This window comes from Rhinolophus sinicus, chromosome 14 (genome assembly GCF_057876585.1).
Source record: "Rhinolophus sinicus isolate RSI-liver-muscle chromosome 14, RSI-T2T, whole genome shotgun sequence".
NCBI lineage: Eukaryota > Metazoa > Chordata > Mammalia > Chiroptera > Rhinolophidae > Rhinolophus > Rhinolophus sinicus.
Window position 1 is genome coordinate 138,264,242 of NC_142514.1, and position 513,345 is coordinate 138,777,586.

The following is a 513,345-nucleotide window of genomic DNA, read 5'->3' on the forward strand; positions in this document are numbered from 1 at the left end:
CTGACATGTGACACAACAATAGGGCAAAGGTAGTGACTATGGGCTCTACGGTCAAACAAGCTCCAGTTCAAGGTCTAGCTTTGCCACTCACTAGTTGCGAGATCACTCACTGTGTGATCTTGAGAAAGTTGCTTAACCTCTCTGAGCCTCAGGTGTGTTTTTTTTCTATCACATTTTAAACAATGGAAGTGTAATTGACAGAGTAAATTACACCAATCTTAAATGTCATCTCAATTAATTTTTCTATATGTAACGACTACCTGAATTAAGATACAGATTTTTATACCCTTGGAAAATTCCCCTGTTGAGTCTCAGTTTCTTCTGCAAAATTGGGGCAACAGCTTCACAGAGTGTTGTGAAGATACAATGAGATGAAGCTTGTGAAGCATGGTAACTGGTACACAGTGTGTGCTCTGTCTATGGTGGGCGGTTATTATTTCCCTCTCACATTCAGACATGTTGCAATTTTTGCCTCATTTGAGCTTCTCCACAGGCCTGTACTTTACCCCTGGGGGACCTGAGTCTTGATGCAGTAGCCCTGGCTTTGCTGTGTGACCTTAGGAAAGTCACCTCCCTTCTCTGGGCCAATGAAAGAGTCAAAATAGATGCTCCCTGGGTCTCTTCTGACCTTTTGGAGTCTCTGTTTAGGGTCTGTGATCTGAGGTTAGGGGCCCTTGACTGTGCCCACTCAGTCAGGGCGTGTGGGTCTGGGACTCTGTGTGGGTTTTGTGTGTTGAGGGTGGGGGAGTCAGCTGGTTTTGGGTTACCAGCTGGCTGGGCCAGTCCCCGGGGATGCACCCGCTGAGCTCTATCTCTGCATGAACTTACTCTCAGCCCCAAATTGCACACGAGGCACTTTTAGGAATCTATTTACCTCCCCTGTGGCCCCCGACCCATTTCACATTTGTCAGGGAGAAATTGGAGGAGCTGGAGTTGCCCTTCCTCACCTCAGCCACCACTGGGACATTCCCTGGATCAGACGAGAGTGGAGGTGACAACAGAGAGAAGAATAAATCCTGGAAAACAAAGCTGCACACTTCCTTCATTTGATACGGCATTCCATTCCCTTCTCGGTTCAGCTGAGGGGAGCTCAGCGGCTGGAGACAGGAAAGGAAAGCAGAAATCTCGATTTTGATAAAAAGAACCTGCTCCCCGGAGAGTGGGAAAGCTCAGCTCAGCCACACTATCCAGGCAAATTCATCTTCGATTTATTGCCCCACTGGCTGGCCCAGAGTCCAGTATTCTATCCGCCATCCGTTGGGCTGTCTCATACATCAGAACCACGCAGGGAGTGAAGCCAGGAAGGAGCGGGAAGGCCTGAGGCAGGAAGGTGGCTTTGCAGGGCATGAGGCCCCTGTCACTGGAGGGTTCAAGCAGAGATGAGAGGAAGTTATATGGGGACCCCAGCATGGCTCAAGGTCCGACAGATGAGGTTTTGAATTTTGGCCTCCTCTTCCACTAGCTGGTTGACTTTGGACAAGTGAGTTTCAGTGTCCCCAACTGTGACAAAGATGATCGCACCCATCTGCCAAGCTGGCCAGGGGACCAGAAGAGGTAGTATCTGTGAAATGCCCAGCAAGAGGTGTAAAAATAGGAGCATTGTGGTAGCGGGGTTTGTTGTTTTGCTCTCTGTATTCATTGTCTGTGGCTGCTGTAACCAATTACCACAAACTCCGTGACTTAAAACAACAACACAAATGTATTGTCTTTTAATTCTGTAGGCGAGACGTCCAAAATGGGTCTCACTGGGCGAAAAGCTGGGCTGCATTCCTTTCTGGCGGCTTTGGAGACAATCCATTCCCTGGCCTTTTCCAACTTCTAGAAGCTGCCCGCATTGCTTGGCTCATGACCCCTTCTCTCTTCAAAGCCAGCAATGGCTGATTGAGTCTTTCTCACATCCCATCACCTTGATACTGACTTTTCTTCTGCCTTCCTCTTCCACTTTCAAGGGTCCTTGGGATTACAATGGGCTCATCCAGATAACCCTAATTTCAGCTACAATCTTAATTTCCCTAATTTGCCATCTAATATATTCATAGGTTCTGAGGTTTAGGATGTGAACTTTGGGGGACCATTCTTCTGTCTACCTCTCCATCCATGTAACTGGTTCATCCATCAGGCCAGGGAGACTTTGCCGTTCCTGGTCATCAGGAACTGATCAGCGCTATGGACTGGTGCTCATGTGTGGTTTTCCTTCCTTTCCCCTTTCAGATGGAGTAGTTACTACAATTCCTGTATTCTCTCTCTGCCGGTGTGGAGTAATGGCATGTCGGGGGGGCTAGCTTTCAATTCAGGTCACAGACTGCAGGACCTTCAGAACACATCTAATGCTGAAGAAAAAGAATGGAAGTCACCCAAAGGTTCTGAACTCAGTAATTACATGAGTCTTTGATTTGCTTTCCATTTGGGGGAGAGGAAGGAATGGGAGGGTCCCCTCACCAGCTTGGCAGATGGTGTGATCATCTTTGTCACAGGAGGGTATTATTTTGGACTGTGTTTCCTCGAAAATAAGACCCAGACAGACCAATGGATCTTTTGGAGCAAAAATTAATACAAGACAGGGTATTATTATATTTTGCCCGGTCTTATGTTAAAATAAGACAGGGTCTTATATTAATTTTTGCTCCAAAAGATGCATTAAAGCTGATGGTCCAACTAGGTCTTATTTTCAGGGAAACACGGTCTGTGAGCAAGGGTATGTATGGATATTAGTCCATCAAAGAGGTGGACTGTGTAGGATACTTATTTTTTCTGCCATCAACAAACTTTCCCCTTTTATTCTTGTAACAACACTCTGATTTTGCTTTAGGATATTCATTCCTCTCACCCACTCTTCCCCACCCCCAGACTCCAGAGCTGACTGTGAGACACAGGATGACCAAGCAGAGTACCACATCTTTCTGACCACAGGGACTTGTTCAGGGATAGACACATGACATAAGAACCAATAAGGTTACATACTTGAATACTTGCTGGGACTATGGAGAAAGGGCTGTTCTTTTTTATTCTTTTTCTGGCTGGACCTGAACCTGGAAGATAACTTCACAGTTATTTTTCTACCACGTGGAGCCTAACATGGAAACGAGGAGATTCCAGAGATGGGGCAGACAGGTCCTGGGGATGGAATTTGAGCCCCTGAATAAAGCCATGCCTGAAATTCTCATGCCCTTTCACTTTTTAGTTACATGAGTCAATGCATGTTTTTTCTTTGCTTAAGCCAAGTTTTGTCACTTTTATATGACAATGGGACTGTGTTATAAATAATAGCCTCACAGTACATTACCATTTACAAAGAACTTTTATATCCACAACTTCATTTAATAATCGCATTAAACTCATGAAGTAAAGATGATTAGCCCTATTTTACAGATAAGAAAACTGAGCCTGAGAGAGTTAATTTGATTTGTTCATGGTTGCACATTAGTTACATACCAGGGCCAGATTTCCTAAGATGAAAACTTAGGCTTTTTCTCCCTTCTCATGTCACCTTCCTAGAAGGTGAGGAGTCAGAAAAATTTCTGGAATGAAGTGGTATTTGAGCTGGGCCTTGAAGAAAGGGTAGGAGTCCAATAGAAGAAAGTAGGAAGGAGAATTTAGGGGGAAGAAACAGGTGAGCAAAAGCCTAGAGGTAGAAATGGGTGGGTATGATGGACAGTGACAGGCGATCGAGGGCCCTCTGAGTACAGGCACACAGGTTGGGGAGGGTGCCACGGGTGGAAATTCAGGCCCCTGATGTCTGAGCAGACGGGCCTTGGAAGAGCAGCAAGTCTGTCCCAAATCCCACAGATGACACACTGTGGAGTCATGCCACTTTGCTCAGTTTCCAGAGGTCAATTCTCTGTTTCAGATCAGGGTAAGGGGGTCTTCTGTTGTCTTATCTTGACGTCAACAGCCTTGAGCTTGCATCTTGGCCCTCTGCTTCCAAGATGTGAGACATTAGGCAACTCAATTCACCTTTTGGAACCTCGGTGTCCCATCTGTAAGTTACAGAGTGCGATGAGGATTTGCACTGAAAGTGAAGCACGGCCCCTACCGCTGAGTAGGTGCCCTTTGAATGGTAGTTATTATTATTATCCTCAATATCATTGTTAACGTTGTTATTACACATCTGGACCTACCCCTCCTGCCATTCTTTCTCCCAATGCGAGCAGCAGACCAGCAGCCTGATTCCTCTCTCTGGTGCCTTTTGGGCCTGAATTTCTGCTTCCTTGCAGCTTTGAGCTTGAAGTCTGGTTCCTATTCTGCAGAAGTAAATATTCAGTCCTTTGACTCAGGGACATTGCAACTCTTACCACAACTGCAATTCATTACGTATCCTTCCATGTTTGTCTCTCCTGTTCTGTTTGTTCCTCAGGGGGTGGGCCTGTGTCTGTCTTGGTCAGCATCTTGCTTAGAGCCTAGTATATAAAAGAGGCTCCCTAAATATTTGCCGAAAGAAAGGTTGAATGGGTGACCTGTGGTTGAACTCTTGGAGTGAATAGGCAGCAGTAACCAGTACTATGGGCAAGGCCCCCAACCTCTAAGTTCCCTGGGAGGCCACCATTGACCATTCGTTAAAGGATGGAGGAGTGAGGTGACTTTCCTGGCAGTTCTCTGAAGTAGGTTGGATTTATTCCCATTTTAGAGTCAAAGAAACTGAGGTTTACAGAGGCTTGTTCAAGATCAGCCTTCCAGTAAGTGGGAGGCTGCACTTGACCGTAGATCTGACTGTGGCCTGTCTCTTAAAGCCCATCTCATGCTAATTTCAGTGCCCACAAATCTGCATGTTTATTTTCATCTGAATGTTTTATTTACTTCACTGATGATTTCTATTTGCAATAGAGCTTTTTGCTCTTCAAAATGATATTGGGCAAACCTAGGAAAAGGAGCAGTTGTTCTTAAAGTGTGTTCCAAAGCCAACTACGATGGAGGACAATATTGGGGTGCCAGTCCCTACTATTGTTCTCGAAGACCCTAATGAAAGTCATTATACGAGCCAACTGCTAACCTATAAGCAAACGTGTCAACTTATGAACAAATCAAGTAATTCCGCGATCCTTGTTGGATATTAGCCAAGCACTGGATATTAGCCAGCTGAGCGAGTTGCACAACACTTTCCCTGGAGGGGATTGTTGGATGGGAGGGATTTTCCAGCTCGTGACTTGGATGAACCCGGAGTTATTTCCCTATTGAGCAGCCCCAGCCTGAGAGGCACCAGCAGAGTGGCTGGGATAGAGTGTTGCTGGGACAGAGTGGGGACAGGGGCCAGCCTCGTCTGCCATGGTTAGCCTGGTGGTGTGGCCCTCAGAAGTCTCGGTAGGATTTAGGCCCACATGACAGCCCAGGAGAGCCCTCTGGAAAGCCAGTGGCTACAGTGGGTAAGGGGCTGGTTTCCAGGGAAACAAGGTACCCTCTGTCCAGCAGAGAGAGAGGGCCAGAGCCCAAAGAGAGGCCAGAGTAGCAAGAGAGGAGCCCCTGGCCCTCGGAGCTGAAGGGTTCCTGGTGGGGGAGGAGGATGCCGTGTGGGAAGAGGGCAGGCGGGGATTTGGCACAGGCCTCTGCTGCCTGGTCTCAATTTACTTGTGAGGAGCCTCCTAATAGCCGGGTGAGAGCCGTGCACGCTTTCCTGAGAGCCTGCTAAGTGTTTATGGAATGATTTGTGAGGAGAAGTTTCTTTGGAAGCAGCTTGGGGAAGGTATGTTATTAAGAGTTCTTTCTCCAAGTTTCCTTGGCCCGCTTCCCCCCAGGCCCCTGGGGTCTGGGCAGCCCATGGTCACAGCAGCTGTTTGCTATTTTGCAGGCCATGGGGCCTGGGAGTGTATTGGGGCTGGGGGAAGACAGGGAAGTGGGGCAATTTCCTCCTCCCCGAGGTGGCGTCATGCAGCAGAGGAGTGCTGGAGCCAGAGTCAGAAGCCTGCCTCTGAGGGAGGTGCCCTGGGCCCAGGAAAGTGGGATCTGTCGGATCTGTCACAGGGGCCGAGGAGGAGGGAGGTCACAGGGCTAGAGGCAGCAAGAGGTTGTGGATGATGGGGATGGAAGCATGGCCATTAGCCATCTAGTAATATGGAAGTCATTGGGGACTGATATGGACGAGCCGAAAGGATGGGGAGGGGCCGATGACCCAATGAAACGTTTGCTTTCTCCACCAGACTAGGGGCTGTGTGGCTCTCCTTGATATGCCCATCATCATGGGCATCAGAGCTGGCCCAGAGCAGGGGCTCAGTTTGGTGAGTGGTGGGCCCTCACCCAGCCAACCCTCCCACTCAGCCAGACGAGGGCCCACTGAGGGCACTCTGCCAGACCTAGAAGTTAAGTTCACTATGACTTGCTCTGGAAAACCCAGGACTAGCTACGAATTGTCTCATCAGCAGAAATGCGCCCAACCTGGTCTCCACACAACAGCTTCTTTACCTCAGGAGTTGGCAGCTGGCTACACAGATCCACTAGGAAGGACCAGTGACTGGCCCTTTCTGATTCTCTGAGACCCCTGCCAGGGCATGTGGGCCCACCAGGAGCTTTAATCCAATTTATCTGCATACAGCCCTGGGGGTTAGGCTTTTTCCCTTCCCTGCTTTTATCGCTGAGAAAAGCTGAAGCTCAGAGAGCATGGTCACTCCGCTGAGGTCGCACAGTGAGCACCTGTCCAGGTAGGGATCACACTCAGGTGTTCAAGACCAAAGCTGGTGCTCTTGCCGATAAACTACACCAGCCGAAGACACCTGTCATCTTGCTTGGCACATGGCATTGTCATCGTCTGTGATGTCTCTCTGTATGTCTGTCTCTCCACTTACCTGGGAGCTCCCTGAGGATAGGGGTCAGGTTGGCTTCATCCTGGGTCCTTAGGTCTCAGTTCTGGGCCTAATTATGGAAGAGATGATGGATGGATGGATGGATGGATGGATGGTTAAACTCTAGGTCTGAATTTGGAAGATAGAATTCCAGGTGGAAGGAAGTACATGAGCAAATAACAAAGCTCCTACCATGTTTCCCCGAAAACAAGACTGGGTCTTATATTAATTTTTGCTCCAAAAGATGCATTACGGCTTATGTTCAGGGCATGTCCTCCCGAAAAATCATGCTAGAGCTTATTTTCTGGTTAGGTCTTATTTTCGGGGAAACACAGTAGCGTGGCAGGGGTCTTAGAGAGTGGACTGCCTGGGGTGAAACAGTATGTGTTTGAGGCAGGAGGTCTCAACAAGTGCCAAGTACTACTAAACCAAGAGGTTGTACTGGAAATCTGTAGGAGTGATTTTTGCATGTAACCATAATTGGGGATCTCCACTGGCATTTCATGAGTGGGGACATATGAAAATCTCATGGAACATTTGGGTGGATGAAAAGCCTGTTTATAATCACCTGTGCCTCAAACCTAACTCTGTTTTATGTATAAGCACAACACTTTCTTTTTTTTTTTTTTTTTTTTGCATGATTCTAATACACTCCAAAATTTCCAGGAACACAACCACCTTGTAAATTGAGGGAAGATTATGCTTTGTTCAGAGCATTTTTAAGAGTGGTTCACCATTTTAGAAAAAGTACGTCACAGACAGCAGCAGTTCTCATGATGTTTGAGTGACCTGGCCCAGTCCGTTTGCACAGCAGTTGTAATCAGTGAGTCTCCACAGAGACCCTTCTATTATGTCTTCTTAGAGTAGCCGGCCCTGGGCACGAAAATAATAAAACATGTTTTTTTATTACAAATTACTTTCCATTTATTTCATTGTAGTTTTATTCAGTGGTGCGCTGAAGCCAAGTCAACTGAGAGCAGATTGTGTGTTTCTTTCCAATTCTGCATTCAGTGTCGTCATGTTGATAGTTTGAAATCAGCCCTGGTGGAAGTATTTACACCATGAAATTGTCAAAAGATATAAATCAAGTGTTATTTTTTATTTTCTTTGTTTCGGGGATTCGATTGTTAAACATTTACCAGCTCACTACTGGTTACACTGGCTTTTCTATTGTGCAGGAGACAGGCTGTATTACCTATGAAGCTCATTTCAGCACAATAAAGGGGACATGGGCCCCACAGGATGGAGAACCACAGATGGAGGGAAATGAGCCTACAGATGGTTGCAGGTAAGGTCCTCCTTCCTGCCCAGAGCAAGTGAGAAGCAGACTCCTGCGGGTTTCTGAAGAAGCCAGGGAGCTTTGAATCCTTGAGAGGAGGATTGTGAGGGGTAGTCAAACAACCAGAAAGTTCTGCTTCCCCTCCCCCTCCAGGGAGGCAGAAACCAGACCAGAGGCAGCCCCTGCTTCCTCCGTCTAAAGAACTTAGCAATTTTGCCTGACAGACACTGGGGCTGCTCTGCTGTGTTCAGCTATTTTGTTCCTTGCAGTTTTGACAGATAAAACTGGTCAGAAAAGGAGCGGCCAGGCGACCTTGACAGTGATCAACCAGTTTGACTTGCCTTCCATCAAGTTCCCCCAGGGTGTCAGCTCTAACTCTCCGCATCCTTTTGGACTCCAGCCCACTCACCAGAGGCTCAACATTTACATAATAGTAGCAGTGCCCAGCGTTTGAGCTCCTGCTGTATGCAAGCACTATGGTAAGAGTGTCTCATGCATCACCTCCGGGTATTCTCCCTACTCCACCTCCTGTGGGAGCTTATCTTATTCTCCCCATTTTGTCAATAAGAAGACAAGCTCAGAGAGAGGATCTGACTTGCCCAAGGTCACCCAGCCAGCAAGTGGTAGAGCGAGAACCACAAGCCCTGCTGTCTGACTTCCAGCTGGGCTCTTAACCCCACACTCGAACTTTCAAAGGGAAGATAGTATCTGTTCAACTCCTCCCTTTGATGAGGTCCAATGTGTAGGTCAGAGCTGGAAGGGACCAGAGAAATGACCTAATCCTATGATTCTTAACAGTTCATAAATCCACCCCACCCCCCAACATTCACCAGCTTCACTACTAAAGAACCTGTTCCTACCACAAGTGAAGCAGGGGCCCTCTTTTCTCTAAGAAGGGATGTTTCTGCTGGCCTGTTTATCATGTAGGTAGAGTCGGGCTGAATAATGGTGATTTCAATAGTGTCACTGAAAGCCAATGTTATTGCTATGGCTTTAAAACACAAACAGAGAAAGAATCTATTAGTCACCGAGGAGTGTAATAAGCCTGTTGAGTAATCAGCCTGCCGGCCATGGTACCTGCAGACCACAAGGATGATAAATGAAATACCACAGCCAAATTCTTGGACACTTGAGAGTGGGTGTGGGGCTTGTGTGCAGGAGTTCAGGAGCCTCATTCTGGAAACACTGCTTTCTACCAGGGGATTGAGGACCCCTGCTCAGTTTCAACTTCCCATTTCACAGATGGGGAAACCAAGGCATAGAAAGGAGAAACAGTTTATGCAAGGTCACCCATGGAGTTCAGGGCTAGGAGCCAGTTCTTACTGGCTGTCCACAATCTGGGAGGACAGCAAGTGCTTGGGCGCTGTGGTTGGGGTCACATCGGGTGTCCTCCAACCCTTTCTGCCCTGCTTTCCTCCTCCCTCTGACATTCCCTGGCTGACTTCAGATCCCCTTCTCCCTCCTCCCCAACCCCTTCTGCAGATAAGGCTGCCAAGGTTTCCAAAGGGACTTGGGGACAGGGTGTGGCTTCCAGAATGTCCAGACTTGGGGACGGGCTGGAAAGAGACCAGGATTCATGTCTCCTTTCCCCATCCCTAGCCCTGTCCACTTGCAGCTGTATGGGTGGATCCAGACACTCCAGAATTTGCCAAATGGACAGAAACACCAAAAGTTTCCCCAAAACCCCATCAGAAAGGGCCTCCTTGGAAGGAATAAAGACTGGGAAGGATGTAGCCAGAGCTTTGACTTTTGAGCACTGCAATACTAGCCACTGGTGTGAGCCAGTCATTTCCCTTGCCCAGGCCTCAGTTTTCTTCTTCTATAAAATGGACGTAGGGCTTCTCATCCATTCAGCCAAATTTTACTGCGTGCCCAACCATCAAAGGTAACATTTCAGTGCTTACCTAGGCACTGAGCTAATCACTCTCCATGCATTCTTGCATTTCAGTCTCACAACAACCTTCAAGCTAGGTTTTATATTTCCTATTTTAATGATAAGTTAACTAGGGCTCAGAGAGTTTGAGCAGACCCAGGATCCATATCCAGAGGCTGACAAGAGGAGCCTGTGCCACATTCTGAAGGTACTTGAAGCTAGGGTATGGTGACAGCCGGAGCAGGAATCTTAGGCCCAACCATGGAGAGATCAAGGGAATCCTCAGAAGGGATGATGCATGCTGGACACAGAACCAAGTCCTGGGGCCCGGCTATGCTGAGTCTGAAAGGAGGGCATCTGGCTGTCCCCTATCAGAGCAGTTTGGTTGGGGCAGAGCTCTCCACCATCATCAGACACTAGGACCTTTATAACATTGCTCTATGGCTGGGTCAAATTCAGTCATTTCGAGGAAGGCAGGGGGTCTGGGACAGATGAGCTGCTCCTGTAACCTGGGTGAGGTCCTGTCTGATAAGCTCAGCCCCCTCTTTTTGTAGTCAAATAGACCACTTCCCATGGAAGGCAGAGTGGCCAAAAGATTCTATGTGGCCACACTGCCTTGGGCCCCAACAGGTCTGGTGACCCAGGTGGGGGAGTCAGAGATTTGAGCTCTGGGAGGCCTAGCTGTGTGGAATCTAGAGAAATAGGAGGCATTTGGGAAAGACTGAGAGCCCTACCGGGTGGCCAGAAGCTGCCCAGAGGGGGTTCGGCCAGTACAGAGATAAGAAGCCAACGTGGGTCAAGGCAGAATGGACAGAGTCAGGTGAGAAGTGGGCTTTGGGTGGCAAGATGTCGCCATCATGAGCTGCAGGATTTAAATTCATAGAGGCAGCTGAGTGTCTGAGGCAAGGTCATCTCCAGCAGCGAGGGTCTGGGCCATGGCGATGTCATCTGGGAGGTGGGTGTCCTTTCCAGTGGGTACACGCTGAAGCTGATGTGAGTCCCGGCATCTGCTGTTTGTGGTTGAAACTGCTTATTTGGAGGGTTTGGGCCTCTGGATTATAAATCAAGGAATGAACCTGGACCAATAGTAATAAGACCAACGTCAGTAGAATAGTGTGCAGCTGTTCTTGACAGGTTTTTTGTTTTGGGTGGAAGTTTAGGTTCACCTGGGTCCCAAATCAGATGAGCAGCTGCCTGGCTTGTGGGTCCCAGGGGAATAGACACCCTCAGTTTGGCCACCAGCCCTTACGGGATATGGAAAGATTAAAAATGTATAAAGTCAGATTAAGGCCTGGGGCAACACAGAGACTCATGTAGGGGTTTCTTTGCTGGATCAGAATTTTAAAAGGAGTTGTTTGAGGAGACCGTTATGTCTCTCAGTTAAACGGGCTATCTGGGCTCTGTTAGGGACGTGGACGTTCTCTTCAATGGCTGCCTCTTCGGAGAGCTCAGCGTTGGGCTCTTTTTTGAGAAGAGAAATGAATTCTAAGAAGTGAAATGTGTGTCTTGGTTACTACCAGTAATGTCTGTAACCCTGAGGGGATAAGGAGTGTCCTGACAAGGCCTTTTGTATGTGGGGACATGTGTGATTTTGATTTATGTACGTGTGAGATTCCCAGAGTTCTTTCTCTTGAAGGGGATAATTTCTAGGTAATGGCACAGAGTTTATACTAAATGTGAAGATGGAACCATCTGTTGGCCAGAGCACCCAGTGCTAAGACCACTGACTGCCTGAAGTTTGGCCAAGTGTATTTTTTTCTTGAGTCCCGTCCTTTAGTAAGGATATTCGAAGTAAGGGATGGGAGGCGGCAGCACGCCCCTGAGCTCCGTCACCTATGCTGGCTAACAGTGCTATTCTCCCACTGCTGTTCACTCAGTTCATCCCAAAGGGCTTCCCAGGGGGCCAAAGAGTCTGGGAAAGGGGTGACCTCCTCCAGCACCATGACATCTGGCAAGGGACTGAGGCCAGGGAAAGCCACCACTTCTTGCAGGTGGAATATGCCAGGGAGCCCAGGTTTGGCTCCAGCCTGTCTTAAGGAGGCCTTGGGAGCTGTGCCAAGCTTTCAGGGTGGTTTCCTTGACCCGAAGCATGATGGGTGGCTGGCTGTGGAAGGTTATAGGCTCAGGGTCTGTGAGAACGTCTATTTCCAGGAGAACCCAGGAGGTAGTCAGGCTGGGTAGAGGAAGGAACCTGGCAACGTGCATGAGACCAGAAGGGACAGCCAAGTGTCCAGAAGGGTAGGAACCATGGTGGGGGAGGTGCAAGAGCAGCAAGGCAGGAGGGGCAAAGGGCTGGTCAGCTGAAACTGCTGCCTGCCTCGCCATTTGTTCCTGAAACTGGTTTCTGTACTGTCCCCTGGGAAGGCCAGGGCAGAGCAGCCTATGGGAAGGGCTCTGCAGACCTAGATGGCCATGTCACGGTCACAGACTTGCTTCAAGGCCTCTGACTCAGCTTACACCAGCAGTACGGTGACCTCTGTGCAAAGGCAGGACTCAGATTCCACCCCACATGGACGAGAAGAATGGGAATGTGTCCAGTGCCACATTACCAGAGAAAATATTACATATTAGATGATCAGACCCAACACATTTCAAATCCCAAGAACAGAGCAAAACAATTCTTTATTCCTTCTGAAGAAATCCAAAATTCTAATTCTAGAGAATTCTAAAATTCTTTGCCTCCTTCCCCTGCCCCGGGACATCTATCAATCCAGACAGAGCACCCCTCAGAATGTACATCAACACCTTCTCTCTGCCCTGCTGTCCTCTCTGTGTTATTTTTGTAATTAAAACATTTTTATCTTGAAATACTTAGATTCACAGGAAATTGATCTATAGGTTTAATTCAATTGTGATCAAAATCTCCCAAAGTTTGTTTTGTTTTGTTTTTATTTTTAGGTATAGACAAGAGTATTCTAAAATGTATAGGGAAAGGAAAAGAAACTTGAATAGGAACAACTGTGGAAAAGAATAATATAGTGGGAAGAATCACCTAGCTGATTTTAAGATTTGTATATAGCTGCAGTAATCAAGACTACGTATTATTGACAGAAGGGTGGACATATAGATCAATGGAACTGAATAGAGAGTCCACAAAGAGACCCTCACAAATATGGCCAGTTAACTCTTTAAAAAAACAAAACAAAAAACTCTTGGGGTGACCAGTTAGCTCAGTTGGTTAGAGTCCATGCTCTTAACAACAAGGTTGCAGGTTCGATCCTCAAATGGGCCAGTGAGCTGCGCCCTCCACAACTAGATTGAAACAACTACTTGACTTGAAGCTGATGGGTCCTGGAAAAACACACTTAAATAAATTAAAAAATAAAACAACTGTTTATTTTGAAACAATCATAGATTCACAGGAAATTGTAAAGGTAGTAAGAAAGGTCCTGTACCCTTCACCCAATTTCCACCAAAGGTCACATCCCAGGTCATTAGTGTATAATATCAAAACCAGGACCTTGATATTGATATAACACGTGCACGTAGTTGCATGTAGTTCCATGTCATTTTATCACATGAAACCACAAGCACAACTGAGATATAGAACTGTTCCATCACAGAGATCCTCCTCATGCTGCCCCTGTGGTCACACCCACCCTCCCTACACACTGGCCCTTGGTACTCGCTGCCTCACTTTTCTCCCTTCTCTCAATCCCCTCACAGTCTCCACCCTTCTGGACACCTGGCTGCCCCCCTGGTCCCACCTGTGTTGCCAGATTCCTTCCATCCAGCCTAACCAGCCCCAACCCCTAGCAACCACTAGTCTATTCTCCAGCTCTGTCATTTTATCACTTCAAGAATATTCTGTAAGTGGAATCAAACAGTATGTGACCTTTTGAGATTGGCTTTTTTCACTCACTGTAATGCCCTTGAGATCCATCCAGGTTGCTGCCTGCGTCTCCAGTTCCTCCTTTTGTCACTGAATGGTATCCCATGGTACTTTGTGTTTCACCGTCTTTCCTTCTCCCAGACTTCTTTTTTTCTTTTTTCCAATTTTTTTGGGGGGTGGGAATATTGGGGAACAGTGGCTTTTCCAGGGCCCATCAGCTCCAAGTCAAGTCGTTGTCCTTCAATCTAGCTGTGGAGGGCGCAGCTCAGCTCCAGGTCCAGTCACCGTTTTTAATCTTAGTTGCAGAGGACGCAGCCCACCATCCCACGTGGGAATTGAACCGGCAACCTTGTTGTTAACAGCTTGCACTCTAACCAACTGAGCCATTCGGCCACCCCATTCCTTCTCCCAGACTTCTTTTTCTGACCTCTGAGCTAGTTTTTTCCCTGTCACCTGAGCCATGAGTGGGGAGGGGAGGGGATTCCTGTCCTCGGGCCTGCAGGAACCTACTGGGGATGAGCGTAACTGTGTCTTCCTTGTTCAGCCTCAGACTGAAGCATGCACAAGCCACACACACCATCTCGTGGCTCTCTTGGTGGCTTCTTGTGGTTCATCTCCATGTTGTGGTGATACTGAACTTCTGCTCTTTCCTCCCCTTTACCCACAACTCTTCATTTGGGCCCATCCACCATCCTGGCCTGGCGTGGCTGAGGCCTCGGTGGCGAGGGTGTAAATGTTCCACTAAGGGCTCAGACTAGGAAGTCTGGTCCGCCCACATGAGACAGCCTCTACCTGGGCCCGCTGGGTATGAGGCAAGGAGGCACAGATAGGGATCCTGCAATCAAAGGAAAGGCCTGTGCACTGGGATCTGGGCAAGGGGCACTAAAGAGTAGCAGATTTCAGGGGGAGCCTCCCTGTTTTGCCAGGACCGCCTGTGCCAGAATCTACTGGTGGGGCTGGGCTGGGCGGTCTCCCTTGCTCTGTGATGATGTGCTGGGTGGATGTGAGCAATCCTGCTGTCTGGGCCTTGCCTCCTCATCTGTAAGGTAAGGTTTAGACCTCACGATCTCAGGCCCCTCAGCTATGACATTCTCAGGTTGCCTGGTGACCTCCCTCCACCAACAAAAACCATCTCTGCTTCTCCTGTCCTCAGAGCCGAGTTCAAGCTCTTCATCACAGCAGTCAAGGCCCTGCGTGGCGGACGCCTGGTGACTCTGCAATCCCAGCTCTTGCCACTTCCTGCTTTCTTTTAGGCTCCAGCCACATGGAACCAGACTCTGGGGTACACTTCCTTCACTGATCTGCTGCCCTCAACGGCCGGTGCAAATAGAGTCACCTCTTGGAAGCCCTCCCTGACTGTTTTCACATCCCCTGCTCCTGTGTTCATCCAAACAGCCCCCATTCTTGTTTGCTGTGTCTGCCCCTGCTCTTGGCTAGCCTCTCTCGACACGGCACGTGGGGGCCAGAGAAGAGTGACATAAGACCCCTCACTGAAGGAGACGGAGCACTGGCCACCTCCAATATGGGAGGATGACGCTGCCTCTTCCCTCTCCCCCCTCCCCTTCTTCTCCTCCTCCCCGGCTCCTCCGTGGGCTGCCCTGCCTCAGGCGGGTGAACTCACACTCTGATGTGGCTTGGCCAAGCCCAGGCTTTCCTTTGAACGCAATGAAAACCAAATAACGCATTGTTCCTCATTGTTAAAAAAGTCAGTAGGTTGGGAAAGCTGCCTCTTTAGAGCCCCGCCCACCTCTGTACCACCCCAGCTGGATTTTCCTATCCCTCAGAGCCCAAGCTCTCAGGGGAACATGGAATTCTAGAATCTTGGAATCACAAGATAATGGAACCTTAGACTAATGTGATGCTAGAATCCTATAATCGTTGAATCATAGAAAGCCACACTAATGATGTCTTACTATTATGTTTAAGCCAGAGATTCCTTTTACAATATGGAATCATTGCATATGGGATCCTAAAAGCCCCAACGTGTTGGTGCCAAGAATATCAGGTTGCACCCAAGAGTCCACCACGTGCGGTATCCGTACGCTATGAACTAAATGTTTGTGTCCATCTAAATTCATATATTGAAGCCCTAATCTCCAGCGTGATGGTATTAGGAGGTGGGGCCCCTGAGAGGTAATTAGGTCATAAGGTGGAGGCCTCATGAATGGGATCAGGGCCCTTATAAGAAGAGACATGAAAGATATGATCTTTCCCTCTGCCAGGTGAGGACATAGCAAGACGACGTCCATCTGCGAACCACCAAGAGCACCCTCCCTGCACATCATGTTGGCCAGCACCTTGATCTTGGACCTCCAGCCTCCAGAACTGGGAGGAATGAATGTCTGTCATGTAAGCCACCCATTTAAGTCTATGGTAGTTTGTTAGAGCAGCCCAAGCTGATGAAAACACCATGAAAACCCACGGGTCACCCCAGCCGGGGCACCTGCCCTGCACAGACCTGAACAAACGTCCTCAACCTCTGTGATCCTGGACCAGGCATTCAGCCTCTCTGACCTCCAGTTTCATCGCAGTATGGGCGTCATAATTTTAGTAGCTTGTGTCTTATCCGTGTTCTAAACTCTCTCCTAATGTGATGCTTTCAGGGTCTTGAACAGTGTCGGGCTCTGAAAAGTTCTGGTGACCCGACAGGATGCAGAGGCAGAGGGCAGGACGTCCAGGTGCCTGGGGACAAAGCTGAGCCAAGGCCATGAGCCACGCTGAGGACGTTGATCTTAGGCCAACCAGGGAACGGGACAGATAATGCTTCTGGTTAAGCCTCTCTGGGGCATCAACCCCTACCCCACAAGCCCTCCCTGACAATAAATCTGGGCTGTTCACATAATTGCCATGAAATTGAGTCTCGGTTTCCTCATCTGCAGAGTACAGAGAGTAACACTCTTGGTTCAGTGCCCAGCCCACCAGCTTCCCAGGTATGTCTTTACTCTTTGAGACTCTTTACTCGTCTGGGACTTAGTCCCCAGGCCTCCAGTTCCTGAGGGCAAGGCTGAAATATATCCACTTTTTAACCAAAGCACAGTGTGGGCCAGAGGTACCCATACATATTAAAGACAAAGAATATTAATCGACTATGCTTTGGAAGGGGCTGTAGAGGTCACATGGTCCATCTGCCAGCGTGCCTTCTCAAAGGTCACATATTCATGCTGTCATTTCAGGGGCCGCCCAGAGAGGTGTGTCTTCTTCTAAGTCACACAGAAAGGAATTAGTCAAGAGGTGGCTCTGACCGCAGCTATTTTGTGTCCCTAAGGCTTGTTTTTCTTTTCTTTTTTTTTTTTCTTTTTTTTTTTTTACTCCACCGGGTGGCGATAGGGCTTCACAGTTTCTGGCTTATTTACATATTGGGGGAGAGGGAGTTGAGGATGGGGCCTCCTTTCAAGACATCAAAGTCAACCAAACATCCCATGCCCTTGGTGGGAGGTCTGGAGGAGCCCGCCCTGGCAGCAAGTCGGCAACGTCAAGCCCCCTCCAGAGGGGCAGGCATTTGGGGGCAGTGAGAGGTTGGGGGTGGGCTTGGAATCAAATTGCCTTGAATGGAAACAAACTTCAACCCCAAACCAAACCCAAATAGGGATTCCAGGAGGAACTGGGTGTCCCAAGCAGCCCTAGGCGAAGCTGGGACAGGGAGGGGTCAAACAATGAGCTCAGGGCTCCAGGCTCCCCAAGGGGTGTGCAGTTCCCAGGCCTGTGCAGAACGGCCCTCCCTTGGAGACCCAGGCAGATGGAATTTCTATCCAGCGAGCCAGCAGCCAGCAGTGGGGAGAGCAGCTCCAGGCCTGTGTTTATGTCTGTCAGACAAACATCCATGGAGAGCTTGCTATCTCCCAGCAGCCACCAGAGAATGAGGTGGTGAGGAGACCAGGCCAGCTCCAATGCTTCCAGATTAGCAGCATGAGTGCAGTGGACACATTAAATTGATGGTAGCTGGCCTTCTTAGGGTCCTTAGCACCTCCTAGGGCACTGGCTTAGGCACGAGTTTTGCTTGGGGACCCTTGGCCAGCAGTCTGGCTCACATTTGAATGTGCTTTCTCTGAGGCTTCCAAATAGCAGCTGAAGATAAACCAGGTCCTGACATTCCCAAGGCGGCAAGAAGCACCTCAAGTTGAACTTCATCGAGGGGACAGAACATTTATTTAAAGTCTGTGGGATCCTAGTGTTGGAGGTGAAAACAATGGGGGGAGCTAGCACGTGTCGAGTGCCTATTGTTTGTTAGACCTTAGGTCAGCCCCTTAAAATTCTTCTTCTCGTTTAGTCTTGGCTACTGCCCTGAGAGGGAAGGCTGATCAGTGCCCCCATTTGTCAGACTAGGAAATGGAGGTTCAGAGAGGTGATCAGATTGCCACGGGGCACAGTGGTGAGCGCGGAGGGCAGGGGGCACACCCAGATGTGGGGGGTGAGGTGGGAGGTCACCGCTATGCCAGGCAACCAAGCCTGCTACGCTCTGCTCTTTTCCCTTCGCTGCCAGTGTGGAATGCCAGCCCTAAAGACGCCTCAGCTGTGGGCCTCAATACCCGTGTGGTGGAGTTTTGAAATATCTGTTGCTTTTTCTTTATCCTACTTTGTATTCCCTCTATACCTAAGTTGCTTTTTTTTTTTAATGTGTTGTATATATTCCTTTTATATCGTTGTGAACTTATTTTCTTACAATTTGATTAATATTTGATTTTTGCTTGTATACAGATACGTTCTAGGGGGAACTTAGCCCCCTGAGAAGCCTCTTGGGTGATGCTAAAGGTGGGGCTCTGGCAGCCTGTTTACCCACTGGGGTCCTGACTCTTGATTGGATCTGCATGGACACCTGAGCCAGGCTATTCTCTTGCTGAATTTAGGGTTCGGGGTTGGAGTTAGCCCTGGCCCTCAGTCAGTCTCCAGGTGCGGCCAGTCCTGAGGGACAGAAGAAGGGAGGGCTGCGGGGCATCTGTCCTCCCTCGTGAGTCCTGGAAGCCAGCTGCAGAGAAAGTCAGTGATAAGAAGTTCCCTGGCCCTGCCCCTCAACTTCTGGCTGCTTTTCTAGCCCTTCAGAGACCAAGGTTGGCCCTCACCCCTGCCAGCGGTTCCAGGAACACTGGTCCTTTAGGCGAATAACCCTTTTGGCCTAAGCTCCCCTGAGAGATGTAACAGAACAGCTAATTTATTGCAATTTAAAACTGGAAGAACTACTGGGCCTCATCTCTGAGTTCACGACAGTAGCACCCACCTTCAGCTTTGTCCATAGTTTCTGAGGGGTCTAATTAGTTGTCCTCCCCATAAATTAAACCCTCTTCCTTCTCTTGGTGCCCCTCTCTCTTCAGGATCACCACAAACACACACACACACACACACACACACACACACACACACACACACCTATTCCCACTATCCTAAGTCTATTACTTGCCCTTTCACCCAGATGCACCCTCTTCTATCCCTACCTGGTGCTCCCCACGCTTCCAGACTCCAATACCACCTCCCACGGCCAGCCCCATCTCCTATCAATCACTCTTGAAATTCTGTTTTACAGGATACGTGCTCTGTCGGGGTTGGAGGAGTAGACATTCCTTTTAATTCCATGGGCATCTTTATGTCCTTATCTCTGGTGCACAGCCCCCCTCCCTAGGCAGGCCTCTCATCCTTCCTCCCACAGATGTCACCACTTACTGTCCTATATCCCAGATGGGGCAGCCTCAGAGGACACTCTCTGTCCAGGGCAGGGAGCACCTGTGCAGTTAGGGTGGTGGGACAGCTGTAGGCTGGGAGGAAAGAGGGGTGGGGTCCAGTCCCCTCTCCGCTGTGTCACCTGGGGAGAAGTGTCTGTCCTCTTTGGGCCTCTTTCCTGGCACAGATAGAAGTCAGTTACAGATGACTCTGTTTTTTTTTTTTTTTATTAAATTTATTGGGGTGACAATTGTTAGTAAAATTACATAGATTTCAGGTGTACAGTTCTGTATTACATCATCTATAAATCCCATTGTGTGTTCATCACCCAGAGTCAGTTCTTCCATCACCATATATTTGATCCCCCTTACCCTCATCTCCCACCCCCCACCCCCCACCCCCCTTACCCTCTGGTAACCACTAAACTATTGTCTGTGTCTATGAGTTTCTGTTTCTCATTTGTTTGTCTTGTTCTTTTGTTGTTTTTGGTTTATATACCACATATCAGTGAAATCACATGGTTCTCTGCTTTTTCTGTTTGACTTATTTCGCTCAGCATTACACTCTCAAGATCCATCCATGTTGTCACAAATGTTCCTATATCATCTTTTCTTACCGCTGAATAGTATTCCATTATGTATATATACCACAAATTCTTTATCCAGACTCTGCTTTTAAGGCTGCAGAGAGGAGGCCAACAGCTTTCCAAAGACACCCCTCCATTCTTGTAAACCGAGGCAGCCAGGCTGACTGCCCAAAACTGCCCAGAGGGAACCCAGTAACCGTGCTGGTCCCCAGCAGCCCGGGTCTAGACGGCCCTGCTCTCTTTTCACTCCCTTGGTTTCTGTTTCTTGCCTGAGCTCTCCCAGCAGCCAGCGTTCACTCACTCTCTGGCTTTGCTACACCCAGAGGTACTGACATGAGATCTTCCCTCTCTGAGAGCTTTAAAGCCACTCCCCCTTTCCATCCCGGGGCCCCACCCTGGCTTGGGCCTCGCATCCCCACTATGAGCTGTGGCAGCATCTGTTCTTCTCCTCCCTTCCTGGTCAGAGCCCCCCCTTCCCCTGATTCCTGGCTTGCTGTGTCCCCCAGACATTGTGACTGCCCACACTGCGTCCATCCAACTGGAGGAACCTTCTCACTGAATGGTTCCTGGGATCCAGACCCTGTGGACTTCTCTGTGACTGAAGAACTGAGGACAGACGGGGTATTGGGGACTGTTGTGAGTTGACTTGTGCTCCCCCAAATATATTGAAGTCCTAACCCCAGGTACCTGCGAACATGTCTGTATTTTGATATAGGGTCTCTTTGCAGATGTAATTAGGTAAGATGAGATCATATTGAAGTAGGGTGGACCCTAATCCAGTGTGGCTGGTGTCTGTATAAGAAGAGAAGACATGCAGGGAAGACTGCCGTGTGACCACAAAGGTAGAGCTTGGAGTGATGCAGCTGCAAGCCAGGGGAGGCCATCAGTCACTGGCCAACAGCAAAAGCTAGAAAGAGGTAAGGAAGGCTTCTTTTCCAGAACCTTCAGAGAGAGAGGATGGCCCAACCAACGCCTCGATTTTGGACTTCCAGCCTCCAGCACTGTGAGAGAATAAATGCTGTTGTTTTAAGCCACCCACTCATGGTCCTTTGTTATGGCAGCCCTAGAAAGTTTATATGGGACCTCTCGGCTGATTCTACAGCCCGAGTGCTGTTTGCAAAGGGGGATTGTGTCTCTCCCCAGCTCGAGTCTTCTATGGCTCCCTGTTACCCTGGCATTCACAACTCTTTTTTTTTATTATTTTATTTTATTAAATTTATTGGGGTGACAATTGTTAGTAAAATTACATAGATTTCAGGTGTACAATTCTGTATTACATCATCTATAAATCCCATTGTGTGTTCATCACCCAGAGTCAGTTCTCCTTCCATCACCATATATTCGATCCCCCTTACCCTCATCTCCCACCCCCCACCCCCCGCCCCCCTTACCCTCTGGCAACCACTAAACTATTGTCTGCATTCACAACTCTTCATAGCTGGGCCACCAACTTCTCTGGCGTCCTCCTCTCCTACTGCTTGCTGCCTGCCTCCTCCTTTCCATCTTGACCGCACCACTGATAGCTGTGGTTCTCCCCTCTATGTCTTTGCTCATGCTGTGCCAGAAAACATATCTCTTCATCTGGTTCACTTCTATTCCTTCTTTAAAACCTTTCTCGAACACTCATCTCTTCCAGGAATAAAAACAAACGTGTATTGACTCTTACTTTGGGCCAGCCACTGTGCTAAGTGCTTGCTCTAAATTACTTCATTTGATTCTCATGGCAGCTCCAAGAGGTAGGTATCCTCATCCCCATTTTCCAGATGGGGGAAACCGAGGCCCAGCTAGGGCTCCATGAGCTTCCCATAGTTGTGAGGGCCGTTGGCGGGGTCAGGACCAGGCCTGCGTGGCAGCAGCAGTGCTGTGCGCTGCCCTGTGTTGGCGCCACCCCTGCCTGGGGAGCCCTCACCTCCCACAGGAACATCTGCTTCTCCAGACCTCCAGCTGCCTGCTGCATGTTTCAGGCTAACAAATTATGTCATAACAAGAGGTGAAATCAAATGTGGTCCAAATAGTTTTCTACAGCTATTTCATGCAAAATAATTCCAAGGCATCCGTCTTCCTCACCATGTGGGGTTGGAACACATGGAGCCGGGAAGGACAGGAGCCAGACCCCAACCTGGCTCTCACAAATAAATAAAGGACTCAAGGGACATCATGGCCAACAGCGTAAATCAGGGCTTTTATGGGGCAAGCAGCCTGTCTGGGCCTAGACCCCCTGCCTGGCCTCTGAAAGAGAACACCAATGGATACCCTTGTGATTGAGCCGGGACCACTCACCGATGTGCTCACCCAGGGTCTCCTGCCCAGCCCTTGGCCCCACCTGGCAGCCCTCCACCCCCAAGGTTCACCAAGGGCCCGCTGCCAGGATACACACCCACCTACTGATTTTCTCACTCATTCGTTCATTCAGTCGGTACTTGGTGTGTAGTAAGCATTCAGTAAAAATTTCTTGAATGAATAAATTTGCTTGTTCCTTTCCTCCTTCCACCTCTTTCCCTACCTCCTTCCCACTGTCTTTAGCACTGAGGTCACTCCAAGATGCAAAGCCCCAGCCAGGGAGCCCTATTAGCTGAGCCTGGTCCCCTGCCATGCCCTTGATACAGGGAAGGGTAGAGTTGAGGGGAGAGGGACCTGACCAATTCAGGGAGGGGTCTTCCCAGGTGAGCAGCAAAATAGAATATACTCCCCATGTCCCCCTGAAATACTCTGCTGCCTGAACCTCTGAGCAGAATCCCTTCTATTTGTGCCTCACTCTCCTCCTGCCGGTTCTAGAAAGAACCCCTTCTCCTAACGGCTCAAAGTTTTCTGACTAGTTCAGTGGTCCCATTACCTCAAGCCCACCACCGTCTCACCTGTCTGGATGCTGAATTTGGCAGTTAGTAGGTTCAATCAATGGAAGTTGTTACTGCCCCCCATTTTCTAGCATAGCAGTCCTTATAACTTTTTAAAAAATGTATCCATTCATTTAAAAGTTTGTTTTAAAATACACGAAACATAAAAGTTACCATTCAGTACATTCACAGTGTTGTGTAACCATCACCACTATCTAGTTTCAGAATATTTTCTTCACTCCAAAAAAAAAAAAAAAAAAGCCCCTGTACCCATTAAGCCGTCACTCCCTATTTCTCCCTTCCCCAGCTTTTGGGAACCAACCATTAATCTCCTCATAGCTTTGTAATGATGATTCTAATATAGGCAAGGTAGAATGCATGATTCCCAATTCACTGATAAGGAAACTAAGGACTAAATGCGCACACGCATACACACGAACCCTGTAGCCCAGGGCCCCCACTCCCCACAGAGAAGTACCTTCAGAGCTTTGCAACCTGGTGCCTTTGGAGGCTGAAGCAGATGCCCCATCAGAAAACTCTCAGCTTCTTTCCTTGGTAGGTGAGAACTGAGAGATGGTGCTATAAGTTCAAAGCTTAGTCTCGGTCACGCAGTAAATTTATTGATGGATGGGCTGAGAAGGCCGTGGGTGATGGTGGGAGTTAGGGCGGGGAAGGTAGCAGGGAGGGCCCCTGGGGCACCCACTGCCTCTCTGTTGGTTTTGCCTCCAGAGCAGAAGTTCACATAGTTCTCCAGGGCTGGCCCGTGGGGTCTGAATATACCCACCATACCCAGCCCCTCCATTCACACTTCTAGGCTTTTGCAGATACTATTTCTCTATCTGGACCTCCACTTCTCCCTCAAACCTCTCCAGGTCCCAGAAGAAGTGGGAGCCCCATTGTTCTTGGGGCATTAAAACCAGGCTGGGTGCCATCGTGGAGGGCTGAGCTAGAACAGGAGGACTTGGCAGAGGGGAGAGGGAATAGAACAGGGTCCCCAAGCCATGTGGCTTTGTGCCAGTGTGGGCCCCTTGCACAGCGTCAGTTTCCCCTTCTGGCAATGGAGTTGTACTCAGTGGTGTCCAGGGCACTTTCAGCACTGAGTTCCATGATATGGTGTGAGACCGGGGAGGACGGGGGGAGGGCCAAACTAGAAACTCCCTAATTGGAGTTTTTCATGTCCCTGTGTGCAAAGCTGGTCCCCAGGAACCAGAAAGATGTGGTTCCAGCTGTGCAAATAGAGTCCCCTGGGACAGGACAGAGGGCCGGAAACTCTATGGTCCCCCCAGGGGCAGCTTGGGAGCTTTGGCCCCTCCAGGCTGAGGCCCTATGTCAGGTCCAGTAAAGGCTTCTCTTGCTGTTCTTAGAGCTGCAGCAAACACTCCAGACTTAGAGCTGGCTGGGCTGGCCTCCTGAGCTGCCCAGTCTCAGGACCAGGATCCCTGTGGCTGCAGAAGACCGTGCTGTGCTGGCTGTGTGCTGTGGGCCCTGCAGGCCAGGACTGGCCCATCTGCTCCGAGAGTTAGACACCCAGACCTGCCCAGTGGGCCGTGTTGGCCCGAAAGTAGGATAATAGAATTGTTAGGAACAGACTCGGCTCCTCGTGCCAGTATTTGCTAACTGTGTCTTGAAGCAGTGACATAATGTCTTCGGGTTTCTGTTTCCACATCTATAAACTGGGAATAAAACTCCTGTGCCTCATGGAATCACTGAGAGGCTTAAATGAGATGATGTGTGTATCATGCTTAGCCACAGGCCTGGTGGGTCTGTGCTCTCAAAACAGTGGCCGTCACTCCAGCATCCAGACTGGGCCTCTGGAGTCTGCTGTGTGGAGAAGACAGACAGCCAGGAGTAAGCGGGGGCTGGAGAGATGTGCAGGAGAGGTAGGGGCTCGCCGGAAGTCATGGGCCCCCATTAGCCTTGAGGGATGTCTCACCTCCTGAACCCCTTTCTGTCCCAGTTCCAGGCCTGCCTGAGCTTCCCTACCTCACCCCTTCCTGTGGAGGCAGGAGGATATCTGGTCCCTGTCATAGCAGCCACCCGGCCAAGGGGCAGGGAGACAATCCCAGGCTCCAGGAGCAAATTTCAGATCCATCACCTGCCTACTGTGTAGTCTTAGCCTCAGTTTTGGAGCTTCAATCTCTCCCTCAGTCAAACAGGGCTAATGCCATCTGCCTAATTCAGATGGGAATGAAATCAGACGAGGTGAGGGAGGTGAAATGTGTGGGCACAGGTAAGGGATTTGGATCTGTGAGTTAGAGAAGGCTCGGAGGGCCAGCCTCAGATACTGCCTCTGTGTAGATGAGCCACAGAGGAGGGACAGTGAGATGTCACTGCCATAGTGACAGGATGAGGTCTGGGCCAAACACTCAGCTCAGCCCCCGCAGGCCTTCCCCACTCCTTGTTGCCTCCTGAGGGCAAGCACCAGTGTGGCTACCATCCCATTCCATGCCTTACCTTTCAGGTGGTGCACCTGGGAACTCCTGACAGTGCTCAGCAGAGCAACAGCTGAACTCAGGGTAGGTGCTGCCTGGACCAAGCCCCAGTGCCTGAATCCACTGGGGATTCCAGAATCAGCCAGGGCCTCCATCACAGCCCCATCATGTTAGGCTGTGTCCTCAGCAAGCTCAGCAAATGCTCATGTCCCCTCTGGAAGTCAGGCTGTGTTTTGAGACAGCAAAAGATAGACAAGCAAGGTCCCTTCTTAGCTCCTAAATTTGTTCTGGGGCCTCTTTTGCTCTCCCATAGCCCCAGGGCCCCAGCAAGCTTCTATGGTGTCTTTGTGAAAGTTAGAGAAAGGTGCTCTGTCTGGGCAGATGCAGCTCTGTGCCAGGATTTTACTGTCCCCCCACTCCCCCACGCACCCCCTCAGCCGAATCCCCTTGTACAGTGAACACCCTGCACACCCAGGCCTTCCCCAGGCCCCTGTGTACTGCCCTCTCAGCAGGGCCCCACTCTATCCTTAGCGCTCCTACAGAGGCTGGCAGGGGCACCCGCTCCCCAATCTCCTTTTCTTCCTCCAGTCTGGTTCCCTTTCATTTCCCTCAGGTTCTCCAAAGAAGTCTCAGCTTCCAGACCGTGCTGTCCAGTCTGCTGCCAGGCTCTGCTGCCACAGCTCTGCACCACGCCAGAGAAGAGGGTGTCTCCTCTCTTCCTTCCCCCAGCTTGGCCAGGTGGCCCCTCTGATCCCCCTGCTTTGAGCTGTGTCTAATAACCTAATGCCTAGTTGGGTGGAAGATCTGAACAATTGGCTTTAAGAGGAATGTGAAGCACAAAGTGAAATGACTTGGGGAGAGCTGCTGCTTATGGAAGACGTCCCCCTTCTGGAAATATCCACTTAGTCCATGGGTCGACTCTTACAGCCCTGAAGTGGTGGGTACAGGACCTAGAGCTGACCAATCAGCGAATCCCAGGCCTCTGGCTACAGATAGAGCCAATGAAGTCACTCAGGGACTTTGCTGGAATTTTCCTGTTGAAGTTGCTTGTAAGATGTAAGCTTGGAGCTTCCTGAGCATGAAGTGAGTCTTCTGAGAATCTCTGAATCCCAAACAAAGGAAAGCAGAGGTCAAGAGATGCAGGACATCCTTTGTGGCTCTGGCTCCAGTCATGCTCACAGTCATGAAAATCATTGACAATTTTAGTTTAAAAAACCCCAAAGGCCCCTCCTGTCGCAGGCTGCTCTGTGGGCCTGGGCAGGGGAAAGAACCACGCCCAAGTATATGACTCTTCTAGATGTCTCCAGCTTAACTCCTGGCTTATGGCTTCAGACTCCACCTCTGAAAGGGCACCAGAGCTCCCTGTCCTCTCACTGATGGGGCTCCACAGCCCTCACCTACCTCCTCAGCCGCTTCTTCTTTGAGGGCTCTGTATTCCTGATGGAGATCGCAGGGCTGTCTACACCCGCTGCCATGCAGACCTGGGCCTATAATTCCCCACTGGAAATCTTTTTGTTGCTCTCCAACACGCATAAAACCCTCACTGCCCAGCTTTGCCTTCACCTCCAGCCTCACCCCAAGGCCCTCCCCTCCTCACCTCTCCACACAGAATCCTTTCATTCCCAGAAGGCACCAGGTGGCTTCAAGCCTTCAGGGTACTTGCGGCACAGTGCTCCCTGCTCTAGAAATGAGTGACAAGCCTGTCCCATGGCACAGATCCCAGTAGCTGACACAGAATGTTCACAACCATTAGCTCATTTGAGCCTCACCAGTCCTGTGAGGGGGCCTGCAGGACCCCCTGGCTACTCTCCTGGCGTTGCCCAGGGATAATGAACTTGGAGTCCTGCAGGATACCCCAAGTCATCCCAGTGAAATGCTAGAGGGGCTTTGCTTTGCTCCAGCCGCCCACACCCAGCTCTGGGGGGCCCTTTCCTAGGAGTGGTTGGGCTGCAGTTGAAGTGTGGGGAGCGTGGGGGGGCCCTACACCAGGCATCCTCCCTTGGAGGTAAGGGCCTAAATCCTCCATCATATGGGCCTGGGACTCCCAGCTCCCACAGAAGGGATGAGTCAGGGCTTCGGGGGGCAAGGGAGGATAGTCTGAAAATCGTGAAGGAAGAATCTTCAGCATCTTTAGTCCGAGGGAGCTGCGGACCAGAGGGCTGTGGTGCCTGCGGACCAGAAGGCTGTGGCGCCTGCAGTAGAATGAGGGTGGGGAGGTAAAGAATGGTTGAGAGCTGGAGGGCTGGGGAGGGGCTCTCATTCCTGAACGGCTCCCCACCCCTCCCCCACCACATGCTCCCTCAGATTGGTTGTGAATGTGTGCCAGTCTGTATATCTGTGCTTGTCTGTGTGTGTGTCCGTATGTGTCCATGTGTGTCCAGGTGTAGCCATGTGTATCTGTGTATATAATCAATCATACCTGCCTTACAGGGTTGTTCCAAGTCTTAAACAAGTTAACACTCGTAAAAGTCTCAGTGCAGTGCCCCGCACTTCCTAGGTTCTCTATAACTATCAGCAGTTATCATGAAGGGGGGAGTGTAATGGTTAAGAGCTGACTCTGGGTCACTAAGTGTCAGCTGTGATCAGCGCCCTGTGTTGCTGTGGGTCTGGGTCCACCTGTGTTGGGTCCTCAGTGGTAACAGTTCTATATACCCTACTCAGCTTCCTGTTCCTCTCTCTTCAGCAGCAAGACTTTGCCCCTCAACGTACTTCACTTTCATCAGACAGGACCCTCTTTGCTTCACAGGGAATGTGCCCTAACTTCCTGTGGCCCAAATTCACCTACATTTGTTCCCATTCTTGCTCCCATCCTCCTCTTGGCCTCTCCCATGGAAGAGATTTCCTATATTCGATCCCTGGGCTCCCTGGCCTCCTCTCCCCTCCCGCAGGCCCCTTCTCCACCCAGCACTCCCTCCTTTGTACTCACCCTTGTCATTCCCATGGAAACACATTCAAGTTGCTCCCCCACCCCACCTTCTACTTGCTCCAGCCCCTTCCCCTCAGCAGGCCCCCTGCTGAGCCTCCAAGCTGAGCCTCAGGCCTCCTGTGTTTCAAGGACCCCAGGACTCAGGCCTCCCGGGACAAAGCCACCTGCTTCTCCTCCGCATTCCAACGTTTTTGCTTTCTGGAAGAAAGGACCCTTGGGAGAGAGCAGAAGCAGTGGGTGGTGGAGAAGGGGGCCCTGTGGGGTGGGCTGGCCTGAACAGAACTCTCCTGATGATGGGAAAGGGGTTCACACCAACACTTTTGTTTGTTGTTTTCTGTTTTGTTCTCTAAGACATTGTTCTCTCACTGCAGCTTGGATAGCACCTGGGGGGACAGGAGGGGCTCCTCCAACCCAGATGGGCCACTGGAGCACCAGGACTAGGAGGGGGTGCTGGAGTTGGGAGGTCAGGGTTCCAGACTGCTGTCGGGGCGACTTTGAGCTAAGCTTTCCTCCCTTTTAAGCCAAGGAGAGGATTTGGATAAGCTACACCCCAAAGGCCCTTCTAGCCCTAACATTCTAGAGCAAGGGGGTGTGTGAGAAACATACATTCCAGGCTTTTCTCTGCCATCTGCTGGTTGTGTGGCTTTGGGTAGCTCTCAGCCTCTGTTTCCTCCATTTCTCTATCTGAACAATGAGTAGAATGGCCTCTACGGGTCCTGTCCATTGTTTTGAATGTCTCCTGGGTTGGGAATCTTGGTCTCTTCTTTCCCTTAGGGTGGCCATCCAAGAGTTGGGGGAAAGAGTGAGAGGTGGGAAATAGGGAGGGGAGAGGGTCGAGAGGGGAGGACACTGGGCTGGGAGACTGGACACTGGATGTGGAGCCCTGGCCAGGTCCCTGCATAGACAGTGACCCCTCCCTGTGCAGCATACAGGGGCCCATTTATACCCATTGTCACAGAATTCCTGTGAGCTGGCTGGCCAGGGGACCCATATTATGGACAAGAGGTCCGAAGCCCCAGATTCACATGGCTGGTCAGTGGCTGAGGTGGAACTCTGAGGCGGGCGGCTTGTGGGAATTCCATGGCTTCATACCCTCTGTCTTTCATCACAGCAGCCCATCCTCCACAGGATGGTCATCAAGTCTCACCACTTCATGGTGCAGGAGGAGAAACTGAGGCTCAGAACAGTGTAGGGCTGTGATTCTCCCTCACTGACTTTAGCTGTATTGGACGTGATAGTCCACAAAGCCCAAACACCTCTGCTAGCAGCCTTGCTTGCTATCTAATATCCCACAATTATAGCCTCTATATCTGGGCAAAGCTTGTATCCTGAGGCCCGTGTGTTGAGTGGGGCGGAAGGACAAGAATTACAGGTATGTACTGTCCTCAGTCTCCCAAAACAGCCGAGAAAGAAGGAGTCCAGGGATCAGTGAGGGGCAGCGGGTCAGAAGGGGCAAGGCGCTTGCCCAGGTCCCACAGAGAGTTGGCTCAGTCAGGCAGCCAACCCCGCCAGCTTTCCCTCCTTCTGCCCCTGCCCCCAGACCCTCACTTAGCTGTATGGTCCTGGAAGGAGGCAGGCCTGGCGTGACAAGCCCAGTCTCTCTGGCTGGGACAGTGGGTGGGGGCTGGGACTGTCTGCCCCCAACCCAGGTCACCCTTCGTGAGGGTGCTACAGGCCTCGGCAGATTAATGGTGCGGAGGCCACTCATTTCCTCTGCCCGGAGACAGGCTGCCCCACACAGCCCCTCTTTGTTGGCCACCCTTATCTCAGGAAGTTCCACCTGCCCCATCCGGAGGAGGTAGCTGGGCCCCACGCCCCAGGCCTCACTTTTCTTTGCCTCTTGGAGGCTGCAGAGCTTGGCAGGCCTGAGATCACCCGGACTTTGATCCGTCCCCCGTCCACCCACCCACCCATGGGAAGTCTGGACTTTACCTGAGGGCCAGGGGATACTACGGAGGGAGGGCCTGGGGCTCAGTTGAGTTTCAGAAGCGGGGTCCCAGAGAGGTCAAGGATGAACGGAAAGGGGTGAGGTTTGAGACTTGGAGGGATGGAGGAAGTGGACGGAGGAAGCCCAGCAGCCCATGGGACTGACTGGCATAGGGCAGGGCAGGGTGCCATATGCCTCTGCTTTGACCCTCCCTTGGAGGAGTGCACACAGCCTCTGCCCATGCCTGCCCCACTGGAGGGCTGAGTGCCCTCCTCAAGGTGCTGACGACCACTCTAAGATGCAGCATGGGCACTGTATAACTCCTCCAGGAAGCCTCCGCTGACCCCCACGCCCCAGTTAGTCAGGATCCCCCTTCCCTGGCTCAGTACTCTCCAGCCCGTGCTTCACCCTATGCCCCTATCAGAGCTCTGAGCACCCTGCGTGGATACAGGTTTAGACAGGACATGCTTTCATGGTGGAGACCCCCATGTCTCCAGGACTTGCCCCACCACCTGTCCTCTCCAGCCTGGCCAGGAGTTGGACTCACTAGAACTTGATGCAGTCCAGCCACTCCCCAGCCCACAGACACCCTAGGTCCCCTCCCTACAGTCCTTTCTCTCTCATCAGCCCACATGTCCCGCCCGCCCCTCCACCACGCTTTTGGCCAAGTCCGTCCTCCAGGAATGTCTTTTCCACATCTCCCCCTGGCAAATCCCTGGCACTCATTAAAGACGGCTCTGGTGCCATCCCTCCTTGGAGGCCCTCTGAGCCCACCACTGATGCTGGGAACTTCAGCAAAGTCCTCTCTCCCTTTTTGACCAGAGAAGCTCCATTCATTCAATTGTTTGATTAAAAGGGTCCACCGCGACCCAAAAAAAAAAAAAAAAAAAAAAAAAAAAAAAAAAAAAAAAAAAATTAAAGCAACTAGATGTATCCATCTTAACCCTTAATAAAGATACCACTCAACTGATATTTCATAAGTCTAGAAAATAGCAGATTTTCATTTTAACAGAGGCTTTCAATACCTTAACCCAAAGAAGTGATTTAATGGAGGTAATTCAGGCAGTGTGAGAGAATGATAAAGTGATGATATTTGGGGATAAACGAGTCTACCCCTTTGGGGTACTATTTATATCCTGCCCTGAAGACAGCTTTCATATAGGGCTGGCTTTCCAAAAGTCCCCACTCATGCCACACAATCCACCCATTCCTGGAACTGAACACTTAGAGAATTGTGGAACTCTTAGGAGGAATCAGGGAGCCCTGGCATGGGTACCTCAGTGCCTTCGGGCGGTGCAGCCTCTAAGAGCCCAAGGATCTCACTTGGCTTAGAGCCCCAGAATCAACGGGTGTTACAGACAGAGGAGCACCCTGAGGGACAACCCTTAAAATATAAGTCAAGGTTGAGGGGTGGGTAGGGTGCAATGGGAGTGAGCCAGGCGGTCTGGGAAGCTCCCGGGAGGAGCCAGGACCTGGGCAGAGACTGCAGCAGGGAAAACTGGGGTGGGGCATATCAAACCCAGCAGCCCTCCACCGTTGACAGACAGCTTTCAAGATTTTATGATGTTTCACCTACAACCCAACAACGCCTGGAAGGTAGCCCCAAGGCAAGCAGGTGGTGGAGTGAGGACCCTCGTAGGCTCACTTGCTCCTGGGATGGCATCTGTCTGTCAAGAAGAGTGGAGGAGGGAGGAGGGCCAGTTCACTGAGACTGAAGAGAAGGCGCAAGCCTGTGCCCTGACTGCCGTGTGGTCAGGGTTACGGGAGAGCTGGAAAACACTTTCAGCTCCATTTCTTCTCCCCCTCCCCGCAACCTCCCTGGGGGACAGTTATTTTTTAGACTCATTTTATAGATGAGGAAACTGTGCCTCTGGGAGCTTGAGCAACTTATTCAAGGTCACCCAGTTGATGACAAACGGGCTAGGAAGTGAACCTTTGTCTTGAAATCCAGCTCAAAGTCAGCCAGGGTCAAAGCCCCATCTGAGGTCTTCGTAAACACAGGAACAGACAACCTTGTTGTTTGTGGGTTTGGGGGGACATGGGGTTAGGGGGAGCCCCATTGCCCAGGTGAAGATGCAAGGCAGAAGAAACCTGCCATTGGGAATGGACTTTTAAAGTGGCTTTTCATTTCCTGGTCTGGGTCCTGAAGTGAAGGATTGTTGTAGCTCTGTGTGCAGCCTGGCAAGTGTCCAGATTGGGGGTCTCCCTGAGACTCTGCCCTGAAGATACTCTTAGAGTGGGGGTTCGGGGGGGGTCAACCTGGGCCAGGGTGGTGGCTCCACGTGGGCCATGGGGAGGTAACCTCAGTTATTGGAGCGCAGTACCTCCCCTCCTTTCCTTCCCTTTTGTGCAGGAGGTGGGAAAAAAGGCAGGCACAGGGAGGGGTGGCTGGAGGCAACATGACCCCTTGGTGCCCAGGCAGTCAGGAGCTGACTTGATAGGGACAGTATAATCCCAGCCTGCTCCAGGCTCTAGCAGCCTGAAGGTCAAGCCCCAGGACTCTGTCTTCATCTTAGATTGAGGGCGGTGGTGGCTACTTAGTTACACATACCCAAAGGCATTATTGGAAACTCAGGTCAGTGAGGTGGCCATCCATGTAGGCCAGGGGAGAGAATGTAGTGGTCTGAGCTGGGCAGTGGTCGGAGGGTAGTGACATCTGTCATTATCTCCTAATGGCACCTACGTATCCTACAAAGGAGAAAAACCAAGATCATCCAGCAGCAAGTCAGGGGTGTAGCGGGGTCCTGAGACCAGGCAGAGCTCTGTCCTTGGCCCCTCAGCTGGGGCCTTTGTGTCTGAGACCTCCTGCCCAGGTTTGCCTGACTTCATGGGATGCCCTGTCACTTCCCCCATCCTGTGTGGGTTGGTAGCACAGCAGCAGCCTCTGTGGGGCTCCAGGCCCGACCCACCTCCAGCCCCTCCCTTCCAGGCTCCAAGAAGTCTGAAACCCTGGGGACTCCCAGTCTGGGCTGGCCAGCTGGAGTGGCCTGGGCCTGTCAGTCCTCTGTAGGTTGGGACACTGGGAAGGTTGAGCCCCCAACATCAAGCTTGCATATGCTGGAGCCGGGGTGGAGCCAGAAGGATCCTTAGTAGTCATTTGGGGCATCGGAGAGGAAAAGGTCCCAGAAAGGGCCCTGTCTTGCCCAAGGACACACAGTGGGCAATTCTGTAAAGGATGTAGTTCTCATATCGGTCCTCACTCCAACCTTCCCTGCAGGGCTGTGAGGGAGGCAGGGCTCATGATCCCCAGTTTATAAAAAGAGAACTGAACTTCGAGAGAGGCAGTGATTGGCCCAAAGACACACAGTGACACATGCTGTATGTGAACCCAGGTCTGCCTCATTTTTTTCCCCCCCGAAGTCCTTCCCCGTTCCCATTCTCTCTCTTACTCCAGTAATTGGTCACACACTCTGCTTTCAAGGGGCTCCCTGTCCAGAGTGGCCAAGGTACAAGTGCATGTGAAGGAGAGCAATACAAAAGAGGGAGGAGATGAAGTAGACTGTGGCCTGCAGGAAGTGGCCTTTCCAGAATGGTTTGAATGAGGGGAACTAGAGAAGGAGTCCTTAAGGTGTGTGTGAGGAGAAAAGGCTGGAGGAAGGAAGCAGTGAATGAACCAGAGTGACAGCACATGTGCCTCACAGAAGGGAGGGGAAAGCAGTTTTTGAAGGCTGTAATACGGTGGAAAGAGCTCTTGATCCCAGATCAGACAGACCCAGATACTAATAAAGTCCCAGAAGGAGATGCCGGGTCTCCTTACCCTGAATCTTCAGCCCCTAGCAGTGGGTCTGGCATTAGGAGTCAGTTGAATAAATGACCCCGATTTCCACAAATTACTAGATAACTGCCCTTGGGCAAATCACTCCAAGTTCGTGGCCTCAGCTTCCTTATCTGTGAAATGGGGAGAACGATAAAACACCCTTGGCTGTTGAATTAAGTGAGAAAATATCTGTAAAATGCCTTATATTGTGTTTGGCACATGGTAAGGTGCTTAATATCTTAAGATAGTTCTACCTTTCTTCATTCACTCCTTCTCATGTGCAACTTAAAAGTGCTTTAAAAACCACGAAGTTGTTGGCCCACTCTGCGAGCCCTTCTCAAGTGTTCAGACAGGAATGTACATAAAATGGAAGCCTTGCTGGGACAGGCTGAAGTAATGTCATTTTCAGAAGCGGCAAAACGTAGCAGAGCCAGGAGTTATTTGGGGGTTAGTGACTCAGGGACATATGAATGTCGGGAACTGCCCTTTTCTTTATAATTTGTTTCCACACAATTTCAGATATTTCCTGGGGAAAAAATATGAATATAAATATGATGTAAACATGTACATGGATCTGGGGGAAAAGCAAGGCAGACAGTTAGAGATGCCTGACACCTGAATTTCAATCCCAGCTTTGCCACTTACAGCTGTGTGACCTTAAGCAAGACATTGAAACTCTCCAATCTCTGTCCTCACCAATAAATCGGGGATAATATTTCTTACTTTGAGGAGTTCTTGTTATTGTTATAATAATAATCATTGTTATTATTACTATTATTATTGAGCAAGGACTGTTCTATACCCTGAGGTCAGAGAGAGGACCCCGGTTTGGCACGTGCCCCACAGATCTTCAGGGCTGGGACTGGAGCTGGCTAAAGAGAACAAAGGACTCCAGCGAGGCTGGGGTTGCCCCTGAGCTGAGAGGAAGAATGAAAGGTAATCTGAAGGTGTATATTTGGGGGTGATGTTCATTAATGGCAAAACAAAACAAAAGAGAAAACAAAATCGGAAGAGTTGGGCAGAGGGCTTGATTCCGGCACCAGGCCACCGCATCCACCCGCCTTGCAGTCAGTGCACAGGTGCTGTTACTTAAGTCTCCCGTTCTCCTGCCTCGGTCTTTCCCTTGGCGACGGTGCCACTGTGTCTTCATGGTTTTAAAGCGGCGGAAGGCCTCAGTCACGGCCCTTGCCCATAAGAACCACCGCCTGGCACTCGGCTGCAGAGCTAAGGCCGCGCTCGCCCCACCCTCGCCCACCCCGGGACACCCTCCCCTCGGCTCCCACCTTGCCCTCCCGCCCGCAACATGCACCCTTTGCTCTGCCCTGGACTGACACCTCCTATTTAGGGATTGATGGCACTGTGTCAAACATTCTGCCTGAATGGATTAGGCACATGCTGTATGCCAGGCCTAGGGCTGGGCGCTGGGGGCAAAGTGAAAACCACCCCAGGCCGGACGCCCCGGCAGGAGGCGGGAAGCGCACGTTAGAGCGCCCGGGTCAGGGAACGGGTCCCTCCCGGAGATCGAAGCTGGACTCGTACCTAGGAGAGGAGAGGGAGGGGGCAAAGAGCGTTTCCAGGCTGGACGAGGCGCACAATATTCCTGAGAGCAAATCGGGAGGACACTGGCTGCCCTAAATCTCTGCGTGATTCTGCAGACAGATTATGGGCCAGTGTGCAGGCAGGGATGCGCTCATTTCTATCCACAGAATTCGCTTCTCACCTGACCGCTGTGCGCAAGCGCACGCGCATGCTCAAATAGAACATTTACTCTTAAGATCCACAAAAGAATCTTGCGCAGCTGGCTCGTTGGTCTAGGGGTATGATTCTCGGTTTGGGTCCGAGAGGTCCCGGGTTCAAATCCCGGACGAGCCCCTCTTTTTCCAACTTTAATACTACACTGCATTCGTAGGTTGGTAATCTGGTTTCGGGAAATATGGAGTGAAACTTGATACAGTTTGAAAATACCGAAGCGTTCGATTGAAAACAAGTGCGTGAATTTGTCCCCAGACTACCATTTTTCTTAAGAACTCTTTCAGGTCGAGAAATGTTTAGAAATCGGACATCGGGAACAACAGGGAGAAAAAGTAGGGCTCGTCCGGGATTTGAACCCGGGACCTCTCGCACCCTAAGCGAGAATCATACCCCTAGACCAACGAGCCACTGTTCTTAGAGTTCTTGGGTTTTCTAAGTACAGTGGGCAGCACTCTAGGTCCTGCGCAGTTCATTTTCAGGTTTTGTCCCGTCGGTCGTCCGTGCCTTTTAACCAGCTTCCAGTTAACCATTAGGTATCTGCTGGGTCGCACCCAGGACGCCGAGACCCGCTCTTTTACAGGCGCGCTCTGGGTCCGGTCGCGAAGACAAAGTCTGCTTAGTCCGCCGAGCACTAGGGAAATGTGCAAGTCTGCAGACGCGAAACTGCGGGTTTGCACCGCACCCCGGAGCTGGCGTTGGAACTCCGCGGGGCTGCTTTCCAGGGCTGGGGGCGGCAGGGTAGGGCCGAGACCGTAGGGATCCTTGCTGAGTCCGCACGGAGCTCCCTACTCCCTGGGTCTCACTAACACCGTCAGCATCAGCACCGCCGTTATTGCGCAGCCTGGAGCTCCTCCGGGTTCCCGGACGTCTGACTTTATGGGAAGATAACACGACGTCGCGCGCTTTGGCCAGAAATTTCGGTCAGGGCTGGGTCAGATGTATGGATTCCTTCGTTTAGATCCCGAACTTGGGCCGAATTCGCCAACTCTGGTTCCGACGCACCCGGTGGGCCTCCTAGCATGTGGGGTGCCAGGCCCCTCTTCCCTCCCTTCGCCTCTGCGTTCGCGGGCCATTTGTCTCCCCAGTGCCCCTGGAAAATACAGCCAGTGTGTTTGGGCTGCCCACTTGGTGAATTGGGGGTAACAAGACCTGCCCTCTGTCACTGCGGAAGAGAGGGAGGGAGGAGGAGCTGGGATCTCCCCACGATCGCACACATGCCCTGGAGAGTGAAAGGTTAGTAGGTGTGCTAGCCCGCAGCTCGCAGGCTACCTTCCAGGGGTTCAGCCAGTTCCAGCCAATTTCAATTGCTTGTCTTTCCTCACACACACACCCTGCCTTCAAGATACAGAAATTGAGACAGCAAAGCCCGGGAGGGACTTTTTCCTAGTGGTCCTCAAACCCCTTACATCTGTGCCCTGTATCTTCAGTTGCTGAGGGAGCCTCACACTTCCTTATTCCCAGGTCTGAGGATGTGCAGACAGGAAGAAATACCCTCAAGTCGGTCTGCTGGAAACATTTATAAAGCTTCTTTCACTCCACAACACGTGTTTACTGGCGCCTGCTCTGCCCAGCCTTGGGCTGGGCCCTGGGGACACTGATGAGTCAGGCCTGCCTCCAGAACCCCCTGCCCAGTGGTGGCCACACTGGCTGTGCCCTCTGCCTAGCCCAGGGCTGTGGGCTGGTCTGCAGGACCTCAGTCTGGGCCGGATTGGCTGTGGTTGCTGCTAAACGAGGCTGTGGCCTGGACACACACCCAGGACCTCACCTCCTCTGCCCAGGCCCTCCGCACTCCCAGAAAGACCTTCTTCATGCACAGTTCACACTTGCTTCAAACCCTGCAGGGGCTCCCAACAGTTCTGGGAATAATGGTGGAGCTCTTTACCTGCCACTATGAGTCTTCTGAGGCCTGACTTTCCCCCTCTCATCTCTCAACAGGCCCTGCTCACTCCACCTTGAATACCCCAGGCCATGGTTCCATTCAAAGCTGCTCATTCTATCAAGAATGCACCCAGCTTCCTGTAAATTCCCAGCCTTGCCCTTTCTGCTCCAGCACCATCTCCTCAAGGCAGACCTGAACTGGGTCAGGGCCTCTTCTGATGCCCCAGCTCCTGGATTCCCTGTTACCCTGATTGCCTGACCCCTAGACACATCTGTTCCTCCACCAGCTGGGATGGGGGTGGGGCCCTTTGAGGAAGGGCAGTGGCCATGTCAGCACAGGGCCAGGCGCAGATAACCTGTGGAGAAGTGTTTGTTGAATGAGTGGCATTTTGTCTCTCTCCAGAAGCTGAAACTAAAGAAAAATATTACAATAGCTCAAAGCCTGATGTGAATCAGAGGTTCAAGGTTTGTTTACGCTCTCAATTGACAAAAAAAATGCTTCTGAGCCATGAAACTTCTGAGGGGAGTTCTCTGGCCCCTCTGCCAGAGCTGGGATCCTTGGAGATGACCTCACGAGACAGAGGGTGGCAGGGCAGGAGGGGCCCAGTAGGTGAGTCGACAACTTTCCAACCAAAAGGGCTTCTCAGAGGCCTCAGCATGAAGTGAGTAAGGCCCAAGAATGTCTTAGGAAGGCCAGAGCAGAGGCCAGATCATGACAGACAGCAGTAGGTGAACTGTGGGTGCATCTCCCCAGAGTTTGAAGAAAGGAAAGGGGCCAGGGTGTATGTGTGGAGGGGTGGGGGGTAAGGGGGTGTCTTTGTGTTTGCTGAGCCAGAAAGTAGGCTATTAGACCTGTCAGGCCTGAAGACCACTATTCCAGGCGAGTCTGGGATGCCGACTAGGCTCTCTGAGTAGATGGTGTGATATATTTAGGCCACACTAGCTGTTCTCATTCTACTCTGGGGAAGACCCAAGACTTCACAGATGCAGGGCTGTTATTGATACGATGCGCTTGACAGTGGCTGGAGAAGTGGCCAGGACCTGGCCAAGTAGGGAATCGTGGAGATTCTTGGTCCTTGGAGAAGAAGGGAAGGGGCAGGGAGAAAGGGAGGAGGGGAGAGGGCAGTCTCTTCACACACTCTCATTTATCCTGTCCCTTCAGCAGACAGCCTTTATGGGAGCCTGGGGGAGGCACGCAGAGTGATACGCTGATTCCTAAGGGGCTGTGTCCAGCTAGGGCGCTGGTACTCCTGAGAGGAGACAATGAGCTGATGAGCCATGAACCGGGAGAGAATGGAAAGGAGGGAAGGAGAGCCGGGAGCTGGAGGTGAGAGGGAGGAAGGGCAGGGAGAATGAAAACCCAGCCTGTTGGTGGTTTCTTCTTTTTTTAAGAGCCACAAGCTGAGATCAAAGGTGATATTTTTACAGCAACTGAAATAGAAAACCACCGGGCACACAGTGGGAGGTGAACGGCCGGAACACAGGCCCCTTTATGCAGCCTGTGGCCACAGCAAGCACACTGCCCTCTGTGGAGTGCCATGGGGTGTGGGGGACAGTGGGGCCTCAATATTCCCAACTGAGGTTCAAGAAAGATGTGACGGGGATGAACTACAGCCCTTGATGTTAGGAAAAGAGAGGGACAACAGTGAAGGATGGTGGTGAGCACCTGGTACCTGACACCGTCCATCAAGACCACGCTCCTCATTCACACTTCGGTTGTCAGAGCTGTGCCAGGCTTGGTTTCATCCTCACAGAGCCCTGCGAAGAAGGATTATCGTCTGTTTTATGAAGGAGGAAGCCTAGGTTCGAGGGAAAGATGTTTGGTCAAGTCCCACAGGGAGCTGGGAGCAAATTCAGAACTAGAAACCTCGGGCTCCTGGTCCAACATCCTTTCTGCTCTCTGTAATCTCTCACTACTCACACGCCGAATTATTTACGAGTATTACGTTTCTGCTATTACTGGTCCTAGCTGGCCCTGGCAGAACAGGTGGGCCCACTCAGGTCTACTGGAGCAGTGGTTGTCAAAGTGTGATCACTGGACAAGCCGCAGCCGCCTCCCCTGGGACTATGCTGGAAATGCAAATTCTCAGGCCCAGCCCAGAGACTCACTGAACCAGAAATGCTGGGAGTGGACCCAGCCCTCCATAGTTTAATGAACTCTCCAGGTGATTCTGATACACACTAAACCTGAGAATCACTATACTGCTTTACCTCAGTTTCCACATCTGTACTTCAGGGGGAATTATAACACTGTCTCACAAGGTTGTACCCAATATCAGCTAACAGGTGTGATGAGCACGCACCCTGTGCCACGCATCCTTCTAAGCCCTTTACCAATATAACTAATTTAACTTCACAACTCTATGAGACAGGAATTAACATTATCCTCACTTCACAGATGAGGAAATGAAGGCACAGAGAGGTAAAGTAACTTGCCCAGGGGTCACACAGCTAGCAAGTGGCAGAGTTCTAGAATCCAAGCTCTGAACAGCTAACCAACGGAAAGCCCCCAGCAGAGGGTCTGGCCCCCAGAATGTGTTTCGGGCATGGCTGAGGATGTGATGGTGGCAATTAGTATTACTTCACCTGAATCTGAGACAATAATTCCCATTTTGTAAATGTGAAATCTGCTGCCTTGTTAAGATCAAGGAGTGAGTTAGTTACAAAGGCAGCCTCAGTGTCTGAAACCCCAGGCAGCCTACAGGTCCGCTTTGAGACCACAATAAACCATCTTGGTCTTCTGAAAAGATCCCAGTTTTCTGTAGGATAGAATGTGGGCTCTGACAGAGGTGAGCTGGAACCCTGGTTTGGCCACTCAGGGGGCTGCGTGATCTTGGACAAATTGCCTCACCTCTCTGAACCTCCTTTTCCTTATGTGTAAAGTGGATAATGACAGTCTTCACCTTGTAGGATTCCTGTGAGGGTTGGAAAAGATGACATTTTTGCCCAGCTCTGAGCGTGCACAGAGCAGGCTGTCAACAAGCACCTTGCCTCCCTCTCTCCTCCTCCTCGTTGCTACCTCGGTGGAAAGACCAGCTCTGGACCCAGAAAAGGTTTGAAAGAAGAAATAAGTTTCCAAATGATCAAAATGCATTTCTCCTCCAGCTTTTCCTGCTTTTCCCCCATATCTCCTTGAAATAGCACCTCCAGCGGGGTTTCTGGGGTGAAACACTGGTACCTGCTGTATACAAGTTGGGAATTAAGTAACCTATAACGAGAAGAGGTGTTCTCTGCTCCACCACCACTGGCCAGGCTCTGCAATCAGCTCGAGCATCTGAGCATCCGCCTGCCTTGAGGCAGTTGGGCCTGGACATCTGAAGCTCGTTAGCTGCCTGCTCCCAGGGGGCTGAGCCTGCTTGGTGAGAATTATTCCAGACAGAGCCACAGAGGATGGAGCAAACAAAGACCAGGTGAGGTGTGGCCACAATGGAGGGGGGGGGGGGTGAGCATAGTCTCCTGGAGCAGCCTCTGGGGACCCCTGGAGAGCAGAAGAGGCTGGGAGAAAGCAACAGAGCCTGGGCCACCTCCAGCCCTGCCTGGGCTCCCTGACTATGCAAACTGGTGCTGGGGGGTGGGTAGGAATCTCTTTCCCTCTTTGGGCCTCAGTTTTCCCATGTGTGCATTGGAGGAGGGGCAACCAAGGCACACCCTGGGGGCCTTCCAGCCCTGACATTGTGGGGCCCCAGCCTGACCTAGAATTCTCTGAGGTTTAGCTCAGTGCTGGTGGCAGGTGAGTGATGAATGGTGGGTGGGGAGATAATTCAGGGATGGAGCGCCATGACCCCTCCCATGTGCCTGGACATCAGAGGGGAGCTGGGAGGGGAAGAGCAGAAGGTGATGCCACATTTCAGAATAGTCAGATATGTGTCCTCTCGGTGCCCATAGGTGGAAGAGACAGTGTCCCTCCCAGAGACATGGGCTCCAGGTGGGCGAATGGTGGGGAGCAAGGCACTCTTCCCCTTCTAGACCCATCACTCCACTCTGCTGTCCAGATAGGCCACAGCTAACTTTCACTTAGCAATTGTTATTGGCTCCTTATTTTATGGCAGACCCTGTTCTAAACACTGTAGACATATTACAATCATTTAACCTTTTCACTGGGTGGCAGGTCCTGGGTGATTGACCAGCCTGGAGTTTGGCCGTCATCTGGCCAGTTCTGACATTGACCTTTCTCAAGACACCCAGAGAGGTCAGACAGGCTGGCCCCAACCATGTCACTCAAGATCAAGGCCTCCTCCCAACACTATTATAACCGATACCAGGCAGTCTCCCTTTCCACTGACAGGAGGGCTCTTGTCCCCTCCCCACTCTCCTTCCCTCCCGGGAGCCGAGTCTCTGGGAAGCTGTTGTCTGTTGGGCCTGGAATCTGAGCAGAGGGGCGAGGAGGCTAGTGCAGAGGGTTGTGGGCAGACCTTTGTGAAGCGTATGAACCATCTCCACTCGGAGCAGAGAGGCCCTCTGGGGGGACTGGTAGGGGCTCGTCCCTCAGACGTCAGTTCTTACCTTCTGGGCAGCGCTGGCCGTGCACACGGCCAAGTGGGCTTCTCTGGACCTCAGCTTTTCTTGGCCTCACTTCTGGGTTGCTGGGTCTTTCTTTGGATGGTTAACACCTGTGATGACCAGGCCAGAGAGCTGTGCCCTGAGCCATGGAGCCTTTTGATTCATTCACTTCTCACAGGGCAACCTGATTACAGGTATTTCTAAGAACGGCCCCGAGAGAGGTGGGGACCTGCCCAAGTTCACACAGCCAGTCAGGACTGAGACAACCTGGATTCCCACACAAGCCTCAGCGAACTCGTTTATCACTTTCAAATATGTAAAATGAATGACATAACTTCAGAAAAATTAGAAAATAGAGATAAGCAAAAGCAAAAAGAAATATACCTTTGGTTTGTTTCTCAGAGAAACTTGCATTGCGCTTCCCCATCCCTTCTCTCCTGGGCCTCAGCCGTGCTCCCCTCAGCACCAGCTATAATCAATACCTCACCTTCTTTTGCCAACAGCTTTTCCCTGAGGGATAAGCCTTCGCAGCAGACCCTAGAAGACAGCTTTAGACCAGATTCTGGAAAGGCCTGGCGTCTCTTCCGGAACAGCAGAGCTCCGCACCAATGGAAGTGTTCAAGTGCAGAATATAGCAGGAATTCTTCTGGCCAGGAGTCTAGAGCCACATCCCGTCCTCCCTGGTCTGTGGGTCGACTGTACGACCTTGGGCCAGTCCCTGCCCTCTTGGTTTCTTCTTTAAAATCAAGACTTGGACTTGACCAAATCGTTTCCCCACAGCCTACCTCAACCTGTCGGCTTCTCTTGGGCAAGGACCATGCCTTCTCCTCTTAAATGGACCATAGAATTTAGTATCAGAGGGCAGGGTTCAAGGTCCCCAAGGCCATCATTCCTTAGCTGTGTGACCATGGTCAGGGCATCACACCACTCTGTGCTCTGCTACCTCATGGAAAGGCACAGATCAGAGTCCTCACCCTCTGTGTGTCTCAGGGATGCCACAGATCCCATGGGCAGTGGCCCTTTAAGGCCTCTGGATGACACAGAGTGGGGTGCTCTATTGGGCTATTTACCTGAGGGTGCCCCCTGCCTGCCCAGTGCCTGGCTCCATCCTGGCTCAGGTGTCTGGCCCAGGCTTGTAGATGGAGCCACTGCCTGCCCCAGGGCTCACACAGCTCTGGCAAGAGGAGCGTGTGGACCCTGGACCCAGCCCACCATATGAGGTGTCAGTAACACTGCCCAGAGGGCCTCGGGGCCCATGACATCATGAACGGCAATTTCCATGTTGGAGCTCACAGAGCTAAGGCCATTTTAAAAAATAGTACTGCCTTTTTTCTTTTCTTTCTTTTTCCATTTTGGCTAAGGCATGGAATGTGAAAGCTGCTAAATTACTGCAGGAAGGAGTAGAGGCTGGGTTCATAGGCTGACTCTGCTTTCTGGGGTCCTAAAAGCAATGGCAAACACAGGAAGTCTGCCCCCTGCTTCTTCATGCTCACTTTGACCCTATTCCAGGCTCCCCTAACAGAACCAGGGGGAGGGGCCACGATGGCCTGCCTCAGGTTCCCACATGACCTCTCTGAACCTCAGCTTGCCATCTGTTAGGGACTGGATGTTTGTGTCCCCCACCCCCACCCCAAATTCATAGATTGAAGCCCTACCCTCCATTGTGATGGTATTTGGGGGTGGAGCTTTGGGGATGTGCTTAGGTTTAGATGGGTCATGAGGGTGAGGCCCCTGCAATGGGATTAGTGTCTTTATAAGAAGAGGAAGAGAGGCCAGAGCTCTCGCCCTCTGTCTTTCTCTGTTTGTGAGTGTACAAAGAGGTCATGTGAGCACAGAGTGAGATGGCGGCTGTCTGCGAGCTGGGAAGAGGACTCACACCAAGAACTGATCTTGATCTGGGACTTCCCAGCCTCCAGAACTGTGAGAAATGAAGGTCTGTTGTTTAAGCCACCCAGTCTATGGTATTTTGTTATAGTATCCTACGTGGACTAAGGTACATCTATGAAACAGGCATAAAAACCCCTTCCCTGACTAATGATGATTAGAATAAAATGTAATAATAGCTAACCATTCATTTAGTCATGCATTCATTCAACCAGTATTTATGAAACACCTTCTATGTAACAAGCCGGCACTACTGAGGTCTGACAATTAAGTTTGCAAATTGTTGCAACGATGTTGCTAATTTTTTTGATGTCAGAGGGATTATTCATTATGAATTTGTACCAACTGGACAAACAGTTAACCAAGTTTACCATTTGGAAGTGCTGAAAAGGCTGCATGAAAAAGTTAGACAACCTGAACTTTTTGCCAACGATTCATGGCTCTTGCATCACGACAATGCACCAGCTCACACGGCACTGTCTGTGAGGGAGTTTTTAGCCAGTAAACAAATAACGGTATTGAAACACCTTCCCTATTCACCTGATCTGGCCCCCAATGACTTCTTTCTTCAACCGAAGATAAAGGAAATATTGAAAGGAAGACATGTTGATGACATTCAGGACATCAAGGGTAATACAATGAGAGCTCTAATGGCCATTTCAGAAAAAGAGTTCCAAAATTGCTTTGAAGGGTGGACTAGACACTGGCGTCGGTGCATAGCTTCCCAAGGGGAGTACTTCGAAGGTGACCATAATGATATTCAGCGATGAGGTATTTGGCACTTTTTCTAGGATGAATTCGTGAACTTAATTATCTGATCTTGTATTCTAGGAGCTGGCGTATAGCAGTGAGCAAAGCAGACAAAAATCCCTGCCCTCACTGAGCATTTTAGTAGGGGAAGACAGATAGTAACCAGATAAAGAAGTGAAGGATACATTGTGTCCCATGGATGATGATAAGTCCAACGAGGAAAAGTCCACCTGGAGGGAGGAAAGAGTGCCAGCAGGGAGGGGCCTGTTTGCACTTTTAAATAGGGTGGTCAGCATCCCTGAGAAGGTGGCCTTTGGGGTTACTGAAGGAGGTGATAGGAGGCCATGTGGTCACTTGGGGGAAGGGCATCCCCAGCTATGAAAGGACACTGATTATGGTAGGAAGCAGGGTACAAGTTGGAAATGTGTGTGTCTTCTGTGCCTTAAAACATTCCGGGCAAGGACAGGCTCTGAACAGTTAAGGGCAGATGGTACAGTCGCATCTTACCTGTTAGACTCAATGTTAACAGGCCTTTGCTAAATAACCCTTTTGTGTCAGGCACCAGAGAATGCCAGAGGGTGCCAGAGAGAGCTCAGATTTGCTCCTGACTGAGAAGACTGGGGGGCAAAGACCTGGGCTCTAGTCCTGGCTCTGCCACTGGCTGACAGTGTGATATTAGATAAGGCACTGCCCTTTCTGGGTCTCAGTTTCCCCGTCTTTAACATAAGATACCTGGTGTTTGCCAGGGGCTGAGAGTAGGGGAAAAGGAGACGTGACTTGTATTGGGTGTGGCATTAGTTTTTGGTGTGATAAAACTGTTCTGGAATTAGAAAGTAGTGATGGTTGGTTGCACAACTTCGTGAATATGCTAAAATTCACTGAATAGTGCACTTAAAAAAAAAAAACTAGAAAAAGAAAAAAGGTGGTTGGTTGGACACGATGATCTCTAAAAGAAGGAATACTGATATCGTTTTGTGACTACAAGACCCCAGGGCCTGGATTCAGCATTTACCTGTTATCTCATCATCTCTTGGGTTCCTTCCAGTTCAGGCTTCCTGTGATTCATACCCACAATAAGAATATGAATGGTGTTCATATTGCAATCACACATCAATAAGTCCAACTCGAGTCCCTCCTTCAGGCCCACAGCTGATATGCGACTGTTCTAGGAGCTGGGGTATAGCAGTGAGCAAAGCAGACTAGTGCAGAGACTGAGAAAGAAATCAGAGGGAAATGCAGTCTCTCCCTGCAGGAGCTCAGAGCCTACGGAAGAAATCAGAACTGCACACTGAACCAAGGAGGTTATTTTCTTTAGTACCAGCTCCTTCCTTTTCTTTTCTTGTACAGGAAAGAACCAAAAAATACAAGGCTGGCCCACAACCATGGAACCCTACAGGGGGCGCTGGGAGTTAATTCATTTATGCATTGGGGCTATTGGCTGGGTTTTCAGGATATGACAGTGGGCAAGTGAGACCCAGCCCTGCCCTTAGGAAGGGAGACAGACTTTAAAATGATCAAGCACATAATTAAGAATTTCTCTCATTGTGATGTCGATCTGTGCAGTGGAGGAAAAGCACACGATGTATTATTAAATGGCTTAACAAGAACACTGGCATGGCTTGAGCTGAGATCTGAGAGAGGGGAGGGGCGGGGAGGAACAAAGAAGGGGTGTGGAGGTGTTGGTGATGGCTGTACATGTCTGTAGAGGAAGGACAGTGTGGGTGAAGAGCAGAGATATGGAGGCAGCTGCAGCAGAAACAGGCCAGGCCCAACCATGCAGGGCCTTAGAAGCTGAGGGCCATAAGTATCTTCCTCCTGTTGTCCCTGCTCACTCTCGGACAATAAACTATACAGCTACCTTTCTTACAGGCCACCACGTTAAAGGGTTTGTCCTAAGAACAACCACTATTCCAGGACGGCCTGATCATCACTCCCTCCCTCCCAGCCTTCAAGCCTGCTGCTCTGCACGTCCGGGAGCAAGGGCCTGCCAGCCTGAGCGGCCTCCGTGGTTATTTGAGCTGGATGATGTGCGAAGAGCCCTGCTTGGCAGGCCCTGGCCATCCGGCCCCCCTCTCCTCCTCCCAGGCAGACCCTGCTCCCCCCATGCCAACTTCCCCCTCTTCAATATCTGGAGGTGAGAGCTTTTCCACCAGGTCTCAGGCCAAGCATGGTTCTTGGCTCCAGGTTCCGTAATCCGGTTTCCGGCGGTCCCCACCCTCGGCTACTCCCTGAGGACCGGCTCCAGTTCTCAGCCGCAGCCTCACGCTCTTTCCACTCTTTTTTTAAAAAATTTTTGTCTCTTTATTTGCCTCTCTGTGTGACTCTCTCCCTCTGCTGGGCTTCTCTATCTTGCCCTCTTCTCTTTATGCCTCTTTTCTCTAGGGTAACTTGGCATTATGAGAAAAGCTTGTGCTTTAGGACAGATGGAACGGGGATCAAATCCTAGCTCTGTCACCTGTTGTGTGTACGATCCTGGGCAAATGTACCCACCTGAGCCAACTGAGGGTTCTCTGAAATGATCCGATACTGCTAATTCTTGTTTTTCTGGGAGGTGTGAGCTGAGATGAAATTCATGAGGTGCTTCCTGGGAAACAGTAGGTGCTCAACACATGGTATAATAGTTTCATCTTCCCTTCCTTTTGCAACGTCTTCTCTCTGACCTTCTGCATGTTTTGCTCACTTAATTATTATACAAAGCGAGAAACAAAAACCCTCCCACCAGACCCCACTACCTTGCTCTCTCAGCACAGCCCACCACACCCAGACTTGAGTGGAGCCAACAGCGGCACCACGGTGTGTTTGTACAGCCTGCTCACTGCTAGCCCTGTGGCTGGGAGGCGTGGCTGGGAGGCGTGGCTGGGTGTCATGGCTGGGCCTGCCTGCCATGGGGCTCCCTAGGGGGACATGGGAGGTGTCTTCTGAGCTTCGCTGTGATGCAAGCACCAGAGTCTTTTGTGTTTTCCACCACCTGAAGGACAAGGGAGACAGCCTTTCAACATCACCCCCTGACCTACAGACTTCTTGTTATCCCCCCACATCACACCTGCAATTCCCAGCCTCTGAGCCATCAGTTATGCCTCTTACCCCACCTGAAACACCTTTCTGCTCCCTTTCTCTCATTTTGGGCCTTACACAAGCTCTGGGGCTTGGACATAACAGAGGAAGACAAGAATTTGTCCAGAGTAATATACTGTGCTATTTTTAAAAGCCAAAATAAAATAGCTTGCCTGATCTTACAGTTGATCTGGAATTGAAACGCAGGTCTGCAACTCCAAATTTCTCGTTTGTTCTCCTCCCTCTGCCACACTACCTGTTATACAATCGTGACTATGTGGACCCTACTGTGACTTACTTCGTGGATGTCACTTAAAAGGTAATTGTGTAGACAAACCCATACATTTATGGTCAACTGATTTTTGACAAGGGAGCCAAGACAATTCAATAGAGAAACAATAGTCTTTTCAATAAATGATGCGGGGACAACTGGCTATCCACATGCAAAAGAATGAAGTTGGATAGCTACCTCGTACAATATACAAAGATTAGGTCAAAATGGGTCAAAGACTTAAACGTAAGAGCTAAATCTAGAAAGGAAACTCTTAAAAGAACACATAGGTGTACATTTTTATAGCCTTGGATCACACAATGATTTCTTAGATTTGACACCAAAAAGCACAAGCAACCAAAGGAAAAAAATAGACAAATTAGACTTCATAAAAATTTAAAACTTTGTGCTTCAAAGGACATTATCAAGAAAGTGAAAAGATAACCCACATAATGGGAGACAAATATTTGCAAATAATGTATCTGGTAAGGATTTGTATCCTAGTATCCAGTGTATATAAAGAACTCCTGCAACTCAACAATAATAAAACAGATAAGCCATTTTTAACGGGCAAACGATTTAAACAAACATTTCTCCAAAGGAGATATACAAATGGCCAATAAACACATGAAAAGATTCTTAACATCATTAGTTACTAAGGAAATGCAAATCACAACCACAATGAGATACCACTTCACACCCGCTAGGATGGCCAAAAAAATGAAAGACAGAAAATAGCCAATGCTGGTGAGGTTGTAGAAAAATTGAAACCTTAATACATTACTGATAGAAATGTAAAATGGTGCAGCAACTGTGGAAAACAGTTTGACAATTCCCCAAAAGTCATATAGAGTTACCATATGATCCACTAATTCTATTCCTCGTTATATACGCAAGAAAATAGAAACCATATATTTCATACAAAACCTGTATATGAATATTTATAGCAGCATTATTCATAACAGCCCAAAAGTGGAAACAACCCAAATATCCAACAACTGATAAATGGATAAACACAATGGGGTATAGCCATACAATAGAATATTATCCAGTTATAACAAGAAATGAAGAAGTACTGATACCTGCTACAACATGGATGAACTTGAAAATGAACTTGAAATATCCAGAATAGAAAAATCCACAGAGACAAAAAGGAAATTAGCAGTTGCTAGGCCCTGAGGCAGTGGAAGGAATGGGAATGATAGGTACGGATTTTTTTTGGGGGGCGGGGGGTGATGGAAATGTTCTGAAAATAGAAAGTGGTGATGGTTGCACAAATTTGGGAATACACTAAAAATCACTGAACTGTACACTTAATGGCATGTAAATTATATCTCAATTTTTTTTTCGTAGTAAAAAAGTAGTGTAGATCTAGAGGGGGTCTTATAGAATATTGACCCAACATCCCCCACCCTACATTAAAGATGGGAAAATTAGAGCCCACAGAGGAGACAAATCTCATAGGAAATTTGAAACAAAGCAAGGATAGAATCTAGAGCTATATCTGCCCTTCTCTCCCCCGCCCGGATCGATAGTTCCTAGAGGACAAGAACATTTATTAATCTTGTCCCTCCTATAACAATAGCACAGGATTTGGCACATTGCAGAGTAATAGTCAGGATGGCTCCAGTTGAATAGGAGACTAAACAGAGACCCGATTCCAGTGATTCCCAAGGAACTCACTGGCCCCCATAACCGGGAGGGTCAAGTGTGTGCTCAGGCTCGCAAATGACCTCCCCCAGCTCCCTGCCTGTTTCTTTTCTTCCTTCCTCATTCTCTTGGTCTTCCTCATATGGCAGGCAATATGGCTGCCAGAAGCTCGCGGAGCACACCTTTAGAGTTTGCATTCCAAAGTGGAGCTAACGGCCTTCTCCCAGAATCCATGTGTGCAAGCTGAGAGAAACAGCTCTCTTTGGTTCTGTTGGGTCATAGTACGTGGCTAGGAAGGTGGAATTCTCTGAAAGTCTAGGCCTTCTGGCAGGGTACTCGGCTCTGTAATTGGCAGCCCCACCAGAACCTCAGAAAGTGGGGGCCATGGAAGGGGAGGGGTGCTTTTACCATCAGAAGTGGGAAGGAGACTGGGCAGGCAAAAACTCAGCCATCCACTCCTCTAAGGGCCACTGTGGGATGATCTAAGCTAGCCAGGGAAGAGATCTAGAGTGACCTGGGGTATAAGTCCCAGCTTTTCACTTTCTGGATGTGTACAGGTGGGCAAGGGCCCCGCCCCCAGCCTCTGTTTTCTGGACTGCAAAGTGAGAGCAGTAGCTCCCAGTCCATTGAAATTGTAAAGTACAGACAGAGAGCATAGACTGATAGCCCAGAGCCTGGCACAAGGTAGGGGCTGTGCTAAGCGCAGTTATTATCGTTGCTGTTGATGCTTTGGGTGGATTGACGTTCCAGTCAGGAGCTGGGGATTCTGAGTAAATGCTTCAGACAATGGGGCTTCCCAAGGCCCAGATCCCTGAGGAAGTGGCAGTGAGGGTCACCATTCCTCTCTGGGTGAGGATTGTCTGAGGTGTCATATCTGTGGGGTGTGACTCAGGGTCAGCCCAAAAATGTCCCAATCTGCTGGTGACCTTGTCCTAGTGACCTAACTTTTCTGAGTTCAACCCATGACTGCTTAGGGCTCCTCCTCATCTAAGGCTACTATGAACTCAACAAATATCACCTCATTTTATAAAAGGATCAAGTAGCACTCGCTGCAGATTTGAGCTCCGCTCTTTGCAAGGTCCTGTATAGGTACAGGACTCACAGATGACTTTGACCTGGCCCTGCTGGATGAATAGACATGGTCACCTAATGAGGGGAGCTCAATCACTGACTCACTGTGTGATCTTGGGCAAGTCACCACCCAGCTCTGGAGCTCCCTTTTGCCCCATGTGTGAGGGAAGGAGTTAACCACGAGGCTGACAGCCTGTGACCAGGCCCACAGCTCCATCTGGTCCCAACAAGGTGGCTGGGGAGCCCATCCCCCATACCTCAGCCTCAGAGTCTAGTAACATCATCTCCAACCCTGTTTCCTCGGCAACTGGGGTGCTGGCCGAATTTCCCCAGGGGCCCGGACCGTCTGGATTTCCTTACACATAACTGTACTTCATCCACATTTTCACAATTAAATTGTCAGTTTGGGTTAAGTGTTGTCTGCTGACGCCTGTCAACCTTTCTCTGGCTCCCCTCACTCTTCACCCGGAGCAGGTAAGTGAGACTGTCCTGGCCAGCCCGTCAGTGCTGTGGAAAGAGGCTAGGATGTGAGTGGGAGGCAGGAGGTCTGGGTTCCAGCCCAGTTCTGCCATATATCTGCTGTGTGGTCTTGGGTATGTCCCTTCTCCTCTCTGGGCCTATGTTTCCCCATGTTAAAAATAGGACTAACCATCTCTGCCTCCCTCCCAAAGCAGCTGCAAGTCTCAAAGGAGCCCATAAACTGTGGCAAAACTTGGAAAATTGTACAGCTCAGCTCAGGGGCCAGGATGGTTCATAAAATGAGCAGGCAGACCTGGAGAGGGACTTCTCTGAGTTCCCATCAGATAAACGGTTGAGGTTAGTGCCCCCTCTGGTCTATCTTGCATCCCTCTGACTGTAGATCTGGCCTCGGTCTTCTCCTCTGGCCTCCCTCACAGCCTGTTCCTAGACTGAAAAAGGCAAAAAAGGTGCTCTTCCCTACAGGACCTGGCCTGAAGAGAGAGTGGAGGTACTAGGCTGGAGGGGCAGGAGCCCTTCTTCCCCTGACGGCTGTGCCCACACTGAGCGGCCAGGCTCTCCCTCCCCACTCTGGGCCTAAGCCACTCACTCCCAGCCCAACGTTCCCCTCTCAGGTTCCCAGGAATTTTGTCTCCCCTCCGGTCGCAATCTCCCCCCAGATCTGCCCAGACTTGAATCCCACACCCAACCTCATCCTTCTCACTTCAGACCTCCTCCATGTCCCTCTTGGCAAAGCCCACACTCCTTAGCCCAGCATGCAGGGCCCTCTCTGGTTGGCACGGCCTGTCCTACCCCGTCATTTTCCCTCCTGTCACCCTCAATGCCAGCAGCACCGAGCCCCCCATGGACCCTTTCTGGAAACCAAACTTCTCCCTCTTGTCTTTGCTTAAGCTGTTCCTGCTGCTGGAAGTGGCTTCCTTCATCCCCAGCCACCTGACAACTCCTCTCCCACCTGCACATTATTTATAGAGACATGAATGCTAAATGCAAATGACCTCACCATCTGGAATTATTTATGTACCTGGAAGAAAAGGAACTAACCTTTATCAAGGGCTGATTACATGCAGAGCATTTTACATATATCATCTCCTTAAGCCCCATAGCAACCCTAGGTGGTAAATTTCACTACCCCTATTTTTCAGTTGAGAAGACTGAGGCTCAGAGACAGGAAGTGTCTTTTCCAAGGCTATACAGAGGTGGGGTTGGGGTTGAAACCCCAAACTGTGTGATCTCAGAACCCATACTTGTTTTAGGCCCTGATGGAAACACTTCCCTTAAGATTATGATTGTGGCCAGCGTTCCATATACGTACGTGGACTTGCTGCTAATGGAGGTTGTGCTGCTTTGCCAGGGACCATTGTGATGTACCCAAGGCTATCATATAGCAGAAGGGACCCAGGAAGAGAGTCATGGCCACTGGGGGAGTCATAGGTCTTTGCTCTAGATGGAAGAGGACAGAACCATCTCGTAATGGAAGAGGCTGTCCTGGAGGGAGTGCACTCCCTTCCCTGGGAGTATGTGAGCAGAGGCTGGGTTAGGACATTTGGCAACTTTGGAGCAACCACTGTTCTTTGGCCCTGATGGAGGCCCAGGGATGCAGCATGGGTGAGACAGCCAATTGCTGACCATATTGCTCCCAGAGCAGTGGCGACATTTACAGGCTCTCTGGTGGCCAGAACTTCAGGGCTATGACAGGGAGAATGGCCAGATTCTGAAATGACCTTAGACAAATGCATATTTTTAGCTTTTTCACTATTTAAGCCTAGCTGCTTCAAGTATCTCTTGCTATGCAACAAACCACGTCAAAACATAGTGTCTGACCAGTTCTGCTTATCTCACTGGGCTTGCTCACGTGGCTGCATTTGACTGGTGGGTCAGCCAGGCTGGGTTCTGCTTGGACAGATGGAACAGCTGAGCCTCTCTTGATTTGGCCTCAGAACCTCTCTCTGCACTGGCCTCTTATTGTTTAGTAGTCCAGCCTGGGCTTCTGACGTGCAGCTGGGCTGGGCTCCAAGCGGGTGAGAGCAGAGGCTGCAAGGACCCTAAGGCCTGGACTTCAGAACATGACAGCTTCACTTCTGTCACATGCATTGTCCAGATCAAGGGGTGGGGACATAGACTTTACCTCTGAATGGAGTCACATTTCAAATGGGTGTGTGTGTCCTGGGATGCAAGGAATTGGTGTCATTGAAAAGCTACCTTATTGGTCTTCCCAGAAAGAGTTCAGATCAGTGACAAATTTATCTTTTCTCTCAGCCTCAGTTTCTCTCTGTGTGCAAGGGGGACACTGGGTGTGGTTGGTCTCTGGCCCAGTGTGTGTACAGGGTGAGACCCAGGTGCAGAAACACTAACTGTATCGTATTAGAGAAGCGGAAGCCCAACCATAGAAGGAACTGCCAACCTAGACACAAGTGCCCCAGTGGCCCACTGTTTCCCATTCATCCCATTCTAGTAATAGGCACTACCACCCCCTAGCCATTCCCAGGGGCCCCTCCCCATGGCAATAACATCTGTCAATCAAAAGGAGGGCATGTGACTCAAGCAGGCCAATCAGCTGCCTTCCCTGGGACTGATACAAAGACCCAGGAAGACCCAAGTTTTCATTTGCCTGGAATTCTGAACTGCGGCTATTGGTGGCTACATACCAAGGGGAAGCAAGGAGGCCCACATCAGCTCAAAGAGAGGAGCAAGGAACAGAAAAGTACACTGGCCCCCAAGCCCTGGTGAATACAGTTCTTCCTTCAGGTTACCAGCCACCCCAGTTTTTCCTCCAACTGCATGAGCCAATAGGTTTCCCATATGTGTAAGCTACTTGGCCTTTGGTTTCTCTTTTGGAGTTGAAAGAGGCCTCAGAAACACAAACATTGTCTTCTGAGCAGCCACCACCACAACTAAACAATTGAGAGTTGAAAGCCGACTTTCAGAAGTGACGCCCTCAGTAGACATGATGGGTGGCGTTTTGTTATGTGCACCCAAGAAAGAAAGCTCTCGGCTGACCCTGGCCCTCTAGCCTGCTTCCTGAACCTTGTAAAACAATAGTTGCTCCTCCGAGGGAACTGCAGAGGATGAGAACATAACTCAGTGGGCAGCGGCTCATTAGCCCACGTCACTGGGTTTGCAGCCAGGCTCTAGCGCTCACTATGAGGTCTTGCAGAAGTCACCAGATAGGCCTGGGCTCCAGTGCCCATCTACAGAGCCAAGCCTGTCTTGCCCACAGGTACAGAAATGGCCAGGTACCCAGTAGGTGCTTGATCAACAATATTATTAGGTTAGTGCAAAAGTTATTGTGCTTGAAAAGGTTAAAAATAATGGCAAAAACCGCAATTACTTTTGCACCGAACTATACTTCTTTCCTTCAATGTTATCTCCCAGTAACCATGGGAGGGAGTGGGTTAGTGGTTTTTCCACTTTGCAGATGATGAAACCAAGGGTCACAGAGGCTGGGTGGCTTACCCAGGGTTATACATTGGGTAAGTGAAGGAGGAGAATCTGAGACCCAGACCCAGGTGCTCTGATGACATGCCTGCTGCTATTTGGTCCCTCTTCCCCCTTGCCTGGAAGCTCTGGCCTCACGAGGAACACCTAGGTCAGAGGATAACTGGGTTGGGCTACTCTGCCCAGACTCCCTGTGCACCTGTCTCCCCAGGAAGGCCTTTCTAAAAAGCACCCCGGTGCTGGAAACAGCACCCTTCAGTCTCATTGTGTCCTCTACACTCATGTTATCCTATGACACAGGTAAAGATCAAGGGGACCTAAAACCTGCCTTCTGGAGCCAAAAAAGCCCTTGGAGGTAATCTAGGTCAACCCTCTCCCTTACAGATGGGGTGACTGGGGCTCAAAGAAGGCAACACAATTACCTGCTATCACACAGCAAACTACTGATGGGGCCGAGGAGCATAACCAGGTCACCCAACCACCCACCCAGGGCTCCTGGAAACAGCTGACTCACCCTCACCCATCTCCACCAAGGCCTCGGCCCCAAAGCAGGGAAGCTGAGGTGGGTGGAGGGGTCAGTAGAGGTCAGCACAGCAAATGGAGCGGTGGCTTCCCCCACCCCCATATCCTTTCAACCTGGGTGACCCCCTGGGCAGGTAATGGAAAGGGGTGTGCCCCTGACCAACAGCAGTGAGGCAGGGGCTGAGAAACCTGCTGACAGGAAGCCCCCAGCACATCTGGACAATCAGATAACCAGAATCACTGAGGGTATCCTAGGAGAAGGAACATATACTAGTGTCCACAGCAACAGCAGCCAAGAACATGCCTACCCTGCCCGGGTCAGAGCCTCTTTCTTCTGAAGGGGAGTTTGCCACCCATGTGAACGGCACAGGTTTGACACACAACAGCCCCTGAGGAGACCCTGAGGAGAAGGAAGGAGGACAAACAGGGAAGGGGGATGTTCAGTTGGTTCTAGAGATTAAAAAGATTCTTCTCACAAGTGTCTCAGCAAATCCTAGAGTGTCTGAGGTGGTAAAGTACTCCCCCTTATACAAATGGGGAGACTGAGGTGCAAGGAGGGGCACACCCTTGCCCCAGGTGTCCCTTGACTCTCAATCCAAGGTTTTACCATCACTTCCTTGTGCCCACCTCCCTGCCCAGGGCAGGGTTTTTCTATCCCTACCTGATGCCTGGGTCTTCGTTCTGAAGACAGAGCTGAGTAGCTGAGAGTGACCAGGGAGGGTCAGAGATGGATTTCACTGAGTCCTGGGATCTTCTCCTGGCTTCCATCAACTCCTGAAGATGATGGAAAGTCACCATCCTTCTCCCATCTGTTTCATTCGGGGTCAGCAGCTATCATGCACTTGGAGCCAGAAAGATCTGGGTTTAAATATCAGCTCCAACACTTGCCAGCTCCTCCCTATTGAGCTTCTCCATCTATGAAATGCAGATATTAATCCCCATCTTGGAGAACATAGAGGATTTGATGGGACGGTATTATCCCCATTTACGGATGAGGAAACAAAGGCTTCAGGGAGTTTAAGCAACTTGCTCAAGATCACACAGCTAAAAAAAAAAAAAAAAAAAAAAGGGGCAAAATTGGTATTGGAACCCAAGTCTGTGTGACTCCAAATTGTTTTCTGTGTCTACTCTAGCTGGGAGCCAGAGTAGATTTCTGGCCGAAGGATTGCTTATGCAAATGTGTGGAGGCAACTGATTTAGCTCCTCAAGGGAGCAGAGAGCTACACCTAAAGGAGAGTGCATCCCAGTTGGACAAAGCCCACCTGGAATGCCTCTGGCTGTGGTGGTCAGAGTGCCTTGGGGTGGAAGAGCTAAGGACACACTTGACCCCTGGAGGCCTTTGCTCCCAGCCTCTTAGGAGAAGCAAGTTTGTCTCACCCATCCCTTCTTAGATGCCCCATCCAAAGCGCCGCTACCTTCACACAGCTTTTATAACCTCTGGCTTCCCACGGCTTTTATTGACCCTGGTGCCCTGGGAGAGTAGATGGGGGTGACCCAGCATCTGGTGACCCAGCATGTGTTCACAAGGACATTCCTGTGAGTGTGTGCAGGAGTAGATGTGCATTTGGTGTTGCACGCTTGGAAGCTGTGTGTGCATGGGAGCACATGAGTGCTTGTGCATGAACTAGTTGGGGGCAGTCATATGTTTGGCCACATCTTGAAGATGTCTATGGCTATTTTACTTGAATATGCTGCTTAGTGTGTGGTGGCATACAGTGTGCTCAAGTATCTCCTGAGTGTGTTTGTGACCATTTGTGGGGTGATACGTTCCAGACTTGTGTGCAAGGGGGACTGATTGTCTATGTGGGGAGAGTATTTGTATGGCTGAGAGCCTGCAGCGGGCTCTGTGAGTGCAGATGTGCATGTTGTATGTGGAGGTGCAACCTATGGGTGCCACTTCATGGGCAGCTGCTAAGAATGGGGAAAAGAGTGCTGGGTGGTTTTGGAGACCTGACACAAGCCCCTGTTCATTAAGTGTATATTTCGCCTTCTACCAATGAACTAGATTATCCTTGGGATTGAGGCTCCTGAGATGGGGAGGAGACAGAAGCCATGGAAACCTCAGCACCTGACCCAGCACTTAGAAAAGGGGAGGGAGGTGGAGCCTCAGCCAGGAAGTCTAAGGTGGGGGGTTAGGGGGATGGGCACTCACCCAACCAGTCTCAGGGAAGTTGCCCCAGAAACATAGCGCCAGCCCCAGGTTTACACGGCGCAGAAAGCAGCTCTGTCGTCCCCTTTAGCTTTTGAAACCTAGTCCTCCGCTGGTGGCCCCCTGGGGACGGAGGCAAGGTGCTCAGAAGACTCTTCTGGAGCTAGGACTCCTGCCTGATTGGTACCTACGGTTGACAGTGCGCTTCCCAGCGCACAGCCCTGCGCCTCCTTTCTTCGCAGAGAGCTCAGGGTGGTTGATCCCTTTCCAGTTACTGGAACTAGAGGTCGGAAAGCTGACCCCAAAAAGGACTGAGTGGGAAGCCAACACAGCTCTGACTCCCGACGCCTGTAGTAACCGAGTTGTAGGACGAACACCTAGTGATGCCCACCCGGGCTCGGTACGAGACCTAAGTGGGACTTTTCTCTGAGCTTTGGCTTCCTCCTCTGTCAAACCAGACAGGTTAAAGTCCCCTGCCCAGCTTGCTGCGAGGTTTAGAAACCAGCCCTACCTGGGCCCCACGAGGCGCAGGCACTCAGTAGGATCGCAGCAGGCATGCTTGGTAAACACCAGCTATAGTTAGTAAGTCCTCTCTTTCTAACCCAACATAGGGTGTGGAGTCCTGCGCTGCTGGCACCGCGGGTCCGTGGCATCCGCGGGGACCTCGTCCCCGCCCCCCGCGCGCGGCGGGAGCCACCCGGTGGGGTTTCAGCGCGCTGACGTGGGCGGATCAAAGCGGCTGCCGCGCCTTATAAAAGCAGTTTGGGCGGCCCGCGCTGGAGACCGTGCCCCGCCAGAAGGAGAGCTGGGGCGCGCCGGCAAGCACAGGCCCCGGGAGCCGAGACAAGCCCAGAGCAGTCTGACTCCGCACCACGGTCCCGGCGAGACCCGAGCCGGTCGCGGCTTGCTAGGATTCCGGGCGTCGTTCTCCCGCCGCTTTGCGAAGAGGGCGCCCTCGCCGCCTGCCCAGCTCCGAGAGCGCTCCGGTCCGCTGCGGGCCGCGCTCGCCGCTCCCCAGCGGGCGGGAGCACCAGGGCACTCAGGGCGCGCCCGGCCTCTGAGAGCCCCAGGAGGTGAGCAGTGACCGCGGGTTGCCGGCGCGTGCTCATCAGGGACCTGCTAGGGCGGGGGTCGTCCGAGTCCGAGGGGAACGGCGCGACTCCGTTAGGCACCTACTCCGGGGTAAGCAAACTATGCCTTCCTCCACACTTTTCTGCGGCACTCCGAGGAATCGCCTTACCCAGAGCAGCTGCAGGGGCTGGGGACGCGGGCTTTCCGCGGAGGAGTGATGGAGGTGGGCTGTGCGGTTTCTGCGGCCGACCTCGAGCCTTCCCGGCCCTGTTCCCCCCATCGGACCCCCTCCCTCCCTGTCGGCCTGTGGATGAGGTCATGCCCGAGCCATCCCGGGCGTGGGGGACTTGGATCCTGCGGCAAAGGGTGTGTGACGGGGCGGGAGAGGGTGGCAGAAGGCAGAGAACCACCGCAGTTCCTACCAAATTGGAGGGTGGGGGTGAACGCTTCGCTTTGAGACGAGCTCCCAGAAACGGCGAGGAGGAGGCAGGACAGAGAGTTTGTTTACAGACCTGAGCTCCAGGCTGGGGGTGGGGAGGAGGAGAGTCCTGTCCCAGCATCGAGGCACATCTGGAGCCACCCCGAACATCTGGCTGAGCTCAAGTACAAGCCCCACACCTCCCACCTCCCGGCGCTGAGGTGCCTCCATGACTCTCACAGTACTTAGGCGCTCAGGATCGGGCTCAGATTGGTAGTCGGAGGTACCCCGAGTACCCCCACCCCACCCTTGCCACTTCCAAAATAGCCCGTCTCGCGGGTAACCCGGCGCGTCGTCCGCAGCGGAGCAGACACATCGCAAGACTCAAGTCGCTCGGGTCAAAGCCGGGCTCCGGGCCTGGCCTCGTTCCGCGTCGCAGGTAACCTTGAAGCGGTCGCTCAGCGTCACCGGCTCGCGAGGTCCGCTCTGCGAACTGCGCAGCCGGAGGCTTCAGGCCCGGCGGGTGCCGGACCTTATGCGCGGCGTGAACACGCTGCCCCCGCGCTCGGTGCCAGCTCTCGGCCCAGCGCGGGCTCATCTGGGTGGGGGAGGCTCGGATGGTCCCTGCCGGCTTGTCCCAGAGGGACGGCCACCCTAGCAGCGGGGTTTCCAGCGATTTCCAAAGCCCAAGCCTTATAACCACCTGTTGGAGCGGGGCTGCGGCTAAGGAGCTAGAGGTGCCGACATGTGCACAGCCCAGGCGGTCCCTTCTCTCGCCCGCGGCAAGCGAGGTGCCTTGGACCTTATCCCCAGTGGGGTTAGGAAGGGACCGCTGATCTCTCTAGACACTGCGCTTAGACGCGGGCCGACTACGCGCCTTGTCCCAAGGGAGGCTCGCACCAGGTCTGAAGCAAGGGGGCAGTTCGCGGCTGCCCACGGCAAATGGGTGTTTTATAGGACGACCAGAACTGATAGGGCACTTACACGGCACCTCATCCCATCCCCAGACAGGGACACGGGCCCAGGAAGAGGAGGGGACATGCATAGAGTCCCACGGCATCGGAGCTAACAACCGATTCTACTACAAACCCCGGATTTAGCGCCCCCTGGCGGGCCGGGGGCTCCGGGAGACCAGTGCGCCCTGACCCGCAGCGCTCAGGCTGAGGGTGACCCAGCGGCCCGCGCGGCTGTCCTGGATTCTCTTACACTCTACACGAATAATCCCATCAGCACCCAGAGGACCAGGCCAGGCACTGCCTCCCCCAGCAATGTGCTGGGGCGGTGGAGGGAGAAGCCCGGGACCACCAGGGCAACTCGGAAAGAGCCGTAGTAGCCGGAGGCCTGGGTTCCCGTGCACTGTGTGACCCGGGCGTCCCCTCCTCTCTCTGGGCAACTTGGGCTGGACACGGATTCCCCGCTGTGAGTCTGTGCTCTCCTCCCTCCGCGTGCGGTCCTTTTCCCCTTCCCACCCAGAAATGTTGGGCGAGTGGTGAGGGGGACACACTTTGCGAGGGGTGGGGGGCGGAGAGAGACAGTGACTGGAGATTTGATCTTCCCTCCCCCATATCCAGTCCATATTTTTCTCGATCTCGGGAGTACAGCAAACTTTCAGGACCAGTAACACAAAGTGGATACAGGCGGGGTAGGAGGAGGGGTCTCAGTTACACTGAGAATCCCCCTGGGACCCCAGCTTTGACTCGCATGTTTGTAGCTGGTGCCTGTATTAGGAGCCTAGCGGGAGACTCTGCGAAAGAAAAAAATAAATGTAATTCAGGGTTTCTCCCTGCCTTGCTCTAGGTTATGCCGGAAGGCTCCAGAAAACAGTGGGGTTTCAAATTTGTGTGTGTGCTTAAGGCACACACTCCACAGGTATACCGAACAGTGGAAACTTCGGCAGAGGGGAGCTCAAACACCGGCAGACTGCTTGGAGGCTGGAAAGACCTCAGGAGATGCGTGGCGAAGTCCAGTCCCTCGTTTTTACAGAAGGGGAAACCGAGGCTGGTGGCGGTAGAGAGCTTGCCCCAGCTCGCACAGCCACATCAGAACGCCACCTTCCCGCTCAAGCTCCCACACTAAGGCGGGCGCCTCCTTTTTCCAACTCCCCAAATCCTTTAGAAAGGAATCCCTTTGTCTCTGCTCCTCCCTAAGGGAGAGGAGCTGGGCTGTGAATGTCTCCAGGCGAACGCCAGGTGTTAGTAAATTTGGGGAGAAGCTGGGAAGGAAGTTAATGAGGCGAGAGTGAAGAGAAAAAAAGAAGAAAAAGAAAAAAGCCGGAGAAAGCGGTACTGTGGCTTGCGGTTGGGACGGGTAGCGACTGCTCCGCAGCCCCAGGGCGCCGCCTGGCGGCCGAAGGCGGCATATCGCCGGCCTTGTGAACTTCCCTGCTCAGCCAAAGCCAGGCTGCCCCTCCTTGGCCTCAGGCCTGGGCACCAACTGACCCTACGAAGGGGGACAGCTGGGGGACTAGGAGACCCGGCATCCTGAACAGCCCTTACTGTACAAAAACCTTTCCCATCCTATTTCTCAACCTCCCCTTCGCAGACTGAGAAATATGCCCAGAGCAAGCCCCTACGTCCTTGTCGTCTCCTGGTCCATGATCTCACCGGACACCCAAATAGACAGGAAGTAGAACACGGGGCGTGGACCTGTGCTCAATGGCTGGAAACCCCATTTCACATCTCTGCACATTAGTCTTCTTTCTCATCCGTGAGATGGGGGCAGTGGTACTCCTCACAGGGTTGCTGTGAGGAGCAAATGAGATCTGTTAGGTGAACGTTCTTCATCTCAATTCGAATCACAGTTGTGTCCACAGCTTACAGAGGGGGTCAACTGAGTCCCAGTGTGTGTGGGGGGAATCACCAGGCCATAAGATAATAATTGCTATTGTGGAGATAAGAACCCAGATTCTGGGCTGAGACGCTGCTCCTTCTCTGGCCCGCGGGAGGCCTCCGCCACGACCCCCCTCCGCCCTCTCCTTTCCGTTCCTCCAGAGCTCCGTGTGTCTACCCCGGTTTCTTCCTCTACTTAGTGTCTTGCAGCCTCGGTCTCTGAGCGTCTCTTCCTCTCGCGGTCTCTCTGTCCGGTCTCTCCGATGTCTCTGGTCCTGTCGCCCCCTTCCCTTCCTGCCGGCAGCCAGGATCCCAGCCGGAGTGGCATAAAGGAGCGACCCGGCCCCGGGCAGTGCTAGGTGGACACGCCCTCCGCCGCGCTCCGGCGGCACCTAATTCGAGCCAGACGCCGACAGAGTCCCGGGCTGTGCCGGGCAGGAGGCGACGTCCGCGTCGTGCTTGGCCTCCCCGGGCCCGGACCCCCCCTTTGTAATTTGAATAAAACGTCCCCCCCGCCCCCGCCGCGGCCCCCGCCCTGCGCAACGCCCTAACCCGCTGCCTCCGCTCTTCCCGACTGCAGGCGGCCAGCGCGAGGACGAGCGGCGGTGGCCGTGAGCGAGGCGGCTCTTCGACGCGGCTCCTGCAGGGTGCGACCCCTGGGCGCGCCCGCCCTGCGATGATGAGGGTGCGGCCGCAGGTCTGCGAAGCATTGCTCTTCGCCCTGGCACTCCAGACCGGCGTGTGCTATGGTATCAAGTGGCTGTAAGTAGGGACCCCGCGTCCGCTCAGATGGGCCCCGAGATGGGGGCGGCGGGGAGCGTTAAGAGGCCTCCTGGATGGAACGAGTGCTCCCCAGACCTGGGAGCAGAGGTTGGCTTTGGGGTCATGGGCCAGTCACTCTTTTTAAAACTTTACCTCCTCTGTACAATATAGTCCTTATGTCCCAGAGGGTTTCGAAGCAGGAGCGAGACGGGCGTGGAGGGCGACGGAATTATCCTGTGCAGCCGAGGGCTGCGCAAGACCTCCCCAGGGGCAGACAGGAAAAGACAGCGTGGGCCAGGCACGCAGTCAAAAGGGTCTGCGCCCTGCACATGGGGCCTGCTCAATGTTACATCCTAGCTGGAGGTCCTCAAACAATCCTGACCCCTCCTCCACATGAGTGACCTTGGGGAAATGTCACACAAGCCCTGGGAGCCTCAGTGTCCTCTGTCAAAGGAGGGTAGGCATCTGCACCTCACTCAGATCAGAGGAGAAGCGGCTCTTGAAAGAACCTCGTAAACTGTCAGATGCTATGCACATGTGAAGGGTATTCCTTTAGATAGAAATGATTAATGGAGGGGTAGGTGGGAGAGAGAGGCGCTCTTCCATCCAACAGAAGGGAGTGCCTCCTCTGCAGGGCTGCCTGCCCTGCAGGCTGGGAGAGAGGAGTCAAACGTAGCCCCTTCCTGTAGGAGCTGCCCTCTGGACTGGAAAAAGATAAGCCCAGGCTGTAAATAACTCCAAGTGCCTTGGAGAGACCAGGGCGGTCTTATGAGGACTCAGGAGGGGGAGACCACCTGGTGGGGGCGCAACCACTTGAGACACTGGGGAGACTTTTCAGGGGCAGTGCCCCTAGGCTGGGCCTGAGGAGCCTCTGGGAGTGAGGCAGCTGGGGACCCTGTGAAGGAGGGCACTTTTGAGTGGAGGGTCTCTCTGAATGGTGGGAAAGTTCAGGACAGGACATAGTCTGCAGTTTGGGGTAGGGGGCAGGAAACTATGCAGATAAGACAGGCAGGGGACAGATTATGGAAGCTGGGGAGGGGCTGTGAGGAAAGTTGGTGGATTAGTTGAAAGACAGGACAATAGTGGCTGGGCCACCAGCAAACAGTCTCGAGGTCACCGGCCCTGCTCCTCTAGGACTGAGTTACCCATTAATTGGTGATTCAAGAGGGGAACCCCATCTTCCTGCATTTCTTATTTATAAGGAGAAGCCTGGGCTCAGCAGCCTCCCAGCCACTCCTGATTAGTTTTGTGAGAAATAAACCACCTTCCTCCTATTGCTGGTACCTGGCACTGTCCCAGCTGGTAGGAACCTCTGATCAGGGAGTCCAGCCCTCATTGCCCACCACCGCCAGCACGACCACTACCACTGCCGCCGCCGCCATCACCACCGCCATCACCACTGCCATTTTACAGAGAAGGAAATTGAGGTCTATAGAGGGAAAGGATTTGCTAAAGAGCAAAGAAGCATCAGGCCAAGAACTGGGCTTGCTCCTAGAGCATTGTGGGGGCACTGCTATTATTCCCGCGCTGCAGTGGGGATGCTGAGGCTCTAATTGTACGACATGCACAAGCCTCCAGTCTGACATGGGGCCGGATAGGGCCTGGAATACATGGCTAGCTAAGCCCAACATCCATTCTCTCCCCACTGCATAGTTAAGCTGCCACAAAAATGGGTACAACTCAGTGTCTGCCTTAAAGGGGCTCCTGGCCTCTTGGGGGAGGTGGACATGTATGAAAAACAAAGTGGACTTCAGCCTGTGTCTTTGGAGAGGGAATGTGGGGGTCAAGAGGAGAAGCAGTTAGTCCCACCTAGGCGAGGTGACTTTGGGCTGGGCTTTGAAGGATAGGTAGGATTTTGATGGCTAAGAATGGAATGCAAAGCAGGCACCCTAGGCAGGAGGGGAAACCTGGGCAAAAGCATAGAGACGGGATGGAGCAGGTGGGGAAACAGAAACCAGGAATTAGAGGAGCCTGCTCGTAAATCCCAGACACTGTTCCAGGAGCTTTAGTCACTTAATTTTGATAATACTCTTACGAAGTAGGTGATACTCTTATTGCTACAATTTTATAAATGAGGAAATGAAGGTACAGAGAGGTTAAGTTACTGACCCAAGGTCACACAGCTAGTTAATGGTGACTGTGGGATCAGAACCCAGACAGAAGGGCGCCACAGAGCCAAACCTATTGATAGTTGTTAAGCTCTTGCTGGAGTTGAAGATAGAGGGGAGGTAGGAGAAGGAGTGGAATTTAAGAATAACAATCATTGTGTCTGTGTGTGTGTGTACAGTTGACCCTTGAACAACATGGGTTTGAACTGCATGGGTCCACTTGTACATGGATTTTTCCCAATAAATACCTGTACTGTTTTCTATCCACGGTTAGGTGTCCGCGGATATGGAGGACCAGCTGTATGCATTGATCAATGCCATTTTGTATAGGGGACTTGAGCATGCATGGATTTTGTTATCGACAGGGGTCCTACAATTAATCCTCTACAGATACTGAGGGACAACTTAAGTTTTGGGGCAGTCAAAAGTTATACGCAGATTTTTGGCTACACAGGGTGGGGGCATTGGTACCGCTGACCCCTGAGTTGTTCAAGGTTCAAATGCATATGGCCTCGCTACATGTGTAGCACAGTTCTAACTAGTATATTGTTTCATTTAAATTTCCCAACTACCCCGTGAGGTGTGCTCTGCTATCACACCCATTAAACAGAAGAGGAACTAACAGGGTGTCAACAGCTAGTAGGCAGCAGAAGCAAGATTTGGAGTTACACTGTCTGGTTCTGTGGCCTATTGGTCTCTATTCCCTCCTGTCCTCTCTTCCACCCTCTCCCCCATACCCCCACCCCCAGATACAGGATAGTTGGGGACAGGGAAGCATACAGTGCGGGGCAGGGGGGTGGGGGGGAGGCTGGGGACTCATCCAGGAGGCTCAGCTGTCCTGGGATTGTCCCCGGGATTCCTGCTGCCTTGGCCTTTAGAAAGTGAGCTAAAGATGAAAGGGGCATTTGACATGGGAACTGAAACCAGATGTGGCTGAGTGACCTGGAATGCCCACCTGTTGGGGACCTGGGACTCAGTCTGAGTTTCCTGGTAGGATGGAGAGTAAGGAAAGGGGGACAGAGCCTGGCTGCCTATGGAAGCAGCTGACCAGAAATAACCTGGGGAACCCCGTCCCTACTTCACCTCCCACCGAAGTCAGGTGCTGGGAGACTCTCAGACCTGCCAGTTTCGGGGGACCCAGCTGGACTGTCCTCCTTCTTTGGCTGCCCTAGATCAGGGGATTCCAGCCTCCTGTAAACCTCTGGGACTGCCAATGACGGAAAAGGCCCAGAGTGTCTAGGAGGGCCCATAAAAGCCACCCCACCTTTCCTGGGCAGCCCCAAGCCTGCTGCTCGATCGGGGACCAGGCCTCGCGAGGAAGAGTCCCAGGAATCTCCATAAGTAACAGAGCTGCCGCAGAGTGGGTGGAAAGAGCAGACCAAAGCTGGGAAACCTGGGTCCCAGCCAGAGCTCTGCCAGTTCGCTAGCTACTAGCCAGGCCTCAGGCAAATCAGTCACTATAGCCTTGGAACCTAAGTTTCCTCATCTCTAAAATAGGAGTGAAAAAGCCCTAGCCCGGAGTCTGGGAGGCCTGGGTGCTAGCTTGGCTCTGCCTCTGATTGGCTGTGTGTGGGTCTGGGCAAGCCGGCCATTCTCTGGGCCTCAGTGTCCCCACTTACACAGTGGAGTGGGAAAACCGAGGCTCAGCAACAGGCAGTGACGTGCCCAAGGTGGCATGCTGGGCGAACAGCTAGCTGAGTTGGAGCTGAAACTCAGGTCTCTGTTCCCCAGCCATTCCCAGGAGAGCCCCCACCTCCCGAATGAAGAAACCCCGGCCACGCCAGCAGCACCCTTAGTGCAGGCCTTGCCTGTGAACTCTCTATTCCCTCCTGTCCTCTCTTCCACCCTCTCCCCCATACCCCCACCCCCAGATAAACCAAAATGTTTTCAATTAGGGGTCTGCTGCAGTGAGGCAAGCCGGGAGAGATGTCCAGACGGGTAACTCCCCCGCCTCCTGCCCTAATCCTTGATTACCTCCCCAAGGGGGACTTAGTTAGATACGGTCATTACCACTAATTACCAGATGACCGCATCGCCCTCCTTGGGAGCGGAATCTGCTGCCTCCCCCCCCTACCTCCTGCCCCCCTGATCTCCTGGCCTGCACACTCCCGTGGGCGGGCCTCCCCCTCCACGATGAGCAGGCCTCTCTATCCCAGCCATTCTCTCCAGTAGCTCCGTTAGCATTCACCTTGCACCCACCAGAGGCCTCAGACCACTTCCTATTTGTCCTCCACCCACCTGGGCAGCCTTAGCATCATCTGGAAGCTTCCTCACTATGGTGTCCCACATAGCACCTTCTCTCACTGCCAGCTGGGGAGGCGAGTGCTTTGTGACTTCAGAGATGGACAGGCTGAGACCCAGAATGGCCCAGCGTTCCCAGGTACCAGGAGCACAGAGCACAGTGCCCAGGGAGCTGCAGAACTGGGCACTCAGGAATGGCCTGAAGTGAGCTCCCCAGGAAAGGCTCAGCTCATGTTACCCTATTTCTTGGCTTGAGAAGGCGTGCAGGGAGAGGACCTGGGAGGGAGGCAGCCCACGCTCCTGCAGTGCCCACTGCGTGCTTGGTACTGCACCAGGGGTTTTCTGGTGTATCTCATGGAATTCTTCCTGTTGTGACACAGAAAACTGGCTCAGTGGGGAAGGGAGAAAGTTGGGTGAGGTGAAGGGCAGAGCAGGCTCAGGACAGACTGAGTGTCCTGAGTGTCCAGTTCTGCAGGGAGGGGACCCAGGAAGGGGAGGCCAGGTCTGCAGGAGAGGCGTGTCAGGAGGAGGCAGAGTACCCAGGCGCTGGCGTGCCTCAGTGTCCTCCTCTGTGCAAAGAGCGGATAATAAGCGATTCCAGGCCCACCCCTCTGGGCATTGCGAGAATGGGATGAGGCATGACATGAGAAGCTCTGCAAACTGCGAGTGTTGTGCCCACGTGGAGGCTGCACCTGTGGACAGTGTCTGCTGGAGGAGCGGTCACACTGAGGGGATGGCCTCTGCCTCTGGGTGGTCACACCTCACCCAGTACAGGCGTAGGAAGTCAAACCACAGGTTCCCTCAAGGTGTCGATGTGTAGGCGGGCCTCAGTGGCTCGGAAGGCCAGGTGGGAACAGACTGTTCACTTCAGTCAAGAAACCATGCCTGAGGTCTGCTCTGCATGCCAGGTACACCAGACATTCCCCTCTCATGGTTTGGGAGGTGTGGGTGTGCCAGGGGTCACAGTGAGGGGGGACTGCCCAGGACAATCACATCGATCTCAGAGAGCCTGGCTTGTGTGTGCTGCCATAACTGTGGACACCAGGCCATGCCCATTTACCCTGAGTCTGCTTCCTGGGCTTCTGGAAGATTTCTACATTTTGGGACTGTAGGATGGGTGGGGCCTGGCAGAGAGTGAGAGGCAGGAGGAAGCAAAGTAACCTATTAGTACTTAATGTAGAACATATTATCTCATTCAGTCCCTATAAGACTTCTGGGAGCCCCATTTTGTAATTGATGCTCAGAGAGGGGTAGCAATTTGCCCCAAATCGCACAGCACATGGAGGGCAGAGCTTGAGCTAGAACCCAGGTTTTCTACTCCCTGTGGTCCAAGATTCACTGGGCCACAGGGGGATCCCACTTATGGATGTTCCAAATGCTTTGCACTCATTATACATTATATTATGTAAATCTTGCCATTACCTTTTGAAATAGAAATTACCATTTTCTTATAATAGATGAGGACCACGAGGCCCAGAGAGGTTGGGTAATTTACCCAGGTCACACAGCTGGTGCCCAAAGCCTGTGCTTTTCCCTGGGTCAGCCCATGAGCTGGAACATCTGGGTCTTATAACTGTTGATAGGTTTATGCAGTTATTAGATGAGGGGCTCCTTGAGGAAAGAATCTATGTCATGTTCATTACCAAATGAGCCTGGGAAGAATTGGTGCTTAGTATTAGGTTGGTGCAAAAGTAATTGCAACCTTTTAAAAGGTTAAAAATAATTGCAAAAACCGCCATCACTTGTGCACCAACCTAATACACATGTCTTCCACAAGTAGATCAAATTAATTTATTCATTTAGGTACAAAAGCAGGGGAAAGGCGTTCTGGCATCAGAAAAAGCCTGGGCAAAGGCATGGTGGTGTGACAGTCCCTGAAAGGGAAGCAGGAGTCTGGACACACAGGGTACAAGGATGAGAGGTTGGAGAAGTCAGAGAGCTAGGTTTGGAGGGGCCTTGAATGTCAGGTGGTAGCCCTCGGCTTTGAGTAAGCGGGCGTAGGAGGCTGCCTGCTGGTAGGACAAGACCATGAAGGCAGTAATCATAGAGCTTCCATCAATGTGCCCCGACCACTGCGTGTCAGAGCCAGGCAGAGCCATGATGCACACTGTCTGAGGTAATCGTTCAGATAATGCTGGCAAGTTGCTGGGAGAGGACAGGTTAAGTGACTTGCTCAAGGTCACAGGGGAAGTGACAGAGCCAGCAGTCTACCCAGGCCTGTGCTGTTCTTTGACACAAGCCTAGGGATTCTGGGGTCACGGCCTCACCGGGTCTGAGCCCCAACCTTGGGCGAGGAGTGCTGTGGGCACTGGGGCTACAGATTGGCCTGTTCTTGACCCATGTCCCTCCAGGGGCTCTGCTGGGTGGCTGAAGGCCAGCTCGCCCTGGGGTAGGGGGCGAATCTATATGGAACCCTTTAAGGCTGTGGGGTCTCTCTAACCTGCGCTTAAAGGAGGTGCTGCTTGATGCAGTCTGCTGCTCAGAGAAGGCCTGGGGGAAATGGCTGATCCAGGATGGACCCCTGCTCCTCAAGTCTTGGAATCCCGGTGCTCAGCGCCAGGATCTGGGAACCTCTTAGGTCCTATAGCGTCAGCAGTGTTCATAGAGAACCCCTAGGCCAGCCTTTCTCAAAGCAGGGATGAGGTCAGCACTCCTCCAAGACCTTTGTGCTCAGCAGACTAGGAGTTAAAACAAAATCAAGCCTGTGGCTTTGCTGCCTCACTTCTCAGAGCCTTTAAAATGTAAATGTATGTCATGCTTCTCCAAGGCATTACTAGTATATCATGTTCCCCAAATGTGCTTGACCACGGATCCCTTTTTTCAGAGTGTTTCATTGGAACCCATTCTGGGAAATACATTTATAGGCACACACCCTGAGGTCCAGAGACAGACAGTGATTCATCTAAGGTCACACAACAAGTTAATGGCTATGTCTAATTTATCACAAAATGAACGGTTCTTTAATAATAATCCCTTGCATGTATGTGGGACTTTACAGCCTAATGAACGAGTCTAATAATTAAATGAAGCAATGACAAGAGTCTCCTAACTTATTAGTAAGGGGCTGCTATGGGGCTGTGGTTGTGCATATAGTAAGTGATCAACTGATAATAGGTATTGTTACTACTATGACTATCATAAGCTAGTACTTAGCACAATGTCTGGCACATAGTAAGTACTCAGTGTTGACTGAATGAAGAGTAATAATAATTCACAGCTGTGTGGGAACTAAATAAAGGCAATGGATGGGAGTGCCTTGCGAACTGAGAAATTGTTTATCGTTAGTAGAATTATAATCAAGCTTACATAGGATGGCGGACATGATCCCATGTTATGAATGAGGGCCTGAGACCCAGAAAGGGACAGTGACCTGCCCAAGGTCACAGGGGGGCAGGAGGGGAAGCCATTGTTCTGCTGGGAATGGCTCTTTGCCTTTTGGTTTCCTGGCTCCTTCCAGCAAAGGCTCCTGTGCCCATTGAGGAGTTGCTGGGGCCAGGAGGTTGGAGGTGATGGGGCCCCTCATGCGCCTGTCTTTCCTTTCTTCATTGTTGCCTTTTGGCGGCGTGCAGGGCGCTGTCCAAGACGCCAGCAGCCCTGGCGCTGAACCAGACGCAGCACTGCAAGCAGCTGGAGGGCCTGGTGTCAGCGCAGGTGCAGCTGTGCCGCAGCAACCTGGAGCTCATGCGCACCATCGTGCACGCCGCCCGCGAGGTCATGAAGGCCTGCCGCAGGGCCTTCGCGGACATGCGCTGGAACTGCTCCTCCATCGAGCTGGCCCCCAACTACCTGCTTGACCTGGAGAGAGGTAGGGAGCCAGTGGGGGCTGCCAGGGGCTGCGGAATGCATGCAGGTGCAGGTGGATGAATTCAGGCATAAATCCATGTGTGTTTAGATAGGTGGGTGAATTCATGGGTGGATGGATGGATGGATAGATGAATGATGGGTAGATGAATGAATAGGTGGATGATGGACGGATACACAGAAGGCTACAGGCGTGAATGGATGGATGGGTGGATGAATTAATCCTAGATCTGGGTATTTAGGCATGAATTGATGAATGAATAAACATGGAGAGAGTAAATATACCAGTGCAGGGGAGCCCGAATGACAGCACAAATGGACATGTACCATAATGCGTGAATGAAGAAATGAATAATGCCAGAGAGGCTCTTGGGAGGCGAGTATAGAACGTGGGTGGTAGAACCACCCTTGGGGCATGCTGATGTTCACAGGTAATTCTAAATCTGGCCGACTGAAGTGTTTGCGGGATGCCCAGAGTGACGTGGGTATTAAAGAATACCTGTGGAGGAGACTACCTGAAGGAGGTGGCTTCTGGGGTGGATTTGGGGGTCATGTGTACAACAGAGAGGCTTTTGATGGGCAGGAATGCCCTAATGGATCTAATCTCTTCCCTGCACGGTAACAACTAATGCTTGCGTAGCACTTGACAAAGCTTCCACCATTCCTGAATTATTTGAACTTTAGAGATAGCCTGAGAGGTAGGTATTATCACATACACCCCCCCCCCCCCATTCTGCAGTTAAGGAAACCGAGGCTTGAGAAGGGGAGGTGACTGACTAGTTAAGAGACGGAGCCAGGGTGAGGACCCAAGGCCAGGAAACGCTACAGCCGAGGGACATTGGGCTCCGCAGGAGTTTACTAGGACTGCTGTGACAAAGTACCGTACATGGGGCTGGGTGTTCAAACAGCAGAAATCTATTGTCTCACAGCTCTGGAGGCTGGACATCTGGGATCTAGGTGTCGGAAGGGCCGTGCTCTCTCTGAAGTCTGTAGGGGAGGGTCTTCCCGGCCTCTTCTTAGCTTCTGGTGGTGGCTGGTGGTTTTCGGTGTTCCTTGGCTTGTAGCTGTATCACTCGAATCTCTGCCTCTATCACACGACCTTCTCCCTTTATGTGTCTCTGAATCCCAAACTGTCTTCCTCTAAGGACACCAGTCGTTGGATTAGGGCGCACTTTGATCCAGTATGACCTCATCTCAATTACACCTGCAAAGACCTTATTTCTAAATAAAGTCATATTCACAGGTACCAGGGGTCAGGACTTGAGCAGGTCTTTTTGAGGACACATTTCAGTCCACAGCAGGCTCTTTGCACATTTATCTTGCCCATCAGGTCCTGAGTGCTTTGTGGAGCTCAGAGATTGGGCCTTCGTTTCTCTAAAGCAGCCCAAAATGCTGAGTGCAGGACAGGTGCGGGAAAGTACGGTATCATGAGTGGTGGGAGTGAGGGTGTGCCTGTGTGGGGCTCTGCAAGCGCGTGTGTGCGTGTGTGTGTGTGTGTGTGTGTACAAGTCAGCTAATATATTTGGGGGAGAATGTGGGGATGACAGATTAATGGCCCTAGGGCTGTCCTTCACCTGCTCCACCTGTTTGCAGCCCCTGTCCCAACCTGACCTCCCAGAAGCAGGGAGGGGCCCAGGAGGAGGCCCTCAGGCCTGGGTTGGGTACTGTCCCTGGGTCACTCCACCCTGGCTGACCTCACACTGCCCCACAGGGACCCGGGAGTCTGCCTTCGTGTATGCGCTGTCGGCAGCTGCCATCAGCCACGCCATCGCCCGGGCCTGCACCTCCGGCGACCTGCCCGGCTGCTCCTGCGGCCCTGTCCCAGGTGAGCCACCCGGGCCCGGGAACCGCTGGGGAGGATGTGCGGACAACCTCAGCTACGGGCTCCTCATGGGAGCCAAGTTTTCCGATGCTCCTATGAAGGTGAAAAAAACAGGATCCCAAGCCAATAAACTGATGCGTCTACACAACAGTGAAGTGGGGAGACAGGTAACCACCCACCCCAGATGGTTGTGCTTGTGCCAATCGGCCAGAAAAGGCCACCCAGTGTGCCCCAATGGAGAGGGTGGTGGGAGGGAGGGGGGGGGCGGGCCCTGATACACCCACACTGATATGTTCCTGGCCTCCTCAACTCTTCCCTCTCCAGCCAGTTGGGACTTGCCTGGCTCCTCCTCCTCCAGGAAGTCCACTGGGACTTGGGTTAGAGAATGTTGGCAGAGAAGAAAGAGCATTGAGCTAGGAGTCAGGAGCTCTGGTTCCTCTGGCACTTGGCTCTGTAGGCAAGTCACTTCCTCTCTGGCCTCAGTTGTTCCCATCTATAAAATGGAAGGTTTGGTGCTCTCGAGTCTCCATTGGCAATGTGCCTCAGGTTCTTCCCCTGCGGCTCTGGGCCAATGCTGGGTGTGGGAGGAAGCATGGAGAAGGCTGAGGGGCAACAGAGCCTCAACCTAAGGAGGCGTCTCCTGGGATCTGATGGGAGCTCCCTCCTGGCTCCAAAACCTACCCAACCTCCAAAACACATTTTCCCCCAACATCTGTTATCAATTTTTCCTTAATTCCTTACCTCATTCCACAAAAGTTTGAGTGAGTGAATGAATGGATCTTTTTATTTTTTTAAACTAAAAAAAACAACACACACCTTTATACCAATCTGTGTGCCAGATATTGTGTCTGGATGCTTGATGAGTTTTCTCTCCTGTGGTCCACAAACTGCCTGTAAGAGGTGCTGCTACCTCTTCTTACAGATGGGGGCGGAATGGGGTCCCGCAGGGGCAGGGTGTCGGCTGCAGGTGGCATCTTATGATTTCCGCTTTGCAGCCTTGTGAGGCCCATTTTACAGAGGCACATTGGACTTATCCCTGGGGCCCTGATGCCAAGCAGCTGGCCTCTCAGGGACCATCTGTAAAAAGCAGCATTCCCTCTCCCCCACATGGAGGGCCTGTGAGGGGTCAATGGCATCGAGGATACAATGTGTTCAGTGCTGGCACACGGCTGAGCTGAGAGACCGAACAGAGTTTACCTTTCTTTGATGACTCAGAAGTACCTTCCCGCCTTTGGGAGGTTGAATGAGCCTTGCAGTTGTGTTCACTTCATTCCTGGGCTCTCCACCAGCTTTGCTGTGCCAATTCCAGATTTTATACCCAAATAGACTCCCTCATTCCCCACTTCCTGGCACCAGTGATGGAGAAGAAGCCCTGGGACCTTAGCCAGCATTCTCACTAACTCACCAAGTGATTTGGGGCAAGTCCCTGCCTTCTCTGTGCTTCAGTTTTCCCATCTTTTTGATGCAGGGGGTAGGCCCAGGGACCCATAAGCCTTGCAGCATCTGTACAGGGCAGGCAGGAGGGCTGGCCTAGACACAGGGATCTGCGACATGTGCAAAGAAGTGGGGGTTAAAAGACAGAACTGAAAGGATCTAACTCATGCCCCTCAGGTACACATGGGGAAACTGAGGTCCAGAGAAGGTGGTGGAACAGAGTCACTTCCGAAGCCAGGGCTAGAGTCTCCTCAAGCCCTAAAGCCCAAGCCTCTCTGCTCCACCAAATTATTACTTAAACTGATTTTTCAAAACCAACATTGATTTGACTTTTATAGTTCCCAAAACCTTTTCAATGAACCCTTACAATGACTCTGCAAGGTGCCAATTATGTGTTCCCTCTACATATAGAAAGACAGGTGCTGAGTGGTGAAGTGGCTTGCGGAGGGTCACCTTGCAGGAACAGTGGCCTGGAAGGGACAGCCAGCCAGGCCAGGGAACACCCCCCCACCCCATGCACTCAGCTCCTGCCTCTTCCTCCCTCCCTCCCTCCCTCCTCACCCCTTTTTTTCTCCCTCCCTTCCTTCTCTTTTACTTTTCTCCCCCTTTTTTCCAGCAAGCTCTTAGTGAGCCCCAGTTTTGTGTGAGAGAAAAAGTGTGGACCAATTAAAAGCCATGGTTTTTGGAATTGCCCTCAGACCTGTGTTCAAATCCCAGCTCCAGGATTTCCTAGCTGTGCAACCTTGGGCCTGACACTTAGCCGGTCTGAACCTTCATTTCCTCCTTTTACAATGGGGAAAGAATGAGATTTCCCGTGAAGGGCTATGGTGATGATCAGGCCTTGTTACGTGTTACAGCACTTGGTATACAATAGGTATATAAATCGCATCTGTTATCCTGCAAACCTCTCTTCCTGCCCTTCCCAGCTGCCCTGAGGTTAGAGGGGGTGCTGAGGATTTACAATGCACTCCCCCAAACTTTAGAGCAAAAGTCTCTGTCACTTGAGGCCTGAGCGGGGGATGACTACCTGAGAGCACCTAGCACGTGGTGGGGGGAGGGGGTTTGGGGGAGAGGGGTGTAGAGTCCCGGGGCAGGCCAGGGAGGGGGCCCTGGCCACCCAGCCCGATGACCTCCCCTGTCCGCAGGCTTTGCGCGCCTCTCTGGAAATGAAGTGTAAGTGCCACGGGGTATCTGGCTCCTGCTCCATCCGTACCTGCTGGAAGGGGCTACAGGAGCTTCGGGATGTGGCAGCTGACCTCAAGACCCGCTACCTGTCAGCCACCAAAGTAGTGCACCGACCCATGGGCACCCGCAAACACCTGGTGCCCAAGGACCTGGACATCCGGCCTGTGAAGGACTCAGAGCTCGTTTATTTGCAGAGCTCACCTGACTTCTGCATGAAGAATGAGAAGGTGGGCTCCCACGGGACGCAAGACAGGTAAGGGCCTGCTGCTACCCCGGCTGGAAAGGGTCAGCTATGTTGCACATTCCCCATCCCAACTCAGGGCCAGGCACACTGTCGGGCCTCAGTTAGCATTTAGGGAATGGAGCCTCTGCCCAATCAAGGGAGGTGGCCCCAGGAATGCCGATTGGAGGTGCCAGGGTTCAAGAGCTTCTGGGAATGGTGGTTGTGCATCTCGCCAAGGCAGGGGCCCCTCAGGAATAGACGCTGGTGGGATGCCCCCATCCCACCTTCCCTCTAGTTGGGGAGACAGATGGGAAGAGACAGTGACTGTATTAGGAGACGGACTAGGAAAGAGGTTGCCCGTCATACAATAGGTCCTCAGTAAATGTTTATCAAATGAACATGAAAGACAAATGTCACATAATCTGCTCATCGGACAGATGAGGACCTGAGGCACTATGGGAGGTGGGGACGTCGGCCGGCCCACAGCGGCACAGGAAGTCTACACAGAGTGGAGACAGAACCAGGGATTTTTAGAGGGGCAGCAGGAAAGGGGGGTCTGTCTGCATTCTGTAGAGCGACAGTACTCCTGTGTCCCCCACCCTGTGTGCACCCGCCTCCTGGCCCCAGCTCTCTCCCCCTGGTCCCTGGTTTCAGAGCCGGGGTTGGGGTCCCTATGGCTGGCCCCATCATGGCTGCTGAAGCGGGCTCAGGACAGGAGAGAGGGAGGGAGCACGTGGTGACTGCAGACCTACTGTGTGTTGTTGGGGCTGGTGAGGATTCAGGGGAGCAGCACTTCCCCGAGATGGTTCTGGAGAAAGGCAGCCCTGAGAAGCTATAATAGAGAAGGTTCTGCAATCATGTACATTTGGGAAATTCTCTGGCGATTCACAAGGCACGAGAACGTGTTAAAGGCTCCGAGGAATCCCACAGTAAAGGAGCTGTCTAAGCCGTGTTTCCCAGAGGTGTTTGGCTGTGGAACTCTTTTATTAAGGAGCCCCTAATAGCATTCCACAAAATGAGTGTTCTGCGGGGTTAAAAGAATATTGAACCAGAGCGAGGTGTCTGAGAACGTGTTTGGCACATATTTGGTGCCCAGCCAGCATGTGCTTCCTCCGCAGCCCACGTTCCTGTCTCCAGGAGAGGGGGGCTGGTTTGGGGGGGGTCTCTCTTCACAGACTAGGGCAGCAGGCTCTGCGAGGAGGCCCAGGCTCCCATCTGGAGGCCAGATTGAGGGGGTCGGGCAGAGTGAAGATGGAACCGGGTCAAGGCCAGGGAGACAGTAAGGAGTGAGAGTCTAGGCTGAGGCAGCCATGGTGCGTGTGATGAGAATGGGGTGGGGAGAGGAAAATTCTAGAACCTAGGGGGGCTGGGGGAGCCCGCGAGGACCCCAGAGCAAAATGAGGGTCTCCCTGGATCCGTGTGTGTGTGTGTGTGTGTGTGTGTGTGTGTGTGAAGGACAGTTTGCACCAACTCTGCAGCTTCTTAGCTGTGGGAACTGGAGCAAATCCCTTCGCCTCTCTAAGGCTCAACCTTATCTTCTGTGCAATGGGGTCAATGCCACATGCCTCGGAGGGCTGGCAAGCGACCTCTAATTATGTCTACCCAGCAGCTCCTCTGTGCTAGGCAATGTCAGTCTCTTGGGAAGGGCAGCCTGCCCTCCCTTCTCTGCACCCCTCAGCCTGTCAGCTCTACCCCTAGGACTTGCCCCGACCTACCAATGAGGAGGCCTCATCCCACAGTGCCAGCGGCCTTCCTTGCTTTCCCAGAATGCCCCCCTCACCAGGTTTCCTGTCATGCTCAGCTCCCAGGCCTTCCTCTGGGGATGGGCCTCTGCAGACATCATACAGATGGTCATCTTTTTCTGCAGTAACAAACAGCCCTGATATCTCAACAGCTTATAACCACAGACACTCTTCACACCTCTTACATAAGACAGGCGCGGGGAAGGGGAAGAGACATCAAGTGCTCAGACTGTGACAAAGTGAAGCCTAGGGGAGAGGGGAGCCCAGAGGGGCCCTGACCCAGCCTGGACATCAAGGAAGGCTTCCTGGAGGAGGAGAAACATGAGCTTTACTAGATTAGGGAATTTGGAGCTGCAGGGGGTTGCATGTAAATGAGCTTTGTCCCCGTGACAATATCCCTGTCTAGCCTGAGGTCAGCTAGAGGAACGGCCAACCTACACAGATATTTCTTCACTAGACATAAGAGCTGGTGGCCACAGAAGGATATTTGGGTTTTATAGAGGCCATCAATGTCTGTCTTCTCAAGTGATTTATAAAGAAATACAGCCCCTGCCAGCCCCTGGGTTTTCTGCCCTCTAAGAGAGGGACAGCGCACATTGGACTTGGTTTCAAGACTCCTGAGCTGAAGACCTGCTTATCCACAGACTCCTGTGAGAACTGAATAGCCTCTGCCCTTCATGGAGCCTGTTTCTATCTGTACAGTGGGCATAATAACTCCACTGACCCAAGGACCCTGCATGCCTCCAATAAGATAAAATACTGGCGAGAAGCACCTGACACATAGGGGGCAAATGGGTGACAGACCCTCTTTGTCAATGAACAGTGTGCCAGACGCTCACATCCAGTGCCATTTTGCCTGTTTCAGAATTTATCCTGGGATTCTAAAAGTAAAAACAATCTTTCCATTTGTTCTAATACAATTCAAGATTAACTATGAAAATGAGATTATTAGACAAAGTAGGTTGGGGCTCCTTCAAGTATTTAGAAGTGGAAGAAAAGAAAAAAGATGCCTCCAAGAAATAAAACACCCCTGTCATTTTCATAAATGCTTAGAACTATAGGGGAAAGTGAGAAGTACCCTTGGGGAAGAGGATTATTTAAAATTCCCAAAGACCAAGACACCTTCCCAGGGGAACTGTGTCTACAGCCGTGGTGGGGGAGGCTGAGGGCTGACTGGGAGTGTGGGACTGGGGGGGTCACAGAAGTGCTCATTAATCTCCCCTCCCCCCCCCCAGGCAATGCAACAAGACATCCCATGGCAGTGACAGCTGCGACCTCATGTGCTGTGGACGTGGCTACAACCCCTACACAGACCGTGTGGTAGAGAGGTGCCACTGCAAGTACCACTGGTGTTGTTATGTCACCTGCCGCAGGTGTGAGCGCACGGTGGAGCGCTACGTCTGCAAGTGAGGCCTGCCTGCCCCTGTGGGAGCTCCTGGGGACCCTCAGAGGCCAGCCAAGGGGCCTGAAGACACTTCGTGGATTTTTGCTTGTGAATTCCAGATGCCAGGCATGGGAGGAGGCTTGTGCTTCCACTTGGAAGCCACCAGGAACAGAAGGAGGGCCGGGACATCAAAGGAAACTGACAAGATTAAAAATAACCTGGCAGCCCGAGGCCCTGGAGTGCCCACTTGCTGCCTTCCAGGCTGGTCTAAGAAGCCCGGGGCATGGGTTTGGCAAGACTGACATGGACTTGACCTTTCAAGCCAGAGACACCAGCCTCCCGGGAAGGAAGGGGGGGTCTGCCTGCCCTCATCAGAGTGTTCTGCAGGCCCAGTCTTCGAGACCCCCGGCCCTCCCCAGGGTCGAGCCTGCTGGGCCCACCACATGGAACCACTAGCTTGGGTTGTAAATGTTTTTTTGTTTTGTTTTTTTCTTCCTCTGGGATGTGGGAGCTACAGAAATATTTATAAAACATAGCTTTTCCTTTGGGGTGGCTTGCCTCAATTCCTCTTTATATATATTTTATATATATAAATATATATATATATAATGATCTATATTTTAAACAAGCTTTTTAAACAGCTGTATGAAATAAATGCTGAGAGAACCCCAGCCCGCCCCTGCAGTCTCTGGCCTCCTCAAGTGAGCTCAGAAGATGGTGGGGCTGGCGGGGGCTCTCGGGTTTCCAGGCAAGGCGGCTTCCGATTGATGTGCCTCCCCCCTCGCTCCCCCCACCTGGCTCTGGCCCTGGTCTCCCTGTAAGAGCTCTTGGTCAAGGGCGAGGACAGACGTCTTGAAACATAAACCCAGCTGGCAGATTCTTTGTTCTTTAGGGACACACACAGGCACACACAGCCTGGCCGTGTCGTCAGACCTGCTAAGCTAGCTGCAAGGGAAAACCCAACCTGGGGAGCTGGGGACGCAGACCCAGGTTCCCTCTAACCCTGTGGGTGATCTGTGTGACCGTGGGGAAGCCTCCCTAGGCCTCAGTTTCCCCACTTGTAAAACAGAGGTAGTAGAGATTAGCGTTGGTGGTTCGGAAAGCCCTCCAGCCTCACGCTGCAGAGCAGTGAAATCTCTCTGGTTTTCTGTAAGGATTTGTTCTCTTTATGGTTGTGGGGTGTGAGGACAAGGGGGATCAAGAAGGACTGCCCGGGTTTTGGCTGAGCACTTGGACGACTGCTGAGTTTGGGGTGGAGAGAGAACTGGGTTCAGACTTGGACACGTGGAGATGATGATGTTGATTTGGTCCCAAGTGGAAATACTGAGTAGATGGGCAGATGTTCAAGTCTGGAGAGAGGCCAGGCCGAGATGCACTTGGGCATTAGCACTCAGGGTGGAATAGAAAAGCAAAGAGGACCAAGGCCTGAGCCTGGGTACTTCTGCTCCACAGGTCAGGGAGATGAAGAGGCAAATAGGCACAGAGACTGAGAAGTGACAGCCGAGGAGATGAGAGACACCTGGGGGTCCTAGCTACGGCCAAGTGAAGACGGGGTCTCTGCACACAGCACTGTCCCTCTCTGAGTTTCAGCTTTATTTCCTGGCATGTGCACCCCTGAGGAACAAGTGGAGAGTATCCTGGGGCCTGCTGTATGGTAGGCTGCCCAAAATGGAAGTAATACTAGTCACCTGTGTTGATCTGGCTGTGGCTGACCCTATGAGACAAAGGATGTAAGAGTAAACTGAATTTCTGTGCATGTGGGAGGAGATACGAATGCTGAGGGGAGGACTCTCCCTTCCCTAGAGGCCGCTAAGACATGACAGGGAATGGCTGGGGCAGAGTGAAGCCTTGGCGCCTGGACAGGATTCGGTGAAGTGAAGCAGGCACCGGGCGGGATGGCATGGGTGTGCTCCCAGAGGCTGGACCAATCACTGGGTGGGAAGAAGTGTAGCCGTCCTCCACGGCCCTGGCTGAAAGCGTGCAGCGGGGGTGGCCGGAGTCACAGAATCACAGGCTGGAAAGAACTTCAAGATAAGTCTTCTGGTCTCCTCTCAATCTGTTTTGCAGATGAGGAAATTCCAAGATGGGAAGGGCCTTTCCTGTGTTCCCAGAGCTGATAAGGGGCTGAGGGCTGGTGGTGGGGTTGCAGATACCCCAGGGCAGGGCTCCTGCCAGCATCTCTGCAGAAAACTCAGCCCTCATTGAACAAGCCCCTGGAATGTGTGCTCTCTCAGGCCGAGGGCTGCCCCTGCTCCAGAGCTTTCACTGGCTCCCCATGTTGCCTGGCCTGGCATATAAGGCCTTTTCCTCAGGCCCCAGGTGACTCTTCCAGTCACATTTCCTACAACTCTCCAGGCATCTCCTCTGCTCAGGCTGCCTCTGGGCATCTCCTGTGTTCAACAGGCCTGGAATGTCCTTTTCCCTGTTGGAAACTCACTCAGTTTTCACAGCCACCTCCACAAAGCCTTCCCCAGTGTCCTCGGGCTCCCTACAACCCTTTGAACCTTTAAAGCAGCCATCGCACTCATGATCACAGTGGCCAGCTACTGACCACTCTTTCTTCAAGGCCCATGTAAACGGCCCCCTCCTCCAGAAAGACTTCCCTGACTACCCGTGGCCTAGACCAATGGCCTCCTCTGGGTTCCCATGGCCTCTATGCTCCTCTCTGACATTGCACTGAACCAAGGCATTGTAGAGGTGTGTGCTGTGTCTGCATCTGCCTCCCCTACCTGTCTGGGGCCTCCTCATGGACTGGGTGGGAAATCTTGCTGGCGACAAACATTCTGACACCACAGAGCAATACCTGGACCTTTAAATTCTTTGGTTTGGCTCTTGGCCTGGGGGACCTCTCCAGGGCTTTGATGCAATGGTTTGAGGATTCTTACTCCAAAAGACCAACCCCATGCAGGATCCATGGGTGGTACACTGAGAGCTGAGTACATGCCTTGGAAATGCTGGATTTGGGGTGTCCTTTGGATCTCAACCGAGACAAACAAGTGGGGAAACCAGACCAGGGAACCAGAATGACTCTTGGAAAGGGTGGTAATCATAATATAAGTGCTACCCATTATTGTGCACCTACTGTGTGCTATTTCAAACACATTGTCTCAAGTCATCTTCATGGCCGGCCCCATATGGGTATTGTTATCGCCATCTGACAGGTGAGAAAAGTGAGGCTCTGAAAAGGGAGGCCACTTAGCCCAGATCTCACGCTGAGTTCACAGGAGTACAGGGCCTGGGAGCCCAGGTGTGTCTGACACCAAATCCCTTCTCACATGTTCTCACTCCAGCTAAGCACAGCGTGAGCAGTGTGGAAGGCAGAAGCCTGTTTCCGGCTCGGGGCAGGAGGCCCAGCTGGGCCCCTGACTTGGTGGGTCTTATGTACCTGCCGCTGGACAGTGTCCCAGCCGCTGGCCAGTGTCCCAGCCTGCAATGAAGCCCCGCACCTCTCTGGCTGGTCAGAGGCAGGGCAGCCAGCGGGTGGTGGAGAGCTGGTCCCCGGACTGCTCCTCCCACCCAGGTCAGGGTTCTAATCGGGTCACTAGGCTGAGCCCTCCCACTCAGGTGAGGCAGGGGTGAGGCCTCCTCCAGTGTGGACCCCAGAACCTCTGCTCTCTAGTGTCTCAGATCTAACTGTGTTCAGAGATTTAGAATAATAACATCTTGGGAACTGGGACTTTTGGAGTAAGAATCCTCAAACCATTGCATCAACGCCCTGTAGAGGCCCCCAGGCCAAGCACCGAATCAAAGAATTTAAAAGGCCCAGGTATGGCTCTGTGGTGCCAGAATGCTTGTCACCAGCAGGATTTCCCACCCAGGCCATGCTTCATAAGGAGCAGCAATCCCAGGCTGCCTCTCTGAGGCCCAGGAAGCCCTGGAGAGAATGGAAACGTCCCCAAAGATGATAGTCCCAGCCACTTTGAGGAAGCTTCTGAACCGAGTGTGGGAGACTCCCCAGAGACATGGAAGAAACAGGGCCTGGGGAGCGAGACAAGAAGGCAGCAGAGAGGAAACAGGAACTCTTGAAGAGAGGGAGAGATTAGCTTGGTGGGAAAGGAGAGAATAAGCAGATAAGGCCCTCTGGGGAGGCCAGGTCAGGCCAGAGGAACAACCAAAGGGGGCCCAGGCCCAGCCCTGAGCAAGCTGATGGTCTGTTGTTCTTCGGGTCATGGAGACCAGCTGCCAGGTTACACAGACCAGGCCTCCAGCAGGATGCAGGCCCTAGTCTCAGACCCCAGACCTGAGAGAGGCTAGAAAGTGGGGAGGGGGAGCAGTGTGGGGCTGGGAAACACGAACCCCAGCATCTTTTCCACTCTCTTGCTGTGTGACTCCAGGCAGCCACTGGCCTTCTCTAGGTCTTGGTTACTTCTCACAACCATGCTGAGGGGTGGGGCCCAGTATCTCTGTTTTATTGATGAGGAAACGGAGGCCGAGAGAGAGAGAGAAGTAACTGGCCCAAGGTTACAGAGCTGTAAGTAAGCGGCAGAGTGGGGATTCCAGCCCCAGACTGCCTGGCTCCCAGTCCACAAATGGTCAACCCAGGGATGCAGGTGGGCTCCGGCTGAGTAGGTAGTTGACTCTGAGGTAGTGGAGTGGCCAGACGGTGTCACACAGCGGGGAGAAGGAATAATTCAAGATTGAGCAGTTCTTGACATCTGTCACAGGAACTGGAGACTGCAGTCCAGGGGTAGGTGTCAGGTGCCCTTATCCCCATGGCCATCAGGCTGTAGCTCATACAACACTTTCCGGCCCTTTCCTCTGAGCTGAGGAGCTCCCTATCCCGTGGTGCCTGGACTCCCAGGACCTACTTATATGTGGGGGATGAAGGGGTGAAACACACGTGTCCCCCTTCAGTGGGCCCACAACTCCTAGTTAGTGTAGCAGAGATGACTGGAGTCAGAAGACGGGCAGAGTCTTGGGGGTTTAGGGGGTTTGAGAAAGGAAAGCCCACTTCTCTTAGGGTGTTGGGGGTAGGGAGTGGAAAATCTGGAAGACTTCTTGGAGGAGGTGCCATTTGCACTGGGTCTGGAAAACTGAGTAGGATTCTAAGAGATGGAAAAGGAGGTGAAGGGGAGGGGTCTACATAAGCAAGCCATGGCAGTAAGTCTGCTTGGAGGATGCCAAGAAGTGGGATGTGGCTAGACTCGGGCCTGTGAGCACCAGGGCAGGGCAGGTCCAAGCCAAGCTGCCTTAGGCCCTGGGCTGGTACATTAGAGCCAGGGTGTCTAAGACCACCCCCACCAGAGTGCTAGCCACCAGCTGGTCTGTCCCCCGCCTGCCTGCCAGGTCCCCCGCCCACCGGCAGAGATGGCTGCTGCAGGCAGAGTGATTTAACAGCCGCACTTTTAACAGGTCCCTTTGCTCCTGTAGACCAAATCAATATCCGCTCGGCTCCCCAGGCCTGTGGCTGCTGAAGACATTCTCCTTATCGGCCTCTTGGTCCCTATTGCCTCACCTGCTGGGCTCTACTGGGGGGATGGGGTGGCTGAAGGGCTGGGGCAGGCAGGGAGGGGGAAGAGGTGGCAGATCACAAAACCACCCCAGACACCCCCATCTGGGCTGGCAAGAGGGCGAGCCCTGGCCTCGGGCCTGGCAGGGAAGGACTGAGCTTTCAAGAGCCCAAACCCAAACCCCAATAGTCCTGGACAAGGGCACAGCTGTAGTTAAAACCCAAGTGTTTATTTTATGTTGCCATCTTTGTATCCATAAAATTGTGCGGTCCTCTTGGGGGCTGTGCTGGGAGGTACTGGTGCCACGCCCTTGAAGGTGCTTTCTAACTCAAAATTTGGATTCAGCTTTTCCTAGATTCTGGACCTCCACCAGCAATGTTCCAGCATCCTGAAAGTCCAGACTCCAGGACTGGAGGACGCTAGAGTCTACAGTGTCTAGAATCCGAAGAACCCAAAACCATGTACGCCTTTGCTTTCCTCCACCTGTAGTGGGAGTGTTATTGTGGTTTTTCTAGCATTTGCATCCTCCTTCCCTACCCCCATTTCTCCTTCCCCGAGAGCTGTCCAGTCACATCTGACCCCAGGGAGGGAGGAACTGGCAGGCAGAAAGCCTGCTTGCTGCAGACCCTGGTTCTACTTAGTATTTCCCTGGACGTTTCTGAGTAAAAGGATGGGCAGCCTCTGATGCAAGGTCACCTCCTAGGGACGGGCCACTCATCCTGATGGTTTCCCTGAGGGTCTGTGATGGAGCTTATCCTCAGTGCTTTAAGTGACATCCACCAGTGCCCCCCCCCCCAACCCCCAGGTGTCAGTTCAAGGGGCTGTTCTCCTGGCAGTTGCTGCCCTCCCCTCCTGCTGCCCCTGAGGGCTCCTCTCCTTGCAAACAGAGACCTCATTGTCACCCCCCAGAGATGGGGACCTCAGTACTCAGGAATGGGGTAAGGATGACTGTCCTTGACACACCCTGTCAAAGTCAAAGCCCAGGCTGGATCTAAAATCCATTTCTGGAGCCAAGGAAAACAAATACCCACCACCTCCTGCACACACACAGTTTACCTCCCACCCCCACATACATCCACTCCCACACCAGACACACCCCACCACTCTCTCTCTCTCTCTCCAGCACAGACCTTAATGCACAGACCTAATAAACTGCAGGGAGGCCACATCGTGTAGCAGGTAGGGCCTGTTAAGATTCACACAGCCAAGGTTTTATCCCTGCTGTTGCCCCTTACAAGCTGAGTGATCCTGGATAAGTTTCGGTTTCTAAGACTTTATTTCCTCAGCTGTAAAATTGGGTTGGACACAGGCTTCCCCTGCTCTCTTAGGGCCAAGCATTGAGCACCGTCATGGGCCGGGTGATCCAGCCAGAGCTTAGTGGTCCTTACTATGCACTCTGTCTCCCCCACCCCCAAAGCTTCCCTGTGCTGTGTGCTGGGGACACAGGAAAGCCAACCCCGGCTCTGGGACAACACACCTGCCAGGGTGAGGGAGCAACATGGCGGGAGGACTCTGCCACAGGAGGGGCCGGAAGCATTACTGTGGCAGGAGCACAGCTTTGCTGAGGTCAGGCCTGACTGACGCTTGGGTCTGCCCTTGCTGGCTGTGTGATCTGGGATAAGCTTACTTAATCTTTCTGAGTCTGTTTGTTTAGTAGTAAAGTAGCAGGAATTACAACCCCCACCTCTTTGGATTGTTGTGAGGTTCAAACTAGATAACAGACATCAAGCTCTTGGCAGGTAGCAGGAGTTATTCGTTGGTAGCCATTGCTATTAAATCAGGATTCAGTCACTCAGTCAGTCAACAAGCCTCCATGGAGCACTGTACTGAGCCTCACTCGGCTGGGCCCTGAGATCAGAACCGAGCCCGACATGGCTCCTGCCCTCGAAGTCTCCAGACATGGGAGAAGCAAAATAGGCTGGGAGCCTGGAGTCAAGGGGTGGGGAAGGAGTCGGGGTGGCCCTCTGAAAGGGCTGGCCCAGAGACAGAGCAGAAGCCCAAGGCCCAAGGGGTGAGGGCAAACACCAGAGGGGCAGGTGGCCCTCCCCCCCAGGGCCCGAAGCTGGGATTTGGGTCCAGGCTGTAGGCGAGTGTAGCCCACCTGGCACAGGGGGAAATGTGTGCCTTTTGGAAGATGCTGCTCATCTGGTAACTGGTGGGCACCCAGAGAGGCAGTCAGACTCCCATTTTTTTCCAGGTTAACCCCAATTTACAGATGAGAAGACTGAGGTGAGAAGGTTGTTCCTACTGGCTCTGAGTCTCAGTGGCTCACCCAGCCTGTGCTGTCCCTCTCCTGTACTTGTGTTTTCTGTGCGCCAACTATCTGCTTTGCTGCCCCAGTGTATGTGTGTGTGGGGGCACCTCCAGGCTCTCTGAAGACCCTGACTCCTGGAGAGTTTGAGGCGGAAGTAGCAGAGCTCAGAGTCCCACATCCTCAGCCCACAGACCTGGCTTGGGAGGGGGCCTAGCTACTGGAGACAGAGTGTGGGCTCTCCCCTGGAAGAAGCTCCCAAAGGGGGCGCCACCAGAAGGCATGGTGATTTAGAATCAGATTCACAAGACTGTAGCCTGCGGTGGAATCTGGAAACCTAGACTGAGCGCCTGCAGGACTGAGCACCGGGCCCTGGGGCAGCCATGTGTCCTGACAGCGTTATCTTTCACACAGCCCTGGGAGTCAGTTACACTGCTATCACCAGAGAAACAACTTACTGGGAGATGACCCTAGCACTACGCCAAGTCTCAGCCCCATCATGTCCTTCTTGAGTAACTTGTGTCACCTCATGTGCCTCAGTTCCTTCACCAGTAAAATGGGGACATCATAGTCACCTTCTCTTGGGATGCTGAGGGGAGTAGATGAGGTCAAGGGCTCAGCGCAGCCCTTGGCAGAGACGAGGCCTTTTAACTCTTCACCGCGAAGGTCATGGTGCTGCGAATTGACCCCTGGGGTCTTCCGACTCAACTCCACCCTCGGAGCGGGTCCCATCAGGATGAGTCCATGGGCTCCCGACTCCCTGGGGAGTGTGAGGCCCAGCCTCTAGCTCAGCCCTTGCCACAATGCTGGGCACAGAGCAGGAGCTTACAAATGGCCAGTGTTTATTATTTGGGGGGAGGAAGGAGAAGAGGGTGGCGTTTGGAGATGCTTTCACGTGAGACTGACCATCCCGGAATGCCACCCTGGTAAATAGAGTCCCTCCAAGGCCTTGCATCCTTGGTAAAGGACTTCCATCTGTGTTGCCACTGGGTCTTTATACCTCCCTGCTCAGGAGGGATTGTCCCATTTTGCAGGTTCCCTTCTCCGCTGCTCACTGAGGGCTGCTCTGCGGCACGTACCTCATGATGGAGGTTCAGAGAGGCTGTGATCACTAGAGAGCCAGTAGGGGCCTTGAAAGTCAGCCTTTCCCACTCTCCTGCCTCCGCCCCCACTCTACAGATGGGGAAACTGAGGCCTAGGGGGCAGAACTGTACCAGGTACTACTGTATCAGTGGCAGATTCCCCAGCCGAGCTCTGGACTTTGAGAGACTGGTGGGCGCCAAGGCCTGGGCTGAGCAGGGCCTGCTGTGATCAGGCTCAGCCACCCTACCTGCCTTGTCCCCTCTACCCACAGCCCCAGAAGCCAGAGTGGCCACACTAGAGGGGATCCTGGGTCCCACAAGGCCGGGGAAAGAGGATCCCAAATATTTAGTCTGTGCAGAAGGGAGTGGCCTTTCCCTAGGCCCCGTGCCAGGAGCCACATCAGAGGGGGTGAGCCCAGCCCCTGCATGTCGTACGGCCCCGATTACAAATATTGCTTTCCACAAACCTGTTATGGTGCTTGAACTGCCACCATGCATTAATTCTTCTGGGCTAAGGCATCATGTCTTCCTGTTAAGTGTCCCTTCCCTGAAGTGGAGGAGGTGGTAGTAGTAGTAATAGTAATAGTAATAATAATAATTAATAATAATAATGACAACTCATGCCTGTACGGGGTCATACAGGGCTTTCATATCCCCTAGTACCTCACAACAGCTCTATAAGTCAGTACTATTTTTGCCATTTTAGATGGGAAAGCTGGGCTTGGAGGAGTGTAACTTGTCCAGGGTCACAGAGAGCAGTAGGTGGCAGGATGCAGAGTGCTGGCCCTGTGTCTGGGGAGCCATCTCTGCAGAGCTGGGGCTCAGATCAGCCCCACCGATGAGGGAGGCCTCCCTCCAGTTTGAGGTGGGGACCAGTTGTCTCCCAGGCTCCCCTCACCTTTTCCTCTAGAGCCAGGATCCTGGCCTTGGCCTCAAGCCTGGCTGTGGTATGAAGCCCGGATCTGCATTCCTGTGGGGCTTCTGGGAGCCTCAGACTTACCCTCACTTCATCATCCCCCAGTTCTGAGCCTCTCTGGGTTCCTACCTCCATGAATCGGAAGCCCCATCATTTCCCACCCCGTGGGTTAGACATGCAAACTCCGAGGCCCCACTCCAGCTCTACAGAATCAGATGCTGGGGGAGGGGTCCAGTGATAGTTGTATTGGCAAGGGCTTCAGATGGTTCTGGTGCTGGAGATTGAGAATCGCTGCTCCAGCACACACACCACCTTTTTGCTCTCCTGTTTCAGACCCTCTGTGGCTCCCTGTTGTCTCCAGGATACATCCTAGCTCCTCAGCCTGGCATGGAGGGCCTGTCATCTGGCCTCTGACCCCCTTTCCCAGCCTGCTTCTCTCCACACCTACATGCACACACACCCCCTCCACTCCTTCCCACCCCCTTCCTGAGCTCCACACCTCTCCCACTTTGTGCCGACTCCTTCACATCTCCAGGTCTGCGCCCATGCCATCCCCCCGCCTGTCCCTATGCAGCCTGGAAACTTCTTTGGTTCCCTGTGTCTCTGGGAAGTCTTCCCTGGCTTCTCCAGGAAGAGAGGACACCAGTTTGGAGGTCCCTAGGAGCTGCTGCTGCAGCCCTGGAGCAAAACAGCCTCCCCAGGAAGCCTTTCACTCAATGCCCTTCTCCTCACACCAGATTGCTGCCCATCACCTGCCCCTCCCGCCTTCAGCTCTGAGGTTACCCTTCCCCTCAAACTTTAAAGTCAGATAGTCCTGAGTTAGAATTCCAGCAGCTCCCCTTACTAGCTGGGTGACTTCTGCCAGTGACTTCTCATCTCTGAGCCCTGGTTTTCCCAAATGTTGCTTAAATGTACGTGATGACACAGGACCCATCACCAAGTGTGGAATGTGATGGATAAATGACAGCACCTGACTCTCCTGGGCTCTTCAGCCCCTTCCTCCCAACAGCTCAACTACAGAATTAATTACTCTTAGAACTTAGTCTCTCCGAAACTGCTGTGCTTTCTTTGATTAGACAATGCAAAGTATTTAACTCATCGTTATTTCCTTTATTGCTGTGGTTAACAGGAAGTTCAGAGCTAAACTTTGTCTTAATCACAGTCATTACATAGGTTACTATGTGGTTGATAAGTTCCTCCTCTAAGGGGTTTTAGTTAAGACCGCTATTGCTTCCTTTCTTTTAAACTATCCCTAATCTTTAAAAATATTATGTGGGGAATACACTATTGTTTTTCAATCCCGCCTGCCTTATGCAGTGGCTCTCCACTGTCCAGCCAACCTGCCCAGTCCCTCCTCTCACACACCCTCATCTCCTTTCCAGCCACCTGGCCTCCTCGCTTTCCTTTATTCACGTTCATGTTCACGTTTCATGTTCATGTCTGTCCCCAGGCATTTGATTGTGCCTCAGACCAGGGTGCCTTCCCCTGCCATCCGTCAAATGCCCAACCCTTATTTTAGGCCTAACTCGGTGCCACTTTCCCCAGGCCAATTCCCTGGGTTTGCCAACCCATACCTTCCCTTTCTCAAAGTCCTACTGCCCTCCCTCCCATCGCCTGCCCCTCTGCATTTATTGAGTATCTATTTAGGTCCACTCACCATTCTAAGGATTCTTCAGTCAATAAAACACAAAACCTCTCTCCTTGTGGAACTGACATTGAGGACTTCCCAGACACAGAAGCTGTTACAGGATCAAAGAAATTTCCAGGCTGCTTAGGGATGGGCAGAAAGGATGGCATGGATGCAGGCCTGGAGGCGTGAAAGGAGCCGGCACAAAATGTGAGAGGTGTGGAGAGCTCAGAAAGGGGGTGGGAAGGAGCAGAGGGTGTGTGTGCATGGGGGTGTGGAGAGAAGCAGGCTGGGAGAGGGGGTCAGAAGCCCGATTATAGGGCCCTCCACGCCAGGCTGAGGAGCTAGGATGTATCCTGGAGACAACAGGGAGCCACAGAGGGTGGTGTGTGTGCTGGAGCAGCGGTTCTCAATCTCCAGCAGCAGAGCCACCTGGAGCCCTTGCTAAAGCACGCTTTGCTGGGCCCGTCCCCCAGCGTGTAGTTGGGGAGAATGGCAAAAACAAAAAACTTTTAACATCAAGTAGTGGTAAATATTAAGAAGAAAGTTAATATAAAACAGCCCGAAGGGGGTAGGGAGTGCTGGTGCAAGGAGGGGCAGTTGGTGGAAAGGAAGGATTCTCTTTTACTTGGGTTGTCTAGGTGGGGGTGAGGGAGTAAGCCATGTAGTCATTCTGGGGGAGTGTTCCAGGCAGGGGGCCCCCGGCGCCATTGGGGCTGGAGTAGAGTGAGCGAGAGGAAGAGGGTGGGAGATGAAGTCAGAAGCCAGAGGATCAGACTGAGGGAGCAGGGGAGCCACAGCAGGCTTCGGAGCAAGGGTGCAACGTGACCTGGCCTGTGCGAGGCTCGGAGCTGGGTATTTGCCATCCAACTTCTCACTCGTCCTCTGGCAATTCTGTGATTTGAAGCTGGTTTTCAAACCGATTTCAAAGACGGCAGAGGCTCAGAGAGAGAAGGAACCTGCCTGAGGTCACACAGCAGTGAGGCCCTTTCCCTTGCTCCTAAATCTATGGTAGGGTGGCAGCCAGTGAAGAGCAGGGAGGAACGTGCCCTGAGACTGCTTATTTTTCCCCAGCCTCTCCTCTCAGCAATTGCACATAAATCACTCTGACACCCGACAAGGGGGGCACGGACAGATTCAACATCACCTCCGTGGGTGAGCGCTTCCCAGGGCCCCGCACTCCAGCTGAGCTTGTGGTTCTTGGCTCCACATACTGGCCTCCCAGCCCAGGGCTCCCAGTGCTGGGCCCACAACACCAGGGGAGCCTTGTTTGCCCTGGGCCAGGAAAGGGTTCAGGAGAAAGGGGAGGACCCCATAGGGCCAGAGGAGCTGGCTACCAGATAAAGGGTTGGAAACACTCAAGTCCTACTGCCAAAGATCTGGGTGAGGCCCAGCCTCCACAGGAGGGTGTGGAGGACCCACAGGCCAGAAGCTCCAGGGGACAGCTGGAGGCCTCTTTCTCCCCAGGTCACCCCCTCCCTGCCAGGCTGTGCTGAAAGCTCCTGGTTGTGCCGAGGCATCTGGGATTGTTTGGGGACTGGCCCAGAAGCAGAGGCAGGCAGAGAGAAGGAAGACCCCCCTCCACCCTGACTGCCCTCTACCCACCTACCCGCACGGGTGAGTCACCAGCACAGGAACCATCACATGCTTTTTACCTGGAAGTGGGCTGGGGGCTTTTTGGAGAAGGCCTCATGGTTTCCCAGGGCCCACCTGGAGGAGAAGTGGCCCTTGTCTGACAAATGTTGGGGATTCAGGGAGCACCTGTCCTGTGCGGAACTCTGAGCTGTGCTAGGACAGCTTCAGAACAAGGTACCCTGCCCTCAAGGAGCGGCTGGTCTCCAAGTAAAACCTACTTCTCGGCTTGCATTCAAGGTCTTGGCAGGGGGCCTCGCCAACCTTTCCCACCAGCCCTCTTCCCGGCCCTGCTATGTACCACCCCATTGTTTTGCACACATGCCTGGGATTCAGAAGCCACCATACCTTTGCTCAGGCATGCCCTTCCTTCCACTACCCTCCTCAGAGCCTATCCCTCCTTCATGTCTGGAGCAAATCCCCTGTCCCCTCACTTGTCCTTGGGCACCTGTCCACACTATGGCTCATCTCCAGCTCAGCGGCCCCTGGGCAAGGGTCACACCAAATGGTGGGAGGCAGCGTGGGGCCAAGGAGGTGGGAAATCATGGATTCGAGGGTCAGAGGGGTTTGCAGAGCATCTGCCTCTGCCACCTACTCAGTGACTTTCTGGGCAAGTCTCTAAACCTCTCTGAGCCTCAGCTTTCCGATGGGACACTTGTTACTAAGCTTTTAGGACACACAGGGTTGTTCTATGAGCATATGTTTGTGAAGGTTCAGCAAAGGACTTAGCCTACCGTTAGCGATCATTAATAATTCCAGTGGTAGGAATTATGTAGGCCCAGTGGTAGGAATTATGTAGGTCCAATGGTAGGAATTATGTAGGCCCAGTGGTAGGAATTATGTAGGTCCAATGGTAGGAATTATGTAGGTCCAGTTGTAGGCCCGATGATCACCACCTGCTGAAGCCGCTGCCAGCCGTCACCAGCAGGGCAGAGTGCCACAAGGAAGGGGCCCTCGCTGAATGTTGGGAGAGGAAGATCAGAATAGCTCATGCTTCCTTTTCCATCCTCAGAAAGACGAGGCCAAGGTAGGTTCCTGGCCCAACCTGGGCCCTTCCAGGATTCTAGAGTTCCGGGAGGGTGCGGATGTCTGCCCCCATAGGAATCCTCCTCCCTTCCAGAGTTGAGGGCCGTACAAGGCTGACCCCCAACATTTGCCTGTTCTTCATGGCCTCTCCTCTCCTGACCATGGGTCCCCAGCGGTTTTTACGTAGCCTGAGTTTCCGTAGGCCCCTGGCCTCTCTCAGCGAGGAGCAGAGCTGGCTGCACCCCCAGTGCCCCTCACCTCTCTGGGGAGCCTGGCTCTGTGGCCCAATGACTGGCTGTGAGATAGGGCAAGGCAGGGAAGAGGGGGTTCTTCTCATTTCTAGGAGCCTTTCCTGCTCTGTGTGGGGGGCCTTGACCCCCACGGAAGTCGGCCCCAGAGTGTGGGCCGTTGGAGGAAGCTGCCTGAGCCCAGTCCCAGCTCTTTACAAGCCTCACTGTGTGGCCTTGGACAAAGTGCTTCCCTCTCTGGTCGGTGGGAGGGCTGGCCTCACAGGGCTGTGGAGGAGCCCATCCAAGGTGACTGAGCCTGAAAAGGGATGAAGGCCCTCCCTTATTCAATCAGAGCTGTTAGTGCACTGGGCTGAAGGGAGGGATGAGGGGGAAGGGCCAACAGGGGCCGGAGAAGGTGTTTACTGGCACGGGCTTGTTGGGCCCCAGCAGAAGGGACTATTGAGGGATGGCAGGGGGTGGGCAGGAGGGCAGTGGGGGACCAGGAGGGTAAGGGTTGGCAGGTGGCCAGCTTCACTGCAGGCCTCCCCAGGGCCCCCTAATGGACCCCACAGAGGCTGCTTGTCAAGGCCTCTCGCCTAATTATCAAATCGTTCCCAGATTCCCTCCTGCGGCCTGACCCCCTCCCAGCCTGAGTCTGTTAGGAAACATCAGCCCAGCCCAGCCGGAAGGTGGAGTCTCCAGCATGCAGGCCAGCAGGGCCCCACCTGTGCCCTCCCTTGCTCCATCCAGGCAGGGGAGACTTCTGCCCCAGCCCCATGTGGGGCAAGTGTTGGTTTAGGAGTCAGCCTCAAGAGGCTGGCCGTGGCTGGGTTCCCTTGTTCCTGGTTTCTTCCTCTGTCGAATGGGAATTTCAACCCCGACCTCCCCAGGTCATTAATATCATCTATGCTGACTCCCAGAGGAGCGAGTGCCTTCTCCCTATACCCCAAACCGGACTCTGGGGGGCAGAGTGTGGGCAAGGGTCAGTGCCAAGCTGCACCCTCCTGCCCAATCCTCTAATCCTGACACCAGGCCCCCCAGCTCTCAGCGAGTGCCTTCATTCCCACACACAGCGTCACGCCGCCTCACCAGTCAGCCCATCCGAGGTTTGGCTCGCTGCTGGCTGACCCCCAGGCATGAGAGAGGGCGCATAGGGCATACCTGCAGCCCGCACCCCCTGCTGAGGTATTGCTCTGAAGTACACTGCTCAGAGTCGTGGGGCCGGGGTGCAGATGGTGCGGGGACTTCACGGGGTCCCTGAGCCCCCGGCAGAGCCAGCCCATCCCTAGACCCCCATTCCTGCTTCCCCCGTGCCCCCGTGCACTCTCATGTCTGTGTGTGCACACACATGCACACACGTGCACACAGATGTACACCCATGTGCGTGCACATGCAGGCTCAGCACGGGTGATGAGGAGCGGACATCTGCCTGCCAGGTGCACCCCAGCTGCTAATCAGAGCTTGGAAGGAGCCGCTGGCGGGGACCCCCAGGGAGATGAGGGCAGCCAAAGGTCACCGGAGGTTCCCACAGCCCCTCACGGTGGCCGCATGGAACCAGCCAGGAGCCTGTCAGCCCCTCAGCTACCCTCTCCCATTTCCAGATGGGGAAACGGGGCTCTGAGAGGGGTGGGGACTTAGTGGGGGCCACACATTGGCGGCAGGTGGGGCTGGACTTCCTGCCCAGCCCTTATGACCTGAGTTGGGCCTCTCCCCCCACCCCCAAGCCCAGCCCCATATGTCTGCTCCACACCCACTTCCTGGAAGGAAGGGAGAGGATCCAGGGGGCCTAGGCAGCTGTCTCCAGACTCCGAGGGGCCACAGGGAGGCGCAGGGCACTCAGCTGTACAGGAGGACAGACATTCTTCTGGTCAGAGCTGTCCCACCAGGGCAGGGGCTGCCACAATTGGAGAGGGAGCTCCCCATCGCTGAGGGCGTTCAAGCAGGGCTGGAGGCTGCTGGGGTGTTCTGTGGGTGGGCTCAGTGACCACCAAGGGTCCTTCCAGACAAGGCATTTTCCTGTTCGGAGATTCTCAGTGTCAGTGACCCCCTGAGCTGAGAATTCCTCTAAAGTTTGGATTAAGTGTACCTGCCTCCCCACGTTCCTTCCAGCCCCCTACTACAGGACTTTCTGAGCTTCTAGAATCCTCTTAGCCAAGCCCCATAGCATGTGAGCAGACAGGTCAGGACTCCAATCCCTGCTCATTAATGACAGCCAATGGCTTGGCCTTGCCGAACCTTGGTGGCTCCAACTATAAGATCAGGGCCATCACAATGGCACTCGCCTCACACACTGTGGTTGTGGTGGGGATAAAGGTATGGGCTACACATGAAAGCTACTGTGAACTAGGCCTGGAGCTGTGAACCTGACTCTGGCTTGGAGGGCTCTGCAGGAACGGAGACAGTGGGAGCAAAGACTGCAGGGGTGGTTGGGGGAGATAAAGGGGCCAAAGTGACAACAGGGTTGGGTGTGAGCAAGGGAGCCACGGGGGTGGAGGCTGGCGACATCCAGTGCCAGGCAGAGGCCCCAGGACCTGCATGAGGGACATATGTTTCCCAGCGGGATGCCAGGCAGGCACATCCATCACTGCCAGGGCCTGCCAGCCCAGGCTCCAGCCACTGGAGCTGGCAGTGGATCAAAGAGCCTTGAAGATGAGGCTGACAGCTGGGCCAGGCCCACTGACCTTGCTGACCCCAGCTGGCAGCCCAGCCATCTAGAAAGGGGGGCTGAGAGATGCCTGAGAATGGGGTTGTGGGAAGACAGATTCTGATTCAGCAAACAGCACCCCCTGGGCACCAAACTGGGTGGGGCTTGGCCCTCATCATTGAATTGGGTGCCCACATCATGATAGTGCATTTCATAGGTGAGGACTCCAAGGCCCAGAGGTCTCCCGTGGATGTCCTCCTGTCCCCCATCTTCAGCCACAAAGGAAAGGGTGTATCCAGGAAACCTAGTAGAAGCATCCAGATTGAATGGGGAGAGATGCTGGAAAACTGGGAATGGGGAAAGGGGCCCTTGCATGTCAGGATGATGTCTATGGACCTGTTCTGTTCAGCTCAGAGAGCCCCAGAACCACAGCTCCCCCTTGCCTGGCTTGGCTCTCAGGTCCACAGCAACCACAGTGGCCTCGGAGAGGTTGCAGGCCTCCATCTCCCCATCTGTAAAACGGGTGGGTTGGACTCAACACTTTTCAAAAAGCCTTCCAGCCCGGAGGTGGGATGGGTAGGGCTGGAGAGGGGGTTCCAGAAAGGAGGCCTCTTCAGCTCAGATTTAACAAGCTGTCTATTCGGTTGAAATTGATCAAAACCAGACTTGAGCTCAGCCGTGTCTCTGATTTGCACTGACTAAAGCCGCCAAGAATTCATCCCTCTCTGTTTCCAGTAAATAATTGGGCTCCCGTGGGGTTCCCCAGGCGGGCCGGACGTCTCACCTCCTCTCTTCACAGTGAACTTGACCAGGGGAGGGAAGGAGACCCATAGCCAGGTCTCCAGTTGGGCTCCTATCATACTAACCCGTGGTGGGTGGGAGCTGGCTCAGGGGGCCCCCCACGCCTCACGTGGTCAGACTGGTAAGGGCTGCCAACTGGAGGCCATAGGACCCACATGCTGGGGAGTCTGGCCCCCTCATTTCCTTCATTCACACAGTCAATAAAGCTTCATGAAGCTCCCGAGAACCGCGAAGTTCCCGTCTTCAGAACTACCCACCCCCAGCCTCTCAGGGGTGAGGGGTCACCACCTCTTCCTTTGTTGTTCCCCTTGGTTTATAAAAGAAATGAAGAAATGCCCAGACTGGGTTTCAAATAGTGATGCTGTGTGAGTTGTGCAGTTCTGTTGGTCGTCGCTATGGCCGTGGACGTGCCAGCCCCTTGTGAGGTGCCCGCAAAGCCCAAGGGGCCATGCTTAGTGGAGGTGATACCTGGGCCGAAAGACCTCTGGGCTGGGAAAGGAGGGGGGAACTCCTGCCTCCGACCCCCACCTCAGGTGGAGGAAGCTCCAGGAGACCGGTTTGCTGTTGGAGGGGCCTTAAAACCATGGGGGGGCAGTCAATGACCACTGCCTCAGTTGGCCACTGGTTCCCTAACTAGCCGTTTGTCGGGCTCTGGGAAGTTAAGAACCCCATCAGGTACAGACCACGTGGGATCACCCGCTCTCTGACCCCAGTCTGGGGGCACCTTCAGGTAAAGGCTGAGTCAAATCCTCCTCTGGATCCCAGCACCCAGCCCAGGAAGGGAGGGTCTGACAATGTTCTGAAAAATATGAGCAAGACTCCTGCCTCCCCCAAACCTACCACATCCACCACAAGACTGATCTGGAGAGAGTGAGGTGTGAGGAGTAGGGGGCTTCCCTCAGGGGGTGGGGGGGAGCCTATGAGGATGGCACCGGTGTGCTAAGCACTGGGGACAGAGACTCAGTGCATGTGGGGGCCACTGAGTATGTGGGGGCCACACAAGAGCTGACCTGCTGGGCCCCAGAACCTTTTGCCCCAAATGCCTTCCCTCTGGGGGAGCCCTTCATACCTCCAGGAAGCCTGCACTGCCCCTCAGGCTACTGGCACCTCTTGTTGCCCCAAGGCTTCAGACGGGCTCCCTGAGCCTCTTTGACGGGGAGAGGAGACAGACATCCGGCAGAAGGCTGGTGGCTGAGGTTGCCAACGGATGGCCTGGCTTCCAAGGGCCAGCCTGCCACCCTCCCACAGACACGCCTGGAATAACAGGCACGTGCCTGTTTCCAGTCTGTGACTTTTACTCCCTTGTTATCCCCCTAGTTTGACAGATTTATATTTGAGGAAGCCCCGAGGGATGGTTGAAGGGAGAGGTTTTGCCCAGGCCCCCTCCACCTCCTCAGCAGTCCTGGTTCTGCCTCGTCTACATCAGACCTGCGGATAGATGGTAAACAGGTGTGTGGTATGCCCGCCACTCCCCTGCCCTTCCCAAGCCCAGCCTGAGGAAGTCACCTCTGTGCAAGGAAAAGGAATTGGTCCTCAAGTACCTGTGGGATGCAGTTCTGCGCCACCCAAGGGGAGGGGAGCTGGGCACCAGCCTGGGTACAGCTGGCGTAGGGTCCCCAATGAGAGGGGACTTCATCCAGAGGCCAGGCCCAGCTGTGCTGCCATGAGACCTGGCCTGGACCTGGCCTTTGTGATATCCGGTCATGGGTGCCCTTGACACTGATGTCCCTTGACAGCAGCCATACCCAACCCTTCGTTTCCCAAGGAGGAGTCAGGAAGGGGGTGTTGATGGGTACAGCAGGAAGGACCCCAACAAGCCAGGGGTTTGGGCCTGTGTTTAGGTTATGGAATAAAACGAGCCTTGACATCAAGGTTCCCAGACTGCCCCACGGCTTCCAGACAGCACAGCATGCCCTTGACGGCACAGATCCTTTTGGCCCTCTCACCTGTACCATCTCCCAGGGCTGAGCTTTGCTCACAGAGTTGACAGCTGGCTTCCTCCAAATGCTCAAACCCCCAGGGTGCCCTGCAGCCTGCTGAATCATACCCAGATTTCAAGGTCTCCGTGATCCCGCCCTGTGGATATTTGACCCTCACCTAATAAACATTTCTAGGTACTTCTCTCTGCCCGGCCCTTGCGGACCTCTCAGAGGAGAGAGCTGGAGTCAGAACTGACTTTGCAACCCTGAACCAGCTCTAATTGCTGTGTGACCTTGAGCAAGTCACTGTCCCTCTCTGGATCTTAAGTGACACGCGATACCTGAATTATGATCTGGGCCTATTATGATCTCATTTTTCATTCCTATCACTTTCACATTCCATCTTGTAGCCTTTTAGACAGTGGGTAAGCAGGCATCTTACTCTCCATTTCACAGATGTAGAAAATGGAGGGGAAGGGAGAGCTGACACATATAGACCATGTTTTCTGCAAGGACCTTGCTACAGAGGCTTGTCACAGCAACCCCAGGAGGCCTCCATCAGGACTTCCATCCTGTGAAGAGGCATTATGGTTCAAGGGGTCCATGATTAATCATAGCAATAATAAGAGCCAACAGTGACCCCCTGCTTTCCATGTGCCATCAGCCAGGCTGACTGCTTTGCATTATTAACTCATGTAATCCTCAGAACACTCCAATGAGATTGGCCCCTGTTATTGCCCCGATTCCACAGAGGAGGAACCAAGGCTCAGAGAAGTGAATTGATTTGCCCATGGCCACACAGCTTGAAAACTCTAGTGCTGGGATTTGAGTCAAGTTGTGTGACACCCAGAGCTTTATCTGTTATAACCTGTCCCTGGCAGGACCGAAACCCAGATGCACCTGCCCTAAAGCTCTCCAGATATGTCTGCTTCAGCTGCTTCTACAGGACCATGTTGGGGAAGAGACTCCCAGGCTACCGAGAGAGTGACAGCAGAGCAAGGACCTGCCCCCAAATTCCGCAGAGGCCAGTGATGAGCACATAATGGTTACTGGCCAGGTGGGTCTCCCTGGCCCAGCAGCCCTCCCCCTTAGGCCCAGGAATAGAAAGTCCAGGGCTTGTAATCTCTGGGCAAATGAAGGCAGCCGTCCTGGGAGGGGGCTGTGCTAGTTCAGAACCAGGAAGAATTTTATGTAGGAGGAGGAGAGAAGCTTATAAACCCAGTCAGAGAAACCCTCAAAACAGCCAGTATTAGGTGGCCACAGATCCAAACCCCAATATGCCAATTAAGTGTTGTCATCTACTCCTCCACTAGCCCAGTTTCCACATTCAGAGGACGGAGGCAGCCTGCCTCCTGCCCTAGTCCAGACCCTCCTCCCATCATGGCCAGGAAGCCCTGCCACGCAAGCAGACAGGGAGGGTGACACCAGTGTCCCCATAAAGCTGTGTGGCCTTACATAAGTCAGTTAACTTCTCTGATACTCATTCTATCACACGGGGGTGTTCACATAGATCTCACAGGTACCTTTGAGGCTTGAATTAGAGAAGATATACAAGGGGCTTGATTCGGCACCTGGCACCCAGCAGGTACTCAGCACGTCACTGTCGTCTGCACCCCCAGTGGGCGTTCGATGCAGGCTGGGTTCTGTCATAAAGTACCTGGCGTCACACTGGGCCCTAGAAGGAGGTCAGATGATGTGTGACTGCCTGGGAAGAGAGCGTGCCAGAGGGTATCTTATCTAATGCTCCCCTTCCCTCAGGGCGAGATGGAGAAACTGGCCCACAGAGGGCAAGTGACTGGCCCAGGGTCATGTGGGAAGCCAGTGCCAGGCTTCGCAACCTTCTGGACCCCAGTATTCTCATCTGGTTCCTGTCCTCTGCCTACATGGAGGAGGTCAGAGAGAGGCAGACAAGGAGGAGAACTTGCTGAGAAAAGCCAGAAACAAAGGGGCTTCTTCCTGCTCCCCCTTTGGGATCATGGGTCTCAGGATTCAAAGCTGATGGTGAGCAAATCTCTCAGGCCACAGTAACAAAGGGCTTCCACCCCAGGGTGCTCCCTTGCTGCAGGTTGTGTGAGAGAATGGGCCAGCTCCCTTCTCATTCTCACCAGGACTGGTGGAGGTGCTGGGGGGCCCAGGGGAGGGGGTGAGCACCATCCCACAGTGCTCTTGAGTTCCCAGGAGGCCCTGGAACAGCCATACCCGACCCCACCCCCAAAGGGCAGGGTGAGTATTCATGACACACACTTGTGCTCAGCTCAAGTGCACACCCAGCTTGTACTGGGTGGGAAAGCCCTGCAGCTGAGATGGAGCCCTGGGCACACAGCAGTGAACCTGCCTGGGAGCTGGAGGCCCAGCCCGAATGAGACACAGAGAGAGACGAAGAGAGACAGACTCAGGCTTGTGCTCGGGTCCAGCCTGATGATTTGTGGGCCACTTTCCCATCTCAGACTCACTTCTTCATGTGTGAAGTGGGGACATTAACCCTTTCTTGGTGGGAGAGTTTAGGTGAGAGTTAGATGAGATCATCTGTGTGTATGGGGAGGTCCTCACTAATCTTAAAGATCTTTTTGTCAGATACAGGGCTGGAACCTCCCTACTGCCTCCCAGCCTTCCCCTCTCTTGGCTTCTAGCTATCCATCTGTTCAATGGGGAGATAGGGTTGAAGGATCCAAAAGGCTGCCTCATGCTCTTAAAGGTCACCTGTCATTTCCTCAGTTGGGAAGGAGGAGCCCAGCAGGATTGAGAACCAGGGTCTACAAAATATTAGGGGGTTGGCTGGGCTCCCAGAAGTGAGATTCCGGGGTCCCCTGGAAGCCTGCAATGTCCAGCAGAGCCCTCACCATCTGGAGCAGCATGGAGCATAGCCAAGCAGGCGGGGCTAGGGATGAAACCAGCCCCAGGGACTGGGGTGAGGGGGCGGGGGTGGGGAGGGGGTCTGTCACCCGCCAGGCGGGCGGGATGCTGGGCAGGCGGGATGAGCTGAGTCTAAATAAATCACTAACACACGGGCGGAGAATTCCTTGAACAGGCGCCCTGGATTATGGACAACAGAAGGGGGAGGAGATGGGGGAGACGTTGGGGGGAACCATTCCTGCGTCCCCCTCCCTCTCATGAACCATGGCCCATCCCCCTCCTACATGGGGACTGTGACTGTCTGAGGACTGGCCCCCTTGGTTGGGGGCCTCCTCTGCCCAGGCCCAGCCCCTTGATCCATGCCGTGAGAAACTCCAAAAGCTCTGAGCCCATCCGAGGGGAGAGAGGTGTTGAAAGCTGCATCCTGCTCTGAGGGCTGAGCCAAGGCCAGAGATAATATCATGTGCTAGAGAGTAGTGGGGCTGGGCTCCCCAGGCCCTCACCCCTCACCACCCGCCCCCCAGGCTCTGCACCCCTGCCTGTGCCTGAGCTAAAGCTGTTGGGCAGGGGCCGTGTTGCTCCCAGCCTGGGAGGTGGCCTGGCCCCTGTCCCACTGGACTCACTCCAAGCCTGAGAAACCCCAGGCTGGCCCAGGGCAGGTCAAAGATCAGCCCGGGGATGGGGAAGGAACCCCTGAGGCTGAGGTCTAGACCTGGTCAGAACAGCCTAAGGCTCCTTCCTGCCTCTCTCAGGACCTCAGTTTCCAAATTTATAGGGTCTCTACTGGGTGGGCGGCATGAGACTGGCCCTGGGTCATGCTGTCCAGGCCTTAGCTGCAGCTCCTGGGGCAGGGGTTGGTGGCTGTTGGATGGAGAGATAGATGGATGAGTGACCGAGCAAGACAGAGCTAGGATTCAGAAGCCTACAATCCCAGCATGAGTAGAGACGGGTCCAGAGAAAAATGCTTCTATTTGCTGGCCCAGGAACAATACCCCATGAGTCCCGCACCTCACCACTTACCCAGGGCCTTTGCATCCACTCCCTGGGCCCTGGGAGAAAGGACAAGGAGGGCTTATGCCTCCTGTGGCAGATGAGGAAACTCGGAACGGCCAGCTGAGCTCAGCACCAGGCCATCTCCCCCAAGGCTTCCATGTCCTCTGTCTCTGAGCTCCCAGGAGCCCAGAACAGTTAACAGGGCAGAAAATGTCACCCTACTGAGTAGATGAAACACCCAGGTCCAGGGACTAAAGGCCCAGCCAGGACCGGAACACCGGCGTCCAGCTCCCAGCCTGGCCCTGCCCAAGCCTGACTTGAGCCCGCTGCGCGCCTGCTGTGGGAGACATGGGGACAGCCATTTCCCTGAGCACAGGGCCTCCGCCTCATCAGTGCCCTCAGCCAGTCAGTCCCTCAGGAAAGTCTGCCATGGAGGCAGGGCCCTATGTCCCTCTCCTGTTTAAAACCCTTCCTTGATCAGGCTCTATGCCCACCTCCTTCCCCAGCATGCCCTGACCCCTGCCAACCTCTTGGTGTGCCTGCCCACTGCCCCCTGCAGTGCTAGAGCCCCAACCACGTGCCCAGCAGTGGAGGGAAGCCTTTCCCACAAATCAAGAATAATCTCCACACCTGCTGCCTGAGTTACTCCAGACTACAATCCCTACCTTCCCGCAACACACATCTGTTCTGGAGCCCGACAATGTCTCATTGAAGAATGGCTCTGTTCATTCATTTCCACTCTCATCAACAACACCAATCACCAACTCAAATGTTCCCTGCCAGATCCCAGGCCGCTGCCAGGCCCCATAAGGAGTGGGGAGAGGTCAGGCTTTGGCTTTGGGTTGGATGGACTCTGCCCCTGGCCACCCAGGTAACCTTGGTCCAACCACCACTCTTCTCTGAACCTTGGTTTCTTCATCTGTAAAATGGGATGACTGCCAGACTCAAAGGAAAGGAGAGATGTGACTATACTTCACAAATTGTAAATACTGTTCAAAATACAAATGAAATGTGAGGGAAGTACCTAGGTGACTGCCCAGGGTCACACGGAGGTGGGAGGGGACATTCCTGTGCCAAGGCTTGGAGGGGGACAACTCCAGTGTGAGCGGTGGGACCAGTCATCCCACACGAGGTGGAGGGTGGAGGGGAGCTGAGTGAGGAGGCACCTTACTCCAAAGGATGAGGAGCCTCTGTAGAGGCCAAGCACCTTCTCAGAGAGGTCCGCCCAGCATTGGTCAGAGGGCCCTTCTGAGAGAAAGCATCGGCGCTTTCCTGTGAACTTCTCAGCAGCCCCTTTTAACCTCTTAGAAAACAGTTTTAGAAAAGGAAGAGATCTACCTAGAGTCACATAGCCACTCGGAGGGGGCTCCAGGGGCCTTCCAGGTCAGGGTGTCACCAACTGGGTCAGCTTTCCAGCTCTCTGGGGACCCTATGAGCACTCATACCCCCCTCAGGCCTAGGAGCTCAAGCCCCTGAGCCTCAGGCCACTCCTCAGACTCTCACCTTGAGCAGCCTGACAAGGCCCAGGCAGGTGGCCAGACGGGCCGCCTAGAGGTGTGCAGGGAGGTGGGACGGGCAGAGGGCGTCTTCAGAGAAGAACCAGAAGTGGTGCTGAAAGGGGTTTGGAAGAGGCTGGTCTGGAAGAACACAAGAGGGAATGGTAATGGGAACCAGAGGCCACGGGAGGGGTGCTCTGGATGCATCCCAGCCTGCTCCCCCCTCGAGGTTCAGTCAGGGAGACTGAGGCCTGGCTCAGTGCAGAGCTCATCTTGGCTCCTTGGCCACGGCCCAGTCCTCTCCCCACACTCGATGGCCCCTACAGCAGAGGGGTATGGGGTCAGACAGTGCTGGAAACTCGGGATTTTGTGGAGTTTTGGGATGGGGCCAAGTGACATCAGAGCAGTTTGTGAAGCTAATAAATAAAGTCAACATGATTGCTTAACCTACTGAGGAGGCTCCGGAGTCACTCAGGATCAAGACGGACAAATGAGTTCAGTGTCTTCTGCCAGCCAGGGCACGGTGAGGCCCTACTGTGTGTCTGCACTTCCACGATACGTGTTGCATTTGCTCTTCACAAGAGCCCTGCGATGAAACAAGTATTTTCTGATTTATACATGAGGACACTAAATTCAGACATGTTAAGTCACTTGCCCAAGGTCACACAGCCAACAAAGGACAAAGCAAACACTTCAGCTTAGGTCTATGGATTTCTGGACCCTTCCTTTCCACTGTCTCCCCCCCATGTCACTCTCTCTCTCCACCCCCAGTCCCCACCCTGTGGCCCAAAGAAGCATTTCACAGGAGAATGGAGCTCTCCCTGGTGTCCCCACTGGCTCAGCAGGGAACGATGCTGGCAACAGGGGTGCGGGTACTGCCCCAACCCATGGGCCCTCGTCTCTCAGGTGGGTGCCAGCGACTTCCCTGGAGATCAACAAAGCTCTCTCCCCAAGGTGCCCGTGGGGTTACTGGTCCCTAAGGCCTGTCATCCTTGCTGTCCTCGGAGTTCACCCACCAGCTCCCTATCTTTGCTTTCTCCCCAAACCCCTACCTCCTATAGCTCCTCGGGGAACAAGGGGGAGCTAATGAAGCCCCAGGGATCACTGAGGATCTGAATGCCCAGCTTTTCCCTGAGAGTCATGGAGAGCCACGGAGGGTGTGAGCAGACCTAAGGTGGAAGCGAAACCTGAAGTGGATCTCCTGAGAAGCTGAGGAAGCCTGAGTTTCAGGTCCCTCACTCATTTGAGCTCCTTTCAAGGCCCGAGGTAGGGGTGACATGGTGGGGGCTGGCCACGTGCTCACATGACTGGATGTTTTCGTGATGTTTCCAAAACTATAATGTTTTAACTCCATTTGGTTAAGATCTCTGTCTCTTTCCACTTTGACGTCCACTGTACTGCTTTCTCTGGAGCAGCTCTAGATATTTCTGGAATCTGACTAAGGGGAAGTTGAGTAGAGCATGAGTTTCATTTGGGCTTAGGGGGTATATAGATATGTGGTCATAGTCCCCTGCATGTGTATTTCCATTAGTGCTGGTCATCCTGTGGCGGAACAGCTTCCGGGAACACTCCCACTGCCCCCTGCACAGGCTCCCTCAGCATGGGACACCGTGGGACAGAGACACATGTCATATTATGACATCAACATGTCCTACAGGCCCTGGTACTGGCAGCGCGTGGGCAGTGGTGGAGAAGCAATGTTTGAAATGGACAGAGCCAGATGGCAGTCTGTGGAAAATTCTGGCAATCGTCAGATTATGTAAAGTTGTAACTGGAAGATTTGGTTCTCGTCAATGCATACTCAAAATGAAAGTTCTTTCCTGTCGGATACACTCAAAAAATCAGCCTTCTTTTTTTTCTTTTCTGATGACAATCACACAAAACAAAATGGATCACAAGTCTGGTGTTTTTGGCAAACCTATAGTAGTTGCTGTCCAGTAACTACAAACAGCAACTGCATCTCTGTGTCAAGTTGCATGTTTGTGTATCCCAACTGACGGAAAGCCATGTTAGTATACTGACTCATCTTGTCCCGATGCAGTCTGACTGTCCCAGATGAAATGTCAGGCAAAATTGGTCCATCCCCAAAGGCCCTCTGCATGGTACAAGCTTCAAGCTCTCAAAACTTGACCTGCCGCTAGTCTGCTTCAGACGCCTCACTCGTAACCTCCACAACACGCTGTCTCTGGCTATAAGTTACGTGACCAGAACCAGGGACTCCCCCAGATCCAGTCACCCCCTAGGCTTCAGCTATCCTCTTGGAACCTCTGTTTGCATGTTTCCCCAACCCCATACACTTCACAGTCTGAAAAGCTCCCCTTCCCAGGCCTCCTCACGTTGGGGGTGCATGTTGGTGGGGCCAGGGCCAGGAGAGCAGGGGTTCTGAAGGAGCAGACGTGGGGTCCCAGCCCCCTCCAGGCCTCTGCAGCTGGACGGCACGTGTCTGATAAAACCCCCAGGAATGCCTGCCTAGGAAAAGAATCTGGCCAGCCAGATTCCAATGAGCCGTCTCTCAGGGCTGGGGTACCTGTGTCGCTCATGGCGCTCAGCATTTGCTGGCTCATCCTTCCATACCTCCATAGGTGCTCACCCCCTCTCCAGGAAGCCTCTTGCACTCTGGCCAGCCACACCTGTGAGGAACTTTGTGTGGAGTGAACATCTGCCTCAGTGTGACCTCCACCCACCCCAGGTCTCGGGACCACGCCTTGGATCAAGCAGAACAAACTCAACTTCCCTGTCACCATCTGGAAACCCTGTACTCATGCTTCATGGCCCCAGGCAAGCATTGCTCCTCTTTGAGGTAAGATTTCCCTGCTCCCCATCTCACTTCCAAAGTCCTGGAGGTCCCACACAGTACGGTGCAATTATCCACCCACGTGTCCCAGACTGGAGCTCTTGGAGGGGTCAAGGACTAGGTCGGTTCCTCTCTGCGTCCCAAGGACCAAGCAGCAGAGGTGGGTCGCTGAGTCTGGGCTCAGCAAAGGTTTGCCGACTGCTTGCCAGCCTGCCTGCCTGCCTGCTGACAGCATACCCGTCAAGGGCAGAGGGCAAAGCCACAACCCCAGCCTGCACTCCTCCCGTGACTGCCCCCATCAGCCACTGGGGTGGATGCCTGGCTCCTGCCCTAGGCCTCCCCACAGCACCTGGCTCGGACCTGACTTCTCAGCAACATTTTCTGCTGCTGGCCACACCCTTTTTCTTAAAACACCCTTTCCTCTAGACTCGCTGGTTTCCTGCCACTTTTCTGGCCATTTCTTCTTAGTCTCCCCTGAGGGTTCCCTTCCTCCTCCTCCCATCTCTAAATGAACCCCAGAGCTCAGTTCTGAACCCATGCTTCCCACTCTACAGTCCCTCTCTGACTAACGCCCATAACCTCTTGTCTGGACATGTGGCACTTACCAGCATCTATCCTTCTGAGTCTGACAGATCTCTCAAACTGAACATGTTTAGTCTGAAATCAGTGTTTCTCCCGATAAAACTGCCTTTCCTTTTCTTTGCAGTACAGCCCCCATCCTGCCCTCATTCCAGCCTAAGTTACCCTTCTATCCTTCCACCCCTCGGCATCCACAGGGCTTTTCTTCTTTTTGTTTTGAATCCACCTTATTGAGGTATAATTACAAACAATAGACTGCACCCGTTTAAAGTGTACTTTTATAATTCTTGTATTTCTCAATGCATTGAGCTTTTTATTGTCATGAAATGTTCTTCTTTACGCATGATAATAGCCTTGTTTCCAAGTCTATTTTATCTGACATGAATATAGCCACTCCAGTTGTCAAAAGCTTTTAAAGCTTACCACTTGCATGGGCTCTCCTTCCATTCTGTTACGTTAATGCTGTTTGTGTCTTTGTATTTAAAGTATGTCTCTTTTGAGCAGTATAAAATTTATTCTTGCTTTTTAAAAATCCAGTCTGACAATCCCTGCCTTTTGATTGGAATATTTATTGCATTTCCATTTATTGTAATTATTGAAATGGCTTTTATGTAGTCTTATTTATTTATTTAAATTAATTTAACTTTGCTCTTTCTCTTCTATTTGTCTCATCTAGGTTTTAGTCCTCATTTCCTCCGTTCTGGCTTTCTTCTGTGTTAATTAAATATTTTTCAGTATTCCATTTCATTCCATTTTTATTGTCTTTCTAGCTATATCTCTCTGCATGACTTTTAGTGGTTGCTCCAGAGAGTACGATACACATCTTTATTGTATTCATAATCATATGATATGTATATAGATGCATGTCTTTATCAGGGTCTACTTAGAGTTAATGAATTACTTTAGGTAAAATTTAGGAATGTTGCAATAATATCTTCCCATTTATCCTCTACCTGCATCGTCCTTGGTGCTATTGTTGTCAGTTACATATATGTATATATATGTACTTTATAACTGTCCCCAAAAATATATATAATATTTTAATTGACGCTCACATTTATCAATTCCAGTTCTCTTCTTTCCTTACTGTAGATCTGAGTTCCCTTCAGTGTGAAAAATTTCCTTTAGCATTTCTGGTCATGAAGATCTGGTAATAAATTATCTCCTTATTTATTTATCTTAAAATGTTTTATTTCACTTTCATTTTTGGAGGATAGTTTGCTAAATATAGAATTATTGGTGATGTGTCGGGTTTTTTTTTCAGCACATTGAATGTATTGCTCCCTTATCTTTTTTTTTTTTTTTATTAGTTTCAGGTGCACAAGACAAAGTAATACTTAGACGTTTATCACTTATATCCCTCACACTGTGTGAACCCCCCTCCCCCCATTCACTATCCCTCTGACATCGCACAGAGCCATTACATTTCCACTGTCTCTATTCCTAATGCTGTACTCCACTTCTTGTAAATATATATATATATATATATATATATATATATATATATATATATATATAAAATTATAGTTGGCATTCATTATTGTTCAGCTTCAGGTGTACAGTGCAGTGATCAGGCATCTACATCATCCCTGAAGTGGTCTCCCAAATGGGACATGTGTCCATCGGATACCCTACAAAATTTTTACAACATTATTGATTACGTTCCCCAAATTAATTTTCAAAACCCCGTGGCCATCTTGTGGTTACCGACTGTTTTCTAATCCCCTCACCTTCCCCCTTATCCCCCCCACCGCCCATCTAGCAACCCTCAGTTTTTCCTCTATGTCTCCAAAACTGTTTCTGATTAGTTCATTCACTTATTCTTTTCTTAGATTCTGCATATAAGTGAGATCATACGGTATTTGTCTTTCTCTGTCTGACTTATCTCACTTAACATAAAGTTCTCTAGGTCCATCCATGTTGTTGCAAATGGTAAGATTTCTTTCTTCTTTATGGCTGCGTAATACTCCATTGTATAAATGTACCACAGCTTCTTAATCCAGTCATCTACTGATGGGCATTTCGGTTGTTTCCATGTCTTGGCTATTGTGTATAGTGCTGCAATAAATATAGGAGTGCATTGCATAAAGATTTTTGAATTGGAGTTTTGGATTTCTCCAGATAGATACCTAGGAGTGGAATTGCTGGATCATAAGGTAGTTCCATTTTCAGATTTTTGAGATACCTCCATACTGTTTTCCATAGTGGCTGCACCAATCTGCAATCCCACAAACAGTGCACAAGTGTTCCCTTTTCTCCACATCCGCACCAGCACTTGTTGTTTGTTGATTTATTGAAGATAGCCATTTTGACTGGGGTGAGGTGGTATCTCATTGTGGTTTTTATTTGCATTTCTCTGATGGTTAGTGAGGTTGAGCATTTCTTCATATGTCTGTTTGCCATCTGTATGTCCTTTTTAGAAAAATGTCTCTTCACGTCCTCTGCCCACTTTTTAATTGGGTTGTCTGTTTTTTTGGAATTGAGTTGAGTGAGTTTTTTTTTTATATAAATTTGTGATATTAACCCCTTATCAGATATATTATTGGCAAATATCTTTTCCCATTCAGTAGGATCCCTTTTTGTTTTATTGATGGTTTCCTTTGCTGTGAAAAAACTTTTTAGTTTGATGTAATCCCACATGTTTATTTTTTCTCTTACTTCCCTTGCCCGAGGGGATACATCAGTAAAAATCTTACTCTGGGTAATGTCTGTGAAGTTTCTTCCTATATTTTCTTCTAGGACTTTTATGGTTTCAGATCTTACATTTAAGTCTTTAAGCCATTTTGAATTTATTTTTGTATATGGTGTAAGGAGGTGGTCCAGCTTCATTTTTTTGCATGTGTCTGTCCAAGCTTCCCAGCACCATTTATTGAATAGACTGTCTTTACCCCGCAGTACATTCTTGCTTCCATTGTCATAGATTAAATGGCCATATAGGCGTGGATTTATTTCTGGACTCTCTATTCTGTTCCATTGATCTATGTGTCTGTTTTTATGCCAGTACCATGCTGTTTTGATTACTGTAGCCTTGTAGTATAATTTGATGTCAGGTATTGTTATACCTCCCACTTTGTTCTTATTTCTCAAGATTGCTGAGGCTATCCGGGGTCTTTTGTGGTCCCATGTAAATTTTAGGATTATATGTTCTATTTCTGTGAAAAACATCGTTGGTAGTTTGATAGGAATTGAGTTGAACATGTATATTGCCTTAGGCAGTATGGACATTTTAACTATATTAATTCTTCCTATCCATGAACACGGTATGTGTTTCCATCTATTTGTATCTTCTTTCATTTCTTTCTTCAGTGTCTTATAATTTTCTGAGTACAGATCTTTTACTTCTTTGGTTAAATTTATTCCCGGGTATTTTATAGTTTTTGGAGCAATTGTAAATGGGATTGTTTTCTTAATTTCTCCTTCTGATGTTTTATTATTGGTATATACAAATGCAACTGATTTCTGAATATTAATTTTGTGTCCTTCTACTTTACTAAATTCATCTATCAGCTCTAATAGTTTCTTGGTGGAGTCTTTAGGGTTTTCTATATACAGTATCATATCATCTGCATATAATGACAATTTTACTTCCTCCTTACTGATTTGGATGGCTTTTATTTCTTTTTCTTGTCTGATTGCTGTGGCTAGAACTTCCATCACTATGCTGAATAGAAGTGGAGAAAGTGGGCAACCTTGCCTTGTTCCTGATCTTAAGGGGAATGGTTTTAGCTTTTCCCCACTGAGTATGATGTTAGCTGTGGGTTTATCATATGTGGCCTTTATTATGTTGAGATATGATCCCTCTATTCCCACTTTCTTAAGGGTTTTTATCATAAATGACTGCTGGATTTTATCAAATGTTTTTTCTGCATCTATTGATATGATCATGTGATTTGCTCCCTTATCTTTTGACCATTATTGTTTCTGATGAGAAATCAGTCATTGATTGTATCACAAGAATGCATTGTATTTGCATTCTTCTGTATGCAAAGTTTGTTTTTCTTTTTTCCTGGCTGCTTTCAAGATTTTCTCTTTATCTTTGGCTTTCATCAGTTTGACTACTATGTGCCTAGAACTGGTTATCTTTGTCTTTTCCTGCTTGGGATTTGTTGAGATTTTTAGCTCTTAAAGTTAGTTTTTCACCAGATTTGGGGAGTTTTTGCCCAGTATGTATTCAGATACCTTTTCCAGCCTTTTCTCTCTCTCTCCTCTTCTTCTGGCACTTGAATTACACAAATTTTGGACTTCTTGATATTATCCCTCAAGTTTCTAAGGCCCTGTTCATTTTGCTTCAATCTTTTTTCTCTCTTCAGATTAAGTGATTTCTGTTCATCTATCTTCAGGGTGAATAATTCTTTCTTTCTGCCATCTCCAATCTATTATTGAGCTCAGCCAGTGAAATTTTCATTTCAATTATTGTAATTTTCAGCCTTGGCATTTCCATTTAGTTTTTTATATATATTCCATTTCTCTGTTGAGATTCCCTTTTTCTTCTCTCATTAAGACCACTTTTTCCTTTAAATCTTTGAAAATATTTTCCTTTTATCATATGTATAAAAGCTGCTTTGAAATCTTTGTTTGCTAAATCTAACATCTGTGCCCAGTTCAGAATCAGTTGCTAGTTTTCCTTTTTCACCCTCTGAGTCTGAGTCACATTTTCCTCTTTCTTTGCAGTCTGAAAACTAGATATTGTTGCAATTCTGGTTTTCCTCCACAGTGTACAGCATCAGATATCTCTGCTTAGTTCCTATAGCTCCTTGCTTTTTAAAAGCCTGGCTTTCAGGAGTCTCCTTGCGTCTCTATAATTTGGCAATTTTCCAAGGATGTGGGCAGTTTATATTCAGATTTTGGTGCTCACTTTTCTGTGTTTCCCTTGCTTCTATGGATTCGCCCCTAAATTTGCAGCTGCTAAGCCTATCTTGGGCTCTGTTCTGACACCTCAAGCCATCAAGGCTTTAGCTTTCTGCTACATGCTCTGTACATAGGTTGGGAAATTTACTCAGTTTTGTTTAAAAGCTCACATGTGAGAGCTCATTTTAAGAGCACACTCATATATCTTCCCAGCTTAGTGCAGCTCTGTCTTTCAAGGGTAGCTTCCTCTTTCAAGGTGGTCCCTGCCTATTTTTTTCACCAGACCCTCTAGCATTTGGCTAAAGACACGGGTTTATGCTCAGATTTTGGGTCTCAGGCCTTCTCCAATCTCTCACTTCCAGAATTTCTCCCTTAAATTTCCAACTGCTCTTATATCTCTGAACTCTTTTCTCTGCAACCTAAGGTAGTGAGGCTGTGGTTTTCCACCTGCCACAGACATGGGGGTTGGGGAACACCGTCATGATTCTCACCTCTTGCAGCTGAAGTTTTTCAAGAGTAAACAAACTGTCCTTCAACTTTGGTTTGTTTTCAGTCATTTCCCAGGGCCTTTAAATGATTGTTTAAAAAAATTTTGTTCAGATTTCATAATTGCTATCTGCAGAAAGGTTCATGTGAGCACTTCACTTCATACCACCACCATTATAGAAATTTTTCCCGCTGCATGCTTTGTAAAACTACTAGTACAAGTCATTCTCCATGCTTAAGACCCTTCAAAGACTTCCCACCGCACTTAAGATAAAGTACAAAACCCCTAGTAAGACCTATGACACCATACAAAAAGTAATGTATAGACTCTTTTAAAGTTAAAAATTCCTGTAGATCCTCTAAGGTTGAAAATGTATTTTTATTCATAGTATTGCCTAAACAAGTGTGGGGACAGAGCCAGGAGTGCAGTTGCCAGGCTCTCAGCCTCACGTGGAAAGGGGCTCACTTGGGTAGTAAATGGTCATCAACTGTGATTGGATGGCCATCAGCTGTGGCTAGTTGGCCGTCAGCTGTAACCAGTGAGCCATTGGCCACTAATATAACTGCCGTGGCTATGCTCGCAGAAAATGGGGGCTAGCAAGAAGATGGAAAGATGGAGGCTGAGCTAGCAAGCACGGATTGCAGTTAGCACGGCAGATTGCAGCTAGCAAGTAAGGTTGGTTGGCAGAGAGAAGTGGACGGCAGGATGTGGATAGTGTGGCTTCTGCTTCCTGTGTCTCCAACCCAGCTGCCAGCGAGAATATAGTGGTGTGACTCTCCTATCTGTGGCTCCGTGGGTGTTCCTTTTTGGCTTCACCATGTCCTGCGATCTTATGTGGGGAGCGGGACCAGAGACCCCATATGACACCCCACATGACAACAAGTCTGTGCCAGCATAGGGTCTTTTCCTTCTCCATCCCCTTCCTGGGTTCTGGCACACACTGAAGCCAAAAAAATAGAGGGGGCATTTGGGAATGTGGCTAAGATGAAGCGAGAGACAGAAACTCTTTTGGCAAAACAATGCTAAGAAGGGCCCATTTGGGCCCTGATCTGTGAACGATCAGGCTGTCTGATGGATGCTCTGCCATCAGGACCCAAAGCCCCTTCTTTCTGCTCAAGCTCGCCATAGGCTGAGGGAAAGAAAAAGTGGAACCCAAAGAGGGAGGGTGAACTCAGGAGTTAAAGGCCTCCAGGGAAATAACAGGGAGGAGACAAAGGCTGGCCACAGAAGGTACTCAAGGATCTAGAGCAAAGGCCAAGCTTGAGGGCAGGTGAATACAATCCCTCCCATAACCCACCCCGCCACTTGCCTCTCTATCTGGTGTATGTTACAACCCTGAGTTAGACGCTATTTACATTTCCTCCTGGTTCCTGTTTTGTTTTGTCTTGTGTTTTGCAATTTTTCTTCAAGGAAAAATTGTTCAGTGTTACACCTTTCCATTTTTACTCTCAAGAACCTTTTACAAACAAAATAAATATAAACTAACATTTATATCTCTCCCACAACCATAAAGCCAAAAAACAACTTTACAAATTACAACAACACAAAACTACAAAGCCAATTAAATGCATATTACCAATATTAATTTAATGTGAGAGATGATATTTTACCGAAACTAAATCACCTCTGACTCTGGCACTACCTACCACATTGCCAGTTCAGCCTTTCAAATGCACACATACCAATGACGACTCACTTCTCCTACCATTTCTTTCCCTCTGAACTTCCAGGATTCCTTTGTTCGGGGCATAGCCCTGACACTATGTGGACTTCCCGCAGCAGGAATGCTTCATCATATGTCCAGCGCCTTCTTTGTCCCTGCCCTATGGCGGTGAAAACAGTCTAGCATTAAGTGTAGGTGTTTTTCATTACTCTGATCCCCTTTACTTGCCCCAGCATTTACTGCCCCCAGGGCAGCGTAGATACATTCCAAAACAATAAAAGAAATTGAAGGGCTTAATGTCTCAAGAGCCAGGCTTTCATTGCAAGGCCAGGCGTTGTTGAGCAAGAAAAGGATTGGTGAGTCCTGACTAGACAGAGTCTGAAGTCCGGAGAACTTTGAGTGTACAGCTGTTAAAAAAAGAAGCCAGAGGGGAGAGAAGAATGTAGGTGGGTGATGATGTAGGACTGTTTTTCCATCTCTGAAAAAGGAGGTGAAAGTTTGAAGAGCTGCATGGGGGCTATTTGGAAGGGGCAAAGCTAGATCTGAAAGCAAAAGGCTGGTGAGCCTGAGAGGGGGCGACCTTCCTCCCCTGTCCTTGCCCCCATCTGGGGTCTAAATAGGAGATGGGTCTGGGGTGGTGGCAGACAAAGGACCCAGCTGCCCAGGAAGCTCTGTGTTCCTCAGGGTGCCGGGGAAGCCAGCTCGCAGAGGAGAGGCCCAGCAGGTGGGCCTGAGGACAGCCTCACAGAGTGGCGGCCTGAGTCCATCCCCGAGGGGGTTGCAGGATTGAAAAGGTGTAGGTCTAGGGAAGAATGACAGGGTGTGAAGATCTGGGGAGCAGGACCACAGGAGGGCGTCGGCTGTGGGGGCCAAGGCCAGACGCCCAGATGAGCCACACCGGAGGCAGGTCAGAGAAAGTCCTGTCAGAAGCCCTGTCCCTGGGACCAGAGTGGCTGAAGGGTGGGGTCAGGGAGAATTGGGGAATTTGAACACTCCCTCCAAAGATGACAAGTTTTAACCAGAAATGACTGAATTGCCTTGAAGTGGCAAGATCAAGAGTTTTTTGCAAACCAGCTGAAAAGAACAGCCATGAGCTTGTTTTATGGGGAAATAAAGTTACATTTCTGTACATCTGGCTGTGACTGTAGATTAAAACCTGCCATCTACAGTATTCCTTGCGCCAGGGGGAAAGTCCACACAAATGTAGGGGCCAGCAGTAAAGCTGAGTCTTAAGGGGCCAGCCAGAGGGAGGAGGGTCAGAGGTACTTTTACTGGTTCTAAAACAATCAGTACTACCACACAGAAACAACCCGGCAAAGGGGAGAGGGTGAGGTCTGTGGCCCCATTTGAGGAAACCTGGCCATGGTCTACCTCTCCAGCTTCATTACTCATCACTCTCTCTAACCCTTTGGTCACTTTTTTATTTAAGGGGAACAGTGTGTACTTCCAGGACTTTTTTCCAAAGTCAAGTAACAACTCCTTTCAATCTTAGTTATGGAGGGCGCAGCTCAGCTCCAGGTCCAATCCCTGGTGCTAGTTGCAGGGGGTGCAGCCCACCATCCCTTGCGGGAGTTGAGGAATCGAACTGGCAACCTTGTGTTTGAGAGCCCACTGGCCCATGTGGGACTCGAACCGGCAGCCTTCAGAGTTAGGAGCATGGAGCCCTAACCGCTTGAGCCACCGGGGCAAACCCCCCTTTGGTCACTTTTGAGTCCTTCACATGTGACATGGTCCTTTCTACTCCAAGGCTTCGCGTATGCTAGGCCTGGAATGGACTCCATGGCTTCAGATATGTTTAAATTTCACTTCCCCAAAAGAAGCTTGCCTGAAGTCCCAGGGCAAAGGGGGTTCCTTCTGTCACACTCGCATGGTCGCCTGTGGGGTTTCTTTATAACACTGCCCCATGTTCAGCCAGTGCCCGACCAATAGGGGGCGTCGAATCAATACTAAATGGATGAATGAATGAAGGCAATGGTGGCCTGCGGATTGGATGTCATGAAGAGAAATGACTCAAAGGTTCTGATTTCAAGTCCTAGCTCGGTCATGTTTCATTTAGCTCCATGAACTTAGCTGTGACACTGACTTCTTTGGGCCTCAACTGCTTTGATCTGTAAGTAGGGCACTCAGCATGCTGACATTGATCTAGCAAACTTTCCTGAGAGCTGGTTGTGACTTAAAACAGGGTGCCTGCCCCCTGGGAGCTCACAGCCCACTGGAGGTGACACACAGGGAAATGCACACTTAGAGAAAGAGTACAAAGGGTTGTGGTGGAAGGTGTAATAGGAAGCGAGCCACTGTGTAGGTCCCATTTGTAATTTGAAATTTTCTACTAGTCACTTTTTAAGAAGTAAAAAAATGGATGCAATTATTTGTAATATATTTTACTTAATTCAACATAGCCAAAATATTATCATGTCATCAATATGAAAATTATTAACAGAAAATTATTTACATCCTCTTTTTGCGTTAAGTCTCTGAAATTCGCCGTGTTTTACACTTACTGCATAGCTCACTATGGACCAGCTACGTTTCAATTACTTAATAGCCGTACATGGTTAGTGTCTATTGTACTGGGCATCACAGATAGAGGTGTGATCATATGTAGGGAAAAGCTTTTGCTAAGAATACTTCATGGGTGCCGTGTTCTTCCATCACGAAGCCTAAAAATGTCTGTTTTTCTCTCTCTTTGTGATATTAGCAACCACTGACGATCATTGCCTTAGAGGCATCAATTCATTAAAAGGTGCAAAGTGGTGATAGTCTAATTCTACTATCGCTTCCAAATCTCTTTACTTGGAATATTCCTGTAAGAGAAACTTCCCCTCATCAACTCTTTGGTTAACTAATGTGTACAATGCATGTAGCAAAGATAAGTCAATATTTGATTCGTTCCTCTACTTAACAGTTCTTAGAGGGTTACAGCTGTGTTTAGGGACAGGTCACTGTGTTTGCAGAATGGGTTGGGGGTGGGCAAGAGGGTGGCTGAAGGGAGCCAGGGGAGGAGGTGATTGCAATCCAGGTGGCACCCCCAGCCATGGTGAACCCCTGGGCAGCCAGCCAGTCCTGTCCCCTAAATCTCAGGAATCTCCTTTAAAAGGCCGGAGAAGCTTGCAGCCACCCCCACGGTGCCCCTTCTGCCCGGGCATGTACCCTGGATGGTCACTCCAGTGAGGCCCCCATCCCAGGCTCCCTCCCGTCCAGGGCTGGCGAGGCGGGAACCCGGCAGCCTCCATTTACCCTGTGCAGACAGACAGCTCTAGTCTAGTCCTGACCGCAGTGACCCAGGCCGTGTGCTCACCATACGCAGGGGCTCCCTCTCCCGCACCCGCTCCCACTCCGAGACCTTGCTCCTTTCACTGCCCGATCTTCTTCCTCAACCTTCACCTTCTCCCTGCGGCTCAGCTGGCTCCTTCTATTAGCATCTACATGAAACCTCCCCTCTCCTCACAGTCCTCTCCAGCTCCCAGCCTGTTTTTCTCCATCTCTTTACGGGTAAACTTCTTGCAAGGGTTGTCTGCACTGGCTATCTCCACTTCTTCACCATATATCCTCATCGCCCGCAGCCCCCTCACCTCCTCACTGCTGGATGCAGGATGCAGTAAGTAACTAGTGGTTCAGGGAATGAATAAAGACAGGTATCCCACAATTCCTTTCCTCCTGCTTCTTACCCTGGCTGGTCATCGTGCCTCCATTGACTCCCCTTGACCAACCTGTTAGACACAGGTAAGGTGAGTCCTTAAAGAAGCCTCCCCCGCCCCCTGGCTCCCTCTACCTTGTATGTCTCTGAGTCACAATTTACATGGCAGACCTCCTGGACTTTGACAGTTGTATCACGTTTCTGACAGTTACAAATATACATTCTCTCCCCTCTGGAAGGTGACACCAGGTCTCAAACGCAGTGCTTGTGATGTGCCAGGTGGTTCCACTCTCCGTGTAGGAACGTCCTTCCGATTTTCTCTGCCCTCTCAGCGAGGGGCTGCGGGATGGGGAGAAGCTGCCTGCAGCTGGCCTGCTGCTCAGGTGTGTGCAGCAGAGGGAGCAGGCTGCGGGCCTTCACAGGCCCTGGGGTGCAGAGAGGCCCTAGGGAGAGGTCAGGGTCTGGTTTGGCCGTAGTGTGGCCTCAGGATTTGCGTGATTTGGGGCAGGTCACCCTCCCTCGGGACCCTCCTGGGGGCTCCCTGGTCAAGTGGTGATGGTAACATGTTGCCCACATCCTCCCAGGGCTACCCTCAGCATCAAAAGCTATCATGAAAGGCACCAGTTTGGGACTGGAAAACACGGCATGTTGGAGCGTCACTGCATCACCGGAGAGAAAAAGCAGGCGTCCCGGTGCAGATGTCTGCAAGGCAGGGCAAGGCAGGGCAGCAGAGGCCATTTTTGATCCCTGGTGGTGGCTCATTACCACTCAGGATGTTTACTGAGAATCTGCGGTAAACATGCACCTCTTTTTACTGTTTACAAAACCCCAGCTGCAGTCTCGTTGGATCCCCAGACAGTTCTGCCTCTGAAGGTCGTGAATGATTTTTGATGCTGGCTTTGGGTATGCTGGTCCTTCACAGAGCTCCCAGGGGACCAAGAACAGACACAGGTGTGAGTTACAAAACCCGTGGCTCTGTGTTCTGCCTCCTACTCCCACATCCTCCAACTTCAGGAGGATCTACCGTGTGCCACTGGAGGCCTGGGCAAGGGGTGGGGACAGAAGTCAAGGCTGCTGACAGGCTTCGGGGAGCAAAGGGCCGGGCCCAAGGTCAGCATGCTCCAGAGAGCTCTGCTGCATGAGCCCAAGGTCACATACCCTCCGCATGTAAGGAAGCCTGGGGGTCACCTCACAGCACAATAATGAAGTGTGGCATGGCCCCTGACCTAAAGAGCAAGACATTTGTGGAAACACAGTGATGTTGGTTTCTTTGAAGAAGAAGGTGTTTCCTAAAAGTGAACTTTTAAAAAGAAGTTTTGCAAGTACATTTCTGAGAGCATCAAAGCTTATTCTAACCATTTTGAATAAAAAACTACCTTAAAATATTTTATGCATTTTCCTATTGAACTGAAGCTAATGTATCCTTTTTCCAATGATTGAGAGCTATCCTTAGGAACAGTAAGTCACATTCAAGTTCACTTTTCCCCCCAGAAACATTAAGAACTTTACTAGAAATACATAGAAAAAAAAATAAAAGGTCTCAGAGGCTTCCCCTCCAGCTAGGATGGATATACAGATACACAGATGTGGCTCCTAGCGCTGATGGGGCCTGCTCCCTAATCCACTTCCTTCTCTCCCAGGAGCAAGGCATCCAGCTCCTCTCGCCGCTGCTGCAGCAGGGTTTCCACATCTGGGCTGGGGGTCAGGTTGGGAGTAAGGGTCCTGCCAGCTGCAGCCTGGACCCCACAAGATGGCCGCTGGGAGCAAGGAAGGCTACTGTCCCAAGATTCTACCGCAGCTTCCTTGAGCTGCTGAAACTCAGAGTCCCCTTGTGCTCCAGAGGTTCCTCGCAGATGATCTCAAAGGTCCTTCTGGTCATAGGGAATTCTTGCTGGTGTCAGTTTCTTCCGCGCTGAACGCTTTTCTGTTCAACCTGATTGGCTGAGGCAGCCCTGTTGGTGTGAGGCTTAGTTGAGGACAGGCCTGTGTCCTGCGTGTTCTGACTTGGGAAACCTTTCCCATTGTCTTGGTCTCGGCGTCTAAAAGTACCTGGTTCTCTGAGGCCCTTGACTCCTTCCCCTTGGTTGAGCCCATCCTGGGTTCGGCAGGTTCAGAGAAGGAGGAAGTGGAAGCAGTGGATGAGCAAGAGATTACAAGGGGGAGAGCCTCCCACTCCTCCCAGAGGGAAGACCTCTTTCTGGAGACAGGCTGGAGGGGGTGGTGGGGCCGTGGCCAGCTTGGGTGGCATGGAGCAGAGGGCCAGCTGCAGGTGTCTGAGCCAGGGGGCCCCGGATCAGGGCAGATGTGGCTTCAGCCCACAGATTGTGGCCTTGGGGACGGACAGATGCAGGACCTTCAGCAGCCCTGCACTGATGGGCCTCTGAGATGGCAATCTTCAACTCCAACTTCTTGGGGGGTGATGGGAGGGGCTGTGGGGCTTTGCTGGGTGTGAGGAGGACGTCAGCAAAGCTCTCCAGCTGGGAGCGGATGAAACGGAAGAAGGGGGCCAAGGCCCAGGGACTGAGGAGGGGGTGTGAAGGCTGGACAGCAGTGGGGGCTCCAGAACAGCATCTGGGGTTGGCGACGGGTTCTCCAGAGGGTCTGCAGGCAGGGCAGATGGCTAAAATGTAGGTTCCAGGTCTCTGGGTGGAGGCATTGCCTGGTTAACAATCATCATGGACTCAGCTCTTCTCGCTGGGATGAAGTTGGGAGCTGCGTTGGCGAAGCCCTCAGTTAGGGGTCTGGGGTGGTCACTATCTTCTAGCATCACCACCAGAGTGAGCTGGGGGGCCTGGCCCACCTCTTGTGAAAGGTCCTTCTGTGGGCCAGGCGTTGTCCTTGATTGATGCTTCTGGGTGGAAAGAGGCCAGTGGATGCGGCTCAGGGGCTCTCGGCATAAATGCAGTGGATCAGAGGCCTAGCCTGGACAACCACAGGGCCTGTCGGGGTGGCGAGGCAGGCGGCTGGTTGTGGACAGAATCCTGACGGTTGCTAGGGTGTCATGGGGTGGAGGTCTCCTCTCAGGGCACTAGAGGGACCACATGGGCAGCATGACATCTTACAGCACCACGACCAGGACCTGCCGGAGCCTTTAGGGTGCAGGGGTCACCAGGAGCTGTAGCCTCACCCATTTTGAGCTTCTGGCTTGAGCTTGGCACAGACGTGGCTGGCCAGGTGGGCTGGAGTCCCTGGGCAGGTCCACTGGGGGAAGCAGCCACTCGGGGAGTCCCTGGGGATCCCAGGCTGCAGCTGCCACCTCTCCCATCCCGGGTCTCAAGCTGAATTTTTAAAGCTAGCTGTTCGATAAATTTTTGTTGTATGTTTACAAACCCTTGTGTCAAAGACCTGAGTAGACGCATGTTGGTAGCTATTGTTAAATGGTTTAGCCCCAAGGTCTTCACAATAGGCAGAGTGACAGGGGAGAGTCCTCTCCTTTCCTGCCATGCTCTGGACCCCAAGGCCATCTGAAACAGGTTTTGAAGAATGAATATGAATTTGCACCTAGGGCAAGAGGAGTTTCTGTCCAGGCCTGAGAAGGGAAAACCTGAGCACAGGGCTGAGGAGAAGCACATGGCTCAGAGAAGTCAAGCTCCTTGCTGGAGTCACACAGCCAGCGGCAGGACTGGGACCTGACTCCTCCTGACCGGCTCTTCTGTCAGGCTGAGGGCTCCTCATTCAAGTTGCCCACATGACTGCCTGACTGCTCGTAGGTGCTTCTCAGACTCACGTTATCCGTTATTTGTGTTCACGCCCATGTTCTACTCTTTTCTAATTTGTTGCTTGTGATTTGACCGGGACTGAGAGGAGCTCGTTGGAACAACTGTGTTTTGTACAAAACCAAAGGGATCCGAGCCTGCTGCTCACGCCCTCATGGTTCTATGCCTGGGCTTGGCTGGCTACGGTTATTTTAGCAACGGGCTGTCTTTTTCATTTTTATCCTGATTCATTACTGTTCTTTTTCTGGATTGCTGACTCTAGAAAGTGTGGAATTATTTTATAGACATGTATTTTTTTATTCATTTAAAATCCACAAGGCTGAGCTGTCTACCTACAAAACTGTAATTAGATGTGCTAAAGGGGGGGAAGAAAAAGAAAGCTTCTATCTACTTCAAGAAAAATTAAGCGCTCTGGGCACCAATTCAGCATTCAGTGAGGCAGCTGGATGCTGCGTGAGGGGATATTTCTGAATGAGGCAGGCCTACATCAGCTCATCTGCCAGGTGTTATGAAACATGAAAATCAAGCTCATTAGGCTTCTAGGCCGTATCCCCACACTGTTTCCATGCCACCCACCAAAACACCTTGAAGCACTTGACCTTTGTTTAGAGCTGTTTTTCAAAATTCTGGTTTCAGCCCTGACACATCCTCAGCTGCACAGAATGAGTATCTGTATCTCAATTGTCCCACCAAAGCCGGATGCATGTTATGCAAGAAATCCATGTTGAATGACTTACTCCTTCCAATGTGCCTGGAGCTTTGTAAAACTCATTCAGTGCTTTCATAGAAATATTTACCTCTTGTAACACTCTATCCAACCCTGGGAGTGGGTGGGTATTATCCCCATTTCACAGATTAGGAGCTGTCGTGCAGGGAGGCCTGCGGGGTCTCTGGTCCCGCTCCCCATACAAGAACGCAGGACATGGTGAGGCCAAAAAGGAACACCCACGGAGCCATAGGTAGGGGAGTCATACCACTTTATTCTCTCTGGCGGCACTATACTCTCACTGGAGGCTGGATACACACTGTCCGCAAACCGCCATCCACGCTTGCCAGCCCAGCCGCCATCTCCTTGCTAGCCCCATCCTTCTTCTCTCCTTCTCTCTGTAGCCACAGCAGTTATATTGTGGCCAATGGCTCACTGGTTACAGCTGACGGCCAACTAGCCACAGCTGATGGCCATGCAATCACAGTTGGCCATTTACTACCTGAGCCAGCACCTGTCTATGTGAGGCCGAGAGCCTGGAAACTACTCTCTGGGGCTCCGCCCCCACACTCCACCCCTACAGGCTCTCGCCTCACAATCTACGCGATAAGCGTCTTCCGCGAGGGGACCTGTGCGAGGAGCCTGGGGGTGAATGCAATATCCTGGACACAGCCAGGCTCTCTGGGCACAGCCAGGGTTTCTCAGGGCACCACCAGTGCTTCTGGGCACGGCCAGACTTCCTGGACTTCTTAGGGTACCACCTGTCTTCCCGGACACAGCCAGGGTTTCTCAGGGCACCACCAGTACTCCTGGGCACTGCCAGACTTCCTGGACTTCTTAGGGTACCACCTGTCTTCCCGGACACAGCCAGGGTTTCTCAGGGCACCACCAGTACTCCTGGGCACAGCCAGACTTCCTGGACTTCTTAGGGTACCACCTGTCTTCCCGGACACAGCCAGGGTTTCTCAGGGCACCACCAGTACTCCTGGGCACTGCCAGACTTCCTGGACTTCTTAGGGTACCACCTGTCTTCCCGGACACAGCCAGGGTTTCTCAGGGCACCACCAGTACTCCTGGGCACAGCCAGACTTCCTGGACTTCTTAGGGTACCACCTGTCTTCCCGGACACAGCCAGGGTTTCTCAGGGCACCACCAGTACTCCTGGGCACTGCCAGACTTCCTGGACTTCTTAGGGTACCACCTGTCTTCCCGGACACAGCTAGGGTTTCTCAGGGCACTGCCACTTTCTCTGGGAACAGCCACACTTCCTGGACACAGCCAGGGCTATCTTCAGGGCTCAGCCACACTTCCTGGACACAGCCAGGGCTCTCAGGGCACTGCCACTCTCTCTGGGAACAGCCCGACTTCCTGGACACAGCCAGGGTACCTTCAGGGCTCTACTACTCTCTCTGGGAACAGCCCGACTTCCTGGGCACAGCCAGGGTACCTTCAGGGCTCTACTACTCTCTCTGGGAACAGCCCGACTTCCTGGGCACAGCCAGGGTACCTTCAGGGCTCTACTACTCTCTCTGGGAACAGCCCGACTTCCTGGGCACAGCCAGGGTATCTTCAGGGCTCAGCCAGACCTCTCAGCGCACTGCCACTCTCTCTGTGCCTCTCAGGGTACCCTGCTGGAACAACAGCGACTCACAATCAAGGTGCTTACATATTCTCAATGGCGGCCAGTCAAGAGACAAAAGCAAATATCCCCCAGTTCCACTAACAACAGTTCCCAAACAAACAGTCAAGCAGTCCATTAAATTAGGGATGGAAGGCAATTCCCCATAGTCCATAGTCATTCACCAGGGCTGTCCTGGGGGTGAGGGATGACCTTGACCTCACCCTCATCTCCCACGGAGGACTCAGCAAGCGTTACCTCCTGGGACTGTAAGTCCTGCATCCGGGCTGCCTGAGCAGGAACTTCCCCGGCCCACAGGGCTGCAACGACCTTCGCTTTCTCCGGCCTGTGCTGGTTGGGGAACCGTCCACATCTTTCCACCTCTCCACGGGGCTCCATCTCTCCAGCAGCTGCATGGCTTTTCCTGTGCTGGTGGGAGAACCGTCCACCTCCTCCCACCCCTCCACGGGGGTCCAGCTCGCCGGCAGCTGCTCCTCCTGGTCTTCCTCAGACTGAGTGTTCATACGCACAAACTGCTCCACCGTCCTTCGGAGAGCTTTGGCCGGCACCATACCCTGCTCGCTGCGCCATTTGTCGTGCAGGGAGGCCTGCGGGGTCTCTGGTCCCGCTCCCCATACAAGAACGCAGGACATGGTGAGGCCAAAAAGGAACACCCACGGAGCCATAGGTAGGGGAGTCATACCACTTTATTCTCTCTGGCGGCACTATACTCTCACTGGAGGCTGGATACACACTGTCCGCAAACCGCCATCCACGCTTGCCAGCCCAGCCGCCATCTTCTTGCTAGCCCCATCCTTCTTCTCTCCTTCTCTCTGTAGCCACAGCAGTTATATTGTGGCCAATGGCTCACTGGTTACAGCTGACGGCCAACTAGCCACAGCTGATGGCCATGCAATCACAGTTGGCCATTTACTACCTGAGCCAGCACCTGTCTATGTGAGGCCGAGAGCCTGGAAACTACTCTCTGGGGCTCCGCCCCCACAGGAGCGATTAAGCGGCCCTGCCCAAGCACTGGAATAGGAAATGGTGTTAACAAGTCTGTCACTACACGGTGGCCTTCCACAGGACAAAAGGGAACCAACACTGATGGCGCAGACCCCATACAAACAGAATAGCAAGGACAGAATTCTAACTTTTACAGATTAAAAAATGGGGTCCTTAAACTTTCAATGACTTGACCAGAGTCATAGCTTCAAAGTAGCTGAGCTGGGCCACTCAAATCAAGCTTCTAAAGAATAGATGCTGGCTGCACTCTTTGTACCATAGTACAAATCCAGTTCGTGATTCAGTATTTACACTGAAAACATTAGGAGCACAGGGAGGCATCTTTTTTTCAGCCAGATTTTTTTTTTTTTTTTTTTTTGTAATTAAAAAAGGAAAGAAGATTAAATAGACTCAAGCAAGTATCACTAGGTCCACCCTCAACTTGGCTGCGAGTCGTAATTCAGATCTAAGAAATTTACTCTTCTGTTCTGAAGCCTGGAAAGTACCTATCGGTCACTCACTGCATGCTTTCAAATCTCTTGGCACCTAAGTCCTTCCCATTGGCCTGCAATTCAATTTCTCCTCTCACCTTTCTTCAGACCCATTCGGCCAAGAGCACAGCAAACTGCTTGCTGTTCTGCAAACACACACCAGGCCCTGCTTTGCCTCTGGGCCTTTGCCCATACAGTTCCCGCCATCTGGAATGTGAAATCTTCCACAGCTTTCATCTGCATTACCTCCACGAATCTTTCCTGATCAGAATAGCTTTCTCTTCATGCCATAGGATGGCTATACATCTCTCTATCAAATAATTTGTCACTCTGAACTATAAATGTTAATATACCTATCAACCACTCCCCCTTCTACTAGAAAATGTGGCAGAGGTCAAGGCTTACTAATCTTTGTATTAACCTTGTTTAGCCCAGTCCCTGGCAGAGAGAAAGAGAGAGAGAGAGAGAGAGAGAGAGAGAGAGAGAGAGAGAGAGAGAGAGAGAGAGAGAGCGCACTAGTTCAACAAATGTGGAATGGCTGGCTGTTTGAGAATAAGGTTTTCATAGTTAACTCAGCTTTAATATGAAATTTAAAACAATGAAGAAGACAGGACTCAAACATAGCAGGGAAATAACATACACTTTTACTCTCAAAATAAATACTAATCAATTTTATTTTATAAATACAGATGCTGAGTTTTCTTCCAATTACCAACAGATCAGTTTCACATGCCATTTATTATTGGTGGTGGTTTAAAAAATTATTTAAATAACCGGTTAGGTCAGGATAATGGGCACCATTAGAACTGCTGAAAAAATATAGCTGGATACAATCTTCCAAAACTAATATTCTGAGGGGGGAAAAAAAATCTCTGGAATTTCTGAAGTGGGTAAGAGGAAGTGGAGAGAGAAAACAATCAAATATTCATTTGATAACGTTTGCTGGCTGTTAAAAGTGTCTCCGCTGCATGAAAACTGAAAGGGCTCTTAGCAGTTCACAAAAGGATAGTAGTGAGTTTTCACTTCAACTTATATCCTCAAAGCAAATTTGATTTTTTTTAGTGATTTATAAGACGAATTAAACAGATTAGTAGGCGATAATAACTCATCCCATATTTTGGCTGTGGCCACTTTAAACAGAGGCAAAACTTATTCTGTAGCATTGGAAAATGTCGAACAGAGTTATTCCTGCAGACATGTAATACTGTAGGCTTTTTCCCAGGTCATGGCAGAAACTGCAGACATCAAACAAACTCAAATGAAAACACAAAACCCAAACTAAACAAACCCAAACCTAAGTGGTGTTTTGAGGCATAATATCCTTGGACATTGTGAATCAAGCAAATGTGGAGGCAACTACTGACCAGTTCTGAGCAATCTAATCACATTCAACGGCAGGGCTCCATGTTGTGGGGGTGCAAAGCTATGGACCCCAGAATCAGGGAGTCCACAAATGAGAGGCTGATGATGGGGCCCCAGAGTTCCAGGCTGTGAGGAACTTGAGATGAACACTAACCATGGGTCTCAGTACATGGTCCCTCTGCCTGGTGGTACCGGAAGCCAGGCTGGGCGGCCTGCAGCTGAATCCACCTTGTCTCTGAGTTTGACATGAGTTAAAATTCCACTCCTGTATCTTGGGAAATCACAATCACGTGATTCACACCCCATTGTTCCATACTAACACAGTCCTTCAAAAAAACCTTTTTTTTTTGGGGGGGCGGTAGATGCTACTTCATTGGAGGACCCCAGAAACCAGTCTGATATACATCCAAGATGATGTCTATCCGCACCGTCTTTGATTCTAAAATGAATGACAGTACAGTGCAAAGAAGCCCTGACTCTACGACTTCTGCTCCAGCCTTGGGGCAGTCCTACCTCTTTATGTGGAATTCATATGGATTTCTTCAGATCAAGTTAAAGCTCTTAATTGCTTGCAGGTTGGGTCTGTCATGCAATGATTCTGAGCGTTCTCTTTACATGGAAAATAACAACATGAACTATTCCATTTCACAATGTTGCTATGAATTAAAATTGAGCCCAGGAGTGCTTGGACAAAATACGAAAACGATTATGAAACCTATGAGTTAAGATGTTATGTAGGACAAACGCAGCTACTAGAGTGTACACCTGCGAGGGTGTTTGTGTTGCTATAACAATGTGTAAACTCAAATGAAGTCAACAACACTGGCTTAGATACAGCCCCGGTTTTTGTTCAGGCGAGTCCTGTCAGGACGTAACATACGAGTATGGAGATGTATGTTCAAGAGGAATTTCGAAGCTGAAAAAAAAAATCAGGTCAAGTGAAGTAAACTCGATTTTTATTCTTCTATATAATACATGGATATATGGATAAATTTTCCTTAAAGAGCTTGCAACCCTGAGGCGATGTCCTTGGGTATATAAAATATAAAGCAATAGCAAATGAAACGTGAGCTCTCGGGATGACATTTAGACTTCAAAAACATAATTTAATATTTATGCAATTGCACATATACCAATAGTATTCTATGCCTCATTTAGTCTCGTAATCCAACTACCTCAACTGCCTTGCAGTTTGCACATTGGAGAGCCTGACTCTCTACATATATTTCATCACATACAGTGCCTTCCTTTCCAACTGAAATTTAATAAATTAACATGGGATTTACACATAGCAGTTTCTGTCTGGTGAGGGCACTGCCAGAAAGCATGCCTAGTTTTTGACTGTAGCATCTGCCCACGTAAAATCTTTGGCTCCCAAAGGGGATCGGATGCCATCTGACTGTAGTAACCTTGGGGTCCTTGAGGGTTCCCTAGGTTCCACCAGAGGTGAGATTTTTCATTTAATTTGAGAGCTACGTCAAGGGCATGGCTGATTAGAGGACGTGGAAGTTCATGGCTACTGCATTAAAGAACCAGGGAATCTGATATCCTGTTTTCAGGATGCACAACCCATCCGCTGTGAAATGCGGCAACAGTGGAGTCTTTAAGTTGCCTGTGGGGCTTGGGGACAGGGTCAGGGCCAGGGACAGATGGGCCTGGGTCTAAGGAGACCATTGTGCTTCTTATTCATTAAGCTAATGGATGGGCAAAGATCCTTCAGTAAATGGCAGAAACCTTTTTCTGAATATTCAATGTTCCCAAAGTTTTATAAACTGGGGTACGGGCAAATGCTTATGAAAAACTAAAGGTGAGTTTATTATATTATTTATATATTATCATCTTCCCTCTGAGGATAACAGAAGTGTAAATAAAAAAGCAGACAAATACTTATAAGGTGACTCGAGCTAGAGTGACTTTTGCCTTAAAACAATCGACAGGCCTGAAAAGCAAACCTTGCAAGCAAAATCTAACTTTGTCTGGCCCACGGATACACAATGATCCTGAGTCCCTCCTCGATTCACAAAGTCTGTTTTTCTGAGGAATATCCTCCATTAATATTCATTTTGTGTCATAATTATTACAAAGGGTAACCAGTGCAGCTTTATCCTCGTTTTAGGCAGCGACCCTGTCCTGGTCCTACTGTCTGTCTGCTCACTTCACTTATCAGAACTCCTGCGTGGCCGGCGGAAGCTGGATACGTTCTCATTCAGTGCATAGATCCTTCGGGAGAACTCTTCAAATTCTCCCAGAACTTGTTCGTCACACTCCACTGCTACGGCACTGTCCACTGGGATGCAGTTAAATGCTTCCAGCTGATCGCCTGAGGTGAAGCCCGTGGCTTCCATGCCAATGATCTCTTCTGCTTGCTCGACGGTACAGCAGAGCTCAGCTTCTGAGACCGGGTGGAACTCATCTGGAGGTGGGGCGCTGGAGGAGCCAGCTTGCTCGCTGGGGAGGAGAGGGCCATTGACTGCGTCCGGCTGCCCAGACAGGGCTTCTCCTTCTTCTTGGCTAGTGTTCAGACTCACATGGCCTCCACTCAAGCTGTCACCCAAACCTACTCCTTTTTTCTGGTTTTCTTTGGAGAAGTCCAAGGAGGTATCCAAGGAAGAGGACAGAGAGGTTATCTTTCTCTCAGATTCTCCCAGGGAGGGGATGGTGGCCACAGGCTGGGCTAATGCTGAGTTGTAGCTGGGAGGAGGGGTTTTGTACTGGAGTCTCTCATTCTCTGAGCTGGCCCGTTTTCGGTGTCCTTTGTCCGGTGAAGGGATGCCGCCAGAGAAGTCTACATCTGCACCCCCATAGATAGAGCTTTGTCTCTTTGGAACAGGGATCGCACTGGAGGTGTGGTGTCTGTCACTAGAAGACAAACAGAAACGAGAAGTTAACTTTCAACTTCAGAACTCAGCTTAAGCCTTCTGGATCCAGAGAGAGGAAACAGCATATTTAGGTTGGAGATAATAAAAACTGGTAATAATCAATCTCGGTACTAATCGTAGTGTGTGAGTGGAAGAAACAACATGAAGCCTTCTGAACTCAACTTTGGGAGCTTCCTTGGAAAAGGACATAAGACACACTGAGATAGATCCAGAGGAGAGTGCCCAGGTTAGGATGGGGGATAGAAACCATGCCCTGGGGGGAAGAGCTGAGGTAACTGGAGGAACTGGAACTGAAAAGAACAATATATGAGGAATGGAATCAACTTCGTGTATCTGAAGGGCTGCCCATATTCTTCTTCTTGTTTTTCACATTCAACTCTCATTTTATCTTCATAAAGCAGGTATCCTCATGTGGCACAAGTTAAATGCTTAGCCATGATCCCTCAGGGAAGCAGTGGCAAGGCACCACATCATGGCACGGTGATCAATAGCTTTTCCAATACCCGAATGCTAATCACCTTGGATTAGAGAACTGGCAGAGAGAGGGTCAAGGATATGAATATATATATATATATATATTCTAATGAAACATTAACTTGGGAAATGACTTTTCCTTTACAAGGCTAGTCACACACATGTTTTATAAGTTTGGTCTTCAGTGTCTTTTCTCCAACTTGAGTTACTTCTTAGGAAGACACTTTGGGCCAGCAATAATAGTCATTATTTAGTGATATAAAACATTTTAGTTTCTAAAGTAATTTCATATACATCATTTCCCTTGGTCCTCACCAAAACCCTGTCAAGAAAGCAGAGTATATGTTACTACTCTTAAGTCTGAAATAATAAATAACAACTAGTTAATGGAAATAGAGTATCTAGAGCCTGAAAATAATGGTCATGGTATACACTGTACTAGTTAAACCACCTCGGGAGTATTGATCACAGTTAATGATATTATACTTGGATGAAGCTAGTCAGCGGCAATATGACTATGACCAGACCGAGTCCAGAGACAGAAGGAGGTACGAACACAAGATCCAGTTGATTTGTGTTCTTCAGATGAGGAAACATACATAGAAAAGTGGTTTGGAAAAGGCGACTACTAGACAGGAGCCGAGGCTAGCAGACCTGCAACTCTATCCACCCAACAAACAGCTCTTCCATGTGTCAGGCCTTGGGGAGGGGAAACAGACGCAAGACAGAGTAGGCCCTGCCTCTGAGGAGCTTCCAGTCTTGTAGAAGAAAGACATTCAGAATTGCTGAAATAATACGTTTTCAAATTACAATTGTGATAAGTGCCCTGAAACAGAAGAAAGGATCTAAGGTGCCTTCTGCCTGTGTCCACAGCCACAAGCCCTTAAACCAGCTCCCTGCTCCTCCTTCTCTCAATTTCTGCATTATCTCTGTGGTCTCAGACACCTAAGCAGGCGTTATTCTTCTTGAGAAAAGGCAACCACAAGGCTTCTAATCCGTGAGACCCTCAGACTCCCTTGCTTGGCTGTAAGTGTTGGTGCCAGGAGAGATTTTATAATTAGGGGTGGCCAAGTGGGGTGCATAGAACCGGGCAAGTAGACTAGTAAATTACTGTTTTCAGTTCTCAAGAAAAACAAAACAGAGCAAAATCTACTGGTCTTAAGCTAGGCTTTAAGTTAATATGTTGTCAAAACTCACAGTAATTGGGGAAGCTACACATTTCTGCGAAGCTAGTTATTTTCAGTCTACCGCTTGCTGACAGGCAGTCTCTAACTGATTCTGCAGGGGCCCAGGTAATCAAACCCAAACAGGGTATCAGCACCACCCACAGACAATCTATTCTGGGTAGTCAGGTCAGGCTGTTTAGTTGTGACCCCAGCCCAGGAAGGGTGAGAAGCACCAGGTGAACCAGCCTGGAATCGGGAAGGTGATATTACTGGCATGGAATTACCATGTTTCCCCGAAAATAAGACTGGGTCTTATATTAATTTTTGCTCCAAAAGACTCATTAGGGTGTATTTTCAGGGGATGTCTTATTTTTTCATGTACAACAATCTACATTTATTCAATACAGTCATGTCATCTTCTTCTGGAACATCGTCATAACGTACTAAATGCGTCCATCTGGCTGATGACCTTAACGGGAGCTTATTTTTGGGGAAATGCAGTAGAGGCCAGGTGCTTAAGCCCTCATAGCTATGAAGGGTGAACGACATAACACTTTCCCCGGCTGCCACCATGACCCCACCCTTCTTTCCCCACGCTGCTGGGCTCCAGGTGGGCTGACAAAAGGGTTTTTTGTAGCCCTCTTGGATTTTGAGACTCCCTGAAAGCTCTCAACTTTGCACAACAGAAAAGTAATACTGTATTTCCCTGAAAATAAGACCTAGCCGGACCATCAGTTCTAATGCGTCTTTTGGAGCAAAAATTAATATAAGACTCGGTCTTATACTAATATTATATTTTATATTATATTATATTATATTATATTATATTATACCTGGTCTTATATTAAAATAAGACCAGGTCTTATATTAATTTTTGCTCCAAAAGATGCATTAGAGCTGATGATCCGGCTAGGTCTTATTTTTGGGGAAACATGGTAAAGTGTAATATCCCTCCGCCAACTACAATGGGAAGGGAACTACCATTTTCCTGGGCATCAATAACGTCGAATCCTCACATCTACCCTGTGAAAAAGGTAGGCAGGTGGGTGGGTTCTGTGGTTTGTTCAAAGTTGCAGAACCCACATCTGAACTGGATTAGGTATTACTGTAGAACCCATGCAGTCTGTTATATCTCATGGGGGAAAATCATATTCAAATTCAACTATAACATTTGCTATGTGCCAACGACATGCCAGACATCAAGCTAGTGCCATTCTACTGGCCTTCTCATTTAACTCGCCCCACCCTATATCTAAGCCCTGGGGTATGACTCCTATTTCAATGAATGGATTCTAGAGGTGGAGACGTTGGTATTTTCTGACATCTCCAGTTCCCTTGGATTTTTAAGCGAACCCAGGTAATGATAGTATGAGATACAATTTGGAAAACCCCAGTAACAGTAACATTTTCCCTCTTAAGAACAGTAAGAAAAAGAGTTATTATGGGTTGACAAAGAAGTCCACATAGCTAAAGTTCACCTTTTAGTCACATTTTGTCTTTTTTCTATTTTTAGCCATGTGCGATGAAACCTTTCAAAATTTTTTACTTATGTCTTTCTTGTAATCTTAAAAAGAGTCAGTGAAACGAAAAGGTATTTTCATGATAACTTTGGGCTATCACGAACATGTATAACTAACCTATGACTGGAAAGAGACTATGGGATTTTCAGTGGTGTGTTTCTCAGGACATGAGTCTAAGCGTCCCCAATCTGTGCAGAAGCCTTGCAGTATCCTCTCTAACTGTCACAGGCAGTGAAGCTGTGTTAGTGCTCTTGCCTGTGGGGGCTTCTCTTTTTTTAATGCTTATTTCTAACTTGCTGTGTTGTAAAGTCGATGTCCTGAGAACTGTGTGCAAAGTAAGAATAAAGAGGATTTGAGTGATGGGCCAGCAGATGAACTGGGCATAATATGTGTTATTATATGAGTTTTGTAACATTAGTTTTGGCTGCTCAGAATTCATTTTTTTATTTTTATTTCCAGGATCTTAGTAATGTTCCAGATTTTTAAGATAGCTGAGCTCTAAACAGCTTACGTGTTGAATGATTATATTAAAATATATACAAACACACATACATTTTTAATTAGTGTAATAATTTTCCCTGGAAAATTCAAAAAATATAAACCATAAAAAATAAAAGTCACTCGCAGCCTATTACCCATCAAATAACCACTATTAATTTTGGATATTTTCCTTTCAGACTTTGATTTCATGTATGTGTGTTTAATTTAAAAAGACCAAACAAACCTAATGTTGTGTTTGTGGTATATATATATATATATATATATATATATATATATATATATATATATATACACAATTCTCTTTCCTGCTGTTGGATGCTATTAAAACCTCTTGGTAAACAATTCTAAATGGTTGCTTCATTGAACAGAATATCATAATTTGCTTAATCATTCCCTTAATTTTATAGATTTAGGATATTTCTAAAATTAACTATTAAGAAATTGCTGTAGTGGCGGCCGGATGGCTCAATTGGTTAGAGTGCAAGCTCTGAACAACAGGGTTGCCGGTTTGATTCCCACATGGGCCAGTGAGCTGTGCCCTCCACAACTGGATTGAAGATGATGAGCTGCCATTGAGCTTCCGGAGGGGCAGCCGGATGGCTCAGTTGGTTAGAGCGGGAGCTCTCAACAACAAGGTTGCTGGCCATGGGATGCTGGGCTGCGCCCCCTGCAACTAAGATTGAAAACTACGACTGGACTTGGAGCTGAGCTGCGCCCTCCACACCTACACTGAAGAACAACAACTTGGAGCTGATGGTCCTTAGAGAAACACATTGTTCCCCAATTAAAAAAAAAACACAAAAAACAAAAACTGCTGTAAGCATCTCTGTGCAAAAACACAATGTATAGATTTTTAATAAAATTTGATTTTCGTATTTAATAGGTTTCCAGAAGGAACCTTCATTTCACATTTCAGTACTAGCTAAATTCTTATGAAAAACACGAGCATTTTGCCTCTAGTTTTGCCTAACAAGAGAAAGGTAGCGATTAAAAAAACAAGTAATACATCAGAAAAGGATGCCCAGAAGGTTTTAAGATTCTTTTTGTCTGATTACAGTCTGGCTTCAGGATCATTATCTAGATGGAAGAAGAGGTCAAAACGCATAGGTTTCCTAATTATATGACCAATTTTTAAAGGCTGTTGACAATTTCCTTATCAAATGAAATTGGTATGTTATTTAAGTTGTGATGGTTAACTTATAGGGAATTTCTACTCTTAGAAACAATCTAAGTAAACATGGGTGTTTGGGGAGGAGTGGACGCAGCAGGAAATGTGGGAGTTTGCTCTGTCCTCACTCCTGCCAAGGAGTGAGCCCCTATGTGTCTAAAGCACTAGGTTTGGGGGTGGAGAGCCTGAGGTGTAAGCAACTGAAACGGGTCCCCCAGTTCACTGCATATATTCTCATCAGCCATTTGCCTTAGGTGAATGTCTCTTCTAGTTTGGCTTAGGTCCAAACTGGAAACCTAGAAACATGAATCTGGGGTTTAATGCTGCAATTAAAAGGGATTTATTAAAAAACAACAACTCAAAGATACTGTAATTGCAAGTTTACTAGCATGGTTTAGTGAAAACATGGCATGATTTGTTGAATAACTGAACCACATCAGGCCTGTTAAATTACTTAATAATAAACCTTTTGCTACAAGTGAAAAAGGATATCCTAGGGTCACAAACAATAGTGTGATGAGGGAGGAGCCAAGTGGTTTGGAGTTTAGAGGTCAAGGAGAACAGCCTGGCTTAAATTTGGCTTCTTTGGATCAAATCTCTGACCTCTGTAAATTAAGGTGATTGATTTCTTTCTCATTCTGTGAGTCCTTGTTTACTGCAGCCAGTTACCTTTTGTCGTCTGTTCAGCTACCGTGTTTCCCTGAAAATAAGACCTAGCCGGACAATCAGCTCTAATGCGTCTTTTGGAGCAAAAATTAATATAAGACCTGGTCTTATATTATATTATATAAGATCTGGTATTATATTATATTATGTTAATTATATATGTTATATTATATTATATTATATTATATTATATTATATTATATTATATTATATTATATTATATTATACTTGGTCTTATATTATAGTAAAATAATACCGGTCTTATATTAATTTTTGCTCCAAGACGCATTAGAGCTGATTGTCCGGCTAGGTCTTATTTTCAGGGAAACACTGTCTGTATCTTGAGATAGTGGTGGTGATGAGAAACGATGTTAAAAGACTTGGATTCTACTACTAGCTCTGCCACCACCATGACCCTAAGTGGAATTAAGGTAGAACTCACCACTTATTAGTTATATGACTGTAGGCAGCCACCTATCTTCTCTGTGCTCCAGTTTTCTCCTTCGTCAAAGAGATTATTGGACTACAGTAAAAACTTAACATTAATGCACTTCAAATTCTTGGCAGGATGCCAGGCATATATACTGATGGCAGTAGTAGCTGTAATTGTGGCTGCTGTCATTATTATTAACTTCCATGGGCTTCAGATTCCAAAAGTATTATCCTCATTTTACAGAAGGGGTAACTGAGGCTCAAAGACATTAGTGTCTTGGACAGGAACACAGAGGAAAGACCAGAATCTAGATCTCCTTCCTTCTACTGTTGTCCCCTACACGGAATACTGTTTAAAGCAGGAACAAATAGAACTCTTCCCACCCACCCTCTTCTCCACTTGTGCACATCAGGGAGCTAGCTGCAAGAAGCAGATAAAGAATGAAGGCCAGTGTAAAAGGGTTTTGGAGAAAAAGTACTAAATCAATCAAAAGATTTATTCTGCCCCTATGTGAAACTTCATTCCAGTTTTCTTCTTTTTTCTTAAGGACATGGGGTAGGGAAGGCTTTGAATAAAGTAGAAACGCTCACACTGCCTCTATTTACATGATCTACCAAATGCTTAGGGACTATAAGAACTTCCCAGAATCCTTTATGGTGCATTCCAATTGTCCCCAAGCCCCTGATGTATCATTTTTTTCTGTATGAATTTAGCTTCAGGGAGAGAGATTTTTTTTTTTTTTTTAAATAAGAGAGAGAATTTCTCTATTTCCCCAACCTAAATGAGGAGAACCATGTTCAGAACTTTTATAACCATTGTACAAATATTTTGCCATGAAGACAAGTTGGAGATGGTAGAACCCAGTTCATTCCACTCTACCACCCTTGCCTCTACCACTTTCCCCCTTTCTGTTGGTTTTATTGCCTGAAGCTATAGCGTCATTTTACAGAAAAGGGATTGGGAGAGAGAAAACAAGGCAAGAAAGCATTGGTCTAAAATGTGTTCCCCATTTCCACATCTCCCATATGCAATAGTTCAGATATCCACATGTGGTTAGCCATTATAAAAGATAAAAGATTGGGGAACTACTTCACTGCTCTGAATCTATGTTTCCTTTTCTGAAAAATAGGTATATCCACCTAACAGTTGTTGCAGTAATAATTAAATGAGATATACAATGAGTAGGTACTCCATAAATTATTAGTAATAAAACAATAGCAACTAATATTTGTGAAGTACTCTGAAATACTCTGTTAATAACTATATACATGATCTCAGTTAATTCTCACATCTCTATGAAGTATTATGAACATTGGTTTACAGATAAACGGAGGCACAGAGGTTAGGTAACCTGCCTAAGGTCACAAAACAACTAACTGTGATTTTATAAAGGCAAAATAAATGTTAGTTCCTTTCTCTCTCCCAATCGCTAGGACTTGCCAACAAAATACCTACATTTGATCTCTACTTCTGTTTGAGGGAAGAGTGAGAACCACAATAATTTTTTGGTCAAGGGGCTTGATTTCTTTTCCTTCTCTTCTCTTCTCGACTATATTAAGTTTGTGTGGCTTTTTTTTTACTTCCTAGGACTTGGTAGGCTGTTACAGGAATGCTGATGCATTCTAACCATCAATTATGAACAGAAATACGTTCTGCCATGAAATGATATCAACATGGAGACTTAGGGGAAAATGAAATAAAGGAAAAATAAAAATTTACCACATCAAGAAAGTTCCTGAGGCTGGGGTGAATTTTCAGTTGTGTGAAAATATTTTTTTCCTATTCTCTTTCAGAGTCACTTGTGGTTGTTTTATCTGTCTACAACCAGGTTTCACACTGTAAAGTATTAGGAAAGAGCACAATTCACAGTCTCAGATATGTGTCTTTCCCTCCTCCAAAATGTTTCCTCTGAGGACCATTACTAGATCACAGCTGGTCAAAATGCTAAATCTTGATTGTCTGGATCCTAGCCAAAATCTACAGCTACAACTCGGTGGAATAAGAATACTTAAAAAGAAAAAAGAAAAAGCCTTTTAAACAACATTTGATCTTCTTCTTTCTCCCCCGTGTAGCAAGCTATGACCTCATGGCAGCGAGACCTCTACGTGGAGGTGTTTAAGTTGGTGGACGGCCATTAGAAATGTTTGAAGCTCTAGGTCCGACTCTGCGCCAATATCATGTCAACTGTGCTAAAAAGCAATAATAGTTTCTCACCTTCTTAAAGATTACTGCTTAAATAATGCAGAGCAACGACAGGGCTGCACAGAGTGCCAAAAGTGGGTTGCCAAGGCGAAGCTGAGGTAGAATTACGTCTTTTGGCAGCTAAGAAATTATGACATAAAGTTAGTTTTTTCAAAAAACAACCTCCATAAATTAGGCTACTATCCTTTTTCAAAATCCAGCAAAAGTTGGGATTTATCTTTCTCCTCTCTCTCTCTTAGATCAAGTAGAAGCAGCACAGAGCCTCCTTTAGGGAAAGCCAAATTTAACAACTAGGTCTTATCTCCCAGGAGGTAGCTGAGAGTTAATCGTTTTAAGCAAGCAGTCTCCTGCCCAGAGGCAAGCAATCTAAAGACCTCTCACCATTACCAGATAAGTGAAAGTGTTTAATCTTTGCCCTGGATGTTAACAAAAACAAGAAACAAAATAAAAATAGAAACAATCTTGGGCCAAAAGCATAGGCTGAAATCTGTGCCAGTGGTCACTTTTCCCCTGGGCTCAGCTTGAAAGGTTTCCTGCCAAAGCCTGACTAAAGAAAAACAGAGAGTTTAAAAAGGTATACTGAACAAGGGAGCCTTTAGATTTTATTTAAACTGGAGTACTGATGGGAAGACGGATTTCTGAAAGACAAAGTTCCACAGGCAGAGGATAAAACAAACAAGCTGAAAGAACCCATTTCCCCAGGCTCTATGATGTGAAGTCCTGGCCATCAGGCCTGCACGGCCCAGCTTGCAAAAGGGGCCCCAGCACAAGCTGGTGGACAGAGGCTGAGGGGGTCCCACAGCCGGGAGGCTCATGTGGAGGCTCGCTGGGTCATAAGGTTGGGTTCCCTGGGATCAGGGACTAGAGAACGATCCTCCAGGGAAACAAAGAGAGGTCCCAGGAGGGGTCAAGTCAACCACTTCACCCATCAGCTTTCACTTTAAGAAATCATCACACGACTGAATCTACTGACATCACCGTCAGGCAACAAACATTATGAGGGCTGTACAAACAGAAAGAGATGCCAGGTAAGATACCTGGGGACCCCTTGGAGTGTCTCGACAGCACTTAAGACATGGGAATCATAAAGTATTTATGCTGAAAACTAGGGGAAAAAAGCCCCAAACCTCTATCTTTTCCAGGGACACCAGAGAATAGCAATCTCACACAGCCCAGCCCCAGAAGAACTCGATAAGGAAATTAAAACTCAGTCAGAGAATGCTTTCAGAATTTAAAAAGTTACCTTGCAAAGAGAGCTGAAGGAAGTGTCAGACCCCAGAGGCCCACGACATAATCTGTGAAATGAAGACTGTGAAAGATCCTGTGAAAGTTGAACTACCATCACATTTCTAATAAGCTCTGACATGAACTGAACCATGGGGCTTTAGCTGTTTGTTATTTTAAAAGAAAAATGGATAGTTCTGCCACCATTTTCAGAGATGCCGGAGGCCTTCGGAAGAAGTGCTTGAATTACAGTTAGCTGTCATTTAATCATTAGTAAGAGACTGTGGGAGTCTAGGGATAATATCTTGGGAAACTTATCTAATGTAGTCCTCTGTACGATGAAAAGAGGTGTAGTGCAAAAATGTATGCATATTCACAGAACATAACAACAAATTAAATGATTTACTTCTTTATTCGACTATATAATGATTTTCTACTACGCACGAGGCACTGTGCACTAGACCCCGGGGATACAATAATGACTGAGAAAAAAGCCACGGTTCCTGCTTTTGTGGCGCTTACACCACAGTGGAAGAGGACAGACATCTGTCATGAAACTACACACATAAATGTAAAACTATAACCTCTGAAACATGCTAAGCAGGAGAGGACATGGGTTACGAGCGCTTGTAACAGAACTGACCCAGGAAGACCAAGATTTGAAGGGCTAGTAGAATTCTTCAGCAGGTGACGAATGGGTCAGTGGGTGAGAGCATCTTCCAGGCAAAAGGAAGAGCACATGTCAAGACCCTCTGTCATCACAGAGAATAATGCATGAGGGCCCAAAAGGTCATCAAGCAAAGAGTAGCATGGAAGGAAATAACGGTGGAAAGGAAAACATGGTCTGGACCATGCAGAAGCCCAAAGGCTATGTTTACAATTTTCTCCTTTATCTAAATCATTAAATGTTTAAAGTTAGATGTGGGGCAGGGAGAGAAAGAAAGGGAGATTAACTTATTGATTGATTTGTATTTTGGAAAGTGCACTCTGGCTGAAGTTGGAAAACAGACTGAAGGGGTCCAGAGTGGATGTTGGGGGACCACAGGCTGTGCAGTAGTTTAGGTGAGAGATGATGGAGGCTTGGGCCAGAATGGAAATGTTCAGATATAGACAAATAGACATATGAGGGGAAATCAGCAGGAGTTGCTAAGGTTGGATATGGGGGTGAGCGAGGAAGGAAGAAACTAAGGATTGTGTCTGGCTTCCTGGCCAATGTAAAAGAATGGATGGATATTCCCTTTGCTGAAAAATTGCACTGGAAGACCAAGAGGCTTATAGTGGTTGGAAGACAGGAAGAAGAAAATATGGGCACACAGAACGTGCTATGAAAACATCCAGGAGACAATCTGAATAGAGATCTGATATCAGAAAAGAGACCTGTGCTGAAGGTTTACACTTATGCTTCATTTCAATGTGGGTGATGATTAAAATAACGGTTGTCACCTAAGGATTATGAATAAAATGAGAGAAAAGAGGGCCTAGGACCGAGCTTTGAGGGGCTCCAGTTTTTTATCATGAAGTAGAAGAAGAGCCTACAAATGAGATAAGAAGGAGCAGTGAGAGAGGAATGAAGAAAACTAGGAGAAGGTTGTAATAACAGGATTCCTTTTCTGGAACCACAAAATGCTGAACGATCCCTTGTGTAAAACATTTTAATCTTAATATAGTTATAAGAGAGGCTGTACTGAGTAACAGTTAAAGTAGGGCCCTAGAATTGTTCAGCCTGGGCTCAAATCTTAGCTCCTCCACTTGATGGCTACATTACCTTCAAGTTATTTTAACCTCTCTATGCCTCAGTTTCCTCATTTGTAAGATGACAGAGGATAATGGGTCGTAATTCACAGGGTTGTTATACGGAGTAAAGGAGTTAACTAAACAATATATTCAAAATGCTTTGGAAGAGTACCTGGTTTGTAGTAACAGTCATTTCGTCCAGCTATAATGACACTGCTTATTACTGTACATGGCTATCCAGTAGCAGGAGAACCGCTGAATAAAATGATCTTTAATGACTTCAAAGCTGAAGCCCAGGGAATTGTACCTAAATTGAGCTTAAACTCAAAGGTCACACTGAGGCAGCCAGTGGTCATTTCTAATGCTGCAAATGCTTGTCAGCTTTTGATAGGCAAAGACGCTACCTCTACAGCCTTCCTGAAACTTAGTACAGTGCTTTAGATCTAGGAGGCTTATCTGCTGATACTCAGCACATGCTACAGAATCCCTCCTGAAAAACACCGACTTCTTAGCACAGGCTATGTCAGTGGCTTTTCTGCTAATTCCTTCCTTCCATTCATTTAAGTATACCCATCTTCCAAAGCCAGTTCAAGTCCTACCCCCTTCATTAAGCAGTCTTCAACCATGCCAATCGAAAGTGATCTCTTTGAACTATGAAGGGCTATAGTACTTATAGTTATACCATCCAACTGATGCTTAATAGAATCACTTGTATTTCTGTACATATTCCAGTAGACATTATTGAAAGCTACATTCACTGCCTGGCAGTCTGCTAGGCTTTGGGAACAAAGAGGCATATAAAATAAAGTTTCTACTATTAAGGAGTTTCCATGCTAGTAGTAGAGAAGACAGAGTTAATCAATAACCAGAACGCCGTGCTGCTTTGTATACAATATGCATCTTGTATATTATAATGGAGAAGGGAGCCAGTCATCTTCTGGAGGCCTCCTCAAAGGAGGCTATGTTTAACTGGTGTCTTGAAGGATAATGGGGAATTAACCAGGCTGTGTGTGTGTGAGTGTGTGTGAGTGTGTGTGTGTGTGTGTGTGTGTGTGTGTGTGTAGGGGCGTAGAGTGAGAAATGAAGGGAAGCATATTTTAAGAGGAATAAAATACAATATGTATGCAGTCCATCTCTGGCGCTAAGTCTTGTAAACACTGCATGGTAGGGACCTGGTCTTTTTCTATTTCTTGCAATTTACTCTTCTCCACTTTCTAATTTCATGTAGTATGGATCATACAGTAGCTACTAAGTGAATATATTTGTTTTATGAATAAATGGATGTAATTAGTTGACCTCAAAAGGAATAATTTATGTTCTTTTCGTATGTGTTGAGAAACATTCAGTTAATGTTTAAAAAAAGTAAAATAAGAACACTATATACAGGGTTACTTGTAACATGAAAATATAGTAAATCTACATGAGGAACTATTATGCAGCCATTAAAATGATGCCAAAAAGATTTTAATGACATTGGTAAAAGTCTTAAGATGTGATACACAAAAACGCGGTACATCCAACTTAAAGAGCTGTGCTGTCCAATACTGCAGCCACTTACTGTACCTACGATGTGACTAGATGGATTTGAGATGTGCTGTCAGTATAAAATATACACTGGATTTAGAAAGCACAGTATGAACAAAGAAATGGAAAGTATTTCATTTATTAATAAAACTTGTAAAGTATCGATTACATGTTGACAAGTTATTTTATTGAATTTTATTGGGATTAAATAAAAATTAAATTATTAAAATTGATTTACCTATTTCTTTTTGCCTTTTTGCAATGTGGCTGCCAGAAAATTTATTTTTACATATGTGGCTCAGACGATATTTCTGTTAGACGCACTGGTATAGATGACATGATATTAACTATATAAGTAACACTTAGAAAAAACTAACTTAAGAGGGGCTTTTGTCCCTTGATTGTGGTTTCCCCCTCTTCTGCATATTTTTACATCTTCCAAATATTACTCATTGAGCGTATAGTACTTTAGAACCCAAAGGAATGGAATAGAGATAAATAAGACACAGTAAAAACAATGTGAAAAAGGTCTCAATGTGGTACAAAACCTTGGTTGCTGGAGGTTGGGAAAAGCAGCCCAGGGATACCCAAGACTTTCTGTCACTGACACAGTGTTAGCACACAAAGGATGCTGGCCAGCTGTTCTCCATCCTGACTGGAGACAGAAAAAAGCGGAAATGGGTGTTAACCACAGGAGGGGGCCTGTAAGTTAAATATAGGGAAGAATTTCCTGAAGCAAGGGTGTTTAAACTCTGGAATGAGTTATGGAAGAAGCCTGGTCCCCCAAGGTCTTTTAAAATACTGCAGATACCCATATGCCTTGTGTGTTCCTGTTTAGAGGCAACGAGATGACTTGTCAAGGTTCCTTCTAAAATAGCTATCTTACAGTAAATAACACCAATAAAACTTTCTTTTTCATTTATTTTTGACCAGGCTTCACTTTTCCTATTAAGGATGCCAGCAATGCAAGACGTACTTTGAAAGGCGAGTCTATCTGACACAGCTACCTTAAGTAGTTTTCTTGAGACTTCAAAGACAGCGTCATTTGATCCCAATTTGAAAACCAACATCAGCGACACAACCTGTTTTTAAGTCCCTCAGGAGTCACCTTCCAGAAATTAGCTCTGAATTCAGCATTAGCATGATGGAGAAAAGGAAAGAGGATAGATTTACTTTTTAAAAAGTGAGGCTCTTAAAAAATGTGAATGCTGGATACTGCCTCATTGTCAAAGGTGAATAGTTTGGCTTAAAAGCAGAGAACTATGACATCGTTACCCTCTGTGGATTGGCTCACTTACTCTAGGTTTTCATCATTCTCAGTTTACCGAAAAAAAATTTTTCTTAAAATGTGCCAAAGTACTTACTTACTTACTTATTTACTTATTTAAAAAAGCTGTGGAGCTTGATTCTGTTTATAAAAAGAAATGGAAGACTAGGTCAGCAGAAGCACTCTCTAGAGATTGAACCACTGAAGTCAAGATGACCTTACATAAAGCCACTATGCTTCTCCCCAAGTCACATCATTAAACGCCAGAAGGAATCTGGAGCTATATGCCAGCAAGCTGTGGAACAGCCAAGGATACTTCTCCTCAAGTGTTCTCTCCTCACTAAGCTCACTGAAATCGATGCAGTTTCTATAAAAATGGCACACTTGGTCCTAACACATCAAATAAGTCAGTCCAAGGCTGACCTCCATCATTGTAACAGACTGTCCTCTGAAGCTGGGTCTCAAGCTCCAAGTCCCACGTGATAGCAAGAGTGAACAACACATAGGAATCTTTTTGCAAGTTATGTCCTTCAAAATATTTAATTTGTCTTATCTATTCATTTAGATTATAAAGTAAACAACTGTCAACTAGGCAAAGGCAGGGCAAATCTTACACTTTCAAATCTTCTTTCGTCCCTTAAATAGTGTTATTGCAGAGGAGACACTTAATGAATTGCTAAATGCATGAATAATACTTAACAATACTTTGTATAGTCCTTTTTAGTTTATAAACCACTTGGACAGACATTATCTCATTTGCTCCATACAACTATGCTTGGGAAATAGGTCTGGTGCTAGTAACTCCATTTAAAAAAAAACACGGATACTCAAAATGATTTATGAAAATTAAAAGACAGAGCTGAAGTTGGAGCCTACATTTTCAGATTCCCAAATCCAGTGCTCCATCCGCAGTACCACACTGCCTAGCTGCTAGATCGTTTAAGCTTCATAGTTGGGAAAAAATTAAACTTAGAATAAAAAAAATTCCAAGCATAAAGCAGGACAGATGGCTTTGAAATCCTGCTCTCATCATGGCTTATTTGGAAAAAAGAACATGAAATTTATGGGAGACAAACACTAGGGGCAAACATATGTTTTAGGCCAACCCATGTGCTTCCTTTCGTTTTCTTGTTTCCTAACAAATGGAGTTGAAACATAGAAGCATTTTTGTTTCTTTTGGTCTTAAAGTTCTTAAAATTCTTCCCACAGTTTATGACTCTTAGTTTCCTACCTCTCCGAGGTAAACGGGGTAGGATACGCAACCAGGAATGTTTCCACCAGAACAGCTTCCTTGATTTTGCAGTGTATTTTTCTAGTACTTTGGACTTGACTTTGGTGGATTTCCCTGTGGAAGGTAGTCGGTGTTGAATGATCACGAACTAATACGGGGTAGCGTGGTATTGTAAAAAGAAGATGGGGCCAGCACTCAGGTAATCTGGTTTCTGGTCCCAGTTCCATCACTTATTATCAAGTGATCTTGGCAAGTCACTTCACATTTCTAAGTCTCAGTTTTCTGACCTGTAAAATAATGATCATTGTCCTTGCCCTGTCTCCCTCACAGGGTTGTTGTGAGCTTAAATAAAAACATGGAAAGTTTTGATAATAAGAGACTTATTATTCATAACTTCTAACTACAAGTGAGAGTTACCTAAGTAGGGAGGTATCAAAAGAAAGTAGGTAGGCAAGCAAACAGATTTGTGGGGTACTTACTTATCTCTAAGGCTTCAGGAGGGTCTTAAAAGGACATGGGGAAAGTGAGAGGGAGATGGTGAATATTTTGTACCATTAAATGGCATGAGCCATTATTAAAAAAATGGGACCAAGAACCATATTCTATATCTATGTGTAAAGAGATGACTGTAGATTTTAAAGGAAAAATAAGACATCTATAACAAAGAATGGATTTAATTCTTCAAACAGATAACTATGATTCATTCGTCCATTATATATTTATAATAATAGCTACCATGTACTGAGTAACACTATGTGCCAGGCAGTATGCTAGGTATTTACATATTTAATCTTTATGATGAAACTCTATCAGGTAGGCACTATTATCTTATTTTAAAGATGAATCTAAGCTGATGAATCTAAGCTCTGTGCCTGAGGTCACAGAGACAGTAAGTGGTAGAGTTGGTATTGAAACCCTTAATTTTTACAGGCTCCTTACAACTGGGCGACTGTTTCCTTAACCTACTCTGTCCTATACACCCGTCTTCACATGTGCAAATCCTTCTTGTGCTCCAGGTCCGTTCAAATGCCATGTCCTTCAGGAAGGCTTATCCAGTTCTCACACCTCTCACACCAGGAAGTAAATGACTTGCTCTGAATGTTCCAAATAACTTAGCTACCTTTCTTACAGCATTTCATACTTTCTATTATATATTGTTTGTTCCTATTGCATTACTTCAATTAGACTATTAGCTCCTTGAATGCAAGTTCAAGGCACATATTCTATGAACAGAACAGGATTCCCTTACATGGTCATCACTTACCAGGCACCTCCTTACCTAATGCCAGGATGGGACCCCAGGATGAGCGAGACACAGTCCTGAGCCTCAAGCTGCTCAAAGGTCAAGTGGGTAAGACTTGGTGGGAGAAGAAACCTAAGCCACTGAGAGAATACATATTTCTCTGTATTTATCACTGTGCCTGCTGAGTGAGTGAATGAGCTAGGATACGAGCCAGATCTTGAAGTGAGAGCAACATTTGGATAGGGCAGAGGCAAGGGAAGCTATTCTAGGGAGTGGGAACTTGTCTGAGAAAAGAACTGAGGTCAGAAATGAATGTGCTATGTCTGGGGGGTCAATTGAGACGGGGTGAGCGAGCAGTAGAGGGACATCCTCGAGGCCCTGTCCCAGGACCTGGATGCTAGAGCCACATCACACAGCCAGTTCACAGCAACCGCAGCACATAACCTCTTCAACTCGGTTCCAAGCTCATCATCTTACTGGCAGCCATCGAGCAGCAGCTTGCGTGTACATTCTTCTCTGACCATAATTCAGCACCAGCATCAGCTGTGCATGTGCTCGTCAATTTGAATCTTGGACCACTTTGTAGTTAGTAGTAAAAGAAAAAAAAAAAGGGGGATGTTTAAGTGGCATGCTGGTGGCTTTAAACCAAAATAGTCAAGAGTACAACCTCTGGGCTGAAATTCGGCTTTTAAAAATTGTGTTGCTTGGCAGTTCCAGCGGGGTTAGTAATCCTAGGATGAGAAAATGGGGACTTCTTTTGGAAAGAGCTGGCGTAAAGCACTGAGCACTTCCCCATGTAACTGCATTCAGGGGAAGAGGGGATAGTTGTAGGATTAATCAGGTAGATGTTTTTGACATTAGCTAAGAATTCAAAAATGTGAAGGGAAAAAAAAATCACTTCATTAAAAGGCAAAGGAGAAGAATTAAATTGCATTGTCTTTTCTTTAAAAAATCAAACAAGCTGCCTCGTAACTTTGAAGCTCATGATAAAGAGGAATTCAGTGGCTGCACTGACCTCAGCCAGTTTGAAACCCTCCACACCAAAAGAACATACAGCAATCTGCTTCCACAGGGACCACTCTGTGAATGGTAACAACCATACAGAAAATGGCAGTGTTTTCTTTTACAAAAGATGTAAGAGGCTCCCTCAGGAGCGTAAGTTTTTTTACCCTTTGCCCTAAGGAGCACAGGCTTGGGAGGTAACTCCTCAGTCTATGGCTGCTTGGAAATTCTCAGATTTCCTCTGAGGCTAAAAGTGCTTGTTCCAGCTTTGTTAAGATTTGTAACTTCCAGCCTGGCTTCCTGCAGCGATCCTTACTTGGGATCATTGTGTAGCATTCATTTTTGTGGTACTTCAACATCTACCTTAGTCGCCCATTTTTCATAAGAGCACTGTAAAGGGGTACCATGCTATTTACTCAGTGTTAATGCACTTGGCACAGTTGGCACGGGGGGTACTACATAAGTGTGTGCATTTGTGGCTTAATGGGTTTATTACATCAGTGCCAGGAGACCTAGATTCTCGTTTTATTGCTAGAGGTTCATGGGTCCACCATTCTTGGAAAGTCATTTAATTTCTCTGTACCTTAGAAATGGGAGTTGCTAGAAATTATAGCGTTCTAGGAGAGGAAGGGCAGTCAGGTTGCAATGAGGAATCATTTTTTGTAAGCATTTTGGGTAAATCATCTAAGAGATCTCAGAAGAAAGTGATTTAATCTCTAAAGTTCCAGTAATTTGCTGTGATTTTGTTTCTAATTTGAAATATTTACTCCCTGCCCCCAATCTTGGGTTTGCAGTTTTGTATTCTTTTCCTTGAAAAGGGTTCCAGAACTGTATAAACTACAACTACCAGAAAACCCAGATTCTTTCTGTTTCTAAAATGAATTTGCACTGTAGCCAAGGTAGCTGCTCTGTTTTTTTCTAAAACTGTTCCCTCTATATGAGGGGCCAGGGTGAAGATCATGGTGGGAGGGAAGGAAGAGGGAGAGCACATTCTAGACAGGACAATGAGTGCGATGAGGCTGCGTCAGGAAAGAACTTGTTTACGTAACCAAGAGGAGGCCAGTATGGCGACCGTACGTAAGAGTAGGGCTGAGCGGTGTCAGATGCAGTGGGCAGAGGCAGGGGCCAGGTAAGCCATGCAAAAGAGCTTGGAGTCTATTCTAGCCACTAAAGACAGGGGGTGATTAAGACAGAGCTAAATTTTTACAAGATGACTCTGGCTACTGTGGAGAATGAACAAAGGTGGGAAAAGAGTGAAATCAGGGAGACAAACTGGACTAGAGCAGTGTCTGGATAACAGAAGGTGGTGGCTTGGACTTGGGTGGTGGTAGTAGAGATGGTGGGAAGCGATCAGATGTGATATATATTTTGTAGTTTGAGATGATCAAGTTTTCTGATGAATTAGATTGGATTTGGCAACAGTGAAAAAAAGAAGGGAATCAAAGATGACCCCCTGGTTTGAGCAACGGGGGAGACAAGGCCACTTGCTGGGAGGAAGAAGACTGGTAGGCCCGTTTTAGGTGGGTTGAGGCTGAGATGCCTACGATATTCCAAGGGGAGATGCCAAGCAGGTCTGACTATACAGAGTTTGTAGGAGAGGTTTAGACTGAAGATATAACTTTGAGAGCCATAAACGTATAGACGGTTTTCACAACTAAGGGAATGGATGAGATCACACGAGAAGAGAGTACTTCGTCCTACTAGATATCAAGAAAGTTGGGGTATCCTCCCTTCCCCTTGCTGTGAAGGAACATGATTTAGGAGTGACACTCCTGGCCTCTCTTCATCCTTACTCACTTGCTCTTAGAAGAGGAGGGCCTTTTCTGATTGGTGAATGTAGAGAGAAAAAGAAAACCTGAGTATTCTTGACTTAGCCCCATCTGGGTTCCTGCAGGAGTCATGTGACTACTCTCCGCAGGGTAGTTAAGGGCTCCCCTCTGTGTGGGAAAGCCTGGGGTTCTCCCGTTCACATTGTGACTGTACGGGTAAGTTCATTTTGAGTGACATCTATGCAAGCACTTCTTATTATGGGAAGAGAGAAGCTATTTATCGGGCATCCTCAAACCTCAATGAGACTTAAAGAATTTACATCTTGGAATAATAAAAAATGTGGTACTAGCCCAGGGACTGGCAAAACAGTGAAGCAGAACAGAGAGCCTGGACACAGATCCATCTATTTAAATGCACTTGGTATATGAAAGAGATGGCATTATTAAACAGTGGACAAAGGGCAGACTCTCCAATAAATGATACTGGGACAATTTGCTGTCTATACTGAGCAAGATTCATTTAGTGATTAATCGGATACTATTGTGAGTTGCCTCTTTAAAAAATTATTTTAGGTTATTTACCATTTCGGTTATAAAACCTTTCATGAATTATATACCTGTCTCCAACTAGATCACAGATTCCTTGAAGGTAGGGCTTGAGTCTCATACTTCTTGTTACCCTTCAGACTTTACACAGTGATGATACGAAATCTGCTATCTTCCTTCTCCTCTTCCTATTATTATTATTATTATTATTATTATTTTAGTTTTATTAAAACTCAATTCCTATCCATCAATCCTTAGGGCATACAGGTCCATATCAGCACCAAGCTTTTATAATTATTTTGATATGCTGAGTAGAATTCTTTAAACATTTGTGTATTTACTTAACAGGAATCCTATCTAAAATCAGACATCTGGAACTTGCATTTTGAAGATCATATGAGACAAAAATAAAAAATGTCAGAGTAAAGGCCAATCATATGTATTGTTTTCTTATTATCCTCAGGACCTATCCTTGTGGCGCAGAAGAAAACGAAACCAATTTTGTACTTTCCTCCCCAAAATTGTTTTTCCGTCTAACATCGCATTTCATTCTTACAACAAACTGGTGAGATGAGCAAGGAAGGGATTACAGATGAGGAAATTACGTTTCAGAGAGGCAGGACTTGAATTTCACACAGCAGGTTAGACAAAGACCTGGGATCAAAACCCAGTGCTCTTATTAAACAGTGAAGAAACCATGCTGCTTCCCCTTGTCTACCTTTCTAAAGGCCTGATTTCCATTCACGTGATTTTGTAAGTTACTGCCCATCATCCAAGGATTCAAACTTCAAAAATTACTACATGGCTGGCGCCAATCGCTTTCCATTTGTTTAAGTCAAGTGAGTCAATCCAATGTCCTTGCAGCAGACTTTCCCTCTCCCCTTCTCCTTTTAAAGGGGTCATGTCTATCTTGGCAAAGCACTTTTAAGCAGCAGCTTGCCCTCATGGTACAACACGCACTGACCTCAAATAGAAGACACATTCTAGTGTGTGCCTCCTGGTCTCACGACGAGGTCATGACAACCCGACCTATTCCTTGTCTGCTTTCTTCCTTTAACTCTCCCAGCCACTGATCCTGGTGCTCATTCTATAGTTACGGCCTCTGCTTGTTCTTTAGAAAAGTCTCATAGGCTCCATGTCTCCCTTTTATGAATCACATTGGCTGCCCTTCAGTCTCTGCCTCAGCAATGCACTCCAGGACCGCAGCCCAGCCAACCTCCCAATGTTCATACAATACCCCTTTGAATCTTTTCCCCTCTCAAGGGGGTTTCACCTTGTTTAGCCAGCCTGGAGCTGAGACCTACAAAAGGATGATGGCTGCTTTTCCTTTTCTTCAGATATCTTATTAAAGAAGAAAACACAGAAGGTGGGTATGGAGCAGTGTGGAAGTCAGGAAGATTTCTCAGGATTATTTATCCACATTATAGTTTCTGAGCATCAGAAATAAAGGCACTCACCACCTGACCAGTAGTCCATGCTCCATGAAGTTTTTCAGATTAGGAAGGGTTTGCCTCAAGTCTGGAGTCCCAAGTCCATGCTGATACCTTAGCTGCAAAGGTAGAAAAACGGAATTAAAAGAAATTCTGGTAGATAGTAGGCAATGCTTCAGAAACATGATCCACTAAACATTTCTCTCTTTTTTTTTTTAACTCTAAAAGAGGAAATGGGAACGTATAATCCCTGTATCATCAACCACACCTTTGGGATGGTATTTACAATTTGGCTCTTCATTTCCTGCTCCCGTGCCCCCTAAAGTTGGAGGAGACTAAGAGCGACTAACTGTGGCATCAGGACATTTGAAGGCCCCTGTAGGATTTGCTCACATCAATTCCAGTGACGTATACCATAAAACCAACACTTGATTTTAGCTATTGAAGGCTGGTATTACATACTTTGAGCACATTCAGCCCTTCCTTCACTGAGCCTTCACTTTGTATAACCAAGGCTAAGGGTCACGTTGTATTTATCTGATTTCCAACAGTGTCTGACCTAGTGCCAGGGCTCAGTCACTTCTTATTAAATAAATAGCAAGTCACCTTTGACAGAGGCTGTGCTCTATATTTCTCTTATATCTCTAACTTCCCTCTTTGTCTGGAACCAGAGCACAGAACCTGTAGAGCTGGTGTGAGGAAATTCTGGCCTGTGGGCTAGATCTGCTCTTAGTTTTACTTATTTCTGCTAGAGGCTGATTTTCTAAAATTAAGTGTCTTTCTATGTTCCTTGGATAACTTGCTGAATGATTTTCATCTGTTTCTTCCTTGCTTCTTCTGTCTCTGAACAGCACTTGCCTCCTTAGCTGACGATAACAGAGATCTGAGGTAGGTACCGTGCACATTCATACATAGGCTCAGACTCCTAACAGCAAACAAATGGCACGTGTATTACACAGCCCTGTAGAAATGGATTTTTTAAATGTATTTTTTAAAAACATAATATATAGGAAGAAAGTACTTTGTAAACTGTATACTGGGGTACAAATATGAAGGGTCCTAAGTTTTACAGTTTTACTTTTCTAGCCCCTAAATTTACAAGTGACTAAAACTTTTCAATATTTTCCTCTCTTAAAAACTAAAACCACTACCAACAAAAAAAATTAAATTGTCCTTTGTTTCTATCTAGTGCTCAACTGATTTTATTAAATGTGATCGAGAGACACTTAACAGAGTTCACTTTCACTACACTGAGCTTTGTAAGGAAAACTCCAAAACCTAATCCGGTCTCTGGAATACCCACATAAAGTAAGGAGGTAGACACGTACAATGCTAAAGCTAAAAGGCATCTTGAATACTATTTAAGCCAATCCTTTCCTTTTGCAGCTGGGGAAACTGAAGCCCAGAAAAGGGGAAGTAAATTCTCCAAAACCACATGTTTCAATGGCAAAGATATTATTACCCAGAGCCTCCTTTTCACAACCTTGCTATTCCACCATCGATCCCAAAGTGAGAGGAAAATTGGTAAAAACTCTTGAGAAGACAAAGGAAAAATATTCTTTTCCTTTTCTAAAGCTAGCTTGGTGACCTAAATCACCTCCTGAGATCTGCTGACCTTGAATTATGAGATCTCCTCCATTTTAAATGACATCATTTCGTATATGAATATAAAAGCATTTTTTCCATACATTGATAAAAGCAAAATGGCTGATATCCCAATATGACATTCCTGAATTCATTGTTTCAATAAAAAAGTGAAATTGTTTACACATGGCATGGAAATTTCACCTGTGATTCATATTGAAAAATATTAAATATCAAAAAAACCATACTGAAATAACACTAAGCTATGTGTCCCTGAGCCAGTACATAGCCAATTGCCTGCCCCGGGCTCCACAATGGAAGGTGGGTGTTGAATTCTTTTCAGAGACCACAATGAAAATTTGTCTGCGAGTCTGATTTCAACCGAACAAGGAAAATGTGGGCATTTCAAGCCTCCACCCAGGTCTTAACTCTTCATTTGCTGCATATTACTATTATATTTTTTATCATAGAATCTTAGGATATTATAGCTTAAAGAGATCATCTTTTCCAACCTCCTTCCTTTCATAAGTGAAGAAACTCAGACTCATTAAAGCAAGTGTCCCGCCGCAGATCACAGAGCCAATAGGGGACAAAACCAAGGCTAGAACCTCTTAATAACAACTCCAATTCTTTCTACCATGTTACCCTTTTAATTTTCAACATACAGAACTAAAAAAGAAATTTACTCCTAATATATATTAATTTAATTTTTAAAATAAAGTACATGTACTGTTTAATAAGTTTAAATTACTATGTCTTACAATGAAAAAGCAACAGTTCTTTAGCTGTTTCTTCTTTACCTTCATAATTCTAAATAATATGCTTATATTAATATTTCTTATTCTTTCCCTCCCAGTTTTTAGACATCATCTACCATGTTCCTACTATTAAAAATGAGAAGTTAGTTCTCCTATATCACTCTTCCCTTACACATTTTACCCCCACTCAAACATTACCTACTTTTTATTAAAGAACATGAGGATTTAACTGTGTCCTCCCAAATATACTTCTCATCCTCTCAAGATATTCAAAATCACATTTTTTTGTTAAATCAATATTTAGTGTTTACCTTATTATACCTACAGAAACACTGTCCACTGCTGAGCCATGTGATATACTATTCCTTAAAGCTGAGTCTAGATGCATGCAGAATTTGAAATCCCCGAAATCCTCCTCCCTTATTCCTACGCGACCTTTTCAGCTCTTTGTTCCTTTGTAAGAGACGAATGGCCCCCTCTCTCTAAGAAGTTTGTCCCAATGCTATTTGTGTTTGTCATTCTTGGTTGTCTATCCAAATCTTCCCCCTTCTTTGCTCACAGAAGTTAAGTATATTCACACTTCTACAGTAACCATATCGTTCTGTGAGCTTGGACCCCTTCCCACCCTGAAAGAGAGGATTTCAATATTCCTAAGCCAATCAGAGAGGTTTCTCTCTTCTCCTGCCTAGTGATTGTTTTAGGAATAACAATGACTCTCCTCTGGCTAATAATATGTGAAAGAAAGCCTGGGAAAGGTGTTCTGGGCTCCTGGGAAAGGTGTCCCTAGAAATAAAAAGAATGGATGGGTGCAAGTGTTTCTCTTCTTCACTGCATGCCATTTTGACTACAAGCAAAGCCTAAACTGCTTTATCCAACATGGACCCCTAGAGGCATTCATTGTGGCCAATATAATGCCGCAGAAAGCACTCAGGTCTTCAATTTTTGTTTGTTTTTCTTGAAGTGCTAATTGCCATTTCCCCCCACTTGCTGAATACCTATCTTGTTGATAGCACTACTTGTTGAGCACCTATGTGCCTATCACTAGATCTTCCCCAAACTAGACCAAAACCTTAAAGTCTTTCTCAATCTGATTAAATAAATACACCACATCAAGTCCTTTTCCCCCTTGGAGATCATTTCCTAAAGCATCCCTCTCTCTGCTCCAATCTGAACTGCCTGGCTTGCTCCATTGTTATCTTCCTAGAACTTTCCTTCATCATCACCCTACACATTTTGTTTACCTCTTTTCTGTATTGAAGCTGTTGTTTCCTAGATCTCATGACTTCTTTCTTGATTTACTGCCTCATCTTGGTGAAGCATAAGCTATAATAGCTTTTTGGGAAAGGGGAGCATAGGAGGTATCTTTTTTTTTATTCCTTGAATATTTATAAATACCTTTATTCCATCCTCACACTTGAATGATAGTTTACCTGGGTATAGAATTCAAGGCTGACAATATTTTTCCTTCTTAATTTCTAAAGTGTTGTTTCACTGTCATTTCACTTTGCATATGGCAATTGAGAAACCCAATAACATTCTGATTCCTGATCCTTTGTGAGCTAACTGTTCTCCTTGGAAGCTTTTAGAATTTTATTCTTTAACCTTAGTTTTCTGAAATTTCACAGTGATAAGCCTTTTTGGATTCTTTTTCATTCATTGTGTTGTGTACTTAAGGAGTTCTTTCTATATGAACACTCTTAGCCCTCATTCTTATATTATGTTCAGAAAATACAGTATTTGTCCATAAGAACATATGTTATGTTCTTATATTATTATTATTATATTATTTTGTCTTCATTTTCTGTTTCTTTTGGGTTTCTTTTTTCCCCATTATATATAAATATATATACATATATATACATATACACACACACACACACACACACACACACACATATATATATATATATATATATATATATATATATATATATATATAGCTTTTGTTTAATGTCTAGTAATCTTTGGTTGTCAGTTCATCTTCACAAATGAGACTTTAAAAAGCTGACCAGTAGTCTATGTACTGGGGGATTTCACCTTAGAATGAGTGCATGAAACATAGCTCTTTGTGGAAGACATGTCAGTCCCAGTAGCTCTCATTGTAGGGACTATTTTTTCCAGAGGAAGTCCTCCAGTCTTCAACGTAGGAGTATATAATCTGGATCCCATTTTGGGAGTTAAGTAGTTAAAAAGCAGTTGGGGAATTCAGTGTTGGTGTGTTTGACTTTCACTGAACCCCCTTGCTTTCAGTAAGGTATCTTACTGCTTGCCCCAGTATACGAGGCAGTTCAGAGTTCAGAGCTTCTTGGGTTGAATTTTTTCAGAAAGTAACCTACCATATCCCACTGTGGTGTGTGCAGAGGTAGTTAGTTGCTTGGCTATGCAAGGTGGGGGAAATGACTGGGAGTCTTACTTTTCTTTCTATAGGCTTTCAACGAATCCTCCTATTTTTTGACCTATTCTTTACCCCTATACTCTATGAGGTACTTGATACCTCTGAATCCTAAGCCCTTCTGGAGTTCTACGGCTTGAATTACATTGCTTCTTGAAGACTTTAGGTTTCACTTTTCTCTATTCTGCCAACTTAGTTTATCACTCATTTATTTGCTTGTGATTTTCTAACATTTTGTCAATTCTATCACCTGCTCGTGTTTCTTCTGTTCTTTTCATGCTTGTGAGTTTACAATTTTTATTTTATCTTTATTAGAAACATGTCATTAGGAAGTGGACATGAATGACTATATTCAATTTATTATAAAGTTCCCTACATATAAAACAGCTATTCAACATTGGCCATCAACCTTCCTTACAACCTTTTACATAGTACTCAATACTCTGGTCGAGAGCTCTCTTTCCTGTCTCCAAGTCTCTCTAGGCATCCTACATCTGGTCAGATTCTATCCATTCTTAAAGTTTCATTTCCTGTAGGTAGGGCTCTCGATTACTCCAGGATAAAGGGGCATTTCACTCCTCTTCCCAAATCTCTTTCTACACCACTTTACTATTTGCTGCCTTTGAAAACCTTAAGTAAATGAATAGGTACTTGATACATATTTATTAATAAGTTAAATTAATGTAGTATGGGAGGGAATTGAATGGCAACATGACATATTGGAATGAGCTTTGATGCAGAAGATTTTGGTTTGAATAGCAGTGATGTCCTCACTAGTTGTTTGACTTTGGGTAAGTCATTTCACTTCTCTGAGTTTCAGTTTCTTTACTTGTAAATGGAGATGTTTTCTGCCATTTAAATAAGATAAAGTATATAGAGTACCCAAAACAGTATCTGGTACATAGTAAGTATTCAATAAACTATATCTATTGTCATTAGAATACATATATACTCTGTCTATACTATCATTATCATGGCATCTACCACTAGGCTGGGGCATAAAATTAATGCTCATTAATGGCTTATCACTTAACTAATTAGAATGAGAACCAGAAAAGAATAATAATAAAAAAAAGAGTTCAAATCAAAGGGGAAAAAATCTTAAGTACATTGTTCACATTTTTAAATGCTATGTTTTTTTCTAATTTACTAAGCTTCCGACTGCAAACACTCCAGAGAGGCAGGCGATAAATAAATAAATAAATAAATAAATAAATAAATAAATAAATGTAATATCTTTAAAATAATTACATAGTGAAATGGAAAGATTGATAACATGGTGTGGGTGGTCAGCAGATCTGAGTGATAGACCTAGCTCTGTTGTATGGCCAGGAGCAAGTCCCTTTTCTGCCTGGGCTACTCAAATAATTTTAATACTTTTTTTTGGTAGCCTTGGAATCCTTTGTTCAAATGAAATATTATGTAGAAACCCCAAATACAGAAACAGGGAACTGCTCTAATTGTATGATGTGGTGGTAGAGTCAGAGTCCATGCAGGCATTTCCATCTTGCAGTTTAAACTCCCCTGGACTGGATCATCTCTAAGGGCCTTTCGAAGTTCTCTTACTCCACTTTAAATGCTCTAAAAATTACAGGTTTGAAACACACATCTAAGGATTTTGACAGAAAAGTATCGTTACGGTAGAGCACATTCACAATGTGAGTAAGGAAGGACCATTAGCCCGTTTGGTCCCATTTCTGGTTTTGCCCACTTCTGAGGGTGTCAGCAGTCAAACTGGGCTAAGCGGGTCAAATCTTTACATAGTCACTGGAGGGGCTGGTTTGATGGAAGATCCTACGGAAGTTACCTCTCTGGACACCTCAGGGGAAGTGTATAAAAACAGAAGGGATTCAGTATTATGTCAGGTAGAGCTGACCCACTATTAAAATGTAAATACGTTGGGAGAGGAACAAATCCAAATTTGTATAAAGTAATTCTTTAACAAGTTAACTCCCTGGTATTAGTAAAAATAGGAAGGAAAAGAAGGAATGAGGTCAAGGAGAAAAGGACAAGGATAAGGAAAAGGAGAGAAAGAATTACATGTGCTAAGCTCCTACACACCCTAGTCATTCATTCAACAAATATTTAGTGTGAATAGTTGGAATGACAGGCCTGGACTCACAGTCTGTTCTCACCGCATGATGTGTGTGACCTTGAGCAAGCTATCTAACCAGTCTGTGCCTTGTCTATAAAATAGGGCCAACAATATTTGTCTCATAAGATTGTTTTAGGAGTTCAATTAGATTTTTTATAGAGAATGGAAACTCATAAGGCCTGACTTTTAGAGGGTATTCATTAAAACTGGCGAGGGCCTAGGGCACTAAGCTCAAGAGTTCGGACTTTATCTTCCTGTCAGCGGTTAAGAATTGGCTACACGGTTTTAAGAAAGAGAGTGAACAAGTAAAACGACTCCAGACAGAAATAACTGTAAGGATAGGTTAAAAGACTGAAGTACTCCTTTCTTTAAGAAATCTTACTGCACATTCCATCAAAACCTGCTCTCGCCAACTACTATCAATACCGCACTTCCTTAAACACAGTTTTTCTGCTCTCACTTCTGATTGGGGAAAGCAGATGCCAAGAAATGCAGGCAAATAAAATATTGCTTTGGGTCTGTCTAACTGCCTCAAATTAGTCTCTGAAATAAACACCTTTTGTAACAACTTCCTATTGCACCACCACCCAAAGAGTCGAAGCAGTTTTTAAGTGGAATTTTGGTTTCAATTAGCTTGAATTTCAGCTTTCCTCTGATTGGTTTAGAACTCCAGGGGAGCAATGAAATTTTTGTACAACTCTATAGTAGGCTACTAGGTGAAAATGACACATAGATGATAAATTAGATGGAAAGTAGGGAGGAGCAATGTTCAGTGGCTTCCCTGGATAAATGAACAAATGCCATTGTCTACCAGCAAAAGAAAATCCTTATATAAAATAACCAGGAATATCAGTTACTGGAACAAGCGAAAGGAAAGAAAACAAGAGCAAAGAATATGGTTAGATTGCAACAGAAAACTACAGCTATGGCAATTACATTAACTGTCTTTTCCTTGTTCCCTCTTCTATACACCACCTTTTTGCATGAAAATACAGTATTTGTCCAAAGCCCCACACTGGTTTCATCTCAAATCACTATACGTTCATTGTAAATTTCACCAAATGAGACAGATTAACTATGATGTTGGAGCCCTTGTAGCTGAAATTAACTAGTACATACAGCTAGGTAAATGGCGCTCCATTGACTAGGGAAGACCACGTGCACCTCTGGAGATCATATTTAAAAGTAAAGTGTGATTGTATTTCTGATAAATGCTGAGTTCTGAACTCAGTGAGCATCCTCTTATTGAGCTAAGAGGCCTAATTTAATCAAACTGCTTGATTTTATTTTTATTTTATAAACACACAATTTTTCCAGGCCAGGGAAGACTCTGGGGAATCAGGAATCATTTTGTCATTTAGATTTTGGCAGGAGAAATTCAGTGTAGACAACACGTGTCCGCGCATGTGCGTGCGCGCACACACGGACACCTTCTTCCAAACTATATTCATCTATACAAGGCCACTTATTGCGTGGCTTATTAGTTCCATATGGGGCTTGAGTTAAGCTGCATGATATGTTTGATACAAACCGTCTGTTATCGTGAGGGAATGTGGATTAATACAGTGCTTCAATAAAGGTTACTAAGAGATCAACACTTTCGTGATGGGATTACAATGAATTTGACTACAAAGAGAACTAGGCTAGAGGAACTCAAAAAAATAAGAAATTAAAAACGCACATATGCATCAAAGACTTAACTTTATAGTTTTGGCTTATGTAGTTAACAATCTACGAGTAGTTACCAATATTTCAATTCATTTTTAAACGCTAAGGTTTCGCTGACATAAAAAGAACTAGATTAAGAGCTCAAAAAAAGGGGCACCACCATGTCAAAAATAAAAACTGCCTTCATAGAAAAAAAGACAACTCTTTCAAAGATGTGGAAAAGCTACTTAAAGAATATTTAATATGAGCAATAATATTGTTTCTTACAGTGAATGAATGCAATATATACCTCTAAGGAAAAGCAGAAAAACCTGATTATGGGCCTCTAGTTGCAAGAACAGCCTAAGTACTTTTCCATCCCTATCTGTAAACCATGCCAGTACTTTTCCAAAATAGATATAACGTAAACACTGGACACAGCTGAGGTCTGCCATTCTAAGGTGTGAGAAGCCCAAGTATAAAAGCTCTTACATCTAAGAAATGGAGAAATTTCTCCCATTCCTCCTCTCACTCATACTATCAACTATTCTTCGAATCATGGGATTCATGTTAGAGCTGAATGGCACTTTTGAGAGCACCAGCCCACCTGCTTCATTTACCTTGTAAGGTAAGTGAGAGGTTAAATGGCCTAAGATTGAACAAGTTGAATCCAGGGACCATAATCTAAGTTTGCCGAGTTCTAACCACAGGCACTTTTCTTTATATCACATTGTGTATTTATGAGGCACGGGTTACATGTGAGTCAAACTTATCATTATAAAATCTGTTATATTAAAAACACTTCCATTAAGATGGTCCTTCGCTCACAATCTTATGTTTGCCAGAAGCGCTATTAAACTGATGCAACTCTGGGGTCTATAAAGTATGGTCTCTATCACTGCCAACTTCTGTGAATTGCTAAAGAGGGTCAGTAAAGCATATTGCAAATGGACAAGCAAAGCAGAAATGGAAATTTGTTAAAGGCAGGTAAATCATACCCTTGACAGCAACTGCAATCAGCTTTCAATAATGATCATCAAAGAAAGGGTATGTTCTTTGGAGGCAAAGGCTACGTGAGTGGACAAACTTGTGTAGGCTCCATTAGAGCAGATATTCATGCTGTCAGGTCTGTTAACTTTGGCTCCCTGCCCTGATTTACCTACCCTGATTTACCTACCCTAAACTACCTTGTCTTGATCTTTGACCCAATCTGGATTCTTGATTCCCTTGGTCGCTAAGCTTTGCTCTCTAAACTGATCAAAGTCAGCATTTCTACTTCCAATTCACTGACTTGAGTGCAATCTTGATGTAAAGAAGTATATTAGATTAAGAAGATCACAGTCTAAAGATCCCATTTGACTTCTGCAATTACTAGAGGTGCTCAAGGTGGTTACCATCAGCGTCCAGACACTTCTAATTACGGTGAACTACTGTTTGAACAACACTGACCAAAGTGTCCACTTGTATACATTTTTTTGGCATCCCCGGTATATATAGGTCTCCACCCCAAGTTCCTGCACAGAGTTCCTGAAATCCTGGTAATTTCCTAAGAGATAAGAGCAATAGGAACTGCTTCTGTATTATTGAGGTGACTCTGGGTGGGCTCCTGGATGGCTCACGGACGGGAGTCAGTCACCAGAAAGACCAAGACATGATGAGAAGCTTGGAGTTTTCAGCCTTACCCCCTAACCTCCAGAGAGGAGAGAGGGCTAAAGTCAGAGTTAACAATTAATTGATCACGACTAGGTGAGGAAGCCTCCATACAATTCTAACAGGAGAGGTTTGGAGAGCTTCCAGGTGGGTGAACACATCCATGCACTGGGAGGGGGATGGACCCCAGCTCCATGGGGACAGAAGCTCCTGCACTCAGGACCCTCCCAGACCTCACCCTATGTATCTCTTCATCTGGCTGTTCATCTGTAGCCTTTATCATATTCTTTAATAAACTGGTATAGATGTGTTAAAAAAAAAAAAAAGAAAAAATGATCAGTCTAATAGGTCAAAGACAGTTTTCTAGAATGTCTTTCTTATAAATGGAATCAAAGAATATTTAGCCTCTTGTGTCTTCCCTCTTTCCTTTCTGTTGTTACATGTGAATAGTTTGTTCCTTTTCGTTGCTGAGTAGTATTCCACTGTATGGATGTACCACAATTGCTTATCTATATGCCAGTTAATGGATATTTGGGTTGTTTCAATTGTTGAAATTAAGTAGTATTACTACTCCTATGAATTAAGGTGCTATAAACATTTGGTTCATACCTGTGTATAGCACAGGCTTTGTTTGGACTTGTATTTTCATTCCTCTTGGACCAATACCTAGGAGTGCAATTTCTGGATTGACTGTATATTTAACTTTATTTAAAAAGTGCCAAACTGTTTTCAAAGTGGCTATACAATTTTATATCCCCACCAGCAATGTGTGTTTCAGTTGTTTTGCATCATTGTCAGGACTTAATACTCTTAGTTAAAAAAAATTTAGATATTCTATTAAGTATGCAGTAGTACCTCAGATAGTTTTAATTTGCATTTCCCTAATGACTAAGAACACTGAGAATCTTTTCATATGCTTTTTTTTTTTGCCACCTGTACTTCTTCTTTTGGCCCTCCTGCAGTTTCTGTGAACTGCCTCTGAGGAATACCTAATACATCTGATTAATACCCTCTGATTAATCTTAATACCTTCTAATTAGTAACTGTTTAATACCATTTCTGCTTAATCTAATTAGAGAAAATTCTGTTTACTGAACAACACAATTCTATTTGTAATGAGAAGCCACAGGGAGTTCTCACATGTGTAAAAGACAAAAATGAAAATGCTATTATAATAAGTGAAGGGATTCTTTCATAGAAATCCAGGTAAATCTAAGAATAGAGTTTTATTGGAATAAAAAATGCACTTAGATCTGTTCTCAAAAATTTGATTACATAAGGAATACAGTAGCCCATTCTGTCATCTTCCCCGGAATGCACAGTGACCACAAATACCTGACATGCTTATTAGAAGAAATCACTTAATTCAATAAATAATTACTGAACAGTTTGTGTGTGTGTGGTGGTAGTAATAATGGCAGAAATGTAGATATATATATATATATATGTGGCATTGTTTATAATAGAAGAAATTTGGAAATAATTTGAATGTATGGTAGGTCTCTGGCCAGATTCTATTGTGGAATGACAACTGTGTTACTGATAATGAAAATAACACTACAGCTGCTAATATGTTTATTGAGTGGGTTAATTATGCGCCCGGTATTATGCTAAACGTTTCACATTGTATTATTTCATTTAGTCCTCACTATAACTGTCTATGCTTGAAGAAACTGAGCTTAGAGATAGAGTTAATAAATGGTAGACCTTGAATCTGCAACCCCGGTTTATCAGATCTTAGCCATTTGAGCTCTTAACCACTTAAGGATGATGAGGATAATGGTAACATCTGTAGCAGCTATTGTTCTCAACCTGCAGTCATGCCAGGCATGGAACTTGACTGTTTATTTACATCATTTCATTTAAGCTTCTTCATAACCCCATGAGGTCACTCTGCCTGTGACAAAGTTTAAAAGTTGAATGGAGTTGCTTGAAATTTCACAGGTAGCAAGTAGAGGAGCTGAGATTTGAATTCAACTCTTATACTTTACATCCCAGTACAGTCTAAATATTGCTTACAAGTTGTTTAGAAAAGACTGTGTTCTTATTCTAATTAGAATTAGAATACTTAATTCTAATACTTAGAAAGATACCACCTCTGGAGAGAAACACGTCCCTTCTCTTGTTATCAGACATTTGACAATAGTTACAGCTCCACTTAGCTGTTGTTCAGCTAAAGTATACATATTTAGTCTTTTAAAATCTTTGCTCGTAAGTTAATCCCCACAGCCTCTGCATCATTCTTTATGTCTCTGAACTCCCTCCAGTTTTCCTTAAAGAATCTGATAATGAGGTGCCTTAAATAGAACCCAGTTTTCCAAGAATGCTCTTTTCTCTCATTAATGATTTTTTCCTTCAAAATATTAATTTTACTATAATATCAACTTCATGTCTTTTAAGTTCTTTGGTGAAATTCTTCTGACCTCACTTGAATTACATTAGAGTCCAAAGCCCATGTGTCCACTGTTTACTCTCTCTGGTTGATCATAAACAAATGTAGCTTAAAAAAAAAAACCCAAACCCGCCAACAGCAGTGAACTGACTGCTGAGTGAATACTGCTCCTCCAACTGGGTAGATGCTCTTATTTGGTATGGAATAATTTTACTCATCTTTGATCTCCCAATTCATTTAACAAAAAGTAAGTAATTCATTAGATATATACTGAATACAGGGGTACCTCGGTTTTTGAATGTCTCTGTTGACGAACATTTTGGTCTACGAACGCTGTAAATTTTATGGATCTATGGTATCATTAGATAGTAAAATTCATGCTAAATTTGCAGTTTTAAGGATTGATTTTAAAGATCTGGAACAGATTAATCCATTTTGCATTACTTTCTATGGGGAAACCGCGCTTTGGTTTTCAAACATTTCAGAATTTGAACGGTCTTCTGGAACAGATTACGTTCGAAAACCAAGGTACCACTGTACTTATGACAGGCAAGGTGTGCAAGGTATGACGGAGTTTGACAAAATGACCCAGCCTGATGGTTGCCTCTTCCATGAATGAAAACTAAATGAACTTAGAGGGAAAGTACAACCTTCTATAAGAGTTTGAAGGGTGGAATAGTAGGTAGAAGATGAAGATGGCCCTCATGATCTTCAGCCCGTGGTGTTACTTCTTCTGATTATTTTATGTTTACGGCAAAGGGAGACTATCTGGGTGGGCCTAACCTAATTACACGAGCCCTCTAAAAGCAGAGAGTTTTCTCTTGCTGGTAGCAGAAGAGAAAGTTCTGAACTGTGAGAAGGGCTTGATGTGACATTATTGGTCTGAAGATGGAGGGTCCACACGAGAAGGAATGCAGGAGGCCTCTAGGAACTAAAAGCGGCCCCTGGACATAAACCAGCAAGTAAATGGGACCCTCAGGCCTACAGCTGCAAGGGACTGGATTCTGACAACTTAAATGAGCTTGGAAGGGGATCACTCCCAAGAGCCTCCAGATAAGAGCCCAGCCTGACCAACACCTTGATTTGGGCCCCGTGAGACCCTGAGCAGAGAAACCACACGAGCCCAGACTTCTGACCTACAGAACTGTGGGATGAAAATGGATGCTGGTTAAGCTGCTAAGTTTATAGTAATTTGTTACCGAGGCAACTCATACAGGTGGGAAAGATTACTTCTACCTTTTACCTGAAGATATCTGGAGTGAACTCATGGGGGGGAATATGTGGCCTGAGCAGTTCCTTGCCAGACAGGTAACATTTTATATATCTACCATGTGTCAGGCACAACAGGGATAGCTCCACGCAAGGGCACAGGGCTCTTCAGTTAGCAAATTATATTTTGAACATTAAACACATGCTGGAACATACTGCTCCAATGGCTAATTTAAGTGCTCAGGGGTTAGGGACACTGAAGAATCATCCCCAACTTTATTTATTTTTGGGAGTCTGAGTTTCTGCTCTCCAGAGATTATGGTTCTCTAAAATATTCTGGATGATCTCGTCAGGCTAAGAGCCAAATCTGGACGTTCAAGTTTATGGAACACAGACTGAAAAACTAAAAACCATATGAGTAACGAGTTCAGAGCAGAACAAAATCTTTGGTTGTTAGAGCAAGGCATACAGCATTAAGTGACCTTGTTTATCAAACTGGGAAAGCACAGCACACTTGAGCCAGCTCTATAATTGAGCTATGGAACATCACCAAGTCTATTCCTTTTCTTCCGCTTTCAGTCTTGTATAGGAACAAAGAAGACAAGCAGCGGTAACCAGGGATTCATTCAGTCAATAGATAGCGAACACCTATGTGCTAGGCCATGGGCTGAAGTTACAAAATAAAGCAATGACAGTTCCTGCATTTAAGGGAATTATACTATAAGGGAAAAGATATTTAAAAATCACACACATAATTATATTAAAAAATAATGAGTATCACATTAGAGGAAATTACAGGCACACAGAGGAGGGATACCTAACCCAGGTTGGGAGAGACAGGGAAGTTTGGAAAGGAAGTGATAACCTATCTGAGTCACACAGTGTAAGTTCCATTTTACTCAAGTGAAATGGTTGGGAAATAGAGGAAGCTGCACGTGTAAAGCCCAGAAGCAAGAGACAACATGGGAAACAGTAAGCAGTTTGGTAAGGGAAAGACAAGGGATGAGACTAGAGTAATGCAGGGTTACCACAGGCGTAAGCAGCCTCGAAAAGAAAACTTTAAGCAAAGTTCCAAATTCTGAGTGCCCCAAAGAAGTAACTAGCACGTCAGATGACGGTGACTAGGTGTGATGGAGAGTTGAACAGTTAAATGGCCTCAAAGAAGGACGATGGTTTTATACAAGGGAGGAAAAATAATGGTCTGGAGAAATGGATAAACCATCCATCCCTCCTCTACCTTCATCACATTCTTGCTCAGTGGAGAGTCAGAAAGCAAGGCTCCAATGGAAAAGTTTACAGATTTCATTTAAGATAAAGAGACGGAGAGAGTTCTGTGGCTACCAGGGGCTTGCATGGGCCCGGCAAGCCTTACGTCAAGGTGTCTGGAGGCTCCAGTTTGGGTGAAAATGCTCTTCAAGTCCTTGGACCTGGCACCGAAGGCTTCATTTGGACGAAGACTTCCTCACTGCTCAGCAGGACTGATTAAGGCCATCAGGAGCCTGTCCTAGTGAAAGCTACTGGAGGTCTTTCAAGCAGCTGAAACTGCTGACTCCAGGAAGGGACTGCCTCAGCGTACTTTGTAACAACAGTCAAGGTCCTAGTTTGTGGAACAGATGTTCTGAGCAAAGCCCAATGCAGGGTTTACACTTAGATGACAGCAAGAGCCCTGATTAGGCACAGAATCCTACAGAACAGAGCATAACCTCCAAAGGCACTTGGTTTGACCTTTGCACAGAACAGACTCATTTTCTGCAGGGTGCTTGACAATCATGTAGCTTTAGTATGCACCCCTCAAATGACGAGATACTTAATTCATCCCCAAGCGTTCTATTCCATAGTTGGGCAGTTCTGCTAAAAAATACTACTCACGTGAGCTAAAAATTTCCCGATTTCTATTTGTATTAATTTAATCCATCAGCAAGGTTTAATTTTACTCCTTCCTCCCCCAGACAGCCTTTCAAATAGGAAGATAGTTATCTCCTTCCCTTGGATATAGTCTTTACTTACGATTTTGACTTGTCTAGAATAACTATATACTTACCATACATTTTTCAGGTTTGTAAATAACTCCCATCACAATTTTGACCTCTATCAGATCAAGTTGTTCAAAAGCCATATTAAGTAAGTTTCACCAGAGAAGGGATCCTTGATTGCCCAGTAGATCTCTGTTTTGTCTGTGTCTTAACATGTGAGAACACCAACTTTTCTTTTTTTCTTTTTTTGCTAAGGTGCTCTGTGCCAAAACCTTCCCAGCTTCACTCACATTATACTGGATCCCTTCCATGTGCTCTACAATCCAAACACCTAGAAATATTTGCCATTCCTTAAAAAAGCCTCATCCTTTGATTCTCTGACACAGCTACCGTATTTCCCCGAAAATAAGACCTAGCCAGACAATCAGCTCTAATGTGTCTGTTGGAGCAAAAATTAATATAAGACCTGGTGTTATATAATATCTTATATAATAGTAAAACAAGACTGGGTCTTATATTAATTTTTGCTCCAAAACATGCATTAGAGCTGATTGTTCGGCTAGGTCTTATTTTCGGGGAAATACCGTATGCCTTTGTCATGCTTTTCCTTCAGTCTGGAAGACCTATCCTAGTCCTTTCCATTTCTGGCTTTCTCTATTAAAATCTTCCCCTTTCTTCAGGTTTAGTCAAATGTTACACACTGCAAAGCTTTCCCTGACTGAACCAGCAAGAAGAATAATGTTATCACTTAGTGAGCAGCTGCTATGTGCCAAGCTCTTTGCCAGGTTCTTTAACGATGTATCTTATTCAAAGTTTGTAAACTCTCTAAGTATTATTACCTTTGCTTCTCAGACGAAGATACAGGTTTGGAGGGTTAAGTAATTCCTAAAGGTCACACAACTAATAAAACAAAACTCTGGCCTATCTGATTTAAAGCCCATGAACATCATATAATGCTATTCCCGTGAAACTGTTTACCTTCTTCATAGCAGGTATATTATGCAGAAACATTACAGAGAGACAGAACCAGTCTCCCACCCTCCTTCCCTCTCTTCACGAACAGTCTAAATGTATGAACTGTCTCACAAGGTAATACATGCCCCATCAATTAGTTTTAAGCAGAAGCAGGGTGAGTAGCTCTTAGGAATGCTGTAAAAGGTTTTGGAAATTAGAAGAGCTATTTCTGATCTGTAAGTCCTGTGACTCTCTGGACTTCAATTCTTGAGCTGGAAAAGACAAATATTCAGCAAAGCCTGGTTGTGGGACAGTCACTAGTTGTACGTATTCGGCTCTCATTCTTCTCCCGTTGGAAAAGCAATAAAATTGGGCTGAATTTGGTTAAAATAAAGAAAACATTTTAAAGTTCATTGTTTTCTTATACCTTTAAAAAACCTCCTCCCTCCATTTAAAAACTTCTTTTGGGCACTTGTGGGTTAAGATGGCAGACTGAATGTGTACATTTACTTTTGTAACCTCTGAAACTCCAATAACGTATCAGTCGTGGGATTTTCTATCTTCATGCTTCCATTGTTTCCAATGAGAAGACAGGAGTGTTTTAAATTGTTGTTCCCTTTATGTATTTTGCTTATAGATACATAAAAGACAGAGAATAGGAGAAGATATAACAGCAACAAAATTTTGGAAGCTGAAAAGTAAGTGGGCAAGTGGTGACGAACTGGGTGGGCTTAAGAAACGTGAGCTCTGAGTCAGACGAGGGGAGTTGAGAAGCAGCCTGAGCTACACTTCAAGAACCCCATTAAGGCCCAGGCACTGGTGGCCCCATGCGCTTCCTGAAGGGCAGTAAAATGGGGGTTAAGAACAGGAAGACGGGTTAAATATCTGTAAGACAATTCTATCTCCAGATCCCCTCCCAACTCCACAGAGCCGGGCAACAATTCCTCGCACACCCTGGCACATAAATTAGAATTTTATTCTTTGGAGAAGGAAACATCAGTCCAATTAAGAACAACGGCAATGTACTGGAGACAAGGTGATCAAGTAAACAAATGCATATTCAATGCTGAGACACCCCAGGCCTCTTCTCCCACCCCCCAAGTCTACTTCCAGAAAACAGGCAGATAGTTTACAGGATGGTATTTTATAGGCAGATAACTGAAAGACTCTTGACAAGCCAAAGAGAAAAGACTTAAGGAGAATGACATTAGGTGTTCCCCAAGGAAAAGGGCCCAGCCACCTTACCCTACAGTGAACCCCACAATTGACAGCCTCTATCCACACACTAAGAGCTTCCAATATTTTCTAGTCCTTTCCTCTTAAAATCAAGTATGCAATCAAGTATCACCAAACGTCTAAGAAAAGCCTCCAATGCAAATAATGTATCAAGATCAAACAGAAAACGAGAATAAAAAATTCAGAAATTGCTAAAATGCTCAGATAAGATACTACACACACACACACACACACACACACACACACACACACACAATCAACAAAAACCAGGATGCTATTCAGAGAAAAAGTGCTCTTAGAAATTTAAAATATGAAAGCAGAATATGAAAAACGAAAAACAGGAGCACAAAAAAAATGTTAAGGGAATCTATCAGGAGGTAGAATAAAAAGACAAAGAGATAGAAAACGAGAGAAAAGAACATTAGAGGATAAGTGCAGGACATCTAACATCTAAATAACAGAAGTCCAAAAAAAGAGATGAGAAAATAAAAGAGAGGAAATCATCAATTAAATAATTCAAGAAAATTTCCCAGTTGATGAGTTCAATTTTCAGATTGAAAAGACCCACTGAGGGATCAAATATATGGTGATGGAAGGAGAACTGACTCTGGGTGGTGAACACACAATGGGATTTATAGATGATGTAATACAGAATTGTACACCTGAAATCTATATAATTTTACTAACAATTGTCACCCCAATAAATTAAAAAAAAAAAAAAAAAAAAAGATCCACTGAGTACCTAGCACAATGGACAAAAAAATAAACCCATACAAAGGCCCATTAGTCTGAGATTTCAAAACACTGGGGACAAGAGGAGTTTCTACATATTTATAGAAAGAAAACAAAACAAAGCAAAACAAAATAAGTAAATAAACAGATCACATACAGAAAACAGGCATCAAATATTTTTAGGTTTTTCAAAAGACACATTGGACACTAACCATAATTGAACAATGACTTCAAAATTCTTTTTTTTTAATTAAAGTTTATTGGGGTGACAATTGTTAGTAAAGTTACATAGATTTCAGGTGTACAATTCTGTATTACATCATCTATAAATCCCATTGTGTGTTCACCACCCAGAGTTAGTTCTCCTTCCATCACCATATATTTGACCCCTTTTACCCTCATCTACCACCCCCCCTATAAACCAAAAACAACAGACTTCAAAATTCTTAAGGAAATTATTTCCAGCCTAAAATTCCATATCCAGCCAAAGAAAAATAAAGATATTTTCAGATTTACAAAGTCACTGAAGTTTACCTCCATGTACCCTTTCTTAGGAATCTATAGGAACATAAACTCCAAAAAAGTCAGAGAGTAAACTGAGATAGAGTAAGACCTGGGAACCATCCAGGAAACTAATTTCAACATGTGAGAAGAGATGAGAATCCTTAGGGTTATGATAAAAGCATAGAGGCAATCACACAGAGTGGAGCGGGTCAGAAGGTTCCAGGAGGGATTTCTTCCAAAGATGAAATTGAATAGCTGACATGTAACTGATGGTGTATCTGACGTATCTGAACATCTTGAGAGATTTAGGTAACTGGTGGTAAGAGAATTTGGGGTGGAACCAGTTATAAACACACTGCAAACTAATCAAAGAGAAAAATAAGAGAATTATAACCTCCAAAGAAAACAAAAAACATCAGGTAGGAAAAAAGTAATCACAGTATACTGCATGGCTTATCTCTGAGTGGGATTGACACAGATGTAGTAATTTGAATAGTAACCAATACTGTTAGGTTATATATAAGTTACCAACAGAAAGGGAATATGAATGTAGTAAAGAGGTGATAAAGGGGAGCTAAATTCTCATCTACTACTGATGATAATCCTAAAATAAAACCCAAGAAGTAACCCAGGTTATTTAGTAATTTGAGGCAAATATAAGAGAATCATAGTAAATTTAAATTGTTGAAGTGGTACCTTTGGGGAACCAGGGAAAATACTATTTTTCATAAGCCTTAGGGAACTATTTGACTCTTTAAACTAACAGTACATATAATTTTTATAAAATAAAAACAAAAAAAGTATTTTAGGCCAGAGCTCTAGGGCTAAGTTTTCTAAAGACAGAACCTCATCCCCTCGATTTTCAGATCTTCAAATGGCAACATGTCATGCATCCTTGTTGAGTTGGTAACAAAATGTCCCATATTGACGTTACGTATATACTAGTTTAATTACACATAAGTAATTTACTACTGCATCTGAAATAACTAAAATTGTCTGCGAAAGACAAACTATTAGAAAATGCCGATAACACTTTGAAAACATTTGTCAGCTCTCTGACTATAAGAAGAGAAAATGGCACTCAGGAACTTATAATAACTTATTATCAAAGGCATATGTTTTGGGAAAATTGCTCACTTATTGTATAATCTCTCCTTAATCTCACTCCACTTCTCAAAGCACTGCATTATCTTCCAAGCACATTTATAACTGAAGGCAGTAATTTCATCTGATACACATGTGCACTCCCCCTCTCTGTTCAAATGGCAAGCTATTCCTTTCGGTGCTGAATTCTTGTCCTTAGTCCAAGTAGGTAGGTCACTGATTTCATTCTGTCTTCCATGCACAAACCTTTCCGAGTCCATTTTATGTGCTAGGCATTGTGTTAGGATAAAGGTATGAATAAGCTTCCATATCTGGCCCTGAAAGAGCTTATTTGCCCAGTAGGAGAGACATACACACACAACAAATAATAACAGAAATATAAGAATATTGATATATTTGATTGTTTTTTTAAAAAAGTTCAGCAGGGAGAACAAAAGTTGAATAGTAACTTTGTTCAGGAGGCTAGAGAAAGACTTCATAGAGAAGATGGCCTAGCTCGATAGTGGAGTATGAATAGGATTTTAGCATATGGATGACAGGGGGAGATTGCAGCAAAGCAGAAGGGGGGCCTCACCTCAGGGAAGCGGTTCAGCTCTCCTGGCACACAGGGCCAGTGGCAGGGGTTTTAGGGTTAATGGCAGCAGGAGGTGAGGCTGAAAAGGGAGGAAGAAGACAGATCACGTGAAGTCTTTGCCATGCTAGTTTTCTTTTTCCTTCTTGAGGGGGGAGGGGTGTGGACAGGTAGCCTATGGAAAACTATTAACAAGGTTTTAAGCGGGGTTTGACATGGACAGATTTGCAAGCCCGCCACACGTACTGTTTTTTCTCATTATGAGAGTGCTTACTTGAATGCCAAACAAGTATTTGAGCAGGGACTCTACCTTGGTGGCAATAAAGAATCTCTTAATAAAAAATCAGCCAATGGGAAACCACAAAGGCACTACAAAGGTGTAACCAAGGCCTTCACTGGCCCGTAAACTTGTACAAATGCAAGTAATATCAGGGTGTAGAATATAGTCCTGGACCGAACCAGTCCACTGGCGTGACATTAGGCAAGTTACTAAACCTCTTTACTCAGTTCTAAAATGGGAATAAAAAAGAATTTACCGTGTTTCCCTGAAAATAAGACCTAGCCGGACAATCAGCTCTGATGTGTCTTTTGGAGCAAAAATTAATATAAGACCCGGTTTTATTTTACTATAAGACTGGATTTTATATAGTATAGTATAGTATAGTATAGTATAGTATAGTATAATATAATATAATATAATATAATATAATATAATATAATACCGGGTCTTATATTAATTTTTGCTCCAAACGACACATTAGAGCTAATTGTCTGGCGAGGTCTTATTTTCAGGGAAACACGGTATTCTGTCCACCTTAAGGACTATTGTAGGGATCAAATAAAATAATGTACATAAAAATGTTTTTGATAAAGTATCTCGATCCTTCATTTTTATAAACTGACTTTGGGCAAGTTGTTTAATTTTTCTGAACTTCGAAAGGCCTCATCTGTAAAGTGGGGATAATCCCATCTATCTTATAGGGTGCAGTATCACAATATTTGTGATAGTATCTTAGCCGTTTACATTGGCTTATAGACTATCAATTACTCAATTATGCGTCAACAGGTATTCACAGAGGACATGAAGTATAGAGAGTCCTGACTAGTCAGAACAGGAAAAACAAGAAAAACTGGATCAAAATTGAAGACTCCCACCATACTGGCCATGATCAGGTCAACGTAAGAAAATAGCAGCCAGTTATCTATAAGCTTAAAGATGTTTCCAGCATCTCGGGCAGGCATTGACCAAGAATATGTTTAAATTTCTCATTGGCATTCCTGTGTACCCACACACATTCACGTGTGTGTGTGTGTGTGTGTGTGTGTGTGTGTGTGTGTGTGCAGAAACATTAGGACTCACTAAGGAAAAATAAATCTCTCACACTTGAAAATTAAGGAACTGCACAGGCAGCAAATCTCTGGGTGAGGGTGATGCAGTGGATTATACAAGCCAATAATTTATGTTAGGGTTTCACAAAATGTTAGACACTAGGAAAGGAACCAAAATAAGTCAAATTACATCAATAAAAAGGTATGACTAGCTGTGCTGCTTGGACTGGGATGCTATTTCTTGCTATAAACACAAACGGCTAGAATTTGGATGACTAACTAAACAGTGTAATAATAAAAACAAAGCATGTTATAATAGCTGCTGCTAGAGCCACAACCTTGGGGATCAATGAAATAATGCCTGTTGCCATATACGTATATATATACACAATCTCGTGGGTTTTGTTTTTTGGGGAAAAGTAAGTTCAGATCATTCCTAAACTAGCAATTTGTCTGCGTAGGTTTTGCTAAATCTGTTATGGTTACGATAAAATATAATCTTTTATATTAAATCACTTATGACCTTGGTAAAGCATTACTTTATATTAACTGACTCTTGGGATGCTTTAATTTTATGAAACATGCACTTTAGTTTTTAAAAGTATGAAAGCCAAACTAGATATTCCTGGTCTAGTACATCATGTTAACAAGCCACCAAGATCTGGGAATACATAGGAAATAAAATATACCCCAACTACACCTACAGTAATTATTAATAGTTTCAAATATGAATGGACACCTGCAATGAAAAACAATACAAAACCTGTATTTTAAATCCTTACACACACAAGACATAGATCTGATTGGCTTCTGGGATTCCTGTCTCCTTGCCCAAGGTTATTCCATGGAAGGTGGCTACCAAACACAATATAAAACTGTAGGAAAATCCAACACCCACTTTTGGGGAGAGCTCAGCCGCTTTACAGGTATTTTTGGGCTACATGGTGAAAAGAACTAAAGAAAGATTCTCGCTCACGGATTCAACAAGGGCATCCACTGTTCAAAAATATGTCTTATATAGTTCCATTAAGAGGCTCAAACTTTAAATTACAAATACATAACGAGGAGGTACGTCATCTTTGTATTAATTATTTAAATCAGATTACTTTCCTCTTAGTCAGATTACTTTCCCTCTTACCTGCTTACGGAGGGAATGGGACTTCGAGAACTCTGGACTGAGAGGGAAAGTGGGTTTTGGTGAGGACACCACAACTTGGGGCTCAGCAAGGCTGTGACAGCAGTGTGAGAACACTGGGTGCCAGCAGGCACGTGGGATCTGGCAGGCAGCAGGAGCTCGATAAATACATGCTGGTAAATAAGGTGGAAAAATGACATATAACAATGACAAACCTGCCTGCTTTGATATTTGATCACAGACCCTGAAGCCAGCAAATGCTAAAGGTGCATTGACTGCAACCGCCATAGTGACAGGAGACGTCAAAGCCCAGCTTGAAGTGGCTTCCTCTTGGAGTAGCAGACAAGTGGAAAGACACATGATAGAGCCTCACACACAGTAAAAAAGAAAATCTGACCATTAAATGGACACTATAGTTTGCTTTTCATATTTGACTAAACTCCAATGAAACTCAAAGTACCTGAGTATGCAATAAACAAGGAGCTAGTGCCAGAATATCAACAAATGCTCTCCTTCCTTCTAAATGTCTTGGGATGAAAAAAAAAAAAAATGCATCCGAACTAAGCAGTGCGTTTACTGACACAGTTGATTCACAGGTGGTCTGAGTTCCTTATCTTGCTGTAGGCTGGCAGCGAGCAGCACTGCAGACTGCCTAGTCTGTGGACCACACTTTCAGCAGCGCTGGTACAGACAACCGCAGCACAATTTGTACCCTAATGGTGTTTTTCTAAGAAAAATAAATCAGAAAATAATCACATGCTAGTAGAAGGGGGAGGGGGGGCCTAAAGGGAGCTAATGTTTATTAAGTATTATTATGTTCCAAGGTTTTTACACGTATTATATTTAATCTTTATAATAACCCTGCGTTGGCAGTATTAGTCTCCGGAACTAAGGTTCAGAGAGGTGCTAAACTTATTTCAAGTCATGCGACTAGTATAGAAGCCATGAAATGTGCCCCTTAGATCTCTTGTGGTAGGGAGTGTAACTGATAGTTGAGCGACTGTACCTCTGGGTCCCCACTGCACTTATGCCACCCTTCCTGCAGGCAGCTCTCAGCCAATGACTGCACAGCAGAGGTGGAAGACAGGCTCACCTGGGTGAGACATGGGACTTCTCCAGTGGGCAACTTTGGCTTAAGGACTTCCCATCAGCCTGGATGAACCTTTCTTAGAACAGAGCTGCAGTCCAAGACTTTTCCTACCCAGTCCTTCTTCCTCCTCTCTCTCCTCTACGAGTATCACATCTGCAAAGACCTAGCGCTTCGTCCTCCAACAAATCTTTGTACATCTAATCCCCTCTTGAAGGATGCTTCCTGTTGAATCCAAACTATGTAGCTACTAAATGTAGGTACTCATATTGAACCATGTGATTACATTGGGGAAGAGAATGAGAGTATAGAATTAACTACAGCGAGTCTAAGACATTGCACGTTACTCACAGTTAAAGGAAGTTTGACACAAGGAGGAAATTGAAAAGGATGCCACTGCCTAACTTTCTCTTTCTGCACCTGGATAACACACTAAGAGTGAGGACCAAAGGCAAAAAGTAATGATGTTCGTAGTTAGACTGATAGAAGTGTGTGTGCTTGCAGATTTGCAAAACTGCCACTTCTTGGTATTAACTTCGTACTGCCAATTTAGAAAAAGCAAGAATAGTGAAAAATCCAAAGCAAAACAAAAGGGTGCCAGTGCCATGGTGTCACAGTCCCTGTAGGCAGTGACTTATGAATTCTTCAAGGAAAGTCATATTAGTCACTTTGCAAATGTCTCCAATGGGTATGATAGTAAATGGAATTGAGAGCTAGTTACTGATATCTAGTCTGGTTAAGGCGACGTGATGGGGAATTCATCAGAATAATTAGATTTCATATATATGCAGACTGTTTGTCATGTGGGGTAACTTCTTTCATACTTCCTCACCCCCCAGAGCCTAGTATAGTACATTCAATTAATACTTTTTGGCTGGTATAGCCAAAAGGTACATACAACTCTGTATATATCTTGAGCTTCAGATTAAAATTAGAAAACCAAGATAACATAAAGTACAGGGAAGTAGGATAATGTATTTTGTTTAGAAAAAGAGATTATATAAAAGTAAGATATTAATTAACTTTGAAAATAAATTACATTTTAATGGCTATGTTTTAAGGAGAGAAAGAGAATAAAAATGACAACATAATAATGAATGTCTTTGCTTTTCACGTCTTCCACATCTTACCAGAATGAAAGATCTTAGACCATTGCTAAAAGCTTTGCATTCTCTTGGACTCTTAAATTCAGATATTAATAACTCCTTTATAGAAATAAATAAAAAAGCACTGATGGAAGATGTAAAGTGCATTAGTGTTCGTGTTATCTCTCCGAAGTATGAATTTAATGGGTATCTTAATAAGGAGATATAAACTAATGTCACTGATTAGGAAATATATCTACTCACATCCGTTAGTAGCCTCTAACGGGGCTTGATGGCGATGCCTGAATGGAATTACTATAAAGCAAATGATGAATTAGTGTCAGGGCAAAGGGACACATAAATATGCCTCAGAGATGAAACAATTATATTTTATATCACAAGTTAAAGGTCAACTCAAAAGACAGTTGCAGTCAGTACTAAAGCAGGGCTCACCAATTTGGCTAAACCCACTGCTTGGAACTTGCTGGAGCTAAGCTGTTTTGATAGCTGGGCCACAGGCTTCCTTGGCTATAATAACCTGAAAGTAACATTTACGTGTTTTAAGTCTCTTTTAATCTCCTAAATACCATGAAGTGATGTTTATCAAATTTTAAGGCATGGGCACATTCCGCTCAGATGATTTCATTCTCAGGGGATCTCGTCATTATGAAGGCTTATTAAAAGAAGGTGAAGGTTCACAAGCCTTTAAGACGAATCCTAAGTGACATTACAAACTAAATCTAAAACCCTTTTTTTTTTTGGCTTGGCTTGGCTATACAAAGTAATTTCCTTTTCGTGGTTAGTTTAGTGGTTATAATTCAGCAAACTTTGGACAAAGTGACCACCACAATTAGTGTATCAAAAATATAGACATCATTTCTCTCACTTCCTCTTCTAAATTGGTTCAATTTCAACACCCAATGCAAGGGTTTGACCTACAAGTGGTAAATGACCAAATTTACTACGAGGCATGTGTGAAATCTTTTATTCTTTTAGGCATATTTTAAGAAAAGATATCTATCTACAACTCAAGTCTATTCATTTATTCAGAGCTTATTTTTATATTACATGTACTTAAAGTAGTCCCAAATGTTGTTTCCAAAAAATATAAGAACTACCCCATGCAGATTTGTTTCAGTGATTTATTTAAAATTCCTCCTCCACCAGGAGTCATTTAGTTACCCTAAGCCTCAGTTTCCTTATTTATAAAATGAGGATAACAATGAAAACCTGAAAGGGTTATTGTGAAGATTAGGGATAAAGAATAAAAAGTGTTTTGCATATAGATGGATAGTCAATAAAAGCAAATATTCGCATCTGTGAAGCTAAGATGAACTTCCAAGTGCTCCAGTTCAAAATTCTTTTTCTTCTGGTATATGACAATGAAATAGCAATTCCTTAGCAATGATAAATATTTCTCAGAGACAACAAGAATTCAGTGAAATAGTGTCATACATACTTTTTTATTGCAGTTATCCTATAATTTTTAATGTGAAGATATAACACACATATAGGAAAATGCTTAAAACACATATATGTATTGTTATCATTATAAAGCAAAGCCCTGGGAAACCACCACTCAGTCAAAAGGCAGAATGCTGCTCGCACCCCAAGCTCTGCTTGAGCCCTTTTCTCATTGTAACCCTTTCTCTTGCCCACAGGCAGTCACTGTCCTTGTTTTTTGTATAGTTTCCACTCCTAAAATATAGTTTAATCTTGCCTATTTTTGAACTACACATAAATAGAAGAACATTGTAGAGATCCTCTTTTGCTCTTTTTATTCAACATTATGTTTATGAAATTCGTCCTTATTACTGCATATAGCTATGGTTTCATGGCTGTACAGCATTCTATTACATAATCATGGATTACATATCATGATTAATGATAAACATATTGCTGACAGATTTTAAGCTGTTTCTAGTCTTTGGCCATTATGAATAGCACTGCCATAAACATTCTCATATGCATATCTTCAAGTTCACTGGATAATGCCAAGTTGTTTTCTAAAATGATTTTATCAATTTACACTTCTTTCAGCTCTACTTTAAGAGTAAGCAATTTATTGTTTTTTGTACGTTGTTTTTTTTTAAATCATGTATGTGCTCAAACAAGATGGGGAGGAATCATAGATTACAGCTAGAAGGAAATGGAGAGGTTATTTACTTTAACTTCCTTATTTTAGAAAAAGGATCTAGTGCTTAGAAAGATCGAGAGACTTGCATAATGTAACAGTGAGTAAGAGGCATACTGAGTTAAAGAACCAAAGAGTTAGAGGCAACTCTGAAGCTAGCACACAACCCAGGGCTCTTTCTAAGACATTAAGCTGCTTTGTGAGGCAGTCTGGAAACAATAACAGACAACTATTATCTAAATGTGAACACAAGGGGGACAAAGATAGAAATGTTAGAGCAGTTTAGAAAGAGTCCCTAACACTGTTACACAATAGAGCTCTGTGAACCCCACTATCTAAATTCGAACATTGAGGCCCAGGGAGAAATTTCTTAGACAGTGCCAGTTATCAAGTGGCAACACTGAATGAGGAATTAAACCCACGTCTGTGTGTCTGTGCTCCTAACCGCATTTACTGCCCTGAAACCTACTCAGCCAGGGGAAGTACTGCCGTGTTTTAGAAAGCATGAAAAGAAAGGCTTTGTTCATTTTACTAAGAACTAATCAATATCAAAGGGGAACTACACACTATTAAGAGAAACCTCTTAAAAGTTGCAATAGGAAACCGTTTTTAAGTTGGAATCTTTACATCTGCTGGCATATCGTACACCGTGTTTCCCTGAAAATAAGACCTAGCCAGACCATCAGCTCTAATGCGTCTTTTGGAGCAAAAATTAATATAACACTGAGTCTTATATAAGACTCGGTATATTATATGACTCTATATTATATTATATTATATTATATTATATTATATTATATTATATTATATTATATTATTATACCCGGTTTTACATTATATTAAAATAAGACCAGGTCTTATATTAATTTTTGCTTCAAAAGAAAGGTCTTTTTTTTGGAGAAACACGGTAATTTGATGGTAGAAGACAAACACTAACGGACAGATTACAAAACCTGGTTTCTAGTCCCAGGTTCACCATGAAGCCATTTGTACCATTTTGAGAATGTCAAGAAACCTCACTAGGCCTCAGATTTATCTGAAATTAAGTTGTAATTTTATGCATATATATACATATATATATATGATAAAAGAAATATGTACTCAATAAAAAAATCAGAAATAAAAAGGTAAGTAGAAAGACTACCCCAAATCCCACTAAATAAACATAACCACAATTTTGGCAACATCTGGACAGTATTCCCCCCCTAATAAACAGTAAATGTTTGTTTGGTACCTTTAAAATTTTACTTTTAATAACTGTAATCATACTTTGTATTCAACTCCATATCCTCCTTTCTCCACTAATAACAAATATATTTCTATGCTATTACCTAATGTTCATAAAAATTTTAATGGCTGTGGATGTTCCTTAGTTTATGTTTAACCTATCCCTAGATAGCTATTTTCAGTTAAGATAAACGTCTTTTAACTGTTTTCAGGAAGTTAAGAGTTATTTCCTTATGAGAGAGTTCCTGAGAAGAATTACTGACTCAAGGGTGAAAATTCTTATTAAATCTACTTCAGAGAAGAAATTGTGAGGATCAATTTATGAGCTTTTTGTGTGAAAGCCCTTTGAAAACTATAAAACACTACATAAATGTATGGTGGTATTATCACTATTATTCCGTATTAGTCCACACTGTATTGGACTAATATTGACCTGCTATTTGCCTGGTATGGTACTCCATAAATCTCAGCTTATTTTCTATAAACAAAATTATCAACATAGAGCATACTGTTTGTAAACTGTATCTGACAAATGTTGTGGTAAGTAAAAAAAAACTTGAAGGTAATGATTTTTTTAAAAAAAGCAACGAACCAACTGAAATATGAGTGATAAAGAAGTACAGATTCAAGGAATATTAGGACTGATATGGCCCTCAGAGTACAGAAAGCTCAACTTCTTTATTCTTTAGATGAGATCGACTAGGCCCGGTAGAAAGAAACCATCCGCCCAAGGTGTCAGCAAGTTAAAAGAGATGGAACAGAATACTGAAATTTCTAATTGTTAGTATTATGTTCTTTCCATTAAATCATCTCATCCACGTTTTTGGAGACCATGGATGACAAAATTTCATTACTTCCATTGTGTCTACCCAAGTTATTTAAAAGAAAAATGTTTGTTTGAGTTTATAATATACACATCTTTTAAATTGACAACTTACACAAGTACCTACAAAATTATTGTTGTAAATACAGGACTGCAATTCGGGTCTTACCACAGTTAACAGTGGCTCTGTTAGAGAGGATAACTCTTTTTCTCTGTCTCATTTTTAAAAAGATGAATTAACAAAATATAGTCAAAAGTTTCAAAATCTACAATTTCAAATCAACTGTGGTATTCTCCTAAAAGTTAGAGATCCTGGGTTTTGAACCAGACGACCTAGGACCAACTTTTGGCTCTACCACTTAAAAGATCTGTGTGACCCTGAGGTTGTACACGTAACTTCTCCAAAGCTTAGCTTCCCTGTTAGCAAAAGAGGACAACAGAAATTCTATATTTCATAGGGTTATATGAGATTATAAGGAAAAGTGCCCTGTGACCTGAATAATGCTAGGCTATAAATTTTATTATCTGTATCATTATTATAGTATGCAACAGAGATAAAAGTTTAATACTCAAAGCCCAATCTACCATCCTTAATTCAAGGAAGTCAAAGCCTGACTCAGTTTCTGTTTTCATAAGGATGAACAGAATAAGAGGAAGTTTGTATTAATACCTTGAATATATAGCACAATATTTTTTATACAGTCCTAAAACGGCCTCAATTTATTTACATAATGAGTTTAAAATATCATCCGTTTAATAATAGCAAAACAAAGAATACTGCTAAATTTGGGGGCACTGCTCTAGGAATGCAATATTCCACCTGATTAAAAATGCAGTGTCCCATAAGGGTACATGTCATAGCTTATAAATGCAGATGAGGTGACAGTGAGACAAGGGCTTTATTGCCCAGGAACACAGAGTAAGTCATGTCATCAAGAGACCTCAGGGAGAGACCCTGACTAATCTCAGTGTGTATGTCACCTCCGAGCTTTGCTCAGACTAGTACATCTGCAAGAGAGACTACTTCTCCTCTCCACTCCCCTTACCTCTACTTTGAGAGCAAACTGTGAAGCCTTACAGGCCCAGCTTGCATGTTTCCTTTAGGAATACTTTCCAAAGAAGTGTTCACAGATCTCTGTCATTAGCACATACTACACTGTAATGCCACCCTGACCGGAAGGTAAGTACCTGGCATAGGAACCAAACTTATTCATTCTTTTCCCCTTAATGCCTAGCCCAGCACCTAACACAGAGAAAGCGATCCATCATCCCTACTTGCAGCCATAGAAACACTAAGAGAGTCAAGAGAAACAGTCATACCAGCCATAGGACTCAGATGAAAGAAAAGAAACATTTTACAGCAGATGAAAAGTGTGAAGCAGAGAAAAAGTATGAAGAAATGAGACAGTGGGAGATGGGAGTTTGTTTAGATGCCTTTTACAAAAGCTGTTTTCAATCCAGCCTTTGCTCTCCTGACACACTGTTTTTACATAGCAAGGGAACTGACTATCCTAGAGGGGACTGGGGAAAGAAAGGACGTAAAAATAGAGAAATAAAGACTGACACAAGTCCGTGACTTAGCAAATTCTTCACACTTAGTTGCAAAGCCTATGAATTATTTCCTTAGATCTTACATCATTTGGTGGATTCTACAGTCTACCTATATATTTTTAAAAGGCATAGAAGTGTTATCGGTTATTCACAAAAGAACTTGAAACAGCAAATAAATATATGAAATACATGAACTTAACATTCACTAACAAAGAGCTATAAGTAAAAGCATAGTAATATTATGTTTCTTTTCTTATATATAAGATTAATAACACACAATATTGGCAAGAGGGTAAAGAAACAGATACATCAGACTTTAAAATGTATATATTCTGTGACCTAGCAATTAGGTATTTATCCTAAGTAAATAACCAAATGCATGTACAAATACAGAGGGTGCCAAAAAAATGTATGCACATTTTAAGAAAGGAAAAAACTATATTAAAATTGTAATACTCAATATATTGTAACAAAAGATGAATACAAGTGATGTTTGACTTCTGCAATTACAAGACGTGCTCAAAGTGGTTGCATTCATTACTATTTTTTTTAAGAACCATATCAGCTATTAATCAGTTTATTAGACATTTTTAGTGATATGTTAGCTGTGATTACTGTACTCTTCAAATGCTGAGAATGATAAAATTGACAAGATAAAGCAATTTATTTTTACCTCATCTGGACATTTTCCCCCACTTTAAACTGAAACTAAAAATCCAATGCCAAAAATAGCTTTCCAAATGAAAAATAAAACAACTATAACTTACATTTATACAGCTTATTTAGGGTATAGTGATCTTTCACTTATATTACCTCTTCTATCCTTTGCAAAAGCTCTAAAAGTCTTTGTATTACTATCTCCATTTTGCATTTAGATAAACTGAGTCTCTGAAGAGTGAGCAAAGAAATTCAGATCCTAATCTTCTGACTCTGAGTTCAGGGGACCCTACTTGCAGGTTTCCTTTTATCAGATGGAAAGAGACATATTAGTAACAGTTTTCCCTTTTATCTGTAGCTACCTAAGAGCGAAGTATAAATTTGGCAGCTTATTTGGTTTAGCATTTTTGATAACTTCTATCTCTTCCTTTATCCTAGTTGTTTTAAAAGATTCACTTTATCTTTTTACATATTTTACTATTTTAAGCTGACATACTATTTTCTTCAATTAAAGAAATAAATTGCTCATTCAGTAATGATGTTAGCCTTTTCCAAAGCACCACCACGAGTGACTTTTTTGCTGGGAGAAAAATATTTAAAGAATGAACCTCAACTGAAATGAAATATGCAGTGCTCAGTTTAGAGAAAGTAGAATATAAATTCTAATGTTTTTTTTATGGTTGAGCCTCATGAAATGAATTATGAGAAATAATATATATGAAAAATGAATTTGGTCTGATTTTAGTTGGCATCGAAGTGACCAGCATAGCTTAGGTTTAAGCTATTTAAGGACATTAATTTCACAATTTATTATATGTAAATTTTGAGAAAAATATGTTAAAATGTGCAGGCTTGGGTTTTCAGGGAAGATAAAATTAGTAACCTAATTAATGTAAATTTATCAAGTAAAAGCCAAAATCCTGGAATAAAATGAACTGAAATAAATTTAGCATAGCTGAATGTCTAAGAAAAAGTATTATGGATCTAGACTGCAAGGGTTCAAATGTCAGTTCTGTCACATTAGCTATATGATTTTGGATAAGTTAATCTCTCTGTACCTCAGTGTCCTCATCTGTAAAATGGGGGTAATAATGACACCTATAATTATAGGTATAATTCCTATCTCTTAGAGTTGTTAGGAGGATTAGATAATATTTGTAAAGCACTTAGAATAGTGCCTGGAACACAATAAATACTAAATAAGTGTTTGCTAAGTAAATAAAATGCAAAATGCAGTGTGATCTTTATTATAAAGAAATCCTATATTCCACAAATATGAAATGAGGTGAAGATATATGGAAGTTGATTATAAGAAAAATGTAAGTTAAGAATAAGTAAAAAATGGGGAAATGTTGCCTTTTTAGATGCATCAGCGAGAGTATCATGTATAAGGAAGGAAAAGAATTCAGACACCTAATTCACTATCACTGAGCCTTTAGTTTCAAGTTAAGGTAATGTATTTTTTTTTTCCCAAAATAAGAATAACTTTTTATCATATAAATGATTTAACTGCAGTATAAATTTGTTTTAAAATACAGAAAAGCATTAAGGGAAAAATGAAAACCACTTGGGATTCTACTACTCAGAGATAACTATTGTAATATTTTGGTAACCATCTTTCTAAATGTTTATGCAAATATGCATACGTACATAAGTTAGATAAAATTTTACATAAATGGTTTCATACTGTGCATTCTGCTGTGTGCAAACAGTAAGCCAACGGGCTTTTAATTTTTTTTACTTTTCTGCATTGTGAAGATAGTTTCATGTTGATGATTAATAGTTGTATAAAATTTTGGTTGCTCTTAAAGAGAAAAAAATTCACAAAACTGATTAATTATGAATTAATTACCATCATCTTTCAAAATAAGGATTTGACTGAAAATCTGCAGCATAAAGCTTAAGTTTGAATTGGTTTAGTGGAAACACTGTAGGGCCCACAAAAAGGCTTGGGGCAGGATTTCTGCCATAATAAACTGCTTTAATACTTACGTTACTGTATCTCATCTGAATATGTCACTCTACAGAACAGAAATATATTAATATATGTATATGCAAAACACATATCTATCTGTGTTACCTAATATGGTAACTAAAACCTTATTTTAAAGAAAAACCTGGAAGAACAAATGTCTGAGATTAGAAGAATGGTTAAATAAATTATATACGCACACAAATGAAATATTATATATTAAAAATTTACTAACAATTGTCACCCCAATAAACTTTAATTAAAAAAAAAATATATATATATATATATTGACTAAGAGTTTTTAATGGGCTGGGGACATGCTTGTGTTCAAGGAAAAAAGATATAGAGCAGTATATATAATGTTATCTCAACTATGTAAGAAAAGGACAAAAAATTGTGGACAATCCAAAAGGTGCATGTGAATGGTGAGACTGTGAACTGTTTTAAAAATTCTTTTCTTCTATCTTCTTTTGTACTTTTTTAAACTTCTACAATTGGTATATATCATCATTGTATTTAGAAAACATTTTTTAAAGAAAAAAGGTAGAGGGTAGTACTAGCATAAGGAAGGACAGGGTTGAGAAATAAATCCTCACATTTATAATAGTTAATTAACTTTCAGTAAGAGTACTGAGACAATTCAATGGGTAACGAGTAGTCTTTTCAACAAATTTTTCTGGGACAACTGGATATTTTCATGCAAAAGAATGAAGTTGGACCCTTTCCTTACACTATACAAAAAAATTAATTCAAAATGGATTACAAACCTAAACATACAAGATAAAACAGAGAAGAAAACCTAAAAGTACTTGGGCTAGTCTTTCTTAGATATAATACCAAAAGCACAAAAGAAAAAATAGGTAAAAGTGGACTTCATCAAAACTGAAAACTTTTGTGCTTCAAAGGACAAGATCAAGAAAGTGAAAAAGACAACGAGTGGAATGGAAGAAAATATTTACAATCTGAGAAGGGACCTGTGTCTAGGTTATATAAAGATCTCTTACAATTCAATAATAAAGACAAACAACACAATTTAAAAAGGGGCAAAGGGTCAGAATAGACAATTCTCCAAAGAAAACATACAAATGTCTAATAAACATGAAAAGATGCTCAACACCATTAGCCATTAGGGAAGTTCATATCAAAACCACAATGAGAGTGACACCACTTTACATGAAGTAGGATAACTATAATCAAAAAGAGAAAATAACAAGTGTCAGCAAGGATATAGAGAAACTGAAACTCTTATACATTGCTGGTGGAAATGTAAAATGATGCAGCTGTTTTAGAAAACAGTATGGCAATTCTTCAAAATATTAAACATAGTTACCACATGACTCAGCAATTCCACGTCTAGGTATATACCCCAAAGTAACAAAGACATATGTCCCCACAAAAACTTGTACATGACTGCTCATAGCACCATTATTCATAAGAGCCCAAAATGTAAACAACCCAAATGTCTATCAATTGATGAATGGATGAACAGAATGTGGTATATTCATACACAATTTCAAATAGCCAAAAAAGATTTGACAATAAAAAGAAATGACTGATACATGCTGTAACATGGATGAACATTGAACCTATAGTAAGTGACAGAAGCTAGTGACAAAGAACAAATATTTTACGGTTCCATTTATATGAAAGGTCCAGAATAGGCAAATCGACGGAAACAAAAAGTGGAATGGAGGCTACCTAGGGCTGGAGGTCTTCGGGGATGGGGAGTGACTGTTAATGGGTACAGGACATTTTTTCGGGGCAATGAAAATATTATTTTAAAATTGTGGTGATAGTTGCACAACTTGAGGAATATACCAAAAACCACTGAATTGTACATTTTAAATGGGTGAATTGTATGGTATGTGAATTACATCTCACTAAAGTGTTTTTTAAAAGATATAAATATAGGATTTAAAAAATAGTTTCTACTACATTACTGGCAAATTTTGTAGCCAGTGGGGGGTGGGGGGAGGGATTTTGACTATTAAAACATCCTCGGAATTTGTATTCTTGATTCCAAGAAGAATTAAGAAAATAAAAATGCATTTTCTCTTTATGTGTTCACATACATTGGACTGTATGTTGAAGAAACAGACATGAATTAAGCTGCTGGGTGTAAGCTGGCACTGATCCCTTCCAAATAGCTGAGCCCTATGAGCCCCGTGTGTAGTCAAGTTTTAGAGAAAGACCATGTCCTTGGCAGAACAGAGCTTTCCAACTGTTTTTGGAAGGAGAGCTACTTTTACTTTCTATGAAGTCTTAAAATAACTTGAGGGGAAAAGGGAGGTAATAGAGTAAAAGGAAGAGAGGTCATGACGTCCCCGGGTTCGAACCCTAGTTCTACTTAACTCACGGTCTCGGGGGTCTCATCTGTAAAAGGCAAAATAATTGTCTGTGCCCTACCCACCTCATAGGATTGCAATATGGCCCAAACAGAAAGAAAGGGAGAGAAAGAGAAAGAAGGAGAGGGAGAAAGGGGGGGGGGGAGGGAGAGGGAGAGGGAGAGGGAGAGGGAGAGGGAGAGGGAGAGGGAGAGGGAGAGGGAGAGGGAGAGGGAGAGGGAGAGGGAGAGGGAGAGGGAGAGGGAGAGGGAGAGGGAAACAAAGAAAAAGAAAGAAACAATATTAGTGGGATATAGCTGGATTTGACTTCAGAAGATTTGCTCTTGAATTGTTTGCCATTTAATAGCTGTCATCCTTGGAGAAGTGAGTACAGCAGCAGCTCAATTTTTTTTATCTCTAAAGATAGACCTGGTCAACATACTTCACAGAGTATGAAATGAGATATAGAAATAAAAATATACCAAAAGCCATTACATTCAATACAAATGTAAATCATCATTAGTATTTGTAAACTATATCCTCAAAGCATTGCTCTTAAGTCCCTGAGCTTTCAAGAAAGAAAAGAAAAGGTCTGGCTTAAGAAAAGCCAAAAGCAATAAGGAAGAATCCACTGCCAGTCTTATGAATTGTACTGCACAGTATTACCAGAATTCAAATTGGTAACTCTCTTATACAATGTTTCCACATTTGGGGAACTGACACATGTGTCTTGGTTTATCAAACTATGAGCAATTGATGTGTTTCATAGGAAATCTGGATGGCTACGTTCTCTAGGACAGCAGTTCTCAAACTTTGGTCTCAAGATCCCTTTACACTCAAAACTATGGAGGGCCTGAAAGATCTTTTGTTTTTGTGGGTCATGTACATCAATATTTACCATATTAAGAGTTGACATTGAGAAAACTTTCAAACATTTATTAATTCACTTAAAAAACAATAGAAATCTATTAGTTGTTAATATAAATAATATTTTTAATGAAAAACAAGCATGTTTTTCAAAAAAGAAACTCAAAGAGATGAGTGACGTTTGTTTTATATTTTTGTAAGTCTCTTTTGCAATCTCTGCCTTAACAGAAGACAGCTGGATTTTCATATATTCTTCTGCATTCATTTTGTTATCATATGTTATTTCATAAGAAAAATCCAGCCTCATTCATATATGTAGTTGGAAAATAAAGACGTATTTTAGTAGCCTTTTCAGATAATTGTGGATATTCTTCTCTGATATCAACAAGTAGTAGTTTCTTAAAGGTTAGTAGCAAGGTAGACTCTGAAACTATGTCAACATATTTTTCACATCTGTTACATTAAAATCCATTGTTTTTTGGCACTTTGAAGAGCTTTTTACCTGTACATGATTTCATAGCATCATACATTGGTTACTTGGAAAATATTGGCTCACCAAGTTACATAGATTTTAAATGTTGACACATTTATTATAAAATATTTAAAAATCAGTTATGAAACTTGTCAACCTCATCAAAAACATCTTTAAGGAATAGGAAGCTGTCAAACTCATGGTGGCAAACACAGGTTTTCTGAAATACTGAGTTTTCATTCAAAATCTTAAGTTTATCATCAGTTGATTTCCTTTATATAAAAAATGCTTGGCAAATACCTAAGTCTGAATAGTTTGTTGTCAGTCATTCTTTCAAGTAAAGATGGTGCTCCATGAAAAAGATTTTGTTAGCAACTCAATCGCACAAGTGCTTTTCCTTGAAATAACTGTTATACTTCAGTATACAGTGAAGCGCTTTATGCATATTTCCTTTCCCTCACAGGGTCAAGGGTTCTCAATGGTCAAGATTTAATATAATTAATAATTTTTACTGTTTCATCAAGGATATTCTTAAGTGAAACGATGTTTTTTAAACTATGAGTTTGTTGAAAGTGCCCCCGTTTCTTATTTTATGTCAACATGCTCACTTATGTTCCGTATCCTACTTCCTCTTCCCTTCTCAAAGACTTTACTTATTCAAGTATCCCTTTTTAAAAATCTTATATTGACAATTTCTCTCTCTTTATTTGATGACTCCCACCAGGATATAAACATGAACGGATATTTCCCATCTTAAAAAACAAACACCCAAAACTCCACATCTCCATAAAACAAACAGATAAGAAAACAAAACCAAAAAAAGCCTTCCCTTAACCCCACAAAATTTTCCAGTTATGAACCCATCTGTCTATCCCACTTCACAAAAAACATCTCAGGAGAGTTGTCTACAATCAATGTCACTTTCTATTCACCATTTTGACACATCTACTCCACGATGAAAACTGCTCTTGTCAGTGAATTCCACGTTCCCAAGTCCAGGATACTTCACCTTACACCCTTACACTAGGATTTGTCATCGTTCATTACACCTCCCCTGTGGACATTTACTTCAGTTAAGTTTCCAAATTATTCCTTTCTCCTGGTTTTCTCTCTACCTGACTGGCCATTCCTCTCAGTCTTTGCTGGTACATCCTCCACTATCCAACTTCTAAATGTGAGTTCCCAGGGCTAAATCCCATTTTGTATTTCTGTCTATATGAACCATCTCTCTCTTTTCAGCTCTGCACTCTCTCCCTGGTTGATCTCATTTGGTGATACGTACTTAAATACATCTTTATACTGATGACTCCCAAATTTGTATCTCTAGTACGGACCTCCCCATTCTGAGTTCCAGCCCCATATCCTGTTGCCTACTTGGGGACTGTACTTGAATTTCTAAACAGTAACTCACACTTAACATTTCCAAAGCAGAACTTGTGGTCCCCTTAACTGCACGTCTCCTAGACCCTTCCCTATCTCAATAAATGGCATTTTCATCCTTCCAGTTGCTTATACACAAAACCTAGGAGTCAGTCTTGATTACTCCTTTTTCATCTCCCACATTCAACCCATTAGCTCATCTCCCATAATATAATTTTATTTTTTATTAAGGTATAATTAACACATAACATTATATTAGTTTCAGATGTACAACATAAAGATTCGATTTATGTATATATTGCAAAATGAGCACCACAGTAAGTCCAATTAACACCCATCACCGCGTATAGTTACACATTTTCTTTTTCTTATGGTGAGAACTTTCAAGATATACTCTCTTAGCAGCTTTAAATATACAATACGGCATGAATCATAACCGCCATGCTGCACATCACATGCCCAGGACTTATTTATTATATGACTGGAAGTTCGTATCTTTTGACCACCTTCATCCATTTTGAGGACCCTCCATACTGTTTTCTACAGTGGCTGCACCAATTTACATTTCCATCAACAGTGCACAAGGATTCCCTTCTCTTCACAGCCTCGCCAACACTTGCTATTTCTTGTCTCTTTTATAGGAGCCATTCTAACAGGTATAAGGCGATAGCTCACTGTGGTTTTGATTTGCACTTTCCTGATGAGTAGTGATGTTGAGCTTCCATAATGTATTTAAATCTGTTCACTTCTCTCCATCTCTATCCCTACTATCCTCGTCCCAGCAATGATCAACCCTCATTTGGTCTTTTGAAATAGCCTTCTCAGTGGTGACTTTGCTTCTATTCTAGTTCCCTATAATCCACTAGAGCAGCTAGAATGATCTTTGAAAAACATAAATCAAACCACTTTTCTGCTTATTCATTGGCTTCCCCTTGCATTTAGAATAAAATCCAAACTCTTCACTATCATCTCTAAGGCCTTATTTGATATGCTCCCTGGCTAACTCCCCTTAATTACTATGCTCCTACCACATTAACCTGTTACCTAAACACAACAAGCTTTTTCCTACCTCAGGGCCTTTGAATTAACTGTTTCCACGCCCTTAGGGAACTTACTATTTCCTAGTAGCTCTTTGCACTGCTGGTTCATTGTTTTGTCCTCTCTGAGTCTTAGCTTACTATCACTTCTTCAGTAAAGCGTACTTGACAACTTTATCTCAAGTAGGTCCCACTCCAGTTATTTACTATTATATCGCCTAATTAATTTCTATCACACCATTTATCACTACCTAAAATTATTTTGTTTTATTGTTTGCCTCTTCCCATTACAAGGTTTTTCTTTTTAAACAGCTTTATTGAGACATAATCACATACCATACAATTCGTCCATTTAAAATGTGTAATTCAGTGGTTTTTGGTTTATTATTTTTTTAAATTGTGGTAAAATATATAACATAAAATTTGTCATTTTTAACCATTTTAAGTGTATAATTCAGTGGCATTAATTATATTCACAATGTTGTGCAAACATCACCTCTATCTATTTCCAATTTTTAAAAAATCATCCCAAATAGAAACTGTAACTATTAATTAATAACTCTCCCATTTCCCCTTCGCCCAGCCCCTGGTAACCTCTACTTTCTGCCTCTATGAATTTGCTTATTCTAGATAATTCATATAAGTGGAACCATCCAATATTCGTCCTTCTATGCCTACCTTAATTATGAGGAAGGGATCTTGTGTGTCTTATTCACTCCCTATCAGTTGAGACCTAACTCAGTACACATAACACACAGTAGACGCTCAACAAATACTTGTTGAATCAATGAATGCATCAATTTTAAGCAAGTCACAACTTTTCTGGATCTCATTTTCTTAGCTGTGTGATGCTGCTATATCACCATTCATTTATTAAACATCTTTTGAGCATTTACAGTGTTTTGGACATTGTGCTTACTAATGGAAATATAATGTGCAAAACAGTTATTGTCTCTGCTCTCAAGGAACGTTCATTCCTTTTCTACTTGGGGATGTCACCTTCTTTGATTCTGTGCACGTTTAGGATGGAAATACGCATATAAAAAACACTGAAGTATATGGCAGTAAGCCTGTCAGATCATGTGATACTACACTTGGGTGATGGATGTCAAAAGCCATACTGTCTTCAAGGTCATTTAATATCAGCTGCTCTTTCACTTTGCAGGGTAGTGATGAGGGTCACATGAACATATACTTTTGTACATTACAAACTATAAAGCTCACCATAAATGTAAGGTAAAAGTATCGTAAATTTTGATTTACTGCTTTTTACGCTCTGGGAACTAAAAAGCAAACTATTATGCTACACACAAATTCTCATATACATATAAACTTACTGACAATTATGGCAGGATATGGTTTTTCAAATCAATGTTAATGACATTGTATGTGAATTTTGCCAGGCCCATTCTTATGGTGCTACATGCCGACCAACAAAGAATGCTATTTCCAGACAAAGGGTCTGACACTTGAAAAATAGTAGTAAATGGTGCTAAAAACAAGGCATTTTGCTTTATTCATTTTCAATACCAAGCCAGCACGCGCACACACACACACACACACACACACACCCCTTTAGACAGCAATGACAGGAAGAGGGCAGGCAGGCCTTACTAATCCTCTCAGCTCTTCAAACAACACCTGAGGATTTTTACTTGAAGGCCTGTCTTTCTGAGCTTGTGCTTTCAAAACTTGGGCTGGACTGATCCCAAATACTGAAGTAACAAATATTACTAAATTCTGTCATTTCCTCTACCAAAAAAGTGATTTTACTACTACTTCTGGTTGTGATGAAAGGTCCTATTGACTATTCAAATCCTCAACCAAGTTATGGATGCAGTATTAAATGACTTCACTACTTTTTCTCTGGCACTTTAACACATGCCAATGCTTTCATCCACCTCCACTAACGTGGCTTATAAATTACTGAGGTGGGGCCATTTTAATAGTATGATTTGTTCACATCTCTAGAGATGGGGTATAAATGAAACTGGCTAAGAAGACAAACTCCCCTTTGACAACATGTATTGGTAGGTATGTATAGGAAAATAAACCTTCAAAAGTTAGAAATATCTTATTGATATACTACCTGGTTAGGAGCCATGATAATTAATGGTTCTGTGCTTTGTTATAAATCAAAATGTAATAAAGTGATGGTAGGGAGGCCAGAGACAAAATGGAACATCCCCAAGAAATAGGAAGAGATGGAACAGAGTTGAAGCAAAGAAAGGTTAAAGGTCACAAATTTGCTAAAAGTTTCTTTCTAAATGCTCAGAAGGGGCTTCCTGAATGAACTCTGAAACCTAAGAAAGTCTGTTCATAAGAAGTGTATTGTCCTCTCCTTTTTAAACTGCCGCTTGGTTATGAAAAAACACTAGAGAGCAAGATACTTGCTCCCTGCGGGTGTAGCGTGGTTAACCTATTGATCTTAAACACAAACACAAGTATAATCTCTCATTTTCAAAGAGTATGAAGTTGCAGAAGGTACAAAATTACCAGAAGTGATCCATTTTTTAAACAGAGGAATAAAACTATTTCAGCGTATTTGTGGCCTTAGTTCAGTTAATAAAGTCAGAGGCTACTTGGGACATGCTGCAAAGTGAGGACCAAACAAATATTAGCACTAAGAGTCTGAAGTGGAGGGCTGATATCCCCAAATTTTCCACTGCACACTGTCAGCCTCCATCTTTGTCCTGTTTTCAAAGCAAGTTAGACTATTCTTAGCACCTTTTTATACCATTCTTTGGCATTCCTACTGGGCCCTAAGAAGAAAGAACTGTGTGTGTGTGTGTGTGTGTGTGTGTGTGTGTGTACACATACATGTACATACATGTGTGTGTTTGAAATTGGAATTTATGAGGAAATTCAGGCATTTCAGTCCTAGCCTTAATCAGGAGTAGGTTTCACCTGGAACCTTCCAACAGACTTCTGACCCAGGGCTTAGGTGCTCAGAGTAAGAAAAAGAAAACAGGGTATGGAGAGAAGAACCTCTGAATTCAGATGGGAACTTAGTTCCACTAAACGAGGCCAAGCTCACGGTCAGGACATCCTGACTCCAGACTCCAGACTCCAGTATCCACGTGCTCTTTTCCACCGTGGCTGACTTCACAGGGAGGTGCTCTCTCATTTACTTAGCCCTCTTCTCCCTTACTGCAGCACTCTTAGTCTGGTCACTTCTTGACCAGTTCTGTCAAAGCATTGCCTTTCCCGTGGTATGACAACTGTGATCAATAAATAGTGTGAGCTAGGCAGCCTTGAAATTAAAGTCCTGTTTCTTAGACTGAGATACTTTCCTGCCAAACATGGAGGGAGGGAAAGCTTCCGTTGTGGGAAGAATGGCACATGGAAAGTGAGTTATGGGCCAGACTGTGAGCAAGGCTGCTTGCCTGGAGTGAAGAACATGAGCTGAGTGGCAGTAACAATAAAAGCATGACGGAGAGGGCAACGAGTGTGAGGTTATAAAGCAAACGATTAACTGGGGACTACAAACTAGAAATTTGATCCAATAGTAGAAAAGGATAAGAATCTTAATAAAAACCAAATTAAAAAGTAAAACATTAAACTGAAGTTGGATGAGGAGAAGAAAGGCAAAGATGATACCATATGGAGGAATAATTCTAGATCTATCTGGAATGAATAAGAGAATTGTTCAGTGAATCTTTAGATTCATATGGATAAAAGGCAACTTGAGCTCATAGAAGCAAAAGAAACACAATCCTTATTGCTTCTATAAAAGGGAAAGGTCTGAGGATACAGCTAATAATGTCTTTAAATAACAGCCAAACCCCACATACTCATCCATGTGCTATTCCAACTGGAAGGATGTCCAAATAAAAAAGCACTGAAGCTGATCTTCCTGTTTTATAACTAGAAAATTTATAGAATATCTACCTCTTCAAGTAGAGCCAAGTATGTTAAAGAAATGCTGCATATTTCTTTCAGGAAATACAAAACCACGCAAGCATCTGTTAGTCTTTCTACGGCATGTGGAAGGATGTTATTTAAATGAGATACTAACTGATGTGCTGTTGAGAGCCACAAAAATCCAGGATGGGTTGTAAGGACCATGTCCTTGGTCTTTTCTTTTCAGCCCTAGATAGTAAGGTGAGGAGACTATTAAGGACTTGCTAAAACCATTGAACTTTTACTCCATAAACAATTTCCAATGCAAAACCAGTCCCTACAAATGGTGTAAGAGAAGAAAGCTGTGTGAGAAGAAAGCTGTTACCAGTCAAGCTGCAGAGGCAAGAGGTTATGAGGCTCACATTCAAGTGCCGTCTACTAGCAAGTAACACCTCAGTAAAGGGATTTTGAGATTAGCAGCAGTATTCCAATTTGTACCCATTGCTTCTCTGTAGTATTTATAATGGCACAGAATAAGATTAGACCTCCTGCCTCCCCCAAAAACCTTTGCATTGACACTGTAGCTGGTTAAATAAAACAGTCAACTCTAGTACTTATGAGTGTGATCAAAAGATATGGTGAATGTTTGAATAAAAAAATATTTATTACAGTAAAAGACACTTTGCCATTAATCCCCCTCAAAATACTCCCACTTGCTTTGAACACACTTATCCCCTCATTCTTGCCACTTTCTGAAGCAGTTCTGGAAGTCCTCTTTCCTGAATGTCATTAGTTGCACCATCATGGCTGCCTCGATGTCCTGAATCATTTTGACTTTGGGGAAGAGCCAGAAGTCGTATGGTGCCAGATTCGGTGAATAAGGTGGATGAGGACATACTATAATGTATTTATTTGACAGAAGTTACCATATACCAGAAGTGATGTGTGACACAGAGCCTTTCTGTTGTGATCACAAAATACGTTGAATGCTGCTGCCGAGTGCCATCCAATGGAAAGGCGGGGATCTTCGATAAGGGAAGCAGGGCATCGAACCTTAGTAACAGTGTGTGATAAGTTTCAACTTGTTCGGTGCTGTCAGTCGGGTGTGAGCTACGGTTGAGAGAAGGTGTGCTTTAACCTGTGCTGTAAATCATCCTCCATCATGACAACACTTCGTGTCACAAATTGCTTCTGGTATACGGCAATTTCTGTCAAATAAAAACATTACAGTGTGTCCTCATCCACCTTATTCACTGGATCTGGTACTGTCTGACTTCTGATTGTTCCCCAAAGTCAAATTCAGGACATCGAGGAAGCCATGACAGCGCAACTAAAGACACTGACGAAAGAGGACTTCCAGAACTGCTTCAGGAAGGGGCAAGAATGATGGAATAAGTGTGTTTGAAGTGAGGGGGAGTATTTTGAGGGCTATTAATGGCAATGTGTCTTTTATTGCAGTAAATTTTTTTTTAATTTAAATATTTACTGTATTGTTTGAACATACCTCGCATTTATAAAGAAACAGGGTTAGCAATCCGAGGAAGCAGGGTGTAGGTGGGAGGTAGGAGAGGAATGAAGAATGAGTCACTTACCTGTGCTATGTTTTTGTTCAGAAGGTAGACACCGTAGTCAAATTGCAACTTCTCCCCTCCTTTTGGGTATAATGGGAACCTATAAAAGGTGAAGCAGGATTAGAAGTTATCCAAAACTTGAGTAAAACAGCCTCCAAATTGTTGACAAAGGTGGAAGTTTCTTGGATATAGCATAAACGTCTGAAGACTTGGACTAAAACAGTTATAGTCTTTGCAACCTATTATCTTAATAATCTTTATTACGTTAGTTAAATCAGAATAGCTGCTTTGTTTCAAAGAAAAAATTGAATTATATCATATAACAAGGGACTAATATATAAGAATGTGACCCACTAAACCCAAGGAATTGAGGCTATTATGTTTCATATTTACATATCATAACTATACCACCTTAAGACTAAGATCCTAGAAATTTTTTTCCTCTACTACCTTAGATCCAACATCTCAATTTCTAGAAAACAAATGGGAGAGGAAGATTAAGGGAAAAAAAATCGGATGTGAAAACCATACATAAGATTTCTGTTTCTTTTAAGGTCAAATCAACACCACCAAAATGAGTGAAAATGCATAAAAAAATTCATTTGTAGGGGTGGCTATTTGGATGTTATGTCTCCAAGGCAATATACTCATGCCATGGAGCTCTTATATTATTCTCCATTTTAACCTGACTCACTGAAGTAATAAAGGCCTGAAATCCATGGATCCTGATAAAGATAATGAATTATTTTACGTAATAAGTTTCCCTTATTATTTCCCTTTTCATTATCTTGCAAATGAAGAAGGTTACACTATGCCTATATTCTAGCCATTCTTTCCCATGATTCTCAACACCAAGCATACATTTTATCCTGTGAAACACATTTGTCTATAAACAGATCAATCACAACTTAGGATCAAGAAGAAAACTTTACCTTCCTTAATTTTGCAATATACAATTATTCAATTATATAATATACAATTAGGATCAAGAATAAAATAATCTTACTGAAATAAATGACACGTGACCATTACTGGATATTCTTAAATTTCAACTGCCTAAGAAAAATATATATCCCATAAAGCTTGGAGGATATTGTTTTGCAGGGAAAATAGAAGGAAACAGAATTTAAAAGTTTTATATTAAACACTGGGAAGTTGTTGATTACATAGTGTCCAAAATGTAAATCTGTTGTGCTGCAAATTAACAGGCAATGGAGAATGAACAAGGTCATAAACTGTTTTTATTCTCTACTAAAGGAACATCTATTGCTTCATACAACCATCCAGAAGATATAGTAGCTTTGTATTTAAATGAAGCAGGGAAAAATAAACTAGGATATGTGGTCTGGCCCTAAATTGAGATGCATAAAAATGAGAGCAAAGCAAATTCAGGATAAGCAAATTGCAATACCAGGCTTTCACAGTGTGTCTGGGAATCATTCAAATTTGAATAGGGTAGCTTGCAAAGAAACTGCCTAACTGGAAAGACAAAACAGCACAGGAGACTTTGGAAGGAATCTGCTAGAGTCCTAAAGCTCTGTACGGGGTAGTTGTTATTCTATAAACCATCACATGCAGACTGTCTGCACAGCTCTCCAAACCCACAAATTTCTCCACTTTCAAGTTATAAATACAGAAACTGTTTCAAATATTGTAAGAGTAAATTGAAATAAGTATGCACTGAAAACCAAGCAGCGAAATTCCCGCAAAATGGATCTCACAACATTGACTTTATTACTTTATAGAAAAAAACCACAAGATAGGAAACTTGTTGGGGTTATCACTTTGTGAGGGGTGTACATGTCTAATCATTATGTTGTTTTGTACACCTGAAACTAATAATAAAATTAAATTAAATAAAAAATAACAGGAAAACAAAAAAAAGAAAGAACCACAAGATGTATATGTAATATTAAAACAAATCTAAAGAGTACTTAGATTAGAGCCAAAGGTTCCCAAAGGGCTGTTTTAAGACAAATCAAATATTAGGACAGAGTTCACATCTTAAACTGCTTTGAAATTCTTATGGGGTCACTTCAAGTTGAACAGTACAATAGCTTATAACTATTACACATCTTACTTTGCAAAAGTACATGGATTTATAACATATTAAGCAATCTAGAAAAATCAAATGTATTTTAAAGGGTAAAATCTGTTACCATCAGGACATAAGCTAGAAATCAAAGGCATCTTAATTCAATATAGACAGAGAATCACTTGAGCAAACTGTAGAAGGTTTAGATAAGAATGCGGTCATTCAAGTACAACCAGAAAAATATCCTTAGCATCACAAATAGGATGCATTAAAGGGGAGTATTACATTAAATAACTGGAAGAAGAACTAAACATTTCCTATTATTACACTCTTACAGAAAGGCAATTAAAATGACCAGTATTAAAATCATTTTCGAATTAAATTATGTTTCCAAGTTATTTGAAAAATTCACTGATTCTACATGGTATAAATCAATGAATAACAAAGCAATAAACAGATGATGTGAAGATGATTTGGAGCTCTTTAGTGCGTAGTTTCAGTGTGAATAGAGAATTACAACAAGACTACCAAAAACCTAATGTGATCCCAGGCTGTATTAAAAGAAACAGAGCAGATAACCAAGGAACATACTAGTGCCAACTACTCTGTACTGGGTCCGACTATACTGAGAGATCGATGTTGAGTCTGGGAGTTAATGTTTTTTTAATAAGTATACAGATAAATAACTGTAATCTTTCTTGTAGGTTATGTTTCACATAGGTTTTCTAATACTCTCATTTGACTATAAAAAGCAGTGAAGTAGAGCGGTTCAGTGTTTTTGTTATTTAAAAGACAATGATATGCCTTGGTCACCTACTTAGTGGAAGAGAGATGACTTCCCGTATTACGTTTTTAATTATAAATTCAGTATTCTTTCTATTGCCTCTGAATCCTCTAAAGAACAACCAGGGTGATTAAAAGAACGAGAGACACAGTTTTGAGAGAAATGAAGGAAGGAGTCAGCGGTGTTTGGCCTGGAGGGTAGATGTCTCAGGGACAAATGAAAGGCTTTCAGAGAGAAAAAGGGTTGGTTTTCGTGGTTTGAAACAGGGAGAACCAAAGTTAATGGGAAAATTTACAAGAAAATTGGTTTCACCACTTAGTCAAAATCCAAAAGATCTTGGGTAGAGGCGCCAATCAGAAGCTGGGCAATGAATAATGGATGTGCATCCAGGGGGTTTAATGGGCTGAACGGTGGCCCCCAAAAGATATGTCCACATCCTAATCCTCGGAACCTGTGAACGTGACCTTACGTGCATCTTGAGATGAGAGCATCCTTGATTATCCAGGTGGGCCCTACAGGCAGTGAGTATGGGACACACAGAGGGACACAGAGAAGAGGAGGACATGTGAAGATGGAGGCAGAGATCAGAGTCACACAGCCACAAGCTAAGGGGTGCCTGGAGTCACCAGAGGCTGGAAAGAGTGAGGTAAGATTCCGGCCTTGTGCCTTTGGAGGGAGTACGGCCCTGCTGACACCCTGATTTCAGACTTCTGGTCTCCAGCACTAGGAGAGAACCAACTTCTGCTGTTTTAAGCCACCAAGTTTGTGGTCAATTGTTATGGCAGCCCTAGAAACTGACAGGGGGAGTCAAACACTCGGTGACCCATGGGATTAGATGAGGCATAAAATCTCCTCCATCTCCAAGATTCTATAATTCTGAATACGCGAAACCAGGTATGCTGAATACAACTTGGTCTTTCCTTCGGGAACCAAGAAAACATTACAAGATTATAATGCCAAAGGGTCGTCATGATAGGCGTCAGCTAAGGCTGCAAAACAGTCCTCCTGACGTGCTAGGAAATGGAATGCGAGAGAGAGGTTCATATACATGGTCTCAGAGAAGAAAACATTTTACACGAACATTTTTAGTGTGTGGATGTGTGTGTGTGCATATGTATATGCCAAAAAAAGTATACACATTTTAAGAAAGGAAACAACTGTATTAAAATTGTAATACTCAATATATACCAATAACAAAAAATAAACACAAGTCACGTTTGACTTCTGCCATTACAAGAGGTGCTCAAAGTGGTTACCATCAGCGTAATTTTAATAGTTTTTTTCCTTTCTTAAAATGTGTATACATTTTTGGGCCACACTCTAAGTATTCCAATGATTTTGTGTGTGTGTTTGTGTGTGTGCGCACATGAAAAATATGTCTCACTCAACTTGGAAAAAAAATTGTAAAAGAAACTGATCTTGGATCATTCTTACTTCAAAAAGGTACAATTATCAAAAGTGCTACCATCTCTTCCCCAACCTAGACATTTCTTCAAATGACTACAAATTGGTGAGCTTCTTGCTTTCACCTTCAAAGCCCCACATCAAGGTCTGGTTCTTTGAGGGCTCCACTGGGGAGGAGAATATGGCTACAGTTAATTCAAAATTTTATTGTGCATATTCAGATGACTCTGCCCACTGTTTTTGTAGAAAACGTGACAATACATTGTCACTATGTTCTGAGGCCATGACTTTACTTCAAACTCAACATTCTTCTCCTGTCCAGATGAGTTTTTCCACCACAACGTTGAGCAGATACTCAGGCTTAGAGTGACGCTCCATTTTTACCCACCTTCTTTGTCTCTTACATATGCACTGAGTGATTCACCATGTCAACAAGTTATTTTTCCTGTGAAACAGTCTTATCTCTCCATTCCCACTGCCACTCTGGAGAATTCTTTGTTGTTCTGCGCATTGCAGGATGTTGAGCAGCATTTCTGTCCTCCGCTCATTAGAAGCCAGTATTATTATTTAAGACTTTTTTCCATCATGTCACTTCTCAGCCCTGCTTCCTCATCAGTCACTGTCTCACATTTTCACTTCTCGGCCTCGCTTTCAAGGCCCACCTGATCTGACCTGTCTGCCTAATTTACCTGCAACCTTATTATGCTCAAGTGGTTTCCTCAGTCTCATGGACATACCAGGTTCATCTCTCTCTGCCTTTGCTCACTTCTTGCACATACCCATCTCTCTTTCCTTCCACCTGGCAGAATAAAAGAGACTATGTTTCACTCTGTCAAGTCTAAAGGAAAAAAAACAAAAACTCTCACATTTTCCTGCTAAGTTGTATATCACTAAAGCTATATAACTCATTGCAAGTTGATGACAATGCACTGAAACCATAAGGTAGGCCACAGGCATACAAGATGGGAAATGGCCGGGGCGGAGTCAGAGAAAAGGGAAAGGAGATCAAGTCAGCAAGAATGGGTCCAGACTGTGCAAGGTCTTGTAGGTTACAGTAAAGACTTTGGCTTTTACTCTGGATGAGAGGGAAAGCTCTGGAGGGTTCCGAAAAGAGGAGAGACATGGAACTGCAGGGGAGCCAGAAAGAAAACATGGAGAGGCTACTCCCAAAATCCAGGCAAGAGAAGAGGGTGGTTTACACCAGGATGGTAGCTGTGGAGTGGTGACAAGTGGTTGAATTCTTATATTGAAGATAGCGCCACCATGATTTGCTGACAGATCTCAGATGGGGTGTGAGAGGCAGAGAAGTCAAGGACAACTTCAAAGTTTGGGGCCTAAGCAACTGACAGAATGGAGTCGTCATCTTCACTTTGATAAAAGCACAAGTGACATTAGAATAGACAGCTAGGGGCTGGGTGAGGAACACAGCAGGAGGGCTCAGTACTAAAAGATTAGGTTGGAGAGCTCGGCAGGAAGCAGACCATGCAGGGTCCTGTACACCTAAGACCTCAACCTAGACTACACCCTGAAGGACAACGGGAGGATAATTAGACAGTTTCTAAGCATGGGAGTGCCAGGACTGGGGCTTATGTTTCTTAAAGATCACTCTTGCTCCGGTGTAATAAATAAAGGGGAGTAAGGCCTGGTATGGAGGTTATTTCAATGGTCCAGGCCAGAATGAGAATGGTGTTGATTAGGGTTCCAGTAGTGAAGAGGAACACATATGAATAGATTTGAGCTATAATTTGTAGGTAGAACTGAGAGAACTTTGAAGCAGACTGATTCTGACAGTGGTAAAGGGGAAGAGACAAAGATGACCCTTGGGTTTCTCGATGGAGTAACTACGCAGATGGTGGTGCCTATGAACTGAGATAAGAAACATGCAAGGAGCAGCAGGTGTCTACTTTTATTACATGTAAAGTCAGAGAAATTTGGGGTGAAAATATTAACAAAGGAATTATAAAAATTTAGATAGAAACTGAAGCATGGGTATGAATGAGGTGGTCTCAAGAAATCACAGAGAAGAGGGCTGTTTCAGGGCTCTGAGACTATCCACAAGGGCTGGAGAAATGAAAAGGAGCCAGGAAACGACTGGTCAGAAATATCTGAGAAAAACCAAGTGTCTCACCAGAGTAGCTCAGAGAAAGTGTTAATTTAAGAAGGAAGCTATCATCAGTAGTCAAATGTTGCTGACAGGTCAAGCAAAACAGACATGAAAACATGTCTATTGGATGTAATTACATGAGTTCATTGGTAGGTAGCTTTGGTAATATGGTAAACATAAGTTTAAATGAAGTCGTGGGAGATGAAGGAAGACGGGTATGAGTTCAGGAGTGACTGGAAGTGAGGAAATGGAGATGATGAGAAGTTTGGCACAGAGAGAGGAGAGCTCAGCAACTGGAGGGGCACGGTGAAGCATAGCAGCGTCCTGAGAAGGTGAGAGGGGACACGCTCTCCATCCTACAGGTGAGAATAGAGGAGAAGGATTTGCCTTAGGTGGCAGGTGAGATAACCCTCTCCTTACACCAGGAAGGATGAAAAACAATGATCATGATGGATACAGTTTATTCATTCAACAAATTTTCACTGAACTCACACTACGTGTCAGGTACAGTGCCAGGTGGTAGTGATAGAAGGGAGGGTAAACACAGATAATAGAGTCCAGTGGAGTAGATAGACATTGCTCATATAATCCCACTAACAAACGTATAATTTATAAATTAAGTACTCTGAAGGAAAGGAATACTATTCCAGAAAGGAGGTAGACAAAAGACTGAGAGAATCCGGGGAGACTTCTGAGAGAAAGTGACACTTCAGCGGAGCTCTCATAGATGGGTAGAAGCTACGGGAAGCAATGTTCCAATTAGAAAAAACAGCAGATGTAAAGGCCCCGTGACAGGAGGAAGCAACGAAGGAAGAACAGTGTAGTTGGATGGAGGGGGGTTGTGACGAGAGGAGGCTGACAGGACGGACGATCATACAGGGCCCTCTAGACCACGTCAGATCATAGTCTGATTTATTTCCTAAGAGAAAATGGACTTTAAACAATGCTCAGATTTGCATTTGACACCTTCTTTCTTAAATGAACCCTTTCTCTTTGAACTTTCCTGACCGCGATAGATTTGTGTCTTGAAAAAATTACGCTGATTACACTGGAGAATGGGCTGGAGGTGAGACCGGCTTGTTGCAGTAATCGAGGTAAGAGATTATGTTGGCTCAAAATAAGATGATGGTTATTAGAAATAGAAAAAAGAAGACTAGTTTGGAAGGCTTTTGGGAGATAAAATCCTAAGACTGGGTAATGAATGGGTTGGAAGTGAAGGGTGACGGAGAGGGATGGGTCATGGATAACTCAATATTTTGTTTTGCCCAACTGGATGGAGCGTTGATTAAATGGTAGAAGAACTTGAACAAAGAAATGTCATGAAACTGCTGAGCACTACTGAGAGTCCAGAATCGGTCATTAAATCATGGGTTTATAATACTACTGTGTAAAATCTGCTTGGGTGCAGCAGGTACAGAGAAAACGAACAGCAGGGCTGTAAGGATGACAAAAAGTCACAGTTGGAAAGACAAAGGTGGTATGAAAATATCGGGCCATAAAATCCCACCTGGATAAAGGGGCCAGGATCTGAAAGTCACCAAGAAGAGCAACGATCAAGGGGCCGAACAAACAAGCTGAAGGAGAGGAGGTAGTCATCAGAGAGCAAGATGCCTGAATTAGATTTTAGATGTGGGCTGAAAGGATGGCATGATTCAGAGGGTAACCATGGGAGTAAATAAAAATGACGGAGTGCAAAAGGTCATTGGTGACAACGATCAAGAAAATGAGGCCCGGCTGTTGGAGAAGTCATCCACTTGTGTGTTAATGCATCACAGCAAGCCTTTAAACAGAGAGAAAGGCTGTTTTCTGAGAGGAGTCTGAAGATATAGGCGAGTTTGTTGATAACACAGATGCACTTTCAGAGGACCAGCTAATCACTGGAGGGCAGGGCCAGGGTAAAGGGAGTGGAGGGCATCTGAGGATGATGAAGATGATTATAAATAGTTTTAAGGTGTTTTGGTGGAAGACTGAGGTTTTCCCAATCTGATACGGTCTATTTTCTCTGTAAAGTCAGAAATGAGGTGCTTTATCAAGAATGAAAGGCAAAACTGGGGATGGGGAAAAAGGGGAGAACGAAGGTTTGAGACAGTCATGTGGCAGGAGAAGCAGATATTACGATGTATCAGTCCAACCGACATAGACCAATATGAATTTACAATGCTACCACTCTTTCCAACTGTTTGTTTTGTTTTTTTCCAGTAGATAAGTGTGTTAGAGGTAAGAATGATGGGATAAGGGTGGTTAGGATATCTGCACAGAGAACCTATCGATGTGAAGCTACTAGGGTAGAGGAGTAATGCCAGTGGTCTGTCAAGGTCAGGATGACAAGGGCAATCTATAAGGGGGTGCGTTATCTGTAGAGACTTTTAAAATAATAAAATGGATTAAAAATTGGTCTGTTTTTTATTATCACTGTGAGCCAACAAATCTAAACAATGCCAGTGATAAAATATTCCTCCCAGAACAAAAAATCTTTTGTTGGTCTAAGTTCTAAACAATCGCTGCAGTGACTGTTTAATTTCAATATATATGTAAGCTTCAAATTAGGACGTTTTCATATGCATACTCTAATAAACATTTTATCTACATAGAAGCTAATTTGCAGAACTCCCAGTAATACAGTCACCCCAACAAAGTGGATTAAGCTACACACTTTTTGTACTAAGTTCTGAAGGGTTTGGAATCTTCCAAGCCTGCTTTAAGCACAGTTTATGTCTCCAAACTGTCTGGTGCTACACATTCCCGTGTTTAAACAGCAGACTAAAATAAACAATGATAGCAATGTGCAGTTTTCCTTTTCGAGTTATCTTCTTTTCTAATGTAGAATTTTTTAGATTATGTTATTCGGATACAAAAATATTTGCAATCAGCCTTGAACAAGGTACAGCAAAATACAAACTTTTAAAATTGTTCCTTTTCGATGAGCATACAGAAATTGTGTTCAATTAAAAAAGTAAATACATATATTTTTCAATAAAAGAAAATTTTCTGCTTTTCTTTTTTGGCTATTATAATTTGTTTCATTTCATGATCATTACTGAAAGTCATTTTATCATACAGACAAAGAGGTGTTAAAAATAATCCACTCCAAGTATCACAAGCATTAGGTACATACCGCTGAGAAATGATTTTGAACTGACATTGGGAAACACAGAGAATACTACTTGCTCTAGATCCAGAGATATGGGAGGTTAAGACAAGCAACAGTCTCCCCTTGAAAAGGCTCCAGGATAAGTGATACTTTCAGGTGAGCCCGTTATTTCACTTACATCTAGTTGTAAACTACAGTTGGGTTTAATAATACCAGTCTTTCAGGATTGCTGAGAGAATTAAACAAAAAATCTAAGACCCAGCACATTTTACCATATACAGTTATATAGTGAAGAGGTTGAGGATGTGTATGTTATAATCATTGAAGAGGGGTTTCCGAAAGCACAGAGGAAAGATCTAGGAGGGAAGAGAGCAGAAAGATAATAGATCAGAAGAGAAGCAGCAAACAAACAAATAGAAAATAACAATGTGGAACTAATCCTTGGCAGAGGGTGAAAGAAGTCCTTATAAAAGAATAAGAAGCAGAGTGATTTTTCCCTTCTCCTTCTTTCAGGGAAGAAAAGAGAAAGAATATATAATAGATCATAGATGCCAGTCAAAAGAGATAAGATTTGACATGATAGGTAATCAGATGCCATCACAGTTTTTAAAGGAGAAATCATGTAATGAAAAGGTTTACATCAGATTATTCTTTTTGCCAGTATTAAATATAGTTCTTTTGAGAGAACTGTACTAAAAAGAGAATGGAATTTCAGGGAAATAGAATTCCAAATAATTTCAGTAAGGAGGTTAAAAATAATCCCCCCCCCCCCCCCCCCCGTTTTTTAACTTGGTAAGTTGCAGGGTTGTGGAAATTGTTAAAGAACTCAATATCAATTTCCTTTCAGAAACCTTCCAGTTTTTCCACACCCTTTTAGTAACTGTTGAAAAATAGACTACAGGCAAATTTCAGTGAACAGAGCAAAATCAAAGGATGGAAACCGTGTCTTTTTTAATAGTCAATTTTGTAAAATAAAAATTCTGCCAAGTAAATCAAAATCACATTCCACAACATTAACAGCCGTCCTGCATTTGCCCGGGTTGAACGGCACCTGTTTCCCACAAAAATCTGTAAAGTTTTTTTGGTGTTTTTTTTTTAAACCAATCTACAATTACACACGCAAGGTGCATAAACCTAACATACTTGGTAATGCCAGAAGATGTTTCCATCTGGAATGTGAATTTGGAAGAAAAACCACTCACCATTTTAAATTTCTAAAGACAACTTCACAATGTGTGCATAAAAATATGTATTTGCTTAAATATATCAGTGTACCTAATGGTATATCCTCTGTAAAACACTTCCTTATCAGCGCTGGGAAGAGAATAGGTGCTCAGTCCTTTATATCAAAATTATTTATTTAATTAGAATACCAATTTCTGGGGGGAGAGGAAGAGAAAAGCGGCGGGGGGGGGGTTTAGGTGTAATAAGGCTCTGGGGTCAGAGAGGCATAGGCTCAGATCTCAGTTTTCCTTCTTACTTGCAGTGTGAACTTGGATGTACTACTCTGAACCTCTGTTTTCACACCTCTAAAATGGGTTTAATAACACTGGTCTTTCAGGATTGCTGTGAGAATTAAACAAAAAATCTAAGACTCAGCACAGTTATAAGAAAATAGTAGGCATTCAATTATTATTATTACTATGCCTTATTGCCATCTGATAGCTCACCTCACCTTTCCTACACCTATGTGTGAGGGCCACATGGGGAGATACCATATTTTATTCATTTTGCTGCCTCCTGAAATCACAAAGCATTCTTTTGCACCCAGCACTTTCTACCCTATATTTTAGTTGTTTATACAAATGTCTTTATTTTCTCTATTAGAATGTAAGCTCCTTGAGGACATGGGTGTTAAGCTCAGTCTTATCCACAGTAGATATTCACAAATATCTGCAAATAAATTAATACATTAAGGAATAAATTTAAAAGTAATTGAATATTAAAAACAACAAATATCTAAGTGACATATAGTCCTGTGAATTAAAAAAAAAATTTTAAGATTCAGAAACAGTTTCATTATTCTTCCTTAACTTTAATATACCTAGACGTCCAACTCTTATTTTTAAAAAGTGCTTTGAGTTTTGCTCAAAAGACAAATTCTTTGGTGGGGAGGACATTTCAAGTTCCAGAATGGTGTTTGCTGTGGATTAATAGGACGTAGCGCCCTCTAGCACTAGAGTAAAGAAGAACCAGTGAGCGCTGCCAAAACATGGCTGATGCCGGCTTGTATTTACTGAATATTTATTCCACATTAGGTACTGCACTTAGCACACATTATTCACACAGTACATGCAACTCTCCTATAGGCACAATTGTTGAGGCGCCCCGGTGACAAAGTCTTTCCTAACACTCAGCTACGACCACCAATCCTACTCCTCCACCTGACCACTGCCCTGAGTTTGGATTAGTTATTAGTCTCCCATGTGTTCTTATTCAGCCCTGCACACTCACTAACATCATACCTTTTACACTGTATTGCAATTGCTCGTTTATGCCTTTGCAGTATCTTCCACAAGAATGAAAACCGTGAGCCTAAATCTTATTCATGCTGTATCCCAGTTCCCACAGCACAATGTCTAGAACATATTTATTTGAGGAATGGAGAAAGCAGGGACTATAGATGGAGTGATGGAGCGAGAATTCCAACCCACGTGTGTTTGACTCCAAATCCTACACTTAGTTCTACACCACGGTTCCCCCACCCCAGTAATAATCCCATTCTATAAACTTCACTTATTCAAGATTTCCATAAAAATTTGTGGGATTTCTTCATCCTACAAATCACATGTTCATGAACCAAATTATTACCAAATTTATCAGCTGATTTTGATAAGCTGGCACCTTGAAAATCACCAAATGTAGCTTTTATCTGACAGCATTTTGGGTTTAGCACAAGTGGAAAAGGCAGAGATTGTCGACACCAATAACTACAGACCTTATTAAAGTCCAAAATGTAACTTCTAAAGTCCTAGTAACAATATTATACACATTTATTACTTTGGGGACTTATATAAAGAAAAGTGGATAAAAGATTTGGAAATAAATCCACACAGTTTTGAACTATCCGCTTAATTTTACTAAATTGATTTTTAACAATTATGTGCATAAATCTGTTAACTATGTAAGTTTTAAAGGTTAATTTTAGATCATCTATCAGAAAGCCTAAAAGCTTCTACCTGCTTTCTAGAAGTCAAAGCTCAAAAATCACATAGGTAAGTTAACTAAGTCGGTGTTTTTAGAATGATGTGCTATCTAGGAATTCCACATAATCAGAATATATGAGAAAGACGTATTTCAGTTATGAAACTGCACAAGGAATCACCTCCACTCCTCATTTTACCCAGTTTCAGAGCACAGCAAGACAATTTAGAAGTCCCTGAAGTTACTGTGTGTATGTATGGATTTCACGGGAGGGGGAAACTCCAAGGATCACTGACCCGACAGAAAGCAGTGCTAACATCGAGGTTGTCATAATCAATCTGCTCTAATTATCAACAAGTTTTTCCCATTTCTGACCAGTCATTTGGAGCTGACCTCTGACAAGTACTTACAAGTCATCGAAATCTCATTTTATTTTACAGCCTCATATTTGTTATTGGGCTAATCTTTACCTGTTCTACATCACACAACAGCTTAAATATTTGAATGGCCCAGCAATAAATTTCCATGGTCCCCCTGGGTCAGTCAGATGTTAGCTGTTAAGTAAAGCTAAAAGGATCTATGCTTCATAAATTTCCTTCAGGGTCCACATTTGCTCTTACAGGCCAGGCTTTCAGGCCCAAACATCTTTATAGCTATGTGCAGTGATTTATTAACTCCTCTTTGTTTTTATCCAAAAAGATCAATCACATATGTATCAATAAGCTGGTGTGCTGGTGACTGCTTTTTATTGTACATATAACCACCTGCCTTTAATACAAAGTTGAGTCTAAAGCTTTTGTAAGCTCTTGCTGGATTTTAACAACCTTCACCTGTTTCTAATTTGGTAGAAAACATATGGTTTAGCTCTGCTATTTAGTTCTAAGCCAGCCTTTCCTCTTATGGACCCAACAATATAAAGGAAAACAAATCCAGGGAGCAAAAACCTAAATTTGGAGGATGTCTCTCTCTCTCTCTCTCTCTCTCTCTCTCTCTCACACACACACACACCCCACTTACTTGCCCAATTACTTCCAAATAGCACTTTCAACAAATAACAGGAATAAATTATTTTATAGTTATGAAATTATTACCTTTCTTTGCAAACAATTAGACGCATACTACATTACTCCCAAGGGTTCTAAGGATTATGTTGAAACTGCAAAAATGAGTATTTAATCTCAGGACCTCAAAAAAAGGTAACAGCCATGTCTAGCTGCCTATGAGGTCAGGAAAGAGAGTTCCTATCTTTACATTCAGGAATCTACATTTGGCCAGGTGAAACCAAGACTTGCTTTTCCCTTGCCTTATCCGTCTCTAAATTAGCCCAAACGTTTAAGAGGCAGGGTGCCAGCAGAGAGAACAACAACCTAACCCAGCATGGTAAAGTCAATATTAAAATTAAGAGTGTCTGGGTCATAGGGCAGGGAGGAGTAAATCCTCAGGAAAAAATGACTAATAGCAATGTCTAGGAAAGGCAGAGAAGTCAACACAGCCTCCCACGGCTCTCTCAGACTTCTTTCCTACACACATTTACTTTTCCAGTCATGGTGGGACACCACTGGCTACAGCTGCCATTCAATCTCCCATTCAAATTCCTCCCATCCTTTGAGGCTCAGTGCAAATACTCTATCCACTCAGAAGCCTTCCCTAAGTCCCAGATCAGAAATGATGGTGCTTCCCCAAGGTTTATCAGTAATTGTCCATCATGTGGAAGGATGTAATCACATTAGACTTTGTTTTACAATCATATATTTACATGTCTCTCTCATACAATGATCTACCATAACAGGCACTGAATAAAATGTTCACTGAATTGTATTAGATTGGTTTACAAATAAAAAGGTTTGTATAAATAAAGCAGACTTAAAATTAACATTTTTTAATCAAAATAATATATGTACGGATTTAAAAAGTCAAATTGCACTACAAACCTGATAGTAAAAACATTAGTTTATGTGTTTATTAGTTAATACCTACTACCTCAATTCCTAGACCCCAGAGCCAATTATTCAACACTAAGCTGTTTTTGTTCCTTGGTATTTACCCTACATATATCTAATAGTCTATGTTCCTGTTTCTCGATTCAGTGGTTTTAAAAATAATCTATAATCTACTGACAACCTACTGGGGAGGATGAGGATTTATCTCTCTTACACATTGTTTCCCCATCTCGCCGCAAAACCCAGATTTCCCTTTCCTCCCATTCTCTCGGTAGGGTCGACACCACAATTTTTGATTAAATCAATATGCAACGTTACAGTATTATAGCTACGTAATTATTATTTTGAGCTGAGCTATGTAATGCGTATTTATTTTTTCCTTACTTTTAAACTTGATTTTTCCTGGCGTTAATAACCATCTAGTTTCTTCAATTGTTACATTTATTGATGTACCTCTCACTAATTCATTCCCTGAAAGCAATGAAAATTCCCTCTCACTACAGTTAAATAAATCAGATTTCTCTCTTTCTTGGAGTCCTTCGTCCTCCTGCTCTCTAGGTCAGTTGACGAGCTGACCTACGATTTCCCTTTACCATCATCCTGAGATCCCTTCGCTTCTCTGCTGTGTTGGATCCCTTCTTTTCCTTGAATAATGTTTTCCTCTTCCTTGGTTTACTCCCTTGATTAATAGAGCACATCCTCCAGGAGCTTCCCAGGAAAGGTGCAGAGGTAGATTTTTTTTTTTTTTTTTTTTTTAGGACTTTCATGTCTGAAAATTCTTTTTTTCTACCCCTGTATTTGATAGTTTGACAGATATATAAATCTAGGTGATAGAAATAATTTCCTACAGTATTTTGAGGGCATTGTTCCAAAATAATGCTTTCTGGATTTCAGAGTTGTCTTTGACCAGTCAGATACCACGATTGCTATTCTTTTGTGTGTATTTTTCCTCCTCTGCAAGCTTTCAGAATCTTCACTTCACCTCCAGCATTTCAAGGAGTATCACAGTGCCAGGCACTCACTGGGCTCTTTCAGTCTGAAATCAAATCTTTCAATTAGAATTTTTCTTATATGATTTCTTAGGTTTTCTGCCTTCTTTTTTTCTCTGTTCTTTTTCTGTACTCACTGTTAATTTGGATGTTGAATCATCAGATATTTGAAGAAAGCCTCTCCTTTCTTATCTTTTCTATTTTCGATCTGTGCCTTTCGGCTTTTTTCCTTCTAGATTTCTTCAACTTTACCTTTTAACTTTTTGTCCAATTTTTAAAATTTTATCATTTTCATCACCAACCTTTGTCTTTTTAATGAATGCTCATTTTTAATACCATCTTGTTTATGCTCTTGGATGTATTCTTCCCCTGTCTCTTGGAGGATATTATGAGGGGTTTTTTTGTTTTATTTTTTAACTTTTGCTTTTGATTGATCCCTATATTTTTTCTTTTCTCTACATATCTTTTTTTATTATTTATTTTGGCTTCTATATTTTATGTGAGATGTCTCCCCGAATATCTGATGATCCTTGGCTGACCATTCATTTTCAAAGGTGCGGCATGAAAAAGCTCATTGAAAACTGCATGAATGGGTTTGCTCAAACGGCAAGTTGTACTCTGGGGTGATCAGCGGGGGCTTGGCAGTTTCCCTGGGGGAGGTACAATTGGAAGATGTACTTTCTCTTGGATCGATCAATTTTCCATGCTCTTATCGACTTCCTATTTCACTATGTAGACATTTATTTAATTCCTCTTTTGGCCTGGCACCTTTGCCCTCAGTTATGCAGGCTGTCCCTGAATCCAGGGTTAGTCTGGTACGACCTCTTAAGAGTAAACCTCAAGTTCTCTGCGAGATGAGGTAGCTGCATGAGGGAGGGGTTATTAGGGTACACTGACTTCTAATACAGACTTCCCATCATACCTGCCTCCTCTTTAAAGATGCCTAGCCTCCAATTCTGAGCTTTTCTGGATTTTTACAGCATGAATCAGCTTGCTTCTTAGCTTTTCCCCTTGCAGGATCTTAGATTTTAGTTTTTCCAGTCGGCTAAGTCAGTTGTTACTCCTCCATCTGTTTTCCAGTTTTCACAATTTTGTTGCCTTCTCTTTTCACTTGAGGTTGCGTCTCATATTCTTTTTGTCGCTATGGGTTTACGCTTTTTAAATTTCAATCCCTGTACTGTTATTTTAGTGTCATGTAGGGGAGAAAAGACAAGTACATTTGTTCAGTTAGAAGTCTGAAGTTCATTAATTATGATGAAAATAGCAGCTTCTTTGGCTTTTTCTGTGTCAGGCTCTTGTGCTGTGCTTTACATATACCATTTCATTTTTAAAACAACCCTAGGGCAGAAACGGCTGATTGGTACCCAACACTCACTCTCTTTCTCTGTGGTTAACAGAATCCCTAAAATTTAGTAGTCCACTCAGAAGAAACATATCTCAGTCTCTTGTGGAGACTAGAGAATGCAGAAGTCCTCACGGGAGGAACGGCTGCCCATTTTCCTGCTGGCTGAATGACAACCATCCTATCCCATGAGGGCCACACCCCAGGGATGGCAGAGCACAGAGCTTGAAGGAGCCTGGATTTTCTGAAGCATTTATGGAACTGCCATTGAATTACTGATTCCTGGATTTTTATGTGCAATAATAAAATTTTATATGTTTAAGTCATTGTTAATTTGAGGTTTCCATTATACAGACAAACTCCAGTTTAATACCATTTCCCCAAATTGAAGCTTGGAAAGTGACTAGCCCACAGTTGGGGTGAGAAGGAGGACAGCTAACGCAGGTCTTATACCAAAGTCTATACTTTTAACCACAGGCTTTTTTCAAATGTTCATATCCTAGAACCAGATACACACATATGTCATCATTTGAGGGTTGAGAATGATTACTGTCCCAAGAAAGAACAATAAAAATTTAGGAGTCAGAGTTCTGCTCACGCTTCCACCAGAGGCAAGAGTAATTTGTTTCATGAATTTTACTTAACTACATGATGGGAACAAACATGTTTTGAATCATGTAACAATGGTTATAAAAGTTTTTCACCAAATTTGGGTATAATGATGGAGTAATCTAATTTAAAATGTAGACTTTAATGCAGACGTATAAGAACTTATCCTAAAGAACATGAAGATGGTATGAACCAATATATGAAGATGCTCTTTACAAATAAAAAACACAGTGCTTCCAAATATAAGCCACAGAGTCATCACAGCAAAATCCCAGTGTTTATTAAATGAATACAAACAGATTGATTCTTGATTCATTTGCTGAGAACTATTTCCCAGTTGTCCCTCAATTAACAACAATCATTCCCACATTTTTGTTCATGATGTTTCTGTAACTCATCTGGCACGCACTTTCCTCTTTTTAGTTTTAAAGGTATTTTTAAATTGAAGAATAATGAGCAAATAACTACATAGCCACTACCCCGACTTGACAATTGGTATTATTTTGCATTTTTTAGTTAAAATAAATAAAACATTACAGATAAAGTGAGCCTCCGTATTCCCTACCCCTACGAACCTTCTTACCTTTGCCACGCTTTCAACTTCAAGTGATAGAAAACCCGAATCAACTGATTTAAATTAGAAGAATGGAGACAAACTAGTTCCAAAATTGCCAAACTCAAGAGTTTAATGACCTTATCCAGGACCCAGGTTTTCCCATCTTTCTACCTTGCCATCCTTAGAAAATTGTTTTAGGCCCATTCATGGTCATCAAATGGTTGCTACACTAGTAGATGACAGACTTTTCTTCTATGTGTCATACATACATATATGTGCCATACATATCGTGCCAAAAGCATGTATACACATTTTAAGAAAGGAAAAAACTGTATTAAAATTGTAATAATATATATCGATAACAAAAGATGAATACAAGTCACGTTTGACTTCTGCAATGACAAGAGCTGCTCAAAGTGGTTACCATCAGCGTAATTTAAATACAGTTTTTTCCTTTCTTAAAATGTGTATACATGTTTTTGATACCCCTGGTACACACACACACACACACACACACACACACACACATAAACTTTTTATTATTAAAGTATAACACACAGATAAGTGCAAACCCACTGAATTCTCACACAATTAATACTCCCATGAAACCAGCACTCAATTCAAGAGATGTGGAAGACAGAAGTGAGGCAGCAGCCATTGCGATCTGACGTTAATGGCGGGCAGTTACAGTAAGAAGAGACAGACATAAGGCTGCCTGCAGATTCCATCTGGTCTTTGTGCTCCTGTTCTGCATCTAGCTCTTGTTCCCAACTGCAGGCCCTGCTGACAAATAGTGACTCCAGGCCCCCTACCAGAGGCAGCGGCAACAGTTTTCCATAGATGTCTCCACCTGCTCTCCTTTGGGGTTCCACTCGGCAGCTGGCTCGATCTTGCTTCCCACTTCCCGGCCTGAGTTGTCCATCTGCACTGAACTTCTGAAGGGCTGTTAGCGACTTTCTCTGATCCTCCAACTCCCCCTTTCGGACTCTTCTCCAGTTTCTCCCACAACTGTGTGATAACTTATTCCTAAAACAAACCCCTTACACTGTAACACTCATGGTGACTCCGCATTCCTGACTCAAATCTGACTAATGTAATATCCTTTCATTTTTCTTTCTTTCTTTTTTTTCTTTTTAAATTGATGTCCTTTTATTTTTTGATTGAGCTGTTTCTTGTAATTACTGAACCAAAGGTTTTTTATATTGTCTGGATTCATACCTTCCTTCTTCCCTGCCTCCCTTTCTTCCTTTTGTTATTTATGAGCGGAAGTTTACACTCACTAACTTATAAAAGGTCACTTTATTGAATCCTGGCAGAAAGAAGGGGTTCCCCTCTGATTTTCTGGACAAAAAACAAAATCTCTAAAAACCATTCTGGCAACCTATTTATTTTCAGACGAACTAATTTCTCATATACTTTCATATAATTGTTGGTCAATCTTCCTTGGGTTGCATTAATGTTTATGATTTCCTTCTTAAGGTTAAATAACTTCCACCAATCCCTGCTTGCCTACTGATCATTACTCTGTTTTCTCACTATTTCAATTTTAACACTGCATTTTCTCCCTTCATTTTCTTTTTTTAAATTAAATTAAATTTTATTAGTTTCAGGTTAACACTGCATTTTTAAATCCATGTAATGTACCTCTATTTGCAGCAGATCTAGCATTGTTATTTGCACACTTTTAAGTGAGCCACTATGTGTCAAAACTCTCCTGTTTGGTTATTGGCAGTGAACATCTGATAACAGCACATGGGGAAAAAGATATTTATAATATACCATAAGAGAGAATTTCAAATTCAATAACAACTTTGAAGAAAAATATTACAAATATTACAACAAATCTGAGTACTATAAAAGTTAAACCAAGTATGTATGTATGTGTATCTATTTATTCAGATCTTTCATGTACTTCTTTATCATTTTTATATATTTTTATATTTTTCATTGATAAAGGTCTTTCATACTTTTTATGAAATATATTACTAGGTACTTATATTGTGCTCATTTTCTATTTAGTTATTGCTGGTGTATAGAATCTACTTGATTTTCATGTTGATCTTATATCCAACAAATGTGCTATATTTTCTAATTCTAAGTTTGCAGATTCCCTCACATTTTCTACATAACATACATAGCTGCAAAAAGACAATTTTGTTCCTTTATTTCAAATATGTAGAGCTCATCTCTTTTTTCCACATAATTATAAAAACCAGGACCTGAAGTACAATCTTTTATTATAAAGATAATAACTGGCATCCTTGTATGCTTTCTGACTTCAATGGGAATAGTTTCACCATTAAGCCTAATGCTTGCTATAGGCTTAATAACCATTCTCTAGTATTTTAAAGATATCTCTTTCTGTTCCCAACTTTTAAAAGTTGTTCACAGTATGTTCTTATGATTTTGTAATCTCTAAGTCTCTTTTTTGTTGTCATAAATTTTCTCTGTAATTTTTTACTCAGCTATTTAAAAAAAAATTTCTTCCTTGCCATTTTTTCTACTCTCTATTCCTAGAATTCCTCTTACATATATGTTGACACCTCTCAATCATCCTCTAATTCCTACAACTACTCATATATCTTTTCATCTCTCTCTGCTGCATTTTGGGTAATGTTTTCATTTCTAGTTTACTGTTCACAAATTCTCCCCGTAAGTGTGTCCAGTCTATTATTTATCTTTCGAGTGTTTTTTTTTAGCAAATAGATTTTCCTTCACCAATATGACCTTTTTAACAATTAACTACTGTTTTTGAGTTACAACTGCCTGTTTCTGTTTTGTAAACTCCTATTCTTGTTTCACAGATGCTATTTCCTCCTTTATTTTTGAGAATTCTTAATATACTTAAGTCTTTCTTTTCCAGGTTATTTCAATTTCCTTAGGTGTATATTTTCCTATTTTTTGCTCCCCTGACCATGTCTTTGGATTTCCCCTTTGAATTTTCTATCCCCAGATGCTTTGTAAAAAGATTAAAGTGGAAAAGAGTCAAGTGCAGGAGCCATAAACAATTTAACCTTCAGTAAGTGTATGACTCCTAGATACAGATAGTAGATAGGGCAATCCTTAAGTGTTAGCTATGGTCCGGTTAATTTTTAGTATCATCCAGGAGTTCAAGCGTTTGGAACGCCATAGAGAGAAGAGGAATACTTTACTCAAAAGATAAGTAATGAACGTAATGATTGGCTGAGTTCTGAAAATCCTATGCTTTCCTAACATTATCCTAACATCATCTGATGTTGCTCTGTGACTATGTATGTGTGCACTCAGGCATAACCATATGGGAAACTCATGACAGTGAACCATGCATAGTATTTCTATTTTAATATTTGTAATCTTTTAGCTCATTGGCTAGTTTTAAGTGAATAAATGCTAATTATTGTTCCTCCAAATGAGTCTTCTCAAACAAATGTGTCCTGATATTAGCATATATTTGCAGGGAATGAGCATTGGGTCATTTAAGCATAATAATGTTATTTTCACTTGAAAAGCCAAACACTAAGATAAATATTCTAAGCAAAGTAACTTTTAAGTTGGTCCTAAAAATTTTAAAAGTACTTTCTAGTCAATTATCAGGCCTTTGTTCTTAATGACAAAATGACTGTTAAGACTGGTCCCAAACCACCTACCAACCTTACCTTTCTCTGCTCAAAATGAGATTGTCCTTCCTGCTCTCCCAGAGGGATTGCTAATAAATCTTGTAATGTGTTCATAAGACAAAGGAATGTCATGTAAAGAAAGGAGTATTACTGAATAAAAGGAATGAAACAAGGTAATTTTTGTTATCTTTCAAATGAGACAATAAGCTTAGAAAATATGCTCACTTTCTTACTTATATCTGTTCTAAAAACATCTAGCATAAAGTCTATTCATATGGTAGACATTCGGTACCATTCACAGAATTTATTTTAAACTAATTATTTATTTTAAAGAGAAAAAAATTGTTGTAATTATTGAGGCTGCTCATTACTACATTCCAAAGACCTAGAACAATATCTGTCGCATTTAGTAAACATCTGATTAATTAATGAAGAGATGAGCAGGTTTGTGTGTGCATTTATACTTCTGATCCATGAACATTGATTTTAAATTAGCATTTAATAATACAAAACTGGGTTAAGTGTCTATTCCAAATTGTATACTAAAAAAATAGGTAGCTTCCCCTCTCTAAATTATACAAAATGGGAAGGGAAACCTCTTTCAATTAAATATAACTAACCTGTGTCCTCTTAGAATGAAATACTACCAGGCATTTCCCCATGAAATCTCTGAGCAAAAATAATATGCCATTTACTAAATTCCCTTTAAACCAACTTATGAATTTCCCATTTTGTGATTTATACAGAAACCACAAATAATACAGATTCCAGAGAATTATAAATGAAATTCTTGTATCTCTCACACAGAACACTATTTAGCAAATTCAATATTAGGAGGGTGCTTCTAAAAAGTTTTTCCTCTGGTAAGTAATTTTTTTAAAGCCGGAAATGACAAATTTATGCTCCTGCACACTAAAAAATAAATATTCCCTGCATGGAATATCTTACAACAGAAGTTGTCTCAATAAATTCATTCATCATCTACACATTTAAAAGAGTTTCAGTATAGGTGTCAATCAAACTCCAAGAGCTGCCACTTCTCATTACTTTACCAACCTTATATTTACACAAATTAAAATAATAAAATGCACCAGTTGCTTATTGGTATGTTTAATTAACTTACCGCAGTAAATTCCTATAACTAACTACAGTTAACACTTCTAGTATTTCATCACTAGACTCTCCACATCACAAACCTGGGAGCCATCATTTATATTAATGGGAGTTACTAACAAGCATCATGGGAAAAATTAATTCTTTTGTAAGTCCTTTTAAAAGGTTTCCAATAATATAAATGAGTAGCACTCAAACTTTGAGGCATTATTAACATCAATATTTGCTCAAAAGGAAATATGGAGTACTATTACTATAAATTTAAAACGAACCAAGAAGCAAGAACTGATGTATAAAAATAATACAAATTATGAAAAGAAGTAACCACTCACATCAACCTTGTTTTAAGAAGGAGAAAGCTGTACACTAAGACACATAGATTCTAGTCTTAAAAGAAGTAGCTTTAAAAAAAAAAAGAATAGTAATGAGGATGCTGAAAGGAATACTAGTACAAAAAGAGAAGATGGACATTTCAAAAATTAAATACTAGTTATATAATTGTGAATAATTCCAATACAGAATAATAACGGTACCCAAGAGATAATTTGTTTAATTATCTATATAATACAGACAAAATAAATATTTGTAGAATACATATATGTAAAAGCTACTAGAGTCTTGTATATAACTAGGAGTGAGGTGGTTAGGTTGAAAAAGGTTTGTGCAGATTTCACTGTATTGTCAATTGCTCCTTGAAACTGATGAACTAATCAAAACTCTCACAAAGGATGAGAGTTCCTTTTCCTCTTTATTCTCACCAAATGATACCTCCTCTGGTGTTCATTTGCATTTTCCTGATTACTAGTGAGGCTGAGTATTTTTTCTTATGTTATTAGACATTTAGTGTTTGTTCTTCTGTAACAGCTTCTTTATATGCTATGTCCGTATTTCTATTGGGTTGATTAGTCCTTTTCTTAGTGATATATAAACGTTTTCCTTGTATATTCTGGATACTGATCCTTGGTTAATCTATGTGAGATATATATATGATCTGTGGCTTGCCTTTTCATTTTGTTACGGTTACTTTTGCTATAAACAAGTTTTTTATTTGTTTTTTTTACCGAAATCAGACCTGTGAAACTTTTCTCACATTATGGTCTGTGTGTCTCTGTGATTATTTAAAAGATGCTTTCCAAATTGAAAGTCATGGACTTTTCAAATTCTAAAACCTGTGAGTCTCATTTCCACTGTAATGAAATAAGATAAAAAAAGAACAGGTAGAAGGGAAAGAAATTAATGTTTTGAGTACTATGTACATTTATTCCATGTGCAATGGTAATTTTATATAAACTTTCTCTTTTATTCTTTACATTTCTCTAAAGCCATTATCTTCATTTTCATATAAGTGCACAAAGGCTAGTGAGGTGATGTAAACTGGTTCAAGGTGTGTTTGATGCTGAAGTTCTTTCAGAAGAGTAAAATGGGAAAGCCATGGTTTCTCCTTTCCTAGGTTTAGAATACACAATTTTTATTATTTAATTGTCAATATGGTTTATCCCTGCTCGGTAGTTATATATGAAAGCAACTATATGTTTAAGTCGAATTTATTTTATTGGTTTATTATAACCAATTTGTGATCCAAAACACTTTATAAAGGTGTATTATTATGCTTTGAATAAATGAATACATACTGATAGTGACCATCAAGCTAATCATCTTTGAAAGCAATCTGTATTTTTACGTAGTCTAAAGATTGAATTATTATATAAACTTATCCTTCTTTTATCTATGCCTGAAAGAAAATCACTGAGTAACTTATAGTGAAGTCTCTTACCAGGCAAAAGGAGAAAATGGAGACTCTGGCCAATGGAAAGGTGCAGTACCTGCTCTGTACCAGTGTATGCGGCCTTCCTTTGCTTGGACAGCTCCCATCCTCGTCCACACTCAGCAACTCAGATGCTTAAGGGCCTCTTCTCGAGCCTTTGCTGGCTACCCCCAACTCAACCCCATGCTGACCCCTAACATGGCCCTTATAACTCTGACAAATGATTGTCTGCTGACTTGCTGTCCACTCCGCACGCCACTTCAGCAGCTGAGTCATTTTATCTAACGCCACCATCTTGCCCGGTGACTAGTAGTCTTCAATACATAGTCTGACTTTGTTGTGATTTAACTATACATGAATTCATTCTTATACCAATTTTTCATTTTAAGGAATTAGGAAGAAAAATTCTATGAAAACCAACTGATCATTTAATCTGATTGAGAAATCAATAAGTTTGTTGAGGTGATCTTATTAACTGTAAATTATCATGGGGAAAGGCATAAAAATATGGCAGTGACTACCTGCCATATTTTAACTATTTGATTAAAAGAATGACATAAATTTGCTTTACAATAACCCAGGACACAACTGTTATCCTTAGAAAATTGTCTGGAGAGCTATTATAATAAGATACCTTGGGAAGCTAAAATAATTTCACATCTACCTAAAAATAATTTTCTTACTCTTTCCATCCATTTATTTCTCCAGAAAACCAAAAGCTCCCACAAATCACATAGTCCAAACTCTCTGGCTTGATATAATTATCTTTATATCCCTCACTGTTTGCCTACCCCCAAAAAATAAATAAATAAACAATCAAACCTATGAGAATTAAAGGAAAGAATGCTGCTACTTTCAAGGTAACGCCAACAAAATAAAGTCTTATTTATTAAAGTAAATGATTAATTTATATCATAACCCAAAGCATCTATGCTGTCATATGATACATATTAATAGACTGCAAAAGGCTAGTCCACGGACTACCTGGAGAGCTCCCTGATGCTCTGGGGGGGGGCCTCCTGTTCTCACATATTCTAATCATGCAACAATCTTTAACCCATGACATAGCCCACTATTAACTAAATATATTATTCCTCTGCCCCTCCAACCCTCAAGCAGTACACTGAACCTCTATTCTGATTTGAGTACACTCTAAACCAGAAAAGCAGTGAGTTCAAGTTAGGGTCACATGTCAGAGTCATCTGGTTTTCTTTTTTATCCCACTGTCCCATTCCATGACTGTGTTTTAATTTAGTTGGTTGCAGAAAGCCGAGATGACAATAATAGGAGGGAAGACTTCCTCATCCAGATAATAACATCAGCACTATAAAAGCACACTTCATTAAAAACAACACATACAACAATATACTTCCAAGTGTCGGCGATGAAATTGCTGTACAATTACTTTGGACTCATTTTCCACATTCCCCCCCTCTCCGTGGAATGCCTAATCTTCACAAGGTGTTCATTTCCTGTCTCACCCAGCAACCGCCTTCTGCAGTTTTATTTTGTTGATCTCTCCTTCCTAAAGTTCCACGGGGATTCCTCATTTTTAAATGTGCTCTTTGCTCTCACTCCTGAACACAACCCCATCAGCACCGCTGCCTGGCCTTGGATTACAACAGACACAGAAGTTAATAGCTTGCCATAGTCCTAAGGGATTGTATGAAATAATTGTCCTGGCCAGAGCATCTAGAGTTGAAACTGTGGGCTACAGGGTGGAGTGTCAGATTACCTAATAGCATTTGCAAAAACTGAACATCCCTTTTGCCCTCCTAATTCAATTAAACAAAATTTTATTGAGTGTGTACACAATACAAGCCTCTGCAAGGCAGTGGAGTAAGGTTAATGCAAAGTAAGATGCAGTTTCTACACTGAAAATATTTCAGTCAAGAATAAGGCAAATAAGTCTGTATCACGGGGTTGTTGTTAAAATGAAATAAGTCTAGAGATAAACACATTTCATTTCTGAGATTATATATATATATATATATAAATATATATATATATATATATTTATATATATATATATATATATATAGAGAGAGAGAGAGAGAGAGAGAGAGAGAGAGAGAGAGAGAGAGAATTGCTGATAGGATTACCAAAGGATATGAGAGTACACCCAGCTATGGGAAATCAAGAAAGAAATTATGAGGAAAGTTGCAGATAGTAAGGGAAGGGCTTTATGTTCTCCTACTAATTTTTATCCCAGGCAAGGCATTTCTGGTAAGCAGAAGAGCATGGACAAAGAGTATCAAAGTGGAAAACAACAGTTTGACTAAGCATAGGCTATAAACGAAGAGAAAACTGGGATAAGACAAAAAAAAAAAAAAAAGTAAGCCGCAGGCCAGGCTGGGAACTATTTAGTGTGAATATACTTCAGCATTCACTAGCTGATAGCTTCTAAGGTACAGACACTTGCTTGACTCATTAGTAATTATTATGCAGTGAACTCCCTAAGTAGTTGCAGTAAAAGAGACAAGCCTTCAGACCCATAATAGCTTTCCCTCTGAACTCTGGGAAACTTCATGAGTCTTCCGCATTTACACCACTGACTGAAAGGTGATGTATCTCATGACATTATTACAAAACAAAATCTAGCACGGTGCCACTAGGTTGCCTTTAATAAAATTTTCCTTAACCTTTTCTTAGGCCCACCTTTCCTTTCAGCACCTAGAAATAGTAAAAAAATTACACAGCTGCCTGGAACTCCTGTTGTAAAACTCAACGTATACATAATAGTAGTTGCAAAAATTTTATTGAGCATCTTCTATATGCCAAGCACTGTGCTTCATTTAATACTCATAATAACCTAGTGGGATAGGTGTTATACCAGGTGAGCTAAGATTTAGGGAGGACATTTCGACAGTCACTTGGTGATAACAAGTGAAGCCAACATAAGTCCAAAGTCTTAAATAATTAAAAATTAAAAACAAACTCCACCAAGTTTAAATAAACCTACACAAGAAAGAAGCAAAGAGGGGCACATTGCATTGTCCCTTTTAGAGGAAAAAAATGTCGAATGAACCAACTGATCCATGGGATTTAAATAATTGACATTTTTCAATGAGAACTAAACATAGTGACTCTGCTTAACATGTAGGGATTCACATTGTGGCATTTTTTCACCAGGGAGCTTTCCCTAAGTTGGGCAAAAGAGTTCATTTTCATATACAGACCCATTTTGATGAACACATTTCTTCTATCTCCTAAATGCTTGCTTAAAAGTACTATACCTACAATCAGCATACTATCTTCTGGGCTTGCTTTCCTCAGTCAAGCTTTCCAACAGTCACTTTCCATATCAAAGTGTTTAGTTAACTTGCTATAAGACCTCACTTCATCTTTCAACCTGCTTCTCCATTTGTGAAGTGAAGGACTGAATTACATGACCTAATAATATTCTGTCTGGTTCTAAAACACAGTAAGTCTACAATTCTGCAAGGACATATTTTTCTTTTTTTAATCTTCCTTTCTATCCTATGGCGTACCCTTAGGTAGTTATAATGGAGTTGGACTACAGACTTTATGGTGTTTTCACATGAACAGATATTTTTCAACTTAGATCACATTCCTTTAATCAAATGGAAAATCTGAAAGAACTAATAATTTCATTCATTTCAGTAACATGAGTCACCCTGAAAAATATTTGTTGATTATACTGTTAAGTTGCACAGCAGGAAAAACAGAAAACCAAAGCATTTGGTACCCTGCTGCCGCAACCCATCACTTTCACTGTTCAGTTTAAAGGTTTGAGAGCTTGGTTACTGAATGCTCTGAATGCAACAACCTATAAAAAAATGAGGATGAAAGGTTATAAGAATGTTCTAATTTGTAGGATAAACAGTACAACAATTGAAAACTTAAGCCTAAGCATGATGTGAAAATCTCCCATTTCTGGAAGGAAGCCATCATACTTAATTGGATGCCATGAAAGCAAACAGATGCTAATTTAGTGAAAACAGCAACCATTTCTGAACTCAGCTTGATTAACGAACAGAAGCTGAGGATTTTTATAGGAAGGAATCTATAATTCTAAATATAAGAGGCTGTCAACAGGTATGTTTAAGAATGCCTGACACAGGTAATAATAGAAGTGAGGGGTCAGAATTACAGCGATCTGAAAACTACAGCAGTCTGAAAAATGTATGTTTTCAATATAAGCCTTATGCCAGCAAAATCCCAGGTGCCAGTCACTATTTTTACAGAGAATTCACTTCCTATACAAATAATGTTCAAGGTATTCTAATTGCTTCAAGAAGACGCCATGAGAAAACAATTTGCATTCATTTATTCAAGAAGGCACTGTTGCCAGGCCACAGAGGTGGGCTGAAGGAACACAGACACAGGGAATCCATCTACTCACTACCACTCTGCAAATTCCTCTGTCTCTTCCTTCCTGGCCAAATGCAACCCAGTCATACTGAAGAGGAAGCTTCATAAACATCCAGACCTACTAAGGTGGCCACAAGAGAAATAAAAGACTCGAGTCACAGGCGCGAGGCCTACCTGTCTGGCCAGCCCCTTTCTATCTAAGGACGCACGACCACCTTACGCACCCGGTCACAAAAAGGCGGTAGACCATTAAGACCGATCATTCCTTCTCTCATGTGCATCAGGTCGACATGCAGTGACTATGATATGGACACAATAGTATCTGATTTGGGACACATCACAACTTTTGAATACTCTATAATTTCTGTCTCTCATAAAAATCAGAATCAGTCAGGTAAAAAAGGCAACTCCTGGGGTTTTAGTCAAGATCTTCCATAGGAATAAACATAAGTGCAAAACGGAAATGGAAAAAGCAGCATTAACATTTCTCTGGGTTCCAATAATTCCACTACAGAAAAATAGCTGACCATCTTTTGGAGATGTGTAAAAGCCTGGTCGCGGACAGGCCAGGAAGTTTCACAAGTGCCTTCCAATTATACCACTCCCTATTTCTCCTACTGGGGATAAAACAAAAAATTTCAGACGTCTTTTGAAGGCTTGAAAAAGCCATATGCTCTGACTAGCTATGTCCTAGCTCGATGATTGTTTCACTAATCCATTCTGAATGTATCATCTAACAGACAGTTAAGCAGCACAATAGCAATGACTAATACGTTTCATTTCAGAAAGCACTTTAAAACCTACTTTTCAGTCCTCAGTGAAAGAAGAAATAAGGGGGAAAAGAACATTGCAGCTGGACTCTGGTTACATTCCTTCGTGTTTTGTGGTCTGAGCCTCAAAATGAAATGCAGCAAAGATTTCAGAGCTTCCCTTTACAGTGTGCAGGTGTACAAGAAATGGTTTAGGCAAGTCATCAGTCCAGACCCACGTTCCAAACAGGCCAGACAAAGGAAGGAACGAGTTTCTACCCGCAGCAACACTGGCTCAATAGGGCTTTGAACTCTAATATTTCACGTGCCAGTAATAGCCAGAGGAGGCAGGCACTCTAGAAGGACAGAGGCTGAGGATTCCTAGGCCTGTTACATTAAGTATAATTTGTCCAATGAGTCATTCAATTCCGATTTTCCATCTCCCATGAAGACCTGATTCCACCTAATACCCTGCAAAGGTTTACATCAAAATTGACATAGTCAGGAGAAAAGAAAACCATGTCTAATCTGCTCTTTCACTGATCCAGGGTAAGAATAACTGAGAGGTAGATTCGATCAACAAGCATAATCAATAAATGTATCGTTATTTATATATTTCTACATCTACGTTGTTCCAAAAAGGCTTTGAAGTACTTTACTAAAGTACATAAAACCAGCTAAAATATTTGATAGTGCATAAAATCTAAGATGGCATCAATTATGAACTGCATCACTAGCTTCTATACCACTAAGAAAAGATAAATGCTATTAATCATAATATGACATTAATTATAAGGTGCATCACATTTTTAGCAATATTCAAATGTCAAAAATATGTATAAAAGAATCAACAAAATATAATATGCATTTCTGTAAAAGGGAAAAAAACAGAGGTATTAGGTTGGTGCAAAAGTAAATGCGGTTTAAAAGGTTAAAAATAACTGCAAAAACAGCAATTACTTTTGCACCAACCTAATAGAATATAAAATTAGTTCACAAAAATGCAATTCCTGTGGTTCACCTGGTGGCCAAAGAGAAAAAGGGGAACATAATCACCTAAGCCTTCCCAGAGTGTTTAGGAAAAATCAGTCAATCACTAAACAAATCATTGCTACAACTCACAGAGGCACACTTCCTGGAGTTGTCCACATGCTCCTTCACGAGTTAAACTACGCAGCTGATCTGGAGAAAGAGTATTTATCATTTTGAGGGACACTCTTGCCTCAAGCTCCCATAGTGATTTTCCTATATAACTAATATTTTAAGTCATATCATCATGTACAAATTTGATAAAAACCTGGAGAGGTACTAAATTTTATTAATGTCGAACCTGGGGAAGGTGGAGAGGGGTTGTTCTCCACAAAACTACAAGGTGATCTTTGTCACAGACATATCTAATCATGGTGTTCTCTTGTGCTTAAAAACCATGTAGCGTTCTCTTCATTTCTTATAAGTAATGTTTTTCATCATTAAACAAACAAATGGAATGATGTCAGAGAAAATGGTAGAACCGATAGATCTAAGAACTCGTTCTTCTAGAGAAACATTAAAAACAACAACAACAAAAAATCAAGCAAAAACTGTCAGAATCAACTTTGCCCAAACTCTGGAAAACAGTCAAAGGTTTACAACAACCAGGTAAACATTAAATCGAGAAAAAGGAAACTCAAAATCAGGAGGAAAGCTTTGCAGTATTTTTCCTTATCTTATCCCAACCCCTTCTCCAGCTTAGCAGTGGTCTTGAAGACAGCAGCCTACATTCCCAGTGTAGAGCCCTGATTCCTGGTTCTTAACCGAACAGAGTGGATCTCATTCTTAAAAAAATGTATGTTTGTCTGTTCTAAATTGCCTGGGGGCTACCTGAAGGAGTAATGCAAGATGCCCCACCCACCTTTGTTTTGCCCAGTCAGAACTCAGAGGTGAAAAGCTCGGAACACTGTTCAAGATGTATAGCAAACAAACAACCCACAGCCTTTCTGTGCAAAAGATTAAGGCTGAGACACACAACAGACTGTCTAAAGGGGAGAGGGGGTGGAGTGAAGGAGGGAGCTGGGGAGAGCTTGGGAAATTAGTGCATTCAAAAGTGCCCATATATACTGGGGAATACAGAAGTTATGCATATAACTGCTAATAACTGCTATGCCCAAAACAGGATACATGCTCAGAAAAGACCTGAGAAGACTCAAGACTTTTTTTTACCTCTGGCTGATTGCTAGTCTAACTGCAAGTAAGATGTGAAGGCTAAAGTCTTAAGGTTGAAATAAAAGGAAACCAGACAGTTACTCAAAGATGTACAAAGAAATACAGATCCCCAATAAAGGTAACAGAGGGACAGAGTTGTAGAGGAGCAGCTTTTATATGCTACTTAAGCTAAGTTGGTATCAATTCAAACTAGATTGTTATAAACACAGGATGTTAATTATAATTCTCAGAGTAACCAATAATAAAATATCTTTAAAATACACTGAAAAGACTATGAGAAGGCATATGAAAAGAATATGAGAAGGCAATGGTACATTACCAAAAAAAAAATAAAAAAAAAATCAATTAAGTAAAAAAAACCAACAAGGCAGTAATGGAGGAAATGAGGGAACAGAGCGAAAAACATTATCATACACAAAAAAGGTATAAGAAATGTGGAAAACAAATAGCAAAATGGCAGAAATCTTTCCATACCAATAATTATATTAGGTATAGGTAGATTATACTTTCCAATCAAAAGGCAAAGATTGATAGAATGAATAAAATAATATGATACAACTATATGCTGCCTACAAGAGGCACATTTTGGGTCCAAAGACACAAATAGGTTCAGAGTGAAAAGATGGAAAAGATATTCCATGCAAATAGTAACCAAAAGAGAGCTGGGTGGCTATACTAATATCAGACAAAATAATCTTTAGGTGGAAAATTGTTACAAAAAGGCAAAAGGGTAAATTCATCAAGAAGATAATAACAACTAAAAACAGACACACCAAATGACAGAGCCCTAAAATATATGAAGCAAACACTGACAGAAATGAAGGGAGAAACAGTGCTACAATAATAATTGGAGAGTTTAATATCCCACTTTCAATAATAGATAGAATATCTAGACAAAAGATCAATAAGGATATAGAGAACTGATAACACTGTAAACTACCTAGACCTAACATACACATATAAAACACTGCATCTAACAACAGCAGAATACACATTCTTCTCAAGTGCATGTTGAACATCATATGTTAGGTCACAAAACAAGTCTTAAAAAATTTTTAATATTGAAATCATACACACTATCTTCTCCATCACCCTGGAATGAAACTAGAAATCAGTAATGGAAGGAAAACTAGAACATTCACAAATATGTGAAAATAAAGCAACCATTACGTCAATGAAAAAAAATCACAAGGGACATTAGAAAATACTTTGAGATAAATGAAAACAAAAACACAACATACCAAAATGTATGGGATGTGAAAACTTATAGGTATAAACACACATTAAAAAAGAAAGGTGTCACATCAACAATCTAACTTTACATCTAAAGGAACAGAAAACAAAACCCAAAGATAGAATGAAGGAAAAAATAAAGATTAGAGTGGAGATAAACAAAATAGAGAATAGGAAAACAACAGAGACTCATGAAACCAAACATCAATTCTTTGAAAAGATCAACCAAATTGACACACTTTTAGCTAGATTTAATAAAGGGGGGAGGGGACACAAATAACTAAAATCAGAAATGAAAATGGAGACATTATTAAAGAACTTACAGAAATGAAAAGTAAAATACTATGTACAGTTACACACCAACAAATTGGACAACCTAGATGAAATGGACATATTGCTAGAAATACACAAATAATCTAAACTGACTCAAGAATATATAAAACTATGAACAGACCTATAACAAATAAATAAATTGAATCAGTAATCAAAAACCTCCCAACAAAGAAAAGTTCAGGACCACATGGCTCTACTGGTCAATTCTAACAAACATTTAAAAGAAAAATTAACTGCAATCCTCAAACTCTCCCAAAAAATAGAAAAGAAGGAACACTTCCTAACTCACTCCATGAGGCCACTACTACCCTGATACAAAAGTCAGACAGAGACATCATAAGAAAATTATAGACCAATATCCCTTATGAATATAGATGCAAAAATCCTCAGTGAAATACCAGCAAACTAAATTTAATGACTCATTAAAACGCTTTTTTTCCCAGAAATCAAAGATGGTCCTAAAATTCATATGGAATCACAAGGGCCCTAAATAGCCAGAATGGTATTGAAAAAGAACAACAAAATTGAAGGATCCATACTTCTCAGTTTCAAAACTTATGGTGTTGGCATAAGATAGTTATAGAGACGAAGGGATTAGAACTGAGAGTCCAGAAATAATCTATAGCTAATTGATTTTCAACAAGCATGCCAAGGCTATTCAATGGGGAAGGAATAGGGACTTCAACAAAAAGTGCAGAGATAACTGGATACCTGCATGCAAGAGAATGGAGTTGGACCGTCAAAGACCTAAATACAAAATATAAAATGATAAAACTATTATAACAAAAAAAGGGGTAAATCTTTATAATCTTGGATTTGGCGGTGGATTTTAGATATGAAACCAAAGCATTTTCAAACAAAAAAGATAGATAAAATATATCCCAAGTCCAGCAAAGAGAGCTCCTCTCCTTTGTTTCTCTGGACTTGTGCATGGTTTGCCATTAGACTGCAGGTACCAAATTGCAGTTCTTTGTTGTTCCCAAATAAATAAAACCATTTTGCTGGAGAAATAGCTGGCTGGTTATTTGTTTGAGGTCAACATTATTGAACAACCAGGAGATGTGAGAGGCAGGTTTTACAGTATCAAAAGGATATAGTGATATTGATGATTTATGTTCATATGGACTGTTTTATGTAAAATAAATGTAGAACTTCCACCACAAAACAAAACAAAGAAAGGATATAATGATGACTGGCTCCTGTGGGAAGATATAATTGGTTTGTTTTCATAATTTCCCAGCTGGCAAGGGAATAAAATTCACTACTCAGGAATAAGTAATAATTACACCTGTTTATTGGTGGAAAAGGCGGGTTGTTTGGAGACAGGAACTTATACACAGAAGCAGAGTGGGGCGGGGCTATTCAATGCCATCCTAGTTTCACCAGATAATCAAGGCAGCAGACAATATTGACCTTAATTTTAGGCCTTACACTGTAACAACTCAGAAAATGGGAGAAAATATTTGTGAATGATATATCTGATAAGGGTCTAGTATCCAGAATACATAAAGTAGGCTTACAACTCAACAACAAAAAAGATGAACCCAATTAAAAAATGGGCAAAGTACTCGAATAGACATTTCTCCAAAGAAGATATATACACGGCCAGCAAGCACATGAAAAAAATTCTCAACATCATTAGTCATTAAGGAAATACAAATCAAAATCACAATGATATACAACTTCACACCAGGGAATGTAAACTGGTATAGCTGCTGTGGAAAAGTTTTGCAGTTCCTCAAAAAATTAAAGATAGAATTACCATGTGACTCAGTAATTCCACTCCAAGGTATATAGGCAAAAGAATTGAAAGTGGATGTTCAAATAATATTTCTACATGAATGTTCATAGCAGCACTATTCACAATAGTCAAAAGGTGGAAATAATTAAAATGTCCATACAGATGAATGGTTAAACAAAATATGGCATATACATTCAATAGAGTATTCTTCAGCTATAAAAGTGGATACAGTATTGATTATGGTACAACATGGATATACCTTGAAAACATCAGACTAAGTACAAAAGACCCTTAAACACAAGGTCACATCTTGTATGATTCCACTGATATGAAAAATCCAGACTAGGTAAATCCATAGAGATAGAAAGTAGATGGTAGTTGCCAGGGGAAGGGGCGGGGGCGGGGGGGTGGTGGTGAGGAAAGGGTGCTAGGTGGAGGAATAAGGAGTGACTACTCAATGGGAACAGGGTTTTCTTTTGGGGTGATGAAATGTTTTGGAACTAGAGAAAGTTGGTGGCTGTGCAACATTGTGAATATACTAAATGACACCGAATTGTACACTTTGAAAAAGTTAATCTTACGTTATGTTAATTTCACTTCAATTTTTTTGGAAAGAGAAAAGAAACCATACCTGTCCCTGTTTGTCAAACATATACATTCCAGGCTCTCTTTAAATAGTTTTGAAATTCAAAAGAATACTTCAGTTATAATCAATCAGTGCCTTTAAAAAGGCACTGGTTTAAACTATACATGTGCTCCCTGCCCCAATTTATAAGCTGAGAGTTACTGTCCTACCAGATATAGCACTAAATTCTTCCATTGGTGCCTACAGTCCTGCCTTTTCTCTTGCAGTTTCCTAAATATAGTGGAGGATATTCATTTCTTCATGCCCATGAACACAATATTCTCTCAATCTAGAACAGTGATTCTCAACTCCAAATGCACATCAGAATAACTTACAGGAACTTCTGAAAAATACCTCAAATTTGGGCCCCATCAACTGAATCAGAATTTCAGGGGGAGAAGCCAGGTAACTGAGCGTCAGGAGCTCATTTACAAAACTCCCCAGATGACACTAATGGGAATCCAGGGTGGAGAAAAACCTACCTAGAATATTCTATAATCCACTTTCCTTTAGCCAAATGTACAGTTTTCTAAACTCCAATCCCTCATGTATCAGTTTTGGAAAGTTGTATTTTTCTAGAAATTTAGCCATTTCATTTAAATTGCAAACTTATTAGCATAAAGTTGTTCATAAGATTTTATATTTTAATGTCTGTATATCTGTAATGTCATCTTTTTTCCCTCCATTTATACTAGTTATTTTACCTGTCTACTCTCTTTCTAAATTAGTCCTGCTAAGGGTTGATCAATTTCCTAGTTTCATAGACTAGAACTTTTGCATGTATTATTTTTTCCACTGTACAGCTATCCATTATTTTCTGCTTTTATCTTTATCATTTCCTTCATTCTACTTTTCTAGGGCTTAACTAACTCTTCTTTCTCTGTTTCAGAAGGAGGCTTAGACAATTTTGAAATCTTTGTTTTTTTCTAATATATGCATTTGAGGGTGTAAATTTCCCTCTGAGCACAGATTTAGCTGCACCTTACAAGGTTTCATATGCTATATTCTCATTCTCATTCAGTTTAAAATAACTTCAAACTTCCTTTGTAGTTTCCCCTTTGATCTGTAGGTTACACAGAAGTACACTGTTTAGCATTCACATTTGGGGATTTTATTATTGATTTCTTATAAATTCGACTGTGGTCATTAGACAGATTGTGAATTATCTGAATCTTTTGAAATTTGTTGAGGCCCAGCATAATCAATTTTAATAAATGTTCCACATGAACCTGAAAAGAATCTATATCCTAACAAACTTTGGTACAATATTCTGTATCCATTACTTAGGTCTAGTTTATTAATTGTACTCTTCAGGTCTTTTAGATTCTAACAGATTTTTTTTGTCTGCTATTCTAATAGTTAATGAAAGGAAATTTCAAGTCCTCTGCTATGACTGTGGATTTCCTTGTAGTTCTGTGAATTTACGATTTTCGGACCATATATATGAAGGTGTGATTAAAAAAAAAAAAATACAGTGAATGCTGTTGCCAAGTACCAGCAACACAAAGGCAGGGATCTTCATTATGGGAAGCAGCGTGTTGAACCCAGAGTGTGACAAGTTTCAGCTTGTTCAGTGCAGTCAGTTGGGTGTGAGCTACGGTTGAGAGAAGGTGTGTTTTAAAGTGTGCTGTAAATCATCCTCCATCATGACAACGCTCCATGTCACACAGAGCTTCTGGTATATGGCAATTTCTTTCAAATAAAAATATTAAGATGTGCCCTCATACACCTTATTCACCAAATCTGGCACTGTGACTTCTGGTTGTTGCCCAAAGCCAAAATGACCATGAAAGGTAAACATTTTGAATTGATTCAGGACATTGAGGCAGCCATGACAGCACAACTAAAGACACTCACGAAAGAGGACTTCCAGAACTGCTTCAGAAAGTGGCAAGAACGATGGCGTAAGTGTTTTCGAAGCAAGGGGGAATATTCTGAGGGGGGTTAATGGCAACGTGTCTTTTAGTGTAATACAATTTTTTTTGCTTAAACATTCACCGCATTGTTTGATCACACCTCATATATACTTAGAATTGACTGTGTTATCATAAAGTGTCTCACTTTATTTAAATTGCCTTAAATTTCACTTTGATATAGTAGCTATACTAGCTCTCATTTGGATAATATTTGTATGTCTTTATTCACTCTTTTATTTTCAATATTTCTGTGTCCCTATATTTGTTTCTTGAAAATAGGATGAGTTTAGTTTTTTATTCAGCCTGACAACCTTTATTTTAAGTAGAATATTAATAACATTCACATTTCATGAATTACAGGATAAGCTTGGGTTCATATCAACAAATTTACTATTAGTTTTCTGTTGGTTTCAATTGTGTAATGTTCATTTTCCTTTCTTTTCTTGCCTTCTTTTGGATTAATAAAGTATTTTTAAAAATTTTCCCATTTAACACCTCTATTATTTTTTGCTTTTATAAAACAACTCTTTTAGGGGTTATGAGACTATAACATGCATCCTTGATTTATTAGAGTCTAATATAAATTAGTATTTTACCACTTTCCAGACAACATTAGGATCTTAGAGCACTTTAACTCCATTTCCACTTCTCAACTTTTGTGTTAGAGTCATGCATTACAATTGTAAATACCAAGGGTGCTAAAAAAATGTACACATGTTAAGAGATGTTATCTATGTATTACTTTTCGAAGTTGAATTACGGTAGCAATGTGTAGTATGATGTTTACTCAAAAGATGCCGTTAATAAAATGAATGTTAGTGTCATCCAATGTATTACAATTTTAATACAGTTTTTCCCTTTCTTAAAATGTGTATACTTTTTTTGGCATCCTCTGCATATTTTATGTGTGTGTGTGTGTGTGTGTGTATATATATATATATATATATATATATATATATATATATATATATATATATATTACACTAAATTGCTATGTTTTGTAGTCAAAATTAATTTAGAGATACTCGTATTTACTCTTTGTTCCTTCTTGCATTTCCATGTTTCTATGCAAGATTATTTTTATTCTGCCTTTAGTTATTTCCCTTGGTGTAAGTCTGCAGGAATGCATTTTCTCAGTTTTGATAGTGTGAAACATCTTTATTTTGCCTTTACTTTTGAAGAATATGTTCACTGAATATAGAATTTTAAGTTGGCAGTATTTTCTTATAATACTTTTTAAATGTCACTGCATCACCTTTTGGCTCCCAATGTTTCGATTGAGAAATTAGCTTTCAGTTTTATTATTGCTCTTTTGATGCTTATTCTTTTTTTTCTAGGTACTTCTAATATTTTTACTTTGTCTTTAGTTTTCAGCTTTTACTATAATTTCACTAAGTATTTTGGCTTTGTACTTATTTGGTGTTGTAGTGAATGCTTCCTGAATTTCTAGCTTGATGTCTCCATCAATTTGAAAAATTCTGCCATTAACTCCTAAAATATTACATTTTTCCTACGTGCTTTCTTCTGCCTCTCTGTGACTTCAATTATATAATTAGCCCTTTTGGTTGTGTCCTACACATGTCTATACAATCCATCTCTTTTGTTCTTTGTGCTTTGGTCAGAATATTTTTTACTGACCTATCTTCCAGTTCACTAATCCATTTTTCAGATATGTATAATCTGCTGTTAAGTCTCTTACCCTTTTCTTGGTTGTCTTTCTGACAAATATTTTATCTGTTTCACTTGTTGACTAACAATAAACATGAATCACTGCAGATATTATACTTGTCCTCACAAAAGCAAATTAAACTTAAATGAGTTAATTTTGCTATCATTAGCAATATTAAAAAGTACAGGAGTTGATCCATTATGACCTAAATGAACGACTACATTTTATTTAAAAGAAATAGATCATTTTACAAAGGATATACAAAAACTGCTGCAATCTAGGTTACATTTTCTGTGTTTAACATAGCCCATGTTTCATACTGGCTTCATGTTAAAAGAATATTTTAAAAAGATACTTACTCTCTCTCCTTTTCTGTCAGCTTGTCATTGATATTATCTTTGATTGTTGATCTAGATCCCTTATGAATTATAGGATATCTGAGGGGCACTTGCAGGAAAAAGGAAATCATGGAGACCAAATGTGCAGTGTAACCAAGGGCAACAGCAATGCTTCCATCATCTTTTGCTGTTAAATTCAAAAGCAGAGGAAAAGAAAACAACTGTTTACCTTACAAATGTAGCTATGAAATCATAATAAATCAATTTCAAAAGATTGTATTAAGAAACAACCTGTAAATAAAATATGAATCTTATCTAAATTATATAGTTTATAATTATATTAATAATTTTAAACTCATAATTATACACTTATATTATAAACTTGGAATTTTATACAAAACCAAGCACATTAACAAAACTTGAAATTTCGTCTACTATATTTAAAACTATTTCCCAATAATTGATGTGATGAGATTAACATTTGATATATATCTCAAGAAAGAATTCTTAGTGCACTCAAATGTTCACTGCTTTCTTTCCTAGTGCTTTTTAAAGGAAGAAATAATATATGAGTCTATTATACAATGTGAAAATTAGTTTCAGAGATTTAGACAACGCATTATATAAGCATTGCACATTTTATTCATTAACAACTTACAAATAATATAGTTGTATTGTACTACTGTACGGCATTATTAATTTTAAGGTGATGCAAAATAGCATAATGCATTCTTATGGAGTATGTTCTCAATATTCATAAAGATAATGTTACATAAATAAGTCTATGAGTTTGAGATACAATAAGGGGGGAGAAAACGTTTTAAACAGTAAAAGCAAAAAGTCAAAACCCACACTATTAATATACGTCTTATTCATGAAATTGAGGTGGAAGCACCTGTTGAAAAAAAATACATGTACCCTACAGTCAAACATAAGCAATTATATTTTAAGAAATCATAGATAATTACATTTTTAAATCACCATCCACATTTCTGCTACTACCTACCAAGTGATAACCATTCAGGTACTCAAAACTGAGAGTGAAGTTTTAAGCTTGCCCCAGCAGGAAGGAAAAAGTAACTGCTTGGTATATGGTATTCCCAAAATACTTTAAAAAGTCCACACACATGCTAAGAGATTCAGCACATAATCTGGAATACCTTTAACTAGAAAAAGACTGAAACAATTGAGATAAGCTTGGTTTGAGTATTTTTTGATTTCTAAGCGTAACTTTAACTTCAATTATTAGTAACATTTTTCATATTCTTCTTTTAAATTTATTCTTAGCTACTATAAAAATAGGTAACTTTTATTATATACTTTTCTTCTGCCAGGAATTGACAATAGTACTTTATTTATGATAGTCATTCGTCCATCAACAATTGCTAAACTGGGCACCTTTTACATGCTATTTCATTCATTTTACAGATAAAGAAATTAAGGCTCAAAGAAGTTAAGGAACCTGTCCAAAGTAATACAGCTAGTATATAGGTTGACCTGACACCAATGGCTCCGACCTTTCGGAATTCTACCATACTGTCTCAGAACCTTACTGTCGAATAGGTAACAATTTTTTAACTTGGAAGTCTAGAACATACCAAGTATACAAAACTCATCCATCACCTTAGTTTCTTCACTCTTTTCTAGTAATGCTAAAGAAAAGATAAAAAGCATGTGAGTCCTCAGTGACTTGCATAGTGTTGGACAGAGAATGGGCTTCTATTCTAATGCTTGATGTTCTCTTAAATCAAATCGATGAAAATAATCAAACAGCATTCATTTCAACTGACAGTACTGAGTCATGCCCTAACTGACCAGAATCCTAATTATTTTTAGAGACCTTGTTCTCTTGGCCCACTCCCACCCAAGTACCTAGAGTACTACGACACTTCTGTTGAAATCTGTATACCACACTACCTTAGAGACTAAAATTACATTATACTTTAAATTCATCATGTTATAATTTAATCATCATATAATATTAGAGCTAGAAGAAACCTCAAAAATCACTGAGTCTGATGATATCAATTTAGAGATGAGAAAAATGAGAACTAGGTGATATAACTGACTTGGGTCAAAGCTATATAGGGAGAAAACCATGAGTGATGGAATAAGAGGGAGGATTGTGTTTACACCCTGGTCCCAAAAATATCTATTGTGGGAGTCACAGCTGAATGGTGAGTCCATCAGAGGTCAATGAATTCTGCCTCCTGCGTTCTGTAAAGAGCAGGGCTTATCAAATTTAAAATATCCTAAGGACTTAGTCTTTAAGAGCCTTCTTTTGAAGGGAGAGAAGAGGACTTACAGTAATGAAGAAAAATAGCACATTAAGTTCCGACTTTACTACATGTGCTTCACACTAAGCTTTCCTTTCCTAAATGATCTGATAGGAAAGGATTTGAAAACTTCCAGAAAGCAATAGAAAGCCTCTTAATTAGTCTTCCAAATAGGTCAAATGCAAACTCTGAATTTTTTTTTTTTTTTTAAACAAACTATCCAATGCTAAACACTCAAGCATCTAAATTTTTTCCATATTACGAAAGGGGTAATACTAAAAAATTATATTTGCATATTTTGAGACTATACCCACATATTTATGAAAAGAACAAAAATTGGTCTTTTACCATCACCTCTTTTCAATGATCGAAACAATTTTGCTTAAATTTAATGATAATATTTCTAAGAAGCCTACACATGCAAATCAAAAACCAAAAAGAAATAGCAAAAACTGGAAACTAGCTAATATTGGAACTCAGTTTTGATTCCAGTTATTTACACTCACCATCATTTCCACCACAAGACTCCCCTTCCCACCTATTAAAAACCCTCGGTTGTTTCCCATTCCAGGCCACAGCGCTCAGTCACAGCCTCACTGTTCAACACTGTGGTGTTGGATTTCCAATATTGAAGCTTTATATTAAAAAGCATTTTAAAAGGACCACGGGTGAGGCATTACAGGGCCCAAGGGTATTTCAATACCCTCAAAAGGAAAACCACCTCCTGGTAGGGAAGTCACTTTCATCACCCCAAGACCACTGAAACTCCAGTGGGAAAATGTGAGCTCATGTGGTTAATTATGGCTATTGCTGGCCACGAAACCTCAGATGTCACATTCTGTTGCCAATCACTTTAGCTAAAAAACCAAAAGGTTTAAGGTTTCCAGCATTCCAAGATCTAACAGACTTTTTACCTGCCAAAGCCAAAACCTGCGTCTCTGGGGTGTGCTTTTCCAGTAAGCATTAATGACGTCCCTAACACCTAATGCAGAGCAGAGGTTTGTGTTCCTTATGCTGCTCTAGGGGTTAGAAAGGTCACAACACAGGACAGTTTTGTCAGTGAGAAGAAGTTGGAGGAGGAGTGGAAGGCTTCAGAGAGGAACAGGAATAAACTGTAAGACTCAGGTATGTGAAAAAGATCCTTATTAGAAAATTGTTTTAAGGGACTTAAAACAAAACAGAAATCTGCAGTTTCCTCATAATAAATACAGAGGGTGCCAAAAAAATGTATACACATTTTAAGAAAGGAAAAAGCTATTAAAATTGTAATACTCAATGTATACCGATAACAAAAGATGAACACAAGTCATGTTTGACTTCTGCAGTTACAAGAGGTCTCAAAGTGGTTACCATCAGCAGCCAGACGCTTCTGATTACAGCGACCACTGCTCGAGCAATGTTGACCAAAGTGTCCACTTGTGTACATGTTTTTGCACCCCCGGTATTACTGATTTGTTTTTTTAAATGATGCTTGTTACTCTGGGCTGCAGCTTTTGTGTAATTTTTTTGATAATAAATTCCACAAACACACAATGGCCATGACAATATTATAAATTAATATTATAAATGTCCTCTGACTTACATGTTGGACAAACTAGTAATATTCAAACGTATCCAAGTACAATAAGTGATCTAAAAGCTCTTACCATCCTGCCTTCCCAATCACTGAGGCAGCTGATTTGTTAAGGAACCAAGCACCCACTGATCCAGACAGGACAAAATATTTAAGACTCTAATCACTGCCACAGCATCTATGGAATCATTCCATGTTCTCAATGAGACACTGTTTGACATATGGACTCTCCTTTCCAAGAAATCATGCCTGCATAAAGGGACACAGACACAGAAGGAAATCTGGATCTCATTACCACAAAAGGCGCTGGTGTTATGGATTACTTAAAAACACACACAAACATTTTTTTTTTTTTTTTTTTAAATGAGAAATGTCTCTGTCAATGGAACTCAAATGAATCCCCTTCACCGGACAACTTGCTCCCGTTGTATCCAGGTCTCTTCGACTTACTCTATTAGAAACTTACCCATTCAGAAAAGCACAATAAATGTTTGGCCACTATGGAGAAGTTTCCAAAACAGTATCAACCCATGCAATGTAAAGTCTATCCCAGCAAAGTTTTATGAATATCAGAATAACCAGTTTGGAGTTCCTTCACTAGAGTCTCACCGAGAATGCCGCTGCTACAGAACACTAAAAAGTTGGCACAAGTTTGGAAGAGGTTATTATTCAAAACAAGGAAGAAAACTCTATCATGTCAGGAATACTATGGACCTTAAAATCAGGCTGACCGGGGTGACTTTCGCTCTGCCACTGGCTGGTATGAGTCTGAAAAGTTAACTAATCTCTCCAAGCCTCAATTTTCCTGTCTTTAAAAAAAGTATTTCCCTCACAGAAGGAATTTATCCTTATAGCTGTAAGAATTAAATAAATAACAGCATCATGCATGATACTTTGTGTTACCATATTTCTACTCACCCAACCTAAAATGTCCTCCTACCCTTCTTTCCACAGGGGAATACTATTTTATTTTTTAAGACACCTCAGCCATCATCTTCACTAAAAAGATTTTTCTGATCCCCTCCTGATAGAACTGATTACTCTCACTTCTTTGAGTCCCATGTACCCAGTAAAAACTTCTAAGCGCTTGACACAGAGTATGAATCCATCCAACATTTCTTGATTTAGCTTGATTACAAGCTGGATGGCCTGAGCTGGACTGAAATCTCCCTGAGGCAGGATCAATGCCTTAATCATGTCTGTCCACTCTCAGCATCTGGCACAGATGACACACAGGACACTCCGTAAATTTAGTACATGGAAGTGCCGCGCAGAATGCTAACATAAGATTTAAGTCCAATACTACCGTATGTGCTTCTTAAAATTTCTGATTCCTAGGAGGCATGGGGAGTGAGGAGGGCCTTAGAGTAAAATGAAACACTTATTTCATTTTATCTCCCATTTCATTTTTCATCAAGTGCACCAAAAAGCTAAACTAATTTTTTTAAAGTGTAGGAAGAATTTATTCAGCTTGTTGGGCATACACAAGGCGTAAATAACTAATAAAAGCTATGAAAAACCAGGAAACAAAGAAACTCAAAGAAAACAAAAATAGAATCAAGAAACATCCCAAAGTGGATTAAAGGGACAGCTTACCACACTGATATCCCTGTTTCCCTTATTGCTTTCCTTCAAATCATTCTGCATTTAGCGGCCAGAGTGACTTTTAAAAACCTAAATCAGCTCATATCCTCCTCCTTCTCAGGGGTTTCCCATGCCACTGAGAATAAAATATAAACTCCTTACAGAGGCCTCAGGCTTTGGCTGACCTCGCTCATACCTCATCCTGTATAACTCTTCCTCTTGCTCAGTCTGCTCCAGCCACACAGGTCTGGTCTGGTGTTTCCTGTCCTTTCTTCCTTCCCTGCTTCTTTCCTTCCTCTCCCTTGCAACTACTTTCAGTTACATTTATTTGAGCACCTTCTATATGAAAAGCATTTTCAAATGTTATCTCATTCAATTATCATTGGAGATATATTGGAGATATAGATATTAGCTCAGTTCACAGGTGAAGAAATTAAGCTCATTCATGATTGTCCAAAATACAGATCTTTTCTCCCATAACCCCCCCAACCCCCCACTCTGAGTTTTTTCAGAGATATAAAGCCTATTCCTCCATCCTAACCTTTGTACTTGCTGGCCTCTCATCTAGGAATGCTTCTTCCCCAGCTGTAGCATAGTTTGTTCCTTTCAGCCTTCAAATTTTCTGTTAAATGTTTCTCCTCAGTGAGTTCTTCTCTGACTGCTTTAGGTAAAGTTAGTTCCCCTATTGTCTATGAGAGCATATTCCTTTATTAAATACTAAATACTTATTCTCTCGTTTATTGGCTGTGTCCCTCAATAGGCTGTACATGCTCCATGAAAGGAGAGCACATACTTGGTTTTTCCATCGTCATATCCTCAAAACTCAGCTCAGTGCTTGGGGTCAATTAGTATTTTTTTTCAGTGAATGAATATTCTGTATCCCAGGAACCTGGAATAGGGCTCAAGGTATTGGTAGCTTTGTTAAATTAATGAATGAGGAAAAAGATGTGTCATGGCTTCAAGACACCATAACTTTGCCTAAAATTAACACTGAAGCACATTTGTCTGACTTCACAGAGACTGGAAGGACACTGGACAATGAAAACCAGACAGATCCCAGCTACATCATTACCTACTTTTGTGGTCTCAAGCAAGTCACTAAATAGCTCATTTACACATTGTAAAATGAGATTATACCACCTTCTTTATGGGTTTCCTGTTTGTTTTTGTGAGGATAAGGGAAAATGTCATGCTTTTAAAGATACAATCTTCCCAATAGTCAATGTAAAACAGGTAGTATATGAATTAATGTTCATACTACCAATTAGGAAATTAACTCAAAGCTTAAATGGCTTGCTCCAAATGGTTTCCAGAAAGGGAACCAGGAATTGAATACAGGTTTTCCCATTCCTGTTTTATCACTCTTCTTTTATCATGTCCCAACTACTTATTGTAAGGGTTGTTTTAAAGGCCAAAGGAGGTAATAAATTAAAATAGTCTTAAATGTTAAAGGACCGTAAGTAACAACATTTCCTTTACAGGGAAATGGGAGAAAGTCCCAATGAAAATTGGTAACACTCTCTTCTAGAATAACTTTTTCACAAATAGAAAATATGCTAACTTTGAAAATAAGGTATGAAGCTATGAAACAGGCCTCAAAGCATTGTTAGATTAGGGGGGAAAAACCACTTTGTTAACAATAAAAAAATATATATTTTATTGCCAAATAAAATAAGTTTTTTTTTTCCTTTGGCATACTGGTAAAGAGATGAGGAAAATTAAAATATTTTAAAATATAACAATTACTATGACTCATAGTCCATAATATCTTCAATACAATTTATTTGTTGTTTAAAGAGAATAAAAATGACAGAACAACAAGTTTAATCTGTGGTAGTAGGACTGTCACAAAATCAAATTTTCAAGTACTTGCACAGATATGATTTCCTAAATAACAAAAGAACAGATTAATATTTGTTGTTCTTCTGCTCTCAACCACACACAAATTTTTCACAAAAATCAAACCAAAAGGACAGGGAGATTATTAGTATTCTTAAGAACCATACTATCTCATTTTCTTAGAGTCCTTTTAAAACTATTTTCTTTTAAATTTCAAATACACGGCTCAATAATTTTTATTCCATGATTAGAACAAATACTCTCCTAAGTCTCCCATCAGGGAACCTGACTCTATATACTCACATTTGAGAAAGGACAGAAGGCCTGAAAAACCTGGAGAAAGTGTTCAACAACCAAAATTTCAAGATATCTCTTTTTCCCTGCAACTTACCCATATATTATGTATAGCAAATCTTTAGAAGTAAAAAAGAAATGAAATACCTTGGAAGTCCTCAGAATTGGGCAACTTGACACCACATACAAAGTAATCCTTATGCTCATTCTGTGAATATAACCAAAGAATGAAATTAACTCTTGCTATGTATAAAGCAAAGAAACTCTAAGTCAAATCTCAAAGACTTCAGCAGGTCAACGTTAATTCAAAGACCATAAAGTTAACTCAAAGACAATACTGCCCTAGATTCAAACTATTATCATAATTTTTGAAGCTGGATGATGAGTCCATGATGATTCATTATACTACTATCTCTACATTTTTACATACTTGACATTTTCTATAATATGAACATGTAAAACATCATGTCTAAGCAAAAAGTCATGTAAAATTTTTATTATAAAAATATCCTTTGACAAATTCATAGCTATAAATGAAAACATTTTAATAGAATTAACAAGATTCTGTGAGCAACCTAACATCCTATTAGCTTTCCTCTCAGAAAATTATTCTCTTAAATGTCTTTTCATAAAAAAAAACAACAACAAACAAACCTATCAAATTTAGCAGATTTGGTTCTCTAAATAAGAATCTAATCAGGCTCATTAAAGTTTTACTTTTTAAAATTTATTCTAAGAAACTAGATTTTAAAACTTAGCATCCTGACAGTCGCCCTAGAAACATCTTAAGTAATACTAATAAATATAAATTAGCTCCAGAAAAAATACTAAACAAAATGGAGACAAGCAATCTACCAAACACAGAGTTCGAGACACTAGTTGCTCAATGAACTCAGGGAGAATGCCAGAAAAGAGTTAGAAAACATAAAAATGGAGATAGAAAACATTAAAAAGAACCAGTCAGAAATGAAGAATAATTGAAATAAAGAATACATTAGAGGGAATCAACAGTAGATTAGATGAAGCAGAGGACTGAATCCGTGATTTAGAAGTTAAGATAGCAGAAAACACCCAATCAGAACAGCAAAAAGAAAAACGAAAGCAAAAATAACGAGAACAGTCTAAGGGGCCTCTGGGACAACATCAAGTGTACCAACATTTGCATTATAGGAGTACCAGAAGGAGAAGAGAGAGAACAAAGAATTGAAAACCTATTTGAAAAAATGATGGAAAAATTCCCTAACCTGGTGAAGGAAATAGACACACAAGCCCATGCAGCACAGTCCCAAATAAGAGGAACCCAAAGAAGCCCACACCAAGACACATAATTAAAATGCCAAAGGTTAAAGACAAAAAGAGAATCTTAAAAGTAGCAAGAGGGCCGGCCCGGTGGCTCAGGCAGTTAGAGCTCCATGCTCCTAACTCCGAGAGCTGCCGGTTCGATTCCCACATGGGCCAGTGGGCTCTCAACCACAAGGTTGCCAGTTCAATTTGTCGAGTCCCACAAGGGATGCTGGGCAGCGCCCCCTGCAATTAATATTGAACACGGCACCTTGAGCTGAGCTGCGGCTGAGCTTCAGGATGGCTCAGTTGGTTGGAGCGTGTCCTCTTGCCGGTTTCACTCCCGCAAGGGATGGTGGGCTGCGCCCCCTGCAACTAGCAACTGGCAACTGGACCTGGAGCTGAGCTGCGCCCTCCACAACTAAGACTGAAAGGACAACAACTTGAAGCTGAACGGCACCTTCCACAACTAAGATTGAAAGGACAACAACTTGACTTGGAAAAAAAAGACCTGGAAATACACACTGTTCCCCAATAAAGTCCTGTTCCCCTTCCCCAATAAAATAAAAAATAAAAATAAAAATAAAAAATAAATAAAAAAATTTAAAAAGTAGCGAGAGAAAAGCAGATATTTACAAGGGAGCTCCCATAAAGCTGTCAACTGATTTCTCAACAGATACTTTGCAGGTCAGAAGGGATTGGCAAGAAATATTCAAAGTGATGAAAAGCAAGGACATACGACCAAGATTACTCTACCCAGCAAAGCTTTCATTAGAATTGAAGGACAGATAAAGAGCTTCCTAGACAAGAAAAAGCTAAAGGAGTTTATCACCACCAAACCAGTATTACAAGAAATGTTAGAGGGACTTCTTTAAGAAGATTAAAAATATGAATAATAAAATGGTAATAACTATATATCTATTAACAATTACTTTAAATATAAATGGATTAAGTGCTCCAATCAAAAGATAGTGTGGCTGAATGGATAAAAGAAACAAGATCCTTATATATTCTGCCTACAAGAGACTCACTTCAGATCGAAAGACACAGACTAAAAGTAAAGTGTTAGAAAAAGATATTTCAGGAAAATGGAAATGGAAAAAATCTGAGGTAGCAATACTTATACTAGACAAAATAGGCTTTAAAACAAAGGCTATAACAAGAGACAAAGAAGGACCCAGTAGTCCCACTTCTGCGTATTTATCCAAAGAAACCCAAAATACCACTTCAAAGGGACATGTGCACCTATATGTTCATTGCAACATTATTTACAATAGCCAAGATATGGAGGCAACCTGTGGGTCCATCAATAGCTAAATGGATAAAGAAGAGGTGGTACATATATACAATGGAATATTACTCTGGCATAAAAAAGAATGAAATCTTGCCGTCTGCAACAACATTGATAGACCTAGAGGGTATTTTGCTGAGTGAAGTTAAGTCAGATAAAGACGAATGACATGTGATTTCACTTATATGTGGAATCTAAAGAACAAAATATCAAACAAAACAAAACAAAACTCATAGATACTGAGAACATTTTGATGGTTGCCAGCTGGGAGGGGGTTAGGGGGGTTGGGTGAAAAGGAGGAAGGGATTAAGAAGTACACATTGGTAGTTACAAAATAGTCATGGGATATAAAGTATAGCATAAGGAATATAGTCTATAATATTGTAATAACTATGTATGGTGTCAGATGGGTACTAGATTTATCAAGGTGATCACATCGTAAGTTATATAAATGTTTAATGAACTATGTTGTACACTTGAAACTAATATAATATTGTATGTCAACTACGATTGAAAAAAATAATTTAATGAAAAAAGCAGAGAGAAGAAAAAAGATATATGCATTAAAAATAAATATTAGCTCCTGAATGAATCATGACAGAGTATACATTTAAGAGCAGAGTAATAAGATCTTTCTTTCAGAAGAAATTTCAAACAGAAATCATCTTAAAAGAAAAAATACAAATATTTTTTCAGAAAATTTGAAACTTACCAAATCAATAGGATAAATGTAGGAAAGCTCAGATAGTAATTGCCTGCAACGAATTGTCAACTGAGCATTAGTCTTCAGGAAGAGTTCTCTAATGAGGGAAGGAAAAAAGTACATTTGTTTAAAAAAAAAAATACGCTTACATGTTTTCTAACATTTACTTCTACATACCTGATGCAGAAAAAGTTTACATACACTATCTGCAGTAGGCCACAGAAACTTAGAAGTAGAGGTAAGAATAATAGCTAATGTAAGTCCTGATCTAGCTCTAAATACTATCAATCAAGCTCACTATATACATACTGAGGCCTGTTGTGTGTGTCCAGCATCATGCTAAGAGATGTAAAGGGTACAAATCATCATTGACCTACTATTATTATATGCCAGGAGCTTTACAAATGGCTTTATTTAATTATTACAACAATGCTATTAGGTTGCATTTTACAAACAAGGAAACAAGATTTAAAGAGGACTAGTAAGCAAACCAACATCTCATTTAACATGAGGCCAGTTTGATTTCAGGAAATATCCATATGATACTTCCTCAAAGAAGTATTTTATGTTTTACTCACAACTACACATTATAACTACCTCAAAAAATAACCTGCTGCCATGTTAGAAAAATAATGTAAGAAAAAGAACAAACAAGCAAGAAGCTGTGGCATGAGATGATGCCGTTCTTACCTTGAACTACTAAAGAAACATAACCAACAGATAAAATAGACATAGAACAAATTACCTGCTCAACTATGTTAACAATGCTAGACAAAAAGGAATTTAGAAGAAGTTATAGATCAAAGGAGAGTGTAAAAGTAGTAGCATAATATAAGCAGCTCTGAAGACTTAAAGGGATTTAGTTCTGCTTTCCCAGTAAGCTGGACAAAGAGTAACTTCCCAGAGCCTTGTTTCCCTATCTGCAAATTGAGAAGATTTGACTAGATGAAATCCAAGGTTCTTTCCAGTTCCAACATACTTGAATCCTCTATTGCTATGTGTTTTGAAGAAAAATGCAGGATGAGATGACTTTCCAGAAAAAAAAAAAAAAAATGGATAAAGATGAGCAAAACAACAGAAGAGGCAACAAATTAAGCATGTGCTGGAAAAACATAAAGACAAAAACATTTGTTAAATAAAAGTTGTGGAGTGACTGAAATTAGCTACAGTTGTATAGAACCAATTTACTGAAGGTTACCATATTGTGTGTAAAATGTGTACTTTTTTGCACATATTTGTGAGGGAAAAATAAGGATGTGCCTTGTACATGGGTAGTGCTTCTTCCGTTATCTATATAAATGTTTTTAACTCTTTTATTTATGCTTATGAGTTAAAAGTGTAACTTTAGAAATCAATAACGATATCTGTATGCAAAATAATACCCTGGAATATGATCATTGGTTTAGTTGAACTTAGGAAGAACTTGCAATGATGAAGAGTTCTTGGCCTTCTATGATGCGTAAATATCGTAAATTTGCTACAGGTACATAAAATTTCTTATACCTTGTATCTGTTCTTGTGTTTTGTAATTATGTGTTACATAAAATTTCTTGTACCATAATATGTTAAAAAAATAAATGCTAAAATTCCTTTATAATAAAAAAACAAGTACTTAAATGTACACAAATAAAAATTTGAATTAAAAAATTAAAACGAAAGATTTTTTTCCCCTGAAAGTTTGGGCCAAAAACGTGGGTGCGCATTATACCCTGGAGCGCATTATAGCAAAATACGGTATTTGAAAGTTAAGCAAAAACAATCACCATGGGCTCTTAAGAAGAGAAAAAATATTGTAAAAATAGTGTTTTAAGGAGGGGTGTGATAGCAACATGTAGGATGAATTGGAAAGATGGAGAGTCTGATGTTAGAGGATAATCTAGGAGCTGTTGAGGTAATCCAAATGAGCTAACACTAAACAGGAATAAATCTAAAGAAATTACTGAAGAAAAAAACTATAAGCTACACTACATGTAAAAGACAGGAAAAAGAGAAGATTCAAACATGAAATCATGGTACTGCGGTCTTCAAAACCAGAACAGTGTTCACATTTCACGTTTCTGATTATGACTATATACTAGGAGCTCTAGTAACTGCCTCTAGCACAGTATATGACACATAGTAGGTGCTTAATATTTGTTGAATAAATGAATGTGGCACTGAGGTGTGTAGAGTATAAATTAATAACAGCAGTTTTTAAAGAACCCTATGTTTCCAAATCCTATCCTCAAAGGAAACTTGACACAAAAATTATTCTCAGGGTTGCATTTACCTTTTTGCAGTACACTCCTTCCTCAATTCACTTAGGGATTCCTTCTGGAGTTGAAGCTTGAGGTGCTCAGTTGAAAATGCACTTCCTAGAGAGAGATGGAAGGAGACAATTCCAGATGTAACAGGGTAGATAAAACTGCTCAATCACAACCAAACAGGCAGAGCCCAGTCCCCTGACTGTGAGAGGGAAATAACAGGAGTTAAAAGGCAAAGTGAGTTGGGTATACAGGTCTTCCGGGGGCCGGGGTTGAGGGGGGGGGGGGGTAACTAGAATAAATTTCCCTATTGGTTCAGTTTTTACCAAAGTCCAGCCTCTAGCAGGAGTCAAAGAATAGAGTCTAAGATTCTCTGCCTATAGATTTCTGGATTGCAGATAAAGAAACCCTGAAAAGATTTCAAAATTCAGACTTCATTTTTTTAAAAAGTTGCTATGGGCGCTGGGTATTAATGATGATTCACTAAAGGTTCATCAGTTTTAACAACTGTACCCCTCAGATGGGGGGTGTTGGTAATGGGGAGGCTGTGCACATATGAGGATGGGGGGATACATGGGAATTCTCTGTACCTTCCGCTCAATTTTGTTATGAGCCTAAAACTGCTCTAAAAAATAAAGCGTATTGCTTTTTAAAAGTGGTTAATTTCTTTTCAACCACAGATGCTATGTAACAACATTACTAAAAGTATAAGAAGTAGAGAAGGAAAAATTACCTGCATTTTGACTACTATAATATAGTTCATAAACATAAGTAGTTTTTTATGAACTTTCATCTTATTCATAAGTATAGTTTTAGTTACAATCACAGTGTGTAGGAAATGTATATTCTGATTTTTCCATATTATGTCACAAGCATTTTTACATGTTGACAGTCTAAGTTATAATGTTTAATGGCTATGTAAAATCCAACTCCATGGATGTGAATTATATGAAAATTCAACTCTACATTCTAACTGATACCCCACACCTCAATCCCATTACAGGACATGTAATTTCCTTTAAGTGTTTACTTTAGCACTGCAGTGACTAATATTTGTGCTTATATGCCTGATTTTTTAATATTTATACCAACTTTTGAAACCTCCATTTCCATTTATGTGATCATAAAATCCTTTTATATCTTCCTATTGTAAGAAAATGGGAGTATCTAACATTCTTGACAATCCAGGCCTGATAATTCCAGATACTGAAACACAGAGAAAGAGTCTTAGATCCTGACACACTGAGTTCAGGATCTTACAAAGGAGTTGTTTCATGAACTGTGATCCAATAGAAAATGGTGCTCTAAACTCTTTTACACATCTCTGATAGTCAGGAATGAGAAGTAGGTTAAGTGATCAAAACATTTTGTACCTTAACATTAAATTCCCCAACCGAAGTAATTTTATCAACATATTTCAAACTCTTCTCTACTCTTTTCTCTCGGCTGTACTTAAATGACTAATAAGTTGGTAACTCTGCCACCAAAACAGAACTTAGATTCAATATAATTCCTCCCCAAATCTTCACCCTTAATGATTTCAGAAGACATTTAGGTTGACAACCTCTACGTCTCATAGCATGTACTTTTACCAAAATGCACATGAATTCTTCCATCACTACACAAATTTGCAATGTTACTCTTCATCCCAGATAAATAAGGCTGCCTCAACTTTAACACTCCTGGTGACACCAAACAGGAATAAGACAGATCTGGGCTTCAAAATGCAAATATATGTACCCTCCTCAGCTGTTTTGTTTCCTTTTGTTTTGTTTTTAATTGGGGAATATTGAAGTACAATGTGTTTTTCCAGGGCCCATCAGCTCCAAGTCGTTGTCCTTCAATCTAGTTGCAGAGGGCACAGCTCAGCTCCAAGTCCAGTCACTGTTTTCAATCTTAGTTGCAGGGGGCGCAGCCCACCATCCCATGTGGGAATTGAACCGGCAACCTTGTTGTTAAGAGCTCGTGCTCTAACCAACTGAGCCATCCGCGGCCCCTCTAGCAGCTCAGCAGTGGCTCGTTTTCAATCTAGTTGTGGAGGGCGCAGCTCACTGGCCCATGTGGGAACTGAACCAGCAACCCTGTTGTTAAGAGCTTGTGCTCTAACCAACTAAGCCATCTGGCCGCCCCTACCCTCCTCAGTTTTGAAGACTCCCTAGAACATATTACATGACCAAAAGAGAAAAAACCCTTGTAAAGTGAAGAAAGGAAAATTAAAATTTAAAAATATATTACCCAGCTAACATTGAAGGTAAAATGTTAACAACAGGTAAATCTGGGTGAAGAATATAGGTGATCTCTGTATTCTTATTGTTGTAAATTTTCTAAAACTTCAAGATGATTTCAAAATAAAAAGTAAAATAGATCCAAACCCAAAAAGAGGTCACCTGAGAGGCTATGGTTTTCTAGACTTTAACAAAACTATGGCTTTATAATGCACATGGCACCATTTCTCCAAAACATATCAGGTTCATTTTTCTGGCAAAAGGTAATACATCTCATTGGTTACAGGGTGTGCTTCGGAACAAACTGAGTTTGGTTTAGTTAGGCTCAGATAGAGAGAAACTAAGTATCTGAAAATACTTCAGAAAACTCAACCTAAATTCAAAAAGTCACATCATCAGGAGTAATACTGCTGAGGATATGACGTGCTCAGTCTCTTTAGATGTTGTTCACGGTATGTATTACCAGTCTAAATACTACATAACTGGTGTGGTGTCCTTCTAAGGGTAACACATACAGAAGTAATGATGTCCATCTTTAAGACCATGCATATGTCCTGCTTCTCATCTAAATTTCTACCCAGATTTAACACTGATGGGTGTCTTCTGCTTGAACCAATCTTTATATGATGGTTGCAAAATAACAACATTCCAGCTCCATATTTATTAGTTAGCACTCAGCATTCTTCTCTAAGCAAGAGCCCTCCCTTCTCCATTAGCTATCTATTATCAATACAGAATCATGGATTGTTTTATTTTTCAATGATTTATAATTCATTACTGTATATGAATATTCTGGTGGTCAAGTCGTCCCAGATTTGGCCAGTGGGATTATCTTCAGCCTTGCTTCAGGGTCCTTGTGACCTTGTGACATGCTACCATTGTGTTATTCAAAATATTATTTAATTGTCATTTTAATTTTTGTAGGATCTGTAATGATGTCCCCTCTCTCATTCCTGATGTTGGTAATTTGTACTTTCTCTCTTTTTATATGGTCAGTCTGGCTAGAGGCTTATCAATTCTATTTTGCTTTTCAAAGAACAACTTTTGATTTCTCTACTCTTTTTTTTATTTGCAATTTCACTGATTTTTGCCTGCAATTATTTCCTTCCTTCTGCTTCTTTTGGGTTTAGTTTGCTCTTCCTTTCTAGTTGTTAAGGTACAAGGTTAAATTATTGATTGAAGACCTTTCTTCTTTTCTAATATAAGCATGCATCAAATACTATAAATTTCCCTCTAAACTTGCATTTCTTCAAATGTTGATATTATATTTTCATTCAGTTAAAAAATATTTTACAATTTTCCTTGTTATTTCTTCTTTGACCCATTGTTTATATGTATGTATGTGTGTATATGTTGTACAATTTCCAAATATTTGGAATTTTCCACACATCTTTCTGTTAGTGACTTCTAGTTTTTATCCGTTTTGGTGAGAGACCATACTTTGCATTATTCTGATTCTTTTGTATTTGTTTATTTTATTATACCAAATATGACCTAGCTGAATATTCCATGTATATTTGAAAAAAATGTACATTTTGCTGGTGTTCAGTGGAGCAGTCTACTGTCAATTGGGTCAAATCAGTGGACAGGTTGTTAATTAAAGTCTTCTTTCTGCACTGATTCTCTCTCTACTTCTACTACAAATTACTGAGAAATGAGTATTGTGGTTCCAACTATGACTGTGGATTTGGCTATTTCTCCTTTCAGTTCTATAAGTTTTTGATATATATATGCTCTGTTGTTACATTCATTCACATCTAGAATTTGTTATATCTTTTCTCAACAAGGAAACTGACCTCTTCACCATAATGTAATATCCATCTTTACTGTAGGTAATAATATTCATTGTTCAGAAGTCTACTTTGCCTGATATTAACATAGTCACTCCTACCTTTTGATTAGCATTAGCATGGTACACTTTTTCCATTCTTTTACCTTTAATCTATCTACATCTTTATATTATAAGTGGGTTTCTTATAGGTAGTATTTAGCTGAGACTTTTTAATACAAAATCTGAACAAGCTCTGTTTTTTTAATTTAAATATTTAGACCATTTCCACTTAATATAATTATTGATATGTTTAGATTAGTACCTACCATTTTGCTAGTTGTTTTCTATATGTCCCTTCTATTCTTTGTTCCTTTACCCCTCTTTCTTTATGTTTTTTGGATTAATACTTTTTTGATTCCCTCTTTCTCCATACTGGCTTATTCTTACATACATGTTAAATTTTTTAGTGGTTTCCCCAGAGTTTACAATATATAACTCTAATTAATAAAGTTTACCTTTAAATAATATATCATTTCATGTAGAGTGTAAAAACCTGAAAATAGTGCACTCCTAATTCTTTTCCCCACTCTTCAAATTCTTGATACATTTTATTTTATGTATATTATAAACCCAGAAACCTTGCTATTTTTGCACTACAAAATCAATTGTCTTTTAGAGCAATTAAAAATAAGAAAACAAATGCCTTTATAATATCGTCATCTCAACCATTTCCAGAAATTTCAACTTTTTGTGTAGAGCCATGTTTCTGTCTGGTATCATATTTCTTTTGCTGTAGAACTTCCTTTAATATTTCTTGAAGTGTAGGACTGCTGGTAATGAATTATTTTAGTTTTATCTGAAAGAGTCTCTTTGTGCTTCAGTTTGGGCAATTTTTATGACCTATCTTCAAGTTTAAAGATTCTTTCTTCAGTCATGTTGAATCTACTGATGAGTCTGTCAAAGCATTCTTCATCTCTGTTACTGTGTTTTATTTATAGCATATACATTAGACTGTGTCTTTTACTTTCCATCTCTCAGCTGAAATTTATCATCTCTTCATGCATGTTATCCACCTTTCCACAAAAGCCTGAAGCTCATTAATCATAGTTATTTTAAATTCCCTCTCTGATAGTCCCAACATCTGAGTAATTTCTGAGTCTTTTTCTGTAAATTTCTTCTTTTGACAATGTTTTGTTGTTGATGATGGTGGTGATGGTGGTAGTGATGCTTTTTAGTTTTGTTTTGCTTTTGCTTTTTCTGTCTCAAAAAATTTGTTTGAATGCTGACCATCTTTTGCAGGGCAACAGAGGAAAAAAAGGTATTGCCTCTTCTTCTAATGTTAAATTTGGAAGCTGAGTCAATATAATCAGAAACTGAACTCTATTTGGGTTTTGTTGCTGCCATGGTTACCTTCAGTGTATCACATCCTTCAAATTTCCTCTAACTTTTCCCTTTCGGGGGGCGGGGGGTGGACATGGTTTGCGGGAGGCGTTTTTTCAATGACTGTTCTATCCTCAGATTTATGTATTCCCTGTGAACCTGCACCTAAGTAAGGGTGTCTTGCCATGCCCTTGCCTCTCCTCAAGTGGTAAACTACTGTGGCTTGTTATTCTGTGCTTTCCAGCATGAGGAGGAGGGAAGGGAGTTTCTTTGCTGTCCTGGTTGAGCCAGGCATACCTTGTGTCATTGTATATCAAGGCAGGGCTTTCTCAGTAATACTGTCCTTATACAAAGGGTAAGAGGTTTCTAATAGTCCAGGGGCAACACACTCCCAAGGGCAGTGGGTTTTTTTTGTGTTTTTTTTTTCTTTTCCTTCCTCCAGTTACAATAGGTTTTTACCTGTGCCCTGGGGACTACAGTATTTGCAGGCTCATCCCCTAGAGGCTTAATGCTTTTGTTCTTAAGGAAGAAGGGTTATGCCTTTCTTGCAACAGCATCCACTCCCCTCCTCCAGACCTACAATACCAAGGGAAACTTTCTACAATTTTCTGTCCTTTAATTTTTCTTGTGACTATCCAAAGCAGGTCCATGCAGAATAAACTGTGAGCAGGTATGAACTGCCTTATATCTGCTATAGTTTCACAGTATCCCACACTAGGTGATTAGCAATCTGGTAAAAATTGGAGCTGAATTACCTTCTTATACCATCGCCCCAACTTCCTCCCATGCAACTGGTGAATGAGTCCTCATATCCCGCCTCTCCTTGGAGAGGCCTGTCTTTCCTTACATATTAGGCTATTTGGTTGCCTTGCAATCTTAATTCTCTGACAGATTCAAGAAAAGTTATGATTTTGTATTTTATCCAGCCTTCTCTCGTTGTTAGGATGGAAATAAAGCTCCTCCCACCTTTCTACATCCTAAGTGCAGCCTGGAAGTCAAATCTGAGAATACTGAGTTTTTTAAAGCTCTTCTCTCTTCTTAGTCTTTTCTTTTGGGTTAGCTATTCTGTTTGTTCAACTTGGTCTCATTCAAACTGTTTTCCTCAAATGTCTGACGGCCCTTGGTTTTCCCTTCAAACCTATGAATACATGATTAGATTCATTAGTATAATTAGTGTAGGTATCCTTTGACGCTATAAAGATTTGTTTACATAAAAGGCTTCATCCCTGAGTGCCAGCTCAGTATAAGTGGGCAGGTCCTACTGACAAGTGGCTTTCCTTCAGAGTGTGTATGCTGGGAGAAGGGAGTACATTTACTTTAAATCACCACAACTGTCAAATAAAGAGAACTTTACTTTGGGATTGTATTAATTCAGTGTACTTCACTCCTAAGTAGTGCTGCCTTTCATGTTTTCCTCTGGGTTGGTTGTAAAAGTCCATAATCAGCCTCTGCTCCACTTTTTTATGCCAAACACTCATACCATGGGACTTAACCATGTCAAGAATCCACTATGTCTAGAAAGCAGTTGGAGCAAATGTTATAGGAAGTTACTTCAAATTCCTAGAGGAAAGAGAATGGTCCAGTAGGCCCAGCTACCCTAATTATTGCTCCACCATTCTCCTCAATTCCAAGTTGAGGCCTCTGAGAGCTCTACCAGAAACTCCTACTGCAGCCGTTCCCATTTGTGTTCTAGGCTGCAGTTTTTCTATAGTTGATTCATCAGTACAATCCTATCTACTTTGTGTCTTTGAGAAATGCATCAAAAACTTTGCTATTTCGATGGCACTTTCTTTTATTTTCACCATCACCATGGATTTATTCTTTATGCATGTATCCTTACTATCCTATCAATTGGTCACTGAGGGAGACGGAAAGCAAATGCATGTGCTTGGTTTACAATATTCCAAAATTGCTTTCTGAAATGTTTGGCCCTGCGTACACCAATGTTCCACTCTATTAAGTAAGATGGCCCCTCTGTTCAGCAAGAAGTCAAGTCAGGCACTTTAATTTTAATAACCAAATGTCAATGCTGTCTCCTATAAATCTAATAGCTAGAGAATATGAATTTTGCTCCCATCAACAAAACAAAACACAGACTCTTTAGCCTCTCTCTCACCAGACAGTTTGGTCTCAGACTGGCCAATGGCCAGCTCCTGTCAAAATTACAGTTAAAACCAATAAACTGTCATTCTTCTGGGTTTTCCACATCAAGTCACATGACCAAAAAGCAATATACTTCGACTATTTTAGTTTCCCTCCCTGAAGAAATGCCTTTTTTCTACTATGATTTATGATGTTGCCTTTCTCAAGGGTTAATAGATAATTCTTGCTGTAACTTTTACAAAATTGTAATTGACTGTATTTCATTATGATATTTAATATCTAGCACATAAGAAACTGCATGCAAAATTCCTCTCAGGATTTAGTGCCAACAGAAGATTTTCTTCTCCCGAAAGAACTGATAAACTTCCTTATAACAGGCAATGGGAAGCAACTGATACCTTCCATAACTCTACACGATTAGCTTGACAGCTATAAAGGTCAGAGCTAATTTTAGTGCTTAAATTCAATAGGCAGATTCTATGGGAGACAGTATATTGTACTGAGAAGCCCATGGACGTAGGAAATCAGAAGATCTGGGCTAACCTACCTATGCTACTCTCAGGATTCTAGACAAGTCTCAACGTCTCTGAGCTTCATTTTCTTCATCTGTAAAATGGGGATAATTTCACATTTATTCAATATGTGCATTGCAACCTGCCCCCATGAAGCTCCAGAAAAAGTTACATAACTGGCCTGGTTAATTTTACTTTAAAAATAATAATCACAAACCACAAATGGGTACACTGTCCAGCAATCCTACTACAATTTCCTCATTAGTTTGCTTTCCCACTCTTTGAGATCACTACTCCATACGATCCCCCGAATCCTTAAATCGCCCCTAAATCCAATATATAATTACCTTACATCAAACTACCCTGAAATACAATGCGATCCTTTCGATAGTCCTACCCACTGCCTAATATGTAAACTCACCTGCCCCTACGCCATTCTCTTAGCCTGTTCAATGAATGAGGCAAATATCTTGGTTTATATTCTGAATTCCTTCTCATCCCAACCCCATCTCATAATACTCTCTTCCTAACCATTATGTTCCAGCTACAGTGGCCTCTCTCCTATTCCACAGTCTGGGTCCTCTCTATGTCCAAGCCTTTTCACCTTCTGTTCCCTCTGCCGGTACTCCAGTAATTCTCACCTTGTAAGACTGAGCTCCTCAAGCAAACCTTTTCTGAGCAAAAATGGTCACCCGTAGTTATTTTCTACCACCCCACTTTGTTTCTAGTACTTATCACAATCTGATGTTTAGTTTATTTGTTGGTTTCTTATTTACTGTCTTAAACACTAGGTAAGTCTCCAAAATTGGAAGTCTTGATTCTTCCCTTTTCCGTCTTTACCCCAACATCTACTTTTCCTCCAGTATTTGTCTTGATGAATGGTTTGTAATCTGGCCAGTTGTCCAAACCAGAAATTGGCAACTATCCTAAACCCTTCTCTCTTCTTCTCTCCTCAAATCCATCAAGCTTTTAAAAGACTATTACCTAAATTTCTTTTGAACCTACACACTCCTGCTCCCTTTACATTCCCAATCAGTTTAGATTTTAATTGTGTATTGCTTAGATTACTATAACTTCCTAAATGATAATTCTTTATCCTCAGCTCCTCAAAGAGAACTTTCTAAAGCACACACCTAATTTCCATTCTATACTGTAGTCGTCAACACAGTTCTATTTTTTGTCTTTGAAAAATTTGCTTAAGTGATTTCAACAGATCTCCAAACCTTTTAACATAAACTTTGTCTATGATTAGGTCATTCTTTACCTCTCTAAAGTCTCCTATGGACCTTTCACTCAAATGTATCCTTAGTTGAACTTTACTGAAATTACCTGCAATTCTCTAATCTACTTCCATGCTTCTGTGTAAACTGTTCCCTCTACCTGGAAAGTCTCACCTTCTCCCCCTAGCGCTTTACTACATATTCTTATAGATTCAGCCCAAGTGTCACCTACTTTACCTGGTGTTCTGATTTTCAGATACTCATCTTCTGTGTTCCTAGAGCACCCTCTACATCTCTGTCATATAGTTATGACAGCTGTCATTCTGTTTCTAACACTCTACACAGCTACTGGCTCTTTGTAGGTATTCCATAAATGATGAAGAACTGATGAAGGCACGTGCACAAGTGCACATGTATTCAACGCTCCACCCACTTTCTTTGTATGCCTTATAATCTCATTTTACTTACATGTTGAACCATCTAATTGTAAATGTATTTTTTTGTAAATGCCACTTTCAATGTTTTTTTGGGAGTAAGTGGAGAAAAAAACTGATGACAAACTAAAGTAAAAATTTGTTTAGTGGCTTATTTCTACACATCTGTACTTTCCATTAAAAAAGGCAGAGATTAAAATATGATAATTTGACTTTCCTACAATCCAATTAAGACATTACTAGAAAAAAATCATTACAAATATAAGGAAAATGAATGATTCTGAAAAATCTGAAAGAAAATCTGAGGTTTACTTAGGACCCACATTTGCCATCACGACCACTAAGTTCTCTGGCTTTTACTGCCATTCACAGCTGTATACAACGCCAATGGCTAAAAGTAAAGAAACTTTAACAGCATACTGTCCAGGGAAAAATTATCCTCAGGTCCAAAAACTTTTGAGAAAGACAGATATTAATAATTTACAAGGAAGTCTGTTTAGGAATTTCTGTCTGATAGCTGTAAAAAAATCAAACCATATACACAGACGAATAAAATTTAAATTTTACCATTATTTCAAATAAATGTATCTTGAATTATAAAATTTGTGAGAAGTAATTTTTCAATTTTTGACCTTTTGACCTAATAGAAGAAAACTGTTACATAATGTTTAACATCTTTATAACTTCAAATAAAAATCTAGTACCTTTGATAGAAACTAAAGCGCCAATTTAAATATGCTACGCAGTGTGATAAAAAAAATATGTAAATGTTTAAAGAAAAAAAATTTATTACAGCGAAAGACACATTGCCATTAATCCCCTTCAAAATACTCTTTCTCATCAATTTGGGGAATGTAATCAATAATGTTGTAAAGATTTTGTAGGATATCCGATGGACACTTGTCTCATTGGAGAGACCACCTCAGGGATGATGTAGATGCCTGATCACTGCACTGTACACCTGAAGCTGAAGCTGAAGAATAATGAATGTCAACTACAATTTTTTATATATACATATATATGTGTATATGTATATGTATATATATATATATATTTACAAGAAGCAGAGTACAGCATTAGGAATAGAGATAGTGGAAATGTAATGGCTGTGTGCGATGTCAGAGGGATAGTGGATGGGGGTAAGGGGGTTGTCACTGTGTGAGGGATATAAATGATAAATGTCTAACTATTATTGTTTTGTGCACCTGAAACTAATAAAAAAATACTCTTTCTCCTGTCTTGGCTGCCTCGATGTCCTGAATCAATTCAAAACGATTACCTTTCACGGTCATTTTGACTTTCGAAAAGAGCCAGAAGTCACATGGTGCCAGATCCGGTGAATAAGGTGGATGAGGAGACACCATAAGATTTTCATTTGACAGAAACTGCAGTACCAGAAGTGATGTGTGATATGGAGCCTTTCCATTGTGATCACAAAATACGGTGAATGCTGCTGCCGAGTGCCAGCCAGCAGAAAGGCAGGGATCTTCAATACGGTAAGCAGAGCATCGAACCTTAGTGTATAACAGTGTATGACAAGTTTCAACTTGTTTAGTGCAGTCAGTTGGTGCGAGCTACGGTTGAGAGAAGATGTGTTTTAAAGTGTGCTGTAAATCATCCTCCATCATGATAATGTTCCATGCCATACATTGCTTCTGGTATATACGGCAATTTCTGTCAAATAAAAACATTACAGTGTATCTTCATCCACCTTATTCACTGAATCTGGCACCATGTGATTTCTGGCTGTTTCCCAAAGTCAAAATGATTCAGGACATCGAGGCAGCCATACAGCATAACTAAAGACACTCATGAAAGAGGACTTCCAGAACTGCTTCAGTGAGTGGCAAGAACGATGGGATAAGTATGTTTTTTATTTTTTATTTTTTTATTATTAGTTTCAGGTGTAGAAAACAATGTAATAGACATTTATCATCTATATCCCTCACACAGTGATATCCCCCTCCCCCCATCTACTACCCCTCTGACATCACACAGAGCCATTACATTTCCACTATCTCTATTCCTAATGCTGTACTCCACTTCTTGTAACTACATATATATAAAATATTGTAGTTGATATTCATTATTGTTTAGCTTCAGCTTCAGGTGTACAGTGCAGTGATCAGGCATCTACATCATCCCTGAGGTGGCCTCCCTAATGGGACAAGTGTCCATCAGATACCCTACAAAATCTTTACAACATATTGATTACATTCGATGGGATAAGTGTGTTTGAAGTGATGGGGAGTATTTTCAAGGGTATTAATGTCAATGTGTCTTTTACTGTAATAATTTTTTTCTATTATTATTTAAACATTCAGTCTTTGATCACTCCTCGTTTATGGTTCTTCTTTTATTTAAGATGCAAAAGGGCACAATAATTTTCTGACCAAGCAGAAGGTAATTAAATAGAACAAACTAGATATGTTGTTCACCTTAAATTTGAATTTGGATCTATTACTTATTTGTGCGACCTTGGGAAATGTCTGTGTCCCAAGTGCTTTTACCTCAAGAAAAAGGGAGTAAAAATTATAATCTCATAAGACTATATTAAGAATTAAATGATATACCATAAGTGATATATCTGGCATGGTACAGGATTTCAATAAAAGTTATCTGCTTCATAGGATTTATGCAAGATTCAAATATATTTTACAAGGTTTCAGATAGCATAGAACATGAGAAAAGCACAGAATTTGGAGGCAAAAGGTCTGGGTCTACATCTCAACTTTGTTCCTAACTATTTATATATACCTGGCCAAGTCACTCACCTTCTCAGTATCTTAGGTACAAAACAAATGTAAGAATATTTGCCATACTGAGCTTTCAGGATTGCTTTAAGGATTAAATATGATAATCTTTGTGCAAGCACTTTCTAATTACAAAGTACTACATATGCTATTGCTACTATCAAGACACGAATTGCATCAAAAACTAACTTCTTCCTACAAAGATTAGGGAATTCTGCTTTTATAAAGTTATTATCACTTCCCAGGCACCACTGAGTTCTTGAATTTTATCAACATTTATAAAATGTATTTATGTTCTACTAAACACATTTCCTCAAGACCAATGTTTCATACCTTTTTCTAAACCAAATTTCAAGCAAATTAATTTAGATAAAGTGTTGCTGCTTCTCAAAGATTTGGAGGTTAAGTTAGGGCAAAAGACCCTGTAAACCAACATATAATTATTTAGTGGGAAGGTTATCTGGCTTGCGGCACTAATGAGGGGAAATCTGCTTTTTATTAAAAATCGTAAGTTCAACTACGATTATCTGCCAGAAATGAAAATATATACATTAATAAACATTAATATTGAAAAGATCAGCTCATGACCCAGCTGAAAGTTGCTGTAGACCACAAGCTGGGAACCACTGCCTTTGAGGTACAGGAATGGGAAACTTACGGGTGTGGGGTAACAAGGCCCCTCAGAGTTATGCGGCCACTCGGCGAGCCAGCAGCACGGATAAAAATGATCTTTTTTCCTCTTTCCAATAAATCATCCTGCTGCAATGAATTTTTATAAACAAAAATATAAAATATATTATAGGCACCTGGTTTCTTCTAAATGTTTACACAAATTAATCCTTATGGCACTATTATGAGCAGCTATCCTTACTGCACAGATGTGTCAAAAGATGCAGAAGCAATTCCTTTATGGTCATTCAGAAAGATCAGTAGCAAAGATTAAATATCATATATTACTGACTTTGTGTCCTAACTGAGCTCTTGGGCTGGGAACCAAGTGCCTAGATAAGCACCAAGTGCCAAAGAGAACTCTTCATGTGTAAGAAGCCACTAGTAATACTTCTATTAGCAAATCATCCCACTACTGGCTAGCAAACACCCTAAATCAAAGCTGCAAATACAGATGACAAACACATTTTTACCCTTCATGTTACCAATACCAGTGCTTCTAAAATATTTTAACATGGCTCAAGATTCACTAAATAGATTTAATTATGAATATAATTGATTTACAATGTAAACAAATAAATAACCATAGTGAGAGCTACAGCTATAGAGCTATTACCCTAACATTAGCAACTGCTATAATTCGTCCCTAAGACTTTGGGGGAATTTTCTTTGTACATATAATAAAAATCAATACCACTGAAAAACATCAATTGTATTTCTACATATCAGCAACAAGTAGGAAATAAAATTTAAAGATATTTACAATTGTATCATAAACCATTAAAAAACAGAAATAAAGTCAATAAGTCATGGGAAACATCCACATACTAACACCTAGTTTATTTCAATAATGTTTTATAAAGGAGACCTAATAAAGGCATATACAGTATTCTGGGGTTGAAAGACTCAATATTGTAAAGATGTCTATTTTCCCCCAATTGTATGGATAAATATATTAAATGTAGTCCCAATCAAAATCCTAGCAAGACTTCCTTTTCTGTGTAGAAATTCATAAGAAAATGCAAAAGGACAAGAATAATCAAGGCGATCGTGAAGAACATCGCTAAGAATAACTTTAACAGATAGCAATACCAATTATAACACTAGAGAAATTAAAACACTGAGATAATGGCAAAAGAATAGAAATATAGATCAAAGGAACAGAACAGAGGGTCCGTAACTGACATACACATATACGGCAAAAGTGGAATCGCAGCACAATGGAGAAAGGAAGGTCTTATAAATGGTGCTGGGACAACTGACTGTATGAAGAAAAAAAAAATGAATCTTGACTCTTACCTTACATCATACACAAAGTATCAGTTCCTGACGAATTATAGATATAAATGTAAAAAGTACAACAGTGAAGCATTAAAAGATAACACAAAGAACATCTTTATGACATTAAAATAAGCAAATATTATCTAAACTAGTTCACAAAAAGCCTTAAATACAAAAGAAAAGACAGATAAAATGGAGTTCTGTTCACGTAAAGCAATCATTAAAGAGTGAACTAGCAAGCCACCGAATGGGAGAATATATTGTTAGTGCATATTTTAGAAAACCCATATCCATAATACACGAAGAACTCTTACCAAAAAAAGTTGTCAAACCAATTAAAAATAAAAGGGGGGCAAGAGACTTCAACGGGTACTTCACAAAGGAGTGAATACATGCCCATCACAAGAAACATATGAAATAGTGTGTTCAACTTCATTAGCCCTCAGGGAAATCTAAATTAAAACTGCAAGGAGATACTACAACATACCCACCAGAAAGGCTAACATACTAAAGACAGAAAGTACCAAACACTGACAAGATATAGGACCAGAGATCTGATACACTGCTGGATGGAGAGGAAGTAAATTGGCATAACCACTTCGGAAAACTTCTGGACACAACCCACTAAAGCTGAAGATATGCATATCCCATGACGGTGTAATTCTGCTCCTCAGTTTATATCCAACAGGAATGCATAAAAAAATCTCCATTAAGAAACCTGTACTAGAAACCTGTACATTCATGGAAGTACTACCTGTAATAGTCCCAAATTGGAAATTACCAAAATGACAAAAGCCACAATCAATTCATACTCATACAGTGGAATACCACTGGCAGTAAGAATAAACCAAGACTACATTACACACAGGTAAGGATGAATTTTACAAACAAAATGTTGAACAAAGCCAGCATATAAAATGTACATATTATATGATTCTATTGGTATAAAGTTCAAAATTAGGCAAAACAAATCTTTGGTATATAAAGTCAAACTAAGGGTTAGCCTAGCTAGAGATGTGTGGAATGGAAACGGCACGAGAAGTTGTTGGGGCCCAGGGGTTCTCGCAATGCTCTGTTTCTTCATGGAGATTCTGCTTACGTAGGTGTGCTCACTTTGAAAATTTGAAATATGGTGGGTGTGCATGTATTTGTAAGCTTTTCTGTATGTATCAACAACTTCAAAATACTTCAAAAATCTTTTTAAAACTATACCAGCAAATTTACACAAAGATGACTATTTGAGCCTGTGGAGAAGAAAGGAAAACTTAAATATGGAAGTGGGACTACTGGTACAGTGTTTTCACTTACCTTTGTCCTGTAATGCAATTTGTTGCTTATGCAGTAATGCCACCTCCCGTCCCAAAGCTTTCTTTTGTCTTTCCAGTTCATTTCGAAGCACCAAAATTTTTAATTGCAGGCACTCGCTTTCTTTTTTCTAAATAATTAAAAGCACAGGTAAATTTATTAATATAAAAGCCATGACTGTGAATAATTATACATTCATAATGTTCCAAAATGCATAAAGGTTTAAAGCACTTAATACTCAACTAACTTACTGATCTCCTGAGTAACCCAAAAGACACTACAAGCCTCTTTCCTGACATCACAATACAACAACAAAAGATTACTAATAAGAAAGAAATGGAGTCCTCAAAATGTTGAATGCAGAGTTGCCATAGGACCCAATAATGCCACTCCTACGTATCTACCCAAGAGAATCAAAAATATATCCATACAAAACCTGAATATGAATGTTCATAGCAGCATTATTCATAACAGGCAGACAGTGGAATTAATCCAAATAGCCATCATCTGATCAATAAATAAAATGTGGCATATCTATGCAATGGAATATTATTTGGCAATAAAAAGAATATTATGTGGCATAAAAAGGTAGATGCCACAACATGGATGAGCCTTGAAAACATTATGCTAAGTAAAAGAAGCCAGTTTAAAAAAGACACAGACTCCATTCATATGATATGTTCAGAATAGCAAATCCACAGAAACAAAAAGTAGATCTCCATCCTTGCCAAACGGAACCACGGTGCTCTAATATCCCACAGATTTCAGAAAAGGCCAAGCAGGGACCTAAGGCTTTCATCCCTACGAGGCGGTAACCAATCAAGTCCCCTATAATGTCAGTGGACACCACAGGGGAAGCCTGGACTTGTAGCAGTAACAAGATAACCCTCTCTCTCCCTGCTGGCTGACATCAGAGAAGGCCTAGTGGAGAGTCAGAACTTTCACCACTACGCAGCACTAATAGGCCGCCCTACATTCCTTATATTCCTCATATCAGTGGAGGCCATCTGGGGAGCAGTATTAAGGCACTCCTACTCCTCCCAACCAGTAGGTATCATTGGAGGCCTAGGAGAGAGCTGGAAGTCCCACCCCTGGCCAGTAGTGTGTGTGTGTGTGTGTGTGTGTGTACACGTGTGTGTATGTACACGTGTGTGTGTGTACACGTGTGTGCACAGACAACCACTTAGTATCAATGGAAGTGACTTGTAGAACCTGAACTTCTTCACGCACCTGGCAGTAATAAGATGGAGCCTCTCCCTTCCCCTACCAGAGAGAGTTGTCAGAGGAAGCCAGGTAAAACAGAAGGCTTGAATAAGATCCGGAGACTCCTAACATAATACCCAAAATGTATAAGTTTCAATCAAAAATCACTCATACCCAAAACCAGAAAGATGTCACAGTAAATGAAAAAGGATAATCAATAGATTGCAACACGGAGATGACAGACATGTTAAAAATATCTGACAAAGATCTGAGAGCAACCATCATAAAAATGCTTCACCAGCAATTGCAAACACACTTGAAAAAAAATGAAAAAACAGAACATCTTGGCAAAGAAATAGAAAGTCTCAGTAAAGAAATAGAAGATATTAAGAAAAAAACAAATGAAAATTTTAGAACTGAAAATAACTGGAATAGGAGAAATAAGATAACAACAGCTCCGATTGTCAGTGCTGGTCTTCCACATATAAGTGGACTTGCTGGACGCTTTCTAATTCAATTCCACCCCCCGCCCCGCCATTCCAGGCCCTTCCCTGTTGTTGCCCTCTTCACCTTGAATCACGTTCAAGAAATTTGATGAAAAAGAAAATGTGTCCAATTGCATCCAGTAGGAAACCTCAGTTATAAAGGGTGTTAAGACCAAATTGATAGAGCAATTTCCAGGTATTGAACTATGGCTTAATCAAATCATGTCTAAGAAAGATCCTGTCAAAATGGTGTGACGCCATGAACATAGAGAAATCCTTACAGTAAATGGGAAGTTACTATTTTTTTAAATTTATTAGGGTGACAATTGTTAGTAAAATTACATATATTTCAGGTGTACAATTCTGTATTACATCATCTATAAATCCCATTGTGTGTTCACCACCCAGAGTCAGTTCTCCTTCCATCACCATATATTTGATCCCCCTTACCCTCATCTCCCACCACCCACCCCCCTTACCTTCTGGTAAGGAAGTTACTATTTTTAGACAAGGTGAAGGAACTTTTCAGCCAACCCTAAAATTACTCCACAAATATCTTTTTATCCTGCCACACCAGCAGGTTGATAAAGGAGCCATCATATTTGTACTCAGAGGAGCAAAATTTCATGTCCAGGCTTAACTCCTAGAGCTAAACTTTACCCTGTTGCAGGAGATATGATTGTTGCCATCATGACAGAAGGAAAACAGTATATTCTGTATGTCAGAGTCATGAAGATGTCTGCCGAAGATGCTAAGAAAGTCAACAAAGGAGGCACTGAAAATATCCATTATTTAAATGATGGGCTGTGTAGTATTGGTGTTTGTGTCTGTATGTGATGGCATGAAGACAATACCTCTGTGGTTACGCTGAATAAATTCAACAGATGCTAAAATTCAAAACTGGAATAAAAAAAGTCACTGAATGATCTCAATAGCAGAATGTAGGAGACAGAGAAAAGAATCTTTAAGCTGGAAAATAGAACAATAGAAACCGTCCAATCTAAACAACAGAGAGATTATAGACAGTAAAAAAAAAAGAACAGTCTCAGGGATCTATGGAACTACACCAATCTAACAAGTACTAGGAGGAAAGAAAAAAGAGGGCAGGAATGAAAAAGCACTCACTGAAATAATGGTTAAAACTTTCCCAATTAGGCAAAAGAAATAAACCTACAGGTTCAAGAAGTTAGTGAACCCCAAAAAGAATAAATTAAATGGAGAAAAATCACAAAATAAATGAAACCAAAAGCTGGTTTTTTATAAAGGTCAATACAACTGATGAAACTCTACCCAGGCTAACCAAGAAAAAAAAAGGAGACAAAAATTACTAACATGAAGAATGAAAAGAGGCCATCACAACTGATCCCATGGACATGAAAGGAATAATTAAACAACACTATAAACAACTCTATGCCCACAAACTTGATAACTTAGATGACACGAACCAATTCCTTGAGGGACAATCTACCAAAACTCATTCTAAGAGAAATAGATACTCTGAATAGGCATATACTCATAAAATTAAATCAATAATTAATTACTTTCCAAAATGGAGAGCACTGGTCCCAGATGGTTTCACTGGTGAATTTTACGTAACATTTAAATAAGAAATAATACTAGTTCTTTAAAATCTCTTCCAAAATATAGAACTTCCTAACTTATTCTATGAAGTCAGCTTTACCCTAACACCAAAACCAGATATCACTGGAAAGGAAAAATACAGACCAATGTCTCTCATGAACATAAAGGCAAATTCCTCAGCAACACATTAGCAAATCAAATCCAACTATGCATAAGAACACCATGGCCAAATGGAATTTATTCCAGGTATGCAAGGCAAGCTTGACATTCAATAATCAATTAATGGAATTCACATCAACCAGGCTAAAGAAAAAAAAATCAGAATCATATCAATAGATGCTGAAAAAGCATGTGACAAAATTCAACACACATTTATGACAAAAACTCTCAGCAAACTAGGCGTAAAGGAGAACTTCCTCAACTTGGTAAAGAGCATTTGCAGAAAAACCTACAGCTAACATCACACTGAATAGTGAGAAACCAGGTGCTTTCTCCCTAAGTTGGAGAACAAGACAAGAAGGTCCCCTTTCTCCACTCTCTTAAACATGTACTGGAAGTACTAATTATGCAATAAGGCAAGAAAAGAAAAGAAAAGCTACACAGATGGAGAAAGAAGAAATAAAATCATCTTTGTTTATAGAATTTTATGATTGTGTGATTATACATATAGAAAATCCTACAGAATCGACTTTCTCACAACCAAAACCAAAAACACCCTCCTGGAACTAATAAGAGATCATAACAAGGTTGCATAGTACAAGGTTAATATACAAAAGTCAATTGCTTTCTTATGTAATAGCAAGAAACAATTAGAATTTGAAATTAAAAACATATCAATTACATTAACATAAAAAATAAAATACCTAGATATAAACCTTAAAAATTACATGCAAGATAAATGAAGAAAACTACAAAACTCTGATGAAAGAAATCAAAGGAGATCCAAATAAATGGAGAGATTGTCCACATTCGTGGACAGGAAAACAATATTATTAAGATGTCCAATTTTCCCAATTTGATCTAAAGATTCAGTGAAATCCCAGCAAATTATTTTGTGGATATCAACAAACTAATTCTAAAGTTTACATAGAAAGGGGGGAAAAAAATAGACTAGCCAACACAATACTGAAGGAGAAAAAGTTAGAAGACTGATACTATCTAATGTCAAGTCTTACTATAAAGACATATAGTAATCAAGACAGTGTGGTATGGACAAAAGAAGAGACAAATAAATCAATGGAACAGAATAAAGAGTCCAGAAATAGACACACACAAACATAGTTAACAAATCTTTGACAAAGGAACAAAAGCAATTCAATAGAGAAAACATAGCCTTTTTACCACAATGTACTGGAACCACTAAACAGCCACATGTGGAACAAAAAAAACCTAAAAATTTAGATACGAACCTTACACCCTTCACAAAAATTAACTCAAAATGGATCATAGACCTAAATGTGAAATAAAAAATTATTATACAACTTCTAGAAGGTAGCATTGGAGAAAATCTAGGTGACCTTGAGTTTGGAGATTACTTTTTACATAAAACACCAAATGGATAATCCATGAAAGAAGAAATTTGTAAGTTGGACTTCACTAAAACCTCTGCTCTGCAAAAACCACTATTAAGAGAATGAAAAGAAAAGTCACAGCTGGGAAAAAATATTTGAAAACCACTTATCATGAAGAAATATCTAAAATATACAAAGAACTCTAAAAACTAAATAAAACAAACTCAATTAAAAATTGGGCAAAGATCTGAACTGTCTTCTCACCAAAGAAGATATACAGATGGCAAATAAGCATATGAAAAGACGCTCAATATCCTACTGAGGTTGGACAATTACGTTTGTGAACTTTCCACCCTATAAGCCCACGAACTTCGTATGTCATGAGGAAATTGCAAATTAAACCAATAATTAGATACCACTGCACAATTATTAAAATAATTACAATCCAAAACACTAACAACACCAAATGCTGGTAAGGATGTGGAGTAACAGAAACTTTCATTCATTGTTAGTGGCAATGCACAGTGGTGCAGTCACTTTAGAAGATAGCCTGGCAGTGTCTTATAAAACTAAACATAGGCCTACTATATGATCCAGCAATTGCACTCCTAGATATTTACCCAGATGAGTTATACACCTATGTTCACAAAAAGACCTACACATGAATGTCTGTAGTAGTTTTATTCCAAACCTTGGAAGCAACCAAGATGCACTTCAGTAGGTCAACAGATAAACTGTAGTATATCTGTACAATGAAATAGTCAGTGATAAAAAGAAATGAGCTATGAAAAGACATGGAGGAAACTTAAAAGCATATTGCTAAGTAAAAGAAGCCAATCTGAAAAAGCTACATACTGTATGATTCCAACTATATGACATTCTGGAAAAGGCAAAACTATGGAAACAGCAAAAAGATCAGCGGTTGCCAGCGGTTCTGAGGGATGGGGAAAAGGATGAATAGGCAGAATATAGGGGATTTTTAGGCCAGTGAAAGTATTTTGTGTGACACTCTAATGGTGAATACCCAACATTATGCATTTATCAAAAACCACAGAATGCACAACTCAAAGAGTGAACCCTAATGTAAACTATAGACTTTAGTTAATAATATTAATATCGATTACACAACTGTAACAAATGTACCACTCTAATATAAGACGGTAATAACAAAGACATTGGAGGGAAAGGGGGGAAAATGGAAACTTTCTGCAGTTTTTCTGTAAAACTAAAACTACTCTAAATAGAGTTTTGTTTTGTTTTAAATGATAGAACTGTACTTCCAAAGAAGTCAATTTTACTGGATGTTCATTTAATAAAACATCTCAGACATTTAAACAGAGATACAATTAAGTTTGCTAAATAAGTTTGTTCATTTATCTTTGCATAAAAATATGTCCTACTTAAACCTATGAAACCATAGTTTAAATTTTACTCAGACTCCCTTTTAAGCCAAATACTTGCCAGAATTTGCCTCCAGATGAAATCTGAAATCCTGCCCCCCCAAGGAACAAACATGTATGTGCTCATACATGTTTGCATTTACACACAATTACTGCATTATGAACGTATGTGCTCTTCTCTCCTGGTGTTTGTCAATGGTATCGATAATATACTCTTCTTGATTTTCTATAACATAATCTTAATAAAATAGCAATTTGGCTGTACCAAGTAAATTCTCGTCTCTGTTCTAAATATATGCTAATTAAAATTGTAATCGGAAAAAAAATCCATTCATTAAAAAAACTGACTAGGTTATTAAGTCCTGGGATAAGCTGATGGAAAACTTTAAAAGAAAAAAAGTCAGCATCTCTATTTGATGCACAGACAATGAGGAAGCAATGGCACTCAGCGAGATGAGTAATGGTATGGCCTTGTAGAAGGAATGGGCATGGAAAACGACTTTTGACAGTGGTGTGGAAAGTACTTTATAGCTATCACTTCTCACCCAAAATGCTTTCTTCCTCATCTCTGAAATACTGATTCTAAACAGATGGCACGATCATCTGTTAAAGACATTCAAGCCAAGAAAACAAGCAGAAAAGCTTATTTCCAATCATCGTTATTATATTTGACTGGGAAACTCTATTAAGTATGAAAAGTTTCTAATCAATTTTTCCTGAACAAAGCAAACATGTAATGACTGTCCTACTACTATGTGCTTCTAGATGAATGAGAAATGGTTTCTGCTTTCTAAGAGTTTGGGTCTAGTTAAGACAGAAGCCCTGCCAACCCACTGTAAAAACAAAGACTGAAATGAAACTTAATGAGATTGTCCATCATTAAAGAAAAAGGAACCAAGAAACAATCTGCATTTCTTTAGTAATCCAATAATGTCATAAGGAAGCCCTAGGGTGTTTTTACATCACTGAGGAAAGAAATATGTAAATTCTTAGGAAGCAATCTTTTTACACAAAGAGGTGTTCAATTTCCTTAACTTGAATTTTTCCACAAAATATATAAAGTGAATTAATTCTACCTGAGCATGAGAAAAAAATAGAAAAAAAGGAAAGCAACTCTTCAGAGAACACAGAGATATGCCCAGGTAGGGGGTTAATCTGCCCTATTCCTGAGTGTGCACTCAAATTAGGATGTTTTTCAGAATCAAAGCACTAAGGGTACAAGTTAATCTAAATACTAAACTAATACAGGAAGGTGTGTGCATAGTGTATTTGTGTTATGATCCATGTGCAGAAACTGGCCCATTTACAGAAATATATCAAGTCATTCAAAACCAGAATTGCTAGCTGTAATTTCTGATGCGTAAAACACACCCTGTCCACATGGGATCTGGTTCTGACCCTTTCTAATGCATCTAAGTCAAACACTCAAAGATCTTAATGTTCCCTAAGTATATTCTAATGGGTTTCTGTGTTCTATTCTGCTTACCTGTTTACTGCATGTGAAGCAGGGCCTGCTTGGCACCCCCACAGTAGAGGCCTTTCCCAGTCCCCAGCCTCACCTTGACCTACCTATAGCTTAACAATAGATCATCCCCCTGTGGCTCGAGCTTGGAATGTCCCCAGTCCCACCCAGTTCCCTGTTTTAGAAAATTGCCCTGAAATTTAAGATTAGTACCCGTAGACTTATTGATCACAGTCTCAATGGTCCACCAGGCTAATCCATCATTGTTCCTGGGTTACTGACTCCACCAGAGAATCATGTGGCTGGCCGACTGTCTGACAGTCTATGGACCAGATGAAATATGGACCATGTATATGGAGTAAGACGACGTCACATCACAATTTGGTGCCTGGCCAGGTTTAGTTTTGGTTTTGGTAATCGGATCCAAAGTTAGTCTTTCTGGTTTTGTCTGTCTGATTCAAGGAATACTTGGATCTGTGTGTGTGTGTGTGTGTGTGTGTGTGTGTGTGTGTGTGTGTGTGTGAAGTCCAGCTGTATTTGTTCAAGCTCAAAAATGGGATCTAAGGTTTCAATCCCAACCTAGAGCCCAATGGGCAAAGTTTTAGGCCATTGGCAAAACTATGGCTATAAGCCATTGACCAAAAGGAAATTAATGTTCTATTGCAATACTGCTTGGCTAATGTATACACTGTTTCCCCGAAAATAAGACCTAGCCAGACAATCAGCTCTAATGAGTATTTGTAGCAAAAATTAACCTAAGACCCGGTCTTATTTTACTATAATATAAAACCGGGTCTTACCTAACATAATGTAATACAAGACCAGGTCTTAGGTTAATTTTTGCTCCAAAAGACGCATTAGAGCTGATGGTCCAGCCAGGTCTTATTTTCGGGGAAACATGGTATTAGATTCTGGAGAGCGCTGGCCGCTCAATGGTTCATTGAATTATTATACTATTTTGCAACTGAAATTGTTCTGTTAGAGGTCTGGAAAATAGGATTAAATTTCTTATGTATTAGGTTGGTGCAAAAGTAACTGCAGTTTAAAAGGTTAAAAATAACTGCAAAAACCACGATTACTTTTGCACCAACCTAATATAAGTCTTTATGATAGACCCTGAAAAGAAGAGAACAAAACTGATAGTTCAGAGAAAAGGGGACTCCACCCAACCCCTAATCCACTTATAACCAGGAATGCCTGAAGCTGAGGTAACGGAAGAAAATAGGCATTCTTAAAAAACGAGCAGCTAATGCCACAAGCCAGAACCCCCACCCCTTATTCCAGCCTCTTTGAAATTGTAGGGGCAATTGTAAGATCTTAGGTCCTCTTTGCAATTGTTAATAGTTCTGTTTATAAGTATATGATCTCTGATATCTGTGTTTGTCTATGTTTTATATATAATGTTTTTGCCTGTGGACGGTATTACCAGATTATATTTGATTGGCTTAAAGAAAAAAAGATTAAGCACTTAAATAAAGTCAATTAATAAAACTAACCCAAGTACTTTTCAGGATCATATGATCTAAGAAAATATTTTGATACTAACGCTGGTTTAACTTTTGGTTAAATAGACATGTCTTTTAAGGTTATTAACATTAAATATAGTATCTTTCGTTTTACGTGGGTTTACAAAAATATATGTTATCTCTGTTTCAAAATTTGTCAAGAAAAAAACTTGAGGGCTGGCCTGGTGGCTCAGGTGGCTGGAGCGCCATGCTCCTAATGCCCAGGTTGCTGGTTCGATTCCCACATGGGCCAGTAAGCTGCACCCTCTACATCTAAGATTCTGAACAACGGCTCTCCCTGGAGCTGGGCTGCTGGAGGTTGGCCATGAGCTGCCATGGGCTGCCGCGGGCTGCTGTGTGCTGCCGTGGGCTACCATGTGCTGCTGCCATGAGTGGCTGGTGGCCAGTGTGAGTGGCCGGCAGCTGGCAAGAGCTGCCATGAGCTGCTGTGAGCCGCCTACCAACGTCAGGCGACCGATTGCCTCAGCCAGGGGGAGCACAAGGCTCATAATACCAACATGGGCCAGGGAGCTGTGTCCTACACAACTAGACTGAGAAACAACAGCTTGAACTGGAGTGGAGGGGGAGAGGCGGGAAGAAGGGGGGAAAAAAAGAAAATAGCTTGAGTAATAATTAACTTTGAAATCTCATAGATTTAAGAACTAATAAAATGTTAACTAAAATAAGGTTTTAGATGAAACTTCAGTAATAATAATGTAGTGTGGATGTTTGGATGTGGTTTCTCAGCATCTGTTGGTAACTTAAGATTTTAGTTTTGCTAAGTTGTGTAAAATGATAAAAATAATTGAATATCTAGGTATTTCCAAATAATGAAATACTGAAATATTAATTATTAGATAGGTCTGAGTTCATCTATTTCTGGCTTCTTGTCACAGGAACGTTAAAAGATAAATTAAGATGTGTTAATAAATATATCTTGTATTTTATTACAAAAGCCTATGCTTTTGAAGGTTAAAAATGTGTTCCTGGGGGCGGCTGATTAGCTCAGTTGATTAGAGCGCGGTGCCCTTAACAACAAGGTTGCCAGTCCAATCCCCACATGGGCCACTGTGAGCTGCGCCCTCCACAACTAGATTGGAACAACTACTTGACTTGGAGCCAAGGGGCCTTGAAAAACACACTTAAAATAAATAAAAGTTAAAAAAAAAAAATATATATATATATATATATATATATATATAATTCCTGGATTTGCCAATGGAAATGCTAATTGCTTGCTTTTAGTTATCAGTAAAATCAAGGTTCTGAAGATTATGGATTCTCATTTATATGAAAGAAAATGATGTGTGTTTTCAAGGAAGGTATAAGGTACAGAAATATAGTTTTGAAGGAACTGAAAGAAAGTAGTCTGTCCTAAGGGTGGTTATTTCTGAATGAGTGAGAGGGGACAAACTAACAGGGACTGGGAAAGTTATAGAAGGTTTGTAAAGAAAAGTCTTGAGAGAATTTTATACATGGTTAAGCTAAATGCAATTAAGTAAATGTAAATATCAAAAGTAAGCTGGTGCAAAAATTAGAGTTAAGTTTTTTCTTTGCTAAATAAGACGTTTATTAAATTATTGGTCTGCTATAATATTACAAAAAAGTTTTGTGCCTGAAAAGCAAAGATTATATGTGTCATCAAAGTAATTTTCTATGTTTTATATTGTCTTAATTAGGTCTTTAGTTACTCAAGAAATAGTTATGTAAACTTCTGTATTTCAGGACTGCTGGAGCTCATGTTCCCTCATCAGCGTCAGAGTATAGACCAGTATAAGGAAACTTAGCCTAATGTTTTCCCTAACCTAACAGGATTATTATAATGGTTCTGGCACCACTGTTACATCCCTGATAAAGAGACTCAGATCCTAGAGAAGGCCAGGGAATTTGTTTAAATGCCTTTAACAACCGAGACAGGGAAAACGAGGAAAGAAAGGAACAGTGAGACTGAAGACGAGGCCAGAGACAGGCCAGATTTTTGGCTGCAGTTAATAGACAGGCCAAGGCCAGGGTCACCTCAGGGCCACCCCGGAAGCCCCAGAAGAGGTCCTCCAAAACAGCTGTACCCCCTATGCAAACTAAAAGGGCACTGGAGAGATTATCCCATTCTGAAAAGAACAGAGACAACTCCATCCTTTCAAGTGGCTGTGACCAAGACAGGCCTGAGGGTCCCAGCGGCCCCCCAGGAGAAAGAGGCTAATCTCACCACAGGGGAGGACTGTGGGTGGCCCTTGATGTAGCAGGTTAAGACTGTTAATTGCCTGATTGATACGGAAGTCATTTATTCTGTCTTGACTGCTCACTCTGGACCTGTTTCCTCCGAAACTTGCTCAGTTATGTGGAGAAATAAAGTCCCTAAATTTGGGCTCATATGCAAGCCTGTTCCTTACCATTGACCTATACCTTAGAGGAAATGTAAAACGAGCAAATCAGACTTTAAAAAGGACTCTGGGAAAGTTTTGTCAGGAGACCTCTAAACCCCGGCTCTAGTTGCTGAGATTCTAACCTCAATTCTGCTTATTTCCTATGCTGTTAACTTGGGAGAGATTCCGCAGACACTTAGGAAATATGGGGGACCAGTACCTCCCCCAGATCGACCCCTCTACACATTGTAGCCCCGGAAAACCAGGGGACCTAGAGAGGGCCAGGTCTCTAACAAACCAGTTAGCTCCTAAGTGGAAGGGACCCTTTGCAGTTTTTCCGAGCACCCCAACCATTGTCGGGTTTCAGAGTCAGTGGCTGGGTGCACTTCACTCGAAACAAACTTATGTCATTTAAGTCTCCACAGGACTCCCCCAGAAGGAAGACTGTCATTCCTATTCCTAGGAGTCAATTGGACCCAAAGCTCCTCTTCAAACAGAACTGCTGGAGCTGTTCATTAGTGCCTCTCTACTTGTGCCCCACCTGGGATATCATTGAACCCCATTTGGCTCTCCTCTTCCCTGGACTCCTCTAGGGAGAATAAGAAACTAACATCTTTGTAAAATTTTTCTGATATAATAGCTAGGTGCAATAGCCTCTCTGACTGCGGGATGTGCCATAAACAGCCCCCTCCGCACTGTGATAGATTAGCAAGAAACTCTACTGCCCACGCTCAGCAGGAAGCAGCCAAGAAAGGTCATCGTCCCCTATCCTTGCCACCATACTAATTTTATAGGCATAAAATGAATAAGAGATGGGGGGAATTGAAGCAAAGCCTGGCTGGCACCCCAATAGCAGAGGCCTCTCTGCATCCCCGGCCTCACCTTTCCTTCACCTACCTATCACTTGACAATAGATCACACCCCTGTGGCCTGAGCTTGGAATGTCCTCTGTCCCTCCCAGTTCCCTGAAATTTATGATTAGTACTCTTAGGCACATTGATCACAATCTCAATGGTCCACCAGGCTAATCCCATCATTGTTCCTCGGTTACTGACTCCACCAGAGAATCACGCGGCCAGAGGGAAGGCTCTATGCACACTCCTGGAATCATCACACAGCCTCTGGAGGAACACACAGATTTTCCATTAAATACCCCAAGATGGACTGAAAATGTCCGTCTTGGGGTATTTAATGGAATAAATTTAATGCAGCGTTTAAAGGTGTTAAACCGCTGCCCTCTCAGCCCACAGTGCTCTGATAATAAACGCTTATTCTATGACCCAACTCCTGTGTCGGTCTGTTGGCTGAGTGGCGCAGGCAGCATGAGCCCCAGACTCAGTTGGCCTCTAGTTTTACATGTATAGTTAATGTCACACGTGCATCTTTAATGGATCACTTTTAATTGGATCTTGGTATTTTTATACATCACTCTTTGATCTGAAAATCACAGATACATTCATCTATTTGCAAACACACACATTCCTATTTATGGGTCTTTACAAAAATAGTGATGGGCAATGTCAAAGATTCATTTCAGCATGACAGACTAATCTATAAATGATATATTAAAGGAAACAATTTTCTTCTCATAGATCACACTGGAGCTAAAATGCCTTAGGCAAAAGTTCTCAAAGCATGGTACAGGAAACCATGAGCGTTCCTAAGACCGTTTCAGTCTGTGAGATCAAAAATATTTTCATCATAATACTAAACTGTTATCTCCTTTTTTCTCTAATTTTCTCAGTTGTATAGTAGAGTTTCCCAGAATCTATAAATTTTGTGATATCACAACAGATTGACTGCAGAAATAAATGTGAGAATCCATTGGTCTTTTATTAACCTAGATATTATCAATAGACATACCCTACGTTCTTTGAGGTCTTTATAATTTTTAAGAGTGTAAAAAGGGTCTTGAGACTAAAAAGTTTGAGAATTGGTGGCTCAGGGCATACTCATCTATGTCAGTTTTCTCACCAAAATAGAAAATAGTTAACAATATGAAAAAAAGTTGGCAGTTGTCCTATAAGTTAACAAATTTGCTTTTAAATGTCATTTATAAGTTGTTTCCATTGCACCTACTAAGGGAAGGGGAAAATGTCCTTAGAAAATATTTAATCCAACCCATTAATTTCATACACTGCAGCAATGTCAGGCCTAGAAACCAGGTCCAGCTGGAAGATAACGCAAAAAGTATATCAAAAGTATATGATAATAAAACATACAGGAGTTCTGCTTCTGGTATAAGAGAATGAGCACCTAACAAACTGGTCTTTGCATAAATAACAGCTATAGACATGATAAAATACAAAAAGCTACTATCTGAGGGTTCTAGAGATTGATCAATGGCAGGCAGATTTTGGAGGAGACTCAGAACCTGGTGCAAGCAACCAACACAGTGAATTTTCCCTTTTCTGTGGCTTTGCCCTGAGGTTATCTGCAGTCAAACTCCACAGAAAGACAACTATTTTTCTGGTCAAAAGAACGAGCAAACAGATCAGGTTATAAAGGCCACCAGAATGGAGGAAGCCAGAGAATAGGCACCCCAAATTCTGTTTAAACCAAATCCGAGTCTCTGACTGAATCCTAAACCATATATGCATGAGGCAAACACACATTTATTATGCTTAAGGGTAAAAGTACTAAACTAAAATGTGAAGCAATGTTCACTGTAGTTTGAGCTTAACCAAATTAACTACCTGCTAAAATAAAAACATCAATATTCTTCAGGGCAAATTAACAAAATCCAGAGGTTCCACAAGATGACATGCACAATGTCCAAGATACTATGCAATATTACCCAATATATGAAGAGCCAGGAAAATGTGACTCACTTTCTAGGGAAAAGACAACCAACATATGCCAACCCCAAGATGACCCAGATGTTAGAAATATCAGACAAAGACTTTAAAGGCACTATTATAAATACGCTGAGTGAGAATAAGTAAAATAGTCTTATAATGCATAAAAAGATATGAAATCTCAACATAGTACTAGAGAATATTAAAAGCCAGACTTCTGCTTCTGGTCAAAATGGACTAGGAAAAAGGAATACTGCCCAAGTAATTTTACTAGGACACCATAATCCTAATACCAATCTGAGAAAGTAATTTAAAACATTGCATCCCAATAGCTCTAATAAATATAGACACAAAAACCCTTAAATTATTACTAGATCAAATCCAGCAAGATACAAAACAGATTATATATTGTAATCAATTCAGGTTTATACCAGAAATGCAATGTTAGTTAAACATTTGAAATTAAATCAACATAGTTCACCATATTAACAGAATCAAGGAGAAAAATCACATGATCATTTCAATAGATGCAGAAAAAGGATTTGACAAAATTCAACATCCATTCATGATACAAACTCTCAGAAACTAGGAGTAACAAGGAACTTCCCCAAACCAATGAAGGGCATTGCTAACATTAATGGAGAAAGGATGAATTGTTTCTCCCTATAATCAGGAACAAGGAATGGATTTCCACTTTTAACACTTTTGTTCAACATTGTACTATATGTTATATATCTTAGTTATTGAAATAAGGCAGAAAAATTAAAGCACATAAAGCAGTCCAAGTTTGTGGGTACAATTGTTTACATACAATATCCCAAGAAATCTGCATAATAACTATCTAAACTAAAAAGTTAATATAACAAGATTGTAAGATGAGTTTACTAAATTAAAATAAATTGTATTCTTATGTACTAGCAGCAAACAAATGAGAATCAAAAATTCAAAAACAATCCCATTTGCAATAATGTCCAAAAAAAAACCCTCATATAAAATACTTATACATAACTCTAACCAAAGATGTCCAAAATCTCTACAGAGAAAAAGATACAAGATATTATTGAGAGAATCAAAGAAAAATCTAAATAAAAGAGATATATGCCATGTTCATGGACTGCAGAATTTAATATTATTAAGATGGCAATTTTCCACAAATTGATCTACAAATCCTTACCAAAATTCCAGCAGACTATTTTTTTTATAGAAACTGACAAGTTGATTCTCAAATTCACTTGGAAATACTCAGCACCTACAAAATCCACAGGAATTTTTAAAAAGAAGAACAAAGTTGGAGGACTTACCCTATCTGGTTTTAAGACGGCGAATCTATAATAATAAGAGAGTTTAGTATTGGTGAAAGATAGACATATAGATCAATGGAACAAAACAGAGAATCCAGAAATACATACACACATATGTGATCAATTGATTTTTAGACAAACATTACAAAACACTTAAATGACAGGAAAGAATGTTCAACAAATGATGCTAAATCAACTGGATATTCATACAGAAAAAAATTATCTTGCTTAACTTGTACAAAAAAGACTAACTTGAGATGGATCATAGGTCTAAATGTAAAACCCAAAACTATAAAACTTCTAGAACAAAACCCAGGAGAAAATTTATGTATAACTTTGGGTTAGGCAAAGATTTCTTGTAAGGAACACAAAGAGCCTGAACCGTAAATTAAATTTTTAAAAAATACACTGGATTTCATCAAACTTGAAACTCTTGCTCTTTAGAAAACATCATTAAGAACATAAAGAGGCAAGCCACAGACTGGAAGAAAATATTCCCAACACACATATCAGAAAAAGGACTTGCATCTAGGGAGAAGAAAATACACACACACACACTCTCTAACTCCAACATAAGAAGACAAAAATCACATTTAAAACTGAGGGGAAAAAAATCTGAAACTACTTTACATGTATACTAAGAGTGAAAAATAATAAGTAAATAAATTGTAGATAATGGGAGCCAGGTTTCTCACTATCAGAAAAAGATACTACAAATAAAGTGAGGGGGAACAGCTAGATCGAAACCTGTGGTGTTAGGGTTGACTATATTAGTATGAACATGTTTATTTTAATATATATATAGAGAGATAGATACTTGTGTACTCATATACCAGGTCTGTCCACTGAGAGGGCCTAGAAGCAGTTAAAACCCAGTAGCAACAAGCACAACCAGCGCCCAGATCGTTTCTAAATACCATTATCCAATGAAAGGAACAGGACTCCTTCGAGAAATGGCTGATTCTACAGATGAGACAGAAAAAATACAAAATGAGCCTAGATCATATAGTGCCAGAAATTAAGGAAGTGCTTTAAAACAACAAACAAAAAAGAGATGAAGGCATGTCAAAAGGATACAGGAGCCAACCTGAAAGAGCTCTCAATGCCACAACTTGAGCAAGAAAATAAAAAACATAGTATTGGATTATAACATAAAGTATAAAATAAATATACACATGTGCACACTGATAAATAAATGATTGAATAAATAAATGGCGGGAGAAAGGATGAATCTTTCTCACAAAGGATCCCAAATAATATGTATAGATAGTTCTCCTCCAGGAAGTGAAACTTAGGTCCCCTCTGCTTGAGTGTAGGCTGGACTTAGTATCTTCTTTTCAAAAAACTGAGTATGGAAAGGGAACTTTATAGTAGATAAATCTGGAAGACAGTACGTTAACCAAGTGATCAAGGTTAATAAAAACAGTGATTCGTCATGGTGACTTAATCATATAAAAGAATGAGAAACTGTCATAGATCAGAGAAATCTAGGAAGACATCATGATCAAATCCAATGTGGTATCCTAGACTGGATACTGAACGAGAAAAGGACATTAGTCTAATCACGGCAAAACATCAGACAAATCCCAATTGAGGGATATTCTATAAAATATCTGACCAGTAATCCTCAAAACTGTCAAAGTCATCAAAAACAATGAAAGTCTGGGAAAGTTTTACAATCACGCAGAGTCTAAGGAAGCATGACTACTAAATGTAGTGTGGTTTCCTGAATGAGATCCTGGAAAAGAAAAGTGACACTAGGTAAAAATTAAGAAAATCTAAATAAAGCATGAACTTTAGTTAATGATGATTTATCAGTATAGCTTAATTGTGACAAACGTACCATACTAAGGCAAGGTGTTACTAACGGAGAAACTATGTGGGGTATACGAGGTAACTCCCTGTACTATCTTTGTAATAATTTTATAAATTTAAAACTGTTGTAAAAAGTTTTTTATTTTATAAAAAAGAATTAGTAGAAACACTGGGGACACCTGAATAAAGTCCATGGGTAACAGTAATGTATCAATGTTAATTTCTTGATTTCATGATGTACCACATCACATCTACCAAACGTAATGTGGTTATAAGAGGCTTATGTTAGAGGAAACTGGATGAAAGGCATACGGAAACTCTCTTTCTTTTGAAGTTTTCTGTAAATCTAAATAAAGAGTTTATTTCTGAATGGGCGAAAATATTTAAATATAATAATATATAAGATATAATAAAATATAATAAGATATAATAAAATAATAAATAAGACATAATATTAAATAAAACAATAAATAAGATATAATAAAATATTTATAAAACAATAAAATAAAATATTTAAATCTATATTTCTTAAGAGACATGGGTGACCAACAAAGATATGAAAAATGTTCACCATAGAAATATAATTATAAACCAAAATAAGAAAACACTACAAATCCATTAGAAGACCTAAAATTAAAACGACTGACCTCTTACATGAAATGCACAAATCCTTGAAAGACATAAGCTACCAAAGTTTAAGAAGCAGAAAATTTCAATAACACTACAGGTATCAAAGAACTGAATTCCTAGCTCAAAATCAATAAAGAAAACTTCAGACCCTAATGGCTTCAGAGGTAAATTCTACCAAACATTTAATAATAATTCCAATTTTATATATATTCTTCCAGAAAATAGAAGAGGGAATCCTTCCCAACTCACTAGATTTGGCCAACACTACCCTGACAACAAAGGCAGACAAAAAGATTACAAAAAAACAAAACTACCGATCAATATTCCTCATGAATATACTAGATGCAAAATCCTTTAAATTTTAGAAAATTAAATCTAGTAATATACATAAAAAGAATAATTCATCATTAACAAGAAGGGCTTTTCCCCAAAATGCAAAGTTGGATTAACATTCAAAGATCAATCAATGTATTTCACCATCATAATGTAAAAGAAACATACAAATATCTCAACAGATACAGGAAAGGCATATGACAAAATCCAAAACAGATAAATAAAACTTCAAGATTACAACAGCAGAAATTTCATAAGAAACATAATAAAATGCCAAAAAATTTATGTTGGACATTGATGTAATGTGAGAAGATGCCAAATCTTTGAAAGTCACCAAGTATGAACCCAATTTCTTGTAACAAAGTCAATTACATTTGATCTTGGAAGGTAATCGTATTTCTTTCAGTATCAAATATGCCTTCTGATTGTATTTATACTTAAAATTAAAATTAATTCTTATACATTGAGAATGCTTGGGTTGGAGTATGATGACCTTGGGCCAATATGGAAAGGGAATGAGGAAAAAAAGATAATAGTAAAAGTTCCTAATTTGCCACAGGTGAATCTTAAAGTAGATTATTAACAAGTACATGGCATTATTCCCTGAAAGGAGACAAGTAAACCAAAATTTCTTTCTCAAATGATTATGGGAGAGTTGCTTCTTTTCTTCAGGCCTCATTTTTCCTGTCCTTTTATAAGAGGAAATTACACTAGATTCATTCTGAAATTCAACAAATATTTATTGAGCACCTATTCACCTATTAGGTGTCAAACACTTTTCTAGACACTGGGGAATACAGCAGTGAGGAAAAAGAACAGACAAAAATCCTTCCCCTCACATAGTTTAGAGAGACAGACGAGATACAAATGTAAAGTATATAACATATTTAAGGATAATAAATAGTATAAATAAAAATAAAGAAGAGAAAGGGATAGAATGTACTGAGGTAGGTGTGGTTTTAAGTGGGTTTATAAGGGAACTAGATTTCTAGGCTCACTTCCAGTTCAAAAATCCAATGAATTTTTCCAGTGATGTTGACAAGGCAGCATAAAACGCACAGTGAACCTCTGAACCTGACCTCTTCAAACTCATACATTCTATCACCTTGCTCTGTATGTCACCACTTATATTGTAGAAAAATAGGATTAAGCATACACTTTTTCATACTGAGACAAAGCATATGCAGCTATTTAATGAAATAATTTCCCAGTCTTGCCTTGGGAGAGAAAGATAAGAAAATAAAACCTAGCAATTTTCCCCCAGACAAAGGTTCTAAAAATGTGGCATTTTTATATGCTACAGAAAGGATTAAAAGTAACTGTTTCTTATCCTCCTCCAATATATTTGTCATCTGGAATTTGGTCCTTTATTGGGCCTAAGTTACAAGGGGTGAGTTAACAGCTTCTCCAAAATGGAAGATTTTCCATAGGCAAGAAAGGTCATATAAATAGCAAGCATTACTTCTATAGTTATTGCAGCTACCGTATTTTGTATGCCTGCTATGTGCAAGGTACAGCACTAGCCATTATTATATATTAGGTTGAATTATATGCAACTGTTATTTATAGGTCAAAATCAGCAATTTTATATAGTTTAAATAGGTTTTCATTCATTAATTTCAAATTCCATGAGCGAAAAGACTGTGTGGGTTAATTGCATTGCTGCTTTTCTATAGCTCATCTATTAAATTATCTTGGGCAAATCTTCAAGGAAACATGAAATTTCCATTTGGGGACATAAGCCCCTCTGCCAAGTGCTAAAAATGACAACTGGAAGATAATGAGTTTATGCAAACACATAGCTAAATATTTTTAGTCAGGACTTCATTTAGGATTTGAATTTTAAGCATCATAATTCATAGCACAAATTCCATCAAAAGCTATCCATAGCCATGTGGCTTCATTTTGAGAAAAGCTCAATTTATTAGTTATAACCCCTTTGTGCTTACAAAGACAGAATCTTCATTTAAAAAAAAAATATTGTTTCTCCAATAGAAAAGAACAATCAAGATATATCTTAAATCTGTCTATGTGGGATGGAATTTCTATTTCTTTGGAAATGACTCATTAAAAGAATATTTCACAAAAGAGAACACTGCCTATAAACCAGCTTATTAGTAGGTTTAATCCAAATAATTTTAAATTCATCTTTTAATAGTAGGTTGTTCCTAAAGATTTTCGTTTTTCTTCTGGCAGCTATTTTTCATTCACTAAACAGTTCCGTCTAGAGTTCAATTTATAAGACAGTAATTAAATAGCTTTGAATTATCTTCTAAGTAATTTTATGTAATCTAAAGTTTCATCTAGCAGAAAAAGGCAGGCATTGTGTACATTATTAGCAGATGACAAAGTTTCCAACATTTAAATGCCAATACAAGTCTCAGTGAAACATTAAGATAAAAGAAACAAAAGAAAAAACTACCTAAAGTTTTTTTGGGGAAAAAAAGAAATTAATATAAGAAGAATATGATGATCATACTTAGAAACCAAGGAGTTTAAACAGGCAAATATATAAAAACGTACCAGCTCATTGCTTGTAGATGTGAGTCTTAGTTTTTCTTCAATTTCCTTTCCAATTTTCTGAACAGTTACCTGAGTCTGTTTAATTGCACACTGGGCTCTATGAAGCCTAGAAATAAAAAGTCGTAGAAAAATTTGAGTTGACTATAAGCTCTTAAACACAGAGTCACAGATATAAATGGAATGAAATGAGAACAAACCCTCCATGATAAACACAATTAATAATGAACCCAAACTCAATGTTTCACAATTCTCTAGCATATTTACAATGAAATACAAAATGCTCTAAAAATACCCTTTCTGTACCTGCCTAACTGCCACTGACGCATTGAGAGCTAAAATGAAGAACACAGAGGAGTCCGGAAGATAACATAGAAAATGATCTGGTTGAACCCTATCATTTCACAGATGTGGAAACTGATGTCCAAGAGAAGTTATGTGGATTGCTGAAGTCACCAGGAGAACATCACTGCTGTCAAGGCTGAATATTACTATGGGTATCCATAAAGAAAAAAAGAATTAATAATCTCAGTTAAGAAAACTGATGATTTAAAGTAGCAGCCACGTTGAAACAAGCAACGTTGAAAAAATTAAGAGCTATTTTCTTTTTTGGTTTAATTATGGTTTTCTTTTGGTCTCTTTGTCTTCAAGTTATATACATCTTATAAATTTACCTATTAAAAATGGTCAAATTTTTTTTTTGGATCAAAATTTCTAACACACGACCTGCACTACAAGAAATACTAAAGGAGGCTATTCGACCACCATCAACAGGGACAATTTGTGGCAACCAAAACATAAAAAGGGGGAGAGTAGAGGCCTGAACCGGAATATGGGAAAGGAGAAAGTAAGTGTGAAGAAAATGGAATACTCTAAATATCAAACTTTCTTTTACATAAACTTAAGGGTAACCACTCAAAAAAAATCCAGAACTGAAATATATACAGTAATAAAAGAAGAAACAGAGGGAAAAATCATAGAATACCACCACACAGAAATAATAGACAACAACAAAAAGGCAAAGAAACAATGGAGACACAGCCTTACTAGAAAACTAAAGATAGAATGACAGGAAACCCTCACATATCAATAATCACCCTAAATGTAAATGGACTGAACTCACCAATAAAAAGGCACAGAGTAGCAGATTGGATCAAAAAACTAAACCCAACCATATGCTGTCTCCAAGAGACACATCTCAGCTACAATGACAAGCATAGACTCAAAGTGAAAGGGTGGAAATTGACATTCCAAACAAATGGTACCCAGAGAAAATCAGGTGTAGCTATAATGATATCAGATGAAACAGACTTCAGGGTGAAAAGGATAACATGAGACGAAGATGGACATTTCATAATTGTAAAGGGGACTATACAACAAGAAGACGTAATGGTCATCAATATTTATGCCCCCAATCAGGGAGCATCGAAATATACCAAGCAACTACTAACAGAACTAAAGGGAGAAATTGACCAAAACACAATTATACTAGGGGACTTAAATACATCATTGACAGCTATGGATAGACCATCCAAACAGAAAATAAATAACAAAATAGCAGCCCTAAATGACACATTAGATGAAATGGACATAGTTGACATATATAGAGCACTTCATCCTAAAACATCAGACTATACATTCTTTTCTAGTGTACATGGAACATTCTTAAGGATAGACCATATATTGGGACATAAAATCAGCCTCAGCAAATTTAAGAAGATTGAAATCATACCAAGCATATTCTCTGATCACAAGGCTTTGAAATTGGATACCAACTGCAAAAAGAAAGCAGGAAAAACTACAAATACATGGAGATTAAACAACATACTTTTAAAGAATGACTGGGTCAAGGAACAAATTAGAGATCAAAAGATACATAGAAACAAATGACAATGAAAATACATCCTACCAAAATTTTTGGGATGCAGTGAAAGCAGTTTTAAGAGGGAAATTTATATCATTACAGGCCTATCTCAAGAAACAAGAAAAATCCCAAATAAATAACCTCATGTTACATCTTAAAGAACTAGAAAGAGAAGAACAAGTGAAACCCAAGGTCAGCAGAAGAAAGGAAATAACAAAAATCAGAGCAGAACTAAATGAAATAGAGAACAATAAGACAATATAAAAAAATTAATGTGACAAAGAGCTGGAACGTAGCTCCAGAAAAACGTAGCTCCAGAAAAAGAACTAAACAAAATGGAGACAAGCAATCTAACAGACACAGAGTTCAAAAAACTGGTTATAAGGATACTCAATGATCTCAGGGAGAACTTCAATGAAGAGATAGAAAACATAAAAATAACTGGTCAGGAACAAAAAATACAATAACTGAAATAAAGAGGGAATCAACAGTAGATTAGAGGAAGCAGAGGACTGAATCAGTGATTTAGAAGATAAGGTAGCAGAAAACACCCAATCAGAACAGGAAAAAAAGAAAACTGAAAAACATGAGGATAGTTTAAGGGATCTCTGGGACAACATCAAGTGTACCAACATTTGCATCATAGGAGTACCAGAAGGAGAAGAGAGAGAGCAAGGAATTAAAAATCTATTTGAAAAGATAATGATGGAAAACTTCCTTAATCTGGCGAGAGAAATAGACATACAAGACCAGACAGCAGAGTCCCAAACACTATGAATCCAAAGAAACCAACACCAAGACACATCGTAATTAAAATGCCAAAGGCTAAAGACAAAGAATATTAAAAGCAGTAAGAGAAAAGCAATAGTTATTTACAAGGGAGCTCCCATAAAACTGTCAGTTGATTTCTCAACAGGACCTACAACCAAGATTACTCTACTCAGCAAAGCTATTGTTTAGAATCTAAGGACAGATTAAGAGCTTCTTAAACAAGAAAAACCTAAAGTTTATCACCACCAAACTAGTATTACTACAACGTATCTTAAAAGGGAGTTCTTTAAGATGAGAAAAAAAAAAGGAAAATAAATGGAAATAACTACATATTTATCACCAATTACTTTAAATGTAAATGGGTTAAGTGATCCAATCAAAAGACACAGATAGGGTGGCTGAATGGGTGACAGGACAGGAATCTTACATAATGCTGCCTACAACAGACTCACTTCAGATCAAAAAACACTGACAGACTGAAAGTAAAGGAATAGAAAAAGATATTTCATGAAATTATAAACAAACAAACAAAAAAAGCTGGGGTAGCAATACTTGTACCAGACAAAACAGGCTTTAAAACAAAGGCTTTAACAAGAGACAAGGAAGGATCCAGTAATCCCACTTCTGAGTATTCATCCAAATAACCCCAAATACTACTTTTAAGTGCCATGTGTATCCATATGATTGTTGCAGCATTATTTACAAAAGCCAAGATATGGAGGCAACCTGGATGTCCATCAATAGATGAACAGTAAAGAAGTGGTACAATATATACAATGACATATTACTTGGTCATAAAAAAGAATTAAATCTTGCCATCTCCAACAACATGCAAAGACATAGGAAGGCATTGAGTTGAGTAGTGTAATTCAGATAGAGAAAGACAAATGTCATATAATTTCACTTATACGAGGTGTGATAAAAAAATATGGCGAATGTTTAAATTTTAAAAATTACAGTGAAAGACACATTGCCTCAATCCCCTTCAAAATACTCTCCTGCTCTTTGAACACACTTATCCCATCTTTCTTGCCACTTTCTGAAGCAGTTCTGGAAGTCCTCTTTTGTGAGTGTCTTTAGTTGTACTGCTGTGGCTGCCTCAATGTCCCGAATCAATTGAAAACATTTACCTTTCATGGTCATTTTGACTTTAGGGAAGAGCCACAAGTCACCCGATGCCAGATCCAGTCAATATTGTTTGATCACACCTTGTATATATAAGGAGGTTAATTTTATCAGGGATTTGATGGCATCAATTCCTCTTTCAGCATTATTATTATTGTTGTTATTATTAACACTACACATTAAAATTATTCATGACATATTCTGCACTTTTGGAAATTGCCTGATAGTTATTAAGGATTTCTCAAGTCATCTAAAAGGGAGCAACTCTTATTGTGACTAGTTTGCTCATGAGATGAGTTATTCAGCAATTTCCTCAGGGTTCCTAAGGATTCCAATAAAAGAGATCATGCCAATAAGATTCTATTGCCTGTTATTCTGGATGTGTATGTATATATGCTCTCTTGATAGTAATACTCTACAAAGGTGGCTCTAAAGAAATTTAAAAGCAAGCAAAGGCCCTTTGTGATGTGGTCCCAGTGTAAATCTCCAGCCTCATTTCCGGATATTCCCTACCTTGCATGCTTAACTCCAGCAATACTGAACCACTGATAATTCTCCAAACACATCACACCATTTCTTGCTTGTGCATCTTTGAGTGAGCTGTTCTAACTGCCTACATGTTTTCCCTGTCTCTTGAAACAGATAAGTACACACCTAAGTTCATGAAGGGGCAGCTCAAGCATAATCTCTTCTTCAAAGGACTTCCCTAACTATTCCAGACAAATAGAGGTTCTCCTTCCTCTGGAAACCTGTGGCACCGTGTATACAACAATACTAACAAAGATTATACAACCACATTTTACAGCAACTGTTTATTTCTTTGTCTATTTCCTTACTAGATCTTTCTGAGAGAAAAAAAATCTCTTTTCATATACATTTGCAGTGCTTAGCACAGGATGTGGCACAAAGGAGGCACTCAAAATATACTTGCTGACTGAATATTGACTGATGTCTGAATATAAAAGCACACTCCCAAGATTTGATTATTTTTATTGCGAATATCAGTGGGAGACAGAAAGATTAACGTGATAGTTTTCTACATTTATCATTTTTAAATATTATATTTAAAACAAAGATTACATAAATTAGTTTTTTTTCTTAATTCTGACCTCAGATCAAGTGTAGAAACCTTCATAGTTATAAAGGTCAGTAGTAAAACCTTTTCACCATTGTTCAGAATTGATTAGCCTTTCATACAAACACATGTCCTGATTCTTATTCATCCATCAGCAAATCCTGTTATCTGCCGCCACCTTTATAAACACACACACACACACACACACACACACACACACACACACACGCCCTTATTATTTATACTTTTGCATCTCAGAACTATAGAGATCATGTATTAGGTAGACTGGAAGGTCTTCTTATGCTCAGATTTGGGTATTTTCATCACTGATCCACTTCAGTAACAGGAGATCTCAGAGAAAAAGATTACATAAATTAAAGACCACTCATTCAGGTAGGGAAACAAGCAATTTTTACTAAAAACACTATCAGAATTCTAATAATGACTGGCATTGTCAAACTAGAAGAGAAATCAACAAAATAGCCTATTACTTTAAAAGGGGGAAAATGCTGCCTAAAACTCACTGGTACTATGCAAACAACCTTGTCAAATGGTAAAGACTTTAAAAATAAAAATGATTCATGACCATAATTAATGTATGACTTCAACTATTTGGCTCTCACTGCCCCAGACGCTTTCTGATCTTACCTTAGGGGCTTAAAACACACAGACAGAGTCACATTTCCTCCAATCTTCAGTGTTATCCAAATAGACTTTCAGGGCCCCTGCTACATCAAGACAGAGCTAATAACGTCCCCCTTTCAAACCCAACAGAAGAATAAAAGTTTGAAGAATAAAAGTTGCAGGCTTTTAAATATATAACATGGGACATCCTGATTCCCCCATGTCCAAGGAGGTGAAGGACTGACAAGAAAAGAAACATTGCTTTACCTCCAAACCAGCTAGTCAGTTTTGAAGGAATGTTTCTTAATTTTGCAAATTATGAAATGATACTATGAAGAAAGAAATATATATCATGTAGTCATCTGGGTTTCCGGTCAATACCAACACTAACACTCCCAAGATGAAATAAAACTCAAAATCACTGGTGTGGGGAGAAGAGATCAAGTAGCTATCTGATAGGTATTCTGATTACAGCAAATAGATGCCTCCCTACTACTTCATATGAGGTGAGATAACAGCAAAAATGAAACTGGACTAAAAATAAAGCTTTGTGGTTAGATATTGCTGTGAAAGTGAAGACACATTGAATATAAGGTATTACATCTAGTAAACACTAATAAACATTAAGACAATACCAATGAGAAATTAACAATAATCTCAGTAAAGGAGTAGTTAAGAGATAATTTTTGTCTACTTAGTGATGATCATATCACATCTGAAATGCTGCATTCAATTTTAAGATGAAGTGTAACAAATTAAAACACCTAGAAAGGTAGTGCAGTATTGTTCCCTATGGATTACAGGGAGAGTAAAAAGAGAAAGCAAACAGGAAAATACAGGAGCCTATTGAGAGAAATAGAGACCTGATCATTAATGGTATTGTATTCCATATGAAGAAGCTTAGATTTTTATTCTGAAGGTATTAGAAAAACCATTAAAAAGTTTTCAGCTGGGAAAAATTTAGTTACATATGCACTTTAGAAAGATCTTTCTTCCTGAAATAAGGTGAATGGGACACAGAGAATCAAGACTGTAAACAGAAAAGGCAGTGTGAGGTTATTGCAATAGTCCTAGCAAAGATTTAGGCATTGCCCTAAGGTAAAATAATAAAAGGAAAGATAGTGTAGATGTGAAAAGTTAAGAGAGAACAAGAAACAAAGAATGATGGCTGAAAAAAAAATTACCAACATCAAGAATGCAAGAGAAGACATCACTACAGATAATATAGACATTTAAAGGAAATTAAGGGGAAATTATGAACACAATGTCAATAAAGTCAAGACCTTAGATGAAACAGTTAAATTGCTTTTAAAAAGCTGTAAGTTTTGAAAACAAATTAAAAATTTGAATAGCCATTAAAGAAATCAAATTTGTAGTTAAAAGCCTTTTCACATAGAAAACTCTAGTTTCAGATGGCTTCATTGATGAAATACTAATCTTAACAAAAATCTTCAAAGAAGAGGGAACTCTTTTCAATTGTTCTATGAGGCTTGCATAACCCTGATACCAAAACATGATAACATGACAAGAAATTTATAGACAATATCACACGTGAACATAAACGCATCACAGAATGAAGGCGAAAAATCATGATTATTTCAAAAGATGGCCCCCCAAAAGCATTAGACAAAATGCAATAACTGTTAATGATTAAAAACAAAAAACCCTTAACAGCAGTGTATGAGGGTTCCTTTTCCCCCACAACCTTTCCAACACTTGTTATTACTTGCCTAGTTGGTGATATCCATTCAACAGGTGTGAGGTAGTATCTTATTGTGGTTTTGATTTGCGTTTCCCTAATAGCTAGTGAAGTGAAACATCTTTTCATGTATCTGTTGGCCGTTTGCATGTCTTCTTGGGAGAAGTGTCTGTTCAGACCCTCTGCCCACTTTTTAATTGGATTGTTTGGTTTGTTGTTGTTGAGTTGTATGAGTTCTTTATCTACTTTGGATATTATCCCCTTATCGGAGGCACTGTTTGCAAATACCTTCTCCCATTCAGTTGGTTGCCTCTTTGTTTTGCTAATGGTTTCTTTTGCTGTGCAGAAGCTTTTCAGTTTTTGATATAGCCCCATTCATTTACTTTTGCTTTTACTTCCCTTGACTTTGAGGTCAAATTCGTAAAATCCTCTCTAAGACCCAGGTCCATAAGTTTAGTATCTATGTTTTCTTCTGTGCAATTTATTGTTTCAGGTCTTAAATTTAAGTCTTTGATACATTTTAAGTTAATTTTGGTGTATGATGACAATAAGATTACAGATTAAAATATAAAAATCAATTGGTTATTTTTATATAATATCAACAAATAACTAGGACTAAATCTAACAAAAGAGGTAAAGGACCTTAACACTGAAAACTATAAAACATTGTTGAACAAAATTTGGAAAAACACTTAAATGAATGGAGACATATATGATTTCACAGATTGGGAGACTTACTATTGTTAAGAAGTGAAATCTCTATCAGGGTGATCACAAATTATATAAATTTATAATCACTACGTTGTACACCTAAAACTAATGTAATATTGTATGTCAATTGTAACTGAAAAAATTTCTTTATTAAAAAAAGAAATCAAGTCTAGAAATTTATCTATATAGTCAATGCAATCCCAATTGAAACCCTAGCAGTTTCTTCTTTTTACTTGACAAGTTGATTCTAAAATTGATATGAAAATATTAAAGTCCTAGAATAGCCAAGAAATTGTTGAAGGACACTACCAGATATTATGACTTATAATAAAGCTCTAGTTTGTAAAGCAGTAGTAGTTGCATAAAGCTAAACAAATAGATCGATGAAATAGAATTCAGATTACAGAAATAGACCCATTCATATATAATCAATTTATTTTCTGATTAAGAAAAGCTATGTCAACAAATGATACGGATATAATCGGATTTTGATATGGGAAAAAAATAAACCTTAATCTCTACCTCACATCACACACAAAAATTAATTTGAAATGGATCAAAGACCAAAATGTAAAAGCTAAAACTATAAAGCTTCTAGAATAATGTGTAGGCAAATATACTCATGACCTTGGATTAGGCAAAGGTTTCCTAACCAGAATAAAAAGGCACTACCCATAAAATAAAAGCCTGATACATCATGCCTTATCAACATTTAAAATTTCTAATCATCAAAAGGCATTACTGATAAAATAAAAAGCGATGTGTGACATGGAGCCTTTCCATTGTGATCACAAAATACGATGAATGCTGTACTCAAGTACCATGCAACGAAAAGGCAGGGATCTTCAATATGGGGAGTGGCGCGTCAAAACTTAGCAATAGTATATGACAAGTTTCAACTTGTTCGGTGCAGTCAGGTGGGTGTGAGCTAAGGTTGAGAGAAGGTGTGTTTTAAAGTGTGCCGTAAATCATCCTCCTTCATGACAACACTCCGTGTCACACATTGTTTCTGGTATATGGCTATTTCTGTCAAATAAAAACATCACAGCGTGCCCTCATCCACCTTATTCACAAAATCTGGCACCGTGCGACTTCTGGATCTTCCCCAAAGTCAAAATGATTCAGGACATCGAAGCAGCCATGACAGCGCAACTAAAGACACTCACGAAAGAGGACTTCCAGAACTGCTTCAGAAAGTGGCAAGAACAATGAGATAAGTGTTCAAAGTGACGGGGAACATTTTGAGGGGGATTAATGGCAATGTGTCTTTTATTGTAATAATTTTTTTTTAATTTAAACATTCACTGTATTGTTGGATCACACTTCATAGGAGCAGGTAGTTCCACTCTCAGGTATAAGAGAAATAAAAGTATGTGACTACAAAAGACTTTTGTAAGGATGTTCCTATCGAGTAGAAACAACTCAAATGTCCATCAACAAGATAATGCATCAGCAAATTGTGGCATAGTCACAGAAACACCACTCAGCAATATAAAGGAATAAATTGCTGATCTTTACAACATGGATAAATTTTATAAATTGCTATGTTGAACAAAAGAACTCAGCAACCAAAAAGACTACCCATATGATTCCATTTTTAGTTCAGAAACAGGAAAAGCTAATATAAAGGAGGCATTGAGAAAAGTGACTCAGCCATGGTTGGAAGTGAGAGCGTAAGAATGGCAAAGGGGTTGTGTGGGAACTTTCTGGATCATAATAAATATTCTGTATCTTGATTGCATGATGACAACATGGGTATATTTGTCAAAACTCACCAGACTGTACACTTAAGTTCTCTGTATTTTATTGTATATAAGTTATACTGCAAAAGAAAAAAAAAAAAAAGATAGCTAATATATGGTCTGGGGTACCAGGAAAATGGTGATATCATTTATTGAGATGGGGATCACAGGATGGACTGTTTTGAGAAGAAAATTCTACTTTCAGTTTGAGGTGCCTATGCAACATCAAGAAGATGCTGAATATGAGTGAATATAAGGATCTGGAGTTTAGGGAAAAAACTTTGGCTAGAGATAAAAACTTAGCAATCATTAGCACACAGATGGTTATTAACACTAGGAAAAAGTGAGTGAGACCATTTTGAAAGACTGTGAAAATGAGAGAAAAAAGCCTAGAACAGAATCCTGAGGAATATCAATATTTAAAAAATTAGAAAAAAAAAAAGAAACGAAAAGCTACAAAAAATTCTAACCCAGGATATGCAGAAATGTAGGACAGCTGGGAGAACTGGTATTAACAGCACTCAAAGGCACAGAATGTCTCAAGGAAGAAATGATCACTGCCATAAAATCAAGTAACCTAAGGCCTAGAAAATATCTGAAGATTTAGCCACAAGCAGTTGACTGATTAAAGCCATTTCAAATGTGTTCCCCTCTCCACGTCCACTGCCACCATCACCTTACACCTAACCAACAGCCTCCTAACTGGTTCCTAAGCTTCAACTCTTATCTTCTCAACACTACTTTCTACTCCACTTTCTACCTGGTACCAAAGGTAGCCCTGTTCATCATGTGGTCAGTACTAATTGTAACTTATCTGCCCGGTCTCCAGAATACCCACCTTATAGAGCTATATCCATAGTCTGGTATCACCTACCTTACTAAGCACATTGGAACATGTCAACAACATTCATAGTCAAAGAAGAGAAACAGAACATAAAGACTTAGTCCAGTTCTCCAGGTTTCTCTACTCACAGGCTAACAGAAATAAACAAGTTTTCATTTACATTGCAATTACAAAGGATTTGTTGCATGTCTATGATTAAATTCCCTTAAAGACAACCAGAAATATCCCCATCTATAAACTTATAACTTAAAAGGTTAGTGCTGTCTAATGCAGTATACCTAACATCATCTCTGATAGACATGAAACGTTGTAGATACTCTAGGCTCTTTAACAGCCAGTGTTTGATTATCTATACAGTTCATTATGTAATATATCCAAAGTAGTTGTACATATGCGTATGTACTTCTAATCATGTTTCTAATACCTTCCATCAATGATAAAATGGATGATTTTTCTGCTGACTGAAAAGACTGTGCCCTATCATTTTTTCCACGCTAAATCCAACTTTCTCTCTCTCTCTCTCTCTCTCTCTCTCTCTCTCTCTCTCTCTCTCTCTCTCTATATATATATATATATATATATATATATATTTTTTTTTTTTTTTTTTTTTTTTTTTTAGAATTCTAGTCAAATAAATATAGACACCATGATAGTCACGAATCACCACAGTGCTCCAAACTTCTGACTTAAAAAAAACACAAGATAACACATGGACATTTTAAGCCACTAAATAATAATTTATTATCCTTCAATAGAACACTAATACTCTTTTCCAATCCAACTCTTGACTACCTTTCTTTCAAGGCCAGCTCAAAAATCATCTCCTCATAATTTCATTTATAGAGCACATTGTCACATTAGTCAACATCTGCACTTTATAAACCTTTACCCGAATCCCTTATCTGATAACAGTCAACATATCTTTTAATTTATTCCTTCAGCCTATCTTCACAGTCAAAGTGAAGAGCACTTTGAGTACTTTCCACGTTGCTAATATTGAGTTGGGTGTTGAGAGAAAAGATACTGGAGACAGTCTATGCTCTCCAGAAACATACAATTTGTTTACATACTCATTCAAGAAACATTTATTAAGGGCCTAAATAAAGAGCCCATGCCCTGTGTTAGGTAATGAAAATACAGAGATCAGAATATACATCTTATATTCATATATGCTTATATTCATAATGCTCGAATTTTGTGGAGAAATGGGTACATAAACAATTACAATCATGTGAACCATACAATCATAGAGGTATAGACAGGATAACAGCTGAACATAAAGAAAAAGCATCTTTTCTAAGGCTGTAGTGGAAGCAAAGGTCTTCTGGGGAGAAGTAAAAACTAAGCTCATATTAAAAAGGAAGAGTAGGGATTAGCTAGGTGAAAAAAGGAGAAACCTATTTCAGACAAAAGGAAAAGCATAAAACAGGAAAAAGATAGCACAACCTTTTCAAGAACTGCAAGTAGCTTAGCAAGGCTGGAGCACAGGGTCATATGGGAAGGGTACGGGGGGAGGGGTGGCAAGAGATGAGGATATAAAATTAGGCAGAGATCAGATTTTGAAGACCTGGTATATCAGGCTAAGGAGTTTTCTTCCCAAGGCAATGGAATAAGTTTTAAACTGGAGACCTGACCAAACGTATGCTTTAAATTTAAGACTACTTAGGTTGCAGTATGAAAAGACCATGGTACTTACCAGTACAAAACAGACCCAGAAATTCCTTTTGGAAGAGAAAGAACTCAAGTAGAAGCCCAAGAATAGTTAATATGTAGTAAGGCTATCCCCTTATCCGAGTTGTGGTTCTCCTCAATAGCCCTGGGAACACGGCTGGATCCAGTGTTCACGTCATGCTGTAAGCATCTGTTTACTGCCTTTCTCCGCATTGGATTTCATACTCCTTAAAAACCTGTACCTACATCTTATTAGTGTTTGTGCTCCTGAGCACCTGTAGTACGTGGTACAGACCTTCAATTATTACTTTCCTTCCCTCTCTCAGGAATGGGACGGGGCCCGTCTCACCCCTTTTCTTAGCACATTAGACAATAAGCAATGCATTATGTTTTTCTCAGAGTCTATGAAATATCTGTTAACTGATAAATTTACTCAACTTTTCTTATAAGTGCATCAAGCATAGAAAAACTCCTGGAAAGCTGCCTTGAGAACATGTTTTTCAAGTTTGCAAATCATATTGTATTAGAGTACAAACTTTGACGATCAAAATCCCTCTGAAAGAGTGATTTTTAGAAATGCACATAGCAATCCAGATAGGTCTGCCTGGAAGAAAGCAGAGGAGGTCTATCATTTCTCATTCTAGATACCACATGTCTGTCAGCAGAGCCTGACTTTCTCTGGCAGTCACATGCCACTGGTCATTCACACTGATTTGACTCTTGACTAAAGGCTCTACGTCCTTTTATACTCAGGCTGTGCCCATACGTCAAGTCTTCCTCTTCTCATACAGTTGGTTCGGGGACTCAAGTATAAGGCTATGTCCTTATCCCAATTAAATTTCATCTTGAAATTTAAGATAGACTAAATATATATTCTACCTTTCCAGTCCCCAGCGATCTTATATACTGATGCTGTTATACAAAGTAATCTCCACCTCTGTGAGCTCCACTGCATTTGCTTTCTAAGTTTTTGAGCTTTGTATAAATTTTCTCTATCTTTGTTCAAATGTTTAGACTGTAATATTGTAAAGGGAAAAACTTTGTCTCCTTTATTCACCATTACATCCCCAGCATACTGCAGCATTCAATAAACATTTGGCGAGTAAATAACTGAATGAATAGACACGTTAAACAAGACTTGATAAAAAATGGAGGCCTATGCCATGCCATTAGAAATTTCCCTCTAAGGTGATAATAAGTCATTAAGCAATTACAAGTCGCCCTATCTTTGCTACCATCTAGCTTATACTTCGTTTTGCTCTAAAAACTTTCACTTCCATAGCTGTCAAACACCTTATTAGAGTTATTATCTGGATCTACAAATCTAATTACCCTTTCTAAACGTAGACTTTAGTCTCAGATAACTTGTTCTTGGAATGGCTCAGTAAAGGGAAAGGGGTTTAAATTTCTATTTGAGGCACTCTGACCACTATACGCAAAAGAATAGCCATTTAGGGGATTGGGAATAGCTTTTCAAAGTCATTAAAAGAGCAGAGTGCATTGTATGCTCAGAACAGGGAGTAAGTGGCAAAATAAAGCAAAGGGTGCATGAGAGCAGTGTCAACAAGAGGCAGTCTGGGAGGACTGATGATCGGAGCCAAAATGTGGACTTTAAATGCCTGGGACATGTTTTTCATCTCCACAGCACCTACAGCAGTCTTGGACACATGGGAATCACTCAAATACTTGTTGATGAGTTTATTAAATATGACAGTTTCCCAAAAGACCAGAAGTCTACCTAAAGCCTGCTTCTACATTCCTCTGTCTAGACCATGAACATAGTTGAAAAGAACACAAGTCTCATGGTAATGGCATCAAATAAGACAGAACACAATGCTACCTATAAAATTAACATACTCTCATGGAAAAGTAAATGGTAGGATTGTGGGTGGGGAAGTTCTATTGAAGAGATGGTAGGTGGTATGAAAGCAAGTGATAATGAGTGTGTCAGGTTTAACCATGAGGTGCCCTCAAAAACTAACAAACACTCATGAAGCAACAGTTATAAAACAATAATCAACTCTTCAGATTTCCAATTAACATGTACAATAACTCATTTCAGGCAAGAAGAACCACATTTGGCATAAGAGCAGGCTAAATCCTTTCCAGATATTTTCATAATACTATCCATGTGCTAAAATGCAAGTAGAATTTAAAATATATTCATTGTGCAATAAATGTACATGAGGAAGTACATTCAAAAGTACTTCAGAATTGGAAACTTCTTAGGGCAAGAAACTACGATATGGGCAAGATTTTTAAAATTAAAAGGAATATTACATACAACTTCATGCCAATAAACTGAAAAACCCAGGAAAAGTAAATTACTTTCTAGAAAACTATAAATTACCAAGATGTCGCACAAGAGACTGGAAACATAAATAGATCAATAACCGTAAAGATATTGGAAAGGGAATCAAAGGACAGTACTTTGGAGGGTGGAGGGATTGTAGGCCCTGATAGTTTTATAGGTGAGAGCTACCACTTAAATCTAAATTATATAAAATGTCTCAAATCAGGGGGAAATATAGAGGGCTTCTCAATTCATTTTAGGCTAGTGTAATCCTTACCAGTTTTAATTTGGACAGGAACTTGGCTTGTTGTAGTGTTCAGTATAATGTTTCACAATTGGCTTAACAAATTTCTCCATTTGGCCTACTATCTAAAGAAAATGAGAAAATACAGACTTACATCTAGATTGGGAATTTTAACTGGATACAAAATTACTGCAGTGTCTCCAAAGACACGTTCCTACCAGCATACTAATACTTATAACGCCTAAAATCTGTTCCAAAAACATAAACCAGCACAACTCTCCTTTTTCTCCCTTTTCATCCCATTGGCCCTTTAGTCTTATACACTTACAAATGCCTCATAAGTCTTTTAGTAATTGGTAAGCAAAAACAATCTAAAGAGGGTAAGATTTTACAGTCTTATAGTCTTTAGACTATATGCTCATGAGTTCTACAGGGTATGCATGCATGTATGTATGCATATAATGCATCCATATGTATGTTTTTGTGTCTATATATGTATGTGTAGGGAATTATATAAGGACTCACTGCTATAGTGAAGAGATATTCAACTGGAAGCTAAAAGATCTGGTTCAAAGCCAGTTCTACCAGTTAAAGAGCTATGATATAGAAGACATTATATAACCTCTCTAATCATGTCTAAGCTCTGAGTACTCCATGGAAAAGGATCAGCTCATATTCATCTTTTTAATTCCCTTTCTACTATACCTGGCCCATGGTAGGCTTTCCACAAATTTGGCTCAGTTCAAATTTGAATGGGAACAATGGGAAACAAAGAAATTATACAGAGGTAGCAAGAAAAAGTCTAGTCCACACTTTCCATCGAAGTAATGCTCTTCAGGACATCAAAATCCTTAGGATCAGCATAAGTTGGCCTACTTTTGGACAACACAGAGTAACAGAGACTAGACTTACTCTCCCACCTGAAAACAACTAAGAAAACATATAAAACAATGGTTCTCAAGATTGCTATGGCCATCAGGCAACAAAGGACAGTAATATCTGAGAGTAAGGAAACACATGAGGTGATCCCTATGACTGCCCCAGCTTACAGCCTGGAGAAACTTTCCAGGCTAAGGCATAGGGAGGGGGATCCCAACAGAGCAACGTGGTCTCCCTGAGTTGTGGAGAAGGTTGGGAATCCAGGGAAACCACAAACCCTAGAGTTCTCAGCACACGGCACTAGAGAAGAGAGAGTGTACACAGAAAACTCCAGAGATCTGCAGAGGGTCATACTCAAGTATTCAGTTGTGTACTCATTAGTGAATCATCTGAGGAAACTATCCAAGGGTGTGGGGGGGGTGGGGAGACTGGAAGAAAAAATAAGCAGAGATTTCCCAGAGCCTATTCCCCACAGATAGAGTATGGTCCATAATCCATGAACCATACAAAAAAGTTTTGTATGGGGTGGATAAGAGTATGGAGAAGAGTTTTGTTTCAGGAGTGGATAAAATTAATCCTAGACTGAATACTGTTCTAGTCCAGCCTTACAAAACTTAAAGCAAGAACTAAAAGGATCAAAATTGTTACAAGAACGTAACTATATCTCAGGATAAATCTTAAGAACATTTATAGGACTATAAGGTAAAATTTACAATGCCTGACATCCAATCAAAAATTATCACATATGCAAAAACGCAGGAAAATAGAATCCAAAATAAGTAGCAAAATCAATCAATCAAAACTGACCCAGAATTGACAGAGATGATACAATTAGTACAAGGACATTAAAACAATTATTACAACTGTAATTTATATGTTCAAAAGCTAAAAAAAAAAAAAAAAAAAAAAAAAAAAAAAAAAAAAAAACCATGTTAAATAAAGGCATAGGAAAAATTTTAAAGGCCCAAATTGAATGGAGTTGAAAACCACAGCGTTTGAAAAGGGGAAAAAAAATTCATAGGTGAACAGTTTGGGTATTACAGAAGACAAAATTACTACCCAAAGATATACTAAATGTCTAAAGACATTTAGACATGAGAAAGAAATACCGTGTTTCCCCGAAAATAAGACCTAGCTGGACAATCAACTCTAATGCATCTTTTGGAGCAAAAATTAAAGTAAGACCCGGTCTTATTTTACTATACTATAAGACCCGGTATAATATAATATAATGTAATGTAATATAACATAACATAACATAACATAACATAACATAACATAACATAACATAACATAACATAACATAACATAACATAACACCAGGTCTTATAGGTATTAATTTTTGCTCCAAAAGATGCATTAGAGCTGATTGTCTGGCTAGGTCTTATTTTCGGGGAAAAACAGTAAGACTAAAATGAGAAAGAAATGAGTCTAAACCAAAAATAAAACAGCAGAATACACATGAAATGTGCAACATTAAAGAACACATTCTGAACCACAACACAAGCCTCAATAAATGTAAAAGGATTCAAGCCATGCAATGTTAGGTTCTCTCATCACAATGGAATTTGATTAGAAATCAATTTTTTAAACCTGGAAAATAAGCAAATATGTGAAAACCAAATAACAAACTTCTAAATAATCCATGAGTCAAAAAAAACATCAAAAGGAAAATTAGTGCTTTTAAATGAACAAAAATGAAAACACAACACAACAAAACGTATAAAATGAAGCTAACAGAGAGAAATTACAGTACTAAAACCATGTATTAGAAAACAAGAAAAGCTCAAATCAATGACCTCAGCTTTCACAATAAAAAACTAGAATAAGAAGTTCAAAAGCAACTCAAAATTAGTAGGAAAAGGAAATAATAAACATCAGCTGAGATCAATGAAACAGAAAACAAAAGCAATAGAGAATAATCAGTAATACAAAAAGCTGTTTCTTTGAGATCAATAATATTGGTAAACCTCTAGCTAGACTAACCAGGAAAAAAAGAAAAGACCCAAATTACCCATAGCAGGAATAGGAGAAGTAACACCACCGCCACAGATTATTCTACAGATATTAAATTTTACCACATAGACAAAATGGACAAATTCCTTGAAAGACATAAACTACCAAAGTTTACTCAAGAAGAAATAGATAACCTGTATAGTCCTATATCTAAGAAATTTAATTTTCGTGAAAATCTTCCTACGAAGAAAATTTAAGGCCCAGATGGTTTCACTGTGAATTCTACCAAACATGTAAAGAGGAAACAATACCAACTGAACACAATCTCTTCCAGAAAATTGAAAAGGACTATTTCTCAATTCATTCTATGGTGCCTTACAGAGGAATCGACTGTTAATGGACATCTGGATTTTTTCCAGTTTTTGACTAAAACAAATAAAGATCTTATGAACATCTGTATACAAATCTTTATTTGGACATATACTTTCATTTCTCTTGGATAAGTACCTAGGAGTAGAATGGCTGGGTCATAGAGTAGGTATATCAATTGTGGAATATCTGTATAATGGAATACAACTTAATAACGAAAAGAAATGAACTACAGTTAACCCTTGAACAATGTGGGTTTGAATCATGTGCATCCATTTAAATGCAGTATTTTGATATACACAACAACATGGATAAATCTCCAAATAATCATCTTGTGATATAGAAGACAGATCAAAAACAAAAAAAAACACATACTATATATGATTCTACTCATAAAAAATTCAAACGAATCTATGGTGACAAAAAGTATTTCAGTGGTTGCCTGGAGATGGAGAGAGAATGAGTGGGAAGGAGGCATTACCAATGGGCACAAGGAAAGTTTTAGAGCTGTTGGATATGTTCGTGTCTTAATTGTGGTGATAGTTTCATGAATGTTTGCATATCAAAACTTAGCAAACTATATACCTTAATTATATGAAGGTTATGTCAATTATACCTTAATAAAGCTGTTTTTTTTAATCCTTAGCACCAGAACTCAAGATTCTTCATCTCCATTAATTCTTACACAGGTGTACAGCGAGCCCTGTAGACATAGACATCACGGCATTTTTCTAAAAACTACAGTGGAAAATTCACCAAACATTTACTAGACACATTCAAACATTCCATTCATTCTTTCAATAATATTTACTCAGAACCTAAATGCAGAAGAGTGCTGAGCTAGATGCTAAGAGTGATGCAAAGATGAGTTAGATCTGATGTTCTCCAACAATCTCTTTTACAAGATTTAATTAAATGTTTACTGATAATAGGAAACAATGGCCTTTCTCATAGTCTGGTCCCTCATTTATAGATATGCACACACACAAGCACATACACATCTCTCTACAAAACGGACGCAATATTTTGCTCTGTATTTTAAGTATACTTGATCGCCAAGCTATTAGTAGGAAACTTCATCATTACTATGTGCATTACAAACATATGAAGTGAGAGTTTACCACTTACCTATATATTTTGATATGCACAGCCTACAGCAGTATGCCTTTAGCTATATACAGTTGTCATCCACAAACACCCCAGTTGCAAAGAACACACAAAGACCCAGATCTTGGTTTCTAAAAAACTGTTCTTCACTAAAAGAAACTACAGTTCCTTGAAGAAAAGACTAATTCTAATGCAGGGACAAAAGGAATATATGGAGTATGTTGTTACAGAAAGTAAGGAAGTGCTCAAACAGTGATGGGAATAGGTCATAAGAAAACAGGAGCTAGATTGAAAAGGTTCCCATGGCCAAACATGAAACAATTTGAGTATCAAAATAAATAATTATAGCAACAGATTATAAACACATTGGATAAAATAGGAATCCATGAATCAATACTGATATAAATAAATGAGGAAGAAAGTTTTTCTTTACAATAGAATGTCAACTAATAAATATAAAAGAGATGACAGAATTAGAAAATAACCATTTGGCAGCCATCATTTTATTAATTAATTCAACCTGGAAACATCAAAACATGTTAAAACTGATGGGTGAAAATTTGACGAGAAAGAAAATATTTACATAATCTAAAAACACCTCCCCACAAAATACTTAAAAATTGCAAAGTGAAAAACTTGGCAGACACCACTCTAATCAAGTATTCACAATTAATAAAACTAGTAATGGGGCAAATCAAAATTGTGTACCACTTGGTAGGATGCAAGAAAAACACAACATCACTTATATAATACTCCTTCCAAAACTGTATAAGCTGAATCTTTTAAACATCAGACAAACCAAAATTAAGGAATGTTACCTAAATAAACAGCCTAAAATCTTTAAACATGCCAAGGTCATAAAAGGCAAGGAAAGACTGAGGAATTATTTCAGACTGACAGAGAATAAAAACACATGACCACTAAACGCAATGTGTGATCCTAGATGGAATCCTTTTGTTATAAGAGACATTGGGACAGTTGGAGAAACTTGAATGTTGTATGTGAATTAGATGGCGGTAATGTGTCAAAGTTAACTTCCTGATTTAGATGGCTGTAACGTGGTTATAAAGGAGAACGCACTTATTTGTAGAAAACATGCACCAATTTATTAAGGAGTGATAAGGGATTATCTTTTTAATTTACTCTAAAATGGAAAAAGAGGGGTAAGTTCTTGTACTAGTTCAGTAATATTTCTGTAAGTTTGAAAAAATTTCAAAAGAAAAAGAGAGAATTCTCAAGAAATAAAAGCAGGAATACTAAAGAAGGTAGCAGTATCCCAAACCAAGACTCTTCCACAACGCAGCCTGTCCAGTCCCTTAGTCTGTGGAAATAAAGGTCAATGCAGTGACATTAACATAGTGTTTAAACCATGTGTTCACGACAAAATCAAAGGGGGAAAAATTTGCCTTTTTTTCCCAACTGGCATATTTCACAACGAGGTCCACAACTGTCTCACAGTAAAAACCACAAAGTAGCTAATTTTGGGGGACTGAGTTTTAAGTAACTTAGCAAACCATTTCCATCAATATCACAAGTACTCTATACAGAATAACTATACAATTCGGCTGACTTCAGAGAAGACCGCTCATGCAAATTAACTTTCCAGATAACTGTATCATATGCTTATTGTTTTTAACTGTCAAAAATATTTTTTTTTTACTTTCACTATTTTGGGTAGGAATATATTCTCAATGTGTTACTCACTTCTCTGGTTTCTGACTATGTGTATGATGAATATAATGATATTTTCTTAAAGATTGAGGAGTATTATGAACATCAGCAAGACATAAAAAGACATAAAAGACACAGAGGTTTATAGAACTAACTGTCCTGTATCATATAATTCTATATCATAATACATCTTAAATTATAATGTCAGCTTTTAATTTCTTTTTCTGCCTTTCCTCTTTCTATAAGGCTTTCACATAACATTTCTCAGGGCTTTCAATGTGCCTGCCAATAGCATCACTAAATTATAGCATCTAAATTGCTATGGACTTGGAAACTGAATGATCATGGTGATATATAGAATGGTACACAAAAATAAACAGTTTCTGAATGAGGACTATGGTTTTTTCCTATGTGCAAAATGCAGAACGTTGTACATATGTGGTATTTTTGTGGCTTATTACACTTTTTATGTTAACTTTTAGATTATTGTTTGGCTATTATAAACTGATACTGCCAAATAAATGAGGCACTACTTTATTTCAATTTTCAAGCAGGACATTACATTTTTTTCAGAAAGGTTAGACTTCACACATCCAATCACAGGAAATAAGACCTTGTGTTCGAAAAAAAAAGAAAAGAAGCCAAAGGTCTACTCATTGGACCCCGACTCTTGGGAAATTAGTGTTAGGTCAACAACATAAAATGACAGTCCTTTGCTATGTGACCAATCACACTTGGTTCTATAGTAATATTATGCATATTATTATATACTGTAATATAGTACATATATTAATGTTACTTGGATCTATAGTAATGTTATGAAGGATGTTTCTTTGTGAATCAATTTTTTAAGTTATCCTATAAACAAAGGACAGGAGAATTAACTATAATAACATACCATGTTTCCCCAAAAATAAGACCCGGTCTTATATTAATTTTTGCTCCATTAGGGCTTATTTTCAGGGGCTGTCTTATTTTTTCATGCACAACAATCTACTTTTATTCAAATACAGTCATGTCGTCTTCTTCTGGAACACCATCATGACATCCGTCTGTCTGAGATCTTAACTGGGGATTATTTTGGGGGTAGGTCTTATTTTGGGGGAAACACGGTAGCAGATGTAATTTTTTTTTAAACTTGATAATGTAAGAATAAGATAACTAACAAATCAAAAACACAGAGGTGGAGGGAGACAGAGAAGGTGGCAGGTACCATAAATCTGCTAAATTCCTCTTTTTTCATTGTCCAAAGCCAAGAGTCACCATCTAAAGTTTATTTATCAAACAACAGAAACAAAGTATATTATTTCAAGCTTTTTATAATAACCACAATAAAAGAAAACAGAAAATGTTAAAGGTAGTTCTTGCTAAGGAGTGAAACTGGGGCAGGGTTAGGGAGAGTAGAATAGGAAGTTTTATTTTTCATTTTAGAGCTTGGTTTTTTTTAAAAAAAATAGTATAGAGATTTCACTTTAATTTTTTTAAAGGCATAGAGGAAGAGATGGAGAAGAAAATAAAAGGAAAGAAGGTATCATTTCCTCCAGGAAATTTCCCATGACCACCTTGGGGCCTCTTTCTCTTGTGTTCCCAGAGAAGGAATCATGGGACACTATCCGAGCATTTTTTACAAGATACTGTGTTTCTGTCCTTAGTTGTCTGAGTAACCCATAGATTAAAATCTCCCTGAAGGCTGGGGTCATATCTTACTTACATTTGTATCCCCAGCATATAACTAGTACAATAACTAGACTAATAGATAACTGCTGAATGAATGAACAACATGTGAATGATGATCGTAGTGAACAAAACTGATAATACCAATTTTTCATTCGGAAAACAGCATTAAAAAGAGAAAAACAAGCCACCAAAAATAAAATCATAAAATTAACATCAACATTTATAGTTGTGTCATGCTAACTACATCTCACCAAAAAATTCACTTTGAAAAGAAACTTTTGATGGATTCCCAGGAAAAAATAAAAGAAATTGGAAAAGCAAACAAACAAAGGGGGGGAAGCCAACACCTTGCCTCTTCCATTTGCTTTCTATCAGAGGCCCTTTTCGCCAACTCCTATGAGTAGTCTAAACTCAGTATCAAATATGGGCCGACTTGCAGATGCCAGCACATACTGTGCCTGTTCAGAATATTTTTCAGAGTAGTGAATTTATTTATATATAAACAATGTTTCAAGTCTATTCAAGTGGCTCCACAGAGTAATTCCACATGACAACTTTTTTCTACCATCAGAATCTACTTATATTAAAAGAAAACTGTAGTTTAAAAACAAGCACTGAGAAGTTATGGTTTCCAAGGCTACAGGGGACAGCTTAATGTTGATGCATCAAAACTGGAATGCCTAACACTCTTCGAATAAGTGTATTTTTTCTCTGAGCAATTATAAAACTTTCTTTTTCTGTCTGGTCTATATAAAAACAGTTCTATAATAATAGTTTATCGTATAAGGAATCACTAAGTTAGACATGCATTTTTAGCCTTGAAAATTCAACATTTGAAGTTAGTTATTTCACCAGTTTTGCTGTTCAGCTCCAAAGTTAGAAGAAGTGTTAGGATTACGTGCTCCTTTGATCAAATAAAAAAAAAAAAAAAGGAATGGAATTGTGATGAGGTCTAAAGAGTATAAAAGACGTTCATTAAGCATATAAATCCTACTGAAGCAACGTATCCTATTAAAAACAGCATAGAGCAGAAGAGGCCTCAAGCTTCTGGAGTGTGCCAAAAAAGTGTTGTACAACCTTGGACAAGTTATTAAACCTTCCCGAGCCTCAATTTCCTCATATGCTTATTGTGCCACATTGTTGAAAGGATAAAATAGGATAATAAATATGTACAACACCTAGCATAATATTTGCACATATTGGGCACTCCAAAAAAAAAAAAAAAAGCTAGCACTGAGGATATAAGAAGGCGTCTATATAAAAAGAAATAATGCAAGGTTAATAAAGCTAAGTGTTCAGGGCACAGAATGCTTGTTAAGTGTAATAAGGGTACAGGAAATGAAGCAAGATCCAAGAAGGCTTCTTAGAGCAGAAGAATGTCATCTACATCTGGAAGAATTTATTTAACATGTCAGGCAAGCATTCCCTATCTTTCTACATGTGTGATACCCGGTTTAATCTGTTCGGTGTACTGCCTGACAAATTCCCATTTATTCTTTATAGAATAAATATGCTAGGAAATAGGCTCCACACCAGAGGCATTAACAGTGAACAAGGTAAACCAGACTCTCTGACGCACAAAGGTTAAAATCTATTGGGGACACAGTAATTAAACAGGCAATTACATCACCATGTAAAGTTTTCTAACAGAAGACGGCAAGGTGCTTCCTTCTCTCCGCCACCAGCACCCACCGCAAAATGAAGACATGACTGAACATGCTAAACCAAGATTTAAATTTAGGGTAATGTACGTAGGAGGCTCCCTAAGGCCTAAACTTCCTGCTTCAGCCCAGCCTTTTTCCAGAGAGCTGCCCTGATTGCACATTTCCTTTGAGCATCTATTCATAAAGCAGCCCTCTGATTTTCACGCTACTATTGACTAGTTTGTGCAGAGCTCCCGCTGGACTGATGGAGAGGAGGGGTGACTGACAGATCAGCACAAGGCCCTCCTAATAGCAGGTTCTCAATAAAGATTTGTTGCGAGTGACATTTAACTTCAGCATTCTTTTCTTAGATTACTGGATTCCTAAACCTTTTACCTAATTCATTTTAAAATTCTCAACTGCAAAGTTTGTCACACAGCATGCTCCATGAGTCATAAGGACAATGTATAGTAAAATTCTCAATTGGAAGTTTCATACACCTTCTTACAATCATATAATCATAACTGTTTGATCATCAAAAATGTTAGAAAACCTATAAACCCAATCTAATAACAAGAAACACAGCAGCTATCTCAATAGAGGGACACTCTACAAGACACCTGACCAGTAATCCTCAAAACTATCGAGGTCATCAACAACAAGAAAAGTCTGAGAAACAGTGACAGTGAAGAGGAACCTCAGGAACATGATGACTAAATGTAACACGGTATCCAGACTGGGATCCTGAGGAAAACATCTGAATAAAGTATGGACTTTAGTTAATAATACTATATCTATATTGGTTTACTAATTATAACAAATGTACCATTGTGAGATAATAAAAACATATATGAGGTGTGATCAAACAGTACAGCGAATGTTTCAATAAAAAACAAATGTATTGCAGTAAAAGACATATTGCCATTAATCCCCCTCAAAAATACTCCCCCTCGCTTCAGACACACATATCCCATCTTTCTTGCCACTTTCTGAAGCAGTTCTGGAAGTCCTCTTTCATGTGTGTCTTTAGTTGCACTGTCATGGCTGCCTCCAAGTCCTGAAACATTGTGACTTCGGGGAATACAGAAGTCGAACGGTGCCAGATCCAGTGAATAAAGTGGATGAGGACACACCATGTTTTTATTTGATAGACACTGCCATAAACCAGAAGCAATGTGTGACATGGAGTGTTGTCATGAAGGAGGATGATTTACGGCATACTATAAAACACACCTTCTCTCAACCGTAGCTCACACCCAACTGACTATACTGAACAAGCTGAAACTTGTCACACACTTACTAAGGTTCGACTCGCTGCTTCCTGTATTGAAGATCCCTGCCTTATGTTTTGATCACAATGGAAGGGCTCCGTGTCACACATCACTTCTGTTATACAGCAATTTCTGTCAACTAAAAACATTACGGTGTGTCATCATCCGGATCTGGCACTGTGCGACTTCTGGCTCTTTCGCAAAGTCAAAATGACCATGAAAGGTAAACATTTTGAATCTATTTAGGACATTGAGGCAGCCATGACAGTGCAACTAAAGACACTCACAAAAGAGGGCTTCCAGAACAGCTTCAGAAAGTGGCAAGAATTATGGGATGAGTGTGTCGAAGCGAGGGGGAGTATTTTGAGGGGGAGTATTTTGAAGGGGATTAATGGCAATCTGTCTTTTACTGTAATAAATTATTTTAATTTAAACATTCACTGTATTTTTTTCTGATTAGTTTGTTCATTTAGTCTATTCTTTAGATTCCCCATATAAATGAGATCATATGGTATTTGTCTTTCTCTGTCTGACTTATTTCACTTAGCATAATGTTCTCTAGGTCCATCCATATCATTGCAAATGTTAAGATTTCATTCTTTTTTATGGCCGAGTAATACACCATTGTATAAATGTACCACAGCTTCTTAATCCAGTCATCTACTGATGGGCATTTCGGTTGTTTCCATGTCTTAGCTATTGTGAATAGTGCTGCAATAAACATAGGGGTGCATAAATTTTTTTGAATTAGTGTTTTGGATTTCTCTGGATAGATACCTAGGAGTGGAACTGCTGGGTCATAAGGTAGTTCCATTTCCAGTTTTTTGAGATACCTCCATACTGATTTCCATAGTGGCTGCAATCCCACCAACAGTACACCAGCGTTCCCTTTTCTCCACATCCTTGACAGCACTTGTTGTTTGCTGATTTATTGATGATAGCCATTTTGACTGCGGTGAGGTGGTATCTCATTGTGGTTTTTATTTGCATTTCTCTAATGATCAGTGAGGTTGAGCATTTTTTCATATGTCTGTTTGTCATCTGTATGTCCTCTTTAGAAAAATGTCTCTTCATGTCCTCTGCCCATTTTTTAATTAGGTTGTTTGGCTTTTTTTTTTTTTTTTTTTTTTTTTTAGGTGTTGAGTTGAATGAGTTTTTTAATAAATTAACCCCTTATTAGATATATCAATGACAAATATCTTCTCCCATTCAGTAAGATGCCTTTTTGTTTTATTGATGGTTTCCTTTGCTGTGAAAAAGCTTTTTAGTTTGACGTAACCCCATATGTTTATTTTTTCTCTTACTTCCCTTGCCCAGGGGATAACAGCAAAAATATTACTCAGGGTAATGTCTGTAAACTTTGTTCTTATATTTTCTTCTAGGAGTTTTATGGTTTCAGATCTTAAATTTAAGTCTTTAATCTATTTTGAATTTATTCTTGTACATAGTGTAAGGAGGTGGTCCAGTTTCATTCTTTTGCAAGTGTCTGTCCAGGTTTCCCAGCACCATTTATTGAACAGACTGTCTTTAACCCAACGTAAATTTTTGCTTCCATTGGCGTAGATTAAATGATCATATAGGCATGGATTTATTTCTGGGCTCTCTATTCTGTTCCATTGATCTATGTATCTGTTTTGATTACTATAGCCTTGTAGTATAATTTGATGTCAGGTATCGTGATACCTCCCACTTTGTTCTTATTTCTCAAGATTGCCACGGCTATCTGGGGTCTTTTATGGTTCCATATAAATTTTAGGATTATATGTTCTGTTTCTGTGAAAAAATATCCTTGGTAGTATGATAGGAATTGCATTGAATCGGTATATTGCCTTAGGCAGTATGGACATTTTAACTATATTAATTCTTCCTATCCATGAGCATGGTATGTGTTTCCATCTATTTGTATCTTCTTTAATTTCTCTCTTCAGTGTCTTATAATTTTCTGAGTACAGACCTTTTACTGGTTTTTCTTTTTAATTGGGGAATATTGGGGAACAGTGTTTATTTCCAGGGCCCATCAGCTCTAAGTTGTTATCCTTCGATCTAGCTGTGGAGGGCACAGCTCAGCTCCAAGTCCAGTCACTGTTTTCAATCTTTAGTTGCAGGGGGCACAGCCCATCATGCCATGTGGGAATCGAACCAGCAACCTTATTGTTGAGAGCTCATGCTCTAACCAACTGAGCCATCTGGCCACCCCCCTGGAAGCTCAGCAGCAGCTAGTCGTCTTCAGTCTAGTTGTGGAGGGCGCAGCTCACTGGTCCATGTGGGAATAGAACTGGCAATCCTGTTGTTCAGAGCTCTCGCTCTAACCAACTGAGCCATCCAGCTGCCCCATCTTTTACTTCTTTGGTTAAATGTATTCCTAGGTATTTTATAGTCTTTGAAGCAACTAGAAATGGAACTGTTCTCTTAATTTCTCCTTCTGATAGTTTATTATTGGTATATACAAATGCAACTGATTTCTGAATATTAATTTTGTATCCTGCTACATTACTAAATTTATTTATCAATTCTAATAGTTTTTTGGTGGAGTCTTTGGGGTTCTCTATATATAGTATCATGTCATCTGCATATAATGACAGTTTTACTTCCTCCTTACCGATTTGGATGGCTTTTATTTCTTTTTCTTATCTGATTGCTGTGGCTAGAACTTTCATCACTATGTTGAATAGAAGTGGAGAAAGTGGGCAATCTTGCCTTGTTCCTGATCTTAAGGGGAATGGTTTTAGCTTTTCCCCATTGAGTATGATGTTAGTTGTGGGTTTATCATATATGGCCTTTATTATGTTGAGATATGATCCCTCTATTCCCACTTTCTTAAGGGTTTAATCATAAATGGCTGCTGGATTTTGTTAAATGCTTTTTCTGCATCTATTGTATAATCATATGATTTTTATTTTTCATTTTGTTAATGTGGTGTATCACATTAATTGATTTGTGGATGTTGAACCAACCTCGCATACCAGGAATGCATCCCACTTGATCATGGTGTATGAGCTTTTGAATGTATTGCTGAATCTGTTCGCTAATATTTTATTGAGGATTTTTGCATCTATGTTCATTAGTGATATCGGCCTGTAGTTCTCTTTTTTTGTGATGTCTTTGTCTGATTTTGGGATCAGGGTGATAATGGCTTCACTGTATTTTTTTATCACGCCTCGTATATTGGTCTCTGACCCTGGTTCCTGGCACAGAGCTCCATTTACCTTGTAATTTTCTAAATGATAAAAGCTCTAGAAACCTCTTTTGTTCTAATGCTTGGTCTTTGACTCCAGTTCCTAACACAGAGTTCCTAAATCCCTTGGAATTTCTAGGGTGGTAGCAGTGTCTTTTATTCTAATGAGGTGATTCTTGGTGGGGTCCTGGAAAAGGGCAGCCACCAGAAGACCAAGCCATGATTAGAAGCTTGGAACTTTCAGCCCTATTCCCCATTCTCCAGACAGAGTGGAAGGACTAAAAATAAAGTTAATAACTGATCATGCCTACGTGATGAAGCCTCCATAAAAATCCCAACAATACAGGGTTTTGAGAGCTTCTAGGTTGCTGAACACATGGAGCTGCTGGGAGAGTGGCATGCAGGAGAAGGCATGGAGGTCCCACACCCCTTCCCACATACTTTGTTTAAACATCCCTTCCATCTGGATGCTCGTCTGCATCCTTTATCATATCCTTTTATAATAAATTAGTAAACCGCAAGTAAACGGACTTCCTGAGTTCAGAGAGCCACTCTAGCAAATTGATTGAACCCAACGAGAGGGTTGTAGAAACCTCTGATTTATAACCAGTGGTCAGAAGTACAGGTGACAACCTGGACTTGACATTGGTGTCCGAAGTGGGAAGCAGTTCCATGGGTCTGAGCCCTTATCCTGTAGAATATGATGCTATCTCCAGGTAGATAGTGTCATAATTGAGTTAAATTGTAGGACATCCAGCTGATGTCACCGAATTTCTTGGGTGTGAGGCAAGAACCCACACATCTAGTGTCAGAAGTATTATTAATGTGGTAGTAGTGTGAGAGTAAAAGAGAAACATAGGAGAAGGACCGAGTTTTTCCTACTCAACCGTACTAATAAAAGATACTAAGAACAGGAGAAACATTGCAGGGTATATGGGAACTCTCTGTACTACCTTACAATGTTTCTACGAAACATTTTATAAAATAAGAAGAGATGTTTTCAAAAATGAAAACAAAATAAAGCTGATTTTTCATAACATTAGACTCAGGATGTTTATAATACCATTGTGAAAAGTCAGTACCTAAAATACTTAATAGAAATTAGCCAACAAAACCTGAACAAATAGTTTTTATTTAAACAAAGAATATATTTTCAAAAAAATTCTGCCAGATTATCATCTAGCCTAACAAAAACACAACCATCCCCTGCAAGATCAACAATCCTGTATTTTTGCCACTGAGTCCTTTCCCAGGGGATTTAATTGACAAGATGCTCTTTTACTATATCAACTCAGTCTTCCTACACAAATTTTTGAACTGATATCACAGTTCAAACTTAAAGATCTTAAAAACCGACCAAGTGAGCTGCCTCAAATTCTAATACTGAGAAAAAGTAGGACGTCTGGAAAGCTGTTTTATGCCAAGCACACTGAGGTAAGACTAGGTAGCGGAATCCAATTGAGCTTTTCCTCCTCAGAAGCTCAACAGCAATTATTTACACCATTATTTTGGAACTTTAGATTTACACATACATACACCACTTACCCAAACTCTAAGTTCCGTGAAAGCAGTAACTACGTTTCTACTTTTGTGTGCCCAAACTGCCTCATGTGAAACTCTGTAGAATGATGAATTGCCAGCAGAATGAAATGGAAATAACCAGTTTAATCACAGACATTTCAAATTGAGGTAAAGTTCATATAACATACAACTAACCATTTTACAGAGTACAACTCAGGGGCATTTAGTGCATTCACAGTGTTGTGCAACTACTAGCGCATAATCATAGACTGTTATCTTAGAGATGACTGAGCTCAACTATCTCCCTCTGTGTCCCCTCCTCCAATAGCTAATAAATGTCAATTCCCTTCCTCCTTACTATATATAGTAGGTCCTCAAATAACATCATTTTGTTCAATGTCATTTCATTATAAAGTTAATGAGATGCCATTGGAACTTAACTCGTGTTTATATCAATTAACCTATTGTAAAACTGGTTTCATTATACATCATAGTTCGCTTCGCTAAAAGTCGCAGAACTTATCGATGACATTGAGGACTTACTGTACTGTTTTTCTCCTTATATCATTCTGTGATTAAATTAGTGGTGATGGCAGCAGGTAGCTATTCATTCCAGGGAAAGGAAGCTCACTCTCTCCTCCAAAGGAACACTTCCATTGGTGAACACCTCTAATTGCTAAAAAGTACCTTCTTACATTGAGTCAACATCTGCCTTCCTTTGGCTTCCATTGGACTCACATGATGCCACCTCCAGTATTCACAAGCTACGACTGTCAGGCCAGTTATTTTAAGCCTCAGTTTCCTCATCTGTAAAAATGGGGATAATAATACCTACTGTTACAGGGCTGTTGAGACAAATAAATAAGATCATGCATGACTCAAGTGGGGCTCTGTGTTTTCTCCTAACACTGAGCTTGGAGATGAAGTAGATGTCTTCCTTGCAACTCATTGCTGCTTTCCGGACCGCTGCTCTCCTCCATTCCCTAGAAACTCTCAGTTCCTTTTATTGAACATACTGATTAAGCCACTTTCCCTTCTTGCTGCTGTGATCTATAGCACTCCCATTCCAACTTAGTAACTGAAGATCTTAGCACCTGACTCCCCATCTCTCTCCACCACTACTCCTGCCATTGTTCTTGATGACTTCTACATCCAATACTCAGGTCTTGACCTCTACCCAGTTCAGCCACTTGTTCTCTTACTTTAAATCATAATTAATAATTGCAGCAGCCTTCAGACCTCACGTTCAAATATCCCCACCTCGGACCACCTCACTCCATATTTCCAGATCATTGCACTCCAACAATTCATCCTCATCATCAGAACTTTTAATCCATAGATTCTACCATTTTTTTCACTGACCATTACTTCCTTCATGTCCTCACTCCTCTCTTTATCCAGCTTAGAGTTTATGGTCCATCACTATATATAACTCCTATGGCCCTCTCTTCTTGCCCTTGAACTCACCTGGCAAAACCCCAACTCTGGTTACATTCAACTCATCGCCTTCTCCACCTGTGCACTTAAGTGGCTGAATACAGCTGGAGAAATGCCCTCAGCATGCTGAATGGTCTCCCTTAAATTTCTAACCGAAGTATGATCCCCAGAGCATCACGCTCACCTGGGAGAGTTACAAATGCAAATTCCCAGGCTTCACCCCAAACCTAATGAATCAGGAACTCTGGGGGCGGGCATAGCAACGAGTGTTATATCAAGCCCTCTAGCTGATTCTCATGCAGGCTAAAACGTGAGAACTACTGGGCCTAGGTAATTTACTCTCTCTTTCTCCAAGATAACTATTTTAAACTTTCTCTTTTCTCTTCAAACCTTATACATTCTTTCCACCTTCCTGACACCCCGCTGATGACTCTACTAAAAAAACAGAAGCAAGCAGAGAACAACTTATTAATTCTCCCATCACCAAATTTACTATGTGATTCTGTATTTGAACCCATATATTCTGCCTTCCCCAGATATACAGCCCTTCTCCTAAGTCCAAACCATCCACCTGTACATTGAATTCCATTGTCCACTTATCAAAGGATTTTGTGCCTGCTATTATCCCGTCCCTTTCTCGTGTATCTGCAAATTTTCCTCCAACAGAAGAATATTCTAGAGGCGGCGGGATGGCTCAGTTGGTTAGAGCATGAGCTCTGAACAACAGGGTTGCCGGTTCGATTCCCACATGGGCCAGTGAGCTGCGCCCTCCACAACTAGATTGAAGGCAACGAGCTGCCACTGAGCTGCTGGAGGGGCAGCTGGACGGCTCAACTGGTTAGAGTTTGAGCTCTTAACAACAAGGTTGCTAGTTCAATTCCCGCATGGGATGGTGGGCTGTGCCCCCTGCAACTAAAGATTGAAAACGGTGACTGGACTTGGAGCTGAGCTGTGCCCTCCACAACTAGATTGAAGGACAACAACTTGAAGCTGATAGGCCCTGGAGAAACACAGTTCCGCAATATTCCCCAATTAAAAAAAATAAATCCTTAACACAATAAAATCGTCAAAGACTCTTTAGAAAAAAAAAAGAATATTCTAAATAACTTCCATCTCAAAACAAAAAACAGTTCCCTTGACCCCTCCAGCTTTAGTACCGTTTCCCTGCTCCTCTGTACAGAAATACCTGACAAGAGTAGTCTATATTTCTTTTGTCTTCATTTCCTCACTCCCAATCTCTCCTTAACCTACTCCTGCAATACCACAAAAATTACTCCTATAAATGTCACCAGTGACTCCAAATTGCTAAATTCAGCATTCAATTCTCAGCGCTCACCTTACTCAACCAATGAACACGCATTTGATTCGGTTGATCACTCCCTTAAACATATTTAATTTACTTTGGCTCTGGGACACCACATTGTTGTAGATATTCTGCTACCTCATTAGCTGCCCCTTCTCTTCTGCTATGTCCTATATCCTACTCTTCTTAAATGTTGGAGAACCTTGAGCAAAAGCTGGCAGGCAGAAGGGGTGGAAGCCATTCTCCCAGGAGCAGTGACAGACTCTCTCCAGTGTGAGTTTTTGCAGTAGCCAGTTTCACATCTGGTGGGTGTGGGATGACTTCCACCAGCAGCTGTTTTGTGATCACCGATCACAACTGCGGTGGGTTGACCTTGAAGCCTGGTGGTAATGTGTCTCTGAAGCCTAGCAGCAGCCTTCCAACGTCTACTCCTCCAGCCTTCAAGTGATTCTATAAATACCCAATGCTCTGTATTAAATCTCTTTCTGATGAAAATATCTAGAGTGGTTCATGTTTTCTACACTGTAACTTGACTGATACAATTCTCAAATTCACATCTCTGGCACCAACTGACCTGCGAGACCAAAACTGTGTATCTTACCGCGTTCTCAGCACCTTCACCTTCATGACACATGATCTCAAACTTAACATGTCCCAAATATATTATTTTATTTTTTCACACAGCACCAATATTTATTTATATCCAAATATATGCTTGATTCCCCATTACCTTCTCCTCTTTCCTCTTAGGAATAGCACACCATTTATTTTCATAAATATCACCATAATTCACCTAGTTGCTCAGATTAAATATTTAGGAGTTATCCTTAAGTCCAATTTCTCCCTCATACACACACAGAATCCATTAGCAAGTCTAGTTGGCTGTATCTTCAAAACATATTACGAATGTGACCGCTTCTCTTCATTTACCTCAGCTGGTACCAAACCAGCCTAAGTCACTTTCACCTCTACCTGAATACTACAATCATCTCTTAACTAATCTCTCTGTTGCCTTCTCCGTCCCCCTAGTCTAGTCAATATGCCAGAGTTATTTAATAAAGATCAGATCACATCACTCCCTTGCTCAAAACCCTCCAACATCTTCCCAACATACTTAGAAAAAAATCTAAAACTCTACACAATCTGGCCTCTGTCAACTTTGCTCATTATGCTCAAACTAGACTAACTTCTTAGCTGTTCTTGCAACAAACCATGCTCACTCCCACCTCAGGGATTTTATACCGGCTATTTGTACTCTCTGGGATGTTCTTCCTACAGATACCCACACAACGTGCTGCCTCATCTTTTTCAAGTCTTTGCTCAAATATTTTCTTCTCAGTGAGGCCTTCCCTGATGACTCTATCTAAAATACCTCATATCCTGCCATCCTCAGTACTCTCTACCCCTCTTAGCACTATTATTTTTCTACTGACAAGAACAATATACCTATTTTCTTTTTCTCTTCCAAATTACATTCCTTCAGCACGAGCCTAAATTCTACAGAATGTGGGTGGCAGCATGGGAAAAAGGAAAGAAAATAGAGGCAAAAAATACGGATGGATGGCTCTGTCACAGACAACCTGAGGCAGCCAGTCAATTCCCCTTTCTGGATCCATGTCTTCATTCGCAAAACAAGGGTAACACAGAATGGCATCCACCTCACAGATTTGCATTGAGGATTAAATGAGATAAAGCATGTACAGGATTTACCTGACAGTACATTTTACTATTACCCAATAACTGTTTGCCAAATTAACTGAATAACTGTTTAGTTTAAAGACAGCAACTATATTCCCAAAGTCCTGTCTTCTCTAAGCTAAATGTCCTCTATTCCCAACTACTCTTTATATGGCTATTTTAAACCCCCTCATCATCTCACCTTGTTTTTTCTCATCAAAATAAACTGGGACTTAAACAGAATATTCCAAATATGACCTAATGAACACAAAGTCCAGGAAGACTATTACTTTCCTTGATCTGGACACTATATTTTAATTAATGAAACATAAGATAATCTTAGGTCCTTTTTGAAAGCTGTGGAGTGAATTTCTTGGCTTATATGGAATTTTTCATAAATTTACATCTCCAGATGCTCTCCCCATCAATTGTTTAAAGCCAGTTCTATGCCAAGATTCATATCTGACTCTGTCACTAGAAGCAAAGAATCTCTGAGATAGAAAAATCAGTGCTACTGTGGAAAAGTCATTTTACCTCTATGGCGGTAGTGTGCTTCTTGCAGAGTCAGAATTTATGGATGGGAGCTAGAAAACAGAGGTGTCAACTAAGGAAAAAACCCATGCGTCCAATCACTTCACACTTACCACACTGAGGGACTAGAAATAAAAGTAACCCCTGGTCATAGAGTTATAGAGACACCCCTCAACAGCAAACCTATAGGCTTTGGTTAACACCTCCAGCATGGGGAGGTACAGAGCTGAGGGCTATGTTAAGCAGACTTTGGATGGCTCTAGGAAAAAGCCTATTTTGTAAGCCCCCATTGTGCAAGTGCCACAAGACTCTGAGAAATGCCTGGCCCATTTTATACTCGGGTGCACCACCAAAGAAATTGTATTGGAAGGGGTATGCGTGCTGTTATGCAGTCTCAAGAAGAGAAAGGAATGTTACAGGGAATTCTTCCACATGAGATGGAGAAATATATTGGAAAGGCCTTTGCCATTGGACAGATCTGGACTCTTAATAACATACTAGCTCAACTTTTCAAAGCTGCAGTTTGCTTACCAGTAAAACACAATTATAATAATAGCATGACTATTGTGAATATTATAAAAATATGAATGCTAAGTTTTTAGCATTTAAATCTCTTTCACATTTTAGATATTCAAATATTATTTTCCTTCCTTAACACCTATGTAGGATTAGAAAAGGATGGGATTCTGACTTATTCCTACAACACCCAAAACTTATTAATATTTAGACATTATTATTAATTTCTCCATGCATGTAAGACCCCTTCCTTGCTAATCTATCAACCTGTCCTACTAGAATATAAGTCCCCAAAATAAGAATCTGGCTTCTCATGTTAATACAGTACTTCCAATCATAAAGAATCAACTACAGGAATGAGGTTATTACAATGTCCACTCTCCTAACAGATAAACACATTGAGTTTCAGATTCTCTTCAAAGGTAAAACATCCCACATCTAGAATAAAGGTTACTTCAAGGGCCAGGTGATATCCTGATGAGCCTAATGGATTAATTTCCCCCCAAATCACTGATAAGTTCTTAATAAAACAGCATGTAAAAATCAAGTTATGGGTGGGGTAGCTATTTAATGGTAACTGGTTATTTTTATTGGCAGAGCCATCAGAGTGAAATCACTAAACCTTGGAAAGCTGCCTTGGAACATGCCTGGCACCAGTGGGAATGTAGAACTTACAAGGCGGCTACAAGGGGTGTGATGGCAAAGCCTTAATTTGCAGTGACATCTTTAACAAAGCAGTCTTAGCAAAGTAACCCTGTGAACTCAAGCCAGAACTGGAGGACAGGGGCAGGGACAGAGAATATCTCTTAGGCAGAAGAGTGCTCATAATACTTAACTACCCTCTAAGGAGGCTCTTTACTCTTTATACTGCATTTTATACACTTCTTTCACCATTCCAATAACATTGGAAAATTAACTATTGCTCCAAGCCAGGAGTTCTGAACATTGTTTTGGGGAGGGCTCGTTTACTTTACCCACTATCCCCTACTCCCCGTTAACATTCAGTGCACTGGAGAAACACCTTTAGTAACATGAATAGTCAGTCTACGGAAGATCCTAGTTAAAGACTATGGTTAACTACTGGTTAACTCACTTAATAAACTGGAGTTAATTTACCATACAATGCCTTTGCATGACTTTCATTAGCAAGTGCTCTGTCTAAAATTAAATATTCAGATATTTTATATTAAAAATATACTATACTTGTGGGAGACGATATCCAAGGTTAATAGTAATTGTCTTTTGAAAGATGATTAAAGATCTACCATTTAAAAGATTCCTCCAGAAACCTGCCTGTTATTCAGCTATTATCCCACCATATTGTATTTTACCCATCCATTTGTTAATTTAATCATTCATTCATTTAACAAATATTTACTAGGTATCTACTCTGAGCCAGGTTGGTGCTATATGCTGCGGACAAAATTGTAAACTAGAAATATAAATTCCCTAAATTTATGCAGTTTATGTTCTCCATTCTCATTCTCAGAAATATTTTAAAAGCAAGAAGTGACTCAAATACTTTGTTTTAGCTCACACAAAGTGCTACAACTTCAACATTAGAAAGCATCCTGTCCAAGCAGAGTTCATAATAGAATAATAATTCGGGAACTGAAATACTAGAGTGGTTTTGGAGCTTAATTAGATAATATACTATGAATTACTAAAATAATTAAGAGAATTATAAAACTGCTTGCACTGTCTCAGCAATAAATTTTAAAATCTAGAGGAAACAGATGGTTTCCTAGCAAAAAATAAATTGCCAAGAATAAACTAGAGAAGTAGGAAAAAACGGACAGAGCAAATAGCACTAAAGGTATTAGAGTAAGATTTATCACTACAAAGCCACCCTGAACTAGAGGAGTTAATAGCTAAATTCTAACAAACCTTTAAAGAATTGAAAATTCCCAAAATTATTGCATGTGTTTCAGATGATGATGATGCTAAGCGCTAACACATATACTGTTAACTACCTTGAGGCTATGTACTAAGCACTTCATATCAATTCATCTAATCCTCCAAACCACCCAATGAGGTAGATGCTATTATTATCGATTTACAGATTAGGGTCATAGAAAAAGATGAAAAGCTTCACAATTCAATTTTAAAATCTTAGGAAAAATAGTTACCTACCCTGCCCCCTCCCCCTGCAAAGAAAAACAACACAAATACAATACACCAATCTCATTTATCATAATGAACAGAAGAATAACCTATAACTAACTAGTAATGCAATATCAGGAACTCTACATACCTTCTTGCAAGTATAAATTAAAGGAAGAAAAATATATAATGTCAATAAATGTGGAAAGGCATTTCCAAAAATTCAGCATCCATTCCTAATAAAAACATTAAATAAATAGAAAAAACTAAAACATTTTCTAAAATTAGCAGAAAATATTCTGAACAGCAAAATACTGAACAATTTCAATTAAAATAAGAACTGGACTAGAACGCTCACTATTTTCAAAAGTAATGCCCATCACTGTTTAGCATTATTTTTAAAGTTCTAGAAGGTTTACTAAATGCAGTAAGATTAGATAGAAAAATCAGTATAAACATTGGAGAAGAACAGATAAACCTATTATTTTATTGATGATAATGATGTATGCCAAGAAAATCAGAGAGCTTTCCTTAAAAAACAATAGCAAGAAAAATAATTTGGCATAGTCACTGGATATAAGAGTTTCTTAAAATTATAGCTTTTCCCTATAATAATAATAATAACGACGATGACACCGGAATGTAAATGAAAAATACAATTTATGCAAAATAGTGTAAAAACTATAATATACTTAAGAACAAATTTAATGGAAAGACACATAACCACATGAAAAGAACTATAAAATCTTATAGAAGGAATAAAATGAAATTTGAACAAATATAGGACATACCATGTGTTGGATGGGAATACTAATATAAAACTGACAGCTCTCCAAAAATATAACAAGCCAATGAATACAAAAATTCCCATTAGAATTCCAATGAAGTTCGCGTTTTAAATAAGATAAAATAATCTTAAAGTTCATATAGGAGAATAAACTTCTGAGAATAGCAAAAAATGGTATGAAAAAGAAGACTCGGGAAAGAGGGCTACTTGCCTTACTTGATATTAGAACATATCAAAAAAAAAAAAACCCAAACATTATAATTAAATCAATCTGAAATTGGCAAAGGAATAGACCGAAAAAAAAATCAAAACAAAAAACACAAAAGAAAGAAACAATTCAGAAATGGATCCTGGTATACATGAGCTTTTAATATATGACAAAGATAGTATTTAATTTAGTGGGAAAAGGAAGTAACACAGCTAGATATTCAATTGTGAAGAAATTTTATCACACAATATTTGTAGTTTCTACAGAATATATTCAAGAATAATTCTAAATTGTATTAAAGATTTAATTTAAAAGTAAAATAAATACAAATCTTAAATGAAAACTTAAAAAATACATGTAGAACAAAGGTGGAGGAGAGATTTCTTAAGCCAAGACCAAGTGCCCAGAAGATATAAAAGAAAAAAAAGAATTATACAACAAATACAAACATTTTGTATAAGGTATACTAAGTCAAGATGTAATTGATAGATTTGGAAAAACTACCAAGGACTCTTTAAGAAGTTATGAAAAAAAATGCAAGCAACTCAATAAAAAAAAAAAAAAGTATAGGCAAATTCACAGAAGAATACACTAAATGGCTAACAATAGATACATGAAAAAGTGCTCAACTTCACTATCTATTAGAGAAATGCAAATCAAAACCACAGTGAGATACCACCTCACATCTGTTAGAATGGCTACTATTACAAGTACTAACAAGTGTTGGAGAAGTTGTGAGGGAAAAGGAACCCTTAGACTGCTGATGAGAATGCAAATTGGTCCAGCCACTATGAAAAATTGTATGGAGATTCCTCAAAAAATTAAGAATAGAATTACCATATGACCCAGCAATTCCCCTTCTGGTTATCTACCAAAAAAATCTGAAAACATTTATCCATAAAGATGTATGTATCCCTATGTTCACCGCAGTATTATTCACTGCATGAAAACAGTGAATAAGACATGAAAACAACTGAAGTGTCCTTCCATAAATGAGTGGATAAAGAAGATGCGGTACATATACACAGTGGCATATTACTCAAGTATAAGAAAAGATGAAATATTGCCACTTGTGACAACATGGATGGATCTTGAGAATATCATGCTAAGCGAAATAAGGCAGATGGAAGAAGTCAAGAACCACGATTTCACTCATATGTGGGATATAAAACTCAAAGCAACAAACGAACAAGATAAACAAAAGCTCATAGACACAGATGACAGTTTAGTGGTTACCAGAGAGAAAGGGGGAGGGAAGGAGGCAGTAAAGGATAAAGGGGGTCAAATACATGGTGATGGAAGGAGAACTGACTCTGGGTGATGAACACACAATGCAATATATAAATGATGTAGTATAGAATTGTACTCTTGAAACCCATACAATTTTACTAACCAATGTGGTTAGTAAATTTTACTAACAAACGTGACCCCAATAAATTTAATAAAAAATTTTTAAAAAGTTAAAACAAAGCAAACCAACAGACACACACACAAAAGAACATGGGCTCAGGAGCTAGACTGTCTGGATTTGAATACAGGCTAACACTAACTAGTTGTGTGACCTTAAATAAACTACTTAACTGCTTTGTGTCTCAATTTCCTTTTTTGTAAATAGGAATAAGAATAGTTCTTACAGAGGGTAAGGGGGGAAGGAGGTGGTAGATGAGGGTAAAGGGGATCAAATATATGGTGATGGAAAGAGAACTGACTCTGGGTGGTGAACACACAATGTGACATATAGATAATGTATTACAGAATTGTACACCTGAAATCTATGTAACTTTACTAACAATGGTCACCCCAATAAACTTTAATTGAAAACAAACACATTATGAATAAAATACCATTAAGAAAAAAAAAAGAATAGTTCTTACCACAGAAAGTTGTTCTGAGAATTAAGAGAGTTAATTCATGTTAAGCACCAGTACTGAATAAATAATGACTATTAATTGCACGAAGGAATAACTGGTAGTAGGGAGATTAGTTATGAGGTCAGGAAATAGTTCAGGAAAACAGAGGCGAGAACAAAGGGAGGTATGCTCACTCGGTTGCCTCCGATAATAATAACACCACTAAACAAACCAGGGAAAAAGAAAATGAAGAGGAGAATTAAGCCAAAGAGTGTAGCTCCAGACATGTTAGGATTGAGGTTCCTACAGAAACAGAACATGAAAGTATAAATGGGAAAACACAGATCAGAAATCCAAGAGAGAGGCAGGAACTAAAGGTATAGATTTGAGAGTTATTAACCCGTGGATGTGTTGTTTGAAGCTGTGGTAACGGAAGAGAGTACTCAGGGAGTAAATACTGCAAAAGAGTCTGAGGGTCCACAAGAAAGAGAGAATATATAACCGTATGAAATAATCCCTTCCTTCAAGTTTCCAGTGTCATTAGGGAGAAAAGACATACCATGTTAAACAATTTTTATCACTAATAAAAGTAGAGATGGTAGACATTAGAATGGCAAGAAAAGAAAATTATGCTGAAAATTGGAAAAGCTAGTGGTAACTTTAAAAAGAACACTGGCATAAAGGGAAAGCTAATTCCAAGATGGGAGAAGTAAAGGGGAAAATGAAAACTATTACTTATTGAATGTCTACTATATGCCAGTAACTGTCATAGGACCTTTCAAGCATTTTACTTCCTCTAATTTTATTAATAGTCCCATGAGACAAAAATTATCCCCATTTTACAAGAGCAGTTTGCGGCATATTGAAGTTAAATAACTAACTGGCTCAAAGTCTTGCATCCAGTTATGGGCATACGGCAGTTTTAGAACTGGAGTCTAGGTGGAGGGGCCATGATTTCTCCACCATCCTTTCACTTATTAAACTGGCTAAAGTAGGACATGACAAAAGGGGAAGAAAATAATAAAAGCAAAAACTATACTAGAAGAAAACCAGAGTTAATTAAACTTTTCTCACTACAATAGAGCTACCTTTTTGAGGAAGTATGAAAGGAAAAAAATTAGTTTTTAAACATCAAAAATAATCTTTCAATCTCAGAGAACAGGTGGGATTACAGACACCTCCTTGTTTCCAGTCTCATGACCTCAGGTCCATTCCCTGCTATCACCATTGTTAGAATTCGAAATTGCACACCTGACCATGTTATGCCTCTGCTCCTTAATCTTTCAGTAACTCCCTATCATCAACAGGATAAAAAAAAAAAATCAACAGAACCAAAAGAAGAAAGCTATCTAATAAGTCTAAAAATTCCTTAACTTCAAAGGAATAATAGAGAGAAAAAGTTAGCTCCTAAAAATAAATGCTCGCTTGTAATTAATACCCTAATTTTCTCACTTCAAAACTAAAATGAATTTCAAATGCCAGTTAAAGAGCAACATTGACACCTTGTGGTAAACATCCTATATTAAAATATCAAATGCGACAGACAATGAATAAAGTGGCTCCTAAATTAAATATCTGCTTACATTAAAACTAACCCTTAATCAAGGGACTTCCTGGGGTTAAAGAAGCAAAAATTTAATTACCATCACACACAGTGAATGTAACTTTGGAAAGAGCTGCTATTACTTTGGCAACTGAAATTAGCCTACTTTCTTAACTATTGGTGAAAAAAATCTGAATAAAACCTTAGGTCATTGTTTTCCTATAAAAGGGTACAATACAGCATCCGTCTGACGGAGTTTTAACCCTGGTTTTAGGTGCTTCAAAATCTTTGCCTTAGTCAAGATTTCCTATTTTCCTACGACATTCACATGTAAAAAGTGGAAGGACTTATATGCATGCTAACAGCACAATACAGTGAAAGTTATTAAGTAGAAAATACTCTCAAAAAACAGAATCAGGAACCACTGCGCTGTACACTTGAAGCAGAAGCTGAATAATATTGAATGTCAACTATAAGTTAATACATATATATAGTCACAGGATATGGAGTATAGAATAGGGAATATAGTCAATGGAATTGTAACAGCTATACATGATGTCAGAGGGGTAAAAGATTGGGGGAAGAAGGCTGTCACTTTGTGAGGGGTGGAAATGTCTATTACATTGTTTCATACACCTGAAACTAATAATAAAAATAAATAAATAAATAAATAAATAAACAAACAAACAAAAAAACCAGAATCAGGAGACCTGGGTTCTAATTCTCACTCCAAACAACACTGAGACTGTCGTGGAGTTAAAAGTGACATTAAAGAGTTCAGACTCTGTGTCTTCACATAAAATTACAGTCAAGAAGGAACAATTTCACAAACAAGAACACATCAGGAAAAGAAAAGATATATTTTTCAAAATTACTCCATCCAGGTACAATATTGCCTGAGTTAAAGAAGAAACTATGAACAAAATTGATGGGCACAAAATTAAGTTTCCCAGCAAGCACTTTACATAGATCAGCAAAAACTGTGGGAAAAGAAGAGTTTTTTATTGAGCAGACGATGGCTACAATTTATTCATGTCTGAGAATAAACAGAGAACGTTCCATTTTACTCATTAACTTTGACAAGTACACTCTTAAGTTTCTACTTCCAGAGTAACTCTGGGTTAACTGGTTGATAAATAGACACCAGATCTGGTTCAGCTATAAATGATTTGCACAATGGTGATGAGAAGGCAATTCAAATTTTTGACACACCTAAGCATTCTGAAAGGCACCCTAGAAATGATACCCCAAGAGACATAGCATTGCAAGATCAATGTTAAATAATTGAGCAACTACCAAATTAACCAGATGATTTCACATTTATGGAGGGCTCAGTGATTTTCAGGAAATTTTCTCTGCCGTTATGCTAGGTGCACCTTATAAGCACCAATCTAGGAAGGTAAGTGAGACTGTGAAAAGAATCTGCAAAACTTGCTTGTCAGAAAAATCTTCATACCGACCCACAGCCTGGTTCTTACTTGCTATATTCCCTCAGATAAATAAATCATTTAATGCCTCTTGACCTCGGCTTCTACACTGAAGACAAAGGTTGATCCCTGATATGTGAACACAAAAAGCTTCTAAGAGAATGACATCACAGATGTGAAATGCTTGTAAATTACACAAATTTTGAACTTCATTGCTTCTACCTTTTGGAAGAATCACAGAAGTTAAACGAATGGGATAAATCAGGGATAACTAAAGTCAGGGTCAGGTTAATCAAAGCATTCTCTATTATACTATGTTGCTTCCCAAGATCCAACAGTCTTTCTTCAGTTCCCATTCTCCTGTATCATTACAGATCTATCAATACTCTTTGGATCTCTTTTCTCTTAGTTTCTATGATGCTACCTGTCCCAAATGATCTTCTTCTCACTGGCTTTGTATTCCTTTTGCTTTTAATTCTACTGGTCTCTCTAATAAGATTACACAATCTCATACCGCAAAAATATCGTTAAAATAATATTTAGTCCCTCAATTTAATGAGAAAAAACGGTCAAGAAATATTAATGGCTTAGTCACATTTCAAACTATTTCTGAACATTCTTCTTTCTAATACTGAAAACTTAATGTAGTCACAAACTGAATAGGCTCAAAAATGTCAGTTATATATGTTGACACCTCCTGCTTTCTCCACCGTGTCATTACTAAATCCTGTTCGTTCTGTTACACAGCCTAAGAAGGCAAAGTGAAAGCACCTCTCAGATAAGAATCAAAAGTCATCAAATGTGTGTGGTTACTTTAGTTGAAATCATTGTCTCTTAAGAGCAATTTATACAGGCCATATGACCAAACTCTCCATCATCATGTATAAGATTCAAGATTTGTAAAGGATAGGCCCATTTCATGTTTATAAAACAATCATCCATTGGACAAAAGTCCAATCATCTTTCTGGACTCTTCCTCTAGTAGATATATAAAAGATGTCTAATGGTCTGAAATTTATGATGTGTTATGTAAACATTAGAAAAATACTGCCAAAATCAAATTTCAATGAACCATCTGTCTGAGAGGGTGGACATAGGTTGAGTGTCACTGTGAACTTTATTTTAAATTGCATTTATTTTGGTAACCTGCCTCCTGGGAAAATGTCCTTGATGATCTACCACACTGAAAATTAAAACCAAATTTTAAAATCTTTCAAAATTAAGCCCAGACATTATGAAAATACAGAGCTGCGGCAGTTAAGCCTCTGGGCATGAGATTCATGCAAAGCTCTTTTGCCTTGCCAAACATGATTCTTTTAAAAGATGAACAGCAGGTCAAAACTCTAAGCCATGTCTGGGGCTATTGGGGGGCTTTACTAGTAATGCTGTAGTTGTTAAGATTTTGATAAGTCTAAATTTTGTACCTCTGCTTGCTGCTCTTTTAGTCCAGAAAACCGGAAACAGCTCATGTCCCTGTTTTAAGATCACTGGCTTCCAATCATTCTCTCCCACTGTCCAGAGAGAGGAAATGGCTTTCCAAAGGCTTTGTGAAAAAGATAAACTTAAATCACTGTAGCTCCAAAATTTATGAAGCTCTCACTAAAAAATGCCAAGCCTGAATAACAGCTTCTAAAGCTCCCATACATTTCCTCACACTGAAATGTCACAAACTCAAAATGAGGAAGATTCTTTAAAAAATGCAGGACTCTTAAGAAGCTTCTTACCGCAGCAAAGAGAAGACATCATAAGAATTGCGAACACAGTTCTGATCCACCTGAAGAAGAATATTCTTCTGAGCATTTGAATAACCCTGAAAGATATTGATCAACAAATTAACAGAAATGAAACAAAATATGTACACAAATCAATCATGTTTGTCTTTTTAAAATTATGATTTATAAACACTTCAGTAAATTCAACTTGTTAAGAGATTCCAAAAAGTACAATTTCCATATAACTTAAGTTTAACCTTTTAAGCAAGTGAACTGAAAATAGATTTCCTCTAATATTTTCCCACAGAAACAATGTTTCACATTTTGTAGTGAACTTCCAAGAGAAGCCCCAGAAGTCTTTTTAATATATGTGACTGAAGAGTATTAACAACGTTGTAAATACACTAGCCATCACTGTAATTTTTTTATGGGGGAAAAAAGGCATTCCAAGTTCTAATTAGGAATACCAAAAAAAAAGTATTTCCACTAAGTGGTACAAAGGTGATGGAAGCAAGGATGGTTTCTAGAAAGCACACAGCACACTTCCGTAAGAAGAACAGAACAGGTATCTGTCTTTTAAGAAAGGTCAAGTAAATAGTAATTAAGAAAAAAGGACTCTAGACCCAGACCACCTGGATTACAATTTAAACTCTTTATATACTAGCTCTGTAATCTTGAGTAAAGCATGTAAGCTCTCTTAGTTTAGCCTTGGTTTCTTTATCTATAATATGGAGATGGTAATATGATCTACCACACAAATTGTTGTGGGAATTAAAAGAGTTAATATTTATAAGGTGAAAGGTATGTAATAAGTACTATATAAATGTTTGCTATAATGCTAGTATAAGCATTTTTTAAAATTACATTGCTACAGACATTAAAATGTTATTAATCCATGTTCCTCAAAAAACGTTATTAGGAGAATATTATAAACAAGTTTAAGCTATCATATTTGACAACTTAGATGAATTAGACAAATTACTTGAAAAAAATACAACATGCCAAAATGGAGAATGAAAAAATATCTGAATAACCCTGTACCTTTTTTTCAAGTAATTGAAAAGCTGCCCACAAAAAAAGTCTAGGTCAAGATGGTTTATGGTTTCACTGATGAATTCTATCAAACATTTAAGAAATGACATCAACTTAACACAAACTCCTTCACAAAAGAGAGAAGGGAAGAATTTTCAACTCATAAGACTCGCATTACTGATAATAAAACTTGACAAAAATAACACACACACACACACACACACACACACACACACACACTCAATTATTGACCAATATTCCTCATGAACATAGATACAAAAATACTTGGCAAAATATTAGCAAATTGAACCAGCAATACACTATAATAATAAAACAAAAACATTTTTATTGACTGGATTTATTTTAAGAATGCATGGTTGGTTTAGCACTTAAAAATCAATTAGACAAATAAATAAAACAATCATTATAAATCTACTTATAAAATAGCATACAATTATGAAAATGTAACTTGTGACAATAGTAACACAAAGGTGGGGGGGGAACAGAGCTATATACACAGAAGAAAAGTTTGGGATTTCCAATCAATATGGCAGAGTAGGGAAACACCGTGCTTACCTCCACCCATGACATCAAAATTACAACTAAACTACAGACCAACCATCATTGAGAATCACCAAAGTCTAGCTGAACTGAAGCCTCCAACTAAGGACACACAGAAGAAGCCACCTCAAGACTTGTAGAAGGGGCAGACACATGAAACAGGCTGGTCCCACACCCATGTATGGTCATTAAAAATTGGGAGGGATATCTCAGCTGCGGAGGTGCCCCTGGAGGAGCGAGGGGTCCCAGCCCCACACCAGTCTCCCCAGCTCAGTGTTCCAGTGTTGGGAAGAGAAGTGTCCACAACTTATGGCTGTTAAAACTAACAGAGATTGTGGCTGAGTAAGACAGAGGGTGGCTGGAGTCCCAGGTGTTCATCTTAAAGGATCCACATACAAACTTATTCGCTGACGGACTCACTAACTCTGAGCTCCAGGGACATACAAGGAAGAACTGAGTTGTCTGGCTTCAGGATGAGGGCTGGAGGGACAGCCTTCTGGATAGACCAGCTATCAAAAGCCAATGTTCCTTTGCTGAGCCCTCCAATCCTCCTGCATGCAAATACAGGTGGCTGCCATATCTGAGTCTCCAGCAATCTGGTTAACACCATTCATTTGCCCCGCCCTGGTGATTCCCGGAGACCCTGCCCTAGGCAACTTTCAGGTACACCCAAGCCACTTCCAGTGACTTTTCCGTACAAACAGCCTGTCTTGGCTCATGCTACAGACTTTCCTAAAATTTCTCAAAGTTTCACAAAACCCAAACAAACAGCCACCTGTATTCAGCATATCCCGTACCTCTTGCTGAGCAGCCCTAAGCCTGGTACTAGCCACCGCCGGTCTCAGTTCACAGCTGGGTCTCTTGAGGCACCTCCAAACCCAGCACAGGTGGCAACCATCTGTGGATTGCTTTGTGACTCATGCCAAGTGGCCCCAGGCAGGGCACAGGCTGTGGCTGAACTTGGCCTGCAGCAGGGCCCCTCCCAAAAAGCCTGGGGAACCAGCATACCAAGAGGCCAGCTTCGGATAGTGCCAGAGCATTAACCGACCTGCTCCAAGGACGACACCCAAAGAGGAGTCTGGGCAGGCACCAGAGCCCTGCTAAAGCAAATCCTGCTCCGCAGGGTCAGCCCCTGCACAACAGCTCCTTCACTTCAATCATGGCCAGTCCTCACAGCTATTCAGCCAGAGGGTGAATCCCTACTATTGACGTGCAAACAGCAACCAAGGTTCAACTACAACAGTAGGGCACACACAACCCACACAAGGGACACACCTGGAGCACCCAGCTCAGTTGACCAGGGAGACTGTGCCACTGGGCCTCACAGGACACCTACTACATAAGGTCACTCTCCTAAGACCAGGTGGCATAGCAGCCTTTCCTAACACATAGAAGCAAACACAGGGAGGCAGCCAAAATGGGGAGACAAAGAAACATGTCCCAAATGAAAGAACAGAACAAAGCTCCAGAAAAAGAACTAAACAAAATGAAGACAAGCACAAGCAATCTACCAGATGCAGAATTCAAAACACTGGTTATAAGGATGCTCAATGATTGCAGAGAGAATTTTAACAAAGAGATAAGAAACATAAAAATAGAGATAGAAAACATAAAAAAGAACTAGTCATAAATAAAGAATACAATAACTGAAATGAAGAATACATTAGAGGGAATCAATAATTAGATGACACAGAGGATTGAATCAGTGATTTAGAAGATAGGGTAGCAGAAAACATCCAAACAGAACAGCAAAAAGAAAAAAGAATCCAAAAAAAATGAAGATAGTTTAAGGGACCTCTGGGACAACATAAAGCATAACAATGTTCATATCATAAGGCTACCAGAAGGGGAAAAGAGAGAGCATGGAATTGAAACCCTATTTGAAAAAATAACGACAAAAAACTGCCCTAACCTGACAAAGTAAATAGACATAGAGCCCAGGAAGCATAGTCCCAAACAAGATCAACCCAAAGAGACCAACACCAAGACATCATAATTAACATGCCAAAGGTTAAAGACAAAAGGAGAATCTTAAAAGCAGCAAGAGAAAAGCAGTTAGTTATCTACATGTGAGCTCCCAAAAGACTGTCAACTGATTTCTCAACAGAAACTCTGCAGGCCAAAAGGGATTGGCACAAAATATTCAACATAATGAAAAACTAGGACTTACAACCAATATTACTCTACCCAGCAAGAATCAAAGGACAGATAAAGAGCTTCCCAGACAAGAAAAAATTAAAGGAGTTCATCACCATCAACCCAGTATTACAAGGAATCTTAAAGGGATTTCTTTGAGACAGGGAAATAAAAAAGATTTAAAAAAATATGAATAATAAAATGGCAATAACTACATTATCTATTAACAATTATTTTAAATGTAAATGGATTAAATGCTCCAAAAGATAGGGTGGCTGAATGGATAAGAAAACAAGACTCTTAGATATCCTGCCTACAAGAAACTCACTTCAGATCAAAAGGCACATAGACTAAAAGTAAAGGGTTGGAAAAAGATACTTCATGAAAATGGAAACAAACAAAAAAGCTGGGGTAGCAATACTTATACCAGACAAAATAGACTTTAAAACAAAGGCTATAACAAGAGACAAAGAAGGACTCAGTGTTTCCACTTCTGGGTATTTATCTGAAGAAACACAAAATTCTACTTTGAAGGGACGTGTGCATCCATATGTTCATTGCAGCATTGTTTACACTGGCCAAGATGTGGAGGCAGTTTGGATGCCTGCCGATAGATTAATGGATAAAGAGGAGGGAATACATATATACAGTGGAATACTGCTTGGCCAGGGAAGGGAATGGGTTTTTGCATCAGCAGTGGCATGGATGGACCTGGAGGGTATTGTGCTAAGTGGAGTGTCTGACAGACAAAGACAGATGCAATATGATTTTGTTTATATGTGGAATCTAAAGAACAAAATGAACAAACAAAACAGAAACAAACTCATAGACACCGAGAACATTTTGATGATTGTCAGATGGGAGGGGGGTTGGGGGATGGGTGAAAAGGGGGAAGGGATTAAGAAGTACAAATTAGTTGTTAGAAAGTAGTCATGGGGATGTAGGGTACAGCATAAGAAATATAGTCAATAATATTGTAATAACTATGTATGGTATCAGATGGGTATTAGATTTATCAGGGTGATAGATGGGAGAGGAGCTGGGGACATGATGAAAAAGGTTAAGGGATTAAGAAGTACAAATTGGTAGTTACAAAACAGTCATAAGAATGTAAGGTAAAGCATTGGGAATATAGTCAATAATACAGTAATGATGTATAGTGCCAGGTGGGTACTAGACTAGTCAAGGGGATCACTTCTTAAATTATATAAATGTCTAACCACTACACTATGCACGTGAAATTGATATAAAATAATACTGAATGTCAACTGTAATTGAAAAATTAAAAAAGGGGGGGAAGTGTTAAGGGGAATAAAGGGTTCAAATTTCCAGGTATGAAACAAATAAGTGATAAGGATATAATGTACAGCATAGGGAATACAATCAATAATATTGTTATAGCATGGTACAGTGTCAGATGGTTGCTGGACTTATCATAGTGATCACTTCTTTAGATCACTAAATGTAGAATAACTATGGTGTACATCTGAAACTAATATAATATTACATGTTAGCTATATTTTAATAAAAATCTTTAAAAAAGAAAAGTTTTCATGTAATATTAAAACTAAGTTGCTATTAATTTGAAATAGATTGTCATAAATTAATATGTTAATTGTAATCCCCAGGGCAACCACTAAGAAAATAAGTAAAAGATGCACAGGAAAAGAAATGAGAAAGAATCAAGATGTTACATGAGAAAATATATAACACAAAAGAAGGTAGTAATGGAGGAAATGGGGAACAAATAAGATATAAAGAGGCAAATATAAAATGGCAGTATTTCTTCCATATCTGTAATTACATTAATTATAAATGGATTAAACATTCCAATTAAAAGGCAGGGGTTGGCAGAATGGATTTCTTTTAAGCAATCCACTATATGCTATAAGAGACACACTTTAAAACGACATGAAGCTGAAGCTGAACAATAATGAATGTCAACTACAATTTTATATATATATACATATATACACTTACAAGAAGCGAGTAAAGCACTGGGAATAGAGACAGTGGAAATGTAATGGCTGTGTGCAATGTCAGAGGGATAGTGGATGGGGGAGCGGAGTTGTCACTGTGTAAGGGTTATAAATGATAAATGTCCATTACATTGTTTTGTGCACCCGAAATTAATACAAAAAATGTTATAAAAAACAAATAAATAAAAAATAATAAAAATTTAAAAAGAAATGGGAAAAAAATAAAGTTGGAATTTAACTGGAAAAAAATAATAAAATAAAAATTAAATAAAAACAAAAATAGGTTAAAAATGGAAGAATGGAAAGATATTCCATGTAAGCAGTAACCAAAAGAGACCTGGAGTGGCTGTATTAATAACAGACAAATAGACTGTAAGACAAAAAATGTTACATGACACAAAGATGGACATTATATAATGAAAAAAGGGTCAAGGTGATATAAAAGATTATAAATATATATGCACCTAACAACATCTAACAAAATATGTGAGCAAAAACTATCAAAACTAAAGTGGAAAATAGCAGGAGACATCAAAATCCACTTTCAACAGTTTGTAACACAACCATACAAAAGACAAACAGGAAATAGAAGATATGAACAATACTATAAATCAACTAAACCTAAGAGATGTATATGGAATGTTCTCCCAACAACAGCCATATACACATACTTCTCTCAAGTGCAAATGGAACATTCTCCAGGATAAACCATCTGTTCAACCACAAAATAAGTTTCAATAATTTTTTTAAAATTGGAATCATACAAAGTATCTTCTCTGACCACAATGGAACGAAAACTAGAAATCAGTAACAGAAGGAAATTTGGAAAATCTGCAAACTGCAAAGTAAACAGCACACTATTAAATAGCCAGGGAGTTAAAAAAATAAATCACAAGGTAAACTATAAAATAGTTTAAGATGAATAAAAGTTTGAGATGGATAAAAATGAGAACAACATATCAAAACATATGGGATACAGCATAAAAGTGTTCACAGTGAAATTTATAGCTGCAAACATCCACATTTAAAAAAAGTGCTCAAATCAATAAACTAACCTTCCACCTTAAGGAACTAGAAAAAGAAGAACAATAAACTAAACCCAAAGCCAGGAAGGAAGAAAAAAAAGTAGAGCAGAAATCCATGAAATAGAGAATACAAAAATAATAGAGGAAATCAACAAAACCAAAAGTTAAGTGCTTTGGAAAGATCAACAAAATTGACCAAGCTACACTGACCAAGGAAAAGAGAGAAGACTAAAATCAGGAGTGAAAATGGGAACATTATCACCAACTTACAGAAATAAAAAGTATTATAGAAAAATACTATAATTGTATGCTAAGAAATCAGATAAACTAGATAAAATGGGAACTCCTAGAAATACAATAACTACCAATACTGACTCAAAAGGAAACAGAAAATCTGAATAGACCTACATAGTGTCCATGGAGTTTAGCTAAGCTACTCCATGGTATTGCTGCCTCAGCATCCATTTTATTTGGCCAAGCAGCCTGCAGAGACCTTAAACTGACAATTAAATCTCTCATGGAAGCGCATGCCCTCCATAGCAGCCCACAGAGTTACAAGCAAATATAAGTTCCCTATATGATTAGGGGTCAACAGTCTCCCCTGCTTCCCAGAACCTGTATGCTTTATGTGCCCCTTAGATAAAAACCCCATAGAGACTACCAAAACCCTGATCTTTTGGTTTAAATTGACCAATCCAGCCCTCGCCCATGAAGCCCAAAGCACTCCACCCACAGACACTAATCAAGACATTTAGCCAGGCTTTGCCGCCTTGTGAACTCTGCCTTGACTTCCCCAAGCGGCCTCTAGAAGCGTTCCCTGTAATTCCTCCCAGACCTGTGAGTAATAAACTTCTCTATTGCAATTTCTCTGTGGTCTGTTGTTGAATCATGGCTCACCCTCCGGCACCCTATGCTCCACTCAACAAATGTTAATTTAACAAAGTCATCACACAAAGAAAAAGGGTGAATCAGTAATCATAAAACTCCCAGAAGAGAAAAGCCCAGGACCACATGATTTAACAGATGAATTCTACCAATTAGTTAAAAATAAATAAATAATACCAATCCTCTCAAAGTCTGCCCAAAAATGGAAGAGAAAGAAATACTTCTTAACTCATTCTAGGAGGCCAGTATTATCCTGATGCCAAAGCCAGACAATAATATCACAAGAAAATTATAGACCAATGTCCCTTATGAATATAGATGCAAAAATCTTCAACAAAATACTAGCAACGCTAATCCAGTAGCATATTAAAAGGCTCATACAATTTGGTCCAGCAATTCTACTTTGGGGTATATACCCAAAAGAATTGAAAGCAAAGACTCAAATAGATATTTTTTACATCCATGTTCCTAGCGGTATTAGTCACAATAGTCAAGGGGTGGGAGCAACCCAAGTGTCCATCAACAGATGAATGGATAAACACAATGTGTATCTTCCCACAATGGAGTATTATTTAGCCTTTAAAAGAAAGGAAATTCTGACATGTGCTATAGTATGGATGACTCTTAGGACATTATGTTAAGTAAAAGAAGCCAGTGACGAAAGAACAAATAGTGCATGATTTCACTTATAGGAGGTACCTAGAGTAGTCAAATTCATTGAAACAGAAAGTAGAAGGGTGAGTTGTTAGGGACCTGGGGAAGGGTAAGACGGAGAGTTACTGCTTAATGAGTAGAGAGTTTCTATTTTACTAGATGAAGAGTTCTGGAGACAGATGGTGGAGATGGTTGCACAACAATGTGAATGTATTTAATACCAGTAAACTGTCCACTTAAAATGGGTAAGATGCTAAATTGTATATTATGTATATTTCACCACAATTAAAAATAATTTTTTTAAAGGATGATACACCAAGAACAAATGGGATTTATCCAAGGTACGTAAGGGTGGTTCAATAAATGAAAATCAATCAATATAACACAACAAATTGGAGGACTCATATTTCCTAATTTCAAAACCTACTACAAAGCAACAGTTATCAAAACAATGTGCACTGGCATAAGGATGGACATACAGATCAACGGAATAAAATGGAGAATCCATAAATTAACTCATACATCTATAGTCAATTGATTTAGACAAAGATGCCAGGACTATTCAATGGGGAAAGAATAGAGTTCTCAACAAACGATGCTCAAACAACTGAATAGCCACATGCAAAAATATGAAGCTGGGTCCATCCCTGACACCATATATAATACAAAAATTACCTCAAAATGGACCAAAGACTAATTATAAGAGTTAAAACCATAAAACTATTAGAAGAAAACACAAGGGTGCATCTACATAACCTTGGATTTGCCAATGGGTTCTTAGATATGACCCCTCCCAAAGCATGAGCAACAAAAGAAATAATAGATAAGTTGGACTTCATCAAAATTCAAAACTTTTTGTACATCAAAGAACACCATAAAGAAAGTGAACAAACAACCCACAAAATGAGAGGAAATATTTGCAAATCATACTATATCTGATAAAGGTCTAATATCCAGAATACATAAAGAACTCTGACAATTCAACAACAAGAAGACAAACAACCCAATTAAAAAATGGGCAAAGGACTTAAAGAGACATTACTCCAAAAAAGACACACGAATAGCAAACAAGCACATGAAACGATGTTCAACATCATTAGTCACTATGGAAATGCAAATCAAAACCACAATGAGATACTACTTCATATCCACCAGGACAGACAGACAAACGGAGATAGATAGATAGATAGATAGATAGATAGATAGATAGATAGATAGATAGATAGATATAGAATTTTAAAATTAGAAAAAAATAATAATAGTAAGTGTTGGTAAGGATGTGGAGAAATTAGAACCCTCATATATTGCTGCTGGAATTGTAAAATGGTCACCGCTGTGCAAAAAAGTTTGGCAATTCCTCAAAAAGATAAATGGAACTACCATATGACCCAGCAATTCCATTCCTAGGTATATACCCAAAAGAACTGAAAACATGTACGTAAACAAATATTTGTACACAAATGTTCATTGCAGCACTATTCACAATAGCAAAAAGGTAAAAACAACCCAAATATCCATCAACAGATAAATGGATAAACAAAATATGGCCTCGTCATACAATGGGATATTACTCAGCCATAAAAAAGAAATAAGTACTGACACATGCTACACATGGATGCACCTCAAAAACATTCTGCTAAGTGAAAACAGCCAGACATAAAGGGTTACATATTGTATGATTCCACTTATATGAAATATTCAGAATAGGTAAATCCATGGAGACAGAAGCAGACTGGTGTTTGCCAGAGAGATGGGGAGGGCAAAATGGGGAGTGAATGCTTAATGGGTATGGGATTTTCTTTCAGGGTGATGAAAATGTTACCCAACTCGACAGAGGTGATGGTTGCACAACATTCTGAACATACCAATGCTATTGTATTGTACACTTTAAAATGGTTATTTTTATGTGAATTTCATCTCAATAAAAAGAAAAAGACATAGCTATGAAATAACCTACATATCATGAGGGCAGACAAGGAGGAAGAGGACAGAGATAAGAATAGTCCTATAAATTAACTACAAAATCCAGAATAATAAAAGACACTAGAAGTAGATTTAAGATTCTCAGGTGAAATGGTTAATGACATTCCACTTAACTTTTCTTATTCTACACAAAAAGCTGCCAAACATTTTTTTCCTATTAAAAACTCATCCACACCCACTAACACACAACTAAAAAGCAACACATTATAGCAGGGAAAGAACATTCAAATGAAAGGTTTTAATACACTCTCCCTGCCACGGAAGTGAGGAAAATCATTTAACTCCTCCAGGCCTCAGTTTCTTTAACTATAAAATGAGATGAGACTACTACTAATAAAGACAATAATAATAAAAAAAATGACAGCAAAAGACACAAGGGAAAAAACATTCATGAGCACTTACAGTATGCCAGGCAGTGTTTTTTTCCATGTCAATTTTAATACTTAAACATTAATATGTTAAGGGTTAAAATATTTAATACAACCCTGTGAAACAGATACTATTATTATCCCCACTTTAAAGGTGAGGAAACTGAGCCACTGAGAGGATTAGGTAGAAGAGCCGTGCAGTCTGGCTCCACAGCCTGTCTTCTTAATGGCCATGCTGGACTTGATCTCTAAGACCTTTTCCAGTTCTAACATTCTGGGTCCGTGTACATTTAAGGCAACTTAAGGACATTATTAAACCCTTCTGCTTCAGCCACCACTTAGCAATTATCATTCTTGAAATACACTAAGAGGCTTGTTCTGAATGACATCTAACTTCACCAGATGTGCAATCCCGACAGACCTCTGATGAAGGATTATAATGGAAAGAAACGGCTCATTTGTATCTGGTTATCTGTGTGAGATACTGCCAAGTGCCAAAGAGCCCAGAGGAGATTTACATGTCACTCAAAATTCTTCTGAAGCCGGGCCTAATCCTTCTTTTTCAGGGAACAGGCACTGGTCTGAGTACCTACTAAACTGTTAAGGAAACAGGTAATTTCACAGGTCCAATGAACAGGAGCAATTCTAGGCAAATGATCACTGTGTGTTTCTAGATCATTGGTCAACAAACATTCCTGGTCAAAGGCCCGATAGTAAATATTTTAGGTTTGCAAGCCACATGTCATCTCTTTGTTGTCTCCTTCAAATCATTTACAAATGTAAAATTGATTCTTAGCTTCGCAGGCCATACAAAAACATGTGCTGGACTGTAGTTTGTTTACCCCTACATTGGATCATTGGATGAGACACCTTTTAAAACATATTACTGTACATTGTAAGATTTCAGTTGCTACCATGTAACACTGTCCTTAACTTCATTAAAACTCTAAAAGTTCTACTGAAATAATCAAGTTGACTGACTCACTACGTAGTCAGGATAACTGATTACAAAGCAAACAGTATTATACATATACTTATTCATTTCAGTGTTTACTAAACATCTAATACATACAGGTTGCCAGGCAGTTGCCACCATCCTTATATAAAACTACCCAACCCAGCTAAGGTTCTGAGTGAAGTAAAAATGCAAACGTGGCATAAGAAAGGTTGGGGGAAAAAAAGCTACAGGAGTTCTGATGCAATAAAGATTCCATCTAGCAGAAGCAGCAACATCAAAGGTCGCAAGGGGTAGCAGTATTTGGGATAGATTAAGGAGCACTAAAAAGCTGAATGGCAGTGAAGGAAAAGTCCCACACAGACTGAACACCTTTAGCCAAAACGTGAGAGTGGGAAAACACAAGCTGCATTCGGAGAAAATTAAATAGTTGTCCAATGTGCTCAGCTTTGGAGATGTGGTAGTTACTCAAAACTCTGAGGAAGGAAATAGTGGGAAATAAAGCTGAAAAAGTAGGTTGGGAGGCCCAGGGGACCCAAAGCTTTGAATGCCATGCTAAAGAGCAAAGACAAAGTCAACCTTTGGTCACTAAGGACTCATGACAAATTTCTGACAATGTAGGTAATGATCGGACCTAAATTTCAGGAAGGTTCCTCTGGTAATGACAAATGTGAACTAGAGGAGGCAGAATGTCCAAATACCAGTTGGGGGCTTTTCTGAAAATCCACGCTTACTAGAGGTAATGAGACAGAGCTCAAACCATGAAAAAAAGACAGACGGACAAAGAAAGAGACAGAGAGAGAGAGAGAGAAACAGAGAGAGACACAGAAAGAGGAACAAGGAAGAGGAGGAGGAAGAAGGAGAACAAGGAGAAGAAAAAAGCAGAAACAGAAACCAAAGCACTGCACCACTGACTGAATATAGGCTGATGGAGAGTAGGAAATCGGGTCAGAAATCTGGACACATCTAGCAAACAATGGTTACTCTATACAACCAAAACGAAAGTACGCTTTAGGAAGATTAATCGGCAGTGGTGAGTAAGACAGAGTGGATACAAAGAGACTAGAGTGCATAGGCCCGCCAGGAAACTAGTGCAGTCATCAGCCCTCGGGATGCCGCTGGGAGCTAGGATTACGGCAGGGGAGACGGAAAAGTAGTCATGGATGTGGGTTGTTTCAAAGAAGGATGCAAAAGAGTCCAGTGACTAAATCCAGTGAATAAAAGAAATCAATCAAACCTAACTGCAGATTTGAGGCCTGGATAAGTGGGAAAGTAGTTAATAAAGATGTGGAAAATGGGAAGGGAAAGCAAGGCTGGAGAGAAAAATAAAGACTTCCATTTAAGGTATAATAACTTACAAATGGCAGGTGTCTACGCAGAAATGGTCAGGAACTACTTAAACATAGAGAACTGGAATTCTGAGTAACAAGCTATCCAACTGATGACAGCCAAGGAGTGTATCCCAATAGAATATTTAATGATCTGGGTCAACAGAAGGTTCATTCATTCATTCAACAAATATTTATTAAATTATTGCTATGTGCCAGGCATGGTCCTAAATACTATGGATAAATTAGTGATGAAGATACACATTGTTCCTGCCCTAACGTAGCTTACATTCTAATACGAAAGAAAGACGACCAAATGGGCAATCAGAACAGAACAGGGTAAGGACCCGTCACAAGGGAAATGAAATGCCATTTGCTATGGGAGCACATAAGAGGGCACCCAAACTGGACTTAGCGGGTATTCACAGGAAACCATTCTATGGAAATGGGACCTAAGCTAAAACTGAGATGCATAAATTTTAGCATAAGAAAGTATTATGGGTGGGGTGCTTAGAAACCAGGAACCAGACCATAGCCAGATCTTATAAATCATTCATTAATTGCTCTGAAATGATCTGAATAAAGGAGAGCCATAACCAGCATTTCAACAAGATACATCTGGCTACAACATCAAGAACCAGGAAGGAAGTATGTAGATATTTAGCAGGTACCATCAGCAGTGATTCAAAAAAAGAGGGAGGGGTCCAGGATTTCCCCCTGTTCTAACATGAGAAAGCCGATGGATAGCAGTACCACTCACTGAACTAAGGAACACAACAGAAAGAGGGTTTTTTTGAAAGGGGGAGGGAAATTGGGCTCAGTTTGGGACTTGTACATTGTTTTATCTCTGAAATATTAAAGCAATTTGACACACATCTAGATATATGGGAATATAGACTGGAGATGAAGACTTGGCAGCGGGTTGAATCATCCAGATACAATAGGTTAATAAAAAGACAAAAGGCCCAAGTGGAAGCCAGAGGACAGTGGCTTAAGGACTGCACCAAAAGCTCTCCCCAGCAGGACTGTTGGTGTTCTCTGTTATTCTTCAAACTGTAAGTGAGCTTTGCAAGCAGCCCTTCTTCTACTTACTTAGTAGAATAAGAAACTATAATGGGCAAGGGGAAAAAAACAAAACAAAACAATGGCTCATTCTACTACCTGAGCACATTTTCAGATGCAATGTGTATATTTTTTTTAAATATAGTATTTATTTGTACAACTATTCCTAAAACAGCTACCTGATGAATCCATAAGACAGCCTGTGTTCCTATGTGTATATGTTCCTTTGGACATTAATACACTTTTAAGTGTCAGCCAAGTTAAAACAGAATAATTATGCAAGTATCTCCGTCAAGCACCTTCAAGCCGTGGGCACCAGATGCTTAACTTGTTAGGGAGGGGAGGCAAGCCCTCTTCTTAGACACTGAGCTGATGCTGAATATGTATTTTCCCCCAGGTTTTGTACAAGGTTTGGGATAAGAAAGGATGTTTTCCTCTCCCTCAAAACAGTGAAAACTAATGAGAAATAAGAATAGTGTCATTAAAAAAGGTATACAGGTACTGAAACTAAATCAATTCTTTTTTTTTTCTTTTTAATTTAAGTCAAGAGGGATGAAGAGATTCTTGTTCATACTTCAGTGTTTCAAACAACCCTCAAAAAATCATCACAATCATAGTCACACACTCCAAGTACAAAGTGGACTAATGTCATTAATGTTACGCCCTGACGTGAGGGCGGCAAGGGGCCCTGCTGAAGTAGCCATCCTTTAAATAAAAAGTATATTTTAGAATAGAGTAGAGATAGGAACCATGTGATCCTAGTAAACTTCATCCACTCATGGAAAAATATTTACTAAGCATAGTCTATGCTAAATCCTGGGGCTACAAAAGTGGGTGAGACACAACCTCAATCCTAAAGGAGCTTACACCCTAAGAGGAGGAAAGATGTATATACAAATTACTATCACTGTGAGAGAAGTGAGAGAGGAAGAAGAGGCAATAGTGATATCCTGTTAACTAGCATTAGTGGAGAGATTTTAAATAAAACAAAGGATTCCCAGCTCTGCAGATAAACCGAAACTATCGGGGGAGGGAGGGAATACAGTCAAGAATGCCCTCATCACAAATGTCAGAGAGAATAGTAAAAACTAGTTTTCAGAATTTTAAACAAAACAGAATTTTAAACTCTCTGAATCCCCTAGTGAGGACAAGTCTGGAGCTCTGTTTCTATTTACTTCTCAAGAATCTAAAATATCTATATGAAGAACCATGTTTGGCTTTGAATTTTCCGGTATCAAAATTCTGAAAAGCTCAGATTGTGCTAAGAAGACAAGAACTTCCAAATGCATAACAGGAAACGTGGCATTTTCCCAGATTATTCTCTGGCATCAATGAAGAGAGAGAATGGGGACCACACTGCAGCAGCAGGATTTATAAATATGAATTACAGGATAAGACGATTTTCCAAACATCTGTCAGAAGTTAATTTGATCCAAGAGAAAAGAGGGGAAAAAAAGACTCAGAGGGAAGCCAAATACAGTGACTAATGCACGGAACTTTTTGTGGATTTCAGTGGGCTGATGGCCTCATGGGCATTGCATGCCCACTCCACAATAATAAATACCCAAAGTCTGTGCAATACTGCACTTTGTACCATTCAAAGCACTTTCCCGTGTACTCTCTCATTTTATTCTCACAATGCACACAGTCTATCTCTGGTAAAAGGTAAAGACAGAGACTTAGTACTTTGACACGCTATATGAATTGCGGAGAAATGTGCAGATGCCACATAGCATAGTGTTTAAGAGAAAAAGCCTTTGAATAAGTCAGACCTGGATTTGAATCATGGACCTGCTACCTTACTAGCTATGTAATCTTGGGTCCGTAGTTTAATGTTCTCTTGTAGGGTACTTTACCAGTAAAATGATGATAACTATCTCATGGGGTTGTTACACAAATTAAATAAAAACACGTAAAACAACCGATATAGTGTCTGACATAAAGTAGGCATTTCGAAAATGAAAACTAACAACAGTCGTCCTCAAAAGTTCTGTACCTACCTGGTGTAATACTGTGACTAGGCTATCACACCAGCTCAAACAACTCAGAAACAAAGTTTTACCCTGGATTTAAACTGAGCTCACATACCTGGATGTTTTATAATAAAGCAGGCAGCTATTAGACACAGCCCCTTAGAATCTGTCTAGTCTTTGTTTCTTATATTTTGTAATAGGGGGCAGAAGGTACAAAGGAAACTAAATAGGATATGTGTAGAAATTAGCTATTTTTATGATTTTCCTACTTTTGCTTGAGACCTGGACAGAAATTATACGATAGCCCTTTCTTTGTCGTTAAAACACAGGCTACTAGGGACCCTTAATCCCTACTTCTGAACGTTCTGCTTATGGACTGTGTGGAATGCACTTTGGAAACAAGTTAGCATCCATTAATTTGACTAGCAAGAGGAAGTGGCCATCTTTTTAATTTCTCAGTTCCATAAAGTTAACTAAATGGAACTCTCTTAACTTTTCTAGAAAGGTTTCAACATCTTTATCCTGAAAACGAAAAACTAATAGCTGCCCACTTCAGCTGCTGTAAGTTAAAGACGATCTAACAGCACGTGATCACAATCAAAGTTAATCAAGTTAAATGATGAAAGAAACCTCAAAAAGAAATTAAATGATGAAAATATCTATCCATCACTTTTACATAGGTGACACAGTGTAATGAAGAAAGTACGTATCTAGAAAAAAAGAGATATGTTCTGATCCTGGTCTGCCACTAACTCATCCTGAGATCTTGGTCATTCACTTACTCCCCAAATACTTATTGTGTACCTATTAGATGCCTGCTTATTAGATTACTATTACTACTACTAAAACTACTAATAATAGATGCTCTACCTTCCTCAGAAGCCATTTGTAAGGATGGAGTTAATCATTTATAACAAATCCTTAAAAGTAAAAGAGCTACAAAAGTAAGTATGTAGTGGTTTTATTCTATTACATATTACACGTATATGACATTATCGCTATGTCTAACTTACATCTACAGCATGAAACTAACTTGCCATGTCAAGTTCAAGAGTTCATGAGGCTCCCTGAGCCTCAGTTTCTTCATCCATGAAATAGGGGCAGTGAGCTAGATGACTCTAGTACTCCCTCCAGTGTTAATCAGCTAATTAGGATAGTCTTACTTTTGAGATGAGGAACCTAAAACTAAGAGAGGTTAAGTGACTTGCTCAAGGAACACGGTACCAGAACAAAACTGGGATTAGAATTCAGGCTTTCTGCTTTTGAAAAGCAGTCCTTGAAAAATGTAAAATAGGATTTTTCATTCGTACAGGCTCTCAGACCATAAAACTTCCTGTTGTCCCTAAATCTTTAATCTCAGCTTGACTGTGTACCTGCGATGATCAAGTTATGGGGCTGCATTTGTGAAATTAATCACCACGTTGCTATTTTAATCTCTTGGGAGTTTCATTCCAAAAAGATTTGATCCTTTTTTGTTGGATTCTATTTCTGCTCTTTTTTCCCCTTTACAATGAGAAAGCATTGCCATCTACTGGCCTCTGAAGACACTGCTGTTACAGTTTTTAGTCTGAGAAAAGAATTCTTACCAAGCTAATGCTTTTTGCACGTGGTCAAAAACACAACAGTTAAGCGTTATTATGACAGTATGAGTTCATAAAAATAAAACTCCAAAAGTTGGAGCTGGAGGTAAAGTCGGGTGGGAGAGAGAAATGGTATTCCCTCAAGATTTTTAATCTCAATTACTGTCACGATAGTCCTAACCACAGCAAGCACTCACCTGCATTCATTAATACATTTTATTGAGCCCCCGTACATGGCAGCGCTGTGCAACAGACACAGCTGACGTAATGGTAAGCATTATGTGATCCCTCTTATCAACAGGTTTAGAGCCTAGTGAGTAGTAGTTTCCATTGATTATTGAACCCTATTCATGGGCCATGCTTGGAATATCCATTATCACCTTTAATCTATGATGAGGTAGAAATTATCTCCATTTACAGATGAGAAAACAAATGCAGAGATAACTCACTTTGTCCAAGAGCTCTCTTACAGGTAAGCAGCAGTGCCTGGAATTAAATTCACATCAATCTGATTCCAAAACCCAATTCTTAACCACCACGAGTGTGCGTGCATCCAGGTAGCTGTCAGCCTCCTCCCAGAAAGTAGATGTCAAAAGGAAATTCAGGTAAAGATGATCTTACATGTCTATATTAAAGGCAAAACCTCCTGAACTTGGATCTGCAAGGGTTCCAGCTTATTGGATAAAAAGATGGCCCAACAGCCTCTCATTCCCCGTCTCCTCAATTGCCATCGTAGCAGTTAAATCCACCCAGAAAACACCGCTCCTGGCCACCCTGTCTTATTCACCAACTCCCATCCCCCCCGACTTCAAGCTATAAGTGTTCCTCTCTGTTTTTCGACAGTCCCCAAACATTAAACAGAACACCTGTTCCTAAGGTGCTCTTCAAATTATTTAAGGTTTGCTATAATTCACCTGTGTTATCTGCACGACCCAAATAACTGATATCAAAAACAATTTTTCAAACCAAAGCCATTTGTAAACTGGAGTTATTCTGGAATATATGTAATTTTATCTCCTCAACTAAAAAGAATAAATATTTGTGAATCTGTGTCTAATACTTTTTTTATCCCCAGTACCTGTGAGATAATAAAATAAATACATATATTGGTCTCTGCCCCCAGCTCCTGGGACAGAGCTCTTAAAGCCCTTGTAATTTCCTAAGTGATAAAAGCCTACAAGCATCTTTGTTCCAATATTTGGTCTTTGATCCCAGTTCCTGACACAGGGCTCTTGAACACCTTGTAATTTCCTGGGTGTGTGTCTTTTGTTCTAACGAGGGAACTCTGCTGGATGGCTCCTGGATGAGGGGTGGTCACTGGAAAGACCTAGCCAGGATTAGAAGCTTGGAATTTTCAGCCCTGCCGCCAATCCTCCAGAGAGGGGAGAGGGGCTGAAAATGGAATGATCGATCATGCCTACATGACGAAGCCTCCATAAGATTCTGAAGGTACAGGGTTCAGACTCGTGCACTGTTGATGGGAATGCAGACTGGTGCAGCCGCTATGGAAAACAGTGTGGAGGTTCCTCAAAAAAACTAGAAATGGACATACCATACATACGACCCAGCAATTGCACATCTGGGTATTCATCCAAAGGAAATGAAAACACTAATTTGAAAAGATATACGCACCCCTATGTTCATTACAGCATTATTTATAATAGCCAAGATATAGAAGCAGCCTAGATGTCCATCAATAGATGAATGGATAAAGAAGATGTGGTAATTATATACAATGGAATATTACTCAGCCATAAAAAAGAAAAGGAATCTTGCCATTTGCAACATGTATGGCTCTAGAGGGCAAACTAAGTGAAATAAATCAGGAAGAGAAAGACAAATACCATATGGTTTCACTTATATGTGGAATGTAAAAACAAAACAAAACAGACTCATAGAAACAGATACTGAAAGGATGGTTACCACAAAGGAGGGAGTGGGGGAATGGGTGAAAAGGGGAAGGGGAATTTAGTCAATAATATCATGATACATTTGCACCGTGATAGATGATTACTAGAATTGGTGAGCTGATCACACTGTAAGGTATCAATATGTCAAATCACTGCATTGTACACCTGAAACTAATATAACCAATACAGACTGTACACCAATTGTACTTATATACTTAAAGTAAAAAGGAAGGAAGGAAGGAAGGAAGGAAGGAAGGAAGGAAGGAAGGAAGGAAGGAAGGAAGGAAGGAAGGAAGGAAATCCTTTTTGGGAAAAAGGTAACAAGACAAAAGTTCTGAGCAAATAAATAATTTCATCTTTTAGACCATAGTGGCTGAAGGCACTTTAAGTAATATGGTCAGAGAGAAGATTAACAGCAACATGATCATCAGAAGTAATAATGAAAGTGCTTCTGAATACAGCTAATGTAAAAAAACCAAGAATGCTAAGGAAGTGATCAAGAAAAAATTTAGTTACTGTTTTAAAAGTTGCTTTAAAACATGCTTCCTTATTGCTTCATGAGTGTAATTCTTACTCTCCTGTATACTGTGTTTCCCCAAAAATAAGACCTAGCCAGACCATCAGCTCAAATGCGTCTTTTGGAGCAAAAATTAATATAAGACCCGGTCTTATTTTACTATAAGACCAGGTATAATATAATATAATATAATATAATATAATATAATATAATATAATAATATAAATACTGGGTCTTATATTAATTTTTGCTCCAAAAGACGCATTAGAGCTGATGCCTGGCTAGGTCTTATTTTGGGGGAAACACGATAGAACACACATTATTAAAATACAATCCTGTTCTGACAGCCTTGTTGCTTCAGCAGTTTTTAAATCCTTCATGCTGTATTTCACACACAGACATGCTAACCATTAACAGTTACTGTGATTACAAATATATTTGGACTTATTTCTACCACTGCCTCTGTGCTACAAGTTTCTGTTTACTATTTGTTTTCATTTCTGTTCTCCTTTTCTGTCTCCTATCAAGTTAACAAAGTTTTCTACACTTTATCTTCCCTTTTCTCCCTCTGTTAATTAAAAATCTGTGTTGTTTCTAGTCATTACTAGTTATCTTTAAATGTTTAACATGCATACTTGACCGCAAATTTTTCTAAGAAATTCTACAGCTGGTTAGAATCTCTATTTGTCTCCCAGACAAAACAGTGACCTCGATGAGTCTTCCATCCTTAAACCCCCTCCCTCACCTTATTATTGTCTGGAGCAATGCTTCTCAAACTCTCTGTGGGAAAGCACCAGTTGCTTTTCCTTCAACCCCTTGCAAACCAATACTTTCGGAAAGTACAATAAAAAGGCATAATAATGTCAAATTGCCATAAAAGTTTTGAAACATTTACTTTCAATTTTTTTACTTGGCGCACCACATACTGGTGATAGATGGTCATTGGATTGGTTCTGGTCCACATACTATACTTTGAATAACAATGCTCTAGTTTGTTTTAACTTAAAACACAGAAACTTACTATACATTAGTTTTTGTTTGCTTATTAGTTTATAGGCAGTAGTTAATTCACTAACGTTTGAACCATTTTTATGCAGCTTGCTGTAACTTGCTGTTACTACCCACATCTCCCCTTTGGAATCACTTCTCGGTCTGCATCATTCACTATAGCACAGAGAAAGGGTCTGTGGGTAATAAACTCGCAATCTTTGTACACTTAAAATTGTCTCTGTCACTCCTGACTGAAAGTTCACAATAAATAGAATTATACATGAATAGTTAACAGCACTTTGAAGATACATTTCTTCTGGCATCTACCGTTGCTGATGAGACATTGGCTGTCAGCCTAATTCATGTAATATTTTCGTTCTCCCTGCTAGCTTTTAAGATTTTCCCTTTTAGAATTATCCTTATAGATCTGCAGTTTCTCAAAGATGTCTAAGACGTCTCAGAGAGAGCCCTAGCTTAGCATTTAGTGCTCATTTTGCTCAGAGGAGTACATCTTTCAGCCTATGCCCAAAGCTTCTGCTTCCGCCCACTTCTTTATGTTTCTATTGCAATTCTGTTTCAAAGATAATCATTATCTTGCTTTTTGTTTCTTTGCATTAGTAAGGCAGGTCCTCTTTAAATTTCTGATTTCATCAGTCATTGCTTTTTGTTTGATGCAGCAGAGGGATCAAAGTATACACTTACGAGGCCATCTTGACAAGAAACACTGATTTCTTACAAAAGAAAAAATAAATGCTTTTTAAGGTGCTGCCTCTATGTCAGGTGTTCATTTGAAAGCTGGTACAGGGGCAAGATAAGTGGGACTTACAAGTTTACAAAACTCATTAACTGAAGGACTATATAATAAAATGTACCACTTACGACAATCATATATTCAATAGTCATTTATTGACCATTTGGTCTTGAATCTCTCAGCTCTGCTACTTAGTAGCTGTGTCATCTTGGGAAACTGACCTGTGCCAGTTCCTCTTCTATATAAGAACAATTGTGAGCTTTAAATGAGGTAAAATATGTAAAGCACTTACAATAAATAGTGCCTGGCATATATGTTTCCACACAGGAGAAAAACTTCCCACTTTATTTCCCAGGGGAGAAGGTAATTAAAAGAACATTTGCAGTTTTTTCACATCCTTCACGCACTCCTCCCTAAGACCCGCAGATGACTTATCTGATTGTTGAGCTTGGGAGATGAAACTGAGCGTGATTGCCTCGGTCCTTTCTGCTCCCCTCCCATTCAGGAACAGCCTGTCTAAAACACACAAGAATTCTGCTCTGGGCAAGAAGGATCAGGCTTTGTTCCTGTAAGGGGAAGATCCCAGTTTTGCTTGCTTTTTTTGTTTTTTGTGCGTGAAGGTTCAATTAGAAAGGAAGTATACTCGTAGGACAACAGCTCTGACGGCCATTCCAGAAAAAGAGTTCCAAAATTGCTTTGAAGGGTGGACTAGGCGCTGGCATCGGTGCGTAGCTTCCCAAGGGGAGTACTCCGAAGGTGACCGTAGTGATATTCAGCAGTGAGGTATGTAGCACTTTTTCTAGGATGAGTTCGTGAACTTAATTGTCTGACCTCATATACCTATGTCAAAGGTATACATAAGATGTTGATACACTACAGGGTCTCAGAAGATAAGGACTTTATAATAAAGAAAGAAGAAAAGCGTATCAGAGCCTAAACTGAGTCCTGAAGAAGTCACCAAGAATAGCTTCCATTATGCCAAATCCAATGGGCAATTTTCAGTTCTCATCTTATTTGACCACTCCTCAAAAGAGAAAAACAAAACAAAACAAAAACCTCTCTCTTTGGCCTCAGAGACTGTATAAGAGATTTCACTCTCTTTCCCTTATTTGCCTCTCGCCACTCCTTCTCAGTCACCTTTTCCAATGCCTCTTCCTCTATTTGGTCTTTAACAGTTAGACGTCATCAAGAGTTGGTTACTAAGCTCCTTTTTTTCTCACTGTAGAGCCTGTCCTTAGTCTATCTTATCTGTACTCAAGACTTCACTGACTATTGGCCCCATACTTATATCTCTAACTCACTTCTCTCCTCTAACTCCAGACTCATACCATGTTTCCCCGAAAATAAGACCTAGCCAGACCATCAGCTCTAATGTGTCTTTTGGAGCAAAAATTAATATAAGACCGGGTCTTATGTAATATTGCATAAGACCCGGTCTTATTACATTACATTACATTACATTACATTACATTACATTACATTACATTACATTACATTACATTACATAAGACCCAGTCTTATATTAAAATAAGACTGGGTCTTATATTAATTTTTGCTCCATAAGACGCATTAGAGATGATGGTCCGGCTGGGTCTTATTTCCGAGGAAACACGGTATATCCAAATGCCTACTTAACATCTCCACATGGCTAACCTGAAGGCATCTCAAAGTCCATATGATCAAATCTCAACTCAGGATCTGCACCCACCAATCCGTCTGCCTCCAGTGTCCTTAGTTTTCTCAGTGTTTGGCACCTTTATCCATCCAGTTACTTCACCCAAGCCAGAAACCCAAAAGCCATCCTTAACACCTCCTTTTTCCTTGTACCCCAAATTCAAACCATACCAAATCCTAATGGCTTTACCTCCTAAAACTCTCTTAAATCCATCTTCTCTCTAATCTACCACAACCCTGTTATTCCAAAGTATCAGCACCTCTTACCTAATACACTGGAAGATCCTCCTTACTGTCTTCCCTCATGTATTCTTGTATCTTTTACAATCAATCTTTACTGCAGCCAGAGTGAAATTATTAAAACCCAAATCTATATCTGTGCCGGGCTAAAAATCCTTTAACACGCTCCACCGCTATTAGGATAAAATCCTATAAAAGGTTCTGTATGATGTGTTCCTTACCCACCTCCCCAGCCTCATAGGGTATCATTCTCCCTCATCACTCTGACCTTCATTCAGTCCCTAAAACTCACCATGTCCGGTTCCACTACATGGCCTTCCAACATGTTACCCTTCTCTGCCTGGAATGTGCTCTATTCAGCCCCACTCCCTCCACATAGTTCACTTTCACTCATCCTCTGGATTGTAACCTTAAAAGTCATGTCGCCAAGAAGACCTTTCTTGAGTCACTAGAGTGGGTAATAAGGTCCTTATTACACATTTTAATAGCACTTACCACCATTTGTGTTTGTATATTTATTTGTCAGGTTCCTTTATCACTGCTTGTCTCTTCCATATATTCCATGACAATAGGAAAATATCCATTTGCTCACTACTGTACCCTTAGCTCTTAGAGCACAGTAGCTGACATTCAGCAGGTGCTCAATAAATAGTTGTTGAATGAATGGAGCATTCTAGCAATAGCATTTAAGACAACCAAGAATTATGAAGTAACATGATCACTAAGAGCAAACAATACAGAAAACGTGCCTCATTGGTTTGTAGCTATTACTAAGTGGGATAAGTGGGCATAGTACCATAAATACTAGTAGGTACTTGGTAAACATGGATTCTCTTTCCTTTCCTTTCTCTAATCGCCTGTAGCTATATAGTGCTGACTATAATATAACCTGATTCATAATTTCTTAAATGTACTGAAAGTTGTAAAAGCTATCTGAAACATTTAGTAAAATTGTATTGCATCTAATCAAAATTCACCATTCTTAACTCCCAAAGAATTATGTAGGATAAGGAAAAAACAGTTCAGATTTTCTTTTAAAAAATGAAGAGAACCTGGATTCAGAAAACATGAATCGGGGTGGTTACAAAATAAGTTTTCATTTTAAAAGGCTTCCACCCTAAGCCACACTACACAACAAACTTACAGTGGTTCTGTTTACACAGAGCATTTTACCATACAAGTCAAGGCACAGCCGCACTAAACAAAACTCATAGCACCAAGAAAGTCCTCTTACCTTATGTTCAAACGGAGCACCATAGTAGCCATCATTCAGTCCAAAAATTATTTCATTTTGGTTGCGGGCATGAATCTAAGAGAAGAGGAAAACATACTATTAGTTCTCCTCATTCCAATCAAGTTTTAATATCACCAGAGAATGAAGTACAACAGGACACCTCAATGCTGAAAAACCAGTTGGTGGTACGTAACAAGCCAGCAGAAAACAAATCATTATCACCAGACCAAGTAATCAACTGAGAGTTTCCTGCTTTAGTCAAAGGTCTCACAAAACCATCACGAGATCACAGGCACCATCATTCACACGTATTTTCCACAAACACTTCTTGAGGTTGCTATGGGAAGACTATTCCTAAATTATATTCAGAGGCATACCATACATTTACTTATCTCAGAGAAAACACAATCCAGCTAATCTATAAAATACTTTTAAAAATATGAAGATCTAGAAAAAATAAGATTAGTATTTTCTATTTTCAAAAAGACAGTGTAAAGATGATATCCAATCCCTACAGTCTTTATACGTCTACTAATTACTGTCTGCATACCACTCTCTTTCAAATGCAACTAATTGGAGCTTCAGTCAGTGCCACCTCAAATTAAACTTCACCTAAAAGGTGGGAGAATTAAAATTTTTAAATTGAAGAGCTAAAATAAAAAAACTTAAAATAGTACAAAGTATCCAATTGTGAAACATGAAAATAGATTTAGTGACCTGATCAGAAAGAGTTGTAGCTAAAGAAATTTTAGTTTCTTCAGTAAAAGATTAAGTGAGAGTACAAGTTGAGGAAAGACAAGAAGGATTACCAGAATATTCGATCTCCTTTGTCTAGTTACAGACAAAATAGCCAAAACCAGCAGCAGAAAATTCCTGTGAACATTCATCTGACTTCCATAGCTCCTACCTCTACTATTAAAGCAAAATTAATCACACGCTCCCTGTTCACCGACAACATTTACTCAACTGAATCCACCACCACCAAAAGATGAGTCTACAATAATACATTTATACTGAAAACTATAAATCAATCTCATTTTATAAGAGAAAAGAGAAAGCATCATGAAATCAATTTTAAGATTAGAAGGTACCTGAAATTTTACAAACATAAAATATTTTATACACATATATACCTAGGGTAATAAAAGATTAAAATTATATGCATCTAAATGTTAACAATGGTTGTCACTGGGCAGAAGGATTACACATCATTTTTTATTCTCTTTTCTGAGCTTTTAAAAAATGTTCAAATTGTCCACAAAGAACATGTATTACTTTTAAAATTGGAAGAAAATTACCATTAAAGAAGGGAGAAGGACTACCCTCAGGAGCAAATTTAATGTGAGGGGAAACTTCTCAGAGCATCAGCTTCATGACAATGGTATTAAATAGTTTGCTGAAAATAAGAGACAACGTGATCTGCGTTCTAATTCAAACTACAACTGTTTGATAAGGAACCTGACTTGTTTATCTTTATAGCCCTAGTGCACTCCACCTAACATATGAGTATAGTAGGTAACCAATATGAATGGTCCATGCCCTAATTTCCTCATCAGCCAAAACCGGAAAATACTCCTTGCTCTATCTTACAGGGGTGTCACAAAGATTAAATTAGATAATTGGATATGAAAGTACTTTTAGAAATTAGACATGAACAATATTGGGGGGAATCTAATAATCTATCAGAATCAGGCAACCATAAAGCTCACAAAGATCACTTTGCTTTTGAAGTAATAAAGAAGAAAAATATGCTTAAAAAAACAAATACTCCACACTACTACGTACTGTGTTTCCCCGAAAATAAGATCTAGCCGGACAATCAGCTCTAACGCATCTTTTGGAGCAAAAATTAAAATAAGACCCGGTCTTATATATTATATAATGTTATGCTATATTATATTATATATTATATTATATTATATTATATTATTATTATATTATATTATAGTAAAATAAAACCGGGTCTTATATTAATTTTTGCTCCAAAAGACGCATTAGAGCTGATTGCCTGGCTAGGTCTTATTTTCGGGGAAACAGGGTACATTCAGAATTATTAAATTATGCTATTAAGTGTAGATATACTATCCTTTACTCATTAATTACTGATTACTGGCCCAACAAGAATTGTGTTAGAATCCTAATATGGAGATTACAGAATAGAGAACTCTCTTAATCCAACCACAACCTTGTATTTTGATCCCTTCAAAAAGGTACAATTTTTAAGACAGCTGATTCGAGTTAGTGAAATGATTAAAAATATAGTCTGAGCAATGGAACAAGCAATAGCCTAAATCCACCAATCACTGTGTGACCTTTAGTAAATTACTTAGTCTCTCTGAGCTGACATTTTTTCACTTAAATACTGAGGAAAATAACAAAACTTGCTCACATGATCTTCAAAAGGCCCCAGGTCATGGTGTGCATGTAAAAAGATTGTATAAATGTAAAAGATTGCTCAAATAATTAAAGGGTCTACAATTGCTGTTGTTATTACTACAAAGTTCAACCACTTAAACTAAACGCAAGCACTTCTGCCATTACACATGGTGCATGTAAGCAGTTCAACAAATTCCCACCTTGAATAGAGCTATTTTCAAACTCCTTTGTCATCAAAATCCAAGTCAAGGTAGTTCATGACTTCTGGGGAAAACACTGATGAACTCTATCACTTCTAAAGGCTATTCAGGAAACTGAATATGTGGCACAAACAAGTATGTGACTTTGGACAAGTTGTATCACCACTCTGGGCCATACTTTCCTCAACTAAAAATGAATGGATTGGATTATGTTCCGTAATATCATATTTCTGTGCCTATCCCCATCTTTTGTCCTCTAGCGAATTCCAACATATCATTCAAAATTCATTTAGGATTATCAACCAACTTAATATAACTGACATTTGTAAAACATTCTACTCCATGACAGCAGCATACATATCACATGTACAGCAAACATTCACCAAGACAGACTAATTATTCTGGACCATAAAATAAATCTCAAAAAAGATAAAAGGATTGAAATCATACAAACTACTTCCTCTAAACTCAACAGAATTAAAATAGAAAGTCCACAAACGTTTGAAAATTAAACAACATACCTCTAAATAACCCTTGGGTCAAGAAGCAATAAAAGGAAAATTAGAAAATATGTGTAACTGAGTGAAAAATGAAAATACAATATCAAAATTTGGGGGTTACAGCTAAAGCTTAGAGGAGAATTTATTAAATGCTTATTTTAGACAAGAGAAATCTCAAATCAGTAAGCCAGGATCCTACCTTAAGAAACCAGCAAAGAAGAGCAAATTAAACCCAAAGCAAGCAAAAGGAAGAAAAATAATAAAGGTAAAAGCACAAATCAGTGAAACTGAAAACAATCATAATAAAGATATGCAATAAAATCAAACACTAGTTCTTTGAAAAGCTAATAAAATTGATAAATCTCTACTCAAAGTGATCATGAGAAAAAGAAGACAGAAATAACCAACAGCAATAATAAGAGAGGAAAGAATTATTATATATCCTACATATATGAAAAAGATATGGTAATATTGTAGAAATTATTACAGCAATAAATTTGCAACCTCAGGTGAAATTGACAAATTCTTTGGAAGACAACCTATCAAAGCTCACTTACTAAGACATAGATAACCTGAATAGCCCCTTATCTAATAATTTAATCATACTTCTAAACTTCCCCACAAAGAAATCTTAACACGCAGATGGCCTCACTAAAGAATTCTGTCAAACATTTGAGAAATAAATAACAATAATTCTACACAAATTCCTCCCGATAATACAAGCGTAAACACTTCCCCATCCATTTTGAGACCAGCATTACTCTGATACTACTCCAGACAAGGATATTCCAAGAAAAGTACAGACCAATATCCTTTATGGACACAGATGGAAAAAACCTTAATGAAATTCCAAGAAAAGTACAAACCAATATCCTTTATGGACAAAGATGGAAAAAACCTTAATGACATTCCAAGAAAAGTACAGACCAATATCCTTTATGGACACAGATGAAAAAACCTTAATGAAATACTACCAAATCAAATCCAATCTAAATAAAAGGAAATCTCCTCAACCTGATAAAGTGTCTACAAAATTTATAGCTAATATACTTGTGAAAGACTGAATACTTTCCCCCCAAGATCAGCAACAAAGCAAAGATGTCCACACTACTCACTTCTATCTATTTGACGTTGTACTGAGGTCTTAACCACTGAAATAAGACAAGAAAAAGAAAGACATACACATTACAAAGGAAGAAAGTAAACCATCTGTTTCCACAGACAACATGACTTCCTACATAGCAATCTACAAAAGGAATCCACACACACACAAACAAAAACCCTACTAGATATAATAAGTGAGGTTAGCAAAGTCATAGAATAAAAGATCAATACAGAAATGTTTCTATATAATAGCAACAAAAGTTGGAAATAGGGATATTTTAAAAAGGAATACCATTTAAATTAGCATCAGTAAACATGGAATCCATAGGTACAAATCTAGCAAAATACATGCAAGATCTGTATGTTGTGTGCTACAAAAATTGATGAATAAAACCAAAGATTTTCACAAATGAAAACATATATCATCTCTATAGATTCAAACACTCAATACTGTTCAGATGTCAATTCTCCCCAAATTTTCTTAGATTCAACACCTATTAAAATCCCAGCAGGATTTTGGTAGAAATTGACAGAATAATTTTAAAGTGTATATGCAAAAGCGAAAATCTAGAAGAGCCAGAACAACTATGAAAAAAGAACAAAGTTGGAGGATTCATATTACCTAAATTCAAGATTGCATGAAACTTCAGCTATCAAGATAATGTATTAGCATAGGGAAAGATGTGGAGGTCAGTGAAACAGAACAGGGTCCAGAAATAGACCCCCATAAATGATTTTCAACAACTGATTTCCAACAAAGATGACAAGGTAATTCAATGGAGAAATAAGAGCCTTTACAAGGAGTATAGGAACAAATGCTCATCCATCTGCAAAACAATGTACCTTACGCTTCATATAACAGTGAATTCAAAATGTATCATAGACATATATGTAACACCTAAAAACTATAAAACTTCTAGAAGAACTTCAAACGAGTAAATCTTTATTACCTTGGGTTAGGCAAAGATGTCTTAGAGAAAACATAAAAGGCATGAAACATCAAAGGAAAAACTTATATCGTGGACTTCACCAACATTTAAAAACTTCTCTACTTTAAATGACACTTAAAAAAATGAAAAGACCAGCCACAGACTGGCAGAAAATATTTGGAAAATATATATCTTAAAAAGGACTGACTCATATCCAGAATACATACAGAAATTTTACAACTCAATAATGAGAATTCAAACAACAAAATTTAAAATGGACAAAAGATCCAAAAAAACATCTCACTAAAGAGGGAAAGAGAGAGCAAGAGAGAGAGAGAGAGAGATTGATGGCACATAAACATTTTTTTAAATGCTCAAAATCATTTTGTCATTAGGAAAATTAAAATTAAAATCCTGATGAAATACCACTTCAAACCCATTAAAATGCAGAATGGTAGTCACTTTAGAAAACAATTTGGCCGTTTCCTATAAAATTCAACATATACTTACCATTAGACCCAGAAATTCCATTCCTGGGTATTTACTAAGAGAAATGACAACACATGTCAATACAAAGACCTATATTTAAATATTCATAGCAGTATTACCATGTTTCCCCGAAAATAAGACCTAGCCGGACCATCATCTCTAATGCATATTTTGGAGCAAAAATTAATATAAGACCCGGTCTTATTTTAATATAAGACCGGGTCTATAATATAATACAATATAATATAATACCAGGTCCTATGTTAATTTTTGCTCCAAAAGACACATTAAAGCTGATGGTCTGGCTAGGTCTTATTTTCAGGGAAACACGGTATTCACTGTGGTGGTGGTTACTCAACTTTATACACTTTTCAAACTCATTGAACTCTACATTTTAAATGAGTGAATTGTATTGCATGTAAATCATACCTCTACCAACCTAACTTGTAAAAAAAAAAAACCATTTCATTCCAAAGTCAGCCCTCCCTGACGCTATCAGGCTCGCGTAAGTACCTCCTCCATTTACTCCCATAGTTTTCTATGTAGGAATGAATCAATCATCCGTTTTCGGGGTCTAAGAAGCTTGTCTTACTGATCTCTGGATCCTTCCCACTGAGAACAATGCCGAGTAGAAAGCAGGTCAATCAATGCACAGAAGTGATTCTGGCTATTATCCTGAAACATCTTAGTCTTGCTTTCCTCTAAAAATCTGTAATTTTATTTTATCTGATTTTCTAGTAGTATGTTACTTGTTATACCTAACTCACAGATGAGTTTTGACTTTCTACAAGGTATTAAATTTCAAATTGGCTTAAAAAAACATGTTTTCTTTTTCTTTTGCTCTGTTTTACCTGCATAACTAATTTTGTAAGAAGACATCTGAATGCTGACTCTTAAACCGTGCAGGTTAGACACAAGTACAGTTAGGTATTTTAAGGCCACCACTTAAGGAATGTGTGAGTTGAAAAGCGTGATGCAAGCCATCTTCTCTGGGCAAAAACTCGTCTACAAACTTATAGCCCTGCGACTGTAACATTAGGAAGTGCCGTCCTCCACAAAATAATACCTTCAGAAGAAAAACAAACAAATGCTTAATATCTTGGTCTATCCACAGGGAGCCAACTAAGCATGTGGGAAGCTAGAAAGGGTGTATGCTTCAGTTTAGGGCTCTGGTTGGCCAGCCCAAACGCAGTAAGTTCCTGGTACTGAAAGAGAGAAGGAAGGTCCTAAGCCAAAAATCATTATTTTGTCAATTTTAATTAAGATCAGTCCTAAAACAGAGGAAAAAATATAAAAATAAAGAAGATTAAAAATTTGTAGCAGGTTAGAATTTAGCTAAGAAATATATCTATTATATGTATTGCTCTGGTAACTATCAAAGGACACAGAATAAAGTACGATAAGCAAAACGAGGACAGAAATTTTCTATAATCTAAAAAGAATTGTTTCTTTCAGAGAAACATACCAGAAATTATGTGTAATAAATATTAAGCAACATCAGGGATGTTTGTAGATATGACCAACGTTTTAGGGTTACCTTTGACAGCAGTCCCACAGGTATCACAAAACAGAAATGGCATTCGTTGCAAGGTGGAGTGGGTGGATACACCCATGTGATACATCACAAAAGAGAACAAGTTTTTAAATCAGGGGTCTAAATTTTAATCCTAGCTCCACCTAGCAGTGTGATCTTGAGCAATTCCCTCAATTCCCTGAGGTTTAATTTTCCCATCTAGAAAATAAAGGCAATTACTTTACTATCAACCTTCACAAGGTTGCTGTAAACATTAATTGTAATAACCTATGTCTGGGGATGGCCAATCGTTTCCATTTCATACGCAGTGCTGATATATCGCTGTGAGTTGCGTCCTGGAACAGCGTTAGAAAGGATTACGGAGCCACTTCTGAGCTCAGCTAGAAGAGTGTAGCCATCTATCGGTTTTACCAGTTTTGCCAGGCACCACTAGCTCTGAGGCCTACATCAAGTTCCTCACAGAGAAAAGGGAGCAGTATATAAGCCAGGTATTCGGCACCCCTCGGCTCAATAAGCAGCAGTTCTTCCTAGTCCTAGAGTAACCCAGCTCTAATGGTCATAAGAGAAGGTATTTAATAGTATGTTCCTTGTTCCTTATTTTCAACTTAATTTTCAGATTCTAGAGGGCAACATCCAGTAAGACAGAAGAAGCCTTGTGCTATGAGAAAGCATATTCTTTCCTACCAAAAACAAATCCTCTTATATTAGCAGCTTAGGGCCCCTGTTCATAAGTTTCTTTTTTTCTTTAAACTTGGCAATGATTCAAATTTCTATAATTACGTAAACAATCATAAAAAGTCTCTCTTTATAGAAGGAAATGTAGAATCAGAAGAATCAACAGAAAGGTTAATGCAGAGAAGACAACTACTTGAAACTGCAGCCTGAAAATTACCTGCTGACCCAAGTATTTCAGCCCATCCAAACAGACTTTCCACTCAATCAGCAGCTGGTAGACGTCCTCTTTTCCACCCCATATCTTCACCACGAAACATGACACGGACGTATCAAGACGGTCGGGCATTAGTCCAAAATCAAGACTCCGCCACGTTGGATTCTATTGATGGAAAGGAAAACATGTTTTAGGAACACTCTAACTTGTTTACAGTTATTCCAATTAGGTTGTAAATCATTTTGTTTTTAAAAAACCAAAGACCTCATAAATGTATTAAATTGCAAACTTAAGTGAACCAAGAAGACATTCCAATTACGGCCAGTAATGATATTTCTGAATTTCTCTGTTTATTTATTATAGCCATTAAAAGGAACATAGGCTCTAACCTCTCATTAATACAGCTTCATATGGCAATTTGTTTATTTATTCAACACATAATATACAATTATTAAGAACCGACACATAAATGCCCTCAAAATACCTCCAACCTATTGTTGGAGTCAAACCTCTATTTAAATAGTCCCATTGTTTCATGAAAAGTTCAATTAACACAATGATGCAAAAGGTTACACAGTAGCACAGGAGGGAATAACAAACATTGAAGGAACAGAGGAAAGACCATAGAGACTGTGAAACTTGGCTTTAAAAGGACAAATAGGATTTCACCAGATTAAAATAAGGTATTCCAGACAAAGAGAATGGGATAAACAAGGGCTCAGAGGTGTGAAATAGCAAGGACTGGTCAGGGAACTAAGGCAACTGCTGGAACACACACCACAAGAGTGACAGGACACAAAGCTAGAGAGCTACACAAGGGAAGATCCTTTATGCCTTGCCACGGAGGTAGTCCTTTACTCTGTACAGCATGTGGGGCAATTGAGGTTTTAAGGTTAACGAACTACTTATTACATGCAACAACATGGATGAATTGCACAAATATTGTGCTAAACAAAAGTGTGTATGCCATATAAAAGTTCAAAAACTAGCAGAATTAATCTATGGTGCTAGAAGTCAGGATAATGGTTTTAGCAGAAGGTAGTAACTAGAGGGAGAACACAAAAGGTACTGATAACGCTCTATTTCTTGATCGGGTTACACTGATCTGTTCCCTTTGAAAAGTGATCAGGCTATGATTTGTGCCTTTTACTGTAATGTGTGCTGTATCTCAAAAAGTAATAAAACTAATTTTTAAAAGACACACATTCAAAAACTTTATTGCCCAATGTTGTTGCAAAGACCCAGAAAATGATTTTTATTTATATTTACCTATACACATCAGCCCATTTTCAATGGAACAAATTATTCAAGTGCTAACATCATTTAGGGACCTAGACCATATTCACTAATTCACAGTGGCAGAATATCACAGTATTTAAAGCTCTGAAAAGTTCACTGCCTATTAACTACCCACAAGAGAATCTAAATTACTTATTACCAGGAGAATTTCTCTATAACACTGCTCAATAACTTCTCAGTTAATACCTCTTATTTATTAAAGAAACACACAAATACAGAAAAATTTCAAAACACACACAAACTAGCTATCACTGGTCTTACCACTCAATAACAAACGTATGGTTACAAGAAACACAACTAAGAATCTTCATAAAAATTGTTCCATATTATGCTAAGTAAAATAAGTCAGGCAGAAAAAGTTGATAACCATATGATTCCACTGATATGTGGGATATAAAACTGAAAGCAACAAATGAACAAGACAAACAAACAAACAAACAAACAAAAACTCATAGACAAAGATAATAGTTTAGTGGTTATCAGAGGGTAAGGGGACAGGAGGGTGGTAGATGAGATTAAAGGGGATCACATATACGGTGATAGAAAGAGAACAGACTCTGGGTGGTGAACACACAATGTGACATATAGATGATGTATTACAGAATTGTATACTTGAAACCTATGTAACTTTACTAACCATTGTCACCCAAATAAACTTTAATTATAAAAAAATAGTTCCAACTTTCTCAAAACATGCAAGATAACGCTCAGGTAATGCATGCTGAATTTATAAGTAGTAGCTAGCTATTCCTCAGCCCAATAAACTTTCTTTCCCCTGTCTCATTCACCTCTATTCACCCTTCATGTCTCAATTTAGGAATTACTTATTGTTAGAAATCTTTCCTAACCAGTCTCTTCAAAATTGAGATAAATAATACTCCTACATGTTTTCATTAAATCTTCTTCCCTGGTGCTATAACTGCATGTGTCAATTATCTTAGTCTCCCTTCAAATCATGTATTTGACCAGGTAGAAGTTGGAAAACCCTGAAGACAATGCAGGGTAACACGGGGTAACATAATTTGGCATAAGCAAGAGGAGCCGACTCCCTACTCACAGACCCCCCCCCCCCCCCCAGGGATGAAATGTTCATTCATTCAGTCACAATTCAACTGAAACACAAACTTGGTTTGAGATCACTCAGGCCAGTATCTCATAAATACTTGTACTGTTCGGTTCAGTTTTTTCCCCAAAGATTTAAAAACAGCTCAGACAGTCACAATTCCAACAAAATTTTGGGGTTCTATTAAGTTGATGCAAAAGTAATTGCAATTTAAAAGGTTAAAAAATAATTGCAAAAACCGCAATTACTTTTGCACCAACCGAATAATAATGATTCTGTCACATGCTTTCCTAAAACTACTTGCGCTAGAAGTTGGTTTATTCAATTATAAGGCCTATTGCTGACCTGTAACACACTTCTGGCAGACATTTAATTGGTTGAAGGATGTGTGACATAAAGGGAAGCAGCAAGATACTGCTAAACAGCAGGGCTCTGGACCATCAGTTTTACCAGTTACCACCAGCCTTACATCTTAGACCGAGTTCCTCGGGATGCCTGAACCTCAGTTTCCTAAACTATAGAACAGGCATATCTCTTACTTTGTGGCATGGTTATCAGGACATGAAACAATGTATACAATGCATCGGACACACTAGCTGAATCACAGGTGGGTACTCAATAATTGACACCTCTTCTGCATTAAAAAACATACATGAACTAGCTATCACTGTTTTTACTCCCACCATGAAATTTTCAGTTTTCTACTAAAAGTTTAAAAACTCTCTTTTGGTAAAAATATCGAATGATTAACTTTATAATTGTTAAAGATGGGTACATGTGGGTTCATTATAATTTGTCTTTACTTTTGTGTGTGGACAAAATCAACTTTAGAAAATTTAGTTACTTCTATTCTTACTGCTTCAATCATTTTATTTATTACCAATGACCCGCCAATCATATTAAGGATCTAACCTCCTCTGGAACCAAAAACAAAGGTTCCTGAAAGTTAACAAATGGTTTGGAGGGTATGGCTAGCTGAAGCTGGAGACATTAAAGTTAACTTATACATTCAACAATAATTATTCTATGCTAAATACACCTGATACATCTCCACCACCTAACCTGTCAATGGTGGATTATTCTTGTTATTCAATGCAATAAACATTTATTGGCCTTCTCTTGGTAAAACACTGTGCTAGGGCCATTAGGAAACAGGAAAATGAGTAAGTTGGGGTCCTTGTCCACAAGAAGTTCCTAATTTTGTATGACCCATAACCTTACTCTCATGGTATCCAGCCCCTAACTAGCATCCCCTATCTCCCCAGGTCATTTCCTCTGCTGCCCTGATCCTCAATTCCTTGCCCCTGTTTTTCTCATACTTAACCTATTAAAATCTCAAACCACCCCTGCTCACTCCATTCCAGCCATGCTAACTTCTTAGCCATTTCTTGAAAATCTCAAGTACACTCCTACCTTTGTACCTTCCTGTTTCTTGGCCTGGAACAGTCTTCCCCCACATAGATACACAGTGTGTTTCCTCACTTCCTTCAGGTGTCTGTTCAAGTGATATCTTCTATGTGATTACCATCGAAAAACAAGCAATCACCCCTGCCAGATACTCCCTTTTTCTGCTTTAGTTTACTCCATTATATTTATTACCATTTAACATATTCCAATTTCTCAATTCTAACATGCACTTTTCTTCACAGGGTAAGATGAATTCTGATTTTAGAAAAGTTAGGTTTTCCCATATCTGACCACCAGGTGGCAGTCATCAGGTGTCTGTACATTCACAACCCTAAAAATAGCTGTTACATCATTTCTAAGTTAGGACACTGTTGGCACTACCTGTGCTGAGTTTAATTGCCATTTTAAATATCTCTATTGATTTAGATTGAAACAAAAAAGTCCTGTGTATAATATCTATCAAAAATTAAATTCAAAAGACTGAAGAAATATCAAGCGTTCCCAAGAATGTGGAGTAACCAGAACTCGCACAGACTGCTGGTGAGAGTGTAAATAAAACAATAATTTTGGAAAATTGTTTGGCAATGTATATTAGAGGTGATCAAATGCATAGTCCCAGCACGTCCACTCCTAGAGATATACCCACAGAAATGCACACATATATTCAACCAAAAGATGTATATAAAAACGTCATAGCAGCACTGCTCAACATATAAGCTCAAAAATAAAAACTAACCAAATGCCCATTGACAGAGGAACAGATACATTCTAGTATAGTCAGAAATGGAATACTATAGAGCAAACAAACTTCAATTACCAAATACACCCCACAATATGAATGACTCTTACAATATAAAGTTGAGACAGAAGTCAGACACAAAAGTGAATATTGTATGGTATTATTTCCAGAAAACTCAAATCAGGTAAAATTAATTTATGGTGTTAAAAATCAAGAGAGTAGTAGTAACTGAAGAGGGCATGAGGGGGCTTCTGGGGCACTGAAAACCTATTTCTTGATCTAGATGCTGGCTACATGGGTATATTCAATTTGAGAAAATTCATCAAGATGCATATATACGTAAGATCTGTAAACTCTTAGGAGATCTGCCAATTAAGTTCGCAAACTTGTTGCAATAATGTTGCTAACCTTTTTGATATCAGAGGGATTATTCATTATGACTTTGTACCAACTGGACAGTTAACCAAGTTTACTATTTGGAAGTGCTAAAAATGCTGCGTGAAAAGTTTAGATGACCTGAACTGTTGTTCGCCAACAATTCATGGCTCTTGCATCACAACAATGCACCATCTCGCAAGGCACTGTCTGTGAGGGAGTTTTTAGCCAGTTAACAAATAACTGTATTGGAACACCCTCCCTACTCACCTGATCTGGCCCCCAATGATTTCTTTCTTTACCCGAAGAGAAAGGAAATACTGAAGGAAGACATTTTGATGACATTCAGGACATCAATGGTAATATGATGACAGCTCTGATGGCCATTCCAGAAAAAAAAGAGTTTCAAAATTGCTTTGAAGGGTGGACTAGAGGCTAGCGTTGGTGCATAGCTTCCCAAGGGGAGCACTTCGAAGGTGACTGTAGTGATATTCAGCAATGAGGTATGTAGCACTTTTTCTAGGATGAGTTCACGAACTTAATTGTCCAACCTCAGTATGTATGTTAACTTCAATAAAAAGCATTAAGTTTTTGTGTAGGCTGAAAGGCACAGAAACAGCAACAAGGCATGAATGGGGCATTAGAGAAGCAAATATTTGTCAGTGGAGAAATAATCTCATCCATCTTCTTTATAGGACTTAAGGGAAATTCCCACAAATTTAGGAAGCTGATTTACATTTTATTGCTGAGATACATACAAACGATTCCCTACAAGTCAAGCAATGCACATGAAGGAAAGAAAAACTGCTAAATAAATACTACCTTAGAATGGGTGAAAGAAATTTCAAAGTAACAAGAGGCTAGTGAGAATGAACTACAAATCACACAGGACTATCACCAAGGCCCTATAGTTCAGTTTAATCAGTGTTAATTTTTGTTTGGTGAAAACCAAATAATGGTGAGTCTTATAACTACTTGGATTAGGATATATATATGTGTGTGTATAATATATACTACATATGATATATATTTTTTTCCTTGCTGTTTGCCAAACAGAAGCCAAGCACAATACAATGCCGACGGAGGTTACAAAGATGAAACACACAAAGTCCCTGCCTTCATAAGCTTTATCCTATATGTGACAGAACCTAAGCAGAAACCACATGAGCAGAAATTATACTGATTTAGAATGGTACTAATAGTGTAGGTACAAAGTACATATTTTTTAAAAGCACACCAAGAAATTTCTTCCTGCTAATGTTACAGATTGTAAGAAAGCTTTTCAGAAGCATCTAGAAATGTACTGTCCAATACAATATTCATTAGCCATTTGTGGCTACTAAAATTAAAATTAAATAAAATTAAAAATTCAGTTCCTCAGTAAGATTTAACCACATCTCAAGTGCCCTACAGCCACATGCGGCTGGCAGCGACTGTACTAGGCAGCACATAGAATAAACACTGCCATCACTGCAGCAAGTTTCCCGGACAGCACAGCACTAATCTGGAGTATTCAGGATCAGGAAGACGCACAGAATAGGCTCATAAGGACAGTTCCTCTAATCGCTGGAGAGAAACACTTTTTTTAGTCATGTGTCCATTTTTCCATGTTTCCTTTGACATCAGTGGCAAAACCAGGCCACTCTGGTCTGAGGACCATGCTCAGATTATAAACCTGGGGAAAACAGCCAGAGCCTTACAGTTACATGTGTAAAAAAGAACAGTCGCAGGCTGATCGCAGTCCAACTTAGTCCACCAGAGTGAAAATATACCCAGCTCTTAGCTAAAATAAAGTATGACTTTACCTAATCCTTTAGCAGCTATTAAAAGTCAATCAATAAATATTATTTATAGAAGAATCCATTCACTAAGAAACATTTGCTGAGTACCTTCTACGTGCCAAGCACAACAGTACGCAGCAGGAATAAAAGCATTAAAACCACTAACTCTACCTGGCAAATATCACAATAGCTAACAAACTGCAAATTCGTAAGTAGGAAGAAACCAACAAATCTGCTTATCCATGGTCCTCCAGAGACAGCAGAAGGGAGGTAACGATGTGCCGTCTCCAGCACATTCTCTGAGGGTTGTTGACTCCTATGGTGCCCAGTGCCCATTAATCTGAACCAGTCACAACGATTTAGCAAAAAGATAAGAAAAATCCTTTCAAAAAGAAACGAAGAAATAAATGAGGTTTATCAAACCTATATTAAGCTATAAAAGAAACAAAAATAGTCCTTGATCAAAATATCACAATCTTAAAGAATATCCTTAAGAGGAAATACCAACAAATCAATATTTAACACAAAACTACCCACTAGGAAAAGTACATTAAGAGCTAAGGAGAGACATAAAGATCTTTGGGCAGATTCCGACCTCCAGTAGCTTTCATCTACTTTGGAGATGAAATGCTCATGAACAATTACAATGCAAGCAAACGTTGTAAGTAGTATACTCAGGAAACAATTACAGTACAAATTGTAAGTCAAAAGAATCTTGGAAGTCTTTTTGCCCAACCCTTTCCTTTGTCTAGAATCCACTGTATAAAACAATATTCAGCCTAACTACACCCGGGATAAAGATGTCACAATTCAGACAGTTCAGAAGCAACTGAAGATAGGGGACAAAGAAGTTGAAGATAGGAGTTAACATTCGAGAGATGACATTTAGAAATATGGATTTGGGAGTCAAGTAAATATCAAGTACATATAATACTAATAATGTAGAATAATCCATTAAAGTGCCACTATAGCATAGAGTCCATTATGACACAAATCCAGACAAAAAAGCAATGGGATAGTGTAAAACCATCCCAACTAGAGTTTTGACTACAGAAAACGGAGTAGATAAATCAAGATGACATTCTACTCTATCTGCGCCATAAACCCCGTTTCCCAGCTCTCACTTGTCTGTAGACTACTTCTGATCCACCTGAGCCAGAAGAGGAAGAAAAACTAATATTTACTCAGTAGCTACTATGTGTCAGGCAGGGTGCTAGTCATATATCACGTAGAACAAGAGCTTTACTGACGATTGGAGCTCCCCAGAGATGGGCTCAAAGAAACTGTCTGGCCTAGGATCCAAATCTATTATGATATTTTAGAGATGATAGAGACAGCTTGATGAAGAGGAAAGCGTAGTAGAAACCTGAAGACAGAAATTCTGGGGACTGAGGTTCTGGTCTCACAGTTGCATGACTGCAAAAATTGTCGAGCCTGTCTGGAGGTCAGTTTCTTAAGATCTACCCTATCCACCTTATAGGTTGTTCTAAGGATCAAAATGGGCTAACATATGTTAATAGGATTCTGCAAATATAGTATATAGCGGATATCCATTCATTCACCTAACAAATACTCACTGAGCATCTATACTATTCTACACTGTAGGATTTCAGTGGTGAACAAGACGGGCAAGGTCCCTGCTCTCATGGAACTTACATTCTGGCAGATGGGAGACAGATAAAAGCACAAACAAGTAGGTGAATAAGAGTTTCCAACAGCGATAAATGCTCTAAAGAAAATAAAACAGGTGACGTGAAAAATAGTGACTAGGGGAAAGGGAAGTACTTTAACCGTAGATGGAAGAGTCATAGAAGGCCCAGCTGAAGTGACATAGCTGAGACCTCAAAGGACACTAGAGCTAAATGAAGAGCTGGGGAAACTAGTGTTCTAGGCATAGGGAACAAGACAAGCTTGGCATGTTCAAAGCACTGAAAAAATGAGGCATACTTGGAACACAATGAGTGAGAAAAAGTATTAGGAGATGAGGTTGAAAAAGTGGGCAGGGGCCAAATCCAGTGTGGTCTTGGACCACAAATAAGATATTGTCGTTACCATAAACCTCTTTCTTTCATCAACATGGCCCAATAAATTGAGCCATTTATGCAAATATCTAGTGTACACATTATCAAAAGTATGACAGTTCCAAATTTCTAACTGAGCAGTGCCATCAAATTCTTAAGACTTACATCAAAGATATCATTTATTACAATGTTTGGTAAGTCAAAAACCTTTACGGTACATAAAAGTGATAAAATTATAAAATTTGAGTTGAAAAAACACCAGTTTTTAACAGAAAAGATACCAGCTCATTCAAGCAAATATTTACCAAGTACCTACTATGTGCCAGGCATGTTTTAAGCACTAGAAATATGGCAATGAACAAATCAGTGAAGATTTAAGCAGTAATTGAGCAGAAGATTTAACTGTAGAAGGATCATACCAAAACTGAACTTGAACTTATTTTATGTCTCAGCATTTTCTGAAACAGTAGTTAAAGGCTCAGTCATATGTACCTGACAGAAAGCAAACTTACCAAGGAATTCTTAATCACTTCACTTCTGTAAAATTCTGGGGATAAAAAGAAAAAGAACAATAAGTGATATGGAAGAAAATAAGTTCATTAACTCTTAATCCTGTAAACTTTTAAACATATGTTCCAATAAAATATTTAAAACATTTTCAAGGAATCTATTCTCTCTATATCTTTATCTGTAAAAAATAAATTTGAAATAAAGATTAAATAAAAGTATTTTAAAGGGGAAAACATTAGTAAAGAAAGGTCAAAACCTGTTAAGATTTAATTTAGTGATGTTTACCTTACTGGCTCCTTTTACTCTAGATTCGAATTTGAGCCCTTAAAACTCCGACTTTCTTCTCCTCTACCCCTAACTCTCTATAACTGATTCTACATGCTCTCCTTTTCTCAAACATCGCTAATGATTATCTACTGCAATATTATGAAATCAATCCTGATCTAGCAACCAGGTAACCAAAGTTCTAGTTCTACCCGTCATTAACATTCTGTCTCTAACATTCTTTAGCCTATTTTCCATTAGACAACTTTAGTAAATTAGACTAATAACAACCATAGGTCCAGTAGGCATAAAAATTTCATAATTCCACAAACCTTCATGTATGTTGTAAATCTTACAAAACATGAAGACACAACCAAAAGAGAAATGTGTCAGAGTCAGGCAGACATTCCAAACAATCCTCCAACATTGCCTCTGCTGCCCCTGCTGAAGTCGCCTCCATGACGCTGTCGCTGTCCCTTGTACCCTTAGGTTGCTAAAGGGTACTATTTCCCAAGTGTGCTGCACATACCACTGGCACTTGAGATGATTTTAGGTGATACAGGGAGAAACTACTTTTTTCTAATATATGGAAATTTATGTCTCATATATTCAATCCACAGTTGTAAGCTCCATAAGACAGCAGTGTTTGTTTTTACAACAGCTGTCTCCCCGGCATGTAAAACTATTCCTGGCACAGGGTAGACAGTAAATTTCTTTTTAGTCAACAAGTTCACAGGTTATGCTTAGACGTAAGTTTAAAAATAATGAACATTAAAAATTTTATTAAGTATGCAGCAGCATAGGTAAAATACAAACATAGTAAAAATTGTTGAAGTGGTCCACTAATACAACTAAAGCTTGGGACTCATCAAGCAGTAAATAAAAAGCAGACCTGGATGTAATAGTCTTATGGGCAAGCTCTTGTGATTAAAGCACTTTTTGACAAACGTACCATCTACCAAACTCTGTGCTTGTCTTCCTTAAAACAACAACAACAACAAAAAATAAGGATAATAATTCTACTCTGCTGAGAGATAGTCACAATGTAATAAATGGGGGGGAAAAAGGTCCTAAGAGAGAATTTACAACAGGATCTAAATTTTTATTTATGTAATAATGTTTCTTAGATGATAGGATTAGACCAGTTTTATTTTTTGCTTAGCAGTTTTCTAATTTTCCTATTTTAAACAATTATTTTAATTGTAATAAAAATTATATGGAATTTTTAGATATTTCAAGTAATGTTATAAATGAACACTCTTTTAAAGATATATATTCTAAGACATTTGAATCTATAGGATAAACTTTCAGAAGTAAAACTGCAAGATAAAAAGAAAAATAGTTTGAATTTTATAGATATTGCCAAATTGTTCTCTAAAAATATTGTACCAATTTACAATCCCACTTATGAAAATACCTATTTCCCCAACACTAAGGAGCCTTAGGTATTATTCTTTTCATTTATTTCACAAATGGCTAACCAATTATTCTAACCATAAATTAACTATATAAATGTATGTGTGTATATATATACATACATATATTCTAATTTATATATGCCATATATAGTTTTAGAAAAAAATGACTAAAAGGGCTAAATAAGTATTTTTTATAACACAAGACTTTGTTCTCTGAAGATTTGATAACTGGTGCTTGATTTAAATTACCTAAAAGGTAGACAGACTCCTACAAGCACTAAAAGATGTCAAAAATGTAAAAAAATAAAAAGACTCATGTATACTTTTCTTAGGAGCTGATGTGAATTCAGCTGAAATAAAATAACTTAGAAATCAGCATTTCAGATATTCCTCCAATAAAAACAAACAAACAAACAAAAAACACTTTCTTTTAAAACTAACAAATGATGCCACTAAACAGGTGGCAGAGGTGGTTTTATGAGAAGAGCCAACTGGCATTCTATCACCATCATCCATCATCGAGGGCCACATAATGATCATGAAATGAGTATTCGTGTCTGTCCATAACATAACGTTATATTACCTAGGTTTAGTAAGGAAAGAGCTTCCTGGTTCCTCCTCTGGGAGTTAAAAGTTATAACTAGCTCAACATATGGGACTGAATGCCAAGGGCTCGCCAGTTAGGGACAGACTCAAAACCACTACCAGACACTGAATTTCCTATCGTCTGTCATCAGCTATTCCCTAATTGTGTTACCGGTCATTTTACTGAAATAACTTCAAGAAACAGTCAATGAAAACTCCTTAGCTCACGATGTAATCTGAGCGAGAAGACAAAAAACAAAAACAAGAACAACAACAAAAAATCCCTTTGCTTTCATCGTATCTCTTAGACAGGTGTTCACGTCATGGTCATCAACCAGTCCCGTGAGTACTCTCTTTTTAGAAACTATTCTTATTATTGTTAACATTACCATTCTAATAATAATTGCTATCATTTACCAAATATCTGAAATGTGCTAAGTACTCTATTAACTACTCTCATAGGAGATAACATTGGAGCAAGGACAGAGAAGTTCTATGAAGATAGCCAAGGACTATCTAATCTAATCTATCTATCTATCTATCTATCTATCTATCTATCTATCTATCTATCTATAGAAACCTATCAAAAATTTAAACTACTTTGGCATTGTCATATGTTGCTACTGATAAAACCAATCTGAGCAGCAGACCAAATGCATTAAGATGTGCAAAAATGCTTATACCCTTTGGACAAATAACGACCAAACTGCTTCATTTTCCTTCTTGAACATTTAGGAAGACAACATTCCCCAGTTCCCTTTTCATCTAAAAAGGATGGTGCAACTCATTTATGGCCAGTGGAATGTGACAGAATAGAGGTGGGCCATTTCCATTTAAAAAAAATAAAATAAATCTCCCTCAAATAATCCCTCTTGCCATGCCAGAGGTCACGTGTTGGTGACAGCAGCATTCCAAAATAGAAGGAGCCTGGACACCTGAGTCACCACATGGAGGACAGCTGCCAAGACAATAGCTGATCAAGAACACCTGCGCTGGACTTTAGGGTAAGAAATGTTGTTATGTTAAACTACTGAAATTTGTGGTATTTGTTATAGTAGCTGGCACTCATCAGTCAGATTAAAACAATTGTTAATAAAATATGCAATGGTTAGAATGAAAAAAATAAGAATGAAATAAAATTATGTGAAAATGGCAGAATTTAGAGTCCTTTTTTCATCCTTAAAAATTATTTTAACACTATTTACATGTGGGGGGGGCTCTACTCTATATAATTTCTGATTGAATTTTTTAACGAACATATGCTGAAATTAAAAAAAGAAAAAAGTTGTCAAACAACTGCTTTAATAACTTTTTTTTAAAGTATAATAGTTAAAACCAAACAGATAAAATGTTATTTGAATTTTTCATCTTTGCCACAGAACAAAATTCAAACAAGTCCTTAGTATCTCTTATTAAAATAATGCTCCTTTTTTTTTCATATAAATAGACTTTTAATAACATCTTACCAAGTGTTATCACCTTATCTCAGTTGAGCCTCATAAAAATCTGTCTTGCTGACTTTATAAGACCTCATTCTCTCCACTTTACAAATGGGAAAAATGAGGTTCCAAAAGCCACGATCTTTATCCAAAATCACACAGTTAGTAAATAGATGAGTTAGAACTAGTATCAATGTATTTTCAATCCCAAACCAATATTCGTATCATTATACCATGCTTCCTCTCTTACACCATCCAACTGGTTATGTCAAAGTGCCTTTCATCCAAAATGTATTCAAAAAATGCTTGTCATTTTGAATCAAACATTTGGTCTACTCTTAGAACTGTCACTTATGGAAGAATCTACATTTCAACACATAAAATTGAATTCAAAGAAACCATGCCATTCCTCTAAAAATGACCTATATCCACAGGAATTACAGACATGAGAAGATACAAACTAGGTCCCAATTTTACTATAATATTAAAGAACTCAAGTACATCTTAAAGAAAAGCAAATTAGTACTGGATACTGGACTCATACATTTTAAATGATAGTTACAGGAATAAAGGTATTAAGAGCTAACATTCATAAAGAAATAATAAACTTATCAATGTAAGCCTTAATTATCTGAAAGAACGGTCCAAATGTCATGTTTAATATATGAGTATATTACAACTGCCCATGAAATATTCTTAGACAGCATGACAATTTAGCTTTCCAGTAAGCATTAATAGCAAGAGGCATCTGTGTTACGAAAGAATAAAAATGAGGTATAACAATCTGTGGGCGGCAAGTACCCAGATTCCCTTACCTTTATATGTCTTTTCAGTATTACACATGTGAAGGGTGAAGTAGGTATCAAGGAGCTGATGGCCATTTCTATTAACAATGTTCCGGGCAGCAATGTTCCGAAGATGTCTAAGACGGCGCTGAAAGATAACCACAAAGAAAGAGGGGCATTCAGCTTTTCCTCCTGTAAGATTTTCTGAAAGTCACAATTCAAAACTGAAAGATAGTAAGTTGTCTCAGTCCTTTATTGGTTGAGCCAGCAACCTTAACCCAGTCTCTTCATGCCTCAGCCCTCCCTCTGTCAAGTAGGAATTATACCTGCCCTCTCTCATTTACAAGGTTACATGTTATTTTCATGCTGTGAGCATGAAAGCATCCTTCAGAAGGATGCTGGTGGACATACAAAGTCCATCTCGTATCAATGGAAAAATCAGCAGTTATTCCATACATACAGCCCTGTTGCTAGTTCAGGCTGGATTCCAGATCATCTGTACAACCAGGAAAATAAGCCAAAGCCAAACTCACTGGTCACTAGTACATCCAGCCAATAACCCAACGGTTGTGAGCTTAAATTAAATTCTCACTTGCCCAGCAGCCAAACAATCTCCATTTCCTAATTAGGCCTCCTTCCCAACAATTTCTCAAACTAGGATGCATGAGTTATTTGGAGTCACAAGTACTAGAAAAGCAAAAGCTCCTTAAGCAACAATAGAAATCAACAAAAATGCAAGATAACTTAAGGGATAGCCAAATCATCTCACACCACATAGAGAAAACGTTGGCAATGCTGAAATCTGAGCACATCAGATTCATTCCCAAAAGCTAGATCCCTGTGTCAAATAATTATTTTCAGAAACTTAAAAATAGAAGCAAAGTGCTCAGTTTTAAAATACAAGTATGGGTGTCTGGATGGTTTGTCCCTGCTAGCGGTGTCCGTGTTGCTTTCTGGTAAAGGCATGGAGTTGGGGACTGCGGCCTTTTGGCTGGGATGAACCCCGCTCTCGGTGGAGGCAGGCGAGCTGAGCTGGAACCACAGCCAGTACAGTGGGAGCAGTTAGAGTGACCATTGCTGCTGCAGGATTTGCAGGTCATTATGTTTTGCAAGCCATGAAGCATGTGGAGCCTCAAGTAAAACAAGTTTTTCAAAGTCAACCAAAATCAGCCTTCAGTAGTGGCTACTACAGAGATGGGTTAGAACCCAAAATGACAAAACAAGTAGCAGCATTAATATCAGGTGTGAGCCCTACTGCCAATAAAGGAAAAATAAGAGATGCTCATCGACGAATTATGCTTTTAAATCATCCAGGCAAGGGAGGATCTCCTTATAAAGCAGCCAAAATAAACGAAGCTAAAGATGTACTGGAAGGTCAAGCTAAAAAATGAAGTAAATGTATGATGAATTTTAAGTTCTTATTCGTTTATGTATATGAGTACAAGCTTTTATAATAAAATGCCTCAAAGCTACAAATATTAAAAATGATTAAGCACAAACTAAAAGCCTTGGTATAAATTTCTTGTTTAAAGTTGAGGATTTTAAATCAGATTATAGAACATTTGGAGATTAATGCTCAATAATTATGGATACATACATACCATTTGAATAGAAATACTGTTCATTACTCATTTAGCAAACAATTTAGTACCTACTTCAAGGCAAAGTAAACATGACAGTCTGTGGGATGGGGAACTGATACACTGGTCATTAACTACAATGTGATGAATATGACGGAATGAATTAGCACAGGTTGTTATAGCAGGGACTCATCTCGTTGGGAGGAAAGACTGTCAGGTACAGAGAACTGGCCCAGCTGCTTGCAACACTGAACTTAAAAGTGAATTGAGCCACAACTTTGCCACAAGAAAATTGATCTAGGTTATGTATATATCACCGATAAAATTCAGATTTCATACATTAAAAACTGATAAAAAAAAAGAAGTTCTGAGTACAGGTCTTGTTTTTAATCAAGAAAGTCTTTACATTGTATTCAGCTAGCCCCTGAAAGAAACTGACCATTTATATAAATTATTTTTTTACATAATCAAAAGTTTTGCATTTGTTATGACCTAATTTAAACACAATAAACTGAAATGCCCTCAGTTATCAAAAAACAAAACAAAACAATACAAAAACACAAGTATGCTTAAAGCTCTCCCCTCTGGCGGAGGCAAGTCCATCTTCAGTTACATGTGCAGTCAACCAGAAAAGTAGTTCTTTCTCTCTGTGCACATACCAACCCAATCTTTTCTCCCAATCCAAAGATTAAGATTCTTTGAGAAAGAAGGTTATTGTCTAATAAATCTGTTTAGCCCTCTAAGTATGAAAAGCCCCAAATGTATTTACAAAAAGTTCGTAGGGCTTACTCTACAAGACTTATTTTTCTACAATCTGCCAATGGTTTCCATTTCACATCCTGGATTACAGCAACTATTTCCTCCTACTATATATTTTTCATTAGCCCTTAGTCAAGATCTTAAATTGACAGGAACCACTAATTGCCTATACACAATAAACACATTTATTTTACTGTAAGATTGCAATCTTGTCCTCTATTCAAAGACCTGAAAATATTACCCAAAGCCTCTACTATAAAGTTCAAACTTCCCAATATTGTTTTCAAAGCCCTGTGCAATCTGACCTCTCCACATCCTGTCCTACTTCCCACTAGATCCTTCCACATACCCAACCCCTTAATCACACGTCACGGCTTAAGATTCCATGAAAAAGATTATGAATGTTCCTAGCTCCATGCTTTTGCTAACGCTAATTCCTCAATCTAGAATACCATTCTCTTTAAGAAGATTCTATTTCCACCTCAAAGTTAAGAGTCCTCCTTCCTGATTCTCTAACTGAAATTAATGGCTCCTTTCTTAGAATAAATAAGAATTTGTTTCTATCTCTACTATATCACTTACTTCATTCAGCCTTGTGTGAATGGTAGTTGTTTACAGTTATTTCCCCTAATCAAGGGAGAATAGACTTGATGACAAATACCATTACCATCACTATACTGTTAGCATTTATTAAATGCTTACTGTGTGCCATGTACTGTGCTAAACACGTCATACATGTGATCTCATTTAATCCTCATAACAATCCTATAAGGTTAGGATTATTCATTATCATTATCCATCTCTTTATCCCGACATTTCTAAGTAACCAAATATAAACAAAGACACAAAACAGTAAATAATAAATTCGAGGGATATCTCAAAAGAAGCAGAAAGTAAACAAAGAGGTTCTATCTATATACAGAGGTGCCAAAAAAATGTCTACACATTTTAAGAAAGGAAAACTGTATTAAAATTATAATACTCAATATATACCAAAAACAAAAGATGAATACAAGTCACGTTTGACTTCTGCAATTACAAGAGGTGCTCAAAGTGGTTACCATCAGCGTCCAGACTGTTCTGATTACGGCAAACTACTGCTTGAGCAACATTGACCAAAGTGTCTACTTATATACATTTTTTTGGCACCCCTGGTATGTATATGTGGGGGTGTGTGTGTGTGTGTGTGTCTCCTATATCTATATATACCTAAGAGATATAATTTGGTCTTTACACTCCTCTACCGTGTTTCTCCGAAAATAAGACCTAGCCGGACCATCAGCTCTAATGTGTCTTTTGGAGCAAAAATTAATATAAGACCCAGTATTATATTATATTATATTATATTATATTATATTATATTATATTATATTATATTATATTAATTATATTATATTATACTGGGTATTATATTGCATTATATTATGCCCGGTCTTATGTTATATTAAAATAAGACCGGGTCTCGTATTAATTTTTGCTCCAAAAGACGCATTAGAGCTGATGATCCGGCTAGGTCTTATTTTCGGGGAAACACAGTATTGCTCCAGAGGACCAAGCAATGACCTTCTCTTACTCAAGAGAATGATTTTGTGACAAATACAATGACAGTGGAACTTACTGCCTTACAAAGCAGTATGCAGGGCTTGGACAGAGACAGAATCTGTAATGAATGCAGATATTGCTGAAGAAATCTTTGTATTATGTATGAAGTTAGCACAACTACCGCCAACACACCTTCTGACTCCAAGCTCCAGGGTTCTAACATCAGCAATGGAGTGTACAAACACTCATCTGGGTGCGTTACCAATGTCTCATTACTATTTCTCAGCTTCCCTCCACCGATGTGGATAAAACAGAACTGACTATATCCAGGCATTTTATAAGAAGGTTTACAAAAAAAACCAAAAACTCTACAAATTAGCCATCTATACTTAAAGCATTCATGTTGGATTGTATGACTTTTTGCCTTTTCCCTTATTTGATTCATTTCAAAGCATTAGGGTAAGTATTCCCATTACACAGTAATTAATTAAAATATAGGTGCCCCCAGAGCTGGAACAGACAAAGGAAATCAACACTTTCTGGGTGAATTACTGATGTCATCCTGGTGAAACGCAGTAAATGTCCTCAAGAGCCCTCTTGTGCCCTCTGTCTTGGCTTCTTCTTTAATAACATTCATCCCAATTTTATCATAAAGCTGCTTTTACTTTTTAAAAATGCTAAACTGTAATAAAATGGAATTTAACTAATAATAATGTGCCAATGTTACGTTTTAATTTTGACAAATGTAAAATGGTAAGATGTTAACATTCGGGGAAACTGAATGAAAGGCATTCTCTGTGTTATCTTGGCAACTTTTCTGTAAATCTAAAATGATTCCAAAATAAAATAAAAATTTTTTTTAAAGTTATTGCCTTTCTCAGAGTTAATAAGAGTGGAAATGGGACAAAAAGAGTGCCAATAAAAAATTTCACAAGCATTACTTAAATAGAACACTTCTCCATTTCCACCATTCACTTCTTTCCTTCAATCTCCCATCTCCGTTCCTCCCCTTCCCCCAAGATTTAATGCAATTAAAAAGAAACACTGGCAGGTTAAACTAGAAACTCGGAAAAATGATTACCTATGGGGGAGAGAACAGGTTGGAGGGAACAGAGATAAAAGCAAGATTTCCCTGATACTTGTTTATGTAGCTTTGACTTCTGTACCATATTTCATGTACTCAGAAAATAAAGTTAAATAAGAAAAAGTTTAAATCAACTAATTCTAGTGCAAAATATAATAGCAATACCAAAAATTACTACCAGTTTTAGGATATATCATCCACCTTTGCCCAAAGTATTACCCTATGATCAAAGGAAGTATGAAAGCACTCAGGGTGACCGAAAGGATCCTCTTTGATTCTCAGTTCCCCAGAAGATCTATACTTGACTAAAACAGTATGTGGTTATACCTAACACGGAAGTACGGTCGGTCGTTCCAGATGTGTGTATCTGCCCCAACTGAAATATAAGTTCTGTAAGGGAAGAGACTTTATTTACAGTTGTAACTCCAACACCTAGATGAGTACCTAGCAAACAGCTGACACACAATAAATGTTTAATTGAATTAATAAATCTCCAGTGAATTAACCGAGTCAAGAAGGTCCTTGTATGACTGAGGCCTTGCAATGGTCCTGAGTGGCCTGGAACCCTTAGTGGATTCTGACAACCGCCCACCAGACAGTGGGAGAAAACAGAGCACTTCAAACATAAGAACTGAAATTAAGATGAAGTCTTAGCACTGCATCTGGACTACAACAAATCCTCAGGACTCAACTATCTTCAAGGGCTCCTGGGTATATAATCTAGGGCTCCTTCATGGCCTGCTGGCACCATCTAGCATAAATACACTGCTCTAGACCTTGTCTAAGTACAATTAAATATCAGACCATCTCTTCAGATGGCCCATTGAAAGATGGTTAAAATCAAATCTGTTCTTATGATCTAAATTGGCTCAAATGTCTCTGAAAAGTAAAAATATTACGTAGTTAAATTATACAGACTTTGGGATTACTCTGTAAGATAACATTCCATGCAGTTTTCTTCACCAGCAATCTCATTAAACTTTCTCAAATGCTCCACACTTTCAGTTATAAAATGTTCTTGGTGTATCATTGCACAACAGTAGCTTTAGGCAGCCAAGGAGTGTACTAATAACACCCACCCCCAAAATTAAAGCTGAATAGATTTTAATTTTTAAATTGGAATGAACATAACTTCAAAATCTTTGAAACTCTACCTACAAAACATTCTATACAAAGCTTAAAAACATTCCCTAACATAAAAAATTAAAACCGCCTATTCACCTTTGATTTGGAGGATGGAAAGATGCAATTAAAGCACAACTCTGCTACTTGAAATGTTGGCAGTGGGCAAGACCAGTATCGCCCTAAATTCCTTAACTTTTTAACAAATCTTTCAAGAATAAATTCTAAAACAAGACTTAGGTGGCATGCACTGTATATTTGTAATATTTGCTTTAGTAAAATATATATGTATATGAATTACTCATCAGTATGATTGTAAACGGGTGCCACTAAGGAACCTAAAATGGTTGTTTCTCGTCAACATCACTAATGTTCTTAGAAAACGGCTTTAAAACCTAATAGTACTCAAGGAAATTTTGTTTTGATTTTGTATTTCTTGTTTGTTTTGTCTTGCCCAGCATCTATATGGTTAAAAACATGGATTTTCCTTTGTAGAACCACACCCCCCTACTAATGTATACTTCCTACAGAACTAACTCCACCTCCAACTCCAATGATGGTCATATGACTCAGGCCAGGGCATCCCTGACCATGACATATGATTCCAACAGGGTCCATGAGAGTCCAAGAAATTGTATTAAACTATTGAGAGTTCCTTTATTTTTTCCTCCTAGTCCTGAACCTGGGAGGACATAGGGCTGGAGAATCTGGCAGCCATCTTTCCATCACAGTGAAACCTGAAAATGAAACCAACAAGAGAACGGAAACAAGAGACGTGGGATTCAGGTCCTGCCAACAGAAGTTAAGTATCTGGATCAAACCATACCAAAATGAGAACTATAACCAAGATCACTGCAGCAGAGTGAAATGCGGGTCTCTCCTTGACTCCATTTTGTTCAAGCCTACTTTGTCAAGGTCTTCAGGCTAGTAGCTTCTAACCACTAGAGGAATTGTGCTGGTGGCTAGAGTTTTACAAAGAAAGCCCCTCCCATTTCCCCTTCCCTTGACAAAAAAGAAGCCTGCACTCTGTACTTGGGAGGTAAGTGGCTTTGAGGGCTCCCATCTTCTCAGTTGGTGCCTTAATCAATACACCTTTCCTTACTCCAAACTGACGTTTTGAGTTTTGGCCTTTTGAGGTGTCGGGCACACAGGCTTTGGTCTGGTAACACCACCAGCCCAGTCCTTATAAAACTGTCAAAGATTACAACTAGGGAGAAGACTTATATTGTAATTATTAAGAATTTATCCCGTAACAGGTTAGTAGATAAAGAGTAACAACATTCTAATTTAGTGGCAAGGTACAAAGAAATGTTTCATTTTGTTAAACATCCCCATATTTTAGAAAATGATCATTTCTGGTGGGTCAATCCATTTTTGTTGTTGATATAATTTTGAACCTCAACATGCATGCTAGCAAGGCTTAAAACACAATTAAATCCTACCTCAGAGCTAAAAGGAATGCAAAGCAATTTTCAGTAGTGAAATATGCCATTGGGGTTCTTTATTCTCCCAAGTTTTACTTTTCCCTTTCAGGGCTGGATAATTTTCTGGCTTCTGAGGTATAAACATGACAAAAGAACTGAGGTGTCCTTAATCTTTTCCTCATCACTACTGGAGTGATTCAGGGAAGCTCATGGCCAACAGAAGAGGAAAAAATGGCTAACATTCACTCTCCCTTCCCTGTACCCCTTGCTTAAAAAACAAAAGTACTATGATTCTTAAATATAATTACTCCACAAATCTCCACCATCACCAAACTAAACATCATCCCACACACACCTTTTATGACCCCAAGGCCACAGTGAGGTATCTTCGAAACAAATTTTGAGTTTAATTTGCTTAATCTACAAGAGCTATTACAAATCAATATAATCAATATTCTATAGCCCAGTAGAAAAGGGGCAAAGGATATAAAAAGTCAGGCCACAGAAAAAGAAATGCAAGTGGTCAAAAAGCATGAAAAAATGTACAGTTAACCCTTAAACCATGCAGGGGGACACCCCCACTCACCCCCACCACACACATAATTTTGACCCCCCCAAAAAAAAACTACTAAGTAGCCTACTGTTAACCAGAAGCCTTGCCAATAACATAAACAGCCAATTTACACACATTTTGTATGTCATAGGTATTATAGATTGTATTCTTACAATTTGTAAGCTGGAGAAAAAAAAATATTATTATGAAAATCATAAGGAATAGAACAGACAGTTACAGTACTGTACTGGATTTATCGACACCATAAATTTACTTTGTCTAGTTTACCAGGTGACTCATTTGTCAGTACCTACATCAATATCGTCTTATATGATACAAAACACTGTAGATGTCATACGAGTACATATTACTAACACTAGACATCAAAAATGAAAAGATAAAATGAAAAAGAAATTCGTATTTACTTACAAGTATAACGATTCATGCATTGGTAATAAAAAAGCAGCAATACGATCGCTTTGTGGCAGCCTAGGTAATCGATACAAGTGCTTCACAGTAGGAAGTAAATCCAGAAAAAAATTTTCCAACATATTTCTTGAGAAAAATCCGCATATAAGTGGGTACCCGTGCAGTTCAAACCCGTGCAGTTGTTAAAGGGTCAACTGTATAATCACACTCATAATGAAAGCTATGCACACCAAAACAAACATTCCTCTTGTGGCAGACTGTAGTTCCCAAAGGACGCTGCACCAATACACCCCGTCCCACGTGCTCTTACACGGTGATGTTGCCACTTCTCCATTATGAAGTGGGGTCTATGTTCTCTCCCCCTTCAATGTTGGCAAGCCTGTGACTATGGCAGAAATGACTTCTGAGGCTGAATCATAAAATCACCTGGCCCTCTGACAGGATGCTCTTCCTTGGAAGTCACCCTACTGTGATGGAAAGGCCTACAGACACGTAGGTGTTCTCCACAGCGCAGCCCCAGCTGACAACCCAGCTACAGCCAGACCCATGACCATTTCAGCCCCGAGCTTCTGAGCCGCCAGAAAGGACAAGTACAGCACAGACAAGTTGTTCCCACCAAGCCCAAACCAAACTGAATATTTGTGAGCAAAATAGATAATGATGTTTTAAGCCATTAAATGTTTTGTTTGTTACTCAGCAATAGGAAATGAACAGACCTGTCTGATTACAGAGTCAAGCTATTTTAGTATCTGTCAGGGTTGATATGAGTAAAGAAAACAATGTTGGGGAGAATATAAAATGGTCCAATTTGAAGGGAGGGTAATTTAGCAATAATTAGCAAATTTTAAATTGCATATATTATTTGACCAAGCCATTCCACAAGTCACAAAAATGCAAATATGCTTATTCTGATATTGGCTATAAAAGCAAAAACTAAATAACCACTCTTAAGTTGTGGTACATTCATACAATGGAAAACTACGTAACCGTGAAAAAAAGCAAAGGGTCGATATGGAATACAAACAAAAGAGCAAGAAATTTTAAGTGTTCATGCAAAGAAATATTACTTTATATCCTGATTGATGTAGAGCAAGGGTTGGCCAGCTTGTTCTGTGAAAGGTCAAAGAGCAAATATTTTAAGCTTTTCAGGGCACATGCAGTCTCTGCACATTCTTTGGGCTTTTGTTTGTTTACAATCCTTTAACAATGTAAAAACCGTAGCTCATCAGTTGTTACAAAACCCAGTGACTGCTGGCCATAGTTTGCTGATCCCTAATGTAGATAATCACAGATATTATGAGATAGTTTTTTAAAGTAGCATTTGGGTTTGGAAATATAGTCAGACTTCTTCTGAACACCTCCCCCCTTTCCTATTCTTTGCTTTTTCAGGGCCACCATTTCTTCTCAGCCTGGGACCAGGCTAAATGTCATGGAAGAATTCAGACCCAGGTTGTTTCAGGTAAACTCAGATTACTGCGACTTTGGTATACTTTTTTGAGGGGCAACAAAGGCAAACCTGGGAGCAAATTAGTTTTCCATATTTCCACATAAGGTAAAAATGTTGAATTACTGAGACAAGAATTTAAGTTTGATAAATTAGGTCAATCTTTTTTAAAAATACAAAAGTCCCTGCTGTACTATAGCACTATCAAGCACCTATTTTTTTTTTAATTTTTTGAAACCACCTGAAAGACTCACTTTGAAAAATACTGAAGAACACAAAAATGCTTTAAAATGAGTGCTTGGTGCTACTGGTTATAATGGTGCCAACAGCCAATGTTACAGGTGTACACAAACAACCCACCAACTCTAATCTCTCATAAAACACTTTATAACTCCTATACCTAATTGAGAGTTTTCTCTGACACAAATTATACAACCTTGGAACTAAAGCCTTTATTTTGACATTTACTCTGCTCTCAAGTAAGTCCTAAAATTCAATGCAGTCTTTACTAAGCACTACTAAATTGTCAAACAGGCTGCCCACAGGCAAAGAAATTTTATCTCTGAACTTTCTCCTTTTCTTATACATTTTGGCTCTGGGTTTTTTATCTCCATCTTATTCATCCCAATCTTGAAGGTCCAAACCTGTCTTTTTCCTTCTCTGTTTCGTCTGGGTAGTGTTGCTCTAAGAAGCAGTCCTTTGTAATGACAGATTGTCTTCCCCGTGTTTCTCTCTTATCCTCCCCCTCTCTTGTTCCCCTCTCTTTTCTATTTTATCTTGCTGGTATTTCCTTCACAGACTATGCTAGGAACGGTGGGGAAACAAACAAGGCATTCCCTAGTTTCAGAGGATGTAATCTTACTAATGTACTGGAGTTTGTGCACACAAAAAGGCCAATTTGAGGTAAAAATGTCCAGCAGTATACGTTCATTGAGCATTTATTAGAGTACTGTTATTTTAGAAATATAAGGCCAAAGAACAGACACAGAATTACATAGGATGACCAGGAGGACAAACACTGGAAGACAGAAGACAGTTGTCAGTGGGCCAAGTGTTAAGAGTAATATCATCCTGTAATTAGCTTCAGAATAACTGGGGTGACGCAGGGAGGACAACTAGGTAGGCGTATAGATAAAACAAGAACTGTCATGAGGTGAGTTATTGAAGCTGGGTAATAGGTACCTGGGAGCTCATTACATCCCCCCTCTATATATATGCATTTCAATATACATTGATATATTCAACAGTTAGCCCTCTGCATCCATGAATTCAAACAACTGCGGATTTAAAAAAAAATCTAAAAAAAAACCCCCAAAATCCCAGAAAGTTCCAGAAAGTAAAACTTGAGTTTGCCATGTGCCGATGAGCTAAACTGAATCCACACAAATGCAGGAATGTATAGGCACACCCTGCAGTAGCCTATATGCAAATACGGTTATATGCAAATACTATACCATTTTATATAAGAAACTTGAGCATCTGAGAATTTTGGTGTTGGAGGAGAGGAGGTCCGAGACCCAATCCCCCACAACCGTGTACATTTCAATATACATATTTCATTATTCATTGAAATTTCCATAATAAAAAAAAGTTTTAAAGTAATAGCAATAGGAACAGAAAGAAAGGATAAGAGCATATAGGAGCTAAGAGAAAAAGTATACTTAACTGGGGCTAATTAGATAACGGATATGGTTGAGGATGAAAAGATTGATAAAAGGGATAAGGGAGTCAAAGGAACCCTAGGAAAATAAGGACTAATCAATAAAGATGTTAGGGTTATAGAATAGCCATCAGAAAAGAGAAGAAATGAAACATACATATGTAGGAAACACACCCTATACCTTATATCAAATTCCAGATGGTTTAAAGATATTTAAAAGTAAGTAATTAAAGCATAAACGTACCGAAAGACACCATGAAGAATCATTTTATTACCTCAAAGCTCTAAGAATGACATAAAACTCAGAAGCTATAAAAAGAAAAAAGTTAATAAATTTTACTACACAAAATGTTTTTATTTCCCCATAAAGATATACCTATGTACCCCTATGTTCATTGCAGCATTATTAATGGTGGCCAAGACATGGGAACAACCCAAGTGTCCTTTGATAGATGATTGGATAAAGAAGATGTGGTGCTTACAAGTATATACAATGGAATATTATTCAGCCATAAGAAAAGATGAAATACTGCCATTTGCGACAACATGGATGGATCTTGAGATTATCACACTAAGCAAAATAAGTCAGACAGAAAATGTCGAGAACCATATGATTTCACTCATGTGGATATAAAACTGAAAGCAACAAACAAGCAAGACAAACAAACAAAAATTCAGACACAGACAACAGTTTAGTGGTTACTAGAGGGTACAGGGGGAGGGGGAAGGTAGAAGAGGATACCTCTTATATGCAACATATAGATGATGTACTATAGAATTATATACTTGAAACCTATATAACTTTATTAACCAATGTCACCCCAATAAATTTAATTTTATAAATAAATGTTTTTAAATCATGCATGGCAAAAACTATCCTATGCAATGTCAAAGGAAAAAACCACCTAACAAAAAAGTTTAATTCACATAGCAAAGACAATTTCACTAAAACATAAAGAGTTCCTAGAAATCAATAAGAAAAAGTCCAACAATCCACAGAAAAAAATGGCAAAGAATATTAACAGGTAATTCACAAAAAAGGAACTACAAATAGCACTTAAACACAAAACAATTCTCAACCTCACCCATAAGCGAAATGCAGATTAAAACTACACTAAAGTTGGCACAAACCGAAAAATCTAATAACATAATCGGAGACAAGGCAGTGGCAAAACAGGCACTTACGTGAAAAGAGTATAATTGGTAAAAACTTCCACAGATAGCACTCTGGCAATATCTACCAAAATTATAAATGCACATATTCTTTGATCAACAATTCCACTTCTGCCTTTGTGTTAAAAATACACTTGCAGACATGCAACATAATATATGTAATATACTTGTGTTTGTATTAGCAAAAAGTTGAAAATAAGTTAAATGCCCATTAACAGGGAACCAGCTAAATTATGGTACTTTCTACAGTGGAACGCTATGCGGCCATAAAGAATAAATTATGTGGTATCTCTTTGAGACTGATGTGGTACAATCTATAAGATATACTATTAGTTTTTTTAAAAGTACAAAACAGTTTATAAAGTCAGTATGTTTAACATCATTTGTGTTTCATAGGGAGAAAAAGAATAAAATGTAATTATTAGAGATGCATAAACTATAATTGACAATACTCGTTGCCGCAGGGAAGGGAAAATGGGTATTTGGGGCATAGAGTGGTATGGAGTTATATCTACACTGTATTCCCTTACATACATTTTGAAAATGTTCCACATGAATACATTGTCTATTTTTAAAAATAAAACTAAATTTACATTTTCAAAAAACAGATGGCAACCAGCCTTTCAGCACAGGTATCTGAGATAGGCCTCACCCGAATCAGTGTGACATAGCGGTAACTAGAGTCAATAATTCTGAATTCTAGGGTGGTTCTATCACTCACAGCCGGGCAAATCACTTAACTCTCTCCGAGCCTGTTCCCCATTCCAGAAAATGGAGGTATTTCTTGCATGTCTACCTCTGTAGGTTACTTTACGGATCAAATGAAATAATGGATATAAAAGCTCTCTGAAAAATTACAAAGGACTTTATAAAGTATTAACAGAAATAGAGATGTCAAGAAAGGGATGTGGTTATCAGGGTAAGATGATGAATTGGCTTAGGCATTTCTAATTTGAAGTGAAGAGACACATTTAGAATTCATTTATCTAAATAGAGGTGACAGAAATCACAAGAGTATAACAGATCCCTGAAGGACAAACATTCAATAAATAGAATTACAGAACTGCAGAATTGGAAAAGATCCTGAAGGTCATCTAAGCCTTTGCTACTCAGTATCACCTGGGAGCTTGTTGGAAATGCAGAATCTCAGGGCCCACACAGACCTACTCAATCAGAATCTATATCTTAACAAGATCCCTAGGAAATTTGTATGTACATTTTAAGTTTAATAAGCACTAATCTGAGCCATTTTACTCATTTTGCATATACTAATACTGAGGTCCTAAGTAAAGGGACTTATCCACGTTCACACTGTTAATATGTAGCAAAGTCAAGATTTGGACCCAGGCTTGATCTCCTGGGATGTGTATATGCAAACATGTATACCATGTACTTGTTTCCCAGGTACCGTTTCAAAACCTTTGAGACGTCTTTGCCTGGCGGATGTCCCATACCCCCGTCCCCATTTCTTTTATTTTTTTCCCCTTCTTCCTCCTCTCCCCGCCGCCCCCACACACACACACACTCCGGTTCAAGCCATTGTTTCTCAGTCTAGTTGTGTAGGACACAACTCCCTGGCCCATGCTGGTATTATGAGCCTTGGCCCACCCCCGCTCTCCCGTTGAGGCGTTGACCTCTGGCTGTTCATAGCAGCCCAGCTCCAGGCAGAGCCGCTGTTCACAATCTTATCTGTAGAGGGCGCAGCTCACTGGCCTATGGGGAATCAAACCAGCGACCTCAGAGTGCTCCAACCACCTGAGCCACGGGGCCAGCCCCCCACCTCCATTTCTAATCAGCCATCCAGCCCATCAATTCTATTCTTCACAATATCTCTGGCATGTTTCTTCTTTGCCACATCTTTCATTCATTGCCCTAAAGCCACCGCTCTTTATACTACGAAAAACCAACTTCCTTCTCTTATGGATGTATAAACTTCCTCTTCTGCAAACAAGAGCTCAAGGCAGTAAATGTTAACATACTGATTTCAGGCAGAATCTATGTTTGAAACCGACCAAGACTAGCAAACTATAACTTGGTAAATCTAACCCAGAAATTTTATGTCTTCACTTCCATTACTTCTTCCCCATTACCTCCTTCTCTTTGCCCCAGGACTAACCCACTTTGCCTTTATCTAAGAAGGTCCTCCCTCTATAATCAAGCTTTAGGAAATACATCCAAAAGCCCGAAACTACTTTCCAGTACTATCTTCTATCCCAATCTGTCCTGATAGGCTCTCACCATCCACAAACATTCTCATATCTTCATAATTCCCTCCTCTACACTGTATCCTTACAAACCAAAGTATTTCAACGTTTCTTGAGTACCCGTGGTGTGCCAGAAATTACACAATAAGACAGAAGTCTAAATACGTCTGGGTATCTTTCCCACATAAATTCAAAAAAATTAAAAGCCCTGGTGTCCGCCCCATTTCCACTTCTGCACCAAGAAGTTTCGCCTTGTTGAGAACAAGTAATATGGGAAGATTTTTATAGATGCTCAGCCACAAGAGGAACAGATGGACAGACAGAATAAGCCACCCACAGCAAGAACACTGTATACAACACTCAGGTAAGCAGTTCTAGAGACTCCTTTGTACAAATTGAGTTCAATTAAATCAACCTGAAAAAACAAGGGGTGCTTCAGTTCAAAATCTGATATGTATTCCAATTATCCCAACACAGAGTCCCAGCTCTGCCAGTTCATCTGGGAGAAGCTGCTAAAAACATAAGGCAGCATGGCAAAAGATAAAAAGATAGGAGTCGGAAATTCGTTCATGTATCATTTTTAAAAGATATTTCTGTAATGGTGTGTGACCATGAGTCATGAATCTTGTCTGAAGGAAAATCTGGCAGCAAATGGTAATCCCAAAGTTGGAGTAAAACGAATATTTGCAATTAAGTAGACAAACACCTACTAAATCCTTCTGCATGACTCAGTTTCAGAAGCTCCACTTTGGAGACATCCTTTCTGACCTCACTGCCCCATCCACTACCCCTAAACAAGGTAGTTTTAAAACAGCCGAGTTTGTATTATATCAAAAATGAGGCCAATATGCAATTAAGAAATTCTGCAATTCTAGTGTCCCCATGTAATAATAAGACTGATGTCTTTTGATAGAAGTATATGAATATCAAAAGTAAAACAGTCATTCCAGAGCACCTGGACAACTGTTCTTTATTTTTACATTTATTTTAAATACCTTCCATGCAAAATAAACTCCATTAAGCTAAATAATGAAAATAAGCCTGAAAGACCTACTATATACACAATTCTACAATGGGACTATATCTTGTAATGAGTAGTCCTATAAAACAGCCTAGAAACTGTAATGAGCACCCCACAGCCTACCTTTCTACCTGCTTCATTCTATTTTCAGAAAGAAAAATTAGAACGTCTTCTTCACATTGCTGCTTCTCATATACACCCAGATATTAACATTTTAGTGGATGAAAGCAGTCCCAATTTTTTCAATGACATTATTGTATTCATTCAGGTAGACAAAGTTAAAAACAGCTTTTTCATAATCCTAAATAACGTTATTTTCATTTTGCATTTTAAAAAGGTTAGTTTTCTGGTATTATATATATAAAAAAAAGACTGGAATTGTTAAAGGAAATAATTCATATCCTCTGAAAGATGTAAGTCAATTGGAGGAGCAAGGCATACAATTTCTAATCCTATGCCTAATATAATTCAGAGAAGGTACTTTATAAATATCTGTTGAATAAATGGCTGACTCCATCAGTTTCTTCCACTTCTGGATTTAGCATTAGTTTTAACATGGGCTAACATGAATGCATGAATTACTTACAGGTCAGAGTTAAACCTCAGTCAAAAAAAATAAAGTCATGTTAAAGAACACCAAGCTTTCCCCGGGAAAGCAAAATAGATCATAAAAGTCTGATTTCTGATTTCCACTTTTACTTATTTGTATCTTCTCTTCCCTCCCCCCCATTCCCATCCCCCCCACCCCAACCAGGTCAGCTTCCCGGTTTTCCCAATTATCTTCAAAAATTGTCTGACTGCGTCTTTTAGGACATTGTAAAAACCATGGTAGGAAAAAGTGCCAGGTATTTAAATGGTCCAACCAACAAACCAGGACTCTAAATTTTGGGTTCTAATGCTTAGCTTTAGTATTATCTGTCTCAGCCTCTTAACCAATAAATGCACTTCACTAAAGCTTTCAGTAACTAATAACATTAGCAGTAAATGAGGTCTATGGCAATCAGCGTCAAGTAGTACGCAGAATTTAATCCCTGACATCAGAAACCCCACCATCGCTACGTGATTGCTGTCGCAGAAATTTAAAGAGGTAAAGGATCACTTCTTCTTGAGGGAAATATTCAAAAAAGGACAGGAATGGTAAGCACCCAAGGACAAAACAGGAAGACTGATCACTAAACTACAGAGGGACATTCCAAAGTTTCGCTCCAATGCACACCATAAAAGGGGAATGGGGGTGGAGTCTGAGTTTTCTGCCTGTAAAGAGTTTAAAATACAGCCTTCCTCCCATTTTAACTTTAGCCTAAAATCCCCAATGTGGTGGGCATAACGTGTCAAAGCACAGAGATAAGTTTAAGAAACAAGTTCTCAAAATACCCAGCCAAGCACAGTGGAACTGCTCATGAGAGACGCAGGCTCTGATCCGGTCTCTGCCTCTAGCGGGAACAGCAGGACACTCAATTCAGATTTGTTAAACTCACCCTCTTTATTAACTCCTGAGGGCCGAATAACCAGATCAACCAAGGCTATGGCCAGGGGAACAGTTTCACCTGAGGGCTTCAGATTTTGTATCTATAACATTCTATTATTCAAAATTCATGTTTCCATCCACAAATTAAATGGAAAACAAGATTATGTAATAATAAACTAAGAAGGTATGCTATGAATTGTTTTTTAAAAATTCCAATGTCAAGTTTCCCACTCTCCGTGTGCTCCTCTACCTAGATAATCTAAGCATGCAACTGCTAAAATACAAGGCATTAAAAAAATTTAACTCTGCCTGAGACATGGCTGGTGTCATTAAACCCAAAACAAAGTATAAAAGCTAAAAGGTTTCAACTCCGCTCTTAACATAAATCTGTCTTTAATTTTTCTAAACCAGCACATAGTTCTTAGCTGTACACATCTGAGTACATTAAAAATGATAAATATTTCTTTTTCCCCCAGTTAGTAATATGTCTGACAGGTAAAAAACACACAGATTCTCAAAGTACACATTTGGAAACTATGAAGACCTAATTTTTTTCATTTTACCATACACTTCAGGCCCAACTTATTTGTTTCAGTTCTACTCTTGCTCTATTTCCAGGCAGTTTCACTTCTGAGTTTTCTGCCACAAAAAAAAACTGACCCTGTGGAGAAATTTTAAAGTAAACACTAAATAAGAACATAACTTTTCCTTTCAAAAGAAAATTAAACATTTTCACAATAGATACAAAAAAATTCTTAAATTCCCAATGGCTTTTGTCACATAAAAGTAATGATTTTAGGATGCTGATGTTTTGAGTTTCTGAAGCTTCTTCATATAATTTTGTTTACAAGATCCAAAGCAGCTCAAAAATGGCCATCATTTTATTTTATAGATATACAACTATATTTTTTTTTGAGTCACAAGGAAGGGGGACTCAATAAATATTTGTGGAAGGACTAAATGTACATAGCATGATACTGTGCTACATGGGGTATATGTTCCCAATAAGACAGTTTCCTCTCTCTACCTTCAGTGGCGTTACCCACAAAACAGACCTTTGAAAACATAAAAAAGATGATTAAATTAGATTGACAAAAGTAAGATATTTGATAAACATAAATATATAAGGAGAAAATACATATCATGTACAGCTAAATTAAGCTTTGTAAAGCTTTTGTGCTTCTATCATTTTTTTCTTGTATGTTTCAATTCCATTTCCTTCCTTTCTTTAGGCTGTCAAATTCTTCAAAGGAAAGACCCATATACAAGAAAAATCAAAAAATAAAAACACACTGAATTGCTACTATGTAATCAGCACAGTGCTGTAAGAAATAAAATATAATCCTGTAATGGTCCCACACCTTGACTTAACTTAAAACTGGTTTTTCATCAGACCCCTGCAAAGAGTGGATACCTATGGCAACCGGGAATCAAAGATCTAATCTAGACTGTATCCCTGTGTTGGCACTGCAGGACACTGAGAAAGTTACCTAGAACTTGGATCCCCCATCTGTCAAAGGAAATGGTTACTGATGTAAATCTCCCATGCAGAAGAATTCCAAATAATTTATGCAGATACTCTGCCCTCAAGGAGGGGAGCATAACTCCCCACTGCACAGTGACTTCCTTCCAAAGAGGACAGTATGGAGGGGTGATCGGGAGAGAATAACCTTACACCAGAGAAACCTGACAAACACTACCTCAGCCAGGAATGATGCAAGTTACCATCAGTGGTAAGTCATGTTAATGTATATACTTAATAGTGATAAAAATGGCACTTTACCTCTCTGGTCTTCCTCCCGAAAACCCATAACCCCAGTCTAATCACGAGAGAGGAAAAAAAAAAAAAAATACAGACTAATTCCAATACAGGGGTATCCAATACAAAATACCTGACCAGTACTCAAAACTGTCAAGGTCATCCAAAACAAAGAAAGTGTGAGGAACTGTAACAGCCAAGAGGAGGCTAAGGAGATACAATAACTAAATATAACGGGGTCTTCAGGATGGGATCCTAGCACAGATAAAGGTCATTAGGCAGGTAAAAACTAAGGATCCAACAACAAATAACTTGATAAACAAAGTGTGGTATATGAAGTATTACTATAAAAGGAATGAAATTCTGATACATGCTACAACATAGACGAACATTGAAAATTTTATGCTGAATGAAATACGCCAGACACAAAAGGACAAATATTATGATTCCGCTTACATAAAGTACCTAGAATAAGCAAATTCAGAGACAGAAAACAGAACAAAATTTACCAGGGGCTGAAGGGAGAGAGGAGAATGGAGAGTTGTTGTTTAATGGGTAGATTCTGTTTGGGATGATGAAAAATTATTGAAATAGATAGTAGTGATGGTTGCTCAACATTGAGAATGTATTTAATGCAATTGAATTTGACAAAAGTAAGATATTTAATAAACTTAAGTATGTAAGGGGAAAATATGTACATTTGTACACTTAAAACTTATTAAAATGGCATATTTTATGTTACATATATTTTGTCACAATTTTTTTAAACTAAAGAAATCGGAATAAACTTTAATAATAACGTATCAACATTGGTCCATTAGTCGTAAAAACTGTATCATACTAATGGAAGATGTTAAAAATCGAGTAAACTGGATGTAGGGTATATGCAAACTTTCTGTACAATTTTTCTATAAATCTAAAATTGTTCTAAAAAATAAAGTCTATTACAAAATTCCACAATATACAAAAATATCAAATCATGCTGTATTCCTGAAAATAATATATCAATTATATCTCAATTAAAAAGAATTGAGAAGCAATTTCCCAAAGAAAGGGTGGGATAGTAAGTTACAGTTATCAGAGCAAGTGCAGGAGGGATGATGGACAAACAAAATAATAATAATAACAACAACAACAACAACAAAGAAGCAATTCACTTCCAAAAACAAAACAATTCAAGAAAGATAAAGGCTCATAGCACTAATATACCATACCACCTTCCGAATAAAGGACAAGAAAAAATGCTTTTCAATCAATGCGAAACATAAGTAAGCAATCAGAAAAATTAATGCCAAGGATATGAACAAGCAATTCACAAAACAAATTAAAATGCTACATAAAATGATACTAAACTCATAGGGTTGTAAGGATAAATGAGACCACATACCTAGCATAGCGTTTGGTGTAGAAAAATAAAGCTATTAAAATCTAACTAATAATTAAAGAAGTGCTTGTTTAAATAACAAAAAATACATATGTGTATATGTTAGGTACATATATAATCTGTATACATAAAATCAGACTGGAAAACAGAAAACTTATGATGTCCAAAGATGACAGAAAGTGGAGATACAGGTCCTGTCATAATTTGGTAGGAGTGTAATAGGCGTGACTTTTTTGGGAAACACCTTGCTAATACCTTCTAAAGTTAAAAAATATGTATATATAAAATATTTATTAAATACATATGTGTGTATATATATATACACACATACACACATATAACACTCCTTTGACTGAGCTATTTCACTACTCAAAATTTATCCCACAGAAATTGTATATGGATAGTTATTGCAACAAATTAATAGAAAAAACTGGAAAGAGTCCAAAAGTCTGCCAATGGGGATTTAGATAAACATTACTAAACATTACGCAAAATGTGGGAGATGTATACCAAGGGTGCCCAAAAACAGTACGTACACATTTTAAGAGGTGTTATCTATGCTCAAACAGTAGTTCATGGTAATCGCAAGTGTCTGGATGCTGATGGCAACCACTTTGAGCAACTCTTGTAATTGCAGAAGTCAAACGTGACTTGCATTCACCTTTTGTTATCAGTATATATTATTACAATTAAGGTTTTTCCTTTCTTAAAATGTGTATATATTATTTTGGTACCCTCTGTATATACTGACATGAATAACTAAGAAAATAATATTAAATTGGAAAAATATTTCATTTTTTTTAAAAAAAGGGGGTTAAACTGGGTTAGCATTATTTAATCTGAGCTCTTCTATTTATACTTCAAGGGAGCCAAACCTGCATGCAAAATTGTGTTTATGTATGTATGTAAGTGCATTTTCTAAGGTGATAGTCTATAGCTTTTACCAAAACTTAAAGAAATATGTGACCCCCAGGTCCTCCAAAGGGTCACTAAACAATCACTAAAAAGCCTCCCCAGCTCTGAGTAGCTGAGAAACATAGTTAGGTTACACTCAAGTAAGGAAGCCTTTGGGGAGAAAAGAAATGCTCTCAATTAAACTTTCAAGGAAATATTAAATGTCCCTATCACGAAAAACATTCTTTATTTCAAGACTCCTAAATCTAAGGGTGTGAAGGAAGTTATTCTTCAGATGAGCCTATATTCACTAGGTAATTACAAACCTCAACCAAAAATTAGAGACCAAAAACAGTCTTCAAAATGTGTGACTAGTTCATGCTGAAATTTACAGTTAAAGGAAGATCACACTGAAGCAAAAGGAGGCAAAGACTAAGTAGTAGTCCCATTTGACACAGTCAAGTAGTTATCGTGGACTAGTTAGTACTCATACATGTAAAGGTTCAGGAGTTATGCAGTCTTAACTAAAGTTGTGTGTGTGTGTGTGTGTGTGTGTGTGTGTGTGTGTGTTTTAAGATAAACAGATTAAAATTAAGACAAAACTAAGTTAGGTCTTACACATAGTTTTGTGGGCTTTCTTTGAGCAAAAACAAAGTAAGTCTTTCTGGATGCAGATGAGGGGGCTCCAATACTTCTGGAACTGACTTATTGTGAATTAATATTTTAAACATTGCAGTCATTAGAATCAATGGGATTTAATGAAGACTGGAATAAATGAGTAGATAATAGCAGGCATACTTTCTATCTTAAAATGAAACTATACTTTAGAACAGTGGTTCTCAGCCAGTAGTCATTTTTCTCCTTAAGGGACATTTGGTAACATCTGAATACATTTTTGATTGTTCAGACTGGGCAAGTGCTGCTGGTATATTGTGGGCAGAGGTCAGGGACACAGCTAAGAAATCTTATAGTCCTCTTTACCAACCCAAACGTCAACAGTGCCAAAGCTGAGAAACCCTGCCCCAGAAGTAGACTAGGGAACCACTGAAATCTATGCTTTGAGAAAAATCAACTTTATCATAGGAATCCTAAATAAACAGGGTCTGTTTGTTTAGAAGTATTGACACATTATCAAACAGCATGGGATCTATTAAAATGACATGATTTTTCAAATAATGTTATTTAAAAGGAAGTTAATTAATTGGATTTCCAATTTATCTAAACCTTTGAAATTTTTCAAAAGCCATACTCCAAAAAACAGACAGTGAATTAATGCTAACAGAATTTTTATACACACACACCCTATGACTCTCACAAACAATACTGAGCAAAGAAAAAAACTAGTCACAATCATATATTTTGCATGATTCCATTTATATACAGTTCAAGAATAGGAAAAACTGATCTCTTAACATAAGGGGGACTTCTGGGATGCTAACAATTTTGTATTTCTTAATTCAGGTAGTAGTTATATAACTGTGTTCACTTTGTGACAATTCTTCAATCTGTGTACTAACGATCATTGTACTTTACTATATACAGATTACATTTCAACAAAAATGTGTTCTTTTTTAAAAATGTTATAATACATATTTATACCTTAAAAAGCTGAGCATTGTGACCCAGAAAGCTAGATTAATGTCAACTGCAAAAGTGAAAGTGGTATACTACAGGCTGCCTTCCAGGAATTCAAGAAGGATGACACCCCCAGAAAGCTGTGAATACTCAGCGCTCATACAGCATTCACTGTACTCTTAAACCACCATATATCCCTTGGCACAGATCCAAAAATTTGACAAAGGCTTACAAATGCAGTTGAATTTATTCCATGGACAGTTTGTTTGGATTATTTCCCCCCATGTTAAATTGTGAACTGTTATCAGAGAACAGGCTCTGTGAAACAAATGATGCTTTCTCTTTCCTAATCCCATATTTTCCCAAATCTCACCCAATCTAAACCCCCTCTAGGCCTTCGACTCCTTAGGATTTCTCCAGGTGGCTTCCGACAGTGGCTAACACTGCCTTTCCCACCCTCACCATTCACCTCATAAATATAATCCAAACCGTACTCCCCTCAAACTCCTATATTCTCCACACACTCTCTTCCGGCAGCACCACAAAACCAGGGCACACACTACCCAGTCTTTTAAATCCCCTTCAGCCACACACACACACACACACACACACACACACACACACACCCTTGCTTCTGTGAACAATTCAGCTCCACGGCCACCCCTGTAGCTATTAATCTCAACTCCCCTCTCCCCTTTAGCACCCCTCACACACTTTTCTGATTTCAAATCCATCCCATTTCCCCAACTCTGCTTTCCTTGTTCGGAATCTTCCCTAAGTACTACTGCAAGGCTGGAATGTTAGAGGGAGGGTATGAGGAAGGGTATGAAGGAGACTGCCCTGTCCTGTGCAAAGGTAGTGGCTCCAGTCTCAAGTCTCAAGCACGCAACCACGTGCATGGGCTACACAGTCAGACTCTGGCTTCTGAAACCCAGCCCCACCAGTAACTAACTGCAAGGCTTTGGACGGGTGATTCTGCATCTTTAAGCCTCAGTTCCCTGAACTATAAAATGGGGCTAGTAAAAATAGCTATTGCATAGGGTTGTGAGGATTAAATGAACTATCAGCCCTTGAGCACTTGACACAACACCAACATGGTGAACTCCCAATAACTGACAGTTTTTCTTAGGTCCTCTTTTTGGAACAAGGAATAGAGAGAACGAAAGGTACCTTCTTAAAGTGTCTTGAATGCTAATGTTTCTGCAAAGTCTCCTCTTGGGAGATAGAAGTAGGACAAGGGATAGAAGGGAAGCAGCACTCTACAGATATGTGGGTGATACAAAGTATTTTGTCAAATCCTCAAACTCAGTGTTCTCTCTTTATTATCACCCCACAGTGTGGATCCAAGATGCCCTCAAGGCCCTTGGGAAAGGATGCGGGAAGACATGGATATCGTAAACATCAAATCCTTCTTCCACAGATACTCATTTGCGGGAATGAGGTAGGAAAGAGCCCCCTAAATTGCTAAAATGCAGGAGTCTGAGATTAGGAAGAAAACCGCAAAGTCCCAAGTATTTCTCTTGAGAAACTGAGGGGAGTCGTTCATAATTAGGATTAAAGGTAAATGCTAGAAACCCTGAAGACTCATCGCTTCTCCCGTAAGAAGTACTACCAACTGGATTCTCCGCGAGTTGAGAAAGGAAAAGTGCTGTCCCTGTCTCTCGTGGGACACCCGGGCTTCCCCGGGTCCCTTCCCAGGAGGGCGAAGGGGGAGGGTCTGCGCAAGGGAATCCCCAGCTTCCTACAGGGGGAGAGGCGGACTGAGGCCGGGCCCCCATGGAGCTTCACTGGGTCTCTTCCCGTCTCTTTACAACTCATCTCCAGCAGCGGGTTTCTCCTGGGACTCGGGGATCAACCAGAGGTTCGGCCATCACTGGATCGCTCCCCTTACAAGACCTGCGGGCCGCCCTCGTCAGTCCTCCGAGTTTTTCCGGCCACTTCTCCGGGTCTCCCGGCTGGCACGGAGTCAGCCCGCCGCCCACGGGGTCCCTTCACCGGACTCTTCCCGGCCCCTCCCGAGCGCCGCGAACCCGCGGGTTACCTGCTGAGACGGCAGCTCCACATGCAGGGCCCGAGCGGCAGAACCGGGAGGCAGCGCGGCGGCCGGGCCCGGGGGCGGCGGGAGGACCGGGCCCCCGATCGACGCTAAGGAGCTCATCTTGACCCGGGGGCCGCCAAGCGGCGGGGCCAGCGCTCCTCCGGCATCCGCCACCAATGCTCAGCCACGATCCACCGAGCTCCTGCAACCCAAACACCCGCCAGCCGAGGGGCAGGACAGGTCTACCCCACCGCCCGCCGCGCCGCCGCCGCCGCTGGCTAAGGAAGAGCCATATTACCGCAGTGCAACCCCCGCCACCCCGCAGAGACCTAGCTTGCTCATTGGCTCACCTCCTGTAGGGGCGGAACCCAACCACAGACAGGAGAAGAGCTATTGGGTAGAAGGTCTGTCCATCGCCGGCCGGAATGGGCAGGGGGCGGAGGGACCGGAGGATGGCCTAAATTGCGTCTGTCAAACCGGGGTGAAACCTGAGGCGTTGCTTCTTTTTTTCCAAGTCTAATTGGTTCTTTCACTACCACTGGGCGGGGTCTCCTGGTAGAGCTGCAAGGGCCATTGCTCTAGGTCGCTGTCAGTTGTCAGTAAAGGAAGAGGGGCGGGGCCTGATTAGCTAGGGAGTGTGCCTGGGCTCCGGTGTCACGTGCAAGAGGCAAGAGAGTCACCTGATAAGTGAAAGTCAGTTTTCGGAGCCACTTCCGCCCTAACCTAGTTGCCGTAGTAACCGGCCCCCAGAGAAAGGCAGGGATCCTCTTCGCACCAGCTGACTGTTCTGCATTTGCAGGCTTCCTAAACACTCTTCCCGAAGTGCTCCTGTCAACGTGCGGGGTTTGAAAAGGAGTACTTTATGGTTTGGCAGAAGGGCACCACGCAGGATCCACTGTGACCAGAAACCTGTGGGGCAGTCCCACCAGCTCTTCCGTGACCAACTCTAACCCACAGGTCCATGTCCCTCCTCGCACTCCATTCACTAGTGTGCTGAGCTACATACAAGCTGTGCCAGGCACCCAGGACGCTGTTTCATCTCTCCGAGGGGGTTGCTTAATGCTATCTCTAGAAAGCCTTTGCTACTTTTCTCCTCCTAATGCTTACTTACCCGTCAAATCTCATCTGGGGCTGGAGTCCCTTCTTCCAAAAGGCTTCTCCGATTTGCTGTAGGACCCTGAGTTCATAATCTTGTCTCTACCATATGCCTGATTATTCTACTGCATTGTCTTCTAATAACTGTGCAGACACACACACACAAATACACACGTACATGCTGAATTCCTCATGAAAAAGAACCTTATGGGAGCATTTGAGATCTTGCACCCCAGCATTTATAGTCAGTTTTGGCTCAAATAAACTCTTATAAAAATTCTCTTTAAAAAAAAGAGAAGAAGAAGAAGAAGAAAGAAAAAGATAAAGGACCTTCTCATTCATCTCTGGATTCCCAGTTCCTGAAACATAATCAAAATAAGTTTTTGGTTTTTTTGAAGTGAAGGCCTAGCTCAAATGCCACCTCTTCCATGAAGACCCTTGATCACAATGATATAATCACAGCAGTTGTTTCTATAATAAATAGCATTGAGTCATTCTGCAGGATATTGACCTGCCTTCCCCCCCGCCCCCCAGACTGTGAATTTCTCCACCACCTGGACTGATGTAGCTCAAAGAACACAGTTTTAGAATCAAATACAACAGGAATCAAGCACTTCGGGAATCTTGGCTCTGCCACCTTCTAGCTATATGTTCCTGGACAAGCCAGTGCCCCTCTTTCAGCTTCAGTTTTCCCATCTACAAATAATAATTGAGTGGCTGGAGGGATTAAGTAAGTCAACATATGTAAAGTGCCCAGTTCAAGATCTCACATATAATTGCACTGACAATATTTTAACAAAAGGTAAGCGTACTATCTATCTTTCCAGGGTATTCAGAAGCCTGAAGACCCTTTGGATCGGACCCCAGAGCTGGCTGACATAAATGGCACACTGTCTTTTATTCTGAATCATTGAGTGGTTCCTCATCGCTGGAGCCTAGGGTGTGTGGTCAGATGTTTGTTGAGAAGGGAGTGGCTGGGAAATCCCAAGTCTCGTCTGGTTCAACTCATGTAGTACCAAGAGCTGGTGGAATTTCACAGAAAATGCTTTTCTGTTTCCAAGCTGTATTCGTTTTCTGAAACTGCCGTATCAAATTATCGTAAACCGGGTAGCCAAAAACAGAAATGTATTCTTTCACAGTTCTCAAGACCAGAAACCCAAAAGGAAGATATAGGCAGGGCCACACTTTCTCAGAAGGCTCTAGGGGAGACTCCTTCCCTGCCTCTTTCATCCTCCGGTGGCTCCAGGTATTCCTTGGCTTGTGGATGCAAAACTCCAATCTCTGCCTCAATCTTCACATGTCTTCTCTTCATCCTGTGTCTTCTTTTTCTTATATGGACACTTGCCTTTGAATTTAGATAATCCCAATCTGATTTTGAGATGCTTAATTGCAAAGACCCTTTTTCCAAATAAAGTGATGTTCACAGCTTCCAGGGATTAGAGTATGGTCTCATTCAACCCACTACACAAGTTAAGAAAATGGGCCTGTAGACAGGACACAGGTCCTTCTTCCTCCTTTGGGGGTCAGCTCTGAATATTAGCTCACTTTATTACTTCATTCATTCAACAAATGTTCATTGAGGACTTCCCTGTGTCCTGCCCTTTGCTAGGAGCTGGGAAATCAGACTCAGCCTTATCCCCAGAGGAGCTACCCTCCTTATAGAAAGTCCAATAGCAAACAAAGAGTGATGATCCATTGGCTTGGTGCGGGATCTAAGAGGAGTCCAGGGGCTATGGAAGCCAGAGAAGATAGATTTCACAGTAGAGGGGACATTTCAACTGGGTATCGAAGGACCAATAAGAATTCATCAGGCAGGGAGGTAGAAAAGGATACCCCAGCAGAGACAGCAGGATCCACTTTTTCCATGAGCCTTTACTGAGGTTCAGCTCTGCACCAGGCTGATTACCGGGTGCTGGAAATGCAGGCCTCAAGTAAACATCCCTTTTCAAACATCCCCACTCACATGCCACAAAAACTAGGAGAGCTGTAACTCTCACCTTAGGGACATGGCAGAGAACTGAAATAGCCTGCTGCTGGCAAAATATTCAAAGCAATGCATGTAAAGTGCTTAGTGCAGTGCCTTGAGTATAACAGGTATCCAGTAAAGGCTACCTATTGTTATTTCTATACGTCCTATTTCATTCTAAAAATTCTTGTATTATTTTAGATCCCATTCCATAATAAGGCTGTATTTGTTTCAATATAAAAATATTTTAATCACTTAGAGTTGAAGTATTATAATATTTTGATACAGTGCTATTTGTTTGCTAGAGAAAAATGTATCCAAGTTTAAGAGGCATGGAGTCTAAGGTGGTCAAATACAACATACATGCAAAAAGAAATGGTAGAAGAAGAATTAAGATCAAGTGGCAAGGAAGTAACCCACTCCATAGGGGATGGTAGGCAAGATCAGAGCAGACTTCATAAAAGTCTTGAAGGATGATTAGGAGTTTGATAAATGAACTAGATCTGTTTGGTTCGGGGATGGCTGGTGTTCTAACAGCTAATTATGTTACCATGTTGGGTACTGAAATCAAACATTTGGTTGGTAGGGCCAAAAAACCAAACCTACCCCAATCCATTTTGCCTCCTCTTCTTCCTCCCTCCTTGTGCTCCAGAACTCATAGACAGGATGCACTAGGTAAATAAGAGCAAAATAAGGCTGATTAGTCCTTTGATATCTCAAATTTAATGAAATCTCTCCCCTTTCTTTCAACGGAGTCCTCTTTCTTCTGCTCACTTACCCATTGAGTCAAAAATCCATCAGGCCTTTACCTGGTGCCCAGCCTGGGTACTACACTTACAGAAATGGTGCCGATAGAATCCCTGACTTTAAGGAGTTCACAGATAATTTCAGTACAAAGTGGTAAATGCAGTCATTGAGATGATATATAAAGTGTAATAGAAGCACAGAAGAGGACGTTGTTAATGGCAGTGGGTGCTGCAGGAAGGCTTTCTAGATGAGAAAGAGTCTTCTAGGCAGAAGGAGCACCAAGAGCCAAGGCACAGACGCAGAAGCCATGACGTTTGCATAGTTTAACGTGGCTGAAACCAAGGTTGCCTCGGGAAGCAACAGGCAAAGGGGCTGGAAGTGGAAGATGGGGTCAGGTGAGAAGAACTTGAGTACTACGCTGAAGAAACCTGGGCTTCATCTTAGGCAACAGGAAGTCATTTAGAAAGATCCTCAGGCAGCCCGGGAGAGGCAGCTTTGACAGGGAAGAACTAGAAGAGCAAGAATCTTGCAGAAGGCCAGGTGAGAATTGTAAAACAAAGAGGCTGGTCCCCAAAGAGCCTGCACACACCGAACAAACCTGAAAGGCAGGTCCCTGGGCAGCATTTCTCCTCCTCCTTTCTGAACCCTTGAAGGTGACATTTTTGAAAATGCCTCCCTAGATCTGAACTAATTGCTACCTCCTCTGGGCTCCCACAACGGCTGCCTGACCTCTTGTTAGTACATGTATCCATGCGCCCAGTCATATACTAAGTAGTGTGTGTTTGTCTCACCCACCCTACCATGAACTCCTGCTTTGATTTTGTTCAGATTCCCCAGCATCCTGACCCAATGGACAGGCTCCACACGGCTTCAATGAGAAATGACTGAATGAATGAATAAAATGAGTGAATGAATGAATGCTTGAGTAAGTGACTGTTTGGATGACAAGAGGCCTCCATACCTCCCTCACTGGACATAGCCCTAGAGAGAGGAAATGAGCTTGCCCAAGGTCACACAAAGTTTATAGCAAAGCTGAGACAGAGACTTGGGCTTCTTGCCCTCAAGACCAGCACTCTTTCCTTAATTCCAGTCGTTTCCATGCTGTCCTGGACCATAAATGTGCCTATATGAGCGTACGAGCTTGTGAATTTATGGGCAAGTGGATGACACACATTGGATACAAGTGCATCTAACCCAGGGGGGGCTTAGTCAGAGTCACCCAGAGAAAGTTTTCCCTGGGAACTGACTTTTACAGTGAGGTCTGGGTGGAGTTAACTGAACAATGGAAGCTAGTGAGAGAAGAGGTGCGATGTGGGAAGAAGGAACAGCCTGCGGGACGGGCATGGAGCATTAAAGGAACTAAAAGAGAAGGCCAGGCTTTAGGTATGTATTTCAACATTTCTTTACAACATTACCAAGTGGTTTGTGATTTCTGCAAATCTCAGATGTGCATTAATTTGTCATTGAGTATATGTTGAGCATGTCCACACTGTACAGAATGTGGTAATTAACGTGTAACCAGGCTATGATCTTCTACTGTTGTTTCTCCCTTTTATGGAAGAAAACCTCAGTTTTAATTATTTTTTTCCAAAAATAAATCACACATTTGGTTATGATGAAAAATAAAATAAAACAAAAGAGAAGACCAGGCAGGACTAGGCAGAGGGAGGCAGCCAGTACACAGGAAGAGGCAAGAAAGAGAACATTTTTTTTGTACGAAATTAATGTTTTAAAAGTAAAATAAAATTAAATACCTCCTTCAATTTATTTTACAGTTTAGTGTTGCTTTTGTTTGTAATTTCACATGGCAGAAGCAGCATTATCTGTTCAGTGCTTAGAGCTTCCGAAGTTTTTTAATCCAGCACTGACGGCACAGAATGAAGTTGCTGCAGCCCCAGTGGAGTCTGACTTTGAGTTACATGGACAACTATCAAAGGGTCTAAGCAGGGGAGTGACATGATCTAATTTACATTTTTAGAAATGTCACTCCGGCTGTTGTGTCAAGAGCAGATTCAAGGATGGGGGAGGAGTGATAATAGTAACAATAAATTGTGACTTTTCTTCATTACGTCAGAGGACAATGAAAACACAGAATATTCCTGAGCTCCTGGCAATAAGGGGGATCAAAGGACGCCTGGATTTCTCCTGTACACTACGTCAGGCAGGCCCGGTTTCACGGGTTCCTGAGAACGAGCATCCTGCTTGTAACGTGGTGTGACTGAAAAAGAGTTTCAAGCCAGGGGGCAGAAAACACAGATATTTCTGGACCTCCAGCTTATTGGCTGATGATTTTAGGCAAATTGATTTTCTTTCCTGGGCCTACAGGTTTCCCTAGAGGCTAGAGAAAATTAACTTTTGCTAAATATTTTACATATATCACTATGGTCAATCCCCATAGGATCTTTTGAAGTAGATACTCTTGCCCCAGTTTTACAGCAGCGTAAAAAGAGGATCTGAAAATGGAAATGAGCTGCCCAACGTTGCATGGTTCTTAGGGGCAGATGGACTTGCCTCCTGAGCCAGGACTCTGTTCCCCATACCACACTTTCTGCATTAATTGGAATACACTCTTTAGGACTCTGAATTTTACCAAAAGGATGAGAATCTTACTCCCATCAACAGCAAAGTATAGGTGCAAAAAGTCCAAAGGATAAAACTCCCTACCCATTTCTTCTTCCTCTTTCTCTTCCTAAATAATTTAGTCCAAAAGCCCTTAGGGTAGGGGCCAAGAACTAGGCCAAGACAAGCACAGGGTGGGGGGCCATGCGGTAGCCCAAAGCAGGAAGTCAGAACCACAGCCAGGTGTGGAGGGTTCCACACAGGGCCAGACGTGGGTGGAGGGGAAGATCCTGGCACGAGGTTGGGAACCAACTGGATTGAGTGAACAGGGTGTCCATGTGGGAGAGCAGCCTGGAGCAAGGTGTCAGAGTCCAAGCAGGACACGTAGAGGACTGGCTCCATAATTTGTGAGGCCCAGCGCAAAATGAAAATACAAAGTCCTTTGTTTAACAATTAAGGATTCCAAGAAGGCAAGAGCTTTAAATCAAGCCTGTGGCCCTTCTAAGCACTGAACCTGGTGCAACTGCATCGGTCAAATCCCATGAAGCCAGCACTGCTGAGGAGAGCATCACTACTGCAGTTAGGGACGTTGCGGTGGCAACAATGGGAGACTGTTACTTACAGAGGGATTGATCAAATAAATATAAGAATTGTTTTTTAAAAAGTGCAACCAAGTACATTTTAAAGATCTTATTGTCTTTGTTCAACAATTCCTGAAACAGGTCGCATCCCATCTGGCAGACAGAAAGGAGCTCTGAAGAGCTGTACAAAATCAAAGGTATTTATAGGCAGAAGGGAACAGGAACAAGGAAGTTACACAAGCAAAAAGCAGATTGGTAGTGACAAGGTCACTTTCTTTTAGGAGATGGAAAGGATCTCTCAGGCAGATTACCTCACTAGTGCTGACCGTATGATTCCTGATTGACTAGCTTAAGATTACATTTGTGGGACAGGCTGAAATTGTTATTAAGTTAAGCCTCAGTTTGGTAATGTGGGGTTTAGCGTAAGTGACTCCATTTGGAGCCTGTTGTCTTGTTTTTTTAACAGAATAATGGGAGCCAGTTTTCTATCGAAGAAAAAGGCATTACAAATATAGGAAGAGAGAAAACTAGGATGAGCCCTGTGGTGACAGACTAAAATTTCCCAGATCTTGGTTTCTAAATACCATCCTCCACTAAGAAGAACCAAGATTCTTTGGAGAAGTGTCTGAGTCCCAGGATTGGGCCACAAAAAGTATAACATGACCCTAGGACATCTAGCTGTGCCAGAAAGCAAGGAAGTACTCCAAAAAAAAAAAAAAAGTAATAAAAAGAATGATGCAGACATGTCAAAAGGACATGGAGGCCATATTGAAGGGGTTCCCACTGGCCAAATCTGGAGCAATTTGAGCATCAAAATAAGTAACGATAGAATAGCTCATAGACCATTAAATAAAATATGGAGCCATAAGTCTATTAATATAAATCAATAATAAACTGCTTTATAAGGAAAAAGATATTATTACATAGTCTCAAAGTGTGGAAAAAAGAGTAACTTTACAGTGTAAAAGCCGGACAGTCACACCTTAATCAAGTGATCAAAGTGAATCAAATTGAATCATGTTGATCAAGTAATCAAATTGAAATCATTTGACAGGATACAGTGAGAAGGAAGATTCCATCATTACTTCTGTGATATTTCTGCTAAGGATGGATAATCTGAATCAATTAAGAGGAAAGATGAGACATAACAAAACTAAGGGTATTCTGCAGGATACCTGGCCTGTGATTGTCAAGATCATGATAGTCAAGGAGAGACTGAGGAAATTTTCCAGATGAAAGGAGTGCTTGTTATCTGCCAGGCATTGTTGTCAGCAGTTTCTGTAACCTCACAACAGGGCTACAAGATTAGGAAGCTAAGGCATGAGTGCTGTCACTTGCCCAAAGTCACATGTTTCTCCAAGTATTGAGCTGGAATTTGAACACATTCTGGCTCCAGTTATTAATTCTACATTTTACTGCCTCTAGTGGAAGAAGAGTGTTATGTCATATATTTAAAATTGCATTCAGACAGTGTAGTCATGTTTATCTTCTGAACACATTTTTATGTCTTTATTCATTAAAAGATATCTATCATTCATGTTTAATTAGAGGAAAAATAATTTATATCTGTTTTCATCAAAAGTAATTTGCTCTCAAAAATTATTTGATATTTTAGAACCGTGAAAAGGAACTTTTATAATGTGTGCAAGTGTGGTTTAATATTATGTAAAAATGTAGGTGATAAAACTGTGTGTATGCATGATAAAATTATGAGATGAAAATACACAAACCAAAACTCCCTAAGCAGTAAGTGGTAAAAGTGTCTCAGAAAAGAGTTTACAAGGAAAAGAAACAGGATTATGAAAACAAACTCTGGAAGATATATGGGGCAGAGGTTTATTATCAAAATTGTGGTTGAAACCAAGGGGTCGGGAAATTCCGATTTTTCTCCTCCTAGCGATTCTATTCTAACCCATTAAATGGGCATTTCTTCTACCTGCTTTGAAGTCTAAAGAAAAAGTGACTACCAAACTTTCAGCCCATCCCATGTAAAGATAAGTGAAATATCTTATCTGCCATCCCCTAGTACAACTCCTCTATTAGGTGATATAAATATATTGAAAGTCACACTTTATATTAGTTTAAGGCATGAACTGGCTGGTGTAAAACAATAGAAATTTATTCTCTCACAGTTCTGGCTGCCAGAAGTCCAAAATCAAGGTGCTGGGTGAGCTGTGCTTCCTCAAAGACTCTAGCAGAAAATTCTTGTCTTTTCCAAATCCTGGTAGCTCCAGGTGTTCCTTGGTTTGTGGCAGTATAAATCTAATCTCTGCCTCCTTCACATGGCCTTCTCCCCTTTATCCTGTGTCTTCTCCACTCTCTCATAAAGACACTTGTCACCGGATTTAGGATCCACCCAGATAGTCTAGGATTATCTCTTCTTGAAATCCTTAACTTAATTATATCTGCAAAGACCCTTTTCCCAAATGAAGTCACCGTCACAAGTTCCAGGGATTAGGACATGGGCATATCATTTTGTGGGCCACTATTCAACCTACTACTATGTCATTCCAGTGTGTGTCCTCTGCCTCTTTTCTCTCAGGCCAGCCTGCCCCGAAAAGTTGGAGAAATTAAGTTGGTATTAATCTGAACTAGGTTGTTTTAAATTAAGATGTCAATTGAAATCTCCAGGGTAACTGCTGAGAAAATAACTTGCAAACATACAGTAAATGAAACAATAAAATAATAAAGACGGTATATTAGAAAATATGTTTAACACAAAAGAAGGCAGAAGTGGAGGAAGAAAGAAACAAAAAGACATAAGATACATAGAAAACAGCAAAATGGCTGATAGAAAGCCTATTTTATCAGTAAGTACATTAAATGCAAATAGACTTAACACTTCAGAACACAGAAAGTAGAAGTATGGGTTTTTATGGAGTACAGCGCTAGGAACAGACAGTGGAAATGTAATGGCTGTATGTGATGTCAGAGGGCTAGTAGATTGGGGGAGGAGGGTTATCACTTTGTGAGGGATATAAATGATAAATATCTAACTATTGCATTGTTTTGTACACCTGAAACTAATAATAAGAAAAAAGAAAACAAAGTATGAGTTTTTAAAAATCCAACACTATTATGTCTACAAGAGACACACTTCATATTCAAAGACACAAATAGATTCAAAGGAAAGGGATAGAAGAAGATATTCCATGCAAATAGTAGTAATCAAAAGAGAACTGGGGTGGCTATACTAATACAAGCTATGAAAAATCGGTATTTAGACAAAAATTGTTACTAGAGACAAAGAAAAACATTTTATAATGATAAAAGGGTGACTCCGTCAAGAAGATATAACAGATATAAACATATATTCACATACCAGTAGACTATATGAAGCAAAAAGTATATGAAGCAAAACTTATAGAATTGAAAGGAAAAACAAAAAATTCAACAATAGTTGGAGAATTCAATACCCCACTTTCAATAATGGTTAGAATGACTATGCAGAAGATTAACAATGAAACAGAAGACTTGAACAACACTATACACCAACTTGACCTAAAAGACATCTACATCAATAAAAGTCCAACAACAAGAGCAGAATACCTATTTTTCTCAAATGCACATGGAACGTTCTCTAGGATAAACCATATATTAGGTCATAAAAGAAGTCTCAATAAATAAAAAGAGATTGAAATCATACAAAGTATATTCTATAACCATAATAAAAAGAAATTAGAAATAAATGACAAAAGGAAATTTGGGAGAATAGCAAACATGTGGAAATTAAGCAACTATTTTTAAGTAACCAAAGGGTCAATGAAGATATCAGAAGAGAAATTAGAAAAACTTTGAGATGCATGAAACAAAAACACAACACACCAAAACTATGGGATGAACTAAAGCAATTCATAGAGGGAATCTTACAGATATAAACACCTATATTAAAATTTTTAAAAAGAGCTCAAATTAATAACCTAAACTTCCACTTTAAAAATAGAGCAAACTAACCCAAAGCAAGGATGACGATAGTAAAAACTAAAGCACAAATAAATGGTATCAAGAATAGAAAAATAACAGGCAAAATTAATGAAATCAAAGTTGGCTCTTGGAAAAGATCAATTAAATTGACAAATCTTTAGCTAGACAATCAAGAAAAAAAGAGAGAAGCCTCTAATTACTAAAATCAGGACTGAAAGAAGGGACATCATTACCAGCCTTATAAAGGATTATAATGGAGTACTATGAACAACTGTGTACCCAAAAATTAGATTATCAAACAAATGGACAAATTCCTAGAAACACACCAACTACCAAAACTGATTCAAGAACAAATAGAAAATCTAAGTAGACCTATAATAAGTACAGTTTGAATTAGTAATAAAAAACTTTCACAAAGAAAAGACCAGACTCAGATGGCTTTGTGTTTAAATTTTACCAAATATTTAAAGAAAACTTAATACTAATCCTTCAAATACTCTTCCCAGGATACAAGTAAAGACTTCCCAAATCATTCTATGAGGCCAGAATGATCATGATACTGAAACCGGGCAAAGACAAGAAAACTGCAGACCAATATCGCTTACCTATTAGGAATATAGACATAAAAATCCTCAACAAAATACTAGTAAAATACTAGTGAGTCAATCCAAACATATGAAAAGGATTTACACATGATCAACTGGGATTTTACCAAGAATGCAAGGTTGGTTTCACGTGCGTAAATCCATTAATGTAATATACCATATTATCAAACTAAAGGACATAAACCATATGATCATCTCAGTAGATGCAGAAAAAGTATCTTGACAAAATCTAACATCCTTTCATGATAAAAATGCTCCAAAAACTAAGAATGTAATAAAACTTTCACAATCTAATAAAGATTTACAACACCCCACAGCTAACATAGTTAATGGTGAAAGACTAAAAGCTTTCTCCACTGAAGATCGGTAATAAGCCAGGGACATCTGCTCTTCCCTCTTATATTTAACATTGTACTGGAAGTTCTACCCAGGGCAAATAGGCAAGAAAAAGAAACAAAGGCATCCAGATGGAAAATAAGAAGTAAAACTATTTCTATTCACACATTATATGATTTTGTATACAGAAAACCCTAAGTAATCCACAAAGAAACCATTAGAACTAATAAACGAGTTCCAAAAAGTTGCAAGATACAAGATCAACATGCAAAAACAGATTGTATTTCTATACCCTAACATGGCAATCTGAAAATGAAATTAAAAAACAATTCCATTTACAATAACATCAAAAGAATATTCCCTACCTAGTTTCTTAAGAATAAATGCCAAGAATAAATTTAACAGAAGTGCAAACTTGTACACTGAAAACTGCAAAATACCATTGAAAGAAATTAAAGAAAACCCAAATAAATGGAAAGACTTAATATTGTTAAAATGGCAGTATTCACCAAATGGATCTATAAATTCAAAAGCAACCCCTATCAAATCCCAGCTACTTTTTCTTGTAGGCATTAAACGGATCCTAAAATTCATAGGTAATGCAAGGGACACAGAATAACCAAAACAATCTCAAAATGGAACAGAGTTAGGACTCACACTTCCCAATTTCTAAATTTATTACTAAGTTAATCAAGACAGTGTGGTACTAGAGTAAGTGCTCTACAGAAATATAGATCAATGGAATAGAACTGAGAATCCAGAAATAAACACTTCAATTGGTGCTCAACTGAGTTTTGACTAAGTGCCAAGACAATCCAATGAGGAAAGAATAGTCATTTCAACAAATGGTGCTGAGATAACTGAATGTCCATGTGCAAAAGAATGAAGTCGGACCCTATCTCAACCATATATAAAAATTAACTCAGAAGAGTGCAGAAATCTCAATGTAATAGCTAAAAACTCTAAAACTTTTAGAAGAAAACATAGGAGTAAATCGCTGTGACCTTGGATTAGGCTATGGCTTCTTAGAAACAAAAGCACACACTACAAAAGAGAACTAAATAAATTTGATCACATCAAAATTAAAAACTTCAGTGCTTCAAAGAACAAATGACATATTTGATTCATGATCCATGCGACATTATGGATGCACCTCAAAAACATTATGCTAAGTGAAAAAAGCCAGACACAAAAGGCCACATATTGTATGATTCTATTTACATGAAATTCCCAGAATAGGCATATTCTTATAAACAGAAAATAAATTAGTGGTTAGGGATTAGTCAGGAGCTGGGGGGGTGACGGGGGGGGGTGATAATAAGGAGTAACTGCTCACAAGTATGGAGTTTCCTTTGACGGTGATAAAATTGTTCTGGAATTAGAAAGTGGTGATTGATACACAACTTTGTGAATATGCTAAAACCCACTGAATTATCTACTTAAAAGGGGTGGATTTTATGATATGTATCTCAATAAAACTTTTATTTTTAAAAAAGGAAGGAAGGGTGGCCACTTTGCTGCAGGAATAGTGAACTGGAGAGCAGCCCAGAAATGGGGAGCTCAGTTCAATAGGTCAGGGAGGTCCAGTGAGGGGGTGATGATAACCACAACTATGATTTCCTGTTGAGGGATTGGATGCCAAGCCCTCTGATGAATACTTTTCATTTCTATATTATATATTTAGATACGTATTCTCTTATTTATTCAGGAATACAGATTATTCCCATTTTACAGATGAGGAAGCTGAGGCTCAGAAAGGTTAAGTGACGTGGTAATGCAACTGGTAACGGCAGTGTCACGGGCTGGGTCCCACACTCATCAGTATCTGTTATTCAGTATGATAAAAAAGGGAACGATTTGAGAGACAAAAATTTCAACAGTAGCATCAGCAGGCAGGTGCTGGCGAGGGGGAAGGAAGGAAGGAGAAAAGGGTCCATCATGTCCGAAGGGCTGGTTTTGCTGACAGGTGGTGACATCTAGAACCTAGGTAGGGAATATAAAAGGAGGAAAAGATTTAAAAGATGAGTGCTGCACATTTCTGCCTCCCTTATTACATTACAAACACCTAAGAACAAGGGACATTCACTTTGGAAGCCCCTCATTCCCTGTCAAGAGGAGGTAGGCAATAAATGTTCATTTGCTTTGTGATTAGAGTCAAGTCGCTTGGCCTGTTGTCGTTTCCGAGATTAAGAGTTGCTGTAGATGAATGCTAAATTCCTGTCTAGCTCTGAGCTTTTGTGAGTCTGCGATTTTACTATATCTAGCTTTGAGCCCAGGGTAACAGCTAGATAAATGTCAAAACGTGAAAAAGCTTATTTACAGTGGCCAAGACATGGAAAGAACCAAAATTTCCTTTGCTAGATGAATGGATAAAGAAGTTGTGGTTAAAAAAAAAAAAAGAGTTGTGGTATATATACACAAAGGAATACTATTTGGCGGTAAGAGTAGATGAAATGGTACCATTTGTGACAACATGGATGGATCTTGAGATTATAATGCTAAGCGAAATAAGTCAGACAGAAAAAGTAGAGAACCATGATTTCACTGATATATAAAACTCAAAACAACAAAAGAACAAGACAACGAAATGAAAGAACAAAAACTCATAGACATAGACAATAATTTAGGGGTTACCAGAGGGTAAGGGGGGAGGAGGGCTGTAGAGGAGGGTAAACGGGGTCAAATATATGGTGATGGAAGGAGAACTGACTGGGTGGTGAACATACAATGTGAGATATAGATAATGTATTACAGAATTATACACCTGAAATCTGTGTAACTTTACTAACAATTGTCACCCCAATAAACTTTAATTTAAAAAAAAATGTAGCTTTGCGCAGTGGCAGTATGGTAGCCAATGAGGTTTATCCGAGGCACGATTATTGCTAATTGAAAAAAAAAAAAAAATGTGAAAAAGCTTAGTGGCACTTGCCTCAGAAGTAGCTTCAGTGCCCCCTAGTGACCATATCTGGGAACCACAAGCAGAATCACGGAATTGACCCCGTTTAGGCAAAGATTGCAGCTCCACCCCGACCAAAGGCAGAAGTAAAGGAAGTTCCCGTTCCCTCTCCCAAGGCAACAACTCCCAATCCAAGGCAATTTCACAGCATTTACCCAGAGTTCCCCCACCCACTCCCACCCACCCCACTCCGCCCCACAGCTTAGAGCAGGGCTGGCCTCTGCTCTGCACAGGCTGCTGCTAGACGAACATTTCTCTGGGTGAGGTGACTCCTCCGGGATTTGGGACTTGGTTATTGTCGCTGTCCTTAGGCACAAATGGCCGAGTTCCCTAGTACACAGTAGGTGTTCAGTCTTCACAAGCTTAATGCTGAGCATAATGGTCTATGTTTGTGGGGTGGCCTAGGTTAGGGCCAGGGCTTAGCCTGGACCCAGAGGCTAAGGGTCATAGCTAGCCTCAGGCTGGGGCTGGGGGAGCTGAGACTCATCAGATAACAGGTATTTCCTCCATCCTAAAGGAAGCGTCTGTCCTCTGACCTGAGCTGTGGCCTGAGGCCTGCCTGGTGCCACACATCCAGCCACTGTTGGCCCCTCTAGGGCACCTGTTCTCTCTGGGCTGCTCGCTCTCCTGACCACTTGAGAAACTGAAGAAGCCAGCTCCCTGCCCTTCCAAGAGAAGCCCCCCTGCAGACCTCTCTGCTGCCACTTCTTGGTCATTCAAATCGGCAACGCTGTCTCCTCCCTCTGCACTTGCTGCTCTGTCCAACTCCCTCCTGGCAACTTTCCAGTCCACTTTGTAGTCCCAGCTCAGGCCTCAAGGTCCCACGTTCTCTGGCTCATCTTGCTTACTCTCTCTGATGGAGCCAGCTGCCGTGCTGTGAGCTACCCTATGGGAGGCCCATCGGGCAAGGAACTGAGAGTGGCCTCCGTCAACAGCCAGTGAGGAAGTGAATCCTGCCATCAACAACACGAATGACCTTGGAAGTGGATTCTCCCCCAGTTGAGCCTTGAGATACTGTAGCCTGTGAGAGTCCCTGAAGCAGAGGGCCCAGCTAAGCCATACCTCGACTACTGACCCCAAGAAACTGTGGACACGTTGTTGTTTGAAGCCACTAAGTGTTGGAGTAAGTTGTTACACAGCAACAGATAACTAATATAACACACAGCGCCATGTGGGCCAAAGGAGCAGGTGGAAAGGAAAGGGCTTGGCAGATAGCCTGGCTGGGGCCGTGATCTTTCCAAGTGTCAGGGGCAAGGTACAGATGTAGCACCAACAAGAACTCATAGAGTACGCTCGTTTTTATTTACTTGTTTAGAATATACAAAAGTCTGACATGGTACAATGATCTCATCGAGAGAAAACAGAACACAAAGAGGAAGGGCTGGGTTTCTACCCTGGCCCCCACTTTCTCAGAAAGGCACACACGAGTGAGGCTTGGCTTTGGGGGCCTGTCCTGGAACCAGTCTGCGGCTCAGAAGGCGAGGCCCCTCTGTGAACAGGAAGAGGGACCCCTTCCTCACACCCACACTTGGGGGTGTAGGTTAAGCAAACCGAGGCCACTGGGAAGTATGGGATTCAGGCCAAGGCGGGGTTGGTGCTGGGTCCATGTCAGCGCTCCCTGAAGAAAACCAGTCCCTCCAATCAGAATGTGGTGGCTGGAGAGTCCAAGAGATGCGTCTGGGACAGCCCTGCTCCCCAGCACGGGACCATCACCACCCCCATCGTCACTCTGGAGGCGTCAGTCCAGGCTCAGATCTGAAAGACTGTGAGTGTGGGCAGTGACCGGAAGGAGAATCATGCTGGAACAGCCCAGATGCTCATCACTGCACTCTTCAAAACGGGGACAACTGTGCCCTCGAGTCTTCCCCTTGGCAAGAGGGACTAGTCCTGCAGTCAAGACAAGGTAGCTGGGAATAGAGGTGTTTGTAGGAGAAGCAGCTTCTGCCCCTCATCCTCCAGAGGCAAAGAGCAAATAATACAACCGGCCTGAGTCACTAATGGTGGTCTTTCTTCCCCAATTCACCAGGACTGAGTTTTCTCTGTCATTTTGGGAAGGGAAGAAGAAGGGCTGGTTGAGAAACCATACAGGTCCAGATGTAATAGCCACCACCTAGAACAGGACAAACTGGAAGGGAAAGAGCTTGAAAGAGTCACTTTTTCCTTCTTAAAAAAGACCTAACATTGTCATGGTTTAACAAAATTATTATAATTTCTTTTAAATAACCCACAGACACCCATGACGCTTCCAAATTTACAGAACAAAAAGCACCCGAGAACTTGGTAGAAAACAATCTGCAGTAGCAGCTGAGCTGAGGGCTGGCTCAGTTCACCTCCAGGACCTCGGTCTCCGGGAGGCCGAACTTGGTCTTGTGATTGTCAAAGAGCTTCACCAGGGCCTCCATGTACATGGCGTGGTACAGGTCGATGTCCTGCTGGGTCGGGTGCTCCAGCTTGGGGATGGTGATGGGCTCACCCACTGCAGGGATGGGGCAGAGGCCTCTGGTTAGTCACTGTCACTCAGCCCAGCCTCCCTGGTATCCCTCATAACGTTGATGACAGCAACCCTGTTCTACGTGCCACTCATGTGCCAGCAGCTCTGCTGAATGTGCTCCGTCTCAGGTTGTGGCTTTTACAGAGGAGAAGACGGAGGCCCAGGGGCATGGGAAGGGACCTGCCCAAGGACACAGAGCCACTAAGCAGCGGGTTGGATGAACAGGCTGCACCCACTGCACTCAGCTGGGAGGGAACTCCTGCGAGAGCTGTGGGGTCAGGCAACGGCCCTGCTTTTTCCCTGCTCTGGGAAAGTCACTTTGCCTCTCTGAGCCTTAGTTTCCTCACCTATCACACAAGGACCCTTCCTCATAGGGCTTGGCTAAGGATTCTGTGACATACATGACATGCTTTGAGAAGGGAGGTAAGGGCAGGAGCGGAAGGAGGAGACCAACATTCATACTTCTGTGCATTGTTTTATTTCCTAAATCCTGTTTCATCTCTATACCCAACTCATCATGAAGTTCTGTCAAAGACAGTTCTGGGATTTCTTCCCAAGTTCACCGCACTTTTCTTCCATCTCTGCTGCCATTGCTTTGGTCTAAGCCACTGGCTACCACAAAAGCCTCAGGACTGCTCTTGTGGCTTCCATTTTTGCCCTTTCTAACCCATTTTCTATTCAGCAGCCCCAAGGATCACTTTCAAATGCAAATCTGAACCTCCCCTCCCCAAAATCTTCAAGCAGCTTTCCACTCTTAAGGTGAAGAGCAAATTTCTTCACGCTGTCCACAGGACCCTCCCTGTCCAGCCACCCCTGAGCATGAAAATGTCCCTGCTGCCTGGGGAAGATCAGAGCTGGTGTGAAATTTGTATACAACAAAAGTCAAGAGTGAGTCTGGGTCACATGACCCAAAATGCAGGAAGTTGGTCTCTGTGCAAAGTACAAAGCAAAACACCTGGCCCTGATAATTCAAAGTATCTATGTGAGTTTCGGCTCTTAAAGTCCATGCTTTGTGGTCCACTTGCTCCTGTGTGAACCATTCACACACACACACACACACACACACACACAAAGAGATAATCCTTTGGAATCCTCTAAATGGTCTCAAATAAACCCAAAACAACATAGCTGAGAGCCAAGTGCAGCCAGTTTTTTTGCTACATATCTCACAGGCCTATGCTCCCGTCACATTGATTTCTTTCTGTTTCTTGAAAATCTCCAGTCTTTCTGTAGGAACTTCACTTAGGCTACGGTTTCTGACAAAAACTCTCTCCCTTCACCTCTTTTGCTGGATAATTCCTATTCAGCTAACAGTGTAAGAATCACCTCCTTCTCGGCGTCCACTATGACCCCCAAAGCACCCTTCGTATCCCCCTCATCCCCTGTGAGTGTTTGCTGTAACAGGGTCTTTCCTGATAGCCTCCTGGGCTCTGCAAACACAGAACTGCTGGGTCTTCTTTGCTTACCTAGCACAGCTTTGCTCACAGTAATGGATCTATCACCTATCTCCATCCCCCTGCCAATCATTCCCATATGGCAGCACCCAACATGTCCTCGAGATTTAGAGCATGGACATCAGAGCTGGGTGGCCTGGATTTCAATCCTAACTCTACTACTAACGAGCTGTGTGGCACCCCGAGTTCAGGGTGTGCAACCAGGGGGGCTCACCGACAGTGGTGATGGGCTTGGAGTAGGGCACCAGCCCCCAGGTGTCAGATGAGAAGAGGCCTCGGCCATGGAAGATACATGGGGCAAAGCCGATGTATTTCTGGAACTTCTTCTGGACCCATCGGCCCCAGGAGCCCTCCTCAAAGATCACCTGCTTGTAGACCTCATTCTCCCCAAAGGAGTAGGTAGGAACCAGGTCGGCTCTGGAAGGGAGAAGCCAGGGTCTGTCACACCCCATCACTGGCTTTAGGTCCTGTCAGCCCGAGGTCCTGGTTGCCAGCCCAGCTCCCCTCCCCCAGGGCTGTACCAGAATCACCTGGGGGATCCCAAACCACATGTCCCCTCACTACCAGGGTAAGATGGGCCTTCTGCCCACCCCTCCCCCTATTAGTGACTGGGGAGCGTGTTAGGGCTTTGGGACGAGGCAAAGGGAAGGCTGAGGGCCCTGCTTTCAAATGCCTCTTCTTTCTCATCCTCCCTCTGTGGGGAAGTTCTCCCTGCCCCATCCCCAGCCTACACCTCTCTCAGTTCTGTGTCACAGCCCCCAGCATGCTGAGCTGTCACTGTCCCTTCTCACTTCCCCTAACCCTAAACATAGGGACTGGGTGTGATTTGATGGCTGGGCCCCGAAGGGCAGCGTCTTCTGAAGGTCCTGAGGAGACAGAAAGGAGGGCTGGGGGGCGGGTCAGTGCCATCCCTAACTTGTGTGTGACTGCAGGCTGCATTTTCTTCCCCTCCAGCCACATCACTACTCGAGGGCCATCACCCCAGGGCCCTCCTCCTGGGTCGCACAGAGCCCAGATGGGGGAAGAAACAGTGGACCCAGAGTCCAAAGAGCTTGGCTCTGCATTTTACAGTGTAGCCCTAACGGAGTCACTCAGTTTGCTTTCTCAAATGGAAAATGAGATGTCACCACCCACAGAACTTCTGTGGAATCAAAGGAGTCTTAGAAATGAATGTGCTTTGTCAAATGAAATGTGGCTCAACAGGTGGCTACACAGAATGTGCCTCTGGTTTTCTAGAAAAGGCCACAGAAATCCAAGCTGCCCAGTTCCTCCCCACTTGTTCTCAGTGTCACTCCTCCAGGAAGCCTTCCTTGATCCACGCCATGCCATCCTCCTTCCTGGTCTCTTGCTCTCCTAGCAAGAGAGCATAATCCTGGACATGGCATAATCCTGCATATGAGTCTGGCTTCTCAGCCCACCTGTGAGGGCCAGGCTGCATCTGTGCCCCACGCAGACACACAGGCTACCCTTGGCCAAACTTGGCCTGAACCTGTGGTTCCAACCACCCATACCCCACAGGACGGGGAACTCCCTTCTGTGCCTTCCTGGGGTCTAGGGCCTGCCTGCGGGAGCCAAGGGACTGCAGCCCTGGGCAAAGCAAAGCTTCGGAGGGGTGTGTGTGCACATGCCTGCGTGCATGTGTGGCGACGTGCTTACCCGTGACGCAGGGCCAATTTCACAAAGCCCTTCCGGTTACGCAGGGTGACCGCATTCTTGCCGGGCCTAGAACTCAGGGACTCGGCTGCACCCCCTACTACGATGATAATGGCATTGCCACTCCCATTCTTTGAAAGTAAGTAGTCTATGGTGTCCCGGTTCACAGGGCAGATGCCTGGGGAAGGACGAGACACACAGTCAGGGCTGCCAATGGATGCCCGCCCTACCCCTGAACACATATAAAAAGAAAGAGCCCTGGACTTGGGTCCAGACCTAACCCAGCCACTTAGAAGATGCAGGGTCCCTGCATAAGCTATTCTTTTTCTGAGGCTTGGCTTACTTATCTGTAAAACAGGGGTAACAATACAAGGTTGTTTAGGGAACTCATTCATTGAGGAAATACTCCCTGAGGTCTTAACTCTACCAGCCAGTACCAGGTTCTGGGGACCCTAGTGAATCGGGCTGGTGGTGGGGGTCACAGGCAGGGGGACAATGACAGAGCCATGGACAACAGTCAGGTCGTACAGAGGGCAGCAGAGGCACTGGGGTGCCCGGAAAAGGAGTCAGAGAAGCTTCTGAGGAAAGATGTTACCCCAGTTGAATCCTGAAGGCCATATGAACAGCTCTCCTGTTCAGCCCTGACCCACTGTGTCAGAGGCAGGCAGCAGCTGTCAGCACAGGACCGGTCACCGCAGCACGGTGTATCCCTCGCTTCCTAGCCTCTGTCACCTGGCTCAGTGGAGAGGCTGAGGGCCCTGACAGTGGAACCCAGCAAGGACAGGCAGAGGTGAATTCTCACCTCCAGACATCAGGTACTCCCTCAGCACTGGCATCCGGAAGTTGCCAGCCAGTGTGGCCAGGTAGGGCCTTATGCCAGGGAACTTCTTGCTCACTTCAGTGGCCTCTGTGCTGAAGTTGCAGAAGGCGCCCAGGCCCATGATGCCGTGGGGGTGGTATCCAAAGATATAGTTCCTCGTGGTCAGCAGGTTGTGTGTCTTCACCAGCTGCAGGGAAAACTTTGGGTGAGAGGAAAGTGGCCACGAGAGGGGTGCTGGGGCACGCCCAGGAGTAGGGGCGGGGCTGAGTATGCCATACCCCCTGGCACTCTGGGCCTGAAGGACTGGCGTCACTCTCCACACATGACCTCACTCACATCATTGGGGCCACAATACCTGGTGCTCAGCGGTCACCATTTGGACTATACAAGTCCCTGTGACAAGTGACGGAACTTTCTCCTGCCAAACACACTGGGTCCTCTTACTCACATTCTGCCAGCCTCCTGCCTTCCCTCCCTCGGGGCCCATCCTCCTCACCACAGCCAGAGTGACTGTTCTAAAACCCAATGCAACCCCTGTCACTCTCCAGCTCCCATCAGGGTCAAGTCCGAGTCTCTCAGTCTGACTAGAGTAGGGACAGTGCAGCTGGCCTGAATGGAAACTTCCTTGCAGGCAGCCAGGTTCAGCTCGGGTTCTGATGCAGGAAGGACGAGGGTAAGCAGCAGACCTTGTGCCAGCCGCACTGGGGGCGGGGGAGGTCGGCTGGATAGCCGGGCAGCTGACCTGTGGTACTATCAACAAAGCTGTCCCGGGATGCTCTACAGAATGATTGGCTTCCTCAGGGCCCACCCCCGGCTTGGAGGAGGGGGGAGTGGTGCAAAGTTTCCCTAAAACCTAAGCAACAAGAGGCTCTGCTTCACAACATACACAGGCCTTGTGTTACAGGCCCTGTCTCACAACAAACACAGTGGGGGTGGAAGGTGTTTGGAGGGGTGGAGAGTATCCGTATTTTGCTCAGAAAACATCACTTTTTCTTTTCTGATTACAAAAATAATGAGTAATCAGAGAAGTTTCAAAACACAGGAAAGTAAAAACAAAAGCACCTGTCATACCTCCATTCAGCTAAACCACTCTAACATGCTGAGTCTTTTTTCTACTCAGATATACACGTTTTTAAACACACACACACAATCGAAGTAATATGGTTGGTACCATTTTTATGTAATTTCCTACCCAGCATATCATATCTATTTTTCCTTATCCGAATTCCTCAGTAACTTGTCTTCTCACGGCTGTATTACCCTCTCACACAGCTACACTACACGTAACAGATCTATAATCAAACCTCAGCTGGTAGACCCTTAAAAAGCTTCCAAAATTTCCCTTAAAAACAATGCTCCCATGAATACCTTCTTTTTATCCACATCTGATTATTTTCTTGAGGCAAACTTCTAGAAATACAGTTCCTGAGTCAAAGGATATGAACATTTTGGTCCTGTGGACTGCCCTGCCTCTCTAGAGAGGTGGCACTGATGGCACTGCTACCTGCAGAGCTTGAAAGTGCCCACTTCCAAGCACCGGTGCCAGCTGGAAGCAGAGTCCCTGGCCATCGGCAAAATATCAAGAGCCTAGGTTTTCCATGACTCCAAATTTGGGAACCTCCTAGTTGAGGGAAGGACCTTATGCCCAGTTTCGGGGGAGGGGGTGGTGATGGCAGGCCTTGGGAAAACTGAAATCTGAATCTTCAGGTAAGGAAGGCTGGAGGGGGGTGGAAGCCAGGTTGGCTGGCACCATTCACAGCTCTGTAACTGCCAGTACGTGTAAGGATGAGCAAGACTCCCCTGCGTTTTACCCCGTTGCTTGGGACATTCTTACTCTTTCTTCCAATCTGCCTTTGGCAAACAGATTAAAGCTGCTCAAAAACCCAACCAACTCTCAGCTGGAACTCCACAAGCAGGGAACAGCTGCAGCTTAATCCACGGCTAGTGGGGTGGGCGCAATGAGGGAACTGAATGGGAGCCCAGCTTTAGGAGCTCTGCAAGGTGGTTGTTCTGAGGTTTTGCCTCCTAAAAAACAGGCCAGCCCACCACGTTAGCTCTGAGTAAAGCTAGAATGAAAAAGCAGCATGTACCCGTTTCCACGAAAAAGGAAGGTGCTGACATTAAGAGCCAAGGCAGCCAGTACCATACTGGAAACTTGCTCCTAAGCGGGTGGCTGGGCCTAGGAGCCCAAAGTACAGAATGGGTCAGAAGAGCCCTTATCTAGGCCATTCCTTTCATTACAAGGTGGAAACTGAGGCCTGGAGAAAGGAGTTGCTGCTTTCCTGGAGGCCACGGTGACACACCCTCCGCCTTTAACGAGTCGATCCAGCTGTGCTTTTCCTGGGACCTGGGTTGTAGATGTGTCACCTGGTGGAACCCGAGCTGGCTCTTTAAATCATTTCCTGCTCCCCCAAGCCTCTGTCTGGTGGAACATTCAGGTAAATGACGTGCCCTGGGGCACAGTGCAGGTTAATGGCTCTTGGTACAGTACCTAGAAGAATGGGTATTTGGCGCAGCTTTGATTTGTCTTTGTGCCATGCTTCCCTCTCCCCCGGACTGAACAGAGTGTCCATTCCAGAGGGACAAGGAAGGACACTGCTGATGAAGGCTCTGTTGACATGCCTGCCATGTGTCTGTCCCCCGATTGCTTCCTATGATAAAGTCTCAGTCCAAGGGGGTGGCCAGGCCTGCCTGCTGGCTCACGTGGGCCTGGAACACATTCCTGGCAAGTCACGCCTCACAGACTGCCTCCCAGGACAGGAAAGGTGCTCAGATAGGCTTGTGCCACCCTGGCACCATCTAGAGGGAAACTCAGAACCAGAGAAGAACAGAGACTCGCCTGAGCTCACATAGCAGGCACGGTGGCAGAGGAATGCAGGAGAGAGAACCTGGGCCCTGAAGCAGACAGCCTGGGTTCCTATGCCAGCCCTGATACTGACATGTTTTGTGACCTTGGGATAGTCTCTTCTCTCTGTGAAACGAGGCAGATGGATGATTCTAAACTCCAAGAGCCTTCCCTCGTCTCCTCTCCAAAGAGCCTCCCTATACCTCAGGAAGCGGGGACCCAGGGACTGCTCACTCCTCCCCCAGGAAGCCAGCAGTCCTGGTGGCTGCTGCTAACACAGGAGCTGCACATCTGCTGGGAGAAGGGTGCTTGCTCTCTGGGCCAGCTGAGCTGCTCTGATGGCAAAGAGCCACGAGCTTCCCCAAGAAGGGAGAGGGGGAGGTGTGGGTAAGTGGGTGCAGGTCACTACGCACCGTTGGCGAAAAGCTGGGAAAAGGGACGAGACAAGAGTGTCACACACGGCTCCACAGAACATCAGCCCTGATGTCAAGTCACCGAGGCCCAAATCTCTCCCAGGAGAGGAGCCTGAGACCCAAGGGGCAGGAGCTTGGCCTAAGTCACCGGCAGGCAAGAGCAGAGCCCAGGTTCGAGGTGCTGGCCTGCCTCAGGCCATGTGGCTTTGGTCCTGGGGCCCAGGGGACCTCCCAGGGCCAGCTCACGTGTGTCTTATGGCTCCGACTCCCAGCCGACTTCTTGGAACAGAGGTGTGATCAGGGACACTAGACTTTGTTTGGTTCTTCCGGAAGAGCAAAGATCAGTGAGGAAGGGCATGTGCCTGGCCTCGTTCTGATCAAGCCCTCAGGCCACCCGCTTCTGGGTAGAGGGACCTGTTGGCCTTGAGAGGGCTTCCTGAGGGGCCAGCTACTCTGAACACTGGGGCCTGGCCCCTTAGGCAACGGCCCCAGGTGGAACAGGGTCCGTCCACAATCCCTCACAATTAACCATAACTTACCACTTTCTATCATATGAGCAGTTCCGTTTTGCACATGAGGCTAATTAGGCTCAGGGAGCTTAAGAAAGTGGCCTGTGGCCCCATGGGCAGAAAGTGACAAAGTCCAGCAGGACCCATTAGCTGGTGAGCCCACCCGAGGGCAGGGACGAGGGCTGACTCTTGTGTGGCCCCATGCCCAGCACACTGCGCAGGGAACAAAAATTACTGGTTGGTGAACAGAGTGACAGAACAGGAACTCGACCCAGGTCGTTACCAGCAAAGTAGAGAGAGGGAGACCCAGGAAGTGGGGCTCAATCCGACGGGGGGAAATCCGGGATTCAATCTTTCCCAGAGAAACAGCCAGTGGGAATTCAATGGGAAAGAACCTGGGCCCGGCTTCTAGTACGAACGCTGGCATGGGCTCATTGTGCAACCTGGACCCGTGCCCCTCTTTGGGACTGACTGTTTCTTCACCTCCAAAGGAGGGAGCTTTATGATGTAAAGAGAGGGCTGGGTCCTATGATGCAACATCCTTCTAGCAACAACAGCCTTGAATTCCTTGTGGCCAGAGAGATGGAGTCAGGGAAAGGGAGGCGCGCCGACCCCAGAGGTCCTGGAAAACGTGGGCTCAGCCTGGAGTGGGCAAAGGGAGCTGGCCCTGGGCCCACCCCACAATACCGGGTGCAGTGGAGGAATGTGGTGTGGGGTCACCCAGCCCCCTCCCCCAGGCAGCACGCCAGCATGTCTGTCACTGACACAACAGCAAACACACACTGCCCTGTGTCATGCACACTTTCACACTCACACACGCTGCCACTTCTGCTCTTCAGACTCCCCTGCCTCCTGCTGGGTTACCTCAGCAGCTCGGGTGTGCCAGGCCAGACCCGAGTGACATGGCCAGACAGGCGTTTCCCCTACAGGGAACACCTTCGGGATTCTGCCGGTTATCCCCAATCCAGCAGCATCGCCCCCGTGCACCAGGGCCCAGATGCCCCTGCCTTGCCAACCTCACTTGCAGAGCACAGGCAGGGGGACAGAGATGAGATTGAGAGCCAGACCACACCACCGTTTATCCTGTCAGGACCTGGAGGTGGGCCCCCGAGACGACAGGTGCTCAGAAGACTAGTGTAAGGGTCCCAGAGAAGACAATGGTGCAACAGGGAGGAAACCCAGAGACCAGCTTGGTCTAAACTTGCTTCGTGTGGAAAAACTGCACCCTGGAAGGGATGGTGCCTCACCCAGGGTCCTACTGGGCTTTTCCTGCCTCTGTCCTCCAAGCCTGAGGGAAGGCTGAGTGCCTGCTCAAGCTTATTTCCCACGGCTCTGCTGCACACAGAGGAAGCATGCAGAGGTGGGAAGAGCCCAGACTTTGAGGCAAGAACAGCGATTGGAATCCTGGCTCCACACCTCACTAGCCTCAGTCAGCTTTGCTAGTCTGACCTGCAGCTTCCTCTTTTGCAAAAAAGGGATAACATTAAGACCCCTTACAAGGTGCTATGAGAGTCAAAGGAGACTCCTTGGGGAAAGACGCTGGCTCCTAGGATGCTCCCAATAAAGAGATCCTCTGTCTGCACTCCACAGGCCTCCTCTCAAACCTGGTGCCTACGCTCTCCTTGTTTTCCCTGCCTCTTCAGTGCTGCTTATCTTTAGGACGCGGTTCTAGGAGCAGCTACTCCAGAAACCTTCCTCAAGCCCTTCAGCAACTAGGGTCTCACTCTTCCTTCACTACCCATCAACTTTCCTGGGCCCTCATTCCCACGGTCATGACCCCCAGCGACCCACCCATGACTGGCTGAGAGAAGTGGTATTTCTGTTAAGAGCTTGAGAAAGAGAGAAAGCCCCGCATAGCACATTGCTATGCTTGGTTCAGTGATATGCTCCGTTCATGCCAGATGAACTTGGACTACTTTCGTATTGCTCTTGATTAATTACCTCCATTTTAAGTTATGCCTTTAATATTCAGTGAAAGGCAGACAAACAATGGCCATGATATCTGCTATTATACCTGCTCTTTATATCATCACTCAAGAGCTCAGTGCACAAAACATCTTTTAGATCCAAATGCTACAGTGAGTCTTGTTTCCCCAAACAAGGCCCAACAATGATCATGTTTCCCATTTTCCTTGGCTGCCAGGAAGCTCAAAGCTAATGATAAAGCTCAACCACCACCACTTTGTTGACCCTTATGGCTGAAATGCTAGTATTTTTCCCCCCAAGTCTTGATTTTTCTTTTTTACCTGGTGTGGCATCATATGGACCCTAAACTGCGCAAACCTGGCACAAAGTGGTGCAGAGCACGCACTGCTGCTCATAGTGGGAGGTGTCGCATGGTTCACTTAGCACATGTGGTTACTACAGACGGGTAGGTTACAGCTGAAGTGCAGATTTCCCATCCATTCCCACCCTCCCAAGATAACACCCACAAGTCTTTACCTGGATGGGAAAGTAGTCTCGAAAGTAGCGCCACACAGCCCAATTTCGGACCCATTTTGACCTCCTGCCACCTTCCAGAGAACAAAACACAGTGTTGGGAAGGAGCGGGAGTCAGGGAGGGTGACATTTGTGTAAGGCAGACTAGACAGGACCAGTGAAAGCCTGAGGCAGGCGACTGTCACCCTAGGCAGCACCTCCCCTTCCCACTGGGCCCCTGTCCATGTTTGCCCCTCATCCCATGCAAACCCTTGACTGAGTGTAAGCCCCTGCGAGGACTAGGATGGCGTCCTTTGAGGAGCTTTTAACCGCCACCCCCCCAAACCACACCCTGGCTAATCTAATGCTTTTCATATAGTAGGTATTAAGGAAAAAGGAGCAGCCTTTGAAACCTCAGCCTGTGCAGGAGGGAGGGTTCCTTGGGAGTGGGGGTGGGGCAAGGAGTTCCACGCCCTTACCTTTCTTGGGTGTGTTCCAGTCAAACACCAGCCAGGTGAAGTAGAGCACAGCGATGAGCCAGCAGTCGGTGCAGAATATGTACATGAGGATGACGCTGCAGGCCACTCCTGGTGGGCAGGCAGACGATTACAGGTCAGGCCCAGCCCTCCCTGGGCAGTCCTCACTCTCCTCTCTGGGCAAGGGCTCACGCAGTGATGGAGTGAGCGTTTACTGCGGCACTAAGCTAGGCTCAGCCGGGGCCCTGAGCATAGCCTGGCCAGGAGCACACTCACGGGGACACGAGCCTCATCGCCTAGACTGACGGACTATTCTGGCGTCAAATGGTCCATGAGCTCCAGGGTGTCTGGGCAATCACACCAGAGTGGGTGACCTTCAGCTTCTTGTGAAGCTGTCCTTCGAGCTGTTCTTTCTGTCCCCTCCTTGCATGTTCTCCTCACCCCAGTGCCCAGCACAGTTACCGTGGACAAGGGGAGGGACCTACTAAGTGAATCCATGTCCCAGGACGTGGGCAGAGCTGAGCCACTGTCTCAAATGTGAAGCCAGTGACTTTTACACCATGTTAGAGATGACGACACTGACGCTCTAGGAGAGGGTAACTTGCCCGAGCTCACCCAGCAGGACAGGGGCAGAACCAGAATTCAAACCACAATCTGCACCAGGCTTTAGAAATTCATCAAAAGTCAGAAGCGCCAGGCTGCCACTGGAGGGCCGTGGGAGAGGAGGCTTCCTGCCCTAGGAGGAGGGCTGGCCACTTCCTACATCACAGGCAGTCAGGCAGTCCCAGGCCAAAGCCTGGAGCCCATCAGCCCCCCCTCAGACGCCCCAGCAGGACACTGAGGAGACTCCCTGGGGCCAGCTTTCACGTGGTCACGTTGCTCTGGGCCTGTGGGCCATGCTGTTGAATAACCTGGCACAGAGAGGAAGGACGGTGCATGCCAAGCCTGGTTTACCTCATGACTCGACCCTGGATGCCCTCATCAGGGCTTCTACCCAGTGTTTCCCCAGCCTTCAAGGCCTGGCGCAGACATCATCGCTTCAAGGACTGTCTTCCACTATGAGGCTATCCTCCCACATGGGTCTCTCAGCTCTGGATTCTCCACACCGAGGGGATAGGGGGCGGGGCACATCTTCTTTGCTCAGCACAAGGCCAGGGGCAGCAGGGACCCATGCTTGGTGGGAGCATGGCCTCCATCCAGCACCCTCTCCACCGCCCAGGGAGGGACGCCAACCCTTGCTGTACGCCCACCCTCTGCCGGGCACTGCCACTGGTCAGGAGCGCTCTAGGGCTGATGAGCTCTGGATCCCATGCTCTCCTCTTCCCACCATGGCTGAGCCTCCTCTGGTTTCCCGAGGGAGAAGGGAGGGTCAGCACAAGCTCTCCATGAGTCTCAGGGCAGGAAAACGGCACTCCCTTGTCATCCACAATCCAGTCCTGTTCTAGACTCATGACTGAGCCTCTCCCCAATGTGGCTAAAAATGGTAGAACTACCTGGGGAGGGGCAGTGAACACCCAGTGACCAGGCGTCCAGTTTTTCAGGACCAGCTTAGGAGTGTGACATCACAGACAGGGAAGATGAGTTTCTAGGGAGGCATGTGCAGCCTCCAAAACTCTGGGAAAGGCAAACTGAAGTACTTGAGGCAACTTGGTGAATGGCTACGTCTAAGTTAAAGCCACTTATGAAGTCAATCACACTGTTGAGCAGTTTGCCTCTGGTCCCCTTTCTTAGGCCTGGAAAAGGGCCTAGACTCCACAGGTACCCAAGCTCCTTCAGAAAACAGATGGAAGCTCCAGGTGGGCCTGGCGGGGCTGTGAGGTTCAGGCCAGGGTCGGAGCAGCCTGGAAACCCAGCTGCCATCAACCCCCTAACTCTCCCGAGGGGTCAAGGGACCAGAGGGGCTGAGCCCACTGCCTGTATGTCTGGGTTTTCTAGGAAGGTGGGAATCCCGACCTACCACCCTCCCTCTGGTGCTAAGGCATCCTGGATGGGGGACAAGAGAACAAACAGACGGAGAGTCCAAAGATTGCATTCTAGCTCCAGACTCTCCGCCCAGAGGGCTCACTCCCCTAACCCCTGTGCGTCCACAGCCCCTCTCCCACAGCACTCATCTGTGTCATTATCTGCCTCCCCCATTAGACTCCTCCCAGCAGACAGCCCTTCAGCCACCGAGCTCCTTGGGAGTTGGAACTGGGTCAGGTTAACCTCTGCAGCCCCAGTAACCAACACCGGAAAGGTCGATTGAGCAAAAAGTGATCTCAACTTCCCTTTCTCAGAGCCTAATCCCAGTCCTCCTCTGAACAATGGGCTCCTTGCTCCACCCTGCTTGGTCGTGAGCTGGAAACTGCTTAAGGGCCTGGCTGGCTCCACGTGTGGAAGGCTGGGGACCAGCTGCAAAATCACCCCCTCCCCACACAGCACGATGAGGCTGGTGGCCCTGAGGCCCGTGGGCAGGGCAGCCGGTGACTGCTCCGTGGCAGAGCGGCAGCAGAGGGCCCTGTGGAGAGCACGGACATGTTCTTCCATGAAGCCCTGGCCGTGCTGCTCACTGGCCACGGCCCGGCCCCGACCCTCAATTTCCTTACTGGGTGTTGGGAAGATTATACATGACGATATGTGAAGAGGACTTAACACACAGTTAAGTGTCAAATCAAAAGATCCATGACCTTGGATGAAAACAAAAATGACATCTTCATTTTCACAGATTTCTCCTGGAAATGTAGTATTTCCTTCATTTACAAGTGTAACGGACCACAGCAGTATGAGCAGTACTGTGATACCAATAGGAAACAAAGGTGTTTTCATATTACATTTAGAGCAGTTGCAGATATTTTGAAAAATCATTTCTTCTCATCACTACTTAAGAATTATAGTAATGATTATACCTGCTTCTAACTCTTTTTTTTACTGTAATAATAAAAAGCAGGTGTGACTATATGTCTAATTTGATTTCTTAATGTATGCATATTTATATTTTAGTATCACTGGATTCCTTTGAAATCCAATGCACTTTGTATTACACATTTGAAAACACTGAGAAAGGTTTATAGTCATTATCAAAAGGCTAGAGGGGGTCCACGGTAGAAAAGCGGTTTCTCTGTTCCAGAGGGAGGCTGATGGGGCCACAGAAGCCTTTGCAGCACAAGGGGAGCCTCTGCCAACATATTTGGGTGGCAGCAGGAGGGAGTGGCTGGGCTACTCTGGGCAATAATTAAGCAGCAGCTCAGCAGACCTGCCTGTCCAATCAGGCGTGGCTCCCACCTACATGAGGGTTTTAGGAAGATGCTGGGCTGGTTTCTGGGCTGTGGTTGGGCTTGATGGCTCGTTAACCTACAGCTCGGGGCCAGTGCCTGTCATGTGCTGCATGGGTTGAGGTTCTACCAGCTGCTTAGCTCCCTATCAATCAAGCTCTGACTCACTAAGACAGAGAGAGCGGTGGCTTCTTGGTGCAAATGGGGACTAAGGGAGTTGGTGTAGCAGACAAGGCAGGGGTCAGGGAGGCTGGAATCCACTGGGTCTTTTCTTGGTCCCACTACTTCTTTCTCCTGCGATTCTGGGCAAGGCTCTGCCCCCACTGGGCCCCTGCTTCCCATCTGAAAGTGGAGGGATTACACTGTGCTCTCTACCCCAGGATTCTAATAAGCGGCCAAATGCAGGCTGACTTGGGGGTCTGAGCCCCAGGGAGCAGTTTAATTTGCTCTGTTCCCCAGACCGGTGCTTATCTTTTTGAAGTCACGTGTCCGCGTAAGAATCTGACGACAGCAATTGCCTTTTACCCCAGGAAAATGTGCACATACTCTCATATAATTTCGCACTGAATTTTAGGGGTTCATGGACCCCGTTAAAGCCTGCTCTTGGGCCTAGAGATGAAGACTGGTTATTTCATACCAGGTACAGTAATTCTGGGCTCCCCAGGAAGGTGGGCTCCCTGGTGAGGGCTCTGGGCTTCCACTCAAATCCCAGCTCTGTGCTTACTGAGCTTCACAGTCTCACTGAACCTCCGTGACTTTCCATTTCCTTACCTGTGAAGTGGGACGTCAAGGAAAGACATGGCAAGTGCCTGGTACACTGTGGCGGCTTGACAAATAGCACCCCTACCCCATCCCTCTGCCCTGCACGGGGCGGGAGGGGCAGCACGGAGCTGCCCCGGAAATGCGGTCTCAGAGGCCCCTATGCACATTGGAAGGATGGTTGCTCAGCACTGAAAGGCTAATTCCTGATACTCCCCATCAGCCTGGACAGTCCTGTAGAGTGGGCCACCCAGAGGGACTCGCCCACAGGCCCTGGAATGTACTCTATGCTGCTCTGCAGCAAGTTTGTCTGCCCTGATATGTTGGGGAAGCCACTTATTACGCTGGGGACACGGGCCTGGGAAAGACGAGAGGCTGCTAGGAGAGCAGGGGTGGCCCCAGGCATGGGCCCTTTCCTCCTCCCACACAACCCAAGAAGTCCTGACCCTGGTCTGGGAGTGAGGGCACCAACCAGGACCTGCAGAAGCAGCCACCAAAGCATTGATCCGGGAGGGGTTGAGAGAGAGGAGGGAGCCAGCGTGAAATGGGCCAGGGTAGCAGCTGGGGACGGTGGACCACCCAGTGCTATCCACTCTCATTCCTTACCTTCACTTCCCCCAAAAGCCATGTGAAGTAGGCGACATTTTCCTCATGTTCAAAATGAGGAAACTAACTTTCAGAGCACTCAAGGAACCTGAGTAAGGGCGCAGAGCTTGTTTGTGGCAGAGTCAGGACGCAAACGTGGCACCACAGTACCCTAAGGCAAAGCAACGTACCTACTAGCGATATTTGTTGGTGGGCAGGGTGGCATGTGGGAAAAGCACAGGCTTTGGGGTCTTATAGACCTGAATTCACATCTGTGTGACTCTGGACAAATTACTCACCTTCTCTGAGACTTGGGTTTCCCGTCTATAAAATGGGAATCATACCACCACCTCCCACTGAAGCTCACCGAGTCCTCCTGCATGCTTAGCGGTAGAGCACTTGACTGGGGACCCAAAGGTGGTAAGTAGAAAGATGCTCTTACCCCTCTCCCCGGCAGGGCACAGGTCCTGCTCTAACCTCTGTTGGGGAGGTGGCCCCGGCCTGCCCTCGCCCACTAAGCCCCGGCTTACCCAGCACGAGGAAGGACAGGACCCATTGTAGCACCGAGATGACCTGTAGCTGCTTTTCCACTTTGGACCTATTGAGCCAAGTGATGGAGAAGAGGTCCTGGAGGGCAGAGAGGATGCTGGAGCCCGTGCCTGCAACAGAGGGGAGATGTCAGCTGGCTGCCACCCTTCCCTCCAGCCTCAGACTCCCCTACACCAACCCACCTTCCACAGGCGCCTTTCTAGATGTGAGAGGAGCATGGGCCACAAAATCAAACAGACCTGGGTTCAAACCCCAGCCCTGTCACCCAGTAGCTTTATAATTCTGGGCTGTTCACATGCCTCTCTGTGCCCCAGTTTCTATATATATACTCAGTGGGAATGGTGTCCCCTTAAAGGGTTATTTTGGAGACCAAATTAAGTCTCTAAAGAGGCCAGGGGGAGGCACTCCGTATCTGCCAGTTCTCTTCCCTCCCTTCATCACAATCCAACTCCGGTCCTTAGCCTTTATCTGGATCTAGTACAAATATTTAATCTTTGCTCTCTGTGTCTGTGAGGCCAAGGCCACAGGTTCAACATCCAATGTGCAATGTTTTTTTCTCCAAATGTACTTTGAGCATGCCCCCTCCCTGCCACCCCCTCACCCCCAGGGCTCATCCTCTTTCCCAGCGAGCTGAGACCTCCAGCCTCCAACCCCTAACACCATCAATGCCACCAGCACTAACACCTTAGAGGGATTTCCACTTTCAACTTCATCTCAGTGCCCAAAGCCTGGGGGCTTCAGGCAGCCTGGGACACTGATGGCTGCTACTATGCTCGGTACCAAGCAAGTGCCACGCCTGGAAGTTAGGACAAGATGTGCTCACTCAATTGGCTCTGTGGCTGTGCCCCCAGGATGACAACCTGGACTCCGGCAGCTGATGGGCAGTGGGACCAGATGGCCTAGTGACTGCGTGAGACGCAGCCCTGGGGGTGAGTATGTGCGGGGTTCCTAATCTATACCCCACTCTTTCCGCCAGCTGGACCAAAGGAGTGGGGCACTTCAAACCCCACGTCTGCTGAGCCCCAACTGCATGCCGTTCGCTCAACACATCTTTACTGAGCGCCTTCTGTGTGCTGGTCAAACATTCCTTCACACCACCCACTCTGGGGACACTAAGTCACAATCTTGTCCTTGAGAGTCTCATGACCTTTCACCCTGGCCTACTGCTGGGAGTCAGTGGGAGAGGGTTTAGAGTCTTATGCTCAAGCCTTTGTATTTCTTCAAAATCTGTAGAGCAACAAGGTCACAGCAGAGTTTAGAAAGGGACATAACCGTCATCAGCTGCAAGTCAACAATTGCTTGACTTTTAGTAGGTATACAGGTAACATCAGACCTCAAGACAGACATACCAGCCTTGTCCCCTTTACCTGGTCTAACGGATCAGAGGGAGGGGACTTGGTGCAACAGAAAAGTCAGACCCCAGTTCAAACCTTGGTTCCACTCACTATGTGACCCCAGGCAGTACCACGAGGGCTCCCTTACATGTCCCCAGGGAATGGCACACATATTAGGCGCTCAGTAGCATCTAACACCCCACAAGCATAACTGGGTTGGTATGTGACTCACAGAAACAAAACACAGGTGGTAGTATATGACGCACAAAAAGCAAAATAAAGAGGCTAGGCCACAGAACCATTCTAGAGGTTTGGCACATAAATGCTCCTTTACCCCCTATATAAAAATCCTACCGTCACAGGCCCTTTCCACCGCCACATTCTCCTAACAACCCATCCTAGAGACTGAGGGCCCTCTGGGGTCATCTAGAATAGTCCAATTGGACCACCAGGGAGACTAAGGAGAGATGCACTGACTCGCACAGGGTTACCCAGGCAGTAGAGGCAAGGCTGGAACCCAGGATTCCTGCCCCTTACTCAGGGCACCTTCCTTTCCCCTACAGCAGGTGCCAAGTGCACATAGGACACAGCAGATCCAAGGGTGGGGTGCACTCAGGGCCCCTGTCCCGGGGAGAGGCCTGGGGACGTACACAGGGGAGGGAAGTGAGGCCGAAGCAGAGGCCTGAACCCCTCCCTGATCCAAGGGCTGGCTGCCAAGTCATCCCCCAACAGCTGGCTCTGCCACCTGAGCTATGCCAGCTGAAGTGAAGCAGGCGCCATGCAGCTAGGATAGGCTAAGGGGTAGGCAAGTCCCTGCTCTGGGTCTGGGGCCGGCTGGGTGCCCTGGCTGGAGCAAAGACAGAATGGACTCCAGCACTTTCCTACTCAAAGTGTGGTCTGGGAACTGTTTAGAAATGTAGGCTATGAGGCCCAGACTATAGCTACTGAATCAAAGCCTGCACTTTAACAAGATCCTCAGTCCCAAGTCTCAGGTAGGGCAAGTCTGGGGTGGAGGCAGGGGCGGAGGGAGAAGCTGGGGGCCTCCACCTTTTGCTGGGCAGAGAAGAAAAGGCAATGGAGAGAAAGGCATCAGACATTGTCTCAGTGGACCACTTCCTACTGCGAACCAGATCCCAAGGCCAACAGCTTGAGGAGTGCGTAAGAAAAGGGCCAGGGTCCAGCCCCTGCCTTTGGGTCAGGGCCAACCGCTGGTTGTACTCATTACCACCACGTGGAGCTCTCCTGCGTGGGGCTGGGCGCAGGAGGGCATACAGGAATTCCACACTGGTGACATGTCCCACATTGAAAGACCTGGGTCTGCTCAGCTTCTTAGGGGTCTCTCCCAATTAGATAAGGACAGTGCAGGAACTGCAGGCCATGTCTCACCCTCACCCAGACAGGAAGAAGAGGGCCTGAGGGACTTGCACAAGCCCCAGGGCAAGTCAGCCAGAGCCAAGCTTTCCCCACGTTACCCAGTCTGTTCTCAACCAGCTTTGTCCTAATTACGGCCCAAAGCCAGCTCTACAACAAAGTAGGAAATGGAAGACTGCTGAAGAGTGACAGGTGTCCCTACGGGAGTCAGGGGCTACCTGGAGAGGGAGGAGCCACCCCTCTGCGTTCCTCAGGCCTGGGCCTGTGTGGCTGGCTCCTGGCCAGGAGATTCCAACTGCTGACCACGGAGCCCAACCCCAAGAGATGGCCTGTCCATCACACTGAACCCCGGCCCCAGTGGAAGCCCCTCTGGACCTAAGAAATAGCTAGTCATGGCTCCTCTGCCTAGAAAGGCCCTCTTTGCATTGCCTCCCTGAGGATCCCCTGACAATGGGATAAGGCACCTCATCTTTCAGTACCCAGATAGGGCAAGCCTTTGGTGAGAGGTTGTCTTTCCTTCTCTGGGATTATAAACGCTAAGGCCCATGCAAGCCTGAAACTGTCAGGGGCCATCGTACCACCTCTCCCCAAACCCCATGGAGAGAACCTTTCTGAAGATGAAGTCAAGAGAGGCCAGCGGAATGGAGAAACAGGGAGACACGGAGTCCTCCCTCCGGACTTCCTCAGCCCTCACCTTGTCCTACCTGCTGATTCCAAGCCCATTCTCCTATCACACCGGGAGCTGCCTGAGGATCCACCTGGGTCTGAGCCACACCTGGGTGCCCAGTGGCCTGCCAGGGCCTGACCCAGAGTGAACACTCAGGTTTGCTGAGCGAGAGAAAGAGCAGGTCTGCGCTAGCTGGTCCTCAGGCCCTTGGGCCCCTTCCCTGCAGGGCCGGCTGACAGGTGTGCTACCCTCGTGGCACAGGAAGCCCTGGGAACGCCACAGCACAGGTATTCTGACACCTCCCCAGGCCTGTGAGTTTGGCATCCTCACTCCCATTGGGATGGTGACAAAAACAGCTCAGAGAAGTGACACGCCCAAGGTCACTCAGCAAGAGGGTGGCAGAGTTGGCTCAATTCAACCCCAACTGCCAGGCCTGCCTTCTGTCCCTATGCTGTAGATCCCCCGAGTTCCTTTTCTCTCCTCCCACAACAAAGTGGGAGAAGGCTGGGAGCGGATGGGGAAGATGAACGACCTGTTTTCCTTCAGAGGCGCAGGCCAGGCGCAGGCATCGTGTGCAGTGGGTTAAGTGGCAGCAGGCCTTAGGGCTCCAGTCCCAGCTCTGCCACCAACGCCTGTGTCCCTTGGCCAAGTCACTTCACCTCTCTGGGTTTCAGGTGCCCCGTCTATGAAACGGGGGTAGAGAGGATAAACGCTATGACCTCTTCAACTGCTGGGACTCTGGCCTCCACGCTCCTGGGGACACCATCTAGAGGCTTGCCACCTTGCAACAGCCCTGGTACAGATGTCCAGCAGATGGGAAGTGAGGGTTCAGTTGGGCACCCCCAGGCCACTGCCAGCCCTTATCACCCAGCTGTCAGCACCTCCTCTGCCTTGGCTATGGCTGGGAGGGGTCCAGCAGCAGCTGGTTGGATGCCAATGCTGCAATCGGATGCCACCACTGCCACCACCTGCACACCCAGCCTGTTTCCAAGTCCTGGGTGGGGCCAGCAGGAAGCCTGAGTACCGAGCCAAGCCCTAGCTCCAATCTGCTCCTTTGCCACCCGTCCCCCACCCTCCCTCAGCACACCACACTCTCTGCACCCGTCCCACTGCAGCCAGTATCTATTTACTTGGCCATCCTCTTGTGCCAGCGTCTCCCGGATGCCAGGGCTGGTACCTGATTCATCTGGGCCCAGAGCCCTGTGTACAGGGCCTGTGAGAGGAGGAGCTCACAGAGGTGTCCTACGTGCATGAGCAAACCCACAGGTCCCAGAGGCCGTTGGAGGCCCGGATGCTCACGTTAGACTGGGCTGCCTGACAGGAAGGCCCATCACTGAGGACCCCGGAGATGAGCTGGGGGCTGGGGCGTAGGAGTGAGCCACTCTCACCCTCCCTGAGCAGGAGTTTTCCCACCTGTGATGGTAACAGAACCGCTACCTACAGATATCTTTTTTTTTTTCATGGAGGGAGACAAGACAGGCTGTAGAGTGAGCTGACTAGTCCCATGGAAAAAAGTCCTCAACAGCCAATTCAAATAGCTGCTCCCGGACACCATTTATTTCACACAGCTCATTTGCTCCTAGATTTGGAGAGGGCAGAGGGAGCGGAGCCGCCAGAGAAGCCCAGAGCACTCTGACACTCAGAAAGGAGTCCCCTCCCCTTATGTCTATATGGGGCGTCTCTGTCCACAGCACTCCCCAGGAAGGTGGACAAGGCAAGGATGGGCAACCCCATTTCACAGAGCAGGAAACTGAGGCAAGGCGAATCCAAAAGAGGTTAAGTCACTTGCCTGCGGTCAGGGTGTAGGGGAACCAGGACTCGAGGCAGGTATTTGGGATCTGAGTCCCTCATTTCCATGATGCCACGCTGCGGAGGGCTAGTCCCCACTAACCAAGCCAGTCCACACCCAGTCTTCAGTGACACACCCCCAGCTAAGGGAGGGCTGCCTGCTCTGTCCCACTCTATGCCCCAAATCTAATGGGAACAGTCTCCTGCAGACGGTCTGTGCAAGGAATATGAACCCCCCCACCCATGCGTTCCCACCAGCTAAGCTCTTGCAAGGGCTACGCCAGAGCTGCCCACAGCACCGGGGCCAAACACCCCTCAGTCCCAGGCCCTGCTTGGGGGTGGGTGTGGGTGTCTCTGTGTCTGAGCACCTCCTTGCCCCACATCTGATAGCAGAGTGACCAGGGAGGTGTGCCCAGCGCTGATGAAACCAGGGCTTCTCACACACGCCTGACGAAGCAGGGTCTCACCTCACATCTCCATTATCTGAAAAAGGTCCCTGCGCCAGCTCTGCCCCTGCATCGCTTTGAGACCTTGGGCATGTCACTTGGGCTCTCTCAGCTCCCGTTTTCTCAACTGTTAAATGAGGACAATCACCCCCGCCCCTCACAGGTTTGTTGGGAAGACTAAATGAAGAAAATGCATTTGGTATTCGTTGGGTAATTAAGTGGTAGCTACTGTCATTGTTTCCACCATCAACAAGAGTGGGACGTGGTATTAATAAAGAGCAAACACCAAGTTGTGTGTGATGAGAAGAGGGAGCGGAATGAGGGTAGTCACCAGGGAGGCGCCAAGGAGGTCAGGAGGCCTTGGCAGGGCCCTGAAGACAAGTTCTGGGAGACAGAGGAGGAAAGCGGCTACTGCGGTTGGAGGCAACGGCTGGAACAGGCTCAGAGGGACTTGTAAAGAGGAGGCAGGCCCAGAGAGATGTTCTATGACCCAGGCAGGGGGGTTCACGTTTACTCCAAATGAAGCTGAGAACAGAGAAGCTGGAAAGGGCTACACTAGTCAAAAATGGCTTCCAGAGGATGTGGGTGGGGACAGAGAGAATACTTGCAGCATGGAGCCCTTAGCAGGTCGCAAGCCCTATACTGGCTGCTGGGAAAATAGCAGTGGACACAGCAGCTGAAGGTGCACCTGTTAGGGGCCTTAAACGCTGCTGAGGGAGAGAAAGCACGTACATGTGAAGGTATGATGCAGTGTCAGGCAGTGATGAGAGCTACGAGGAAAAGTCATTGTGGGGGTAATGAGCTACAGAGAGGCGCCTGCGGGGAAGAGGCCCTGAGCATGGCCAGCCTCCACGGGGAGGCTGTAGCACACGGGACATGCCTCTGGACGGCCCACACTGCGTCTTCCACCCACCTTCGCTACTGGCATCTGGGGAGGCAGAGTACCAGCCTCAGGAAGCTACAGAGGACGGGAAGCTGGGAGTCAAGAGAATCTGACCCCTAACTCGCAGGAAGCTAGCCTTGGTGAGTCACCTCCTGTACAAGCCTCAGTTTCCTCATCTGCACAGTGGAGCTAATACCTACCTCGCCAGACTGTTGTGAGACTTAAATGAGATAATGTATAGACAAGAGTTTCATAAAAAGTTAAGCCCTGCATAAATGCTGGATAATTATCAAGTGAGCCTCAGTGTCCTCTCCTGTCTAATGGGTATAACAACCTCTGCCCTGCCCTGGAGCAAAAGTGTTGGCACCAGCAGACTTGGGATTCAAACCCTGGCTCTGACCTCTTCCCTGCAATGAGGTCCTGTCTAAAACTCAGTGTCCTCCTTAGTTATGCTCCAGGACTGTTGTGAGGAACCCAAACAACTTATGGAAAAGGAACAATGTCTGGCACGTCTGTTAGAGAGCTCGACAGAGGCCAACAAGATCACAGGGAAGTGAACAGCCTCCAGGGGCTCTGTGAGTGGGGAAGTCATTCTGTTCAGATCCCCAGCCCCAAGGACGCCCTTGGGGCCCACCTATGACCTTGGGCAAGTCCCTGAGCCTCTCTCAGCTTGTTCTCTCATCTGTGAAATAAGCTCTGCCCTGGGTGGCAAACTGCCAAGTGGACAATGAGGAAATCGCCCCAAGCTACTCCACAGGGCTGGCTGCAAGTCCACAGCGAGGCAGAGGAAGGACATACTGATCCCCAGCGGACCCTTCCAGCCCCAGGGAAGTCCAGGAAGCTAGGACCAGTGCCACAGAGATGCCACCTCTTCAGGGCCAGAGGCAAGCTCTCTTCCAGGCCCCCCCAGGTAGATTTCAGCAGGAGTCCACACCTATGATGAAGGGGCCGATCGTGGCTCTGGACAGCCATGCCCATTATTTAAAAGTCCGAGTCTAGGGCTGTGCTCCTGCAAGCCCTGCACGTGAAGCTAGCCCCACTCTGCACTGCCCATGTGCAGCCAGACACTCCTTCCCTCCAGGAAGTCTCCCCACCTTCTTGGCCCTGCCTGCAGTCCCCCAAGGTAGACTCCTGTCACCTGCCAAGTCCAGTCTGGCCAGTGGTTCAACACCAGACACGCACTGAGCGCTGGCCCTTTGGACCTTCCTTACCCTTTCAGGCTGACCCTTCCTGGTGGAAGCCTCACCCCCCACACCCCACATGCCCGCACCTCACCCCTCTACTCAGCCTTTCTCATTATGGGAAAGAGTGTGCATTTGTTTGCAGGGACCGTGTTTTGTTCCTCTGGGAGCCTGTGCCCAGCAAGGGGTCAGGCAGAGCTCGCTCAATGTTTGCTGAATGACTGGACGCTTGAGGGGACGGACCGAGGTGAACAAACAGGGCCTGGACAAGAAGAGACAAGCCCAGTCCACAGCTGACTGACCTGGGCCATGACAGAGGGTCACATGGAGCTTCCTGGGGAATCAGGAGGGAAAGGCCTCCTTTCTGCTGGAGGGGTAAAGGCAGGGGCAACAGGGGAAGGCTCGAGAGGGCGGGAGACGACGGTGGAGCCCAAACATTCACAATCATTCAACAAGTGCTTTCTAAGGACCCTTTATATGCCAGGAGCTGCACCAGGGTGGGAGCGGCCAGACCCTGCCTCTCTGCTTCTTGGGCACCTCTGGACGCTGAGCTCTTTCCCGGGACCACCCAGCCCAGCTATGACAGCCCCAGGACACAGGGCTGTGAATACTCAAGCAGAGAGTAAGACAGGGTCAGGGAATTCAGAGGCGGCCCCCAACCCAGCCTGCAGGATGCTCTCGGGGTGCCTTCCTCGAGGAAGTAAGGGGTCAGATGAGACATAAAGGATGAGTAAGAGTTTGCAGGCTGACGGGAGGGAGGTACGGGGCCAGGACCCCAGATACTGGAGTCCTGCAAATGGCACTTGCAAAGGCCAGGCAGGGAGAGAGCATAAGTCTGAGGAAGGAACTGTAGTAACTCAGCCAGGCCGGAGCAAAGAGATTACGAGTGTGAGTCTAGGTGAGAAAGTGGAAAGGGAGCCATGACAGATCGGGAACCCCAGGCCTAGGAGTCCTGGACTCACCCCTGAAGGCCAGGAAGATGGCTCCCCACTTCTCTCCTTCCCTCCACCGACTGCAGATGGTGCCTAAGGGCTCCAAGGCAACTGGCCAGCCACTTACCTGGTCCCAACACACTGGTGAGTTCTTTTCTGGAAAGATTAATAATCCCCACTTGAAGGGTTCTGTTTTGCAAATTACGGGTCCTTAAAGCAGGGCCAGCTGGGACATCTGGCCCCAGGAGGAAGCTAAGCCACCGGGAAGCCAACACAGGGGTGGCAGGTACGCTGGGAAGCTCCTGGCATGGCCATCAGGACAAGCCGATGCCTGCTTGTTGGTCCCGGGGCCTCCTGCAGAGGATTGAGGCTTCCTAAGTAGCCACAGACATGCTGGGACCCCAGGCCTCCTCCAGTTTTCTCCAGGTCTCAGTCTCCCCACTGACACTAAATTAGGGGTTTGGGTTAGGTCAGCTGAAGTCTGAGGCGCTGACAACCTGGGCCTCTGTGCTCTGCGAGTGCCTACTACTGAGTTTCTATCCACAAAGATCCCCCTAAAGGGACTACAAGCCCCTCCTTGGGCTACTCCAGAGACCTGGATTTTCAAGTACGTGGTTTTCATGCAGTAGGGAGAGTCTTGGAAGGTGAGGTCAAGGAAGTGGGGCTCTGACACTGGAACTGAGACCACGACCACGAAGGTGATTGCTGAGAACGCCCGAGGCCTGCTTTCCCCACACCCACCTTCTGACACATTAAAAATATAGCTACAGAAGTGGGAGGGGTTGCCATGGCAACACCACCAGCTTGTGGGTGTCACCAAGGAGTCCTCAAAATAGTCCCCTATCACACGGCATGAGCAAGGGCGGGGAGTTAGGTTCTTCTGTGACGCTTACCTGGGCCCCAAGCACGACGTGAGCCCATTTTCACGAGGGCAAGAATGAGGAGGAGGCTGACCCCCAGGGCCCCCCACCCCAGCAATTCGGGGCAGGATTCGAATCCCATTCCTGCAGCAGAGCTGAAATGAACCCGAAGGGGCCATCTCATCCAACGCCCCTCACGGTACAGAGGAGGTCCAGGTTCCAAAAGGGCAGGGTCTTGCCCAAGGTCACACAGGAAGTAGATGCAGAGTGAGGCTCCTGGCCCTGTGCTCAGGGCTGATAAATCTGCTCTAATAATGAAATAAATTCACATTTCCTGCTTCTTTGATTTGCCTAAAGGGTTTGTGCGTTCAGCTTCCTTGGGTCTGCAGCATACCCTAGGCAAATTACTCTGATGCTGCATTTGCCCATTTTATAGATGAGGAGATTGCGAGTCAGGAAGGGGTCATGGCTTGCTGAGGCTGCACAGCAGTTCAGTGGTAGAGCAGGAGCTGGACAGACCCCAGGCCCGCCTCCTCACCCCAGGCCCTCAAATCTGCCAGCAGCAGCTCCTTACCAGGAGACCCCACAAGTGGTGGAAGCCGAGAAACTGAGTGCACCAGGCTCCTTTACCAGGCGCTCTCAAATCGTCTCCTCTAAGATGGGTGTAGGTGAGCCCCTCCAGGCCTGGATACAACAGCCTTTGTCTCCCTTATCTCTGCCTCTCGGCATAGCAGGACCTCCGCCCAGTTTGTTGACATGGAGACCCTGCAGTCAGACTGGCCCCCCCACCCAAATCTCAAGCCACTGTTTATGCTGTTCCCTGTACCTGAGCGTCCTTGCCCGCCTTGCTAATGCCTACTCATCTTTCAGTACGAGACTGACTGTCACCTCTGCCAGGAAGCCTCCCCTAATCCAGGGGATTCGGCTTCCCCACTGTCACCTCCAGCCCTCCAGTTCCCCTCTTCCTGCCCTGTCACTGCGTGGAGCACTGGGCCCCGTCATCTTGTATCTACACCTCCCCCCTCCACCATCTCACTTCCTCAAAGGCAGGGACCAGGGCTGACACACAGCAGGTGCTCCATCAATAAGCCAAAGGAAGCTTACTGGGTGCCCCAGAGCAGGGCCTGCCACTCTCCATAGAACTGGGGGCCTGTTGCACGTGTCGCACAGGATAAATGACACGGGCTAATTCAAGCGTCACAAGTTGGTTTACAATGCACTTTCCAGTCACATTCACTCAAACTTTCACATCCTTGAGAGTTTGAGATTTCTGATCCTATTTTCCATATAGAAGGAGTGGCATCCCCAGATGAGAAGTGAGCCACCAGCCGTGTCCCAGAGGGAAGCCGGGGATGGAATTCTGCCTCTCTGTTTTCTAAGCACTGGAAGCAACAAGGGGACCATGGTGAGCCTGGCCCCACCCACTTGGCACTCAGCCCTGGGGCCAGCTCCTCCAGAGTTTGTGGGTGTCTCCAGGGCATGGAACAGCTGCAGCCGCGGCACCCAGCAGAGGCAGGCACAGAGGAAGCCTGAGGAAGGCCTGAGGAATTATACTGAGGCTAAAAGCAGGGCTTCCTGCCAAGAGGAACAGGGCAGTTCTCAGGAGGGTTGAGGGCCCATTAATGATTCATTCATTCAACAAGATATTTACTGAGCACCTACTACATGCCAGGCACTGTGCTAGATGCCAGGGACACAACACTGAGAAAGACAGACAAGGTCCTTGTTCCCAAGGCGCTGATATTCTTATCCAGGACACAATTGCCTAAACTGAGAAGTACACATATTTTAGGTAATGCTGGGGCTATAAAAAAAAAATTAAACAAGATGTGGCGACTAGGGGGCAGATCTCTGGGTGATGTGGTCAGAAAAGGCTATGGGAGGAGACTGAGTGATCAGAAGCCAGCCATGCAAAGATCTGGGCAGAAGACGGGCAGTACACGCAGAGGCCCCGAGATAGGACTGAACTGGTGGGAATGCTGCAGGAAGAGGAAAACCACTGGCAGTTTGGGGTAAAATATGGTAGGAGATGAAGTCATGAGGTGGTGGGCGCTGCTCGCACAGGGCTTCCTGGCCATAAGGAGGAGTTGGCAAGGTTTGAAGTACGATGAGGGGCAACTGGCATTTCACCTGGCATCAAAGCTCTGGGGATTTATGGTGTCTCTATCCATCAAGGCAAGCTGGCGTGCAGCGGGGGAGGGAGTTCCCTCAAAAAGCTTGGGAGGGGTGATCTGCCACCCCCATCACGGAGACTGGAAGCGGCTGAGCACCTACAATGGCCAGAGTCCTGCGCACAGACCGTCGCCGCCTCACCACACGTCTCTCTTGGTTTAAGAAAGCAAGTCACAGACTGGGCGGTGGATCTGGGTTCTAACCCTGGCTTTGATAACTCGGGCCCAGTGCCTTCTCTCTGGGGCCCTCAGTGTCCCAGCTGTAACATGAGGGCTGGGCCAGATCCAGCATTGACAGACAGCTACGATTTTATGACTCAAGCACTGCTGCTGAATTTGGGGGTGGGAGGATGGGGGTGGGGCAGGATTTCCACACTGGCCAATGACTCACCCCCTCTGCTAACCAAACACTACCCGTGGCCCTCCTTTCCCAGCTCAGAAGAGCCCTCAGGAGCACCAATAACCCCAAAGTGGCCTCTGTGCACCTGGGGAAGTGGTACAGCGGAGAGGGAATGCTACAAAGAACTGGGGAGAGGGGAACATGAGCGTGATCCTATAATTTAGGACTGGGTTAGGTAGCCGTCAACCCTCAGTTCCCGAGTTATCCCCCCACAATCCAGCCTCTTAGTTTCACCCCCTACCAACTACCTGCTTGCATATCCCCAGTGATGGGGAGCTCCACCCCCACCCATGACGCGCCTGCTGCAGTCCTCAACAGCTGTTAGAATGCTTCCACGACACCAAAACCTGCCAGCCATCATCCCACTCCTGTTCCTGGCCTGGCTCTTTGGAACGACACAAAACAAATCAGCTCAGAATTTTACTGGGGCTGCCACCATCTCATGCTGAGCTGTGCTGAACCCCAGGAATATATGCAGGTGTCAGAGGACTCTGACCTAAAGAGCCTCCCATCCAGGGGCAAAGGCAGGGATGCAAATGTGACGAAGTCTGCAGCCTCCACCCTGGCACAGGATAGTCCTTCCGAGGTTAGAAAATACCAGCAGAGACTTCCGCCTCCCAACAGACACCCACCTACCCACGCTCCCACAGCTGGTCTTTTCTTTTGGTCAAGAAACCAGACACCAAGGTATCTGTTTCAATCTCTTACCCATCACAGGACTTCCTTTCACAGAATCCATGGTCTCTCCTTGAATATCGCCACTAACAGGGTGTTCACCACCTCACAACAGTGGAACCTTATCTGCAGAGGCAAACCAGGCCATTGGGGAGTGTCCGCAAAGACCAAGGATGTAGAAAGCAGGTGTAATGAAGATGCCTCGATAACACAAAATTTGCTTTGGCACCCTCCCCTACCTCACCCAGTCTTTCACCAAAGTAGATCCCAGAGAGTTAAAGTGATTGGTTTGGTTTCATAACAGCCCTTGCTACATCCCGTGATGGCATTCCTCACAGCCAATTAAAAAAAAAAAAAAGTGTTCCCCCCTGAAACTAATTATATTGTATGTTAGCTATATTTTTAATAAAAGATAATTTTTTTAATGTTTCCAAGATCTTATAACAACATGGAGAAATGCTCCTGATGATATTAAGTGACTTGCTCAAAATTATTCACTAGAAGTCCTCCTGAATAACAAACTCTAGGTCAAAAACGTGCAAGTCAGGACCACTGGTTCCTGGAAGACACAGTTCCCAGCTGGGGACAGCAGGGGCGACGGAAAGGGATCTCGAGGAAGGACTAGCACAGAGAGCATCCCTGGCCCACCCCCTGGAGACAAAAGCATTTTTAAAAGCATGAACATGGGTAAGTCCCTTTCTTCCCCGGTTATGGGCATCAAAGGGCACAGTGAATGGACCAGCACTCTTAAACGAGAGAAAGGACTGTCAGAGGCTATTGGGCAGGGTTCATGGGCAGCCAAGGCTGTTTGCCCCCCAAGATGATGCCAGTAATTCAGTACCTCTCCAAGGACAACAAGCAGCACCCAGACCAAAAGGGGCAGTCACAGCGACTGTCAGATAGTCAAACAGGGAGTACCACCAGTACCCAGGACGTGGTTAAACTGTGATACAGCTCCAGGGTGGGTTACCTTGTAGCCACGAGAATATTATCAGTGATTCTGAGTAACAGAAGAAAAGACTCATGATGGAACATCAAGAGGGAGAAAACAGGATTCAGAACTCTATCTACAGCATGCCCTCAATTTTATCTATATAACGTGTATAAACGATAAAGAACATACTAGAATGGCAATAGGAAGCTATCTTTGGATAGTCGATACCAGCAATTTTTATTTTCATCCTGTTTTTCTATATTTTTCAAAATTCCAGTAATTAGTATGCTTTATTTTTATAATGAAAGTGGGTAGAGTAGGCGATTGTTAGTTACTAAATAAAAACCCTAAGTAGGACAGGTTCAGCAAGCAGAATAAAGACTTAGGGGGAGGGAGGATTCAAGCAAGACACATTCAGTCCAGCAGTTGTGATAACTTCCCAGGGTCTCCCAGGTTTGTATTTAATCCCACGGCCAAGGCATCTGTTTAAGAAAACCTTGGGCAGTTCACGCCTTCTACAGCCTCAGTTTCTTCAACTACAGGTGGGAGGTATGAGAGGTGGAAGGGGTGCTCTTCCTCACGTGGAAAAAGCTCCCAGTGAGTCACTGAAGGGCTCAGTTCCACACTGGTGAACCAGGGGCATGGGCCACACTGGAGGGCACCCAGGGTCCTCTGCTCACCTTCTAAGTGTGCCAGGCTCACAGTTGCTGCTGAGTGGGCCCCAGAGCCTGGGCTGGAGGATGGGCGTCGGGTAGAGGGCAGTGTTGGCACACCTGTCCCAGCCAGACATGTTCTCTGCATGGTGGCTGTTTCAGGGGATTGCAAAACCCTTGCCACTCTGCCCCATCCAGTCTCTCCCGCCTTAGTCTGCCTGGTGAGGAGAGAGGGGAGGGAACTGCCAGTGGCCACCAACCAGGCTGGAGGCTGGAGAGGAGTTGTCAAATACCACCCCTATCTCACAGGTGATTAAAACAAGCTGGGGGAAGGGAAGTGAGGTAACAGAGGTTGCAAACACTGATGAGTGTCAGAGAATGAACCCCGACTTGACTATCATGCCGGGCTGCCTGGGATCAGACAAGGCAACCATTCTTCTTCCCAGACACCAACGATCTATGGGGAGCGGGGATGGCAAGCTTTCAAAGACGAAAAGGGGTTGGGACCTCAACCCACACCGTGGCCAGTCCTCCAGCAACGTACCCTCATTATAAGAACACGCTTCTGCTTGCCTCAGTCCTTCATCACAGCCTGTCCTGAAAACCTTGCCGCTTTATAACCCCAGGAAGAAAATCCGCAAGGCCCTGCATACCCCTCATCTTCCAGACCCTCACCCCGTCGCCCAGACCCCTCACGTGACGGCACAGATCCTCCATTAAAGCTCTCACGCCGGGCAGCCTGTGCTCGATGCTCACCTCGCAGGACTCCGGAGTAAGCGGCTATGAAGGTCTTCATGCTGACGCTGGTGCAGGTCACGGCACTGCGGGAAGCCACCTTACCCCCGCGCCCCTGGCCCATACCACGGCCGCCGGGGCCAGGGCTTCGCGCTGAGCACGGGAGCCCGGGGACGGCGCGGACGCCGGCGCGGCTACAGCACAAGCTGTTGAGGGCCGGCTGACGGCCCGTCGCGGCCGAAGAGACACCAGGAAGGGAAGACCTGCTTGCGGCCAATGCGCTCGCTGTTTGGAGCGCGGCACTTTATAACCTCACAGGGGGCGGGGCCCGACGCGGGCGGAGGCGGGACCACGGTTCCAACCCGAGGTTCTCCCGACTTGGACCGGGGGAGGGCGCTGGGGCTTGGCTCCGCCGGGGGCGGGGAGGGGTGCCGCTCTGTGCGGGTGAGGTAGCAGGCGAGAGAGGCGTGGAGGTCGAGTCCCCATTGCAAGAGGCGCACCTGGTTATTCCTGCTGCTCCCTCTGTCCGCCCCTCTGCCTCTCCCCTGCGGAGAGTGGTACAGTCCGGCTGTTAAACGTGGGCCAGGAAACCGAGCACGTGCAGGGCACGCATGGGGCGTGGGGACGAGGGGGGGCCGGGAGTGCTGTGCGTTAATTCTTTTGGCAAGGCCCTTCCTTGGCTGCAGATGCTGTGGTTCCGCCTCTGGTCAGCCAGAACTAGTTAGGTTAGGGCTGGGCTCCTAAACCATACAAGCTGCCTCTACCTTTCCATCTGTTTAAGAAACACCACAGAGCATCTATCTAGACACTGATGAGTGTTGGGGATCCAGCCTAATCAACCCAGGCCCTGCTCTTGGGATGCTGACGGTGGTGGTGGTGGTGTGGGGGGTGGTATTGGCTGAAGACAGCCACACACACATTCTGGTAGCAATGCTGAGACAAGAGAGAAGGCCCTGCCTAGGGCTGCGGGCAGGGTGCATTTCCCAGAGTAGTTAGCGCACAGCAGCTTTGGAATGACACCTGGAGTCCAGTTCTGGCCCTGCCTTTCTTGAATGTCAGTTTCCATATCTGTGCAATGGGAATAATAATCATTTTGTCAGGTGCTTTGAGAACTAAATGAGGTTATATATAACCTCATTTATATATATATAAAACTATATATATGGCATACTTGCCAGGCACATAGAAAGTGTTCCAAAACTATTTTTCATTGCACACTGATGAGTAGTTTTGTAGATGGAAGGTTTGGAGGCAAGGCAGAAGAACAGGCATAAAGTCTTAGAAAAGCCAGCATGTTTGGGGTAGGGCTAGGGCACCTGGAGTGGCTGGAGCTCAGGCAGCTGTGGGAAAGAAGGCTGGGGCTTGATCTCATGAAGGTCGTTGAGTGCCACTCTTGGGACATTGGGGTGGGAGTGGAGGTTTTGGAATGGCTTTGAGTAGGGAAATGACAGTGGTCAGAGTCGTTTTTAGAGTCCTCCAACCATAATGGGGACTGGATGGGAGAGGCTGGAGGCCAGGAGGGCAGTGAGGAGCTGCAGGGGGCTCCCCAGTGAAAGGGGATGAGCCCTGAGCTAAGGCAGTGGTGGAGGGAGTGGAGGAGGAGGTGAGATCTACTGGACTGTGGTGGAATGACTTACTGGATGTGGAGGGTGAAGGAAGTGGGGCCAACAAGCATGTCAGTGGATAGACAGATTTTGGGGGGGCACAGTTTGAGCAAGCTGGTTGTGGGGTCAAAGCATAAGAGAAGAGGGAGTCTCTGTTGTTGAGGTCTTTACCATTGTGTGTGTGTGTGGGGGGGGGGAGCATGACAGAAGTCATCGTGCCAAGGCAGCATGTGACAAATGCCACTGATGGCACCTAGAAACACTTCTATGTCTTCAGCCTTCTCAAGGCTGTAGGAGTAAACCTCACTGAGAAAATGTCACTGAGTCCTGAGGCATGAATTGACCAAGAGTAGAAGGAAAAGCATTCAAGGTAGACCATGTGGTGAGGCTCTGAGGCTCAAAAGAGCTTGGTGTCTTTAAGAAAATTGAGGGAAAACTGAGGGAAGGCTAGTGGCAGGTTTGTGGGGAGCATAGGGGCTGGCATGTGCAAAGCCTGGAAGTTAGAAACAGGTGTGATGTATTTCCAGATAAAGCCGAGTGCACCCAGGTAGGTGCTGAAGGTACCAATGGATTCTTGTATCCTCTCCACAGAGGTGTTTTTGGGTCCTCTTGGAGGCAAGACTCCTGATGGCCAGGAAGGACTCCAGGTCAGTGTGTGGCTGTGCCTACTCCAGAAAGGTCTCCTGTGGAGGAGGCCTTTGGCTGGAACCCATGGCCCATCCACTCACCTCATAGTGTGATCTGAGAGGCAGAGCTTGGGCTGGGAGGCAGAAGACTTGGATTCTGGCCTTTCTTCTACCACTGATTTGCCAAGTGTCCTTGGACAAGTCACGAACCCAGTCTAGATTTCAGTTTCTGACTCATGAAACAGAAATGACAGTTCCCATCTGGCCGACTTTATTTGAGTATTTGAGGATTGAATAAAATCACAACATGTAGATGGGTGTTACCAGTGTGTTACAAAAAGTAAGATACTATTATCCTAAGTGCCAAGACTTTGGGTCTCCAAGGCCTCTTTGAAACATTAGATCCTAAGTTCATCTACTTCAGCAGCTTTTTGCTGTGTACCTTCTTGAGCCTGGCTCTCATTGGGACATAGAGGGTTATCAGACAAAGGGTTATCTTGCCTTCGAGGAGGCACAACCGAGAGATGGTGTCCCAAAGTCAGTGGTTGCACCCAGACAGCCACGCTGCAGTGTAGGGGAATGTGGGAGGCTGTGCTCAGTTCCTCCTGTGCTGTCACACTGTCTGTCTGTTGTGTCTGCCTCTCTGCTAGGTCCGTCTGCTGTGTCTGTGTCTGCCTCTCTGCTAGGCCAGGACCTTCCCAGGGGCAGGAGCTTCATCACTCTGTGTCTGATGACTGAGTACAATTAGAGTCTTGGACAATGTGCTATGGGAGCACCAAGGAACGACGGTAAATTGGGGAGGTTGAGAGGAGATGACATTGCCTCTGGACCTGAGATGATGGGTATGATTCTGCCAGGCAGGGAGGAAGGAGAAGGGTGTTTAGGCAGAAGCCTGGAAATGGGAACCATGAACAGCCTGATGGGGCTAGAAGAGGGACACAGGTAGGGGAGGAGTAGGACGTGGCTGGAGAGATCGACAGGGACCAGACCTGAAGGATCTTTAATCCAACCAAGAAGCTTAGGCTTCATCCTGTGGGGGGTCGAACCTAAGGAGGGGGATGAGCAGAAGCATGCTTTGATTAAACTGGAAGGTTAGAAAGATCAAGTGGGTTGGCCGTGTCGAGGGGTGTGGGGCTTGGGGAACGGGGCAATAAAACCTGTCCTGATTTGGGCTTCTCACACACACAGGTGGGAACACCCATCAAAGGATGCAGAGGGCTGAGAGGGGCCATCACTTGCTTCTGAGCCACCTCACAGAGTGACAGCTCCCTCCTGCTGGCCCCCAGCTGCCAAGCCTATGGCTACTGCTGGAGCAGTTTGGTCCAGATTGGCTTTGGATGAAAAACCAGAGCTAGAATTAGAGTAGGAAGTGTCTTTCTGTGTCCAGGACTGTTCTCTCCTGCGTGAGGTAAGCACAGGGGCTCACGCCAGGCACTGACTTCTCCTGGCCCCGCCGCCCCACACATCCTGCCATCCCTACATTCCTGTCTATAACGGCCTGCTCTGCTCCTGCCGGTGTATAAGCAGGACAGCTCCGGGATCTGGGTCACCTTTCCTTCATCATCTCCCAACCCAGCCCACAGGTCCTTTGGCCAAACCACCAATAGAGAGGTCAAGTCAAGCTGTCAAGCAGGGCTTAACCCTGGGGAAGGTGGGGCTTCACCAAGGGTGGCAAGTTCCCCACTTCCGTCACCAGTGTTATGCTGACATTAGGAATCATGGGTGCAGCTTTGTAGTTTGTGAGGGGTTGGACACTTGCCCCCCTGAGACTCCTTGCGGTCATGGCAGCTTTAGCCCCTCCATTTCACAGATGAAGAGGGTAAGGGGCCGGTCTGAAAGGCAGAGGGGACACCTGCCCTGAGACAGGCACGGGGCGAAAGGCAGAAACAAACAAGTCTTTCTGAGCTGCAAGTCCGTGGCTTTCTCTGCCTCAAGACTAGAGAGAGGGACCACCCCACACAGTGGAACTACTTGACAAAAGTAAATTCCTATTCATTACCTCCTTTAAACTTCCCTCATAGTCCTGTGAGGTGATTCCCATTTTGCAGTTTGGAAAACTGAAGCTCAGGGAATCAAAGAGCTTGCCAGGTATCAGTGTTGGCACTGGGATTTGAGGCAGTTCTCATGTCCTGAGGCTACGGCTAGTCTGGGCCAAACTCATTCCCAGTGCTCAGCTCACTTGGAGGGTGGGAGGGCGGGAGTTATGGCAAGGGGGAGAGCCTGGCATGGCCTGTGGTCCAGAAACTACTCACCTCCTCCATCCCCATCCAGGAATTTGTCAGGCAGGGAGGCTTCATGGCATGGCTGCACCTGTCCTGGGACTCTTTCCCTCCTCTTCCAACCCCCCCTACTGCCTTCCTGCTGAGACACTTCACCACATGCTGCTCAGTCATTAGGGGCCAGATGGTGTACAATCTCGGGCGCCAGGCTAAGGAGTCTGGACTTTGTCGTCAGAGGAGTGGGAGCCATAAAGCGTTTTAGCAGGGGTCACATATGGTCAGTTTTGTCCTTTAGAAAGATACTGTCCAGGCGAGAATGCTTTCAGCTGTCACCTCCATGGTACCCTTCCTGACTGCCTCTATCCGGGATTAGTCAGAGTCCCCAAAAGAAACAACCCATCTGTAACTGGGTCATTTGAGGAAATATTAACACAAAGACCATTTGTAAAGATGTAGGCAGGGTATAGGGAAAGCTCCAGGGATGGTGCAGTACCCCAAGGCTGCTGACGTTGTGGGAGGATGTGGCCTGAAGGGCAAGAGGAGGAAGCCAGGTGGGGTAGCTGCTGTGGGGAGAGGGCTGCCTGATAGAAGCTGTGGGCACAGAAACCCATAGTGACGTGGCAGTCACCCTCCGTCCCTCCCTCCCTCCAGTCTTTTGCCAGGGCTTCCCATTGGTCAAAGGATAAGGGAGCCCAATGATGCAGTCCTTACAGAGAATCCAGGAAGAGGGTGGGATAGAGAAAAGTGGAGAGTGGGTCTGGGAGGTAAATGGATGGTGCATAGCCCACGGCCCCAGGAGGCCTTTCTCCCACCTCTGCTTCCATCAGACCCCTAGCTTTTCTCTTTCAGAGCACCTATAACTTTTAACGTTTGCGTACCTCTCTTGCTCAGGAGAAGCTACTTGAGGGCAAAGGCGGAACCAAGGTGCTCTCTGTGTCCCAGGGCAAAACACTGGGCCTGGCCCCTGGGAGGGATTTGATAATGTTGGAAGGAAGAAAGGGAGGAGAAAAGGGAGAGAGGGTGGGAGGGAGGAACTGGAGGGAGGGACGGGAGAGCTGACAGCCTGAAGTAAAGTGGTGGCAGAGCAAAAGGTAAGGGAAGATTGGAGACATGCTGAGGCCTTAGAGTCTCTAGGACTTGGGGACATGGACATGAGGCAGAAGGCACAACAGGATGATTGAAGATGACTTTAGGTTTCAAACCAGGAGCACTGACCGCTCAGCTCTATGACTAGGCCTTGAGGGGGGGCTCCGTTGTGGCCTTGGGCTCTGTCATTTGTGACAGGTCTGGACAACTGGAGAGGAGGAGGGCTGAGACCCTTGGGAATCAGCCATCAGAGCAGCTCTGGCCCCGGTTTAGCATGTTCTGTTGCAATATGTACAGAAGGTTCCCCTTGCATCATTCTGTCTGCAAGTTTCTTACTCAACTCTCCCGAGACCTGTCCCCTACGGAGAAGAGGAGGTAAACCTTACACTGCAGATTCCTCCTCATGCATTCATTGTTCATCTATTCTTATGTCTGGCCCACGTTTCCTGAGACTCCCTGCCATGCGGGGTATCAGGCGGGGTCTCAGCTCCCGCTCCCCACATAAGAACGCAGGATGTGGCTAGGCCAAAAAGGAATATCCACGGATCCATAGATGGGGGAGTCATACTACTATATTCTTGCTGGCGGCACTATAGTCTCACTGGAGGCTGGATCCACACTGTCCGCAACCCGCCATCCTGACTGCAATCCGCGCTTGCCAGCTCAGCCACCATCTTCTTGCTAGCCCCCATTTTCTGCTAGCATAGCCATGGCAGTTACATTAGTGGCCAGTGGCTCACTGGTTACAGCTGATGGCCAACTAGCCACAGCCGACGCCCATCTACTACCCGAGCCAGCACCTTTCCACGTGAGGCCGGGAGCCTGGAAACTGCTCTCTGGGGCTCTATCCCCACACCCCCTTAGTCCTGTGCTGGTCTGGGGGTGCAGTCTGCTCTCCAGGAACCTGCATTCTGGTGGAAAAAACAGACCCTTAAAAGACAATTACTATGTGTGGTGATGGATGTTGATTAGACTTACTGTGGTCATTTTATAATATACACATATATCGAATCATTATGTTATACACCTGAAATGAATATAATGTTATATGTCAAATATATATCTTTTTAAAAGACAATTACTGTTCAGCAGTGCTTTCCCCAGCTTCCTTTATCAGTGAACCCCCTCCTTTAAATGCAGCCTTGTTCAGAAGCGTGAGGTCACGCACATTATGGGGGCTGCTCTGGTTCAGCAGGGGTGGTCCCGGGCTCCACATGTCAGCCTCTCACTTGTCCAGCCGCCCACACCCAGTCTCCAGGGCTCTGGGAACATAGTTTGAAACTCTCTAAGTACCGAATAAGTGCTGGGACAGGGAACTCAACTCACTGAAGATAGAAGGCGCAGCTGATGCTTGTTCCACAAGGAGAAAAGTACAGCAGCTGGTGAGCTGGGACCCGGTCAGATCCATCCTACTGAGCAGGGGTTCGGGACACGTTGGTTAATGGATGATTTTTATTTTAAATATAGTCAACATGCCTAGACAAAGCACTTTTCCTAATCCATATGTGCTCACACCCTGACCTGGGCCCCAGACTGAATAAACCCTAACCTTGCCATATGTTAATGTTGCTTACTGTGTTCAAGCCTCCATCTCCCTATGCTCCATCCCAATGGGAATCAGTAAAGTACCTCCTTTCTAGGGTTGTTGTAAAGACGAACATAATACGTGTAAAGTGCCCAGCGTAGGGACTGTCATATAGTACTTGACAAATGTCGTTATCAATTAAAGTATTATGACTGAAAATAAGAATTGGAAAGACAGGTTTACCTGGAGATGGAACAACCTGTCCAAAGGGATTTAAACAAACATTCTTGGGGGAGGGAAGAGTAAATACCCAGAGAAACCAGTGAAACTAGAGGACACGAGACATGACAAATAAATAGGCATCTCAGCCTGGGAGATGATCGCAACTCCCAAAGGAAAACCTCAGCGTGAGCGAAGGTCCTGGAAGAAGTGGAGGCCCCGTCAGAGGAAATCAGAAATGTCGTGTGCGGGTGGTGTTCAGCTGGAGAAGCCTTGGGAGACTGGAGCGGGGCTAGAGCAGCTCGGACTTTTCCTAAAGTAGAAGCTGCAGGTTTCGTGAACTACAGCAGGTACCGACAGGTGCTAAACTCCAATGAACATTTACTATCTGCCAGTTACTACTCTAGGTACTTTTCATGTGTGGATTTATTTAATCCTTATAGCAACCTTATGGGGTAAATACTATAATCAGCCCCATTTTACAGATGAAGAAATTGAGGCACAAAGAGATTTTAAAAATTGCCCAGGGTCACACAACAAACAAGGGGCAGAGCCAAGATTTAAACCCAGGTGTTCTGGCTCCAGAGTCTATGCTCTATAATAGCTGCAAAATCCTAGTCAATTTTGTATACTTTAAAGGCTATTTTGGGGCCCTTAAGAGAAGGAAGCATCAGTTATGGGGAGCTGAGGTTGACTCACTAAGATGAAGTGGCATTAATGCACCAATTCCCTCTTCAATGGCCTCACTAGCTCCCCAAGCTGGCCGAGGCCTAGGCCCTGAGCGTGGAGAATGACCAGCAGCCCAGTGTGGTACCTGCCAGGGAGGAACAGCTGTCCCAAATAGTGAGATTTCCTAGTGACTCCAGGCTCCACCCTCAGCTTGGCCTTCTGGGGTGTTTGTTTGTTTGTTTGTTTGTTTGTTTTTTAATCAGCAAGGGATTTTGAAACAGCATGCAGGAGACACAAAGAAGGGAGGGAAAGCAAATATTTTCCATGAGCTAACAAAGATTAGAAGACTGAAAACTTGCAAAAGAGAATTGATTCTGACAGGATAAAGCTGAAGAGGAAGAAATAGAAAATCAGGCATTGGCTAATAGTGTCTCAACCTCTTTCTTCCCCAGGCTTTGGGGTGTGGTGGGTTGTGAAACTGAGTAGGGTTGGGAGTTCTGATTAGGCTGATCCTCTGTGGGAGGACACACATGTTCATGGGCAAATCTAGAAACATACACTCAGACACTTCCACCTTCCACATGCAGGATACAGTTCACTCCATCCCTGCTGCTCTGGCCATGCCATCTTCCCTTGCAGAGACAGCTTGAGTAGCCTCTCCACTGGCCCCCTGTCTCCAGCCTTGTGCTCCACAGTGACCCCTGGAATACACAGTCCAACCCATTTCTCCTTTGGCTCCCAGAGCTCTAAGATAAAGCCCCAACTCCTTCACTCAGCGTTCGAGGCCTCGTGTGATTCTACCCCAGTCCCTCTCCAGCTGCCCTCCACTCCTTTCCCTGTTGGCCCTCTCTGATATGGATCCAGCTCTCTGGTCACATCAGGTCACTTGTTGTGTCCTTGAAGGTGCTTTTCTGCTTCTGGGTCTTTGCTCATACTGTGCTCTTAGAGTAAAGTACCCTTCCCCCAGCCTCTCCTTTGCCAAACCCTGCCCACCCTTCCTAGCTCTATGCAGCTTTCTCCAAAAAGCCTTCCTTACAACTAAACCCACTTAAAAAAATTTTTTTTTCACTTCAACTTTAACCCTAAGACCTGGGCTGTTGGCGGTATACAGGGCGGGGTCCTTGCCTTCTATAAGTTCACAGCTTGGAAAAGTGCATAATTTGGAGAAGCACACATTTTGGAGTCACAGTTTGTATCATAATTTCTCTGTGTAGATTCCTCCCGCTCCCACTGACCGTAAGCAGAGACAAGGCTGATTCAGAGACCCCGGCACCTGTCACGAGACCTGGAACAGGGAAGACTTCAGAAAAAATGCATTGATTTCCTCAAGGGGAAGCACTGGATTTTATTAATTCCGTTGCCCATTCCCTGTCTCAGCAATCATGTGTACTCGAAGGACTTGGAAACTATAGTATGGGATCCAGTATCACATCTCATTTACCCAGAATACTGGTTCACCCATTTATTCATTTATTCACTCTTTCAATACATTGACTGCTCTGAAAGCTTGTAAAAGAGCATTGAATGTGATCAGATGAAGTGGAAGAAGAAGAAATAGAAAATCAGGGCTTTGCCAAGACCTATATCCCCACTGGGGATACAGTGGTGAGGAGAAAACAGACTGCGTCCTTGCCCTCCTGGAGCTTTTGAAGTTCAAGGTCAAATTGAGAAGTGAGAGTACAGTCCTCACTGGAGTTTTCAGGGAAGGAATCCTTTAGGGAAGAAACCAGAGACTGATATGAATTTAGCCCTGACCTTGCATACAACATTGTACATATATCCTGATACTTCACCTCACAATCCTGGAGGTATGAGTTCACAACCACCTTAAAACAGAAATGAAGAAATTGGGGCTTAGAGAGGTAGTAGCCAGCTAGAGGAAGGGCGGGCACTAGAATCTTGGTTAGTCTGATGCCAAAGCCCTCGCTTGTTCTAATTCACTGGGCACCTGGGTGGAAGGCAGGGGCGGGGGAGTGAGGAAGAGAAGGAGAGAGAGAACCTGAATCCAGGTTTTTAAACACCACCTCAGTCCTGTACTGGGATGGTGCTTGGAGGTGGCTTGGACAGGGAGGATAGGATAAATCTGGAAAATCTGGGATTTTTCCAACACTGCCATTGGGCAATCCCCAGAATTAAGTCATGGTTGTCACTTCCTATATCACTGATGTTGAGAAAGGCTCAGATCTGAGATAAAATCAGGGGAATTTGAACCTGGTAAATAGCCCAGCATAGCCCCTGTCAGGCCAACCCCCTTGGGCTCAGAGTTTGGATACTCTGTGGCCCACACTTCCCCTCTTGTTTGCCCAAAACCTCAGTATGATACCAGGCACAGGTGGAGAAGAAAGGGCTGGGCCACTCTGAGAGCCCTCCATTGGGACATTTAAAGATATCAAATGTATTGGCATAAAGTAATTGATAATATTCACTCATTATCCTTTTAATATTTGTGTCAGGAATATTTTCATTCCTGATATTGGTAGTCTGTGTCTTCATTCTTTTTCTCTTGACAGGTCTGACTAGAGGTTTATTAATTCATTTTTCCAACAATAATCTTTGGTTTCAATGATTTTCTCTGTTTTCAATTTCATTTAGTTTTGCTCTTATCTTTATTATTTCCTTCCTTTGGCCTGTTTCAAATATTAATTTGCTCTTCTTTTCTTAAATTTAGATTATTGGTTCTAAGCTTTTCTTATTTTCTAATATAAGTATTTAATGCTATAAATTTCCCTCTGCACACTTCTCTAGCTGCAGCCTATAAATTTTGATATGTTGTGTTTTCATTTTCATTCAGTTCAAACTATTTTAAAATTCCTTTTGTAATTTCTCCTTTAGTCCATTGTTTATTTAAAAGTGTGTTATTTCCAAATATTTGGGGATCTTTTTGTTATTGATTTCTAGTTTGATTCCATTTGGATTAGAAAACATATTTTACATAATTTTAATTCTTTTAAATTTGTTGGGGTTTGTTTCATGGGCAGAATATTATAACATGGTCTGTCTTGGCAATTTTTCCCCCCAAATTTTTAATGTGCACTTGAAAAGAGTCTTTATTCTGTTGATGTTGTATATAGTGTTTTATAAATGTCAGTTAGGTCAAGTTGTCTGATATTGTTATTTTGGTGCTTTTCTGTGTACTTGTTCTATCAGTCACTGAATGAAGAGATGAAATTTGAAGTCTCCAACCATAATTGTGGATTCATCTATTTTTTCTTTCAATTCTATCAGGTTTTGCTTCATGTATTTTGAAGACCTGTTTTTTGGCTCTGTATATTTAGAATTATTATGTCTCCTTGAAAAATTGGCCCCTTTTTCATGATATAACATCTATCTCTATTTCTGTAATATTTCTTGTTCTGAAATCTACTTTGTCTGATGTGAATATAGCCACTCTAACTTTCTCTTGATTAGTGTTTGATTAGTGTTTGCATGATGTAACTTATTCCATCCCTTTTAACCTATGTTTTTACATTTAAAGTGAGCTTCTCATAGACAGCATATAGTTGGGTCTTTTATTTTTAATCCAGTTTAACACTCTCTGCCTTTTAATTGGGTGTTTAGATCTTTTCACCATTAATATAATTATTGATATTGTTGGATTTAAATCTACCACCTTCCTAATTATTATCTACTTTTGCTGTCTGCTCTAATATATTTTTTTCTTTTTGTATGCCTTTTGGGGATTAATTTAGTATTTTATTATGATTCCATTTTATTCTACTATCTATTCTATTATTATACCTCTTTTAAAATTTGTTTGGTGTTTACAATCCATTTTAGTGTTTACATTTTAGTGTTTACAGTACACTTTAAACTTATCAGAGTTTACCTTTGAATAATAATGTACTATTTCATGTACAGGGTAAGAACCTTACAAAAGTATTCTTCCATTTCCTCATCCCTATCCTTTGTGCTATTTTTGGTATACATTTTCTTCTACAGATGTTATAAACTCTATGCTACATTGTTACTATTTTTGCTTTGGACAGTCAATTATCTTTTTAAGGGTTCACAAAGCACTTTAATCGTCCAAGTTTCACTCACATTCATGATCTAATTTAGCTATGACCAGGGCCACTTGGGGTGTGCACGTCAGAGATTGTTGGTCCCCATTTGACAGCAGAGTGAGATCCAAAAAGGGGAGGGGATTAGGCCAAGGTCACCCAGTGAGATCAGAGTAGACTTGGGCTGAAACCCAGGAAGCAGTACTCTTACACAAGTTCCAGGAAGTGCCTGTTCCCCTGCATTTCTGAAGCAGACTGTGCCTCCCTCTGTGGGAGGGTGAGCAGGATCTGGAGAAGCAGAACCTGGAAAAGGAAAGCCTGGATGGCTGGTGGTTGGAGTCATACACCAAACGTGAGCACCTCTTGGGGCAAAGGGGACCCTCCGTCACTGCTTCCTGGCCCCATGAGCCAGGGTAAGGAGAATTTTGTTGAATGAAGAAATGAAAAATCTTCTCTTTCATTTTTGTTCAGGCTTGTTGAATCCTAACCCTTCAGAGCCAGAGATGAGCCTTGAGTTCCTGCTGAGTTTCAGGTCTAGCACAGTGTCAGGCGCGTAGGAAACGACTTGCAAATATTTATTAAAGTGATCATACCACCAAACCCAATTCTTGCACAGATTAAAAAGAAAAGGAGGGGCGGCCGGTTAGCTCAGCTGGTTAGAGCGCGGTGCTCTTAACAACAAGGTTGTGGGTTTGATCCCCACATGGGCCACTGTGAGCTGCACCCTCCACAACTAGATTGAAACAACTACTTGACTTGGAGCTTATGGGTCCTGGAAAAACACAATTAAATAAATAAAACTTAAAAAAAAAAAAAAAGAATAGGGGGTCGGGGAAATGGGGAGTTGTGTAATAGATGCAGAGTTTCAGTTTTGTAAAATGGAAAGAGTTCTGGAGATGGATGGGTGGGATGATGGTTGCCACGATGTGAAGGTACTTAACGTTACTGAACTGTGCACTTTGATAATAAATTTTGTTGCTTATAGTTTACCATAATTTAAAAAACTAGAAAAGAAATCTGACATAATGAATACATTTTCTAACCAGAAGAAAAGAAACAAGGTTAAGCTTGCAGTGCTTCTATCCACTGCACTAGATGGGAAGGACACAGGTTTGGCTGTGCCCTTCAGCGGACCCTGTCAGAAGCACAAGCTCACAACCGTCCCCATCTGGGTTAGACCACCTGCCCTGAGGGTACCTAGCCCTGGCCTGGAGCTCCTGGGGAATCTGTTTTCTTTTTTCTGAAACCAGGGGAGGCATTAGAGGCGGGGCAGTTGGGACGCCCTCTAAACTCTCCCTCTGCCAGACAGTGTCTCCTTTGTGAGATGTCCTCTGGCTTTTACGAAGCATGGGAGTTGTGTCATGTGAGCGAGGCCACAGGGCCCAGGCAGTTACATAACCTTGGATGGTACATAACACGAGCAAAAATAGTCACCTGCTCCCCAGAGTTCACCGTGTGCCGGGGACCTGCCAAGTACTCTACATGCGTTATCTCGTTTAATCCTCCCAACAAGCCTTGAGGTCAGCCCTGCAGTCATCAACTTGAACAAATGAGGAAAGGAAGGCAGAGCGTGCTACAATAAGAAGTGGGTTTGAGGTGTGAACTTTTGTGCTCTGAATACCAGGCTTCACTGTGCCCCATTGCGAGCCTTCCACAGATGCGAAGATTGAGTCCCTCAGAGTGTCACTTGATTCCGTTTAGTTACTTAGCCAGGTGATGGTGGAGCCAGGCTGTGGCAATCCAGGCCTCCCAATTCCTAGAATGGTGCCTTTCTAGCAGAAGGCCTCATCCGAGAAAGAGAAATCTTAGTCAGCCAGAGCCCCATCTGCCTCCTAGTTGTGACCCCTGGAAGGAAGTGTGGGGAAGGGAAGTGGCAGAGCAGTTCTTGCCGCACTAACCCCCACCTTGAAAGACGTCTGTTTTCCTGCTTTCTGACTCTGACTGCTTCATTTTCTATAGAGAAATAATGGTTTAAGGGGACACTCAGGAAAGGGGGACCCACGCAGGTTCAAGAAACCTTCCTAACCCAGGGCTGTTGTGGGTGTTGCAGAGAGGGCCTCAGGCCTGTAGCGGAGGTGGGGATATGGTGGCAAGTAGGGCTACAGAGACTAAGGGTACCGTGTTTCCCCAAAAATAAGACCTAGCCGGACCATCAGCTCTAATGCGTCTTTCGGAGCAAAATTAATATAAGACCCAGTCTTATATTAAAATAAGACCTGGTATTATATTATATTATACCCAGTCTTAAATTATATTAAAATAGGACCGGATATCATATCATATCATATCATATCATATCATATCATATCATATCATATATTATATAAGACATGGTCTTATATTATATTAAAATAAGACTGGGTCTTATATTAATTTTTGCTCCAAAAGACGCATTAGAGCTAATGATCCAGCTAGGTCTTATTTTCGGGGAAACACGGTAGGAGTACAGCTTGCCAGAGGGGATCCTCTGGAGGCACAGGTCCTCTCTCTGGGCCTGAATATCCTCTTTGTTCAGTGGGACTGTGGGGAGGTAGTTTCTAAGCCCACCTCCCTGTTTTAGGTCGGGTTTCCTAGAAGCAGACCCTGAGATGAGGAGCCTTGTGAGACTGGTTTATTGAGAAAACGCCCGCAGGAGAACTGGAGAGGGAATTGGAGCAGCCAGCCGGGCAAGGAAGGGGAAGAAGCTAAGCAGAGTGGGGTTCCTGACCAGGAGCCGCCTCAGCCGGATCCCACAAGGCAGCCCTGGCCCGAAAGTGATGCCTGGCGTTTGTTTCAGCTTAGGGCAAGGCAGCTGGGCTTTCTCCAGTTAGTGTTGGCTAAGGGTCACCTGAGATGGCTGCGGTAGGAGGGGGAGATGTAAACCCCCAGGTGTTTATCATACTGTACACATGGGGCAAAGTGTCTTCAGTAGCCCCGGGCAAGCCCAGGAGGATTGCGGGTGGTTTGAGGAAAAAGTGACAGAAGCATGGAATGGGGTCCACAGCAATGATCAAAGGGAATCTGGGGGAGCACTGACTGTGTCCCCTGCACCACCCTCAGGATTCATCCAAATATTTCAGGATTTCCCAATAGCTCTACATCAATGGGAGAAGGGGTAAGGGCTCCAATAGATGGGGAGCCTGAAGTCTGTGGGATCTTTGGAGCAAGGATGGAGGCCACACCGTCATGGGAACCCCAAAGAACCAGATAATTACAGTTTGGGAGGGCTAAGGGGGTTGACTCTCCTCCACCCTCTCGATTCCTGCCTTTACACATGCACAGAGCCATGCACGCTTGGGTACCTGGGGCACAGGGACGCCCTTATGAGAATATGCATGCACACAGACCTGCACACACAGACTCATGCACAGGCACGGACACGCTTTCACACATAGACACACACATATGCGGATACTCCTGCAGAAACATAGCCACAGACAAGCACGCTTGCTTGCACACACATACTCCTGGGTTCAGGCCAGAGCAGGGGGACAAGAAGGGGGTGGGCAGGCAGGGGCCAGGGCCAGGCCAGTTATAGCTGACTACTGAGGATTGACCTTTGGTTGGAATGGCCCAGATCACGCCAGCCCCAGAGCTCAGGTTCGTGTCTGTCTGGGATTGCTTGTGGAGGACTGATAAAGGTGTCTGGAAGCTCAACTGCTACCTCCCCCACCTCCTCTACGTCCCCCAAGTTTCCATTCCCACCTTTGACCCAGGCCTTAGTCCATCAGCAGGCCAGGGGCCCCCTATCTCCACTGTACAGACGAAGATCTGCAATTCCGGGAAGGGAATGAACTGGGGCCCCTGATGGGCGTCGCTGGAAAGGCAGGAGCCAGCAGGAGCATTGTCATCGGGAAGCAAGGGACATCAGTGCAGAATCAACCTGACTCCACCTCTGAGGGGCTCCCAGTCTGGTAGAGGTCACAGGCATTTAAAATATGTGATCAGTGCTGGGCTAGAAGGAAGCAGGGGACTGTGAAAGCCCAGAAGGGGCACCTACCAGCCTGGAGGGACATGGGATCAGGGAAATCTTCCTGCAGAAGGGGATGTCTGAAATGATTCAAAAGACCAAGAGGAAGTGGATTTGGAGAGAAGGCAGTAGGGTAAAAGGCAGTTTAGACGGAGGGAACAGCTTGTGCAAAATGCTGGCTCTAGGGGACGCAAGGTGCCCCAGGGAACTGGAAGAAGTTCAGAATGCTGGAGGAGGGTAGGGAGTAGCTTGGAAGGAAGGCAGGAACCACAAAGTGAAGGGCTATAAGCCAACGAAGGAGCCGGTGGCAACCAGAGGGCACAGAGAAACCACTGGTAGTTTTCATCAGAGGAGTGATTTTGTCAGACCTACACTGGGGAGATTCTTCTGGCTCCAAGGTACAAGGGTAGATCTCGGGAGGGCTTAGGACAGATCTGAGAGGGAACATAGGGTCACTGATTAAATGGCAACTAGTAGAAGCTTTGCAGGCCAAGAGGCAAACTGAGGCTATTAGGTAGCTGCTTGTAGAACAAGAGAGGAAACAAATTTCCACAAAATTTTAATTGACAAAATTTAAAGCAAACAATGGAGTACAATATTTTGTAATACAAGTCTATTAATGAGAAGACTAGAAGGTTTTGGAGGATGACATTTTACTTCACTGGGGCTCAAAATTAGTGTTCCCTACCATCACATTAATTGCAAACGTTCATCTGTAAAAAATCATTCTCAGTTCATAGGTCATTCAAACAGAGGCTGACCCCAGGTCTAGACTAATGGGGCCGCAGGTAGAAGCAAGTGAGAAACAAAGGAGGCTTCCTGTCTCCTCCTCAGCCCCACAAGCCACAATGACTGGACTTCCACCATCACTGCTTCCAGAGGGCTCTAGTTAAAATGTACCCTTGCTACCAAGAGGAACCGAGTGAGATCATTTAGCCCATAGGAAGACACCAAGAATATGAACATCTTTAATCATAACATCTCAGGGCAAGAGGGACCTCTCCAGCCCACTCCCAGGGCTGGACTAACATACACGTATTTCTTGGAATCATACTATATCCCAGATAGAGAAAGTGACTTGCTGGAGGTCACATTGTAAGTTGCTGACCGAGCTGGGACATGTACCCAAGTCTCAGGGTTCCCAGCTGCAGTTCCTTTCCCTGCCACTGCCCTCCTCATGGACCCCTGCTAATTTAGAAGGGAGGAACACAGCGGGAAGGAGTAGTGTCAGGACTTATCTGCCCAGGACAAAACATTCTTCAGGTTCCTGCCCTCCCTAACTAGAAGTCCCTACCTGAGGCACATCAGACCCCCTCGTTTACATACATCTGCATATATAATTTCCAGATGATGACACTGAGGCTCAGAGAGAATGAATAACTTGCTTGGCGTCTGTAGCAGGCTGAAGTATGGTTCCCCAAAAGATAGCCACCTCATAGTTCCTAGAGCCTGTGAGTGTTACCTTATATGGAAAAAGGGGGTCTTGGCAGCTGTGATTAAATTAAGGATTTTTTTTAAAGAGGGTTTTTATAAGGGTTTATTTGAACCAAACTGATGACATATGCCAGGGAGCAAAATCTCAAATGTTCCAGAGACTAACAGTTGTGCAGCTTCATTTATGCATTTGAAAATAAGGAAATTGGAGAAAGCAAGGTGGGGATTGGGTTATAGGATAGTTAAGAAGATTATGTGCTCTTTTGAGAGTTAATACCCCCTTCCAGGGGTATTACTTCTGGTATTTCAAAGGTATGTTAACTTAGGTGCGCAAGGACAATAGACAGCGCTGGCTTAAAACCTTTCACTAAAGAAGTTATAGACCTGCCTGCTCAGTTTGGAATTTATGATCAGATTACCCTGTGAGGTTACTTTCCACAGAACCTCTTTATTTCATCCACAGTTTCCCCTTTTGGTTATAAATCAATCTGAAGTGTACATTGATGACCAACATTTTGGTTCTGATAATGTGGTCTCACAGCACTGGGAAGTCTCGGTATTGGCGAAGTCTTGTTGACCACTGAGGACAGGGCAGTATCATAACGATCGGTTGTGAGTCGAGGCTAAATAGTTCCCAAAAAGGGAAGGGCACGTAAACGAAAGGCAGTCAGGTCTTATGGTATTCATTGTGAAAAAACACTCTGGATCATTTCTATTTTACGAGCTATCATGATACAAATTTTGCCTTCCGTCTCATTTTTCTGTATTTGGCATCTAGCACAACATTTACATCAGCCTGTAAAGAATATTAACTTATCTTACACATGTTCAGTAATCATAAACAGTTGGACTATGTAGAAAAACTCAAAGAACAAGTATAATTATTACTATGACTAATATCATTAGCAGACAGGTAAAGACAATCAAATAAAATGGATTCTGAGTTCACTATCAACCCACAGATATACAGGCCTTGTCGATGTCTTGAAACAGCTGTCGACCTCTGGTGTTGGCAGCTTCTCGTTCTCGAAGAGTCTTTGATGTCTATAGACAAGGGTAGATGTCTAGTTGCAGTCAGGCCCTTGATAAGGTCCCTTCCAATGAGATTGGAGAGTGTATTTTATTTGATGTCCTTTCCAAAACACAATATCTAAAGTCTTTGTCTCTGGGGAGCTCGCTGGGAAAGAAACAGGCTACCAATTTGGCATTGTCTTGAAGTGACTCTATCAAACCTTGGCAATAGCGTAAGATGTCTCCTTTCAATAATGTCAGCTCATAAGTTCCTTCATCTAAGTTCAGCTTAAATGCACTATGATATATGAAGGAATGCGAACACCGAAAAATGGGGAGCCAGGGAGCAGGAAGAACCAAGTAGCCATCTTGGGTTTCCCAAAGCCCGACTAGTCATTTAATTTACAACCATGGTTTACCCAAACAATATACCCTAGAAGTTTTCATCACTTATTCTACAACGCTTACCATGCAATTTCAAAGCTTGAGGCACCAGGGGCCTTTCTGAAAATTATTCCTACAAAATTATTCCTACACATATTGCGATTTTAACCCTTAAAACTTCAACATCTAATGAAAACTAAAAAGTAATCAATTCGCATTCTTTAGCTGGGACATTTTATCACCTCTAGAAACATTTTTAATAGCTATAAAAGTCAATTATTGAGCATTCCAGTGAAGATGGCGGACCAGGTAAACACTGGGCTTGCCTCCTCTCATGACCACATCAAAATTATAACTAAACTACAGAACAACCGTCATTGAGAATCACCTGAAGTCTAGCTCAACAGAAGTCTTATAACTAGGGATATAAAGAACTTTAAAAACAGATGTGACTTTGGATAAGTTACTTAACCTCTCTGAGCCTCAAACTGGGATTTGATTCTGCATATATGCATGATGTCACAGGTTGAGTTCTCCAGGACGTGGATTGTCAGATGGCGTTTAGCCTGAAGAATGCGTATGAGAGAAAGCCCTTGGGGTTCACACCTTTACAAGGAAGGGAAAGCAGCAGAATTGGGCAGAGGGAGAAGTCATACTGAAATGGCCCACCAGAGTTTTCCTGGTTTGGGCGGAAGCGGTCAAGTCCTTATATCCCATCTGAATTAGTCATCGGAGCAGTTGCCCTCTGCGTCCTTCTTTGCAAGTGCACATCTCAGTATCGACCACGCAAGACAGAGTGGAAAGAGAACTAGATGAGAGCTGAAGACTAGTCCTGCCTCGGGTACTTTCCCGCTGTGCTACTTGAGGCAAATCCTTCCCCTTCCAGAGGCCCCTCAGCTTGCCCAGATGTTAAGTGGCTAAGACAGCAGCCCCGACCAATCTGGGTACAGCACTTTGCCGCTCACCAAGTAGTTTTGTGTACTTTAACTCACAACAACCTTCTGATGCCAAGAGTTCGTCACCCCAGTGAATTTTAGGGCCGTGCTACCCCAATGTGGTCTGAGGACTGGCATTCACCTATGAACCACTTGTTACTGATTCCTGACAAAGTCAGTACAGAATTTGAGAGTGACTATTAAGAAACCTTAGAGCAAGGTGGCAGAGTAAGTTCATGTGGGTTGAAAGTATAATAAAAAATTGAGCTCGTATTATGTTTGTCTTTTTCTTATTTCACTTTTCTAATAATTTCTATTGTATTTTACAAATGGGTAGGTCCATGATGGATTAGGGGGAAAAAAATCCCTGCACCACAGACATTTTAAGAAGTATTAAGGTAGGGCATCTAGACTTCTGACTATTTTTACTTTTTTTAAGAAGGGAGGCCCGTTTTGATCCTTAATCATTGATATTTTATTGATAAGGCCAGGGTTATTGCTGTTTTTTATTAATGACCCCTTTAAAAAGGGGCTGCTAGAAAGGGTCTGTCGGCTCATCTATTTCTATTCGTTCTCTCACGAAACATAAAACTGCATTTGCATGGCACCAATTCAACTGGTTAAAAAAAGGAAACATTCAGGTCAGTTTTCTGGCCGGGAGTGAGGGGGAAGATACAGAAACTAAGAAAAGCCCAAACCTAGTCTGTGATGGACACAAACTCGCACAGGCCTTTCAGAAACCATTTCCTGGCATTTCCAAAAGGGAGAGGGAAGAGAAACTCTCATTTATTAAATACTCACTTACGGGTGAATCATTTACAAGTGAGGAAACAGACTCAGCGAGAGGGTGTGACTTGCACAGGGTCACACAGCCAAGCAGGTGTGAGAGGGGGTAGCCGTGTTCCTTGCTGCCTGTCAGGCCTCTGCCACTTCTAGCGTGCCTTCTGCCCTGTCTGAGGCCAGAACTAGGCAGGGCGGGAGAAGCATAGCTGTCTGGGCAGGCAGCCTTCCTATTGGGACCAGGATTCCAGAAAGTCCTTTCATCTCATTTTCTGACAAATGAGCCTCATTTATTATAAAGAGGTCACTGTGGGCATGATTGAGATAATGCATGAAAAGCATCCCACCTAGAGTCCAGCACAGAGTAGGTTCTGAGTAAGTGGTCGGGGTGCTGAGTCTGCCCTTCTGTTGGGTCATTAAGACAGACGCCCAGTTTAGCCCAAGGCATCTTCTGGCCCCCTGGCCTGGCCATGACCCACCCTAGATCAAGGACTTCTCAGGACTCCGCCCTATCACGGGGATAAATTCCTGACTCCTTGACTGGACATTTCAGTCCCAGCAGCCAGTGGGCAAGGCAAAGTCAAGGACCCCGTCGGCCATGTTCACCACTCTATCTCCATGGAAATTTGCTGAACAAAGGCCTAAACCTCTAGTCTCCTGTTCTCTAAGCCTCCCCATTGCACCCCGAACCCCTCCAGCCACAATCACTGTGTGCCCGGCACTTTCCTTCCTTTCCACCTTTGCTCATTCAGCACCGTCCCTCCCCCCGCCTCTGCCTCCTCCTGAGCTCCAGCAAAGCATAGGCCCCTGTGCAGTTGAGCACTGGCCCACGTGGCTGCTGACACTGCTGTGCTGGCTCACCCCTGTCCCACCTGTCACCACAAAGCAGTGTCAGGCAGGCTCGTCCCTACAAGCCCTTTGTCCCCTGTGGGTAATGATGTCTGAGAACTTCTACCCAGGTCAAAGGGAAGCCTGGTTTGTGGAAGAGACTCTGGAACACTCCGTCACTTGAGGCCTCAGGCTCTCTCTGCCATGCCTGAGAAATCCTGTCGTCCTGTGGCTGTCTGAATCTGTGTATGTGTTGGAGGAAACCATCTCGTGTATGTGTTGGGGTGGAGGAAACCATCTTTCCACACGATGGTGAACCCCTTCTGGCAGGCTCTGGGGTCTCTGAGGAGGTATCAGTTAGGAGGTGCTAATTTAATAACTGAACCCTTATATGTGCAGCTCCTGCCTGCTGTATTAGTTGGGGAGGCCAAATGCTATATAACAAACACCCCTAATCTCAGGGACTTAACACAGAAAAGGACATTTTTTGCTCATGCAGAGTCCAGGGTGGACGTTCCTATTTGGGTAACTTTCTTGGGCAGCCTCCTCTGACATCAGGGCTACATGCTCCCGTCTTCTGTCACCGATGTCTTCCACATGGAGCCTCCTAGATTGCTGTGAAGGAGGGCGAAGCCTCTTTATTCTGGCCCCTCAAGCCTTTCCCCATTCCCCCAGCCCCCATCTTGGCGCCCTCTAGCCTATTAGCCACCTACACTCCATCCCAGCCAGGCCAGGGGGTCACAGCCATCATTCCTACCTCCAAACTTTGCTCAAACTGCTGCCCCACCTATTTGGGGACCCTCAACATGGGCAGCTTAGCTTCTGTCCTCCAAGCTGGCCCCCAGTGAATACCCCTCCTGGTATTCACACCCTCGAATGGAGTGTGAACTGGACTTGGTGACTCACATCTAACCAATAGAAGAATGCAGAATTCATGGTGTGTGATTCAGAGGTAAGGTCATAAAAGGCAATGCGGCCTCTCTCTCAACTTACTTACTCTTGGAGAAGCTGTATTATTGGCAGCTCTATGGAAGGCCCATGTAGGGAGGCACAGAAGTCTCCTGCCAACAGCCACATGGGTGAGCTTGGGAGTAGATGGACTGTCCAGTCCCATTCAAGTCTTTGGAGACTGTCGCACCAGCCAACAGCTTGGCTGCAGACTCATGAGAGACCTGAGCCAGGACCCCTCAGATTCCTGACCCTCAGAAGTGAGGTAATAAATGTTTGTTGGAGTATTTGTTATGTAGCAATAGAGACCTAATTTAACCACCTCCAGAGGCAAGGTCCCATCTTCTCCCCTCATTCCTGCCCCAGGCCTTGTGTGCTGGAACAAGAGGGAGCAACCATGTGAGAGTTCATTTATACAATCTATTCACATTCCCTGGGGATGCTGACATGCACCAGGTCCTGTTCTGGGTGCTGGGGTGGGGCTGAGGGCAGCAAGGATATTGGTCTTTGTCCTCAGGGGTGTCCCCATCCACTGGGAGACAGAGGAGACCACTCACCCATTAATGACCCTGGCCTTTTCACCCTCACAGCTGGCCTAAAAGAGAGATAACTAAGTCTGATTCAGGGCAGTGGGGCGGGAGAGCAGGATTTGAGGGTGAGTTTGGGGTGTGCTGAACTTTGACAAAAGAGGTGACCTTTGGGGGTGAGTGACATTGACCAGGTCAAGGTCACAGTGTGTTCTGGGGAAAGGGCCTAGCATGCCCCAGGACACAGCAGGTCTGAGTGCATTCAGCACGCAGTGACAAGTGCAGGGGGTGAGGAGGCGCAGGGGAGAAGGTGTAGGAGGTGAGGCTGATGAGGTTGAGTGGGTGGGTGAGAAAGGGCGTCGAATGCCAGGCTGAGGAGGAGTTCAGGCCTAGCCTGTGGCATTGGAGACCATTTTAGGGAGTTGGGTATTGTTTGGGAGAGAGGACACAGGGGCTGCATGTGGGTAGGCTGGACGGAGAGCACAGGAGGTAGGGTGTCAGTACACAGTGTTTCCCAGGACCAGCCAGGGTGCTGAGTGACAGGGAAGTCTGGGGAACCAAGGGAAACTCTATCTCAGCCAGGAGCATTAGGGAAGGCTTCCGTGAATAGATGAAACCGGGATTGAAGGATGAGTAGGAGTTACCCAGACAAAGGGTAGAATGGGAGCGATGGCATTACAGGCAGAGGGAACAGCATGGGCAAAGCCCGGAAGTAAGAGAGAGGAAATGGCTGCTACACGGAAGTGCAAATGGTTCGGTGTGACAGGAGGAAGCATGCAGCTGAGGGAGGAGGACAGATGAGGATGGGGAGGATTGAGCCAGATGGTGGAGAGTGGTAAAGGGCAAGCTAAGAAGCTTGGGCTTTGAGGGGGCCGTCTTCCATCTTCCTTTGACCCCTACAGATCCACTCTCCATCCATGTCCACCCAGATCCATCCTGGAAGACTCACCTGCATGGTCTGCTCCCACAGGCCCTCAGGCCCTCTAGCCTCCTGTTGGGTTCAGGCAATAGGGAGCCCTGGCAGGACGTAGAGGGAGGAAAGTGAGACGGGAATGTTCACCTGGCTCCATCTCTGCAACGATGGCCCCTGCCCACGACTCTCCTGGTTCAGGTAACTGCTGCCTTCACTTGTCCTTCCAGGCCTCAGGGAGGTTGCAGTACTCTGCCACTCTCCCAGGCCACGGCCAGGACACTGCCACCGTCTGGCCCTGGCTTACTGCACCATTCTGTGTGCTTTCCTATGCCCTGCACACACTTCAGAAAATTGTTCCTTTATTAAGCCCTCCTCAGATTATCCTCCTTTCAGGATGCCATCTGCTGGGATCCAGGCTGATACAAACTCTAGAAGCAATGGAGAGCCATAGAAGGATTGTAAGTAGGAGTGACGCACCGTCAGATTTGCATTTTAGACAGCTCACTGTGGCTGTGCGTGAAGGATGGATTTTGGAGAGGGAGATGGGATGGGAAGTGATGCAGAGGATGAGCCGGGGCTCTCCGGATAAACTGCAGCTTTTGTCATCACCACACAGGGAACTCCTGGGAATGGGGGCAGGGGCCGGTTCTGCTGCATGCTTTCAATTATAACTTTTTGGTGGATTGTTTGCAAAGATGGCCAGAAGAATCCCGCCAAGTGTCCCAGCCTTTTCTATTGTGACATTGTTACTCCTTCTATGCAGAGTCTATTCCTCTTCCCTTGAATATGGGTAGGCCTCGTGACTTGTTTTGACTGACAAAATACAGCAAAAGTGATGCCATGCGATTTGTGCAGCCTCGGACTTAACAGACCTTGCAGCCTTGCTCTCATTTTTTTGAAATCTAGCCATCACTGCATGTCAAAAGACCAGTCAGTAAGAGAGGGGCCCAGTGACCCCCTGCACAGAGAGGCCCAACAGGTCTATGTCCCCAGTTTTTCCATTCCCAGCCAACCCACGCGCTGCACGCAGCTACATGAGAGCCTAGGCAAGACGGAGAAGAACCACCCAGCCCACAACCACAACCAGAACTGTGAGAAACAGTAAGACCTTGCCATCTTCGGCCATTACGTTTTGGAGTGGTTCATCACACAGCAGCAGATAACTATGACGGTCGGGTCCTTCTCTCCTTTGCAAGTCTTGTCCCTCCTCCGGGCCCTTCTTGCCTGCCATGTCCTCCAAGCCGTCCCCTGGCTAGAGACCATCCTTTCCCCCTGTGAACCCCACTGCTCTTTACTCCCGCTTCCCTTGTGACCCAAATAACACATTGCCTCATAGGATAACACGCACCTCCAAGGGACACTGGGTACATTCATCACCTGACTCCAAAGTTACATGTACTCCGTGTCATTCCAGACAGGATGTGGACTAATAAAATTTCAAGATATTATCTTATGCTCACAACACTGGAGGTGGATATTACAATCCTTATTTCTTAGATGACAAAATTGAGGTTTTGAGGTGATGGGACTGGCCCAGAGTTACTGAAAAGGGATGGGCCAGGATTAGAACCTAAATTTACATTTCTCAAAATGCCCCCCAAGTTATAATTGTTGGTATGATCTGCTCCTGGAGGGAAAAGACCCTGTTTTCCTGCTGGAGGGGGAGGGGGATTCATAAATACTGGTTCTACCAGCCATCCCGTCCCGTCATGCATGTTCCAAACCTAGGAATCCAGAATTCTTCTCATTAGGGCATCTGTTCCCGTCTCACTCACCCTGCAGACACATACAAACATCCACTCCTCACCTCTGCCTGTCATTCTCTGTGCTGGTCTGCCCTGTGTTTTAACACTCACTTTCCCCCTTCTTTCCCAACAGAACAGGGCCAGAGGTGGGAAGCTTGGGGCTGAAGGATCAGGAAGGAAGAGTTGACATGGCATTCTCTGGACCAATCTGACTCACCTTCCAGAAAGATGAGAGAGGGCCATAGCGCCACAGGGCCAGGCTGGTGGTCAAAGGTGAGGCTTTGACCAGCCCTCTTACTTAGGGGTTGGGGAGGATGAGAAGAAGGTTAAAATACAATTTATTAAAGTGACATTTATGGAGCCCTCCTTTTTGTGAAAAGGTCAGAGCTAAAGTTATAAAGGACGAGCACGAGGTACCTCGTGGAGCTCTCAGCCTATGTCATGTAGGAGCTGAGACTCAGAGGTCATCTTCGTCAGTCAGGGAAACAGGCTCAGAGGGTGAAAAGGCCCGCAGTCAAACAGCCAGTGACAGAGCCATTCTCCTTCCACCTTCTGGCTGCCACTCCATAGCTCAGAGGACCTCAACACTCCAAGTTGCCTAGGTGAGGGCAGGGGCTTCATGGCTAACCTTCCTCTCCAGCTCGGGGAGGGAGGCGCTGGGACAGCCAGGGCACAGGATGAGGGAACTGGTGGGAGAAGGGGCTGGAGCTGCTGGCTCCGTTTATGCTGTCACGTCACTCAAGGTAGAGGAAGAAAAACCTGGTCATTGGTTGCAGATCTCTTTTCTCTGCCCATTGAATGACATTACAACAGAGGACAGAGACCGCAGAAATCATTCTCTTCCAGCCCTCTCCCCTTTCACAGATGAGCAGATCGAGGAGAAGGGGATCACAGGAGAGGAGAGGTTTTGCAGCAAGACTGCAAATCACCAATGCCAGAGTCTGGTCTCCCCTCCTACATTGCCAGCTGTGATTTGGGGTTGGATTTGCAGAGTCTGGGCAGGCTCCGGAGGCATGTTCAACAGAAGCCTCCAGGAAACCTTCTCAGATCACAGCACATCCTGTTGTGCTCCTAATGTCAGGGCTGCCTTTTGGGGGATGCCCTCCTCTGGGAAGGTGCTCAGCAGAACTCCAAGTGTCGGTCCGCAGGGACATTGTACTTGAGCTTGTGGGCTTCGAAGAGGTCGCACAGCTCCTTGATGTAGTGCTGGTGCAGTTTGTCCACCTCCTCCTGTGAGGGATTCTGTATCTTCTGCACCCTGATGGGCTTCCCCACTGCAAGACACAGAGGTAGAGGTGACCCAGAGCAGGGCCAGGGCTCACTCCCATGGTCATCTCTGCAGGAAACTGCTCTTACTGCCATCCCTTTCAACCCTATTTCACGTGATGGATTTTGAGATGTTAGCACAACTCCAAGATTCAGCTGGCACCATCAGTTGGCATTGCCACATGCCGGGAGTTGTGCTACATGCTTTACATGCTCCTTTAATCCTCATAACAGTCCTCTGGGGATAGAACCTGTTATTATTGCCATTGACAGGTGAGGCATGAGGCTTAGAGAGGTTAAATACGTTGTTCAAAGTCCCCTAGCCGGGAAGAATCAGTACCAGGTTTTAAACCCTGGGGATGGGCTCTTAACCTCCAGGCCACACTGTAGTTCTGGGAGTCCAAGCTGCCACAATCAGAAGTGCCTGTATGTCTAGGACGAGGCAGGCCTGCAGCGCAAGTAGCTCTTCTTCCCCCTTCTCCCTCTGGGCTGGCCTGCAGTGCCCCCTTCATTCTAGGGAGGAGTCAGCAAGGCCCTAACTAACCTCCCTCTGGTTCTGCCTGGCTGAGGAGGCAGCTCTCCTGCCTTCTCCTCTTGGGAATAGCTCTGGAGGCAGCAGCAGCAGCATTAACATTCATGGAAATATTGCCACACGACACAGGGAAGGCCATGGTGTACAGGGTTCACCAAATCTGTGCTCAACTAATAAACAGGTAGGTTGGAGATGAATGGCCCTCTCTCTGCAGGCTTTGTCAGAGGAACCTAGTTGGAACCCAAGAAGAAAGCAAACGAGCAGCTGAAAAGACGGTGTTGTCCATGTACTAAAGCTAATGCCCACTGTTTACAGGAAAATCCCTCCAGGCCTATTGATTGCTACTTTACACACCGTTCTAACAGACTTGGCATGCCCTTTCCTTGTACCACCTTCTCCAATACGCCTTATGCGACCCTCTCATAATAAAAAATCCAATAGATCCTGATTCAAACCTCAACTTTGTTACTCAAAGGCAGTGTGATTTTTTTTTTTTTTTTTTTAGAAGTTATTCAACTTCTCTGAGCCTCCGTTGCACATCAATGAAATAGGGTTAATAGTCCCTACCTGGAAGGTTGTTGTTAGGATAAACTGAGATGCTGCATGTCAGGGTACCAGGTACACAGCAGATGCTCAGTAATCAGGAGTGACCACTGTTCTTCGTGCCTCTGTTACAGTTCTCGTCCCAGATTGTCTCATATTGGTGTTATCTGCTTGTATCTATTCCCCAGTCTAGAAGGTGAGCTCCGTGAGGGCATGGATGTGTCTGGCCCATCCCATGCCCCTGGCAGCTTACGGCCCAGGCCCCTTTCCCTGTAGCCTACCCACTCCCAGCCTGGGTCTTGGCTCACCCACAGTGGTGATGGGTCTGCGGTAGGGTAAGAGACCAAAGTTGTACTGGAAGATGCCACGGCCGTGGAAGAGTGGGAGGGAGATACCCATGATCTTCTGCAGCCGGTTCTGGATCGAGCGCAACCAGGAGCCAGGAGAGTTCTCCACTTGGTCATATAGATCATTCTCCCCAAAGGAGAAAATTGGTACCAGATCTACCCTGGAGGGATACAAAGGAGAGAAGGCATGTGGGAGGCCCCCGAAGAAGGCCCCAGCTGGTCACCTAGCTTCCTGCGGCAACCCAGTGATCAGGAATTGGAGCCGAGGACAGAGCCTTGGGCTGGAAATAGGAGGCCTGGGTTGTCTCCCAGACCTGCCATATCCTTGCTTTCTGACCTTGGGCGGGTCCCAGCCCTGCTCAGGGCCACGACCTCCTAGTTGTTCCATGACAGGTAGACCAGAATGCTTCTGAGAGTCCTTCCAGATAGCAAACATCTGCCAACTTGGTAGAAAAATCTCTCCTGCCCCAGCTAACTCGTATTCTTCAAAGATGCTTTGAGATATGAGGACAGCTCTGCACTATGTCCCAAACGCCATTATCCAAGATACCACAGGTCTCAGATCTAGTGATAGCTCTGGGCAATGTGTCCCTTCCCACCTAGTCCCTCTGATCACCAAGTCTGCCTTCCAGAATCTTCTCTGGGTATGTGGGCGCGAGGCAGTATATTGATCAACAAAATATCATCGGCATTATGAGGAGACTGAGAATCTCCCTGCCAAGAGAGAATCTCCACTAGTCTCTGCTGTCTTCCCGCCAAAATATGACCCTTGCCAATCTCCAGCTGAATCCAGAGCCCTTTTCCCAGATACCCGTGCATCAGGGCGAGCCTGACGAAGCCCTTGCGGTTCCGCAGCAACAGCTTGTAGGCTCCAGGCCGGGCATTCAGTGCCTCCTGAGCACCCCCTACAATGACGCCCAGCAGGTTGCCACCTTCTTTCCTGCTCAGAATGTGAGCAGCACTCTCTTTGTCTGAGGTGACCAGCCCTGAGGAAAGAAGAAGGTGGTCAGGTATGGGGTGAGGGGCAGGGACTATGGGGGTGGATGTGGCCCCCGCAAGAGATCACCAAAAGTGCCCACAGAGATCTGGGCACCCTAATCCACCCACGCCAGCTGGGAGGTCCCTGAGGACTAGGACTGAGTCCCTTCCCTCTTCCTCACCCCCTCATTGTCCCACTCGGTGCTTTGGGAAGTGCTTCCTTGGGTCTAGCCTTCTTTTTTCACTGTACATGCTCTCAGAAGGAGCACAGAACTGTTGGTAGCCCTCCCTAAGCCCCTCCTCCCATGCCTGCCTCCTCGTCTTCCTGGGCTACCCAGCTGGGGAAGACTCACCCCCTGACATGATGTAATCCCTGAAGAAGGGGGCCCGGAACCACACGGTGAGCATCATCAGGTAGGGGCGGATGCCGGGGAAGATCTCAGGGAAGCCGGTGCTCTCGGTGCACAGGTTGAGAAAGGCTCCGGCGGCCAGAACCCCATGGGGGTGGAAGCCGGCCAGGTAGTTCCGGGAGGGGTCAAGCTCAGCAGTCTTGACCAGCTGCAGGGACAGCAACCTGATGAGTCAGAGCTGGACCCGCATGCCCACTCTGGCTCTGCCACTCTCCAATGTGACCGTGGGCGAGTCACTCCCCCTCTCTGAGCCTCAGGTTCTCATGAAGATGGAGGTATGGTGTGTGACTGCACTTGGTGATACCGTGGGCCTCCACTGGCTCAGACTCACTGATGGCTTGGACAAATCACTTCCCTCTCAAGCTCTTCATCTGTAAAATGGGGACATTTGGCCTTGTCCCATCTACCTCCCAGGCCTGCTGAGAAGCTCGGGTCTGAGGGTAGCCTGGAATTACCAACACTACATGACAGGATATATTAATAATTTGAAGGCATCAAAGGGCCACAAGGGGGTACTGCCATGCTGGAAGAGCCCTATTCTGCAAAACTCAATACGTATAAGAAAAATGGGCACTTACGCCAAAGAGTAAGTATTTGCAAGGTATATCGAGAGTGGATTCCTGTTAGATTGAAAGAGCATGCAGACCAGGAGGCTGGCTCTAGTCTATTTACCCCTCTGAACAACGCAAGTGTCTCATCTGTGGCTCTCTGCAACCCCCACGCCAGACTTTCATTGCCCTTTGCACACTCTCTTTCCCCAGGCATGGGCAGCTTTGCTGGCACAGCAGCTTGCCTGGGTCTGGTCAAGCCTTCAGCATGGAGGGTGTAGCAGGGACCACCAGACCCTGTAGATCGAGTGGGAGAGGAGAGCCATTTGTCTTTAGCAGTTTCCAGGTGAAGTGGGATGAGAGGATGCGCCAGGAACTGAGTTAACAAATGCTGCTCTCTGCCGGTTACTGGACAGGCTGCAGTGTGACTGAGTCTGCGAAGATGATTGCCGTGGGCAGTGATTGCAGGTGTTTGGAAGACCCATTCCCTCCCCACCCTTTACAGTGCACTGCATTCTGGGAGCCACAGCTGGCAGAGTTCGAAGGCCCCTGAGGCCCCAGGCCTCTGGCAGGAGGCTCTCCCTGATAGGGCTACTCAGGCCCTGCGATTTGCACTCCTGGACCAAGGAGGGGTGGGGAGGCAGCAGCAGCCCTTTATATCCTGGCTCAGCTTTTCAAGGGTTAAAGTGCATCCTGTCATCAAACTGAAACTTTCAGCAGATGACTCCCTAAAGAGTCTTGTCATTGCCTTGGGGGACCCAGAATCCTGGCTACCCATCCTCAGAGAAGCCTGGAGGGACCTGGGGGACAGCAATGGGGATCTGAGCCTGTCTGTCTCATCCAGCTTCTCCTGTCCTTGACCTGGACTTGGTCTCTGCAGCCCCTCCCCCATACCCCCTAGGATGCCCTCCGGTTAACCATTGATCCTTTGTAGAAAGGCTGCAGCGACCATTGCCAAACCACTTCCACTCATGCAGTGGGGATTTAGTCCATGTGAAAATAAAGATGGAGGGATAACATAACCAGAGATTTCTCACCACCGAATTGGGAAAAGTGCTTCCTCAGGAACCCATCTGTTGTTATTTCTTTAGAAAACATACCTGGCTCCTTGCACTGAAGCACTTGCTTATAAATTCTCTTTCAGAGCTAGTGGGAAGGTAATTTTGTACAACCTCTGAAAGGCAATTTGACAATATCTATTACAAACAAAATATGTAACTGACCTCCAGGCCCTTGCCCACTCCGTGCCTCAGTTTCCCCTTTGTACCACAGGACAGTGATAACACCTCCCTGGCAGGGTTGCTACTGGTTCTAAGTGAGGTAAACATAGAGTAGGGAGGTTTGTAAAGTGCTGTGTTCTCTGCCTTGCTCCCTCAGTTCTCTTAGTGGAGAGGAGTGTGACTAAGCAAAGATGGATGTCTATGGAAAGCCCTCTCTGGGTACAGGTCCCAGCAGGTGGCCCCAGGGAGTGGCAGCTAGGGAAGGGGATGGCCAGATGGCTGGGCTCTAGAGGTTGCTATTTTTTCATACGCCATCAAATTCACCTTTTAAAGTATGCAATTCAGTGATTTTAGTATATTTCAAAGTCATGCAACCATCACCAGTCTAATTCTAGAGCATTTTCAACAACAGCAAAAGAAACCCATACCTATTAGCAGTCACTCTTCTTTCCTCTAGCCCTATTTTCTGTCTTTGTGGACTTGTCTGTTCTAGACATTTCATATAAATGGAATCATACAAAATGTAGCCTTTTTTCTCTGTCTTCCTTTACTTCACAGAATGTTTTCAAGGTTCATCTGTGTTGAAGCATATACTGGTATTTTGTTCCTTTTTATGAGCGAATAGTATTCCATTGTATGGATAGACTACATTTGGTCTATTTAATGGCCTTTGACCATTATAGATAATGTGGTCATGAAAACTTGTGTGTAAGTCTGTGCGAACATGTTTTCAGTTTTCCCAGGGGCATTGCTATTTTGAACCCCAAGACCCTTGCCTAGAAGACCACGACCTCGCACAGGCTCTCCAGGGGAGGACATCTGCAGCTTGGGTGGCAGGGGGGCAGTAAGGGGCTGTGGCTCTACCACTCTGCCCAGTCTCATCTCTCGACAAATTGCTTTGAACCCCCTCACACCCCTGGGGCAACCCAAATGCCTCAAGAGCCCACTGTCCACACAAAGCACCCACACCACTAGCCTGTTTAACCATGGCCCTAGGGAGGCTGGATGCAGCGTGGGAGCCCCCGTTGGATAGTGGAGCAAACTGAGATTCAGAGGGGTAAGTGGCCTACCCATAGCCACACAGAGGACCCAAGTCAGAGCTCCGTTGTCTCCTGCAGAGAGCACCAGACAGAGCCAGGAAGCCTTTGCTCCAGACCAGGAGAGATAGCTGGAGACTCAGGACTATCTCAGGGGCCTTCTCCTTTTTGGTCAAACTTGGAAGTCCAGGGCACTCAGGTGTCCACTCCAGGAGAAGGCAGTTCCTGCATCAGCAGCCTGGCCCTGGAGAAACTATTCCTGGCCTATTAACCTAACTTGATACTCAGCAGGTTAAAAATGCAGGGCAAGCAGGGTCTGATTCAAAAGGTCTAGTTCTGGCTTTAGGCATCCAATCTGTGACAAATTTCCCAGGAGATTCCTATACATATCAAAGTTTGAGAATCACCACTCTGAACCAAAGGAGTTCCCTTCCAGGTTCAGGTAGTTGGTCCTGTGTGTGTGTGTGTGTGTGTGTGTGTGTGTGTGTGTGTGTGTATGTGTGAGTGTGAGTGTAGGGACTGGCGTCCTGCCCTGTCTCTTCCTATCAGGACCAATGGAAGGAAGGGCTTGGATATTCTCCCTGGCCCTGGCAGTGAGTCAGCGTGGCTCAAGTCGGGCTTCGTCCTCCCTCGGCTTCTTCATTGATAAGATCACAGCCATCCCGGTCCTCACCCTTCCATAGCCATTCACTCAGTAACACACACTCATTGGCAACTACAGACCTCTTCCCTCAATTCTAAGAGGCACCTTTGTTTCACATCTTAACACTTTGTTATCAAGATACACTGACAATTCTAATTGGAAGAATTTTTTTCTTAGCGGTACCTAAAATACTGGTATGTTTTACCCCTGAGGATATCTGAGAGTTGAAGAAGTACAGCATGTACCAGGCGCTGAGAGCTGGGAAGAGCGCCTGAGGTGGGGAAGTCTCAGCACCTCCTGTGTGCTAGGCACCTGCTACACCAATGCACTTCGCCCTCTGTTAGCCCTGCAAGAAAAGTACTGGTGCCAATGCCCCCATTTTACAGATGAGGAAACTGAGACACAAGGTTAATTAGCTTGCTCTAGGTCACATAGCTAGTAAGGTGGCAGAGGCAGGATTTCAACACGGGCAACCATATGTGTGACTAGTAAGCTCGGCCACCTTGGAGGAGTCCCCAGGTGAAAGATCGTGGGGGTTAACATGGTGAAGGTGTACACTTCAAGTAAGGGCACCAGCGCAAGTGACACAGCTCATGCCTAGAGAACTGGGATGGCAACAGGGGAAGGAGAGGCAGGTACGGAATGAGCAGGGACCCAGAGTACCGGGGTCTGCAGACTGCGGCAGAAATTAGATTTCACCCTGGGTGCGATGGGAGTCACTGCTGGGTTTTAACATTTTATGAGGATTATTGTGGCCACTGAGTGGAGGATGGACGATGGGGAGCGTTGGCTGACGCGGAGCCCACATGAGGAGATGACCAGGGCCAGGACTTAGGTTGTTGGGAAGAGAAGGACCAGAGGCAGAGGAGTCTGAGCGACAGACTCCAGGCTCTAGAGCAGCAGAGTTCAACTAGGGCTAGTGGTCCCCCCACTGCTCCCACACAGGGTACGTTTGGTCATGTTTGCAGACATTTTTGGTTGTCACATTTGGTAGAGGGGAGTGTTACTGGCATCTAGTGAGTAGAGGCCAGGGAAGAAGTCAGAATCTCCCCCCCCCCACACACACACACACACGACTCATTCGGCCCAAAATGTCAATGGTGCCCAGAAAGCCTCCTGGAGGGCTACCTGGCCAGAAAAGGTAATGGCAGCAAGGGCAGTGGCAGCCACCGGGAATGGAGGCCCCCCAGTCCCTGCAGGGCAGCCCGAGGGCTGAGGGGCCAACTGTGCTCTGTGCCAGGTCCCCATACCCATGGCAGAGGAAGGACTCCTGGGAGGGTCGCAGGAGACAGGCCCCAGCTCCCTGTGCAGGAAGACTTTGTCATGGTCAGAGCCTGCCCACAAAGAAAGAAGCCATCACAAGGAAGTGATCCGAGGGCTGTGGAAGCTAGAGCTCTGTCCTGGGTGGGCGGCTGACCACCTGAGTCCCTCTGACTTAAGAGACTTCAGTGCTGGAAGGTGACCAGGCTGGGAGGTGGGGCACGAAGTCCCGAGTGATGCGTGCAGGCTGTGGAGGAACTAAGGGCTAATCCTAGTATGGGGGAGTGGCAGGGGGTGTCCTGCACGGCAGCATTTTCTGACACCGGGTCACAGGCCTGGCCACAGCACCCCATCCCTCCTTAGCCTTGGCCTGTATAGACAGTGTTTGCTCAAATGATGATGAAATCTTCACAGCTCCCTGGCTGGTCTTCAGCATGAGGTGGACACAGGTTCTCCTACGTGAAGCATTGCCTGGTTCTCCACCATTAGCTTATTAGGAAGTCTATAGGGTGAGTTTAGAAAACTCCAGGGCCCAGAAACAGTTTCCTAGTTATGCTTGAAATTCCACCTCTAGATGCTAGTTCATAAAATCACAGTAAGAATTGATAGGAGCTCAGAAATCCACACGCATTTGACGGAGGAATGCAGAAGCCTGTGAAGGCAGGGGAGCTCCGGCAGAGCTGGGACTCCCCACCAGGACTCCCGACCTCCTGCCCACCCCAAGGTCCCTGCAGGGCCTTTTGGAAGAGTTGGAGGGTCTCCTGGGAGCCTATGGGGAAGGGAATCTGCAGGCCACAGCCCCACCCCGCAGGCGTCCAGCCTAGGACAAGCCGTCCAAAGTGTGTATCATCTCGCCCTCTGCTGGCCTGTCCTCTGCAGATAGTGACGCAACAGGCCTGCAGGGGGCACCCATTCTGAAATACTGTACTGTGCATGTAGAATTTCTGCAAGTCACGTCGTGTCCCATTAGCGTGAATAGTGCGGAGACTGAGCAACTCAGCTGGAGGGCTGCCTGGCTGGGGAGGATGAGGAAGGGCAGGGGTGGGGTCAGCAAAGAGCCACCTCAGTATCAGTTTTCAGCCAGACCGGCAACTCGCAGCAGCTCTAGGTAGAGAGCCAGATGCTGTCCTTTGCAGGCCCTTGCATGACCAAAAGGCAGTCCCCTGGATAACTTCAGGTGAAGAGTCCCCGTTCTGTGGAATGGCTGTCAGGGGCCTCCATCACCTTATCTCTGAAAACCTCTGCAGCCTTATCCCCACGTATACATTCTACTTTAGTCTCACTGAACATCGGGCTTATTGCTCGGAAGCCATGCTGTGGCCAGCTTCTGGGCCTGTGCTTATGCACTTCCCTTTCTTTCCCTGGTCAATTCAGGCATCAGCTCACAGTGGGAGGTGAGACCACAGAGCCAGAATCCACAAAGCCCTCCTGGATGCCAGAATCTGCTTACAGTTTCTTTCTCTTGGAAGCTGACCTGGTCACACACTCCCAGGCTACAGGCCACTCTTTCCCATGGAAACTCTACCTTCCTGGCACAGGAGAGGAAACCCTGGCTTGAGCAAAGGGGAGAGATGGAAGGGAATTCAGAATCTCAAACTGAGAGGTCCTGGGTGGGACCTCTACCCACGACAAACCCAAGGCTGCTTTCAGGACCCAGCAAGTCCTGCTTGACTTTGCTGACAAGTTGCTGGGAGGATACACTGCTGAGGAAGCAGATGGAGGGGGTGAGGAAGACCACCCCCCACCTGGGCCCGTTAGGTTACCTCAGCACTGCCCACTCACTCTGCCTTTCAACATCTATCACCCCTCATGAGCTGGAAAGTCTCTGCCAGTCAACTTTCTGCTTTCTGCCCAGTCACTGCCCTGCTGCCCTGCCCTGCCTGTCCCTCCCTTGCCCTTTGCGCAGGAGGCCCTGTTCATTGGGGTGCTGGACGCTCCTGCCCCCCAGTTGCTGCCCAGCCTTTGCTAGCCCTTGCTGAGTCCCAGGACTACCAGAAGGGAGCAAGGCAGGAGCCCGCCTCTGCTGCTGAGTGCCTATGACTCAGGGGAGTTATTTAATCTCTGTGAACCTGTTTCCTCCACCCCCTCCCCATTTACCAGCGGGGAACCTAACTCCCAGAGGGGCAGGAAGAGGTGGAGCTTCCAGATGGAGTGGGAGAAGCCATGCAGGTGTGAAGATCAGAGCAGCAGGGCCCTGGGCTATCAGAGCCCTCCCCACACCCGAATCCATGCTCCAGTCTCCCTGCCGTCCCCACTGGCTCAGTAAAATAATTCTAGTTACTAGCTTACCGAGAACCTACAAAGTACTTTACCCGCTGTCTCATTGAATCCACACAATACGGTGATGTGAGTGGCATCATGTCTACTTTACGTATGGGAAAACTGAGGCTCAGAGAGACTGTGTAACTCACCCAAGGTCACACAGCTGGTATGTGTCAGAACTGGTAATAGAACCTAGTCTATCTAGCTCAAGGCCACATTCCATACCTCTTTTTCCCTCCTGTTTCCAGAGGAGGGCTAACTGTTCCTGCCTGGCACCTCTCTGTGTCCCCCTGCCTTCCCCATCCAATCCCATCTGGCCAATAAACCCTCCCTGCCCAGCTGCTTCCATCTAGGATTTAGTCTGTCTGGAGTTCAGTAAAGGAACGGAATTACCTATTGACTCAAATCGGTCTGCTTCACTCAGGACTGATCTTTGGGTCCAATGAGCATGAGGTGCCCTGAGTCACAGAGTCACAGATTCAAAGGTACTCAGACTAGGAGGGACACATGGGGAAACTGAGGTTCAGAATGGGGCAAGGACTTGCCCAAGGACACATAACATACCAGAGTTAGGGGCAGGAGAGAACCTGAGAACCAGTTCAGGGCACTCTCTCCTGCCCCTTTACCCATAGTTAATGCACAGACTTTAAAACCAGTGAAAGAACTTGTTGTGTGACCTTGGTCATACCTTTGTCCCTCTCTGGCTGTCAGTCTCCTCATCTGACGAAATGTAGAGCTAGATGGTCTCTTAGGACCTTGAATTTATCTTCACCCCCAAACCTGGACTGCTGAGGGGTTTACACCTGTAAGATACACATGTGTACCACACTATACGTCCCACAGAGCGCCTTCAAATCCTGTGCATTCATCAATTCCCCACATCCCTGAAGATGGGAAACCATGGCCAGAGAGGAGCTGGACTCTTCCGTATGCCACACAGTGGAGGTAGCCCTGGCTTCTGCCTCCCAGTCCAGTTCGTCTCACTGCATATACGGCCGCACTCTCCCCATAGAGACGTGGGGCATTGTGGCCCTGGTCACACCCCAGCCAGCCTTGATACTCACCGAGATGGGGAAATAGTCCTTCATGTACTTCCAGACGACACTGCGTCTTAGGACCTGGATGCGCCTGCCCCCCTGCTGTGGCGTGTCCCAGTCCAGGTACCACCAGGTTGCGTACAGCACACTGACTAACCAGAACCTTGTGAACATGAGGCCTATGAAGACCGCAATGCAGATCTGGGCTGGGGAGGGAAACAGGAGCTGTCAGTGGTCAGAGGTGTGAGAGGAAGGAGCTGAGACTGCCCGCACTGAATGTCCCCGTAAGCCCAGCACTAGCAGCAACGTCCTGCCCATCTGCCCATCGCTCAGCCCCAGAAAGAAGACATCAGCTTCCCGCGCCTTCAAGGGGGAGGGAACGCAGCCAGCCCAATGTCACACCAGGAGCATGGATTTGAACGTAGGTAGGCCTAACGCCAAAACTCGTTTTCTCCCACTGCATCAGGCAGCCTTTTTCATTCTGGTCTTCCCCTCTCACCTCCTTCTCTCCAGTAAAGTACAGTTGACCCTTGAACAGCACAGCTTTGAAATGCACTGGCCCATATGTATGTGGATTTTTTTTTCCCCACAAAAATTACATCGAGCACTGTAAATGTATTTTCTCTTTCTTATGATTTTCTTAATAACATTTTCTTTTCTCTAGCTTACTTTATTGTAAGAATACAGTATATCATACATATAAGACACAAAATATGTGTTAATTGCCTGTTTATGTCTTAAGGTTTCTGGTCAACAGTAAAACTATCAGCAATTAAGTTTTGGGAGAGTCAAAAATCATAATGAATTTTTGACTGTGCAAAGGGAAAGGGGTCAGTCAGTGCCCCAAATCCCCACACTGTTCAACGGTCAACTGTAGTCTGCACTCATCAGGTACTCAATAAATGCCTGGTGGACAACTGCTGTATTAACTGTTTCTAGTTTCCATCTTTTGGGACCTGATAGATAAAGGAGACACTCTTTCTGCCCAGCCCTCTGTCTGTCCACCCTCTGTCCCATCTTGCCAAAGATAAATCTGGCCAGGTCCCCCCACTAATGAAAGCCCATGGCTTTCCCATAACTTCCAGGCACAGCCCTCGCAGCTCAGCCTGGCAGTCAAGCTCCCCTTGCTTTAGCCTCACCTCCCCCACATACACACCCACTGCCTCGGCCACACTGAACTGTTCAATGTTCCTACAGCTCACTGAGCTTTCAATCTCTTAGCTTGTGTTCATGCTGTTTTCTCTGCTTGCAGTGCTCTTTCCTGATGAAGGGAAGAGGTCCCCACTTCCCTTCAACATTGTACCAGAGGTCCTGGCCAGTGCTACGTGACAAGAAAAACAAACGGACAGCATCAAAACTAGAAAGGAGGAAGCAAACTGTCTCTACCCACAAACACACGATTTAATACATAGACTAGCCTAAGGAATTTATAGAGCAGCTACCAGAAGTTACATGAATTCTGCAAGGTCATAGGACCTTGGAAAAGAACAGTTGCACATACATGGTTGCCCGTGCATAGAGGATGGAAGGACCTAGCAGATCTGGAGGAAAGAGACAGGATACCAGGGGACAAGGATGGCAGGGAGACTGACTTAAATTCTTAAATTTTATTTATTTATTTTTCACATTTAAAAAGTTTGATGTGAAAAAAAAATAAAATAAAGTACCCCAGCGAGGGCTCTTGCCCCTTGGGCAAATTAAAAATCTGTGTGGATGACTCCCGCTTTAAGGAAACCAGTTCTAGGGAGTAAAACGAATAGTTAATAGTGGCTACCTAAAAAGTAGTTTACTTTTCTGATACACGCGTTTTGTTTGAAGGTTTTACAAGAGAATGTATTAGGTTAGGAAAAAACCCACACAGGGCACTTGCACTTGACCCGAAAGACCTCTCCCTACCCTACCAGCCCCCTCACCCTGGATTCACCCTTTAATTCCTGTTAGCAGGCAAAACCCAGCCTGTAGGTCATGTAGAAAGGGGGATACTTTCTTTCTCAATCCTCACAATTCTGAGAAGGAAAAATGTTAAACCCCACTCTACGAAGATCCACAGAGGGTGTGCAAATTAGCTAAGGTCACACAGCAAGATGTGACCTGGGATTCAATTCTATTATTTTGGCTACATTGTGCTCTCATTTATTCATTCAACAAATATTGGTCAACTCCAACTCTTTTAGGAGCTTCTATGCAGCTGAGAACAAGACAAACTACTGTTTGAATGGAGCTTACCTTCGTGAGTGTGTGAGTTACAGAGAGGAGAGGAAACAATAAACACGTAATACATTGGGAAAGCATTTGGCTCTGGGCCCTGAGTCCTGGGTAACAAGTCCTAGTTTACGTCTCCAGCTACTTCTTTGCCACTCCCAAAGTGCCTCGTCTAACTCTAACGTGAACCAGCTGTTCAATTAATGTGCAGAGTCTTTACCCCTCTACTAGAATCCCTTACTCTCCTGCCAGGCTTTAAATCCTGCCCTGTGGACCCCATCTCCTAAACATCTTTCGAAAGGGGCCATTTCTCTTTATGCACTTCCGGCTTCCCTAGATCAGGGTTGGCAATCTTTTACTTAAAGGGTCAGATTATAACTATTTTAGACTTTGCAGCCCAAGAGGCAACCTGGAGGATATTACATAGGCACATTACCACTTAAAATATAAAACCATTCTTACCTCATGGACTGTGCAAATACAAAAGCAATCAGTAGGCTGGATTTGGCCCATGGGCCATCATCTGGCAATCCCTGATCTAAATCGTGACTGCTCCCTGCCATAGCTCGATTCCCCCACAGCCCAAACACACCTCGACTATAGCTACAGGGACCTTTAACACACAGATTGGATCTTATCACTCCCCTACCTCCTAGGGCTCTCCTTTGGCCCCGGGATAAGGGATAAGGTAAAAACCTCCTACTCCTGGCACCAGTGGGCCCAGATCTCATTTCTCTGCTGCCCTCCCTCTAGTTTTCCTAGCCTAGGATGACTTTGAACTCTGTGTTGTTCCTGACATTGCCCAGCTCCCGTGCCACAGGTCTGCAGAGCTGGGGTGGGCACGGCCAGTCAGACACACTTCTGCTCACAAAGTGAGGTCCTTCATTCCCTGTGATTCATAGGCCACAGCCTACCCGGCTCGGGCTCCTGGTGCCCTTTGTCCAGGAGCCAGCATTGCAGCCTGCCCTGGGTATAGCCCTCCCTTCCTATGCTTCCTCTGCAGCCTCCTAGCCCACACCTCCTGCTATGCCCTTTGCCCTCTCTCCTCCCTCTGCCTCCTTCCCTCTCTTCCTTTGGCAGTAGGAGGAGCTCAGGTCTCCTGATCTACGACCTTGGGCATTGAAGGCTCTTAGATTCTCTGCTCATCTGTGTGATGGAGATCACCAGGGATATTTAAACTATTTAACAAGCCTCAGGATGGAGACACAGATCAACATAAGGGATGCTAGGCGCGAGGTACTGAAGAGCCTGCTTTGCTGGCGGTGAAACCTTTAGCTGTAAGGTTGTTGAGGGGAGGTTCTGAGACAGCACCTGGTATGGGTGTGTGTGTGTGATCGCTATTGACCAACCTGTACAGAGTACGTCCACATTTTAACACCAGGATAGTGGCATCTGTGTCCAGCCTGAACACCAGCCCTGCAGGGAGCGATTCCTATCCGGTCTGGACAGCAGACGAAAGGAGGAATCCACATACTCTTAGTCACTCCCTCCTCCCAATCCTCAGGCCTGAGACCTCCCCGAAAATGTTCCCTTCAGCACAGCTGGAGTGGGGGCAAGTGTGGCCTCCCGGCCACAATCGATGTGTTCACTCTGGGGGAGGGGAAAGGAAGGGGACCCTCCTGTGTGATCCCAGCCCAGCGGCCAGGACAGGGCAGAGTAAGGACACCTCTTCATTTCATCCCACAACAGCCCTCTGAGGTAGATATTGTTATTCCCATTCTGCAAGTGATGAAATAGAGGCCTGGACAGGTCAGGCATGGATCCATCAAGGTCACACAGCTGGTCAGTTGCCCAGCTGGAGTCTGACCCAGGTTTGCCGGGTATGTTGCTCACTTCCCAGTCTACTTTCAGCCTGCACCTTTTCTCCCCATCCTGTTCTTTCCCTGTTTCCCCTCTTTCCCTGCTCCCTACCTCCTCACCGATCTCCTCAGTTTTCTCCTCTCCGAAAGGAAGGACGGGAATCCATCCATCCATCCATCCATCCATCCCCTCTGAACAGCCTGAGGAGTCAGGAAATTTTCCACAATTGTCTTGATCCTTCCCCACACCACAGGGTGCCTAAGGCAGGGGCTCTGTCCCAGGACTAAGGTGGGACACACAGCCCAGGAAAGCTAGGTAACCTGCGCAAAGGCAAAGGTGGCGACTTCTACCCCACTCTACCCCCACACTGACCACAACCTTCACAGGTCTCTGGCCAGGGGCTCTGAGCCCTACAAAACCCCCTTAGGACCATTGTCTTTCCACCATCAATGCGTTGTGTGCACCTAGAGTAGCAGGTGCCCACGGTCTTCCCGTACCCCAGTCCAGCCCGCCTTACCCAGGGCCAAGAAGGAGAAGACCCACTGCAGGACCGCGAGGGTCTGCAGCCTGCGCTTCCATGGCAACGAGAATGGAGCAAACTCCACCATGCTTGTTCTTCTGCCGGCTCTGGAGGCTTCTCTCAGCACTGCTGCGGTCAGAGATAGCTACTGATTTTTTGCTGCTGGCAGAGGTTGTGTAAGCATTTGTGGGTGGAGGAAGAGGGTGCCCTGCCCAGCCCAGCCCAGTCCCAAGGCCTCCGTGCCCCGACCCTGGACCTGTTTCCTAGGAGAAACCTTTGATTCCACTTGCCCTGCGTCCACCTAAAGGAAGGTGGAAGAGAAGGAAGTCTACAGCCCTTGTCCAGGGCTGTTGCCTTTTCTGGCAATGCCTTATCTGTAGGATTCCCTTTCTCTGATCAGATCTTGCCCTTCGCTTAGCACCAGGTGAAGCCCCAAGTATAACACAATCCTGTCCTTTTCTCACATACCCAATGACCTGGCTCCAGTCATTGTTTCCTCTCTTTCCTGCCATGTCTATTGCTCTCCCTCCACAAATATGCAGTAACACTCCGTTGGCCCCACCAGCTCCTCCACCTTTTGCCCCATTTCACAGCCAAACTCTTAGAAGAGCTGTCTGCCTTTCACGCCTTCATCTCCCATTCTGCCCTCCGCAACTCCAGACCTGATGACACTATTCCACGGCACTGCCCTTGACAAGTTCACCAATGGCCTCCATGGTGCTAAATCCAGTGGTCAATTCTCAGATCTCATCTTGACCTATCAGCAGCCTTACACACGATTGATCACGCCCTCCTCCTTGAAACTACTTGACCTGTGGACACCACATTCTCCTGGTTTCCTTCCTACCTCTCTCGCTGTTCCTTGGTCTCTTTTATGGCTCTTATCCTTTACCAGACTAAATGTTTGAGTGCCCTCCTGCCCTCCTAGTCCTTGCAACTTCTCTCTTCTCTCCACGTTTACTCCCTCGGAGATCTCATCCAGGCTCATGGGTCTGCATTCTACTTACACAGTGAAGACTTCTAAATTCGTATCTCTCGATCTGACTTCCCCTTGGGGCTCCAGATCTGAATATCTAGGTGACTACTTAACATCCTCACTTGAAAGTCTGCTTGGCACCGCCATCATATTGTGTCTAAAACTGATCTTGATTTCCATTTCCTTGCTCACGCTTGCCTTTCCTCTGCTCTTTGGCTTCTCAGTAAAGATTAACTCCATTGACCTGGTTCCTCCAGCCAAAACCTAGAGTCACACTAGACTCTTTCTCTCCCTCTTCATCCACATCTATCAGTCGGTTCTCCTAAATCTCTCCTTTTAAATGTATACTTTGAATTGAGCTATATCAAACGTACAGTGAAATGCACAAATCCTAAGGGTACAGAGTAATGCATTTTCACAATTCAACACATTCATATAACTACCACTCTTACCAACAAATAGAAGATGACTGCCACCCCTGTGTCCTCACCAGTCACTCCTCTGTTCCTGTATGTCACCACCACCCTCAGCTCTGCTTTGGAACTTTATAAAAAAGTGAAGTTTCTACTAGGTGCTCTGTTGGAACTGGCTTCTTTGGCTCAAGATTATATTTTTGAGTCATCCAAATGGTGCGTATTTGTAGTACCTTTGTTTTCATTGCCATATGGATTTCATCGTGTGAATGTGCCACGGTTTATCCATTTTACTGCTGAGAGGCATTTGGGTTGTTGCCTGTTTCTGGCTATTCTGAGTTGTGCTGCTATGAGCATTTTTTCCCTCCTTTTTATTGAGAAACAATTGTCATACACCACTGAATAGGCTTAAGATGTACAGCATGATGACTTGACTTACAGATATTGTGAAGTGATTTCTACAACAGGTTTAGTTAATATCCACCATCTCATGGAGATAACCATAAAAAGAAAAGAGAAAAATTCTCCTTGTGATGAGAACGCTTAGGATCTACTCTCTTAACAACTTTCCTGTACATCCTACAGCGGTGTGGGCAGTCTGTACCTGTGTGTTGGTGCAATGTGTCTACATTTCTGTCGCATGGGTGCTTGGGAGTAGAACTGCTAGGTCTCCTGGTACAAAGCCATCCAGTTTTCCCAAATGGCTGTACACATTTACATGACTACAAGCTCTATGTGAGAATTCTGCTTGCTCCACATCCTCCTCCACATTTTAATCATTTTAGTGAGTGCATAGAGGTACTTCATTGTGGTTACAGTATTTTCCTAATGTCCAGTGAGGCTGAGCGCATTTCAATAGGCTTATTGGCCATTGGGATATCATTTTCTGAGAAACTCTTGTTCTAGTATTTTGTTGTTGGTTTCAAAATCTCTTGCATTGGAAAGTTGCTTTCCACCCCCAAGCCAGCCTCTATGATTGATTCTGCCACCAGCTGTCTTACTGGTCTCTCTGTCACTACGCACATTCTCCTTCCCACAGTGTAAACACAGCTGGGCAAAAGAGTATGGGAACGCTCAAGTTTGGGAGTAGTGCCAAACTGTTTTCTAAAACAGTGGCACCGATTTGTACTCCCGTCAGGAATGTATAAGAGATCTCACAAGTGCATATCCTCTCTGACCCAAGGGTATGATTATTTTTTGCTTCTTAATTTTTGCTAGGGTGTAAAGTGATATCTTGTTGTGCTCTTGATTTGTATTTCCTGATCACTAATGCTGAATGTGTCTTTACTCATAGTCATTTCTTCTTCTGAGAAAAGCTTGTTCTTAATTTTTGCCCATTTCTCTGTAGTGTTGTTTACACTTTTTGTCTGAATTTGAAGTTTCTTATGCGTTCTCAAGATACTAATCTTTAGTTGGTTGTATATATTGTAAATCTCTTCTCCCAGTTTTTAGCTTGTCCTTTAAGGTGTCATTGGATGAACAAACACTTTTTATTTTAATCTATTCATCTCTATTAGTCTTTAATTAAATAGACATTGCTTGGTCTGATTTAGGAAATCTTTTCCTACCTATATTTTCCATTAAGACTTTAAAATTTTAAACCGAAAGCAAAGTCATTGATATAGACAATAAAATGGTGGTTACCAGAGGGAAGGGGGAGTTGGGGGAGGACTTAGGGGGTAAAAGGGGTCAAATATATGGAAATGGACGGAAACTAGACTTCAGGTGGTGAGCACACGATTGAGTATATGGATGTCATACTATGATGTTGTACACCTGAAATTTATATAATGTTATTAACCAATATCATGCTAATACATTTAATTTAAAAAATAATACATAGCAAAAAAAGAATTTAAAGTTTTGTTTTTCATATATAAGTCCTTAATTCATCTAGATTTTTATATAGTATGAGTTAGGTTCCAATTTTATCTTTTAACATATTAATAACCTTTTTTTTTTGCAGGCCCATTTGTCAAACACCCTCCCTTTCTCTGGTGATATAATGTGCCACCTCTGTCATACAACAGAGTTCTACACATACAAGGTCTGCGTTGGGGCTTTTATTCTTTCCCATTAGTCAATTTATCTCTACCAGTTTCACACCATTTTAATTACAGTAGTACCTCGGTTTTCGAACATCTCCATTGACAAATATTTCGCTTTACAAACGCTGTAAACCCGGAAGTAAATGCTTCAGTTTTCGAACACGTCTCGGAAGTCAAACATGTCATGCGGCTTTTCGCAGAGTGCAAGATCCTGAGGCCTAGCTGTCAGCTGTTTTCCAACGTTCAAAAACCGAGGTACCACTGTATCTAATATCTGGGAGGGTAAGCCTCCTGCTTGCTTTTCTCGCTTAGACATCCAGGCTATAATTAACCCTTTACTCTTCCATATACATTTTAGAATCATGTTAACAAATTCCAAAAAATTCTCTTAGAATGTTGGAATCCCTAAAGTATTGAATCCAAAGTTCATTTTGAGGAAAAATATATGCAAATAAAAATGAAAGTAAGAATAAATGAATTAAATCCCCAGGTCATAATATCTAGCAGAAGAGCAACAAAGAAACCTAAAGTAAAGCACAAGGAAGAAAATAATAGAGATAAGAGCAGGAATTTATTAGCTAGAGAATAGAGCTAATTAATAAATTAAAATTAAGATTTTCTAAAACATAAATGAAATAAACTATTAGCTAATGTAACCAAGAATAAAAGGGACAAATCACACATACACAAATAAGAATGGACAGTGGAGAAATGATTGAAACAGAAGAAATTTTAAAAATCAAAAGAAACTACAGATGGTCCCCAACTTATGATGGTTCAACTTAACGATTTTTCAACTTTACAATGGTACAGAAGTGACACACACAATAAATTACATGAAATATTCAACACTGTTATAAAATAGGCTTTGTGTTAGATGATTTTGCCCAACTGTAGGCCAATGAAAGTGTTCTGAGCACATTTAAGATAGGTTAGGCTAAGCTATGATACTCAGTAGATTAGGTAAATTAAATGAACTTTTGACTTATGATGTTGTCAATTTATGATGGATTTATCAGGATATAAACCTATCATAAGTCGAGAAGCATCTATACTTTGCAAACTTCAATGCAAAGAAATTTGCATTCTTAGATGAAACTGATAGTTTCCTAGGGAAATGCAATTTACCAAACTAATTCAATTAAAACGAGAAAACTTAGATTAATTTCCATAGAAGAAATAGAGACAATTATCAAGGAATTTTCCCACCGAAAAGCACTGGGCATTTCACAGGAGAATTTTACCAAACCTGTAAAGACTAGATAGTCCCAATGCTCCGTAAATTATTTCAAAACCTTTAAAATGAAGGGCAACTTCCAATTTCTTATGTAACAAGTATAACGTTAATATTTAAACTCAACTTTTTAGAAAGTGCAAAAATAGAGAACTATAGACTTATTGAATTGCTTATGAATACAAATGCAAAATATTTAAATAAAATATTAGCAATATTATATCAGAAAACAATCCAATTTCATATTACCATATACCATGAACAGGTGAGATTAGGGAAATAATTAATATAATGCATCAGATTCATAGATTTAAGAAAAAAATCATGTATATATCTCCACAGATACTGAAAAAGCCCTTTTCAAAACTCACCATAGAGTGAAATTGATGAGTATCTTCCTAATATAACATAATCACTTTTTTTTATGAGTTTCAGGTGAACAAAACAATGTAATAGTTAGATATTTACACCCCTCAAAAAGTGATAACCCCCATCCCAATCTACTACCTCTCTGACATCACATATAGCTGTTTCAATTCCATTGATTCTATTTCCCTATGCTGTACTCCACATTTCGTGACTATATATATTTAATTATAGTTGACATTCAGTGTTATTCAGCTTCAGCTTCAGGTGTACAGCACAGTGGTCAGGTATCTACAGTCCATAAAGTGGTCTCCCTAATAAGACAAATGCCCACCTGACACCCTACAAAATCTTTACATTATTGATTATATTCCCCAAACTCTCTTTCACATCCCTGTGACAATATTGTGGCTACTACTTTTACTTTCTAATCTCTTTACCTTCTTCCCCGTCCTCACCCCACACCCATCTAGCTACCATTAGTTTTTTCTCTATATCTCTGAGACTATTTCTGTTTAGTTTGCTTATTTATTCTGTTCTTTAGATTCCATATATAAGTGGGATCATATGGTATTTGTCTTTCTCCATCTGACTTATTTCATTTATCATAATATTCTCTAGGTCCATCCATATCATTGCAAATGGTAAGATTTCATTCTTTATGGCCGAGTGTATAAATGTACCACAGTTTCTTAATCCAGTTGTCTACTGATGGGTATTCCAGTTATTTCCATGTCTTGGCTATTGTGTATAGTGCTGCAATAAACATGGGGGTGCATATATTTTTTGAATTAGTATTTCAGATTTCTCTGTATAGATACCCAAGAGTGGAATTGCTGTATCATAAGGTAGTTCCATTTTCAATTTTTTGAAATACCTCCATACTGTTTTCCATAGTGGCTGCACTGATCTGCAATCCCACAAACAGTGCATGAGGGTTCCTTTTTCTCCACGTCCTCATCAGCACTTGTTGTTTATATACTTTGTTCTTAAAGCTAGATTCTTACTTAATGGGGAAATATTAGGTTGATGCAAAAGTTATTGCGGTTTTTTGCAATTATTTTCAAACTTTTAAATCACACTTACTTTTACACCAACCTAATACTGGAAGACATTTCCACTAAGATCAGCAATACACCTTTAGTATTATTCAACATTATAATAGAGGCATTAGGCAAAGCAGTTAGAGAAGTCAGTAAGAGACCTAAGAATTGGGGAGAAAGGGAGTGAATCTATCCCTCGTAGATGATATGATTGTGTGCCTGGAAAGCCCTAAAAGTATTTAATACTTATCTTTATTTTTTACCCTTTCTGAAGTTCTTGGTAATTATACTGTTGCTTGGTATAAATCCAAGTTTTTATCTGTTTCATATTCTCATATTTGTTCTGCCTGAAGAACTTCCTTTAATGTTTCTTATAACACAAGTCTCCTGGGAATTAATTATCTTGGCTTTCATTTGTCTAAAAACATCTGTATTTTTGCCTGCCCTAAATTTCGACAGATATTTTCACTGGGTATAAAATTTGGGGTTGACAATTTTTTTCTTTTATCTCTTTAAAGATATAATTTTTATCTTTGTTCCTCTGTATGTGATGTACCTTTTTCTCTAGCTGCCTTTAAGATTTTCACTTTGTCGTTGTTGTTTTTTTAAAGCAGTTTTAATATAATGTGTCTAGATTTTAAAAAATAATAATCCTGTTGAGATTCTGTATTCTTGGATCTATGGTTTGATATCTGTCATTATTTTTGGAAAGGGTTCAGCCTATCTCTTTAAATATTTCTTCTGCTCTGTTATCTCTTCTCCTTCTGAGATTTCAATCATGTGGATGTTAGACTGTTCAACATTGTACACAACTCTTGAATGTTCCGTTCTATTTGTTTTCACTCATTTTTCTCTTTGTGTTTCAGTTTGAGTAATTTTAATTGACCTATCTTCAAATTCACTGATGTGTTGAGTCTACTAATGAGCCCAAAGAAGTTCTTCATCTTTGTTTTTCAGTTCTAGTATTTCATTTGACACTTTCTTATTGTTTCCATCTCTGTTAATTTTGACACTAGGTTCTCAGTGCAGTAATCTGCCTATCTTTGAGACACACACACTCCTTTGGTCCTGTGTTCCTCTACATTCTTCATCAGCAAAGCAGCTTCCTCCACTCCCTCCCTTTGGGTCTCCATGGGTTGGCTGCATCCTTCTACTAAAGGCCTTAGCCCCTGTCATGTGGCCCTCTCTATATGGCCACTCCTTCAGGCTCTAGTGATAGCTGCCTCTCCTTTCCCTTTCAAGCCTAAGAGTAGCAAGATCTCCCTGGTCTGAAACATAGTAGACACTCAAATATTCATTAAATGAATGAATTAATTAAAGTAACATAAAGTGTTGGGGGGAAAGCAGGCATACAAGCATGGGATTAGGAACTAAGTTAGGACCAGTTTGCAAAAGGCCTGGAGATTTCCAGTCAAGATGGCAAAGTAGGTAAACACTGTGCTTGCCTCCTTCTCATGACCACATCAAAATTACAACTAAACTACAGACCAGCCATCTTTGAGAATCTCCTGCAGTCTACCTGAACCAAAGTCCTACAACTAAGGACAAACAGAAGAAGCCACCTTGAGACTGGTAGGAGGGGCAGAGACATGAACGAGCTTGTCCCACACCTGCGTGTGACCATTAAAAATTGGGAGAGATCTCTTAGCTGCAGAGGTTCCCCCTCCCCCACCCCGAGGAGTGAGGGGCCCCACACCACACCAGGCTCGTAGCCCAGGGTTCCAGTACTGGGGAAAGAAGTCCTCATAACTTCTGTCTGTGAAAACTAGCAGCAATTGTGGCTGAGTGAGACAGAGGGGGGTTAGAGTCCCAGGCGATCCTCTTAAGGGCTCAAGAATTGACATACTTGCTGATGGACTCTCTCACTCTGAGCTGCTATGATGGGGCAGAAGCTCAAAAGGCACCATGGATATACAGGGAGGAACTGAGTTTTCTGGCTTCAGGGTGGAGACTGGAGGGACAGCTTTCTCCTAGACTGAAGTGCTGGCAGAATCCATTGTTTCTTTGTTGAGCTCTCCCCACTTCCAGTGTACAAATGCAGGTGGCTGCCATATCTGAGTTTCCATCAAGTTAGCTTATACCATTTGCCCTGCCCTGGTGATTCCCTGAGACTCTGTCCCATGCAAATTTAAGTACACCCAAGCTTCTTCCAGTGACTTTTCCATACAAATGGCCTGTCTTGGTTCATGCTGCAGATTTTCCTACAATCTCTCAAAGTTTCACAAACTCCAGACAAGCAGCACGTTGTCTCAACATGCCCCACACATCTTATTAAGCAGCCCCAAGCCTGGCACTAGTGATAGCTGGCCTCAGTTCCCAGCTTAGCCTCTCTCAGTCACCTCCAAGCTCAGTTCAGGTATTAGCCATCTATGGCTTGCTTTGCTGTTCAAAGCAAGGGTAGGGCACAGCCTGCAGCTAAACTTGGCCTGCAGTGGATCCCCTCCGAGGAGGCCCCAGGGCTGGCATGCCCAGTGGCCAGCTTTGGACCAAGCCAAAGCATCACCTGGCCACCTCCAAGGATGATGCACCCAAAGAGAAGACTGGGCAGGAACTGGAGCCCTGCTAAAGTATATTTTGCTCTGCAGGGTCAGCCCCTGTACAACAGCTCCTCCACTATAGTCATGGCCAGTCCTCACAACCAGTTAACCCGGTCCTCACAACCAGTTAACCTGAGGGTCAATCCCTCCCACTGACTTGCAAACAGCAACCAAGACTCAACAGGAGGGCACACACAACCCACAACAAGGGACACATCTGGATCTCCCAGCTCAGGTGACCAGAGAGATTACACCACTAGACTCCACAGGACACCTACTATGTAATGCCACTCTACTAAGACTGAGAGACATAACAGCTCTACCTAATACATAGAAACAAACACAGGCAGGCAGCCAACCAAAATGGCAAGATAAAGAAATATGTCCCAAATGAAAGAACAGAACAAAGATCCAGAAAAAGAATTAAACAAAATGGAAACAAGCAATCTACGAAACATATAGTTCAAAACACTTGCTATAAGATTGCTCAATTATCTCAGGAAGAACTTCAACAAAGAGGTAGGAAACATAAAAATGGAGACAGAAAATATAAAAAAGAATCAGTCCCAAATAAAGAATACGATAACTGAAATGAAGCATATACATTAGAGGGAATCAACAGATTAGAAGGAGCAGAGGATCAAATCAATGATTTGGAAGATAAGGTAGCAGAAAACACCCAATTAGAACAGCAAAAGGAAAAACGAATTTTTTTAAAAATGAGGAGAGTTTAAGAGAGCTCTGGGACAACATCAAGGGTAACAACATTCACATCATAGGGATACCAGAAGAAGAGAGAAAGTAAAGGATTGAGAACCTATTTGAAAAAACAATGTTTGAAAACATTCCTAACCTAACAAAGGAAATAGACATAGACGTCTAGGAAGAAGAGAATCCCAAACAAGATGAACCCAAACAGGCTTACATAAAGACACATCATAATTAAAATGGCAAATGTTAAAGACAAAGAGAAAATCCTAAAAGCAGCAAGAGAAAGACAACTAGTAACTTGCAAGAGAACTCCGATAAGATTGTCAGCTAATTTCTCAATAGAAACTTTGCAGAACAGAAGGAATTGGCAGGAAATATTCAAAGTGATGAAAAGCAAGGAACTACAACCAAGATTACTCTACCCAGCAAAGCTATCATTTAGAATCGAAGGACAGATAAAGAGCTTCTCAGACAAAAAAAAAAAAAAGCTGAAGGACTTCATCACCACTAAACCAGTATGATAAAGAAAGTTAGAGGGATTTCTTTAAGAAGAAAAAAAGATGAAAAATATGCATAATAAAATGCAATAAATACATAGCGATCAACAATTACTTTACATATAAATGGATTAAATGCTCTAATCAAAAGAAAGTGTGGTTGGGTGGATAAGAAAACAAGACCCTTACGTACACATATGCCGCCTATAAGAGACTCACTTCAAATCAAAAGACATACATAGACTGAAAGTGAAAGGATAGAAAAAGGTATTTCAGGGCCGGTCCAGTGGCTCAGGCAGTTAGAGCTCCATGCTCCTAACTCAGAAGGCTGCTGGTTCGATTCCCACATGGGCCAGTGGGCTATCAACCACAAGGTTGTCAGTTCAATTCCTCGAGTCCCACAAGGGATGATGGGCAGCGCCCCCTGCAACTAAGATTGAACACGGCACTTTGAGCTGAGCTGCCGCTGAGCTCCCAAATTAGTCAGTTGGTTGGAGCGCATCCTCTCAACCACAAGGTTGCCAGTTGACTCCCGCAAGGGATGGTGGGCTATGCCCCCTGCAACTAGCAATGGCAACTGGACCTGGAGCTGAGCTGCGCCCTCCACAACTAAGACTGAAAGGACAACAACTTGAAGCTGAACGGCACCCTTTACAACTAAGGTTGAAGGAACAACAACTTGACTTGGAAAAAAGTCCTGGAAGTACACACTGTTCCCCAATAAAGTCCTGTTCCCCTTTCCCAATAAAATCTTTTTTTTAAAAAAAAAAAAAAGAAGACAACTTCATCTATTTAAAAAAAAAAAGGGTATTTCATGAAAATGGAAACAAAAAAACAAAAAAGCTGGGGTAGCAATACTTACACTAGACAAAACAGATTTTAAAAGAAAGGCTATAACAAGCCCAGTAATCCCATTTCTCGGTATTGATTTGAAGAAACCCAAAATGCTACTTTGAGGGGACATGTGCATCCATATGTTCATTCCAGAATTGTTTACAATGGCCAAGATGTGGAAGAAGCCTGGGTGTCCATCGATGGATAAGTGGATAAAGAGGATGTGGTACATATATACAATGGCATATTGCTCGACGATGGAAGGGAATGGGTTCTTGCCATCTGCGGCAGCATGGAGTGACCTGGAGGTTGTTGTGTTGAGTGGAGTATGTCAGACATAGAAAGACAGATGCAGTGTGATTTCTCTTAAATATGGCATCTAAAGGATAAAATAAACAACCAAAACAGAAACAAACTCATAGATAGAGAACATTTTCATGGTTGCCAGATGGGAGGGGGTTTAATTCTCAAAATAACCCTAGGAAGTAGGTGCTATTGGTATCGTAAATGTACACGAACGAAAACTGATATTTCATCTAATCCCCACAACAACCCTCCAATGTAGATGCTAATTCCATCACAGGTCTGAGAGGTGCAGTGACCTATCTGAGCTCTCACAGTTCATAGGAGGCTGAATGAAGGTTCAGTTTGGGTCTTTCTTACTTTACAGCCTCGTCTCCCCACATCACACTCTCCATTCCATGAGTATAACTAGTTTCCTTTTCTGAATAGTCCATAAAATCTTCAAGCTCAGGAATCCTGTGTCCTCAGTATGAGAGTGAGCATCTAGAACAGAGAAGATGAGAGGAAAGTTTTAATGAAAGATACAGAAGAGAAGAAAGGGAGGGAGAACAGGAGAGAGCCCAGAGGAGAGAGCCAGTAAGCACCAGCTATGAGGAGGCGCTCCCTCTGGTGGTCATTCTAAGAAGCTGCAGGCAGAGTGGACTTCTTTCCAGGGCAGGATTGGCAAAGGCTTCAGAAAAGCCTGAATAATAGGCAAAGCTATGAGCGGGACTTACAGAGATGGCTAAGGGATCTATGTCTTCTGGCTTTGGCTGGAAAAGAGCTAAGCATGTCCCTTTTCCAGCCTGGTCAAGGTGGAGAATTCCTAGCCTGGGCCTTGGACCAGACAGGCTCCCAGGGTCTGAGCACTATGGTAGGCTGAATAATGACCCCTAAAAAGGACCACATCCTAACCTCCAGAACCTGTGAATATTACCTTATATGGCAAAAGGGACTTTGTTGATGCAATTAAATTAAGGAGTTTGAGATTATTCTGGATTATTCTGTATGTGAAATCTGACAATTAAATTCGCGAATTTGTTGCAATGATGTTGCTAACCTTTTTTTTGATATCAGAGGAATTATTCATTATGAATTTGTACCAACTGGACAAAAAGTTAACCAAGTTTATTATTTGGAGGTGCTGAAAAGGCTGTGTGAAAAAGGTAGACGACTTGAACTTTTTGCCAACAATTCATGGCTCTTGCATCACGACAATGCACCAGCTCACACAGCACTGTCTGTGAGGGAGTTTTTAGCCAGTCAACAAGTAACTGTATTGGAACATTCTCCCTACTCACTTGATCCGGCCCCCAATGACTTCTTTCTTTACCCAAAGATAAAGGAAATATTGAAAGGAAGACATTTTGATGACATTCAGGACATCAAGGGTAATACGACAACAGCTCTGATGGCCATTCCAGAAAAAGAGTTGCAAAATTGCTTTGAAGGGTAGACTAGGCGCTGGCATCAGTGCATAGCTTCCTAAGGGGAGTACTTCGAAGGTGACCGTAATGATGATATTCAGCAATGAGGTCTGTAGCACTTTTTCTAGGATGAGTTTGTGAACTTAATTGTCTGACCTCATACGCAGATAGGCCCTATATAATCACAATAGTCCTTATAAGAGAGATACAGGGAGGTCAGAGTCACAGGAGACTACAGGAGAAAAGAACTTTTTCTTTTTTCCTACTCTCCCAACATCCCTGGCGGAATGCTTACCCAATAATCTGTGCTCTGTGAGCTGGCTTGTTCTTCTGTCTCGGCCTAGAATGACTCTCTCCTTACGTACCCCACTCAATCTTCCAGACCCAATTCAAACACCATCTCCTTCGTGAGGCTTGCTAAGATCCCACCCCATCACACTAGGTAAAAGTGAAGACCCACAGCACTCAAAATAGGGAACCTGTTCTACCTCACAGCACAGCTGCCCTCAATCGTGTCTCATTCCCCACCAGACTGAACATCTGTAGAGGTTTTGTGGATGGAATGAATGAATGGTGTATAAGATGAGAGCCCACCGTGGAAGAGGGCTCTGCATTCTGGTCCTCCAGTCACGTAAACACGAACCCTGTCTGACTTGGGTGGTGGCCCTCATCTGCTGTGCCCTCACCTTTGGCCCAGCTTGTGAAGTCAGTATGTCACTTTTCATCCTGGACGGTTTCCTCTGGACATCCTACAAGTCATTCAAGCTTCTTTTGTCCCAAACTAACATCAACATATACCACACACTTACTCCTGGATTCCCTGGCTGCCATTGGTATCACCCCCACCCCCACCCTCCTCCAATCCAGTTCTCTGGGGTCATCCAGAACTCTTCCTTCTCCTTTACTTTCCACAGTCAGTTATTGAGAAAGTCCTAGGCACATCTCTCAAATCCATCTCCTTTCTTCTCTCTCCACTGCCTCTGCTGCAAGACAGACCACCATTACCTCTTTACTGGACGCTACTATGGCCTCCAGGCTGGCCCCAACCAGCCCCTTCTCCACACTGCAGCAGCCAGAAAGACTTGCTAAAACCCACATCTGAACACCTTGCTCTCCTTGCTCAGGCAGAACCATGACAGATGGGTGTTTGGGTTTCCAGCAGCCAATGGGCTGCCTTGCTCCTTGCCCTTCTCCTGTGCTTCCTAAGAGACCACACCTGCCGATGGCAGATGGCTCCCCATCACATCCCTGACTACTGAGTTGTGATATCCAGTTCCACCAGAAAAACAGCTGCAGCTTCCTTCCTCTGTGGCCACCCTGTGAGCAGAAGGGATGTTATACTGCAAAGCCAGCTGAGTCCTTCTAAGTTCTTCATATGCTGGAGATCCACCCTCGTCATGATAAGCATAAGAACCTGCTTTCATATCAAATGCAATTTACTGGAGTAAAAGTTCTGAAAAGGGTTTCTATAATTTTGAATTTTGTGAAAAGTAAAGCATTCATTTTGTTTTATAACTTGAACTTAACTATAGTTATTAAAACTAAATAAAAATTGATTTGGGTTGCCGATGACCAGTTGGCATAATATTGCATTTGGAGGCATTTAATTAAACACATATACATTTTTTTAAAAACAGGATTTTTTTTTTTTCATTGGGGAACAGTGTGTACTTCCAGGACCTTTTCCCAAGCCAAGTTGTTGTCCTTTCAATCTTAGTTGTGGAGGGTGCCGTGCAGCTTCAAGTTGTCCTTTCAATCTTAGTTGTGGAGGGCGCAACTCAGCTCCAGGTCTAGTTGCCATTGCTAGTTGCAGGGGGCGCAGCCCACCATCCCTTGCGGGACTCAAGGAGTTGAACTGGCAACCTTGTGGTTGAGAGCCCACTGGCCCATGTGGGAATCGAACCGACAGCCTTCGGAGTTAGGAGCACGGAGCTCCAACTGCCTGAGCCACTGGGCCTGCCCAAACATATATACATTTTGATGTTGCTCTTTTTCTGCTCATACTTTGGAGTCAATATATTTTTTCTTCTCAGGTTTAAATATGTATGTAAGCACTTGAAAAGCTCATGGACCCCAAGCCCTGAGGCCATGAAACTATTAAAAGCTCCCTGGGTCTGTACAAAGAGGCCTGGCCCCCCAGAGTGCATAAGGTTGAGCTCACATCAGAGCTGGGTGGCTGGGATGAGAGGGTTCCCAGCTCCTCACATGGTAGCTTCAAGGTTACCCTTGGTATTGCATAAAGGACCTGGGGATAAGAACAAGGGGGAAAGAGGCTTTGGGTGGGCAGGAGATCCAGGAAATTCCGAGAACCCTCACCCCACCTTGTACCCTCCTGCTCTTATCTTACCCATTCCTCCCCCATCTCATGTGTTGCTGGCTCCGACACAGGACTCTTGAAGTTCGGCTCCTCAAAGAACTGAAGGCCCTGAGATAACTAAGTGGATAAAGATCGTAGCCATTGGCTCTTCCACACCTCAGTCTCATTTTTAATCTCCCATTTCCCCAGCCTTCCAACCTCCCAGGGATGTATAATAGAAAGAAGGGAAGCTTTGAGTTCAGAAAGCCCTGGACTCATATGCTGGCTCCACTTTGAATTAATTTCATGATTTGGGGCAAGTCACTTGCCCTCTCTGAGTCCTGATTTCCTCATCTGCAAAATGAGGTGAATAATACCAACTCATGCATTGTTGTCAAGATCAAATACGAAGCCACTAGACAAGGCTTGGAGATACTTAGGCACGTGGTAAAGAACAGTTTCCTTCCTTCCAGCCATTTCTGAACCCACAACCTCACCAGTCAGTGAGTTTGGTCAACCATGTCCTGACTTCCTTCCATTTTCAGGTGGTCCTTGTCACCAGGTCATCAGTATGCCAATCCTATGTGAGAAAGGGAATGAGAGGTCTATTTGCCTCATAACTGATGTGTGCAGGGCACAGTGCTGGGTGACAAAATCACCCTTTAAAGCCTGTCGAACAAAATATTTATTTCCAACAGGCTCTGCTCCCCCTTCCTACCCTTAGTATCCCCAGTGCTCCACTACTGTGCAAATTGTGGATCCTCTTGGCCAAGTTCCCAGCCATAGTCCCCTGTATTCATCAAGAGAAAATTTATTCTAACTAAAAATTTCTTCCTCTGACCATCGCACTTGACCCTACTATTTAAGTCCAGTGAGAAAGCATATCTTTTAAAATTGAAAAAAAAATGTAATCACTTAATTTCAGTATGCATCATGAAACATTTTGAGTCAGCAAACCAGTATGATAGATTGCAGCTGATGCATTTTCCTTGCAGAAAGTAGATGGCTGGTGTCCAGCTTCCATCAAAACTCTAGTCATCCTGCCAAAGATGGCAGCACGAACTTGATTCACCCTGTGCTCCCCATCAAAACTTCATGTGGCATTTTCATATCCAGAGACAATGCCTTGAGAAATCCGAGCCAAATACTTCTCAACAAGCAAGGAGTAGGGTCTCTAAACTGTCTTCCAATTATCATCACTACCATCTTCATCACTACCACCACCACCACCACCACCACCACCACCACCATCACCACCACCATCACCACCACCATCACCACCACCATCACCACCACCACCACCAACAAACACTATCATCATCTCCATCCAACCACCATCGCGATCACCACCACCAACATTATCACCACCACTGTCATCACCACCACCCAACCACCATCTATGAGGACCTACTGTGTATCAGACAGGCTCTACCCCACAACATTGCTATGACTTTAGTACCGTTACCTCTATTTCTCCAACAGGGAGAAAACTGAGGTTCAGAGAGGACCAATGTTACCCAGCTGGTAAGAAGTAGGGTTGGAATTCAAAATGTGGTTGCTCTGACTCTAAAGCCCAAGTTCTTTCGTCTGAGATAGAATTTCTCTCCTGTTTCTCCTTTTATCTCCCTGACCCACCTCTTCCTTTGCTTGTCAGCTCTTGTCAGATCTTTCTCTTCAATGCTCCATAATTTCTGGCATGCCCTCAAGATTAAATTCTTTATTTTCACCCACATGTTTTCAACTCTGCTTTGTATAACGCACTGGTGGCTACCTCACAGCAGTGCTTGCTACAGTCTATTCCAACTATATGTCCACTACATAAATCACTCAACCATTCAATATAAGACCCAAATGAAGAATATTCCAGGCAGTGGAACTAGCTAGTACAAAGGTTTCCGGGGCTGGAAAAGGCCTGGTGTGTTTCAGGACAGAAAGGGGACCAATGCAGCTGGAGTGCAGTGAATAGCGGGACACTGTAGGAAAGCAGTTTGTTAACAAACTGAGTCATGTCATACAGGGCCTTGAAGGCCATGGTGAGGAGTCCAATTTTATTCTAAGAGCAGTGGGAAGCCATTGAAGAGTCACAAAGAGCGGAACGTCATGACCCCTCGGGCAGGTACACAAGGAGCTGCCCCCCAAGGGTCCTAGGTGCAGATGATTCCTAGGTGAGTTATCTCAAGTCCTTAGGAAAGCGATCACTCCAATTCTGTTTACACTGCTATAAGGCACAGAAAAGTAAAGCACCCTAATGCTTTCAGTAAAGCCATCATAGCACTGTGGGACACCCTGACAAAAAAGGCACAGCAAAAAGAAAACAGACCAAGCTTATTTGTGAGTATTAATATAAAAAAGTCCTTAACATTTTAGTGAACAGAATTTTTAAGCACTTTAAAAGAACAACATACCACAACCAAATTGGCATTATACCAAAAGGCAAGAATGACTTATTAGTCACCTATATTAGAATTAAATATGTTGGGAGATCGAAGTGGAAAAGACATGATCGTCTCTGAAGAGACCAAGAAGATATTTGATAAATTCATCATATAGTCTTGATTTTTTTTTAAAAGTCTCAATAAAATTGGAATAGATGAATAGTTTCTAAATAATTTATGCCAAAAATCTACATCATACTTAATGGTGAGATACTGGAAACATTCCTATTGAAGTTGGGAACAGTAATTCTAGAGGTATGTAAAGAGCCATTTGATAAGAGAAAGAAATGAGAGGAATAAGTAAGAAAGAAGGAGGCAAAATAGTCATTTTTGTGTTTAGGGTCATCTATAAACTATTAAAACTAATTAGAGAGTTTAATATGGTTGCTGCATAAAGACCAATACATGCAAAAATTCAACAATCCTATTGTTTACAATTACAATAAAAAATGTAATTTAAAAATATGCCATTTCATGGATCAAAGACCTAAACATAGGACCTGGAACAATAAACTGCATAGAAGAAAACATAGGTACTAAACTTATGGGCCTTGGGTTCAAAGAGGATTTTATTAATTTGACTCCAAAGGCAAGGGAAGTAAAAGCTAAAATAAATGAATGGGAATATATCAAACTAAATAGCTTCTGCACAGCAAAAGAAACCATCGACAAAATAAAGAGGCAACCAACCAAATGGGAGAAGATTTTTGCAAACAATGCCTCCGATACTAATATCCAAAATATATAAGGAATTCATACAACTCAACAAGAAAAAAACAAACAATCCAATTAAAAAGTGGGCAGAAGACCTGAAGAGACAATTTCTCCAAAGAGGACATACAAATGCCCAATAGACAATGAAAAAATGCTCAACATCACTAATCATCAGAGAAATGCAAATAAAAACTACCATGAGACATCACCTCACCCCAGTTAGAATGGCTGTCATCAACAAGACAAATAGTAACAAGTGTTGGAGAGGCTCTAGAGAAAAGGGAACCCTCATACACTGTTGGTGGGAATGCAGACTGGTGCAGCCGCTATGAAAGGCAGTCTGGAGGTTCCTCAAAAAATTAAGAATAGAATTACCATATGAACCAGCAATCCCTCTCCTGGGTATCTACCCCTAAAATCTGAAAACATTTATCCATAAAGACATATGTGCTCCAATGTTCACTGCAGTTTTATTTGTGGTGGTCAAGACATGGAAACAACCAAAGTGCCCTTCGATAGATGAATGAATAAAGAAGTTGTGGTACATATACACAATGGAATACTATTTGGCCATAAGGAAAGATGAAATAGTACCATTTGCGACAGTATGGATGGATCTTGAGGTTATAATGCTAAGCGAAATAAGTCAGACAGAAAAAATAGAGAACCACATGATTTCACTGATATATGGTATATAAAACCGAAAACTACAAAAGAACAAGACAAACAAATGAAGAAACACAAACTCATAGACACAGACAATAGTTTAGGGGTTACCAGAGGGTAAAGACGAAGGGGAGTGGTAGATGAGGGTAAACGGGGTCAAATATGTGGTGATGGAAGGAGAACTGACTCTGGGTGGTGCACACATAATGTGAGATATAGATGATGTATCACAGAATTGTACACCTGGAATCTATGTAACTTTACTAACAATTGTCACCCCAATACACTTTAATTAAAAAATATATATGTCATTTCATAGAAGCACATAAAAAGATATTCAGGGGCCGGCCAGTGGCTCAGGCGGTTAGAGCTCCATGCTCCTAACTCCGAAGGCTGATGGTCCGATTCCCACATGGGCCAGTGGGCTCTCAACCACAAGGTTGCCAGTTCAATTCCTTGAGTCCTGAAAGGGATGGTGGACTGCGCCCCCTGCAATTAGCAACAGCAACTGGACCTGGAGCTGAGCTGTGCCCTCCACAACTAAGATTGAAAGGACAACAACTTGACTTGGAAAAAAGTCCTGGAAGTATACACTGTTCCCCAATAAAGTCCTGTTTCCCTCCCCCAATAAAAATCTTAAAAAAAAAAAAAGCTATTCAACATCACTAGCCATTAGCGAAATGCAAATTAAAACCATGATGAGATATCACAACATGGCTAAAATGAAAAAGAATGACAGTACCAAATGTTGACAAGGATGTAGAGAATTGAATCTCTCATCCACTGCTTGTGGGAATGTAAAATGGTGCAGCCATTCTGGAAAACAGATGGCAATTCCTTAAAAAGTTAAACAGACGCTTACCATAAAACCTGTAGTGGCACTCCTGAGCACTTATCCTAAAGAAATGAAAACAGGATCACAGAAAAACTTGCATACAAATATTCATAGCAGCTTTATTTGAAATATCCCCAAATGGGAAACAATCCAAATGTCCTTCCATGGGTGAGTGTTTAAACAAAATGTGATACAGCCGTGCAATGGAATAATAGTCAGCAATAAAAATGAGCAAACGATTGATATATGAAACAGCCTGGATGGATCTTAAGGGAATTATGCTAAGGGGGACAAGCAACCACAAAAGGTTACACACTATATGGTTCCATGTATATAACAATCTCAAATGTCAAAAATCTAGAGGAGGAGAACAGAAGCGGTGGTTACCAAGGAAACCAGGAAAATCAGGAAGGGTGTGACTATGAAGGGGCAGCAAGAGAGAGATCCTTTGTGTTGATAAAACAGTGCTGTATCTTGATTGTGGTGTTCATATAAATCTATACATGTGATAAAATATGATAGAACTTTACACAAAGACATATCAAAAAATGAGTGTGTGCTGGCAAAATCCAAGTAAGGGCTGTGATCTAGCTAACTGTCTGGTGCTAATGCTGATTTCCTTGTTTTGATAAAGTAATATAGTTATTTTAGATGTTACCATCGAAACAAGCAAGATAATGGGTACGGAGGGCCTGTCTGTAATATTTTTACAATTTCTTAATAAGTTTAAAATTATTTAAAAATAAAAATGAAAAAAATGCCATTTCCAGTTACAAAAACAAAAACGTTACAGAAGAACATAGAGAACTGAATAGAGGAGAAAGTCTCAAAATCATAGAGTAGATATTCTTCTTAAAAATTCAATAAATTCAATGCAATTCCATAAAACATTTCATAAAACTTTTTATTTTCATAAATGTTTTCAAAGAATTTGACAAGCTGAGTCTAAGATTAATATGGAAGGATTAAGGGCAAAACTTCCAAAGAAGTACAAGCACCATGAGAGATGCTTGTCTGTTTTGTTTAATTTCATACCCCAGATCCTGGAACAGTGCCTGGCACTACTAGGTGCTCAAAAAAAATATCATTCAACATATGAATGACAACTTAGAAGAAGAAGGAGAAGAAGAAAAGGAGGGGAGAGATTTACCCTACCAAATATTATTAAGACTTACAATAATTTTAGACTATAATGTAGCTCTAGGGTAAACAAATAGACCAATAAAACAGAATATACAGTGTAGAAACATATAAATGAAAGCTTGTTTTATACTAAAGGAAACATTATCGATCAGTGAGGAAAAGATAGACTATTCAAATAATCATTCTTAAAGAATCGGCTGTTTATATGGGAAATATTAGATCCTTCCCTATATTAGGATTTGTATTCTGCTACAAGCCATATGAAAATGACCTAATCAAAAATGGATTTATTTTCTCACATCAAAAGAATTCTAGAAAAGAAAAAAAAAGAAAAGAAAAAAGTTTTTAATTGAAAATAAACCAAAAACATCCAGGGGTCAGCTGGTGCAGCACCCCCACAATGTCATTAATGCGCCAGATCGTCTGTCCCTCCACAATTCTTAGCTTGCAGCTTTTGTCCTCAAGCTTGTCACCTCATGGTGGCAAAGGGTGATTAACCTCTAGCCCATGTCCATTTTTTCAGAAAAGAAGAAATGGCACAGATAGTAAGTGTCAGAGCCAAATTAAGTCTGTCAGACTCTCTAATCTACTCTGCTTGGAACACTCTTACTTACACTTCCGATAAGAGAACTCCTACTCATCTCTCATTAGTCATTCATCCAGCACCTTGTGAATGAAGCTCTGTTATGCTGACCATACTGTTTGCTATTTACTTATTTATTTTTCTGCCTCCCAGTCCTCCCATAATATATCCCTCAATTGAGGGAACCCACCAGAGCTAGACTCCACCTATGTCCCACAGAGCCCAAAGCACAGAGTGGACATCAGGAGACTAGACTTGCTACAGAAAAGTTTCAATGGTTCTCAGTACCCCCACCCTGCCCTCCAATTTCTAGTTTCTGTTTTTACCTTTGAAAATCATTATTGAAAAGACATCAGTCAAATCCCAGGGAGTTCTGTAGAACTGGGTGGGGGATGGGAGGAAGGGTCAGACCAGATTATGTTGTTTATAGAAATGTATCTCCTAAGGACGGGAAACAGTGCCAGGCATCTGTGGAATTCAAATCAAATCACAAAGAGGTCAAGACCCGAGTAGGAGGAAGTCCAGCAAATAATTGACTAATTAGAATTGTCTTCTCATCCTGTTTGATTCTAAGGTTTAAAACAAAAAAAGTAAAAAGCTGTGTTTTGCAATCAGTTCCCAATCTAAACACATAAATGACTTTCTCTCCCAGAAATACTAATACCCCCAACTTAACTGATGCTAAAAACTCTGCCTATATTGGAAAGAAACAGAGCTAAATGCCAGTGAATGTATCTAGGGGTAGGGAGTAGAAGACAATGGAGGAGATATAAATGGAGGGACATCCAGGAGAAACCAAAAGGTACTTGGAAGAACAAGAGGTCATCCTGGAGAAGGCGTCCAAATGACTGACCTGCTTGGGAAACTCCACCTATGGGTTTTCTGGGTGGGTCCTTAGAATACTAATAGGTATCATTTATTGAGCCATCGCTATATGCCAGATGTGTGGTAAGCAATT

At 42.8% G+C, this 513,345-nt stretch overlaps 4 protein-coding genes, 1 long non-coding RNA gene, 5 other non-coding genes and 4 pseudogenes across 14 annotated transcripts; 7 read left to right on the forward strand and 7 right to left on the reverse strand.

The window, feature by feature from the left end:
* Nucleotides 1–5,313: 5,313 nt before the first annotated feature.
* Nucleotides 5,314–18,132, forward strand: LOC141572438 (uncharacterized). Its single transcript, XR_012497799.2, has 4 exons — nucleotides 5,314–5,674; nucleotides 7,946–8,055; nucleotides 15,974–16,100; nucleotides 16,355–18,132. It is a non-coding gene; the product is annotated as an uncharacterized LOC141572438 (long non-coding RNA).
* Nucleotides 18,133–35,662: 17,530 nt separating this feature from the next.
* On the forward strand, nucleotides 35,663–35,734 carry TRNAP-UGG (transfer RNA proline (anticodon UGG)). The gene has a single exon. It is a non-coding gene; the product is annotated as a tRNA-Pro (tRNA).
* A 215-nt stretch (nucleotides 35,735–35,949) lies between these two features.
* On the reverse strand, nucleotides 35,950–36,021 carry TRNAP-AGG (transfer RNA proline (anticodon AGG)). Its single transcript has one exon. It is a non-coding gene; the product is annotated as a tRNA-Pro (tRNA).
* Nucleotides 36,022–58,025: 22,004 nt separating this feature from the next.
* Nucleotides 58,026–79,016, forward strand: WNT11 (Wnt family member 11). Of its 4 annotated transcripts, none has more exons than XM_019726444.3 (6): nucleotides 58,026–58,437; nucleotides 62,153–62,334; nucleotides 70,253–70,488; nucleotides 72,196–72,473; nucleotides 74,886–75,178; nucleotides 78,126–79,016. In XM_019726444.3, exons 2-6 carry the CDS (start codon nucleotides 62,249–62,251, stop codon nucleotides 78,298–78,300), a joined length of 1,068 nt encoding a protein of 355 aa, XP_019582003.1. In that variant the 5' UTR covers nucleotides 58,026–58,437; nucleotides 62,153–62,248; the 3' UTR covers nucleotides 78,301–79,016. The 4 variants fall into 4 exon arrangements, with proteins under 4 accessions (XP_019582003.1, XP_019582002.1, XP_019582004.1 ...); XM_019726443.3 differs by having other exon boundaries at nucleotides 58,026–58,328; XM_019726445.3 differs by lacking the exon at nucleotides 58,026–58,437 and adding an exon at nucleotides 58,766–59,183.
* Nucleotides 79,017–118,787: 39,771 nt separating this feature from the next.
* Nucleotides 118,788–120,467, reverse strand: LOC109444807 (proline-rich protein 14 pseudogene; annotated as a pseudogene).
* Nucleotides 120,468–127,039: 6,572 nt separating this feature from the next.
* UVRAG (UV radiation resistance associated) lies at nucleotides 127,040–401,637 on the reverse strand. Its single transcript, XM_019726447.3, has 15 exons — nucleotides 401,318–401,637; nucleotides 376,232–376,349; nucleotides 371,713–371,747; nucleotides 362,519–362,680; nucleotides 354,495–354,569; nucleotides 329,670–329,755; nucleotides 284,635–284,740; nucleotides 263,728–263,854; nucleotides 248,098–248,182; nucleotides 245,838–245,925; nucleotides 242,701–242,761; nucleotides 235,009–235,174; nucleotides 195,396–195,474; nucleotides 150,107–150,198; nucleotides 127,040–128,959 (listed from the first exon to the last, which is right to left on the reverse strand). The coding sequence occupies exons 1-15, from the start codon at nucleotides 401,432–401,434 to the stop codon at nucleotides 128,257–128,259; spliced, it is 2,100 nt and encodes a 699-aa protein (XP_019582006.3). The 5' UTR covers nucleotides 401,435–401,637; the 3' UTR covers nucleotides 127,040–128,256.
* On the forward strand, nucleotides 263,898–266,885 carry LOC109444804 (malignant T-cell-amplified sequence 1-like; annotated as a pseudogene).
* Nucleotides 289,497–289,566, reverse strand: LOC141572580 (small nucleolar RNA U2-30). The gene has a single exon (XR_012497904.1). It is a non-coding gene; the product is annotated as a small nucleolar RNA U2-30 (small nucleolar RNA).
* LOC141572583 (small nucleolar RNA U2-19) lies at nucleotides 289,719–289,798 on the reverse strand. Its single transcript, XR_012497906.1, has one exon. It is a non-coding gene; the product is annotated as a small nucleolar RNA U2-19 (small nucleolar RNA).
* Nucleotides 377,251–377,592, forward strand: LOC109444789 (mitochondrial import inner membrane translocase subunit TIM14 pseudogene; annotated as a pseudogene).
* A 14,318-nt stretch (nucleotides 401,638–415,955) lies between the features above and the next one.
* LOC141572619 (U4 spliceosomal RNA) lies at nucleotides 415,956–416,037 on the forward strand (annotated as a pseudogene).
* Nucleotides 416,038–417,369: 1,332 nt separating this feature from the next.
* Nucleotides 417,370–449,630, reverse strand: DGAT2 (diacylglycerol O-acyltransferase 2). 2 transcript variants are annotated; one of them, XM_019726449.3, is made up of 9 exons: nucleotides 449,361–449,501; nucleotides 447,051–447,143; nucleotides 434,291–434,419; nucleotides 429,169–429,276; nucleotides 428,714–428,784; nucleotides 422,487–422,691; nucleotides 421,688–421,862; nucleotides 420,246–420,448; nucleotides 417,370–418,562 (listed from the first exon to the last, which is right to left on the reverse strand). In XM_019726449.3, the coding sequence occupies exons 2-9, from the start codon at nucleotides 447,079–447,081 to the stop codon at nucleotides 418,408–418,410; spliced, it is 1,077 nt and encodes a 358-aa protein (XP_019582008.1). In that variant the 5' UTR covers nucleotides 447,082–447,143; nucleotides 449,361–449,501; the 3' UTR covers nucleotides 417,370–418,407. The 2 variants fall into 2 exon arrangements, with proteins under 2 accessions (XP_019582008.1, XP_019582007.1); XM_019726448.3 differs by lacking the exon at nucleotides 447,051–447,143 and having other exon boundaries at nucleotides 449,361–449,630.
* A 12,295-nt stretch (nucleotides 449,631–461,925) lies between these two features.
* On the forward strand, nucleotides 461,926–461,999 carry TRNAK-CUU (transfer RNA lysine (anticodon CUU)). The gene has a single exon. It is a non-coding gene; the product is annotated as a tRNA-Lys (tRNA).
* Nucleotides 462,000–475,063: 13,064 nt separating this feature from the next.
* Nucleotides 475,064–491,475, reverse strand: MOGAT2 (monoacylglycerol O-acyltransferase 2). Its single transcript, XM_019726485.3, has 6 exons — nucleotides 491,345–491,475; nucleotides 486,853–487,031; nucleotides 478,762–478,966; nucleotides 478,242–478,416; nucleotides 477,392–477,591; nucleotides 475,064–476,016 (listed from the first exon to the last, which is right to left on the reverse strand). The coding sequence occupies exons 1-6, from the start codon at nucleotides 491,433–491,435 to the stop codon at nucleotides 475,862–475,864; spliced, it is 1,005 nt and encodes a 334-aa protein (XP_019582044.2). The 5' UTR covers nucleotides 491,436–491,475; the 3' UTR covers nucleotides 475,064–475,861.
* Nucleotides 491,476–513,345: the final 21,870 nt, after the last annotated feature.

Excerpts from the sequence above, each read along its gene's own strand:
- WNT11 (XM_019726444.3), top strand. The coding sequence starts at position 62,249 with ATGATGAGGGTGCGGCCGCAGGTCTGCGAAGCATTGCTCTTCGCCCTG. Across the intron at positions 70,489-72,195 it reads CCTGCTTGACCTGGAGAGAG|GGACCCGGGAGTCTGCCTTC; the intron begins GTAGGGAGCCAG and ends ACTGCCCCACAG. Across the intron at positions 75,179-78,125 it reads TCCCACGGGACGCAAGACAG|GCAATGCAACAAGACATCCC; the intron begins GTAAGGGCCTGC and ends CCCCCCCCCCAG.
- UVRAG (XM_019726447.3), bottom strand. The coding sequence starts at position 401,434 with ATGAGCTCCTTAGCGTCGATCGGGGGCCCGGTCCTCCCGCCGCCCCCG. Across the intron at positions 284,741-329,669 it reads GATGTCTTCTCTTTGCTGCG|GCTTCATAGAGCCCAGTGTG; the intron begins GTAAGAAGCTTC and ends TTTTATTTCTAG. Across the intron at positions 150,199-195,395 it reads TGAACAAAAACATAGCACAG|CTAAGGTATCAGCATGGACT; the intron begins GTAAGTGACTCA and ends CTACCTTTGCAG.
- DGAT2 (XM_019726448.3), bottom strand. The coding sequence starts at position 449,463 with ATGGGCCAGGGGCGCGGGGGTAAGGTGGCTTCCCGCAGTGCCGTGACC. Across the intron at positions 429,277-434,290 it reads CCTGTCCTTCCTCGTGCTGG|GAGTGGCCTGCAGCGTCATC; the intron begins GTAAGCCGGGGC and ends CCTGCCCACCAG. Across the intron at positions 418,563-420,245 it reads CAAGCCCATCACCACTGTCG|TGGGTGAGCCCATCACCATC; the intron begins GTGAGCCCCCCT and ends CCATCCCTGCAG.
- MOGAT2 (XM_019726485.3), bottom strand. The coding sequence starts at position 491,435 with ATGGTGGAGTTTGCTCCATTCTCGTTGCCATGGAAGCGCAGGCTGCAG. Across the intron at positions 478,967-486,852 it reads AGGACTATTTCCCCATCTCG|CTGGTCAAGACTGCTGAGCT; the intron begins GTGAGTATCAAG and ends CTGTCCCTGCAG. Across the intron at positions 478,417-478,761 it reads GGATTACATCATGTCAGGGG|GGCTGGTCACCTCAGACAAA; the intron begins GTGAGTCTTCCC and ends TTCTTTCCTCAG.